Raw genomic sequence first — 424,763 nt, forward strand, 5'->3', positions numbered from 1 at the left:
ACTTCTGTATACATATTTCAAAAAGCCAAACACCTCACTGCCTCTATCATCTAGTTCAGCCATATAAAACCACTACAAGGTGAACTAGTCAGTATTTTAGGGAAGTAAACAGTAACTTTATTTAAATTATTGTCACTGGTGTTTAGCAATACTTTAAAACTCTCCTCTATGACATTAGGACTTTGTACCTTCTGCTACACGCTCAGCCATTTCTTACAATCCATGCACAAGCAACACTCAATTAGAAGCTAAGAACTCCTCAGGTTATACTAAATGTCAGCAAATTTTTGCTACATTACAGCTATTATAATACACAGACACTGTCCTCCCTCCCATCCCCCGCCCATGCACAGAGAGTAGATCCCTCAGTTAATCCCACGATATGCAGAACACAAGTGGTGGTATGCAAAACTGACATAACCTTTCAGTTACATTGCTTTGATCCGATGGCTGCTCTGTACATGCCCTGCTCTATGTTGAATTATAAAAGCTCTAAGTTATACCAGCCTATATTGGCAACAAGAGGCCAACTTCTAGTGTAAATTCATCCTAACCACATCCCCGTTTCCAGTAACCATACCCACTTTCCTGCTACATCACCGAAAAAGATGTAGTATAAAAGTCCCAATACCAGCTGAACACTGCTGCAGCAATCAATCAGCTTCCATTGGGGTGATCTTTGTGGGGCCACTTACTTAGGTTTTGTGGACAAAGTTCACTGGTGGAGCGGCACTGTGCCTGATCTGACTCACAGGCTATGTAAGAGAGGTGGCATAGGGGAAGGGACACTTTATATATGAAGAACTGCCTTTTCTATAGAGATTAAGATGAATGTCCTACCCTCTAGGACTTGTATTAACTGATGCCACAGGAATACTGCTACAGTATATCAGTATTTCAACCTATATATAATTCCTCTGCTCTTCTGTGTGAGTTGGTGAGCTATTCGGTTGTTTTTTTTCTCCATTAGATTTTTATATATATATAAATTGCCACAGACTTTCCTGCACGTAGCTGCTAACAATCCTGTGATGTGGTACCGTGTATTTAAAATAGCCAGAGGCAAAAAGTAAAGCAATTGCCAAAGCCCAAATATCTCATTCTGCAAAACTAGCTTTCTATAGATTTACAGGTGGTGTCCAGGTTTTGCTAATATGTTCCCAACAATCTCCTTTTATAGCCTTTATTTTTCTTCCTTAAGCCTATATCATTTCATTTTGACCCTTAACAACACTGTTCAAATTTTTCCACACAACCGATGATGCTACTCAGATAGAGGTTTAACAGCAGTGCAGTGGACAACTCAGTATAATAATCAGCCCATTTCTTTCCATATAATGCCACCTAGTGTTAGCAAATTACCAATTGCTCATAGGAATGAAAAGACTCTTTCCTATGTATATAAAAACAGGGGCTCGGGCACTGAAAAAAGTTGTTTTTATTTTACTGTACTGAAAAAAATTGGTTAAAGTTGGTGATATGCACACACTGGAAATCAGCACAGCAGTCTGGCAGCTCAGTCACTGTGTTCTCATCTGCTAAAGAAAACCTTAAATAGATCCATTTCCCTTTCTGCTTAGGGAACTAAACAATTGCAGGCATCTGCAGACTAATGGAGAATTAATTGACAGATGATGCTGAAGCAGCATTCTGTGCATTATCAAAAAAACAGTTAGTAACAATAGCTAGTGTGCATAATGAAAAAAAATGTGAAGAAAAATCTCCATCCGACTCTTCTTCATGTTGTTGTCATCTACCAGCAGCCCCTATGCTCCCCCATTATCACCTGGCTTTCAGATTTTGATATCTGGACACATACATCTCTTTCCCTCTCCTCACAGACTTAAAATTTCATATTGCTCCTAGTCCCTGGCCTCCTTGCCCCCAGCTTTACTTACTGTTGATGTTCAAGACTGGGTCAGTTTCCCCACTCACCGTGGTGGCTTACTCCTTGGACATTCCCATTCCCTATTTTCAAACTCTGATTCCCTCCTAAAACCCAACTCCATGGCATTTGTTCCAAATAGAAACTGATGTGATCTGTTGTGATCATCTTTCCTTCCAAGACCATTCCTCCTTTGCCTGTCACTAGCTCCAAGGTTTCTTACCTACCCATTTGATCCTACCCCTTCAGCTGCTCACTTCTTTTAAACTTCCTCACTTTCACCCCCCTCCCCAGTAGCCTCACTCTCTTCTGACTCTTTCACATCAAAATAAAACCATGTACCCATTTTCCCTCACCCTCAAAAAGCTACCTGTGAGCCCTACCTCTCCTGCTACCGCCCCATTTCCCTGCTTTCCTGCACCTCTAATTTCACTGAAAGAGCCATTTACAATCATTGCCTCAAATTCCTCTCCTCCAAGTCCATCCTTAAACGGTTAGAACCTCGATTCTACCCTCCTCACACCACTGGAAACTTTCCCAACATGGTTTCTTATTATGTATTACTATTAGAGAATAGGTCTGAAATCAGCAAAATGAAATTCAATAAAGAAAGACAGGTGCAAAGTATTTCACTTAGGAAGGAAAAATCAAATGCACATCTACGAAAAGGGGAATAACAGGCTAGGGGATAGTACTGCTGAAAAAGGATCTGGGGGGGTTATACTGGATCACAAATTAAATGAGAGTCAAAAATGTGATGCAGTTGCAAAAAGGTTGATATCATTCTGGGGTTATCAACTGAAGTGTCATATGTAAGACATGGGAAATAATTGTCCTGCTTTACTCAGCACTGGTGAGGCCTCAGCTGGAGTACTGTGTCCAGTTCTAGGTGCCACACTTCTAGAAAGATGTGGGCAAACTGGAGAGAGTCCTAGAGGAGAGCTACATACATGATAAAATGTTTAGAAAACCTGACCTAGGAGGAAAGGTTAAAAAAAACTTGTCATGTTTAGTCTTGAGAAAAGAAGACCAGGGAGAGAGGAGGGCAGACTTGATAACAGTCTTCAAATATGTTAATAAGGTCTGTTATAAAGAGGACTGTAATCAATTGTTCTCCATGTTCAGTGCAGGCAGGACAAGAAGTAATGGGCTTCATCTGTAGCAAGGAAGATTTAGGTTAAATATTAGGGGTGGAAACGTTATAAGGGTAGCTAAGCTCTGGAATAGGCTTCCAAGGAGGTTGTAGAATCCCCATCATTGTAGGTTTTTAAAAACAGGTTGGACAAACACCTCTCAGGGATGGTCTAGGTTTACCTCTGTGCCTCATCTCAGGGAGCTGAACTTCATGACCTCTCAAAGTCCCTTCTAACTCTACATTTCTATGATTCTATTATTCTCCTTGGCCAAATCTCAGGAGGCCTATTCCATCCTCATCCTACTCCACCTCTTTGCTACTTCCACACTGTTGATCACACCCTTAACATCCTGTCCTCCCTAAGCTTTCATGCCATCAACCTCTCCTGGTTCTCCTCCTATCTCTCTAACCATTCATTCCTTCACTGGGTCTTCCTCTATCCGGTCTCTGTCCTTAGTCCCCTCCTTCTCTCTCTCTCTCTTCACCCTTTCCCTGTATTGTATCATCTGCTCACATGGTTTGAACTGCCATCTCTACACTGATACACTCCTTACTTCTGACAGTCCCACATCTCTGCCGGTCTGCCATCTCCTCCTGGATGGCTCACTAACAACCCAAAGGTGGCCAAAACTGACCTCCATATCTTTCCTCTGACACACTCTCCTTTCCCCTCCCTGCCACTGTCAACATTACCACTACTGCATTTCCCATTTTAGCAGTCTCCAGCTTTTCGAGCACTTCAAATCCATCAAGTGTTTTGCAAAAGCCTCTTGGTAATGGAATACAGAGCTTTTCAAAAGGTTAAAGATGAGCACGAAGACTGATCATTCCTCTTGTCTACACAGGATGATGCTCCAAGTCAGGCTTCCAGTGCACTGGCACAGTGGACCTGGGAAATTTATATTGTTTCCTGTGCTGTACCTGTTCTGTGAATAAACAGGCAATTCTCCTGGGCCATCAATCTGGCAGCTTCCCTGAACACAACACATTCATTTAAATAAAACTTGGCATTGCTTAATTGAAGGTGATAGTCCCTCCTTTAAATCCACCTCTTTAAATCATACAAAGCTGCCCCTTTTATGTATACATCAAGCCAAAAAGACCAGTTGATAATGTGCAGCAGTTTTCATTGTTCAATGATACCAGACTGCCCTCTACTGTAGATACAGCACTTAGCATCTTTCCAAGTGAAAAAGTTCTGTCGTGGTTCATTATCTGTTAACAACAAGCATTTGAAAATTTCTAGTAACTATCAAGACGAGCTCTCATCTAACATGTATAAATGTGACCCTTCTTCACAGATTTCCAGGAAGAAACATTTGTGGTCAGTATAATTAGAAGATATAATACAGAAATACATTTCTGTTAGTGAGATGATCTGGTTGCAGACTAAGAAAAACTCCAAAATAAGTTAGTTTACACAGATAAAAAAAGTCCTGCATGGCCTGACAACACTGAGACTTAGAAATCCTTTGGGAACACATAACAGAACAACAAATGGGAGCTGTAATGACCTGTAGCCACATCCATAGACTGATAACACAGCCATTAGCTGCCAGGTTATAATAGCATCTTCCATGTATATACAGGTCTGTCTCATCTTACGCTGGGGTTACGTTCCGCAGTCAGCACATAAAGCGAAAATCGCGCATAGTCAAAATTACATCGAGTGTAATGGCGGGCGGAATCACCCGCACTACAGAAACAGTATTTAAATTGTTATTTTTCTCTTTTTTGTTGTTTTTTTCTTGTTTTTGCTGACTGCATAAAGCTGAAATCGCACATGTTAAATGTGCCTAAGATGTGACAGACCTGTAGTACTTTCCATCCATACAGCTTGTATTAGCTTTCAAGGCCCTTTACAATCTATCCCCACCCTATCATCTCTCATTCACTAATGCTGCTCACCTCCAATCAGGCCACCATGCCAGCCTCCACTGCCCGCTTTTAAAATTTTCAAATAAGCACCATCATTCTTTCTCCTATGCTGCCTCACACACTTATAGACTCATAGACTTTAAGATCAGAAGGGACCATTATGTATTAAAGTACTATGGGCTCAGCTCCTGTTGCTAAAGTTTTAAGCTTAACAGAATGAAAATCACCTCTGGTGCTTTTTTCAAATTTGGAGACTCCAGGAACACATGAAGAGCAAGGTTAGCCACCCCAGACACAATCACAAGTGCAAAGTCTTATTTGTACTACAAGTTTTATTAAAGCAATAAGTTACAATTACCCATGCATATATAAATCCTACAAAAATCCACACTATGACTAAGACTGTAGTCATACTCACATCCTCAAAGATATTCTAGGGTCTGATGGCTCTCTCAACAGATGATCAATAGAGGGATGATTCCTGCTGGGGTTTCCAGTGGGGTCATTTCTTGGGGTCTTCCCACATTTACCTAATCAGGGAACCTCTTTTATATTGTTGTTCTAACCACACCTACCACCTTATTCACATGCATGAGGTTTTCAAGCCTCTTTTCCTTATCTGTACTTCCACACCCCATTAATACTGAGGTGCCCCATTTTTATAGCTTGTTTCTTAGTTCCTCTTATTCTTCTTAGCATCTATGCACAACATGTAACCTGGGTCAGGACAGGACAACATTCCATGATGTTACAATTAGGTATCTTGTGATCTTGGACAATATATTGCCATCTATTGCAATCTAGTGTCTCTTAACTTCACCTAAAATGTGACTTTACTGGCATAGGATTATTCCTAGGTCACTCACTCAGATCAAGTATTCTTAAGCCTATGACTTAATATGGCTAAGTTAAAATCTTACAGGCCACAGCCTGTAGATTGCATTCCAGCCATGCTTTACTTATATGCCTAAAACATAGTCATCACTCCTAAATACTTCTCAATCTTATACTGCTATAATCCTACAATTTAAATCTATTGATCTTACATTAATTATATATGAAATAGCATATGAATTGACCATAACACCAAATAACACAATGATAAATGGATGATAAAATGAACTAATTGATTACAAATCAAAAAAACAACTAAGTTTTGCACACAGCAAATCACTTTATCTATCATTGGAATGCAGGCATTTAGCAGAAAATAGCATCTTATTAGAATAAAACAAAAAATAATTAGCACTTTTCTTCCATTCATTTCAAAGTACTTTTCAAAGATGCGTATACCTTATCCCCATTTTACAGGTGGAGAAACTGAGGCAGACAGAGGTTGATTGATCTTCCCAAGGTCACATCAAAACTCAAATTTACTTACATATTTCCCTGCCATTAAATTAACCATGAGAGCATAGTGATCACATTAGTGCGTAGATTCAGCACATTCATTTCAAAAGGCACTGTGGATAAGAATTGGGTGTGCTATATAAGAGATCTGGTTTCGAGTACCAGTTCCACTAGGGATGATCTTGTGCAACCTCTGTTAAAATTATTTTTTTTAAATAGGTGAATGGTGCTTGCTTCCTAGGATAGCATTGTAACACCTTACTAAGTAAGGGCTATGAAGTACACAGAATTAACACTAGTCAGTAGAAGAGCTGAGATTAGACTTCATTGCTTCCAATCCAACACACATTTTTCTAAATCAAAAGGGGTAGAGATGACTACTGCTATGTACTTCCAGTCTAGAGTTCTAATTTTGGGCCTGCCAGGCATGAGATTCAGTGGGGGTTTGAAAGAGTATGCACTGCTGGTGACTCATAAGAAGCACTTGGAGGCTGGAGAATACTCAGTGCAGATGGAATGTTCGGATATTTTAACAGCAAGCCTCTAACCAACTATTGAGCATGTACAAATGACAATTTTCAGAGGCTTATTAATCAACAAAATCTGAGCAGATTTTCACTGGGACAAGCAAAGGTACCCTCCTGTTCACCCAGCTCTATCCCTCTACCAAATTTCATGTTCTTGCTTCAAAGTATGGAGTTTAGTCTCCGCCAACCTTGTATTGACTCTGCTACTGGCAGTAAAGTCTCATCTGTTTCCTTTTATCTTTGAAACTGCCAGTGAAAGTAACTAACTATTACGGACATTTTTCTGACATCCTAGTGACTACTGAACTGTGGAGCAAGTTCACTTCCATGAGATTGTTAGGAAATGTTCTCCCTCTAATCTTCTTACAAGGACTTAAAAACACAATTCCCTTTTAAATCACTTTTCTACACTGTCATACCACTGGCTAACAATGAAAAACTATTAGGTGTAGCAATGGGGTCATAATCAGTTTGTTCCAATTCTACTGTAATAGTATTATATCCACTGATTGTAAGAACAAGGTAAACTTTAGGAGCCAAGACCTATCCTGGGAAGCCTGCATGCAACCACCGATGCCAATAGTAGGCACAAACTTGTATCAAACAGTATCATTTGGCCCTAATTATAAAGTGTATGGTGATTATTTTGCCATAAATAAACTACACCAAGGCACAAAATGAACCATTTAACACATGAAAGAGTCTGCTTAAAAACATAAGAAACCACTATCACAGTTCAAGGCAACGGCACCTGTATTCCCCATCTATGGTATAACAAGGGGACAGTCAGGTCTCTGGCTCCCCAGTCATCACCTCTCTTGGGTGGAGACACGTGTCTCTCTCTCCCTTCTCATCAGGCTGCACAGTTCCCTGTCTTCACTGTTATCCCCAGCAGAGATAGGCCTGCTTGCTTTCTCTTCAGACGGATGGTTAACAGTGTGATTGCCCACAATTATAATTACCACAGCTCTTTTTATACAAGCCTATTTTATTTGTAAGGTAAAAGCACTACAGAGAAAACATAAAAAAATAATAAAAACCTATGCGCATACTAATAAGCTTCCCAGACATCACCCCAATCCTAACATGGGCTCTGGCAGGAGCAGGTCTTCAACACCCGACCCAAGGGTTTTCCTTGTAGCTTTCAAGTTCATCACAGCTTCAACTCCGAGCAAGCACACCAGTTTTATGGGATCTCAGTAGGCCCAGTCCTTTTAATCCTTCACTAAGGATTGGGGCCCTCTGTGGACCACAGGTCCTGTCCGATTGCTGGATGAGGAAAAAGGTCCTGAGCCAGTTATAACCAGGCTATTTATTCAAAATCCTTTCTTTGTCTATGGGCACCTGAAGAATCCAGTCTGAACTAGTATATGCAGACCTCACCACGAGTGTGTGTGGGGGGGGGCGGCTTCAAAGGGACTGATATCCAGAGGAATTACATTAGCATTCCCCTCCTCCATCTCCCTTACCACTGCCACATCAGCATGGTTCAATGTGTGTTCTGAAGCTTAGTATCTGTTGTGATCAGAAAATTCCAGTCTCCCTGTCAATTCAAGTCTTTGCTCTTTTGCCCAGTTTAACAACATTTCCACTATTTACGTCAACACCTGCCCACCAAGAGCTAATGAAACAACTTCATTTTGATAGGACACTTCTACTGGCAATAGAAGGGCCTTACTGGATTTGCAAGAGAGGAATACTTCACAAAATAGCTGAGGGAAGATATTCCAAATCAACTACTTTGAACTGCAGCAAAGTAGCTCTAGGCTGAAGCACAAATACAGATGATAAAAGTATTGTTTTGTTTTGTTTTTTAAATAAACTACACCGGAACAAAGTAACATTTAACCAACAGTTGTAACACACAACTTTGTGCTTAAAAGCAGATACATACATGAAAAGAATGAATGGATTTTTCTATTTTTTTCCCAGAAAAATTTCAAGAACATTGAAGTGAAAGCTGAATGTAGAACCCAAACTTTCTAATTACATACAAATGCAAGAATAAGCTAAAAAGGGAAATTTCTTAGTATCGGAAATTTAAATTCTAGGGAATATTTATCCAGAAGTTTAATTTTTGTACCACCGTAAAACAAGATTTATAAATTGAGGCATGAAAACTTTGAGCACTAGGGCCAGTTGTAATATACAACTTTATAATTTAATTTGAAAAATATTGCATCAGGCCCATTTACCACTGAAGTCTGCTGAAGTCAATGGAAGCTTTCTACTATTTTCTAGTGGAACCAGAATTAGGCCCTAATTGTTGGTTTAAAAATGCAGTTATCTACTCTACTTTTTTCTGGTCTATAAAGAGCCCATACCAACCAGACATGAGACATTGCCCTCCCTTGCACCTTATACTGTATATTCATTAGAAAAACTAAATTTGGGAATCATGTTCCTCTTCATTCAGATGTGTTTGCGGGGAAAAAACACAAAGCGCCCATCTTAAACTCAGCTGTGTGGAAAGTGCTTCCTGTAGTTGGAACCTGATTCACATTTAACTTTTACACTTTCCCTTGATAATAGCTAGGCAAAAAGGACACACAGATTCAGATTTTCTAGATAGACTCGTAGACTTTAAGGCCAGAAGTGACCATCATGATCATCTAGTCTGACCTCCTGCACATCAGAGGCCACAGAACCTCACCCATGCACTCTTGCAATGGGCTCATAACCTCTGACTGAGTTACTAAAGTCCTCAAATCTTGATTTAAAGACTTCAAGTTACAGAGAACCTACCATTTACTCTAGTTCAAACCAACAAGTTGCCCGTTCTCCATGCTGCAGAGGAAGGCAAAAAACCCCAGGGGGTCGCAGCCAATCTGACCTCGGGGAAAATTCCTTCCCAACTCCAAATATGGTGATCAGTTAGACCCTGAGCCAGGTCAGACCCACCAGCCAGAAACCTGGGAAAGTCCTTAAAGTCCTCCCCATCTAGCGTCCCATTTCCAGCAGCTAGAGATATTTGCTAATAGCAGTCATGGAACAGACCATATGCCACTGTAGGCAATAGCACCATACCATTCCCTCCATAAACTTATCAAGTTCAGTATTGAAACAAGTTAGGTTTTTTACTTCCACTACACCCCTTGGAAGGCTGTCCCAGAACTTCACTCCTCTGATGGTTAGAAACCTGTGTCTAATTTCTAGCCTAAACTTGTTGATGGCCCTTTTATATCCATTTGTTCTTGTGTCCTCTCTCTAATGGAAATACTTCACCTGATACATCCTAGGATTGTACTAGCCTTTTTCACAGTTGCATCACATTGGCAGCTCATAGTCATCCCATGATCAACCAATACACCCAGCTCTTTCCCCTGTCACTTCCAAATGATACATCCCCCGTTTATAGGAAAAAATCTTGTTGTGAGTCCCTAAATGTATGACCTTAACTATTAAATTTCATCCAATTTCTATTACTATTACTCCAATTTTCAAGGTCATTCAAATCTTCTTGTATGATATTCATCTCTTCCTCTGTGTTGGCAAATTTTGTCATCTGCAAATTTTATTAGCATACTTCCACTTTTTGTACCAAGGTCACTAATAAAAATGAAAAATACTGGTCCCAAGACCGATGCCTGAGGAACTCTACTAGTAACCTCCCTACAGACTGTGAGCTCACCTTTCAGCATGATCTATTATCCCCCTCTTGTCCATTTTAACTAATAATGTCCCATGTGCAACAGTATCTTACTGAAATCCAGATATAAAGATCAGGGTGGTCTGGCAAGATTATTTTTTAAAACCATGTTGTATTTTATCCCAATTACTGTTTACCAATATGTCCTTAATTACTTTCTCTTTCAAAATTTGTTCTAAGATCTTGCATACGGAGGTGAAACTTTTCCCCGACGATTCTTAAATATAAATATAGGTACTCCCCCTTTGCAACTTTCCTGTCATAAGGTATGACCCGTGAGTTTAGGGATTCATTAAAAATTCTTGCTATTGGGTTTGCCATTTCATGTGCCAGTGCCTTTAAAATCCTAGGATGGAGATTATCCAATGCCTTCCCCCCTAATTTGGTACTATTAAGGTGTTAGAATTTCCCTTTCACTTCTTATGTGATAATTTCTACTTTCATATCCTCATTCCTAGTGGCTGCTCTGCCATATCCCCAAGCTCCTAATTACTCTTATTAAAAACTGAGTGAGACAAAGTATTCATTTAGGTGCTAGGCCATGCCTAGATTATCTTATCTCCAGGCCATCCTTAGTACTTCACACTCCTACTACTTCTTCTTTCCTCTTTTTCTTTATATGACTAAAGAACCTTTTACTACTGGTTTTAATTTCTTTTGCAAGGTCCAACTGTGGTTGGGTTTTGGCAGTTCTCACTTACAATTTCTGACCTCCAAGAAATAGCTTTTCTTGCTGATCCATCCCTTCTACTATCTCTTAATAACCTATTTGAGATACTTGTTCATTCTGTTTGATCTGTAGCCCTTCCCTATGAATTTTCTTCTCTTGCTTGGGATGCAGGTTTCAAACAGTTTCTGCAACTTTGATTTAAAAGTAATTCCAATTCTCCTGCAAATTCAGATCCCTGAGTTCTTTAGTCCAGGCCGCTTCCCTAATTGCCTTAGCTTTGTAAAGTTTGCCCTTTTAAAATCAAGGACCCTAGTTGCAGACCTATATTTTCTATCCTTCCGTTTAGTTTAAACATAATTAACTCATGATCACTCAAACTAAGGTTGTCCTCTACAGCAAGTTCCTCTATGAGGTCCTCACTACTTACCAATACTAAATCTAAAATGGCATCACCTTTTGTTGGTTCAGTGACTATTTGATGAGGAAATGTCAGCTATTACATCCAGGAATATCTGGGCCCTCCATTATTAGTAGCACTTGTTCTCCAATCTATATGTGGAAAATTAAAGTCTCCCACAATCACACAATTCCCCATAGACCACTTTCTGTAAATCAGATCCTGGGGTTCTGTAGGCAACCCCAGTAAAACCGATTGTTTTATCCATTCTATCACTTCTAATTTTTTTACACTCTACTTAGTCATTAATATACGCTATTCCCCAACCTTTACTTCTTTCCTGAACAGCACATACCCTTCACTACCTGTACTCTAGTCATGACTACTATTCCACCATGTTTCTGTTATCCCTGTAATATGTGATTTCACTTCTTGCACCACTAATTTTAATTCACCCTTTTTGTTATCCAGGCTCCTTTCATTGGTGTGCAGACATCTTAGTGGTTTCTGATTGGCTCTGCAGATTCCTTGATGCAGCATAATGGGAGTGATTGCATGCAAAATGCAAACCTTGGAGGCGGGGTGAGGGGAAGAGTATATATGCATATAACAGGGGTGTCCAAACTTAGTAACCCTCTGAGCCACATATGACAATCTTCAGAAGTTCAAGAGCTGGGGTGTGCCTGCCAGGGCTTCAGCCCTGTTCCTGCTGAAGTCCAAAGACCACAGGAACTGACTTTTCTTTTGCCAGTGGGTGCTTTCCACCTTCTGGTTTCACTGTGCACCATGTACATGCTCCTACCACCTAGCAGTTGTTTGTGGGTGCTGAGCACCCTCTATTTTTTTCCAGTGAGTGCTTGAGCCCCCAAGCACCCATGGAGTAAGCACCTGTGCCCAAGACTCCCCTTCCCATTGGGCAGAAGCCAAAGGTGATATGTAGGGGGGGCATGTGGCTCATATGCCCCTCCCCCACAGATTTTTGCCAGGGTTTGCTAGCCCTGCGTGGTCATATGGTGCCGCCAGACCCCCTCCCTGCATGGCCACTGCTGGAGCTGGCAATAGGCAACTGCAAACAGTGAGAGCTGGAGGAAGAGCCACTGCCTCTCCCACTGGAGCTAAAGCAGTAGCCCCTCCCTGCAGCTTCCAGCTGTTAGCTCTCGGTAGAGAAGCAGTGGCAAACACTTAGGAACTGCAGGGAGGGGCTGCAGAGGGTAAGAGGGAGATGTGATTCATGCTATTGGGGGCAGGGGGATGAACATTTAAATTGTGTCCTCCTACTCTCAGCAGGCATCAGTCATCTCTGGCAGAAGTCCTGAACTCCTCCCCCTACCAGTATGGTATGCAGAGAATGGGGAGGATAGGGGTGCCCCAAGCCACAGTAACTCTAGAAGAGCCCCATGCAGCTCACGGGTTGGTCTCCCCCGGCAGATAATTTCCTTTTAAAAAAAAAAAAAAAGGCTTGGGAAAGTTTATTTAAGAGGTTTACACTCAGATGTCATGGTGACTGGTGCCCTCAACAGCAATAAAGTTATAATTAAAACATGCCTTAATGTTTTAATCACATTTGTTTACATCAGATATTTAATTTGAAAAAGTGGTAAAAGTTATAAAAAGTGGCAATAGAAATATTTGTGTTAGAAAGGATACATTGTGTGAGGCAGTTCAGAAAATCTAAAATAAATTGACCCATGGGACTATGGCAGGAGTCTGTCATACTGTAGACCAAACAGCAATACAGATTATCCAATCCCTTATCAAATATATACCTCTAGAAATGCAGGCTATCCCAAAGACATGGTTAATAGATGTTTCACAAAAACCATGAACCACAATCAACTTCCTCACATAAAATGAAATGCAAGCCTACACATCATTGCTGAGGAAGGAAATGGTGTGTGCTGCTTCCCCTGTGTGTCCCCCTCCTTGCTTCAAAGTCTACAGAAGCCTCTCAGGTCTCAGTTATGTGGCTACAGATGGGTAGGTGAGAACACTGCAAGTAGGCCAAGCTCTACAGAAATATTCCCCAACCCAAAACCATGAGCCAAGAACAGCACATTACTGCAGATTTACACTTGGCCCTTGGAAAGATCATTCCAGATGCAGATAGCTAGAGAACCTCTAGGGGTTGCAAGGGATGAAGAGGAAAGGCAGCTGAGCAGGGAGTTAAGATGATCCTCCAGCAAGCTCACTTTTTACAAGTTTCCTCTCTTTTCTCACACTAGAACAAGTGTTACAAAAATCATCTAGCTGTGGTAACTACTGCCATTTTTAACATGGTTTAATTTACAAAATTGCATTGATGACAAGCTCCCATAGGGAACTGTTTAGCCTTTTTCTTTGCTGAGAGACCTCAAAATGTAAATGGTATAGTCTCTTTCTTAAAATATGGAAGATGAGGTCTACAGTAGTCATCGGATCCCTATTTTAAGCCTGGAGTAGATTGTCAATGTTTTCTGGCCTATCTTGTTTTGAGAAGTTGAGTTTGAACAGCCCATTTTTGGTGCTATGCCCATGCCCCTAACCTTGAATTGGTGAATGCAGTGAGCAGCTAGTTCTCCCAACTTTCTGGAGGTTTGGGGGAGGGGGAAGGGTGGCAGGAGGGAAGTGAGGGGGCCATGAAGTGGCAAAAACTTTTAAATACTTTTTGAACTGAACAACTACTTTTAGTGTGTCCTAACTCAAATCCCTTGCCAATTTCACTTCAAATTTGGTAGGCAAATTCTACCAGACTTAGTCTAACCAATGCTGAGCTGGTTGTTCCTTGGTTTGCAGATTTGCAGGTGGAATAAATGGAAACTCAGTTGCAATCTTAACTATGGAACAGCTGCTTCTGTTTCGTAAACCATCAGAAGTCAAAGGACAAATCCACAATAAGTCACACAAAACATCTTTATGGTAATGAGAATAGCAAATGTTTAAAAAAATTTAAACTATTCTTACATCATTTATTTTTTATTTACTTATATGATTTACAAGGCCTTGATTAGACAAAATAGTAACTAAACTCAAACAAAAAGAGATACAAACCAACAGAATATAGAAGGAAACCCTGTGTAGTTCTGTAAAATATATCACACCCAGTGCACGCACTGTTCAAATATCCCCATTACTATTGAATTGAAGATTTTTGTAAAGAAACATTTTGGTTTAGTTTAAGTGCAGTTACAGTTTTCATACAGTTGAATTATGCTGTAATTTAATTCTGATCACATCATGCCTAGTGTTTGGACTGCAGCAGCAGCAAATCTCTCAAGAGGTTTAGTGCAATCAGAAACTGGAATACAGCTTTGAGTATTTAACAGACAGGAGCTAGAGACTGCATTCAGTAGAGTATGATGCATTAATTGGAGCTAAAGTTTTAGTATGCTTATTGCAAGTTTCTCTCATTTTTAACAAGCAGAACTTCTTTGCAGACATGTTATTGCTGTGGGTAATAAGGCTGTTGAGGGTAAGGGTATCCAGGTTGTTGAGGTCCTGGGTATGGTGCTTGTCCAGGATTTTGATACATTTGTGGTGCATATGGCAGATTATACTGGCCATAGGTGTAAGGATTGTAGCCCATTGGCATTGGCATCTGGCAATACCTGTGGAAAACAGCATCCATTAATTGCAAAAATTACAAGTTAAATACTGAGGCAGCAATAGGATGCAACATTAGGGAGAAAGCTAAAAAGGAAAGAAACCCACAGGAGACGGTTTCAACTTGTTTCCCCTGTTACAGCATTTACTACTGCACATAACCTTTAGGAAGCAGGTATTAAATGCAACACAATACCTTGAAGTGAAATTCAGCTAAAATGAAAAAAAACCAGCAGCTTTTCATAACTAGAAAGACCATGACCCTGCTCTACACCTATTTTCCCCCCTTCTTAAAAACAATGTTGAATATAATTGTATTTATTTAGTATTTTCAGACCATTCCAACTCACTGGTTAAGACAAGGTCTGCCTGGATAACACTGTGTTCAATCAGGGGCAGTACTCACTGCAACAACAAAGGGGACTACTAGGAAAAGTGTCTGCCTCAGAAAGGGAGATATCCCATTCACTCTAGGCTACAAGGTAGAAGAGAGACAGGAGTGGGAAAAGTCCACAGGGAGATAAGCAGGCATTAGCAGAAGCTGCAGCTGACTCCCAATTCTGGGTATGCTCCTAGGCAGCAGGGAAAGAAGTCTTATCTCATGAGGTCATCCAGATGTTTGTACAGGATTCCCTTACTAGCCTCTTCCTCTCAATGTCACCTCTAGTTGCTACTTAATTCTCCATTCTTCCTTTCACATTTGTGTCTGAGGCAGTTAGAGGATATACAGGACATACACAGCAGCAGGTACCAGAGGAAAGGGAGACAAGAGGTCGTATATATACTGCTGGCGGTGACCACAGGAAGAGTTAGGGGTTCTCAGATGATGACGACTCCTTCCCTTTGCTTTCCTGGCAGCTTTGCAGAGTGCCAGAGCAAGCTATCGAAAGCTCCCTCCTGCCCTTGCTAGAGTCTTCACAGTTCTCCCCAACAAGACTCAGTCCCCACCCTTAGAGATGCCACATGCCGTCTTTAATAAGCAGGATCACAAAGACTCTTCGTCGGTTGACCCAGAACTGCTAGTGCTACACCCTATAGGCAGACCCCATGTCAACCAAGAAGCCAAGATAGATAAATACAATTGCAAAATTAAAATAGGCTCTTTAAAAAATATATATATATATTTGGGATTTTCAGAGTGTAGGATGTTGCTGTCACTAAGAGAGTGGCAATACCAATTCTTTAGTTCTTACACAAAATGCACTACTTGCAAGAGCTAAATGAAGAGCTGATTTCTACTTCACGAATCTTCCCTCAGCATGTAGCAATATAAAACTCACTACAATGGTAGGTACATACGTACATAGCTCTTACATCAGCAAGACAGAATTGAAGGCTATAAGCTACTTTTATAAGCTACTCAAACCAAGTAAGGGTATTTTGGGAGGTTCCCACAGTCTAGCTACTAGTCTCAAAGAGGGAAGGGACATAAGATATAAAAGTGAATACCCAATACTAGTTATAGAACAAGAAGCCAATATTGCAAACAGAAGAGAGGAATGTAAAATTCTATTTATAATGCTTCTTCACATAAACCAATTAAAGACAAAGCCCTTTTACAAGAGCATCTCAAACTCTTCCCCTCCTGCCTACCCATCCTTCCCTGAAAAAGTGCACTAATCATGTCTAAAGCAGTATTGTGGACCATCATGAGTCCTCACATTTGCAACTATCTGACATTGCTCTAGCAATCATTATACGTTTTAGCTGACTTTAATATGATGCAAGAACTAGAAGCAAGGAGAGCCAGCACTTTGTGACTAGTCAGTTAAGCAAGGACCCCCAGAGCAGTCCACAGACCACAGTTTAAGAATTAACATGTATCTAAACTGCAGACATGACAAATCAAAGAAACATCAGATCTTAACACAGAAGACAAAAACCCAGTGTCCACTAAAAGCAGCTTATTTAAATTCAATTCATATTTAACAAAATCTAATTACAGCACCAAAAAATGATTATCTATGAACTACTTAAGCATTCTTATAGTTTACCCTGGGTATCCTGGATAGGTTGGGTAAGGTGGTCCCTGTGCCTGTGATGGTGCAGTGCTAGCCGCAGATGAACCAGGTAGAGGAGCTGGAGAAGCAGTAGCTCCAGTGGCTGTCGATACAGGAGCACTTGCTGTAGAAATCACTGGTGGTGGAGGGCGTGCTGGTGGTTGTGGTTTACTAGACTAAAAAAGGGGGGAGGGGGGAGTAAATTAGACCAAGTTTTTCAAGGCAAGCACCAGGTTCAATTCTAGAAGGTTTTTTTGGCTTTACACAATGTTATACATTTATGTTGCTGTATAATTGCTTAATTCAATCTTTCTAGAAAGTTTGAGACAAATGCAAGATGATAAAATGGAAACTGAAACAAAGTTAACTATAAACCTTATTAATTGCAACCACTGTGACATTTCCTGAATGCTTTCCCACCCCCTCCCGCCCCCTTGATTTGGCAATAGATGTTAAAATATAATACAGTAGAACCTCAGAGTTACAGACACCTCAAGAATGGAGGTTGTCAGTAACTCTGAAATGTTCATAACTCTGTGCAGTTCAGGCTCCAGATCCAGCAGCTGACACTCCAGGCCAGGTTTCAACAGCAGCTGAGCTCCCTACTCAGGCCTGGAATGAGTTTGCCAGCTTGATCCCCTCCCGGCCTGCAGAGGGGTGTGTGTAAAAACAGCATGCCCCCCTCCCTCCAGTTGACCGGGCAGTCCAACGCTGGTGTTTGTATCTTTAAGGTTCTACTGTACTCCAATACATTAAAAAGACTGCTAAAAGTTATTATAATCAAATACTGTTACAAAGCATGGCCAATCTGTTATCAACTTGTATATAACACAAGCCTTTACTTACCACCATGGTTCTGGGTGCTGGAGTTGGAGTAGTTGATGCAGCAGGTTTACTTCCTCCGGCTGCTGCAGTTTGGTATGCAGGCTGTGAAGGAATAGAGGGAGCACTGGGTTCTCTAGCAATGCTTTGTTGTAAGTCTCTATAAAAAAAAAAAGAGTAAAAGTATGGTTTAGATTTTAGATGAATTTTATATTTCTGTTCACTAACAACCTGAGGCAAGACAAGTCAGGATCTGGCAGTGCCAATCTTATTTTAAAGTGTAACACTTAATATTGGACCCACTTTTAACTGGAGAATGATCTCATCTTGTTCAGTCCTTCCTCCAGCCAATCCTTTTAACAATTTGCACAGCTATTTCCTATTTGGGCTCCAAATCCACCCAGAATATAGCTTATTAAGTGAGCCAAGCTTTAGGAAAAAACATACTCCTAGAAAAATCAGGAATGTTTCAGCAACTTTGAGCGTCTCTGAAAGGTATGTCTACAGCATATCTCCTAGTCCAGGCAGACAGGCTCAAGCTATCACATTAAAAAACAGCAGTGTGGATGTTACAGCAGCGGCTAAGGCTCCGGCTAGCCACTCAAGCTCAGACACCACCACTCCCCATCATCCTCTGTCCAAGCTTGGGTAGCTAGTCCACGAAGTCCAAACTGCTATTTTTAAACACACTAGTTCAAGCCAAGCTACTGAGAATCTCTCTACTAGTGTAGACGTACTCTTAGGTTACAAAAGGTACCGCTAGACTAGGACATACTGATACAAAAATCTTAAGCTCTTTGCTCTGCAAAGTGATTGTGTTTCACATACAGAGGACAAATCATTTCACATTACATACATTTTTATTTAATTTAGAGCAAGACCAACCATGTTTCAGGGTAGGATGGAAAAGTTAGTCTCTTAGATACTCAAGTGGATATGATCTTCTGGACTAAAATGAACAGTCTAAGGGCTTGTCTACACTGGCAATTTACGGCGCTGCAACTTTCTCACTCAGGGGTGTGAAAAAACACCCCCTTGAGCACAGCAAGTTTCAGCGCTGTAAAGCGCCAGTGTAGAGTGCACCACCGCTGGTAGCTACACCCCTTCAGGGGGTGGGTTTTTTTAGAGCACTGGGACAGCAGAGGGAAAACATTTGAATATGCAAACTGCCAGAAACCTGCAGCTCTCAGAACACTCGTTCTCGCGTTCTTCAGCATGCGATCTCTATTTCTTTAATAAAACTTCATTAAGCAAGCATCTTATAAGATACATAGAGAGTTCAGATAGTATAAGATACTAAAAGTAACACCAAACTACCACCCTTTTCTTATATTAGAGTTCCATGGGAATTCCAAGCCAGCAGTTTGGAGATTTAAGTCAGACATTCTGAGAAATGTAGCGTATTCAAAGATGTTGGGATAAAATTAAATATTTGAGATTTGGCCAATTCTACGGAGACTCTTTGGGAACCATTTAACATTTAAAGGAAGTCTATTTCACATAAAAGTATGATAAATTAGATAAAATCAGAAAGTGTCACAGCTAGAAATTTATACATGGCATTTTGAAATAGAAAACTGACAAAAATAAAAATGTATCATTCTCTCCAATCTCACTAATAATAAACTAGAGTTTCATACTATGACAAATATGAAGGTCAACTCAGAAGAGGGAGACAAAACTGGACAACTATTGGTCTGGCTGGTTAAGCGAGAAAGAAAATTGTCATTGCAGTTAAGGGAATGAGAGATCTCTTATGAACAAGAGATCAATACTGTCTTGGTGGGTTTTTATAAGAAAGGTTATACGAACAGCCAAACTCAATTTGCTGCAGACAGTGGAACTACTATTTATTAAATACCACATCCCCAAAGTGTCACAAACAGACTGCAACATCTTAGGTGAAGGGATTTTTAGGGGCGAGATCCAACAACTAACTAGCATATCTACTCTAAAGTTAAGCCCTGAGCTTTATGCTTAAAAGAAACCCTACCCACACCACACTTATGGTATTTTAGCCAGCTTAAAAACCATTTAAAGACTAAAAACTAGCCTTTCAGACTACAAAGCTCTTACAACAATGTTAGAAGTAAAATCCATTTTAATGTTCCTCCTATACCTTGATTAACATGAAAATGAAAAAAAAACCTGTCAAATTATGGCTCCAAAAGTTCCAATGCCAAACAAGAAACTACCTGGGGGATGGGGGGTGTTTTACTGACTAATGTTTTACTAGGATTTTAGATTTTGCATAATGCAGAAGAGTTTTTAGTAGAGATGTACTACAAATATCCTGAAGAGTCTGATCATCTTACCCTGTCCTACAACAACTTTCTGGTGGTGATCAATTCTTAGTACAAGCAGTAACAGTGCTAGTGACACTAACCAACTACTGACAGAATGGTGGTAATATTTTGTTTGCACTAATTTTATAGCTTTAACCCGATACACTGAGAAAGTGAGACTGTCAGGCTTAAAAGTGAATTTGGGAATCTTCACCTCAAATATACCACAGTGGAGAAAATTTAGGTTCCTCTTTGCTGGCCTGATGATGTGGCAGGCAGGCGAACAACACTATTAAACGTTAAGATTTACTTTACAAGCACAATTTCCATATAAAGCACTTCTAAAAAAAGGATAGGATTGGATTTGGGGATTAAGTGTCAATAGGGCATGTGTACTGATTAAAGTAACATTCTCCAAGTAGCTTCAGTAACAAGCAGCCTTCACCAATGCTTTGGTGAATAAGATGATCTGGTTAGAAAGACAGAACATATGTAGCTTTGATAAGCTTTCTTCTTAAGCAAGAAAAAGGCCAAGTGGTTAACCCTCAAAAAGCATATTACTGTACTAACCTTATCCATGTACATATTACTGTTGCAGCATGATACTGTCACCCTACATGTGAAGGCTGAAAAGCTGTGTTATTGCCAACTATTTGTACTGTGCTTGACTAATCTAAATGACAACATAACTGTCACACAAGATCAAACCGCAGTTCACTCTGGTACTCAGGTCTCAAGCACTTGACAATGCTGGCTTATTCACCGAAAGGGATAAAATTAAGGCTAAGAATCAGCCACGGATTCCATGATTTTTATGAGACCTCTACAACTGCCTCAAAATTCCATTCATTCAGACCCAGGGGGCAGGGGAGCGGGGGGCACACCTTAGTTTCTGCCCTGGATCCCAGCCAGCCTAATGCTGGCCCTGGTTGTTGCTTAGCCAATAAGGTTTTTGTAACTGAGCAGTCAATCATGAGGAGCATATGTGGGAGCTTTAGTTGCGTGAGAGAAAAAATGGCAATGCCAAAGTACACTGAGGAGCAAAATGGCAAACACAACTGCTAAGCAGAGAAACAGTAAAATACTCAAATGGAAAATCATGAAAGTGGCGGATTGATGTATTGTACAGCATGTAACCCTCCTGTAGATTACACACGAAAAGCAAGCTGTGACAAACATACAGAAAGTACTTTGCATAAACGTAGGGCACAAGGCGTTGAATCGGGTCTGGGCAAGAAAGCTAAACTACACAAAATGGTGAGCGACCTGTTTACTGTAAAGTCCGAAGAACAGATGCATCATAGGACAGATGTTTACCGAGGCTTTCTGCACTGCTAACATTCTACTACATGTCTTAGACTACTCTGCTAAGAAAAGCTATCTGGAAAGCTCCATGAATAACATCGGCATTATACCTACCACAGATCATCTCCAAAAAAACATACCTGCCAAAGCTTTTTGAAAGACATGTAAATGCCCTGAAAGAACTGCTGAATCAGTGTTTTGGAATTGGTCTCATAGCAGTTGAAACTACTGATGTTGAAGGGTGCTACATAGTGAATATATCCCTGTTTGTCTTTTGCAGACACTTCAAGCCAACAAGGGGAAGATAGTTTGGAATTGAAGTCTTTGCTACTAGCATGTGTGTTTGAAGACTGTTAACTTTAAAACTGAGTCACGCAGCGGTGGAAACAGTTCAGAAATACGGAGTTCTTTCTGAAAAAAAGTCACTGCTTTTGTCACTGACAATGCTGTATATATGAAGAAAACCTGGGAGCAGAGTCTCAAAGCACTTTTTCTAAATGCAGTGCACGTAACATACACGGCACATCTTCTCAACTTAATGGGCAAAACCTGGAGAAAAACAACATTTCGAAAAATAAATGAAATTGTCATTGCCGTAAAAAGTGCATTTACTGCTTGCCCTGCCCACAAAACACGGTTCAGTCAATCGTTGCAGCAAAAGGAAAGTGCCTGCAATTCCACCTTCACCAGTAACCATATGGCGGAACAGCTGGTTTGAAGCTGTCCATTTTCGTATCAGCCACCTGCAGGATTATGTGGATTTTTTTTGAGGAGTGGGAGTGAAGCTGTAATTCATCTGTTGAAGATGTGGTCACTCAGTAAATCAATGGAAATAAAAGCAGATATTGCAGCATTAGAACTGTTTGCACCAAGAATAATGGCAACTCTCACTGCTTATGAAAACACAGGAGTCAGATCCCGTAAGGCGGCAAATGACTTGGCTGATCTTGTCAGTTGGCAAAGTCCTTCAGTGACACAACTGACAATCTGTTAGCTAAGAAAGCCTACATGGCTTGTTCTGAATGGTTTTGTCAACCAGCTGCCAGCTTTTTTTAAAGCCTGCTGAGCGTTTGATCCCCATTATCCCACACTTCTTGACCTTGCATCACTAAATGTATGTGTATCTATTCCCATGTTTGAAGACGAGTTGGCAAAGGCAGAGTTTTGTAGCTACAGCAGTGCAGTTTCTGAAATGAAGTGCCCTGACATTGTAAAATTTTGGTGCAACTTAAGATCGCTTTCCAGTCTGACCATAATAGCTCTGATTAGTTTGCCAATGCCCGATAACACTGTGGACTGCTAAAGATCATTTTTGTCTTACAAAGATATCTTGCGAGATGACAACCTGGCACAATACAACAAGCTGTTTCAGAAATGTGGAACGCTCTGTTAGTAAATGACCATTTTACACTAACAATTAATCTGGTCAGTAATCAAAGTTATATAAGGTTTAACAGGCAATTAAAAAGCTTCTGTATTAGTGTAGTAAAAACTGCATTACTGTGTGCACATTTGTTTATGGCCTGCATCCTGCCCATGACTTTCAATAAAAATACCCATGACAAAATCTTAGCCTTATGTTAGATCACCACAATGAAGTAGACTGAATGGGTAGCATTAGGTTTATGTTACTGGGCACACAGGGGGCAGGATGATTTCCTGATGCCAGATGACAATGACCTTATGACCTGAAACATTCAGCTTGAATACTTCCCTTCAGAAGTACAGCAGAAATAAAAAGATCCAGAGAAAGGTGAGGAAAAGCCACTAAAGGCAACAGGGGAGTTGTGGAAGAAGCAGCGTTCTGAAAATGAACAGACTTAGTTTAAGGAGTATATGGAAAAGCAGTGCATCAAGTGACTAGTACAGAGAAGTCCAATTGGGTTATCATAGAACAAAGGCCACTTGAAGTTAAAAGGCAACAAGACAGTTTTCTCAGGGGCTGGTCCAAGATCGTGGCAGGAGCTCTCTCATCACCTTTTACCCCAAGCAGAAGGGGCATTTCTTTGACCTTGCCTTCTCTGACATAAATACATAGCAACATGCATATTAAAAAACATTTGTCTAAACAAGACATTCCATTGCACATGCTTCTCACCCTGGGGAGAGGATGAGAGCACAAAGATATGACAGAAAGGTAGTCAAAGCTTAATGTGCTACTGGAATGTGCACAGACACTATGATAATGATAAAAAAAAAACAATCTATACAAAAGTAGAGTATGAAATAGTAAAATGAAAAAGTATTTCCTATAATCTAAGTACCACTTGAGAATTCCCTACTACAGGATACATTGAGGAAAATTGTTTAGTACAAGTGAACTCCAAATATCTGTCAGAGGACATCCAAAGTATTAAGACAACTGTAATTTCTGACAAACAAATAATGAATTCTGGGGCAACGATCTTCAGCTTTAAATGGTATTTATCTGAAAAATTTTTAAAGGGGTAGATACTAGTATGAATAAGGCTAAATTATGCAGACACTAGCTAGGATAAAAATGATAAAAGCATCTTGTGAAGAGATTTCTGGTAGTTTAATAATTTGTTCAACTGCTCCCTTTACCACTGTTTTGATAATCCTTTCAAATAATTTTAATGTGTTAGAAAGACAACTTATTCTTAGGAGAGCTGTACTTTATCCAGAGAGCCATCCTTCCTCCTCTCAGTTTAGTACCATAGTAAGCACAACCATTGTACTTATGACTAATATATATTATTTTCGTTAGCGCTTAAACAAAATATTAGATTCTTACTTTAGAAGTTCATCTCTTTCAGTCTTACGGGCAAAAACGATGTCACTGCATTTGTTTTGGAATTTCAGCAAGATCTCTGTCAATTCATTGTAAAACTATCAAAAAAAGGTGAACATATTGCAATGAATATAGTCTTAAGATCCGCATAAGCATAATTCACACCCCATTTAAAAAACAAGTTAATGTTTAACTCTTAACATAATACATGTTTTTATAAATTGACTCAATTATGAAGAGACATTTCATGGCTCAAAACTACTGATTCTAGTAAAACAACACCACGGAGATACATTTGCTCTTTGTTTGAAAAGCACTAGATCAGTGGTTCTCAAAACTACTTGAGAACCACTGCATCCCCCAGCCCCAAGACCCCTATGCCCAGTGCCCACCCCGAGACCCCTCCACAGAGTGGGGCCAGGAGCGGACCCAGCTGTGCCGGGGGGGCATGGCAGCCAGGGGCACCAGACCCCGCTGTGCCAGCAGGGCAGCCTGGACCCCAGCCACGCAGGCCCTGCAGCCTTTAGCACACAGCTGGGTCACAGCTGTATGCTAATTGGGCCACACATTGAGAACCACTGCACTAGATCAATCAACTAGTCTTGGCAACTGCAAATATATTATAAATGGAAGACAAATTTGTTTCAGCTCAAACAGAGATCAGAATATTTAAACAGGAGATACTAGTTTAATAAAATTTAAAATCAGACTATTACATAAAACACTAGTAGTCAGTACTATAGGGTTAATGTTAATCTCTTACTGATAAAGACGGCAAATTGTCCAGAGACAACTTTCCAGTATCAAAAGTCAACAAAAATAAAGAGAATTGAGTATGGCCTTCCTGATCTCTCTCCCGACCACACAAGCAGCAATGCATACAAATACAAGTTTTATGAAGTGACCTGATATCACTGTAGATGGAGGGAAAAAATGCCTCAAATACTAGGACTGGTCTACAGAGTCTTGCACTGAATTAACTAAATCTAACTAAAAAGGTGTAATTCACACCTGTTATTCTGGGGGGTGGAGGGGGAAAGTGTGTGAGAGTGTGTGAGGGAGAGTCCTAAGTCTTTATACAAACATGACAAACAAGTTTTAAAATTGCAGCAATTCAGAATTATACAGATACACATTTTAGAGAGGAAAAAAAAAAAAAAGTAAAAACAGCCAAAGAAAAGAATGCATCTGACATAACTGGAAAGTTTGCTGTTGCTTACATATAGTTTTGCATGTACACAGCAATGTACCCTTTCTGTCTCCCCTAAGGTTACTATACCTTTGTGCCTTCTTTTAAATTGGCTACAAGTTCCACAAAGTTGTCATTTGCTACAGCTAAATTCTTCAGAACTTCTTCTCTTAAATTAGATTCATTGTTTGATTGTTTCATCTTTGAAAATTCCTGATGTGCATTCTGCAAAAAAGAAGAAAGAAGAAGCGTTTTGGTCCCAAGGGATGTCTAAATTCCTGAAATTTAAAATCCAAGGCATTCAAACATCAACACAGCAATATCTCCAAGGATTAAAGGTAATTATGTGTAGCGTATTTAAGAGACTTTCGCATTTAAAATATTGGGTGTAAACATGAATGACGTATTGTCATTCCGAAACAGTTTCCTCCTCCAGAAAGTAAGGAACATCTCAAATAGCCCCTGCAGCGGCAGAAGTTGTAGAAACGTTTACTAGGTTACAAACAACAATTTCATGTTTAAATAGTTATTCAGAAACTTCTGGACACTCTTACTCAACATCTATTGCATCATTATTTTGTAGTCATACAGAAACATTTTTGACGTAGTAAATAAAGACCAACAATATGATTTTACATTTTTAAATTCAAGCTTCTCTTTCTTGAGAAATAACTAAAAAACTGTCATTAGAATGCTTTAACCACTCTAATGAGTATTTACTACTTGCACACCAGAAGAGAGATTTCAACAAGGATGAAATAATTACGCTTGTGACCAAGTGAAATGTTGTAGAGTTTTGAAGATCAAACATCCCACACATCTTCCATATGCAAAGTACAAGAGGGCACGTAAGAGGAAGTAATTATAAGGATGCTTGGCAGGATCTGCATTAGGTACAAAAATGAGAGTTTCCCAGCTTTATATCTCAATTATCTAGAGTTTCCCTTTTTTTCTTTAAAAGGCAGTTCCCATCTCCAAGTACAGGTTTCAGACAAAAGAGCAAAAAGAACTTCAACAATTTCCCTCCCCTGCTCTTCCTCAGATGGTGACTGATCATCTCCCAGTCACCAAGCACCCACTTCCTTGTTAAAGGCAGGGGCTGTAGCATTGCTCTAATACCAGAAGGAATCAAAGGAACAGAAGAGAGCAGACAGGCAACTGTAAACTGTTAGGCGGAGGCTGTGGACTCTTGTTCTAAGACTCCCACCAACTGGCTTAGAGAAAAAACATTTGTATCCTTCCTAAAAACTGTAGCTCTACAATGAGCTTTTCCAGTTTGTAGTAATGAACTGTGATACTGGCCACTGACAGGCCCTAAGCTCCACCAATCAGAATGGAAAGAGTTTGAATGCTCATTTCCCCAGCATTTTTTGCCTGTGATTTCCTGCTACATTTTTCTGTAAGAAGGTTAACTGATTTATACACTAAACAGTGAAACTGGAAATCGCATAATCTACAAAGCATGCACTTCTTGTGGCCTGATTTTTAAATGGTATTCCCCTAGAAAGGCCTACAGAAGGCTATGTCTTTGAAGCAGAGATCTCGAAACCCTTGTTCTTCAAACAGGAAAGAAAAAAACAAAAAACCCAAAAACTAAATGCCACAGTAGGAGTTGAAGGTAATTGGTTTTCCAGATGTGAGGGAACATCAGCAGTCTGAGAGGCTGAACCAAATCTTAGACCCTTTCACAACCCACGCCTTCAAAAGAAGTTATATAACAGCTTGAACCAATGTCCAGATGAAGTTACCTACCTGTAACTGAAGGTTCTTTGAGATGTGTGGTCCTGATCTGTATTCCACTGAGAGTTATACATGCACACCATGCTCCCAGAGTCAGAGAATTTGAAAGTAGTGTCCATTGGGTCTGAGCATATGCCGATTCATCTCATGCCTCCACCCAAGGCGATAAAGTGTGGGACAGAGTGACCGCGTCTCCAATTCCTTCTCCACCATGAATCTGACAGATCCAAAGGAGTATGGGACATGGAATACAGAGACCACACATCTCAAAGAGCCTAGTTACAGTATGTAACCTCCTCTTCGAGTGATGGTCCCTACTGACTTCGGCTTAGGATGATTGACAAGCAGTACGTAAGTTGAAGGAAGGTGCGAGGATGAGGATAGAAGGGTCATAAGGAGAACTACCGTGCCAAAGGAGGCATTTGCCATCAAGTCCTCCACCAAGGCATGGTGCGTGGCAAAGGTGCGTACAGAATTCCACGTGTCTGCTCTACATATGCCTATAAGAGGCACATAGAAGGGATGCCATGGTCATAGCTTGAGCTCAAGTGGCGGTAACCCATACTCCTCTGGGGGCAAGTAGGCTCAAGAGTGGAGTTTAATAGAGCCAGAAATCCATTTGAAAGTTCTCTGGGTGGACATGGCCTCTAAGTCTCTCTGCTACTGCAACAAACAGTACAGGGGATTTCCTGATTGATTTCATTCTCTGCAATTAGAAGGCCAAAGCTCATCGGACATTGAGGGAATAGAGTCAACACTCTTCTGCGGATGTGTGTGATTTTGGGAAGAAAACAGGTAAATGAATGGATTGGTTAATGTGAAAGTGGAAGACTACCTCTGATAAAAATTTTGGCTGTAGATGTAAGGAGACCTTATCCTTGTGGAATACTGTGAATGGCAGGTCCGCCATCAAAGCTCCAAGTTCAACGACCCTTCTACTGAGGGACAGCAACAAGGCAGGCAACATCTGATCTAGAAACTGCCACTCTGTAGTTGTGATTAGCAAATGTATGGGCAGAACTCCAAGTTACTGTGCCTCAAATCTCCAAGATAGAAACCCCTTGAAGACACGCTATAGATGTCACCTGAGCCCTAACTGAAGAAGGAAGGGGAAGTTTATTCAACACATAAGAAATCTTAATATAATCTACATTAAGTATCTCTGGATGGAAACAGTCAATCCCTTTGATTTACTGCCAAAAACTATAAAGAGCCTATGAGATGTACGCAAAAGCTTTACCACAAAAAAGGTGAAGAGTTATGGCCCTAAGTAAATCACACATATGAAGCTTCGTCTCAGTAGGAGAATTGTGAGGTTTGAGGAAAAAATAATGTATAAATTTGTTTAATGGAAGCCTGAAACAATGCATGGCAAAAATTTCAGATGTGGCCTAAGAATAACTCTGTTCTTCTGGAACATGGTATAAATGGGGCCACCTAACTATAAAACCCTGTAAATCATTCACTCTACAAGCTGAAGCGATAGCTCCTACAAACGCTGTTTTTGTGGAGAGATGATACACTGAGCATGACGACAGATTCAAAATGAGGGTCCATTAAGGACATCAGCACCACAGTCAAATCCCATGTAGGAAAGGGCTCTTCAAAATGGTGGAAACAAATGAATTAATCCTTCAGAAATTTGGAAATGGGCAGGGAGGTGACAAGAACCTGAGAGTGGCAGAGATAGTGCCAATTGACAGACCCAAATATTGTAGGGACAATAAATAATCCAGAACAGACAGAATACTCCACCAGCTGAGTATGTCTGATTAGCCCCTAGTGAGATGGGTTTCCTTTTACCCCTGTGCCAGTACCATAGCTGGATCAAAAGCTCCTGACGATTCAGATTAGCCAGATAATTTCTTTGTTGTGAGCTGTAGAGATTTCAGCTCCAGGTGTAGCACTAGGCTGTGGTTTTGTGAAATTCAAACCCAGATGTCCAGGAAGACTGAAAGCAGACAAGGTTGTCAGATAAAAAGGTATATTAGGTCAGAGAACAAAAATGGATACACCCACACAGGTGCTATCAGTATCACCTGGACCTTGTCTTGACATATCTTCCTAAAGACTGTGGGACTTAAGTGTGTGTGTCGGGATGCATATAGCAGCTTCTAACCCCCACCAGATCAGAAATACATCTGGAGAGCCCAGATTGACTCTTCATAAGGAATGAAACACAGGACGCTTCTTAATCACTTCAGTGGCAAATAGGTTTATGATAGGAACCCCCCCAATCCCAAAATACTTAATCGAGTCCATTTGTCCAGACTCATGGTTAAGTAAGGCCCTCCTGCTTAGGTGACCCTCTAAATTGTTCTGGCAGATAAAGGCTATTAGGATGATCAGTGGAAGAACGTGTCAAACCCAAAAAATATTTACTTCCTGAAATAAGTGGGGGGAATGCTCTGCAAGCTAGACAAACAGCTCTGAGCTTTAACATTTACGTGCAATTGAGACACTGTCAGAGACCACAGACCATGAATTTGAATGCTGTTGAAATGAGCACTCTGTCCTTGCCTGCATGTGTCTATTACAAGAGTCCTTGAGGGGAGGTAGCTGAAACAGGACTCCAATACCCAGAACATGATCTGTCCACAAACAGAGATGCCAGCACCCTTGGAGGGACTTCTATCAATAAGTCTAAGCTGCACCTGGTTGAGTGGCAAACCAGTTTTAACCATCCCTGAAGAGGACAGACGTGCCATCTTGCATATGGAGTCATGAAAGTACAAGTTGCCATGTGAGCCAGCATGCTTAGGCAGACTTTCACTGAGGTCTTTGGCTGTGTACAGAAGTTTGAAATATGACTCACTGTGTACAACCTGTCCTGAGGACGGTATGTTCTGTAGATTGAGATGGGGTGAGAATGGACTTCTCTGTCCATCTAGGTCTCCTAATCAGCTAGAAGTGAACACTTCTGACAACTTGCTGAGAAGAGTGACCTCAAAAAAAAAAATTGTCAAAATAGGGGTATATGTGAAAGTCTTGCCTCTCAGGTAGTAGCAACTCTCCTGAGACAATTGGTAACCACCCTTGAGGTGACTGAGATCAAAAGGTCAAACTCTGAATTGGTAATGAGGTCCATTGCTCACATTGACCTCATTCCTCTTCATGAACCCTTCTGACAACACCCTGATGCAGATAGAGACCAACCCTCTCCTTCAGAAGCTGCAATCAAGATGGTGCCTCCAGAGTACTGCAGCTGAGGGTTCTATTCCCAATAGTTTCTCATTCCAAAAAGGAGAACAGAGGTTGGTGTCCTATACTGGACTTCAGACCTCTCAATATATTCATCCATTGGATGTCTTTTCAGATGTTTACCCTTTACATCATTAATTCCATCCTTAGAGCCTATGAACTGGTTCACAATTCTCATTACAGGACATTTTTTTCCATGGTGCAATCCACACAATTTCTTTTTAAAACCCCATAGCAGAACTATGTGTTTTCAGTTTGCTCTTTTAGAAGTTGCAAAGATCAATGCAGGGCTCTGTCACACATCTTTAGAGGATTCAAGGATACCCTCATTGATTGGCACAGCCCAGTGGCCTTATGAAACTAGATGTAAAATAATTTGCAAGACCTTTTTGAATAATTTCAAGAAGTATCTCCCCATTCGTGTAAGAAAATCCTGAAATGCCTTAAAGTCAACTATTGTGCGAAGAGTGGATGAAATAATTGCTTCACCTATAAATGAAGATGAAACAGCCAAGACAATGGACCCAAGGATGACAGAAAGAAAAACTAAGCCAGTTTCCAAGAAGAATGAAGTGTCAGCGACAGAAGACCTGCTACTTCCCAGAACAGCATTTCTGGTAGCCAGAGGACTGGTAGACATAAGTTTGGAAACAGGTTGTTTCCAGTGAAGAACTTTAGAGTCCGACACTCCTCATTGACTTCTCTATCAAGGATACTTTTAAAAACAGGCATCATGAGCTCAAAGTGTACATTTAGAGAAAGATTTACAAACTGAACATTTGCTTGCAATATGCGACTACCCTAAACAAATACATTTAGTATGTCCATCACTTGCAGACAAAGGTGATTTGAAAGTGGGACATGTTTTAAAGCCCAGAGACCAAGACTCAGCCATGACGTATACCTTGGTACCAAGTGGAGAGTCAGAAAACAGAGTGGGTTTTTTTAAATCAACAGGCACAAATAAAATAGAAACACTAACTAGAAAAAAGTATCCTAACACTATCTAAGATAGTGCAGAGAAATATATGGATACTATGCAGCTCTGTCTCACAGTCATGGGCAGTAAGAAGGACCTGAGTGGCAGCTGGGGCTGCTCTGCCCTTTATGACTTGGGAGTGGAGGTGCGAGGACATACAGGGCATATGCGCTGACTCAATGGACACTGCTGGCTAAACTATTCTAGACACCCCACCCCACCTCCTCCCTGAGATATATCTACCAATGTGGACAAATGCTTGAAGAATGTAGTTTCTACATGGGATGTAGTCAAGAAAACCACCATCATGGGCTCTTGAGAGACACGTTTCCTTCTGCCCAAATTTATGAGCAAAGCTGCTTCTTTTACCAGTTTTGCTTCTGATATCACCTGCTTTTTGATGTATGAAACTAGGATGAAATTGTCAGAGTGAATTACAGTTTGAAAGTTATAAACTCTAATTGGCATATGGCTGGTGCAACTTTATACATTGGTGGGCTTCAAGACTCTGATGAAGTGTCCAACTAGAGTTGCTGGTTAGAAGAAGGAGTGAGCTGTACCTCGGCACTCAAACGTGTCTTTCTAACCAGATAGGATGGCACAGTGTAAAGTGACATTCTCATTGGGAATTATTTCTTTATCAAGGATCACTTGATTAGCTATTATTTCAGCACAGTGGGAGTCCTGAAAAGGAAAAAGTAAAGACTAAAAGGTTAAGTAAGGTATCTGCAGCCCTGCTATCTCAGTAGGCCCTGTGGGTCTAGGAAAGTACTGCCAAGTTTATAAAAAAGTCACATGGAGAAATCTACTGTTAATGTTTTATACCTGAATGTTTTTGAGAAGTTCATCCTGCTTTTTCAGGGTCTCTTGCACCTTGTGTGTTAAACTTCCATATATCCGGTCCAATTCAGTGACCGAGATGGCTTCCTCATTTATAGCACCATCCTGTGCAAGTGCAGTCAGAAATTTGCTTGTCATGTCAAAATTTACAGATTTTAGGTCATTCTCAAGTTGTTCTCTCTCCTTCTTCACCTCATCCAGGCTAACTAGTAGAGCTCTTAAGACACTAACAACCTACGAAAAAAAGTTAATATTTGAACTTAGTTTTGAAGCAAATTTGGCAAGCTGTACTCTACTACTCATCTTGCATTCCTCACAGATAATTCAATATTGGTGACCTCTGATATTCAGTTTACATTCTGAAACAACTTTCATTACTACATCCAGTTAATCGGGGAAGCCAGCTCACTTGTACAATACTTCACTTTCCTTCAGAAGTTTTCTCCATAATTGACAGGAGTGAGAATTTCAACATGGATCAAAGGGTTTGACTAACAACCTTAATTTAAATTTTATATGCTATGGAATAACTTTAAGAAGTTATGACAACACAGCCATGAAAGTAGTATCAGGTTACATGGACACTATGTATTGAATGAGGTTTTACTTTCAAAGCATGAGCTACCAGGATATGGTACTTTAACATTTTTGTTTCTTTATATATTTAAAGCAACATTCTCCTTTAAAGACTTAACGTCAACACTGCAACATTTAATATTAAAGTACTAGGAAGGATTTTTAAGGATCCATGAAATAGCTGCAAACATTTGACATGCTGTCAAACATACTGCATTCAAACTGCTCCATAGTAGGCAACTAATCATACTGACAGTTTAAATATGGCTGCTCTGGAAATAGAATTAATTCAATTGCTTCATACTTTAGATAGGGGCTCTCAAATGTTTCCATACCATTGTCATCTTAACATCCTATGGATCACCTCTGTTCCCACATGCTGTCAACCAGATCAATTTTGGAACCTTTTGTTTTAGGTAAATGAACAGAAGAGTGAGCAAAATAAAAATGAGATCCGCAGGTTACTAGAAGATAATTTCTGTAGTCCTTTCTGGGAGCAAAACTTCCCTTGATTTTAGTACCAGCTGTTTAACTCCCTTTTATACTCTAGAGGGGAATTAGAATTCCCTTTTCCTAACTCTTAAGGGGAACCCCAAATACTGTAAAATAGTGCAGTTTCATATACCATGCCACTATTATCCTGTGCAAGACAACTCATTCTAAATGTTGTCCAGATAATTGCCCATTTAATTTCATACAGATCATTGGGTTTTTTTCCTTTAAGAAATTCTAGACAAACTAAATAACGGTTGTCCCAATGCATTGCCATTCAGTGTAGCCACTAATATGCAACCTTCTAGTTTCTTGCCTTACCTCACTTCCCTGAATGGTTTTTGCTGGATTGGCAGAAGGAATGGCTGCATTCAATTCCGGCTCTGGTTTACACAGAAGTGAAATTGTATCCCGATGAGTCTGATAGCGCTCTTTAACATGTCCATCTGCCTGTATAGCTTTATCCAAAATATTACTGACATTGGCTCCCTCTGGCAATAAAACAGAGGCAATATTTAGACGACTATAAAGCCATGATTTAATCCAAATCTTATACTACAGCAACATTTGTACCTTTCAGCAATTCGTTATAAGTTTTCAAACACAAGAACATTCAACAGAAGTCCTGTTCATGCAATGAAGGTTTAAAATGTCTAAATTAAAATCCTCATTTGTTGATTATTCAAGGAATTAAGAAAGTACATTAAAAAATTCTGTGGTGTGAATTGCACATCAAATTTTAAAAGCTTGCATGTCAGTTCAAAATTTCAAAATAATAAAAATCAGAAGTCAAAGAACATGGTGATGGGTGATTAAGTGCAGTGTAAGGAACAGCGGTTTAAAAATTGGATTTTTACAGACAAATTCTTTCGGAAAAGGGCAACAAGTGACTTTTTCTAATCCATCCAAAACTTAATGAAAAGCAGCATACAGTTCTTAAAACCTAAAACATGAAGTCCGTTATACCCTAGAGTACAGACTATTTAAGTGACACAATAAACCAGATATTTTGTTATAAGATCAGCCTCTTTTCACACCGCTAGTGCGATCTGGCTGTACAACTAGTATATACAGATAATTAATAGAGGCTTGTGTAGATATGAAATTTGTATCTGCATCCGAGCCACAAAAATGGTCCACAGAAATAAAGTGGATACCTGCAGATTTTGCAGGACTCTATGAATTAACTTTGTGCAAAAGGAGGGGGGGGGAGGGAAATCGATCCTCTGATGGCACAGAACCAGCAAAGAGACTCCTATGGAAATACCCCCAATCTTGGTTCTAGTGGGGTAATGAGAGCACAGACGGATCTTTCTTCAACTGAACTGATCTTGTTGAAACTAATACCAGATGACCCTGGTATTTACATTACATGAAATTACAAATTTACATTAAATTTAAGAATGGCCTTTCATGCAGCAGTCCCAGGCTCAGAGAAGTGAAAAGTGAGATTTACCTGCCCTCAAAGGTTTGTAGAGTTCACTGGATGGTGTTCTTTGCCAACGCTCTTTGAATTTTGCTCTTAGATCATTGTCTGTGGCTTCCTCTTCACTCAATAATCTTAGTGACTTAAAGAATTAAAAAACAGTGTTACACGCAATATAGTTTTTCCTAACTATGAAATGGCTTTACAACTATAAGTTAAAGATAAATTTTAGAACATAGTAATAAAGCTGAAAAAAAAAGACTTACTAAACCCAACGGTCCATCAGTTATTTCAGTGAATAAAAGCCCAAAGAGAAGGTTAATCACCCTGTGCAGTAACTGTGGTTCTTCGAGATGTATCCCCCTATGGGTGCTCCACTCAAGGTGTATTTCCGCTCCATGTACCTCAGATCAGAGATTTTACGTAGCAGTGTCCGTTCGGCCTGCACATACATCCCCTGCAGCTTGTGCCCTGCACCAAGGCTATATGGAGCTGCGCAGACAAACTGACCTTAGTTCCTTCTCTACTATGGCACTCGTTGAAGAACTCTAAAGCAGAGGGGAAAAGGACGGGCAGTGGAGCACCCATGGGGGATACATCTCAAATAACTACAGTTACTGCACAGAGTGAGTAACCTTCTTTTCTTCTTCTTCGAGTAGTGTCCCTATGGGTGCTCCACTCTAGGTGACTATGGAGCAGTACCCTCCGTGGAGGGGTGGGGCTTTGGAGTCAAGTCTAGGATTGAAGATAGAATAGTAGAGCCAAATATGGCATTAGAGGCTGAGTGACTGCACAGTATTCAGCAAATCTATGAATGAATGTACAACTCGCAGCTCTACATATTTCTCTGATGGGAACATTCTTAAGAACGGCTATTGAAGTAGAGAGGGATCTCATGGAGTGAGTTAATACTCTAGAGCAGGGGTCAGCAACCTTTCAGAAGTGGTGTGTTGAGTCTTCATTTATTAACTTTAATTTAAGGTTTCGCGTGCCAGTAATACATTTTAACGTGTTTTAGGTTTCTCTCTCTAAGTCTATATATAATATAACTAAACTACTGTTGTAGGTAAAGTAAACAGGGTTTTCAAAATGTTTAAGAAGCTTCATTTAAAATTAAATTAAAATGCTGATCTTAAGCTGCCAGCCTGCTCCCGGCCTGGGGTTCCATTCACCGAGGCCGGCAGCGGGCTGAGCGGGGCCGGCGGCCGGGTCCCCAGACCAGCAGCAAGCTGAGCTGCTCAGCCCGCTGCCGGTCTGGGATTCTGTCCGCTGGCTCCTGCCAGCCAGGGTCCCAGCTGCCAGCCCAGCTCAGCCTGCTGCCAGTCTGGGGTGCTGGCTGCCAGCCCTTTGCCAGGTGGGGTCCCAGCCACCAGCCCCACTCAGCCCGCGGCTAGACTGGGGTCCTGGCCCTGCCCACAGAGTGGATACTTACCTTCTCCCTGGTTTTGGCCCATTCTCTTCCTCTCTCTCAATCTGCACTGAGCTGAGGGTGGGGGTGCACTGAGCACAGGGCTGGGGGTGAAGGAGCAGGCTTAGGGTTGGGGTGCAGGGTCTGGCCAGGAGCTAGAATGAGGGAGGGGGCTCAGGGTTGGGGCAAGAGGTTTGGATGTGGAGCGCTTACCCGTGCAGCTCCCATTTGGTGCAAGGGATGCAGGTGGGAATGTAGGGGGCGGGGGGAGTGCAGGAGCTCCCATTTGGTGCTCAGGGTGGGGGGTGCAAGAGTCAGGGCAGGTGGTGTGGGGAATGCAGGAGTCAGGGCAGGGGGTGTGAAGGGGGCTGGATATGTGTGGAGGGTGCAGAAGTTAGGGATGGGGTCATGAGGGGAATGCAGGGAGCTGGGATGCAAAGGGGGTGCAGGGGTCAGGGCAAAGGGCGGGCTGGGATCAGGGGGGTGCTCCCAGCCCCCTGCCCTGAGCGGCTCACAGCAGTGGGCTGGAGGGATACACCCTGCTCCTACCCCGCTTCCCCAAGGCCCCGCTCCTGTCTCCCTTCCCCACCTCCTTACTGGTCTGAGCAGCGAGGGCACTGGGGCTGCTCTTCTCCCCACCGTCGCAAGGGCCATCAGCGGCAGGGAGGGAGAGGAGGCGGCGGGGCTCGACGCAGCACGCTGGGGGAAGAGGTGGGGAAGCTTGGCTGCCAGCAGAGTCTGCCCTACAGCAGGAGCCAGCAGGACCAAGCGTGATTCTGCCACCTGCCCCCGCCAGAAAGGGCCGTAGGTGGGGGGGCAGAGAAGAGCGGGCTGGGTCGGGCAGCATTTTTAATGGCACACTGCTGCCTGCCAGGGTTCGGCAGCAGCCTGAGCGGGACCCCGGCAGGCAGCAGCGTGCCATTAAAAAAAAAAAGGCTTGCATGCCATCTTTGGCACGCATGCCATAGATTGCCAACCCGTGCTCTAGAGGAAGGTTGACGATCCTAAGACTGGTATCAAAAAGGTAATGCAACCAGATATCCATCTAAAGTGTCTTTGCTTGGAACTTTGAGATCCTTTAGTTCCATCCGCAATGGAGAGAAATCTGGGAGATTTCCTAAAGGGCTTAATCCTGTCTAAGTAAAAGGCTGATGCCTTCCTGACAGAGTGTATGTAATGTCACATCTCCTTTATACTGGTGTGGCTTAGAGAAAACTGGAAGGTGAACAGTTGATTTATGTGCAAGGCCAAAGATCCCTTTGTCAGGAACTTGGAATGTGGTTGCAATGTGATCTTATTCTGTTCTGGGGGTGGGGAGGGGGGTGGTATGCCATGAGAGCTCCATCTATCTCACCCACTCTTCAGAAGTCATGGCTACTAGAAATGCAGTTTTCATAAAGAGGTGTAAAAGTGAGCAGGTGACCGTAAGTTCAAAGGAAGGCTTCATAAGACATCAGAGTACCAAGTTAGGTCCCATTCCAGTATAGGGCATCTGATTTGTGGGAAGAAATTATCCAGTCCCTTGAGAAACCTTGTTGTAGGATAAGCAAAGACTGAAAAAACTCTACCATAGGTGGAAGGTTGTAACAGCTGCCAAATGCTCTTCTTCAGAGCTTAAAGATAATCCTATCACCTTTAGCTCTAAAATGTAAGTTACTACAAAACAATAATGGAAAGAACGTAGTTGAAACACCAGTGTTTGAATATAATCCACTTTTGGTATACGTGTCACGTGTAGATTGTTTCCTGCTATGTAGCAGCACTCTTTACACCCTCAGAACAGTTTCTAATCCTGCAACTCATCTATAAACCATGCCTTGAGCTGAAGAACTGCGATACTGATTTGATTGGCATCCTGAGAGAGAAGATGGGGTACAGTCTAGCGAGTGATCAGTTGACAAACAAAAAGCTGAGCGAGGTAAGGAAAACACTTTTGTCTCGGCCACACTGGAACTACGAGAATAATCTTGGCTTTGTTTTTCTTTATCTTGAACAGCATGGGAAATGCAAACGGAAGACTTGTACTCCAAAGAAGAAGAAAGGCATCTCCAGGAAGTGGTGACCCAAACCACTTCTCAAGCAGAACTGGGAGTGCTACTTGTTCTTGGTTGTGGTGAACAGCTCTATCTATGGAACACACCAACATTGAAATATACAGTGGAATATAGTGGGATCCATCTCTCACTTGTAAACTTGCAAGAAGCATCTGCTGTGGTGTTTTGTATGCCCAGAATGTAAGCTACTGATACTGATCTGGTTTCATATGCAACAGTTCCAAAAGGCTCACTGTTTCAGTGCAAGGGAAGGTGATCTTACTCCTCCTTAGCAGTTTACATAAAACATGCATGACATGTCTGTCATTATCTTTATGTATTTGGCCCAGATAAGTGTAAGGGAATGGATACAGGCCTGCTCTAAGTTCAAGCAAGTTGATATGCAAGGTGGACTCAAGAAGAGACCACCTGCCTTGAACAGTGAGTGTCTAGGTGAGGCCCTCCCTCCACTCCCCCCGGAGGGATGCATCTGTTATTACTAAGAGAGTTGAGCAAAGGGCACCCATGTGCAAATACTGTGTTCTTACACCAGAAGAGGGATTTTTTTCCCCACTACCAAAGGCACGGACAGTAGTTTGTTTAAACTTTGCTTGCTTGGTGAGAAAAACAGTTCTGAGCCTCCCTTGGAGGCAGTGCAAGTTAAGTTTTGCGTGGTTTATTACCAAGGTGCCAGTTATTTGTCCCAATAAAGACAATTTCTGGCCAATGTTTGAGGGCTAACTTGGACTATTAGTGACTAAATTGGGTAGGGTTACAAACCCACATGAAGGGAACAATGCTTCAGCCATTACTTTATCGAAGTCAACTCCTATGAACTCCAGACTTTGTACTAAAGTTAAGGTGGACTTTCAGATGTTTAATTGTAGTCTCAGTCTGAGAAATAGATATACTGTCCTCTGAGTGGCAACTGAAGCTTTGTCGAAGGATCATTCTTTCAGCAAGCAATTGTCAAGGTCCGGGAAAAAGAGTTCCTTGTTTGTGAAGATGAGCCACAACCACAGAACAAACTTCGGAGAACACTTTGGGTGCAGATGAGAGACTGAATGGGAGCATTGTGTATTTAAAGTGCTCTTGACCCAGAGTGAAGTGTAGGAACCTTCTGTGGGAGGGGTGGATTGCTATAGGGAAGTAAGCTTCATGAAGGTCAAGGGCTGAGAACCAATCCCCCTTGGTCCAATGATGACACTGCTGCAAGAGTTACCATTTTGAATCTCTATAAATCTGTTGAGTAACCTTAGATCTAGAAGAGTCCTCCAACTACCATTCTTTTTTGGAACCAGGAAGTACCTGGAGTAAAATCCCCTACCTCTGTGTTGGATGAGAATTGGTTCTTTGGCACCCATATTCAGTAGAGTTGATTTCCTGTTGCAAAAGGTGCTTGTGAGAGGGCTCACAAGAGTGATGGGAAAGAAGGGAGGGGTAAGGTGAATGGAGTATCCTGTTGAAATGATCTCCAACATCCATTTGTCCAAAGTGATATGTTCCCAGTTCTGACAGAAACGAGAAAGGCAGTCTCTCCAAAGCAAGGGAGCAACAGATTGTTGCAGCAGATAAGAATGGGGAGGGTAACTCAGTACCTCGCCTAACCCATCCAAATTGGTGTTTCGAAATTGTGGGTTGTGAGGCTGATGTTTGACAAGTAGCTGGTCTCTTCTTCTGGACCGTTGTCGTTTACACTGAGGTTTGTAATGTCTCTGGGAGGCAGGAAATTGGGTGGGATGAGACCTCTGTGCAGTCTGGGACTCACTGAAATTTTGTGTAAATTTTTGTGTAATTTCCCAAAGAGCACAAGGTAGCTCTAGAGTCAAAGTATGCAAGCATTCATCCATTTTTTCTACAAACAACTTTGAACCATCAAAAAAAAAATCCTCAACTACATTTTGGACTTCCCTTGAAAAAACCTAAGAGCTGAAGCCAGAAGGCCCTCCTCATGACTACTGCTGTGGAGATAGAACGAGCGGCTCTACCCGTGGAGTCCAAAGAGGCATGCAGAGATGTTCTTGCAAGCATAGTTGGCCTGCAGCGATGATCACATGAATTACTCCATCTGCCTGTTGGAAGATGCTCAATAAAGGTATTCAACTTTGAATAGTTAGTATGGCTGTATTTCACCATGAGGGTTTGATAATTGACAATTCTAAGTTGTTAGGTAGCCTATGAGCATGACTTATGGCCAAAAAAAAAAATCAAGACGCTTTAAATCTTTGTTATATGGAATTAACATGGTGCTGTCTGCCATGTTCGTGCACAACGTCAACCAGAAGGGAGCTGAGGGATGGATGCAAAAATAAAAATTCAGAGTCTTTGGAGGGGATGTAATACTTTTTGTCTGCCTCTTACAGGTCCCCCATCACTTGATAGAGGTGGAGCAGTCAGAGACTCTTGTCAGAACCAGGCAAATCTCCAGGGAACAAGAGATGGTCAGTACCGAGAACTCATCAGGAGAGATTCAGGCTTTTCTGTTACTGCCAAGTCCAAGGAAATGAAAACTGTTGCATATTGAAACAGTGTGTGGTACTGATGATACAAGGTGAGTAGAGATAACGGTGGCATAAGGCACCTACGGCACCGAATGAATGACCAGTAGGTGTCAGTTTGGTCTTTTGCAGAACCAAAGTGCTGAGTACTGAGGTCCTAGTAGACTCTGTCGGTACATATTTAGAAGAGCTGGTCTTCTCTGCTGCTTTGACTTGATAGTACTGATCTTCAAGAGCCAGAACCCTTAGTCCCTTAGGTTTGCTGATGGACATGGTACTTGAGGAATGTGCAGACTCATGGGTACCAAGTTGGATATTGGTAGGTGCCAAAACAGGTGTCTGAATTGGATACCATCTTTACAGTAGCTTCTCTACCACAGGACTGGAAGATTGCTTTCTAGGGTCTTTTTGAGAGGATTCCTGAAACTTCCTCTTTGATGCTCAGGGGGAGTGCTGCATCAAGATCAAAGTAGCTGACCTGTTCTGAGACCACTGTACAGGCAGGGCTGCTGGCCGGGGTCAGAAGCTGATCGGTGCAAACCCTTCATCATAAGACGACGTAATTTCAGTTTCCAGTTCTGTCTTGCCCTCAACTTTAATTTCAGGCAGAAATTACACTTTGTGGGGAAGTGTGACTCCATAAGGCAGCAGACACACTAGGAATATCCATCACTGACCAGGATGTCTCTTGGCACGAAAGGCAATGTTTAAACCTGGGAAGACCCTCCCAGGATTTCAGTTCCCCTGGGGGGGGAGGGGGAACACAGAGAAATAGGTGGAGGGACCTATGCTAAAAGTGCAAGTAAAAAAAAAAAAATCTTAATTTTTTTTTAAACTATAGGAATTACTATAGCTAACTAACAAAGGAAACTAAGAGCTAACACTTTAAGAATCAGGAAAAATACAGTTGAAGTATACTCAACTTGGACTCTGAAGTTGTCTCAGGCTGAGGCAGCTGAGAAGGAATGAGGGTGGTTCGCCCATTCAGCTCTATATACCCTTGGTGCAGGGCACGAGGCTCCGGGGCGCGCATGCACGCTGTTGAACAGACACGGCTACCTAAAATCTGAGGCTCACTGGGTGCAAGAGCACCTAGAATGGAGCACTCAGAGACACTACTTGAAGAAGTAGTAGTGACTGTAATAGGTATCATGTTCTTACTTTTACCAGTTTCCCTCCCCACATAATCTCAAACTGAAAAAAAATCAGTCAAGACAATACCACATGTGACAGGACAACTGTAGATAAAGTGTCTACCAATCTCCATGCATATCTTTGGACTTCACATTTAAAAGCTAAAACCTTAACACACAATCAAGCGCTTTTATCATGTCACTAAAGCAACAAAATTATTTTAGACAAATCAAGTTAATTTTTTTTTAAAATATTATAACAAGCATGCTTTACTATTTAAAGAAGCTGAGTTAGATTCCTAAAGTTGCACATTTTAAAGATTATTTCAGTTGTTTCTAAGCTTACTTCATCTAAAATCTCCCTGTTTCTCTGTAGCAGTTCTGGTAGATCTTTGATCAGCTGATCAATGGTCTGGATGCCTCCCTGTTCAATAACAGACTTAGACTTCTGTAGAATAGACTGAGGAACACTATCACCAGACACATCTTCGATGGCAGCAGGCAGGTTCAGAGAAGCCAATACTCTGAGAAAGTCAACGTATTCCATTGCAATTAGTACACCACAAAAATCACAGCATCAAAAGAATCATTTTGGTATCCAAATTAAACAGGCCATAAGAACAAGGGGGAAAAAAGGAAACAAACAGGCGCATAATGTAATCTTGGATAACAATTTAAAAACTGGAAAAGTTTAAAGATTATCCAAAGGACATACTTAACCAAAAAAGCAATAGTTTAAACATTTTTTAAAAGGTAACTTAACCTATCATTTTTCCTTTGTATTTTAGTGCTTATAAAGCATAGCAGTAGACTTGCATACAATTTTAAGTAATATACGACAGTTTTGAACACAAATTTTATCTACTTTCATCCAGAACCTTGGTTTTATATTTAACTTGTATTTACTTAAGTCAAATTCTTGTTTCAATGCCTTGAAACAATATTCAACGGCTTGAAATAGTCATTTATGCAGGGGAATAGTAGGGACTTTTCCTGAGCAAGCAACATCAGCCTCTACAGAACCTAAGTTTAATTTAAAAAATTAAACCTCTAGCCTCATGCTTTGTTCATGAGGAAAGCCTTTAAAACCATGAGTTAAATGTAAAACTGCTGTTTTCTTATGTCTGCAGAGCAGAAACTCTAATGGCTCTGATGCTTCTCATAGTTTTGCCAATCACTACTGTGATTCAGATGCCTGCAGGAAGTAGGGAGACCAAAAAGGATTAGGTCCATTTCACTTCAACTTTGCTCTGGAAAACAGAAGCAGACAGACACACTGTGGAATTATTTAATGGGGAGGTTGACCAAACACAGATTTGGAAAAAGGGATAATGTATTGGAGACTCCCTCCTTGCAGCAACCAGAAAAAGTTATTCTCTGGCTAAAGTAAAAATAACATGTCCGTACTGCTATATCCCTTTTCAGCCAAGCCATATACCATAGGGCAGCCACCAGGAGCCTTTGAGGTGACAGGGATGAGAAGAGAGAATGTTCCTCCTAACAGCCACAGGTGGTGGGTGGGGGCTTCAGTTTATAAAGACACCTACTAACTGAAGACAAATACAAAATCAGTGATGCTCACAAGCAGACTGTAAGGACAGCACTATGGCAGACAACTCAGTAACCTTCCATTTCCCAGAAGCTTAGGAGGGGAAGGAAATGGCTTCACATCTGGATGTTGCCCCTAAACAGTGTAGCCCTCAATCTTTTGTATTCATATGTGGCTAATGGGATTTTAGTCCTCTATTAGATATCTGGTAAAATTTCCAAACCCTATTGAGTGGCAACCTGGTTTACCTCCTACAACAGAAGAAGTCTATTACAGTATTTACTGGCCCAGTCCTGTAAGACCCTTACTGAGAAGTGCTGAGCAAATGGAAATTAGAAGTGATTTATAACTTTGCAAGACTGGGACTTTTTTTTAAATTCATTCACATATTCTCCCCTCCATCACCCAATTTTTGTCTAAACCAGAGATTTAAAAAAAATCTGAACAAAAAATATTTAAATAAATCTCCACTGAAGTGGATAAAAGTAAAGTTTTGATTATTCCGGACAAAGACTGACTCAATGAAAAAATGTTTTGAAAAAGATCAGAAGTCTGAATAACCAATACTCACCCATTTGCCAGATTGGTAGCTTCTCTCATCTGGGCTATTGATCTATTTACCAAGTCTGCCTTTCTCTGGTTGTAAAGGCTCAGAGACTGCTGCACTGCCAGAGGAACCATCTTCTCAAACAGATCTGTGATTGAGGCAACATAATTATTTGAATGCAACTATAAAGGTGACCATAAAACATGGAGCTTCTTTATATCCTTAGGGATTCATCTAGACAATTACTGATAAAGAAATTTCACAAATCCAAGTTTCTAAACTGAGTGGGAAATACCACTGAGGAAAGTCAACATCTCCTTAGGCCTAGTACCAACATTCAAAACTTGCAACTTCAGATTTATCACAAAAGACTCATGGTAGAGGATATGTATAGGATTTCAACATATTGCATTAGGCAAGCTGTAAGATTAACAGTATGGGCTGTCTTCAAGTTAAATCTGTAGGATAAGAGCTCTTCAACAAAACTCCTTCAGAGACCAGATTATGTGCTTCATCCAAACATTTTTGAGATAGTTATTCAAATCTGCACTATTCTAACTTGAAATTGAAGATTTACCCTTTGCAGGGGCCTGTCAGTAATCTTTCTGACACTAAAACCAATGGCTTAATGCACAATACAACCTTTTCTTAACTGTTATTCTTAGAGATGTGTTGCTCATGTCCATTCCATTCTAGGTGCGCGTGCCCACGTACGCAGTCGGAGATTTTTGCCTTAACAGTATCCATAGGGTCGACTATAGCGCCTTTGAGTGCCACACTCATGTGTTGGTATATTAGGCGCTGCTGACCCTACACCCTCTTAGTTCCTTCTTGCCAGCAACTCTGACAGAGGGGTAGGAGGGCAGGTAATGGAATGGACATGACCAACAAATCTTGAAGTTACAAAAAAGTAGGTAACCGTTTCTTCTTTGAGTGCTTGCTCATGTCAATTCCATTCTGGGAAACTCACAAGCAGTATCCTCGGAGGTGGGCTCAGAGTTCACAGTCTACCAGCTTGCAGTACTGCTCTACTGAAGCCAGAATCATCCTGGGCCTGTTGGGTAAGTGCGCAAAATGGAACGTGAACGTGTGGATGGATGACGTGAACGTGTGTGAACGTCCTGGATAAGCACTTGGGCTAGGAAAGCTGCTGAGGAGGCTTGCACCCTGGTTGAATGAGCAGTTACAAATCGCCAGAGGTGGCATCTTTGCCTGATTGTAACAGCAGCGAATGCAGGCAGTGATCCAAGAAGAAATTCTTTGAGTGGACACTGGACAACTTTTCATCCTGTCAGCCACCACAATGAACAATTGCATCAACTTGTCTTTGTAGAAGACTGTATAGGGTGGTTCTGAGGTAAGTGCCCTAATCTCGGAGACCAGGCAGGCAGATATTATCGCAACTAGGAATGTGACTTTCCAGGACAGGAGAGAGACCTGGAAGCCTGTGGCTCAAAAGGGGGAGGAGGTGTCCCCATGAGCTGTGACAGCACTAAGATTCAGGTCCCATGGCAGAATGGGGTCCCTGATGTGCAGGTAGTTGGTGGGAGAGCTGGCCATGAACTGCAGGGTGTAGCCTGAAGATATGTCAAGCACCCAAACGGTCTGAGGTCAGCTGCGACCAGGCCGACTGGAAGGGGCACAGGTGGTTGAGGAAAGCGCAGGGAGGTGGATCCTGGAAAGTGACTGGGGCGCCGTCCTTGGGCGCATCCTCAAAATGCCTACTTCTGGCTTCCTTGGCCTCTGGAAGAACCAGGCCAGGTGGAGGAACGAGAAGACGAAGGGTGACGCAGTTTAAGTCCTTTGTCTCTGTCTTCTTTCTGTAGGAGCTAGACTGAGGGACAACCCAGGGCCTCGATGGACGTGGACAGAAAGGCTTTCTAGCCTGCTGAGGGGTGTGAAGGCCCAAGGAATGGAGGAGGGTACAGGAATCTTTAAGGCCACGGAGCTGTGCATCAGTCAGCTCCAAAAAAGATCCCTGCTCCCTCAAACAGAAGGTCCTGAAGGGTAGTCTGCACCTCCTGGGACAGCCCAGAGGACTGTAACAAGGAGCTGTGCCTCATGACCACCACGGAGGCGACTATCCTGGACCCGAGTCCGTAGCATCCGAGGCCATCTGGAGGGCGTCTGCACCATTAGACACCCAAAATTGCAGGCTGTCCATCAAATAAATTTTCCTGCCAAACAAGTCCAGCCTCTTGGCATCTATTTTTCGGTGTGCTGCTTGCCTAGCCCTTTCACTGATGGCGGACACGACCACCAATCCTGCTGGAGGGTGACAGGTATTCAACCCCCTTTGCAGGGACATAGTACTTCTCTTCTGCCTTCTTGGAGTAGGCGCAATGGAAGAGGGGGTTTGCCACACAGACCTGGCAATTTTAAGGACCCCTGAGTGGAGGGGCTGTGCGACCCGGGCTGGGGTGGAGGAAGGTATAACATTAAAGAGATCGTCTGACTTATCCGCTAGCTCCTTGACATCCAAGTTCAGGTTTCAGCCACCCTTTTGAGCCTGGCACTCCTTGAAGTTGTGAGGGGACCTGCTTGTTTGCGAGGGGCCTGCCACCACTTCGTCCAGAGACAACCAAGATACTGTACAGCAGCGGGAGGGGCAGCTTCTCCTTTCTCGTCCGGGGACGGCTCCTTGGGCATCAGGGCCTGCTGTGTCGCCCCGCGTGGGATTTGGCACTGTGCTCCGACTCAGGTGCCAGCTGTGCCGGGGGCAGCTTGTCCGATCCGGCCTGGGAGGAATGGTGGGAGTATGGGAGTGGCATAACAGGTACACCCCAGGGGTTCCAGTACTGCCACTGAGTGGGCCATTGACCCTGCCTCCACACCCCTTGCCAGAGAAGCCATGCCAGTCTCAAGGGCCGGTGGCAATTTGCCTTTTATAGGCAAAGGACTGAAATCCCCTTCAGGCTTGGACCACTGCCTTTCCGGTGACCAGGGCGGAGTCGTAGATACCAAGTCTGCTGACTGATCCTTGTCAACGACCAGTAAGGAGAGGGAAAGGACTGGTACCTGCCTGAAGAGTGTACCAGGGAGCCAGAGACTGGTGCTGCGACCAGGAATGATCCCGCACCGGGGCAGAATCAATGCCTGGGAGACCACCTAAGCGGTGGTGATCTGTGCCATGGCGAACTCTGGTGGGAGGCCCAACGGTACCATGGGTATAGGGATCAGCATCACGACTCAGATGTCCCATGCCTTGTAGGTGGAGACCTTGGTGTCAGGGACCAAGAGACCAATTGTCGGGGACTGAGACTGCAGAGATGGGGACTGATGCCTGCAGTCCGGGGATCAGGTACGCTCTGATGTTTTAGGGGCGGTCCCATAACCGGCTTGCCCGTAGATGCTGGGGCTTTGGCCGGGTCTGTCGCTTGGCTTTGTGTCTGCGGTGCCGGTTGGCCTGCTTGGCCGCCAGGCCCACTTTGGGCATAGATGACCTACAAGGGGATGGTACGCCCTGCCACTCCCAGGAGTTGGGTCCCTGGCTGGAATAGGGGGGTCTCACTGCAGCGGTATGCCTGTGCAGCTCTGGAGCGGGCACGTAGCCTGACAGAGGTCCTTTGCCGGAGTCATCTTTTTTCTGCAGTGCCAGAAGGCCTGTTGACTTTGATGGCTTCTTCGGCACTGGGGAGGTGGAACGGTGCTGGGAGAGTTCTGGTGCTGGTGGTGTGCTGCACGGAGCGCTGACATACCAATGGAGTCCAATAGAGAGGTCTCCGAGATGGGACGAAGCACAGCCTCCATGAGGAGTGCCCTCAAGCTGATATCTTGCTCCTTCCGAGTTGAAGGGCGAAGGTTTTTGCAGACCCTGCACTTATCCTTTCAGTGGGATTCCCACAAACACTTTAAACAGCTCTCATGGGGGTCACTAATGGGCATCAACCAGCTGCACGACAAACATGGCTTAAAGCCTGAGGAACTGGGCACGCTATGCTCTGAGGTGAAGTCCCAGCTGGGACTCTAACTCCTAAACAACTACTCTAAGTACCTATCAACTAATAACAAAGGAGACAGAACAATGGCCTGTAAGAATCCCTAACGTTCTTGCAATACAATACAAGGCGCTCTGACCAACCATCACAGGCGGTAAGAAGGAACTGATAGGGCATAAAGTCGACAGCGCCTAATATACCAACGCATGAATGCAGCTCTCAAGAGGGCGCTACAGCCGACCCTATGGCTACTGCTAAGGCAAAAATCTCTGACAATTGTGCACGTGGGCATGCGCACACACCTAGAATGGAATCAACATGAGAAAGCACTTGAAGAATATGTTATTGGAAATTGAACATTAACTTTAATATTGTACATCTAAATCACAGAGCTACGGTTGAACTTTAGAGCCCATATTAATCTTATATACAGGCAAGATACATTTCACCTCTAAATCTGCTCTGAATATTTTGCTTACCAGTGAACTTCTGGCTGATAGGGACAACAACTGAGGTAGATTTCACAAGACTGGCTTTGCCAATCGGATCTAGATCTTTCAAGTCAGGAACCCGGTCATGATAAATGAAGTCATTGTCCTTCTTGGCAGCTGTAAGGGCGCGGTTGATTTTGTCAGACAAATCTTTTACATTTACGTATTCATCATAACGAGATGCCACTGTTTTTACCAAGTCTGATGCATGCTAAAAATCAAAATACACACAATTACAATTCAAATAGTCTCTCCATCCAGTCCTCTTCCTAGCAGTATTCCATCTCTTTAACACAAACAATATATAGTAAAACAGCTGATCATCTTAGTTAGCCAACTATGGATATTGCAAAGGCATAAGATTCAGCATTAGCTGCTCCCTGTCTACTAAGGGAATGTCCCCATCTAAGGATTTCGAGAAGAATTAGCAAAATTACTTCTTGCAATACACTCACTGACTTTATATACAGTTCTATTGTTAATGGGATCACGAGTCCTCTGCAGTTCATACTAAGAACTTGTCTACACTACCACTTTACAGTGCTGCAACTTTCTCACCTCAGGGGTGTGTGAGTGCTGCACCTTGTGGAGGTGGTTTTTTTACAGCACTGGGAGAGCTCTCCCCCAGCGCTGGTGCCGCAACTACACAGCCACAGTAAAGCACTGCTGTGGCAGCGCTTTAACATTGCTAGTGAAGACATACCCTAAGTAATCTCACCAATAGTCTCAAAAATCTACAGAATTCAGTTATAATTTGGGAAGTAGAGCATGGGGTAAAATTATTTCACAAGACCACTCAAAAAAAGCTAACACTATCTCAGCTCCAAGGACTAGGACTGAGTTGATTGTTCCTAGTTCAAGGAGCCTTGTGGCAGATGTTACAATATGTAGTTTCCTTTGTGTCCCCTTCCCATTTGCTGCTAAAGATTCATGGGAGACATCATGTACTTCCACCCCTGTTCTCCAGTTCTTGCCTGTTTCTCGAACAATGTGCAAAAAAGAAAGGTTAAGATACAGCTGCACACCTAGGTTGTAATTCTACAGCCATCTCCCTTCTACCACTGTCTGCCTACTAGGCCCCAGCTCAGACTTTGAAAAGTTGATAATAAGGAACCCAGAACCCTCCTCTATCCTGACCTGCCACCTACACCCAGAGAAAACACCCTTCACTCCCATTACTAACCAAAGGATATCTATTTCCCCTGCTTCGACCCCACCACCACCAGCCACAGGAGACCCATTCTCCCACCTGAACCTGCCTCTAGTAGCACAGACCTCCCATTTCAACAACCAAAGAAAATCATTTCCCTATTTGAACAACCAAATATCCCACAGCCAGAGGCCGGAGAGCTGTCCAACCAAACAAGGTTATTTATAAAACCCTTTCTACTTATGTCTAACATACTTATAACATTAATCAAACATTTAACAAGTATTTTACCTTAAGGGCACATTTACAGTTTATAAAATAGACCATTTATAAATGGGAAGTGTGTTTCTTAAGCCATGTCCTGTGATTTTTAGACTGAAATATTTGAAGCAGGCCTGAAACAGTGGGTGGTGGTATATTAATTTAGATTAAATATATATGCCAAAGCATTAACATAACTTAGTCACTATCCAACTTTGAACAGTTTTAAACAAGGTTTGAGATTTGGCATACAGAGACCTCAGTCTGTTTAGTACCACTGCAAACATCATTAAACATCCTTTTGAACCTTTCATTAAAACAATGGTTTTCAACCTGCCGCCTGAGGACTGCTAGGGGGTCTGTTGATTATGTTTAAGGAGTCCACGAAAGGGGACTATGAAAATAAAGTTTCAGATCCCAAAAAAGGAATTCAATTTTTCTGATCAACAGTATGTGTGGGGTTTTATTTTTTATTTTTTTTTTTTTTTAGGAAACTTGTCAATCTTAACGATCGGAGTTTTGCAACTCAAAGTAGATAAGATTTGTCATAGGTAGTAATTAAAAAGGTCTTCCTACATTTCTTAAGAGTTCTGTCCCAACCCACCTGTAATCTCCCGATTTCTTCACCAAATTTCTTCTGCTGCTTTGCCAGGATAGACTGGTGATACTCTGCATTGGCCTGCATAATGCAGTGCTTCGCAGCCAGAACAGGAAACACCTCCTGGAAATAAAAATACTGACCAGGGGAAAGTCCAACCACATAAACCACCACAGACAACATGGGATGCAGGAAGAAAAAGGAAGAAGAAAAGGAAATTAGAATCACCCAATTAATGGTTTAGATAGGTTAAAACATTAGAAGTAAATGTTAGAGATGTGTGACTACATGGATTGAATTCAGTCAAAATAAAAATATTGCTCTGGTAAAATTCAATTGTTTTATGTTGATCTGGGGATTGCACTTCATTTAATTAAAGCCATGAAGTCACAACATTTACTTTACAAAGATTAGAAATTCAAACATGCATTAGAAAGAATAGTAGAGAGGACATCAAAGATCCCAAGACAAAGTACTTTAAAAAAGTATGAAAGAATATTTAGCCCTCTTCGTTAATCAAGTCATCATACTTCAGAGGTTGACGTGATAGTTCTACATCTACTTTTTTCCCCACATAACCATTAATAAGGATAATAAAACCATTATCCAGCAGAAACCACTGCAATAAGTTTTCATTTACAGTGAACCAAGAATACTTAAATAATTATCAGTAGACCTACAATAATAATAGTTTTACGGTCACACCAACAAAATAAAAATTATATAAACCCCATTAGAAAGCGTTAGTTTGAAAAACAAATTTAGTAAGGAGTTAAATAAGCCATCCCTAAATATACTGTCACAAGTTTACCCAAAGTAACAGTTTTAATAAAACAGTATTTCATGTATTTCAAAATAGTATTATTTTAATACTAAAGTGATTAGCTTTCAAAGAAAGCTCAAGTGTGCTTCTGACAACTGACAATATTTGAGGATTTTTCTGGATTCTTACAGTTACTCAAGAATTCCCAGGGTTCTCCCCCCCCACATTGCTACAAAAGCGTGATCATAAAAATGCTTGAGAAACCATCTTAGAGATAATTTATAGAATGTAATACTCAACTAGAGTTATGTTAGCATATTTTGTATTTTTTTTTTTAGCAGCATTACTAACCTTGGGCAAAGTGTCCTTATATTGACACTGTTTGAAAGCATCACCATAATAATCTGCAGCTTGGTTAGCCAGTTTAGCTATGATAGCATCTTTCATTTTATCTGGAATTAAAAACAACAAAAAGACAAAACAAAAAACATTAATACAAATGTTTTCATGAAAAGAAAGGTTACTCACTTGTAACGAGCTCAGGAGGGACTCTGCACATTCACACACAAGATGTGGTGGCAGTGTAGTTCTGACAATAAAATGCTTCATAGCAGTGTCCACTGCAGACAGAAGGGGCACTGATATGAATACGATTAAGACGACATGCTCTGGACCAAGTTTTCAAATTCAGAATATTCAAATAAGTTTAAAATCTCAACTAAAAATTGCTATATTGCTAGTTTAAACTCCATTTAGTGCTGTGTTGGAATGAAATGCCACACAGAGGTCTTCTAATGAGATTATTTAGCTAGAATGTCTATTTGTACCAATGTTGTATGCAGTGCAGTTATAGCTTTATCAGTCCCAGAATATTAGAGAGACAAGGCGAGTGAGGTAATATCTTTTATGGACCAACTTGTCTCTCTCACCAACAGAAAAGGGTCCAATAAAAAGCTGCTACCTCACCCACCTTGAGCCAAAGCAAATAATAGAAAGAATGACTGCTTAAATTATAATGATGCATCTGGGATACTTTTCAGACAGTTTTGTCAAAATCTCCTTTGTTGGCAACCTCATACATAAAAGCTGTAAGTACCATGAAAGACAACATCTTTATTGTACAGAGGTCAGAAAGGAATCCATGCCTGTAAAGCAGATTTCTCAGGAAGAAGGAAAGTCTCACCAAGACCTACAAATCGTAATGTGACTTGTCGCTGCCTGTGATCAGGAGGAAGATTTTACATGAACATTTTGGTTCAAAAGTGGGCCAGGAATATAGGTGGGCCAAATTTTTCTGAGAAATATTAAATTGCACAAAACTATGCATGTTTTCATAGGCTGTATTTGGCAAAGAGAGCATTCTGCAACAGCATTTGATTTCAACTTTTACTTTTGAAATGCATTTTGCTTTGAAATTTGGCACACCAAAAAAAGATTTAACACCTGACGACGACCCAAAACTAAAAAGATTTTTTTGTTTCCAAATGTTTTGTTTGACTCAAAACTTGGTTTTTGTTTCAGCAAGAGGAAAACCCCAAAAAATCAGTTTTGGTTCAAACCAATTATTCTCTTTCCCCCATTTCAGCCCCCACACTGAAAAAATAAACTACTTGTTCACCTTTAGCAAAGAATGTACTAGTAAGTTTTGGGGTGTATTCTACACCAGTGCTTCTCAAGCTATCTGATGTGGGGGACCGGCAATTTTTTTTCCCAATGTGCCAGGGACCGGTGCCATATTATCCTATTTGACGCTCTTATGAGGAAACTCGCCGCGGACTGGCAGCTGATGGCTCGTGGACCGGACCACCACTTTGAGAAGCACCGTTCTACACAATGTACCCCAAGACAGTGGTCCCCCTATGTAATACTGTCAGCAGCCATGAATATAGCAAGACTGAGAGGCATCCCTACTTATTTTGGGGAAGCTTCATTCTGGTCACCCTGCTTCTCACTGCAAGGAGGTGCTGCAGACCTAACATGAGCAGGGTCTGCTCTAGCAACATATTTTAACACTGTAAATTCTTCATTTAGACGTTCCTGATAGAGGTTATAAAAAACTCAGTTGTTCAGTTTACTAGTTGATACTTAATTATTTTCAATCTGTCATAAGATGTTATTAGTTGTTTTCCTTCAACTCTGCCCCTCTGCAATATCAAAAAAAGGTTGTCCAATGCCATGAATCTACAGGAATGACAATGAAGCATTTTATCAAGGAAAATTAAATTGAAAAACAGAATTCAAGTCATCCAGTAGTCTAGTAAATAGCGCTCTGTGCCACATGCAAGACCTGGGATAGATTTCCAACATGAACATGGTCACTTTTCAGGCAGCATGCTCAGTCCTGGTAAGACTCGGGAAGAGAAAGATGGGATGATGAAATGGTACATCTCACTTCTCAAAATCAAGTCGCAACCTGACAGCTGATATTCACTATGATAAGAAGAGTTAAGGAGAAATGTTACGTTTTCACACAATCAGTACTTCCATTACGGTGAAAAGAACAGTTGAGGGACAAATGAGGCAGTTCTGAAAGGCCCACATGATACTAAACTTCATTTCTCAATTTAATAAGTCAAAATCAAAACATTTGTGGAAGTTGTGAAGAACACTAAGTACACTTGTAAAATGTAAAGTTATACCTCTTGTTGCTTTTAAGAAAAACACCTCTTGAGCTTGAGCCAACATAATAAGACTAAGGGTTCCAACTGTATCTGGAGAGATGTCCACTGTAGGCTCTCTATTCAACGCAGACAAGACTGTGTCTTTAATGTGTTGGAAGGCACCACTAGCAAACTGAACCAAAACAAAAATGAATACATTATTCTTCCTGTATTTCAAACAAACTTTTGCTAATAAAAAAGGTACAGCACAAACAGATGTCTGAGAAACAAACTTACTTTTATAGTTAACAACAATGCGGAGACCAGAAAGGACAAAATCTAGAATATGGGCTTTGTAACTCTTGAGATCCCACCTGTTCTAAGACAGCTGAACAAGGCTGACTGAGAAGCTATTAACCAAAGCTATAAAGGAGAAGAGTATATAAATATGGAAGATATCCTCAGTTGAGTGCATTGTATGTCTACATTATAAACTTAAATCGACCTACATTAGGTTGACTTACAGTCACCGCTGTAATTATTGCAGTGGTTCATGTTCATACTGCCCCCTTCTTCTGTCAATGGTGTGCATCCCCACCAGGAATGCTTCCACTGACTTAAGAGGGGCAGTCTGGGGGGCTGAGAGACTGGGCTCTCAGCTTCGCGGGCAGCTCCTCACTGGCAGCCCAGCTCCCTGCCACCAACAGAGCAGACGCAACAGGCTTCTCGGCTCCTCACTAGAAATAGGGCAGCTGACTGGACACCATGTGCCGATCTCCCCGCCAGGAGCCCAGGTACACTTCTCATCTGGAACATAAGTGCTCCCAGCAGGGACCAGGGAGCCAAGAGCCTGGGCAGCAGCCGTGAAATTGACAAGAATGACAGCCAATACATGTAAGTAATGCAATGTCTAAATGGACACTGCATCATCTTAACTACACAGACATAAGCCCTATGCCTCTCGTGGAAGTTAAGTTATTGTGTCGGTGTAGTAGGGCACTTACAGTGGCAGGAGCAAGTCTGTAGTGTGTACACTGCCATAATTAGGTCAATGTAAGCTGCCTTATGTTGACCGAACACTATAGTGTAGACCAGACCTAAGTCATATTAATCTTAACTTTCCACTTCATTTGAATTATATTAAGAGCACTGAGATACAGGCTAAGACAAGGGCTACTAAGCCTCCAAGTGCAGGTTAAAAGGTAGAAGTCTGTTGTCGTGGTATTGTATTCCATAGTTATGGGCATTCTGTGATTAATAACTTCCTCTGAAGCATCTAGTCATGATCAAATACGATACTGGTGTAAGCGGACTATTGGTCTGTTCTGACACTGTAATGTCAACACTTCTAAATGAAACTACTGACATGGAATTAAGGCGGTCTTACAGCAATGCTAAAGATATATGAAATAAGCAGTAAAAAGGAAGGTTCCTCATGGTTGTGCACAACTGAGTTTACATTACAGCAGCATGGTATAACAAACCATGATTGAAAAATATCTAGAGGGGTACCACCAGAAAGGAAATGAGGTGGTACAATAAGAGACAGATGCATGTAAATACTGCAGAGGCAGGGAAGGGAGCACGGAAATTTATGGATTAGTTCTGTTAGAAGTATCAACAACAGTCCAGGGAGAAGAGTTGCAAAATACAAATAAAGTTAAAACCGGGTAACCTAAACAGACTTTTCTGAATCTATTGTCTCTTAAAATGATTCTATGAATAAGGCAGTTTAAGACCAAGAAGATGTATGCTATCCATAATCATGGTAGACAAATTGAAGTTGCTGTAGTTTTGGTTTATTTTGTTGTTGCTGAGATGATTCAATTGTCAGGTTAACTATGACATTTGTCAGGTTAACTATATGAAACTACTGAACATGAATATATCAATTTCAGTACAAGTTCATTGTCTTTTAAGTATAGGTTGACAAAAGAATTGAATACCTTTTCTCTAATGTGTACAGAATCCACAATACATGCACATCTAGAGAAAGTTTTATACCTTTTACATCAATCTCCGAGAAGTTACCTATGCTTTCCACATTATGATAAAGATTTTGAGAGGTACAAAATTTGGAAATACAATTTAAGTGATATTACACAATTTTTTCTGTATTGACGATACTGCTATGGAAGATAGGAGTACTGAGTAGTTAACGTTAGAGAAGGCACTTCTCATTCTAGAGGAGGCAGTGTGGAATTCCAGTTATTGGAGTTCTATCCCCAAATTGGCAAGGGACTTGCTGAGCAACTTTGGACAAATCATGTCTTCATCTCTCAGCATCTCTTCCTTCTACCACCCTTAGATCTGTTTTATCTTCTTAGAGAACAAGCTCTTTGGAGTAGGAACTGTCTGCACAAATGGGGCCCCGACATCTGGCTGAGACCTTAGCAATGGTACTACAAATAAACTTCAAAAATCATAATTGCACTCCTTTGAAATACTGATGATCATACTCTGTTATCACTCCATACTTCCCAAAAAGGGGCTGTTCGAACTAAGAATACTGCATAACTGAAGAAACAAGTTATGAAAAATCTAATGTTTTTCACAGCTATTATACTTTTTGGGGATTTTTTTTTTAAATGGGCAGTAAATAAGATGTTGGAGAACACAAAACTACATTTTTCATAGCCCTTGCTTCCCACAGATATGATTTTTATGCTCCACCTCAGCTTTCTATCATAATTAACCACCTACAGTTCCTTACAGTGTTACAAAACATTCCAAAGTTAAGCCTAGCTAGAAGCAACACTGTATTTTTGCTGAAGATATCCTTCAATATCCCAAACTTCCTTGTTTGACCCAAAAGCAGGCAAAGAGTCCAATAAGGAATTCTCTTACCACAGCCAGAAAACTCAGTATTTTGAAAGAACATTTGAGCCTGTATATTTTCATAACAGTAAAAGCAAATCCTCAAAAATACTACAGCAGATTCAAAGTTTGGGATGTGGTAGGGAATTAAACATTGTTACAATGCCCAGATTTCTTTGGACTCCTAATTTTGGAGAGGGGAGATGTGACGAACTCAACTTAAAGATTTTGAAGAACTTATTACCAAGGACATAACCAATACAGTTCAAAGGCTTCAGCAAACACAAAGATAATTCGCCATCTATTTATGATTCTCAAGGAACTTGCAAACAAACAGTATTATATCATACTTTAAAAAAAGTGTAAATATCAGTAAAGAACAGCTGCTCAGCAGACCACTTAACGAAAGGCAGGGATGGGAGGTGGGGAAGAGTCACATTTACAGGTTAAAATAGATGTTTATTTGGGGTGTTCTGAGTTTGGCCAATTAGAGTTCTGGTGTTCAATCAGAGGTCAACAGTTTCAAGTTTTTCAGTAATGGGGGGTTAAGATATAGTTTTTTCTTAATTGGAAATTTTTAATTTTAAGAATTAATAGTTTCAATGTTTGTCAGTACAGAAAGAATTCCACACCTGATAATGTTTAGCAGCAGTTTTCAATCCTTCATCATTATCCAGATTCTGCTCTGATGCAATCTGACTAGCTAATGCTCCACAGTTGAACAAAACGCAGGTCTTCTCATATCCCAAACTTGCCAGAGCTGAAACCAAAAAAGCCAGAGTGAGCATTCTGTGAGGAAAATAAGCTTCAGCATTTTGCCCTTCTAAAGACAAGAAGGCCAGCACTTACAGGAAAGTAAGCACCTTCAGAATTTGGAGACCACCAGTAGTTTCAAACAGAAAGCTAAGGAAGCAACTGTATGGAACTTTTAACACCCAAATCACTCTGATCCTGCATGTTAAAGAGAACTACAAAGAAAGAAAAATCCTTGTTTATCTAAAGAAGGCTGAATCTTACATCTAGCACAGCATTTCCCAAACTTTTGAAAGATAAGCCCCACATGAAGTCACAAAATCTTCAGTTCCAGCATGTATTATTGTTGAAGTCCTGCTCAAAGTGAGCAGTCACTTAAGAGTAGATTGTGTAGTTGTGCATGATACTTCCTATTTGATGCTTTAAACAATCAGTGAAATAGTCGAACATTTAAACTATCATCACTGACATTTAAGTTAGCACCTACTGAAATGAATGGAGCATTTCAGACCTGAGAGCTATTGTTTCACAAGCTCTGCAAATTCTGGCAGATCTCTCTGCTTTAGTTACGCTAGATTCATGTTGTCAAGATTCTCTGCATCCATAACAGCTAGAGACTTTGGGTATGCCTACACTGCAGCTGAGAGGTATGATTCTCAGCACAGACAGACTTACTCGGGCTAGCTTTGCTTGAGCTAGAATGATAAAAATGGCAGCGTGGACACTGCAGCACAGGCAGAGGCTTGGGCTGGCCACCTGAGCTTGGACCCAGAGGGTTGGTGGGTTTGTACTTGGGCAGCTATCTTGAGATGCTGCCTGTGCCACAATATCTACACTACCTTTTTTTAGTGCATTGGCTTGAGCAAAACTAGCATGAGGGACACCATGCCCCAGGCGTTCCTAATCTCCAACTGTCAGTGGCTGGGACTGCATGATGGGACAGATCACTCCAAATTGCCTTGTTCTATTCATTTCCTCTGAAATATCTGGCACTGGCCACTGTCAGAGGCAAGATGCTAGACTGGATGGACCATTGGTCTGACTCAGTATGGCCACTCTCATGAGTTGGTCATCAGAATTGGGTATTGCACCTCCCAGCTGCAGGGTAGAGGCATCCTTATTTAAATTAAGCCTTCATTCTGGAGAAATGAGAGGCCTGTCCAGCCCCTAACAGTTCTTCACAGCCCAAGAGGATGTACCTAACCCACACATTGGAAAACACTTGGCTCTGAATATCAAGCAGCCAAGGCCATAAATAGCCTGGGAGAAGTTATTGGTCATACGCAGCTGCCACGACATGAGATAAGGTAAATTCACTGCTGCTGGAAGTGCTTTCTCCCACCCACTTGCACTGCACCCTTCTCTGCTCTGAACAAGACTTTCCCCTCCCCACACAGTAGAGCATTTTGTAGGAAACAAACTGGGGCAGGAGGGAGGACAGAAAGGAAAGGGGAGAGAGGTCCAAAGTGATAAGGTTAGAACAAAGCAGCTGCAGGAGGGAGTAAACTGTTCCTTTCTTCCCCTCCCTTCAAATAGTGACCCAGGGATTTTAATATTTCCTCTCCATGAACTGGTGAACATGTCCTACCAGGACACCCCTCAACAGTGAGCAGTACTGTAATAAATGCATCTGTAGGGCTTCAGTAAGAAACCAAAATCAACATACTGAGGAAGAGAGGAAGTCAGTCTTATTTATCCAGCTGAACACAGTGATTGCCCGTACTGCCAAGTGGAATGGGGGAAATGTTTGTATTTTATGAAAAAAAGTGTGACTTGGTCCCCCCACTCACTTTTGTATTATGACCTTCTAGGTCTGAGGGGTTTAAATTCTTCTCTAGGACAGGGGAATAAGAGATGGGTGTTGGTCATGTGCATACGTCTGGGTTGGTAAGTATGGACCCCCAAGAACTCTCAACACATTGAATTACCTTGAAGGGAGGACCAACCACCAGACAACTTTCAACAACTACCTCCCTTGGCCAGCAGAGCACAGGAAAACAGCATGAGTAGAGCTTGAAACAAAGAACTGATGTTTCAGGAACTGCAGTAAGTATTCTGCTGACCACTGCAGACACACAATCCTGGATAGTGGGGGCCAGAGAGGAAGGTAGTGCTCCAACATGGTAACATGTACAAGCTTGGCTTTTTCATTCCAAAAAAAGGGACCCCAAAAATACTGTATTCTAATCGGCTAATAAAAACTGCCTTGTTTTGAAAAGGCTGTTCTGCGTCGCTGCAAACACCCACTGATTGCATAGTTCTAAAGGGATACAATCTCCAAGAGGAGTTCTAGTGCCTGGACTCACTGAAACAGCCACAGTGAGAAACAGTGATATTGAAAACCAGGCCACCATCAAAATACAAATGTTTTCAAAATTCGTTGTTAGAAGTATTACTTGCATTTTATTTTCATTAGAATTACATACCAAGTTTGACAGATCCTCCAAAAAGCGACCCTTTATCAAAGGCATCTTTCCATGTAAAGGTCACACAGATCTGAAAAAAAGGGAAGGAGAATGCACTGCATTTCATTTTAGAAAGACTTATTTTAAAATGACATCCAGTACACAGTTTTGTTTTATTCTAATTAAAGCATTATAATGCTTAGCAATGTGTAAGTAATAGTACAAAAATCCTATGAACCTTAAGACAGTCTTTAGTTTCACATATAAATTTTCCTACTCAACTTTCTATTTGAGCTTACACAAAATTTCTTCAATAAGAAGCAAGGTTCACAGATTCTCACAACGGGCCTTTAATGCTCACATTTTGGAAGCAGAATTATACCTGTGAATGACAGGGCAGAACCTCCTTCCCCTGAAGAGAGTGCCAATGTGAGAAATTTCCAAAGCTACACGGAAACCTAACCATTCTCCAAAGTAAAGTACACTTTTTTTTTTAAACTGTGATGGATTTGAAGATGCTCTACAATAATTTAGGAATATAATCTCTTGCCTGGATGATTGTGCTGCTTACTGCATGCATATACTGATTTAATTCAATAGCAGGATTGTTCAGAAATGCACCCAGGAAGGAATGTGTATGAGTGGATCCTGATACACACTTCCTAGCAAAAAACTTCAGAGACAAAACAAGAGCCATTCACTTTGAATTTCCACTTCTGAAACTCTGCTGCACTCAAACTGGTTTTGCAAAGCAGATCCAAGCTCAAGGAAAAGAGAACAAAAAACTATCTGAATTTTAAAAGGACACTCCCTCAACAGCAGGGGGAGAGAGAGAAGTAGGAGACTGAGATGCAGACACCCAGAGGTTAGGGGTCTGGGGCAAACTAGGTCTGTCTAGGAGTCTGAATGAAAGACTTATGTCGACCTTTAGTTGTTTTAATAATCCTTTTTTCTTATGTTAATATTTTGTTCCTATTGTTAAGGACAAAAAATACTTCGTTATAGGAAGGCTGTTTGAATCTCTATTCACAGCTGGTCACAGACTCCACAGAGAACCACCATTGGTACCAAGGGTTGCCAGCTCTGACAAGCTATTCTCGGAGATTTTCCACCCCCCCAACATGACGTAATGTCATTTTCTTAAAATATCCTATTAAAATCTCCTGGATTGCTTTCAATAGCCACTGGGAGATCAATGCCAATTCCAGGAGACTCCAGGCCAATCTTGGAGGGTTGGCAATGCTGAATCCAGTTGTAACTGCCAAGAAAGCATAGTCAATACATAGGTCCTATATCCTAGGACCCAGTCTAAAAGAGGGAGAATCATGGTATTCCATCCCAGGAAAGACAAAGTAGGAAGATTTAGTCCTAATGGAGGTGCACTCAGGGAGACCAGAGAAAGGGTCAGAGGTGTAGCTAGCCTTGTAACCATGACAAGAATTACTAGTACGAGATCTTTGAGAATTTTCCACTCTGAGCAACTACTGCTAGCAGAAAAGGGTGCCTGCCATATTTTATCCCCAGGGTGGGTGGGATTTGTAGACCTTACTTCTTGAAAAGGTTTAAGAAACTCAGATAAGTTCTTCAATTCTTCAGCATGGCAAAGTGTGAAGATCACCACAAGAGAATTTATCACAGGAGGAAGTCCCGTGCCAGAATTTCTGCAACTATATACAAAAATATATTCACCTCTGGGGTCTCTTTACCATCCCTTCCAATTATTTCCACTTTACTGAGCCATCCTAATTTGGAGCACCCTTTACAGACTTCAGTAGAAGCTCTCTTTGAATAAACCTTGCAGAACTTAACATGTTTGAAAGAAAGACTAAGTTGCTGACATACAAATCTCTTTGTAAGAAGCGTGTCAGTCTTTCTGCCAAAGACATCACTGTCTGAAAGGAGCACACCTTGAAAGAACAGAAATGGTGACTTCTGCCCTATAGACACTGGCGCAGCCAACTCGAAATGAATGACTGATGTCTTCTTACACCTCAAAGACTAATATAGAACAAACAGCTAAGAGAGCTACATTACCTCTTTGCTCACAAAGAATCTGCAACCCTTATTAAAAATAAATCAGGTTTAAATACAAAATTTAAAATAGTATATACTAGCAAATAAGGTGATTGCAAATTAACCCTATAGCTGAATAAGTGCCACTGTTACGGATGGACCAGATCATAGTGGCCTCGGGGGGGGGGAAGGAAGGGAGGGAGGAATCACATTTTTCTGAGCCTGCATTTTGGCATCTGTAAAATGAGAGCAATGATAGTTACCACAGGTGAAAATTCAAAGTATCAGGATTAAACACATCCACAGCCACATGTGAGTAGAGAGAAAGATTAGGAAATGAAGCTAAAAGAGATTAATGTCTTTCCTGGGAGAAGCACTGTCTTAGACATAGGCCTAGAAGAAGTAGTAGTAGTAGAAGAAACAACAATTAAAAAAAAAGACATCCTGGTTTCCATAAACTACTGTTCCAATATAGTATATGTGAAGCCAATGTAACTCTTTTACACCTTACCTGATTTTCAGAAAATGGAAATTTTGGCTCTATGGAACACAGCTGATCGTAGTATCTAGAGCAACAGACAAGAGAGCGGAGGTAAATACCAGATTAAGTGTTGTATTGGTCTTGTTTACATTGAGGAAGAGGGAGGGTTGCCCTCCATATGTAAATAATGGAATTCCTCCACTAATTCTGCAACATTTTGGGAGAGAACTAGAACATGCAATGTGCCTCCACTGTGGCAGCAATCACTGTGGAACTAGGAGGGGAGGTAGATGAAGGCAAGGGATACTGAGGACAATGTGTCTCTTCCATCGCACTTCCCACATGTGGTAGGAGGAGGAAATAGATTCTTATGCAAAGGGTCCACTGTATGAACACATGACAGACAAGGAAACAAATTTGCCCTTGACATTCATGATCATGTTACAGAGAATTAAATTAAATTTAAAAAAATCATGACACTAACATAACATTTGCTAACTTCTATGTTCTCTCTCTACCCACAACCATTTGTCTATTTTGATTGCAAACTCTTTGGTCACTATTTTTGCCTAGCACAATCAGGCCCCATTCTCTGCTGGCCTCCCAGAACTACTGTAATGAAAATAAACTAGAGTGTTGCACATTTCCATAGCGGAGCTCGTTGCACAAACCAAGGGCTCCTTGTTTTCTTCCAGTCACCCCAACAAGCTCCCTGTGCGCCACACTCCCATTCTCCTCTACTTCAGGGATTCCTTGAAAAACCCTCCACCTCCCCATCCCTCATGCCAAGGCCTCTCTCTCTCCACCCTTTTTCTTCCCCTCTAACATACCCATCTTTCCCTTGAACTGGAAGGGAAGTGCCCTCTCCTTCTCAGCCCTCCACCCCAACCCAACCAAGCAGGGTTTGGTGAGGCAGGGCATTAAAAATAAGAAATAAAGCCGCTTTTATTCTCCACTCCTACTGCTAAGCATCCAACCCACAGTTGTGCAAGCCTCTTTTCTGGTTTACTCAATTTTCATCAAAATCTATAGGGTTCTGCCCACTGATGCCTAGAACACTCCCTCAAGGAACTAATTTGATACAATGTCCAGAAGTTACATTACATTCAACAAAGAGAAATGTCATCACTTTTGATTAGGGCCTCACTTAGCCAATAAATACTGGATCACAATATGGGACTTGTTTCAGAGTGGTAGCCGTGGTTTTTGTGGCACCTTAGAGACTAACAAATTTATTTGGGCATAAACATTTGTGGGCTAGAACCCACTTCATCAGATGCATGGAGTGAAAAATACAGGAGCAGGTATAAATACATGAAAGGATGGGCGTTGCTTTACCAAGTGTGAGGTCAGTCTAACGAGCTAAATCAATTAACAGCAGGATACCAAGGGAGGGAAAAATAACTTTTGAAGTGGTAAGAGAGTGGCCCATTACAGACAGTTGACAAGGTGTGAGTAACAGCAGGGAGAAATTAGTATTGGGGAAATTAAGTTTAGGTTTCGTAATGACCCAACCACTCCCAGTCTTTATTCAGGCCTAATCTGATGGTGTCTAGTTCACAAATTAATTCCAGTTCTGCAGCTTCACGATGAAGTCTGTTTTTGAAGTTTTTTTGTTGAAGAATTGCCACTTTTAGGTCTGTTATTGAGTGACCAGAGAGACTGAAGTGTTCACCTACTGGTTTTTGAATGTTATGATTCCTAATGTCAGATTTGTGTCCATTTATTCTTTTGCATAGAGACTGTCCAGTTTGGCCAATGTACATGGCAGAGGGGCATTCCTGGCACATGATGGCATATATCACATTGGTAGATGTGCAGGTGAATGAGCTCCGGATGGTGTGGCTGATGTGGTTAGGTCCTACGATGGTGTCCCTTGAATAGATATGTGGGTAGAGTTGGCACCAAGGTTTGTCGCAGGGTTTGGTTCCTGGGTTGGTGTTTTTGTTGTGTGGTGTGTAGTTGCTGGTGATTATTTGCTTCAGATTGGGGGGCTGTCTGTAGGTGAGGACTGGCCTGTCTCCCAAGGTTTGTGAGAGTGAGGGATTATCCTTAAGGATAGGTTGTAGATCCCTGATTATGCGCTGCAGAGGTTTTAGTTGGGGGCTGTAGGTGACGGCTAGTGGCTGTCTGTTTCTTTCTTTGTTGGGCCTGTCTTGTAGTAGGGACTTGGTATATTTAGTACTGAACTAAAGCAAGGAAGATCATTCTAAAATGAGGGACCAATAAATTTAAAAGACTATATTTCATGATCCATGAATTCTAGAAACATACCTTACACAAGTGGAAAGGGTAGAAGTTAGCATTTTTCTCTATATTTCACTCTTGGCAGGTGCAAAACTTAAAATCAAGTCACTCAGGACAATGGCTTCCTTCTTTTCCTCAATAACACCCCCATTCTGATAGGAATGTAACAGGCTCTCTAAAAGTGCTAGTTAGAGATTAATGCTGTATACCATTTGCAAACTGGACTTCCAAGTGGATTGCAGATGACAAAGCAGTTTATTTCTAGCACTTCAAGATAGCAGTTACTAAAAACATCTTTAAGTCAAAGTAGTTACTGAATGTATGGCACGGAGAGAGAGAGGGACGATGAGCTGGTGATGACAGAAGTGATTTTAAAGTTCCAAAAATCACACAGCCTGCTGAAGTATTTGTACTTACTTCCTGTTCACGTCTAGGTGCAGTTCAAAGCATTAATAATTAAGTTACTTTACATTCTTAAAAAATACAGGCCTAGTCTACACGTAAAAATTAGATTGACCTAGCTACATTGCTCAGAGTTGTGAAAAAGTTTGCACCTTCGACAGAGTAGTTAGGTCAACCTAAGCCCACTGTAGACAACTTGGCTGTCAGAAAAATTCTTCCCTAGTCCGAGCTACCACTTCTCAGAGAGGTGGATAACCTACATGGAAGGAGTTTTTCCATCCATCAATGTAGGAAGCAGCTACACTACAGTGGCACAGCTGCAGCACTGTAGCTGTTTCACTGTGGTGTAGACATATCACCTAGATACCCTTAAGTCCCTAGATGGCCTACAACCTGGCAACTAAAGTCAGTTGGCCAACTCTCACCATCTTAGAGTCAAATACTCTGGGAATGGCTGTGGTAGAGCTCTCGCTTTATGACCCTTACACTCCCTTTGGAATTCCACACATATACCGCTTTTTATGGGTGGAGTGGGATGTGAATTTATTTAATGTAGCTTCTGTCTGATAGCCTGCTTTATTTCATACAGTACAAAAAAATTCTTATATTAAAAAGAGATTGTTAATTTAAAAAAAGTTGACTAAGAAATTCCAGTTTGATGTAAATAGGCATGTCCTTTTTAAAAATCCTTATTGAAAGAATTATTCAGCTTCCATGTTGACATTTATAAACATCTTTTCGAGCAAGTGAATGCTATGCAGTGAAAACACTATGACTGTAGACATACACAAAGTCAACCGAAAAAAAAGATTTCCCTCCCTTACTAGATTCTTAAGTTGTAATAATCGTAGGTGTTACCAACGTAGGCACAAAATTCTCAGACAAATGAGAACCTCAACTTGTTGTGTCCCTGCCACAGAGTTGCTGGCGCCTTTAAGACAGGTCTAGGCCGGGCTACCCTTAAAAGGCTCCTTCCCCTTAAATTAGCTTATCTAGGCAGTTAATAGAAGAACACACACCGGAGCCTGTTAAAAAGCCATCAGGGCTGAGCTGCAGGATGGTGCATGTGACACGTATTGAAATGCCATGCAGTAACTTTGAAGACCATAATGTATCAAGTGTGTTCATTACTGTAGGCCAAGGACTGAATGCAACTCCAGGGGATCAGGTTATCACAGCTCCCACAAGAACAAAAAACAGCGGGGGGTGATTAAGGTGAATCATTTTGATTGTAATTACCTCCAGAGAGATGCCAACCCTTATGGAAGCTGACATACACTGGTTCGAACTCGGTTTTCCAAATTGTAGAGGGTCTGGAAAAACTTTGGCCTATGAAGGCCCCATAAGACTGATGTGCAACCTCTGGAAAGCTTTTAGCATACAAATAGGAACTTTTGTTGTTGTTGTTATGTTTTCTCTGTAATGCTTTTACCTGAAGAATAAATGTGCTTTCTTAGAGAGCTTGTGGTAAGCTGTAACTGCTGACAATACACTGTTCATAGCCCTTGTAGAGAAAGCTTCCCTTGGTGTGATCTTTATGGGGTCACTTAGGTTTTGTGGACAACGTTCTGGCTCACAAGGTATGTAAGAAAGATGCCATAGGGGATGAGACAATTTATATATAAAGAACTGCCTTTTCTATGGAGATTAAAACGAATGTACTACCCTCTAATATGCAGGTCTGTATTAATTGATGCCACAAGAATACTGCTACAGTATATCAGTATTTCAATTTCTTCTGCGTGAGTTGGGAAGCTATTGGGTTGTTTTTTGTGGCAAAGTTAAAACATCACTGTAGACACTGTCTCCCTCAGTATCCCGCAATGTCCACTGTAACCGCTCTGCTCACTGTTTTGAACTCAGCTGCCCTACAGGCATGTGCCCCTCCCAGGCCCATGACGGGGGGGGGCCGAGAGGGACATAGGGGGCAATTGCCCAGGGGCCCAGGACATATAAAAGGGCCAGAGGGGCCCCCAGACACTGCCACAGTAGCAGCGGCAGGCCCTTTAAAATTGCCCAGGCAGCCCGCAGGACTCCTAGGCACACGCGGGATGGTACCGGCAGCCGTAAAGGCAGCCGAGCGCACATGTGGAAGCTCTGGCTGTGCTGGAAGAGCTCACTGGGCACCAGCCAGCACAGGCAGTGGCAGCAGCTCACTGGTCACTAGCCAGCACAGGCAGCAGCACCGCCCAAATGTCAGGCAGACCGTTCTCCTCTGGGCCCCAAAATTGCTGTCAGCAGGCCTGGCACCTCCTCTTTCAAAATTCCGGGAAGTCCTGACAGCTGAGCATACCATTCAGGCAGCAAAGAGCAAATCATTATCATGGAATTCTCCTGCTCTGCCCACACTAGGAACACAGCACCAAACAGGTTCCTGGTGGGGGTGGGGGAGGAAACGGGACAGGACTGCTGTGCAGAACCAAGGAGGAAGGTGGGGACTGATGAACTCAGCTGCACTCCATCTAGCTATGTATACATGTGCCCCTCCCTTTTCAAAGCTTCAGGAAGCTTTGACATTTCTCAGAGCTGAGAGACAGAGCTGCTGAGGACATTGTTCGGAGGAGCCTGTGGGAGGACTCACAGGGAATCACAGAACCATAGGCAGGCAAAGCGGGGGCGGGGGGGGGTCTAAACACTGTTTCTGGTCTCTCCCCACACACATTAATCCCTGTCTCTCTCACACACACACACTTCAGTTGAAAAGCAGCTGGCAACCTACTAGGATGCCCCTGGAAGGATGGGATTGAGAAACCATCATGTGATGCTGTACCTACCCCAGGAGGCATTGCACACCTCTCCCAAAGCACCCTGCAGCCCCTGGCACAATGGGATAGCTACCCACAGTGCACTGCTCTCTGTGTCGATGCAAGAGCTGCTAGTGGGGATGCACTCTGCAGACACAAGCAGCATAGGGTGGACATGCAACACTGGTTTAATTAAAGCTGTTTAATTAAAGCGGCATAACTTTTGTCAACAAAATTCTTAGTGTATACAAGGCCTAAAAAATTAGTGTCTTCATTCAAATTCTGACCATTTGTGTAGTATGGTTCTTTCATTTACTTCCCTCCCTCTAAGCTTCCACTGTGTACTTTCAGAACACAAAACACTCTGAAGTACTGATTTCTCTTTTACTATCTTGTAGTGTAAGCCTTAGGTTGGTCTAATTTGCATTTCAGAGGTCTGTTGCTCATATGGACCCTTTTACAGTATCTTTTGCCTGTGTAACTGGACAGCATAACTTGCTCTCCTAGCTGTCAAAGCAGCTTACTATTTGGAATATTTCCAAGATCTTAACAGGGATTTTGCCCCATTAACGCAGCACCCACAATTTGCCAAAGGGCTTCACACCATTCACATACAATGTAACAGATTACAGCCATTCCTTCAATTTAGCAATACATGTGTCACAAACTACAAGTCCCAGCATGCATCCTCATCATTTGGAAATTAGTAGAAGTTACTTGGCAGGCTGAAACCTGTAATCAACCCCAAGATCAGTGTTTCCCAAGCAAACTGTGCCTAATCCAGTGGGGATGAAGAAAGATGGAGTACTTCCATGGGTAAAGAGGCAGGTGGGCCGCACAGCATCCCCAACAGCTGGACACAGAAGCAGCTCAGGTGTACAGCGTTGCAGGTTAGAAGCAGCACCACAGTTGCCCACGGTTTTTTTTCCTCCTATGCCCCTCACACAGAGTGCAAGAGTCCGGCCCGGCACGGCAGAGCCACGGGCAGACTCGCTCATACCAAGCGGATCACAGACATGCGCTGCAGGGGAAGCCGGCAAGGGGCGCAAACACAAGACGACAACAAGAAGTTAGGCAGCAACAAACGTGACAGAAGCGAGGAGAAGGAAAACGGAGGCGGCGACGTGAAGGCTGCTCAGCTCCCGGCACAAGAGGACGCGGGGCGGGACGGGGGGGGGGGAGCTGCAAGCCACAGGAAAAGGGGCAATAAGGTCCGGAACTACCACCCACGGCAACGGGCCGGAGTCAGCGGGCGGAGCGCGCCCCCCGGGCTGCACCTCGCTGCCCCGACCCGCGGCCTCGCTCAGGCCACTGGGCTCGCGGGGGCCCGGCCGCCGGCGCGACGTGACGCGACGCAGCCTCGCCTCACGGCACAGGTGTCCCGGCAAGGTGAGCGGACCCCTGACGTCACGCAGGAGCCGCCCAGGCGGCGCGAGCACATCCCAGGTAAGAAACCGCCGCTCTGTGAACACAGCCGGGGGAGGGGCAGAAACCCTGTTACCCCCCCGGGGGGGGGGAGGGGTGACGCGAGGCGACGCACGGGGCACTGCAGCCCACAGCCCGGGCCCGCTCTACGAGTAACACTACCGCCCGCCCCTTCCCATTCCTGCTCCCCCCACCCCGCCCCCGCGCCTTGGAGTCCCTGCCCGCGCGCCCAGCGGCCGCCAGAGGCCGCCGTGGGTGTCTGCTCTGCACCGGCCGGCGCACGGCGCCGACCTGTCCGGACGGGACAGCGGCACAGGCCTGGCGTCGCTCTCCTCCTCCCCGCGCACCTCATCAGCGTCTCGAGCGAGCTCTCGTGCTTGTCGAGCGGGCGGCCGACCGCGCTCTTGCGCAGCTTGTTGAGCTCCTCGGCCGCGCGGCAGTGATCGTTCTGCGCCTCCCCGGCCGGGTACGTCTGCTGGATGAACTTGCAGAGCGGCTTGGCCAGGTCCACCTCGGAGGCCTTCTTCGACTGCACCGAAATAAAAGTCGCCATGTTTCCCTGCCGCTGCCTGCGCTTGGTGGGCCGGTCCGCCCGCTCGCCCGCCCGCCCCAGTACTGAGAACTGCCCGCGCCCACCCGCCGCACTTCCGGGATCTGCGCAAACTCTGACCTCAGCGCGGCCCGTCAGTCAGGTGCCTTCCCCCGCCCTAACTCCGCCCGGTTCCCTTAGCCCCGCCCCGTAACGTCATCGCCGAGCTCCCTCTCATAGCCCCGCCCACTTCCTCTCCTCCCTGGCCCAGCCCCGCGCCTCCCTCCATAGCCCCGCCCCCTGTCCCTGGGGCCCCCACCCCTCAATGGCAATTTAGCGCTAGGTGCCTGCGCCGTGACGCTTCCCTTCTGCTCAGCTGTTCTCAGTAACCAAGGGCGGGCAGAGCTGAGCAGAGCGACGCAGGCTGTGTAGCTTTCTTGTGAGCCCAACGAAAGCTGCTCCCTGGTATTATCCTTACACGGTTGTTCTCGTGGCCTCCCCACGCCCCCGTGTTGTTTATTTCATCTACCTTTATGTTTCTTAAATAAGATTGCAAGCTGAGTGTTTATTACTAGAGGGGCCTTGGTCTGCTAAGACTGCTGAGTGCTAGTGTAATGCAAATAATAAAACTGAAGGTATTTTTACTTTACAATTTGTTTTTCTACATTGATATTTACTATATTATAGAAGGAGCAGGTTATCACTGTTATATTTAGATTGCCTAACACTTTTCATTAAAAATATTCTTGCAGTCTTTTTTTGAGACACTCTAACAACCTCCATTGTTTGCAGTTGGCTGCAAAATTCAGCAGGGAAACAAAGCCTCAAGCTAGAAAAGTACCCTCCCACTTTTCCCCTCCCTTTGAAATTTCATTCAGGTTTGGCTGAGTTATAAACTTTTGAAAATCACCATTTCACTTCTGTCACTTGTGTGTTTCAGAACATTTTGTCAGCATATTAAAATAACAACAGAAATATTTCACCCTGTCTACACAGCACACTACACTGTGAACACCTGGAAGCTGCTGAAGCAGCAAACGGTGGGAGAATAGGCTCTCAAAATCCAGCCCCAGCCTATGATTCCGGCATCCCATCACATTCCATCCCCTCTGCTTGAGGCACCACATGAATGTCCCCCAGCTCCCATCAGGAGAGACAGCTGGACCAGGCTCCCCTCATGTAACCCCCCCAGGATTTAGCATATGATCCCACCAGCTCATCTCCATTCAGGGAACACCACATGGATCAGGATGTCTCCTATAATCTAGTTGAAGGGAAGGGAAATACTTGGCTGGGTTGGGCTTCCCTTGACCACCCATTAAATGGAGTATATGGCACCAGTGGCTCACTCCCAGCCCCCACTGGGATGGTAGTCTTTTTCTGCTACCAACTAACAGTCCTGTAGCTTGAGTAGTAGCTATCTGTGCTGAAGGTTCATGGCTCAAATGCTGCTGATAGGGGAAGGGGGGAGATTGTTACAGTGGTATATAACCTAATTTGTTGTTATATTTTCCCCTTTTAAAAAAACTATAAAATTGCATGCAAAATTAAAAGAAAGTCATTTAAAGCTGCAAAGTCAAGTACTCAAAAGATAGGAAATACCTCATGCAACTTGAATTTGCTCTCCGTGTGCATATGCACTATTATGCAATCTTTAACTACATGATCACATGCAATTTTTTCACAGGTCTCCTGCCTAATTCAGTGCAAAGGTTGGACACATGATGAGGCAGAATTAAGTATGCACAAGCAATCAGAAATCTGGCATTTCCTAACTTAACATCACTTGACTTTACAACCTAAATAACTTTATTTTAACATTTGTTTTGTATGCAATTGTTATTTATTTATCCAGCACCATAAGTGGGCATGATGCTTTCTTTACAGACAAGTAAAAAAGACAATGGGCCCAATCTTGCATCTACTGAATTCAATGTGAACTGTGATACTGATGTGATGCTGGCAGACCAGGTGCCAGCTCATGCCAAGGTCCAGGCATCCTCAGGAATGGTGGCTGAAGCATGAAGGACCATACGAATGTTTAGCATATCTGGCACATAAATACCTTGCAAAGCAGGCTACAAAAGTGTCATGCGAACGCCTGTTCTCACTTTCAGGTGACATTGTAAATAAGAAGCAGGCAGCAGTATCTCTCGTAAATGTAAACAAACTTGTTTGTCTTAGGGATTGGCTGAACAAGAAGTAGGACTGAGTGGATTTGTAGGCTCTAAAGTTTTACATTGTTTTGTTTTTGAGTGCAGTTATGTAACAAAAAAAGTACATTTGTAAGTTACACTTTCACGATAATTGCACTACAGTACTTGTATGACGTGAATTGAAAAATACTATTTCTTTTATCATTTTTACAGTGCAAATATTTACAATAAAAAATAATATAAAGCGAGCACTGTACACTTTGTATTCTGTGTTGTAATAGAAATCAATATATTTGAAAATGTAGAAAAACATCCAAAAATATTTAATACATTTCAATTGGTATTCTATTTAACAGTGTGATTAATCGTGATTGATTTTTTTAATTGCAGTTATTTTTTTGAGTTAATTATGTGAGTTCACTGCAATTAATCGACAGCCCTAGTTAGTATAGTTAAAATAGATATTAGTGTTATAAAAATCTGTTTTGAGTTTAGACTTTATGGAATGCTTGTAGGGTGCTGCATGTAATAATCCAACTTATAATATCTGTATCTCATGGTATAAAGTTATATTGAGTTTTTGCATTGTAAACCTCTATAATTGTGTAACTCACCAAATAGGAAAAACAACATTAATTAAGGTAAAGTGCTGTTCCTGCATACAAGATGGACCACAGAAGGCAAATGAGGCATTGTGTAGCATTAAAGGACAGAGACCTTGTTGATTGTATTCCCTATTCCCTCTAGGAAGGGAAGGCCTGCACATGAACCCATCCCATCAGCTTAGATTCTGGGTTGAAGGGGATAAAAATCCCTGACAAGGAGAAACTGGGATCTTTATGCTGGCTGGACTCTGGGGCCAAAGATTCCTAAACATAAGCAAAAGATCGCCATGCTGCATGGGTCAGCCCTAAAGGACACACAGAGCTGCTTATTATAAAAGCTTATATTACCTTTTTAAATCTAAGACTACTTGTTTGTGTGTGTATGTTTCCTGTGTTAACCTTGTAAATAACTTCCTTATTTATTTTCTTATTGTTAATACATTTTTAGTTAGTTTATTACAGGATTGACTACAGGCATTGTCTTTGGTTTGAGATCTGAATACAATTGACCTGGAGAAAGTGACTGGTCCTTTGGGACTGGGAGTAACCTGACTATTGTTTTGATTTGTGATGTAAAGTGACTGTCTCTGTCACACAGTCCAGCTTGCCTGGATGGCAAGATAGACTGGAAAGCCCAAGGGCACTGTCCATGACTCCATGGTAAGACTTACTGGGTTGGTGAAGTCTAATCATAGAAAGAACAGACAACCAGTTTGAAGTTTCTGTCTTGCTTTTTGACAGTGTCCCCTGAGGATTGCTTTCGAGCCCTAGTGACCTTTTGTTGGACATTGCTTGACTAATCCATTCAGTGGTTGTTAGTATTCCTAAATCCCTCCCGACAGCACCACATAAATTATACTAGATGATGGTTTGTTTGAAGCTCTAGTGATTTATACTAATATACCGACACATCATTTGCTCCCTTGCCATGGATTTATTAATACTTCTTTACACTTCCGTACTGCATTCTTTCTCAAAGAATCTCAAAGAATTTTACAAACATTGATGATTTTCCAATTGCCTCCTAACACCTCTGAGACTATAAGTGTTATTCCCAATTTACAGACGGTTAAGAAAGACACGGGGTACATCTACACAGCAGCTGGGAGGTGTAATTCTCAGCTCAGATAGACACCCACATGCAAGCTCTGCTTCAGCTAGCACACTAAAATAAGTAACTTCACCATGGAAGTACAGGCAGCAACTCAGTGTAGCCACCCAAGTACATCCTGTCTGAGACCCTAGATACATACTCTGTGCTGCTATTTTTAGGCAGTATGCTGGGTAGACATACCCTGAGAGATTAAGAACTTTCCCAAAGCCACACACTTATGAACAGAATTCAAATCTTCTGACTCAGAGTCTTATGCTTTACACAATAGACCTTATTTCCTTTTTTTTAAAGATTTTATGTACTAGAATTAAATGCAAATTTATCATGTGACCTGGTTACAACACAGTCTTTCCCTACAATAATTAAAAGGTTTGTTGTTTTTTTTCAGAACAAACAGGATTTAAACATGTTTTTAGCATTATGCCAGAGCCATGGATACAGTGAATTTTAGTGTAGATAAATCATTAGCTGTGCCCAGATCTCCTGTCTTCCTCCCGCAACATAAATTATGTATAAAGAGACCACAGACCAAAGTGGTCTCAAGTGTTCTGGCCTTTTTGAAAGTCAGATTTTGTTCTCATTTCACCAGTGTTTTTTCAATGTGCTACAATACTTTTTCTGTCTGTGAGAGTTTCTGATATTGAGGAAAAGTGTGAAATTTTTATATTTGCTTTGTGTTCTTTTTCATTAATTCTGTTGACTAAGGACATTCACATTAATGCAGGATGTTTATTTAGTTTTGGTTTTATTTTTTCTGGCCTTGTTGCTCTGTCCCTGAAATGATAATCCTCTGTAACTTCACAGACATTCCAGCAGCAACTGGTCCTGATATCACAAACAGATGAAAAACAAGCAGCAGGACTGCAGATAAGGGACTTAATTCCTGGGTCTATTAAGTCTACTTTGTTCTGGTCCCCTGATTAGATTGCACCATGTCATTCTCCCATCATCAGGGAATTATCTAGCAACACAGGGATGCCATAGCACTGACTATCACCACTCCTGCCCATGTGACCCCATGCTCAGCTGATCCTCATTTGTGGAATGGACCCTTGATAACATGGGAGACCAGTAAATTAGAATTGCCTTTAGGCTGTCCAATTTATGTGAGGGACCAGACCAACTGCAGTCAGATCCAGGATTGGTGGAATGTCATGGTAATTTAAAGCCACCTTTCCCCGTCCTCCTCTGGTCCTGCACCAATCATAGCTCTTTACACTGGGGAATCTGACCCAGGATCTTAGGGCCATATCCTGCAGCTGTAACAAGACAAATAAGGCATCAGGACTGGCACATTTCCACCATACAAGGGGGTCCAGGCTGCAGACAGGACAGATTGGGGGATTGTGACGAGTCTACCAGATTCAGATTCATTACAGTATCCCATAATTAATGGGTGCATCAAGCCTTTGGGAGCTTGGTCACAATAACCAAAATGAACTACCCATAATCAGACTCTGCACTGAGTGTTCGAAAAGGCTATGAAAATAAATAAAAATAGGGTAGGGTGCTTTTTACATAAGATTCTTCCTGATATTTTTTTGCTTTCTCCCAGCAGAGAGCATATGTTTTCTACTGCACATTATTCAATAATTCATGATAGCCTGCCCAGCCCTACTATTCTGACAGCTTCTGCATTTAGAGCACATATCTCTCTTCCTTCTACTCAGAGTGAAAGAACTTTTAAACCTGTCCCTGACAATCCTAAAGTGGCATCTATACATTACATAGGGACCTTGTTCCCCCCCTTCTGTACCACCAGACAACTGGTCTTTCAAGGGAGCTGGGTGGATAGGGGGAGGGGATGTGACTAGTGGAACTGTAATGATGAAGATCTATTGACCAAAACGTTTGTGGAAGATGGGTGTGGGGATTGTGTCTGAAGCTACAGAAGCATAAGAATATAGGAATTGCCATATTGGATCTGACTACAACACCCCATCTACTCCAGAAGTTTCAGAGGAGGGTGTAAAATTCTCATGGTGTATGAGCGCAATTTATTTCTAACCCCAGGCAGTTACTATCCTGTAGCATGAGGGACATGTAGCCCAGAGGAAGAGTCTATCATCTCTTCTTGCACAAAGCCCATTTACTTATGGTTTTCACAGAACACAAGATTTGCTCCTAAGGAATTATAAATCCATTTTACTGCATATTTAATTGATATTTATTATTGTGTTATAGTACTCAAAGGTATGCTCAGCACTTAACAGAAGACAATAACATTGCAAGCGCTTCAAGGCAGGGACCATGCCTACCTGTGTTTGTATAGAACCTAGCACAATGGATATATCTACACTGCAATTAAACATCCATGGCTGGCCCGTGTCAGCTGACTCAGGTTCACCAGGTTTGGGCTATGAGACTGTAAAGTTGTGATATAGACACACAGGCTCAGGATGGAGTGGAGACTGAGCTCTGGAACCCTGCAAAGAGGGAGGGTCCCAAGCCCAGGCTGCGGCCTGAGCCCAAACATCTATACCACAGTTAAACAGCTCTGCAGCCTGGGATCACAGCAGTATGATCACATGGTGATTTAGGTTAAGCACATATACAGTACCTCATGGTAGTTCAGATACGTTTTTCTTTTTTATATGAATCAAAACTAAAAAGATAATAAATATTCTTGACATGTTTATTGTGAGCATCACAGAAAAAGCAAATTTTCAGGATAGATTTAAATGAGGAGAAGCTGCTGACTTTGTGGACCAGAATACGAAGAGCATTGCAGATATAGGACATGACATGAAAAAAAGGTGCAGAGATGCTTGTTGGAGATATAAATGAAGGGGAGCAAAGTGGACTGGAGAATGAAGCAATAAAAAACTAGATCAGGTGGGGAGGAAGAGGTGGAGTTATACAGCACCTTGAAAGTCAGCATAAGATGTTTATATTTGATACAATGGAGCAACTGAAATAATTAAAAAAACAGGGATGATCTTGGATGAGTTAGGAAAATAATTTTATCTGCTGCATTTTGGATGGAGTGTAGCATAAGTCAAAGAGTCCATACATTGATAATGATATTTACATTAAATAGTTCAAAAATATTAGCTATAAGCAGAATTGTTTCTAAACAGAATGCTGCTCAAAGTTTTCTATGAGGTGTCAGTAGCCTCCAAAGGCAGGCAGTATTACTGATTAGGTTACTGCAATGCCTGCATTTGTTATTCAAATTCACTATGTACTGTGGATTCAAAACTACAGGAAAAGTAGCTCTTCATTAAACCACAATGCCAGCTGTAATCTTGGGTCTCTGTAAACTAATAAAATTGAATTTATTTTAAAAATACTTAAAAAGAACAACCCATTCAAAAGATTTGTTGTGAACAGTGTCAAACTCAGTTTTTTTGTTTGTTTTTGTTATGTTTTGCATACTCTTAGACAGCCACAAAGTAAGTACTCTTTACTGTTCTGATACAGTATTTCATATATATTGTTTGTACGTCTCCATATGTTCATACAAAATTTACAGACCAAAAACCTGGTGGAGGACAGTGACAGTTTTCAGCTCAGTTAGAAATAATTCAGGAAGATACTGTCAAACACAGCGTAGTTTTTTGAAAATATCCATATAAAATGCAAATCTGTTTCTTAAAACAAAGGATTTGGATAAACCTATTTGTAATTAGTTGTATTGATCTGATCTGATATTTGCTCCATACTAGTGAAGGATCACATTCTTCCCTCTGATACACATGTCCAACTTAAATGGAGTCAGTGAAGGACTTGTCTACATGGGGAATTATCAGGAAGTTATACTAGCATAAGGCAAGGTGTGAATCTATACTCCAGGAGGTATAACTCCAAGTTAATTAATGTAAAAAGACCACTTTTATTCCAAAAGAGAGCATCCACATGTGGAGTTATACAGCTATATCTACTGCAGTATAGATTGCCTGCTGGCATAACCCCATAGTGTAGACTGAACCTACAATAACGGAAGCGTTTTTTCCATCACTTGAGAGAAACAAACTCCCCAAGTAATAGCAGGGTTATTCGACTGGCCTAGCCATGTCTACACCAGGGATTAGGTTGGCTGAGCTATGGTGATCAAGGTTGTGGATTTTTCGCACGCCTGAGCACTGTAGCTATGTCAACCTAAATTTTAAGTGTAGACCAGGCCCTTGCCATATACCAGTATGACTTCCTAATAACTTCCAGTGTAAAGAAGGCTGAAGTCATGCATAAGTATTCAATCCAGATTTGGTCATGAAATCTCTGCAGTCAACATGTATTTAGGACGTGAGCCCACATTTTTGGTACACCTAATCTCTTACATTAGTGGGAGTTTTGACTGCAAACGGTTCAGGGCATTGGAATGTAAGTTCCTTGGAGAAGGAAAAAAGTCATCTATATTTATTCATTGCTGAACATGTTGATGGCCCTTAATAAACCATGAATACTGCTACTTTGCATATATAAATTATATTATTTTAAAAATACGTGTTTACCCATAGGACTAACTGGGAGATAAGATACCTGTCATATTGCAATGAGGCACATGAAAAGTAAACAAACAAACAAAAACCCAACTTCATGTGATAGTGTACTCAAAATTATTTTACAATTCTCTTATTCTTTCTACCAACATTTCTTTGAAATATTGCATAATTTCAGCAGCCCCAAACAGGGTTACTATAATCCCTGTGAATACAATAATCCCTGTGTTATTGTTCTAATGCTATACATCTTCAATTAAAAGTTAAAAGAATAAAGGATTAATGGCACTAAGGAGATGCAATCTTTTTAGTGTACTGTTTGGAAAATCTCGTTCCTATAATTATGCTGTATTTTTACTAATGATTCAATGCATTTGAAAAATGTACGACTTCATTTTTTTAAAAAGTGAGAGAGTCCTGTGGCACCTTATAGACTAACAGACATATTGGAGCATAAGCTTTCGTGGGTGAATACTCAGTTGGTCGGATGCGTGTAGTGGAAATTTCCAGAAGCAGGTATAAATATGCATCTGACGAAGTGGGTATTCACCCATGAAAGTTTATACTCCAATATGTCTGTTAGTCTGTAAGGTGCCACAAGACTCTCTGTCACTTTTTACAGATCCAGACTAACACAGCTACCCCTCTGATACTTGACTTCATTTTTTTAGTACATAGTCCTTTATTCATTCCATCAAAGAGATGAATTTATGATTTTACTAAATGCTCTAAAAAACTCAGCTAATACCCCTTGAGATTACCTGTAAAATAGCTATTTTGAAAGTCAGGAAGTGTCCGCTTCAAATTCCCTTGTCCATGTTTCAAACAATGTTTATGTATTAATAACTGTAAGTAACTTTTTACAATAATTGCAAAGTAATACCCCTTTGACTCTCTTAATTGTTGCACTATGGGACGCATTTAAAGCAACAACTACATGGGACACTGTGGGACACATTTAAAGCAACAGAAGGATCCCTTTGTAGACCTTAAGAAATGTATTTCATTCTTTATAAGGCATTCGTCAAAATGCACCAGCAATTCAACTTGAATGTTTCCTTCTGAAGTTTAGGGTGACCTCCAAAGCAGGGGCGGCTCTAGCTATTTCGCCGCCCCAAGCATGGCGGCACGCCGCGGGGGGGCGCTCTGCCGGTCGCCGGTCCCACACCTCCGGTGGACCTCCCGCAGACGTGCCTGCAGAGGGTCCGCTGGTCCCGCAGCTCCGGTGGACCTCCCGCAGGCGTGCCTGCGGATGCTCCACTGAAGCCGCGGGACCAGCGGACCCTCCGCAGGGACGCCTGCGGGAGGTCCACCGGAGCCGCCTACCGCCCTCCCGGTGACCGGCAGAGCACCCCCAGCGGCATGCCGCCCCAAGCATGCGCTTGGCGTGCTGGGGCCTGGAGCCGCCCCTGCTCCAAAGAGACCAAATGAGTTTGTGCCCTTTTTTTCTTTCTTTATGAAATATAAAGAATGTCTAAGGAGTTTTTCTTTTTTTGAATTAAGAAAAACAAATTCCCCTCTTTATATTAGAATTTCAAGGAGAACTGGTAGGGTTATGACATCAAATATACCAACAAAATTAAACCTGATTAACAGTGAGAGGTCCTTTACAGGTCACCATTAAATTAATCTTTAGCTATTAGGGATCAGAATGGGACTTTAATGTGTGGCAGATTATTCCATATCTGCCTAATGAGGCATTTCTTGCACCTTCCTCTGAAGTATCTTCTGCCAGCCACTGTCAGAGACAAGATACTACTCTAGATAGACCACAGTCTTGATTCAATAAGGTCATTCCTATGTATATTCCTAATGAAAGTTGATGATATCTGAAGGTGAGTAGGTAAAACTGACATTAAAATGGTGCTCAAAGCCTCTATAGGTTAGTTTGTAATGCTCATACTGTCCATTCAGAACAGGGTAGGCTAAACCCACTTGTTTACCTTGAGTATCATCCAATTTCTATTGCCTTTACATAATATATCAGGTTTCAGAGTGGTAGCCGTGTTAGTCTGTATCAGCAAAAACAACAAGGAGTCTTTGTGGCACCTTAGAGACTAACAAATTTATTTGGGCATAAGCTTTGTGTGCTGTGTATTTATACCTGCCTCTGTATTTTCCACTCTATGCATCTGATGAAGTGGGTTTTAGCCCACAAAAGCTTATGCCCAAATAAATTTGTTAGTGTCTAAGGTGCCACAAGGACTCCTCGTTGTTTTTACATAATGTGTGTGTCTGGTTTTCTGCTATGCTTTTATGCTTTCTCTCTATGCCTCTCTGGGTGCATTTATTTCTAGTCTCTTTTTGCTCCACCTCTCACACTCCATAAAGGGCATGAGTCATAGTAGTTAGGTAGACATGACTCATTATAATGGATCAATTCTTTCTCTTATCATATGTTTTGTTCCTTGTAATGAGTGTCATTTTTCCACTTGACCTCACTAATGTTATCTGCTTGACATGTTAGTATATTTATGATTCATGAGACATCTATTTTTAGTGAGGCAGTGACTGAAAAATATTTTTCCCTACTTCATTGTCTGGATAATATCATATTAATTCTCCACTGTTTACACACTGATTACTTAAATGTTCCTGTTCTTATTGTCCAGTAATTTATGAAGTAAATCAACTGTAAGCATTACCATTTATATGAGACATATGAAATCTAACTTCAGACATCTTATGCAGGACAACCAAGTCAGTGGGCGATGAGAAATTTTTCTTGAATGTGGAGTTTGGGATTATGCACGTGATATGTCTTTCAGAAAGAGTAGAGAGGTGGGGGGGGTTTTTGGTTTTTTTTTGGACTACAGATGAGAAACTTTAGGTCAAAAAGAGTTTATTTCAAATAGTCATTATATAATAATTTATATATTGTTATAGTGCTGTGACAGGGTGCAGTGAAAATGTTGGTCACTGGCAAACAGAGAGTTAATTCCAGCTCAGCTTCCCCCTCCCATTTCACAGGTACTCTGTGCACGTTAATAAGTCAGGGCCAGAAACTGCATGATAATCAGGTTCACAAGCAGGAAGGCAGAAATTTATAATGGTGGCTAGTTAGGAGATGGAAATAGGGAATGCTGTAGAGTAAAGAAGACACTGCAACCAGTTACAAGCTGAGGTGGTGGTTCAGAATTAGTTTTCTGATAATATAAAACCAGTTTGTTGTAAATATTTTCCTCTTAGTGCAATGAGGAAGGGAGCTTAATATATTTTAAATGTTTACATTTTGGAGGAGGAAGGTTGGGAGTGTTGTTTTTTTGTTTGTATAGAATCTATTGAATCACTGAATGCATTTACAAGTGCCTTTTCCCAAAGGCTTCAAAGCACTTTGCAAATGTTAATTGAGCTTCACAATAACTCTCTAAGGCGGTTATATATTAACACACCCTTATTAAAAATAGCAGAGAAGTTGCCAAGGTCACACAGTCAATGGCGGAGTTAGGTCAGGAACCCCAGAGTTCCACTTTTGTGGCATTCTCCAGTGTTCTATAGCCAGAAGTTGTTCCCTCCCTTTTTGACTTCCTTACCCATCCCTAAGACTATGGGTACGTCTACACTATGGGACTATTCCGATTTTACATAAACCGGTTTAGTAAAACAGATTGTATAAAATCGAGTGCACGCGGCCACACTAAGCACATTAATTCGGTGGTGTGCGTCCACGGTCCGAGGCTAGCATCGATTTCTGGAGCGTTGCACTGTGGGTAGCTATTCTCTAGCTATCCCATAGTTCCCGCAGTCTCCCCCGCCCCTTGGAATTCTGGGTTGAGATCCCAGTGCCTGATGGGGCAAAAATCATTATCGCGGGTGGTTCTGGGTAAATGTCGTCAGTCACTCCTTCCTCTGGGAAAGCAACAGCAGAGAATCACTTCGCGCCCTTTTTCCCTGGATTGCCCTGGCAGACGCCATTAGCATGGCAACCATGGAGCCTGTTTTGCCTTTTGTCACTGTCACCGTATGTGTACTAGATGCCGCTGACAGAGGCGATTCAGCAGCGCTACACAACAGCATTCATTTGCTTTTGCATGATAGCAGAGATGGTTATCAGCCGTTCTGTACCATCTACCATGCCATTGTAAATTGGCAATGAGATGATGGTTACCAGTCCTTCTGTGCTGTACCATCTGCTGCTGTCATAGGTGCCCCTGGCTGAGATCGGCCGGGGGCGCAAAAGACAAAAATGGGAATGACTCCCTGAGTCAATCCCTCCTTTATGGTATCTAAAAATAGAATCAGTCCTGCCTAGAATATGGGGCAAGTGTACTAGAGAACCAGTGTAACAGAGAACCAGAGAGCACAGCCGCTCCGTGTCAGATCCCGCAGAAACGATGAGCTGCATGCCATTCACAGGGGGTGCCTCTGCAACAACCCCACCTGTTGCTTCCCTCCTCCCCCAGCCTTCCTGGGCTACCGTTGCAGTGTCTCCCCATTTGTGTGATGAAGTAATAAAGAATGCAGGAATAAGAAACAGTGACTTGTTAGTGAGATAAAATGAGGGGAAGGCAGCCTCCAGCCTTCCCCTCATTTTATCTCACACTGCTTAATGTCCAGACAGGACATTAAGCAGTGTGGGAGAGAGGAGCCCAGCATCCCGCTGCTATGATAGTCCAGGCAGAACAGAATCTTTTCTTTACACATGAAGGGCGGGGGCTGATGGAGCTCAGCCCCCTGTTGCTATGATGAAGACGGTTACCAGCCGCTCTGTACCATCTACTGGGAAGTAGTAGCACTCACGGGCTGATGATGAGGACGGATACCAGTCCTTCTGTACTATACCATCTGCCACAAGGCTGATGATGACGATGGATATCAGTCATATTGTACCATCAGCCACCAAGGAGTGGGGGCGAGGATGCTACAGTTCAGTGCCGCAGCATCGCGTCTACCAGCAGCATTCAGTAGACATAGGGTGACATTTAAAAGAATCAAGAGACGATTTTTTTCCCTTTTCCTTCTGGGGGTGGGTGGGTGGGGTAAATTGACGAGCTATGCCCTGAACCACCGCGGACAATGTGTTTGACCCTACAGGCATTGGGAGCTCAGCCAAGAATGCAAATGCTTTTTGGAGACTGCAGGAACTGTGCGATAGCTTGAGTCCTCAGTCCCCCGTCCCTCCCTCCATGAGCGTCCATTTGATTCTTTGGCTTTCCGTTACGCTTATCACGCAGCAGTGTGCTGAGTCCCTGCTGTGCCCTCTGTCTGGAGATTTTTTTTAAAATGCTTTGGAATTTCATCATCTGTAACGGAGCTCTGATAGAACAGATTTGTCTGCCCATACAGCGATCACATCCGTATGGTCCATGCTGGAGCTCTTTTTGGATTTCGGACTGCATCACCACCCGTGCAGATCAGAGCTCCACGCTGGGCAAGCAGGAAATGATATTCAAAAGTTCGCGGGGCTTTTCCTGTCTACCTGGCCACTGCATCCGAGTTCTGATTGCTGTCCAGAGCGGTCAGTGGTGCACTGTGGGATACCGCCCGGAGGCCAATACCGTCGATTTGTGGCCACACTAACCCTAATCCGATATGGTAATACCGATATTAGCGCTACTCCTCTCGTTGGGGAGGAGTACAGAAACCAGTTTAGAGAGCCCTTTATATCGATATAAAGGGCCTCTTAGTGTGGACGGGTGTGGCGTTAAATCGGTTTAACGCTCCTAAAACCGGTTTAAACGCGTAGTGTAGACCAGGCCTAAGCCTTAGCAGAAAGGTTTTCCTGGCACATGCAAAGCTGGCTATGTAGCTCTGAGTCCCAACTCCTGAAGGATTCTGAAGGAAAGAGGTGGAGTGGGAGAAGGTGGAGGTATGGCCACATTGTTCTTATGCATCAGCTATTCTGTGTTGGTGCAGTACTACAGTGGACCATGGGAATAGTGGTACAAGTTAGGGCAGCCATCAGAGTGGCTGTAACCTGTGCCAAGGATCAAGCTGGCCTCTGGCAGCCCCGGGATGTGGAAAGAAGGCACATGTTTCTTCCCTTTGTTCCCTGTGATAGATTGCATTGATACAGGAATGAATCTGGCCTGCACAGTTTCATATTCTAACTACTAAACTACACTCCCATAAAAAAATTAAAAGGTGTCAAAAGCTGGGCTCTGTATGGAAGGCATATTTCAACCTTGACCAAGGTGACTCCTAAGCAGTGATATGTTGCAGATTCTTCCATAATGAATATATATTTTATTTGATATAAGTGATGTGTGTGTATCGGGTTAGATCAGATTAGATTACAACACAGAAATACTTTTAACATTACACAATATGTCTCATGTCGACCTTCCAAAATTGTCATGAAAATTTACCAGCCTAGGCACAAAATTTTACTCCCACATCATTTACCATGATTCACCTATATATAAACTTGCTACAAAATTAAATAAATAAACTTACTTCCTCCAAGTGAGTAGAATTTTACAAGGGTGGATGTTATAGAGGTGTCACAACATACTTCTTCACAATCATCTGCCTTTTGAATTTCCTTAGAAGCATTGACTAAATAGACACAGAAGCTTATGATAACCTTATAATTAATATAATAATTTTATTGACTTTTCATAGTTTTTGAAAACTTTAATAAATTGATCATCTCTTTAAGAAGAGATTTATTACTAGGTCTTGCTTTTACTGTTGAAAACCTAAAGACTTTTAAACATTCATTATTATGCAAATTGTGCTTCTTTTGCTCCCCCCCACCACCATCATCATGTTCTCATTACACCTCTGGCATTTAGGGCAGCAACGAAGCTCCGCCACTCCTGTCTGTTTCTGGAAAGTCTTTCAATGGTTCCCCAGCTGTGCCCCAGGGTTTTCAGCTCGACTTCCACAGCTCTTCGCCATGTTTTTTTGGGCGGCCCCGTTTTCGCTTACCTTCAGGTGTCCATCTTATTGCTATTCTGGTGATGGAATCAGTGTCCATCCGAAACACCTGGCCAATACATCTCCAACGCCTCCTGGCAACAATGGTGCTCATATCTTCTTGGCTACACTGTGTGAACAGATCTTGGTTTGAGATTGTTCTGGGCCAAAAGATACGGAGGATTTTTCTGAGGCAGGTTGTATGGAACTAAGACAATTTGGACATGTCATACTTTCTCATTTGCCAGCCTTCTGCACTATAAAGTAGTGTTGAAGGTACACAGCTCTGATAAGTCTTGAGTTTGGTTTTGTTGTATTTTGATGATTTCCAGACTGTATTTATGCTTCTGAAGGTGTTTCTGGCTTTATTGATTCTGCTCCGGATGTCTTGGCTTGTTCCACCGTCCTGGCTGATGGTGCTGCCCAAGTATATGGATGTTTCTATATTGGTGAGAACATAATCCTCTATCAATACTGCTGATGGTGGGGCAATATTAAAGGTCATGATATCTGTCTTACTGTGGTTGATTTTCAGTCCTCTGTCCTCTGGTGTCCATGCCTTGTCAGGGCAGAACATCTTCCATGCTCTAACAATCTCCAGAATCTGTGTTGGTAGGGGCTTTTTGCTCCTGGCAGGTTCAACCATGCCAGATTGGTCTATGGGGGAGAGGCCAAACAAAACAGGCACCGTGGTCCTCCAGGTTGGGGGTTAGGCACAGGGCTAACAATACTGTCCCGTAAAAAACACAATATGTTATGGAAACAGCAGCAGATAAATCAAACATTACTGTATATGATGGCTCTCAGGAGTCAATGACTCGCTCGCCCACCACCACCAACTAAACGGGGAACTGGTAGAAGTGCCAGGAATTTCATTTTTTAGCTACAGGATAAAGCTAAAACTAATATACTTCATGCTGTGCCTTTGATTTAGTTCTCAGTGGGGCTGGTAGATTTGGTGCATACATTGCCAGTTATGGATGCTGTGATGGCAAAATTCAGCTCCCAGTGTGAAAAGATTAAACTGTACAGTGTTATTACCTAATAATGTAATATTGGTCTTTCTTTTTATTAGGACCTTGGTTTTCTCCCTAATGACAAGTAACACCTAAAAGAAACAATAACCCTGGAACACTTTAAATTGTCAGATTTAATAGTATAGTTTTTGTTTGTTTGTTTTGGGGTTGACAGGACTAGGATTCAAATAAAATCAACTACTAGTTAATGACGGGGAAAGCAATTAAACTGCAGTTAAAACTGCTGTGGATGTGCATTAAAGGGATAACTGCAGTTAATCTTAATTAAAACTGGAAAAATCTTTTAGATACAGAAAAATTACAGTTATTTAACCACATCATAGGTCATGGTTGAATTATTTGCACTTGAATATAAATAGGACCCAGACCTGTACTTCTTATTCAGACAAAACTTCCATTGAAATCAACACACTGTTAACAAGAGACTGCAGAAACCTATTTTATGATGGGTGGGTGCTGGTCTTCATTCAGACAAAGGTCCCCAACCGTTTCCCAATCTCAGGAAGCTTGTATGCATTATTCTTTGGTGGAGGCTGCCTCTTTGTGGCAGAACATTCAAAGAGTTGTATGTTCATTTTAAGATGTTGTGGAAAACGTTTGTACCCTGTGCTATTCACTTATATTGCATGTTCATTTTCTAAATTTTTATACATGTATGTAAATGCCACTCCCATGACAGTTCATGACCATATATATTTTTGGCATCTAAAGTGCAGAATACCATGGACTGGTAAACACTGAAACCAATTATAATATTCTGATATTTAGATGTTGAAAATAGGTGGTCTCTGATTGTCTACCTCATGCCCGCACAAACCCAGTCTACTTCATCAAGCAACATTAAGGTATGTGCCTACATTGCAGAGAATGTTACTAACATTGGCTCCTAACTCTCTTGCTCCTTGAAACCCCACAGAGCCCAGTCTCTCTATGGATGAGCTTCCTCACTATCCAAGAGGGTCTTCCGTAACTCACTCTTCCTAGATGCCAAAGTCTAATTGATTCAGCTATCTCCTCTACTTGCAGAAATGCCAATGTCTACCTCCCCTGCTTGCAGAAATGAAGTAGATGATCAATCCACAGCTCCCTTCCCTTATATATGTTTAATTAATGGGTATTTTCATCACAAGCTGGGAGAGTTGTATATTACAGTAGCCTGGTGAGGTACACATCTCTTTTTTTCAACAATACATGAATACTCTAGATGACTGTTTTGAACATGTTATGCTTCAGGATTGTTTGCATATTTAAGTGCATTTGTAAATACTGCCAAAAAAGTTCTTTATTCCTAAATGGAGGCATACCCCTGCAGCTCTTACTCGGCACACTCCCATTAAATTCAGTATCAGAGCGGTAGCCGTGTTAGTCTGGATCTGTAAAAGCACCAAAGAGTCCTGTGGCACCTTATAGACTAACAGACGTATTGGAGCATGAGCTTTCGTGGACATCCGACAAAGTGGGTATTCACCCACGAAAGCTCATGCTCCAATACGTCTGTTAGTCTATAAGATGCCACAGGACTCTTTGCTACTATTAAATTCAGTGGGAATCTTGCTTGAGCAAGGACTGTATCAGATCTCAATACTATAGACTTTTGTGAATTTCTGAATCTGAACCCAGATCTTGCATCCTAGTCTCTAAAGGGCCAAATCAAAACCACAAATGTGAGCAGCCCTAAATTTTGGCTAGAGTTCAAACTCTAGATTCAAACCTCAGTTTTGCAGCTCAGGCCTATCTCAAATTTAGAGAGTCTGATTGGACTAGCTCTGCAGCTCTTACTCCTGCTTTATCACAATGCCCTGTGATGAGATCTGTGATACAGATTCTCCATTTTTAGAAATGGGTACTTCAAGTGCATCCAATAAATGGAAGAGGCTCCCTGATTAAAAGAACACTCTGTTAGCTATTGTGAGAATGTCATTTATTTATGTCAAATGCACAAGTTTTTGTAGTTCATGAAAAATAACTATATATGTATTGGGGGCTAGAGACCAGTTTATGTTAATTACGACTGACAATTTTCAGTGTACTCTAAAGTATAACACAAATTCATCACTATTTCATAAGGACCTGATTGTGCAACCATTCCTCACTTTTGTGAGCACTTACATGAAGTAGTCTCAGTGACATTAATAGGTCTACTTGTCAGAGTAAGTGTTTCAACCTGGATAAGATTTGCTCAATCAAGGCCTAAATATGAAAAATGCTTAGTTTTATTAAACAAAACACTCTACTGGTCTCTGAATTTGTAATCTTTGCCCTTGATACTACATTCCTTGCCCACCTAAAACTCATGATTTAGGTGGGCAAGGATCAGGCCCATCACTGGCATTTTAAATCACTTTAAAGCAACCCAGAGCATGTAAAATGAGTTTTTGACTTCATCAGGAGTATGGACTGAATGAGCTTTTAGACTAGTCACAAACAGGCAATATTTGGCATATCACTGCTTTTTTTTTTTTTTTAAATGAAGTGTGGAATAATTTCTTCCTACCAGTGCCTAGAGTGACAGAAAATAGATCTTAATTGCATGCAAAGAGGGATCTAGAACATGCTGGCTACTGTGCTTTTGTTTCTGTTGTTAATTTGAGCACTGATATAGTGGGTATATATCCATTTAACCTTTTCTGGAAAATTCATAAAAGTGGAGGGGTAAGTGGTATGAAAAATATTGCCACACAGAGATTTTTCTATTTCAATGAAAATTTATTTTAAAATAGGCTGGTTGTTGTACTGAAGTATTGCAATTAATATAACAATGTTTCTGTAATGAGTCATACTAATTATTTTTAAAAATCAAGTTTATCACTGTAGGATTACAGAGACTTACATTATTCAGTTAAAAATAGATTAAAAAGTGCCCATTTCTGCTTCCAAGAATTTGCATATTGTTCCTCAACATTTTTGTTGAGAATAATAGAATGATATGGTTGCCTTTATTAAAATGTGATTTTCCCACCCCTTTCATCTGTATATAATGACTTTTTTCACCAAGACGTGCCAGTTGGATGAGCGATTTCTTTTAGTAGAAACAGCAGCTCTGAAAGAGGAACAAAAACTCTATTCACAACCTAGCTCTAAAACAATCTCCTCTGTTCAATGTGACTATGTTAAAACTCTCTGAAGTTCCCTTATCTAACTATTTACATTCTGGAATATAGCAGCAGTTAGTGCTTAGAAAATAATTACTATAAAAGATGAGGCTAAATTGACATCTGTTTCGTTCTGTTTTATAAAATCCCCAAGATTAATTCAGCTTTACTGATTAGGGCAAAATAAACATGTCAACTTCCTTGTGGTTATATAACAAAAGGATTTGTGCAAATATTAAATAAATTATTGACTGCAATATTTGTCAGAGTGCATATAGAAGACTTTGAAAATGGTTTCAGTAAACATAACTGTAACTTCTTCGAGTGCTGTCCCTGTGGGTGCTCCACTTCAGGAGTCAGTGCATCCCAGTAGCAGTGTCTGTCTGGGTCATGCATAGGCAGTAGTCATCTTGTGGCGCCATGGACATCTCATCAAGTGTGCGAGTGACCCGACTCCCTCAGTTCCTTCTCAACCATCCTCGGCCTGAGATGGAGCTCTGTGGTGGTGTCCCAATGTCTCTCACAAACCTAGAGAAACATAGTTAGAAATAGTTTAATTTTTTTTCCTAGTATAATTAGTGTTAGTTTGGTTAGTCTTAGTCAGTTACAAAAAAAAAAAAACCCCAACTTTCCTCAGAGCGGGGACCACTTAACCCCACTCAACAATGCCTGGTTCCCCAGGTTTTAAAAGATGTGGCTTGTGCCACAATGCTATGCTCATCTCAGACAGTCATTCTCTCTGTGTTCGCTGCCTCAGTGAGTCGCACATTCCCCAGAAGTGCACTCACTGCAGCAATTTGAAGGCGAGGGCCAGACATGATCAAGACCTCTGTCTAAAACTTATTCTGATGGAAAAATCTCTCCGACCGGCCCCCGATCCAGACTCCTTGCACCGGGAGCTCGTTGGGTACATCGCCTTCAACTAAAGACAATGCTCATTCCTCTAAAAGGTTGAGGAAAAGAGCTACAACCTCACAGTAGAGAGAGCCAAATAAAAAGAAGCAGTCTCCTGCTAGGTTGCTGTCCTCAGTGCCGTTCACTCCATGGGTGAGCACTTTTGAGGCACTGGTCACCTCTGGTGCTGTCTGCACCAGGATCTCTGCCTAGTCCCATAGGAAGATCAAGGAGTCGACGCACATAACTAAGACTGCCTCCTCCTCTATGGCACCGACCACATCAGTGAGAGACACTGCACCAAAGCCCTCAGCAGTAGCTATGCCTCCACCACCGGTGACGACGACACTAATGACGCCGACAGACAGAACCAAGATGGCACCATTCGCACTGAACAAGTCGGGCCACAAGTCATTGGCACCATCAACGGTCCCATCTAAAACAATGACAGCACCAAAACCAACGGCACCACACCAATTCCTACAACAAAAAGACATCATGGTATCTTCAGTACTCTTCTGCACTGATGGCTCCCTTGAGCATACAACACCAGATCAATCAGCCTCACCCACTGCCCCGCTGTTCTCTAGCAACAAGGATGACAAACAGAAAGAGAGTGCCTTCTCTTCACACCACTCTTCACCCACTGAATGCAGACTACCCTGGGGACCCAGAAAATCAAAGGCCCCCTATGGACAAGACATGCAACTTTGGTATGGGCAACCATGGATGGGCCCACCCATAGCCTTTCCCATGCAGTGGCCATCCTGGACCTATGGGCAGCATAAAGGGCTCATTACAATAGACCTTCAACCCCACCCAGAGATGAAATCACTACCACCATCCTCCATACTGGAGACCTCTGAAGCCCAGGGGGAAACAGGGGATGAGAGGGAAGAGGGCACCAAGCAGGACATAACATCACCTGCACAAAAGTCTTCATCGTCTCTAGATGAAGCCATAATTCCCCCACCTCCCACCATGGACAACTGTTTAAAAGGATAGCACAGAGTCAGGATATTCCACTCAAGGAGATGCAGGAAACCCGGCACAAACTCCTCCACATTCTCCAAACATCGTCAACTTCTAAAATAGGGCTGCCCAAAAATAATGCCATCATGGATCCAGCAGAGACTGCTTGGCAAACACCAGCTACTACCCCACCAACATGTAAGAGGGCAGACAAAAACTATTACATGCCCAGGGTATGGTCTTCCTTTTTTCTCACCCCCACCCCCAACTCCCTAGTAGTAGAGGCAGTAAACATATGCAGCAAACAACCGCAGTATAGATCCACTCCACATGACAGAGTGTAAAAGACTTGACCTCTTCAGATGAAAGGTCTGTTCTTTCGTGAGCCTATAATTCTGAGTTCCAAACTAAAGCGCGATCCTAGCCAAATATGACTATGATAATTATGGCAAACTGAATTAATGTATTAATGACCTCCAGAGGAGAGGAGTGCACAGTGCAAAGTCATATAAATCGAAGGACAGCTGGTCGCCAAAATGGCACTACAAGTGAGCCTTGATGTGGCAGACATGGTGGCTAGAAAAACAGCCACAGCCATAGTAATACGTAGGCCATCATGGCTGGAGGCCATGAAGAGGTAGGGTCTTGGCTGGAAGAGGTGGGGCCTCGGCCAGAAGAGGCAGGGCAAAGGGAAAGCTTCATCCACCGCCTATGGGAGAATGTATGCATGGGGGTCCGCTTTCACCAGGACCCGCCATCCATAATGATAACAATAGATGCCTCGTTGAGTGGCTGGGGCACCCACCTGAATCAGCATATGATCCAAGGGAGATGGTCTTCTACAGAGACTCAATTACACATCAACCTCCTAGAATTATGTGCAATTCGCAACACCTGTCTTCACTTCCTCCCACTGATAAAGAATGAAACAGTACATGTGATGACAAACAACATCGCCTGCATGTTCTGTATACATCGACATGGAGAAGCTCACTCTCACTCCTTATGCATCAAGGCCGTGAGGCTGTGGAACTGCTGCATAAACCACAATATAAATGTTTCAGCTTCTTACCTCCTCTGTTGCCAGAACACGATGGTGGACACACTGAGCAGACAATTTTCACAGGGCCATGAATGGGAACTGAACAGCAGAGTCTTACAATCCATATTCCAACAATGGGGCTTTTCTCCCATCGACTTATTCGCGACATCATGAAATCACAAATGCCCACTTTTTTGCTCAAGAGCAGGACTGAGACCTCGATCACTGGGGCAGGCCTTCCTAATCACATGAGATACATCACTCTTTAATACATTCCAACCGATACTGCTGCTCTCATGGGTGATACACAAGATATGTGTTGACAAAGCCAAGTTCATATTGATAGCCGCGACGTGCCCCAGATAGACCTGGTACCCTTACCTGATACACATTGCTATATGGCCTCCACAAACTCTCCCACTTTGGACGGATCTTCTCTCACAGGCCGACAGTCAGATTCTCCACCTGAATCTGGAAAAACTTCACCTGAAGGCATGGCTCCTACATGGTTCCATCATGACAAGTTAGCTTGCTCAGAATAGGTTAAACACATGCTACTAAACAGCAGGAGATCAACCACGTGTAAGATTTACCTCCAAAAATGGAAAAGGTTCTCCTTATGGTGTCAGAGCAAACCAATAACCACAGTTTCCGCACCGCTCCCGTTAGTGTTGGAATACATACTGGAGTTAAAGAACTTGGGACTGTCAACAAGTTCCATTAAAGTACACCTCGCGGCCATTACCGCCTTCCATCATACGATCAACAGAGTAACAGTATTCACATATCCAACCACCAAACACTTTCTCACCAGTATATAGAATGTTTATCTGGAATTATGCCATCCTTCCCCAACATGGGACCTAAATCTGGTGCTCAAATGCCTTACCAGCTGGCTATTCGAACCCTGTTCCCTACTTCATCTATCAATGAAGTTGCAATCACTTCCGCCCGGTAAGTAAGAGAGATAGGGGTTGTCAAGGCTCATTCCCCATACACTGTATTTTTTAGGGAAAAGGTCACATTGAGACTGTACCCAAAATTCTTACCCAAAATATCATCTTCCTTTCATCTAAATCAACTGACCCACCTTCTTACATTTTATCCCAAACCTCACGGGAACACAGAAGAGACTATTCTACATACTCTAGATGTCAGATGCACAATAACGTTCTATCTGGACAGATCTAAGCCTTTCTGAAAATCCTCAAGGCTTTTCATTTCCACAATCTAACTTTTCAAAGGCTCCACTATATCCACACACAGACTATCAAAATAGATCTCTAGCTGCATCCATAAAGTATATATATACTTAAGCTTCTAGTATCTTAATTAGTCCTTAGTTTGAGAAATATCAGGTTTGCACATCTGTAGCCAAAAAAATTCCACATCAACATCTTTGCCTACCTCTTCTGATTTTTCTTTTTAAAAAAATGCAGCATAGCATATTGAAATTTAAGCCCAGAAAATTTGGATCTAGACCTAATTTTCAGAAAGCACAGAATTTGAGTTGCTTGGATTCAGGGATTAGGTATGGGCTAAGTTTTTGTCATGTATATTTTTAGTAAAAGTCATGGACAGGTCATAAGCAATAAACAATAATTCATGGAAGCCCATGACCTTTTCCCTGACTTTCACTAAAAATATCCCTGACAAAATGTGAAGGTGCATTCATCACTCACTGCTGTTGGGGCTCCTGGGTCCCCCACCGCTGCGGTGAGTTGCAGCTCTGGGGTCTCCCTGCCCATCAGGGCTCAGCTGCTGTGGGGTCCGCTCATACCCCATGGTGGCTGGGCACTGGGGGGGGGGGGTGCCTCGCCACTCGCCGTGGCTGGGAGCTGCAGGGTTCCCCCCTCCGCCTGCCATGGCTGGGCAGCTGCAGGGAGTCCCCCTGCTGCAGCTGGGCAGCTGTGGGGGTACCCCTGCTGTCCCCCTTGGCTGGGTAGCTGCTGTCCCTCCACCAGGGCGGGAGCTGTGAGCTGTGGGGGGGCTGGCGGGGAGCTCCAGCCCCAAGGGCAGAAAATGTCCTGGAGGTCAATGGAAGTCACGGATTCCGTGACCTCCGTGACATAATCGTAGCCTTAGATATGGGCTCATTGTGGTTGATTTAAATGATTCTATTTGACTAACCATTTAAAAATTTTACTATTAAAAAACCAGCCAATATAAAGCCTAAAACAAACACCATACATTGAAGTACATATAATTTATAAAAAAAACATCTTGGAACCAACAAAATACATGCAAACAGCAATCCCATGGTCTTCCATTATAACCTTTTCCTGATGTTAAAATGTTAACTGTGTTATTAATGTTACCAGAGCTGTCCCTTGAGTATGGCGAATCGGGGCGACAGCCCTGGGCCCCGTACTTTGGGGGCCCCTGTGCTGCAATCAAATCGTGAGGAGGTAGGCGGGGTGGTGAGGCGGGAGGCAGGCAGGCGAGCGGGGTGAGGAGGCAAACGGGGAGGCAAGCAGCAGGCGCCCTCCTACTAGAACCTCCCCCACCCCTCAGTGCCTCCTGCCTGCCAGCGGGCCCCACCGATCAGCATCTCCCATTCTCTCTCAGCACCTACCGCCTGCCACGGATCAGATGTTTCGTGGCGTCAGGAGGCGCTGAGGGAGAGGGGAGAGGAGTGAGGGTTCAGTGCGCTCGGGGGAGGGGGTGGAACTGCGTGGAGAAGAGGCGGGGCAGGAGTGAGAAGAGGCGTGGTGGGGCCTTGGCGGAGGGGGTAGAGTGGGGGTGGGACCTGGGTGGAGCCAGGGGGACCACCCATCAGCAGATTAGAAACTCGGCGCCTATGTCCCGGGCCCCGCACCCTCCTAGTTACACGGCCCTGAATGTTACACTAAACTTTGGGGTCTTTATTTATTTAGCATTTACAGCAATACACAATATCTTATGCTTTAACTTTTATTCCTAATGTTTAAAATTCACCTTGTAGCGGAGGCTCAGCACAGATGCTGTACAATCATTTAAATTTAACCCCTTGGGCCCTGACCCACAAAGGGACTTAGGCAGTGTGACACTGAACATCTGAGTGCTTAACTCTTAGGGACCTAGAACAGGGGTGGGCAAACTACGGCCAGCGGGCCGCGTCCGACCCATCAGCTGTTTTAATCCGGCCCTTGAGCTCCCCCCGGGGAGCAGAGCCTGGGACTTGCCCCGCTCTGGCGCTCCAGCTGGGATGCAGGGTCGGGGGCTTGCCCTGCTCTGCACCTGCTGTGGCTCTGCACAGCTCCCGGTAGCAGTGGCATGTCCCTCCTCCAGCTCCTACGCATAGAGGCAGCCAGGGAGCTCCATGTGCTGGTCCCTTGCCCTAAGGGCTGCCCCTGAAGCTCCCATTGGCTAGAAACCACAGCCAATGGGAGCCGCAGTGGCAGCGCCTGAGGTCGGGGCAGTGTGCAGAACCACCTGTCTGTGCCTCCACATAGGAGCTGGAGAAGGGACTTGCCGCTGCTACCAAGAGCTGCTTGAAGTAAGTGACGCCCAGACCCCGCACCCCTGACCCCCTCCCAGGCCCCAACCCCTTGCCCCAGCCCTGATCCCCCTCCTGCACTCCAAACCCTTCCATTCCTGGCGCCACCCCAGAGTCTGCACCCCCCAGCCAGAGTTCTCCCCCCTCGCGCCCCAACCCTGATCCCCCTCCTGCCCTCTGAACCCCTCAGTGCCAGTCCAGAGCACCCTCCTGCATCCCAAACTCCTCATTCCTGGCCCCACCCCACAGCCTGCACCCACAGCTGGAGCCCTCATCCCCTCCCCCCTGCGCCCCAACCCCCTGCCCCAGCCCTGATCCTCCTCCCACACCTTGAACTTCTAATTTCTCACCCCAACCCCAATTTCATAAGTATTCATGGCCCACCATACAATTTTCATACACAGATGTGGCCCATAGGCCACAAAGTTTGCCCACCCTGACCTAGAAGATCACAAAAACAACACTCTGATCCACAAAACTTGACTAAGATGCCTAGGCTTCTATACACTGAGTCGGGAAATATATGCATCTTAGATTGTGACCCACAAAGTTTGAAACCATCTCTCTCATAAACAGAAGTTGGTCCAATAAAAGATATTACCTCACCCACCTTGTCTATCTAATATCCACAAAGCCAACATGCTAGGCAGGGGGCTGCCTAAACTAGCCAACAGGTGATGCTGCCCTGAGCGGGGGTGTGCTAAGCCACGCCCCTCTCTTAGAGATAGGTCCCTAAGTCTGGCTGCAGGGAAGCTCTTATTTCTGTTTGCAATCCATTAACTGGGGGAAGGTATGCATCTGGCTGCCTAAGTTGTGGGCAGGACCTGAAACAAAATAGCCCAATATGGAGGGAGGGAGGTCCTCCCTTATAACATCTAGCCTAAAGGATAGAGTACTTGCTTGTCCTAAGAGGGCAAAAGCTTTGTCACCATTCAGGCAGTGCCCTGATCACTAGACTGATACCGATCTCCCTCAGTGTCTCCTGTTGAACTTGTTTCACTTTAATTTAACAATTAAATATTAATTGGGCCAGAGAAAGAGTTAGAATGACTCTATAGCTTACTAGTTAGTGCAGGGGTCGGCAACCTTTTGGAAGTGGTGTGCCAAGCCTTCATTTATTCACTCTAATTTAAGGTTTTGTGTGCCAGTAATACATTTTAACATTTTTAGAAGGTCTCTTTCTATAAGTCCATAATATATAACTAAACTATTGTTGTATGTAAAGTAAATAAGGTTTTTAAAATGTTTAAGAAGCTTCATTTAAAACTAAATTAAAATGCAGAGCCCCCCAGACTAGTGGCCAGGACCCAGGCAGCGTGAGTACCACTGAAAATCAGCTCGTGTGCCGCCTTCGGCACCCGTGCCATAGGTTGCCTACACCTGAGTTAGTGCATTCACCTGTGAGGTAGCTATTTTCTCTTCAAATCCCTTGTTCCCCTTAAGAGAAGGGGGGACTTGAACTGAGGGTCTTCCACATGCTTGGTGATTACCCTATCCATTGGATAAAGGTTATAAGAAAGGGTCCCTTGCCCCAGGCTGTTTTGTGTGAACTTGCCCAAGGCGCCTAACCTGCTACCTACCAGATCAGGCCCCTGCACATGACTTAGGTGTCCAAACACCTGTCTTCCCTGGTTTCAAATTGCTCTTGGGCTTAGGCAGGAGGGAGGCAGTAGTGTGCATGCCCAGAGGAGGCAGTAAAACTTAGGCACTGAGTGAGTTTAAGTGCTTACAGGTTTAGGTAGCTGCAAAGCAGTTTTGTGGATTGCAGTGGTGCTTAAAAACGGGACATAGGTGCCTAACTACCTTTGTGGATTGAACCTGGGGGCTAAGAGCCTGTGCTTCTCCTCCAGCTGCAAAAACTGTCTCTGCACTACCTGACATCGAGTAGAGGGAAGTATAGCAATATGTGTTGGCCAGTGGTGAGCCATGGGATTTGTGTTCAGGTAAATCCCAATGGCCCCACTGCATTACACAAAGGGCTCCCAAGACTTATGGTTGCTACATCAGTCCACTGGCACTGTGGCATCACACTGCTGGCCAGGAGGTGGGAGTGAATCTCACTTCCCCATCCAATCTGCACTTCTCCCACGCAGAGTGAGGTTGCATGGGTGAAGTCAGTTTCACTCAAGTTTAATGTAACTGAATTTTAAAGTGCACTTTTTTTCTGAAAAGTGACTGTAAAATTAGCACCTTCTTACTCTGCAGATCTGTCCCTTGTCTGTATTCTGTCGTACCTGCTTACGTGTGAGGGAACAGAGAGACAGCTGACAGGCACAGTAGGGGTTAAAGAAAACCTGTGGGTTCAGCTAGCCCTGCCCCACCTGCAGCCAATGCCAGGCCTGGAATGGGGAGAAAAGAAGAGAGCCTGGCTCAGTCGGGGTCTGACTGGTGAAGAGGTAGGAGCTCTCTGTGTGGCTATCTGAAGGCACAGATGCAACCTTCTGCCAATGCAGCCACTGGAAGCAAGCAAGCAAGTTTTCCCCTGCCAAGCCCCAACTATGGGAAAATTGGACTAGAAGGGCCATGCCCCAAACTAAAGGACTTACATAGGGAGCAGTTCAGACAACAGATTCTGAGCTGGGCCCCCTCCCTCCCTCACGGTTGGGAGCAAGATCCATCTCCCCTCTCTAGGGCTGTGAGTGGCCCAGGACTATGAGGGAAAGGAGGGCAGGTCCCCCCTCCCCCAGTCCCTAACCAATGATCTAGCCGCTAGGCTGCCTGGCCACCGAAGGCCCTATCACATGTCCATGACAAAATAGGTTTTTACTGCTATTAGCTCCTGTTGGTTCTGCAGAGCCAATCTAGCTGAAAGTGTGAGCTGGATACTAAGCTCTTTAAGGCAGAGATGTTTCATTTACTATGTTTGTGGTGCACCTAGTAAAATGGGTCCATGATCTAGTTGACCTCTAGGGACTAATGCAATATTTGTATTAAATAATACAATCTTGTGCACAGAGTTGTTGACTAAATTCTAGTTACAAGACTAATTAACTGCACTTTTGTGAAACCTCATTAAATGCCATGGGATTCCATATTTATTGGCTGTTTCCATGTCAAATGAGGCATTTACAAGCAAAAAGATTATTTTTCTTTCAACTGTCAGCCCTGTAAACTCTGACTGGGTTCATTCATTCTCCCACGTTGTTATGCTATAAAAGGCACACGGGATCTTTAGCCTGGTCTACACTACGCATTTAAACCGGTTTTAGGAGCGTTAAACCGATTTAACGCCACACCCGTCCACACTAAGAGGCCCCTTATATCGATTTTAATGGCTCTTTAAATCGGTTTCTGTACTCCTCCCCGACGAGAGGAGTAGCGCTAATATCGGGATTAACATATCGGAATAGGGTTAGTGTGGCCGCAAATCAACGGTATTGGCCTCTGGGCGGTATCCCACAGTGCACCACTGTGACCGCTCTGGACAGTATTCTGAACTCTGATGCACTGGCCAGATAAACAGGAAAAGCCCAGCGAACTTTTGAAATTCATTTCCTGCTTCCCCAGTGTGGAGAGCTCATCAGCACAGGTGACCACGCACAGCTCATCTGCACAGGTAACAATGCAGTCTCCTGAGAATCGAAAAAGAGCCCCAGCATGGACTGCACGGGAGGTACTGGATCTGATAGCTATATGGGGAGAGGATTCAGTGCTAACAGAACTGCGTTCCAAAAGACGAAATGAAAAAGTATTTGAAAGAATTTCAAGGTCTATGATGGATAAAGGCCACAGCAGGGACTCACTGCAGTGCAGAGTGAAAGTTAAGGAGCTCAGACAAGCCTACCAGAAAACCAAAGAAGCAAACGGAAGGTCTGGTGCAGGGCCAAAAACATGCCGCTTCTACGCTGAGCTGCATGCAATTTTAGGGGGCTGCGCCACAAGTACCCCTCCCCTGTCCGTGGATTCCGAGGTGGGGGTTGTAATCTCTGCCATGGCTGAGGATTATGCGGACGGGAAAGATGACGATGAAGAAGAGGAGGACAAGCTAGCAGAGAGCACACAGCAATCCGTGAGCCCCAACAGCCAGGAGCTTTTTCTCACCCTGACGGAATTACCCTCCCAAGCCACTACCCCAGACGATGAAGCCATGGAAGGGACCTCTGGTGAGTGTACCTTTGCAAATATCAAAGATTGTTTTTTAAGCAAGCGTTTTTTAATGATTGATTTGCCCTGAGGACTTGGGATGCATTCGCAGACAGTATAGTTCTTCTTCGAGTGATTGCTCCTATGCATTCCAGTCAGGTGTGCGTGCCGCGCGTGCACGGCTCTTCGGAACATTTTTACCCTAGCAACTCCGGCAGGCCGGCTGGCGCCCCCTGGAGTGGCGCCGCTATGGCGCTGGTTATATACCCCAGCCGGCCCGTCCGCTCCTCAGTTCCTTCTTACCGCCCGTGACGGCCAGTTGGAACAGTGGAGTGCTCTCTGTCCTCCACAGCCCTAGCGTTTCTCTACTCTTGTATGTATATAGTTGTTTAAGTACTTAGTTGTTAGATAGTTGAATAAGTTAGTTAGTTATAGTTTAGGATAAGGGAATAAGGGGGGTTTACCCCTCTTCTTCCGCAACCGATGCGGGCTCATGCCCAAGGCACCGGGGTTTAAGCCCTGTGCGACTTGCCAGCGGCACATGCCGGTCGGGGATCCGCACGACTCCTGCCTGCGCTGCCTCGGGGAGACTCACCGTCCAGATAAGTGCCCTATCTGCACGGCCTTTAAGCCTCGAACGAGAAAGGAGCGGGACAGTCGTTTGAAACAGCTCCTCATGGAGGCAACGCTCCAGCCCCCGGCACCGACCCCGCTGGCGCCGAAGTCATCATCGGCGCGCAGCGCACCAGCGACCCCGAGCCGCTCCGGTACCGAGGCTCCTCGACCTCCGCAAGCGGCACCGGCGACCCGGCACCATTCCCTCTCCCCATCGAGGAAACGTAAGCCTGCGAAGGCGACCTCGAAGCCGCATCCTTCGGGACCAGTAGCCCAGCCATCACCGACGCCTCCGGTACCGGCTGTGGCGGTGCACAGACCGTGCACCGTACCGTTGACTCTGGCGCCGCAAGGGCCGTTGAGTCCGGTACCACCCTGCTCCCCGGTGCCGACCGCGGTCGAGCTACAGCTCCCGTCCACGCCCGAGACGTTCTTGACGGCGAGAGAGCTCATAGAGGCACAGAGCCTCTGGCCCCCGGCACCGCCAGTGCGGGCTGTTAAGTCAGCGGGTAAGCCGGCTATGATGCGGCCCCCTTCCCCTGACGGACGGGATAGACGGCGCTCCAGGTCTCGGTCTTGCTCCCGGTTCCGAAGACGGTCACCGTCGCGCCACTCCAGGTCCCGGCACCGCTCACCATCGCGGTACCATTCACCTTCTCAACGCCGGTCGCAGTCCCGGTACTGCTCAACATTGCGGTACCGGTCGCACTCCCGGAGACGCTCCCGGTCCTGATCGCCGTCCCGTCGGCACCGCAGAAAGTCCGATTCCCGGCACCGTTCCCGGCACCGTGACTCCCGAAGCCGCTCCCGGCACCGCTGGTCGAGATCCCGGTCGAGCTCCCGGCACCGGTCGAGCTCCCGGCACCGCGGCAGTCGATGGTCTCGTTCGCCATCTCGGTACCGCGACAACCGGCACCGATCCTCGGCACCGTCCGGGGACAGATTGCCAGTTTCGACGGCGCAGTCCGTCAGCGCCTCCGCACCTCCGTGGCCATCTCGTCACTCATCGGTCGCTTCGCGGGCAGACAGCAATGGCCATCTTCAGGCTGCCCCGCAAGGACAAGTCCACGGTGCGCAGCAGTGGGGCTTCTGGGTCCCCTGGGCCCTGTACGAAGCTCAAAGGCTTCCTTTCCCTCCGAGGACCCCAGCCTCCGAACGCAGGGTACCGGAGGCCACAGTAAGCAGACCGCCCCCTTCGCCACCAGGTGAGGCTCAGGCCTGGTCTACACTAGGACTTTAATTCGAATTTAGCAGCGTTAATTCGAACTAACCACTCAACCGTCCACACCAGGAAGCCATTTAATTCGAACTAGAGGGCTCGTTAGTTCGAATTTGGTACTCCACCCCGGCAGGTGGAGTAACGCTAAATTCGACATGGCTAGCTCGAATTAGGCTAGGTGTGGATGCAAATCGAACTTAGTAGCTCCGGGAGCTATCCCACAGTGCACCACTCTGTTGACGCTCTGGACAGCAGTCCGAGCTTGGATTCTCTGACCAGCCACACAGGAAATGACCCGGGAAAATTTGAATTCATTTTCCTGTCTGGGCACTTTGAATCTGACGTCCTGGCTGGACATCGGGGCGAGCTCCGCAGCACCTGCAACGATGCAGAGCTCTCCAGCAGAGGAGTTCATGTTATCTGTGAATAGAAAGAGGGACCCAGCATAGACTGACTGGGAACTCTTCGATCTGATCGGTGTGTGGGGCGAGGAGTCTGTGCTTTCGGAGCTGCGCTCCAAAACAGGGAATGCGAAGACCTACGAGAAGGTCTCCAAAGCCATGAGAGACAGAGGATACAGGCGGGATGCAACGCAGCGCCGCGTGAAAATCAAGGACCCCAGACAAGGCTACCAAAAAATCAAAGCGGCAAACGGACGCTACGGAGCCTGCCACCACTGCCCCACCAGTGACCGTGGACTCTGACGATGGGACAGTGTCGACGGCCAGTTCCTCGGTGATGTTCGCGGACGGGGAAGATGAGGAAGGGTTTGTGGAGGACGAGGCAGGCGAGAGCACTTACAACGCTGGTTTCCCCGACAGCCAGGATCTATTCATCACCGTCACGGAGATCCCCCAACAACCCTCCCCGGCCATTAACCCGGACCCTGAATCAGGGGAAGGAGCAGTCGGTAAGTGCTTTAACCATGTTAACTTTTATTCTTAATATAACAGGAATCTTAACTGTGTGAAAAGGAGGTCTGTCTAGATATGGGGATAGAACAGAAATCATCCTTGGAGATCTCCACGAAGCTCTCCTTGCGTTAATCGAAAAGCATCAGCAGGAGGTTCCTGAGGAGAGCTGCCTTATTGGGTGCTCCGTGGTAGCACAGTTTTACGCGCAAGGCTTTCATGAGGTACTCAGGGAGCACTGCCTCCCCGAGCACGGCTGTATCGGGCCCTGGTTCGTGCTAGCTTTCACGCAGCATGCGCTCTCTATCTCCTTCAGTGACCCTCCTCAGGGTGATCTCGCTCGGAGACTCCTGCATCTAATTAGGGTAATTACTGTAATTTTACGCCTGGTCCAAAGTATTTTTAAAAAATCTACGGACAGACGGCATAGCACAGACTCAGCACGCAGCTGCGTGATGAGCGTAACGGAAAGCCAAAGAATATAATGGACGCTCATAGAGGGAGGGGGGAATGAGGACGCAAGGTATCCCACAGTTCCTGCTGTCTCCGAAAAGTATTTGCATTCTTGGATGAGCTCCAAATGCTTCTAGGGTCAAACACAGTGTCTGCGGTGGGTCAGGGCATAGTTCGGCAATTTGCGCACACACCCCACCCACCACCAGAAGTGAAAACAATCCTCTGTTGACTCTTTTACATGTCACCCTATCTTTACTGAATGCTGCAGATAGACGCGATGGTGCAGCACTCAACACCAACATCCTTGCTCCCCCACGCTATGGATGGCTGATGGTACAAAACGATGGAAATCCGTCCTCATCATCAGCCTATTGGCACATGGGGCAGTGCAAAAGGGCTGGTAACCATGCCGACTAGCATCAGTAAGGTCGATCAAGGGCGCCTGTCCCTAATTTTTCATGGCAGATGGTGCAATATGGCTGGTAACCGTCCTCATCATTGCAACAGGGGGCTGAGCTCCATCAGCCCCCACCCTTCATTGTAAATAAAAGATTCGATTGCCCCTGGACTAGCAGAGGGATGATGGGCTCCTTCATCCACACTCCTTAATGTCCTGCCTGGACTATCATTGCAGCTGGAGGCTTCCTTCCAGTCATTTCTCACAAACAAGTCACTGTGTCTTATTCCTGCATTCTTTATTACTTCATCACACAAGTGGGGGGACAATGGTATGGTAGCCCAGGAAGGCTGGGGTAAGAACGGAATGAACAGGTGGTGTTGTTGCAGGAGCACCCCCTGTGAATAGCATACAGCTCATAATTTATGCAGGATCGGACACAGAGCAGCTGTGCTCTCTGGTTCTATGATACAGTGGTTCTCTAGTACACTTGCCCATAATCTAGGCAGGACTGATTCTATTTTTAGATACCAAAAAGGAGGGATTGACTCAGGGAGTCATTCCCAATTTTTGCTTTTGCGCCCCTGGCTGCTCGGCCAGGGGCACTTATGACAGCCCCAAATGGGGCAGTGCAAAAGGACAGGTAACCATGCCCATCTTATTACCATCTTATTACCAATTTATGGTATGGTTGATGGTACAATATGGCTGGTAACCATCTCTGCTGTCATGCAAAAGCAAAAGCATGCTGCTGTGTAGCGCTGCTGGCCCGCCTCTGTCAGCGGCATCTAGTACACATACGGTGACATACACAAAAGGCAAAACAGTGTCCATGGTTGCCACGCTATGGCGTATGCCAGGGCAATTCTGGGAAAACGGGCTTGAAATGATTGTCTGCCGTTGCTTTCCCGGAGGAAGGAATGACTGGCGACATTTACCCAGAATCCACCGCGAAAATGATTTCTGCCCCAGCAGGCACAGGGGTCTCAACCCAGAATTCACAGAGACAGCCTAGACTCAGTTAATTGTTCGCAAAAATGTATCTTTGCAAGGAATTCACTCCCTGTTTCCCATCTCACAGCTTCCACTGTCTCCAGACCTGCCACAGCATCCCCCTCACAGAGGCTGGCGAAGATTAGGCGGCGAAAGAAAAAGACAAGGGACAAGATGTTCGAGGAACGTATGGGCTGCTACCTAGCAGAGGCGGACCAGCAGAGCCAGTGGAGGGAGACCGTCTCTCTGGGCCAGCGCTCACACAGCGAACGGGAGGAGAGGTGGCGTGAGGAAGACAAGCAGGCGACTGAAACAATGCTTGGACTAGTGAGGGAGCAAACGGACACGCTCAGGCGCCTTGTGGATGTTCTGCAGGACCGCAGGAGGACAGAGACACCCTGCAGTGTATCTGCAACCGCCCTCCCCCGCCACAAAGTCCCATACCCCCCTCACCGAAAATAATCAGGAGGAGGGGCGGCCGGGGACGTGAATACTGTCACTGCACCACAGCACAGTGCTCAAGTACCCAAAAGCTCTCATACCGTACATTTGCCGAAGTCCTTCACTTCCAGACTCACAGTAGTCCCAATCCCAGTCCCATCCCCTAACTGTCTACTTAATTAATAAAAATGATTTGCTGTTAATTACTGTTTCCGTTATGTTTTTTCAAAGAAGACTGTGTTCGAATGGGGGGCGTGGGGAAGGGGGTGGTTAATTGCATAGGACAGTCACCTTTCCCAGGGTACAGACACGGGGGCAGGATCAGCAGCAGGTCACACACACGGTGCAGTCAGTAGGCAACCTGGTCGGTTTTTGGAGGTGGTTTCCAGGATCTGTGTGGGCGGGGGAGATGTGACTTTGCAGCGGGGGAGGGCGGTTACAGATCTTATACAGCGGTCCTTGTCCTGGACCGCTGAGTCACGCAGCTGAGGAATCTGTATCCGTCCTCCTCCACCACAAGGTCACATATCCGCCCGCACACAGAATTCCATAAAGAGGGATGGCAGGCTCCGTTGAAAGAAGCCTTCCGGCACTGCGGACCGCTCTAGGAGCAGGAGCCTGTCATTCCTTGAGTTTAGAGGCGGTCTTTACATCACCGCACACCCTAGCCAGCACAGCCTGCGTCCCAGTTTCAACCCTTTCACGAAAAGTCATGAATAAAGAAACCTTTGTTAAGTAATAATGGGACATGTATTTTATTTTTACACGTGTGCTGGAAGTGGGGGTAACGGGGTGAACGGGGTATGTAACCGAAGAGGAGAGTCAACAGTCAGTGGGTAAAGAAACAGGGGCAGGTTCAGCTTCTCTGTAAAGAAACTGAACAGTCACAGGTCACGCTGCTCGCTGCTCGCTGGTATTTGAAGAGTTCCTTGTCGCTGTCCCAGGCACCTGTATAGGGCTTCATGAGCAAGTGCATTAGCGGGCAGGCTGGGTCCCCGAGGATGACTATAGGCATCTGCACATCCACAACAGTTATTTCGTGGTCCGGGAAGAAACTACCTTCCTGCAGGCGTCTGAGCAGCCCACAGTTCCTGAAAACACACGCATCATGAACCTTGCCCGGCCACCCGACGTTGATGTTTGTAAAACGTCCCCTATGGTCCCCCAGTGCTTGCAGCACCATTGAAAAGTAGCCCAATTTCTCAGCAGCTGACTGTGGAAGACGTGGACGATAAAGTGCGAGGAGGAGAAAACGGCAATGATCGCAGCGGGCTCCGTGCTTGCAGTGCTGTGGCGTCCGCGCTGTCACTGACCAGAAAAGTGCACGAACAGATTGCCCGCAGGCGCTTTCACGGAGGGAGGGAGGGAGGGAGGTTGTGATTGACGGTTCAATGACGACACTTACCCAAAACCACCCTCGACACATTTCTCCCCCCAGCAGGCATTGGGGGCGCTACCCAGCATTCCAATGGGCAGCGGGGACTGCGGGAACTGTGGGATAGCTTCCCACAGTGCACCGCTTCCAAAGTCGACGCTGGCCCCGTGAATGTGGACTCAGAAATTCGAATTAGTGTATTTAGTATGGATACACAAATTCGACTTCATAAGGTCGAATCCACAAATTCGAACTAACTTGATTCGAAATAGTCTTGTAGTGTAGACAAGGCCTCAGTTACCGCCTGATCCCGCGGAGCATCCACGGTCCGAGACAGCTGCCCACCCTATAGAGGAACCACTTGCGGAGGCCGTGGTCCAAGGTCTGTCCTCGTCATCTTCACCAGACGAGGCGGTGGCGGGGGCTTCTACGGCAGATCCTCCACCTATTGACTTGCGGGCCCACCAGGACCTTCTTCGCCGGGTGGCGAAGGCTATCGACCTCCCTGTAGCGGAGGTCACTGAGGACGAAGACCCGGTGACAAATGTAATTGGAGCTGAGGCTCCAGTGCGGGTGGCCTTGCCATTCATCCGCACTATTCAGAAGAACGCCACTACCATCTGGCAGTCACCGGCATCCGTCCCTCCCACCGCCCGCGGTGTCGAAAGGAAGTACTCCGTCCCCCCCACGGGGTACGAGTACTTATACACCCATCCTGCACCAGACTCGCTCGTGGTCCAGTCGGTCAACGACAGGGAGAGGCATGGTCAGCCAGCGCCAGCGCCGAAATCCAGGGAAGCGAGGCGCATGGATCTGTTGGGCCGAAAGGTCTATTCGGCAGGGGGTCTCCAGCTCCGGATCGCCAACCAGATGGCCCTCCTCGCCAGATACACCTTTGACATCATGGTGTCCCTGGCGAAATTCGCAGAGCTGATCCCAACAGCCTCGCGCCAAGAGTTCACGGCCCTCCTGGAAGAGGGCAAGAAGTCCTCCCAGGTCCTCCATCCAGGCCGCTCTGGAATCCGCGGACTCGGGTGCTAGAACCCTGGCCTCAGGAGTAACCATGAGGCGCATCTCCTGGTTGCAGTCCTCCACATTGCCACCGGAGGTGCAGTACACTTTGCAGGACCTACCCTTCGATACTCAGGGTCTGTTTTCTGAAAAGACGGATTCCAGAATTCAGACCCTCAAGGACGGTCGAATAGCCATTCGTACTCTGGGTATGTACACACCGGCTACCCAGCGAAGGTCATTCCGGCAGCAACCCTACCGGCCATTTAATCAGCCTAGGTCGCGACCCTATAACAGCCGCCGACCCGGCCTAAATCGCCGTAGACCATCGGGCAACAGGCGCAATCAGACCCATCCGCCTTCAAAGGCCCCTCAGGGCCCCAAGCAGGCATTTTGATGGGATGCCCGAGGACGGCCCATCAGACTCTGTACCGGATCCTTCCCGTTTATTTTGCAACCGCCTTTCCCACTTCTTTCCAGCGTGGTCCCAAATAACAACGGACAACTGGGTGCTTCAAACAATCCAGTCTGGTTACCGCCTTCAATTTGTTTTGCCCCCTCCTTCCCACCCACCTTCCCCGTCCCTCTTCAGGGACCCCTCTCACGAGCAATTCCTCCTACAAGAGGTCGAGACTCTGTTGAGCTTGGGTGCCATAGAGGAGGTGCCTCACGACATGTGGGGCAGGGGATTCTATTCCCGATATTTTCTCATCCCCAAGGCGAAAGGAGGTCTACATCCTATACTGGACCTCCGGGAGCTCAACAGGTACCTGCTCAAGCTCAAGTTTCGCATGGTCACCCTGGGGACCATCATTCCCTCCCTGGATCCGGGAGACTGGTTTGCCGCCCTCGATATGAAGGACGCGTACTTCCATATCGCGATTTACCCTCCCCATCGACGCTACCTGCGGTTCATAGTCAACAACGCGCACTACCAGTTCACAGTGCTACCATTCGGCCTATCCACCGCGCCGAGGGTCTTTACCAAGTGCATGGCGGTGGTTGCCGCAGCCCTCCGCCGTCGTCACATACACGTTTACCCGTATCTCGACGACTGGCTGGTTCGCGGGACATCCCAGCAGCTGGTAATGGACCAGATGACAGAAATACTATCCCTATTTCGATACCTCAGCCTTCTCATCAATGCCAAGAAGTCCACCTTAACTCCGTCGCAGCGGGTGGAGTTCATTGGAGCGGTCCTCGACTCCAGTTTGGCCAGGGCCTGCCTCCCTCGATCTCGGCACCAGACAATGGTCTCCATCATCCGAGACCTTCTCACCTTTCCCACGACAACGGTTCGGTCCTGCCTGCGCCTCCTGGGCCACATGGCGTCCTGTACGTTCGTCACCGCGTACGCGAGACTCCGCCTTCGCCCGTTCCAATCCTGGCTAGCATCGGTGTACCGCCCGCATCGCGACCCCATCGACATGGTGGTCACGGTCACGAAGCCAACCCTCGAGTCGCTCACCTGGTGGCTGGACCCAGAGGTCGTGTGTGCAGGAGTCCCGTTCCATCCTCCTCGCCCATCCGTCACCCTGACCACGGATGCCTCAGCGTTGGGGTGGGGGGCTCACCTGGGCGACCTTCACACCCAGGGTCTCTGGTCGCCCCAAGAGCTCGCTCTTCACATCAACGTCCGAGAGCTGCGAGCGATCCGTTTCGCGTGTCACACCTTCCGCACCCGCCTGCAAGGCCGCTGCGTGGCAGTGTTCACGGACAACACGACAGCGATGTTCTACGTGAACAAGCAGGGCGGAGCCCGCTTCTCCCTCCTCTGCACGGAAGCGATGCTCCTGTGGGACTTCTGCGTAACCCACTCGATTCACCTAGAAGCGTCCTTTCTTCCAGGAGTGCAAAACACGCTGGCCGACCATCTCAGCAGGTCTTTCCTTGCCCACGAGTGGTCCCTTCGACCAGATGTGGTACACATGATTTTCCAACGGTGGGGCTTTCCCCAGGTAGACCTGTTTGCCTCCAAGGAGAACAGGAAGTGCCACCAATTCTGTTCCTACCAGGGTCGCTCTCAGGGCTCCCTGTCAGACGCATTCCTGTACTCCTGGACGGATCACCTCCACTACGCCTTCCCTCCGTTCCCGCTCGTACACCGTCTGCTACTCAAACTTCGGAGGGACAGAGCCCACCTAATACTCGTCGCTCCGGCCTGGCCGAGGCAGCATTGGTACACCCTGCTGCTCAAGCTCTCCGTTCGGGAGCCCATTCCCCTTCCATTATGGCCGGACCTCATCACGCAGGACTTCGGCAGACTCCGCCACCCAGACCTGCAGTCCCTCCATCTTACAGCTTGGTACCTGCGTGGCTGACCCACGCAGAGAGGGACTGTTCGGCGGCAGTACAGCGAGTCCTGCTTGAAAGCAGAAAGCCTTCCACTCGCTCCACCTATCTCGCGAAATGGAAGCGCTTTGCCCTCTGGTGTGACCAGCGCAGCCTTAATCCCTTCCTAGTCCCTCTCTCTACAATCCTGGACTACCTCTGGTACCTTAAGGAGCAAGGTCTCGCGGTCTCCTCCCTGAAGGTACACTTGGCAGCCGTGTCCGCCTTTCGCCCAGCCATAGAAGGTCGATCCATCTTCTCGAACCAGATGGTTTCCCGCTTCCTGAAGGGCCTGGACTGGTTGTACCCGCCGATAAGACGTCCTACCCCGGCCTGGGACTTGAACCTCGTTCTGGCCAAGCTTATGGGAGCCCCCTTCGAGCCTTTGGCCACGTGCTCCCTGCTCTACCTCTCGTGGAAGACGGCTTTTCTCGTCGCTATAACGTCGGCAAGACGAGTGTCTGAGCTTCGTGCTCTAACGGTTGGTCCACCTTATACCGTCTTCCATGCAGACAAGGTGCAGCTTCGCCCACACCCTGCCTTCCTCCCGAAAGTGGTGTCGGCCTTCCACATCAATCAGGAGATCTTCCTCCCGGTCTTCTTCCCGAAGCCGCACGCCTCACCTCGGGAGCAACAGCTTCACACCCTGGACGTCCGCAGGGCCCTCGCTTTTTATATTGAGCGGACGAAGCCCTTCCGGCGTTCGACCCAGCTGTTCGTAGCGGTTGCCGATCGCATGAAAGGCGAGCCGGTCTCCTCCCAACGGATTTCCTCCTGGGTGACGGCATGTATCCAGACATGCTACGAGCTTGCTCGCATGCCTGCATGCCGCCTCACTGCTCACTCCACGAGAGCGCAAGCCTCGTCTGCCGCCTTCCTGGCACATATTCCTATCCAGGACATCTGTAGAGCGGCCACCTGGTCTTCTGTCCACACCTTCGCTTCCCACTACGCGTTGGTGCAGCAATCTAGAGACGATGCAGCCTTCGACTCAGCTGTCTTATACTCTGCCACGTCTCACTCCGACCCCACCGCCTAGGTAAGGCTTGGGAATCACCTGACGGGAATGCATAGGAGCAATCACTCGAAGAAGAAAAGACGGTTACTCACCGTAGTAACTGTTGTTCTTCGAGATGTGTTGCTCCTATCCATTCCAGACCCGCCCTCCTTCCCCACTGTCGGAGTAGCTGGCAAGAAGGAACTGAGGAGCGGACGGGCCGGCTGGGGTATATAACCAGCGCCATAGCGGCGCCACTCCAGGGGGCGCCAGCCGGCCCGCCGGAGTTGCTAGGGTAAAAATGTTCCGAAGAGCCGTGCACGCATGGCGCGCACACCTGACTGGAATGGATAGGAGCAACACATCTCGAAGAACAACAGTTACTACGGAGAGTAACCGTCTTTTACTTAGAAAAGTTTGTTAACATGTCTGGGGATTGAGCGGAAATCCTCCAGGGACATCTCGAAGCGCTCCTGGAGGTACTCCAGAAGCCTTTGTAGAAGGTTTCTGGGCAAGGCAGCCTTGTTCCATCCACCATGGTAGGACACTTTACCACACCATGCATGTAGCAAGTAATCAGGTATCATTGCATGGCAAAGCATAGCTGCGTATGGTCCCGGTGATTGCTGGCATTCAAGAAGCATCCGTTCTTTATCTCGCTGTGTTATCCTCAGCAAAGTGATATCGTTCAGGGTAACCTGGTTGAAAATCAGGAATTTAAGTAAGGGGGATGGCCATTTTCCTACTGGGTTCATGGACTGCAGCAGCTTAAAAAAAAATCCTTTCCTGCACGTAGCCAACCGGGGGGAGGGGAGGAGTGAAATGCCGATGATCTTTTTCACGTTTGGTCAGCGGGGATCTTCCCAGCTACCAGCCACGCAGTGGTGGGGGGGAAGGGTGGTGATTAGCAGGGAGCTAGCATGGTATTAGCCATGTGTTGTGGGGAGGGGTAAATCACTGCAGAAGCCGAAAGACAGTGGCTTACCATGGCCGCATGCAAGCTGAATTCTGATGCCCCGACCTGTGTCTGTGAGATCTGTAACCCCAGAGCTGCAGGCACTCAGTATTAAGATGAAAAATGCGACCTTGTAGGGAAATCACATGTGCTATGTAAGGTGAATAGTGCTGTTCACTGTGAAAGACTATAACCATTGTTCTGTAAAATGTACCGTATTGTCCCGAGTATAGGCCGCACTTTTTCCCCCTAATTTAAGTCTTTAAACTAGGGGTGCGGCCTATAAGCGGGATCTTGCCAAAAAAAAACCAATAAAAATACTTTAAATCCCAGCCGCGGCGGGGAATCAGAGGGCTCCGGGCTGCCCGCCGCGGCAGACAGCCCAGAGCCCTCTGATTCCCCGCCACGGCTGGGAGTGAAAGCGCGCTGGGCTACCCGCCGCGGCAGACAGCCCAGAGCCCTCTGAGTCCCGGCCGCGGCTGGGATTGAAAGCGCTCTGGGCTCCCCGCTGCGGCAGACAGCCCAGAGCGCTCTGATTCCCTGCCGCAGCTGGGATTTAAAGGACTCTGGGCTCCCCGCCGCGGCAGACAGCCCAGAGCCCTCTGAGTCCCGGCCGCGGCTGAGATTTAAAGGGCTCTGGGCTCCCCGCCGCGGCAGACAGCCCCGAGCCCTCTGAGTCCCCGCCGCGGCTGGGATTGAAAGCGCTCTGGGCTCCCCGCCGCGGCAGACAGCCCAGAGCCCTCTGAGTCCCGGCCGCGGCTGGGATTTAACGTGCTCTGGGCTCCCCGCCGCGGCAGGCAGCCCAGAGCCCTCTGAGTCCCGGCCGCGGCTGAGATTTAAAGGGCTCTGGGCTCCCCGCCGCGGCAGACAGCCCAGAGCCCTCTGATTCCCCGCCGCGGCTGGGATTTAAAGAGCTCTGATTCCCCGCCGCGGCTGGGATTGAAAGCGCTCTGTGCTCCCCGCCGCTGCGGGCAGCCCGGAGCGCTCTGATTCCCCGCCGCGGCTGAGATTTAAAGGGCTCTGGGCTCCCCGCCGCGGCAGACAGCCCAGAGCCCTCTGATTCCCCGCCGCGGCTGGGATTTAAAGAGCTCTGATTCCCCGCCGCGGCTGGGATTGAAAGCGCTCTGGGCTCCCCGCCGCGGCGGGCAGCCCGGAGCGCTCTGATTCCCCGCCGCGGCTGGGATATAAAGGGCTCTGGGCTCCCCGCCGCGGCAGACAGCCCAGAGCCCTCTGAGTCCCGGCCGCGGCTGGGATTGAAAGAGCTCTGGGCTCCCCGCCGCGGCAGGCAGCCCAGAGCCCTCTGAGTCCCGGCCGCGGCTGAGATTTAAAGGGCTCTGGGCTCCCCGCCGCGGCAGGCAGCCCAGAGCCCTCTGATTCCCCGCCGCGGCTGGGATTGAAAGCGCTCTGGGCTCCCCGCCGCGGCGGGCAGCCCGGACGGAGCCCTCTGATTCCCCGTCGCGGCTGGGATTGAAAGCGCTCTGGGCTTCCCGCCGCGGCGGGCAGCCCAGAGCGCTCTGATTCCCCGCCGCGGCTGGGATTTAAAGGGCTCTGGGCTCCCCGCCGCGGCAGACAGCCCAGAGCCCTCTGAGTCCCGGCCGCGGCTGAGATTTAAAGGGCTCTGGGCTCCCCGCCGCGGCAGACAGCCCAGAGCCCTCTGAGTCCCGGCTGCGGCTGAGATTTTCTTTAAGTAAAAAAAAGTTAAAAATTTAATTTTTTTTAAAATAGCACCAAACTTTAAGGGTGCGGCTTATAATCAGGTGCGGCCTATACTCGGAACAATACGGTATCTTTTTAAATACTTCTCTCCCTCATGCAGCTGCAAATTTTTCAAGCCTCCCTACTCCATCCCAAAGGCTAGCCCAGATAAGGCGGAGGAAAAAGAAGACGCGAGATGAAATGTTCTCGGATATTATGGAAGTTACACGCAAGGAAAGAGCTCATCTGAATGAGTGGAAGGACGTGGTATCAAATTACAGGAAAGATGTCAGTGATCGTGAGGACAGGAGGGACTCCCGAGATGAGAGGTGGCGGCAGGAAGATCGGCAGGAAAATCAGAGGTGGCGGCAGGAAGATCAGCGGTGGCGGGATGCAACTCTGGGGCTGCTGCGTGATCAAACTGACATGCTCCGGCGTCTGGTGGAGCTTCAGGAACAGCAGCAGGATCACAGAGTGCCGCTGCAGCCCCTGTATAACCACCCTCACCCCTCACCATGTTCCACATCCTCCTCACCCAGACGTGTAAGAACGCATAGGGGGAGGCTCCGTGCACCCGCCCACTCCACCCCCGTGGACAGCCCAACCAGAAGGCTGTCATTAATGTGAAATTATTTTAGTGGCCTTCTCCATCCCTCCTATCCTCCTCCCAAACCACACCCTTACTTCTCTCCCTCTTTTTATAATGAATTAATAAAGAATTAATGATTTTTAAACTATAGTGACTTTATTTGCATAAGTAACCTGTATTCGAAGGGGGAGGGGGAGTTGCTTACAGGGAATGAGTCAATCAAGGGGGGTGGGTGTTCATCAACAAACACAGCAGTCACACTGTACCCTGGCCATTGATGAAGCTCGTTTTCAAAGCTTCTCTGATGCGCACTGCTTCCTGGTGTGCTCTTCTAATCTTCCTGGTGTCTGGCTGCGCGTAATCAGCGGCCAGGTGATTTGCCTCAGCCTCCCACCCCGCCATAAAGGTCTCCCCCTTACCCTCACAGAGATTGTGGAGAACACAGCAAGCAGCAATAACATAGGGGACATTGGTTTGGCTGAGGTCTGAGCGAGTCAGTAATGTGCGCCAGCGCGCCTTTAAACGGCCAAAGGCACATTCCACCACCATTCTGCACTTGCTCAGCCTGTAATTGAACAGATCCTGACTACTGTCCAGGCTGCCTGTGTATGGCTTCATGAGCCATGGCATCAAGGGGTAGGCTGGGTCCCCCAGGATAACGACAAGCATTTTATCATCCCCAACTGTTATTTTCTGGTCTGGGAAGTAATTCCCTTGCTGCAGCCGTTTAAACAGAGTAGTGCTTCTGAAGACGCGAGCGTCATGAACCCTCCCTGGCCATCCCACGTGGATGTTGGTGAAACGTCCCTTGTGATCCACCAGTGCTTGCAGCACCATTGAAAAGTACCCCTTCCGGTTTACGTACTGGGTGCCCTGGCGCTCCGGTGCCAAGATAGGGATATGGGTTCCATCTATCGCCCCCCCACAGTTAGGGAATCCCAGTGTAGCAAAGCCATCCCCTATGGCCTGCACATTTCCCAGAGTCACAACCTTTCGTAGCAGCAACTTAGTGATTGCTTTGGCAACTTGCATCACAGCAGCCCCCACAGTAGATTTTCCAATTCCAAATTGATTCCCGACTGACCGGTAGCTGTCTGGCGTTGCAAGCTTCCACAGGGCTATTGCCACTCGCTTCTCTACTGTGAGGGCTGCTCTCATCTTGGTATTATGGCGTTTCAGGGCAGGGGCAAGCAAGTCACAAAGTTCCATGAAAGTGCCCTTACGCATGCGAAAGTTTCGCAGCCACTGGGAATCGTCCCACAGCTGCAACACAATGCGGTCCCACCAGTCAGTGCTTGTTTCCCGGGCCCAAAATCGGCGTTCAATGGATAGAATCTGCCCTATTACCATCAGGATCTCCAAAGCGCAGGGGACCGCGGTTTGAGAGAATTCTGTGTCTACGTCCTCATCACTGTCATCGCCGCGCTGCCGTATCCGCCTCCTCCTCACGTCGGTTTGAAGGTCCTGGTTCACCATATACTGCACGAGAGTGCGCGAGGTGTTTAAAACATCCATGATTGCAGTATTGAGCTGAGCAGGGTCCATGCTTGCTGTGTTATGGCGTCTGCACAGTTCACAAAGCAAAAAAGGCGCGAAACGGTTGTCTGCGGCTTTCAGGGAGGGAGGGGTGAGGCTGTACCCAGAACCACCTGCGACAATGATTTTTGCCCCATCAGGCACTGGGAACTCAACCCAGAATTCCAAGGGGCGGGGGAGACTGCGGGAACTATGGGATAGCTACGGAATAGCTACCCACAGTGCAACACTCCAGAAATCGACGCTAGTCTCGGACTGTGGACGCACACCACCGAATTAATGTGCTTAGTGTGGCTGCGTGCACTCGGTTTTATACAATCTGTTTTACTAAACTGGTTTCTGTAAATTCGGAATAATCCCGTAGTGTAGACGTACCCTTTTATAGGAAAGGGCAAATATGCAGCATTTATTGAAAATACAACAGTTAGCATATGCTTTTTAGACACACACACACACACACACACAGAGTCCTGACTGTTGATGTTTATAGTTACCAGTCTGTTGTAGCTCGAGTCAATCTAATGGCCAGTTAGATCGAGCACGAGTATGGAGCTGGACTCTTGTCGGTCGCAATCCCATGCTCCGAGGCTTTGCAGAATTGAACCCACAGTTGTAAATTCCCATTTGAGTCCATGCATTTTGCAATGTCATCCTGTAATCATTAGTCCTTAAGTGGTGTTATCATTTGATGGTTATTGACAGACTTCCCATTGTTATCTTCTATTTGTTGTCTCGCCTTCGGGGGTGCCTGCCTCACCTCTGAGGTCATCAATGCTGCTAACATGTTTAGCGTTGGATACAATGGATATTTTCTCATTGTCTCCTGGTTTTTCCAAGTCTCTCACTTTTTCTTGACCATCTGGACATCTGTGATGGCTTTCACCAGGGCCGCCCGGGGGGGCAAGTGGGGCAATTTGCCCCGGGCTCCGCAGGGGCCCCCAAGAGAACGGCCGAGGCTCCCGCATCCACCCCTCTCCTGGAGCCTCAGCACATCAAGCAACGTCCCCAGACAGTGCTGCAGCGCGGCTCCGGCGGGGCCCCTGAGCCCCGCCCTGCTCAGAGCCGCGTGCTAAGGGGGCAGGGCCTGAGCTCCGCCCCGCTCAGAGCCGCGCGGTAAGGGGGCGGGGCTGCGAGCTCCAGACGGAGCAGAGGGAGCTCAGGCCCCGCTGGAGCTCGGAGCCCCGCCCCCTTAGCACGCGGCTCTGAGCAGGGCGGAGCTCAGGCCCCGCCGGAAACATGCTGCAGCTGGTCAGCGACGCGCTGAGGCTCCAGGTGAGGGGGCGCCAGGGGTAAGGGGCTGGCCAAGGGGCGGGGAGTCTCTGGGGATAGGGAGGGGGCAGAGGTTGGGGGGGCAGTCAGGGGACAGGGAATGGGGGGGTTGGATTGTCCTGGGGCTCTGTCAGGACTCAGCGGGGGGGGTGGATGGGGTTGGGGCAGTCAGGGGACAGTGAGCAGGGGTGGGGTCCTGTGGTGGTGATTGGGATGGGTCTCTGGGGGACGGTGAGGGGACAAGGAGCAGGATGGGTCGGGGATTCTGAGAGGGGCAGTCGGGGGGCAGGAAGTGGGTGGGGGTCAGATAGGGGGCAGGGCCAGGCTGTTTGGGAGGCAAAGCCTTCCCTACCCTAAAGCTCATTCAGCAGTTTGAGGCTTGCAGAAGAGCCAAGCTGTTAGCTTTTCTGTTAGGGCTACCATCCCTTTCACTTCTCAAATGCCAAATTATAGTCTATATTTAATTTCAGTGCCATAGGGAGATTCATGTCAGGGGAGGGTAGCTTCATTTAAAATTAGCCACTGGGGGAAGGATCACATGAGAAGAGCAATATCCTTCTCAACCCTACCAAAGGAGACCCCCGCATTCCCTGAGGCTTCAGAGGGGTTAATTCAGTGGTTCTCAAACTTTTATACTGGTGACCCCTTTCACATAGCAAACCTCTGAGTGTGACACCCCCCCACCCCCGTTATAAATAGAAAACACTTTTTATATATTTAACACTATTATAAATGCTGGAGGCAAAGCGGGGTTTGAGGTGGAGGCTCGCGACCCCCAGTAATAACCTCGTGACCCCCTGAGGGGTCCCAACCCCCAGTTTGAGAACCCCTGGGTTAATTTAATTTTAGCACCCTGTGTCCATTCACATGCATGTGCTATTTTGAGCATTTCAGTTTTCACAACATAGGCTCCTCCCAGATTCTGGAATAAGCTCAAATGCTCAGTTCATGGAGTATGTACATAGTCTATACTAAAGACAAACCCACACTAACTGTCTCCAGTTTGTGAGAGACCCCATGGAGCCAGTCTCTAGGAAATCGATAAATGCATGGAGGTTAAGTCCATTAATGGCTATTAGCCAGGCTGGGTAAGGAATGGTGTCTCTAGCCTCTGTTTGTCAGAGGGTGGAGATGGATGGCAGGGGAGAGATCACTTGATCATTATCTGTTAGGTTCACTCCCTCTGGGGCACCTGGCATTGGCCATTGTCAGTAGACAGGATACTGGGCTGGATGGACCTTTGGTCTCAGGGCCGGCTCCAGACCCCAGCGCGCCAAGCGCGCGCTTGGGGCGGCGTGCTGCGGGAGGGCGGCAGGTGGCTCCGGTGGACCTCCCGCAGGCATGCCTGCGGAGGGTCCACTGGTCCCGCAGCTCCGGTGGAGCATCCGCAGGCACGTCTGCAGGAGCTCCACCGGAGCCGCAGGACCGGCGACCGCCAGAGCGCCCGCCGCGGCGTGCTGCCCAGCTTGGAGCAGGCGCAATTCCTAGAGCTGCCCCTGTTTGGTCTGACCTAGTATGGCCAGTGTTATGTTCTAACCTAAATGAATCCAAAGTTATGGAGACAGATATGAGTCGAGGAAGCCAGCACAGTATCAGAAACCTGGAAAAATCTCTGCTTGGATGGGCTCAGGCATTTGGTCACAAGCTGAGGTGGTTCAAAAGTTTTGGATTTTTTTTAAGCAGAATTTTTTTATTGTTTCTTTAAACAATCAAACACAGCAAGCAGAAATATTTGGTCACACACTTCTGAAACCTCAAACCTTGTTCAGGTTTTGCAGACTAATTTCAGCTTTTCAATTAAAAAAAAACAACAAATTATGAAGGAAAGCAGACATTGTCCGTGATTTTTTTCTGCTTTTTAAAAACCCTTAGTTTTCGATCCAAAAAAAGTTTTGATGGAAAATATTTGTCCAACCCTTTTAATGAGCTTTAGTGCCTTTTAGCACTAGCTGATGCTGAGAACCAGTGATACCTTGTAAAGAAGTTTTCTCAAAACTGGGTTTGTGCTGAGATGTGGAAGGTTTATTTTTCCCCAGGGCCGCCCGTGGGGGGGGGAATCAAGTGGGGCAATTTGCCCTGGGCCCCACAGGGGCCCCCACGAGAATATAGTATTGCATTTTTTTTTATGGAAGGGGCCCCAGAAATTGCTTTGCCCCAGGCCCCCTGAATCCTCTGGGCGGCCCTGGCTTTCACACCTTATCTTTTCCTGATGCATGCATTCCTCATTCACACAAACAGTCTATTACAGAAACCTTCAAAGGTACACAGACAGCAGTATTGTATATTCAGCAGAATACATTGTAAATCAAGCCTTGCTAAATCTTATAACTAAAACAATTCACATTGGGGCTTCAGGCCCTCAACATTCCTCTAACCTTAACATAGATACAATACAAGATCCTGTCTCTTACTTACTAAAACCTTAAAACAAAGAAATGTATATTTAACTAGCGTGCCTAATTTGTAATACCTATAGGAAACCATAGTAGCATTATAACTTATCCTAAAACAAAAGGGTGACCATAAGCAGTCAGAAGGATTGTTCTGGTCTGTTATTCCTTTCTGCTATTTAAAAAGGGTGGCTGACAGGATGAAATCAAATCATACATTAATTCTTATGGGACATTATAAAATCCTGATCCTACAACATCAACACCAGTAATAATTCTGCCCCCATTTTGCTGTACAGGCTGTAAAGTTGTACAATCACAGTAGCCAGTAGAGGGAGCTCTCATGCAGCCAGATAAATTAAAGAAGGGCTCAGGACCTGTTGTCTGAGCTGCTTCCTTGGTTGAAAGTGCCAAGGAAAAGAATAGTAAAGTTATCTAAGTCCAAAGAATTCACTGTCATCTTAAATTCATTGCAAGATGTTAATGCACACGAAGCTTAAAGCAAAATCATGTTAAATGTATTATATATATTGCTTCAACAATAGAATTAGAGCAAAAACCTTTTTTTCTCCCTTTGGGACTGATCCTGCAACCCATGCTCACCTGTGTAATCCTTTCTCAAACAATAAAGATTGCTCAGGTGAGCAAGGATTGCAGAAACTGGCCCATGTATAATGTTTGATTTGCAAGTAAAGCGATGGTATTGGCCCACAAAACTAATTATACACTCTCTTCTTCTGCCACACTTATTTCTCAGCAACGGGGAGACTTGGTCGTGTTGGATAAATCTCTCTACTCCATTTCAAAAACTGCATAAGTATCAGTATCGTGCATGCCAATGCACACTGATTGGTTTCAGAAAACAGCAGATACATAATTAAGAATATATAATCCCATATCACTTTGTTAGTCATCACATGCAAATGAGGTATGCAAGACCTTAAAAACTAACATCCTGAATGTTTTGTATAGATCAGAGGTTCTCAAACTGTGGGTGGTCCACAAGCTCCATTCAGGTGATCCGCAGATAGTTCTCTCTAAGGTGTGCGCCTGGGTGGCCGCACACTAGACAATGAAGGGCCACCCACCTAATTAATTTAGCTGCATAGGAGTGGCTCCACTAATTAGGTGCCTGGACCTTGGAGAAGATGCACATATAAGGTGAGGTGGTGATCTTGGGAGGGGGAATAGAGGGTAGGTAGGAGGGGGCAGTGGGGTGAGAAGAGGGGGTGGGGGGAATTTGGAATGTGCATGGCTGCAGCAGCCAGAGAAAGAGGCAACTTTTCCCAGCTCCAAAGTGCTTTATAGTAGTTAGCTAATGGTACAAACAACATTTGGAAAGATCATTAAGTGGTCTGCAGACACCCTCAGCAATTTTCAAGCAGTCCGTGGGGGAAAAAAAGTTTGAGAACCACTCATATAGATGTTAAAGATTCCATGATACTTTTTGCAAGCATAGGGGTTTTGCTGGAGTCCTTGGTGACATTTTTAACTTCCCCTAATGCTATGCTTCATAGTGACTACTGACTGGCTCCTGCCTTCCACCCCTCAGACTGTAGTAGTAGTATTTTATGTTTGTATGTTGTATAATTTAGAATTAAGGCTTCTGCATTGGAATTTGATGTTCCTGTTCAAAATGTTCTGTGTAAATTAATTCTGTTTTGTGTGTGAATAAGGAATGGGTGTTAAGAGATAAGTGTGAAGGCCATCACTGACCAGGCGGTAAGTAGTCCCGCCATTTGGTGTCGGGGTGGGACATGTGGGTGAGGAAATGCAACACATGGAGCACAAGCGTGTACAGTTGGTTCCTGGGTGCGGTCCAGAAGCGAACTGGCTGCAGGACACAGAGCCGGCTTGAGGTATGGGAGTGGGGAGGCACCAGGAGGCTGCAACACGCCCCTATTTAAATGTCAGAGGAGGACAGATTGACGACTCTAAAGATGAAACAGGCACCTATCAATGGGGACAAGATAGCTGTGATCAAAACAGCATGAGACTTGATGAAAGAACAAGATAAAGGATGATAAAGGATGAGAAAAATAATTTAAGAAAACAAGCATTCATCAAACAACAATTGATTACAGCATGACGATGCAAAACTCATTGGTCCCAATGAAGGAAAATCACTATATAAACTGGGTGCCTTGCCATGAAACTTTGGGTTCATCCTGCCAAGACTTCCCTAGAGCATCGTGTCACGACCAAGAGAACACGGCTCCTCCATACCTGTGATCAACCTAGCTGGCCACTAGATTGATCCAGATTCCGGATTGGTAACTATGAGATTGGGGGTGTGTGTGTGTGAATGCATATGCTAATTGTTGTATCTTCCCCTGAAAAAGATCCTGTGTGCTTCTTATAAGCATAACAAGATGTCTGCAGAATTTTGGATCTTTTTGCAGTGCTTAGATCTGTTGGAATAGAGGCATTAGACAATAAAGTGAAATTACTAATGATAGTAATTTAAATGTAGTATCTATATTTAAAAAGTTTGTAGAACTCAATAAAAATGTTGTAATCAAAAGTTTAGAGGATTTAAGTTTAATGTTTGAAAATTCAGTAGCAATATTTTGTTGCTGTACTACAATACGCATTTCCACACAGCATTATGGAAGAGTTGCACAGGAAGCAAAAACATCACATTTTTGTAAAGGAAATATTTTTGGATTGGTTATAAAACTTAAGAATAGCAATTCATAATGAATCGTATCTAAAAGAGTATGCATATGTACAGGCCAGAAATAATCATGGTCTTGACAAACTCTACAAACCTTTTTCTCACAGTAAACATAGTGAGGCACAGCAATATTTACATTGAACAATGAATATGTAAATATTGACATGATAGAACAAAGTGTATTTATAAACAAGTAGCCATTTGACATTGTTTTCTTTTTGTTCTATGTACTTGTCTGTAGCAAATGTATATTGCTTTTCTTTACCCAGAACGTTGTTTCCTGAACCACTGTAAAAAGAATCTCTCATGTGTATATGAGAAATCAGAAAAGCAAATCATTAAAGGTACCTCAAAACCAAGTTTGTATCATTATAATTGTTTACATGTCTAAAAATGTTTGACACCAAGGGCAAAATTCATGCATGAAGTAATCCACTGAAAACAGGGGAGTTATACCAGATATTAATCTGTCCCCAAATATTTAAATTAAATGTATTTAATTAATGCGACAGAGGAAAAATATTAGATTACAAGTTTCAATTTTTGACCATTTCACAAGCAAGCATTCATGTTAAAAAATGTCAAAACATCTGTAATATGAGTTTCAGTCAAGAGACAAGGTGAGTGAGGTAATATCTTTTATTGGACCAATTTCTTTTGTTGAAAGCTTGTCTTTTTCACCATTACACAGAGCTCTTCTTCAGATCTAGGAAAGGCACTCTTAGGGCTTAAAACACACCTGCGGCGCTGCAAAGCGCCAGTGTGGTCAAAGCCCCAGCGCGGCTCCCAGCGCTGTCCGTTATTCCCCACAGGGAGGTGGAGTACGGACAGCGCTGGGAGAGCTCTCTCCCAGCGCTGGTGCTTTGACTACACTTAGCGCTTCAAAGCGCAGCGCTTTGAAGCGCTAAGTGTAGCCACAGCCAGAGTGTCACAGCTAAATACAAGGTGGAACAGATTGTTTAGCATAAGGAGTTAACGCATGTTGCAAGAGACCATTCATGGGGAAGTGGACAGTTAACACCTCTGCAGTTCTAGGACACAGGAGGGTTAGTAGGTTACAGGTTGTTGTAATAACCCATAAATTCAGTGTCTTTATTGAGTCCATGATTTTGTAGTGTCTAGCAAAGTTATGAATTTAATCTCCCAGTCTCATCTTTTTAAGGTGTTGTTCAGGCTTTCTTTGAAGATGAGGACTGAGAAGTCAGATATGAAGTGCCCATTTTGTGATAAGTATTCACCACAGGTGATATGGTATTTTTGTCTTATCATTATTCGGTGTGACTACATTTGAGAGCATAGTGATTGCCTTGTTTCACATAGTTGTTATTGGGGCATAAAATGCCTCAACTGAGGTACACTTCATGTTGTGATAGGCACGTGTAGGATCCATGGATCCTGAAAAATATATTGTGGGAGGTATTGATCATCATTAAGGCTACGATTGTCATGGAATACATGACTTCCAGAGACCTGTGTGACATTTTTCACTTCAGCCCTGGGGCAGTGGGGCTGGAGCTGTCAGCCCCCCCACAGTTCACAGCCACTGGGCAGCAGGAGGACCCCAGCAGCTGCCCAGCTGCCACAGGCGAGGGTGGGTCCCTTCCTCCCTCCCCATTTTGTCAGGGATATTTTCAGTAAAAGTCAAGGACAAGTCATGGGGTTCTGTGAATTGTTGTTTATTGCCTGTGACCTGTCCACGACTTTAACTAAAAATATCTGACAAAATCTTAGCCCTAATCATCGTAGTAGTGGAGATGCATCTACAGATTTTGCATCTGTTTTTCTGACAGGGCTGGTGCCACTCTGAGTCAGTATGTCCTGTTCTAGGGGGGAGCTTGCTTCTGATGATGAGCTTGGAGATGCTGGGTGTTTAGTCCTGGGGGAATTCTGCACGTGTGCAGAATTCATGTCCCCCACAGATTTACTTGCTTCCCTGCAGAAAAATGACTTTCTGACAGGGAAGCTGCAAGAGCAGTCACACACCACTCCTTAGCTGCGCAGGTACATTATTTCTATGTTTTCTGCCTTTTTTAGTGCAGAGATAAAGGAAGAGGGGGACACACATCAAGGCCCAAATGGGGCTCTGGGTGATTGCTACTTCCCACCACCCAACACAGATGTAATGAGGTTAAGTGGTGGCCATATAAAGAAATGAAAACTACTGATTATTCCTCAAGATAGGCCTTTAATGACTTGCGGCTATAAATGCAACACAGACAGAATAGGAAAAGAAAAATTAAAGACCAGCATTGAATAAGGATTAATATAAATGACAAATTATATTGCAAGCAAGCACAAGTACAGGAAATGTTATGCATTAGCTACTTATCACTATAAAAGCATGTCCTTAACATTGGCAGATTTTACTGACAGGCATAAGTACATGCAAAGCTATTATTACTTATTAACTATTAACCTTACTAGTTTTATTCCTGCCCTTAATAATTATAAGTACAAACAAAGATACTATAAATTAACAACTTTCTACTATTTCTAAACAATTTAACACTAGTATTAAACTTTTACTACTATTTGTAATACTGCAGCACTAATATAATCTGAGATTAAATTATCCCGACACTATCATTTTTTAATAGTATAGTGTCAGTACAACTTGAGATCAAAACAGCTCGAGCAACCCAGACTTCTTTACTCCATTACCTTATTTTGCATGCAACCAGACTTTTTCTTTTAAAACCTTACCCTACCTTCTAGTCGACCAATCTTTGCATTGGCCAGGTGCAGATAGTTGGTGCAGTTCAGGTTTCCTCGGTTCAGGGGGTGCGGGTCAGACCGATCAAAGAGAATAACTTCTTAAACCAAGATATATAGATATACACACACACCCCTGAGGTTCTACACATTTAATCTCATCTGCCCGCCGTGTTTTGAAGCAGATCAACCAATCAGGTTAGGCCAAATATAGTGTTGTCGCTTTGGCTGTATAATTCATGCTTACTTATTTTTGTGAAGCCAATTATTGTTTTAGTTTATAAATTATGCTCAAGGAGATAGCTTACTTCTATAGAGCCCACTGTCTCGACTGTGTTTTTCCTTAGTTTTCTAGATAACTTACCCCTAAATGGGCTATTGGCTTGATTGTGGGTAAGGTTATCTTGATGACCTATGCCTAAAGGCCTAGCCCATCAAACCCACATAGGAATCAGTTTTTTGGCTGCAGTGTCTCTTAACTACAAGTTTCAAAGGTGGTTTCAATAAGCCATACCCAGGGGCATGACCTATTATACCATATAGAAGTCAGCATAAAATGTTGTCTGGTTGTAGGTGTGTTTTGATCACAAGTTGCAGCTTAATTTTACAAAGCTTGCTCTATAAAGCTTCCAGAAGTTTTAGGCCTAATACTGGCAATTCTGTTGTTCATTTTAAGCTTGACAATACTTCTTGCTCAAATTAATCACATTTAGGACATGATACTACATGCTGTGGTTCTGTAACCCACTTGTATGGGATGGGGGTGTGTGCAGTACGAACAGGTTTGGTGCGCAATTCAAGTTGGAAATTCACCTCATAGGGTTAGTGTGGGTTATCTAATGATTTTTAACTCCTGGTGTTGTAATAATGTACTTTACCCGTACCTTCAATCCAAAAGAAAGACTGACCGAGAATTTGATCTTGAACTCAGGTACTTGGGACAAGTGTTTTCTAAAAAAGCTACCCTGCATGTTTGCATATCAAAAGGCAGTTTCCAGTTCAAAGATGACAATCCCTGAACTGAACAAACTGAACACAGAAGGCTTCTCTTGGGAGGCAAGCTAATACTTGCAGATATGAAAACCACTTGGCTCCTGTAAGAATATAATGAAAGTTGAGTTTCAAACTCTGCTTTTTCCAAAAATTTGTCTGATGGACTGAAACATTCTACAAGTATTGGTAGCCCAACAGTGCATTTTTGGAAAATGAAGCAAAATCTAGTCAGCTAATCTTTTAATACATCTGGAAAAAATAAGGAATGTACTAGTTTTACTTACTTTATTACTTGTAGCATTATGGAACTTCACGACTCCAAAGTACTGCACTGAGGAATATCCTAGCTCAAGAGCTGTTTTTTTTCTTGTTTGTGTATTTATTTTATCCACTGATAAGATGCGCCTATCAATTAGTCTCTCAAGGCCCATTTATAATAAAAGCAATTTAAAAACTGCACTAAAAGTTTTTATAACCTAGTTTTTCTTAGCTAATATAAACTCCACAGCTAGGATAGCAAACACCCAAATTAGGTGCTATTTAAAACCTATATGGATATGGGAACATGAAACTGCAAAGCTATCATGATGGGGGGCGGGGGGATCATAGTCTTTTCAAATTTAAAATTACAATCAGCTTTAAACAAATGAACTTACTCTATTTTATTTGTGTTTATGATGCTAGTTCAGAGATGGGCAAACTATGGCTCGCAGGCCACATCCAGCCTGCGGGACCGTCCTGCCCGCCGGTCCGGCCCTTGAGCTCCCGGATGGAGAGGCTAGCACCTAGTTCCTCCCCTGCTGTCCCTGCTCCCCCACAGCCTCAGTGCACTACCAGCGCTCTGGCCTGCTGCTCCTGCTGGGCTGCGTGGCTGGCTCCAGCTGAGCAGTGGGGTTGCTGAGGTGGTTCAAAAGTTTTGGATTTTTTTTAAGCAGAATTTTTTTATTGTTTCTTTAAACAATCAAACACAGCAAGCAGAAATATTTGGTCACACACTTCTGAAACCTCAAACCTTGTTCAGGTTTTGGCAGACTAATTTCAGCTTTTCAATTAAAAAAAAACAACAAATTATGAAGGAAAGCAGACATTGTCCGTGATTTTTTTCTGCTTTTTAAAAACCCTTAGTTTTCGATCCAAAAAAAGTTTTGATGGAAAATATTTGTCCAACCCTTTTAATGAGCTTTAGTGCCTTTTAGCACTAGCTGATGCTGAGAACCAGTGATACCTTGTAAAGAAGTTTTCTCAAAACTGGGTTTGTGCTGAGATGTGGAAGGTTTATTTTTCCCCAGGGCCGCCCGTGGGGGGGGGAATCAAGTGGGGCAATTTGCCCTGGGCCCCACAGGGGCCCCCACGAGAATATAGTATTGCATTTTTTTTTATGGAAGGGGCCCCAGAAATTGCTTTGCCCCAGGCCCCCTGAATCCTCTGGGCGGCCCTGGCTTTCACACCTTATCTTTTCCTGATGCATGCATTCCTCATTCACACAAACAGTCTATTACAGAAACCTTCAAAGGTACACAGACAGCAGTATTGTATATTCAGCAGAATACATTGTAAATCAAGCCTTGCTAAATCTTATAACTAAAACAATTCACATTGGGGCTTCAGGCCCTCAACATTCCTCTAACCTTAACATAGATACAATACAAGATCCTGTCTCTTACTTACTAAAACCTTAAAACAAAGAAATGTATATTTAACTAGCGTGCCTAATTTGTAATACCTATAGGAAACCATAGTAGACATTATAACTTATCCTAAAACAAAAGGGTGACCATAATCTGTCAGAAGGATTGTTCTGGTCTGTCATTCCTTTCTGATATTCAAAAAGGGTGGCTGACAGGATAAAATCAAATCATACGTTAATTCTCATAGTACAATTATAAAATCTGCTCCTACATGGGGACAGGGAGTGAAGGGGGGTTGGATACGCATCGGAGTCCCAGGGGGCCCATCAGGGGGTAGGGGTATGGATAGGGGCAGGGCAGTTAGGGGACAGGGAGCAGGGGGGGTTGGATAGGGGGCGGAGTTCCAAGGGGGCGGTTGGGAGGAGGGGGTGGTCAGGGGATGGGGAACACGGGGGGTGGTGGTGTGTTGGATAGGCTTGGGAGTCCCAGGGGTCCTGTCAGGGGGCAGGTGTGTGGATAGGCATTGGGGCAGTTGGGGACAGGGAGCAGGGAGTGTTGGATAGAGGTTGGGGTCCTGGGATGGGGCAGTCAGAAGACAAGGAGCAGGAGGGGTTGGATGGGTCAGCAGTTCTGAGGGGGGCAGTCAGGGGGCAGGAAGTGGGAGAGGGCAGATAGGGGGCAGGGGCCAGGCTGTTAGGGGAGGTACAGCCTTCCCTACCCGGCCCTCCATACAGTTTCGCAACCCCGATGTGGCCCTTGGCCAAAACCCCAATGTGGCCAAAAAGTTTGCTCACCCCTGTGCTAGTGCTTAGCAATCAACCAAGAACAGAGGACCCATTGTGCTAGGCATTGTACAAAAATAAACTAAGAGGCAGCCTCTGCCCCAAAGAATGTACAATAGAAGTAGACAAGACAGACAAAGGAGAGGGAATAGGAATGAACCCATAACCAGCATGAACTATGTGGTGACAGCAAATGTCATGTTAATTCCTACTTTTTTTTTGGGAGGGGGGGTGTCCTTCAATCCTTATTGGTGTAGACAACTAGAGGTTGGGGATGTCTATGGTTTGCATTAATAAATAAAGGAAACACTGAGTATGGAACAGAAGCGCATTTATCTCACTTCAATAAAGTGGACAAGTTTAGTCATGGTACAAACCTACTCATTAAAGCAATATGCAACAGCTGGTATTTTATTACCTTTTCATGCTCACCCCTCCTGCCCAATAAAAAATTGTCAATGCCCCTTTCAGTGGGGTTCTACTAGGAAGGAATTAGCTATCGGTTCTCAAACTGTGAGTTGAGATCCTATTTTAATGGGGTCACCAGGAGTGGCATTAGACTTTCTGGGACCCAGCTCTGAAGCAGAAGCCTGAGCCCCACTGCCCAGGGCTGAAGCCAAAGCCCAAGGGCTTCAGACCTAGGTAGCAGGGGTCAGGATACGCATGTTCCTCTCCCCCCTGCCAGCTGCAGGCAAGCCCTTGGGTTTCGACATGCTGCCTGCAGCAGCGGGTCTCCCATCTTGGGGTCATGCAGTAATTTTTGTTAGATCGGGGTAGCAGGGCAAGGAAGTTTGAGAATGACTGGATGGAAAGAACGACACAGAGGGGATAAGCGCAAACAGCCAATCAGCACCTGGGAGAGACTTCCTGTGAAAACTATAGCGAGCCCTGCAATCTGTTTGATATAAAACATCAGTAAGACAAGATGAGGGAATAGTTTTTCTTGGACTAATATTACCTCGCTCAGCTAGTCTCTCTAATAGCCTGGAGACTGCCAGGGCTACAACTGCACTGCAAACATAAAACAGTGTCACCTCCCTGCTTGAACTGCTCCTGCACCAGGGCGGGCCCAGATTCTTCCTTGTAGTTTCTTTCCCCCAAGCCGGCAATGCTGCTAGTAGCCAGGGTGGCGGTGGTGGGGCGGGTCTCAGTTCTGCGCCCAGGGAACTGTCTGGACCCCATTTGACCCCCCCGCCCCATGACTTTGGCTTTGCAGATGGAGAACGTGCCCGAGCGCTCCCACTGCAGCTCACTCAACCCGCCTCTCGAGGGCCCCTCTGCTCATGCAAACTGTTATCCCTGGGTCCCCCGCTAGCTCGGAGGCGCCTGTCTCCGCCCCGCTTTCGCTGGCGTGCGCCGCTCCCTCTACACGCCTCCGCCCGGCCCCAGGGGACTGCAGCAACAATAGCCCCGCTGCGGCATGTAGGCTAGCGGCGCGCGGGGGCTTTCAAAGCAGCATCAGCAGGGCCCCTCCCAAGGGGTGTCTCCTGCACTGCCTGAGAGCCACGGCCGCTGTCACAGCGTTTTAGCTGGTTCCAGCATGCTTTAGCCTCTGCTATTTCTCTCTTCCCCGACTCAGTCTGCCCCCTCCCCGCCCCCTGATTATTTAGGAAAAGCGCCGTACACAGGCCCTGCACAGGCATCTAAACATAGAGAAGGACCCTACCCGCGCTACTGGGGAGGTGGTGGCCGAACGGTGGCAAGCACTGCAGCCGCAGCCGACAAGCGCCTGCGCCTGCTGACGCCTGTAAAGATGGAGCCGCAAAACCAAGCGCGCGCCCTGCAGCGAGAGTAGGGGAGGGGATGGAGCGCGCGCACGCTGCAGCGTGAGGCGGGAAAAGAGGTGGCGGTCCGGAAGGGGGAGTTGTATCGCGCGCTCACGCGCACGGAGGTGTGCGTGAGTTGGACTTGTGCCGACGGAAGGCACGCGGGCGGCCGGCGGCGCGGGGAGCGAGCTGGGTTCGGTGCTGGGAGCCGCCGCAGTCGCAGGGGAGCGCGCGGGAGTGACGCGCGCCCTGAGAGCCGCCCGGCGGCGCGGGGAGGAGCGGGGCGGGGCCCGGAGAGTGAGTGACACCCAGAGGCGGGCGCCGGCTGAGCCGGGCCGGAGCTGGGGACGCAACTTCCACGGGACTGAGGAGCCGCCGCAGCCAGGAGACGCGACTGAGCGAGCCCGCGGGGTCCCGCGGCTGCCGCCCCCACCTCTGCAGGGAAGACCGGGCGGAGGAGGCGCCGGGGCCGCTGCGGAGCGAGTCCGGAGCGGCTGAAGTTTAGACCTGTCGCGGGGCGGGGACGCGGAGCCGCATCCATTCCCCGGGCCAGGGAGCATGAAAGTTCCGCTCCGGCCCCGCCGCTGCTTCCGGCTGCGTTTGGCGACCAGGCGCCACTACCCACTGCGCTGAGAAGCGGCGGCGGCGGCGGCGGGTCCGTGCCGGGCCTGCGGGCTGGGGAGAGACACGCCAGCAGCTCCGCCGCCGGCCTCTGGGGATCCCCTCAGAAAGTGCCTGTGGCGCTGACGCCCCCGGTTGGAAGTTCGCGAGAAACGAAACTTGAGGGAAATCGTGAAAAACACTGAAAACTGGAATAAAAAAAAGCTCCCCCAAATCAGAGGATCCTGCGAACACCCCTTCCCCGACTACGTCACCCGCAGCCTCACAAGGGAATCACTGGAGATTTAAATTTTAATGCATTTGAAAGAATTTTTGTTAGTGTGTTTCTTGGTTAAAGGCCTTGTATTTCTCCTTGCGGAGTTTGTTTGGAGAGAAGAACAGAGGGGAAAAACACCTCCTTTCTGCTGGGCAGGGCTTGGAGGTGAAACGTTGGTGGCTACTTCTCCAGCTGGGCACTTCTCCCCACGCTACCCGTCACTTTGTATGTGTGTGTTTTGTTTTTGGTATTGAAGCAGTTTGATTCTTTGCCTAATAAACTTTTTCGTTCAAATCCACGATGGAGCCTGGCAATATGGACTATTTCTATGATCAGGTGCAGCAGAAAGATGTGAGTCGCAGGATGCAAATCGGCCAAGAATTGCTGGAGTATCTGGCTGACTCAAGTAGATCCACTGACCTCGAGCAGGATCAGCAGCGCCTCGATAAAGTGATTGACGAATTAACAGGATGGGTTAACTCTAGTAATTTTAAGGTAAGAATGTTGTGTAGAGGTTGTGTGTAACAGGATTTTTTGTGTTAAAAAGGGATGGTGCTCTTAATTATTCTTAAATCATAAACCAGCAAAACAGGACCGCAATTTCTCTTACCTATCATATCCTGTTTCTTTCTTTCTTCCTTCCTTCCACAAAGAGAGGTTTTTCAGAAAAGTGGATTTTGTTGGTTGGAAAGATTGTTTTACAACGTATTTCTGGCCTGTAAAAGGAGTTCATATTTTCTGCTTTCATGTTGGATAAAAATAGTACTAGCATTTTGTCATTTAAATTATTGCATTAAAAAAAGTAATTTATGGAGAGATGTTTTGGTGCATCTTTTTTTTTTTTTTTGGTGTGGCTCTTGATTTTGGGCAGCCAAAAGCAAACATCCCTGTTTTCTCACATTGTATGTCATCCCGATTTTTGACCTCTCCCATTCCATACACCATATATTCACTCAGGTACGTATTTTATCGAGTTGCCTTTATTTTCTGTAGGCTATACAAGTGATATTTCACTAAATGTGTATTGTATCATCTGTTTTGTTTCATAGGGGTTAACTAGTGATTGCTGTTTCAGGGTCCAAGTGTAAATTTGAGTTTATCCATACTATCTTTTGTATAGTTTCCCAGCATGAATAGCTATGTTGTATCTTTCTGGAGGTCTGTGGTGACTCATGTTTCAAATTGTTCTTTATGCATTTTTAGCGGATGTATACAAGATAGTGCTAATTCTGGGTGTATGGAGTGAATGTGGGCAATTCTCTTGCCTTTGGATACCCAGTAGAAACATTGGCAACGTGGTCATATTGTCCACTTGGGTAACTATTTAACTGCAGTTGCTTTGCACTTCAGTCAACTGGTGGCAGTGTTTCTCCATAGTGCTGGACTCAGGTCTGTTAAGTGAGCATAAGGGTTTTTTTTTTTGTTTGCAGGGCTAGTTCCATATACAAAATTGATTATGTACTTATGACTACTTAATTTACCAGTCATTTTGAAGTACCTCTCAAATTAATTCTGTTGAGTCAATAGTTCTCTGAAGATTACAGCTCAACAGGCAAATATCGGAACAGTTTGTACAGTATAGTAGTACGTTTGTAATGGTGGCACAGTAATTAAATTTTTTTAAGCATTTATAGATGTTACAGATCTGTGAATTATTTTATAACATTTACACCTGATTTTAGGATTGAGCTCTGAAAACTGTCAATTTCAGCTATTTTCACAAGCACATCAATTATTACAGGTCATGTTAGTGTAGAGATGGCTCCTTATTGAATATTTAGCACAATTGTGTGTTCTTGGTCTTAAATTGCTGAATTTGGGGTAGAGATATTTCATATAGGCGCATAACAAAATTGGGTAGGTTTGAAAGAGAGAATGCTTTTAGTTTGGATGATGAGCAACTGATTGTTTTTTCTCAACAGGATGTTAATTTAAAAAAAGTGCTCACTTAAGATAGGCAACAAAGACAAGCATCACCTCTGTATGTTCTGTGTAAAAGCTCACAAAAGATACCATTAGCTACAGATAAATCCATGCTCTTTTCGAAGTGTAACTTCTTTCTCTCACATCAGAATGTTCAGTTTGGTTTAGATGTAAAGATGACTGGGTGCCTTGTTCTTTAAGACTGGTGGAAAGGCAAGAAATATGTCGTATTCTGAATTATCAAATACTGTACTGTACAAATAAGGCTCTTACAGAGCTTAATAGACTTTAATAATGTAAAAGGCTTGCAGGCTAATTAGGATTCAGTTTTGCATTCCCTAAGTGCATATAACTCCTTTTTGGCATTGAATTTTATACACACAAAGAGCAGGATCTCTTCCCCCCCCCCCCTTCAAAAACAAAATAAAACAAGGATGTTACATCAATACAAGGATAGTAGGAATTGCAATACTGGACTCGTCCAATTGCTCAGTTAATCCAGTAGCCTGTCTATGATGGTAGTCACCACAAGATGATTTAAAGGAAGATTAAGAATCTTCTCCTTGCGCTTGAGGAGTTTGTCTTCTATACTTTATTTTATCAGCTGCAGCAGTGGAAGTCATCCATTTAATTGTCTTAAGTTTATTTTAATCATACTAGACTCTTGACTTGAATGATAGTCCTCTGTTAATGAATTCCACAGGTTAATTGTGTGAGAAAATAATTTTATTCATTTTCCAAGGGACTGTCAACTTGATTCTTTCTTTCAATGTTGAATGCATTTAAATAATTCTGTACTGAAGGATTAAGATTTTTTAAAGTGTGCCCTTCATGACCTTTGATCTGTGAACTGAATGTAAACTGTTAAGGTGTTGGATTCATGATACCATAGATACACAATTTCAGTGTGGTTGCTGCTGCATCAGTAGAGTGGAATTGCCAAGACACCAGTCATCTTCCTTGCAGCAATGAAACTGAGGGGGAAAAAAACCCTATTTAGAATTTAATTCTTTTGGGGAAATTGGATTCGCTTAACATAGTTTTGCTTAAAGTAGCATTTTTCAGGAACATAACTACAACATTAAGCGAGGAGTTAGTGTACCCCTGATTGAATCTTGGGGTGGGGGGAAGCCCGCAGTTGCTATGGCTGCCCTGGGACCGCTGCCAGGAGCCTCCGAGCTGCGGCTTCTCCTGCCAACCCCAGGGCCAGCTGCATCGGCTGTTGCTCAGATGGTCCCCAGAGCCCAGCTGGCTACAGAGCGGCTCCAGCAGTGGCCGGTGTGGCTACTGCAGAAGTCACGGAGCCCTAGTGATGATGTAGAAAAGGCAGAAGTGTTCAGTAAATATCTGTCTTGTATGTGGAAAGAAGCAGGATGAGGTATTCTTATCATCTGATGAAGTACTTTCCAGTCCATTAGTAATTGAGAATGTTAGTTAACATCTAATAGGGATAAACATTTTTAAATCAGCAGGGCCAGATAACTTGCACCAAAGAATCCTAAGAGTTGGCTGCGGTCTTAGGTCTGATAATTTTAAATAAATTTTGGAATATGGGGGAAATTTCAGAAGACTGGAAGAATGGTAAATGTTGTGCCAGTATTCAAGAAGGGCAAGTGGGATGACCCAGGTAAACTATAGGCTAGCTAGCTTGACATAAATGCTGGGCAAAATGATGGAAAAGCTGATAAGGGATTCAACTGATTAACTATATTCCTATCCTTGAATACTTTATGCCAGTCAACATAGTTTTATGGAAAATAGGTGTTGTCAAACTTGATTTCATGTTTTGATGAGATTACAAATTTAGTTGAGAAAGGTAGCTGCATGGACATAATATACTTATGCTTTTGTAATGCATTTGACTTTGTATCACACAATATTCTGATTAAAATGTTAACACAATATCAATAGAGCACAAGTTAAATAGGTAAATAACTGGCTAACTGACATCTCGAAGTAGTTGTGAAAGGGGAAATATCATTGAATGAGGGTGTTTCTAGTGGGCATCCACAGGGATCTGAAGCTATTCATCATCTACATCTGTGATCTGAAGTAACTATAAAGTTAGCAAAGATAAAATTTACAGATTATGTAGCATTGGCAGAATGGTAAATGATGACAGTCAGTCACACAGAGCGATATGGATTGCTTGATGAGTTGGACCCGTTCAGACAAAATGCATTTTAATCCATCTGAATGTAAAGTTATACATTTAGGAACAAGAAATGCAGGCCATACCTACAAAATGGGGTAATACATCCTGGAAAGCAAGAACTATGAAAAGGATTTAGGGATCATAAGTGAACAAGCAACTGAATGCAAGTTCCCACTCTGATTCTATGGCAAAAAAAGCTAATGCTACATTTGGATGTATAACGGGTGTAGCGAACAGGAGTAGGGAGAAGATTGTCTTTATCTATGGCGTTGGTGAGACAGTTCTGGTATCCATGTTTTAAAAAGCATGTTGACAAATTTGTAGAGGGTGCAGAAAAGAGCCACAAAAGATTTTAGGGCTGAAAAAAATTCCTTAGTTACTTGATTAGTGTGTAAGTACCTTCATGGGGAGAAAATATCGCACCAAAGGACTCTCTTAATCTAGCAGAGAGAGACAACAAGAACCAATGTCTGGAAGCTATAGTCACACATTCTAACTGAAAATAAGGCACAGTTTTGTAGCAATTATGGTAATTCATCATTGGACCAGACTATCAAGGATCTTTTGATGTCATATAAAGACTGCATGCCTCTCTGGAAGATATACTTTGGCCAAACACAAGTTTTTGGACTCCAATACAGGAGTTAACTGGGTGAAATGTAATGGACTGAGATATTCAGGATATCAGACTAGATGATTTAATTTTCCTTTCTTGTCTTAAACTCTACAGATCTCTGATAAAATAGAACCCTGGGTTCTGCCTCATCTCCATTGCATCTGTGTCTGTGTCCGTTGGTCCTTTGTGCAGCTTCTTTCTGGGTGTTGTCCCAATGCTGTTCAAAGAGGGTGTTTTCAAAAGGAGGTGCTTGCTTCTAACCCCCAAGGCTGCTCAGATGGTCCCTAAAGCCAGCTGCCCAGTGCTGTTCTTTAGTGAGTCCACTTGACAAGTTTTATTGTTGTTGGGTCTGGCTTCCATCCCCTCTCCAACTGCAGCTGTCTGGAGGTGCTTTCCTTCCATGCCTTGCTCATTCACACCTCATTCATTCAACAGGGCAATTGATTAAAGCAGGGGGAGGAGGGGCAGAGATCTTATTCTACTCCTAGCAAAAAGACAGTTTTTTAACATTATACCAAGGCTTAATACAACATTTTCTATATAAGGATCTCATACAAAGTTGTATGAAAATAGAGGCATAATACAAAGTCATATGAAAGTTATGTGAAGATGCTTAATGCAGAGATTTATCTACACCAACTTGATCCAAGAACTCTTAAAACTCCTCACTGCCCTGGGCTTTAAAATCAGAGACGTTCATGCTTACTCGAATTCAAAGCGTAGTTCATTGGAGCAGTGTTAGATTCCAGATCAGTGAGTTTACCATAAGAAAGATTCCAAATGATAGTGAGCCTCATCAACCAACTTAGATTACCCCAAAACACTAGTGCGAACATGCCTCAGACTCTTGGGAAGCATGATCTCATACACCTATGTGATGTGATTTGCCAAACCTCACCTATGTTCCATGCAGGAGCCGTTGAAATCAGTGTGTCTATCCAGCAGGCATCACATGGACAATGATTTTCACAGACCAGGAAGAACTCCTCATAAAACTGGTGGAAAGACCCTCTTTAGGTGTGGAATGGAGTACCTGTACTTACGAAGATGTTAGTGACACATGCTTCCATTTAGGAATAGAGAGTTCATCTAGATCACCTTCAAACTCAAGATTCATAAGGTAACCATAGGTCCTCTCTCCTTATGATCCACCTGGCATACAAAGCATTCCTATCTGAACTCCACAGATCCATGTAACATCACCACAGCTAGTCATTTTGCCAAAAGATGAGGCAGCAAGATTGTCTCTGCTTTGTTAAGAGGCCATTTTGACTTTGGGGTTGGTGCATTCTGAATTAGATCACACCAGTGGCTCTGCACCTTCCCAGTCTTCAGAATATGTTGGCAGATCAGCACAGCAGGCAGTTCTCAGGCAACCATGAGCTGGACCAGATTAACTTTTTGTAGGCCCGGCGCCAAACATATTTGTTGGCCCCCAGTGGGGAAATAGGGCATGCGATGGGGGGGCGGTCCGCAGAGTGAAGGGCCGGTTGGGGGCAATGAGGCACAGTGGGAGTGGCCCCACTCAGCCCAGCACAAGGGCACTGGTTACAAACCCACAATTCCTAGACATACACTGGCCTACCCAGCCCTGTGCTGCCAGCGTGCCCCTTCCACACTGCCCCTCTGCCCAGTGCCCTGCCCTTATGCCAGCGCTCCCTCACCCAGAGACTTCCCCACAGATCCCTATGCCCAGCACCCCCGCCCCTGCCTAGAGACCCCTCCTGCTGACCTCCCACCACAACTGCACAGCACCCTGCACACCATACTCCCTGCCGAGCTCCCCCACCCACAGATCCCCTACTGTCCAGCACCCCCTTCACAGTCCCACCATCCCAACTGTACAGTGCCCCATATTCCTGAGGGAATTCTGCATCAAATTCTGTGCATAATATTTTAAAATTCTGAATTTATTTAATAATAAATGTGGAAGCTCCACCACGGCAGTGGAGAACACAGGCCACAGGCTGCATGGAGGTGGGAGAATACCCTGCAGCCTCCCCCGCCCCTCTGGGACAGGGACTTGGCAGTGAGACTGAACCTGACGCTGACACAGCACAAGGGCCAGGCCTGCCACAGAAACACCCTGGGGCCCTGCCCCTTTTGCGCCAGGCACACCAGATGTGGGCAGGGAGGCTCAGCCTGGCAGCAGATCCGAGTGCAGGGGGACTTAGTGTGGGTGTATCCAGATGGGGGTAAGAGGGTTTGGGGAGTGGCAGTCTGGGTGCAGGCAGCTCAGTGGGGGATCTGGATGTACAGGGAGGTGCCAGGTGCAGGGGCAATGGGAGTCTGCAGGGGGGATCAAGTGAAAGTGGTTGGAGCTCAGCGGCAGGGGGGAGTCTAGGTGCAGGGGAGGTGGGGTTGTTGTACTTAAAGTACTGCACAGGATCTTTTCAGGGGCAATAAGGCAAACACCACATTCATTGGTAATACATGCATCAATCAACACTGTATCATATTCATATGATCTGTATTACACTCATGCAGTCACATACACACACACACAAGCACACGCCGTCTTGTTGTTGTTACCAACTAGTTGCTCCCCTTAACTTCACTGGCCAGGTGAGTTAGATAGGGGAGGGGTGGAGCCGGGCTTCTGCCGATCCGAATCGATGCTCCCATGTTGACAAGATGAGACCCGGGGTTCTCTGCAAGACACCTCACATTTATAGCAGCTTCCCTCTCATGCAAATCTGTACTAGATTCAAAATCTGTGTCTGTGTCCTTTGTGCGGCTTCCTTCTGGGTGTTGTCCCATTGCTGTTCAAAGAGGGTGTTTCTAAAAGACGGTGCTTGTTTCTAACCCCCCTGCCCCCCAGGCTGTCAATATGTCAGCTCTTCTTCAGTGAGCCCACTTGACAAGTTTTATTGTTGTTGGGTCTGGCTTCCATCCCCTCTCCAACTAGCTGTCTGGAGGTGCCTGCCTTCCACGCCTTGCTCATTCATACCTCATTCATTCAATACAGCAATTGATTAAAAGGGCGGGGGAGATCTTATTCTACTCCTAGCAAAAAGGCACTTTTCTTCTACTTTAACTATAGGGGCTATAACGTGCGTTAAGCCTTGGTATAGTTTTCTATGGGCTTGGCTACACTTACAAATTTGCAGCGCTGCAGCAGGGTGTGAAAACACACCCTCTGCAGCGCTGCAAATTGCGGCGCTACAAAGCGCCAGTGTAGTCAGAGCCCCAGCGCTGGGAGCCGCGCTCCCAGCGCTGTCCGTTATTCCCCACAGGGATGTGGAGTACGGACAGCGCTGGGAGAGTTTTCTCCCAGCGCTGGTGCTTTGACTACACTTAGCGCTTCAAAGCGCTGCCGCGGCAGCGCTGCCGCGGCAGCGCTTTGAAGTGTAAGTATAGCCAAAGCCTATAAGTTTTTGTACATAGGGATCTGATACAAAGTTCCTATATCAAAGGACTTGATACAAAGTTGTATGAAAATAGCTTAATACAGAGTTATATGAAGAGGCATAATAAAAAGTCATATGAAAGTTATGTGAAGATGCTTAATACAGAGATTTATCTACAGGGTTCATTTGGGTGGGGGTGTAGGTGGTTGGGGCTCAGTAGAGAGGGTATTGGGGGGGGCTCATCAGGGTGGTACAGATGCAGGGGAGGTGGAGCTTGTCAGGGTGAGGGTTTGATGGGCCTGTTTAACAGGGGAGCCCCAGCTACTGCCAAGGGGATCCGAATGCTGGGCCTCCGTTTCCCCTATCCCAGGGATCGGCAACCTTCGGCTCGCGGCTCACCAGGGTAAGCTCTCTGACGGGCTTGGCCGGTTTGTTTATCATAGAATCATAGAATATCAGGGTTGGAAGGGACCTCAGGAGGTTATCTAGTCCAACCCCCTGCTCAAAGCAGGACCAATCCCCAGACTGATTTTTGCCCCAGATCCCTAAATGGCCTCCTCAAGGATTGAACTCACAACCCTGGGTTTAGCAGGCCAATGCTCAAACCACTGAGCTATTTACATGTCGCATCCGCAGGTTCGGCCGATTATGGCTCCCACTGGCCGTGATTTGCAGCTCCAGGCCAATGGGGGCTGCGAGAAGCTGCGGCTAGCATATCCCTCATCCTGCAGCCCCCCATTGGCCTGGAGTGGCGAACCGTGGCCAGTGGGAGCCACGATGGGCCGAACCTGCGGATGCAGCTGGTAAACAAACCGGCCCGCCCCGCCAGGGGGCTTACCCTGGCGGGCCGTGGGCTAAAGGTTGCAGATCCCTGCCCTATCCCCTTCTCTTCCCCATCCCATGCCCCTTCCCCACAACTCCATCCCCTCCCTATCCCACCCCCTTCCTTCCCCACTGCCTCTGTCCCCCTGCCCACTGCCTCTGTCCCCCTACCACGGGCAGTCACTGTTGTACAAGATGGAGGATGGCTCCCAGCACACAGAAGGGAGCTCAACCAGCACTAGGACGCAGAAGGTGTTGTCCAGCTGCAAAGTGTCAGGATCTGAGTAGCACCTTGTTTTTTCGGCTGGGCTGTGCAGGCAGAGTAGGTCTGCTCGTTCCACTCCCCCTCCCCAAGACTCCACCCCGCCTCTTCTCTGCCTCCTCTCCCCAGGTGAGCATGCTGCCACCACCCTCCTGCTGGCAAACAGCTGAACCGCAGCTGATCCGCAGCAGGGAGGGGGAGGGTGAGAACGGAGCAAGCTGTGAGAGGAGGCAGGGGAGGGGAGTTTGGCTGCCATACTGCAGCAGGAGCCTCTTCAGTGCCAGGAGCACCAAGCTTCTGCACCCCCCCCCCCCGAAGAGAGCGGGGGGCAGAGAAGAGTGGGCTTGGCCGGGTCCCCCCTGGAATGTGGGCCTGGCTCCATGGCGCCAGTGGCTCCATGGCAAATCCACTACTGACCATGAGTGGCCCTCAAAGACGGTCCTACAGGACATGTTTCATAAGTGGGGATGTATATCAATAGACCTCTTTGCCCCGCAGACCAGACAAGTGTAACGTTTTATTTCAGAAGGTGTGCAAGTTCAGGCTCCCTGACAGACATCTTCTCTTCCCTCAGACTTCTAAGCTTATTGTATGCCTTTCCACCAATCCCCATGATCCCGAGGTTTCTGAGGAAGCTATTACAAAGCACAGGACTGATGATTATGATGATAGCCCTAACATAGGCTAAGTAGTTCTGGTATTCAGATCTGATGATCATTTCAATACAGCCCCTCTTCATCTTATCCACCCTCCCGGTGTCTCTCAGAACAATGTTCAGATCAAGTTGGATATCCGGCATGGTAACTGGATGATGTCCACCACAAGAAGCTGTTGAGCTGAAGGTCAGAACATTTTGCTCCAAAGCAGAAAAGTCTTAGCTGGTGGGAAAGAAATATAGTGGCCCCTTTAAGGGGTCATCCTCTTAGGTGTGGCTGGAGACTAGGGATGATTAGGGTAGGAAGTAATAATCTGACTAGGTAGATAGGCTGGTGGGACTCATGTAAGCCATTGCCCCCCTTCCTGCATGGGGAAGGTGCATAAACTCTGTTCCTCCACCTTCAACCAATGTCATACCTAAATTAGCAGCACCCACCATCCCATCCCTGTTTTTTTGGTCTGGTGTGGACGTTGTGCTAGTTTCCTTTTTTGGATTGGCGAGAAGTTTTTCTCACTGCCAGATTAGCCTGGATGGCTGGTTTTCACCTTCCTCACAGGAGCTCAGTGACCTTGTGGTGTACATCAGGAGGTAATGGTAGTGTTGTCATATTTTAGCACGTGTGAGATGTCCAGTTCAGGTACTGATTTCATGGGGGGGGGGTCTGGTTCCTTGATAAATTGGAAGTGGACTGTAGTGGAAGGCATCCTGCAAAGAGGCTGTGTAATGGGTTTAGGGCTCCTAACATCTGGTACTCTGAAGAGACAACTCCCTTTCTCTTGCCTCTTAACTATCATATTAGGGGAGGGTGTTTGGGGTCCAAACAACAGGTTTGGGACCAGTTTTTATGTGTGTGAGAGGGCTGACAGCAGCTCTTCACCAGCTGGAAACAATTAGAAAGGAATCATGACCCACACCGTATGAATTATTGCTGGATAGTTCCCAGAATAGTTAAATTAATAAAGATGCAACCTAATAAAACCACATCCCTTACATCTTGACTGTTACATGTCCAGGACAGTGTTTTCTTTGCACCTGCGGAAGAGACTACTGCTGTCAAGGGCTTGTTTAGTGCTTCAGTAAAATCTGGTTCCAGGTGCTTAACAAATTACTTACACCAGTTCAGTGCCGTGACTTCTTAAAACTTCAGCAGCAAACATAAACCTCTTGAATGGTTCAACTCCAACCTTGAAAATGATTATGGTTGTTGTGATTGATGGATGATTGTAGATGTCCATATTATAATAGCATTTTCCTCTTCAGCAATTAGGCCTCTATCCTGGTAATTTATGTTGCGGATATTGGCAAGAAAATGAGGTGGGTAAGTGCTTGCTCCATTTGCTTCTTCACTGCCTGCAATTTAACTTCATTGGGTGTTTCTTCCTGCAGTGTTGCTTAAAATTCTTTCCAAATTTCAACAGCATCAGTAATAGAGCAGCTATATTTCTACAGATTGTCCAAAGCTTTGGAAACAGCTTTCAGTATATTAAACTTATCTTCTACATTTCATTTGAGTCCGATGTTGACTACTTTTGCTGTGTGTGACGGGTTCCCCAGGGTGCAATCTGAAACTGGGGTACTGCTGAGCCCTCTGGTGCACCAACCTGGGCGCTCTCTCTCACTGTGATGCTGTGACAAGCTGCAAACCTCTCCAGCTACTGCACTTACACAACCATCCACAGGCAGGGATACACCCAGCTGAGTTACATGAATGCTTCTCCTACCCACTCATGAACTAACAATAGAGAGACTCCAGTGAATTCCCACAGCTCCCCAGCCCAGGATCATCTTGCCCTGGTCAGAAGCCTGACCAGTGTAAGTTTATTACCTAGTCTGCCCATCCCTCAATGTGGAGAGGACATGCACCAGCTTTTGTATGCTACTCAGATTTTCCAAGCACTTCAACCAAAACACATTGTTTTAGGTAAAATATAAAACAGATTTATTAACTACAGAAAGATCAGTTGGTTACTTAAGAAATAAAAGTAAGATTGCAATCTGAGTTCTATAAACTAGACAGGATTTGAATCAAGGAACTTCTCACTCTGATGGTATAGAGCCTTAATACAAGATAGGATTCTCCTTTCTAGTCTGGGACCACCTCTGCCTTTCCAAATCTTTGTCCACCAGATGTGCTTCCAGGTGTGGAGTTGTGGGAGGAGAGTGGCCAAATGATGATATCGCTTCTCCTTCTTTATAGGTTCTTCCAGCTTGCTGGAAAAATCCTTTATTGTGATGTGAGTTAAGCAGTGTCCATTGTCTGTGTTCCCTCTGAGAAGTCTTCATTGTATACAGGTCCTCAGATAGTTCTTGGTAGTGGAAGGGTGGAATCCCCCTAATTGGCCATCAGTGCTGTCTGGCTTCTCCATTGTTGTACCTGAAAGCCTGGTTGTGGGTGTTTTCCAATGCTACAACATATTTCAGGGTATGGCTACACTGGCGATTTGCAGTGCTGGAAAGCCTCCACCAGCGCTGCAATTAGTAAGTGGCCACACCTGCAGGGCACTTCCAGCGCTGCAACTCCCTGGCTGCAGCGCTGGCCGTACACCTCACTCAGCATGGGGAATAAGGATTCCAGCGCTGGTGCTGCAGCACTGGTCATCAAGTGTGGCCACACACCAGCGCTGTGATTGGCCTCCAGGGTATAAGGTGTATCCCAGAATGCTTTTATAAATTACTCTCTTTGTTTTGTTATGCAGCCTCTCTTTGTTTTGTTGTGAACGAGCTCCGATCGTGGAGCTCCGTTGCCGCTTATCTAAAAAACAAACAGAGCTCCTGTTTGCTGTGATCATCTGTACCTGGCTGTAAACAATCAAATGAGATTGCAGGCAGGGAGGGAATGAAACAGCGGGGAGTCGTGTTGGCTGCAGGCTGTTTGCAATTAAGAGTTAAGACTAAGGGGTTGGAAACATGTTCTGATTTTTCAAGTCAGGAAGCTAAACACACAGTGTTGGCTCCAAAAATCCCCTCTCTCTCTCCCCCCGCTCCCTGTCACACTAGACCCCACTCCACCCCCCTCTTTTGAAAAGCACGTTGCAGCCATTTGAATGCTGGGATAGCTGCCCATAATGCATCATTCCCAGCAGCGCTGCTAATGCTGCAAATGTGGCCACACACCAGCGCTGCTCCTACACAGCTGGATGACCAGCGCTGCAAACTACCAGCGCTGCAAACCGTAAGTGTAGCCATACCCTCAGTAAGATACACACAGCAAAGCTTCATAACTTCACATACAATGATGGCACATACAATCCAATGGAATATTCATGTTCAGCAGATCAAGACTTTTAAAATGATACCTCACAAGGTATACTTTGTACAGAACGTCACAATTATATTACAGTGGTGAATATAGTGATGCCAGGGTGTTGCTTTGGGGTAGTGTGTGTCACACTCTGAAACTTCCATCTACTTTATAGAGAATTTCTTCACAAATTGTCATCAGGATAGGTCAGTAACTAATAAATAACTCAAAACAGTTAACCACTGAATTCCATCAGACATTGTGAGGAATAATTAGTTTTGATCCTAATCCCTTCAGTGAAGCTGAAGCGAAGTGATTGTTAGAGAATTATTTTATAATTTTAATGTTTTACCTTATTCCTGGCATACCTGAGTGTTTGGCTAAATTTTTTTAATCTCATGATTAATTTTTTTTAATTGCGTGATTAATTTTAAGTTTGGAAAACAGGAATAGAAATAAGCTTAAAAGTATTTGAAAATTCTGGCAAGTACAATAAGATATTACTAAGTGGTCTTCATAGTTAAAGATAGGATGTCCACATGTGCTTTCAACTGCATAGTTAAATACCTAGACAGCTGGCCAGAATGCCTTTAAAAATGACCACCTTAGTCCAGAGGTCACATGACCTAGATTGCGCATAGGGCTAGGAACCCTACAGTCAGTAATCAGAACTGGAAACATAATTGATGTATCTGTTGTTCCTTTAGCAAATGAATTTTAAGTAAATCATTGTCAATTACAAATGCAAAAATTAGACAAATCATTTGAGTTTAAATCCATTATAGATGAGAATATGAAAATGTTGCATTCCTAAAAATTGCTCCCTTTTGACTGAAGAATGCAAAGGTACTGAAAAATCCAAAGTGCATCATATTATGTAAACAGACTAGATGAACCCTAAATATTGTAAAAAATATTCACTTTATATAAAATCTTTAGAAAATAATTGTCAGCTCTCTAATTCGAATATTGATCTGATGGTTCAATATGGGTGATTACAGCAGTAGCTAGTCCAGGTATTTATAGACAGATTAGAACATATTTTAAAGAGCTGTCTTGTGATGCACTATATACATCTAATACTTTATTTTATTTCTACAGGTGGCGTTAGTTGGATTAGATGTCCTAGGTGCCTTTGTTGACAGACTATCAGGACACTTTAAATCCTATGTACCAACTGGTGAGTGAAGTACCAGTTAATTCTCCTTTTCCTTCAAAGAAAAATATAGGAAAAAAGAGCTGTTTTCTTAGTAAACATTCTTATTTTAGTAACTATATCTGACAAATGGCTGAGAACTTTTGGTAGTAACTATGACCCTAATCAGGTAAACACACATGCTTTTTAGTGCAAGTGTATCTGCAGGATGAGGGCCTATATGCCCCATTAGGGTTTGACTTACAGATACTTATATTAACTTGTCGATGTTATGTATGTACTTTACCTTAATGTTTTAAGACAGCTGTATTGTGAAGAATTTTTTCTATCATTGATTTCTTGCTACACAGTTGCTTACTGTTGTCCATTATCTAAAATTGTGACAACTTGATTGTATTACTTTAAAATTGTATTAATAAATTGCAGTTTCTGTTTGTACAATGTCTTAACCAGGGTTCCATGTATATATAACATGATTCTGCAGCCACTATTTGCTACAGAATTCATCTCCTGCTGTAGAATTGTGCTGTAGGATTTAAAGTTTCTTAAAAAAAAAATACCAAACAAAAAAAACCCAAAACTCTTAACAAAAATCCAAACGTTTGATTGCAAATGGGTGCAGTGACATCTGCCTAAGTGCAAAATTCTGAGAGGTCTGAACTAACTACCCTGTTTGACTCATTGGATTGCTGACTTTGAAACTTAATGTTGATACTGTATTTAAATATCAGAACCATTTCTCTACTGGTCATTTTAGCAGAAACATAGTGAAGGAAGATAATTTCATGGAGAGTTCATAAAATTATAAGTTTGTTGGTTACCTTGTTTCAGAAATTACTTACTATGTATTATTTCCATCTATGCAGAAAATGTTTTTTTTTAATTAAATCGCTTTTCAAGCAAAATCAATGGCAGTGAACAGCATATTACTCCATAAAGTTCTTGCCAGAACTTTTTAATCCTTTTTTAAACCCTGATTTACATTGTATGTCAGTTTAGCTTACTTGGTAGCTCTCACCTCTGGGCCGGAAGGTGAGGAGCTCAAGTGTCACACTAAGACTTTGAGCTCATTGCCGATTTTGACAATGCAGAGCAGTAAATAGTATAAATATTAATTTGTATATGCCTATAAGTACAGGCATCTGGGAGCTTTAAAATATAATTAAATATAATTGAAAACGTGATAAAAATAAAGCAGCTTTCTAAATCCTAGAGCACGAACACCTTCCATCATACAGTAAGACAACACACACTATACTTAATATTTAAGAAACATGCTTAATGTAAGAAACTACTAAGTCTTTCAGCCTGTCCTGAAAGATGTCAGATATATTTGTCTTATGTGTAGAGTGTGTTCTGGAGTTCTGCAATAAATCGTCATTTATTGGTCTTGCTTTCCATCATCTCAGGATTAAACCTGGGCTTTAATGTGATTTTTATATACAGATAGTACTTTTGGCGTACGCAGTCGAACAGATACGTAAGTCAAGTCTTTGCTCAGAAGAGCTTACAATTTAAATATTTTACCATGTTGGTGTTGAAATAAAAACAATGCCATTCTACCCTGAGCTGTGAACGCTGCATATCTGCTCCATGCAAACTGAATAAGTAGATGCTGATAAACCAGCAAGTTTCCCCAGCCCATCTGTGATGCATTTTATCCAAGTTGAGCTTGAGTGCTTGTCTAAACTCAACTTTCACCAGTTTAATTCCACTTAAAATTGCAGCTTCAGTTAAACTGCTTCTACTTTATGTGTAGACCAGGCCTTAAATTGCCTTGTGAGATCTGCTCTGGGGGAACCATGGGAATGCCAGGGGAGGATGGAGCTTCTGCTTTTTATGTGTATTCACTGTTTATATGCCAGGTTGATGAGAAATAAGTTTAACTAAGAGCCAGTTTTTCTCCAGTCCATCAATGCGCAAAATCACTTCTGTGGTTGTTAATGTAGAAGGAAAGAGATATGGATTACATTACCCTAGTAGTTTCTCTTTTCAGCCATCTCTCTGTAAAACACTGCTCTGTTGTTGCACTGTATATTCAGTGTTAAAAGCTTCTTGCATAACTAAGCTTGTGCATAACTAAGCCTGAACTAGTCAAATAACGCTCTCTTGGGTGTGAGCATACTGTGTTTAAACAGTCTGGGTTCTAGAAGAAAATATTTCCAATCCATATCTTGGCTCTATGAATAGCAGTACTGCTTACTTGAGAGGGTGTAGGACTATAAATCATCCTATAAACTTTGTGCTGAACCCAAAGCTCCCATGGTCAAGCAGTGGGAAAGAATCAAAATTATGATTCTTTGCAAACTAAAGCTGTAACATTTTAACAGATATGGCACTGCCTATTATGGTCATAGTTAATGATGTGGGCTGGTGGCCAGTTGTGTATTGCAGATTTACACTTCAGACTAGTAGTGTGGTATGGGGGCTGAGGGAGGGCTCCTATTACTAGACAGGAGAATATTAAGGGAAGAGATGGGAGCATAAGATCTCCAAATAGAAGACAAGATGGCTGAATCTTTTTCTTAGCAAATGTATATATTCTCTAATATGCCTCTTTCAATCTGACTTTGCTGGATCTCATCATACATCCAGATTAGAAATGGAGAGTGATTTTCCAATCAGCTCTTAAATATTACTTTGAAAATTGAAAATGCTGATGCAAACCATTAACTTCCCCCTCTCCTTTTTCTTCATTTATATACTCCAGGAAGTAGTCTTTGTGGTTTGATATTCTTACTTGAAAAAAGTGTCACAGTTTGAATGTATTCAAGGATGACCACTTACTATATTTATTAAGCACCATTCTGTCCCATTATTCTGAGATTAAATTGCTCCAACTTTTATATAACGGTGTTGGGTATTTTTTAAATCCACGTTACCCCAACTGGAAATTTGTCTGCTCTTTTGGTATATATTATTTTCTTTAATGAAATAAGAAATTGAAGGGTTGTCGCATGTTCCCCCCCTCCCCTCCCCCCAAATCCTGCGTTTTCTCACTTCATGTCTTGTCTTTTTGAAAGATTGGAATGTTCCTATGCATGATACTTACACTCCCAGTAATAACTGAGCTAACACATTACCTAAGCATAACATGTCAGAACATGGGCATGTGCAGTTACATTGGAATGTAGCTCTTTAAAAGTGGGGCAAGAGGAATAACTGTCACTTAAGGCATTTGCTCGCTTAAGAATAAACAAGGGTTTTGTTGAGGAGTGAAAGCAAAACAAAAGCATGGTTACCTATATAGCTTTATGAGCTACCTATATCCCATAAATTAGGTTTAGCCAATTTATATGTAGTAAGTACAGTAGTTACAACACAGGCATTTTAATATGACCTGAATTGCCCATTAGTAATCTTTGTATGGAGGTATACCATAGGGTAAAAGGTAACTAATTCAATTTCCTAGGCAACAGTGTTGCATTGTAGCGAGTGCGTTTTACAAGGTGATGACCCTTTCTTTTCAGATTAACCATATTACACATTCTTTGCAGCTATCATCAATGTTGATATTTCTGGGAGTTCTGAGAGAACTGAAATGCTGAAATTATTTTTTTTAAATACCTTAATTGAAGGTAATTGAACTGTTTTCACAACCAAAGAGATTATTGTAGAAGTCTAAGGATACCTGGTAATTCGTAAGAACAGAGAGGTACGTTCTGGAGAAATTAAGCAAATTAAGCAGCATTTTTTTAAGAAGTGTCTGTCTTTGAAACAGTGTAGGTCTCTGGTGTAATTTAACACCTACTTCATGAAGATGTGATTAAAACAAAATCCAGACATTACGTAAACATGCATTTCTATTTTTTCTACCACATTCCATGGCTTGCAAAAATGATTGAAGTATTTTTAAAGGAGTGGTACATAAGAGGATGAAAAATAAAAGAATAAATGTATGGAGAAATGCCACAAAAATAGTGCTTTGAAACTCTGTACAAGTCCTCATTCACCAGTTACCTCCTTTTTTTTTTCCAAAAGGAGCCAAGACAGTTAACCTCATCCCTCAAATTAATTCCTACCCCTTCCTCTAACCACAATCATTGTACTGAAGAATCTCAGCACTTCACAGATATTGGGACTCTTATTTGATCTTTGGCTGTGAACAGTGCAGCATTGAAGAACAATGATATGATAGAGGGCTATACATTCTTGACTGGTGCAGAGAAAGTGAATAAGGAAATGATATTTACTCCTTCACATAACACTAGGGCTCACTCAATGAAATTAATGGGCAGCAGGTTTAAAACACACACAAGTAAGTATTTCACACAACGTACAGTCAACCTGTGGAACTTGTTGCCAGAGATGTTATGAAGGCCAAAACTGTAATAAAATAAAAAAAAAAATTAGGTAAGTTCATGGAGGATAGGTAGAGCCCTGCACAGATAGATGCAAATTTATATGTGTGGCACTGCAGGGCTCTACTGGGAATCACAGTGGCAAAAGCAGCAGCCTATCAGGCTACCACTGCCAGGAGCCAGTGCCCCAAGCCGGCAGCTCCTCCGGCATGACTGTGCTGCCCACAACCCCACTCACTGGGCCAGGCACCAGGCTCACTGGACGCTGTGCCTGGTTGCACTAGGGCATTGGACGGGGCTTGACATCAAATAAAGTATGTAAGGTCTTGGAAAAAATTTTGAAGGAGAAAGTAGTTAAGGACATTGAGGTCAGTGGTAATTGGGACAAAATACAACATGGTTTTACAAAAGGCCAAACCAACCTGATCTCCTTCTTTGAGAAGGTAACAGATTTTTTAGACAAAGGAAACGCAGTGGATCTAATTTACCTCGATTTCAGTAAGGCATTTGATATGGTTCAACATGGGGAATTATTAGTTAAATTGGAAAAGATGGGGATCAATATGAAAATTGAAAGGTGGATAAGGAACTGGTTAAAGGGGAGATTACAAGGGGTTGTACTGAAAGGTGAACTGTCAGGCTGGAAGGAGGTTACTAGTGGAGTTCCTCAGGGATCAGTTTTGAGACCAATCTTATTTAACCTTTTTATTACTGACCTTGGCACAAAAAGCGGGAATGTGCTAATAAAGTTTGCGGATCACACAAAGCTAGGAGGTATTGCTAACACAGAGCAGGACCGGGATATCCTACAGGAGGATCTGGATGACCTTGTAAACTGGAGTAATAGTAATAGGATGAAATTTAATAGTGAAAAGTGCAAGGTCATGCATTTAGGGATTAATAACAAGAATTTTAGTTATAAACTGGGGACACATCAGCTGGAAGTAACGGAGGAGGAGAAGGACCTCGGAGTATTGGTTGATCACAGGATGACTATGAACTGCCAATGTGATATGGCTGTTAAAAAAGTGAATGCAGTTTTAGGATGCATCAGGCGAGGTATTTCCAGCAAAGATAAGGAGGAGTTAGTACCGTTATACAAGGCACTGGTGAGACCTCATCTGGAATACTGTGTGCAGTTCTGGTTTCCCATGTTTAAGAAGGATGAATTCAAACTGGTACAGGTTCAGAGACGGGCTACTAGGATGATCCGAGGAATGGAAAACCTGTCTTATGAAAAGAGACTCAAAGAGCTTGGCTTGTTTAGCCTAACCAAAAGAAGGCTGCTCTTTATAAATATATTAGAGGGATAAATATTAGGGAGGGAGAAGAATTATTTAAGCTTAATACCAATGTGGACACAAGAACAAATGGATATAAACTGGAAACTAGGAAGTTTAGACTTGAAATTAGATGAAGGTTTCTAACCATTAGAGGAGTGAAGTTCTGGAACAGCCTTCCAAGGGGAGTGGTGGGGGCAAAAGACACATCTGGCTTTAAGACTAAGCTTGATAAGTTTATGGAGGGGATGGTATGATGGGATAGCCTAATTTTGGCAATTAATTTGGCAATTAATCTTTGATTATCAGCAGGTAAGTATGCCCAGTGGTCTGTGATGGGATGTTAAATGGGATGGGATCTGAGTTACTACAGAGAATTCTTTCCTGGGTGCTGGCTGGTGAGTCTTGCCCACATGCTCAGGGTTTAACTGATCGCCATATTTGGGGTTGGGAAGGAATTTTCCTCCAGGGCAGATTGGCAGAGGCACTGGAGGTTTTTCGCCTTCCTCTGCAGCATGGGGCACGGGTCACTTGCTGGAGGATTCTCTGCAGCTTGAGGTCTTCAAACCACAATTTGAGGACTTCAATAACTCAGACATAGGTTAGGGGTTTGTTATTGAAGTGGGTGGGTGAGATTCTGTCGCCTGCATTGTGCAGGAGGTCAGACTAGATGATCATAATGGTCCCTTCTGACCTTAAAGTCTATGAGTAAAGTTACTGAATCTCTCTAGATTTTTTTTATTTGATTCCAGCCACCACCATTGCTTGAAATATATATTTCTGCAATAGTTTAAGGGCTTGTCTACACTACTGCACAGGGTTGATCTAAGACAGGGGTCGGCAACCTACGGCATGCAAGCCAATTTTGAGCGGCACATAGCTGCCTGCCGCGGTCCTGGCCCCCAGCCCCACCGCTCTCCCCTGCAGGGGCAGGAGGCAGAAGCTTGGTTCTGCGGCAGCCAAGCTTCCCCCTCCTCCGCTTCTTCCCCCCGTGTGGTGCTTTCCTTCCCGCCCCCTCTCCGTCCCTGTGCCAATCAGCTGATGGCCCTAGCGAGGGGGAGGGGGAAGCACGGCAGCGTGCACACAGCTCCGTATAGGAGACAGAGAGAGGTATGGATGGGGCCTTGGGGAAGGGGGTGGAACAGAGCATATCCCTTCCAGCCCCCTGCCATGAGCCGCTCAGGGCAGGGGCCTGGGAGCACCCCTACGGACCGAGCACCCCAGCCCTCTGCCCTGCACCCCCCCACACACACTCAGCCTTCTGCCCTGCAGCCCCCAGCCCTCTGCCCTGATCCTTGAACCCTCCCAACACACCCATCCTTCTGCCCTGCACCCCCTACACCCTCCAGCCTTCTGCCCTGCAGCCCCCATACCTCCAGCCCTCTGCCCTGATGCTTGAACCCCCCCACAGCCTTCTGCCCTGCACCCCTCCACCCCAACACACACCCAGCCCTCTGCCCTGCACCCCCACAGCCCCATCCCTCTGCCCTGAACCCACCCCCAGCCCTCTGCCCTGACCCTTGATCTCCCCCACACCCAGCCTTCTGCCCTACACCCCCCCCACACCCCAGCCCTCTGCCCTGATCCCTGAATCGCCCCCACCCCAGCCTTCTGCCCTGAACCCCCTCTGCCCTGACCCCTGAACCCCCTCCCGTCTGGGGTCCCGGTGGCAGGCCCTGCTCACCCCGCTGCCGGCCTTGGTGAACAGAACCCCAGGCTGGCAGCGAGCTGAGCAGGCTGGTGGCGTAAGATCAGTATTTTAATTTAATTTTAAATGACGCTTCTTAAACATTTTGAAAACCTTGTTTACTTTACATACGATAGTTTAGTTATATAATATAGACTTATAGAAAGAGACCTTCTAAAAACGTTAAAATGTATTATTGGCACGTGAAACCTTAGTGAATAAATGAAGACTTGGCACACCACTTCTGAAAGGTTGCCAACCCCTGATCTAAGATACACAACTTCAGCTGAAGTCGACGTACTTAGACCTACTTACTACAGTAAGTTGACAGCTGACACTTTCCCATCGACTCCGCTTGCGCTTCTTGTTCTGGTGGAGTACCGGAGTTGACAGGAGAGCGCTCAGTCGATTTATAGTGTCTAGATGCACTAAATCGACCCCCGCTGGTTCAATCACTGCCTGCTGTATCGGTGGGCAGTGTAGAAAAGCCCTATGTCTAGTCAAAAAGCTGACATTTACTTGTGCCCTGTGCTGTGCCCCCCTTTTTCCTGGTCTCGTGCTGGTAAGATACATCCTCATCAACTTTATTGTTGAAGACCTTCCTCTTATGCTGGCTAACCCTGTGTCTTCCCAAAGGCCCCACATCCATTACTAAATACATTAATCTTCCCTTCCCCCCCAAATAATGCTAGGCAGTGCCCTCCCCAAAAATGAATTTTTGCTTACCCCACAGAGTCTGCTGCTGCAGTGGAAGGAGGCCTTATGCACATACTACCCTCTACTGAGGTGTCATGAAGCTGAGATTTCAGTCCTCCTGTCCCAGGCCCTATCTTTCAAAAGAAGAGCAGTAGGCTAGGAGCAGTAATGTCCTGGCAGGCTGAAGATCTGTGAGAAGCTCCCTGCTACGTTGGAGGTCTCTTGTACTGGGGTGGCCTTGCCATGATCAGTCTCCCAAGCAAAAGGTTAGGTGTATTGGCCTCTGCCATCAGCCACCCCAGCAGTGGGGTAGTGGGATCTTTGCAATGCAGAGCCCTCTGTGAGCCTCTCCTCTTCCTAGGCATCGTACTCAAAAGTGCAGCAGCTGCTCAAACTGAAGAGGCAGCTGGCAATCTCCCCTCTTTCTAGTAGTAACAGTCATCTACCACTGTTGTATGCAGCATTGTTGTAACCCTCTTGGTCCCAGGATGTTAGAGAGACAAGGCGGGTACCTTTTATTCGACCGGCTTCGGTTGGTCAGAGAGATAAACTTGAGCTTGCACAGAGCTCTCCTTCAGGTCTGGGCTGAAGGAAAACCTGAAGAAGAACTGTGTAAGCTGTTGGTCTAATAAAAGATATTGCCTCACCCACCATGGCTAGTAGCAGCAGCAATAGCTTTGGCACTGTCTCTGTAGAAATAGGAAGACATGACTGCAGAGATTTAACTTCAGTTTGTGTTTGTTTGAAAAGTTTTCTTGACGTGTACAAAAAGGCTAGGGAGTCCTTTTTAAAGAGAGACAACATCATTAGCACATGTGCTCCAACACTTTCATCCACCTCTGAATTAAAGGATTTGTTTCATCAGCAACTCAACAGTATCATCAGCAAGCTACCACAGGTGAATGACACTATCTACTGGGAGACTTCAGCGCTAGAGAAGGCTCAGATCACGAGATGTGGCTGCTATGTCTTGGCCACCATAGAGGGGGCAAAACTGAACAACAGTGCGCAAAGACTACTGGAGCTCTTTAGCCTTTGAGGACTGTTTATTACCAACACCTATTTCCAAGGTGGTCACTACTGGAAGGTCTTGCTGAGATATTCCACATCTGGACACTAGCACCAATTGGATTTAATTGCCACCCACCAAAAATACCTGGATGTTCTCCATGCTTGCAGCTTGTATTCTGTAAATAAAACTTTCATTAAGGAAACTCCATTGTACCAGACAAAGCTGTTGCCCTTGCGTTAACATTAATACACAGAAGACCGAAGGTCATGTCTCCCATTTACTTTACTTTTCAAGGAAACTATGTAATTGATTGTATTTCCCTGAATCCTGATGCAGCATGGAACACTGAATTTTAAAAAAATATATGTATCTGCAACCTTAGCTTTTGGAAAGGACTGTACTGCAGATAAAGTCTGGTTTGCGCATACTCTGGAGAAATGCTTCCAGTTATGCTGCAAGCTTTGCGTTAATATCTCCACCACAACATGAGCCCCTCTCCTGAGACACGCTAACCTCAGAATGGCCAAGAGCACATTGCAACAAACAGCAAAGGCAATGTTCTCACTCAGACTGGCATGGTCTGTGTGAGAAGATAAAAATGTTCTTTGAGAATGGAGGTATAAGTAGTATATATGATGGAATCAAGAAGATTGCCTCATTGGAATCTCTTAATGCAGACCTCATCATTGACAGGAGCAAGGAGATAGAACTCTGGATAGAACAGTATCACAAACTTTATTTACAGGAAACCACTGTTTCTGAAGCAGCACTATGTGCACAATGTCTTGCTTGCCTGCTGGAGAGGAGGAGTGGTACCATGGAACACGAAGAATGCCAACATCATAATGTTGTCTAAAAACAAAGGTAGTTGAAGTAATTGCAACAACTACAGAGGAAGTTCTCTCCTTAGTGTTACTGGCAAGGCATTCTCATGGGTCATTTGCAAAAGAAGGCAAGTTCTTGCCAAATGCATAACTCCAGAGAGTCAGTGTGGCCTACATGTCAGTAGATCTACTCTAGATGTGGCCTTCACACTAAGGCAACTGCAAGAAAAGCATCAAGAACAAAGAAAACCTCTTTACGTGGCCTTCATGTATCTTAAAGGCTTTTGACCTGGTCTGGAGCAGTGGCCTTTTTCAGTTGCTATAGAGAATTGGTTGCGCCCCAATCCTCCTCATTCTGGCATGAAGGCTGCAGTCTAGTATGATGGTGATCAATCTGACTGCTTTAAAATCCAAAGTGGTGTCAAATGGGATGTGTTTTGGAACCAGTGCTGATCCGTATAGTTTTCTCTCTGCTGCTTTGCTGTGCTTTCTAATTTAGTAGTGAGGTGTACAAAATGAGATGGAAAACTCTACATTGCATGTCTAAGAGCAAAACTCAAAGTAAAACACCTGCTATAAGAGAACATTTTGTGGATGATGGAGTGCTCATCGAACATAGCAAACTGGAGCTTCAGAAACTTTGCAATAGTTTTGTGCTAGCTTGTGCTGTATTTGGAATAGCTATTGGTAAGGCTAAGATTTTTGTCATGGGTATTTTTAGTAAAAATCATGGACAGAACATGAGCAATAAATAACAAATCACAGAAACCAGCAGGTTTAAAACAAATAAAAGGAAGAAGTTCTTCACTCAGCGCACAGTCAACTTGTGGAACTCCTTACCTGAGGAGGTTGTGAAGGCTAGGACTATAACAGTGTTTAAAAGGGAACTGGATAAATTCATGGTGGTTAAGTCCATAAATGGCTATTAGCCAGGATGGGTAAGGAATGGTGCCCCTAGCCTCTGTTTGTCAGAGGATGGAGATGGATGGCAGGAGAGTGATCACTTGATCATTGCCTGTTAGGTTCGCTCCCTCTGGGGCACCTGGTATTGGCCACCGTCGGTAGACAGATACTGGGCTAGATGGACCTTTTGGTCTGACCCGATACGGCCTTTCTTATGTTATTCAGCCCCACTACCCCCACCGGGGCTCAGGCTTAAGTCACAGAGGTCACGTAAAATCACAGAATCTGTGACCTCCGGGACAGACTCGTAGCCTTTAGCCATTAGTTTTAAGAAGAGAGTGATTCTGGTACAAGATGTGTTGACTGCATCAGAAGTTTCAGTTGCTAACATCATGCTAGAAGTTGTGTACAAGTTCTTCTATTTAGGTTTAAGTGTTTTGGTTAACTTATCTTTAGATGGAGAGTTTAATTCTTGCATTGGAAAAGCAACTATCACCATTTGGCCAACTGACCGAGAATTGTGGGATAACCAAAAAAAACTAACGCCGAACACCAGAAGATAGGGATTTACCAGATGTGCGTTTTGAGCACACTGCTGTATGATTGCAAGACTTGGGTTTCCTAGAGCAGTCATGAGAGAAGGCTAAACACTGCCTACATCTACTGTCTTTACCATGTTTTAACTGTGAAGTGGGAAACCCAAGTTCCTGAAATCAAAATAGTTGGGAAAAAAAACCTGTCAAGTCATTAGCTCTTTAGATTACTCTTTACTCCATTAGCGTAGTCATCTGCACTGGGTGGACTATGGACACATTCCAAAGGATCTCCTGTATGGAGAACTTGCAGGTGCTCTAATGCCACTGGGCTGACCTAGGTTCAGGTTCAAGGACGTTTGCCAGAGGGACTTGAAAACGTTGAATAGTGACATCTCAAGCTGGGAAGATGCAGCTAGCAACAGGCCACACTGGGAGGCTGTGCTATGCCAGGGAGTCAGAGGCTGAAGAGAGTTGGTTGAGAGAGAGGAAAACAAAGAGTGAAGAAGAAAGTGAAGCAGGCCTCAAGCACTAGTAGTGTGCTGGCTTCATCCTCTGGCCCTGCACCTGCCCTGTTTGTGGCAAGGACTGTTGCTAAATTATTTGACTTTTTAGCCACTTGCAATTCTGCAGTGTGACACATGGTCACTGAACTGCTTTGGCACCTACACCATCGTCTTTCAAGAGGGAGATTTGCAACATAGAGTTTATAGATGTTGATAGCACTCAGTTGGGAAAGATTACGAGTTGCTTTCAGTGAGTAGTTTGTTTGTTTGTTTATTTTTATTTTAAGCCTTTGTCATTGCATATCAAGATAGAGCATAGAATGAAAATATCCAGAGAAGGGCAACAAAAAATGGTTTTACATACAATGGACGTTTAAAAAGGCTAGAGTTAACTAGATTAGAGAGAAGAGCCAAAAGAGAAACTTTTAAGGTTTGAGTGTTCTGGTCTTGCAGTAGGGAGACTATAGTTAAGATTGTGTCAGACTTATGTTTTACAGGGTCTATAACTCAGTGTTTCACCTTAATTAATGTATATGTGAAGTGATCACTATTGTGTGTTTGCATGTTACATTTTTAGGAAACTTGGGAAAACAGGAGCACTAGAAAAGCCTTTTTTTCTATGCAGTGAACATTTGGTGCTCCCTGGTCTCAGGAGGAACGGGAATGAAAGTAGAGACTGAGTTTTGTTAAGTTCCTGCTGTGCTCCTCTGGGTTTGTATAGTGTATGTTACATTGTTTGCTTTCCTCAGAAAGGGTTACCTGAATATAAGATACAAAATTCCAGCTCCTTGTAATGTATATTGTTTAGATGTTGCTTTCAATTTGAGAGGTATTACTTTCTGAATATTTACCTTTTTTTAAAAAGTGGGAAATCATAGATTTGAGTCACTAATCAGTTTTCTGTCACACTTTAAAAATATCATTTCGAAATTGCAGTAAAACTACAGTTTTATTAAAAAAACAGGTGTTTGAATACAGTTTATTTTCAATATATGGGTTGGCATGGCACTGATTGGCGAAATGTGGAGCTTCACAAAGATAAAGATAACAATGATAAATGGAAGACAACAGATATGTAGGTGCTTTATTATTTAAATAGCAATATAAAATGTTTTGTATCAAAAACTAAGGAAATTTGGATAAAAAGCTGTTTAGCCATTGGAACGAGTTACTTAAGGATGCAGTGAATTCTGCATCATTTCAGTCTTTAAATTAAGCTGGATGTCTTGCTAAAAGATACTCTAGATCAGGGGTTGGCAACCTTTCAGAAGCGGTGTGCCGAGTCTTCATTTATTCACTCTAATTTAAGGTTTCACGTGCCGGTAATACATTTTAATGTTTTTTAGAAGGTCTCTCTCTATAAGTCTATATATAATATAACTAAACTAGTGTTGTATTGTAAAATAAACAAGGTTTTCAAAATGTTTAAGAAGCTTCATTTAAAATGAAATTAAAATGTTGATCTTATGCTGCTGGCCCGCTCAGCCCGCTGGTGGTCTGGGGTTCTGTTCACCTAGGCCGGTAGCAGGCTGAGCGAGGCCTGCGGCCGGGACCCCGGCTGGCAAGGGTCCATCAGCCAGAACCCCAGACTAGCAGCGGGCTGTGCGGGGCCGGCAGCCAGGACCCAGAGGGCTGGAGTCAGGGCTGGAGGCTGGGTATGTGGGGGCGTGTAGGTGTCAGGGCAGAGGGGGGAATGGGTATGGGTGGGGGTGCCAGAGTCAGGGCTAGGGTTGGGGGGGGGGAATGAAGGAGTGAAGCAGAGGGCTGGGTGTGTATGAGGGAGGTACAGGGCTCAGGGCAGGGGCCTGGGGGTTGTGCAGGCTCAGGGCACAGGGCGTGGGGTGTGTGTGTGGGGGGTGTGTGTGTCAGGGCTCAGGGCAGAGGGCTGGGTGACTGCCCCCCTAAGAACTCTCAACCCCGCTGCTCCTTGTGCCCTGACTACCCCCTCCTGGGACTCCTGCCCCCCAGGACCCCACCCCCTATCTAAGCCTCCCTGTTCCTTGTCCCCAGACTGGACCCTACCCCCTACCTGTCCCCAGACTGGACCCTACCCCCTACCTGTCCCCAGACTGGACCCTACCCCCTACCTGTCCCCTGACTGCCCCGATCCTTATCCACACCCCCGTCCCCAGCCAGGCCCCCGGGATTCCCATGCCCCATCCAACCACTCCCCGCCCCCTGACAGGACCCCCAGAACTCCTGACCTATCCAACCCCCCCCACTCCCTGCCTGCCCCAACCCCTCTCTACACCCCTACCTCCTGACAGGACCCCCAGAACTCCCATCTCATACAACCTCCCCAGCTTCTTGTCCCCTGACCCCCACCCCCACCCTAACAGCCCCTGCCCCCCCTCACAAACCCTGGGACTCCCATGCCCCATCCAACCCCCCCAGCTCCCTGACTGCCCTCTCCAGAGACCCCCACCCCTAGCCACCCACCCTGCTCCCTGTCCCCTTACTGCCCCCACCCCTATCCAACCCCCCCAGCCCTGGGCCCTTAACATGAGGCTCCACACAGAGCTAGATACGCTGCTTCGTGGGAGCACACAGCCCCACTCCTCCAGTTGAGCGGGGAGCATGTCTGCCCAACGCTGCCCCGCGGGAGCGCGCAGCCTCCAACCCCCAGAGCGCTGCACGCGGCAGCAGGGCTCCATGGGAGGGGAGAAGGCGGGGGAGGGGCCGGCAGCTTGCTGTGCTCGGCCTGGCGCGCCAGCCCGGGAGCACTGACCCCGCGGCTTACCGTGCCGGGAGAGTGGGGCCGTTTGCCCTACCCGTGCGCGTGGCTATGCTTCTGCTCCTTGCCCCTGCAGGGGGGGGCGGCAGAGGGCAGAGGAGAGCGGGCTGGGCTGGGCAGGATTTTTAATGGCATGCTGGAGTCCCAGCAGGCTCCAGTGTGCCATTAAAAATTGGCTCGCGTGCCGTCTTTGGCACGCGTGGTATAGGTTGCCGACCCCTGCTCTATATCAAACAAGATTATGAGCTTGGTGCAGAAATACTGAGTGCAGTTCTGTGGCCTGAATTATGCAGAAGGTAAGGCTAGATCATAATGGTCTCTTTTGGCCTTATATTTTCTTTAGCTCAGAAACTGAAGTTGGCACAGAAGTAGCAGTGTAACTCACTGTGATCTAAAATCTACTATGGGTACCTGCTGACTTCCAGGTGGAGTTCCAGGAGTTGGATATGAACTAAAAAGCACTAGATGACTTGGTAACTGCTTAATTGAGAGACAGCAAGTGTCTCAATCATACTACCATAACTGTGATCAATAGACTCTTGAGAGAAAGAAGGCTCTGCCAGCAGCTATATGTTAGCTCCTTTGACTTTGAAGAGGTTGTCTGAGACCATTGGATAGGAAAGAAGGAGTCTGCTACGGAACACAGTTAGGTTATGAATTTGGCATTTTCATCATGGTAGAGCAATAAAGCCACGTCTGGAGCCTCTCCCTGTTTAAAAAAAAAAAAAAAAAAAAACTTGCATAGTTTTGGTCTAGCAGTTCACCCAGGAGGTTGCTGCATAACCTTAAAACCCTATTGTGATGCTGCCTTTTAATCAAATTTAAGTTGCAATTTGGGAACACAGCTAATCAAAGTTTTTACAGGTCTGATATTGATTTCCATTACAGCTTTTTGAATTCAGCACTTGAAGATAGTCATATTATTTTTATTAAATAGTATTAAGGGTGCTTGTGCTTAATATTGTGCCTTCTTGTACCCGGATTCTTGTGGAAGATACAACCTTAATTTAATAATACGTTTTGTGATTCTGTATAGATTTCAATAATTGTTATGCCTGGAAATATAAAGTTGAGGGAATTACTAAAAAAGGGCATGCATAATTAGAAGAAAACTTCATCTAAAAACAATTTCCAGGATAGCTTTTTGAGCTGGGGTAAAATGTTCTATTTCTGAAGTGTTACCTGCACACATTAGGGCACCCCACCTTTTCCCAATTCGTAGGGCTCCAGGCGAAAATCACCTGCCCTTACCCAATTCGTAGGGCCCAGGGTGCAACTAACTTGGTCAATTTAAGTACCCACACCCTTTCCCAATACATAGGGCTCCAGGTGTATACTGCTTCTGCAGGTGTGCAGGACCTTTTACATAACCTCTATTTATTAACAGTCACAAAAACAGATGGCACACGCTACACATACAGTGTTCAACACTCCCAATAAGACAGATGAACTTTTCTTGATGGCCAGTCAGGATCAGGTCCATCTGGGGGACTCCAGTTTCTGCACAGTATCGTTGGCAGAATGATGAAGTCTGGCAGCTCTGATCTTTGGGGCTGTATCCTGGAGTTGGTTCCCAAAAAACTTCCTTTTGGACCTCAGTTTATATAGTGAAATTTGAGTCCTTTTTAGCTACATTTTAACCAATCATTATACTAAAATTTTACTAACCAATCCTAGCATAGTGTAACAAAATTCTCTAACCAATCCTACCCCACCACCTTAATTAATTTATGCCTAGCAAAATTAATTATGTAACAGACAGAAACAATTAAAGAACCAGGCAGAGACCATACAAATAAACAATAGGGAAGTGAGGACCCTAATGACAAAACAATAAAGAAATGAGGATTTCACAACCATTGATGTGATTTCTTGACAGACAGGATGCTATCAAACTAATTTTTATTTAAACCATCTTAAGATCTGTTTCTTTATCTGGTGATAGTGGGTGCTATTAGGACGGGGTCTCCTTCTTCACAGCCTGATATTACATTGTTTTAATGTAATTTAGATAGAATGTGAGGATGAGACTTCCTGCTTCTCAGCTAATGGCTGCTGCTTGGCTGCTCTTTTAATCTGGCTGCAGACAAATGCCTTAGGCTCTAGGCTTTACAATATGACTGCAGACAAAGGCCTTATCCTTACAGAAGTAATATAGGCTAAGAAGCCTTTGTCTGACATTCTTTTTGAAGATCAAACTGAAGTAATGTATATGGTTGGCAAGAAGGGAAATATCTGTGGCTTAGTCATTTTGAGAGCATTCTGCTTCTTAATTCAAGTCCAACACATTGTTCTTAAACATGCGTGAGAGAAAACCGATTAGCAACTCATTTAAATAATTATTTTAAAAAAATCTTTCTTTAAAATATTTTGGACTTGTGTTCAATCATGTCTTGATTTTTGAAGTAGAGAAATCTTAATTCTGCTTTAAGAAACGTTTCTAATAAATGTTGGTCTTAAATTGATTAATACATATTTTAATTCTTTTTTTTTTTTTTTTGGTCCTGTAGTTCTTCTAGCATTGATTGATCGAATGGGAGATGCCAAAGACCAAGTTCGAGAGCAAGCCCAGACTCTTATATTGAAATTAATGGACCAGGTAGCACCACCAATGGTATGACCACTTCTGGAAATTCAGAGTTAGGCTCTGATTTTACAAACATTGACATGTGATCTTAACTTGAAAAACAAGTCATTCCAATGAAGTCAGTTGTTAAGTGTGTGCGCAAGTTCTAGTTGGATCATTGTTTTAATGTGTAAATTATATTGGACTGTTTTGCTTTAGCTGAAGATATAACTTCACTAAGCATACTGTTTTTACATTATATATGTATTATATATAAATTATACATTATATATGTATTATATATAAATCAAAAGCGGATCTTTTCATATCAAGATGGCAGAATTATTTAAATTAAACATGGTTGAAACTTCCAGATGGGCTTGAATTTTAATTAATACAGTGGAAATAAGCTTGTCCCTCAACTTTCCCAAAATCAAATTAATTAAAAACCTAGGGTGAATAATACATCCACATCCACATAAGGATAGTCTTGTGGTTGACACTGGATCACAGCTCAGAAAATCTGGGTTACTGGATCTGTCGCATAATTCCTGCCTGACCTTGGGCAAAGCAGTTAATCTCCCTGAGCTTCAGTTCCCCACGTATAAAATGGGTTAAAAATACTTTCCATCTTTTGTCTGTCTTGTTTACTTAAGCTATGTCTACAATGCGCACCTTACAGTGGCACGGCTATGCCATTACAGCCATGTCATTGTAAGGTACACAGTGTAGCCGCTCTTTGTCGGCAGGAGAGCGCTCTCTCTCTCTCTGTCGACAAAATAAAACCACCCCCAACAAGGGGCGGTAGTTTTGTTGGTGGGAGAGCATCACCCACTGACTGAGCACTGTCTACACACGTGGTTTTCATCAGTCAAACTTTTGTTGGTCGGGATGTGTGTGTTTTTTTCCACACCCCTGAGCGACAAAAGGGCTACAGACGAAAGTGTAGTGTATACATAGCCTTAGACTGTCTCTTATTATATGTTTGTGCAGTGCCTAGCACAACGGGACTCTGTTTATGGTTGGGTCTTCTAGGTGGTTCTGTAAGACTCCTATTAATGTAAGTCTGAAAAATGGAAGATTGCCTAATTGGATCTATTGCTTAAGCAGTATTATTGAGGCGTCTTGGAACGGGGAGGGATAGCTCAGTGGTTTGAGCATTGGCCTGCTAAACCCAGGGTTGTGAGTTCAATCCTTGAGGGAGGCATTTAGGGAACTGGGGTACAAATCTGTCTGGGGATTGGTCCTGCTTTGAGCAGGGGATTGGACTAGATGACCTCCTGAGGTCCCTTCCAACCCTGATAGTCTATGATTCTGTGATGAATAGTAATGCTATTGTTACTCAACTATTACTAATTCCCTCGCAAGGAAGCCCTCTTTATAAGTTTAGATATGGAAATTAATAGGGAGACTCTTAGTTTTGTAAACCAGAGCAAGGTACTTTAAACCGCTAAAACCTGTGTATGTTTGTTCAGAGATGTGGGGATGAATGTGCAGGGAGCTTGGATCTGTAAACCTCATCCACAGCTAGAAAAAACTTTTGAAAAATTGTTTGTGTGACAAAAAGTATTGTAATGTGATTTAAGCAATCCTAAAAATACATAGTTATCTCTCCTGAACTCCTTCCGTCCCCTGTCCTCAACCAAAAAGGATGTAGTCGCATGGGTTTCTTACTGAGCATTTCATCGCTTCTGTAATAGCCTGTTCCTAGGGAACAGTTGAATTGCTTGCTGGTAAACTCCCTTTTCTTACACTGAGATGTTGAGGATGCTTATTTCTGAAAAGTAAATAAAATACAAAAAACCCAAAGGCAATAAAATAGAGAACAAAACATGAGAAAGATATAGTAGCATAATTATAAAAATACAGCAAGTAAATGCATGGGTGTGGCAAGCCAAATATGCGAAGCAGATGCTACTTATTGCTAGAGCAGATTTCTCAGAGACCCATGTGATTGTCTCTTTTTGGAGGGATGGGTGGTGGTGGTGGTGGGGTAGTTTAAGTAATCCTAAATTTCTGTTTGAAGATGTTTGTTTTACTACCCTACAATCTCTTGCAGTTACTTCTCTGCCTATTTCTTGTCTCTCTGTCTGGCAAGATGAGTTCCTTATTTTCTCTGTTTTACCTCAGAAGATGGGCTAATTGGAGATGCATGTTTTCTTTCTTGCCAGCCTATGCTTTATTGTTCATCTGTACTGTTTTTGCAAGCAATACTGCTTGTCTTCTCTAGTTTGTTCTCTTTACAATTTATACATTGTAAAATGTAAGATTTTTCAAGCAAAAATTGATTTAAAATTTTTGATTACTATAATCTTTTTAAAGCTATTCTAAAATGTGCTACATAATTATGAACAAGGATGTTATCTAGTGTTTAGTACTTCTTACCCTACCTCTTTTTGATTAGCATTGTTGCTTTCAGTCTTTTTCAGTAAGACAATACAATTTTAATAGTTTACATAGGTATGCTATGATGTACTGTTTGGTGTAACTATGCTACATCAGAATTGCGGTACTTGAAGAGGCTAAATTATAGAATGCTGCATACACTGAAAAATATGCTATTCCTCAGGCAGTGTGCAGCTGTTGCTAGGTTACATTATTCTCAGATGCCTGCTCAATGATGGCAGCATTGCAGCTGAAGGGGCTTGCAGTTTGAGTCCATGTACTTGCTTTTAAAAAATATCACTGGAATTCCAGAGTTTTGTAAGCTCCAAGTTGCAGCATTAACTATGTGATACAGAGTTCCAGAAGTACTGGGAAATAGAGAATTAAAAAAGATAAAACGAGAAGGGAATGAATAAAAACAGACAAAAGACACTGAAAAATGACATGCAGGAAAGCAAATGAGGGATTGTTTAGTGTAAGAAATTCATAGTAAAAGAAATGGCAAGAGATCAACACAGAAGCATACTGAAAAGCAGAAGCAGAAACCAATGGAATTGGAGAGCAAATAGAACCAGGATAAATGAATGGGGAAAAAATTAAAATATAAAATGAAGAAGTGCAGAAGAAATTTAATGCAGGAGTAGAAGAATGAGTACTGGAAGAGACTAAAAACTGGGAATGGGAGGAGATTTTGATAGGGAAATAAGTAAACTATTGGACAAAATGAATAAAGAAAAACCTTTGCTTAAGTCATAATAGTAAATTTTAAAGTTTTGCTTTGGTTTTGCAGTTGAATTACAAAAGGAGAAATATTTCAAAATATATAGAATTAGGAGAATGAAATATTGGGAGTGTATAAAGATAAACTGTTTTAGAAATGTTTCTGGTGTGAGATTTTCTGTTGCTTAATGTAAATAATCCAATGATGGGGAAACGTGGGCGGAGTTGGTTAGTGTTCCATGTTGTAAAGCCTGTTTTAAACCTCCCCCCTCATTTTTGTTCAAAACATTCCTCCATTTTACAAAACAAAACTTCAACAGAAACTGTTGATATGATAAGAATATTCTGAAGTTTTGATTTCATTATAGAAGGTGAACAGAATTGCATTGTGCTAGGAGTAATTCAAAGCAATTGTTTTTGTTTTAATAGTGTATTTGGGACCGTCTTGCTGTTGGTTTTAAACACAAGAACTACCGATCCCGAGAAGGAGTGTGTTTGTGTCTCGTTGCAACCTTAAATATGTAAGCATCTTGTTTTTATGGAGACATAAAATATTAAAATTAGTACTCTATCCTGCTTATTTCTGAATGACTTTTCCATCTGAATTTAATATTTTAAGATGCTTGATGCATTTAAAAAATGCTCTTACTAAATTGACTAGTCCAGGCTTTCTGGAGTTAGCTGAAAGAATGTTCTTTTGGCGTGCACGTGTGTACACACACTCACTCACTCGTGTGTAACCAGTGTGCCAAGAGCTGGGGATCCATGAAAATGTTTACTTTAGCGATGCTAAGCTACAAAATAAAACTTCTGTTTTGGTGTGGAAAAAGTGTTTTTCTCTTGATTGATTTTATTTTATTTTTAGTTATGGTGCACAACCATTAATCCTCAGCAAGTTGGTACCACACTTATGTATCTTGTCTGGAGACTCCAATAGTCAGGTAAGGGTTTTATTGCTATATATTACTCGTACAGTGTGCATTTTGATATTTAAAAAATTGTAAATTGATGTTATGTCCTTAAAGAAAAACCTTTATAAATCTTTTTTTATGCTGTCTTTTAATTCCACCTATTCAAGCCTTACCTGTTGGCTTTTTCTCCCTGAGCCTTATGTGTTGCCAGATGGACACAGTGTTGTGGGGAAACAGTTATGGTGTGTCTGCCTGAGTGGGGCCTGTTGGCTCTCTCATCTCATTTGTTTCTTGTCTCCAGCAGCTTAAATCAAATCACTGTCTGATAGTCATTTTTTTTAGAACATATTCAGAGAAAAGCAACAAAAATAGTCGAATGACAGGAAGGATTAACCTCAGACAGAAGATTAAAATGAAATTTGTATAGCTTGACCAATTGACTAAGGAAACATAGCAAGTACAAAATGAACACATCTTGCAGGATGCAGACAGGTGAGGCGAGATATTTAGGGAAGTACAAGGACTATAGGTAAGGCTAAGATTTTGTCATGGTTATTTTTAGTTAGTCATGGACATGTCACGGGTAATAAACAAAAATTCACAGAAGCTGAGACCTGTCTGTGACTTTTGTTGCTGAGGCTCCATGTTTTCCCCAGCTGGAAGTTGCAGGGAGGCCCCCCCTCCACCCACAGCGGCTGGGAACTGCAGGGTGACCATATTTCCCAAAGAGAAAATGGGACACCCTGAGCTGCTCTCCCGAGGCGTCCCCCTCCCTGTGCGAGGCTGTAGCTCATCGCTGGAACCCTGAGGAGGGGCCCCCTCAGGAGTATGCCACCTGCCGCTGGAACCTTGTAGGGGGCCCCCTATTGCCTGTCATTGCTGTCGCCTGTCACTGGAACCTTGCCAGGTCCCAGCTGGCTGCCAACTCCAGAATCCTTCAGCCCCTGGGGCCGAAGCAGAGATTGTTGCCGAGATCTCTGAAGTCACAGATTCCACAACCTCCATGACATAAACATAGCCTTAACTATAGCTAGTAATGAGATGAAATTAAGCAAAGAGATTGCTAAAATGAAAATGAGGAGAAAATTATTGAATGATGACATCTGCACTGTCGAATAGCCTTCAGATGGAAGTGGTTGGAGCCCCACTTGTGGTTTGTTTAAAATTGGACTTGGCAGAGCACTAGAAAATACAGTCGGGGGGGGGAAGGTTTTGTTGGGATATGGACTAGATAACAGGTCTTCCATCTAATTTATATGCTTCTGCTTTCAATTAGGCTAGATCCCTGTCTCCTTAATAGCATAGGGAATTGTTTTCAAGTCTGAAAGAAGCTCTGGCATTTTGTGGCTCACTTTTTTCTTTTCATTCTTTCTTTCTTTTTTTTTTTTTTTAAAAACAAGTCATGGTATGGGACATATCTTAATAAAGTGAATATGTTGTTGACCACCTGCGTTCCTGTTCACAGATCAATAGCTTTCCTGAACCAAGAACATTAATACTTTACATGGAATAGTAATATTAAGGAATTTTGTTTTAGCTGTCTTTAATATGATAGGTATGATGTAGTTTTTGGAGATACTCTCTTCCTTCTTTCTCTTCCCCCACTCCTCTGCATATATTTCTCTACTGACTGGTCCCCTTATTCTTTCCCTATCTGTGATTCTTTGTAGTAGTGCTCTTGCTTGTTTCTGGCTGCTTTTTCAGGCAGTTGGGTTCTTTTTACAGTGAAAAGCACAACTGGATTAGAAGCAGCTGGAACCAGAGGAACCAGCAGTATTTGATCAGAATATATGGAATAATGTTTGGGATTGTTGATCTAGTGTAGTAGGACTCTGAAGAAATTAACACCCTACCCCCACACCTGGTTTGATATCTGTGTCATCCCCTCCATGTTTCAGTTTGTAGTGTCACTGAGATGGCCACCTCCCCAGTGCCCCCTCTTGGCTAGAGGTCATTCAGCAGGTAGGCCTGCCTCAGTCTCCTGCTTTCCCTTCTCCCTTTCAAGGGGGTTCTTGGCTTTTGAGAGTCCAGTGAAACAATCCTGCTTAGGGTATGGTTTATTAACTTAGAGTTCAAAACTGAACACAAAAGCCTTTTCCCAGCTTTAAGCTGGCCACAGCCTCAAACTCCCCGGTTTCTCAGGGTCCTTCCTTCCTTCCTTAGCAGGCTACTTCCAGCCACAACAGCCCCCCAAATACCTGAAGCAACTTCCCTGGTCTCAAGAGCTTCTCTCAGGAGCCTTTCTCACTCTTTTTGTAGTCTTTCTACAGCTTTCTAAGCATTCCCCCTTCTTTGCTGCTTCCTGCTGCTCTTTATAGGAGAATCAACTTCTTCATACTCAGTTGGTTCTACTAATTAACCCCAGACTGCATCCCAGGTGTGGTAGGCTAATTGAATGGGGAATGGCTAGAAAGGTCCTTGAAATAACCTTTTGTTACCCACCTCTTCCCTCTCATGCTTCCAACTATTTGTGAGGTAAACCTGCATGTTGGGTTGTCATAGGGGCACTGGAAGATTGGTTATTCATTGTGTTATGTCAAATATAATCTTCTATAATTAAAAATAATAATTAAATATGCATTCACAGGTGAGAGATGCTGCATTATTGGCAATTGTGGAGATTTATAGACATGTAGGAGAGAAAGTAAGAGCTGACCTTAATAAAAGGGGAATTCCCTCTGCAAGGTAAGTCATTATTTAATTTTACCACTTAATTATTTTGATCAGTGCCTAGAATGCATTAAAATCCTGCTACTGTTAAATATGCAGTGCCATTTTTTATACCATCTGACAATTCCTTTTGTTTACATTATAACTTCATTGCTGTTTCTAATTCTGCTTGTTATGTAACAAATTATATGTAACCAGAATTGAAAACTCCTTACTTCATCTTTTCTGCTGGAAGATGCATGGGCTATATGATGCAAACAGCTTTACCTCCAAGAATCAAATCAGATTTTTTTCTAAAGTAGACCTGGGCAAATAAGGGGGAAAAAATCCTTTCATGTAATAATAAAAAAAAAATCGTAATGAACTTTGAACAAATTTATTCAAATATATTGTATCCAACTGTAGATTTGTGTGAATAGGTAGGGGTGTGTGTGTGTGAGAGAGAGAAATTATTTATTGGAAAATATTTGGAAATCCTCCAGTAGCCTATTCTGCAAATGTTATTTAACCTGCTCTAATTCTAACACTATTAGTAGAAGGATTTCTTTCTTAGGGATCAAGAGTACAAAAGCTGGAGAGATTTGAAAGAGTTGCTTAATTCATATTCCCAAACAATTCAAGAGTTGATATTAAATTATCCAAAGTCTCAGCTTGTCCACACCAGATAATTGGAGTAGGTAGGAGCAAGACATGGCTCAACTAAACCCCTTCCTGTGTCAAGACAGGATTCAAGGCATCCCCATTCTGATAGAAAGCATAAGCTAATAGGTGACAGTTAATATCATGCTGCAAATGGTGGATCTGATGACTGCAACTATATTCCTAGTACGCATCTCCTCCACATCTTCATGTGAGGCAACCTCAGTGAACCGTAAGGTCCAAGTGGAAGCAAACATCAAAGGGACTTACATTTTATCTGGGTAATAAATTTATCTTTTGGTCTCTCTATCCTGGTGACAGTCCAGGGACAAACTGCAGTTAGATACGTATTTCTAAATTCCTACCATGTAAATTGTAGTGACGATGGTTGTGTCCATTCTGAAATGCGTAAACCACACACAAATATTCCACTCTCAAGGAACTTGGGTTCTCCAGGAGCAGCATCTGCATGTAAATGTACCTGAGATGGGTGGATGCATGTAGGACCAACAGCTTCCTGTTTTCTCAAAAGGTTTTCCTGGTTCAAACAGGCAGTCGGACCATCATGTTTTGCAAAAACAAGCAGAGACGTACTGGTGCTTGTTATGAAGCCCTTCAGGGGAGGGGAGTTGGCTCTGTCCCACAAAACATTTTACAGCCATTCTGTACCTGTCATGCAAGGAGAATGCAGTAGTAGACTGAGTTTATCCTTGGAATAAGCTCTTGCAAGTGGTCTCTGGATCAAGTCTGGATAGACTCATAGACTTTAAGGTCAGAAGGGACCATTATGATCATCTAGTCTGACCTCCTGCACAATGCAGGCCACAGAATCTCACCCACCCACTTCTATAACAAACCCCTAACCTATGTCTGAGTTATTGAAGTCCTCAAATCGTGGTTTAAAGACCTCAAGGTGCAGAGAATCCTCCAGTAAGTGACCCAGGCCCCATGCTGCAGAGGAAGGTGAAAAACCTCCAGTGCCTCTGCCAATCTGCCCTGGAGGAAAATTCCTTCCCAACCCCAAATATGGCGATCAGTTAAACCCTGAGCATGTGGGCAAGACTCACCAGCCAGCACCCAGGAAAGAATTCTCTGTAGTAACTCAGATCCCATCCCATCTAACATCCCATCACAGACCACTGGGCATACTTACCTGCTGATAATCAAAGATCAGTTGCCAAATTAGTTGCCAAAATTAGGCTATCCCATCATGCCCTCCTCCATAAACTTATCAAGCTTAGTCTTAAAGCCAGATATGTCTTTTGCCCCCACTACTCCCCTTGGAAGGCTGTTCCAGAACTTCACTCCTCTAATGGTTAGAAACCTTCGTCTAATTTCAAGTCTAAACTTCCTAGTGTCCAGTTTATATCCATTTGTTCTTGTGTCCACATTGGTACTAAGCTTAAATAATTCCTCTCCCTCCCCAATATTTATCCCTCTGATATATTTATAAAGAGTAATCATATCCCCCCATAACCTTCTTTTGGTTAGGCTAAACAAGCCAAGCTCTTTGAGTCTCCTTTCATAAGACAGGATGGAATCATTTTCCTCAACATGAAGCTATCATCTTCTGCACTGGTACTGACAAAAAGCAAAACTTCTGTGTGCCTGTCTACTTCTGTAGCAAAGCTCAAGAAAGATAAATGTTAAATGTTCCTAGTAGCTCTATGCTGGTTTAGACTGACATGGTTCTCATTTCTGTTTGTAGATGGTGAAGGCTAATCTGTATAATATTGAGAATCTAACAGCTGATCATTACTCTTATAGAAACTTATTTTTACTGCTCTATGGTTGAGTAACTTTCATTATTTTAAAGTACTGTAGTTGGTCTACAGTTTGAGTCAATTTAAAGTAGTTGTATTCAATCAGAGTTTCTCAACGATTCCGTTATATGACAGTGACTTATAAAGTGTATCATGAAGTTGTAAAGTTAATATGTTACTGAACATGTTTTCCTTTAGTATTTGTACACAAATATAGTTTAGACTGTCCATATTGTTTCTTTGTGTGTGTACCTGCTTAGTTTGTTTAAAACAATTATTCATGTAAGATCTTACAGATGATGCTTCAATGCACTCTGCTATAAAGTACTGGCAAAGCAATGCTTGTGTCCTAAATTGAGGAAAGCAGGAAAGTTAATTAAGCGCAGTTTGTAAGAAATTTTGTGTAACTTCATTAATATATGAGGCATATCACACCTAATTAAGATTCCACTAGATTTAAAAGGTCCAGTGATCTGTGTTTGGGGTTTTTTGTTTTATGCTTTTTTGGTGTTTCATTTTTGCTTTAAATATGTAGGGACTTTATAAAAACTTAAACAATTTCACGTAAAGTACAGCTCTCAGTTGTTGCAGGATAATTTGTATACTAGGCCCTTTGCACCTTCTCCCACGCTGGGTCTAAATTGTGTGTTAAGACCCTGGTTTCTAAGGCAAATTGGAAAATCTGCAACCTTTTTATTGAAATGAAGTAATGGAGATTTTTATTGAATTAAACCTGAAGACCAATACAGTCATTACAGTACACCTTCATGTGTTGTAATATGAAATGCAGTTTATTTTGCTAATCCACCACAGATTTCTGAGTGACACAGATTTTTGTATTGGCAATTTATAATTGTCTCCAAGAAATTGAAGAGAAGCTGGGAATTTTGATAGATGTGTTGAGGGCATTATTGGGGCTTTTGATGCAAGAAAAAGCTTGAGTGGTTTCAGTTATGGGGTAAACACATAGGTTGGATACTTTTTGCTGAAATAATTTTGTTTTTAAATTTCCACCATTCAGGCTTCAGAGATTGCCCCACTGACATAAATGACACATCTTAAACCTTTCCAAGCTCTTTGTTTCAGGCAGTCTACAGATGTGTGAAGACAACACAGTATAAGTTTGCATTGATTGTTATCTTCTCACCCATGAATGCAAGAGAGCCACTTTTTTTAAATTAAGGCTGTAGATTGTGGAGCATGCTTAACTGTGGAATACACAGTGTCCTGTTCATGTATAGACTGGGTCAGGGTGGATTTGATTTAAATCATGAATTTAAATCACTAGTCAGAAGACTATTTTGAAAACTTTTCAGATTAGTTTTACAGCTGTATCAGAAAATGAATGATTGTTTAGTTACTTCATTTACCAAAGGTAATTGAAGCAGATATTTATGAAGTCAAGGGAGGTGAACTATCTCCAATTCAACAGGTTAATCATTAATATTTGGAGGATTTTCTTGCCATGCTGTATTAGGAGGAGAACATCACCAGACAGACATTTAAATTGTTTTATTTAACTAAAACAACAACATTGTTTTCTGGATTTTTTTTCTTAAACAGCAAACATATATTATTTTAACAAACAAGCATATTAATTTTTTAATTTAATTAAACATTCAAGTTTTTTTAAAATCAGGTTTGTTTTTGTTAACTAAAATAGTTAGATGAAATTACTTAAAAAAACAAAAATTAAATTGACTATGTCAGCCAGGTCAACATGAGAAACTTAAAATATTGGTTTCTGCAGCTAACTCGGTCATCTACACCTTCATTTTCCTGTTTGTTCAGAATCTGGAAAAGAAAAACAAGATTTCCTGCTTTTTCAGGTTCCCAATGATTTCTCAGTTTGGAATGAATTAGTCCAAAGGAAGAAAATATTCTTTCTACACCAGCAGAAGAAGCTACTGCTGTTAAAAGTGAGATTCACTTCAACAGTCTCTGAATCCAAGTGCTTAAGTGACTTAAAACATCATCAGCAAACATATTTCTTGAATGGTTCACCCTTAGCTCTGAAGTTTATTATAGTTGGCGTTATGGAGGAATGATTGCTGGATGTCCATGTCATAACTGCTGAAGAAGAGGAGTTGGCTAAGGTTTGACCCTGGTACCGAGTATTGAGAATATTTGCAAGAAAATGAGCTGCAGACAGTAGTGCTTGTCCCATTTTTTTTTATTGCTTGTAATTTAACTCTGTCATTGCATTTTTCTCTTTTTAAGATCTCACTCAGTTCCTTCCAAATTTCAACATCATCAGCAATAAAACAGCAGTTTCCCTGCATTTTTTTCAAAGCTACCGAAATAGACTTCAGGATACTGGGCATGTTTTCAACATTTCTCTTACGCCCAATGTTCAGAACTTTGGCAGTGACAGTGCCATCTATTTTTTTTCACGATTTTGTTCACAAACTGTCATCAGATTAGGCCAGTTCTTGATATAGTGCTCAAAACAGTCCACTACTGAGTTCCATCGTACCTCTTGTGGGAGAGTTAGCTTGATTCCTCCCACTTTTTTTTCAGAGCAGCTGCTGCAAAGTGGTTGTTATGGAAGCAGGGGCGGCTCTAGGCACCAGCAAAACAAGCTGGTGCCTAGGGCGGCAAAATCTAGGGGGCGTCCCCTGCGGCCGGGGGGACGGCAGGCTGGGCCGGCGGACCTGCCGCAGTCATGCCTGCGGGAGGTCCACCGGAGCCCCGGGACGACTGGACCTGCCGCAGGCATGACTGCGGAGGGGGCGCTCATCCCGCGGCTCGGCTGGACCTCCCGCAGGCATGACTGCGGCAGCTCAAGCGGAGCCGCCGGACCCGTGAACCGTCCGCAGCCGCGGGAGGTCCAGCCGAGCCACGCGGGACCAGCGGTCCCTCTGCAGTCATGCCCGCGGGAGGTCTGCTGCTCCCGCGGCTCCGGGGCGCCTCCCGCGCATGACTGCTTGGGGCAGCCAAAAACGTAGAGCCGCCCCTGTATGGAAGTGTTTTTTCAATTTCCACAACATTAACCTTTATTTCTAGAACACTGAAGTCTTTGGCTAGGAGGTGCATCAAATGAGCACTGCAACCGTATGTTGTTAGCTTGGGACTCTCGAAGATGAGAAGAAGTTATTTAGGATACATTTGCAGCATTGTCTGTGACCAACTGCATAGTAGACATTTGAATTTTTTTTCACAGTTTGTATAGGAAATGATGGTCATCTTGAAGGTGGATAGTCCTCAGAATCCTGTATGTTGAGGGTGGATTCTCTTAAACAAAATAAGTCAATGAAGTTATTACCATACTGCTCATTTAGTATTACTCATTGCATTCACTGACACTCAGTACTACTTTAAAGGTGACCCTTCAGGCAGCGTCGGATGTCACTGATATGGCTGCAAGGTCTATGGCTTCCGCAGTGTCCATGAGGAGGGCATTGTGGCTTTTGCTGTCTGGGCTGTCCAGCAAGGCGCAGAACTCCTTGCAGGACCTTCCGTTCAATGGCAAGGCCCTGTTTGCGGAACAGATGGACGTGTAATTGCACGGCCTGAAAGATTCCCGTACAACGCTTACAACCCTTGGCCTTTATGTCCGGGCTCCGGCCAGGACCAAGTTTAAGCCTCAGCAGGCTCCCACCCCGACCACCCATTCTAAATATAAGCCCCCTTATAAAAAGACAAGGGACTATAAGAAACGCCCACAGAGGCAGTCCCGGTCTGCCCTCCAACCTGGGCCTTCCAAGGGTAAACAGGCAGGAAAAGGTCAATTTTAATGGGACGCCCGGGGATCAACCCACAATAAAGCTTCCCCTTCTTCAGCCAGTTGTGCGCTTTTCTCCCGGAGTGGTCGCGGCTGATCTTGAACCAATGGGTCCTCAACACTGTCTCTTAGGGCTACACCCTCCAGTTTATCTCTACCCCACCCAACAACCCTCTGTCCCCGTCCCTCCTGGGGGACCCCTCTCACAAGGCCCTGCTCAAGCAGGAGGTGGAGCGGCTCCTTGGCTTAGGAGTGGTGGAAATGGTGACAGCGGAGTTCAGACACAATGGTTTCTACTTCCGCTACTTCCTTACCCTGAAGGCCAAAAGGGGGCTCAGGCCCATCCTGGAACTGCGAGGCCTAAACCAGTACAGATAAAGCTCAAGTTTTGCATGTTCTCTCTGGCCTCTATCACCCCCTCCCTGGATTTCAGGGACTGGTACGCCGCCCTTGATCTTCAGGACATGTACTTGCACATTCATATATTCGAGGGGCACAGAGGTTTCCTCTGTTTCACAGTTGGGCAGGAACACTACCAACTTACGGTCCTTCCATTTGGCCTGTCCACTGCTCCCAGGGTATTCACAAAGTGCATGTCTGTGGTAGCAGCCTACCTCAGATGTCGTGGGATTCAGATCTTCCCTATTTCGATAATTAGCTGGTCAAGGATAGCTCCAGGGCTCAGGTGTGGGATCATGTTGCGCTCCTCCTGTCCACGTCCGCCACTCTGGGCCTGATGGTAAACGACACCAAGTCCATGTTAGTCCCAGTGCAGCACATTGAGTGTATTGGGGCAGTCCTGGACATGACATCGTCCAGGGCCTCCCTCCCACTGGACAGATTTGAGACACTAAAATGGCTCATCGACACAGTCACAAGGTTCCCCGCGACCACAGCCAGAGCGTGCGTCTAGCTTCTGGGTCACATGTTGGCGTGCACATATGTGGTTCGCCATGCCAGACTCAGGATGAGGCTCATCCAGCTCTGGTTGGCCTCTGTGTTCTCCCAGTCAAGAGACAGGATGGACAAAGTCCTCACTGTGCCTGAACCAGTGATCGCCTCCCTAAAATGGTGGTCCTTCCTCCCCGGGAACATGCTCCATGGGGTCCCGTTCAGGGGCAGACCCCCATCAATGGAGCTGGTGTCTGATGTGTCAGACCTAGGGTGGGGAGCCCATGTGGGGGAACATTCAGACCCAAGGTCTGTTGTCTGTGCAGGACCTTGCCCTGCATATAAATGTCAAGGAGCTCAGGGTGATCTGTCTGACATATGTGGCCTTCCGCTTGCACCTAGAGGGTAGAGTGGTCAGGGTTCTCACGGACAATACGACCTTGATGTTTTACATGAACAGGCAAGGTAGGGCCAGCTCCTCTGCCCTATGCCAGGAAGCCCTCGGGTTGTGGGAGCTGGACCTTATCCTTGTGGAACACCATGTACGGGTGGTGATCACATCAGCTCAACGCGTCTCGGAGCTCTGGGCCCTGACATCCGAGCCCCTGTACATGGTGTTCCACAAGGATAAGGTCCAGTTCTGACTGCATTCTTCATTCCTCCCCAAGGTGGTCTCCACCTACCACATGGGTCAGGACATCTTCCTGCCAGTGCTCTGTCCCAGGCTCTATGCGTCCAGTGAGGAGTGCCACCTCCACGTGCTGGATGTGAGATGGGCTTTGACCTTTTAACTGGAATGTACGAAGCCGTTCAGGAAATCTTTGCAGTTGTTCATCACCTCTGCCGAATGTATGAGAGGTTGGCTGATCGCCACTCAGCGGCTTTCCAACTTGATCACCTTGTGTATCTGTACCTGTTATGACCTGGCGGGAGTTCCTCCGCCGCTGATTGTGAGGTCACACTCGACTAGGGCGCAAGTCTCGTCAGCTGCCTTTTTGGCCCATGTCCCCATTTGTAGGGCTGCCACATGGTCTTCGGTTCACATGTTCATCTCGCATTATGCAGTTGTCTCCCAAACCAGGGAGGATGCAGGTTCGACAGGGCTGTACTCCGTCCTGAGAGTCTGTGAACTCCTACCCACCTCCAACAGATATAGCGTGGAATGCACATGAGCAATCTTTCGAAGAAGAAAAGACAGTTACCTTTTCCATAACTGGTGTTCTTTGAGATGTGTTGCTCATGTCCAGTCTACATCCCACCTGCCTTCCCCTCTGTCGGAGTTGTCTGGCAAGAAGGAACTGAGGGTGGGGGGAGCGCACAGTGCCCCTTATACTATGCCATAGAGGCTCCACTCCAGGGGTCGCTAGGGGCACTCCCCTAAGGATACTACTAGAGGAAAAACTTCTGGCACCGGAGCACATGACGAGCTCACACACCTATTGTGGAACGGACATGAGCAACACATCTCGAAGAACACCAGTTATGGAAAAGGTCTTTTAAAGAGAGTGGCCTTAGATCTGAGCATACAGATGGAGGTAGTGAAAGTGTCTTCCTGCAGCCTGGTTGACATATTAGCCACTGTGGGCCCTTCAAAAGTGAGGGCATTATGGACTCAATTAAGTCTCTGTGGCAGACCATCACATCCTTTCCCCCTGCTTCAAAAAGGTCTGAACAAAAATACTATGTTCCCACCCAAGGCTGAGTTCCTTTAGCCCCCTCCCCCTTTGGGATCCTTGTTGGTATCTGCTGTCAATGAGCGAGAAAGACAGGGTCATCAGGGTACAACCCCAAAATCAAAGGACTCAAAGAAATTTGAGTTCAATAGGAAAGTTTATTCTGTCATGGGGTTATAACTCAAAATTACAAACCAGCAGACGTTGCTGGGCAGATATGATTTTAACATGTGGGACTCCATGCAAAACTTCAAAGACTTGCTTCCACAAGAGGCCGGGCAAGAGTTCTCCTCACTAGTGGACGAGGGAAAATCAGTGGCGACGGCCTCACAGGAGGTCCAACAAGACTATTCAGGACCTGCCTTTTGAAGGAGCTTTGCACTTTTCTGAGCAGACAGACGTGAAGCTTCATGGATTAAAAGACTTGAGAGCAACCCTTAAATCCCTTGGGTCGTATACCAAGCACTGTAGAAGTGGGATATACTCTCCAGTTTATTTCTAATCCTCCTTCCCACTCTCCCTCCTTGTTCAGCTTCAGGGACCCCTCTCTGGAAGAACTTTTGGTCCAGGAGATTCAGTCTCTCCTTTGGGTGGGAGCCATGGAAGACGTTCTGCAGAATTTGAGGAAAGGGTTTCTTCTCACATTATTTCTTAATTTTGAAAGACAGGGGAGGTCTCAGACCTGTTTTATAACTTCGTCAACTCAACCACTATCTCAGAAAGATAAAGTTCCATCTGGTCACCCTGGCATACGTTATGCCTGCTCGGGCTCCCGGAGACTGGTATGCCACCCTTGATTTAAGAGATGCTAACTTTCATGTGTCAGTATACCAAGGACACAAAACATTCCTCAGATTCATAGTGAACCAGTAACACTGCCAATTCATGGTACCCCTGTTCAGCCTGTCTGCAGCTCCTTTGGTGTTCACAAAATGCATGGCAGTAGTGGCAGCTTTCTTGAGGACCTTAAGGGTGCAGGTCTACTCTTATCTACACGATTGGCTAGTCAAGGGCTGGTCCAGGGCTCAGGTAGTGTCCAACGTTCGACTCATGAAGTTGACATTCAAGGCAATAGGTCCTCTGATAAATGAAGACACGTCTTCCCTCTTTCCGGTGCAGAGGATAGAGTTCGTATGGGCTGTGCTGTATTCTATCCAGGCCAGGGCCTACCTCCCAGAGGTTCAATTCCAATCAATCCGATCCCTGGTAACGCATCTCAAATATCATCCAATCACAACAGCCCGAAATTGTATGAGGCTCCTAGGTCATATGGCCTTGTGTACATATGTACACAATATGCAAGGCTGCATCTCAGATCCCTCCAGATCAGTGTATTCACCAAGTCATCTCCATCTCGACACTGTACTTGTGTACGTCCACATGTTCTCTTGTCCCTAAATTGATGGTTGGATCCTCTTACCGTTTGTGTGGACATTCCTTTTATACACCCAAAACTGTCAGTGACTTTGGTCTCAGATGCGTCAGTGCTAGAATTCAGGTCCTTTTGGTCTTTGGCAGAACTTTCCCTTCATGTAAATGTCAGGGAACTCAGAGAGGTTTGCCTTGCCAGTCAAGTCTTTCTGCCCCACATTAGGGGCAGAAACTTTTGTCTCACAGACAACACTGCAGCCATGTTATATCTCAACAGGCAAGGAGGAGCTTGCTCTTCCCTCCTTTGTCAGGAAGCAGTGCAGCGATGGGAATTTTGCATAGCCCACTCAATCAATCTTGAGACCTCTTATCTTTTGGAGGCACAGAATGAGCTAGCAGATCACCTCAGCAGGTATTTCTACAGTAATAATGAGTGGTCTGTTGTCCAGATGTGGCGAGACACATTTTCCAGCAGTAGGACACACCCTGAATAGACCTATTTGCATACAGGTACAACAAAGTGTTGGCAGTTCTGCTCCCTACAAGGCCACACTATGGATTCCATCACAGATGCCTTCTTGCTGCCTTGGATGGGCAATTTTGTTATGCTTTTCCACCTATCCTGCTCATGCACAGAGCGCCGCTAAAGATTAAGTGAGACCAGGCCTGGGGTATTGTGATAGCCCCAGCACGGCCCCACCAACACTGATTTGCCATTCTACTAGATGTTTCAGTGGCGTCTCCAGTCCCATTTCTGTTGCATCCAGACCTGATCTCCCAGGACTATGGTCAGCTGCTCCACTCGAACCTGAGCTTCTTTCATCTGATGGCCTGGAAGCTTCATGGCTCAGTCCCAGAGAGCAGGCTAGCTCAGAGCAACTTTGTAAGGAGTCCTCCACCAGAGCTACTTACCTCTTGAAATGAAAGCTGTTCTCAGTCTGGGCATCCCAATGTTGAGTCTCGCTGATGCATTAATCCATATAAAACATACGTAAATATGTATTGCACCTGAAACAGCAAGACTTAGCAATCTCCTCTGTCAAGACACACCTGGCAGCAATATCAGCTTTCCACCCTCAGATGGATAACCAATCTGTTTTTTCAAATGACAGATTCATCAAAGGCATAGAAAGGTTATACCTTCAAGTAAGGAAGCCGGTTTCTCGTTGGGATCTGAACCTGGGGTCGTGTCAAAACTTGTGGGACCACTGTTTGAGCCTTTAGCAATGTGTTGCTTATTATGCCTCTCCTAGAAAGTGGTTTTCTTAGTTGCTATCACTTTGGCCAGCAGAGTGTCAGAACTTTGAGTTCTAACATCAGAGCCTCCGTACACAATCTTCTTTAAGGATAAGATGTATTTACGTCCTCACCCCAATTTTCTCCTGAAAATGGTTTCACAATTTCAAAGCAATCAGGCAATTTACCTACCTGTCTTTTACATGAAACCTCATGCAAGTAGGAGTGAATAACGTCATCACTCATTGGATGTTAGAATCTGTCTAGCTTTCTACATAAAAAGAACTAAACCATTCTGGAGGTCCACCCAACTGTTTGTGGTTGTAGAAGACAGGATGAAAGGTCTCGCAATATCTTCACAGACAGTTTTTTGTCCTGGATAACTTCATGTATTTATGTTCAGGGCAGGTGTTTTGCTACCAACTAACCTGACTGCTCATTCAACAAGATCGCAAGCATCCTCAGAAGCATTCTTAGTGCCAATCTCTATTTACAAAATGTGTAAAACAGTAACCTGTCTTTGGTGCACGCACACTCCTCCCATTACGCCATCAGTCAGCATTCAAGAGATGGAGCCAGATTTGGTTGAGCTGTACTGCTGTCTTTGTGTACATGAACTCAGATTCTTCCGCCTACTTAACTGCTTGGAAGACACCTAGAGTGGAATGCATGTATGCAATCATTGGAAGAAGAAAAAATGGTTATTAACCTTTTGTAACTGTTGTGCTTTGAGATGTGTTGCATGTGTTCATTTCATTTTCCAGACTAAACACATCCAGTTTTTTCAATCTTCCCTTATAAGTCATGTTTTCTAGACCTTTAATCATTTTTGTTGCTCTTCTCTGGATTCTCTCCAATTTGTCCACATCCTTCCTGAAATGTCACGCCCAGAACTGGCCACACTACTCCAGTTGAGGCCTAATCAGCGCGGAGTAGAGTGAAAGAATTACTTCTCGTGTCTTGCTTACAACACTCCTGCTGATACATCCCAGAACGATGTTTGATTTTTTTGCAACAGCATTACAATGTTGACTCATATTTAGCTTGTGGTCTACTATGACCTCCAGATTCCTTTCCGCAGTACTCCTTCCTAGGCAGTCATTTCCCATTTTGTATGTATACAACTGATTGATTGTTCCTTCCTAAGTGGAGTACTTTGCATTTGGCCTCATCAAATTTCATCCTGTTTACTTCAGACCATTTCTCCGGTTTGTCCAGATCATTTTGAATTATCCTATCCTCCAAAACACTTGCAAGTCCTCCCAGCTTGGTGTTGTCCACAAACTTTATAAGTGTACTCTCCATGCCATTGTCTAAATCATTGATGAAGTTATTGAACAGGATCGGACCCAGAACTGATCCCTGAGGGACTCCACTCTTTATGCTCATCCAGCATGACTGGTAACTCTCTGGGAATGGTATTCCAACCAGTTTTGCTCCCACCTTATAGTAGCTCCATCTAGGTTACATTTCCCTAGTTTGTTTAAAAGAAGATCACGCAAGACCGTATCAAAAGCTTTACTAAAGTCAAGATATACCACATCTACTGTTTCCCCCCCCCCCCCCAATCCACAAGCTTACTACTCTGTCAGAGAAAACTCTCTCAGGTTGGTTTGACACGATTTGTTCTTGACAAATCCATGCTGACTGTTACTTATCACCTTATTATCTTCTAGATGTTTGCAAATTGATTGCTTAATTATTTGCTCCATTATCTTTCCAGGTACAAAAGTTAAGCTGACTGGTCTGTATTTCCCGGGTTGTCCTTTTTCCCCCTTTTTATAGATTAGCACTATATTTGCCCTTTTCCAGTCCTCTGGAATCTCTCCCGCCTTCCGTGACTTTTCAAAGATGATCGTTAATGGCTCATATCTCCTCAGTCGGATCCTTGAGTATACTAGGATGCATTTAATCAGGCACTGGTGACTTGAAGACATATAATTTGTCCAAGTAATTTGTAACTTGTTCTTTCCCTATTTTAGCCTCTGCTCCTACCTCATTTTCACTGGCATTCATTGTTAGATGTCCAATCACCCCTAGCCTTCTTGGTGAAAAGCGAAATAAAGAAGTCACTAAGCATCTCTGCCATTGCCACATTTTCTATTCGTTCTCTTCCTCCCTCCACCCCCATTGAGTAATGGGCCTACCCTGTCCTTGGTCTTCCTCTTACTTCTAATGTATTTGTAGAATGTTTTCTTGTTACCCTTTATGTCTCTAGCTAGTGTGATCTCATTTTGTGCCTTGGCCTTTCTAATTTTGTCCCTACATACTTGTTTTGTTTATATTCATCCTTTGTAATTTGACCTAGTTTCCACTTTTGGTAGGACTCTTTTGATTTTTAGCCAGGCTCATCTCTTGCCATACTTGCTATCTTTCCTACACAGTGGGATAGTTTGGACTTGTTCCCTTATTAATGTCTCTTTGGAAAAACTGCCATCTGTCTACATTGGAGTTTTCTAAAAAGAAGGAACTGAGAACGTGCGGTTTGCTGGGTGCTTTATACTGGTTCTAATAGTGTGCAGCAGCATAGGGCACAGAAAAGAACAGCTACAAAAGGTTAATAAACAGTTCTTTTTTTCTGGAAATAGTTGAATTGGAGAGGATAGGGTTTCTGAATTCTGCAAGGGTTGTAGATGGCACCCACATCTCTGTACTTTGCCCACCAAAAGGGGCGAGTGAGTGTGTGAACGAAAAAGTTGTTGTTTGTTTCATTCTGCAAGGCTTGGTGGACTACAGAGCAGATTCATGAATATCAACGTGGTTCATGATGTGAGGGTGTTGAGGAGATCAAGATTGTACTTGAGGAGGGAAGAAAGGACTTTATTCCTCAGAAATTATGTGGTTCTCTGCAATGTATGTGCCAACAGTTACTTTTTGGAACAGATATGTGGGGTTCCCCACTTAGCTCATGAAACCACACCCCAACATCTGCAACCCCGGATCAGGGGAATTCAGCTACTAGCTGCAGAATGGTCATAGAGTGCATGTTTGGTAGGCTGAAAGCTCATTGGCACTGCCTGTGTGTCCATGTGGATGCCACTGTGGCTAGTGTTGTTTGTGTAATAGTTCCATGCCGTGTGCTATGTAACGTTTGGTAGAATAAAGGAGAGTATTGCCATCCAGAGTGGGCGCAGGACGGATCTGGTTTACAAAATATGTATAGACAGCTGGATTCCACCTACATGCATGCTGGTCGTAGTTCCCAACATGCAAGGGAAATCCAGGATGCCATATATGCACATACCTTGGAAAAACAGAGAGACGGAAGGTGGCACACTGTGCATCTGCTTAGCACATAGTTGTGGGGCTAAATATATTTGTGACGGTTTTGTTCCTCTGTAACTGACTGTCATTAACCGTCCTCTGACTGTTAACTATGGCTGTCAAGTGATTAAAAAAATTAATCATGATTAATCATACGATTAAACAACAATAGAATACCATTTATTTAAACATTTTGGATGTTTTCTACATTTTCAAATATATAGATTTCAATTACAACACAATAGAAAGTGTACAGTGCTCACTTTATATTTTTTATTACAAATATTTGCACTGTAAAAAAACCAAAAGAAATAGTATTTTTCAGTTCACCTAATACAAATACTGTAGTGCAATCTCTTTATCATGAAAGTTGAACTTACAAATATAGAATTATGTACAAAAAAACTGCATTCAAAAACAAAACAATGTAAAACTTTAGATCCTAGGTCCACTCAGTCCTACTTCTTGGTCAGCCAAATCGCTCAGACAAACAAGTTTTTTTTACATTTGCAGGAGATAATGCTGACAGCTTCTTGTTTACAATGTCACCTGAAAGTGAGAACAGGCATTTACATGCAACAGTGCTAAGATATTTACGTGCCAAATGTGCTAAAAATTCGTATGTCCCTTCATGCTTCAACCACTATTCTAGAGGACATGTCCATACTGATGACGGATTCGCTCGATAACGCTCCAAAGCAGTGTGGACTGATATATGTTCATTTTCATCATTTGAGTCAGATGCCATCAGCAGAAGATTGATCTGCATCCTAAGTTCCCCCTGAAAGTGGTCTGAGTTCCACCTCAACCAATATGTTCACATTCTGGTCTTCCATCCTAAGCTGTGCGCCATCCCTGCGGACAGGGCTCTTCACTCCTTTGATGTCTGCCACGCGTGGGCTTTCTTCCTGCATGCAAGTCGAGCCTTTCTCTGCCAGACTGTTTGTTGCTGTTGCTGACCGCTCCAAGGGCCAAACCCTCCCCTCCTAACGAATCTCAATATGGGTCTCATGCTGCATCCATGAATGCTATAGGCTATCCAACACCCCTGCCATCCAGTGGAATTACAGGGGTCACTCAGTGTGGGCGCAGACAGCCACATCTGCCTCCTTGCAGACATCTCCTTGCAGGCTGTCTGTTGGGCGGCAATGTGGCGTTCCATACATTACATCAGTAGTTCTTAACCTGTGGCCCAATCAGCACATAGCTGTGGCCCATGTGACACCCTCAGGGCCATACAGGTAGTATATATATTGTGTGGATGCTGACCACATAACACAGTGGAGAGCTGCATATGCAGTCCACAATGGTAAATAGGTGGAAAACACTGCATTACGCAATCGCCAAAGGGACAGTGGAAGACACTGCAGTAGGCCATGCCATACTACAGGCTGCACTCCTCCTGGCATCCTTGCACCCACCTCCATGCTGAGTACTCCGTGCCCATGTTTGGAATACATATAGGAACCATCACTCTAAGAAGAAGAGGTGATTACTTACCTGTAATGGACATTCTTCAAGATGTGGGGTCCCAATTTGTATTCCAATACCCACCCTCTGTTCCCATCTGCTTGGTGGTAAGTGGGTGACTGCAGGATTGTTGACCTGCATGGCCTAATATAACCTCACCGGAGACATGAGGTGATGAAAGATGTATGCATGGGTCAGTGGCCATTGCTACGAAAATCTTACGTGTCTGGCACATGGCGCCTATGTGCACCCACGTTTGGAATACAAATAGGGACCACACATCTCGAAGACCCACCAGTTACAGATAAGTAACCACATCTTCCAAGTACATCTTACAGCAGGGAGGGGTTCTTTCCAAACCAGTTGTTTATGCAAAACTATTATCAAGTACCCATCCATGGTCCAGTCAGGAAAAGACAATGGTGTACCGTTAGTTATTGGGAAAACGTTGAAACAGTTTGTAACTAAAAAGAAACCACAAGTCTTGGAAAACTAGGAGAGGAGGGAATTTCTTCCATGATGAATCGCCATAGTCTGAGAGAAGGAAAAAAAAGACCCTTGAAAGAGAAGTCGCTTGAAGTGAAGAACATAGAGAAACAGAGAGGGCCAACGTTTACACAGGGTGCTGTCTGTGAAACACCGTATCCCTTTTATGAGAGAGGTCCATTGGGAAACTTCAGAGGCAATAGATAACTTTATATTTCAAAAGGGAATTTAGCGAATATCGAAGTGTAAACCCTGAAGTTGCATCTGTTTTGTTTTGTGTAACTTGTATGCGTTTGTTTTTCATTACTATTTCATCTTTGAATACAATTTTTCTGTTAAATAAAACTTTAGTTTATTTTTACCCCCAAGTAGCCCTCTATTGTGCAAACAGTGTGGATTATATGTGCCAAAGTGAACTGATAACTGGGGGCAGGTTTCACTCCTTCAGGGATGACAAACCAGAGAGGAAAAAGTCAGAGTGCCTGGTAGTTAAGAACTTGGGGTAGACCGGTTTGGGAAGACTCAGACTGGAAGGGCTGTTGCGGTCATCCTGCAGAGCGTAACTGGGCTGGTGAAAGCCAGGGTCATAACTTTATGCTTGTAGGTTTGTTACTGGTATCAGGGCTTTGAGTCATAGTAGTGTAGCATTAAGTCACCCAAGATTATAGGGCTGAATGTGACAGAACCCCTTACTGGTTTCAGTGATCCCCGAAATGTCACACTGCTACACCAGAAACTTGCTGAAATATGCTTATGGGACTGGGAGGCAATTCAACTGGAAGTTGACTATAATCTAAGATAGCATACAGAGTTTCCATGGGAATGGAAAAGTGAACCACGAACGCCGCCGACCCCCCCAGCCCTCTGCCATCGCTGTGGTCTCCGGCCCTTGTATCTAGCCAATAGCAGTGAAAAGAACAGGGAAAGAATAAGACCCAGCACAGCTTTATTTCATTCCCTGAAGTTTCAGGTCAGAACTATAAGCTTCACCTCTCTGCAGCAAAACGACACTGCACTTGTATTTATGCAACTGATGGACTAGATCTTCCCCCACCCCTGTTTCTCCTAGTTTGTGCAGCATGGCTCAGTGTGGGGAGAGGTCAGACACGAAGGACAGGGTAGGTAAAATTTTTTATAATCTTCCAAGGAAGAGAGGACTGCTGTGATGTTCTTTGGACATCCAAAAGGTTTCCTTTCTCTTCCTGAACCTCCCTCTCAACCACTCCTTCCACTTCCGTGCAGCTCCCTTTTGTAAGGAGACATTAAGACAAGTGAGAGAGGGGAGGAGCACATACACTGTGTAGTCTTCCAGTGAAGAAGAGAGAGCTGTTAACTTCTACAACCAGCTATACATTTTCAACAACTATTCTGTACTCAACAAGGACCTTTCTAAACCCACTTCCTCCCTTCCCTTGGTATGTATGGCCCCCCCAAATTTTTGTTGCCTATGTATTGTCCCGTAAATGCACAGATACAGATGAAATAATTGTTCCATAAATTCTATAGCTTCTGCCAAATGTATAATAGTGGGAACTCAATTTTATTGCTATATGGCATTGTCTTGCTCGGAGACCATTTAGGGGTGAGTGGAGTGAGGGCTGGGCTTAAAATCAGGAGTGTGGCATTGTAGCAAGAGGGGATATTGGTGAGAGGGTGGTGCTCCATTGTAACTTATCAGCTTTGGGTTCTGGCTCCTGCTGCAGCTCGGGGTCCTCCTGAGGTTTGTCCAGGTGTTGGGAGGGGCTTGCTCTACTGGCTCCTTCAGGTAGAGGTATAGAATGACATGCTCCTCTTTTTCTGGAGCTTCTTTTTTGGACCCTTCTGCTTCCTCACCATAGCCCTTATGGACTTCCTTTCAGACAGTAAAACCAGCAGGATTAAGGAAGGGATTGTGAGCCACTTCTGTCTCTGTACTGGGAGCCCTTGAGAGCACCCAGTTCAGCTCATTATAGAATGGGCACGTATGAGGATCTCTCTTGGAGGGACTGAGTCTTTTGTCCTCCAGTATAGAAGCCTCAGGTGCTTCATGTGTTTCTGTCAGTAGGCTGGAATCCGGTAGGTGCCTGCCTGCTCCACCCTCCATGAAATTTGCCAATACAGATAAATGTTCTTGCTGCTCTGGGTGAAATTGTGAAGGGCAGTGTACTCTGACCATACACGGTTCAGGACCTGGGTGTGGGTGAAGGACCAGGCGACTAGTCTCAAAACGGAATGCATGTTCACCTGTAGTGAGCTAAAGAGTAAAAGACCTTTCTGAAGTGGTCAGTGGAGTTCGTTACTGCTGGTGACAGTGGGCAGACAGGGACTTTTTTATAGATTGGGTAAGGGGTCAGGCAGGAAAAAGGGTTCCCTGCATTGTGAGAGTGTGGGTGGAGGACTGTTGAAACTCCGGATCTGCTACATGCCTCTTTCTCCCGCACTGGCACAGGTACAGGACTGCCACAGCCGAGGCATGTACTTACCCCACAGGTGTACTAGCTTACTCCCTTCTACTCACATGCTTCTGGGGTTGAGATTGACAGTAAGGGGATTATGGCACAACCAGGTGTATGGACAAGTGTACAGTCACTAGTGCAGACGTAGCCTAATTATTCTATGCTCTATTCTTTTTGTAAAAGTTCGACATATTATAGTGATATATTCCCAGCCTTGAAAATGTAAATATTTTAATTATTTTATATTAAACTGCAATTTCCATCCATTGCTTTCAAGTTTGTCTGTTTCAATAATACATAGATACAAGTACATTTTATCTCATAGCCCTTTGGGCTAAATGAGGAATATGGACAATATTAACTGAATACAGTAAAAGCTTTGTCATCTGGCATGTTGGGGCAATGGGGGGTGCTGATAAGTAAAAAATGCCAGTTAATTAATAGGGAGGGAATTTGGGTGCAGGAGGGGGCTCAGGGCTGGGGGTTGGGACATGGGAGGGGGTGTGGGCCATCAGCTGTGTGAGGGAGTTTGGGTGCAGGAGGGGGCTCAGGGCAGGCAGTTGTGGCGCCGGAGGGGGTGCGGGGTACCGGATCTGGGCAGCGCTCACCTCGGACAAGTCCCTGCAAGTGGCAACATGTCCCTGCCGCTCCTAGTTGGAGGCGCAGCTAGGCGGCTCTGCTGCCTCCACCCGCAGGCACCACCCCTGCAGCTCCCATTGGCCTTGGTTCCTGGCCAATGGGAGCTGCGGAGCCAGTGCTTAGAACTGGGGCAGCGTGCCTCCATCTAGAAATAGTAGGGACACGTTGCCTCTTGTAGGGAGCTGTCCAAGGTGAGCACTATCCGGATATGGCACCCTGAAACCCCTCCTGCGCACCAACCCCCTGTCCTGAGCCCCCTCCTGCATCCAAACTCCCTCCCAGAGCGTATGGCCTGCACTCCCTCCCACACTCTGAACCCCTCGGGGCCGTTCCTCCACCTAGGAGTAGCAGGGACGTGTTGCCACTTCTGGGGAACCACTCGGAGCCGGATAGGGAGCCTACTGGCCCCACGCCAACCGGACTATAAACTGGGCTTTTAATGAAGATCAGAAATGCCGGTGTATAGAGCTTTCCCATTGCTAAAGAGTCGGATAACACAGCTTTTACTGTAGTTTCTTTTACTGTCTATTTACATGCACTTAGAGCACTCAGCATATTTCTGTTCTTTTTGTAATCATACATAAAATATTGTTACCTTTTACTTTTAATTAGGAGTAAAATGTTTAGTATGTTTTGAAAGTGAAATATAACTACTTTTTTCCTGCTACTGGAAAGCAAAACTACTCTTATGAACTGTAGCTTTATTAAAATAAAACAGATTTTGACAAATCTGGTAATTGCCACCAAACAAATTCAATCTTATCCTTCATTTTTACAGTATACCCACTACTTTACTTTTTAGAGCTTTACATAAATATGCTAGTATGTTCACATAAAGCATAGTGTATACCATTAATATAAATGTAATGTAGTAATTTTTTTGTCATGTTAATTGTAATGTACAATTTTATTAATTGCTAAGTGAATTTTGTTTGTTAGAATATGTTGAATTTATTCAAGAGGAAAAGTCTTTCAGATATTGTTTCCATAGATTTCTAATGGCTGAAATAATAAACAGCTTGAGTTTCAACCATTTGTCTATAAATCTGCTCATGAAGAAAATACAGCTAGAACTGAGTTGGAGTTTAGTTTTTATTTTTCATTTTGGTGGTTGGAGAAATATCCCTACTTCATTCACAGACGTTAAAATTGATCTTTGCCCTTATTTCCAGGTTACAAACAATATTTGCAAAATTTGATGAAGTGAGAGACTCTGGAAATACGATTTTAAGTAACATCAGTGGTAAGTATGCAACTGTATATTGCTATTCAAAGTTGGAGGTTAATGTAACTCACATTTAACCTTTATTAAGCACTGTAATCTGTTTTGTGGAATTACTAGCATTACAAAAGTGAAGCTCACGTTAATCTGTTGTAGAAATACGCATTTAAGCCACAATCTGAACGTTAGACATTAGGGTAATTCTAACAAATGCTTACTTTCTCATACTGATGGTCTTTTCTTGAAGTCATTGTTAATATCCTTTTCTGCACAACACTCTTGTATCCCACTATGTGAATGACTAAAATATCTTGCAGTGATTGGTTTAAATAATTTCATTACTTACATCTCTGCACCATTGCAGTGTAAAGGTGGTAAAAACAGCTAGTTTTGCAGCACCATTGACGCAATTAGGTCCTCAAACTATGTTCAGAATAGTTACTTTTGTGCTCAGTAAGGGGTAATGAGGAGGTTTCAGAAAAGCGATCTAAATAGGTGTGTGTAATTCCTTATTACATTTTCATACATTACATATATTTAACTTAGACCATGTCTCTCTCCAGGAATTAAACATAAATATATTGACAGTTTTTTCTTTAAAAGAAAAATATTTGAGTGTCTATAAACAATTGTAAGAGCATTTTGAAACTGTTGTAGCTATTAGAAAACTTGAAGTGTGTTGAAGTAAGGACTCTGATCTTACTCAAGTTCCCTGTACTAGCAAATTTACTTTGCTAGATTTTTTTTTTAACTGTAGTTTTGATGCAGTTCACTGAAGCAAACTTGTGCATTGAATTCCTGTTGTAAATTCCCCATTGTGGTTCTAGTATAGTATTTGGTTTTAGTGAAAGAACAGAAGCATCACTCATTATTTTAATCAACAAATTACTTTGAGTTTTGTGTTTTAAGTGAAAGCCAATTATAAAAATTAATACTGCAACTAAAAAGGTGCTGCATCAGAGACTTAAATAAGACTGCTTTTGGAGCTTTCATCATTCTTTTTTGTTGTCTCAGATGTAAGAAAATCCTGATTACATTTATAGGATTTTTCTGATCGTTGTTTTTTGAGACAAATCTAGATTGCCTTAAGTGCATTCTATTATAATTTTAAAAAGTAGAGAAATTAGAGTTAATGTCACCCTGTTTTATTTAAATATAAATGCATTTTCCAAAAATTAGTATTGTGATTGATACAGCAGGGCCAGGGAGCAGTGGGATAGTGGTCGAGGGGAGATATATAAGCCCTAGGCTAATTAAGGTGTGGTTCCCTGTAGACTGGGAAAGGTTACTACAGGTTAATTGGAGCACCTGTAGTCAATTAAGGCCCTGTCTGGAACCTGATAAAACCCCCGTGCTTCAGGCAGTCAGGTGGTACAAGGAAGGAGAGAGGACTGGAGTTTGTAGGTGTGTTGCTGAGACTTCAAAGACCAGAGAACCAGAGGAAGGGAAACCCTGCCCCAGCAGGGCAGGGAGACTCCCTCTCCGACAGTCAAGGACCAAGGATAACCCTACCCCAGAGGAAAGAGGGTAAGAAACCCATAGGGTTTGAGAGGGGCAGGGGCTCAGAGTGAGGAGCAAGCCCAGACCGCTTCCCTCCTCTACTACCTTCTCAGGCCACTAGTGGGGCCCTTGGCACCTGAAGACCAGGGACGAGGGGTGGTGTCCTAGCCCTCTACCAAGAAAAGCATGGGACCCACCATACCAATCCTATAAACCAACTTTCTTTGTCCTCTAAACAGTAAAATTTGGTGGACACTTCACTAGATAAAAGGCTAGAGTGGTCACATTTTGGGAGGGCACTAGGAAGTCTGGGATATGGGTGGTTGGACTTGGGCCTGTATAATGCAGTGTAGGAGCGGGAGATGCAGATTGGGACCCAGGGTTTAACAGTTCCTAACCCAATGTTAGAAATGAGTGTAGATGCTGAAGCCCCAGGTTAACAAACCCATGGTCTGCTAATTTGAGTTCTATTAACCCTGGGCTTAGATTGCAGTGTATACATACCATTAGGGCAGTGGTTCTCAATCTGCGGCCCATGGGCCACTTGCAGCCCAATCAGCACACAGCTGTGTCCACATGACTTCCTCACGGCCATATAGGTAGTATTGGATGTATTAGATGATAAATAGGTTGAGAACCACTGCCTTAGGGAATGTCTACACAGCAGTATGCACCTGTGTCCTGACTCATGTGCATGTGGGCGTATATTAGCCAAGCCGACTTCTCAGAGTCCATGGGGTGGGTGGGGAATGTGCAAATCATTAGCTCAACACGCACTCTTCCCCATACCCACTCAAGCACACCAGCTCAGGTTCAGCTCACCTCTTATGTGGATTTGAGTGTGGATGGGGGGGAGGGGAGGAGAGTGTGACATTGGGCATGCAACACAACCCACTGCAAGCATGCATTGTAGATGTACCATGATACTGCACTCCTTATTGGACTGAGATTTGCCTCAGTCTTTTTATCTGACTTTAAGCAGGTTGCTTAACATCTCTGAACCTTGGTTATCTTATCTGTAAAACACAGGTGTTCTTTGAGTGCTTGTTCATGTCAATTCCAATTAGGTGTGCACATGCTGCGTTTTCCCCCAGCAGTATGTCGGGTTGGCTCAGGCACCTGGGGTCGCGCCTTTAGGGCGCTGGATATAGGACCATGCTGACCTGCCACTCTGTTCCTTCTTACCACCTGTGATGGTTAGCCAGAATGCTCGCTCTTCCTTTGGCAAGCGTGTCTCTAGCAGGTGAAGTTTCATTCTTTTATATAGTTAGTTTACATAGTCGTTAGTAGTTTTACATACAAGTTTCATTTGGGGGTTTCCCTCCACTTTCTTCCCAGTACCAGGGCATGCCTCGGTCTCCAGGTTTTAAACCCTGCAAAGCTTCTGGCAAGCTTATGCCCAAGAGCGACCCCCATTCTTCTTGGTTAAAGTGTTTGGGGGAAGCTCATCAAAAAGAATGCTGCAAAATTTGCAGAAGTTTCTGTCCAAGGACACAGAAGGGGAGAGATCAGCATCTCAAGTTAATACTCATGGAGGCAGCTCTCCATCTGCAATTGGACCCTGAATTGACGGAGCCAACCCTGAGCATCTCATCATCTGTGTGGAGTGCACTGGCACCGCTGGTACACAAATCGGCCCTGAGGAAGACTTGAGTAGAGACCCTCGGCACCGACAGGACAGGGTCAGCACCGCTCACGTTCACCAGTGCCTCATAAGAAAAAGAGACCTGAAAGGGATTGCTCCCCTATGTCCAGAGGTGCAGAAGGAGCCCGCCGCCGTGAGACCCATGTTGGGCCTTGCAACTTCAGTCTCGTCTTCAAGGGTCATGTTGACTCCTGCCCCTACACGGGACTAGTCGAGTCCAGGCCCCCATCTTTCACCAGTCAGTGAGGGCCATGACCTATGGATGCCATCCATGCTGGAGGCATTCGAGGTGGCGAGAGACCTTATCACCAAGGGCAGGGAACAGGACCTGCTTGTAGCCACAGCCTTGTCTTCGCCTGATGAGGTGATGGCAGGCCCCTTCCCTGGAGGATAGCAGAGTGCTCCAACAACAACTCAGGAGGCTGGCAGAGAACCTGGCAATCCAGGCTGAGGAGGTGGATGCAGCATCGGACCCTATGGTCCACATCTTGGCCCCTTTGGGCCCCTCCCGTGTTGCTCTGCCATTTATTAAAACAATGACACCACTAAAACTCTCTGGCAGACCCCTGCCTCTTTGCCACCAACAGCAAAGAGAAATGAGCGGAAGTACTTTGTTCCCTCTAGAGCAGTGGTCACCAACGCGTCAATCGCGATCAGCTGGTTGATCCTGGGGAGTCTCTCAGTTGATCGTGATGTCTGGCTGCGGCAGTGTAGCGGGGCTGCCGCTAAGGCAGGCTCCCTGCCTGTTGTGGCCCTACGCCGCTCCCGGAAGCAGCCAGCATGCCCCTTGGCAATGGTCTCTGCGCTTTGCTCCTGCATGCAAGTACCAACCCTGCAGCACCCATTGGCCAGGAATGGAGAACTGTGGCTAATGGGAGCTTTGGGGGTGGTGCCTGCAGAGACGGGCAGCGCGCAGAGCTACGTATCCACTCTCTCCCTTCCCCAGGGGCCTCAAGGGCGTGTTTGGCACCTTCCGGGAGCAGTGTGAGGCCGGGGCAGGCAGGGAGCCTGCCTTAGCTTTGTTGCGCTGCCAACTGGGAGCTGCCTGAGGTAAGTGCTGCCTGGTGGGAGGCCACAACCCAGCCCTGAGCCCTCTCCCGGAGCCAGCACCCCTTACTCCCTCCTGCACCCTGACCTCGCTGCCCCAGCCTTGACCCCATACACCCTCCTGTACCTCTGCCCCAGCCCTGACACCCCCCCCGGAGCGAGCACCCCGTCATGCACCTCAACACTCTGCCCCAACCCAGAGCCCCCTCCTGCACCTCAACACCCTCTCAGAGTTTGCTCCCCATACCCCCTCCTACACCCCAACCCCCTGCCCCAGGCTCAGCCCAGAGCCCCTCCCACACTGTGAAGCCCTCGGCCCCAGCCCAGAGCCCACACCCCCCTCCCGAACCCCAACCCGCTGCTGCAGCCTGGTGAAAGTGAGTGAGGGTGGGGGTGAGTGAGCTATGGAAGGAGGGGAGGATGGAGTGGGTGGGGCTTTTGGTAAGGGGGCATTGCCTCAGGGAATGGGCAGGGTAGATCCTTGGTTGCCCTTAAATTCAAAAAGTGATTTTGGGCGTGAAAAGGTTGGAGACCACTGCTCTAGAGGCTGCGAGTACCTCTATACCCACCCACCCCACTGGCAATGTTCCCTCTAATTTTTTTCATCCCAATGTGGAATAAATTTTATGTGCACCAACGTATGTCCGGATGTGCGACACAGTAGAAACAAAAAAACTAGATATAATGTATATTTTAAAAAAGTTACCATAGGGATAATTACTCCAGCCAGGACAAGTTAAGCATTTTAGAACTCACTACTCAAAATTAAATTTAAGCATAAGAGAAATAAAAATTATGAAATGCATAGACCAGTCAAAACACTAAAATAATACACTTTGAAAGAATAAAATTACAGCGAATATGTGTGTATTGCAGGAAGTACCAAGAAGAAACCACAATAATAATACAAGTATGTGTTGGGAGGTGAGTATGAAAGAGAGTGTGTGTGTGTGTGCGCGAGACCCAGAAACGGTGGGTAACATTGTAAGCGTGTGACCCAGAGACTGTGTGCATATATGACTCGGAGACTATGCGCGTCCGCTGCTGGGGAAATCTCAGAAACAGTGCACTGTCTCTTTAAGAAAGGCGCTCAGTCACTCACTGTTCACTGCAGCAGCTCTGAGTCCTGAGCCAGGCTGTCCCCTCTCCTCTGCTCTACAGAGATGTGGTACAGGGGCAGGGGGAGAAGGACATACTGACATCAGCACCCTCCTCCTTCCCCCTACCTCCCTCACTGTACACAGCCAGCAGGAAAGTCCCAGGAGCAGCTGCAGGACAGAGCAACGTGAGGGGGGAGGGGCACCTGAACACATGTTGCTGGCATGTGAATCTCTCCTTGGCAGCTGCCCAAGCGTGCAGCTTACAGGGAACACAGCTGGCTGAACTCTCTAGTGGTGGCTGTGGCAAATGAGGGAGCACCAATGCCCATCCCCAAAAAATCAGGAAACAAAAAAATTGGACCTCTTTGGGAGGAAAATGTATTCGACTGTGGAGCTCCAGCTCCGTATATCTAACCACCAGGCTGTCCTCGGCAGGTACAACTACAGCACCTGCGGAGCGATGGACAAGTTTGTGGAGCTGTTAACAGAGGACTCTAGGGTGGAGTTTTCCTCGCTCATGGAGGAAGAGTAACTGGTTTCCTGTGCTTCGCTGCAGGCAGCCCTTGATGTGGCTGACTCAGCGTGCCAGAATGTGGCCTCAGGGATAGCCATGAGAAGAAGCTCCTGGCTGCAGGTCTCTGGGCTCCCTTACGAGGTCCAGCAGTTGATACAGGACCTCCCCTTTGAAGGTTCGGCCTTGTTTTCAGAGAAAACAGACTCACGGCTCCATAGCCTGAAGGACTCAGGGGCCACCGTCAAGTCCCTTGGCCTTCATACTCCAGCTAATTAAAGGAAACACTTTAAGCTGCAGTCCCTGCCTCGTTTTTACCAGCAGCAAAATAGGCAAGACTTCTTCCACAGGCGGAATAGAAACAATAGGAGGCCTCACCCTTTGTCAGGCCAGGGCTCTGGTCAGACAAAGCAGTCCTCTGGCTTGAAACATAACTTTTGAAGATACGCCCGGGGGCGACGCACCAGTCTGGACACTGGATCCATCCCGCCTTACATTTTTGTGCCAACTGTCCCCTTTCTACCCATGCGTGGGCCCGTATTACATCGGATTGCTGGGTATTCTGCACAGTAGAAAGGGGAGAGTCCCTCCAATTCTCTACCCTTCTGCCCTTCCACCCCCGCTTCCCTGTCCCTCTTCAGTGACCCTTCACACGAGCAACTCCTCAGATGGGAGGTGCAGTCGCTCCCAACACTGGGGGCAGTGGAAGAGTTTCCTCAGGAGCTGAGGGGCAAGGACTTCTATTCCCGGTATTTCGTAATACCAAAAGCCAAAGGTGACCTCAGACCCATCCTAGACGTGCAACATCTCAACCGGTTCATGAAGAAACTGAAGTTTTGCATGGTCTCTTTGGTCTCCATTATCCCTTCCTTGGATCCAGGGACTGGCATGCTGCCCTCGACTTGAAGGATGCTTACTTTGATATTTCAGTCACGCCGTCCCACAGAAGGTACTTCAGGTTCGTGGTGAACCACAATCATTATCAGTTCAGTCATCCCATTTGGCCTGTTGGTGGCTCCTCAAGTATTTATCAAATGCATGGCAGTTGTGGCTGCGTTCCTACGCAAGCATCGTGTGGAAATCTTCCATATCTTGATGACTGGCTAATCAAGGGCTGCTCCAGGGCGCGAGTGCAGGCAAAAGTCAGCTTCATAAGGGCTACTTAAGATGACCTGGGCCTTCTGAGTGTATAAAAGTCAACCCTATCCTCTGTGCAGTGGATAGAGTTTATAGGGGCGGTATTGGACTCTACAGAGGCCAGGGCATACCTCCTGGAGTTGTGATTCCGGTCCCTGGGCTACCTCATTCGAAGCCTTAGGCTGTTCCCTACCACCACAGCAAGGAATTGCCTAAAGCTTCTGGGTCATATGGCCGCTTGCAGCTATGTAGCACAACATGCCAGGCTGAGACTCTGGCCTCTTCAGTCATAGCTGGCCTCGGTGTATTGCACGGTTCAGGATGGTCTAGACAAGGTTGTCACTCTATCTTGTCCTGTCCTCAACTCCCTCTTGTGGTGGATCAAACTGCAGGTGGTGTGTGTGTGGGTTCCCTTCACCAGACCACAACCAGCCCTCTTGCTGGTGGTGGATGTGTCTGTGTTGGGGTGGGATGTGCACTTGGGAGACCTCAGGACACAGGGCCGCTGGTCTCAGTCAGAGCTCTCCCTTCACATCAACATCAGGGAGCTGAGAGCGGTCCGCCTAGCATGCAAAACATTCCAAGTTCATCTGGAAGGGAAGTGTGTATCGGTTATGACGGACAATACAACAGCAATGTTGGGGGGGAGTGATAGCTCAGTGGTTTGAGCATTGGCCTGCTAAACTCAGGGTTGTGAGTTCAATCCTTGAGGGGGCCACTTAGGGATCTGGGGCAAAATCAGTACTTGGTCCTGCTAGTGAAGGCATGGGGCTGGACTTGATGACCTTTCAGGGTCCCTTCCAGTTCTATGAGATAGGTATATCTCTGTATATTATATAAACAGATGGGGATGCACGCGCCTCATCTGTGCCAGGAAGCCCTCAGACTTTGGGACTTTTGTTCACTCGATACTCCTGGAGGCATCGTACCTGGAGTACAGAACGAGTTGGCGGTCTATCTCAGCAGGTTCTTTCAGGGCCACGAGTGGTCCCTACACCCAGATGTCGCAAACACTATCTATCTTCCAACAGTGGGGGTTTCCCCAGATAGACTTGTTTGCCATGCAACGCAACAGGAAGTGCCTGCAGTTTTGCTCCTTCCTGAATCACAGCCCAGGCTCCATCACGGACACGTTCCTCCTTCTCTGGAAGGGACACCTCTTGTACACGTTTCCTCCCATACCTCTCGTTCACAAAGTGCTTCTCAAGGTTTGGAGGGACAAGGCCTTGGTAATACTGTGCCCATCAGCACTGGTACACATCTCTCCTGGAAATGTCTGTGGAAGCCCCAATCAGCTTACTGTTCTTCCTGGACTTGATAACTCAGGATCATGGTCATCATTAAAGGTACATCTGGCTACTATTTTGACTTCCATCCAGGCATGCAGGGTCTGTCAGACTTTGCCAACCTGATGGTGAGTCGTTTCCTAAAGGGTCTCGACAGACTCTACCCTCACCCTAGAGCTATGTTTCTTCTTGTATCTCTCATACAAGGTGGAATTCCTGATAGCAATAACATCGGCCAGCAGAGTATTGAAGCTCAAGGCACTAACTTCTAAGCTTCCGTGGACAATGTTCAGCTCAGACCTCATCCGGCATTCCTCTCCAAGGTCGTCTCCCAGGTCCACATTAGCCAGGACAGCTTTCAATCAGGTATCTATAAGCTGCACTCAAGCAGCTGGGAGAAAAAACTTCACTCATTGGATGCTCGCTGGGCTTTAGCCTTCTACATTGAGTGAACAAAACTGATCCGGAAATCCATTCAGCTGTTTGTCATAGTAGCAGACAGAATGAAGGAGCTTCCAGTCTCCTTCCAAAGGATCTCTTCTTGGATCATGTCCTGCATTCAGGCATGCTACGACCTGGCAAAGGTACCTGCCCCTCCGCTTATAGCACTCTCCACAAGGGTGCAGGCATCATCATCAGCGTTCCTGGCCCATGTTCTGATGCAGGAAATATGCAGAGCTGCGATGTGGTCGTCAGTGCATACCTTTACCTTGCATTATGCTATTATCAGCAGGCCAGAGACAATGCAGCCTTTGGTAGATCAGTGTTAGTCAGCGAACCTTGAGCTCTGACCCAGCCTCCAAACTTGGACTTGGTAATCACCTAATTGGAATTGACATGAACAAGCACTCAAAGAAGAAAAACGGTTACTTATCTTCTCGTAATGGTTGTTCTTCAAGATGTGGTGTTCACGTCCATTCCAATACCCACCCTCCTTACCCCTCTGTTGGAGCAGCCGAAACGAAGGAACTGAGGGGATGGCGTGTTGGCAAGGCCGTATATCCAGCACCATAAAGGTGCTACCCCAGGGGGTGCCTGAGCCGACAAATACTGCTAGGGGGAAAACTTTCTGGCTGCTGTGCACGCACCGCGTGCATACCTAATTGGAATGTACATGAACAACACATCTCAAAAAACAACAGTTATGAGAAGGTAAGTAGCTATTTTTTAATGCTTATGCGCCTTGGTGAAGGATTTTGAGATCCTATGGGTGGCAGGTGCCATATGAGTGCAAATTATTATATTCCTTTCAACTCTATCATCATGGAGGCAAAATCTCTTGCATTAAATACGTACTTCAGCATATTTCTGGTTATACCTTAATGTTTTCTTCTCAGTTTAGCAGTTTTCAGTACACTGATTTATTTAAAAAAAAAAAAAAAAGGGGGCCAACATAAAAAATAAATTTTTTTTTAAAAAAAAAGCTTCCCCTATCTCTCATGGAAGGCAGATTGTGATTTTGACAAGGGCAGTCTATGCTTTCTATATTTGCATCCAGATTGAAATTTATTGTACTGCTTTCTGTAGCAGCATTGCCAGCACCTTTTAGTACCTTTTGCCAAACATGGCTGGTTAGAGGCCAGATTCTAATTTCCATATGCATTTGGAGTGACACTGATGGAGGGAAAATGGTTTTGAACCTTGTTTTCCTACTTTGATACATTAAAAAGATCTGAAATGGTTTTTATTCTTCTTTTGGGGTTTAAAAAAGAGAGGGTGTGCGGGGAGCCCATAGGGCTTCTACATACTTAGCATTTCTACAGATAAATGTAATCTTTCCTGTTTTGCTGAAGGTTTCTCTTAGAGGGCCCAAATATGTGGCTTGGGAACATTGACTTAACTCAGGGGTTCTCAAACTAGGAGTTGGAACCCCTCAGGGGGTCATGAGGTTATTACATGGGGGGTCACGAGCTGACAGCCACCACCCCAAACTCTGCTTTGCCTCCAGGGTTTATAATGGTGTTACATTAAAAACACTTTTTTATATATTTATGGGGGGGGGGCACATTCAGAGGCTTGCTGTATGAAAAGGGTCACCAGTACAAAAGTTTAAGAAGCCCTGACTTAACTGAAGGGAAGGATCTTTGATTCTTTAATCAAATAACCTTCTGCCAACTATTCAGGTATTTCAGTTAATACCTATTGAACAAAATTTTAAAAATAAAATACTAGGTTAAAACAATCTGAATAAAAATCACTTCCAGATTTAATTTCCATGTTTGATTTTTTTAAAACTTTTTATTTCTCTTGGAGTTTGTCTTCAATACAGTTTAATTCAAGTTAATTAATTGCCATTTAAGTTGAGTTAGGCATGAAGATGAACCACAAATGTTTGTACCCTGGAACAAACGTTTGTGAAGTATCTAAACTAATAAGTACAGATGTGTTAGCTAACTTGACTTAATTGGCGATCAGTTAATTTTAATTCAAAAGACAAGTTGCCTGTGGACTTCTCTTGGGACAAACAAAGTAGAATAAAATTTGCTTTAAGAACCTCTGAACTTTTTTTCAAAAATGTTACAGGCCTCCTTTATCAAACCATAAACAAACTAAGTAAATAACCCCAGTCTTTTCCCTTTTAAAACCTTATGGGCTGGTGTTTCTACCAAATAACATCTGTGTTGCATTGAATGAGAAGAAACAGAGTTAGAGCTGACATAAAATAATTTTGCTGTGGATGTGAATTTTCATCTCCTTCCCTGTCACGTGGTTTCCCCATCCTTCCAAAAAAACCAGAACAAAAAACAAAGAAAAATCTGATGGCATCAGTTTCAACCACCCTAACCCAAATGCTATCCTAAAAAAGTAATCTGAGGCCTAGTCTGCACAAAAATTTGCATTGGAATAACAAAAGGTATGAATTGAAATTGTGTAGTTATTTCAGTACAAGTCTGTGTGTTGACACTAGCTGCTCCAATTCCAGAATAAGTGTTCATACACAGATTTGCACTGAATAACTATATAATTTCAATCCACACCTTTTCTACTTCCAGGATGGTTCTGATTTTGTCAACTTTAAATTGATGCTAAGATTCAGAAGAATTATATAGAAGCTAAGATAAGGGATTTTGGACAGAGAGAGATAGGAGGATGGTGACAAGTTTAATGACGTAAAGGCAACAATCAGACATGTGATGAGGTGAAATCACTAAGGGAACAGACGTAGTGGGAGAAGAGGAGTGGACCGTGGACAGAATTCTGTGGGATCCTCGTGAGGTGAGAGCGCTGAGGAGGACCCACTGGAATGGGCACTGAAGGAGCAATAATTGGGGTAAAAGAATGGAGTCTCAAAAGCCAAGGGAAGGAAGGGAAGAATGGAAGGTTTTGCATAGATTGGCAAGAGAGCCAAGGCAGGCATCTATAGTGTTTTTGCTTTGATCAAGGGTCTTGATCCCATTTGTCTCCAACCTTAACTGATGTTGTACATTCATTCTGTCTTCAACTGAGCTTTTCTTTTCTTGGCTATGCCTCTAGTAGTACTGCAGTCACTCAGTGGTTTCTTTCCTATCTTCTGTCAGTCAACTATTTGGTAGGTGATAGAAGCAGGCGTCTTTTCTCCAGCATGTATAACACAGATGAATTAGCTAGTATGAAAACCTTTACCTTTGTGATTTGGGTTTTTGTTCACATTTATAGTTTTGTGCAGTTTTGTGCTTAATACTATGGTGGTATAAATTCATGCCAGTTATACCAACTCATAGGTTTACTGCCAGCTTTTACTCTCCTGAATTCCCATGGAAATCAATGTTGTATCCCTGCAAACTGGAGAAGGTAATTTAAAGCACCTCCCCATTTTCAGCAAATAAATGACCATTTCCATGGAAACAGGAGTGGCAGCCACACTAGAGCTGTTAGAACGCTTGTTCTGCTGGCTGAGGTTTGTAAATATGATTTCTTTGAGGATCTGACAGACTTCTAGTTTACAGGATTGTAAATGTTGGGAAGAGGGTATTAAAGTAAAAGTAATTAGAATAGAGAACATTAAGTTGGGGGTTTTTTCCTCTTCAGTGGGAGAAATGATTTGAGGATAATCTGAATTGGCTGTCTAGACACAATCTTTGCAGTTATCCCACTTAATAGTATGTCTCCACTCATAATGCCCATTTTATAAAAATAAAATGTGATAGTATGAGGTGTGTTAAAGCTTTTTGTATCACAATTTTAGGACAGATATTATGGGTGGAGAGGCTATGGATGAGTTATGTAGGTCTTTCCAAACAAGTGTCAGTAAAAACTTCATAGTATCCCACATCACAAAAATATTTGTTTTGCCACTTATTTTGTTTGTTTTTAATGCTTTCCTCTAAGTTTCTCTCTGCTATTGTCTCCCTGTAAGTATAGTTGCTGTGGAAGCATTGATGTCATTGATATTGGCAAAGCTCCCAAATGTGATTCAAAATGCATTTATATAAAGGTTTTGGAAATATGGGCATTTGCTGAGAATGTCATGACTATATGTGAAGTATAAATTATTACATTCATTTTATGACTAGTAAACACAATCCAAGTGGCCAAGGGGTAGTCATGTGATTTTTAGTTTTCATTGTTGTTGTCCTAGCTAGCTAATAGTTTTAGGCATCAAAAACTATTGATCAGCAAGACATTAGCTGAGACAGGGAAATATAACCCTATGACAAAATGTAAAAAAGAACCTTGGCCTGAATTTTTTTTCCTCCCAGAGTTGCTGAACACCTCTCACTGATATAATTTTAATTAAAATTGCCCAGAACTGTCCTCAGCAAATGAGTGCCCCTCCCTTCTTATTTGAGATATTTTAAATTATTCCATAGTTAAATGCATATTGCTTTTGAAGCACCTCTTCTTTTAAGGGTGTCTACCATGCCATAGGAAACAAATTGGGTGTGTGTTGGGGTCAGTTTTTTTTTTTTTAAATCTAGATCGTGTACCTTTAACTACCTACACATTTATTAGTTTTTTACAATATTACACTCTTTATACCTATATTCTTATATTATGTAATATGGAATGTAAGAATGTTAAAAAATAACTAAGGAAAATAAATGGAAATAGCTCAGTTTTCCAGCAGACTTCTTTGGTAGATGTGACACTGTCGCAGTCTATATGCATCAAGTGGGAACAAGCAATCTGTTGCAGGTCTCATTTGAAAAGAAAGGGAAAGATTTTCAAGTAGATTTGAATGCCCCAAATAATTAGATTACTGTGCATCTATATCTTAAAGCCCTTTTCTTTTAAAAAAAAAGTTTGCAAGTTGTCTTCTTAACAATGCCTATTTTAATAAAGGGACTTCCATATCAAATTAGAATATCCTTGTATCACTTCTTTGGGCACAAATTTTATGTAAAAATCTGATTTTTGTTTTTTCTTTGTATGTAGTTGAGTAGCATGAAGTGGCATTCTTGTAAATAAGGAAACAAATAGCTATATTCTTTCTGCATGGAGGCAGATTTGTATGCATTTTTTATCTTTCTTTGTAGGAAGCACTTGTCTGTCTTTATGGGACTGGAAAATAACTGTTGTGTTTCTTTTTGACAAAAGGTATGTTACAGACTCTCTGCAGCTGCACGGTTAATTGAATTTCAGTCTCTGTCTCCACCAGAAGCAATTCTTGCTTAATGTGACACAGCTTTGTGCACACAGAAAAGCCTTTGACAGACTGCCTTTGACGTGATTTGTTTACAGCAACCAGAAATGTTTTTAGACAATAAGAGGTTAATTGAGAAGATTTGGAATATTATTATTTGTGTGCTTCTTGTTTTCTCTTTGTAAATAGTAAAGGATAATTATAAAAGGATAAGAATCCCTTTTAAAAGATGTAAATCAGATAATCCATCAGATGAGGTGATGGTCACTGATTGCAAAGGCATCTTTAGGGAGTAGATGCAGAAAGTGATTACTGAACACATGCCTTGTGTTTTGATGATTGCATTAAATGCTTTCTATGGGACAACGTTCATTGGCCAGGAGAGATTTATTTAAATAAAAAACAGGCCAGACCCTTTGTAAAGAGGAGATAAAAAGGAACCGAAATCTACCAGTATGTGCACCATTAATGTTTAAGATAGAATGATACTGGATATGCTAAATTGAAAGCAGTTTTCTGCAAGAGGTAGGACTTGTATTTTGAAATGGTGTAGCAGCTGTTGGCTATTGCAGCATAGAACTGCAGATCTGACAGGGTCACACAGAACTCTGTCTTCATGCTGCACTGGATTGAGGGTGGCGCAGGCACATACAGTCACTCATATAGTTGGCTGTTACTTGATCTGTTTCATTCAGAAAGCTCCCAGTAGCATCTAAATTGTATAATGGCTGTTGGGGATGGTGAGTAAGATTTTTATGGTTGTACATATCCATTTTTTTGTGTACATTTGTGTTGGCTGAAACCATCTTTTAGTCTCTGAAATATTTTGCACAAATATTATTGTATGTTTTCTGTGGACTAATTGTTTTTTGTAGCTTTGCCACTTTTAGTGTATTTAAACCATAACATTGAGAATAGCAATTTGATTTGCAAGCCAAATACTTAACTCTGTCATTATTTTGTGTGGTGGTCATGGGGAATGTGGCTGAAGAGGATGTGTCGTGTATGTAAATGATGGGGAAATATCCAAATGCTTTTATAGTGAGAAGAGAGCTTCTGGAGCAAAGGCTGATTCTTTTGAAGCAAGGTTTGACCATATTAAGTGCATCAAAGTCTTCAGTATTCAGGCTGACATCTTATCCTGAGGTGCTTAGCATCAGCTGAAGTCCCATCATGCAAGGATAATACAAACACCTAAAAGGTTTCTTTAGACACTAAAAATATTAACCTTAATACAATATTTTGGTAAACTTTTATTTTAAAATCAGGTCTTTGGACTTTTGTGGCATTTTCTGTAATTGAAATAGTTATTTTAAATAGGTTAAATGTTTCCCATGTGCATTTTGTATTTGCACATCTGTCCAACAAATAGAAAAAATGCTATTACCTAAGTGTTTATTTTAACAGAATTGGGTAGCATCTGCTGGAATGTAGTGTGTTAACAAAATAAATAAATAAATAAATAAAGAAGAGAAAAGAAAAATACATAACCTAACCAATATTTTAGGGTATTAGTAAAAGGTTTACTTTTAGAGCTAAAATATAAATACAAGAAATAAGCGACATGTTATTGTATTTTCTTCAGCTATAATAGCATTGTTACATAAACCAATATGAGTGGTCCAGTATTACAAGGCAAATGAAATAAGTTGTTTATGCTTTGATTAGATATAGTGCATGTGGATAAAAATGTGGCATAGCTTGGCTTTGTTTACTTTTGCAGTTTTGCCTAAGGTGGTTGTATAACTGGATAGCCTTGGTAACCTTCTTCTGATTGTTCAGATAGGCTTTCAAAAGGCTCATCTGACTTTAAATATTTTATGTGGTTCTGTGTGTGAATATGCATATATATACTTTTAAAAAATCATCTTAGAAGACAAGCTTATACTTCAATCTTGCTAAAATGTATACATGGGAATCTTGAGAGAGATGTTCTCCTTTTCTAAGTCACCCTGAAAGTTTTCTTTAGGACTTGAGCTTTTTGATATTCACCCTTTCAGCTAGTAGCTGTACAGTATTGCAATCAGAATAGCCGTTAAAATTGCTGTATTATATTTCTAGAAATATTGTCTATTGACATAAAAGAGAGACTATTCCAGTTACACTTGTTAGATTTTTTTTCTTGATCATGAAAGACACTTCCTCTCCCCCCTCCTCCCACCATTGGTGCAAATTGTTTTTGGCCTTTAAACACTGCTGTTTTACTTCTTTTCTGTAACACCGGCAAGCTCCATTATTTTCCTCAGAAAAAGATCATGGATTTATTTATGGAACTAAACAGATTGTAAACAGTTTCACTCAGGTTTTTATGTGACGTACCTTTAATTATATTTGTTTTTCATGTAAGGGATCTCTCATTCATATTCTAAAAATGGTTTGTGGTAACTTATAGTTCAAGGGCACAAGCATGTTAACAAATAACCATATTCTGTCAACAAGGCTAAAGAATTTTTTAGCTCTGTGATGAATTCAGGTTTACAGAGTTGGGGGTGGTTGTGGAGCTCTTCTCTGTATAAATTCATTCGTCATTAACACAAGAACTAAGAACAAAGTACTGTTCAAGCAGACAGCTGACATTCTGTGTAGGAGCTTTGAGCAATAATGTCAGATACAATTAACAATGTGTAGGATGATTATGTAGCAGTTTGTCTTGCTTAAATCTACTGCTTCATACATTTATGAGGAATTCAGTCTTCTGATATTGCATAGTGGAATGATTAGGATAAAGAAAACATTAGTAACTGTGCAGTAAACTTGATCCCTTTTAATAATTTAAATGTAGATTTTGCCATTTTGGTTTTGTGTGTTCTAGATAACCTGTGCCTATGGGCTAGTAAACACTTTGAATAAATTTTTAAGAAACTAAATGTAATCTTGGTTTTAAATCCTCATGCTACAGAATATTTTTTTTCTTTTGTAACAAAGCGAAGTCAGTAGGCATATTGGTTTTGTTTATGTGCAATTTGTGAAGACCTATGTTAAAATTCTGGAAAATGTTATACAGGACTGTTATTAAATTCACTATCCTGAATTTGGACTGTTGAATCAGCTTCAAATTGGATTAAAAGCAAACCCTGTGATATCTGATATAAAAGTTCAGCTGTAGATATATTGTAAAGATAAGGTGGTTAGCTTACAAATTTTATGTGGGGATACTGGTATTTCATAAATGAATTTTTGGTGGGCAGTCTGGCTTATTGTAGTATGTTTTTTGCAATTATGCAGTTTTCTCCAGAATACAAACAGAAAGGTATATTAAAATGTGGTTACTAAATTTTGAGTTATAATTTTATTTACATTTACAGTTCTAATCACCATAATGAATGTGGGGGAGAGTTAGGGGTTTTTATTTGCTTTCAAGTCAGTTGTCTCAAGGTCTCCAGTGTTTTGTTTGAATGCAAATCTAAAAAAAATTACAGTATATATCAGACAACATAAATGTTTCAGTTTTCACTGTATGGAATATGTGCCAACATGACAATAACATTGCGTCTTATTTCTGAAGGCATTTTGCATATTTAGGTGATTGTAGGTGCATGATTGCTTTGCAAATCAGATTCTGAGGCTGCTAAGGAGAATAAGTCAAGAACTGTTCTTGGCACTGGATTTCTTGTGAGCTGTTCCTTTAAGAGGATAATGCAGCTGTCTTTATCTGCTGGTAACCAGATTAGGGCTTTTAGGATGTAGCTAATATAATTGTTGTGTACTACATCATCAATGCAGGGTGGTACACACCCTTCTTCCTAGTTTGTAATTCAGTTGTTTCAAGATTTTGACACATTGTTGGCTGCTAATTAGTGCAGTGGTGTTTTTTGTCATTTCAGAGGCACTGGGCTGCCTTGCTCAGATTTGAACAGAAAAATTGGGATATGGATAAAAATTCATTCATAGCTAAAACTAGATCTGTGAAAGAAGGGGGAGAGGGGGCATATTAAAACCACTCTGATTTTCCTCAGATAATAGGTCAAACGTATTGTACTATCTAAAAACATAATCAGATTTGTGAGAGAACACGCTTGTCCACTGTATTGTACTTTTATTATACTTTACCTTTGTTGTGCCACACATTTCCCCCTTATATTTTAATTCATTTGTATCTGCTGATCAATGGGATTTCTTAATAGAATTCCATCATACTTACAAGATACTTCAGTGTTAACTTTTGTCAATTGTCACATGCCAGAATTTGATCTCTGAGTATAAAGTGTATGCACAATTGGTTTGGGGAATATGGAAATTTACCTTTAAATCCCACTCTATGTAATAATATGTAACAATTTATGCTTTTGTCTACTTTAAAAATATTATTGCATTAATACATACGTAATCCTAGAGCACATGTGCCGTTATCTCCTATCTTATTGTTCCCTGACATTCTTTCTTAAACAGCAGTGTCTTTAGTAAGTCCTTAATCTGATTTACTGCTTCCTGTAAAATTTGGATGCTGTACAGTTTCATGATATTTTATTTCTGGCTGTAAATATTTTACATTAAAGATTTATGTAGCTTTAGATATATTTGAAGATTTTATTGTGATATTTAAAAAGCATCCAATGGGAATACACATCAAAAATGGACATAGCCTAGAAGTTATTTCATTTTGTGAGAAGTCAGTTCCCACACAAGAGATTTCACTTTATGTGAAAGATGGGTGTGACAATCTCTTCTTCATGCTTGGACTAAAGTATATTTACGGGACACAGCTATGTTGCTAAGGACCAGCCCCAGCTCACTTTCTAAAAAATTTTTTTTGCAGATAATGGTAGCCAGAATGTACTCTGCGGAAATGGAAATAAATCAATCAATCCCCACTTCAGTTCTTTTATAAACATGGTCATCCCCCCACCCATGTTAATTGTGCTTACAAACTAGTATTTTCCCGAAAATATCCTTCCATTGCTACTACTGCTGTAGCTCCCTCAGTGTTAGCAATGCTGGGAACACTAATGTTGTAAAAGGCTACAAGGTGGCTGGCATTTTAACCATCATGTCTAGACCTGCAGGGCAGATCTGGATGACATCGGGTTTGATGCTTCTCGAGTACAAGTTAGTAGAAAAACTCCCATGACTCTAATGGAACAAGGATCAATCTCATGATGATTAGAACGCTGGCTGCTGCTGGCACCTTGACTATACTAGGGCACCTACAATTGCTGCCAGCAATTTAGCTGCACAGGGGCTAGCAACAGCATAAGAACTTGAAGGAAAAACATGTGGTGTAAATGAGACCAAAGGGCATATGAAGACTTATTGAGATAAAATTTTAGCTAAGAATAATTATTGAACAAATAAGCATATCTAGGTACAAATATTAATATGAATGTAATTTCTTCCTTTTTCTAACTTTTATGTATAATTAATAATTACACCCTGAGTAGCAAAGTAACTGGAAGAAAAAGGAAAGAAATGTATTCTGACAAGTTCCCATAGCTCCAGGCTTAAAACATTTTTATAGGAGGTTTATGATACAGTGAGGGAAATTAATTTATATTCAGAATACTATAAAAGTGTAAACAATCTTTGTGGAATTAGACAAATTCAAAATTATTGATTTTTGGTGTGTTTATGTAATGTTTTAAATGTAAGATTTATTGATGAGTTAATTAAACACTTAATTCTTTATCACAAATTCTACTTATTCCTATCTATGGAAACTAAGTTGCACAGGAATTGTATTTAAATAAATAAAAAGGATAAAAGTGAGGGGGGAAATATCTCAGTTAATTCTATGGCTTTGTTTGTTGGAAAATTTTCCCCTATTCTCAGGTCCTTAACCATCTCATTCAGAGAGTAAATTTACAAGTTGTGTAGCAAGAAGAACACTTATCAGTATGTATGTTGAGAGAGAGGCAGGTGGGACAGAACAGCACGTGCTGAGGAACCTCTCTTCTAAAAATATTGGGAAGCGGACAGGGATAGAATATAAGAGTAGTCAGAATCTATCATATTCCTGAGTGGTTTTTTTAGATACAGTGGAACCTGACCAAATTGGAGGTTTCTAAAATATTCTGGCAAATCCTTGTTTCTGCTATCAGTTTTCTAGTCTGCCTTTTCATTGTGCTGAACACTCATCCTCCTGAAAATCAGGCCACATTAAGGTGAGTGTAGTTGGGCATTGAAAAGTACTAGTCACTTCTGAAAATTTAGGCCAAATTATATGGGGAGAAAAAGTTTTAATTTCTGCCTCACTGTATTTAGCATTCTTTCTATCCATAAAACATCCATGTTTATTTCAAAGCACTAGTAATTCTTTAATTTTCAAAAACTTTGAAAAAAATCTGTTTTGTTCTGCATCTTAACTTTTTAATTAAGAAAATAGCTGAGGATATTAGAGTGGAATAGGAAAATGGTTCATGCAAAATACAGTTTTTAGCCTTTATCTGTTTAACTATTCTCTCTAGTACAGTATGTAAAGGTTGATGTAAAACTAGGGCAACTGGAAATTGGGAGCAATCTGCAGCATTTTTAAAGCAAATTAACTCCAAAGCACATACGAAAAACCATTTCCTTCAAAAACTATGTATTTGAATAACTTCTAAATAAAATTTACATATTTCAATCTTGTCTTTCTTTAAAAACAAACAACCTCAACCCTGACATCTTTTGTTTTCTTCCTCAAAATTTTCCTGCTGAGACCTTGTAATTCCTGTACCTCTTTCCATCCCCCTCCCCCGGCAAGTTTATAGTGCTCTTCGATGATCTTCCTCCTTTCAAGAGTATTTGGGGGAAAGGGGGATTGATGACACACCATATACGTGATACATCATTCTCTATATTTGTATTTTAAAATTTACCTTATTCCTGTGAAACAACTTTTTCAATTAATTTAGCCCCACTGATGCATACCATCCAGATACCTCTGTCAGAGATTATCAGCAGTGAAATAGCTAATTTTGAGTTTTAAATGGTGGTTATGAGGTAACAGTCAACACCCATTATGTAAAATGGGGCAGTTCAGACTTTTCCTAGAGCTAGTGTGTCTACCTGCAATCTCACCAATGCAGAATGTAAATCTGGTTTAATAGTCCTTTTTAGCCACTGGAATGACTAGAAACTTATAAGTGCAAAGTAACAGTAAAAATGGTGTTTGGGGCATTCCTGTTTCTTTTAGTGACTTCATATCAAATTTACTCTGTTTTCAAAATATAATCTGATTATTTTTAACAGCTAAACGTGCAAACTCAATACGAGATCTGAAAGTTGACAGCTATTGTTTCTGCTGCACATATAATTTACAGCAATAGTGTTTCTATGAGCCATGTTCTGCTCTGTTATATTTGTAGAACCCCAATGGGATGAGAGAAGTCTGGCCCAGCTCAGTCTCCAATAGCTTTCTAGCTGTACAGAACTAAGGAGCAAATCTGTCGGAAGAAGTTGTGGTTGATATTTAATAACATTTTAGGATAGGAACATATGTTAAATTTTGAAGAAAACATGGGAAATATCACAAATCTATGGAGAGAGACCCCACATTCACACACTAGCATGGATTTTCTGTGACACTTGTTTCAAGTGACCTTACTTCTGACTAGCTTGTAGTTGCTGTGTAAAGGCAAGGCTGGTTGTTTATGATCTAGCTCACAAGCCTCCCCATTATTATACAGTGTCCCAGTTATCAGATGGTAAGACCGCTTAGTCCTTGATATAGGTCAATTTAGAATACCTTGTTTAGGTGTGAAAGTTTTTTACAACTTTGCCTGTCTGAGCCATAAACTCCACTGAACATACCACGTGGTCACTTTAGAAGTATTTTAGCTTTAAAGGATTGAATATAGGATTTTGTATGGCTTTTATAGAACATCCCCACCACCACCAAACAAACAAAATAGCATACAAGTTGCTATGGGGACAGCAAAAATTGCCCATCCTGTAATAGCTTACTTTGAAGAATAAGTCCTTGTAGTCTCTTTAGACACCTTTAAAAAAAAAAAAGTTGTGTGTGTCTAAAACAAGGAGTTGTAATTTATGAACCAATAATGATTTAAATAGTCTCAAGTTTGCAACACATATGGTGGCATTTTTGTGGCCATTGGCATGTTTTCTTATGTCTGTTAGATTTCATTTTTAAAAATGATGGCAATATGTTAACCAAACAGTCTTTACAAATAATAAAAAATTACACATTTAAAATGTTTTCTATTCATTTAAACAAACCCAGAGAAGGTTAGACTATGGATGCTTTTTGGGAAGAGGGACTGGATTTGGAAATAGTTAACTAGAGCCTGAAATGTTTGGCATCTTTCAGTGGGAATCACTAGTACTGGTGTGCTTTAGGCCAGGTCTAGACTAGAAACTTTTGCTGGCATAGCAATGTTAGCTAGAGGTTTGTGGTTTTTTGGCAACATTTCTATGCTGGGAAAAGCCTTAGTGTAGATGCAGATATACTGGTATAAAAGTGCGTTAGTCAGTGTAGTTTATTTTGCTCACCAAACTGGTATAATTTATATTGGCAAACTTTTTTTTGTGTGGGGGGACAGTATCAGCTTCACCTACACTTGACGAGTTTTGCCAGATACCTATAAGGCCAAACTTTTTAGTGTAGATTAGGCCTTAGTCTGAAAACCCCTGTATGTAGAGTGGTGTAAGAAAGGGTATAAAACAAGCCTTCATTAAGCAACTGCTTAACTGATAACCCATATCACCTTTCTTAGGAGTCTTTTAATTTTCACTTCTTAACTGAAAAAAGGACTTGAGAATTGAATTTAGTTCTAGAATTTTATGTTCACAAAGGTGAAGTTTTATCCTTAACAGAGTTAATAGTATGGGATATATAAGAAGACAAAAATAGTATTGATCTATGATTCAGTAAACAGAAAAGCAGAAAGTTGTTCATATTAACCATTCAGGTTTTCAGAATTAAATTACCCAACCACAATAGAAAATAACACTTATACTCAGTTGCTGTCTGGAGAAGGTGACTTTGTTTAGATTTTTGACCAAGAGTTCCTCAGAATAGGGCCTCACTTGTGCCAACTGATCATCACCTCTGGTGTTGCTAACACAACAGAGGAAAAACAAAGCCAGATCACAAGACAATTTGGTTAATTACTTACATGCCAATTTACCAAGGTCTCCTTCCCAATGGATTTATAATAGTCAAACCTTTTAACTTATTTTCCAATTATATTAGCCCCAGGATTAGATTAACACTAACTACCGGAGACAAACTCCTACATTTGATACACTGTGTAAACTGAGGGCAGTTCAAAAAGCTTACACACTTGTTGTCATTTTATATTTGTATACACCTAGATCTTGAAAGGAAGCTTGAAATTATTAACTATGATACACATGTACAGTGTTCTACAATCTTAGTTAAGAATAGCCTGTTCAGCTTCAAAGCTACAATCTTGATTAGAACCTATTACAAAACAAGGTTACACACTGTAACTCTTTTGACAATCTTTAAAACACAAGCATGTGCTTTTCCTTACTAGTTAGATACCCAGTTTCGGGAGTAATCAGTTGACTGATTTGGGTCATTACCCAAGAAAAGGTCTCTGCATTACTTATTGCCAGATCTTTCTCCAGCCATCAGCTTTTAGCTCAGTTGTTGTTCACAGCAGGAGTTGATACTGAAAACACAGGTGGAGTAAAGGATGGATACAACTATAGTCTTCCTTGTGCACTAGCAGGTAATGTGAATTGATGGGAAAGAGACAGTTAAAGGTGTCTATCTGAGATAGGTACTTAGTGTCATGAGGGGGACTCCCAAGTAACCACCCAGGACCAGGGCCAGCTCTAGGTTTCCCCCCCCGCCCAAAAAAAAACCCTCTGGGAGAGCAACTGCCAAAGTGTCCTGAAATTGTGCGCGCCCCCCTCCCCGCCCCCAGCACGTGCTTGGTTTGCTGGTGCCTAGAGCCGGCCCTGCCCAGGACTGTAGTCTTCTCCCTTCCAGGTGTCTTCAGCTTTTGGAAAGTGATATGCTGAAGGAAGCAGGTTGTTTTATCCTAATTTTTTTGGTGGGCCAAAGTTGTTCCTTTTCTTGGAGGTTCTGGTGTGGATCAGTCAGATGGTGATCTATACTTCTAAAGATTTGAGATGTCCAACTAAAATGAGTCATCCTTTCTATTCAGGTTTTGAGTTCTTGAAGCTGGGACTGGAATTTCCCAGTCTCTGTGCAATACATCTTTTCACACCAGCTTGTGTAAGGCAAGTTAGGCCATAACGGTTGGTACAGCCATATTGTAATATATCTTGAACGCCGTGGCAATACGCCCTTCCCTCTATATGATATTCATATTTTGGTATTCCAATACTGAATTAAAATATTTATCCCATCCCTAATTTAAAGTGAATTAAAACAAATAAAAAATAAATTGGCTTCCTTCCATCTCTCCTTCCCCAACTATCTGCCACATTGATTAAAGGAGGTTAACAATTTTTAACATGTGCATGACTGTTCATTGTGGCATGGCTTCAAACTGCCAATCAGATTACTCTTCAAGCTTGTTCATTGTTCATTTTTTTAGCATGCTATGTATGTTAAAAAAAATCACATACTATATTATCCCTTTAAAATAAGGGAAACAAAAACATTCATTTTGTTACTAGAGGAACGTTTTTATTTTGTTCATAAATTGATATGCTAGTTCACACTTTCAGCACCTGTGCAAACTTGAGTTTGATTTTATTTAACTTCTCCTTTGAAATGGTCCATAATTAGATTACTCTATTAATTAAGGCTGTGAAAGATCAATTTAGCCTGTTTGCACAGATATTGTTGAAAACATCTTGTAATTTTAGTAATAAAGCAAATAATGATGTATGGAAGCTCAGTGTTTGTAAATATTAAAACTGATTTTATCATGAGATGTTTTGTCAGGGTAACAAGCCAGAAAGATTCTTAGCAGTGGTCTGAATAGAGTTGCTGCGGCTGGATTGCATTTGGCAAAGCAAGAGAGGAGGAGATCACATTGGTCAAGATGCAAGAGGAATTTTAGCTTTGGGGACTGAGGAAAGGCAGGATTGTAGAGATGTTTTGTGGAAGGATTTGGGGACAAGGGGTGTGTATGTGTGTGTTTTGAAAGTGCTAAGTGAAGGAACCCCCAGATTAGACCCGAATGAAAGTAATGGTATTGTCTATTGTGATGAAGAAAGGAGAACGCAATACGTAACTGTTTTGTTATAAAATTGCAGTGGGTTTAACTTTTTGTTGCTTTGGAATGTAGCACACGTGTTTCACTCTCTTTACCAGGCTTAATAATTGGGGTTGTAGGTATGTGGTAAACTTTCAAGCAATGATATGGACAAAGACTTCATTGATAGGAATGGAGAGGAAAGATTATCTTTTTGCCAGTGTTACAGAGGGAAAAGTGATGGAATGTTGATGCTTGGATGTGTAGGAGGAAGAAGAGAAGATGTGTCTAATGCTAATGAGCATGTGGGACTGGTAAGGTGCTGATGAGTTTGGGAGGAAGATGTGATTCAGCATGCCAGGTCCTGTTACTGACACTTGGATTTAATCTCAATAAGTTCCTGTTGTCTGTGTGACTACTCTGTGGCAACCACTCCTCCAAATTTGCATCCTGGCTTTCTGGCAAAGCATATTTTTCCTGCATTCCATCAAAATCAACTAAAGTATGGTGAAAGAGGCTTGTGTCAGCCATGCTCATCTTCATGTGAAATCTGAGTCCAGATTTATCAGAGTAGTTTGGAATATGCCAAAGAAATATTCGCGGGAGAGAGGGGGACATATTTATTAAAGATATACTGTGTGAGAAAGGTGAGAGAACATATTTACCGTAGTGCGTTACCAAATCTATTACAAACCAACCAAGGTAAAGTTGCTCCAAAGAACTGGGTTAAGAATCTTTGATAAACTGTATTTACAGCAGTGGTATTGTAATTTGTCATTCTCTCTCGAGAGCTCCAAGCAAGAATGAACATGACAAGGTGAAGTTCAGGAAAAATGCGAAGAATCCTGTGGCACCTTATAGACTAACAGACGTTTTGGAGCATGAGCTTTCGTGGGTGAATACCCACTTCGTCTTGCATCTGACGAAGTGGGTATTCACCCATGAAAGCTCATGCTCCAAAACGTCTGTTAGTCTATAAGGTGCCACAGGATTCTTTGCTGCTTTTACAGATCCAGACTAACACGGCTACCCCTCTGATACTTTAGGAAAAATGTACATTGTATTTTTCAGCAATTTCCCAGAGCCTGTAATTAACAATGGATGAAAAATCCATATATGCATTGAACTCGAGATCTGCAGCATGTAGATAGTCAAGGCCATACTTTAACTCCCTCCTCCATATTTGTTCTGATTTTTCAGTAGGCCATGCTGAGACAGATAGTATGCCCAATGCACCAAATGAAAAGGATAGTAACCACTCTTCAGTGCCTTGTACTGGACCAAGGAAAAACAGGGCAGAACCATTTAACTACTATAGGAATATGCCATAGGAAAAATATTCATTAACTATTAACTATCCAGGGGAAAGAGAAACTGATAATGAAGATGCAGCTGGAGAACAGAGAGAATGCAGGAAGATTATATTGAGACAACTCCTTTGTGTTCTCAGCCTACTGATGGTCCCCCATGCACATGTTTCCTAGTCCCATCTTCCTCATATCGTTCAGACTCCGCAGACCTCAGTTACATTGACGTGATAGAATATTTCTTCTATTAAACCCACTGTTTTTTGTTTTTTTTCTTCACTGGGATTGTTATAAATTGTGTAATTTCTACAGATTCAACAGAAAATGCTTTCATACATGAAATGTTTTTATAATTATACCATTCTCTTGCTCCCACACTCTTCTTCATATGAGAATTAAACATGACCAGGAAGCTTTTTTTTTGTTTTTGTTTTGTTTTTTTTTTTTTGTTCACATGACTTTCTAACGCAGAAAAAGACTGGCAAGTGGAGACCCATCCTGGATTTAAGAAATCAAATTCATGAGAACACAATGTTTCAGAATGGTGACTCTAACCACAATAATTCCAGTATTAGAGAAGTGAGATTGTTTCTCAGCCTTCGACCATCAGGACTCTTATTTTCATATTACCATCCAACTGTCACACAAGATTCCTGAGATTCACCCTAGGGAAACAACATTTCCAATACAAAGTACTACCCTTCAGCCCATCCACTGTCCCAAGGGTTTTTTCCCAGGTTCTTGCTGTTGTTGCAGTTCACCTACGCTGACACGGCGTAATGATATTTCCATACTTGGCCAACTGCCTCATATGGGCACCAGTCATGGCTAGAAGCGATAAATGCCACGCAGAGCACGATAACCCTTTTCACAAACCTAGGGTTGCAGATAAACGTGCAAATGTCCACACTGGTTCCTGTCCAAAAGTTGGAATTCATAGGAGCCTGTCTCAACACTGCCCCAACAGCACATCCTCACCCTAGTCAGCCTAAGTTCAACAGTGAGGAACAGCCCACAAACATCCGTCTGAGCGTGTTTACAACTCTTGGGGCACATGTTGGCAACTATGTTTGTTGTCAAGCATGCCAGATTCCACATGAGATGCTTGCAGACTTGGCTTTGAACATATATATACCGCACAGACTCTCTCAACAGATGCCTCACAGTGCCACGCAGAGTAAAAGACTCATTAACATGGTGGACACAACCAAAGAATGTCTGCTCAGGAGTCCCTTTCCAACAAAAATCTTCAACCATGACAATCATGATAGGCACATCTCTAATAGGTTGGGGGGCAGGAGAACATCTACTCAACAATACAGTCCAGCAGAGTCAAACCTGCACATAAACTTACTGGAACTAAGGGCAGTTCAAAATGTATGCAAGCACTTTCTCCCTCTAATCAAGGACAATGCCATTAAGATCCTCATGGACAATATAGCATGCATGTTTTATATAAACTACCAATGGGGAGCACAATCATACTCTATGTACAGAAGCAGTATCCCTTTGGAATTGGAGCATCACCAACAACATAGAGATACCAGCATCCTATCTGCCGGGATGCCAGAATACAACAGTAGATGTACTAAGCAGGGGTTTCTCAGAAACCCACAAGTGGGAGATGGATCCTGGAATTCTCAAATTCATTTTCAAACTATGGGGATTGCCCAACGTAGATCTATTTGCAATGGCTCGGAATGCCAATTGCCCACAATATTGCTCCAGAGCAGGATTGGAACACCACTCCCTAGGCGACACTCGCCTCCTAAAGTAGGAGTTGCCACTGATGTATGCATTTCCTCCCACCCCACTCCTAAGCTGAGTCATACATGCAGGACAAATCCAGGGTCATTCTCATAGCGCCCACATGGTGCAGAAAAACATGGTTCCCTAAATTGCATCACATGGTAGTGAAACCACCTCGAACTCTTCTCTTAGTACCTCACCTTCTATCACAAGATGCGGAATGCGCCCGTCACCCCAACCTCACAGTACACCTGAAGGCCTGGTTACTCTATGGCTGACTTGGGTTGAGAAGGCCTGTTTTGAGGAAGTAAAAGTATATTACTGAACAGTGGGAGACTAAGTACAAGAAAGACGTATATCTGTAAGTGGAAACGATTCTGCACCTGGTGCCAAGATAAACACAATTTGCCATAATCATAACACACACACACACCCCAACCACAGATCCTGGACTATATACTAGAACTTAAAAAATCAGGGCTATCCACAGACTCCATCAGAGTATACTTGGCTGCTATTATCTCCTTCCATGACAAGTGGATGGGGTCACTATATTTGCTCACCCGACGATTAAACACTTCTTTAAAGGCATTGAAAACTCTTCCTCCACAATAAGAAACCCTACACCCATGTGGGACCTCAACCTCATTCTACGCAGACTCATGGGAAAGCCATTTGAACCCCTTGCAACCTGCTTTTTATTGCACTTGACTATGAAGGTGGCTTTCCTCATTGCAATCATGTCCACCAGACGGGTGGGAGAAATAGGTGCCCTAATGGCACACCCACCTTATACAACATTCTTTAAAGATAAAGTAATCCTAAATTCATACCCAAATTCATAAATTGCCTCCCCCTTTCATTTAAACCATTTACTTACCTGTATTTTTTTCTAAGCCACATGTGGATGGGAAAGAGGTCTCACTCCACACATTAGATGTTCGCAGAGCATTGAAAGATTAAAAACATTTAGAAAATCACCTAGACCAAACCATCTCAAAACAGAGATTATCCAAATGGATATCAGGATGTATCCATTTGTGCTACCAAAAGAACAATTTACAAGCTCCACCACACATACTCTACCAGAGCACTGGCAGCATCTGTGGCCTTTCTCAAGAATGTCCTTATCACTGACATTTGCAGAGCAGCTACCTTGGACATCAGTCCATACTTTCACTAAACGCTATGCTTAGAGCAGCAATCTGCATTGGATACTCATGTTGGACTTACGATGTTATCCACCATCAGTAGACCAGCTCTGAAGCCCCTTCCCTCCACTGAGGGGCACTGCTCAACAGTCACCTACATTGGAATACCCACAGGGACGCTCCTTGAAGAAGAGAGGGTTACTCACCTTGTGAAGTAACTGAGGTTCTACGAGATGGTTGTCCCTGTGGGTGCTCCACTATCCTCTACTCCTCCTCCCCTCTACTTTGGCATTTCAGGCTAGTTCTCTGAGGTAGAGAAGAAAGGGGGATGGTTAGCTGCATACTGCTATGTAACCGCTTGGAGTGGTGTGAGATGGCTATGGCGTGCATGCGGCCCAACCGGGCATTGCTGTCACAAATCTCCAATTACAAGCTCAGGGCATCAAGACACCTAAAGTGGAGCACCCACAGGGGCAACCATCTCAAAGAACCTCAGTTACTACACAAGGTGAGTAACCCTCTCTTCTCTGCTGTTCCAGTGGCAAAGTACTGGCAGAGGACATCTCTTCTGTTAGCTTTCCCGACTTCGGCAATTCACTCTCTACAAAAGCTTCTCCCTCAGAAAATAGGTATTACCAGGCTGGATCAGACCTTTGTCCATCTAGTCCTATATCCTGTTTCCCAGAATGGACATCACCAGATTCTTCAGATGAAGGTGCAAGAAGGTGAGTAAGTAGATGTGGGATAATCTATCCCCATCAAGGTCTCATCCTAATCTCTAGTAGTTAGACTGATTTAAAACCTGGAGCATAAGTTTTTCTCTCCTCTGACTCTTATCAGTATAAACTACCATAACTCCGTATAATCTTGTATCAGAGGGGTAGCCGTGTTAGTCTGGTTCTGTAGAAGCAGCAAAGAATCCTGTGGCACTTTATAGACTAACAGACGTTTTGCAGCATGAGCTTTCGTGGGTGAATACCCACTTCTTCAGATTCTTCGGAATACCCACTTCTTGCATCCGAAGAAGTGGGTATTCACCCACGAAAGCTCATGCTGCAAAACGTCTGTTAGTCTATAAAGTGCCACAGGATTCTTTGCTGCTTCTGTATAATCTTGTTAACTGTATACATCTCCAATCTCTCTTTGAATCTTGTTACATTCTTGGCCTCAACAACATCGTGTAGCAATGAGTTTCACAGTCTAATTACATGTTATTTTTTGAGTGATAGTCATTGTTGTATTCCACTGAGTGTTAAGCATTCACACCATATGCCCGGAGTCACAGAGTTTTGGAAGTAATATCCAGTGGTCCGTGCATGCTCCCTGACTCGCCTCGTGCTTCCGGCCAACACGATAAAGGGTGGGTTGGACTGACTGCATCCCCAGTTCCTTCTCACAGCTGCATGGTCTAGGTTGGAATTTTCAGTGACCATGTCTGTGATGCATTTCAAAAAGATCATAGTTGTCGTTATTTTTACCAGTTTTATTTGCAGTTTTACTAGTTTATATCTTTCCTAGTTAATAGTTTTAATGTTAGTTTTAAAATAGCTTTGGGTTTCTTTTCCCCCTACACTGAACCTGTGCGTGGGTGCTGGACTATGCCCAGGACCCTGGGCTTGAAACTTTGTGCCTCATGCCCACCATCCTCCTTGGTCAGCGACAACCATCAATGCTGCCTCTACTGCCTGGGAGAAGCTCACATTGTAGCTAGGTGCAGGATTTGCTAATCCTTTCCCAGATAAACCCGAGAAGGCTGAGCCCTTCATCTCTGCGGAGCTGGCCATGAGACTGCACTTGGAGTTAGACTGGGGAACCCCCCGCATAATTCGGCTTGATTCAGCGAGGAGCTTGCCTCCTGCTACTACATTCAATTCCGGTGCTGGCAGGATCACCCCCAGGGAGGGGGGCGTAATCAGGAAGTTTGAAAGTACTCCCATAAGCATGGGGCTATGTCTTTATCTAAGTCCCAAGAAAATGGACATTCCCTCCACTAGGTTGGCCCAAGGGGATTGAGCTCATTCAAGTACCACAAGCATGAGAAGAAGACCCAGAAACTATGGGAGCCAACTGTCCCGGGCATTGAACCGCTGGTACCGCCGTCACTGGCACCCCACAAAGCATGAGAACTGCCCATCCAGGGAAAGTTATCGGTGCCAGTACTGATGTCTGGGAAGGAAAGAGTGCCCCTGACACTGGGAAGATCCGGATTCTTGGCTGAACCCCAAGAGTTCTTTGCCTTACCCAGCCTAGTGTCCTGTCCTTCGTTGGGTCCCTCCCTTCCAGGGAGATCGTATCCCCTCCATGAGATGTGCCTAGGACAGGGGTGGGCAAACTATGGCTCACGGGCCAGATCCGGGCCATAAGCCATTTTAATCCGGCCCGTGAGCTCCTGCTGGAGGATGGGGTCTGGGTCTTGTCCATGCGGCTCCTGGAAGCAGTGGCATGGCTCCGCTCCAGCTCCTATGCGTAGGGGCAGCCAGGGGGCTCCGCTCTGCACATTGCCCCTGCCCCAAGCGCCATCCCCACAGCTCCCATTGGCTGGGAACCACAGCCAATGGGAGCTGCAGGGATGGTGCCTGCAGACTGGGCAGCGTGCAGAGCCACCTGGCTGTGCTTCCAGGTAGGAGCCGGAAAAGGGAAATGCTGCTGCTTCCGGGAGCTGCTTTAGGTAAGCACCGCCTGGAGCCTCGCCCGCGCCCCACCCCCCTGCTCCAGCCCTGATCCTTTGAACCCCTCGGTCCCAGCCCGGAGCACCCTCCTGTACCGCAACCCCGTCATCCCCAGCCCCACCCCAGAGCCCGCACCCCCAGCCAAAGCCGCCACCTGCACCCTGAACTCCTCATTTCTGGCCCCATCCTGGAGTCTGCACCCCAAACCAGAGCCCTCACTCCCTTCTGCACCCGAACCCCAATTTTGTGAACATTCATGGCCCGCCATACAATTTCAATTCACAGATGTGGCCTTCGGGCCCACCCCTGGCCTAGGGTATGTGGTCTCTTGCTCTCCTCACAGGTACTATATTAGGTTCCATTGGCTCCAGCGGTACCGCCGCTAGAACCAGAGTCCGCCTTCTCCCCTTCTGATGAATCAGAACCAAGAGAAGAACAACCTCTTCCATACTGTTCCTATACACCATCACTGAGACATGCACATCCATGGGAACTGCTACTCCCCATCTTCATCGGAGCCACTGTTACCTCATGCCATGGGGACCTCTGCAACCTCCGGTGGATCTGGTTTATTGACCATATTGGGGGCCCTGGGCACAATATCCTCTCTCGGAACCTGCCTGACCTGCAAGAGAATCACCGCCTGCTTCCCCCCCAAAGGGATCCATTAAGCAGATTCATAAATCCAATAGCGGAGGAAGGATTTTACACCCTGGTCGTGGTGGTTCTACTGGAGCTGACTAGGGTTCCCATCCTCCTCACTGGATGAAACGGTAACTACATTATCTCCCTCCCCACCAGGTGACTTCCTAGAGTTCCAGGAGCTTCTAAAGAGAGTTGAGGGAGAATTACACATCCCACTGTAGGAGATTCAAGACTCGCAATGTAAGCTCCTGGATATCCTACACACCTCAGCACCGGGGAGGATAGCACTCCCAACTAACAATGCCATATTGGTTCCAGCCAGAGCTGTATGGCATACTCTAGCCACATGTTCTGGCACTCCTAAAGGAACTGAGAAATGTTACTATGTCCCAACCAAGAGATCAGAATTCCCCTTCTCCCACCCTGCTCTACACTCGCAGATGGTTCAGACTGCTTCAGGGAGGACCAAGCAGCAACACCCTCTGTTTACTGGGGACAAGGAATGGAAGTGCCTCAATCTTCTGGGGCGGAAAATCTTCTCTTCCTTCAATTTGCAGTTCTTGATGGCCAGTTATCAAGCACTATTGGCTAAATATTCCCTATTATAACAAGATCATGCCTGCTTCCAAACCCTTGTCAGGGAAGGGAAACTCATAGCTAGAACTGCCCTCCAGTCCAAAATAGAGGTAGCTGATACCTCCTCTAGGGCCATGGCCACAGCTGTCATGATACATAGGGAATCTTGGCTTCATGCTTCTGGTTTTCCTAAGGAGATCCAGAACAACATCAATTACCTCCCCTTTGAGAAATCCCATCTTTACAACCATATAGACTCCTGCCCCAACATGGAAGTTCCGTTGCTCATCGCCCACACACAGGTACAGGTCTCCTCAGTTCTATCACCAGAAGCCTTACAAACCTCCACAAAAATGCCATCCCGCCTCGCTGGCTTCCTCGTCTCAAACCCAGCCTGAGGCCAAGAGAGATTTTTGATACGAGCTCGAGAGCTACCAGCCACAGACCTAACACTTTGCAATCCCTCCACTCCCTTTGGGGGACCCCCCCACTCCCGTTGGGGGTTGCTTATCACTCTTATCACTCGTGGAGTGCAATACTGATGGACAGATGGGTGCTTAGTGTCATCCGCCATGGCTATACAATCAAGTTTGTAATGCTACCTCTTCCAAAATCTCCCTCCTCATCCCCCTTTGGGGACCACTGTCATGACAGTATCCTCTCCCAAGAAGTGAACTCCTTATTGCATCGGGGAGCAATACAGCACATTCCTCTGGAATATCAAGGAACAGGGTTCTACTCAACTTACTTCCTGATCCCCAAGAAAAAAGGCAGTCGGAGATCAATCAACCTCTGCCACGTCAATTGCTTCATCTGCAAACTCAAGTTTCATGTGTTCCCGTTGCCAGTGATAATTCCATTCCTAGAAAAAGGCATGTGATTCATAGCACTCGATATGAAGAACGCTTACTTGCATGTTGACATTCATCCCACCCACAGACGTTTGCTCAGATTTATGGTGAGCGCTGATGATTTCCAATACTGAGTACTTTACTTTGGAATAGTTACTGCTCCCAGAGTCTTCACCAAAGAATTTTCCATAGTAGCAACTCACATCAAGTGTTATGATTTTCTTGTTTTTTCCATTCCCCGATTACTGGCTCCTGGCAGCCATGTCCTGCCAGGAAGCCCTTGTATCAACCTCCAAACTACTCAACCTCCTTGCTTCACTTGGAGTCAGTGTCAACATAAAAAAAATTGATCCTTAACACCACACGGTCACTAGACTTCATCGGGGCTACCATAAATTCTATCATGGCTTTGTGCACCTACGTGACCCCTTTCATAAGACTTCATTTTCGCTGCCTTCAGACATGGCTCCAGTCTGTGCACTCACTAAGCTGTCACTCTGTGGACCTCAGGCTGACGTTTCTGGCCAAGGTACTGTCATCCCTTCTGTCATGGACAGACCTACATCACATACACCTGGGCGTTCCCTTTGTTTCCTTTTCTCAGAGCAGAATTATCACCAATATGCCCTGGTAGACTGGGGAGCTTGTATGGACAACTGCACAGGGGAAGGCACATGGACGCATTGTGAATCCAGAATGCACATCAGTATCCTGAAACTTTGAGCAGTGTGAAAGGCATGCAAATCCTCTCTCACTCATTCACTCTCATCATGTCCTCATCTTGTCAGACAACAGCACCACGGTTTTCTATATCAGAAACAAGGGGGAAGGGAGATCGTTGGCTCTCTACACAGAAGTGATCAATCTCTGGAATTAGTGCATCAAATATCAAATCACTCTATCCACAACCTATCTACCCAGGATCCAGAGCGTGCTTGTGGACTTACTCAGCAGACACTTTGCAATCTCCCATGAATGGGAGCTTCATGATATGGTGCTACGCAACATCTTTGAACAGTGGGAGCACCCCAACCAGAGGTAAATTTGCTTCTCGGATCAAAAGCATCCATGCCATGTTCTGCTCCAGGGAAGCCCTCAGATATTGCTCCCAGGGTTATACTCTCCTGCTCTAGTGGTCACTGGTCAGACCAACTCAACTACAGGTTTCCTCCGCTGCCGCTCCTACCTTGAATACTCCACAAAATCCAACAAGACTGGGCAACAGTCATCCTTATTGCCTCCTCCTGGCCCAGAAAATTCTGGTTCCCTAGCCTCCTCTGCATGTCGTTCTGTCCTCCGATTCTCATCCCAAATTTAGGCAATTTCCTGACCCAGCATGGTGGCAGAATCAAGCACCCCAATCCACATTCACTCTATCTCAGGGCATGGTATTTGGATGGGCGTTTACTCTAAAATGGGCATGCACCTCAGCTGTACAAGACATTCTCTCTAACAGGAGAAAGGACTCCACTGAACAATGTTACCAGGCTAACTGGAGGCGTTTTTCCTGTTTGGGCCCAACATAAAGGAGTTCTACCAGAAGAGGTGGAAATCCCACCCTGACCCTGGAATACAGTTCTATCCCTGAAGTCACTAGGTCTCACCCTCAGCACTCTGACAGTCCACCTGTCTGCGATCAGCGCATTCCATCCACCTGTGGCGGGTTGCTCTCTTTTTACACATCTGCTAACCCCTACATTTCAGAAGGGCCTCCTCAAAACCTTCCCTCCCCTTCAAATGATCGCACCTCCATGTGACTTGAATTTGGTACCCTCAGGTTTAAAGAAACCCCAATCTGAGCCACTGGCATCATTCTCCATGTTCCTCTTTTCAGTGAAAGTTGCCTTCCTGGTTCCTATCACTTCCGTTCCTATCACTGTGATGGCAGACCCTCCATTCAGTCTTCCACAAGGAGAAGGTGTCCTTAGGTGGTATCCCACTTTCATATTAACCAAGATTCACTTACCTGTTTTCTTCCCAAAACCACATGCCTCTGCAGAAGAATGTCGACTCCATTCCCTCAACATCTGGTGTGCTCTGGCTTTCTACCTGCAGAGAACAACGCCTATCAAGAATCCCCTAGAATGTTCATTGCAATAGCTGAGAGATTCAGGGGACAGACCATCTTCATCTGGAGAATCTCCAAATGGATTTCTGACTGCATCACACTTTGCGACAAAGTGTCAGGCCTGCCTCCCCCTACCAGAATACAGGCTCACTCCACTAGAGCTCAAACTACGACTACGGCCTCCTTCCAGGACGTGCCTCTCATAGACATATGTAAAGCAGCCACATGGAGTTCAGTGCACACCTTTGCAATACATTACACCCTGGTGTAGGACTCGGTGGCAGATGCTCCCTCTGGCATGGTGTTCATCTACACAACCCTTCCTTCTTATCCTCACACCATCTGCCAATGTAGGTACTACTTGTAAGTCAACCTCCATGGAATATAGTAGGGACCATCACTCAGAAGAAGAAAAGGAGGTTACTTACCCTGTAGCTGGAGGTTCTTCAAGATGTGTGGTCCCTATCTGTATTTGACTTCCTGTCCTCCTCCCCCTCTGTTTCGGATCTTTCAGATTTGCGGTGGAGAAGGAACTGGAGACACGATAAGTCCGCTCTGCCCTTTATTGCATTGGATGGGAACAAGGGGAGTCAAAGCACCTGCGCGGACCAATGGACACTACTTTCAAAATTGTTTGACTCAGGGCGCATGGTGCTCATGCATAACCCTCTGTGGAATACAGATAGGGACCACACATCTCTAAGAACCTCCAGTTACACGTAAGTAACCTCCTCTTGTGTGAGAAGTATTTCCATTTATCAGTTTTGAATTTTCCACTTTTCAGTTTTGCTTATCCCGTTTTAGCTTTCAAAACTGTTATGCAGAGCAACTAATGGAAACTATTGGGATAGTCAATATTATTGCACTTTATTTCTAAAGTCCACCTCACTTACAGACTTCTATATTCAGTAGCCACTCACTTCCTGAATCAACAGCTGACAGTAGCCTGACTTTAGTGTCATTAAAGTATAGTTTTGTTAACTGAGCGAAGGTTAGGCAAGGTCATCAAGGATCATGATAGGGTCTCTCACCCTGATAGGATTAGTGATCTGATAGCATGATGTTAGTTACTGTTATTGCTTTACAACATTTATATTGCAGTAGTGCCTAAAGGCTGCAACCAGCTTGGGCCATAATGTGCTAAGCGTTGTACAAATATAATAGCAGACTATAATTGTCAGAATTCTGATATCCACATTAAAAATGGATAGACACTCCAAAAAAATAATTAACTGTGAAGGCTTGAATTTTTTTTATATTTCCCAGTCCTAGTACTAAATCTACGAGCCAGAGTAAAAAAGACTTGTATTATCACATGCCCAAAACCTTGACCCCTACAATTTAGAGGAGTTAGAGTTGTGTACTATTTATCATGTACTGTATTTAACTGAAACTTAATTAACTTGATTTATACCTGGCCATTTCTGACAACTAATCACTACCATTAGTGATTCCAAACCATTCACTTGCCCTCCTAGGCTTGTGATTCCACAATCTTCTTGACCTCCTTTAACATTGGATAACATTCTCCTTCAGGAAGATTATCATCTTCTCTTCTCCTTCTGTACTCTATCTGGTAAAATCAATACGTTCTTATTATTTCAGGTATCATTTCTACATGGATAGTTCCCAGATTTCTCTTCCTTTTTAGCTGGAGATGTAAAATTGCACAGCTACTGACATGCAGGTCTAGATATTTTGCTACAACCTGTAACATAATGTGAGAAAATGGCTTGTTATCCAAGATTGGAGCCAATAGTGTAGGAAGCAAAAATCTTTGTAACTGATGCAAGAAACAGGTCTTCCTCACAAGTAGATAGATGCTGATAACAGGGCCGCCCAGAGGATTCCGGGGGCCTGGGGTCTTCGGCAGCGGGGGGCCCTTCCGTTCCAGGACCCGCTGCCGAATTACCGCCGAAGACCGGGCTGCACTTCGGCGGTAATTCACCGGCGGGGGGTCCTTCGGCCCTGGAGGGGAAGGACCCCCCGCTGGCGAAGACCGGGAGCGGAAGAAGCTCCTGGGCCCGGCCCCGCAAGAGTTTTCCGGGCCCCCCGGAGCGAGTGAAGGACCCCGCTCCAGGGGCCCCGAAAAACTCTCGTGGGGGCCCCTGTGGGGCTCGGGGGCCTGGGGCAAATTGCCCCTCTTGACCCCCCCCTCTGGGCGGCCCTGGCTGATAAACAGTTGTGTGCTGCAGGAATGTACTCATAAAGCACTTCATGTTAGCACTGACAAAATGGCCCCAGGGAATGCCTGATGCAGGGGGCAGAATGCTCACTGAGAAATGCATGGCACAGCATTGAGGGATGGAATTAAAACAATGAACTTAAAGTGGTGCGCCTGCAGTCCTTGTAGCTTCCTTTTTTGTGCTTGAGAGAAACTTTTGTAAGCTGCACCAGTTCAACTGAAATTGAGCTAAAGATTTTATCCCAGATGTTCCAAGAAGTCATTGCAATCCGTGCTTCTAAAACCTGGAATGGAAATTGTGTTTGCAAACTTAAGGGGTTCCAACTATCTGACACGGTTCTTTTTTACCTCGTGTAGAATTTTGGAATGATCCCTTGTAATTGTAAACAAGCTTTGGTTGTATTTCCTAGAGAACAAACCCTCTTTAGAACCTTTTTATTTAATTTTTTTTAAATCCAGTACCTGTCACAGGTACTTGGGGGAGGGGAAAGTGGTCAGTTGAATTCTACCTTGTTATATTAATATTTTGACAAATATCACAGCATGGAGGCTACTTTCATTCAAGATATTCAGTGGTTTATTCACTGCCAATAGTTAAGGCTTTTTGTGTTAGTATGATGAGACATACTGGATCTGAAATCCTTATAGCTTGTTTTAGTCTCTGCTATTAGGCTTCTGGATCATTAGTTCAGTACAACTCCAGTTCTGTTTTTTGTTGACCTTCAGATCTTGCTCTGATTTTTTTTTCTGTTTATTTTCAAAATTGGCCTTTAAGATACAATTTGACCAATGACTGCACCACACCTTCGGGGTTTGTGTGTGTATGTGTTGTCTGACTTGCTGGGGAAAGGAGTATACCTCTTTAAGGGCAGGGGCATAAATGTTGCATGAGGATGCTGAATCATCCCCCCAGCTGACTGGAAGAGGGCAGGGGAAGCCCTTTTTCACCTGGACCAAGCAGAGCGGCACCCATCCTCCGAGCTTTGGAAGTGGCAAAATACCAGGTTTGGTCAGGATCTGCTGTAGGCACTCTGCTACCTACTCCTTTCTTGTCGGGCTGGGAAGGAATTTTTCCCTCACTGCCAGGTTGGCCAAGGCAGTGTGTGTGTGGGGGCGTTATTTCCCCTTCCTCACAGCGAGTTTGGGCAGGGCTTAGTTTGGGCGAGTATGGAATGGGGGTTAGGCTATGATGTCGCAACTCATTCTGTAAATGTGGGGCAGATATCCAGTGCAGGTGCTCATTAGGGAAGGGATACAGTGATCAGATAAATGGTTTGGTAAAGGATTTAAAGGAGTATTTGTTAAAGGAGCAGAAACAGGGAGGTTTGTGGCTTCTGTGACTGGAATGGCAGGGATGACTTTTCCCTCCTCCTTTATAGCCCACCTTATCCTTCATTTGAGGGAGTGGGAATGGTAAGGTCCCAGCAGCGTGTTGGCTGGGGACGAGGGTGGGGGGAAAAAAGAAAGGGACTGATGGAAGCCCCCCGGATAGATATTGAAATGATCATGGAGTTACCTACACTGTACACTTTTATCTGCCAGGTACTCCCAGACAGTTGTTAATAAAGTTGCAGCCTAATTAAACCACATCGAGTGTCTCCTGGCCTTCTTTGGGTATAGTTGGACAATTAGCTATTTATTTTGCCCTGAATTTAACCTCATGGTGATAGAAGCTAGTGTTCTGTGATTATGTGCTTGATCTGTGGCATACTCTTCCTATTAGAAATTTTCAAATTCATTCTGCATTTGTTGTTGCTTTCAGTTTGTTCAGCCTGTATTGTAGAAATATACAGGACTTCACAGGTTCTAGGTGACTCATTAAATACTGTATATGGTATAATAGTCATGGGCAGCAAGTACAACTCAGGACTGTCAGTCCATGCTAATTGCCATGTCTGGATTTTAATCTTAAAGATAGTATTAATCCAAATTTTGAGTTGCTTTAATTTTTGACTTTGTCCATTTTAAGAAAAATTTTGCTTCACATTAGAAATGTATTGTCACTAACTAGCAGGAATATAGGCTTAGATTTTCAGAGAGACCTGAGCAAATTAGGTACCCAACTGTCACTGAATTTCAATGGGGAGTTGGGTGCCTAAAGGCTTGTCTACATGATGGGGTAATGTGCTGTATGGGAATGTGATTTCTAAAGCGTACTAATGTTGTGCATGAATTGATCCATGTTGATACTGCTAGTATGCTTTAATGTGGTGTTTGACGTAGTACATTAAAGCACTGTAATGAACCTTTAGTGCACACCAGTAGGGTCTACATGACTTACTGATGAGTAACACATTATTGCACTTTAGAAATCATACCCTCCTAGAGTGAATTCCCCCACTGTATAGACAAGCCCTGACTCCCTTTTTCTTCTTTAAAGAGTTCACCTGTATTGATTTAAAATTAAGTTGCTGAGTCACCAAACCACAGTCAGAGAAATGACTGAAATTTGAATTCTTTCATCCCGTTAATTCTCCATTTCCTTTGCAGCTTAATTCTGTTCATTGCTTGCTGTGCATTGCTTGCTTCCTGAAAATCTGATACCTTGTACAAAAGAATTGAACATGTGTATTATGCTACTGTTTGTTATAGCAACACTCTATTTAAAGTTATGGATCAGTTTGTATAACTCCTGCTTTCAGTAACTTGTAACTTTCTGGAAAAAATATGATTTAGGGTTCTGGTTTCTTGGTCCCAAAATAAATTTTGTATGTGTGATATTTTGTGTGTGAAAATTGGCCATTTTGAGGAATCCAAGAATGGGAAGAGGTGTGTTTTTTGTTTTTGTTATTTCCCCCTCTTCACATCTTGAGGTAATTTTCAAACAATTACATTTTAAAACTTCATATATACTTTACACATTATCCCCAGTTATTGCAATTTCCTATATTTAGTGAAGAAATTTGACTTGGAAATAGTGAAATTAATTAAATTAGAAATAATGAAATAAATTTGAAAACTGCATGCATAGACAGGACTTCACCAGGGCTGCTAATCTCAGGATGGCCAGATGCAGTGTTTCAGATGTACACAGTGGGCTAATTTATGGCCAGGAGTAGGTGGATTCAACTCAGCTGATTTTAGTGGATTTATACCCTGCTGAAAAAAATGCCCAAATCCGGAGTGCTGCAGACAGGAATATATACAGGTGTATTTATTTTCATGATTAGGTACTCGTGTGTGTGTGTGTGTGTGTGTGTGAGAGAGAGAGAGAGAGAGAGAAAAGATGTGAATTTTACATAATACTTGAAGCAAATGTAATACATTTATATAAGCCTGTAATAATTTCTGTAAACACAGATTTGAAGCTTTGGATATATGCAAATGCTGTTATGGGTCTTCTAGAACTGGAGTCTCCCTGAAGATCAGTGGGGATTCTGTTGTTTATAAAACCCAGAGACATAAATACACACAAGGCTGGGGGGGAAGTTGTAATTCCTATAAAAAACTATAATTACATTTTTACTTCATGTATTATAAAATCTTGCATGTAATTTTTTTATCATCTTAGATTTAAAATTTCTTATTAAACTAGGTGTCATCATATTCAATTTATGTATTTGTAGGATTATAGAGTAATTTGTGTGCATTTTCAGTAGAAATCTGTCCAGTATTCTTTTTAAAGTCCCCTGCAGCTTCATATATACTCTGGAATAAGAACTTTTACAAATGTAAAATCAGCAGAAATCTTACCATTACTTTTTAATTGCACTGGAAACTGTTTTATTTTTAATAAAAATTGTCTTCTCATACACTATTTGCAGCTCATAGACTGCAGAATTGTGTGTTTGACTATATGAAAGTCTAACCTGTTTTCATAATCAAAGCTGAAAAAAATGCAGTATGTATGTATTAACAGTGAAAAATAAATTTAGAGTTGAGTTTTAATAATCAGCTACTTCTGGTATCATAATTTAAGAAGTTTTAGGTGGATATTCATCATGTTTAAAAAAAGATGTTAAAAATTGGCTTCATCTACAGCCTGTTTTTTAATATTATTTTGAAGTTACGGTGTTTCCCTGAGTCAAAATCCTCAGTGTTAGCCACTACCATTAACATTTATTTCATGCAGCATTAAGTTTATAAAACTTAATCGTGTGATTAGATTAATAGGTCTAACAGTTTCTTAAAAAATGCTGATGTCTACAGTTACCTTTTTAAGACACTAAGAGTTAAATCAGTGTCTTTTCTTAGTTAGAACTGAAGTGTATTCTCCCAGTTCTTGTGTGAGGACTGAGTACTGTTTCCATGGAAACTCATGGACTAATGTGTTTCTTCACTGCCCTTCCTCTTGCATTCTGTTTTGCTTACATATCCATACACAGAAGTATTCTTAATCACATTCTCTTATAATGGTAGTTAAAAGGAAACAAGCATGTTGGAGAAAATTTTCAGATATACAATTCCTGATGTTTTCTGGGTTTTTGATTGTAAATGAAAGTAGAGGTTTAATATTGCTATATGTTGTTTTGGTTAAACAAAAATATTTCTGAAGTGATACTGTCATTAGGAAACTAAAGTAAATCCCAGAATGCTCAGTGTTTTTACATCAGCTGTCGCTATAAATGCCATTTGGAAAAACATGTTTGCTCTGATATGATAGTGAATGTGTCTTCCCCCAGGAGATTCTTTTTAAATATAGCTCATTTTATAGGGAACGTTTTGCCATTCAGTGTACACCAAGGTTAAATAAACATGAAAATTCCTGAAATAAAAGCAGTGCTGTGATATTTTTTAGAAATGGCAGGTTCAAGTGAAGAAATATGTGCTAAATTGGCGTATATCATTGTTATGCAGCTGTGTGTCAGCCTCACCCATCTCGTTTATGATATGAACTACAGATTTGTTTTTACGTGCATTACAGGTTTTAGATAAATCCAACTTTTTCTACTAAATGAATTACAAAATGGTCGCAGTCTGCTTCTGGAATTCTTTTTAATAAAAAAATTAATTTAAGCACCAAGTGCAACACATCCTCTATTGAGAATATTTTAACTGTTAGCTGAAGATGAGTTTCTGACTTGACTGAACAAAAGACAAGTCCTTGTATTTTTGGGGTGTGTGTGAAAACCCTCAAGCAAAGTATGGCTATGAAATTTTTAAAAGGTTGAAATTGTGGCTGCAGATGGTGTGTTTGTGTGTGTGGGAATGAATTTATATGTATGAAGAATTTTCACCTCTTCATCTGGCAGTGGCTACCAGAAGATGATGTCACCTTGAAGCTGATTGGTTGTTTCTGCACCTAGTGCAGGGAAGAGAGAGAAAGATGCCGGCACAAATCTCAGTGGTGGAGCTATGGTGTTTTCTGACAGTTTTGGATAGAATCTTTGATTGGTATTGAGAATCTATTGTGTGTGGCCATGTGAGGTATTGGGAGCATCCTAGTGTGAGGGGAATTAAGAGCTATCAGAGGAATGAGGCGGTTGATCTGCAAGCGGATCTGTGATTGTAAGTTGCAAGATCTGGGTGGAAGGAATGAGACAGGGAGTGTTGGTAGACACATTGTGGGAGGATGTGTAGCAGAAAATGCATGCATGAGTAGAGGAAAAGGGAGAAGCATTGCTCTTGGATAGCCTGGAATGAACTGAATATTATATTCATTTTTGTGAAGATGATGGACAGGAAATATTTAACCTGTGCAGAGAATTTTTCTTTTTGTGATGTTGACTGTGTAGGATTCATTTTTGTGTTTAATATTATAATGATAATTTCAAATCCAAAGGCAGTATTGTATAAAATCTTGTGGTGTTAAAATGCTTTTTATTTTTCTTTGTCATCTGTTTCCCATGCCACAGACAAAGGGCAAAATTAGTATTGATTTTTATTTCATCTTCTGGTAAATTTCTGTGGAAAGTGCAGCAGAGCAATTTTTTAAAAAACTCCTCTGTTCTCCTAAGTAAATTTATTTTATGTATCCTTTTGTAGATAAAAGCTTTGATGATGAGGAGTCAGTGGATGGAAATAGGCCATCGTCAGCTGCCTCAGCTTTCAAGGTTCCTGCACCTAAAAAACTTGGGAATCCTTCAAACAGTGCAAGAAAACCAGGTTCAGCTGGTGGGCCTAAGGTTGGAGGTAATATAAATCTACTCACACTCTGATATGCTTTTCCACCAAACCTGACATAGCGAGCACAAATCAAAGAACTTTGGAGGATGATTGTTTATTATATACAATTAACAAAGCTTTATTAATGAGTCCTTGGTTTTGCTTATTTGATTGATGTAGTACTTTAGCTGCTATATATGTGGGTATATAAGCATACAGTTAACACATAAAGGGCTACAAATGTTTCTGTCATAGAATGGGTGTCATAAATCAAATGAACGTGTCGAAGGTGGAAATCGGATTGATGAAAGTGCTGAATAAATGTGAGAGTCTCTGATAACTTTCAGGACAACCAATTATTGAAACAAACATGTTTATAAAATCTGCAATAGATTTGTAGAATTCAACTTGTAATGGAGGCCCACTCTTTTTTCAAATGGTTGAAGAACCTTGATGTACCTCAACAAAACAGAGGGGTGTGGGCATCTAGTACACCTTTAGAGTTTTTTCCCTTCTTAAACTGGATACATTAACTATGAAATATATTTAAAAAAACAGAAAAAGCTGAGCAATATACGAAACTGTTAACATGATTTATGTGTAATAGAAATAAGCAGTACATCGCTTGTTCTTATTATGTATGGAAGTTAATCATTTTAGTTAGAGAAATCTGTTTGTGATCTGTGGTATCAGACTCATTGCATGGAGTTCATTCTAATTCTATATCTAAGATCTAACCAGAAACTTAATTATTACTTCTTTTTCAACCATTTTTATCTAAGAATGAAAGTGAATATTTACTACTAGAAGGATGACAGTTGGCATATTTGCCTTCTCAGTATTCAGCAAATGATATAGTTTGGGAAAACATTTATTTCCATTTCTACTTTGAAGTACCTGAAAATTAAAAGGATCTGATTTCAGCCTGCTGAGGGTGCAATTTTTTCATTATGCCAGTCTTTAGATATTAAAAGCTATGAATAGCTAATTATTTTTAATAGTGGTTTTTTTTTTTTAGATAAGCCTCACTGTTTTGTTTGCTGGAACCTGTCTGCAAGATTTTTTCAATTCTAGGTTGCTCATCTAACATTGTCTGTTAAATGTGAACTGCCCAGTGAAAATGAATCGGCAAGATATATGTATTACGTGTACTCACCAACCAAGTTGTGGGGTTCATTAGCATACCAATAAGATACAACTAATATATATCTTTTCTCCCTTCCAATATAATAGTACTTTCTTGTTCACTGAAGATATTCTCAGAAGGTGATGATATAAGTACTGGCATAACAGTTCAATTTATGATGTCGGCGTGAACCAGGAAGTACATAAACAAAAGGATTTCACACAACTTGTTTTATTTTTTAAAGTTGCTTAATATTTACTTTTTTTGCCGAATACCTTTCTCATCCTGGTTCTCGTGGACATTTAGTACGGGTATCTAGACTTAATTAAAAATTTTAGTTTTGCTTTGTAGGTCCCTTTTATGATAAACTGATGTTTAAAAGGAACAGGATTGTACATTAAGAGCATTGGACTATTTTTTTTTCAAATGTTACACAGATGTGATACTGAACTGAATTTTTGAGATTCAAAATTCCCTCCATTACAAAGTAGGCAAAGTTCTTACCAAGATTTTAAAATTGTAATTCTATTAACTGTAGCCACTCTACTAGTATGATAAACAGTTAACCACTCTACTAAACTATCTAAAACTTCATCACAGAAGAAATATTAACTATAAAATAATAAACTTTAAATTGCTGAAACTTTATTTTGCTTTCTTTCTTTTCCTGATTGACTGCCACACTTGAAAAAACAAGTTTCAGGAAATTAGACTGTACAAAAGTAATAGCACTAGTCTAACAAAATTGAGACATGTCAAAAATAAATGTTTGCCTTTCCTATCAGTCTTCCCTTTTTAGTTCTGGAAACCTTAAAGGTGTTTCTTCTCTCGCTTTCTATATAGATTTAGCCAGTTCACATTGCTGTAGTCAAGGTTTTGAAGATGTTTTAAAAAAAAATTAGGCTAGCATATTTGATGGAATAACTTAGTCTTCTCTCAGAGAAAGATGATACAATTACTGTGAATGCAAAAATATTCCTAGTATACGCATACTGTTTCCCATTCATTTCAGGCTGGTAAAGATAACAGAGGTTCTTGGCTTTTTTGGTTTTGTTTTGGTTGGGTCTTGTTTACTGTAATCAGGCTAAGGATTTCTTGTGATCTTGGTTATGCAAAAAGGAAGTGTTGCCTCTAAAAGAAGAAAATTAGTCCCGGTGTACACTATAGAGTTAGGTTGATGCAAGGCAGTTTACGTCAACCTACCTCTCTAAGCATCTACACTAAAATGTTGCTCCCGCCAATGTAACTCAACCATTATGCCGACTTAATAACTTGACCTCCATGAGAGGCGTAGCACTTAGGTCTTTGTAGTTAGGTTGATGCTGTGTCAGGTTAGACAATGTTATTTATGGCAACTTATAGTGGTCTCCAGGAGGTATCCCACAATGCCCCATTATGACCGCTCTGGTCACGGTTTTGAGCTCAACTCTCTCCTTTTAAAGCCTCTCAAATTTTAAATTCCATTACCTGTTTGCTTTGCGTGGAGAGCTCACATAGCAACTGCCTAGCTGACCATGCCAGCTCCACGTAGCAACACGCTCCTACCTGGAGTACACAGAGGTGGTGGATCTCCTGGCTTTGTGGGGAAAAGAGACTCTGCAGGCACAGCTCTGATCCAGCCATAGAAACGCCAGTATTTATGAGCAGATCGCTCAGGGCATGGGAGAAGGACTACAACAGGGATATACAACAGTTCACGTGAAAATCAAAGAGCTGCAGCAGGTGTACCAGAAGGCAAAGAAGGCTAACAGTTGCTCTGGAGCGGAGCTGAAAACATGCTGCTTCTACAAGAGACTGCATCCTTTGTGGAGGCCCACTGCCTGTGGATACTTTGACGGGCTGGCCCCTGTAGTACATAGTGAGGAGGAGGTATTGGACGAGGAAATGGAGGAGGAGTATGGGGAACAGATTACTGGAGGATCCAGTGGTGCGGCAAGCCAGGAACTCTTTCTGATGCCGGAGCAGTTGAGCCAGTCCCTACCGTACAGAACTGGCGAGCTGATGTAAGGGAAGGAACTTCTGGTAAGCATGCAGTTTGCTTTGGTATTGCAGTTCATTTGCTATTTTTTTAATCAGGGTAGAAGATGTAGTGAAATAATCAATAGAGGAAGAGTTGCTATCTGCTTCTCGTTCCCTTATATAGTGAGGCAGAGTGGGTCCTGGGGAATGCACACTGGGATGTCCCATGAATCCTCCATAGAGATCTCAAGGAAACTTTCTTGGAGATGCTCTGCAATCCTCTGCTGAAGGTTTCTGGGGAGGGCTACCCTATTTCTTCCACCGTGGTAGGACACTTTTCCAAGCCAGTCAGCAATTACTTCAGCTAGCACCCTTGCAGCACACAGGCTAGCAGCATATGGACCCAGTCTGCGTCCAGAAGTGTGCAGGGGCTGTTCCCTTTCAGGGGTTACCCTCAGGAGTAAGATGCCAGCTAAAATCACCACCACTTGTGGAAAACAGTGCCATTATTCAGTTCAGTTGCCCTATTCCACATATGCTGGTGCCCGTGTGCTCCCCACCCCCCTTGTCCCAAACTGTCCCTTTCTCCCTGGACCGTACTCACTATGGCTGGAACTGCCACCGTGCTCTATGAATCCCAGCAGAAGTGAGACTGCAATAATTATAACTTTTATGGATCAAGGGGAGTGAAAACACTCACAATAATACCTCTGTGCATTTTGTCTTTTGCAGCTGGAAATGTGGCCTTGAGGGTCTCACCATCCACACCAGTGGAACAGTTCAGCCAGATGAGGAGAAGAAAGACAACATGGGACTACATGTTCCAAGAGATCCTGCAAGCCTTTGCTTGGAGGAGTGCTCTTCTGGACAGAATGGGAAGGGAGCGTGCAGAAAGGAGAAACATGCAGCAAAAGGACAGACGCAGGAAGACACGACAATGCTTCTCAAGTGCCGGACGGACATGATGGAGACTCTTATAGACTTCTGGTCTAAGTCACCTGTGGTGGTCATCTCCCACTGCAGCCTATTGAGAACTGCATTCTGGGACCTCCCTACCGATCCAACCCACCCCATATGTTCCAGGGCCACTGCAGTACCACTACCCCTCCACCCTGAGGAAAGAGTACAGAGAATCACAGCCGCACGTACTCTGACTGGAGAGAGTGAATGGTGGTGTATTGTTTGAAATGAGAATGAATGTTCTTTCCCTTTCAAAGGTTCTTTTCCCTGAATTTATATAGTTTCATTCAGTCACAATTGTTTTTGCATATGTTTGAAATAAACGTTTATTTATGGAAAATTAATTCATCTTTATTAGTTCACAACATAAGGTGGCTGGAGCTGACATCATTAAAAGATAAAAGCAATAGGTGCATTCACAATATTATATTATCACACACAGAGCACTCTTTACAAGGCTCGTACCAGGATGCTAAAAAACAATGCCCAGCAGAGCACAGTACAACAATAACACATTACTGTGGCTCACTATTGAAACAGTTTTTCAAAGCCTCCCTGAGCTTTATAGCTCCCTGTTGAGCTTTTCTTATAGCCCTGATATCTGGCTGCTCAGGCATTCCACCTCTGTGCTCCACCCTGGTGGAAAATTGCTTCACAGTTGTTATGACACGCACAGCAGGCAGCTATAACCATGGGGATATTTTTTTCACTAAAGTCTAATTGCATGAATAGACAGTGCCAGTGCCCTTTCAAATGGCCAAAGGCACCTGCAATAGCCATTCTGCACCTGCTGAGTGTATAGTTGAAGCGCTCCTTGCTGCTGTTGAGGTGGCAGGTCTACAGCTTCATGAGCCACAGGAATGAAGGGTAAGTTGGCTTGCCAAGGATCATGATTGGTATTTCCATATCCCCAATGGTAATCCACCGGTCTGGAAAGAAAGTCTTTGCTTGCATCATTCTGAAAAGCTCAGTGTTTTTAAAAATTATGCATAATGCACTATCCTACACTGAAGTTGGTAAAACATCTCTGGTGATCCACCAGTGCTTGCAATACCATAGAAAAGTAGTTCTTTCTGCTGATGTACTCGTTGGCAAGGTTGTCTGATGCCAAAATAGGGATAAGCATGCCATCTATTGCCCAACCACAGTTCAGAAACCCCATTGCTGCAGAACCACTCAGAATGTACTACACTTTGCCAAGCGTTACAGTCCTTCACAGCAAGACCCAATTAATGTGCCTGTATACTCGCATCACAGCAACCCCCCCACAGTGGATTTCCCAACTCCAAATTGATTCCCGACTGATCATTAGCAATCTTGTATGGCCAGCTTCCACACAGCAATTGCTTCTTCACCGTGAGTGCAGCTTTTTTTGGTGTCACTGTGCCGGAGGGTTGGGGCGAGCTCCACACACAGTTCCATTAATGTGTCCTTGCACATCCAAAACTTCTGCAGTCACTGCTTGTCACCCCAAACCTGCATAATGATGCAATTGCACCAGTCTGTGCTTGTTTCTCTGGCCCAGAACCAGTGCTCCACCATCTGTAACTGAGCTGAATGCCAACAACAATCTTGAATTGTTTCTTTCTACATCCATCAGCCTGCAAGGCATTGTTATATCCCTCGCAGCTTCTCTGGCAACTCTGAAAATGCTGAAGGACCAGGTGTGTTGTGTTCGTAAAGGTCAACACACCACTGAATAGCAGTGCTGGATGCATGCTTCTCACAGAGATGGCAAATGCATGGGTTTGTGGGGCTTTTGAAAAGAGGCACAAAACATTATAGGATGCAGATATTATGGGATGGAGAAAACAGCATCATGGGCCGTTGAAACCATGTTCTCATGTTCACCCATATGCGACTCAAAACAGCCTGTGCCAGATAATGGCAAATTGCAGAGTAAGATTGCTACCCATGGTACTCCACTCTCTGCTTCGCTGCAAGAGCTGCTTGTGAGGACACACACCACTGGCAAAAGGACCGTAGCGTGGACATGCAAAAGCAATTTAATTATTGTGGTGGCTGTATGTCGACACAACTTAGGTTGACTTAATTTTGTAGTGTAGACTTGCTCTTGGTAATAGTAGAAGATTTAATCTGATATGTGAGGCAGGAGTGCAAGCGGAATCTGTAGAGAAGTTAGTTGGCAACCTCTAAAGTCTCTGGAGAGCATGAGTGAAATCAGATTTTTCAGATGCTTATATTTGAGAGGCATTTCAAAGGAACAGAAGGCGCAGCTCTGTCAAAAAGGCAGTCAATCACCTGCCAAATTTTCAAGTCCATGCGTTAAAGCATGAAAGTGCCTGAGCTTCTCAGTAAAAATGTAAGATTTTTTTTAACATGGAGAAAATATTTGTCTACAATCTTATTCTCAGAAACAGCTGAAACATTTTAGCTGAAACCTGTATCAGCCATAGCACCCAGCATGGAAAATCTCAGCCCAAATGGTTCAAATTTGGCAAAGTTGTAAGCAGCTGAGCCCAACACTGCTCATAGTTTTACAATGAGCAGTGTTGGGCAACTTTAATAAATGTTTCTACCTGCATTGCCTTTAGTAACTAAGATTACAAAATTGGGGAAGAAATGTGTATAAACTCAGCTGAACAAGTTCTTGCTATTAATTTTGTTTCACTTAGGTTTAAGCGTGGTTGATTTTAGTTATGTTCAATTTTTTTCTTATAGAATTAAACCAGAGTGTAAAACGTTTACACAACATTTTCACTTTAATAGCATTGATTTAAAATTGCACCTTTAGCTAATCTGGTGCAAGCTTATTTTTATGCAAGGCCTTAGACAAACATAAGGGCTAGTCTACCAATGTAACTTACTTGGGTATAAATTGAACTGTCTCTTTTAAACTAATATAGTTAAACCAACGCAAAATGTTCTGTGGACACTCCTATATCAATTTGAATGACTTATTAGGTTTATCTTAAACCCATTCCTAACTGACTGACTTATACTAAACTGAAGTAAACCAGTCTTACATAGAAGCATCTATTCAATCTTTTTTTAACTGGTTTAATTATTTCTGTTTAGATTCACGCTTGAAGTTTTACTGATGCCACTTTCTTGTGTAGAAAGAAAACTTGTATAAGAGATGCACTATTTGGGGCAATATCCAATCACTAACATGCAAAAAGTACAGTCAAAATATATATCAATTCCTATTAACTGAAGCTAAGTCTATGCTACGATCTTTTGCTGGTCAAGGATGTGATGAGGTGTGATCTCTGACTGACATAGCTGGGCTGGCAACAGCCCTTAGTGTAGACACAGTTATTCTGGCAAAACTGCTGCTTATATAGCTTATTGCGCTCCTGTGTGTGTGTTTGGAATAAGCTTTACCAGCAAAAGCAGTGTTTTGCCAGTGTAAGCTATGTGCGCATTAAGGCCATGTCTAAACTGAGTGTTACAGCTCTATAGCTACAGTCCTGTAGTTATGCCACTGTAATGTAGGTGCATCCTACTGTGACAAGAGGGTTTTCTGTCGTTGTAGGAATTCCACCTCCCTGAGCGGCAGGAGTTAGGGCAACAGAAGCATGTCAACCCAGCCATGTCTACACCAGGGTTAAGTTGGCATAGCTACAGCACTCGGGGGGGGGGGGAAGAGCAAGGAGTACTTGTGGCACCTTAGCCTAACAAATGTATTTGAGCATAAGCTTTTGTGGGCTAAAACCCACTTCATCGGATGCATGCAGTGGAAGATACAGTAGGAAAATATATATGCACAGAACATGTGAATTTTTCATATTCCTGTAAAATGGAGCTAATACCCAGGTGAGTTGTGAAGATAAATTAATATTAGGGAAGCACTCAAATACTGTGGTGATGAGAACTATAGAAAAAGCCTATGAAGAAATTAATAGCTCTGTTTACAGCCCAACTTAAGTTACTTCACACTATCTGAAGGCTTTGAGCCACATATAGAATATCGAAGAGGAAGCAAAATATTGAATAACTTCTCATTAAGTAGGCACTGTCTGTTTTGAGGACTGAAGGAGGCAGGAGTTCTATGGAAAAAATAGTATGTAATGATGTAATTAGACTATATAATAATGCATATGTACAAGAGTACCAAATTAAAGTTGCACAGGTAACCTTAATTCTGGCATTTCTCAACTTTTGAGGCCTGGTCTACACTACGGGGGGTGGTGTGTCGATGTAAGATACGCAACTTCAGCTACGGGACTACCCTAGCTGAAGTCGAAGTATCTTATTCCAACTTACCTCCTGTCCTCACCGCGCGGGATCGACGGACGCGGCTCCCCCGCCGACTCCGCTACCGCCGCTCGCTCCGGTGGAGTTCCGGAGTCGATGGGGAGTGCGTTCGGGGATCGATATATCTAGATGAGACGCGATATATCGATCCCCGATAAATCGATCGCTACCCGCTGATACGGGTACCCTGAGTGCTTAACTTTGCAACTTCAATAATGTTCTTTGAATGTTGTGTTCTTGCATGTAATTTGTGAATGCACCAAGCCCTTTATCGTATATCAAGTTGTTTTAGCTGATTCAGAGGTTATTTAAGAGAAGACTGAGAACTTTTGAAAATATGAAATCAGAGTTCAGTACATACTTTAACTACTCCGTACTTCCCAAAAGCCTGTGAAATAGGCTTGCAGTTTGCTCTGAAAGTCAACAAATTTGGTGTATTTCAGACCAATGGAGAATGTAGCTCCAGAGCCTCCATTAATTGTATCTGTAGTGGCATGGCATCTAGAAATGGGAGTTCTTCGAGTGCTTGCTCATATCCATTCCAGTTAGGTGTGCGTGCCGTGCGTGCACGTTCGTCGGAAGATTTTTACCCTAGCAACTCCCGGTGGGTCGGCTGGGTCACCCCCTAGAGTGGCGCCACCATGGCACTGGATATATACCCCTGCCGACCCGACTGCTCCTCAGTTCCTTCTTACCCCCCGGGTCGGTCGTTGGAACAGTAGAGCATGGCTTAGCTGTCCTCCACTTCCCTAGCTTCTCCTTGTTCTTGTTCTCTTGTATATAGTTGTTTTAGTTATATAGTGGAATTAGTATAAATAGTTCTTAAATAGTTAGATTAGAAATAGTTAACGGGGTTTGGGCATTAGCCCTTCCCCGCACCCGGTGCCGGGGCCCATGCCCGGTTCACCAGGGTTCAAGCCATGCTCGGCCTGCAAGAAGCTGATGCCCACAAGCGATCCCCACGACTCGTGTCTGAGGTGCCTCCGGGAATCGCACGTATCAGATAAGTGCCGAATTTGCAAGTCATTTAAGCCGAGGACAAAGAAGGAGAGAGACTTTCGCTTAAAGACTCTCCTCATGGAGGCAGCTTTAAACCCTTCATCCTCGGCACCGAGTGCTGACCTCACTGCCAGCAGCGCTCCTCCGGCACTGGAACGCGCCGGCACCGCCAAGACACCGTGGCACCGGCCTTCTCTGGTGCAGGGTCCTGATCGGCACCGATCCCTCTCACCAAAGCAGAAGAGGTCGAAGTCTTCCGCTTCTTCGATGCCTTCGGTGACTCAGACTCAGCCCCGTTCGGACCGCCCGGCACCTACATCTGCTGCGGCACCGACGGCTGTGGTACTGTTGACTCTGGTCCCGAGAGGGCCGTCGAGTCCGGTACTGGAGAGCTCCTCGCCTGTGGTTGAGCTTACGGTCCCGTCTACGCCTGAGACTTTCTCGGCTGCAAGGGACCTTATTGCCATGACGGAGTTGGCCTTGCCTCAGTCCGCGGCACCGCCGGTGCGGGTAATACCTTCGAGAGGCAAACTGGCAATGATGACACCCCCGTTAGTTGCCTCGGCAGCCCGGCGCCGATCCCGATCCAGGTCCCGGCGCCGTTCGCCTTCTCATGGCCGCTCACGATCCCGACACCGCTCGCAGTCCCGGCACCGATCGCCGTATCGGTACCGGTTGTACTCGCGGCATGGATCGGCATCTCGGTACCGTTCCAGCTCTTGGCACCGAGACTCTCGCAGCCGTTCCCGCCGGAGTCCGTCGAGATCCAGGTCGACCTCCCGGCGTAGGGCCGGTCGCAGGTCCCGGTCTCGCTCTCAGCACCGGTACGACTCCAGGCACCGATCCCCAGCACCGAGGAGATCACCAACGGTGGAGAGGGCCTCATACTATCGCTCGCCCCCCCCCCCCCCGGCCGTCCAGACACCCGTCCGGGTCTTCACAGGCCGGTAGTGCGTATGCCCATGATGCTGATGTGCCTGCTGCATTGTTCCACGAGCCATGGGCTCAGGATCAGGGACCTCAACAGTGGGGTTTCTGGACACCGTGGGCATACCATCAGGCCCAAGGTGCACCTCCAGGTCCATCGGGCTCTGTCACCACAGAACATCGGGTGCCGGAGGCAACGATAAGCCGTCCTCCTCCCTCTCCTGTAGAGGAAGTGTCGGCCCAACCTCAGGACTCTCAACTCCCTGGCGAGGCACGACCCTTCCACCATGACGAGCCCTCGACCGACGCACTTGTCCCGGGTCTCTCCTCCTCTTCCTCCCCGGATGAGGCTGTAGCCGGAACCTCATCTGTCGGCCCTCCCCCTATCGACCTGCGTGCCCACCAGGACCTCCTCAGACGAGTTGCACAAAATATGAACTTGCAAGTCGAGGAGGTACCGGAGGTGGAGGACCCAGTGGTGGACATTTTGTCATCTGATGCCCCCACAAGAGTGGCTCTTCCCTTCATTCGGACAATCCAGGCCAATGCCAACACGATCTGGCAGTCTCCGGCCTCCGTCCCACCTGCTGCACGTGGCGTGAAACGTAAATATATGGTGCCCTCCAAAGGCTATGACTATTTGTATGTCCACCCCCCACCTTGCGCTCTCGTTGTCCAGTCGGTTAACGAGAGGGAGTGCCACGGACAGCAGGCTCCAGCCCCTAAATCTAAAGACGCTAGGCGCATGGACTTGCTGGGGCGCAAAGTCTATTCCGCAGGGGCCCTCCAACTCCGCGTGGTGAACCAACAAGTCCTCCTTAGCCGCTATAGCTATAATACCTGGGCGGCGGCGGACACATTTATGGAATTGCTCCCCCAGGACTCCCGTCAGGAGTTTGCAGCTCTCCTAGATGAAGGGAAAAAAGTGGCTAGAATGTCCCTACAGGCTTCCCTAGACGCTGCGGACTCAGCGGCCAAGACGCTAGCTTCAGGGGTCACTATGCGACGTCTCTCGTGGTTGCAGGTCTCAGGCCTCCCCCCGGAGCTCCAATATACAATTCAGGACCTTCCCTTTGAAGGCCAAGGTCTCTTCTCGGACACAACTGACCCGAGGCTGCAAAGCCTTAAGGACAACAGGGTCATTATGCGCTCATTAGGTATGCATATGCCAGTAACGCAGCGCAGGCCCTTCCGCCCTCAACCACACTGCCCGTACCCTCAGCCCAGGCAAAGACAAGACCTTGCCAGAGCGCGGGGCAGGACTGGTCGCCGACAGCAGTCGGGCAACCAAGGGGGCCAAAACCGAGGTCCCTCCAAGCCTCCCACAGGGCCGAAACCTTCCTTTTGAAGGTGCGCCTGAGGGCGTTGTACCAGTTTCTTTAAAGGATCCGTTCCTGCCTTTCTCCAACCGCCTCTCATTTTTCCTCGCTGCGTGGTCCCAGCTAACTTCAGATTGCTGGGTCTTAGGCACGCTGGAATTTGGGTACCACCTCCAATTTATTTCACGCCCCCCCCTCCCACCCACCCTCCTCGTCCTTCTTCAGGGACCCCTCTCATGAGCAATTCCTCCTTCAGGAGGTTCAGGCGCTCCTTGCCAAAGGAGCCATAGAGGAGGTGCCAGACCACGAGTGGGGCAAAGGGTTTTACTCCCGCTACTTCCTAATCCCCAAGGCAAAGGGAGGTCTCAGACCCATCCTGGACCTGCGGAAACTGAACACATTCATGATAAAGTTGAAGTTCCGCATGGTATCCTTAGGGACCATTATCCCATCCCTGGATCCCGGAGACTGGTATGCCGCCCTTGACATGCAAGATGCCTATTTCCACATAGCCATCTACCCACCTCACAGAAGGTTCCTCCGGTTTGTAGTGAACTGACAACATTTTCAGTTCGCGGTCCTCCCCTTCGGCCTCTCTACAGCCCCAAGGGTATTCACGAAGTGCATGGCTGTAGTCGCTGCCCATCTCCGCCGCTGTCGGGTACACGTGTTTCCGTATCTGGACGACTGGCTCATCCGGGGGACCTCCGAGGCGCAGGTGACCCATCACGTCCGCATTGTCAAGGACCTATTCCTACACCTAGGCCTACTGATCAATGCGGAAAAATCCACTCTGGTTCCCACACAGAGGATAGACTTCATTGGCACTACCCTGGATTCAAACCTCACCAGAGCCTGCTTACCACTGCCCCGGTTTCAGGCAATGGTGGCCATCATCCGGAGTCTGCAAGCTGTTCCGTTAACTACGGTTCGCACCTCCCTGGGTCTCCTGGGTCACATGGCGGCCTGCACGTTTGTGACAAAATATGCCAGGCTACGCCTCCATCCCCTCCAATCGTGGTGTACCCACCCCGCAGAGACGCCATAGACATGATAGTCACCATTCCCCCGAGCGTCTTAGACTCCCTCAAATGGTAGCTGACCCCCTCCCACGTCTGTACAGGGCTGCCGTTCCATCCACCCCAGCCCTCGGCGTCCCTGACGACGGACGCATCATCTCTCGGTTGGGGTGCTCATCTCGGTCATCTACGCACTCAAGGCCTTTGGTCACTCCAGGAACTGGCCTTGCACATCAATGTCCGGGAGCTGAGAGCAGTCCGCTTTGCTTGCCAGGCATTCAAACAGCATTTGCAGGGCCGTTGTGTGTCAATATTCACTGACTACATGACGGCCATGTACTATATAAACAAACAGGGTGGGACAAGGTCCTCGCCCCTTTGTCAGGAGGCCGTGCGACTCTGGGACTTCTGTATAGTCCACTCCATAGACCCTGTAGCGTCCTTTCTCCTGGGGGTTCGGAACACACTGGCGGACCGCCTCAGCAGATCCTTGCTCTCTCACGAGTGGTCGCTTCGCCCGGACATTATTCTTTCGATCTTCCAAAAGTGGGGATTTCCCCAGATAGACCTATTCACGTCCCGTGAGAACAGGAAATGCCAGATGTTCTGCTCCTTTCAAGGCCTCTCACCGGGTTCCATGGCGGACGCCTTCCTTATCCCGTGGACGACGCACCTGCTATATGCATTTCCACCGTTTCCCCTCGTCCACAGAGTCCTGCTCAAAGTACGCAGGGTCAGAGCCCGCTTGATCATGATCGCTCCAACGTGGCCCCGGCAACACTGGTACAGCATGTTGCTGGACATGTCCATAGCGGACCCCATCCCCCTTCCACTTCACCTGGACCTGATAACTCAGGACCACGGCAAACTACATCACCCGGACCTACCGTCCCTCCACCTCACAGCATGGCTCCTGAGTGGTTGACCCAGTCCGAGTTGCGTTGCTCCGCCCCAGTGCAACAAGTGCTCCTGGGGAGCAGGAAGCCTTCCACTAGAGCAACATATTTGGCCAAGTGGAAGCGTTTCACGTGCTGGTGAGAAGCACGGCACGTTCTCCCAACCGAGGTTTCCATTCCCACCATCTTGGACTACCTTTGGTCTCTTCAACAACAGGGCCTAGCACTGTCATCTTTGAGAGTACACTTGGCGGCCATCTCTACCTTCCACCCAGGAGACACTGTCCGCTTGGTTTTTTCCCATCCTATGGTATCTCGATTCCTCAAGGGCCTGCAGCGTCTATACCCACAGGTCCGCCGCCCCGCCCTGACCTGGGACCTTAACCTGGTTCTCGCCAGACTTATGTCGCCCCCGTTTGAGCCGTTAGCAACTTGCTCCCTCCTCTACCACTCCTGGAAAACCTCCTTTCTCGTGGCCATTACATCGGCGAGATGAGTTTCAGAGCTTCGAGCTCTTATGGTAGACCCTTCCTATACTGTATTCCATAAGGACAAGGTGCAGTTGCGACCACATCCGGCCTTTCTCCCCAAAGTGGTATCGGCCTTCCATGTTAACCAGGAAATTTTCCTTCCTGTCTTCTTTCTGAAGCCGCATTCATCCCTCAGGGAGCAACAACTGCACTCACTCGATGTCCGTAGAGCTCTCGCTTTTTACATCGAGCGCACAAAACCCTTCCGCAAAACCCCACAACTCTTCGTTGCGGTGGCTGAGCGGATGAGGGGCTTTACCCGTTTCCTCGCAGAGGATTTCCTCCTGGGTGACATCCTGCATCCGCACATGTTATGTTTTAGCTCATGTTCCGCTGAGCCACATCACTGTGCACTCTACCAGGGCTCAAGCCTCATCTGCCGCTTTCTTGGCTCACGTGCCTATACACGAGATTTGTCGTGCAGCTACCTGGTCCTCGGTCCATACCTTCGCCTCCCACTATGCCCTGGTCCAGCAGTCCAGGGATGACGCAGCCTTTGGCTCCACGGTTTTACACTCTGCGACATCTCACTCCGACCCCACCGCCTAGGTAAGGCTTGGGAATCACCTAACTGGAATGGATATGAGCAAGCACTCGAAGAAGAAAAGACGGTTACTCACCTTTGTAACTGTTGTTCTTCGAGATGTGTTGCTCATATCCATTCCAAACCCGCCCTCCTTCCCCACTGTCGGAGTATCCGGCAAGAAGGAAGTGAGGAGCGGTCGGGTTGGCAGGGGTATATATCCGGCGCCATGGTGGCGCCACTCTAGGGGGCGACCCAGCCGACCCACCGGGAGTTGCTAGGGTAAAAATCTTCCGACGAACGTGCACGCGCAACGCGCACACCTAACTGGAATGGATATGAGCAACACATCTCGAAGAACAACAGTTACAAAGGTGAGTAACCGTCTTTTCTCTCGAGCAAGCAAAACCAAAAGCCATTTAGGACTTTATAGGCCAAAACCAACATCTTAACTTCCACCGTGGAATCAAAAGGCAGCCAGTTCAGATCATAAGAAACTTGTCATGTATATTAGAATAATAGAAGACTAGGGTTGGAAGAGACCTCAGGAGATCATCTAGTTCAACCCCCTTCTGAAAGCAGGACCAACCCCAACTAAATCATCCCAGCCAGGGCTTTGTCAAGCTGGGCCGTAAAAACCTCTAAGGATGGAGATTTCCACCACCTCCCTAGGTAACCCATTCCAGTGCTTCACCACCCTCCTAGTGAAATAGTTTTTCCTAATATCCAACCTAGATCTCCCCCACTGCAACTTGAGACCATTACTCCTTGTTCTGTCATCTGGTACCACTGAGAACAGTCTAGATCCATCCTCTTTGGAACCCTCCTTCAGGTAGTTGAAGGCTGCTAACAACCCACCCCCCCCTCGTCTGCAGACTAAATAAGCCCAATTCCCTCAGCCTCTTCTCATAAGTCATGTGCCCCAGCCCCCTAATCATTTTCATTGCCCTCTGCTGGACTCTCTCCAATTTGTCCACATCCTTTCTGTAGTGGGTGCTCCAAAACTGGACGCAATACTCTAGATGAGGCCTCACCAGTGCTAAATAGAGGGGAATAATCACTTCCCTCAATCTGCTGACAATGCTCCTACTAATACAGCCCAATATGCCGTTAGCCTTCTTGGCAACAAGGGCACACTGTTGACTCATATCCAGCTTCTCGTCCACTGTGTAATCCCCAGGTCCTTTTCTGCAGAACTGCCGCTTAGCCAGTTGGTCCCCAGCCGATAGCAGTGCATGGGATTCTTCCATCCTAAGTGCAGGTTTCTGCACTTGTCCTTGTTGAACCTCAACAGATTTCTTTTGGCTCAATCCTCCAATTAGTCTAGGTCACTCTGGACCCTATCCCTACACTTCAACGTATCTACCTCTCCCCCCAGCTTAGTGTCATCTGCAAACTTGCTGAGAGTGCAATCCATTCCATCATCCAGATCATTAATGAAAATGCTGAACAAAACCGACCTCTGGGGGTTGAAAATGGAGGTTTGTTATTTGTTACTGGAGGTTCTATGAGATACGTGGTCTCTATTTGATTCTAGGAAAAAATATTTGATATGACGTCCCCTATTACCAACACTGAACAAGGAAGAAGAGTACAGTCCATGAATAAGAACTGTTATAATTTTCTGCCTGCACATTCTCAGGATTCAACAGAAAGACTAGACTCCCGCTGGATGAAGATAAGGAAATCTAGATATTATTAGAGGAAGGCTGAAGACCATCAGTTTTCAGCCTCCATAGCCTCCAACCATTTGGCATAGCTGCTGTGCTCTTAGTAAGGGCCCTTCTCACAGTTGGTCCAGGATACCAGCTATTGTTATCCAGACAAATCAAAGTGGAAATAACCAGTCTCCAACTCTCTTCTTAAGCTAGTAGAAAAAATTTGGTCCCATTTAAAGAAAGGTGAAACTTCTTGTATCTTAATGCAGTTCTGCCAAGCACTTAATTGCAGCTAAGCCTGAATACAGTAATCTGATGCTTCTGTCAGCCAATAATAGCATCACACCAATATTAGTCAGTAGGGTAGGACCAAGGGAATCAGACTGCACCAATAAAATATGTACTTTTTCCAAAAGGCCTTTGACTGCTTGGCTGAAAAAGGGATGGGGCTGTTTCAGCATCCCTACTTAAATTACTTAAAATGAAGATTTACTTTAAATATGATTTTTAAATACACTATTAATTTGTGTGGTACATGTTCAAGGAAAACCTGTTTTATTTCAGTAGATAGTGGAGGCATTCTGTACAAGCCTGTTGTATGGTGATGGGTTTCAGTTGGTTTTTTGGCAGAAAATGTGGTTTCAGCAAAAATGATTTTTTTCACTGTAAAATGTTGATGGGGGGGAATTTTTTTATGGTAAAAATTGAAAAAAATATTTTATATTAGGTTAACAAATTTAAATGTTTCAGTTTGAGGATGTTGAAACAGATTAAAGATGAAAACAGATGTTAGAATATTAAAATTTCCTATATATTAGAAATTCAATGTTTATCAGTTCTATTAAATTTTTCACCTTGCCCATCTTTTTCACCCAAATAAGGATTACAGTGTAACTAAAGTTAAATATAAATTGAATGTATTTGAACTAGAAAATCTTTGTAAATTTGAAATGTATTCGACACCAATAAGCAGTTGATGTGGGTTTTTTTTTGGTTTTGTTTTAAAACTTACATAGGTGCATCTAAAGAGGGAGGAGCTGGAGCTGTCGATGAGGATGATTTTATTAAGGCATTTACAGATGTTCCTTCTGTACAGGTAAGATATTGTCATTCATGCTCAATTTTATTTTCAGAAGAAATGTCTTATTTCTGTGTGTTTTGATTTGCAATTCTTTGTGACAACAAGCTTCTTTAATCTTTAATTTTTTTCTAATTATCCTTTATTGTCATGAAATGATCAGCCTTTAGCTGGGCATTGTTAAATTTTCCCCTTCAAATTATTGCCAGTGCCTGCACATACATACTAAAAATGGGTGTTGGCTTCCATTATATTTTTAGGCTAGAATTAGAAGTTAGCTGTAAGATTTGTTCTGCACTGAACTTTGGTATATTGGTCTGGTCTAGGGCATTAATATTATTTCTAATATAGGCAAGGGATAGTTTGTGCTGAGGATATTAAAAAAACAAACCAAAATAGTGTTGTTTAACAGCTTTCTTGTGTAATTTGAGTCATGGAGGGTTTGATTTTTTAAAATAAGTTGACAAGAGGTTTGATTCACATTGCTAATTTCCTTTCTGTTCTTTGTGAATAGTGGATTAAAATTTACCAAGATATTAACTTTAGGAGTTGTTTAATACACTCATACAATGCCTGTGTTTACATATGTTGGTTATTACTTGTGTTCAAAATGAACATGTAAACTTTCTGTGTCATGGTCCCTATCATATGAATAGGTACCCTCTTTTTAAAAAAAAAAAAAGTGAAAATATGTATTTTTTTGATACAGCAGCTAATCATGGAAATATTTGCTTTGGAAATAAATGCAAATGTATAATTGAGTCCAGTTTTGCATCATAATAGGATCGATTCCATCATCATTGCATTGTTCCTGGTAAATAGTATCAGATTAGTCGTTAAGTTTTCCATTGATGGTTATTTCCCAGCCTCTCTTGGAAACTCTTTGTTTCAACTATTAGTTACTAATTAACTTTTTATTTTCTTTTCAGGTTCAAGTCCATTATTATTTTATTAATCTTTTCCCAGTAACTGCTGAGAGAAGTGACCTTGTTCTCATTGAAGTGTTATTTTACATGTTTAATGCTGATACATGATGTGAATGAAAGAAGACATGATTTTATGGAAAATCTAGGATTGTACTTAATTAAATGCTGAACTAGACAAATGGTTTAAAAAGCAAGGCTAATGTTTTCAAAGTTGGTGCCTAAAATTTAGGACCTGAAACCAGCACACCCAGATAGATTTTCAGAAGTGCTTATTTCTAACAGAACTCTTTTGAAAAGTCTAGCCTCATACCTGGGTGCCTAAATTACGGGTGCTGAGTTCTTTTTGATATCTGAGTTTTAATTAAGTGGTCTGAATTATCAGAGTGCTGAACTATAGATATTTGGTGCTTGTGGTTGGGCCATCTGTTAAGTGCTCTCTTGTTGGGGGAAAAAAAATTACCTAAATCCCCAACGTATAGTAGAACACTGAGAACTCATTGCAGGCTGTGATTACCATAAAGGATCCTGTGTATGACTGATCCACAGTGGTATATAGTGTTCCTTCCATATGACAACACAGCTGTTTGTTAGGTATACTTCTGGGGACATCTATAGGCAAAGGCGCAGCTGACCATTTTTGTGAAGTGAATAGTTTATTGCAGGTATCTCCATAACACCCTGGCCCCACCCTTAAGCAAATCTTTGCAGAATTTCAACCCTTATGCTGCAAGTTTCCCCCCTCCCCCTCGTTTACATCTTGCTCCTGCGTGGATGATTTTGAATGCAAATACACCACTCTTTCTTACTAGCATTTAGTAAGAACCACAAACCAAAGGGCGGGTACCAACCAGATCCATCCAATGGTTCCGACTTACTCTTATGGGATCCTTTGAGTACTAGACCTGGATCTCCCAATCCACTTCTCAGGGGCTCCCCAGACATCAGGGAGGGTCAAAACCTGTATCTCATTTGAGGATATTTTCACTCTGTTGTAACCACAATATTCTTTTTTGTTGGTCCTGGATCTCCTTGGAGACATCCCTACACCTGAAGAAATCACCTTGAGAGGAAGAAGATCCTCTCCTAATGTGTCCACAACTCATAACGTCCTCCCACTGGTATCTATGTCACCACCAGGAGATCAGGAGCCTATTATTTCATCAAGAAAATCTGTCGTTCAAGATGATGCTTCCCCCCTCATTGTGCCTGACTGGCCAAGACAGTTCTGGTTCTTGGAACTCCTGAGGATTTCAACCCATCCTCCCATCAACATCTGACCACTGCCAGATCTGTTGACACAACACAATGGTACAATCAGGCACCGCAGCCCAGGACCACTACAACTCAAGGCCTGATATTTGAATAGGGATCAGATGCAGAGCATACATGTTCAGTGGCAGTTCAATCCATTCTTAACCAAAGGAGGATGGACTCTATCAAGAGAAGCTCTTTGACCAAGTGGAAGTGCTTCTTTTCTTGGTTACAACACCACCAGCCATCTCCAGATCTTCTGTAATCCCTGTTTTTGTAGAATACCTGCTTACCCATAAGACATCAGGCCTCTCTATCAGTTCCCTGCAGGTCCACCTTGCAGCAATCAGAGCTTTTCATCCTCTAATTGAGGACTATCTGTACTCAGCCAATGATGACTAGATTCTTGAAGAGACTTATTAGAACTTTTCCAGCAGTGGTGAAACCAACACTTCAGTTGGACCTCAACCTTACCAAATCTCACTTCGAAGCATTAGCCACCTGTTCTTTGTCCCATCTCTGGGTGAAAGTTGTCTTCCTAGTCACCATCACATCAGCCAGGAGGGTGAGCAAGCTGGGAGCACTCATGGCAGACCCACCATACACCATCTTCCATAAAGTCTGTCTTTGCCTCCAACTGAAGTTCATTCCTAAAGTCATTTCAAAGTTTCACATGAATCAGACTATTCACTTATCGGAATTTTCCCCCGAACCATATGCCTCTGATGCAGAGAGAAGGCTTTAGTCCCTAGATGTCTGGTGGCCTTTTATCTACAGAGAACAAAAGCAATTAGAAAGACACCTAGGCTTTTTATCATATAGTAGAGTGATCAAGGTCTAAAGATCTATCTGTGCAGAGACTCTCTAAATGGATCTCAGGCTGCATGGAGGAGGTGAAAGTCCATTCAGTTAGAGCTCAAGCAACCTCTGCAGCATCTCTGCAAAACGTACCTTTACTAGATGTATGTAGGGTGGTGACCTGGAGCTCCATACATGCCTTTACAAGACATTACATGTTAGTTTAGACCGGGGTGGCCAAACTGGCTCGTGAGCTGCGTGTGGCTCTTTTACAGTTAGTGTGGCTCCTGCCCCCCTTCTCCCCCACACCATTCTCTGCATACCAGACTTGGGGGCGGGGGGGAGAGCTTGGGGCTTCCGCCAGAAATGACTGGTGCCTGCTGAGGGTGGGGGGCACAGTTAAAAGGTTCGAGCCCCCAATAACTTGAGTCTCACATCCCCAGTCTCACCTTCCTCTTTCGCTCTGCGTCCCTTCCGCTCCCAGATGTTAGCTCTGCGTGGAGAGGTAGCGGCAAACAGCTGGGAGCTGCATGGAGGGTTCTCTGTTTTAGCTCCTTGGGGAGAGGCAGTAGTAAAAGTAATGGCTCTCCCTGCAGCTCCCAGCTGTTTCCCGTTGCCTTTACCTAAGGCACAGGGGGGCCCGGCAGCACATGACCCCACATGTCCTCCTCACACATTGCCTCTGGCTGAAGCCCCGTGGACAGCAGTACTACAGTCATACCATCTGCAGCCTCGCGCCCACGTCCTGTTTGACTACTGTTTACTAATCTCCCACATGTGGAATACACAGGGATTGTCACTCAAAGAAGAAATGGATGTTACTTACCTGTAACTGGAGGTTCTGTAAGATGTGTGGTCCCTATCTGAATTCCACTGCTCTGTCCTCTCTGCTGTGGATCATGACTAGATCCTTGGTAAGAATACAACTGGAGAGGCATTGGCCTGCTCTGCTGTTTATACCTTCGGTTCAGAGCACAAGGAGATTAGCTCCCATGTGCGCACCAACGGACACGGCTTACTAAAAATGTCTGGACTCAGACACATGTGAATACAAATAGGGACCACATATCTCAAAGAACCTCCGGTAACAAATAACAAACCTCCATTTTCAACATACTACCATTTTCCAACAACAACAAAATTTGTCAAAAAATTATTTGAAGTTGCTTAAGAGGAACTTACTCGGAACTCTGTCCCTGACCTGCTTCTCTCTGTTGGCTGGAGAAAAACCAGAACTTCAATTTAGCATATTTCATGAAGGCAGAAAGGAGCATGTTCTGGTTAGATCCTGGGGAGTAGAGAAGGGTATGTGAGTGGAGGGGGTGGAGTAGAGAAATCAGAAGGACTTCATTAACTTGATTGTATATGAAAGTGGGTGCTTTAAACACGTACATTTTCTTAAGCTTTTAATTTTCCTCCTTGTGAAATCTTCTTCCTTATACATGAACACTGGAATTGACAACAGTAGTTAACAATTTGATTTTTGTTTTGTCGAGTTGTTGGTTTGTTTGTTGGTCAGTCAAACTTTGATTTTTTTTTCAGGTGAAAAGGTAACCCAAACTGTGAAAATAGGGGCCTTCTTCAAAATATAGTTTTAAAAAGTGTAATAAATGTACTAAATGCATTTATTAAAGGAATGTACAGAAGGAACATTGAAAAAACCTAATTCTAGCTATGCATAACTGGGATACATATTACTTGCATAGATGTTACTGAGATTCTTAAAGTATTTTTCAAACAAATTGTTGGTTTTATTTGTGTTGTAGAGTGCCTAGCAATTCAGTCAGGGCTCTATTGAGCTAAGTGCTATATACACATAAGAAAAAGAAGTCCCTGCCCCAATATTATTTCCATAGTAGAACAATTTTATATACATACTGGGAAATTAGATTGAAATTTAATCACAGTAACATATTGACCTATTTCCTAAACATTTCACTCACAATGAATTGTAGCTGAATCAAAAAATTAAATTACTAAAATTAGTAAATCACTGGGGTTGGTGATTTACTTGTTCTATAGACTGAGACTGAAATCTTTCCTGAGATAAAATGTTTATCACAAAATCAACGTTACACTTTTGAATTTAGAAGGCCTTGAATGACAGTTGTGTATATAAATAAAAATTTGTTCTAAAATAAAAACTCTATTAGAATCTGACTATGTGGAATTTTGTCCTTAATGTTTTCAAAATTATAGTTCAATTTTTTTTAAACCTAAGACAATTGTTGTCCCTTTTCTCAGGTAAAGATGAAAATATTAAGTCTACATATTATTTGTTTTTAAACAGATCTATTCTAGTCGAGAGCTTGAAGAAACATTAAACAAAATCAGGGAAATTCTCTCAGATGATAAACATGACTGGGATCAGCGAGCCAGTGCGGTATGTTTTTTATCCAAACAGATTGTTCTAAAAAAGCTTTCACAAAATAGTGAAGTATTTACAATTGAGATTAATTCAAGACATTTTTATATTAGATACACTTTTAAAGATGGAATTGTTTTTCATATTTTTATGTGGTGGTGTATCATTACAATATCGGTTTGAAAAAAAACCCTGGAATATATAGAGAAATATATTTCTAACAGTGTTTAAGTGGTAATTTTTCCAAAGGACCTCTTCTGAGTCTCAGCGTGTGTATGCACAAAATTATGTGTACACACATATATATGTGCCTTGCAGGTAGTGACACTTGCCTGTAGGCTTTACATATTTTAAAAGCTCTGTCTCTGTGCAGTCAGGAGTATTGATAACTAACGTCTTAATTTTGTTGTAGCTCAAGAAGGTTCGATCGCTGCTTGTTGCTGGAGCTGCACAGTATGACTGCTTTTTCCAGCATCTACGGTTGTTGGATGGAGCTTTTAAATTATCAGCTAAGGATCTCAGATCCCAGGTGGTTAGAGAAGCATGCATTACTGTAGCGTAAGTACATGCTTGGTTTTAAATGGCTCTAGATCTAAATAAGGTATATGAGGTATATGGCTAGCAACATCAAGATTAAAAAAAAAAAAAAATACATCTCAGCTGTGCCAATGCACCGTCAGCTAAATATGTCTTGAGTTCTTGTGTACCATACCTGGTTGGAGGGTGAAGTCAGGATTTGAAGCTGTAGAACAATGCATATAATCTAAGGCAGCACTCTTCATTGTAACTGCGAGTATCTTCCATGATGCAGAAGATATGCTATATCTTGGCTGAATAAGACATCCGCTTGAAAAGAGAGCGTTTATATAAAAGAGCAGGGGAATATTTTAGTTAGTGAAATATTTTTACACTTAGTAATTTACTAAAACTGTTCTGAAAAGGTACATGAATGTATTGTGAATTAAGCATAGAAATAGTCATGTTAGATTTTAATTTTCTATTGAGAATAATTCATGTGCTTTATATTTGGGTAATGCCTTGTCAAAATGATTTGTTTTGAACAACAGATGAAGTCTTGAGTGACCTTCAGTGTATATCACTTAGGTTGGGACAAAGTTTATGTTCCCTTTAGATAATAAGTGCAATTCTTTCATAGAAAAGAAAATCACTTGTAAAAAAACAATGTCATCATTTGAGTTATGCATTTCAGTCCTTATGATAACCAAATTGGATGTGTTTACACATAACATTAATCACTATTTACTCAGAAACTCGGGTTCCAAGCCTCAAAACAATTACTCCTGGGTGCTTGTTACCATGACTTCAGTGTGGCTATTCATAGTAACAAGAACTGTGCCCTGTAGCATTTTCAGGAGCAGGCCCTTACATTTAATAGTCTAGTCAATTGATTGAAAATAGAAGTGAAATGAGGAACTTTAATATCATATCATATATACATGTAAGTGGTCAAATATATTTAATGTAGAGCTGTCAAGTAATCTCAGTTAACTCACGTGATTAACTCAAAAAACGTAATCACAATTAAAAAAAATAATTGTGATTAATCGCACTTAACAATAGAAAGCAATTGAAATTTACTAAATATTTTTGGATGTTTTTCTACATTTTCAATGTTGATTTTAATTACAACACAGAATACAAAGTACACAGTGTGCTTACTTTATATTATTATTTTTAATTACAAATATATGCACCGTAAAAATGATAAACCAAAGAAATAGTATTTGTCAATTCACCTCATACAAGTACTGAAGTGCAATCTCTTTATTGTGAAAGCATAACTTACAAATGCAGATTTTTTTTTTTGGTTACATAATTGCACTAAAAAACAAAACAGTGTAAAACTTTAGAGTCTACAAGCCCACTCAGTCCTACTTCTTATTCTGCCAAATGCTAAGACAAACAAGTTTGCTTACATTGACAAGAGATACTGCTGCCTGCTTCTTATTTACAGTGTCATCTGAAAATGAGAGCATGGCATTTATGTGCCAGATATGCTAAACATTCGTATGCCCCATGCTTCCATGCTGATGATGTGTTCTGCTTGATAACGATCCAAAGCAGTGCAGACTGATGCATGTTCATTTTCATCATCTGAGTCAGATGCCACCAGCAGAAGGTTGATTTTCTTTTTTGGTGGTTTGGGTTCTGTAGTTTCCGCATCAGTGTGTTGCTCTTTTAAGGCTTCTAAAAGCATGCTCCACACCTCGTCCCTCTCAGATTTTGAATGGCACTTCAGACTCTTAAACCTTAGGTCGAGTGCTGTAGTTACTTTTTAGAAATCTCACGTCGGTACCTTCTTTGCATTTTGCCAAATCTGCTGTGAAACTGTTCTTAAAACGAACATGTGCTGGGTCATCATCCGAGATTGCTATAACATGAAATATATGCAGAATGCGGGTAAAACGGAGCAGGAGACATACAATTCTCCCCCTAAAGAGAACAATCACAAATGTAATTGACACAGTATTTTTTTTAACGAGCATGATCAGCATGGAAGCATGTCCTCTGGAATGGTGGCTGAAGCACGAAGGGACATATGAATTTTTAGCGCATTTGGCAGGTAAATATCTTGCAATGCCTGCTACAACAATGCCATGCGAACGCCTGTTCTCATTTTCAGGTGACATTGTAAACAAGAAGCAGGCAGCATTATCTCCTGCAAATTGTAACCAACCTTGTTTGTCTGCGTGACTGGCTGACCAAGAAGTAAGACTGAGTGGGCTTGTAGGCTATAAAGTTTTACGTTTTATTTTTGAACGCAGTTTTTTTTTGTACATAATTCTATATTTGTAAGTTCAGCTTTCATGATAAAGAGATTGCACTATAGGATTTGTATGAAGTGAATTGAAAAATAAATTTTTTTGTTTCTTACAGTGCAAATATTTGTAATAAAAGTAGTGAGCACTGTACACTTTGTATTCTGTGTTGTAATTGAGATTAACATATTTGAAAAGGTAGTAAACATCCAAAAATACTTAAAATAAATAGTATTCTATTGTTGTTTAACAGCGCGATTAATCGCGATTAATTTTTTCAATCGCTTGCCGACCCTAATTTAATGTTCATGGTATTCTCAGAGATGCAAAAACAGAAATAGACATTTTTTTCTGTGGTGTTGGGGGCTTTCCCTCAACAAATGAAGAAAAAAAAATCCATATTTTACCACAGAGTAGACAGGCACTCTTCCTTCTAAATGTGTCTTCACAAAAGACATTATTTAACCCTTTGGTACTCAGAATGTCACTTGCTTCTGATTACAAGCAAATCTTGCATTTGCTCTGCACTGGTGAAAACTTTGCTCTTCTCAATGGAGAGTTAAATTGCTATGAGTATGGAAATGATCATCTACTCTGAATTTATGGCCACAACCCTTGAATAAATAAGATGGGGAGGGACTGCAGATTTCATGCATGGGTAACTGACACATTTTATAGTTTGCCTATGGCAGGATAAATTATTATGTAAAACTCAAAATGTCACTTAATGTCATTAGGATAAATGCTGTGTTAAATTACTTTTAGAATTCAATTTTAATATATTGCATTTACAGTGAATGCTTGATGTCCTTGAGAATAGCCACATGAATGTTTTGTTTTCCAAGTTTATGCTGTCAGGGTATGGTGAGAAAAAAAAACACTGTAGGTCCTAAGTAATGGTACACACATTAGCTTCAGGTTTTTAAGTGATATTTTACATGTAATCTTAATTGTAAGGAAGCCTAAGTCTGAGAGACAAAATTACTTATTGTTTAAACTTTCAAGTTGTCTGTAAGGTAAACAGTGTGATATTCATTAATTCCGTGAATCTTTTTTCATTAGGAAGATATAGACTTGGAAAAACATAAATTAAGTACTATTATAGCCATTGTTTGGAAAGATCAGTCTTTAAAATGTCTGATTAACTTTCCATTTCTTGTTTTGAGGCCATAAAATTATTTTTATTAACTAATTTTATTTCATTTCCTGAACAGTCATCTTTCAACAGTTTTGGGAAACAAGTTTGACCATGGGGCTGAAGCCATTGTGCCTACTCTTTTTAATCTGGTCCCTAACAGCGCCAAAGTCATGGCAACTTCTGGCTGTGCTGCAATCAGATTTGTCATTCGTGTAGGTATTCCTCTGATGGTATTTTATGCATTTGTTTGATAAAAAGTAACTTTACTCAGTTAGTCACTCCTAACAAAAATCTGTTGCCAGTTTAATATATATTCCATATTCACATAGTCATTGTTTTTAAAAACTGAACTGTAAGTTTTGCCCCGGGGAAGTAATTTTTTTGACAGATGAACAAAATGTCATTATTCATCATCCATCACCACCATCGTGGTAAAGTGTGGGCGAGGAGTTACTGTGAAAGGCATGTGCATTTTCCTGACTGTTTTGCGAAGCTGGGCTATTTGTTAAGCGTATACCACGAAATAACATCTTGAGGGAACGGCAAAGTGAATTAAACTGTGGACTTGCTAGTAATCAAAACATCCATTTTATTTAAATAAAAAAAAATCAGACTGCCTGCAGTTTATATATATAAAGCTCTTACCCTCTTTAGCCTTTACAAGTAGTAATTACAATTTTACACTGACCTTATCCACACTACAGCTGGATCTGGGATTGTTTTTGTAAATTGTTAGAGATCCAGTCAGCTTAACTAGCTGCAAGTGTTTTTATGGCATCCACACCTAGTACTCTTCCTAACCATGTTTTAAGAGAGTATTCTGGGAGATTCTGGACAGCTGTCACTTAGAACCTAAGTAACAGCTGCTTGTGCTAAGGACCATGGGTGTTGTTCTTCCAGAGCATTCTGGGATGTCTAACTGCACAGTTAGGAGAGGAGGAGAGGAGTAGTTTTTTCAGTTACAATGGCATGAGTTGGGATGTCTGTTCACACCAAAATAACTATTTCTAGTTGCTCACAGAAGCCAAACTATATACTAGGTGTCATGGGGTAAGATGCAAAAAGTGAATACAACCAATGATTTGCTTGTTGCAATTTAATGGGGAAAAAGGTTTATGACAGGGCGTAAACTTACGTCCACATAAGACTAACAAGCGATAACATACCAGATAATAAATTTGACAGTCAAATAATTTGCATTCCAGTGTGCTCCTAAGCCTTATCAATCAGATAGCTTTTGCAGTGTGCCTGGAAGGTCAGCAAATTTGAGCTCTTGTACCAAATGCTGGAAATGAGCCAAAGGACCCTCACAGAAAGCACCCTACCCCCCTGGCTTGTCTCTCTAATCATGAAGGGTGGTCAGGTACCTTGACTGATATTATTCATGGTAGTAGGGCACTCGGGTGGGGGGGCAGAGGTGATCTGTCGGGGCAGGTCCCAGGCTATTTAGGACTTTATGGGTCAAAACTAACACTCCAAACTCCTCCTAAAAACCAGTTGGCTGCCAGTGTAGATGCTGGGGTACTGGTGTCTTGTGGTGTTAGTGAGAGATCCCACTTATTCTGCAGCGGCTTCTGTCTCTGAATGGGCTTAAGGTGATTTACTCCCATCTTCAGTCTTGTTTGCTGTTTCATTGTGTTTCCTGTTCCTTGACCTGGCAGTGCTTAGTGTGGTCTGTTTTCCCTTTGAAAACCAGTAGAAGCAGATTATGACAAGAGTGGACATCAGGGGGAGGAATCCTTTCCATCACCAGAGAGGTGGGACTTCGCTCAGGCAGTTGAGCGCTGGCTCCAATGTTTAAGCTGTTGAAGTGGGATTCTGATAAAAAGAAACGTATCTGTGGACAACATTAAAGCTGTCTTATTAATGCAGTCTCGAAGTCAATTTAAAGCAAGCCATAGGCCAATATTCTGTATTTTTCAAAAATATTGGATTACATAAATCATTTTGTGTATTTTTCTAATTCCTTTGTGATGCATTTTTCTGAAAGGCCTGTGTCATGATGTAAATAGCTCTAGACCAAATATTGTAAAGTAAGGCTGTTGCCTCTATTTAAAAATCGTGTTCCTTCCCCAGTAGGGTCTCATTACCACATGTCTTATATGTTGATCAAATGCTCTTATTCATTGATGAAAACAGTACAAAGTACAAATTAATTGATATTAATTTTTAAAAGTCAATGTTAAGTGAAAAATACACCAAATCCAATTGCTGTTCTGGAATTTTTCAATGTTTATTTTTAATTGAAAAGAAGGCAGTGCATTAAAAACAGAGAAGAATCCTGCTGTTATGAGAGGTTCACATGGTCATGTGTCACATTCACAAGCTATGGGGAAAAATACCATGCACTGAATGGGTTGCTAATAATACAGTTTAAAAAAGGCTGTGCAGTCTTTATATTATTTATAACAGTTTACTTTTTATGCTCAGGTATTGATTAGAATAACATCTGGAATTGTGTGGAAGCAACATCAATTTAGATTTTCTGTGCGGAAACAGATATGGTACATTTCAGCCTTCAAAGGTTTTTTTTGGTGGCTAAATGTTACATAAATGAGAAAATTGGGGTATGGTCAGAAATGTTTTTCCTTTGATATTTTTATATCTTAATTTTACATATGTTCATGACCTAGTCAGGGAAGTGTACTTTTACACACATTCTTAATTTGCATTAAACAATTAACATTTTAAATCCTATATTTAATCATTATTAATTTTTCGGCAACAGATAAAATATTTACTACATTCATTTGAAGTTTAGCACTCTGATTTCAGGAATGTTTTTGTCATTGGTTTCGTTGTGTTATAACATTTATGGATTTTTTTCAGCATACCCATGTGCCCAGACTAATACCTTTAATAACAAGCAACTGTACTTCAAAATCAGTTGCTGTCAGGAGGTGAGTATTTTATAAATAACAAATTATTAAAACTGTTAGTTTATATTTGTTAATTTTATAATTTTGCTAGTAGTCTATTATCTTCAAAATAGTATGTTTTTATTGCAGTCACTGGAATATAATGTGAAAATCTATTATCTAATAAGCTACCACGCACTACAGATAATTGAGATTCAACAAATTGAGATTCGTCCACATGCTGGTAATGAGTGAAAAACTTTCCCTAGCAAATATGTGAGGGGGCCTCACCTATCAATTTCTGCAGAATTGAAGCTTTGATTTTTTTTTTGTTTTTTTTTTTTTTAAGTTTCAAGCTTATTTCACTGCAAAAGGTAACCTTCCAAATGGAACCTAAATGTAAATAAATGAAGTGTTTTCCCAAGTCTGAAGTGTTTTCCAAGCTCCAGTGCTTCTGCTGCCATAGGTTTCCTAAGCAGTAATAGACTGAAATTAACATTACTCTGGTCATTTTTGCTCCTGCAGTTCAGAACCCACTGAGCAACAGTGAGTGTATCCAATTTGTCATTTTTATGCTAATGCCACTACTTTGTAAATCTATGAACAGCAGCAGAGGCAGACACAGAGGTTATTCATGGGGAAGGGGCAGCTCAGAAGCATTATAGATTTTGCCTCCCACTCTTACAGCTCCCTGAAGGGCTTGAGTGGAGTAGTGAGACCTGCTCTTCTATGGAGCAGGGGAGGGATATAGTAGCAGAGACCCTCCTCCACTTGAAGCCATCAGAAGGTTCTGCAGGGGGACAAAAAGACGTAAAGTTCCTTGCATCTTCCAGCGCCTTAGTGATTGGACTTCTAAATTTATAAGACATGAGCTAGTTACAGGCTGTTACAAAAGATGATACTCTCAAGTAAGGAACAGGACTTGCTGTCTTGTCGAAAACTCACGAACCTCTTCCTCAACAGGTTTGGTGTGGTTGATTTTCTCACTGGGGAATTGCCACTTGGCTTAGCTGGTGGGCATTTTGTGCTAAACATGTTAAAGCGGTTGTATTTGTAGTAATGCTTGTTGAATGTCAAGTGGTCAATGAACCATTTCTGCTTTTTAAAATGCAGTGTGATTGCATATAAGTGGTAAAAGATAAACAAGGTGTAAAGTAAGAAATTTTTCTACCATTACAACATAAGAAAAGCAATTTCCTAATGTGTTAAGTGTGAGATATTTTATTATATGCAGTTGTTATTTTCCATGAGGAAAAAGAACAAAGTTATCACCTATTATTTCAGGAAAGTAGAGAATTGCAGGTTTTTAATGTTTTTTTCCTATTTTGTTTTAGACGCTCCTTTGAATTTTTAGACCTGTTACTGCAGGAGTGGCAGACTCATTCACTGGAAAGGTAGGAGCAGTGTGTTCCTTTTTGTCATCTAGAAAAGTTTTCAATTAATTTCAAAAGAAAAATCCTTCATTTAAATTCTACAACTAGACCACTTAACTAATTTGTGAAATAGACTTTTACTCTGTATAACTATACTATTTGCTCTTATGAATTATCCTATCAGTGTTTTATTGCTACTGTTTAAACTTACCTTGGGATTTAGAACTGGTATACAAATACTTACCTGAAATGAAAAGGTTTTCTTAAATTTTGTTTTGTTTCTCTTAGCATTAATGTGATGGAAAAATAATTTTATGATCCAGTAAAACAACTGTATTTTGAAGAGAAAACAGATATTTTTCTTCAAGTTATTGTCCCTACAGGTGTTCTATGTCTCATGTGTGCATTACATCAAACTTTTTGTCAGCATGCCCTCAGGACCATGCCTTTGATCTGCTCCATTACGAGAATATGTAGGGAGTGGTGGTCCTCCTCAACTGCTTGCAGCTTGAGACAGTGTTGTGGTATCTGCTAGTTAGCTACACAGCTTGTTTATTATTTTTATGAAGTATTTCTTTTTGTTAGTTAGCTTTTCATTTATTTTATAGCCCAAACATGTGCTTGGGGTGGGGGTGTTCCCTCTTCCTTTTTTGTGGTCAGGGCTTCTGTTGCCCTCAGCCCGTGTTTTTTTTGTATCCTTTCCTACATGGATTATGAAAACTCAGGACTTTCCATTAGTGTTGTATTAATCAATGTTATACTGATTTTAATTGTAGATTGGTAGTTGAGATGTTAGTTACATTTTTTGTGGGGGGGGATGCAAGAAGGACCTGCAGTCTCTTTAAAACATTATTACTATTCCTTCAATAAATAATTATTACAAATTAGGTTCTGATGATACTGTGTCTGGAATTTTAATCCTAACATTAGAAAGAAAAGGAAATACTACAAAATTATTGTTATTACTAGAAATGGTTTCCAAATTGGTGGTATTGTACAATCTGTGTGTTTGGCTGTATAGATGCAATATGAAACTATCTGAAAGGTGGGAAAAGATTCTTATCTTCTCTCCTAATAAACTAAACAGTTACATAACTTTTTTGTCTAGAGTGAAAAATAGGATTATGATGTTGGAAATACTGTGACTGAATATTTTTTCTAAGGATAAGTATGTTACCCACCAGTGGCCTAAATTAGTGTACAGTAAAATGACCTTGAAAATATTTTACACATTACTCAGGATACACAATATACTATGTATTGCTAGCATGTTAAATCAGAGAGGTAAAAATATATCTCAGTTCCCTAAGAAGAGACAAAATCAGTATTTTGCTGCGACAGCATTTGATAGGTATTATACTGGCTGACAATATTCAGTGCATTTTAAATCCAGTCTGAAAAGGATGTAAATAAAACATATTAATCTAGGTACTTATTGGCCATAATCACAGTAATATCTGGGCATCTCACAGACTTAAATATATTTAATCTCATTAACACTCTGGTGAGGTAGGAAAGGTAGTATTTTTTCACAGCTAGAGAGCTGATGTATAGAGCAATTAAATGATTTGCCTACGGTCACATAGGAAGTCTGTAACAGAGCTGGGAATTGAACCTAACCTCCTAAATCCCTGTCCAGTAACTTAAATGCAAGATCATCCTTTCCTAATACTGTGGTGATATCTTATAAGTAATGAGACTTCTTTGCTTTCAACTACTAATACAGTATTTCTGAGTAAATCATTCTTCAAGAGATGTCCCTGTGGGGTCTCCACTCCAGGTATTGGTGCATCCCTGTGCCTTCGGTTGGAGATTTTAACAGTAGTACTCATACCAGTCACGCATGCGCAGAGCCTTCCTCCTCCTTCCCCCATCCCCACCCCCCGCTCTGAGTGTACCTTAATAGTACGCATGCGCGACCAGTCTTCTCAGTTTCTTCTCCACCGTCCCCAGCCTGAGATGGAGCTCAGCAGACTTGTTAGAGACTTTCTCTCCCTTTGTTACAATTACCTTTCTAGTTAGTTTGTTACCAGTAGTACTTAGTTACCATTTTTCTATTTTTTTTTCTCTCCTAAAATAAATAAATGAATAAAATAAATGAAAAAAACCTTTTTTGTTCCTGACAGCAGCAGCCGTGTCCGACATGCCTGACTCCCCAGGCTTTAAGCACTGCTCTGTCTGCAATGATGCCATGCCTCTGTCAGATGGCCACGCAAAGTGCATAAAATGTTTGGAGTCCTACATCCCCCCCCAAAATGTGCCCACTGCAGCAAACTTAAATCTAGGGCACGGAAGGACAGGGAGCTGAGACTAAAACTGCTCCTCCTTCAAAAATCATTAGGGTCAGCTTCAGACCCGGGCGCGGACTCCGGCTCCGCTTGACGCTACAGCCCCCGCCTCAAAGAGAGAAAAGAAAACTGCAAAAAAAAGGGCACCTTCTCTCAAAGGGAACTTTGTGGGAGAAGACTTCCTCCGACAGGTTTACAGCCTCCCTCCCAGCACTTCCCTGGCTGAACACTTTTGACACGCTAGGCTCCTCCGGCGCCGTGTAAAATCCGCCTGTGGCTGCGGCGGTACCGACAAGCTCCGGTGCCGAGGCTTCAGGCTTCCAGTTGCCTGCCTCTCATATGTCACTGTTTGGCACCACGACGGAAGCCATGCTGACACATGCTAACGTGCCTGATTCCCCGCAGGCTGTTGTTGCTTTCTGGGCACTGACACCTGCTAACTTGGCTGGCAGTGAAACAATGCTTAGGATACTGGTGCAGAGGAATTTTTTTTCGCAGCACATTCCTCTTGCACAGCCCTCCCCTCACAGAGGAGCTCCAACACTGCAATTTACAGAGTCAAGGGACCTGCTGGTATCGCCTATCCTGCAGTCACCGCTACACAATGCCTACTTCTCTCCAAGTGCTCAGTCAGGGTTCTGACAGCCTTCCTCCAGTGATGAGGAAGGTGGACTGCAGGGGGAATTTTCACCACATCAAATCTCTCATCTTCAGACCCCAATCAATAGAGGTCATAGAAAAATTACCTCATCCTACTATCAGGGTCCTGCCCCATTCTGTGTAAACCACTGAATGGCACCACCTATGCCCTTCCCTCCACAGTGGCAATATTGGGCGCCATGGGCATCTTCTCCTCAAGACCACACTCACTGTTCCACCTCAACGATGCACGACACCTGTCCGGCACCGCCAGCTGATGAACCTGACACTGACGTAAGGCACCAGGCAGCACCATCACAACTGCAGGATCAGTCACAACCTGCCTCAAACCCAGTAGACCCAGTTGTTACACTTTATGAAGCCTTACTTCCTCCTCTCAGAATTTCAAGACCTTTTCAAAAGAGTTGCCAGTGCGTTAAGAATTAACTTGGAGGAGGTTCCTGAACAGCAGCATGAGTTAACAGACATCCTGCAGCCCTCTTCTTCTAGGATTGCATTACCGATCAACCCAGCCCTTTTGGAACCTGCTACGGCCATCTGGCAGACTCCTGCTACAAGCCTACCTACCTGTAAACGAGCGGACCGCAAGTACTTCATCCCTTCCAGGGGTTCTGAATTCCTTTTCACTCATCCAGTGCCAAATTTGCTGGTAGTAGATGCAGTCACCAAAAGACCAAACACCAGTTCTTCTTCGAGTGCCTGCTCATATTGATTCCAATTAGGTGTGCGCGCGCCGCGTGCATGCTTGTCGGAAGATTTTTTTACCCTAGCAACACTCGGTGGGTCGGCTGGGTCGCCTCCTAGAGTGGCGCCGCCATGGTGTCGAATATATACCCCTGCCGACCCAACGGCCCTTCAGTTCCTTCTTACCGCCCGTGTCGGTCGTTGGAACAGTGGAGCGCGGCTTAGCTGATCTCCACTTCCCTAGCTACTTTGTAGTTATCTTGTTAATTCTTGTGTATATAGTTCAAATTTCTATAGTTGTAGTTAATTTTATTAGTTCTTAACATAGTTAGTGTATATAGTTAAGAGGGGCTCGGGGATTATCCCCTTCCCCGCACCCGGTGCCGGGGCCCATGCCCGGTTCACTGGGTTTCAAACCGTGCTCGGCCTGTCACAAGCCGATGCCAACAGGAGATCCCCACGACTCCTGTCTTAAGTGCCTCGGGGAAGTTCACCTCGCAGATAAGAGCTGTATTTGCAAGGCCTTTCAGCCGAGGACAAAAAAGGAGCGGGACTTTCGTCTCAAGCAGCTCCTGATGGAGGCGGCTCTTACCCCTCCACCCTCGGCACCGAGCGCTGGATAGTCTACAACCAGAAGCACTTCCTTGGCACCGGATCGCACCGGTACCGCTAAGGCCTCTCGGCACCGACCGTCTCCGGCACCGACGTCTGTTTGGCACCGCTCCCTCTCCCCGAGGGTGAAGAGACAGAAGACTCTGGCTGCTTCCATGACAGCTGCACCGCAGCCAGAGCACTCGACTAGGTCGGACCGCCCGGCACCGACACCTGCCGCGGCACTGACAACGTCGGCACCACCGATTCCGGTCCCGCAAGGGCCATCGAGTCCGGTGTCTGAAAGCTCCCCGGCGAGAGCCGTGGTTGAGCTCTCTATTCCCTCCACGCCGGAGACATTTTCCACGGCGAGGGAGCTGATTGCAATGACAGAGTCTGCGCTGCCTCAACCCCTGGCACCACCAGTGCGGGTCATACAGTCGATCGGCAAGCCTGCCTTGATCAGACCACCCTCTGTCGGCACCACAGCGTGGCACCGTTCACGATCGTGGTCCCGCAGACGTTCTCGGTCCCGTCACCGATCCTGGTCCTGACGCCGCTCGCAGTCCCAGCACCGTTCTCCTTCACAGTACCAGTCGCACTCGCGGAACCGATCAGCGTCCCGTTCGCTGGCCCGATACTCTCTGCACCGATCCAGCTCCCGGCACTGCTCCAGAGGGAGACTCTGCCCAGGGCTTTTCAGCCCCTCCATGGCCATCTCGACACACATCGGTGTTGTCTCATGCGGACAGTTCCTATACTCAGGACCGTGATTCCGATGTGCCCACCAGAGTCTTCCAGGAGACCCAGGCCCAAGACCAAGGCCCCCATCAGTGGTCATTCTGGAGACCTTGGGCGTACCACCAGGCCCAAGGTGTACCTGTAGTTCTGTCTCGCTCTGTCCCATCAGAGCACCGAGTGCCAGAGGCTACTGTTAGCCGTCCCCCTCCGACCGGTACGGAGGAAGCTCCAATTCAGCCACCAGACTCCCAGATCCACCTGGAGCAGGAGGTCGTCCAGGAACAAGAGCCCAGACAGGACCCGCTTGTCCCTGGCCTTTCCTCTTCCTCCTCTCCAGATGAGGCGGTGGCAGGAACATCCTCCTCGGGCCCTCCTCCAATCAACCTGAGGGCCCATCAGGACCTCCTGAGACGGGTGGCACTCAATATGAACCTCCAGGTGGAGGAAGTCCCGGAGATAGAGGACCCGGTAGTAGATATCCTATCGGCTGACGCACCCACAAGAGTGGCTTTACCATTTATTCGGACGATCCAGGCCAATGCTGTTACCATCTGGCAGTCTCCAGCCTCTATCCCGCCCGCTGCCAGGGGAGTTGAGCGCAAGTACATGGTGACCTCTAAGGGGTACAAGTACTTGTATGTGCATCCTCCTCCCTGCTCCCTCATAGTGCAGTCTGTCAATGAGAGGGAACGCCATGACCAGCAAGCGCTGGCTCCAAAATCGAAGGAGGCTAGACGTATGGACCTACTGGGCCGTAAGGTGTACTTGGCAGGGGCCCTACAATCTGTGTGGCAAACCAACAAGCCCTGCTTAGCCGCTACAATTATAACACCTGGGCGGCGGTGGGTAAATTTACGGCGTTAGTCCCTCAAGACTCCCGTCAAGAGTTTGCCGCCCTCTTGGAGGAGGGGTAGAAAGTGGCGAGAACTTCCCTCCAGGCCTCATTGGATGCAGCCGACTCCGCAGCCAGGATTCTGGCCTCGGGTGTTGCCATGAGACGCATTTCATGGCTTCAGGTGTCAGGCCTCCTGCCGGAGCTACAGCATACCATACAGGACTTGCCCTTTGACCGTAGAGGCCTGTTTTCTGAAAAGACTGACCCTAGGCTACAAAGCCTAAAGGACAACAGGGTCATTATGCACTCTCTCGGCATGCACACGCCGGTAACTCAGTGCAGGCCTTTCCGTCCCCAACCTCACCGCCCTTACCCTGCGCCTAGACAAAGACAGGACTTTGGCAGAAGGCGTGGCCGAGGCAGTCGTAGGCGACAGTCAGGACCCCAAGGAGCCCCAATGAATCAGGAGCCCCAAAATCAGGGTCCTGCCAAACCACCAGCGGGGCCAAAGCCAAACTTTTGAAGGCATGCCCGAGGACGGCGTACCAGTTATTACCCATCATCCATTCCCTCCCTTTTACAACCGCCTCTCCTTTTTCCTCCCTGCGAGGTCCCATCTAACCTCGGATCATTGGGTCCTACACATGGTGGAACTGGGGTACTGCCTCCAGTTTATTTCGCGCCCCCCCCAATCCTCGTCCCTCTTCAGGGACCCCTCTCACGAGTAATTCCTCTTGCGAGAGGTGCGGATGCTCCTCGCCGTAGGAGCTATAGAGGAGGTACCAAAGGACGAAAGGGGCAAGGGGTTTTACTCCCGCTATTTCCTAATCCCCAAGGCGAAGGGAGGTCTCAGACCTATCCTAGACCTGCGAGAACTCAACAAGTTCATGATAAAGCTGAAGTTCCGCATGGTATCCCTAGGGACCATCATCCCATCCTTGGATCCCGGAGACAGGTATGCCGCCCTTGATATGAAGGACGCGTATTTTCACGTTGCCATTTATCCTCCACACAGAAGGTACCTCCGGTTTGTGGCCAACCGTCAACATTTCCAGTTTACGGTCCTTCCGTTTGGCCTCTCTACAGTCCCAAGAGTATTCACAAAGTGCATGGCTGTAGTTGCCGCCTCCCTCCACCGCCGTCGGATACATGTTTTTCCGTATCTAGACGATTGGCTCATTCGAGGGACCTCCGAGGCCCAAGTCAACCGTCATGTGGCCATCGTCAAGGACCTATTCCTGCGTCTAGGCCTGATGATCAATATAGAGAGATCCACTCTGATTCCCACACAGAGAATAGAATTCATTGGGGCCATCCTGGACTCCAGTCTCACCAGAGCCTGCTTACCTCAGCCTCGGTTTCAGGTGATGGTAACAATTATACAAGGTCTATGGAACTTCCCGACAACTTCGGCTCACGCTTGCCTCGGTCTCCTGGGTCACATGGCTGCCTGCACATTCGTGACCAAACATGCCAGGCTACCTCTCCATCCCCTCCAATCGTGGCTCGCCTCGGTATACCACCCGGGCAGAGACAGTATAGACGTGATCGTCACGACCCCGCCCCCGAGCATCCTAGGCTCCCTCGACTGGTGGTCGACGCCCTCCCTGGTGTGTGCAGGGATGCCATTTCATCCGCCTCAGCCCTCGGTGTCCCTGACGACGGACGCATCATCTCTCGGCTGGGGTGCTCACCTTGGTCAGCTTCGCACTCAAGGCCTTTGGTCAGCTCAAGAGCTGGCCTTGCACATCAATGTCCGAGAGCTGAGAGCAGTCCGCCTTGCGTGCCAGGCATTTCAGCAGCACCTACAAGGACGTTATGTCTCAGTGTTCACAGTCAACACAACGGCCATGTATTACATAAACAAGCAGGGAGGAGCATGGTCCTCCCCTCTTTGTCAGGAAGCCATCCAGCTCTGGGACTTCTGCATAGCCCAATCGATAGACCTGGTAGCGTCCTTTCTCCCAGGGGTTCGGAACACTCTGGCGGATCACCTCAGCAGATCCTTCCTGTCTCATGAGTGGTCGATTTGTCAGGACGTTATCCATTCTGTTTTCCGGAAGTGGGGCTTTCCCCGCATAGACCTCTTCGCTTCTCGCAAGAACAGGAAGTTCCAGGCATTTTGCTCATTCCAAGGCCTCTCCTCAGGCTCGATCTCGGATGCTTTTCTGATGCCGTGGACGAGCCATCTGCTGTACGCTTTTCCACCGTTCCCGCTGGTTCACAGGGTCCTGCTAAAACTCCGCAGGGACAGAGCGCACCTGATCATGATCGCTCCAGCGTGGCCCAGGCATCACTGGTACACCATGTTGCTTGACCTGTCGATAGCCAACCCGATTCCCCTGCCTCTATGCCCAGACCTCATAACGCAGGATCACGGCAGACTTCACCACCCAGACCTGCAATCCCTGCACCTCACAGCATGGCTGCTGCGTGGTTAAACCGATCCGAGTTATGTTGTTCTGCCTCGGTACAATAGGTACTCCTGGGTAGTAGGAAACCTTCCACTCGGTTAACATATCTGGCCAAGTGGAAGCATTTCTCCTGCTGGTGCGAAACGCACAATGTTACTCCCACCGAGGTCCCGATCATTCCATCTTGGACTACCCCTGGTCTCTCAAACAGCAGGGCCTGGCGGTGTCGTCATTGAGGGTGCACTTGGCAGCCATCTCTACCTTCCACCTAGGGGAGAGTGGCCGCTCCATATTCTCGCACCCTATGGTTTCTAGGTTCCTCAGGGGCTTGGAGCGCTTATACCCCCACGTTTGCCGCCCCGCCCAAGCCTGGGACCTCAACCTGGTTCTAACCAGACTTATGACTGCCCCATTCAAGCCGCTGGCAACCTGCTTGCTGCTATACCTGTCCTGGAAGACAGTTTTCCTTGTAGCCATTACATCGGCTAGACGAGTCTCCGAGCTTCGGGCTCTCACGGTGGACCCACTATATACTGTGTTTCACAAGGACAAGGTGCAGTTGCGACCACATCCGGCCTTCCTCCCTAAGGTGGTATCGGCCTTTCATATCAACCATGATATCTTCCTTCTGGTCTTCTTTCCGAAGCCACACTCATCGCGAAGGGAGCAACAATTGCACTGCCTAGACGTCCGTAGGGCGCTCACATTTTATATCGAGCGGACAAAGCCCTTTCGTAAAACGCCCCAACTCTTCGTTGCAGTGGCAGACCGAATGAAGGGCCTACCTGTCTCCTCCCAGAGGATTTCATCTTGGGTGACGTCGTGCATCCGCACCTGCTATGACTTGGCCCATGTTCCATTGAGCCACCTCACTGCACATTCTACCAGGGCTCAGGCTTCTTCTGCTGCCTTCCTGGCCCACATACCCATCCAGGAGATCTGTCGTGCAGCTACCTGGTCCTCGGTCCACACCTTTGCCTCACATTATGTACTGGTCCAACAGTCCAGAGATGATGCAGCCTTTGGCTCAGCAGTTTTGCATTCTGCAACATCTCACTCTGACCCCACCACCTAGGTAAGGCTTGGGTATCACGTAATTGGAATCGATATGAAGAAAAGACGGTTACTCACCTTTGTAACTGTTGTTCTTCAAGATGAGTGTCCCTGTGGGTGCTCCACTGCCCATCCTCCTCCCCTCTACTTCGGAGTTGGGGTAGCCTCCATTGTAGAGAAGGAACTGAGGAGACTGGTCACGCATGCATACTATTAAGGTACACTCAGAGTGGGGAGGGGGCAGACTCTGCCCTTGCGTGACTGGTACAATAAAAGACCCGTGGCATAGCTGCAGCTGCCCAGGTCAGTTGACTCATGCTGTGGGGCTAAAAATTGCAATTTAGATATTTGGGCTTAGGCTGGCGACTGGGCTCTGAGCCCCCGCGAGAGGAGTGGGTCTCAGAGCTCAGGCTCTAGGCCAAGCCTGAATGTCTATACTGCAATTTTTAGCCCAACAGATTGAACCCCTTGAGCCCAAGTCATTTGACCCAGCTCCAAAACTTGGTGCCGCGGGTTTTTAATTGCTATTTAGATGTACTCTGTATGACTTAGAGAAACTTAATTAACAGGTAAGAAATTACCTTGGTATAATTAAATTTGTAAAAGTAAAAACTAACATGAGGAATGTTTGTCTTCTAGGCATGCAACTGTCTTGGTTGAAACCATCAAGAAGGGCATTCATGATGCTGATGCTGAGGCAAGAGTGGAGGCAAGAAAGTAAGAGTTTTGAGTGAACTTGTAACCTTGGTTGAAAGATTTGACATTTTATACCAAGAGAAGGGAAGTCTATATATTGTAGTACAGTAACTCCTCACTTAACGTCCTCCCCTTAACATTGTTTCAAAGTTACGTCACTGCTCAATTAGGGAACATGCTCATTTAAAGTTTTGCCATGCTCCCTTATAATGTCGTTTGGCTGCCTGCTCTATCCACTGCTTGTAAGATTCTGTGGAAGAGCAGCGACTTTACAAGGGAGCATTGCATAAGTTCCTCTTCTCCACCGCCTCTCCCTCCCAGCGCTTAGGACTTTCTGAGAGGGAGGAGGGGGGAGCGGGGAAGGGCTGCGTCTCCACTGCTCCCCCTCCCTCCCAGAAAGTCCTAAGCGCAAAGCGCTGGGAGGGAGGGGGAGGAGTGGGGAAGTGCCGCATCTCCACTCTTGCCCCTCCCTCCCAGAAAGCCCAACTGTTTGGCAGCGCTTAGGACTTTCTGGGGGGAGAGTGAGAGAGCGGTGAAGTGACTTGCCCAAGGTCACCCAGCAGGTCAGTGGCAGAGCCAGGAATGTAACCCAGCTCTCCTGAGTCCCAGTCCTGAAGCCTCTCCACTGTACCACTCTGCATAGTGGTGAAAATAAAACTGCTAGTAATTATTATTAGCATTCAAATAGTCTCAGTTAGGATTTGAAATCCTCACCTGATTGTGCTAAATGGAACTGGGGAGGGCTAAATTCACTCCTGTTTGGCTGCTTTAGTTTGGCTGTAGACCATTAAGGCAGACCACTACTGCTATGCCACCAGGCCAGTCTTTTACATTTGTGTAATGTGCAATGAATTCTGAATTACATGAAAAGTACATCTGTTTAAAATGCAGAATCAGTATCTAGTATTTCTCAAGCACCTTATGTTTTCCAAAATAATAATACACTTCAAAGGCAAACTTTGAAGCAAAATTAAATCACCATAAATCTTAACTAACTTTTATATTGTGCTGGTTCACTGAAAGTTTCTTAGAATGGATCATTCTGACATCACAGATACTATTGGCTGCTAATATTTGATGGTATATTCTGGGGTATCTTCAGTGAGCAGGAAATATCTAAAGATATATCACAGAGAATGTGATGGGAGGACAGAAGTTACTTTGGAAAGATTAGTTCAGACTTTTGTGCTAGATGCCTCCATAACCTGGCTAGTGGAGAAGCATTCAGCATATTTAAGTGCTGGTGTGACTGGGAGCCACGCTGAGATTGCTCATTTAGGGCAAACTACAAAGAATGGGGCAGACAATCCCCAAAACTGGTGGTTATTCTGATACGCAGATTTACCAAGCCAACAACAAAACAGCTTCTACAATACCTTACTGGTTACCCAGAAGCTAAAAACATAGTTCCCTAAAAGCAGCCCAGCCTTTGGGCTCCCACCCAGACAGCCAAGTCAAATATGAGTTTATTGAAAATCTTGTTCATCATATGAAAAGTTCTACCAATCCCAAAGGATCAGACAGGTTACCAACCAAGTTAATGAATATTTCAGATCTTACACAAATACATGCTTACAGCCAATTCTTGTTAACTAAACTAAAATTTACAAAGAGAAGAGGGAGAATATTGTTTTAAAAATCATTGTACATACAGACATGAATGTTCTTCTTAGGTCAATTTCATAGTGCAGATGGTGAGCTTTGGAGTTGTACAGAGTTCTTTTAGAATTAGTCCATAGGTTCAGTCCAATGTTCAATATCAGGGTGATCCAGATGGCACTGGAGATCTCAGTCTTGAGGTCCAAGCTTCCCCTGATGAAGCATAAGCAGATTTGAGATGAAATGATCAGGTCCCAAGAGTTTTTATAGAGATTTTTTGCAGCCTCTTTTGTGAACAATAGTCTTTTGAAGTAACCTTCTCTTTCCTAAGCATCACTAGTAGTTACCTTATACTAATCAATGTAGCTAATTATTCATTAAGCAGTTCATAGACAGTTTATTACTAACTTCAAAGTGAAATATAGATAATGATGTTGTTATACTCAAGTTTCATCTAAGTGTTAATACTCCCTTTTGATCTCTGCATCAATAGAAACTGTTTACATGGTTAACATTAATGAGATATAAGTAAACACATTCAAGTAGTATTACCCTAACAATACAGGTTTCCATTTCAAAGCTCTAGTCTATCTAACATGAAATGGCCCTAATTACCATTTACATACTTTTTAACACCTTTTATAAAGGTTGAATTTAGGTCAATTAGCCTGCTAGTTGTGTAACCTTTTCTAGTCTGTGTCACAGCTGGATTTTAATTTTTTTCCGTGTAGTTTAAAAAAAAAAACCCTTTCACAGTTCTACCTGGCTGTTCTTTTGTTTTGTAGGACTTACCTGGGTCTTAGAAGTCACTTTCCTGGAGAAGCAGAGGTCCTGTACAATAACCTTGAGCCATCCTATCAAAAAAGTCTCCAGACTTACTTGAAGAATTCTGGCAGTATAGCATCTCTCCCTCAGTCAGACAGGTCATCTTCAAGTTCACAGGAGAGTCTCAAGTAAGTGTCACGAAATGATTCCCAGTCTGAAAGAACAAAAATTGTCTAGTTCTAATGTGCCTACAGGTTTCAGAGTGGTAGCTGTGTTAGTCTGTATCAGCAAAAACAGTGAAGAGTCCTGGTGGCACCTTAGAGACTAACAAATTTATTTGGGCATAAACTTTTGTGGGCTAAAACCCACTTCATCAGATTCCTGGAGTGAAAAATACAGTAAACAGTATATATATTATAGCACATGAAAAGATGGAAGTTGCCTTATCAAGTGGGGGGTCAGTCCTAACGAGACCAATTCAATTAAGGTGGAAGTGGCCTATTCTCAACAGTTGACAAAAAGGGATGAATATCGACAGAGGGAAAGTTACTTTTGTAGTACTAACGAGGCCAATGCAGTCAAGGTGGACGTCGCCCATTCCCAACCATTTTCAAGAAGGTGCGAGTATCAACAGAGGGAAAATTACTTTTTGTAGTGACCCATCCACTCCCAGGCTTAATTTGATGGTGTCAAGTTTGCAAATTAATTCAAGTTCTGTAGTTTCTTGTTGGAGTCTGTTTTTGAAGTGTTTTGGTTGAAGAATTGCCATTTTAAAGTCTGTTATTGAGTGTCCGGGGACACTGAAGTGCTCTCCTACTGGTTTTTGAATGTTACAATTCTTGATGTCTGATTTATGTCCTTTATTCTTTTGCATAGAGACTGTCTGGTTTGGCCAGTGTACATGGCAGAGGGGCATTGCTGGCACATGATGGCACATGAATGAGCCCCTGATGGTGTGGCTGATGTGGTTAGGTCCTATGATGGTGTCCCTTGAATAGATATGCGGACAGAGTTGGCAACGGGGTTTGTTCCTAGGTTAGTGTTTTCATTGTGTGGTGTGTAGTTGCTCTTGAGTATTTGCTTCAGATTGGGGGGCTGTCTGTAAGCTTCAGATTGGGGGCCTGTCTCCCAAGGTCTATGAGAGTGAGGGATCGTCCTTCAGGATAGGTTGAAAATCCTTGATGATGCTCTGGAGAGGTTTTAGTTGGGAGCTGTAGGTGACGGCTAGTGGCATTCTGTTAATTTCTTTGTTGGGCCTGTCCTGTGGTAGGTCCTGGGTACCCTTCTGGCTCTGTCAATCTGTTCTTCAAGTGCTTGCTCATATCAATTCCAGTTAGGTGTGTGCGTGTGCCATGTGCACGGCTGTCAGAAACTTTTCTCTAGCAGCTACCTGTCGGGCCGGCTGTGGAGCCCCCTGGAGTGGTGCCGATATGGCGCTCTATATATGACCCTGCCAGCCCGACCCCCCTTCAGTTCCTTTTTACCGCCAGTGACGGTTGTTGGAACAGTGGTCACTTGCTCGCAAGTGCTCCACTAATCTCTAGCTCTTTATGCTTATCTTTGTATATAGTTACCCATTGTTAGTTAATTGTTCTCTTCTAGTTGTTAATTGTAGTCTTTAGTGGTTGGAGGGTTTTTCCCCTTCAACGAGGGTCCTGCAGGGCTCTGGGGCATGCCATCCCAGGGCTTCAAATCCTGTAGCTCCTGTGCCAAGCGTATGCCCATGGGCAACCCCCATGACTCCTGTTTGCAATGTCTGGGAGAAGCCCATCAGACAGATAAGTGCAATATCTGCAAGGCCTTCAAGCCTCGCACTAGAAAGGAGAGGGACATTCGTTTTAAAACAACTCCTCATGGAGTCTGCCCTTTGTCCGCAGCAGGACCTGGCCCTGAGCACCTTGGTGCAGAGTGCTCCTCCGGTGGTGCCATCCATGGCATTGAAAAAGGACTCGGCACGTCCTCCCAAGGGCCGGCAGTCTCCCGGGGCCCAGAAGGGTTCCCCTCGGCACCACTCCCACTCGCCGGCTGCCCACTAGAAGCAGGCTAAGGACAAGCCTCCACAATGGGGATTGGTCCTGCTTTGAGCAGGGGATTGGACTAGATGACCTCCTGAGGTCCCTTCCAACCCTGATATTCTATGATTCTATGATTGTAATGGCCTGACGCAGAAACCGCAGCGTCGGCAGGGCACGGTACGGAGCATGGGCCTACGGCTGACAGACCCTCCGGTCAGGCTCAACCTTCATGGCCCCCATCTCCCCAGGAAGCCCCGCACTCCTGGACTCTCCGTGGCTGCAGGTGGAGGTGGTCATGCTACCCTCCACACCGGACACTTTCGCGGCCACTAGGGGGCTTATGGAAATGACAGCGCCCAAGTCCCCAGTCTCAATGCCTTTGCTACCCCGAGGCCTGGCACCGTCCAGGGGCCAACTGGCTATGTTCGGGCCGTCTGCCCCCCAACCAGGATCTCTGCGCTGCTCTGAGTCCTCGCGCCGCACTTATGCCCCATGCCGGTCTGACTTGCGGCACTGGTCTCGCAGCCCTGACCCTCAGAGCCGTTTCCACTTGAGGTGGTCGTCGCCTGATAGGTTGTAGTCCTGCTCGAGTTCCAGATCCCAATCTGTGACCTCGCAGCACCGCTCACATCGACTCGGACTGCACTTCCCAGTCATCCCTCTGTGTCACGGCACCACTCCCGTTTGCAGCACCGTTCCAGATCTCACTCTGGACACCAGTCCCACTTTGGCTCGGGCCTCGATCGCAGCGCCGCTCTAAATCACAGCACCGCTCTCCACCAACGTGAAGCCCTACTTCACGGCGCCGATCAACCTCCTGGCACCGCTTCACATCTCCCTGCCATTCCTTGTATTGGCACCACCGGTCACTGTCCGGTCCTCGTTATTCCCCACGGCACTCATCCCATCCATTCGAGGAGGAGGAGGCCTCCGTGGGGCAGTCCCGCACTGCCCCCCCTTGGCCCTCCCACTCAACGTCGACCTCCCTCAGGTCAGGCAGAGCATCGGGGGCATCAGAAGCACCCAGATCAGGGCCGGGAAATCTTAGACAGGACGCTTCAGCACCCCACTGGCAACCCCAGTGGCAATTCTGGACCCCTTAGACGTACCATCAGGCCCAAGGTGCCCCACCCCGCGCTCTCCCACCATCCCATTTGGGGTCTCGCCTCCCTGAGGCAACCATCAGCTGCTCATCTCAGGATCCATCTCAGAACCCAGATCCAACCCCATCCCCGGTGGAGGTTACACCCGGGGTTCGGGAGAAACCAGTCCTAGAGGATCATGAGGCCAACACGGAATCGGTGGCTTCTTCCTCGTCATCTCCTGACGAGGCGGTGATGGGTACCTCCACATCCGGTCCACCACCCATGGACTTCAGGGCCGAAGGGTGGCCCTAAATATGAACCTCCAGGTGGAGAAGGTGGTAGAGGACGAGGATCCTGTGGTGGACACCCTGGCACCAGAGGGTCCCTCTCGGTGGCCTTACCTGTGCTAAAGATTATCCAGTCTAACACCAAGACTATTTGGCAAATGCCTGCCTCCATTCCTCCTACGGCCAAAGGGGTCGAAGGAAAGTACTTTGTCCCCACTAAAGGGTATGAATATTTTTTTCACCCATCTTCCTCCGTGTTCCCTTGTTGTGGAGGCAGTGAATGAAAGAGAGGCAGGGTCAGCAGGGGCCTGTGCCCTAATCAAGAGATGCTAAATGCCTTGATTTGTTTGGGAGAAAAGTTCATTCAGCAGGGGTCCTTTCTCTCCTGATTGCTAACCAGCTCGCAAACCTGAGCAGATACAGTTAAAACACACAGTCTGCGATTCAAAAGTTCAAAGAGCTTCTCCCATCCAAGTCAAGGGCTGAACTGGGGGCCATCGCTGAGAAGGGCAGAATTGTAGCCCAGACTTCCTTCCAGGGTTCTTTGAATGCCGTGTACCCGGGCGTCGGGTATCACGATGAGATGCAATGCTTGGCTCCAATCCTTGGGTCTCCCTCCGGAAGTTCAGCAAACAATTCAGGACCTCCCGTTCAACAGCCAGGGCCCATTTGCTGAGCAGACAAACTCTAGACTGCGTAGCCTGAAGGACTTCCATAATACCATTAAGTCCCTTGGTATGCATACCTCGGTGACCCAAAGAAAGCCTTTCAAAGTGCAGACCACCCAGCAGTGGTCTTTTCCCCACTAGGCCCAGGCAGGACTTCTCCTGCAGGAGGAATAGATATAGGCGGTCGTGCCCTCCTCCTGGGCAGGGCCAGGGCCAGTCCAAGCCCCCTCCAGGCCCTAAGCGCCCCTTTTGAAGGTGCGCATGAGGACAGATTACCAGTCCACAGCCCATCCAGTTATCCTCCCTTCCTGAACTGTCTATCCTGCTTCTACCGTGCATGGTCCCTTATTACATCGGACCAGTGGGTGCTCCGCATGGTAGAGGCGGGATATTCTATCCACTTCTGCTCCTCCCCATCCTCCCATCCCCCTTTCCCATCCCTCTTCAGGGACCCCTCTCACCAGCAACTTCTTATCCAGGAGGTTCAGACCCACCTCGCTCTAGGAGCCGTGGAGGAGGTGCCCCAGGAGCGCAAAGGCAAGGGTTTCTACTTCCATTACTTCCGCATCCCCAAAGCAAAGGGAGGCCTAAGGCCAATTCTGGACCTGAGGGAACTCAACAGTTCCACATGGTCTCCTTGAATACAATCATCCCTTCTCTGGATCCGGGAGACTGGTACGCTACCCTCGATACGAAGGATGCCTATTTTCACATATCTATCACCCCATCTCACAAATGATTCCTCCGCTTCATGGTAAACAAGGTAGATTATCAATTCACATCTCTCCTATTCGGTCGATGCACGGCTCCCTGCATCTTCACCAAATGCATGGCAGTCGTGGCAGCCTTCTTTCACCGCCATCACATGTATGTCTACCCTTACCTTGATGACTGGCTCTTCCAAGGCCGCTCTCGTTAGCAAGTGGAATCGCAGGTGCAAATGGTCAGAGACACGTTCAAACACTTAGGCATCATTTTCAGTGTCAGCAAATCCGTCCTCACCGCGACTCAAAGAATAGAGTTCATCGGAGCAGTCCTTGATGCCAATCAAGCGAGAGCGCACCTCCCAGAGGTGTGGCATCTGGCCCTCTCGCAGATAATCAGCAGCCTTTGCAGCTTTCCCACCACCATGGTGAGGCAGTGTCTCAGGCTGCTGGGCCTACGTGGTGCAGCATGCCAGATTGCGAATCAGGCCTCTGTAAGCATGGCTCACACCGAGTATCGCCCTGGCCATGACAGTCTGGACATGGTTCTGACCGTTCCAAGGCATATCCTCCATTCCCTATGATGGTGGCTCGACCCCCGCATGGTGGCCACTGGGGTTCTTTTCCACCCTCCCCAGCCCACCTTGATTCCCGTAACGGATGCGTCTGCACTAGGCTGGGAAGCACATGTTGGAAGCCTGACAACTCAGGGCTTATGGCAAGTGGAGGAACTGGCTCTGCATATGAACATCAAAGAGCTCATGGCGATCCGCCTTGCATGCCAAGTGTTTCTGTCTCGCTTGCAAGGCCACTATGTAGTGCTGCTTATGGACCATACCACAACTATGTTTTATATAAACAGGCAAAGCAGAGCCTGATCTTTTTCTCTCTGTCAGGAAGCCCTCCTACATCATCCACTCAATTCTCCGCAGTTGGGAGTTTCCCTGAATCTACTTGTTCACTACACGGGCCAACAGGAAGTGTCCAACCTTCTGCTCCTTCCAGGGTCAAAACCCAGGCTCGATCGCAGATACTTTCCTGATTCCATGGTCCCGTCAACTGTTATATGCCTTCCCACCATTTCCACTCATCCACAAGGTGCTTCTCAAGGTCCGCAGGGAAAGGGCGGACGTCATACTGGTGGCTCCAGCTTGGCCTCGCCAGTGCTGGTACCCCCCCTCCCATGGACCTGTCAGTCCAGTCCCTGGTATGTCTACCTCTCGCTCCCGACCTCATCTTGAAGAATCATGGCCGCCTCCTTCACCCAGACCTTCAGTCACTCCACCTCATGGCCTGGAAGATCTGTGGTTGAAACAGGCAGAGCTCGCCTGTTCAGACCCGGTGAGGTAGGTACTTCTGGAGAGCCGCAAGCCATCTACCAGAGCCACTTACAAAGCACAATGGAAAAGGTTTTCTATTTGGTGTGCCCAAAGGCAGGTGCTTCTGCTCCAGGCTTCAATCCTGTGTATCCTGGATTATCTCTTGCACTTGAAGGACCAGTGCCTGGCATTCAGTTCTCTCAAGGTCCATCTCGTGGCTATATTGGCTTTTCACCCCAGTGTTTCCAGGCGCTCAGTGTTTGCGCACCCCATCGTGGGACGTTTCCTGAAAGGTTTGGAGAAGATTCATCCCCTGAAGTAGCCGCCAGTCCCAACCTGGGACCTTAATTTAGTTCTTTCTCACCTCATGGGTCCTCCCTTTGAGCCATTAGCTTCCTGTTCACTCCTCTACCTCTCTTGGAAGGTTGCTTTTTTGGTGGCCATCACCTTGGCACAACGCATGTCTGAGCTGCGGGCCCTCACGTCTTAGCCTCCATACACTATTTTTCATATGGACAAGGTGCAGCTTAGATCTCACCCGGTCTTTCTTCCCAAAGTTGTGTCCCACTTTCATGTTAGCCAGGACATTTTTCTGCCAGTTTTTAACCCAAAACTGCACGCCGACCCTCATGAACAGCAGCTGTGTTCGCTGGAGGTTAGAAGGGCGCTCGCCTTCTATACTGACCGAACGAAGCCTTTCTGCAAAAGAACCCAGTTGTTCATCACTTTAGCAGAGCGGATGAAAGGTTTGCCAGTCGCTTCCCAGTGGATCTCCTCCTGGATCACAGCCTGTATTCACGCTTGTTACGACTTGGCAAAGGTTTCTCTGCCTGGCATTATGACTCACTCCACGAGGGCACAGGCCTTGTTGACAGCCTTCCTGGCCTATGTACCTCTTCAGGAAATTTGCAGGGCTGCCACGTGGACTTCAGTGCACACCTTTACGTCGCACTACGCCATCGTCCACCAATCTCAGGACAATGCGGCCTTCGGTAGAGCGGTGCTTCGATCTGCAATACCTTGACTCCGACCCCACCTCCGAAGTAAGGCTTGGGAGTCATCTACCTGGAATTGATATGAGCAAGCACTCGAAGAAGAAAAAATGATTACTCACCCTTTTTGTAACTGTTGTTCTTTGCGATGTGTTGCTCATATCTGTTCCATTCCCCTCCCCCCCACACCTTCCCCTCTGTCAGAGTTGCTGGCAAAAAGGAACTGAAGGGGGATCAGGCCGGCAGGGTTGTATATAGAGCGCCATATCTGCACCACTCCAGGGGACTCCACAGCCGGCTCAACGGGTAGCTGCTAGGGAAAAGTTTCCGACAGCTGTGCATGCGGCATGTACACACACCTAACTGGAATAGATATGAGCAACAAATCTCGAAGGACAACAGTTACAAAAAGGGTGAGTAACCGTTTTTTTCTTCACTTCACCAGGTGGGTATTATAGTTTTAAGAACTCTTGATAGAGATCTTGTAGGTGTTTGCCTCTGTCTGAGGTATTGGAGCAAATACGGTTGTATCTTAGAGGTTGGCTTTAGACAGTGGATTGTGTGATGTAGTCTGGATGAAAGCTGGAGTCATGTAGGTAAGTATAGAGGTCAGTAGGTTTCCGGTATAGTGTGGTGTTTGTGACCATAGCTTATTTGTATACTGTAGTGTGCAGGAAGTGGATCTCTTGTGTGGACTGGTCCAGGCTGAGATTGATGGTGGGGTGGAAATTGTTGAAATTCAGTTCCACTGAACAGTGGAATAGTGTAAGTTCTATGATGAACAAAAATGAGTTAATTTTATCTTCACAATTACTTCTTCAGTTTTCTTTTTCAGTATTGTTCTAATTGCCAAAATGAAGTTGAAATTGGCACTTAGCTGCAGGACAGTACTGCTGTCCTCAATAGGTACAACTTATCTTCATCTAGAAGCCTCATTGGAAAAGGATTGGCCTTTCTTCATAAATAGAAGCTGCATGTGGTGATGGAAATAGTAGTATGTGGAAGTTCTATCCTTCAAATTATGGAAGACATCCTGAACATATGAGGTTCTGTTCTTAAATCACATCTAGTATAGGCTACAATAGAAATCTGTGTGGAAAACAAATATACTACTTCAGCTCTCAGAACCAATCTGAATTATGGTGCCAAATTTGGGGAAACCAAAACTGTAAAGACCTTTAGTCTAGATTAGTGATCTTCCAAAATGAGTTAACTTGATTTTCACTGATTTTGTTTGTGGGCCAAAGGGGAGTAGAAAGAATGCCCCCCGCCCCCCAAACACTGAAAAGTTAATTTTTTTGTAGCAATACTTTTAACTAGTAGCCTTAAAAATTGAGTCCTTTCCCTTATCTATGCCAAATTTTAGCTGCAATATGTCATTTGTAATTATATAAACATTTTTAAATAGAAATTTATAGGGAACGGTGTTGGCAACACTATCTTCAACAACTAATATGTACTTTCACAAATGGTTTGCTTACCCTTTGCTTAAGCTAATGCATAATCACTACTAGGAACTTGATTTGTAATTTGTTCATGAAACTTGAAGGGTTGCATGTGGACTGAATATTGAATTGTGGATAAGATAGAATCTTACCAAAGGACTTAACATTGCTAGGTAGTATCTTTACATCTGTGTGTTGGGAACCATGTAACTCCCAAACTATTTAAGGTACATTGTGTAGGAATATTGGGAGCAGGATTGGAAGAAAATGTAGAACAAGAGTTGGAGCAGGGAGTAGGTTCAGAAGAGAGGTGGTTTTTTTTTTTTTTTAAAGTGGGGTTTATGTGTGAGGAGGTGTAGAAAGCAAAGCAAGAGAAACAGAATCGAGCCACCTTCCAGCACCCAACATGTTTCTCTCAAGCCTCTGGCTGGAACTAGATAGTTCTGTACATCTGCAGTTTATATTAAAGGGTTTATATTATGTCTGCAGTTACCAAAGTATTAAATAATACTATAGCAAGGAATTAATTTTATAATGTGCAAAAGCTGGTGATGTATTAGGATGAGCATGCTTTATGGGTCATTCTATATAGTATGTGTGTTACCTGAATAAATGTCATAAAGTAGAAATAGAAAATGGAAGTAAAAAGATGCAGAACTGAAAAGTGTTTTCATAATGTATAATTGCTCTTTGGATCCAATTGAGATTTATCTTACTAATGTAGTTATTGTTTGCTTTTCTTTCAGTCGTCCTTTATCTTCTAAATGGTCCACAGCCAGCCCAGCAAGTATAGCTGGCAGAGGTATGCTTTCATTGCTGTACAGTACACACAAATAGACTTGTTTCTTACAAATTGACCATCTAGAAAGTTATGTTCATATTTTAAATTAGACTTAGCCATAATTTAAGATTTTTTTTGTATTTTTCTGTTTATTCTGATACAGAATTGCATTATTATATGCGTTGATACCAGTTCCACTTATAGTTAAGACTGCTATCACTTGCCATTGTAAGACCCTGTTTTTTCTGTTATATATAATCTTGCCATACTTCAGCTTTTTGGGCTGAAATTTTCTGTGGTGGGTGCCTGCCTCAAATGGAATTTATTTTCCAGCTAAAATAGTTCAGCCGTTTCAGAGAACAAGATTAAAGAAAAATACAGGGTTTTTTTCCCTTACCAAAAAAAAAAAAAATCCTAAATCTATATAATAGAGAAGCTCTAGTGCCTCTGTGCTTTGGAATAGGGACTTGAAATTTCGCAGGGGGATAGCCTTGGTGTCAGGGATGTACCTTTTTGTCCCTGTGAAAATTCACCCAAATGTGGCCAAGTTCTCAGCCTTTGAAAAATCTCAATTCTTCCTTGCTCAATAGAAATGTATTAGAGTTTGGCAAGTAAATTCTCAGAGGATTGTTCTGGGTATGCTCTAGTGTGGGACTGTAGTGGCTGAGCGAGACCTTTCCTGCAGTTGCCCCTTCTGGTTGTTGGGTGCCAGACACAGGGATGGAGAACAGGGGGAGTCAGTGATGAGGAGAAAGAGAAATGAGTCTGACTGGACTGCAGAGAGGGTTGCAGGAGCTGAGAAGTAGGGGATCAATATGGTGGTTCCACAAGAGAGAATTTGCTCAAAGTACATTTGCCTGCCAAAAACAAAATGCACCCCTGCCAATTGTTTCAATATTAATATTTGATAGACACACCTGATTTGATAAATATGAACAGTCAGTAGTTTCACTCAGTTTAATAAAGTTACTAGAAATAACACATCCTGGATAATATAAGGAGGTTCACTCTGTAATAAGGTAACATTCTGTTAGTGAGATTTGAGAATTATATTGCTGCATAATTTTTCTCTAAACAAAAAAAAAATAAACTCACTGTTGTAATTATCCGTTTGTTTCTGATATTTACATGACCATGATTTGTAAATCCCTTAAACTTCCTAAATAAATAAATAGATACACCTCTACCGCAATATAACGCGACCCGATATAACACAAATTGAGATATAACGCGGTAAAGCATCACTCCAGTTGGGTGGGGCTGCGTGCTCCGGCGGATCAAAGCAAGTTTGATATAACATAGTTTCACCTATAACGCAGTAAGATTTTTTTTTTGGCTTCCAAGGACAGCGTTATATCAGGGTAGAGGTGTATTTAAAAAAAAAACCCAAAACACTATCCTCTATTAGGTTGAAACTGTAATGTTCAAAAGGTAGTTAAATGCAAGAACTGAAGTTACCTGTGCAACCTTAATTCACCATCTTATGTGTTTGCATTGGTAAGAATCTTATACTATTTTTTTATACAGGACTGCTGCATCATTCAGTGAGCAAGATGGACCTGATCAGGGAATAAGTCAGGGTTGTGTCGTGAATGAGACTGTTGTCTCTAGGACTTTTGCTTAATCTATTGCAGAAATTTGAAGGGTGTTTTGAGTGAGGCAGGAGACTACAGGAAGAGAAAGGATAGTCTCATAGGCAAGGTAGTTGAATTGTGCCCCAGAAAATCAAATTCTATCCCTGTTTCTGTCACAGAGATCCTATTTGATGCTGTCTAAATCACTTAAACCACACCTTTTTACAGGTGGCCATTAACTGTGTTTCTCATTTTCTGGATGCCAAACTTGAGACCCACCAGTATGATTTGCAGAAATGCTGAGCGCTCACAGCCATAACTGAAGAGAACTAGAGCTGTGCTGTGAACATATAAAGTGGTAAAAAAATGCTAAGTACTCTTAAAAATCTGGTCCTGGTTTCATCAGGTTGGGCATTTTAAATAAGTGGACAAATTTGTCCTTATCTCTTTGCCTCAGTTCTTCAGTTGTAAACTGGAAAAAATAATACCACCTAATCTCACAGATAATATGAAGATAAATTAATGTTTATGAAGCACTTGGATACTATGATGAATAGACCACAGAACTGCTTATGTGGAAATTAATGATTTTGTACTTCGTGCATGGGGGTAGGAAGATGGAATGGTGTGTATTAAATAAGGCCTGGGACAATGCATTGAATGAGGAAGGTAAAAGAAATGAATGATCCCCCTTCCGTGAGCACTATCTATTCTCCTGCCTCATTCAGTGCATAGTCCTACTGGAAAAAATAGTATGTTATTCTGTAATTAAAGATTATATCGTAATACCTGCACACAGCGGGGCTGAATTAAGGTTGCACAGGCAACCACAATTCTGTTATTTTAGTATCTTTTGGGGGCTTGATTTTTGCAACCTTAACCTTCTGTTAATATAGTTACTTTATATCAGTGGCACCCAACGCGGTGCCCGCGTGCGCCATAGCTCCCGCCGGGGCATTTATGTGCACCCGCCTACTGACAAGGGAACGCTTCCGCCGGACAACCTGCCGCCAAGGAGCACGGCCCCTGGACAACCAGCCGCCGAGAAGCGGCAGTGCCAAGAAGCGTTGTGCCGAAATGCCGCTGCTTCTTGGCGGCATTTCGGCGGTGACGCTTCTCAATGACGCTGGTTCTCGGCGGCATCTTGGCGGCTGGTCATCTGGCGCCCACCACACTCTTCTGGGAACATGAATATGTTATTGCAACAGAAAGGTTGGGGACTACTGCTTTATATTTTATATTATATAGGATTGTATTGAATATATTGAATCAAGTTAACCTTATGGCTTATAAGACCATATACTGGATAGAGATGGAAAATCTTAACCAAACTTTTGATAATAAGTGGGCTTAATTTAGATTTAATTTTACCATCTTTACTCTTTTTAGTTTCAGGAAGTAGCAGCAAGACTGCTCCAAGTCCAGGAACACTGCAGAGGTCCCGCAGTGACATTGATGTTAATGCTGCTGCAGGTGCAAAGGCACGGCATGCTGCTGGACAGTCAACAGGAGCTGGGCGCTTGTCTGCTGCTGGTCTACCTCCTGGATCCTATGCTTCACTAGGTGAGAGATCCTGGTTTACTGTAAACTGTTTCTTGGAGTTCATAGAAAGCAAACGGTAATGAAAAAATACTTCCATTATTGGGAAGTACTGTGTGTGGATATTTGGTGCACTCATAATAGTAGTACCTAGGCACCAAGTGCTGGATTAAGGGGCATCAGTATTGTCTGACTAGGAGTTACTGTCTTGGCTCCCTTTTTTGATTAAATGTCTTCCTATGGATAATTTTAAGAGAGAGCTAATTTTGAGGCATGGAGGTGTTCTGGATCCTTTAGAGCTTCCTTTATTGAGGAAGAAGGCCAGTGCAAAGAGTGTCTTCATTATGCTCTTAAAATACATGAGACACTCTCATTTGATCTCCGGCGGCAGATAAATAGAAGGGAGCAGTCATGGTTTCTGCCAATTTTAGAGGCAATATACCAGTCACCATTAGAAATCTCAAATTTCCATTTTATTAAAAAAAAAAAAATCTAAAATACTTTTGTAGCTAAGGCATGGTGAAGTGTTTCAAGCTATATAAAATGGTTGCAGTATTCCATATTTGCCACTGTTTTGTACAACTGTGTACATGGTTGGTTTGGAAGAGTTCTTCATAGGTTTTCCAGCATTGCTGTGTATATTTTCACCTAAATTGCAATTTTGTTGATGAGTAACATTACTTCTGTTAGCCATAAGAAGTGCTACCATGATATCTGTCTGAGGAGAGGTCTCTTACTGGTATCACTTCTGGTGTTAGATGCTGGAACTGTTGCAAACTCCAAACATGAACTCTGAGTCATAATCTGTCCATGGTCTGCTTCTGGATGCAACAACAACAAGCTCTTCTTCAGGGCTCAAGGCAAGGCTGAGATTTAGCCTTAACTCTACAACCATTGTGATAGGGAAGAGCAAAGGAAAGAGGCATGGTAGAGACAGGAGAAGAAAGAGAAATGGTCAAATTAAAATAGTGTTGGAGGAAGAGATACAGAATAACAAAGTTATCTTACCTATGATAAAGTGAAAAGATTACTTTGGTCTTTTGCTAAGTTTAAACAGAAAAAACAAAATTTTGGTTAGAACAGTGTTGTGCTTTCAGAACACATAAAGGACTACATATTTCATTCCCCTAGACAGGAGTTTAAAAGAACACACACATTTTCAAGAGAGTAAATGCTGGCAGTTGTATGCAGGGAAATGACTGGGAGGAGGATTTACTCATGCTGTTAGTTTCATAGCTATTTTTTAGTGGATGCATTCGGGACCCGTTCCAACATATTCTTTAAATCTTGCTTTGATTAGCTGGAAAGTATTGTCTCGCTGTCATTTGGACCCTTTGTGACATACCTGGAGCACAGTCCAGACTAATGAGTAGCTGTGTTACCCCTGCCCTGTAACGTGGGGTGCCTTTACAATGGTTTTCTGCTGTAGCCTCCAGCTCAGAGACTGCTCACAATCAGCCTCCAGCATGTAAGTCACTCCCAGCTGTCCGTTTGTGTACTGCAGCCAGTCAGCCACACCTTGGCTCTTTCCAGCCTGGGTTATACTGCAGGGTGACCCCAACACACTCGTAGTCTTAGATTTCCCCCCAGAAATTTATGTCCTATACTGCCCAGTCCTCTCCTGGACAGTACAGATTTATATAAAATCCATTATTCCACACCAAATGGAATTTCCCAGACACTTCATTTTAAACACATTGGATTATATTAAAAAAAACTCACAAGTTTATTAACTACAAAGAGAGAAATTAAGTGAGTACAAGTAATGAAGCATAAAAGTCAGAAAGATTTGCAAGAAAAATAAGATAAAATGCAACTGGTGCCTAACTTAACAAACTGTTAAATTCAAAGCAAAGTTTTCTCACCACATGCCTTCAGCAGTCTCGCTGACCAAACTTCTTAGTCAGCACCCCTTCTCCCAGAGTCCAACAAAGGCTTCTTTTGTCACTTCTGGTGCTGTGAATGCGATGGGCAGGGAGAAAAAGAGGGGTGCGTTGGGGTGTTTGTCCATCTTTTTTGTAATTGCTCTTCCTCTTTTGAATAACATTTCCAGGAGACAAAAGGCTATGGGGAAGGGTTTTAGTTTCTTTTGTTTTACTTCCTGCTTGGATGGCTCAATTTACTGCTTAAATGAAAATTAAGTAGAGCACACGTTCCTTTGTTTGAGACAGACCTGTTTGCCAGCCTCAGTTTGGAACATATTAATAACACCACACAGTGGAGTCTTATAACTTCCCATGCAGTGTTGCCACAAACATTTTATCTGGACAATAATGACCAGCGAATTGAGTTTTCAAATGATACTTCACAAGGCATACGTTATACAAAGATTATTACAATAGTGTATAGGGTGTGGAGACAGGTACATTCTGTCACAGCTTCTTAGATTAAAATGGAAAAAATGAACATTGAGATGTATGTTTGATGGAAGAATTTAGTTAATACTGTTTGTGACATTGATCTAGAGGGTTAAAGGTAAAACAGAATATGAGTATACGTTAGTGCAAATGAAATAGGTATTATTTTTTACTATTCTCTTTCTCTGAATGATTAATGTAATGTTGACTAGTAATGCAAATTAGAAAGAGTTCTTATAATCAAGAAATAATTGTAAAAAGATTGTTTCAGCCCTTTCTTTGTGTTCTGATAGTGCCAAACAATAGATTCAATTAATAGAGAAAATTTACACAAGAAATATAATTTAAAATTCTACATATTTTTATTTTTGTCTGTGGTATCACATTCTTATTTATGGTCTGTCTGAATCTGCGTAGTATCATAATAGCACTAATAGGCTGAGGTATTTGAGTTTATTATGGTATCCTTGTACTTTTAAAAATATAGTGTTTATAAACTGAAAATGTAGCAGTATTAGAATTGTGAAGGAAAGAAGGGATATGGGGAAAGTAAGAAAAATGTACCACATACTGCAGAATTTTTTTTTCTTTATTGTTCTCAGCATATAATTACAGTTATACATATTTTATTTTCCTTCTGTCACATGTGGGTTCCTCCTAAATAGGTCTTATACTATGTTCAAAATAGCTGGCAGCTTCTCATAGAGACAGTATTAGATGCATAACTGCCAACTAGGGAAATGTGTCTAGATGAAGGTGGGTATCAATCAACCTGTGCAAACCATTTTCAAAAAACAGTTCTTAATGGTTTTCAGTCAAATTGGAGTGGGCGTATCTAGTGGTGTCCCACAGGCATAGTCCTGGGTCTGGTCCTATTCAATATTTTCATTAATGACTGCAATAACGTTGTGGAGTGTGTGCTTCTTCTTCGAGTGATTGCTCCTATGCATTCCAGTCAGGTGTGGACAACCTAGCAACTCCGGCGGGCCGGCTGGCGCCCCCTGGAGTGGCGCCGCTATGGCGCCTGTTATATACCCCAGCCGGTCCGTCCGCTCCTCAGTTCCTTCTTACTGCCCGTGACGGCCAGTTGGAACTGTGGAGTGCTCTCTGTCCTCCACAACCCTAGCTCTCGCTACTTTTTCGTGTATATAGTTCGTTTAGTGATTAGTATAGATAGTTAGTTTTTAGGATAAGGTTAAGGGGGGTTTCCCCTCCCTTTCCTCCCCCGGTGCGGGCTCATGCCCAAGGCACCGGGCTTTAAGCCCTATGCATCTTGCCAGCGGCCTATGCCAGTAGGGGATCCGCACGACTCCTGCCTCCGTTGCCTTGGTGAGAGTCACAGGGCAGATAAGTGCCCTATCTGTTCCTCTTTCAAACCCCGGACGCGTAAGGAGCGGGACATAAGATTAAAGCAGCTCCTCATGGAGGCTTCGCTCCAGCCCCCGGCACCGTCCGCGCCGGCGCCGAAGGCTTCATCGGTACGGAGCGCACCGCCGGCCCCGGGCTGTTACGGCACCGAGACTCCGCGACCTCAGCCACCGGCACCGAAGGCCCGGCACCGCTCCCTGTCGCCATCAAGGAAGCGCAAGCCGGCGAAAGTGGGTACCAAGTCCCACGCTGAGGGCCCAGCAGCCAAGACAATTGCGCCACCTGCGGTCCCCGCTGTGGCTGTGCACAGGACGTGCACCGGGCCGTTGACTCCGGCGCCGCAAGGGCCGTCGAGTCCGGCACCGCCATGCTCCCCGGCACCGACCGCGGTTGAGCTCCGGCTGCCATCGACGCCAGAGACTTTCTCCACGGCGTGCTAGCTTATAGAGCTCACAGAGGCACCGAGCCCCCGGCACCGCCCGTGCGGGCTGTCGTTTCGGCGGGAAAGCCGGCCATGATGATCCGGCCGCCCTCTCCGGACAGACGGCACGGACGATGGTCCCGGTCACGTTCCCGGACCCGCCGCAGGTCACCGTCCCGTCGCTCGAGATCTCGGCACCGCTCGCCATCGCGGTACCGGTCGCCGTCCCGACGCCGGTCGCAGTCCCGGTACCGTTCGACATCACGGTACCGGTCGCACTCCCGGCGTCACTCCAGGTCCCGATCGCCTTCACGTCGGCACCGACGGAGGTCGGCACCGTTCCCGGCACCGCGACTCACGTAGCCGCTCCCGGCACCGCAGGTCCGGATCCCGGTTGAGCTCCCGGCACCGGTCGAGCTCCCGGCACCGCAGCGTACGTTGGTCTCGGTCACCATCCCAGTACCGTGCAGACCGGCACCGATCCTTGGCACCATCCGGGGACAGACTGCCTCATTCGACGGCGCAATCCATCAGCGCCTCGGCACCTCCATGGCCATCCCGCCCCGCGTCGGTTGCTTCCGGGGCAGACAGCAACGGGCACCTGCCACCTACCCCACAAGGCCAACCTCAGGGGGCACAGCAGTGGGGCTTCTGGGTTCCCTGGGCCCAGTATGAGACTCAGGGGGTGCCGTTCCCTCCAAGAGCCCCTGCCTCCGAGCGCAGGGCACCAGAGGCGACCGTCAGCCGACCGGCAACTTTGCCACCGGGCGCGGTTTCCATACTGCCTGACCCCCAGAGGCACACGCAGCCCGACCCAGCCGACGAGCAGTCAGCAGGTCCATCGACGGAGGCTGTCGTCCAGGGCTTGTCCTCGTCGTCCTCCCCTGACGAGGCAGTGGCCGGAGCATCTGCCAAGTATCCTCCGCCGATAGACCTAAGGGCGCACCAAGACCTGCTTCGCCGCGTGGCGGCGGCCATGGCTCTCCCCGTGGCGGAGGTCCAGGAGGACGAGGACCCCATAACAAATGTCGTTGGAGCGGAGGCTCCAGTGCGCGTGGCATTACCGTTCGTTTGGACGATTCAAAAGAACGCCACCACACTCTGGCAGACGCCTGCGTCCATCCCTCCTACGGCCCGTGGGGTTGAGCGCAAGTACTCAGTCCCCCCCACGGGCTACGAGTATCTGTATACTCACCCGACCCCGGACTCGTTGGTCGTTCAGTCGGTCAACGACAGGGAGAGGCATGGTCAACCTGCCCCTGCGCCAAAGTCAAAGGACGCGCGGCGAATGGACCTGTTAGGCCGCAAGGTCTACTCGGCTGGCGGCCTGCAACTTCGCATCGCCAACCAGATGGTCCTCCTCGCCAGGTACGTGTATGACATCATGGCGTCCCTGGCGAAATTTACGGAGCTCCTACCAACAGCCTCCTGCCAGGAGTTCTCCGCGTTGTTGGAGGAGGGGATGAAGTCGTCCAGGTCCTCCATCCAGGCCGCCCTTGACTCTGCGGACTCGGGAGCTCGGACCTTGGCCTCAGGGGTGACGATGCCGCGCATCTCCTGGCTGCAGTCCTCCACCCTGCCACCGGAGGTGCAGTATACGTTACAAGACCTGCCCTTTGACACCCAGGGTCTTTTCTCCGAGAAGACTGATTCCCGGATCCAGACCCTGAAGGACGGTCGCATCGCCATCCGCACCCTCGGGATGCACACACCGGCTCCTCAGCGCAGGTCCTTCCGGCAACAACCCTCCCGGTCTTTCCCTCAACAACGGTACTGCCCGTACAACAGCAGGCGACCAGGCCCGAATCGCCGTCGACCATCCGGCAACAGGCGCAACCAGGCCCAGGCCCCTTCCAAGCCTCCCCAAGGGTCCAAACAGGCCTTTTGATGGGACGCCCGAGGACGGCCGATCACTCTCCCTACCGGATCCTATCCTTTTATTTTACAACCGCCTTTCCCATTTCTTTTCGGCGTGGTCCCAAATAACAACGGACAACTGGGTGCTTCAAACAGTCCAGTCGGGATACCGCCTTCAGTTTGTTTCACCCCCCCCTTCCCACCCACCCTCCCTGTCCCTCTTCAGGGACCCCTCTCACGAGCAATTCCTCTTACAAGAGGTCCAGACTCTGTTGAGCGTGGGTGCCATAGAGGCAGTGCCCCAGGACAGGCGGGGCAGGGGATTCTATTCCCGTTATTTTCTCATCCCCAAAGCGAAAGGAGGGCTACGTCCTATCCTGGACCTTCGCGAGCTGAAGAAATACCTGCTCAAGCCCAAGTTTCGCATGGTCACCCTGGGGACCATCATTCCCTCTCTGGATCCGGGAGACTGGTTTGCCGCCCTCGACATGAAGGACGCCTACTTCCATGTCGCGATCTATCCTCCTCACCATCGTTACCTCCGTTTTGTGGTCAACAACGTCCACTACCAGTTCGCCGTGTACCATTCGGGCTCGCTACCGCACCGAGGGTGTTTACCAAATGCATGGCAGTGGTTGCCGCAGCCCTCCGCCGTCGTCAGATACACGTCTACCCATATCTCGACGACTGGCTGGTTCGCGGACAGTCTCGACAGCTGGTAATGGGCCAGATGACAGAAATCCTGTCCCTCTTTCAGCGACTCGGTCTTGTCATCAACGCCGAGAAGTCCACCTTGATTCCATCACAGCGGGTGGAGTTCATTGGAGCGGTCCTCGACTCCTCGTTGGCCCGAGCCTGCCTACCGCAATCTCGGCATCAGACGATGGTCTCCATCATCCGGGACCTCGTCACCTTCCCGACCACGACGGTGCGCTCCTGCCTCCGCCTCCTGGGCCACATGGCATCATGCACGTATGTCACCGCGTACGCGCGGCTCCACCTACGCCCGTTCCAGTCGTGGCTCGCGTCGGTGTACCGGCCGCATCGAGATCCCATCGACATGGTGGCCACGGTCGCCAAGCCGACCCTCGAGTCCCTCCACTGGTGGCTCGACCCAGAGGTCGTGTGTGCGGGAGTCCCGTTCCACCCTCCTCGCCCATCCGCCACTCTGACCACGGATGCCTCAGCGCTCGGTTGGGGAGCTCACCTCGGCGACCTTCACACCCAAGGCCTTTGGTCGCGCCAAGAACTCGCTCTCCACATCAATGTCCGCGAGCGGTCCGTTTGGCGTGTCACACCTTCCGCACCCGCCTGCAAGGCCGCTGTGTGACAGTGTTCACGGACAAAACGACGGCAATGTTCTACGTGAACAAGCAGGGCGGAGCCCGCTCCTCCCTCCTCTGCAAAGAAGCAATGCTCCTGTGGGACTTCTGCGTAACCCACTCGATTCATCTGGAAGCGTCCTTTCTTCCGGGAGTGCAGAACACTCTGGCCGACCATCTCAGCAGGTCGTTCCTCTCCCACGAGTGGTCTCTCCGTCCCGACGTCGTGCACACAATCTTCCGGAGGTGGGGGTTTCCCCGGATAGACCTATTCGCCTCCAAGGAGAACAGGAAGTGCCACCTGTTTTGCTCGTTCCGGGGTCACTCGCCGGGCTCCCTGTCGGACGCCTTCCTGTATTCCTGGAAGGATCACCTCCTCTACGCCTTCCCTCCGTTCCCGCTCGTGCACCGAGTGCTACAGAAGCTTCGGAGGGACAGAGCCAGCGTCATACTCGTGGCTCCGGCCTGGCCGAGGCAACATTGGTACACCCTGCTGCTCGAGCTCTCCGTTCGGGATCCTATCCCCCTTCCGTTATGGCCGGACCTCATCACCCAGGACTTCGGCAGACTCCACCATCCGAACCTGCAGTCCCTCCATCTTACAGCTTGGTGCCTGCATGGTTGACCCGCACAGAGAGGGACTGTTCGGCGGCAGTTCAGCACGTCCTGCTAGAGAGCAGAAAGCCTTCCACTCGCTCCACCTATCTGGCAAAATGGAAGCGGTTCGCGCTCTGGTGTGACCAACGAGGCCTCAATCCCTTCGTAGTCCCTGTCCCTACCATCCTGGACTACCTCTGGTACCTTAAGGAGCAAGGCCTTGCGGTCTCCTCCTTGAGAGTTCACCTGGCAGCAGTGTCTGCCTTTCGTCCATCTGTGGAAGGTCGGTCCATCTTCTCCAACCAGATGGTTTCCCGCTTCCTTAAAGGCCTGGACCACTTGTACCCGCCGGTGCGGCGTCCTGCCCTGCCCTGGGATTTGAACCTCGTGCTGGCCAAGCTGATGGGTCCTCCCTTCGAGCCCTTGGCCACGTGCTCCCTGCTCTACCTCTCCTGGAAGACAGCCTTCCTAGTCGCTATTACATCTGCGAGACGAGTCTCGGAGCTCCAGGCTCTGACGGTGGGTCCACCATACACCATCTTCCACGGAGACAAGGTGCAGCTTCAACCACACCCGGCCTTCCTCCCTAAGGTGGTGTCGGCCTTTCACCTTAATCAGGAGATCTTCCTCCCGGTCTTCTTCCCGAAGCCGCACGCCTCACCTCGTGAGGAACAGCTTCACACCCTCGACGTCCGCAGGGCCCTCGCTTTTTACATCGAGCGGACGAAGCCCTTCCGGCGTTCGCCCCAGATGTTCGTAGCGGTTGCTGACCGCATGAAAGGCGAGCCGATCTCCTCGCAACGGATTTCCTCCTGGGTCACAGCATGTATCCGGACCTGCTACGAGCTTGCTCGCGTGCCACCATGCCGCCTCACCGCTCACTCGACGAGGGCGCAAGCCTCGTCGGCCGCCTTCCTGGCCCATGTCCCCATCCAGGACATTTGTAGAGCGGCCATCTGGTCTTCTGTCTACACCTTCGCTTCCCACTACGCGTTGGTGCAGCAATCACGAGACGATGCAGCCTTCGGCTCCGCAGTATTACACTCCGCGACGTCTCACTCCGACCCCACCGCCTAGGTAAGGCTTGGGATTCACCTGACTGGAATGCATAGGAGCAATCACTCGAAGAAGAAAAGACGGTTACTCACCGTAATAACTGTTGTTTTTCGAGATGTGTTGCTCCTATCCATTCCAGACCCGCCCTCCTTCCCCACTGTCGGAGTAGCCGGCAAGAAGGAACTGAGGAGCGGACGGGCCGGCTGGGGTATATAACAGGCGCCATAGCGGCGCCACTCCAGGGGGCGCCAGCCGGCCCGCCGGAGTTGCTAGGGTAAAAATGTTCCGAAGAGCCGTGCACACGCGGCACGCACACCTGTCTGGAATGGATAGGAGCAACACATCTCGAAGAACAACAGTTACTACGGTGAGTAACCGTCTCTTATAAAATTTGCAGGTGATACAAGGCTGGGAGGGGTTGCAAGCACTTTGAAGGAAAGGAATAGAATGCAAAATAACCTTGACAAATTAGAGAATTGGCCTAAAATCAAGAGATGAAATTAAGTAAAGACAAGTGCAGAGTACTACACGTGAGAGCTCTGGGACCCTCCCACACCACAGGGTCCAGCCCAAGCCTGACTGTCCACACAGCAATTAAATAGCTCTGCATCTTGAGCCCCATGAGCCTGAGTCAGCTAGCAAGGTCCAGCCCTGGGTGTCTAGTTGCTGTGTAGATGTACTGTATAAGGAAGTTAAACCCTGGAATTAGGTTTCCAAGGGTGGTTGTGGAAGCACTGCCTTTGGAGGTTTATAAGAACAGATTGGTCAGGGATGGTCTAGGTTTACTTAGGCCTTCCTCAGTGCAGAGGATGGATTTGATGGCCTCTTGAAGTCCCCTTTTCTATGCTTCTGTAAAATATTAAGAGAATACTGTCTACTTTTTAATGTTATAAATTTATTTCATCCTGCTTTTTTTACAATAACCTCTTAAAATAAAATGTTTTTCCAGAAATTACCATTTCTGGGTCTGTGCTTGCAGCATGACTGATAAGAATTTCTTAAGATTCAGAATTCTAAAACTTATGTAAACTATTGCAACAGTGGGTGGTATGTGCTTGCCCCTGCTAAGGATGTGTGGTCTGGGACCCATATATTTGTTGGCTGTGAGTCATCATAGAATCTACCTTGCAGAAAGGTGCCCCAGTGTCTTAGCTCTTAAAAATAAATGATCTAGTACTCTTAGTTAAGAAAATACACTCAGTTTATATTTTTCAGGGCAACTGAATCAGTATAGCATCCCAGAATGTGCTGGCAGCATGAAACAGTACTGAGTAAACTGTCCCTTTTGTCCCTTTCATCCCAATGGGGTTGTTGAAACCTAAAATGACTGTTTAAATGGACAAATTTGTTAATTATTTCATTGCTGAGCATCTTACCAGAAATGTCCTACAAATGTGCTTATCCTGCTTCCAGTTTGGTTTCCATATCTTTCCATGTGGAGAGTTTAATATCAAAATAAATACCAGGCCAGTGTTATTCGTGTTCATATTTAATTATAAACTTTTTTTAAAATTTAAAGTAGCTGTAGAAATCAGGACCAACTTATAGGAGCACGCAGGTCACTAGTTACCTCTGCCTGTCATTGCTCGTTTATTATTGATGAAAAAGGATCTCCCCTGTGCTGTTAATGCATTAGAACTTATTTGTTTTTGTAGCTATTGAATCAGGAAGACATTCTCTGCCAGACTTTAGCCATTTTAAGGTTAGTTCTGCTTTGAGGCCTGAAATTACTAGCATCCTTATAAGCAACATTCAGCGGATTATACATATCTCACTAGTACAGGGGTTCTCAACAAATTTTTTGGCAGCCTCAGAGTGCAGCCACCAACTCTGGTTGGTGGCCGCTCTGACAATTTTTTCCCCAAAATACTTAATTACTTACGTGTCCAGGTCATTATAATTGATTCATGTAGATTTTTTTGTAGACTCAATAGTAAAAATAATGTACAGTTATATTTTGGTGCCCCTGGCCCCCGCTGCCTCCCCGGGCCCCATTGCCTTGAGCTCCCTTCCCATGGTCTCAGACCCCAGGCTCCCACTTCTTGCCTCTGGACCCCACCACCCGGTAAGGCCGGCCCTGCAGAAGCCCTGAGCCCACAGGCAGAGCCCTGCTACTGTGGGGAGACTGAAACCCAAAGCCCTGAAGTTGTGGGGAGGCAAGGCGCTGAAGCCCACCTTAGGAGGCCTGCAGCTGAAGCCTGCTGCCAGAGTCCTGTGGCTGCCGCTGGGTGAGGGGGAACTATAGCCTGTTGCCCAAGCCTCTGGCTGAACTGTGGAGGGGTGGGGAGGCGGGGGCTGAAGCCTGCCCTTGAGTGCTTCAGGGAGGGGCCACTGCTTTGCCCCTCCCCCACCTCTTCACAAGAGGCTGATGTGGCTGCAGGAAAAACCCCCGTGGCCGCATTTGAGAAACACTGCACTAGTAAATATTGTAGTGGTACTCAGCCTTTATTTTGATTATATTATACTCAAAATCTTTGTGCTCCTTTTCTTGCAATACACACTCCATGCCAAATGAATAGAAAAATCTTTAATTGCTTCAAGCTGTACGTACTAGTCACCCTTCCTTTTTTTCTGCCTTTATTGTGCTGTCCTGTTTGTTTTTTCTTAAATGTCTACTGTCTCCCCCTCTGAGGTTTCAAGTTAAGTGGCAGAATTTTAGAAGTGGGGTCATAGTGATTCAGTAACACTATAAATATATGTTAATTTGAATTCTCATTGACTGTTGAGCACCAAGCAATTGATGTATCCTGAAAAAGTTCATAACCTTTGCTTCCAGGGTTTGCTCAAATCTAGATAATGCAAATAGGTTCCACATCTTTTTGGGGGGATCTTGTACCCTATCTTATATTTTTGCATACATTAGGTTGGGAACCACTAACTTTTCTAGAGTTTACACAAATTAATTAGATCTACAAATGTCTTCAGTGTTTACTATTAATATAGTTTCTTTAATGAATGTTTTATGACTCTGTTATGGATGTCTTTATTCTAACACACTAAGTTTTCCCTGTTTCTTTGCTTGCTCTTTCAACAAAGAGGATACTTCTGACAAGATGGATGGTAAGAACTTGTTTTGTCTGCCCTCTTCTAATCCTATTAAAACATCCTTTAAAATTACATTTCATGTAAAGAACTTGGAGTTTGTACTACACACCTCTATTGATCAATATGTAAAATGTCTTCATTAACCCCTCTGTATACTAATTTTAGTCTTAAAGTGGTTGTCTTTTGTATTATTACTGTATTTGTCAATATATCTTGACGTTATGGATGTCAGGTGTCCAGCTTTAAAAGAAACTTCGTTTATCTTAAATCTGATGTTATTTCCATAATGACCAATCATATTATGAATAGAAGTTTTTGTCCTTCTTTATTTAGACACCAACTTTGCCAGCTAGGGTACCATCAACTTGAAAACTTAATCTTGAAAGTTTTGTATATGCTACTATGAAATGTTTGTGTATTTGGCTGTACCTTGTGTTTCAGAGGTTCAGGGGTTTCACAATTTCTCCTGTATTGTCAGTCAGTTTCTTTTTTGCGGGAAGACCTTTATAAACATCAATAAGGGAACAGAAAACTATTGTAAAATATTTTAGATCTTTTAAAAATTAGATGTATTATGTAAAAAGTGCTCTTGTAAGAACCTAGATTTTAAAATATTCACATTCGGAGACATTAAACAAGACACTGTTAACTTTAATCAGTTTAATTATTTTTAAAAATAATTATTGCTGAGTAGGCCGACATTCATGGATTACATAGCCTCCAGCATGTTTAACAGAATGTTTTAAAGATTTATAGACTTTCCCTCAAATAGCATTTTAGTATTTGTTCTAGCTGTATATTAAACAGTCTTTAGCTAGTTGTCAGCTATATCTCCTGTCATAATTGAAAAGGCCTTCTGAGAAGCAGCATTCCTCTAGCAATTGTTACTATGCTACCGCTAGATGCTTCCAATAAGTAGCTATAACTAGTGCTTTATCTGCTTCCTGCCTTGCCATAATAGCTGAGTTTGATATTTGCTCAAGGATATTACCATTGGCCATGTTGGTTTGAAAGATGCTGAAATCTATATAAATGTTTCACATGTATTGTAACTATATCCCAGTGTTTAGAAAAATGAAGAACTATAGCTACTGTCAACAAAGCAAGCACCATTCCCTACCTTTTCATCCATTATTGAGTCAGATGAGCAAATAATCATATTAAATACACACTCATTCTGAACCACATCGTAAAGGCCATCAGAGTCTAGCAGACCTCAGGAGGGATTGAATTCCAGAACCAAGGTCTCCATTGAAAATGCAGTTAGGTGGCACATAGGAGAAGAGATTTTTAAAATACCAGAATCCCAAACCATTTGAAGAATTATGGCTAACCAGCATGGTGAATTGCACTTTGCAGCTAATTGTAAGCCAGTAAAGATCATGGAGTACAAGTGATGTTCTTCAAGTGGCTTTGCATATTCCCATTTATGGGTGTTGCACCCATTTGTGTTGCCTTGCGGTAGAATCCGCTTGCAGGAGTATCAGCTAGAGCAGAGTTGGCCAAGCTGAGCTGGAGAAGGAGCCAGAATTTACCAATGTACATTGCCAAAGAGCCAGCAGCCCCCCATCAGCTCACCCCCCGGCTCCCAGTGCCTCCTGCACATCAGCAGCTCCGCCGATCAGCGCTTCCTCCTCCCTCCTCACACCTTCTGATCAGCTGTTTTGTGGTGTGCAGGGGGCTCTGGGCGGGAGGGGAGGAATGAGGGAATAGTAGGCTCAGGTGAGGGGGCGGGAAGGGGTGGAGTGCGGGCAGGGCCTGTGGCAGAGCCAGGGGTTGAGCAGTGAGCACATTGGAAAGTTGGCGCCTGTATCTCCAGCCCCAGAGTCAGTGCCTGTACAAGGAGCCGCATATTAACTTCTGAAGAGCTGCATGTGGCTCCGGAGCCACAGGTTGGCCACTCCTGAGCTAGAGTGCTCTTTCACCCCTCCAGTTGGCATCCTGATGCACTAAAGGTGGAGGCTATAAAAGGGTTGGAGTGCCCTTCTCACCTCTGTTCCTTCCAATCACATGCCAGGACGGATGTGAACCCTCCAGTTCCTTGAAGTCAAGAGTTTTCTCTTCAAAGTTAGTGTTAGCTTTCAGTTACCTACTAGCAGTTAGGGTACTTCCCCAGTTCTGAGGAATGGTGGAATCGAGGAAGCAAAAGGAACCTGATTTAAGAGATGCGCTTCCTGTCCAGCCATTTTCCTGGTATCAGAAGACATGTTCCTAAAGTGTCTCTGTGAAGGCCTCTTGACATCTGGGTGTTTGATTTGCCAGACCCTCACCCTCAGAGCCCTCCAGGATGGGGAGATTTGTCTCCAACTTCTGCTTTAAGGAGACCCTTTAAGGTTAGACCCTCTTAAGGTTAGACTTTGCTTCCAGGGACTACCAATCTCTGCGCTGGTGGTCTCTGGTGGCTCTGGCAGACTGCAGGGTTCCAAAAAGCCACATCCTCTGACAGGGCTGGACTTGGTTCCTGTGCCTCTCCCCTTCAAACCTCCAAGGACATACGTGTCCAAATCAAGGCCTGTGATATCACATCCCTCCACCTCGGTTATAGAGAAAATGTCAAGAACCAGCCTGGCCACCCTCACCAGTGCAGTATCTCATGCCTTACAATTGTCTAACTCTGACTGGGCCTCCACAGCTGCAGAACTGGCTCCAACTACATCTTCCAGATCCTAGAAGATGGACATGAGTGGTACCTGTGAACAAGGACCATCAGCCTGAGATGCTGTGGCACCAAGGAAAAAGCAGCGTAGGAGCAAGACTGCCAGTGTTAGCAGTGACAGTTCCCATGCATCAGTGTTATTGGTTATGCTTATTTCAGATAACACTGTTATGGCTCCTAAATGGAGATCAGCCCCATCCCCAGTCACAGCAGTGAGGGAGATGAGCCCATTTGGACCATCGGATTCGGTGTCACAGCAGACCTTGCTCCTGTCTTGACCCCAGCCACCTCCTTGGTTCCGAAGACGGCCCTAGTCCACCCTCTACCTCTGGAGCATGTCTCGGATCTGGCTTTGAAGTGCATGGCACACAAGAGGGGAGACATGTGCCTTCAGTTCCTGGATCCTCACCTTCATCCCCAGTTATGAATTTGAGAGATTAGGCAGGGTAGCTCCAGAAGCTTGCAAACCACCTCAAGTAAGTGCAGGTGCATTGCTGCATAGTTGATTGCCAGCACCTGTGTGCCAGTGGACATAAGGCAGCAAGTCCACAAAAACTTTACTGCTCAATAAAGTAGTGCCAGTTGTATTCACCCTTTTTTGCCCCTTTAGAGTAGATAAACGGACAAGGGCCTCTTCAACACTAGGCCCAGGAAAGCAGTAGGAATGGACAGAATATATGCAGAATTCCTCAAGAAACTGGGCCGGGTACTGGTCTTAACCAGCGACATAGAATCTGTGAAATCTAGCAGTTAAAATTAAAAACAGTGGCAGCATCAATTGACCTTTCTTCTGCATATGATACTGTATGTCTCAAAGGTCTCTGGATGAAATTGGCATGGGAAAGCTAATGATAATCATCAATACTCTCATCAAGATGCCGAGTAATAGAAGATTCACTGTACATGTTGGTGAATCTGCTAGCAAATCAGAGACTGAACAGTGGCATCCCACAAGTATCTGTTTTAGCACCTGCACTGTTCAGTCTCTATACCAGTGACGACATGGTCACATAATCCCATAAATTCATCTATGCGGATGATATTGCACATTGCTCATGATGCCCCAGAACATAATAACCTCACTAGACTGGTAGCCAGACAGGACCAATGAGCTCAAAGGTGTGCAATTCAATCTCTCAGATCCACCCCAGACAGTGATTTTATATGCATCATCCAAAGGTTGAAGGGACACTTGAACCACTTAATGGTTTAAGGACGTTTGTCTTCTCAGGAAAGAATTTTGCACATCAACGTACTGGAACTAAAAGCTGTTCACCTGACCCTAAGATTGTTCCTCCCTCACTTTCAAGGGAAGGTCATGCAAGTAGTAGTGGACAAAATGTCAGCAGTGTATTATATCGTCGAACAGGTGGGTGCTCACTCCACCCCTTTTGCATGGGCGATAAAGCTATGGAATTGGTGCATCCACCAAGACGTTTATGTAACAGTACATTTGGCTGGGGAAGACACTGTACAGTCAGGCCTCGATTTAACTGTGGTTATGTTCTTAAAAAAACACCGTGCAAATAGAAATCGTGTTTAAAAAAAAAAAGATACTAAGGGTCTATGAGTTTAGGTTCCAGGCTTACAAGATGATCTTCCTAATTTATACAATACAGTATAATACTACAGGTTTTATTAAAAAAAAATTAATGACATTCAAACTTGCTACAGTACAGGTACTAACCTTTATTCATGGTAAGGATGAACTTGATACAGTATCAGCATTATCATCATGTTGTTGAAGTCAGAACTCTGAGGGTTCATCTGGGGAGGCCGGGGAGTGTGGAGCAGTGGGGTGGGCCCTGACTTCAGGTGGGTGGGCAATAACGGGATGGGGGAGGGGAAGCAAAAAGGATTGTGGCCGCCTCCACTCACCCCCTCTAGCCAGCCGTGCGGGGGGCCATGGACACTCTGGCAAGAGGCCACCCATGCATGCACCCGCAGCAGGGAGTTGGAGCGCAGGGGCTTGCACCGCTCTGCCCAACCGCCTGGCGCTCCTGCGAGAGAGTGGGATCAGGGGCTCACCCCACTCCTCCTGCCCGTCCAGCGCTCCAGCTGGGGAGCAGGGTCCAGGGCTCGCCCTGCTCCTCCCAGTGCTGCAGATGGGAGCGAGGTTGGGGGCTCGCTTTGCTCCGCCCTCCCAGGGCTCCTGCTGAGGGTCAGGGGCTTGCTCCGCTCCATGCCCCCCGCCCCCGATGCTCCTGCCGGGGAGCAGGGTCAGGGCACGGAGGCTTGCCTGCTCCCCGGCTGGAAGGCCAGGTGGGTAGAGTGGGGTAAGGCCCCTGACCCTGCTCCCCAGCTGGAGCTCCGGGCAGGCAGAGTGGGGCAAATTCCCAACCCCGCTCCCCAGCAGGAGTGCCAGGTGGGAGGAGTGGTGCAAGCTCCTGCGCCTCGACCCCACGCCTGGGGCCCCTGGCCAGTATTTCTGTGCCCCCCGTGAGGCTGGCTGGAGGGAGTGGGGAGAGGCACCCCATTCCTCCTGCCTTTCCTCCCCAACCCCCATCATTGCCCACCCCCGCCAAGTGTAGGGTCCTGGCTACGCCCCTGATTTGTGCATCTTGGTGACAGCGCTCCACCATGTAAAAGAGAATCCCTACCGTGTACAAATATAAAGGGTCACAATTACTTGACTGTGCATAACTGAAACCGTTCAAAGAAAATACCATGTAAATCGAGACTTGACTGTAGTTGCATATTGCCTCAGTAAGAATGCCTCCCTGAAGGACCAGTTAGTTCAGACTGTTTTTTCCAGATGGCAGCAACCAATTGTGGACCTGTTCATGACAAGATTCAACATAAAAAGTGTCATCTTTTCGGTTCCAGAGCAAGTAGGGATAGTCTGTCTTGGGCGCTTTTTTTCTGCACTGAGGGAAGGGTTTGATGTATGCCATCCCTCCTTTTCCCTTGATACAAAAGGTGGCAAGGAAGATACATCTGGAGAGAGCAAGGAATAATACTCATTGCCCTGGCTTGGCCACGTCTGCAGTGGTTCACAGACCTTCAGCTGTCCGGCGAAGTTTGTCTCCAGATCTTCTGTGCAAGAAGGGGAGCAGGATTTTTCACCCAGACCTACAGACCCTTCATCTGATGGCATGAGTCGACTCTGTCTGCACTTGAGCAGTCGTGTTCTTCATCTGTTCAGGATATACTGGTTAAATCCAAGAAACAATCCACTAGAAACTGACTGTCCAAAATGGTCTATATTTCAGGCGTGGATGCAGAAGAAGCCTGATCCTATCTAATTAATTGATAAAGGTTAGGGTGACCAGACAGCAAATGTGAAAAATCGGGACGGGGGTGGAGGGTTATAGGAGTCTATATAAGAAAAAGACCCAAAAATCAGGACTGTCCCTATAAAATCTGGACATCTGGTCACCCTAATAAAGGTTCCTTTGACGTCCATCTCCACATATCATATTCAAGTTGATGATAGATTGCTGTTTGTTCATGCTTCAAGTAAAAAGGTTATGAAAGGTTTGTCAAATGCGTATCCTTCTGCCAAGAATCATGTCCCTTCTTGGGACCTCGGTTTGGTCTTCACCACTTTGATGAAATATCTGTTTGAGCCCATAGCTGAAGTGTTTGTTGCATCATTTATTCCTGAAAACTGCTTTAATTATTGCCATTACATCAGCCAGTAGAGTGAGTGAACTGAATGCACTCATGGCTGATCCATCTTTTACTTAGTTTCAGAAGGAAAAGGTAGTTTTTAGACATGATCCTTAGTTCTTACATAAGGTGGTAGCTGATTTCCACATTTAAAACTTCTAGCCTGTTGTTCTCATATGTCAAGAATAATATGAGGCATTACGGGTTCTTCCCAGACTATTTCACAGTGGATCAAGCTTCTGTAACTTTGAGTTATATGCTAGTGAGAGTTCCTGTGCCTGCTTCAATCAGATCACATTCTACTAGAGCTGTGGCTACTTCCTTTGCTTGTCTGAGGCTGGTGCCAGTTGCTGAGCTCTTCAGAGCTGCAACCCAGATATTTTACACACCTTCACCCAGCATTGTCCTCTGAATTTAGTTTGTAGAGCGCATGCTGCGTTTGGCAAGGCAATACTTCAGTCTTTATTCAACTAGGACTCTGTTCCCATCTCCAGGTCAGTATCAGCACTGCTTATCAATCTATCCTATAAGTTGGAATATGCAGAGCTACTCAAAGAAGAAATGAAGGTTACTTACCTGTCACTGGAGTTCTTTGAGATGGCTCTGCATATTCACAGTTCCCACCCTCTTTCCCCTCTCTGTCAGAGTTCTTGTAATTATGTTCTCTGGCTGTATGGTGGAAGGAACTCAGGAGCAAAGGGTGCTCTGTCCTCTTTATAGCCTTGCCCTCAGTGCTTTGGGACACCAAGTGGCGGGGGAATGCGAGAGCACTCTAGCTGATACAGCTAAAAAAGGCTGCTACCACAAGGTGGTAATTGGAAATATGCAGAGCCCTCTTGAACTCCAGTTTACAGGTAAGTGACTGTCACTTTTTGCTTATAGCAGCCCAAATTCCATAAGGTATTTATCTGCCCTATCGAACAGCAATGTACAGTTCTGTATTCATTTCTCTGATTTCCAAATAAAAAATTGATTAGGTTGCATATCACTTTTATAATTAGCAGCATCCCAAATTCACCTTGAACTTTTGCGGTCAAGCTGTTTTTTGTTTTTATTTTGTTTGTTTTTTTCCACTTTGTGTATCATCACAAGTAATATGGGCTCTGCAAGCCAAGTTCTGCTCTCAGGTAGACATGTGCAACCCTGTGGTCTTCAGTGGATTTTCAAAGGTGTCTGGAAGAGAATGGGACTACGCAGATATAACTGAGGACATAGTTTGCTCTTCAGGACTTCTGTTACTTCTGATGGTGTGCAAGATAGAATAAACACAACTTGATAAGAGTCCAGGATGAATTTGCAACACTGGCAGTTTTAAAAAAATATATTTTATATGCAAACTGGAAAAACTTGATTTGGAAAACTGAGACACACTCTTGCAATGCGTTTTTTAAACAGTCATTATTAGGATAGGGTGGCACTTTAAAAGACAGGAGTGTTGCAGTCTGCACTAGCTGGAGCTTCTGAGGCTTCAGTGGTGATCCTGCTGTAAATAAAGTGTATAGAGTAGCTCAGTCTAGAAATGTGAGTTCAATCCTTGAGAGGACCACTTAGGGATCTGGGGCAAAAATCTGTCTGGGGATTGGTCTTGCTTTGAGCAGGGAGTTGGACTAGATGACCTCCCGAGGTCCCTTCCAACCCTGATATTCTATGAATAGAAGAGGCAAAAGTGTGCACAGTTATAGCAAGGTTTACAGAGAGGTTAACCTCCCACAACCTCTAGATGAGGTGAAGATGCTGAATGGCTTTTGATTACTACAGTCATCTCAAAATTCAGAAACAGCATTGGATTAGAAAAAAATTACCAACCAATAGTGGGAATATTTTACAAATCCTGTCACTTCCCGAATATATTCACCCAGAACCCACAGACCACGGTTTCAAGGGAACCTCAGTGTGGGGTGGAGAAACGGTGCTTGGGCAGCTTTTCTCCTCTTCCCACTCTTTGGTTTTCAGAACACTGATGTGTGTTTTACCTCAGATTTTGTCATAACTGTCATGTATGTGCATACTTTGCCTCATTAAACTAGCATAAACACTCCAACTGTGACCCATTTTCAGTAACCTTGTTTTTCTCTCAGCTCACTTTTCAAAGCAGGACTTAGTCTAAAAGGGGTGTACATTTTTTAAGGCATCAGTTTGAACTTTGAATGAATCCTCCTTTCTAACATCTTCCATCAGCTTCTCTCTGCCTAGTGTTTAATGCACTGGGTCTGTATTGCTTACTTCAACCTGGATCTTGTATTGGAATTCTATATGCAAATGTGCACCATGTGCATCTGTCACCTAATTTCCTTAGCAGTTGGTTGTGGTAGTACGCTTGGTAACAAAGTCTGTTCTTGACATGCTACTTAACTGCCTTAAACTCATATACATGATGAAAACGTCCATTTTTCTTTGATATTCCATGGTTTTTCAAAGAAAGTTTGGGGTCCAGCAGTGCATTGTGTATTTCTACAATCAGCTCACAATGTAGCCTTTGGCCTTCCACTGTAGTTTAAGGATGAAGTTGCAATGCAAGAGAGCAGAGGTTAAGATCCGTTCTTACATAATAAACATATTTTGTCAAGGTACTCTAATTTCATATAAGTAGTCTCTCATTAAAAGGAATTGAATCAAAGAATAGTGCTGTTTGGAATATCATGGTTTTATTATTTTTTCTGTTTAGGAACAGCTTCTGAAGATGGTAAGAAAAATTAATCTTTTGTTAGAATATCAAATACTTCATCTTCATGTTTTCATTTATACAAACTATGTTCTAGAAGTAGAATTAGCTCATTGTGGTGGTTGGGGGCGTCATTCCATTTGGCTTACGCATCTAATATTTGATTATTGAAGTAGTATTTTTGTTAATTCTTTTGCTTTATGATTTTGGTTCTCAGGCAATCATTTTCAATAAAAATGTCATTGCTTAACATTTTACTATAAAATTACAGGAGTATTATGTTTTTATCTTTTAAATTATAAACTAATTAGGAAAAACTCATCTGTTGATCAGATGTGCTCACACTCTCAGGAAGCAGGTGCTATTATTAATTATCTATTTGAAATGTGGAAGAACATTATAAAATGTATTGTTAAAACCTTTCTAAGCTAGCACCAGAGAATCAATCAGTATGCTTGCCTCATAACATTCAAACAGATTTTGTTTTTTACTTTATTGGAAATTAAATCAGGCCTTGAGTGATAATTCAGCATCAACCAAATTGGTGGCACACTATATTCCTAAACTCTCTGGGCCAGATTCTGTACACAGTTACGTGCCCTGAAACCTCATTACGATTAGTGGGGAAAATATTGGCAATGCATGGGGTGACAGAGGGTAGAGTTTGTCCCAATCAATTTAACCAGTAATGGTAATACATTGCTTTCTAGTAGCTAAGTGAATAACCTCCTTTATCCTGGCTCTCTTCCCACAGACTTTCTTCTGTGGACTGTTCCCTCTACTTGGATGAATAATATTAACTTGGCTGGTCTTGAAATCCTGAAGGGGCTGGAAACTAGATATAATGAGCCTGTGTGCCTAATTCTTCTGGGTCAAGGATTGACCCTATAATGTCTGCAAAACTTTTTTATTAAAGTTAACGCAGTCTTAAATTGAATTAATTGTTGCGCTAGAGCGTCACTTCTCAAGCAGTTTCTTCTTGCAACCTTCCAAAATTGTGTCCAACTCGCTGTTCTAGGTATTGTTTTTGTGTGGGGCTCTCAGGTTGGTTTAGGACCTGTATGCAGAACTCTGGCTATTCACTTTTAAGAGTAATCTGCCTATTAACTGTCGTTCATACTGCTGGAATCCTCCCTTCTTTTGTAATTTCATTGCATTGTCTAAACATTGAGGAATAGAGATCTTGTCACACAAAAGATGATCTTATCGGTTGGCAGTCTGGAGAGAGATGAATTCTATTTGGGTTCTGCCATAGACTTCCTGAGTAATTTCAGACAAGTCCTTAAAATCTCTGTGTCTCAGTTCTTCCTTTCGTAAAACAAGGGTAGTATTTCTCTACCTCACATGGATGTTGAGACTTATTCATTAGTTTTTGCAAAGTTCTTTGAGAACCTTGTATGGAAAGTGCTTTGAAGTATAAAGAATTACTTTTGTGTCCACATTCATAGGCATGAGTATAGTGGTATCCTGATGTACAGAGAAATTAGATTGCAGGTCTCTAAAAAAACGGAGCAGTGCTGCTCAGAATTGTTGGCAAGAATCCTTAGTGGCCTGTTCAAAAGAGAGCCAGGGTTGGCTTTGTTACCTGGAGGACGAAAATGGAAAGTTAGTAAAATTACAGTCTTCAAGTAGTAATGAGTAGAGTATGATATTTGTTACATTAGGTACTTCTCTCCTCCTAAATTGTAAAATATTTTCCTTGACTCTTACTTCATAAGCTTTACATTTAAAAATATAAAATCAGTGTATTTCTGGAGAAAACTAGAGTTATCTAATTTGGTGTTGATGAAGGTGAGCTAGTTTAAATTCTAAATAATTCTTTATTGAAGTACTTACAGTCAGAAAGAAAAGTGTTTGTGTTTCTTAACTTGCAGTTAAAACTAGCGCGGTATTTAATTTTCTACTATGAGTTGGGTTTTTTCAAGTGAGGTTTGGATGATTGAGTTTTCCGGTATGTAAATCTTCAGTTTTCAACTATAGTAACATAATAAAACATTAATTAACACTATGACATCTCTATTCATAATGAAGACCATTTTCTTAATTTCATTTTTACTTTATAGGTCGTATACGAACAAAGCTTTCAACACCGTCTGTTGGAATTGGAAATTCAAAGACAGATTCTAGAGGACGTAGTCGAACGAAAGTGGTCTCTCAATCTCAGCGTATGTATTGCTCATTTATCAGTAATACTTGATAGGCCATATGCTTAGCATACATTCGTTGACCAATGGCAATGGTCAAAGCTAATTTAAAAAACATAAGCCGCATACTGAGTTGTTGTTCTGTGCCTTAGGTTCATCATCGCCAGACAAAAATGAAGGTATTTTTTTTTTCGGTGCTTTGGGTCAGTAGTATTTGCATGCTTTTGAAATCTTTGATAATTTATGTTGTCATACTTTTCGGAGAAAATGTAGGGCTAGTTCACCCCTTAAAATAGGTTGTATAACAGGAAATTAAATCTACCACTAAAGCCAGTTTGTAGTCTTAAAACCCCCCAACAAAACCTTCTATACTAACTAGCTAGAATACTTAGATATGTAATACAGAAATTAGGTAAAGTGGGTGGTGTCTTTTTGTACTTATAGATGACATGAAATCCTAGTTCTTCAGTACCCGAATCCTCTTGTTTTTTAGTTAATAGTAGTCTAAAAGTATAATTCAGTAATTGTGTTTTCCCCTCTACCTTTCACTATAAAGTAGACACTGCCATTGCCACCTGGGTGCACTCTAGTTTCCTACATATCACCAGTATCTTTACTCCTCAAATTTCCTTTTGTTTTGCATTTAATGTTTCTTTTTAAATTCTTCACTGAGGGTTTTTCACTGGGACTTTTTTCTACCTCAGCAGCAATAGAAATAGTTTAATTTTGGAGCTAAGGTGGTGGTTATTTAAAATATACAATGTTTAAAAGTGATTTGTGTTATGTAGGCTTTAAATGATTTTTAAAATTTTGAAATGACAATATGTGTAGGCTTGGAAAATTTAGGTATTTATCAGTAAACGTCTATTTCACTGTACACATATAAACAAATGAAAAAATATTTCCACTGACGATAATTAAAACTTACAGACAGACACCATAAGAAAAATTATGTTTGAGAATTTATTAGAGTTTGATTTAAGGGTATTTACTTTGCATATTTTGACGTGATGTTGACAGTTTGGTTTTTTTAACTGTTATAAACCTTTAACTTCTTCGAGTAATGGTGTCTGTTGTAGTCCACTGAGAGTTTACACATGCACACCATGCATCCAGAGCTAGAGAATTTGAAAATAGTGTCCACTGGTCCACGCGTGAGCCCTGGTTTGCCTCATGGTTTCATCTGAGGTGAGAAAAAGTGAGGCGGCGCAACCGTGTCTTCAGTTCCTTCTCATCACCACCTGGTCCAGATTGGAACTTTCAGTGTCCTTGTCTCTGAAGCACCTTTAAAAACATGGTTGTATATAGTTTTAGAATTTTACAATTTATAGGATTTTTCGCTGTTTTATCATAGTTTATTGTAATGTTAGTGATTAGGATAGATAGGGGTTTTTTTTGGGGGGGGGGGGTTCCTACCCTCCCTCCTGCTCTTCCCCGTACTCTCACACGGGTACAATGCCTAAGACTCTGAGCTTCAAATTCTGTGCCCCCTGCCTGTGTTCCTTCTCAGTCAGTGACAAACACCAGTGCTGCCTCTACTGCTTAGGAGAAACCCACATTACATCATGGTGCAATATTTGCCAGTCTTTCCGCAGTTGTACCCGAAAAGGTTGGGGCCTTTGCCTCCGGAAGTACCTTATGAAAGTCTCCATGAGGACTTGCTTGGACCCCGGCCAGGGGAATCCACCCCACCCCACCCCAGTACATCGTTCTGAAACAGTTAGATATGCATCTCCTGCTACTGAGTCTGGATCCAGCACTGGCGGTACCACCACTATGGAACCCACACCGGGGACTAGTCTGGAGGTAAGGAAGCATTCCCATAAGCGTGGCATTAAGTCTTCCTTGAAAACAAAGAAAGAAGATACTTCTTCCATGAGTTCGAGTCACGGAGAGGGAGTGCACTCTAAAGTGCATAAACACGAAAAGAAGCCCAACAAGCAAGGGGATCTGGTGGTCCCAGGTACCAAACTGCAGGTACCGTCAACATAGACACCCCATAAAGTGTGGGACTCGTGCGATCCAGGGAAGTCCACTACTCTACTACCACTTACCCCTAACATCAGGAAGATTGGGAAAAGCACCAGAGCCCCAGGACACCTTCATTTTAGAGGAACCAAGATTGTCTTGCATGTTGGGATCCTCGACCTCTTGAGAGACTTTCTCCCCCTCATGACATGCCACCCCTCACCTCCTGCTCTAATGGTCTACACGCTTCTGCTGACTCTGATGATACCACCGAAGGAACTGTAGTCCACCTTCTCATCTTCGGAAGAGTTGGATGATGGAAAGGGACCATCAATCCCCTATAGCAGTACATGTATTCTAGAAGGCCATCTGGATCATGCAATACCATATGATGCAACCACCATGGACCCACTGGTTCCCCACGCAAGGGGATCTGCCTCAACTCCCTCCAGACTGAGCATACTGGCCTTATTGTGGGCCATGGTCCCAATACTTCCCTCTCAGAACTCACCTGGTCTGCAAGGGAGACTTCATCTGTCTCCCCATTAAAGGGGCCGTTGAGTAGAAGCTCAGATACAATCCTGGAAGAGAAGTCCTTTAGCCCAGTTCCAATAGTGCCACCGGAACCGGAGAGATTCCCTTCCTCTTCCCCAGACAAGGCAGTGACTTCAGTGTGTTCCTTGCCTTTAGCTAATTCCAGTGTCTCCTGCATAGAGTAGTGGGGGAGCTTTACATCCCCTTGGAGGAAATCCGGAATACACAGCATAAACTCCTGGATATCCTCCATTCATTTGCACCAACTAGTGTCGCACTGCCTATCAATTATGCCATCCTTAAACCAGCTAGGATGGTATGCCACACAACGGCCACATGCACACTTACCTCCAAGGGAAAAGCAATGATATGTTCCAGCTAAGGGGTCTTAGTTTCTTTTCTCACACACACCCCGAACCCACTTGTGGGTCAGGCAGCAACTGAACAATCCAGGCAACAACACACACCTTCCACATCATCCATCAGAGAGGGCAAGCAATTGGACCTTTTGGGTCATAAGGTCTTTTCCTTGGTCAGTCTCCAATTCAGGATTTTGAACTATCAGGTATTACTAGCCAAATATGTTTTCCTGAATTATAACAAACTGGAGGAATTTTCTGACAAACATCCTCCGCAAGACTGGGCTCATTTCCAGGTGATCATAGAGGAAAGGAAGCTGGTGGCAAGAACAATGCTCCAATCAGTGGTGGATGTGGCAGATACTTCTTCCAGGACTATGGCTGCAAGCATAGTCATGCGGAGGGGATCGTGGCTCCATTACTGTGTTTTTCCTCGGGAGGTACAGAACACTATAGAAGACTTCCCTTTTGATGAATCCCATCTTTTTAATCAAAAGATTGATGATTCCCTTCATACTCTCAAAGACTCAAGAACTACCCCATGTTCACTGGGTATTTTTATGCCTGCTCCGAAGTGTAAGCTCCACTGCCTGCCACCCACACAATGCTACAGATCCTCCTAGTTTTTCCACCAGAGACCTTATGCACCTCCACAGAAGAGACAAAAGACAGAGATCCCACCCTCTGGGACCACCTTCACAGGCTTCCTCCTTGCAGATGCAATCCCCAGCTAAAAGGTATTTCTAAGACATTCTTGAGAGCCATCAGCCATCTTGCCTACTGCCATGCAACCATCTTACCCCCTTCAGAGGCACTCTTTTTCCAAGCTTGGAGTGCAATAACAGACACATGGGTGCTAAATATCATCCACCATGGCTGTATGATCGAATTCATCACGCTATCTCCTCCACAGCCCCCTGATCCCTCCTCAGGGACTACCATTATGACAGCATCCTCACCGAGGAAGTGAACTTCTATCACTCCCCATTGTAGTAAGATGTTTCCTTGGAATATCACGGGACCAGATTCTATTCAATTTACTTCCTGATACCCAAGAAGAAAGGCAGATGGAGACTAATTCTAGACCTCCGGCTTTTCAGTCGCTTCATTTGCAAGCCCAAGTTTCACTTGGTCACACTAGCAGCAATTTCCCATCACTAGAAAAAGGCATGTGAGCTCTCAATATGCAAGATGCTCCCACATAGACATCCATCCAGCCCACAGATGATTCCTAATGTTCACGATCTGCTCCATTTCCAAAACAGGGTTCTCCCTTTCGGACTAACTACTGCTCCCAGTGTCGTCTTCAAGGTTTTTGCAGTCATGGTGGCCTATATCTAGGGTGACCAGACAGCAAGTGAAAAATCGGGATGGGTGTGGGGGGTAATAGGAACCTATATAAGAAAAAGACCCAAAAATCGGGACTGTCCCTGTAAAATCGGGACATCTGGTCACCCTACCTATATCAGACGTCATGGAGTCCTGGTATTCCCATATTTTGACAACTGGCTCCTGGCTGCTCAGTCCAGACGCAAAGCCTAAGTTTCAACATCTGTGTTGCTCAGCCTTCTTTTGTCCCTTGGGATCAGTATCAATGTTGAAAAATCAACCTTGGACCCCACACAATCCACAGGTTTTATAGGGGCCACCATCAACTCAGTCATAGCACAGGCCTACCTATCAAGGGACAGGTTCCATACACAGGGAGAACTAATAACTTGCATTGATAACAATCCTTATGTCCCTGCCATGACTTGTTTGTCTTTCCTTGGCCACATGGCTTCTTGTACATATGTCACTGCCTTTGCTCAACTCCACCGTCGCTGCATCCAGATGTGGCTTCAGACTGTTTACTCACCCAGCCATCATGCCATGGACCTCGTGTTGTTGACAGTCCCTGCAGGGTACTCTCAGCCCTCTAGTGGTGGATAGACCCACGTCATGTCTAAATAGCGGTTCTCCTCCTTCCCAGACAAGACAATCATCACCGATGCATCCCTTAAAGACTGGGGAGCACACATGGATGATCACATGACACAGGGAACATGGACTACTCAGGAATCAAGGATGCACATCAACATCCTGGAAGTCTGGGCTGTAAGGAAAGCATGTAAGAAAAGCCTTTCTCCTGTTCATCTGTTTCCGTCATGTTCTTACCATGTCGGACAACACCACCACTGTTTTCCACATCAACAAACGGGGGCAAAAGTCAACTGTTCTGTGTGTAAAAGCAGTCAGCCTCTGGAATTGGTGCATCACCCACTTGTCTGCAGCTTCTCTCCCAGGGACACAGAACGTGATTGCGGACTCAATTATCAGGCAGTTTGCAATCGATCACAAGTGGGAACTCCACGACTGCATAACTCACTACATCTTTAACTGATGGGGATGCCGACCAGAGACCTCTTCACCTCTCACATAAACAGCAAATGCAACATGTATTGCTCTGGGGAGGTCTCAGACACCACTCTCAGAGCGATACTCTCATACTGTCCTGCTCAGACCAAAATAACTATGCCTCACCTCCTCTATTGCTCCAACCACAAGTATTCCACAAGATCAGACTAGACAGAGCAACAGTTGTTCTGATAGCCCCCTGCTGGCCCAGACAGTTCTAGTTTCCCAACCACCCATCCATCAATTCCTATCCCCACGGTTCACGATCTGCTGGTGCACTACAACAGCTAGATCAGATGTCCCAATCCATAGGCGCTCCACCTCAGAGCATGGTAATTGGATGGGCATCTTCTCTAGAATGGGCTGTTCCGCAGACATGCAAAACATCCTCTCTAGCAGCAGGAAAGAATCCAGTAGACACTGTTACTGGGCCAAGTGGAAACATTTCGCCTCCTGAGCCTAGCAAAAGGAACTTTCCCCAGAATTGGTGGGGATCCCCTTCCTCCTGGACTACCCTCTGTCCTTGAAGGCATCGGGTCTCACCCTCATCTCTCTAGAAGTCCACCTAGCTTCGATTAGCACCTTCCACTCCCCCCAATGGAAGGGCACTCCGTCTTTACACACCCGTTAGCTGTTAGGTTCTAGAAGGGCCTTATCAGAACCTTCCCTCCCATCAAACCCTTTGCTCCCAAGTGGGATCTTAACCTAGTTCTATTTGTACTAACGAAACCACCCTTTGAACCATTGGCATCATGCTCTATGTTCCTCCTTTCAATGAAAGTTGCCTTTCTTGTTGCTATCACTTCTGCAAGAAGGGTCGGTGAACTTGGTTCCAAGATGGTGAAACCCCCTTTCATGATTTTCCATAAAGATGGAGTCTCCCTGTGCCTGCATCCCAAATTTCTACCAATGGTCACCTCCTAGTTTCACATTAATCCATTCACTTACCTGTTTTCTTCCCGAAGCCACACACATTTGCAGAGGAACGATGACTCTACTCCCTAGACATCCGATGGGCCTTGGTCTTCTACCTATAGAGGACAGGCCTCATCAGGAAGTCTCCCAGACCGTTGGTGACAGTAGCAGAAAAACTCAAGGTCAGACAGTCTCCACCCAGATAATCTCCAAGTGGATTTTGGGTTGCATTACATTTTGCTATCAACTCTCTGGCCGCCTCCTGCCCACTGGGATGCAGGATCATTCCACGAGAGCTCAGGCTTTGACCACAGCCTTCCTCCATGACGTGCCGCTCCAGGACATCTGTGCGGTGGTCATGTGGAGTTCAGTGCACTCCTTTGCTACACACTATGCCTTGGTACAGGCCATGACAGCAGATGCCTCCTTCAGCATGGCAATCCTCTGCTCAACAGTTCCATCTCCAGCCTTGCATACTCCTCCAACTTAGGTACTCCTTATTAATCACCCTCAGTTGAGTACAATAGGGACCATCACTCGAAGAAGAAGAGGAGATTACTTACCTGTAACTGGAGGTTCTTAGAGATGTGTGGTCCCTATCTGTACTCCACTTCCCACCCTCCTTCCCCTCTGCTATGGATCTGTTGGATTCGCGGTGGAGAAGGAAGTGGAGATGCTGTTGGTCCGCCTTGCCCTTTATCACCTCGTATGAAACCATGAGGTGAACCAGGGCACATGCGCGGACCAATGGACACTACTTTCAAATTATCCAACTCCAGACACATAGTGCGCATGCAAAACCCTCAGAGGAATACAGATAGGGTACACACATATCGAAGATAACAACAGTTCCAGGTAAGTAACCATCTTTTTTTGAATCTCAGCATCTGTTTTAGTTAAATTATTGTCTGACCCCTCATTGTCTGACATCCCCCCCCATAATTTCCCACAACTGTAAACATTTAAAATTGATAAAAATAAAAAATGCTTGAAACCCATAATTATGCTCAACCATGAAAACATAAATTGATAAAAATGGTGCTTAAAAATAAACCATGCTATCCATGAAAATTATTTAAAAAAAAATCAGATTCTGCCAAACATAAATATAAGTGGTCATTAAATAGTGGGGTTTTGACTTTTTTTTTTTTACACATTATCAGTTTTGTTTTAAAAAAAAATGCTATCCCATTCCACTCAGTATGCACTTTTTGTACAAAACATATTTTTTAAATTAACAATTTGGGGCCTGATTTTCAAACATTCACCTGCACTTGTATATGACTAATTACTGTGCAGTTACCAGGATAGCACAAACAAATACTGTCAGGTACAAGAAATCAGTATGTAAACTTTTTGTTTGTAAAGTTGGCAAGTTTGTTATGAAACCAATGAGATATATGACACGCCCAATATAATTTTAACCACTTTTCAGAGTAGAATGATGCTTTAAAATGCACAGAAAGTGTAGTAACTTAAAAAGGTCATTAGTCCATAACATACCCTTTTTTAGATAGTCATGGAATAGCAGAAATTAAAAGTGAACAAATACATTTGGTTATAAAATCTTCCTTACTATAAGTTTGCATTAATTTTTCAGTAACAATTTCCTGAAGACCTTTTTATTTTCAAAGGGATGCTGGTCAAACTTGGCCCAGAATTTGCAGGTTCTGTGAAAAGAAGCTTTTACAAAATCTAAAGACCAACAGACATACGCATTATACCCATAAAAGAGCTTATTAATCAAGAAATTTTGATGGAAAATTACTCAAAATAAATGTCAAAAAAGGGTTATGCCTAAATCATTGATGGATATTCAGTTTCTTCAGAGGTGGTCAGTGTTAAGAGGTTTGTATTCTAATTGAGTTTTAGTTAGTTAATTCTTCACATTCAATAAAATGTAAACTTAAGCTTTTAAGTTGCATTTTACTGGTAATTGTTGTTGTTTGCAAAAGAACTCACTTTCTGTCTGGATCAGAGCCTGAAGGGATGAGTTGGGTAGAACTCCCTGATGTGCTACTGAAATAATTGGATGGCTTTACATATGGTAGTATGGAAAAATAAATCCCCCCCACACCTTCCTAACTGGCAGCCCTACTCCCACTCAGAGCTGAATCCTTCAGCAGAGCTCATTGCTTACAAACCTCAGGAGTGTGACAAATAAGAATTCCTAGACAATGTAAAAGAGGATTAATAGAGCAAATAAACATAACTTAATAATAGCCATACTGGGTCAGACCAAAGGTCCATCCAGCCCAGTATCCTGTCTTCCGACAGAGGCCAATGCCAAGTGCTCCAGAGGGAATGAACAGAACAGGTGATCATCAAGTGATCCATCCCCTGTCGCCCATTCTCAGCTTCTGGCAAACAGATGCTAGGGACACTATGCCTGCCCATCCTGGCTAATAGCCATTGATGGACCTAGCCTCCAGGAATTTATCAAGTTCTTTTTTTGAATTTATCTAGTTCTTTTATAGTCTTGGCCTTCACAACATCCTCTGGCAGAGTTCCACAGGTTGACTGTGTGTTGTGTGAAGAAATACTTTCTTTTGTTTGTTTTAAACCTGCTGCCTATTAATTTAATTTGCTGACTGCTAATTCTTGTGTTATGAGAAAGAGTAAATAATACTTATTTACTTTCTCCACACCCGTCATGATTTTATAGACCTCTATCATATCCCCCCCTTAGTCGTCTCTTTTTCCAAGCTGGAAAATCCCAGTTTTATTAATCTTCTCATATGGAAGCAGTTCTAGACCCTAATCATTTTTGTTGTCCTTTTCTGAACCTTTTTCCAACTCCAGTATAAATAAAAGTGGACAGGAGAGGGGCAACTGAAGCACAAGTGTGCCTGACATTTTGTGGCATAATTTTTCTAAAATTCTAATTTAAATGAGAATTTTTGACATGAAACTGTGAGTGAAAAGTTCCAGATTAGTCAGACCATTTTATAATGGGTTACATATTAGACTTAGTTTCCCACTTCTTACAGATAATTGTAGCACAGCATTCCCTTTCTGTTGTCTTAGACCAAGTCTCCATATTTAAAAAAAAAAAATCATTTTATAACAAGATATTATTGTCTCATACTGCCAGTATAAGTTCTTTTGAAACCAAAACCATTGTGCTAATTCAGGGATAGAGCAGTTGCTACTCTTGTTTTCAATTTGGTTCCGGCTAATTTATTAGGGATTGCATGGTGTGACTATGTTTATCTCTATTAGAGAAAAAGAATACATTTTCTGATTGAAAAAGAATTATTTTGCTTTTCCTTCAGATGGATTATAATAAAGGAAATAATAGAAAGTATGACAAAATTTAATTAAGTCTAAAAATTTTGACTCATTTTATTATTATCATCTGAAAGTGTCTTGTCAGATTACAAATGTGTTTGTTACCTGTGCTTCCCCTTTTGGAGCTGTTTTGATCACCCACCTCACTCCCAGCCAAATTTTCCATCGTTGTTTTTGTCTTGAATAAGAAAATGTTTGTGGCCTTTCATGAAAATTGCTTTCTTCATCTTTTAAATCTTTATTTTTTTGCAGTCTTATATTACTTGAAAATATTCTGAAAGTTGAGTTCATATTTAATTGAAAATAATGTAATTCTTTAGTATTATGCAGTTAGAAAGATGGAAATTTGTAATTTGCTTTTGCACCTTTGCTTCATCTGATTTGTACACAAGCATCTGAACCTAGTTCTTTAGTTGTGGAAGCTACTAAAATGCATTGCTTTTCACATAACTCTTTTGTGGCTTTTTTCTCCTGTGTGAACTGACTAAAGCTTTCTTGTTTCCATTTGCCATCCATTTTTAATCTGCTCTGCTCCCTCCCTCTTCATGGATTATAAACCTTTACCCTAATCCTGCCTTTTACACTTGTTCAGGATCACAGTCTGCTAACCCTATTGGTGGTAAGACTCTCAGAATTTGTGTGTGCATTGTTGTTTGATCATTTGTCTACATATCCCTAACATAGGACCCTATTCAGCAGAAATTCCAGCTCACTTTCCATGGTCCTACAACTACTTAATTTAATGTAATTCTTAGAAGGAAAAACATTTCTTCTTTGTGATTGTGGAGTATCATCTTTGTAACTTTTTTTCTTCCACTATCAAAATAGCACTAATTGCTTAGACCTGCAACTGTTCATGCTACTGTGTGTAAGGTGAACAGTTCTGAAGATATGAGACTTCGCTGAACATGTTCAGTGAACATGTCCAGTGTACTCCACAGTAGTGGTCAACCAGATGTAACAAACTTCTATAAACAGCAGAGTGATATATGTAACTTTGTTGATCAAGCACACTTTTTGCATTTAGCGAAGGGGAAGGGTAAAAGATTATCAGGTTTTGCAAGCTTCTTCAGGGAATCAGCTGGAAATTCTCTAGTACAGAGGACAGTTATTCTATATTCTGCCAGGTCTTTCTGAATCAATTGGGATGGGCTCGATGATCTGCAGAGGCTCTGTATGAGCTCTTAATTCTCACAAGACTGGTAGAAATGTCTGCTTTTCATCTCCGTAACAGAAACTAGGTTCATGACTTCCGTGCTGCACAATATTGCATGTCTCTCATTTTTGCTGAATAGGCCCATAGATAGCAAAGGGCATTTTGCTAAATAATCATTTCAAGTGTCAATTCAACCAACAAATCATATAGTTTATGCATGGTACATTGTTTTCAGTTTCCCGACTTCCCCCCCCCACACACATTTTTTCAGTCATTTCTTGCTATCAAGCTTTAATCATCTTGTGGTCCAAAAATATGCCTGTGGACTTTTTATTGTTATAGCATCTTTGCTTTTTGGTTGACACTGGTAGTTCTTGTAATGTAAGAGTACTATGAAACTTACTTAAGCTAATAGATATCTTATAGCATTGCTATGCTTACACTGTTTTCCTTCTTTTAAATGGGGCTTCATTTCACTGAGCTGGTTTTGGTTAAAAGTAGCTTTGCTTTTTAATTAAGATTTTTAGATGAAATTGTTTTTATTCTGCATTTGCAATGATGACATATAATTAAACTGATTATTGCTGTAAAATACAGTTTTAATTAGAGTATCGGTAAGGGATATGAATGGACCATTTGTTAGGTATTAAAATGTAAGATAATCACAGCTGAAACTTCAAAGGTAAAAGTGACCAATTTCTTCCAATGGATGCAATATGCTAAAATCAAAGATCAAATTTCTAATAAATGTATAATTTTTATGAATAAAATTTGCTAAGACACTTTAACAAAGAATTTTAACATCTTGATCAGGTGTGTTTTTTCATAATGTGTTCCAGAGGTTGAAAACTGTAGTTTTAAAAAAGCTTTCTTAATTGAATGTTTAGAATAACTTCCATGGAAGTCAGTGGGAGTCTTTCCATTGTCTACAGTCAGTGTTAGATGATTGGGCTCCAAGAGAGTAGGATTTGAAGAAATACCAGGGCCTACTTCATCTTTTACATGTTTAGAAAATACAATAGTTATTTGTTGTGTTGTGAAAACCAAGGTGATCAGTCCAGGGATGTTACAGAACTAAATTAACTATTTGGTTTAACTACTGGTGGTTCAGAAAATAGCAATATGTGACCAACAGTCCCATATAATTAATTTAAAAAATGAACACACAGTTGTTGTTCTACTATATATTCCCTATGGGTACCCCACCATAGGATGTGCATATGCCTGTGCGCCCTCAATCGAAGACTGAGGCGTGTCCATGGGCATATGCAGAGAGGTGCCTTGTGCTTTGAACAGGGAACATAAGGAGTTGCAAGCCTGTCACCACAAAGTTCCTTTTCAGCCACTTGCGGCTCGAAAGACTCTGCTGTATTCAGCTTCCCACCTTCACTTTGTGAATTCTTTACTTAATTTATTTGTTTTAGTAATTTCTTTTAGTTTATCTATTTTCATTGTTACGTTTATTTTGCATAGCAGCTGTTGTGTTGGTTGGGGGCAGGGGTTGAGACTTGCCATGAGCCCTTTCCCCATATTGATGGACACTCCAGCAGCCTGCGGTGTTTGGGGGAACTCTCACAAGCCACAACCCATTTAAATGCAAGGTCTGTCTGGATTTCAAAGGCAGATCCAAGAGAACAGGAAGACTAGACTAGGACTAGATTTAAGCTCCTGTTACTAGGTCTGGAGGTGGATGCTTCTCCCCCTCCAAGTCCCAGTACATTAGGTTCTATGTTGCAGACTGCCTCAATCAGAGTTGCTGATTTGTTTACAGCCCCGGACAATAAAACCGTGTACAGGAGGAGCAAGAGTCTCAGGCTGAGATCTCACCTCCATCTCTGAAGTCCTCTTCATCTCCAAATGAAGTGCGATTGTCACCACTGCTCTCCTATGCTGATGATTTTGGCTTCCCAGGATCTCATGAAAAGGCTAGTGAATTCACTTCAGATCCCACTAGAGGAAGTCCAAGAGTTGGTGGACAGAAGTTCAGGCAGCAATGTCCAGACTATTAAACACTATTCCCATCTTTGGAACTCTGCATCAATCACAAAAAAAATACACTCTATCTGCAGTACAGAGAGGAGACTTTATAGGAGTTACTCTGGACTTCACAACAGCAAGAGCCTAAATATTGAGGAGAGATTCTTCACCCTATCCAACCAAATCTCAACATTGCAGTGCAGCCCACAAACAACAGTGAGAATTTGTCTGTAGGTCTTAGGCCACGTGTCCGCCCCCAGGTTTGTGACACCCCATGTGAGGATGCACCTCAGGTTGCTTCTGTACGTTGATAAGGACACCGTATATTCCAAACTGAAATAGCCTTTCCTAACATATCACAATGCCTTAGAAGATGTTGGACTACCTTACATGGTGGAAGGACCCATGAAGGGTCTGTATTGGAACCCCGTTCTTGTATCCAGCACCTTTGAAGACCCTTACAATAGATGCATCTCTGGGATGGGAGCTCATCTACAGGGAGACTTAGCACAGAAATCAGTGCTCCAAATCAGTGTCTGGAGTTAAAAACAGATAGATGTGCTTGCCAACACTTCTCTCACACCATACAAAGTCACTCAGTCAGAGTAATGCTGGACAACAGGGTAGCGATGTATTAAGTCAATTGCCAGGGCAGAGCAAGACCCCAGTCCTTATGTGCATAGTTAAAGGCTGGAATCTGGTGTCTCTCATCAGATAGAAATATCAGCAGCCTGTTTACTAGGTTTCCACAATACAATCGCAGATTCCTTGAGCAGGCACTTCTGGTAAGATCATGAATGGGAATTCAAGGACTCTCTCTTCCACAGGATCTGTCAGACCTGATGTATACCGGGGTAGACCTTTTCGCTACCCTGAACAAAATGAAATGTTTCCTGTTCTACTGCAATGGAAGTTACAGCCATGACTCTCTGGGGAATGCCTGATAACAACATGGCCTTGTACCCTTCTTTGTGCTTATCTACCTGTACCATTAATCCTCCAGACTCTTCTCAAGCAAGGAGTGAGAGCTAGCCTTGTATCACCTGCTTGGCTGAGACAGGTGTGGTACTCAAACCTCATCCACCTCTTGGAGGTAACACCCCTCAGATTTCCTATTACAAAAGACCTATTGGCACAGGTCTTTATCCATCCCATTCCCTTCTCTCTGAATCTGAGAACCTGGCTGCTCAGTGACTCTCAAGCATGGAATTGACCTTTTTGGATAGAGTTCAGTCAGTTCTCTTATCTAGTAGAAAGCCTAGTACTCATAAAACTTGCTTGCAAAGGTGCAAGCACTTCCGATCATTGTGCTTCCTCACATCTTCTAAAGGCTAGGAATTTCTGCTTTCTAACATCCTGGGCTACCTATTTGAATTAAAGATATAGGGTTTCTCAGTGAGCTTTATCAGAGTACATCTGTCACCATCACAGCCTTCCAGTCATCTATCCAGGGCTTCAGTCTTTGCCAGACCCTACAGCAACCAGATTTCTTCAGGTCATATACAGCTTGCTTTTGCCCATTCGACAGCTGGCTCCCCAGTGGGACTTGAACCTGATTTTAAATGCCCTAAAAAAAATCCCCTTTCAAACCAATGGCAACCTGCTCTCTCCCCAATTGCCTTCACCTCAGCAAGGTGAATGTGGGGGAGTGGGAAGATCTCATGGTGGACCCACCACATACCACCTTCTACAAAGACAAGATTATATTACATACCTATCCTTGCTTCCTCCCAGATGTTATATTCCTCCCTTGGAATATGAGATTAACCAGGAAATTCACCTATCAGTTTTCTGCCCAAACCTTGTGCCTCCAGAGAATAATCAAGCCTTTGTCCACTGAATGTCAGGAGGGCCCTTGCTTTCTATATAAACCATTCTGGGCATCTCCCAGACTATTTGTATCAATTGCAGATAGGATGAAGTGTCAACTGATTCCCACACAGACTAAGTGGGTTTTGACTGCATCCTGACCTGCTCTGAAAATGCTGGTGTTCACAGAGTAACAGCACATTCCATTAGTGCTCAGTCCAGATCTGTAACTCCACTGAAGGATGTTGCCATAGCAGAAATCTGCAGGACTCCTATTTGGTCTTCTGTGCATGCCTTTGCCAAACATTGCTTCATCTTATCTGCTTCCTGAGATAACTCATTTGGTGATGTGGCTTTTGTGTGTGTCGTGAACTTACCTCTTCATTGAGCTGCTGCTTGGGTGTCTCCTACAATGGAGCACCCATAGAGACATATACTCGAAGAAGAAGGAAAGGTTACTTCCTTATAGTAACTTGAGTTCTTTGGGATGTTTTGTCCTTAAATGTGCTCTACCTCCCGCCCTCCTTCCCCTCTGCTGTGGAATTCAGCTTCACTGTCAAGAATGAACTGAGTGGTGGTGGGCTGATGTCTCCCAAGATGCACTCGTTCAGAGCAGGAGGAACTGCTCTGTACAGGCATGGGCTCTCAGACACTACTTTGCAGTCTCCAATCACGGATGCATGGGCTTGCATACATCCTATGGTGGAGCACCCATAGGGACAAAACCTCTTGAACTCAAATTGCTGTAAGGTAAGTAACCTCTCCATCTTCACATTCGGGAATATTGGATGCTTTTGTAAATACTAGTGAAAGGCATAATGGTTTTGGTGTGCGGTTACAATTGCTTGCTATGGTGCTCATATAGTCCTAAATACTGTGATAAGAATTTTCAGACTTGCAGGGATATTTTTATACCTATATCTTTTGAGAGGTGCTTTATTTTTAAGACTAGGTGTAGATCTTACAGATTTTCTCAAATTTTACACTTTATCTTGTAAGTTCTTCCAAACTATTTTTTTCAAACCATTTCAGTCAAACATGTTGTTTTTCTGTCTTTTTTATCTTCGCTATTTATCTGCAGTTATTTATTTTTACTTATTTTGCCTTCAGCTGGTAGTCGATCTGGATCTCCTGGAAGAGTTTTGACTACAACTGCACTTTCAACTATGAACACAGGGGTTCAGAGAGTGTTAGTCAATCCAGCAACAGCACAAAAACGGAGCAAGATCCCACGAAGCCAAGGATGCAGTAGAGAAGCAAGTCCTTCTAGATTGTCAGTAGGTAAGAACTATCAAGTAACCTTTTAGATTTCTTTACAGATGATGTTACTTTATGCATTTGATGCCTAGTTACAGACGGTTGGGCTGGAAAACATTGAAACTCTAAAATCTGATTGGGGACCCGCAAAGCAAACTCCCAAAGGGAGGCCTATGATTTGCAACACAGTTTTAAATTTAAGGTGGTACTATGAAGATTGCTGTTCTCTGAATGCACTGATCTATGCCTCCATGCTTAACTCTTAAGCAGAGAAATGGAAGTGTGGAAGGAGCAAGTGAATTGGGCCTCTATAAAAATCCAGCGTTGTTGGGAACCCTCAAAATCTTCATGGCAGCCTGGAAACACTGAAAACTGGGAAGAAGACATCAAGACAATTAGCATCCTTGAAATACTTGTTGTGTGTGTGTGTGTGTGTGTGTGTGTGTGTAATGTAAAAATGAATGCATTATGCTTCATATTTTCCCCAAGTACAGCCTCATGGTATAATTCAATTATCTATACTCTCTTGAAATATGTCAGTAAATAAAACTGAGGTTACTGCTATCCATAAGCTGGTTTTCTATAGTATTTGTATTTAATTTTACCATACCTTTACCTTAAACTGAATTATTTCCCCCCTTTTTAAATAGATGGTTATACTGTACACTAGTGTAGCAAAAGCAACATTTATTTCCACATGAAAAAAGAAAGATTAGCTGGAACTAAACTGAGTAAGTTACTGAATGAACTACTGTGTTTGTATGCTCTTCACAGGCTGTACTGATCAATGTTTCAACTATAATCTGAAAAATGTTACCATCCTTTTCAAGCATTTTTCAACTTTCTTTAGAGAGGTTCCAAATTCACATTAGTTTATGTTGTGGAGAAAATACTTTCATCTGAACTAGCTGCATTTAGTGCAATTTGTCAAATTCGTAAAATGTCAGAAAGAAGATAATACTGTAATGCTACATGAATAGAGGCAACGTATGTTCTTAGAAATACGTAATTGATCTGATTTATTGCACAAACAAAATTACATTAAAACTACAACTTTTCTTGTGTCTTCTCCCTTTCTGTGCTGCTGTTTGTCTGTACACTGAATCATACTAGCACGAGGCAGCCGCATTCCTCGACCTAGTGTGAGTCAGGGGTGCAGTCGGGAGGCCAGCCGTGAAAGTAGCAGGGACACAAGCCCTGTCCGCTCTTTTCCACCCCTTGGTAAGTACTTGGAGACCTTTGTTGTGCCTATTTATGCCTTTCATTATCTGCATCTAGTGAACCCATGCCTTCTTCATTTAGCTTCTAGTAGCTAACCATTATTTTCTTTGAACTCATTTGCCATTTACTTTGCTAGAGTATTGATCAATGTGTGAATGAAATGCACATTAAAAAAGTAAATGTCACAATGGTGTTAGTCTTATCTTTTACACCAAGAATCTGGGAAGATAACCTCACCCCACAGTTCCTAGATTGAGGCTTTAGAAAAGGCAGTTCTGCTCAGAAAAGTGACTGTAAAAATGGCATTGTAAGATTACATGTTTTTGTCTTGATTTCAATATCAAAGGCTTGCATATAAATAAAAAACTAACTGTGACTAGGTTTACTTGAGCTCAAAACCTGGGTTTTTCTTCCTGCTCCCTGGATCAGATTGATCGGATTTATAACTAGTTTTTATTGCAGGAATAATAGAAATTATAGTGTAGTTACTAAACAATTCTATTGATAGAAAAGAAAAAAAATTGCTATATTGTCATAATAGAAGTAAAAAAAAATTAAAATTCTATTTTTGTCACTAAAGTAAGTCAGTATGAATCTCAGTGCAGATTAGTAGCAGATCCATTGAGTTGGAAGATGCCAGTTTCATGCAGTCATTTTTCAAAGCAGACTTGCATTGTAAGAATAGTCTAAATTTTTTGGAAATAAATGGAAGCAAATAGTAAGGGCCCTTGTCAGAGTGGGTGAACCTAAATCCAGTTTTGAAACCTACTTTCAGTGTCTCAAAAACAGGATAACACACAATTAACATAGGTCACTACATAGGGGAGAGGAGGCTGGCAACTTCTTTACATTTCAGATTTGCACAACCACAGATACTTCAGACTTCTTTCCTAGAGCTACTGTAAACAATGACACAGCTTTTACATGCAATACTGCAATTTACTGGACTGACACTTAAAATATTTTCAAGTATCAAACTGACATCTATTTACAAAACCCAAATGGAAGTACAGGAACCCCATAGTTGGCTTTAAAAAAATCAATAGCTTCAATCATAAATTATTTTATCTGGTTGAAAGTTGCCTATGATTTAGGTAGCAAACTTGTCTTGAAAAGATTATTTTAGTTGGTTTGTGGCTCCTTCTGTAAGGTAGAAAATGTATCACTGGAAGGTTCTATTTGAAATTTACCTACTTTGTATGAATTTATCATAGATTTTTAGTGCCTTTTTTATTTCTTCCCAGTTCAGTATAGTCTACAGCAAAGATACCTTGCTTCCAACTCCTCAGTTCACTCCCAAAATATTAAGATATTTACTCTATTTTCGACATCAAATTGAGGCATCACAGTATATTCCTAATTAGCACCTGAAAGTCTGATCCTTATTTTGGGCTGTTAAGGCAGTTTGCTTCTTTCAGCCTTATTTTTATTGGCAAAGAGTTGGGTAAATAAATGGAAGCTGTCTCAGTATCTAATACTAATTTAACCAGATGCTATTTAATCAGGAAACCTAATGAATGAGCATGTTATATAGGATCCACTAGTCAACTCTTTATCAATATGCAACTGATAGGTTCTTTGGTGTACTACGTGTTTGTTTTAAAAAAGAAGAGTGTTTTCAGATACTTCTATGCTTCTTTTGCTACTCTGCAGCTTGAACAGTTTAATTGTTTGCATGTTGTATACGATTGACATGTTATGTCAAGCCAAATGCTCCATATTTTTAAAACACCATTATTAAAATAACTCCATAATGTTGTTGTTAGACATTGGGTTACTGGGACAGCTGTTACTTGAAATGTTATTTCTGTTGTTGTTGTTGAAGTTTTTAACCTCTGTGTTCAGATGCCAAATGCCACGAGTAGGTTGTATCTGTTGCTTGTATCAAGAATGTAAAATAACCCTATGGAAATCAAGATTTAGTAAAAAAATGTCTGTTCCTGAAATAAATATCACAGGACTTCTTACCTTTCTATTTCCTGATTTCTTTGTTTTCAAATTTCCCTAGTGATTAGGTAAGCCCAGTTTGTCTTATTCCATATAATTAGTCTATTGTCAAATTTTTCTTTAAATAATTCTGCAGACCTTACTCTCTCAAATTTTCCACTGATTCCAGTGGAAAGTAGACTAAGTAAATCAGCCGTCTCAGTGATTAGTTTTCTTTTATAATGTACGTGACAATTTTGCAATATAACCCTTCTACAACTGTAGACTGTTGTTAATGGCTCCCAAAAAATAATATTTTGTTTGCATAATGTGCCAAGTTTATGCCATTTCTATGTGTGGTATATAAACCTTTTTGTAATCCCACATCACAGTGGGATTACAGATGCTGATATCAAAGAAGTGAGGGGGGGCACCTATTTTAATTCACTGCTCCAAGAAACAAGTGATTTATATGCAAGTGAATATTGATTTATGATATACAGTTAATTTTAAAGGTTTATATTTTTCAAGATTACTTTCTAAATTCCTTTGACCAGAAAGTACATTATTTTTTAGTCCTTTTCAACATTTTTCATATAACAAATCTTTAAAAATTTGGTAGAATAATAACCAAATTAAATAATTAGAGATGGTCCATTATAATATCAGGAGTACAAAGAGCACTCTTGAAGAAGAGATTGTGGAATAAAGTCAACTTTACCTGTTATAATATGTTATAGCCATGTATTATCATATTTTGGCTTGCTTGTTTTATATAATTGTGGAGAGAGGGGTTGTTTTAAATAGTATTCCTAATGATATTGTGAACTCTTAATTCATATCTTGAGTGGAAGAATTGAATTTTCAGTGAAAGATTATAGAGAAATTGCTCCCACTATTGCATGTGTTCAAAGCCCTGCAGATAGCATGTGTCGCTGCCATTGATTTTGCGTTGACTTTTGTACTGCTGAGTGTCTAGTCGAGTATGCTGGCATATGATTGCCAAAGAACATCCAATAATATAGTTAGTGGGGGAGAAAAAACATACTTCATCGTTAAATAACGTAAGCATATTTATATTGATGCAAAATATATTAAACGTTGCTTAGTGGATTACAAAATTTACAATGAAAAAATGTCATCTATTGCATACTAAGGGGGCTTGTCTTCACTATAAAGTCAACTCAGGTTATAAGTGGCATGTTACCTGTAACTCGAGTCCTGTCCATACCAGGACTGATTGATTTAAATCACAGATTTTATTCATTATTCATTATTTAAATCAGCAAGCAGGAAACCTTGACTTAATAACTGATTTCAATCTTGTTTTGCATTTGTACTTCCTTTCTTTAACTAATCATTTTTAAATGCAAAATATGTTTTGATAAACTTACTTGTTTTTCTTTTGTATCAACATATTTAATGTAGTTATTTTCTTACAGACAGGTTCATTCTCATTGGTTTGTATAACCATTAAAACATGCTGATTTGCAACCAAATAAAGCCTTTACACTAAATTTGGCCGTACTTCTTACTAATCAGGAGGATGTACAAGATCTGTACATATGTATTTAATCAATTATATAGCTTGTCATACATTTGTTCAGATTCTTAATTTTTACAATTAGAAAAAGGTGAATGATACAATTCTTTCCTAGTAGATTACAATTTTTTATTCAGGGTTGGTGTCAAGATATATTTGGATGGAAATTTGAATTAAATTTAAATAGTACAAAACCAGCATTTTTAAATTGTTAGTTAAATAAAACTACCTTAAATATGTTGATACATAAGAAAAACAAATAAGTTTATCAGAACATATTTTGCATTTAAAACTAATTAGTTAAAGAAAGGAAGTATTAACTGTAGTTAGTAAACTGATGGATTGTTTATGGTCACCATGAGCCAGATTTTTGAAGGTATTTAAGTTTCATTTCCAAGGGAAGTTAATCCTAAAAACTTGAAGGACACGGTGACAGATTTTCAAAGGTATTTAGGCACCTAAAGATGCAGAAAGGTGCCTAGTGAGATTTTCAAAAGCAGTTAAAACCTAAATACCTTTGACAGTCTGGCCCCATATCCTTCAAATGTTTAGAATTAGTAGATCTCATCCTCTCCCACCTATTTTTATTCATAGATTGGAAGAGGAAAACAAGCTTTCCTGCTTTTTCAACTCCCAATCAGTTTCTCAGCTTTGAATGAACTAGTCCAAATGAAGAAAATATTCTCTCTGTACTTGCTAGCTAAACTGAAACTAAAATTAAGGGGCAAGCTTTTCTGCACACCAGTAACTGAAAGTACTTGCATTTGGAAAAATGTAAATACAGGTTGTACCTCTCTAGTCCGGCACCCTCAGGACCTGACCGGTGCCGAACCAGAGTATTTGCTGAACCCCGGGAGGTCAATGCAGAGTGCCGGGGGTCTCTGTAGTCATGTATGTAGGGGATGCTGCAGCACCTGCAGGCAGTGCACCCGCCGTGGCCCCCGCACCAGCTTGGCCCCGCTGCCACCTGGGGTCCCAGCTGCCGGCTTCCAGCTGCTAGCCCCTCACCCAGGGTCCCAGCCCTGGCCCCAGGTCCTCCCCCTCCTTCCCAGAGCTTGAACTTGTGAATCAGCTGTTCGGGGCACTCCAGAAGCACTGGGTGGGAGGAGGAAGAGTTGGCAAGTGTGGGGACACCAGCATGTGAGAGGCACGGGGGAGCTTGGTGCTGGTGAATGCTCCGCACCCACTAATTTTTCCTCATGGGTGCTCCAGCCCCGGAGCACTCACGGAGTCGGTGCCTATGCCGGACCACGGATGTCACCGGACCAGGAAGTGCCAAATTAGAGAGGTTCATCCTGTACCAATATACAGTCCATTATAAAGACTGAAAATAATACAGATTCTTAATTCAGTACCTGACATTGTGATATATTTATAAAATTTGAGTTGACTTCAGAAATTAAAGGTATTTTCACCTGATTCTAAATATAATTTAAAAAGCAGCACTCTTTAATCTCATTAAAATTTGAAGAGGCTAATTGATGTAACATTTATTTATTTAAGTAGAATAATTGTAAATTTAGGCCTTAATAGAGGTTTAAAATTAAAATAGAATTTATTTTAAATACTTTATTATTAAAAATTAAATGAAAAGTTATTTATTTTTTTTAAAAACACCTTTTTTAAATCATTTTTTTTATCCAGGCACAAAAAACATTAATTTGAGCCTAGTGGTACTTTTAACTTGAATTAGCTAGCCTTTCAAGGGTATAAGCTACTGCTCAAGATAGCACAACTTGTCATCTGCTAATACAATAACTCTGTGCAGTAATCTAATTATTCTGTGCAGTTCAAGTATTATTTTGCACTGTGGCTGCTATCATTCAAGCTAGGCCCTCCACTGTAGACAAGTCAAGTTAACTTTGCAGTTAAGATACAGACTCAGTGGGCTTTTTTAAAAGGCTCATATAGTGGTGTATATATGTGTTTTGCTTTCAATTAAAGAAGGGAATGCTTGCTTTAGATTTTCTGCAGCATGAATTGGCTTCTGAACAATAACCCACTTGTTATTTAGTTGAGGGACTTGTTTTCCGAAACTTTATTTCATATTTTCTCTGTTAATTTGTTCTATTTCATGCAGTAATGCTACATCTGTTTCCTAAAAAGTATTCTCCTTATCTATACAGTTGTCACTGTACCTTGCTTCCTTGATAATAGATAAGGTTTATATGATCCTGTTATTGCAGCTTCCAGGCATCACTCCAGATCTACTGGTGCCCTCTACACCCCAGAAGTATATGGGGCTACAGGTGAAGGATGAGTACACTTTGCTGTCATCTGTGCAGTCATCCTGGATATTTTTTCCCACTTGGTTTTCCTTACAATCCATTTTTTAAAACTATTATTTATTATTTACATTAGAGTTCTGTGTTTTGGATAATCAAGGTAGATGTGTACACATTGCAAGCTTTTCTTTCCCAAGGTCAACTCCCCTCCCACCCCCCCAAATAATGTATTTACAGGTTTTTTTACTGGCAGATTTACTTTATTTTAGTTCCTCATTATTTGGTATTTGTAGCACTTTTTATGCATGTAGTTCTATAACATAGCGCTGTTGGTAGCCCTCCTTATATTTTGCATTTTATTTAAAAAAAAAAAAATTAAAAAAACCCAAATGATTAATATATTTTAACAGGTGCTCTTCAAAAGAAAAGTAGCTCTGTAGTGCAAACGCTTCAGTTGAGCCTCTTGATTCCTTTCTTTCATAGTACAAATATTTATCAGACATTCTATTTAATCATTGATTAATTTTTGTTTATTTTTCCCGTTCTTTTGCTGCAAAAATACAAATCAGATAATTGCCACATCCATTCTTTTTTTAACTTTTCAGTTAAATGAAATTAAGCAGAGCACTTGCCAATTACTATACTTCTGGTTGGGTTTTTTTAAGTGACTAAAATTCTATTTTCCATGTTGCAATTCTGATTTAAATGTTTATTTTCTTCTTATTCTGTTATGACAGGTACAGGGTTTGGGATCAGTCAGTCAAGTAGATTGTCATCATCGGTTAGTGCTATGAGAGTTCTGAACACAGGTTCTGATGTAGAAGAAGCAGTAGCAGATGCGTTGGTAAGACTCCTCCATTTATCATTTTAAGTACACTAAAAACTTTGAACTTTACCACGTTATATTTGAATTCGTGTTATATCGGGTCGCGTTATATCGGGGTAGAGGTGTATGTATTTATATGCATTCTGAACTGTGAAACAGTTTAGTTCCTTAGGTTTGAAATTACGTTTGTTTACCTGAGCTAGCTCATTGAGGTGGAATTTTGATTAAATGATAGCATGAACAGCTAGTGTAATACAAGACGAGTGATTGAATTTTTTTTCCCTTTGAATAAAAACTAAAGCTCTGAACAAGCAAATTAATGATGTGTCCAAAATCTGAAACTATTCCAATATCTTCTCAAGATTGTAGATTCTTTGGATCTGGTTTCCATTTTCTATGTCTTGGCTCAGAATTATGTTAATTATTGAAACTTAAAAAATAAAAACAAATGTTGAAAGTTAAGTTGCTCTGCCATTGTACCTCTGTAGAACAAAAGGCAGACTTGTGATTCAGAGACCGACTTGGCTGTAGTTTTATTTCCCAGCTATTGTCAAGTTAATCAATCCAGATGGCACTCAGTGTGCAAGGAGATCCTTTTGGGATTTGCCATGATAATGACTGTCAAATTGATATCACAACTTTAAAATAATTAAAACGTGGATAATAGGACACTTGTTTACCTTGTAAATCAGTACAACACAACAGGAAAATAAATATATACGCATATAAAGTTGGTAACGTCATATTTATCCTATACTTTCTAGTATCTAAATGTATTTTGCATGTTATACAAAAAATGAAGAACCTCTTTACTGGAGCTAAGCAGCATTGAGATTTTTGTTCCATTAATTCTAGATTTTGAAAAAATTTCCATTCTATAGCAAAATTGGGTAAAAAAAAATATATATATTTTGTGGGGAGCTGGCCAGTTGGTGAACCGGTCAGACAGGGAAATGACAGCTCACCTCCTTAAGAGGCCCCAGCTCTGCAGTGCCCCATTAGGCAAGCTACCTGGGAGCTGCCAAAGAGCTGCAAGTCTGGGAGCTTGGGAGCCAGGAGCTTGGATGTCTGGGCTCCACAATTATCTCCAGCTGGGCTGCCAAGGAGCCCAGCAGGCAAGCTGGCAGAAAAACAGGTAGGTGGGTTTCCATTGGAAACATGCCTGATTTCCATCAGAATGTTATCCAAATGGACACAGTCCCTCAGATGTCTCAATTTCAACTAATTGATGCTTTCTGATGGAAGAAGTTCCATTAGTGAATTTCCAACCAGTTCCACTTATTTACCTTTCTTTGATATTTTTAACCACCAAAAATAAAAAGTTGATTTAATATTTTGAAGGGATTTTCTTTACTTTTCCTCTATTAAATCAAGTCAGGTCTAGGCATATTTTACTTTGTTGTTGTTGTTTCTGTATTTTCTTAGCCTTAATTTCACATTAGCAAATGTTCAAATTCAGATTAACCTAATATCCTAAAATCAAAGGTGGTCTCCTGTGTTTTGTCATAAGGTGGTATTTAGCATGTTGTCCTGTAGTACGCCACTTATATTCATAAAGTCATCAGTTAAGTGATTCCTTGCTTTGTTTTTTCCTGTCCATTACTTTCATAGGTCAATGTACTTTATAGATTAAATGTTTGGAGGACATAGGTTAGTGTGTCATTGGCAGAAACCACTCTGAGTCAGAGTAATTGTATCATAGCTTTTTAAAACTCCTATACCTGTACCTTGGCTGAGATAAAAGTCAAGAAAATGTTCTCCCCTTCCTCCATTGCTGAAATCCTGTCAAGCAAAACTGTACAGGTATGACTGACCTTTTGGTAAATCCTGGCTACCTGCACTCAGAAACTGACCAGTACCTCTGATAGTGAGGAACTTTCTGTCAGCTTCATGGAAAAGAACAATTAAGATTCAGTTTGTCTGTGTGTGTGATGGGAGGGTGGTGTCTTAGAGGGAGTCAGGTTTACGAATGTCTCTTCCTCAATTTTGTCCTCTGCTACTGTTTCACTCACTGAGGTTTTAGAAGGCTGCTTACCTGAATGAGAAACTATCAGTTTTGTGCTTCTGATACTGGAAGATCACACTAATAAGGAATGCCTCTTCACCCACTGGAGAAGGAAATGTCATCTGTACATCTGTCTACCATAACATCTTGTAGCAAAGCCCCAGGCATGGGTGGTCCCCAGTCTTGCTCTAATTGGTAGTGACTATCCATTTGGATGAGAATCTGGCTCTGAGTTTATTTTGCTCTGATGCAATACAGGAATCTGTCCCTCTCCAGGTTCTTGTAAAGGTAGAACTCCAGTATCATGACATCTATTTGTAAATATAAAATATTTGTAATGTAAATTGACCTAATTCTCTCTCTCCCCTCCTGCCCCCAGCCCCACAAAACTGCTACACTACCATTTAATTGCGAGTCAAGGATTAAAGATTTATTCTATTCCTGTTTATTTGGCAACTGTTTTGGGCTATCATGGATCAGTTGAATTTAAAGAAGTGTCTCTGCAGGGCTTGGTCATCTGAGTCACGTGGCTCTTTACATGTTAGAAATAACTTGTTAATTAATAAGCGCACCCCCTCCCTTCTGTTATGGTATTAATATAGTCTGCCCAAAACTGATGAATGCTACTTTCAAGCTATTCTGATTCTACCAATTAACATTTCTTATATGAATGTTCATTTTCCTGGTAGCAGAGAGCTCAATTCATAGAGCTTCAAACTCTGACGGATCTATTTTAAATCAGGTTGGATTCCTTCCAAAGGTCGTGAAATAATTCCACATACAGTTAAGCATAGGCCTACTTGTTACACTGTTTCAGTGCTGTTTGTTTTAGGAGCATCCCTCAAGTTATTCAGCATTGAAGAGTGAGAATTCTGTGCAAATTGTAATGTTAATGAAGGGAAAAGTATTCACTTATACTTCTGCTTCTTTGACTATATAATCAAACAGGATTCTCACTACACACCTCTGATTCAGAGTTTGGATAGCGGGTTTCTTTTGCAGAGGTGTATTTTTTTTTTTCCTCTAGGGTGAGAAGTCTGTTTTTCTCAATCCCTTGGCCTGTTTGGGTTTCATGTTTTTGGTTATTTTTTGAGGGTGTTAGTTGTTTTTTGTTTTTGTTTTTTGTATTTTAAAATTAATTCTTCTTCTTCGAGTGCTTGCTCATATCAATTCCAATTAGGTGTGCACGCGCTGCGTGCACGTTCGTCGGAAGATTTTTACCCTAGCAACACTCGGTGGGTCGGCTGGGCGCCCCTTGGAGTGGCGCCGCTATGGCACCGGATATATACCCCTGCCGACCCATCCGCCCTTCAGTTCCTTCTTACCGCCCGTGTCGGTCGTTGGAACAGTAGAGCGCGGCTTAGCTGACCTCCACTTCCCTAGCTACTCGTAGTTCTCTCGTTCCTTGTTGTGTATAATCTAACTTTTGAAGGTGCGCCCGAGGACGGCGTACTAATTACAGGCCAGGATCCTTCTCCTCCCTTCTCCAACCGTCTCTCCTACTTCCTCCCACCGTGGTCCCAGTTAACCTCGGATCTCTGGGTCCTACACACGGTGGAATATGGATACCACCTCCAATTTTTTCAACCCCACCCTCCAACCCTGTCCCTCTACAGGGACCCCTCTCACGAGCAATTCCTCTTGCAAGAGGTGCGGTCGTTCCTTGCCATGGGGGCTATAGAGGAGGTGCCAAAGAATGAAAAGGGCAAGGGGTTTTACTCCCATTATTTCCTAATCCCCAAGTCGAAGGGTGGTCTCAGACCCATCCTAGACCCTTGGGGCTGTGGAAAGGCCGAAGGGCAGGACTGTGAACTGGAAGTGCTGATGGTCGGCCTTTCCACAGCCCCAAGGCTATTCACAAAGTGCATGGCCGTGGTCGCTGCATATCTCTGCCGACGTCGGATACACATGTTTCTGTATCTGGACGATTGGCTCATCCGGGGGACCTCCGAGACACAAGTCGCCCAGCATGTGGGCGTCGTCAGGGACCTATTCACTCGTCTAGGCCTGGTGATCAATATAGAGAAGTCCTCTCTAGTTCCCACACAGAGGTTAGTCTTCATAGGAGCGACCCTAGACTCCACTCTCACCAGGGCCTGCTTAACACAGCCGCGGTTTCAAGCAATGGCAACAATCATCCGCGGTCTGCAGAATTTCCCGACGACCTCAGTTCGCACTTGTCTCGATCTTTTGGGCCTACATGGCTGCATGCACGTTCGTAACCAAGCACGCCAGGCTCCGCCTCCATCCGTTACAAACTTGGCTCAACTCGGTATACCGCCCGAGCAGGGACTCAATAGACACAATAGTCACCATTCCCCCGAGCACTCTAGGCTCTCTATACTGGTGGCTGACTCCCTCCCTGGTGTGTGCAGGGCTACCGTTCCATCCGCCTCAGCCCTCAGTGTCCCTGACGACGGACGCGTCTTCTCTCGGCTGGGGCGTGCACTTCGGAAGCCTTCGTACGCAAGGCCTCTGGTCACCTCAGGAGCTGACGCTGCACATAAATGTCCGAGAACTGAGAGCAGTCCGCCTAGCGTGCCAGGCGTTCCTGCAACATTTACAAGGCCACGGTGTGTCGGTGTTTACGGACAACACAACGGCCATGTACTATATAAACAAACAGAGAGGGACTTGATCTTCCCCCCCTTTGTCAGCAGACCATCAGACTCTGGGACTTTTGCATAGCCCACTCGATAGACCTGGTAGTGTCCTTTCTCCCAGGGGTTCGGAACATTCTGGCGGATCGACTGAGCAGGTCATTCCTCTGCCACGAGTGGTCGATACGCCCAGATGTTGTTCATTTGGTTTTCCAGAGGTGGGGATTTCCCCACATAGACTTGTTTGCTTCCCGCGAGAACAGGAAATGCCAGATGTTCTGCTCCTTCCAAGGCCTCTCACCGGGGTCGATCTCGGACGCATTCCTGATGCCGTGGACGAACCGGCTGCATTATGCCTTCCCGCCGTTCCCGCTGGTTCACAAGGTCCTGCTAAAACTCCGCAGGGACAGAGCGCACCTAATCTTGATCGCTCCAGCGTGGCCCAGGCAGCACTGGTACACCACGCTGCTCGATCTGTCACTAGCCAACCTGATTACCCTGCCACTCCACCCAGACCTCATAACACAGGATCACGGCAGACTTCGCCACCCAGACCTGCAGGCCCTTCACCTCAAGGCGTGGCTGCTGCATGGCTAAACCAGTCAGAGTTGCGTTGCTCTGCCTCAGTACAGCAAGTACTCCTGGGTAGCTGGAAGCCTTCCACCCGGTCAACGTATCTGGCCAAATGGAAGCGTTTCTCCTGCTGGTGCGGCACACACAGTGTTACCCCCACTGAGGCCTCGATCCCAACCATTTTGGATTACCTCTGGTCTCTCAAACAGGAGGGCCTGGCGGTATCTTCATTGCGGGTACACTCGGCGGCCATCTCTACCTTCCATCCAGGGGGGAGTGGCCACTCCGTATTCTCACACCCTATGGTCTGTAGATTTCTTAAAAGCGCCTATACCCACAAGTACGACGTCCCGCCCCAACCTGGTTCTAACCAGACTTATGTCTCCCCCATTTGAGCCGTTGGCAACATGCTTGTTGCTATACCTGTCCTGGAAGACAGCTTTTCTCGTAGCCATTATATTGGCCAGGCGAGTTTCCGAGCTTCGTGCTCTAACAGTGCACCCACTGTATACTGTGTTCCGCAAGGACAAGGTGCAGTTATGTCCACACCCGGCATTCCTCCCTAAAGTGGTATCGGCATTCCATGTCAACCAGGATATCTTCCTTCCGGTCTTCTTCCCGAAGCCGCACTCATCACGACGGGAGCAACAATTGCACTCCCTGGACGTCCGTAGAGCGCTCGCATTTTATATTGAGCGGACAAAATCATTTTGTAAAACGCCCCAGCTCTTCGTCGCAGTGGCAGACCAAATGAAGGGTCTACCTGTTTCATCCCAGAGGATCTCATCGTGGGTAACGGCGTGTATCTGTACTTGTTACGACTTGGCTCATGTACCCTCAAGCCACCTCACCGCACATTCTACCAGGGCTCAGGCTTCATCTGCCTCCTTCCTGGCTCGTGTACCTATCCAGGAGATATGTCGTGCGGCTACCTGGTCTTCGGTCCACACCTTTGCTTCACATTATGCTCTGGTCCAACAGTCCAGAGATGATGCAGCCTTTGGCTCAGCAGTTTTGCATTCTGCAACATCTCACTCCGACCCCACCGCCTAGGTAAGGCTTGGGAATCACCTAATTGGAATCGATATGAGCAAGCACTCGAAGAAGAGAAGACAGTTACTCACCTTTGTAACTGTTGTTCTTCGAGATGTGTTGCTCATATCCATTCCAAACCTGCCCTCCTTCCCCACTGTCGGAGTAGCCGGCAAGAAGGAACTGAGGGGCGGATGGGTCGGCAGGGGTATATATCTGGTGCCATAGCGGCGCCACTCCAGGGGGCGCCCAGCCGACCCACCGAGTGTTGCTAGGGTAAAAATCTTCCGACGAACGTGCACGCGGCGCGCACACACCTAATTGGAATGGATATGAGCAACACATCTCGAAGAACAACAGTTACAAAGGTGAGTAACTGTCTTTTATAAGGCATTCTAGTAATTTGTTTCTATATAGAGTCTTTGCAATTCCAGAATTGGGTGGAAGGTTCCAGATGCTGAGAGCAAAGCTGGTCAGAAAACTTCCACAATAGAAAAAGGGGAAGAACATTTTGACAAAAAATTCCAAAACCAGGAACATTTGATTGGTTGGTGCTGAGATAGTTGACTGTACATAACAAGGTCCTCAAGTTGAATTGCCATTGTGTAAGAGAGCCAGAAAGTTTTAAGCTGGGAAGCTTGTGTCTTACCTTAGTTTATGAAGACCTAATAAATTATATTATAATGTATTTTTCTGGAAAAGTGTAGATGGGGTAAAATTTCTTATTCGTAATGCATGATATGGCAGTGTTACATATTTTATATCAGAGATCGTGAGGGCAAAGAATAAATAAAGTTGCATGCTAATAGCCATTTTCTTCAATATAGTAAAAAGAAAAAAAAATAACCACTGTTGCTTCTAGTGACAGATGATACCATAATGAAAATTAGTTATAGTACTACTAGTACATGGCAATTATCCTCAATTGTTCTCAATTTCTCTATTTCTCTTTAATAATTTACTGCTATCAGCTCTTAGGAGACATACGGACTAAGGTATAGAAATCACTGTTTTCCCCTTACTTCTGATAGTTTAACATTTTAATATAGTATGTACTAAGATTGTACAAAACTAAACATAAATAAAGAAGTGATAGAAAATGTAATTTTAAACTTTATATTGCTAGTTTGAAGTTGTGTACAGTTGAGTGAAATGACTAAATTTCAGTATCTCTGTTGTCCCTCTATTATGATAAATATTTGTATTTTTCACAAGTAAAACGTATGCAGAAGAAAATTGATTAGGTGGATAACCTGTCATGTGCTATTTGCTTCATTTTTACTTTTAGAATTCTATATAATCAATCTGGCTTTAAGATATTAATGTTGCTTGACTTGTTGAACAATGGAATTGGAGCCATAATGTCAATGCAGGTGATCAGTGAAGGAGCTAGCCTTTGTATAGTTATGTGCAAATACAAAGTTTGACACTTCTTTGTGATCATTGCTAATCTGGGAGTCTGTATGTGATAGAAAAAGCCTGTACGAAGGAGGTACGAGTCGTATGGAATGTACTCTGATGATGATGCCAACAGTGATGCATCTAGTGCCTGTTCAGAAAGATCATACAGCTCTCGCAATGGCAGCATACCTACATATATGCGGCAGACAGAAGATGTGGCAGAGGTCCTCAATCGCTGTGCTAGCTCCAACTGGTCAGAAAGAAAAGAAGGTCTTCTAGGTCTACAGAATTTATTAAAAAATCAGAGGACTTTAAGGTAAGAAAATGTGTCTTACTCAAGAACAGATTTCCGGGGGCGGGCGGGGCATACTGTTTTGCAGCTGAGGCTCATTTTCCCAGTACCTTTATGTGTAGATGTAGCCTTCAGGTAGAATTGGAGTTTCAAATTACTGAAATAAGCAAAGTAGTATATTCTTCTGAATAAATAATGCAGATTGCAATGTTTCTGTGAGATCTCTTTGCATTATCCTGTAAATGGAGAAAAATGATGATAATCAGTTTCCTGGTATGTAAAAAAACAGTATCTCATTTCCTGCTTTCTTGGGACAATTTTTTTTAGAAACACAGCTTAAAAACCTGAAGTCTTTACTTGCTGAAAATGTAGACTTTATCCAAAGTAAGATTTCCTTAGTTGCTGCTTTCCTAGCATACACATCTGTGGATGCCCAGAGCAAGGTCCATGTCTTTCATTGACATAGCCTGGAGGAACCTGTGACTGTAGATCTGGATATTAGATTCACACAGATCAAATACTATGAACTGTGTAAAATTCACCAGTGACCAATTCTTTTAGCAAGGAGGAGGACAAGGTACTTGCAAAGTCAGAAGAAACTGCAAAAACTGGCCTCAAACCAGGAACGAAACATGTTTAAACACTTTTACTTCTACAATAAGTACCAGAGATCCTTGTCCCTCATCCCAATACTCTTAAACTATTGAGAGTTGAAATTCTGGAAATAGCCACCGTCTCCCATTGCTCAGAATGGGGAGTTAAGCCAAGCTACCCGCGCAGAAGAGTGAGGATTCCTGTGTGTTGGGATTCCCTCTGAAAGTGTTTCCACTCAGCTTATCCAGAACACCGTGTCCAGTTCTGGCAGAACACTTCATCCAGTTCTCTGGGATCCAAATCACTCAGTTTGACTCCAGATTTCATCACTCAGGTTCCTGTATTTGGCATACAGCAAAGCTACGCTGAGTTGATCAGATTCACGCGTCGGGGTTGGATTTAGGGCGTACTATGCATCCAGAGTTACACAGAAAACCTCTTCTTTTATATACATTTACACATTATATTGCATTTGCTATACACTACATCACACATTTTTGGATTGGCTTGGTTATTTTGCAGGAACCAATCCCTGTGCAGCATGTTCTGTCCATGTGCTTTTCATGCAGAACAAGATCTTCATGTTGCAGGTTTATCTTGTCCATTGTCGTTAGCATTAGGGTGTTGCTGCTTATTTTAGCTAGCTGACTCCAGCATACTGCTTGTCAAGCCCCTGTTTACAACTTAACTTTCTATTCACCTTCCAAATCATGACTACTAAGAAATGAGACAAGTTACTTATGTCAAGCTAGGCCTACACTATGCTATTTTCAGGGAGCAAGTGGTTACTTTGAAAGGGCAGTTTAGGACAGCTGTGGCCTTTGTTTCATTGAGGACAATAGAAGATGGGAGCCATTTTGAAAAGGGCATATCTTGATGAAATTATTTGTAGAAGAACACTATTCTTTAGCTCCTTTTAAAGAAGAAATGCTCAGTTTATGAAAAATAATGGTGGAAGTGACAGTCTTAAAAAAATATTTTTTTTAAAAATACCCCTTGACCAGATTTACTCAGCAAGGAGAGCAGGAGGGGAAATATTGAGGGGTGATGTGCAGGGGAATTTGGAGCGTAGGAGAAAGGGGAAAACAGGGGAAGGGGCAGGATGGAGCAGAAAGCGGGTATGTGTGGTCTGTCTCCAAAGTGAGTAAAGCATCCAGAGTATGCTGGTTAATCTGGTCCGAAAAGTTGAAATAAAATACAGATCTTAGGGTTCTGCTGCAGATCTTCAAATCAATGGAAATACCACATGGTTAACACTACTCATGGGATTTTTTTTTAGTGTGTAAATATGAAGTTTTTTTAAAAGTGAATCATATCTAATAACTTAGATTAAACCGTAGTTAAGTTTGACTGTATATTAGTGATGTAAGTAAAAACATTACATTTAAATATCCCGAAAAACAAGCAGTAGAAACTTAAGAAATTCAGATTTAAGATTAAATTTAAAAGAAATCCAAACATGTTAATATGTAAATACACACCCAAGGAGTGTGCATGTAAATACACACCCAAGGTGCCCATGCACACACATGGGCACCCAAATAACCTTATTTCTTCCTTGCAATGATACCATGAGGGAAGCATTTTAAAAAAATTATCAGATGTCTTTAAAAATCAGTTTAGTTTAATCTGGGACTGTAGTGCACTATTCATAATTGTTAGTCATCACAATGATATCTTTACAAAGCAGAGTTAAGGTTTGTTTGTTTACTTAACAGCATTCTCATACCTTAACATGTTTAGATTTCTCTTTAACTCTTAATTTCCTGGGTTTGTAATTCTTATTTGGGGGATAATTACAACATCCCTGTAATATTTTTATCTTTAAATTACTGATATATGTTCTAGTTTAACATAATTTTTATCTGGGAACCTTGTACGGTGTTGAAATTATTGGTGGCACTGAAGAAATAATAAATAGTGATAGAAGTCCTTATTTAATAGCATTAGAGACAAAATTTAAACCAAGAGCTCCTCAAGACAGAAGAATTCCTAATCTGTGAAGTCCTAATTTGTGTCAACTGGAGGTGCAATCCTGTGTTCAACAGAAACTATTTGGTACTCCTAGGGTATATCTAAACAGCTGGGTGCTTTCCAGCACAGGTAAACAGACATTTGCTAGCTCAGCTCAAGCTAGCGCACTAAAAATAGGAGTGTGGCCACTGCGGGCCAGGCCATGGCTTGGACTTGCCACTTGAGTACAGTACAATCCCGCCTGTCCCTCTGGGTATGTAGAATGGATAGCCTGAGCCTCCACCAATCTCTTTTATGGCTACACTGCTATTTTTAGCATGCTTGCTCAAGCGGAACTAGCTCATGTCTGTCTGCCTGCATTGGGAAGCACCTTCCTAGCTAAGAATGTCTCTAAATATACCCTGTTTCATATTTCAGTCGTAAGTGGAAATTTAAACAATGTTTTGGTTATATAATGTTTTGTAAGTGTTACTATAAAAGGACATTATTGGATTAAGTCATATTTAAAAATAAATTTTATCTGTATTAACATTAGATTATTAAAACTGAAAATTGTAAAATTAACTTTATTATTAGAGACGTTTAATAGCTACTTTCACTTTGGCTTCTAGTCAGTTTCACTGGTTGTTCTGTACTAGTACCATTGTTATGTTATTTGGGTTGCAAATAGGGCATAAGAATGTTTAAATTGAAGTTAAACTTCAAATTAGATTTTAAGCAAAAATGAAAATATTTCTGTTTGAAAAGGTATTTTTCAAAATCTCTTAATCTGAATTTTGGGCTTGAAGTATCTAGTCTGTGTCCTTTTAAAATAATTCCTTACAGTATCCCATAGTTGACTGACTAATTGTTACGTCATTTTAACAGTCGCGTTGAATTGAAAAGATTGTGTGAAATCTTCACAAGGATGTTTGCTGACCCTCATAGCAAGGTATGTTTTATTTTTTTCCTGTTGATATTCCTTTGTTTACTTGTAGTCAGCACATTGAAATATTGTAGATTAATACTATAGAACAATTTCTGTAAATGATATTAAGTATTAATTTGCACACTAAAAGTATTTGCCATAAAGGTGTATTATAAGCATTGAATTGTGAGAGGTGGTCATATGAGCTATTTAGGAACGCTTTGCAGACAGGTGGTGAGTCATAGGTATGTGTTCTTAATTTTCACTGATTGAGTTAATTGATAGAATGTAAGGAAACTGTGGTGTTTTGATCCACTTAATTTGAGATTTGAAACAAGTTCAATTTTTCTTTTATTGATACAGGATAATTGAGGTAAAGTAAATAATACTTTATTGTACCGAAATAGAAATTTATTCAACATTTAGAGAGTGTTCAACATTCTTAAATATTCTTGTAAGCTCGTGGTATTGGTTGCAAAAGTAAAATGAAAAGTGATTCTCACTCAGGAACATATTGAATTCATCTGATGCAAGAAATATTAGTTAAATTTACAAAATGAAGCTGATTAGCAACCCCTGGTATATATTTCAGATGCTTTCTAGGGTATATGTTTTTGAGTGATAATGGATTATGTGCGTCTTCCTTTATTCTCATAGATAAATGACTGGTTGGAAATTAGGGCTCCACAGTTTATTTAATTCTTTTTATATGGTCATTAATATGTAGTAAAATACAGGTAAAGAATATATTGCTATCAGTAATAAAACATTATCATGTTTTGTTCACATTACATGACAAGGCAAATATAGACCAGTACCTCATAAATCAGGATGACGCTATAAAAATTAAAATATTCTTTTGGGTTTCTAAGAGCAATTTGAACTAACTTATTTTATTGAATCTCCACTTTTGGGTTATATTTTCAGTTTTGGTTGTTTGCCTTCTCTCTCTCTCTCAAGTGGGTGGACCATTGTGCCTTATTTAATGCTCCATTAATGAACTTATATTGAAATGTCTCAGAAAACTGGGCACAGCAATACAGATGCTGATATGAAAATAAATATAAAACATTTTTAAAACTTCATGTTCGTTTATAATTTAGGGCTTATCTTGAATTGTAGGTATTCTGTGGATTGAAAGTAATAGGTAATCATTTTGTCTGAGATGTACAGCATATGCTAGTTTCTATGCATCTATCAGTATTGATTAAGTGATAGCAAAAACACTCAAAGTTTCACAGCAAAACAGAAAGTAGTTCATCTCAGTATTTTACAACTCTACTATAAATGTCACAACTGATGGCTGCTGCTAATAGAATACTGAAAAATGCCTATCAAAATGTTAATGTACACTTGATAACTTTAAATTAGTCAGTTCTGAAGGTTTAACAGTAAAGCACCAAATTAACTTGTCAAAGTTTGTCTGCTGTTTGCCCTTTTTACGGATAAAGCAGAGTAATATCCACCTATGGCAAGATTAGAAATTCGGGAGTTTGGGGGTACACGTGAGAACAGAGGCTTGAACCTGAAGGGTAAAGGCCTTGAGGATCATAGTGAGTCAAGAGAGGAGGATGCAGTGGAAAAGGGAAAAGTTGAAGAAGAGATGCCCCAGAGAAATCAAGTGAACAGCCAGAAGTAGAAGAGGGGAGGAAGAGAGAATGACCACACACAAAAAAAGAGTACTGAAAAATATAGAATTCCAGGAGATGAATAATGGCGGTGGGTACTGCTGAAGCAAAGTGATAAATGTATGAGATGAGCATCTTGTGTAAACTTCTGCATAATTTTGCTTGGTCATGCATATACAGTATTCTTTTAGCAATATTGCTATCTAGAACATTTATGTAAACTCCATAAATATACCAATGTTGATGAAATGGCAAATTGCTGATTTTTGTCACTATTTGACTTGGATGCTAGTTAATAGGAGTTTGGCTGCCGGTTTACAAACGTTACATCAATTGATATATCAAAGAACTACTGAGTGAAAAGTTTCTTTATACTAAAAACTTATTTTCCTTTGCAAAATATGCAGAATTAAAAATATTCCAGCTTGAAATTGTATATGCCAAATATAGCATTTAAATTATTTCATGAGAAGAGTGTACAAAAAACCAGAAGTGACATCATAAGCATGCATGGCATCTTTTTTGGAATGAAGATGACTTTAAAATAGATACTGAGATGTCATAAAGAATTATCGCATTCAGTATGTATATAATATCTCTCTCCTTTTCGTGTTTACTGGACACATTGATATAACAATACCTCTTTTGTTTTGTAAACTGAGGTATCATCCATTTTATATATAAACCAAAGTTTGTAACTGTATAGTAGTGACTTTTAAAAATATTTACAATTAACCCCAGTTCCAGTCACTGACTGTGTTGCCACCACTAGATATTACCAACCATTAATTGTCCAGCAGCACATTCCACAGCAGGATACCCCAACTTTAAACATCAAAGAGTTAATTAAAAATTAGGTTTTTTATATGTGAGGTGACCTTATAAAATCTTTTCTAAGAGTCTTTCTCCCAGCTTCTACAGGAATTATAACTACAATATGTAAAGGTGAGAAGGTCTAATTTTTTTAATGTGTTCCAGTACATCTTTAACCAAGTATAAGAAAAAAAGTAGTGTAGTTGTGTCCTTCTGGGAAAAAAATTGGTTTTAAGGAAAAAAATGAACAGGCGCAAACCAACTGCTTATTTCCAAACTATTCTAAGAACAGTAGAAACATAATTTTAAATTTACTGTACAGGTTTTGAAATTCCTTTTTATTTTTTGTGTTTTTTCTTCCATACAGGAACTTTGCATTGATGGAAACTAATTTGTGTGTTTTTATCTTTTTTCCCCTTTTTTCTTTTTGCATGCTGTCCCCTGTGTTGGAACTCTCTTTAGAGAGTAAGTTGGATCAATATTTGCTGGAAATCTAACCTTATTGCATGATTGTGAAATTAACGCTTTTTCTCTATTTTTTTCCTCCCCCAAAGAGTTCATGCAGTGTCAAGCCTTTCGCAATTCATATAGAATTATGCGTGGTAATGTTTTGAGATGTGTTTTTCTACTAATTAACTGACCTTATTTGGTTATGCACTCCTGTTCTATATTGTGGTGATTGGCGCATCTGAAACTTAATTCATTTTAAAGAAAGATCTCAATTATAGTTATTTTTTCTTACAATATCTGTTTATTTCTCCACTATCAAAATGTGATTAAGATGACTGATTTCAGAATTTAAAATTTAATCATGAAAACAAAGACTGTATCTAGAGAAACTAGCTAATAGCACGGATGGATTGTTCCCACTATAATTAGAGTTTGAATTCCAGCTTCCATTCTAATCTCACTCTTTTGTTTTGATGCTCATATAAGTTTCTCAAACAAATTGTCCATGCTTTGTCTCCAATTCAGAGGTGTCTGGGTTTTTTGTTTTGTGGGGTTTTTTTGGGAGGTGGTGGTGGTTTGTTTTTTAAATTTGAGCAAAATCACTTGAACCATTTTTGTGTTATTCCCATACATAAATAGACACAGCTGAAATTAGAAACAAAATGTCAAATTTGTTTTGTTTTGTAGGCATTAATTGAGACAAGACAAGGGTTGAAGATAATTTAATTTAATATGAACATTTATTTTGGGAAATCTGAAGTGCTCTATGAGCATATAAATGTTTAACCAGCTTATTCAGCCTGCAGATTTCAGTATAAGAGGCACCAAACCAAATAACTCCAGATCAAGAAATTTATGAGTGCCTGTGACAAAGAAAGCAGAGTTTGTAAGCTCCTGGCTCAATTTCTTAATCTTGAAAAATCACCAAAAAAAATCCACAATTAATTGTTATGATTGAACATCAAGTACTCAGAAGTTAAGGTTTCCCATAATATTTGTCTGTGCTGTATATATGTTGTATTTCAGATTCCTGCTTGCACTGTTAAATGTAAATATTAGAATATTATCATTATTAACAAATACTATTATATAGGGAGAGCTGGTAGCAACTGCTATATTTAATTTGCGTTTCTCATTATAATAGATTCTTGTGACCTTTTTGTTAAGAAGTTCATAACACTTCCTTTGTTTGCTGTAGGCCTTTGAACTTCGACATAGTTAAAAGCCTTTAGCTAGAGAAGTCTGGTTTTGGCTCTGCACCTGCCTCAGTTTTCCCTTCTGTCATGTGTCAAACAAGACACCGTATCTCATGTTTTCACAATACTGCTTCCTCTTCTGGGTGTGGCTTAGTACCATAAAATAATACACACAACCTTCCAGCCATCTTTCATGAGTTCATTTAGTCCATTTAGTTTATAATGGGCTTTGACATCCACATAACCCTCCATCTTGGCTAAAAGTTCTTCCTGTCTTTTATCAGGGCTTCCCCTTCCTAACAGACCTCCACATTCTAAATCCTTTACATTCCTTTCTCCCTGCAGGTCCCTCAGCTGACGCTTGTCCCTCAACAAGTTGGTACTGTTCTTGCAGTTCTCTCTTCTAGGCCTTTTGCCTGGGAGCTCTGAAGAGTTGTCACCTCTCCAGCAAGCTTTTTTTTCCATACTCTCTGACTGAACTCAGGCTGCTCTGATATTTCCCAGAAAACCTAGTGACCCCTTATGTCTATCTCTTAGGGGAGAAAACCTAAGCCTAGCACAGTTGAGGCTGAGTCAGAATCCTCTTAAAGAGCCAGCATACCCTATGACGGTATTATAGTATGCAACTTTAGATTTTCAATTAATTCATTTGCTAACTGGTAGCAAAAGAGGTATCTACCAATAAAACAGTAATGTTGACTTTTTTCCAGTAGTCCCTTATAAAATTAATTTCTTACTTTTCTATGATGTCCAACAAACTGAAATATGCATCTTGTCCTTATGAAAGTACATTAAAATCAAGCACATTGTTACATCAAAACTTAATTATGTGTGTACATATGTACGTAGTAAGACAGCAAATAATTTTGTGACTATCTTTACATTATTTCTCCAACTTCATAATAACTGAACTTGAAAATTCACGTGCACTGTATGACATGGATCTTGCTTCACAAAGATCAGTCACAATTTTCTTTGAGTTTTTCCCCCCAACGAAGTTTTTTGTTTTTTTGTTTGTTTTTTAAAGGAAGGAAACTCAGACACAACACTTACTGTAACATCATGGTTGAGAATTGAAAATGTACAAAAGCCAAAAAATTGAAAGCTGTAATTTTCCCAGCAATTCTAACTCTATCACACTGCATGTATATAATGGTATAGATGAGTACACAGCAGTACAAAATATTAAATATGTGCTGGTGTCAGATTTATAGTTGCTGTGGAAACCATAACTTCAAAAGGTCCTTCTTTTGTACATTTAATTCTCAAGCATGACATTAGCAGTGTTTTCCCCTTCCCTCACATTTAATAAATTGGGCTAGATGAATTCTCCGTTGGTAAAAGGAGAGGCAAATTTCACCTCCCTTCTTCATGAAGGGCCATAACAGCAAGAGGAAAATTCATTCCCTTGGAAAGAACATAAGAATTGCCATACTGCATTAAACCTGAGGTCCATCTAGTCCAGTAACCTTTCTATGAGGGTGATCAGTGGGCTTGAGAGGAAGGTATAAGAACCTTGCAGTGAGCAGATGTGTGGTAATCTTTCTCCAACATTAGGTCTCATCCCTTTCTATAGTTAGATACTGTCTCAGGCCCTGAAAAATGATATTTAATATCACTTCTATAATTTATCATTAACTACGACAGCTTCAGATATCTTGCTGTGTGTAGCAGTGTCCAGTATCCATTCCTTTTTTCAATCTTGCTAAATTCTTGGCCTCAGCAGTTTCATGTGGCAATGAGGAAAGGCACTCCCTCCTTTAGGGAACAATAGTTTTAATCTGTGCTGTACTCATTAGTCCCCTGGCTGTAGTGGGAATGCATGTATGGGATCATGTAATTAAGGACTGTGGATAAAATTTTCAAAAGCACCCAGGTCCCATTTTCTAGAGTTTTTATAAGTCCATATAGAAACTTAAGTCCCATGGATGTTCAAAATTTCAAATTAATTACAATTTTACCCTGTACTACAGTGTATATGTACAGGGAGCAGCATTCCCCAGGCGATGTTAAATATGACATTTCCTAACTTTTGAGTGCTCAACTTTGCAATTGAAGTAACACCCTTTTTAAAATAGTTTTTTATATGTAATTTTCTAGGTTTATTGTTGTTTTGTGTTTAAAGAGGAAAAAGGTAAAGATGGGCAACTGGAGCTCTGTGTTGGGCCTGGGGGAGACCAGCTTGGCCCTCTTCCCACCCTTTTCCCCACTACAGCTATTTTGACAGCTCCCAGGTATTCCCAGAGATGTGTGTGCTGCTGCGGTGGCAGCATGGGTCCAGCTCTTTTGAATGCTCATGTTCTGTTATTTTGACATGTTGCCAAAATATTCCTGAAGAATGCAAGTGACAGCAGGGAAATAGTGATATTTTAACAGTTGATATCTCAGCCAAACCTAATGGAGTTTCCTGGGAGAAGGAAAAGGCACTTGGAATGCCCTGTTACAAGTCCAGTTCGCTTATAGTTATATGTAACTCAGGCAGATTAATTGACATAATTTGATCATTTGACTTTCCAGTGCTACTGTTTGGAGATTTGTATGTACAGATATAATTCTGCAAAACACATTTAGAATGGCCTACACAACAGTCTGTGTGCTATTGCTTATGTGGAATCAGAGTTAAAGTCCTGAGCTTGATAGCTTTTTTTTGTTTTGTTTTGTTTTTGTTTTGTTTTCTGTGCCCTTGAATTATTAGTGAGTAGGAACGCTGGTTGTGGGGACCTTCTAATGTGGTTCTTGAGTAACCCCTCCCCCACCTCAACCAGGAGCAGCACTGGAGTAATGTTCAGCCTTCTCCCAGCAAGAGAAACATCAAGGACAATAAATGGAAGGGAGGAGAATATACCCTACAATATTTCATTTTAAAGTGGGAAGAAAATGTTTTCTCTTGAGGAACCTTTTACCTATTTGGGACAGGAAGATGGTTTTTAATACTTAAAATATTTAAAGTAGCCCTGAAGATTATACTGTTTGGTGTCTGTAGAATCCTGAGAGAATTTGAATGTATATTTGGCATCCAGTGCCTATTAACCAAGTGCCAGCCTCAAATACCTAATAACGGACACTTGTAAACTAAGCATATGGATTTGCACCTTTAGTGTGTTGGCTATATATATCTTCATGACCATATGACATCGGTGTTAAAAAGTAATTATAGTGAACTCTCTCATGCATGCACTTATGCAGCAGTGTGTTATGGCCTAGATTAGGCTGGAATTCTGGCATAATACATACCTTTAAAACTGTATATCTAGAACATGTATGTTCCACTCCCGCATAAGCACATGTAAATCCAAAAGCTAGTGAAAGGTCCTAAAAAGAAAAAAAAAAATGCCACCTAGCAGTAAATTTTATATATACATACACTTAAAAACCCCAAACCCTAAAATACTTCTTGATCTTAAGGTTGTACTATAAGTTTTGAAATTTGTTTAAAAAAAATTGTCATTCACACTTACACATTTGGTGCAGTTTGCAGTATACAAGTTGACATAGGGTACATCTACACTGGAAAAAAAAAATACTGCAGCGATTCTTAGCCCAGGTCAACTGACTAAGGCTCATAGGGCTTGGGCTAATGGGGCTAAAAATAGTGTAGATGTTTCCACTCAGTCTGGAGCCCAGGCACCGAGATCCTGGCTGAGTTTCAGAGCCCAGGCTCCAGCCCAAGCGGGAATGTCCATGCCGCTATTTTTTAGACTCAAGAGCGTGAGCCCAAGTCAGTTGATCTGGGCTCTGAGAATCACTGCCAGGGGGAGGTGCTATGCAGCATAAATGTACTTATAGATCATTTTCCTGAATATTTGCTTCCCAACCCCACTTTTCCAAAATGTCATAATAGTAGCTAATATGTTTTTAGAAAGATTAATATTCCATATATTTCAGAAGGACATCATAATCAGAAATGTACTGTAGTTTTTCCTCAGCTAGGGTGAATAATTTGTTTCAGAATACAGCAAGAACAGAGAAGCCTGTTCTTCTTCGAGTGATTGCTCCTATGCATTCCATGTAGGTGTGCGCGCCGTGCGTGCACGGTTCTTCGGAACATTTTTACCCTAGCAACTCCGGCGGGCCGGCTGGCGCCCCCTGGAGTGGCGCCGCTATGGCGCTGAATATATACCCCAGCCGGCCCGTCCGCTCCTCAGTTCCTTCTTTCCGCCCGTGACGGCTAGTAGGAACAGTGGAGTGTTCCCTTACCTCCACAGCCCTAGCGCTCTCAATAGTTCTAGTGTATATAGTTGTTAATAGTTTGTTAAGTTTCTTGTTAAAGTTGTATAGTTAGTTGTATAGTATAGTAGTTAGGGAATTAGAGGGGTTAGCCCTCTTCTTCCGCCCCGGTGCGGGCTTATGCCCGGAGCACCGGGATTCAAGCCCTGCGTGGCTTGCCAGCGGCCCATGCCGGTGAGGATGGGATGCCCGAGGACGGCGCACCACTCTCACCCCAGGATCCATCCCCTTTGTTTTCAAGTCGCCTTTCCCGCTTCCTCCAGGCGTGGCGTTCTGTAACATCGGACAGCTGGGTGCTCAGCACCATCCAGCACGGCTACCGCCTACAGTTTATTTCGCCCCCTCCCTCCCACCCACCTTCCCCGTCCCTCTTCAGGGACCCCTCTCACGAGCAAGTCCTCTTACAGGAGGTCCAGTCTCTATTGAGCATGGGTGCCATCGAGGAGGTGCCTCCCTGCAGGCGGGGCAGGGGATTCTACTCCAGATATTTTCTCATCCCCAAGGCGAAAGGAGGTCTTCGTCCCATCTTAGACCTCTGTCTTCTGAACAAGTACCTCTGCAAACTCAAGTTTCGGATGGTAACCTTGGGGATCATTATCCCTTCCTTGGATCTGGGAGACTGGTTTGCCGCCCTCGACATGAAGGATGCTTACTTTCATGTGGCAATTTACCCCCTCCACAGACGCTACCTGCGCTTCCTGGTCAACGAGGCCCACTACCAGTTTGCGGTGTTACCCTTCGGCCTCTCCACCGCACCGCGGGTATTCACCAAATGCATGGCGGTCGTGGCCGCGGCCCTCCGTCGTCGTCGAATTCACGTGTATCCATATCTCGACGACTGGCTGATTCGTGGCCGCACCCAAGAGCTGGTAGCGGCTCAGGTGTCCGAGATACTGCATCTGTTTCGGTCTCTCGGCCTGCTTGTCAACGCCGACAAGTCTCACTTGGTTCCGACATTCATAGGGGCCGTCCTCGACTCCACTCTGGCCAGAGCCTGCCTCCCTCGGGCTCGGCACGAGACGTTGGCCTCCCTGATACGGACACTGCAGGCCTTTCCAACGACAACAGTGCGGTGCTGCCTACGTCTCCTAGGTCACATGGCAGCGTGTACGTTTGTGACCGCGCACGCAAGGCTGCGACTTCGCCAGTTCCAAATGTGGCTGGCGTCGGTGTACCGCCCTCAGCGCGACCCACTGGATATGGTGGTGGTGGTGCCGAGTCCCGCTCTCCAGTCGCTCACCTGGTGGCTGGATCCGGAGACGGTCTGCGCAGGGGTCCCGTTCCGCCCTCCTCGCCCGTCGATCACCCTGACCACGGACGCGTCGGCGCTGGGATGGGGGGCTCACATAGGAGACCTGCACACCCAAGGTCTTTGGTCAGCCCAGGAGCTTTACCTCCATATCAACGTCCGGGAGCTGAGAGCGATCCGTCTGGCGTGTCTCGCCTTTCGGACCCACTTTCAGGACCTCTGTGTAGCGGTGTACATGGACAACACCACAGCCATGTTTTATGTCAACAAGCAGGGCGGAGCCCGATCCTCCCTGCTCTGCAAGGAGGCGATGCTCCTCTGGGATCTTTGCGTAACACACTTGATTCGCCTCGAAGCGTTTTTTCTGCCAGGAGTGCAGAACACGTTGGCCGACCGTCTGAGCAGGTCCTTCGCCTCCCACGAGTGGTCCCTTCGCCCAGATGTGGCTTACACAATCTTCCAGAGGTGGGGGTTTCCCCAGGTAGACCTCTTCGCCTCCCGGGCCAACAGGAAGTGCCACAGGTTTTGCTCCTTCCAGGGTCAAGCTCCAGGCTCTCTCTCAGATGCGTTTCTCCTGCCATGGACGGAGTCCCTCCTCTACGCCTTCCCCCCGTTTCCGCTCGTCCACCGATTGTTACTCAAGCTTCGGAGGGACAGGGCCTGCGTAATACTCGTCGCTCCGGCCTGGCCGAGGCAGCATTGGTATACCCTGCTGCTCGAGCTGTCGGTTCGGGAACCCATTCCCCTCCCGCTATGGCCGGACCTCATCACTCAGGACCTCGGCAGGCTTCATCACCCGAACCTGCAGTCGCTGCATCTTACAGCTTGGTTCCTGAGTGGTTGACCGACGCAGAGAGGGGATGTTCGGCGGCGGTGCAGCAAGTTCTGCTGGAAAGCAGGAAGCCTTCGACGCGCTCTACCTACCTCGCGAAGTGGAAACGCTTTGCGCTATGGTGCGACCAGCGAAGCCTTAACCCCTTCTCGGCACCCATCCAGACCGTCCTCGATTACCTCTGGTACCTGAAAGGTCAAGGTCTCGCGATCTCGTCCCTGAAGGTGCACCTGGTGGCTCTGTCAGCCTTCCGGCCAGCTATAGGAGGTCGCTCTGTCTTCTCCAACCCAATGGTAGCCCGCTTCCTTAAAGGGTTAGACCGTCTCTACCCTCAGGTGCGTCCGCCTGCTCCGACTTGGGACCTGAACCTGGTTCTCGCCCAGATGATGGGGTCACCCTTCGAGCCCTTGGCCACGTGCTCTCTGCTCCATCTTACCTTGAAGACGGCTTTCCTCGTAGCGATCACATCCGCCAGACGAGTCTCGGAACTCCGCGCCCTGACGGCGGGACCCCCGTATACCGTCTTCCACGGGGACAAAGTGCAGCTTCGGCCACACCCGGCCTTCCTCCCCAAGGTGGTGTCGGCCTTCCACCTCAACCAGGAGATCTTCCTCCCGGTCTTCTTCCCGAAGCCGCACGCCTCACCTCGTGAGCAACAGCTCCACACCCTGGACGTCCGCAGGGCCCTCGCTTTCTACATCGACCGGACGAAGCCCTTCCGGCGTTCGACCCAACTGTTTGTAGCGATCGCAGACCGCATGAAAGGCGAGCCGGTTTCCTCACAGCGGATTTCATCCTGGGTGACGGCCTGCATACGAACGTGCTACGAGCTTGCTCGCGTCCCCCCGTGCCGACTCACTGCACACTCGACCAGGGCACACGCCTCGTCGGCCGCCTTCCTGGCCCATGTTCCCATCCAGGACATCTGTAGAGCGGCCACCTGGTCTTCAGTCCACACCTTCACTTCCCACTACGCATTGGTGCAGCAGTCTCGAGACGACGCAGCCTTCGGCTCCGCGGTATTACATTCCGCCACGTCTCATTCCGACCCCACCGCCTAGGTAAGGCTTGGGAATCACCTACATGGAATGCATAGGAGCAATCACTCGAAGAAGAAAAGACGGTTACTCACCGTAGTAACTGGTGTTCTTCGAGATGTGTTGCTCCTATCCATTCCAGACCCGCCCTCCTTCCCCACTGTCGGAATAGCCGGCAAGAAGGAACTGAGGAGCGGACGGGCCGGCTGGGGTATATATTCAGCGCCATAGCGGCGCCACTCCAGGGGGCGCCAGCCGGCCCGCCGGAGTTGCTAGGGTAAAAATGTTCCGAAGAACCGTGCACGCGCGGCGCGCACACCTACATGGAATGGATAGGAGCAACACATCTCGAAGAACACCAGTTACTACGGTGAGTAACCGTCTTTTCCATTCACCAAATCGTCTATGGAAAGGAACAAGCATTCTCTTGATGCAGATCTCCACAGCTCATATTTTAATTAAGCATTCTGTGGCCTCTTTACTTTTTTAAAAAAGATAAGCCAGTTTTATTGTCTACGTAGAACTGACTTAATTACATAAAGCTTGAAGTGGAAAGAAGTTTAAATTTAAAAAATAAATAAAGTTGTGCCAGCCATCACAGTAAACATTTATTTACCCAATGATACTGCATGGAATAGCTAATTGTCAAACTTCAGCTGAAGTTGAATAGCAATATTCTCTTGTATCACGGAGACCAATGAAAAGCAAGACAGATTGTTTTCCTGCTTGGCTGCAAATCACTGCCTCTGTCTGCCTTTGATTCCCCTACTGCTTTCTTCATCATTTGTGAGTTCAACACAGGTCAATGTCATTTCCTTTTCTCTTCCCCCCCCCCCCCCCTTTTCCCTTCTCTGCCTCCTTTAGGTGTTCAGCATGTTTTTGGAGACCTTGGTTGACTTCATCCAGGTCCATAAAGAAGATCTACAGGATTGGTTGTTTGTGTTGTTGACGCAGCTGTTGAAGAAAATGGGTGCTGATTTGCTTGGGTCTGTACAAGCAAAAGTTCAGAAGGCACTTGATGTCACAAGGTATTACATTGCTGACAAAAATGTGTGTGCAGTTTTAATTGGCACCAGAGTATATTCCCACATTTCTTTCTTACTGTACTGTAAGGATATTGGCCCCAAAACACAACCTGTGGATGGCTTTAAAATGTGACTAGTAGTAGTAGTAGTAGTTTTCTAAATACCAGCCAATTTAAGGAATTCAGATCATCCCAGATATTTTGAATGCTTAACATTGAAAGATGAATACAGAATTAGTTTTCTAGATTATGGAATGCACATCCTAGCAGGATTGGCTTTAATAAGTCACATGCCGTTGAGAGATTTCATAGTGGTAGCCGTATTAGTCTGTATCAGCAAAATGAATGAGGAGTACTTATGGCACCTTAGAGACTAACAAATTTATTTAAGCATAAGCTTTCATGGGCTAAAACTCACTTCGTCAGATGAACTCCGATGAAGCGAGTTTTAGCCCACGAAAGCTTATGCTTAAATAAATTTGTTAGTCTCTAAGGCCACAAGTATTCCTGTTCTTTTTACTGTTGAGAGAGCTTTTGTTTGTCTTACATATTAGCACATATAATTGCTTGAAAGTAGTAAGATCATTTGATGTATGTTCTTTCTACATTAGCTGGATGTTTCTGGAAGAATGATATAGCATATCTACCCAGAGATTAAAACAAGTAGGCATATATTGTAGTTTGAAAGGTAGACAAAAGTTTTTATAAGTTAGAGCGACCACCTGTACTGTTATTAAATGCATGCCCTATGCAAGTAATGTGTTTTGCCTGATTCTTTATTTTTCAGGGAATCTTTTCCAAATGATCTCCAATTCAGTATTTTAATGAGATTCACTGTTGACCAGACTCAGACACCCAGCTTGAAGGTAAGAATTTACAAGTCTAAATTGCAAATGAAATATTTGTTGATAGAAATTTGCTTTCTCTTACTATTTGGATTTGTGTTGCAAAAAAGGTTTTCACTTGGTGGATTTTGTTTTTATAAACTTTCAGACAGTCAAGCCAGCGCTGCAGGACCAGCTTCGCTCTTTTTGGAGCTCCAAGGTTTTTTGTCTGCATTATTGCCTTTTTTAACCCTATGTAAAAACTTTACAATGTTTGATAATTTTTATTTGTATGCATCCGTCTATGGCTACTAACCTTTGCAAGAAACTTTAAGCATGCAGATATTCAACTTCAAGTGATATACTAGTGTCAGAGCGTTTTTTGCAAAAACAGACCTGATAAGACCACACTCCAATGAATACAGAAGCAACAAAAATATGGCCACCTAACACCAAGCTGGTTATGCAAACTCACTCTATCAAGTCTTTTCTCATTTTATGTTTGTGATTTCCCAATCTTCTTTTCTGGATGTAGTTCTGACAATGAAGGTTTTTCCCTAAACTACTTTCATCTTGTATGTTATGGGCATATTTAAAATTTAAATAATGTTAATATTAACACATGTACCTAAATTTTCATTCTAAAACATATTACTTTTATGTTTAGTGCATTATTTTATTTAAGCTTTTCTAAAAGTAATGTGTTGCATTATATATGCACGCATTTTCGCAGCTTAAGAATATGTCGACATAAAAATGGTTGTACAACCTAAAATTAAAACTGATTTCTCTAGGACATGTACAATTAGAGAAGAGGTTGGCTTTGGTATAAATGCAGTAAATCCTAATAAGATTTACAAATAAGGCAAATTGGGGAAATAACAAGCATATACAAAGCTGGATTTTTCTGCTCTGTCCTGCACGAAAATTTTGTACACAATTTGGAATGTTATGCAACGTAACAATGCACAAGATTACACTGTTTTTTCCCTGTACACAGTGGGGCTGAAGTCACATGCAAATACCTCATTTTTTTGTTTTTGTTTTTGCTTTTTTGTTTGCAGCACAGTAAACTTTATAATATTACTCACTCTGAGGACAGTTTATACTTTGACTACTATTACTTTGTGGTGGTGTATTAAATAGCAGCTACTATCTTATGATGTGATCAGAGTTGTTGAAGAAAACAAATGAAGTAGTAATGAAATCACACAATTTGTTCTGCAACATGTCCTTAAGACAGAGGTTTATTGCCGGAAGATTAACACGTTGATTGCTGCAAGTTACTTTCTCCATAGAATTCTGATGTAATTACTAAAGCATGATATGCTCCCTTTTGTGAAGTTCATACTGTAGATTGGAAAGAAAGCATGGACTTCTGGTATGAGGATGGGGTCCAAAGAGTGGAATTCCTTAAAGATTGGAGCCAGAGCTTAAGACCGAGGAAGCCAAGGCCAAGACCATTCTCCTGATGACAGAAGAAAGTTTTTTTGTTTTTTTTGTTTTTTTTTTAAGACTGATTTAGGGAACAGACCGAGCGGTTATCATAAAGATTCGTCAATGTTAGAGAAATATAATATTTCTCTAATAGAAGTTGGCTGGAGAAGCCACCTCTTTCTTAGAACTGTGGCTTCAAATTATTGTCTCAATATGTGTAGTTTCAAACAGATTTTTAAAGAATATTTTAAATATTACCTTTTTTGTAAAGTTTGCAGTTAACAGGCAATAATCTTGTCTTCAGAAATCCAAGAACTTATCATACACTATTCCCTACCCTCAACTTCTTCCTAAAACTTACTACTATCACTGAAGAGCCAGAGAACATATTTATTAGAAGTAATCAAAAATGTAATATAGTAGTAGTGTTAAGGACTCTACCTACCTGTGTTAGTATTTTGTACTGGCACCCATCCCATAGTACTTCCCAGGGTTAATTGGATTGGCATAGCAAAATTCCTTTTTAACTTGATGGAGTCCGGCTCTTCTCCTTCTATGGTTTTCAGAAACTCTTGCTGAAGGGATGGTTATGTATCGGTGAGAGGGAATGGAGTTTGTTGGAAATATCATTCTTGTTATGATGGCAAAACTATATCAAAGAGGAAAGTCTTTTAGCATGACCTAATAGTGATCAGATTCTGGATTGCTCATCTCTTTGGGAAATTGTTTTACAGACATATCTCCCTCAGCCAAGAGTGCCTTGACTCTGGCTCACACACTCTGTGTCCTGGACTTTGTGTTCTGTGTTTTGTCCAAAGGAGCACAGCTGTCTCCATGGTTCATAGATAGCTATGTGGTTTTTAGTGAAGCTGGGACATGACCCATTAATGGCTCTGAAAATTGGAAGCAGGGCCTTGAACTGGCCTCAGAGGTAGATGGGGAGCCAGTGGGGGACCCAAAAAACAGGAATAATGTGCTTCTGAAGACCTAGTCCATGTAGGAGGCAGACAGCCAGGTTTTGCACCAGCTAGCATCTTCACATGGTTTTCACATTCAGCTTCACATACAGTGAATTAAAGGAATGCAGTTTGAAGGTGACAGATACATGAAAAATACTGGCCAGATTGATGGCTGGAAGGAAGAAGTGAAGGTTTTTAGCAAATATTACCTGATCTGGGACAGTGATAAGTCATGTAGGACCATTTTGGCAAATGCATCATGCTTATGTAGTAGTTTGAACAGGATTTTATTCAAATAAATAAAATACATGACCAGGAGCTACTCAATGCATTTACCTTTACCTCTAAATAAGTTGTTTTCCCACATTGAAGTTTTGAGAGAGGAACGATTCTAGTATGCTTTTACAGATTAGGGGGAGGGATAGCTCAGTGGTTTGAGCATTGGCCTGCTAAACCCAGGGTTGTGAGTTCAATCCTTGAGGGGGCCACTTAGGGATCTGGGGCAAAAATCAGTACTTGGTCCTGCTAGTGAAGGCAGGGGGCTGGACTTGATGACCTTTCAAGGTCCCTTCCAGTTCTAGGAGATTGGTATATCTCCAATTAGTATTATTATTACAAAAATAAGAAAACAAATATAAATAAGTAATATATGTCACTAACTAATTTACTTCCTGTACAGCTCAAGATTACAATTGAAATACAATCAATAAATCAGTGGAGCACCTATAGGGACATTACTCAAAGAGAAAGTTACTTACCTTATACAGTAACTGGAGTTGTTCAAGAGGTTTGTCTTTTGTCCTCCACTAACCGCCATCTTTCCCCTCTGCTTTGGAGTCTTTGCTTTTGCTGGACTTCGTGGTAGAGAAGGAATTGATGGTAGCTCGTCTGACACTGCCCTATATACCCTCAATAGAGGGCACAAGGTTAGCTACAGCTCATGTGCGGACTGAATTGACACTACCAAAAGTCCCCAGTCAAAGGCTCGTAGGGAGCATGCCTCACTGAAGTGGAGCACCCATAGAAACAAACATCTTGAACAACTCCAGTTAGTGTACAAGGTAACAACGCCAGTTACTGTACAAGGAGGGAGGGATAGCTCAGTGGTTTGAGCATTGGCCTGCTAACCCCAGGGTTTTGAGTTCAGTCCTTGAGGGGGCATGTAGGGAACTGGGGTAAAAATCTGTCTGGGGATTGGCCCTTCCAACCCTAATCTTCTATGATTCTAATGGTCATCTTTTCTTGTTCTTCAACATAGAAGTTTCCACAGACACAGAAGAATAATGTTCTTTCAAAAAAAAAACAACAACACAATGAACTAACCTTTTTCAAAATGACTGTCATCTCTTATTGTTCATAATGGGACTGAGGTCACAAGCTGCCCTTTAGATGGTTCCTACTTCTACTCACCTGCTATTCAGTACTCCTCCCTGTCTGTAGACAACATAGGGGCCACCATCTTTCCTGAAGACAGATTGACTCTACTTCCATTGGGAATGCTTTTCTTCACAATTTTTAACTGTTGAATAAACCTTATATCTTGTTCTTAGGAATTTTTGGGTACAGATAGCTGGTGCATTTTTGCACCGTGTTATCATTGGTTTCTAATCGTAGCATCTGGCTTTAAAGGTATATGTGGTGACAAGATGGCCAATGTTAGTATGGTGGGTCCTGCTCTTTTCTTGGTGGGGGCTAAGATGCCACCTCTTCCCCCTGCTCTTGGGGCGCCGAGGGCCCCACTAGTGGCCCGGGAAAGTGGTAAAGGAAGGAAGCGGGGAAGGGGTCTGGGTTTCTCCTCACTCTGAGCCCCAGCGCCTCTCAACCCCTGCAGGTTCTTACCCTCTTCCTCCTTGGGTGGGGTATCTTCAGTCCCTAGATGCTGGGGGAGAGACTCTCCATCCCCTGCTGGGAGGGTCTCCCTTACTTTGGGTCTCTGACCTTTCAAGTCTCACAGCACACCTCCAAGCTCCAGTCCTCTCTCCTTCCTCCTTCTTCTGACTTCCTGAAGCAGGGGGTTTTATTAGGTTCCTGACAAGGCCTTAATTTACTGCAGGTGCTCCAATTAACCTGTAGCCACCCTCCCTAGTCTCCAGGGAACCACACCTTAATTAGCCTTGGGCCTATATATTTCCCCTCTAGGACTCTACCACTGCTCCCTGGCCCTCCTGTATCACAATGTACATTTAAGATATCATTAGCAGATGGACACAGCAATGTCACAAAAAGGCTCATTAGCCTTGTGGGGGAGGAAATAGTATATGCGCACAATTATACTTGATTGGATATTAGAAAGGAGATGTTTTGTTTTCAGTATGTGTTTTGAATTACACATTTTGCAAAATATAAGTAATTTTAAGATTTTTATCTCAAAAAGAGAAAATTCTAGCTGCCGGGTTCTCAACAGTATTTTCCATTGACTTATGTACCACAAAGAGCTTCAATCCTTGGGTTATGTGTAACTTCAGAGAAGGCAAGACCTAACAGCCAGGAAGAGGGGGAAAGAATTAATATGGTTAAATTACATTTAGTTTCAGTTCCTTCCACTAATGTTTGTCACTCAGTGCATTGACACACTTTATTTTTTATATATCTGAAATAGTAGGATGACTGAAGGAAGCTTTTAAATGATCCATGTTTATTCAGAACCGTTATCAGTGCAAGCCACAAACACGTTAAAAAAAAAAAAAAAAACCTCTCAGGTTTTACTGTGCATAATCTCAGATCTAGCACCATAGTTAATGGAGACAGAAACAGCTAAAAAGTTAAACCAGATCATCCAAATAATCACCCACCCCATTTCCTTGTCTCATTTATGCCTATTCATAAACACACTGACATTCATTAATGTAGTGAATTGCTTAAAAGAAAAGTGTGTGTACTGATTGCCATGTGTATTATTGCTTACTTACTGGCACTGCTTTATTGTAACAGTCCTATTTCCCTTATGGTTTGTTTATAATAGGAAGATGTTTTACAAAAATTATCCCCTAACAAAGATGTTTAATGCTCAGCATAGATTTCTGCTGCTAAAGGGACTGCCAGGGGATTCTGAGTACAAATTAAATACAGTTTACTGGAAGAAGCCAATTACATCTGTATGTATCCTCTCCAGTTCATCAGGTGGTGCTCCCTATGCCAAATATAAACAAACTAAATAGAAAGTGAATGGCTAAACAGTTGCACATGCAGTATGCTAGTATTTTTATTTAATGTTAGTGAGAATGAAGATGTCTGTTAGTACAGTAGACTCGTTTACAGATTATAGATACTATATGGGTATTAAACAAAAACATTGACTCCAGGTAATTGATTTTAATATCAGCTAAAAGACTTCTGATAAAATTGCCAATATTTAATTCACTTTAAAAAAAGTATCTCATTTTGTCCCATTATGTTAGCCATTCTGGATTATTTGTTCTAAATAAATAGAACCCTGTTTCTTGAGTACAATCACATTTACAGCACACTTTTGTTTTTATCTATTTACCTGACTCTGCTTACCTTTGCAGGTTAAAGTTGCAATTCTTAAATACATAGAGACTCTTGCACAGCAGATGGACCCAGGGGATTTCGTAAATTCAAGTGAAACTAGGCTGGCAGTATCTCGGATCATCACCTGGACAACAGAACCAAAAAGTTCAGATGTTAGGAAGGTATGTCCATTCATGCTAAAAAATATAGTTAGTTTTTCAGGGTTTTTCTTCAGTAGTTTTTAAAGCTGAAACTTATTCTGATTGTCCTATCAGAGTTAGGCGCTATTTGTATGTGGGTTACCACCATATTCCTAACTAATGCTTTAACAAAAAAAAATGTCTTAGGGTTTTGTAATTTAAGACAATTTTTCCAGCAAAGGAGTCCTACAAAAATTTCTCTGTAGGTTCATTCTTTAAGGGTATGGAGAACCTACTCCATTTCACGATACATAGATTAAATTAAAGCATGTAGTGTCAAAATAGATAAAATAAAGCCTTATCTAGACTAAGAGAGAGCTGTGTTTTTTTAAATATTTGAGCTTAAATGTTATAACTAATACAATTTAAAGCTCTAGACAATGCAAGTTATATTCTAGCTGGTTGGGATGAACCTATATTAGGGTAAAAGGAATACTATTGTTTAAAACACTTTGTATGACAGTAAAATTTACTTAAGTGGCCTTCTCTAGACAGCTTTAACTAATATTACTCCAACAAGGGCCACCTTCTGTCCCAGTAATAATACATTGATCACAGGAGGAGTGAGTAAGAAACTAAAATTATAGTTCATCTGGTTGGATGTTTGCATCTGGTTTTACACATTCTTTGTATTTGACAAAAAGATTTAAGGAGTAATTGTTGAGTTGGTGACAATAGGAAGCTGACATTTTAATAAAACTACTACTTTGGCATCAAAGAACTCTTCATACAGAAGCTACTGTTGGTAACATTTGCTGTGGAAAACTAAAATACACATTCTACAGAGATTTTTTGCAGGAAGTGAGAGGGAGTTATGTTTCCCAGTAAAAAAATTGATTAAAAAGAAGAGATTTGGTTTTCACTAACAGATTATTCTGTATTGTTTATCTTTTTTGGGTCACTCCTTTCTTCTTGAGATTTTTATACCAACTTCCCACCACAGGCTTTAGAGAATTCTCTGACCACTCCTTTGACAGCTTCTCCCTCTCTTAGAACTTGGCACCTCTTTCTCTCTTTTTTTTGTCTTTTCTGGGGAGATATAATCTAATCACATGATTACAATTATCTGTTCTTTGCTGATCATTTGTAGATCTACCTCTGCTCGCTCTAGCTTTTTCTTCATGGTGGATCTATTACTAACCTACATTAAAATAATTTCTCCTAAACTGGCCCTTTTCTACTCCTGTTAGCAACTCCACCATCATCCTTGTCCCTCTGGCCCTGACTGTCTTAGTATCATTTTTCTACTACAAGTGTGTAAAAGTATACAAAATTACAAAAAGAGCAGATTTCACAAAGTCTGTAAAAAGAAACTTCATTCGTTGCGTGCAAACAAAAATTGGTGCTAAACTTAAGGAAACTTAGTGTGTTTCTCTTTGAACTGGATCATCATTTAGCAAGAAAATGGAAAGTAACTTTTTTTAAAAGGCAAGTGTTGTATTAATTGAATATCAAACTTACACATTATGTTCTTAATTTTGGTGTCCTCTTTCAATCATTCTCTCCACTTCTGCCCCCCTTTCCACTTATAGTAACTGTTGAATCCTGTTTTTTCTCAACTGCTCAAAAAAGTCCATCATTCTTTGCCATTCCCATTGTTGAGTCTTGTCCAAGGCTTTATCAACTCAACTGAGCTATCCCTACTTGCCTTATTGTCCATCAGTCTATCCAAAACACTGCTCCCAAAATCATGTACTTTGCCTGTTGCACCAGTCCTGCCCAGACTCTTCTTCAGATCCATTTTCTTAGCTTTCCTTGTCCTCCCAGATCATGCTAAACTCCTAGTCCTTTAAGCTACTGAGAATGAGGAGATATTGAAAATGAAGGATGTGAGGGAGTCTAACAAAATGCTCCTATTTACTGGACAATCATCTGAATTAAACTGCTCCTTAAAATAGTGAAGAGGATCTCATCAATCTACTCAGTCATCAAAATGTATAGCAGTATATGGCACAAAGTTGGTCAAGCAGGTGTTCTCCAGACAAGCACAATATTCTTTAACCATTAAGACTTCATTTAAGTTGCTTATCTCACACACGCACCCCCTTTTTTTTTAAACTAACTTTATGATTAAAAGGGGAGGGAGTCTTTTTTTAGTAGAAGTTGAGGTATTTGAATCCTTTTCTAATTATGTATGATATATGCTGGTGTCCAGCAGTTGTTTTTAAATGAACTACATGTGAACCCCTTCTGTGTCTGACAGTTTTAAATATTTTTTCAAACATTTTCAGAAATTTATTCTCCTGTAACTTAGTTACACTATAACACTAGCTAGAGCCCATTAAGGATGTGAACAAATTGGAGAGAGTCCAGCGGAGAGCAAGGGAAATGATTAGGGGGCTGGGGCACATGACTTATGAGGAGAGGCTGAGGGAATTGGGTTTATTAGTCTGTAGAAGAGAAGAGTGGAGGGGGATTTGATAGCAGCCTTCAAGTACCTGAAGGGGGATTCCAGTGAGGATGGAGCTCTGCTGTTCTCAGTCGTGGCAGAATACAGAACAAGGAGCAATGATCTCAAGTTGCAGTGGGGGAGGTCTAGGTTGGATATTAGGAAAAACTATTTCACTAGGAGGGTGATGAAGCACTAGAATGGATTACCTAGGGAGGTGGTGGAATCTCTATCCTTAGAGATTTTTTTTTTATTTTTTTTTATGGCCTGGCTTGACAAAGCTCTGGCTGGGATGATTTAGTTGGGATTGGTCCTGCTTTGAGCAGGGGGTTGGACTAGACGACCTCCTGAGGTCTCTTCCAACCCTAATCTTCTATGATTCTATGACTTGGGTATTTATATGGATAACAAGAATATTCAGAATTATTACATTTAATGCTAACACATTTACATTAATATTTATGGGGAAATTGGATTTGCTTAACATCGTTTTGCTTTAAGTCGCATTTTTTAGGAACATAACTACAACGTTAAGCAAGGAGTTACTGTAATATAATCTCCAAGTATTGTTCAGCAAGCCTACTTTTTTCATCTCACTTGTTTTGGTTCCTGTTTTTATTTCCCTTCCTGGTTAAACTTCGTTTTTCTTACTATAATAGATCATACTGTGTCTAATCTTGAGTTATCTTTATTGTTTACTTTTTTCCTCCGCAACTCTCTCTCCCTTTATCTATACTGTGTTCTTTACCTCCCCTTCAGTATTTTTCTCTCACCACTTCTCTTCTGCTTCTCCCTCCAGAATCTTCCTACAGTATTTCTCTGTTCTGACTTCTCATGTTTGAAAATATCAGACATCTACTAGTCACAAACTAATGCAAAACACTGGGGGTCTTACTGTCCATAGGCACCGCCCAAACGAGAAGCCAGTCCCTCTAGCTTCTTGTAAGGGGGAAGTTTATGATGGTATTCCTCCTAGGTGGTGTTTCATAATACTAATTATCTTTCAGATTTGCCTCTGTTTAGGTGTTAGTGCTGCTTACGTTATCAGTTATAAACTCCTCAGGCTGCTGGAAGGGAAGAAAAGACATGCATGCTCTGGTTCTCTCCTCTCCTGCTGTCTTTTCTCCCCAGAACTTTAGTTGTTACAAGCCTAGGTGGGATTCTGCAGTTCTTGACTCCATCCCAGCCTTCTTTTTTGATTGCTCTTCTGCATCAGCTAGCTCCAGTGCTTGCTTCTGCTTCTGCTCAGAGCTTTCAAGCACCAGCAGAATGAAATATGACCTTATTCTTGTAGATCTCACAGCTGCACACAGGACTCTTAACATTAGTGAAAACTGATCAGACTCTGGTCAATTTTCATTCTACTTTAGCTTGGCAAAGTTTTAAGCATGAGAGGTCCAGGAGCAGACTACTGACTAAAGGAGACGGCATTAATTCACTTTGCATTTGGTTCACATTTGGGAATTTAACTTCACAACCGCAGAAGGCTAGAAATATAAGCCAATAATTTCAAAAACGGGTGCCTGAAGTTAGGTTCCTATGTTCATATTTTAGGTGCCCGAAGTGCCTGATTTTTTTTTCAGGAGAAGTGACCATACAGTAGATCCATAAATAATTATTTAGAAACCTAACTTTAGGCATCATTTTTGAAAAACCTGGACTTCATCTTTTTTTAAATGAAAGCTTAAGATTCTGTAGGGTTTGGTGACACTTGTCCAGAGAAGTTTCATATTCACCCTTCGCAAGTGAATTTTTCAAGACCTGATAACACTTTTCTAGAGCTTTATATTCAGGGGTCTCTTTAACCTAAGTCAGTGAAGTTTAAGTAGTAAGGCACATGGTAGTCTATCTTATCTGATGATTAAAATCTCTAGTGTGGGTTCTTATGTCAATAAGTAACTGAATCATGAAGGAGCTGCCAATAAGCTTTATCATCTGGAATACTTCATGTAATTACATTTTCTCATCTTACTTTTTGTTACCGTCGGAGAGCCACTTGCAATAGCCAGTTGTCCTGAGCGTCAAGATTACACCAGTAAATCTTCGAAAGTGGTATCCTGACATTAAACTGTGTTTTAAATGGTTTTCACTTAAATAGATTTGAATGAAAAATCTGCTGTGAATGTAGCTCCACCTGAGACACAAAAATAAAACTTCATTTGTGGGCAGACCTTGGGAATACCATTTTTATTTCTCAATTTGACCCCCAATTATAGGAACATGTTGACACATGCTACTTCTCAGAATCGCCTACAGTGTCCACATAAAATGTGCATAATTAGAAGCCGCGATACCTCGAGATGGCAGGATTTGAGCCTTATTGTGATGGGCTCTGTACAAGTATAAAATACACTTCTACCCCAGAAAGCTTAAATTCTAAATAATTTTGAATGATGCCTGGGGGTAAGGGCTTAAAATACAACAGAGAAGAGAGAGAAGATAAGAGTGACAGTAATAACTCAAGGTTACATATAAAATTAGCTACAGGTACAATCTGGAAACTTTAGAGTTCTGGGGGGATTTATGTCTCAACTGGCAAAGAGATCAATGAATTACTACTAGCCCTGTATTTGTAAGTTTAACCAGTTAGGAGTTGATGAATCTGTCAATTTCCCTTTGGTTTTTATTAACTCAAATTGCATTGAAGTGAAGAGACTAGGACAGAAAGGAGAAAGAGGTTTAAAGATGTAGCCACTCACCAGTGAAGAACAGTTGTTCACAGCAAATTTATGTTTAATATTTTAATATTTTACTTAATTACATTTAAACACAAACATGAATATGTGCTGATGTATGTTTTCAGTGTTAGCCGTCCACTTAAAGTTGCTACAGTTTATTACTCTGGAGAGAAAAAGAGAAATATCTGAAAGAATGTTCTAAATTACTTTAAATATTTTGGTACTTAAGCAAGTTGTCTGTCATTTATTCAAGCATTAGACACTGGTTCTGTCCAGCACATGGCAGACAGACCTTGTTGGTGAGCTGCTAGATATAAGTGGTTCATTCTGGTATGAAGCTGATTCCAGATTAAAGTATTAAATAAGTCTGTGTAATTCAACAATATCCCACCTTTCATTGATACGTGACTGGCCTCTTGCCACACTGGCAAACCTTTTGGCCTCTCAAATCAGCATTGACTAAATTGTGTAAATGATACTAAATCAGCTAAAAAAGTTAGCTAACAAATACACTGCATAACTAATTACGTTCTACTGTCATTAAAAAGCTGTTCTTTTGATACAAGTCAAGGAAAACAATTTTACAACACCAGTTTAAAAACAAGTATTTACCTCGTAAAGGCAGGGAGGATCTATAAATTGCCTAACAAATAAAAACTTAAAATCAGAAAAATTATGCAGCAAGCCAGAAGCTCTAATATTAATACTTCAAATTTTACTTTTCATCTTCAGAGTGTTTTGCAATCTGCTAAATTAATTCTTAAAACATTTACCTCACAAGGTTATTGTTCATATTTTATAGATAAGGGAAACTGAAGAAGAAAGAAGTTAAATGACTCCCCATGTGATCTTGGGGAAGTTAGTGTAAGTTAAAGACCTATGATCAGACCACAGAACTATGCCTACTGTTCTCCAGCTTAACAAATCTATTTGCTAAATTTTAAAATAAAAAATAAGGATTCTCAGTTGATAAACTTGTGGGTCACAACCCACCTGAGAACTCACCAGAAAGTGTCTGGGGAAGAGGCAGGTGTAGCAAGTTGGCTCCCATCATGTCTGAGGTATTCTGCTAAATATGAGTCTTCTATCATTTGGAAACTATTCTGTTTTAATGCCAAAATCACTTAAGTCGTCATGCCATTTTGTTTGTCATTTCATTTGTTGTTACTAGCACAAAGCACTCTGGGAGAATATCTCAAAATAACTTGTTGCTAGGAGGATCATGGGAAGTAAAAGGGTCATCAGTGTGAGACCAGCAAATGTCCATTGTTTGTTTTTTAATCATGTCTGCCGATACCTTTATACCTATTTTAATTATATAAAAACTTCAAGAAATCAGCATTGCATTTCTGCTATCTTTTTTGATTACTCCTTTCTCTGGAATCCTTACTGGTAAAATAAAGCAATTTTCAATATCTAACATTTTTAAAACAAAAATTCACATATAGTTTTCATTAATATTTTTTTGCTCTAGGCTGCACAGTCAGTGCTGATTGCCCTGTTTGAACTAAATACCCCAGAGTTCACAATGTTACTGGGTGCTTTACCAAAAACATTTCAGGATGGAGCAACAAAGCTTCTCCACAACCATCTCCGGAATACGGGCAATGGTGGTCAGGTATTTACAATTATTTTTTTGCTCTGAAGCTACTGATACTTACTTTCATCTTCATCTTAATATAGGTTGTTCTTCGAGGGCTTGCTCATGTCAATTCCAAGTAGGTGGGCGCGCACTGCGTGCAGTCATTGAAAGGCTTTCCCCTAGCCATACCTGTCGGATTGGCTGTGGAGCCCCCTGGAGTCATGCCTTCATCGTGGTGTATATAGGTCCCTGCCAACTCGCCGTCTCTTCAGTTCCGTCTTACCGCCCATGACAGTCATTGGAGCTGCTTTTGTCTCAGTCCCCTAGTGGTCTTTCTCTTTCTACCTGTAAATAGGTAACTTAGTGTTAATTAGCATTTCAAGTAGTTTTTATAGTTAGATATGTTTCTGTTGGGGTTTCCCCGACTGTGTTCTTCTGGGGACTGGGGCATGCCAGAAGCTGTGTAGGTCCTGCCAGAAACCTATGCCAAGGGGTGACCCCCATGACTCTTGTTTAAAGTGCTTGGGGGAGGTCCACCAGACGGACAGGTACAAGATCTGCCCAGGTTCTGCCCAAGAACCAAAAAGGAGAGAGACTTTAGGTTAAAACTACTCCTTATAGAGTTAGCTCTCCATCCTCAGCTGGCACAGCCCATGTCGGACCCAAAAATCTAAGGAGGCAAAGAAGGTGGACCTCTGGCTGAAAGGTCTACTCTAACATAGGGCTCCAACTTCAGATTGCCAACCAGCAGGTGGTCCTCGGCCTCTACAATTTCAGTTCTTGGAACACTATGACTAAGTTTAAAGAGTTGCTTCCAGCTGAATCCCGGTTAGAGTTTAGGACCATCATCGAAGAGGACAAAGTTATAGCAAGGACCTCATTGTAAGCCACACTTGACTCAGTGGACTCGGCAACCCGCATGATGTCGACCAGTATAGCCATGTGAAGGAGCTCTTGGCTGCAAGCTTCAGGCTTCCCACATGAAATCCAACAAACAGTTCAGGACTTGCCCTTCGATGGATCAGGGCTGTTTTTGGAGCAAACAGACTCTAAGCTGCACAGTCTCAAAGACTTGCAAGCGACATTAAAATCTCTCAGGCTCCATATACCAGCCCCACAAAGGAAGCATTTCAAATTCAGCTTCCCCCATTCTTCTGCCCTACTCATCCTAGACAGGATTACAACAGGAAGCAGGGCAAAAATAATGGGAGGAGGCCACCTCAGCCCTCATCCACCCAGAGCCAGGGCTCAGTGAGGCAGTCTTCTGGCCCCAAGCAAAACTTTTGAAGGTGCACCTGGGGGTGATGCACCAAGTAAAATCCCAGATCCTTTCCTCCATTTCGTGAGCTGTCTATCCCATTTCTACCATGGCTGGGCCTGGATCACCTTGGATCAATGTGTCTTATTCATGATTGAATTGGGATATTCTCTCAAATTCTGTTCCATCCCTCCCACCCACTCCCCTTCCCCTTCCCTCTTCAGGGACCCTTCTCACGAGCAACTTCTCATACAGGAGTTACAAATGCTCCTAGAAGCTGGAACAGTAGAGGAGGTCCCTTAGGAGTTTTGGGGCAAGGGGTTTTATTCCCAATATTTCCTAATCCCGAAGTCCAAGGGCAGGCTCAAGCCTATTCTAGACCTGTGAAACCGTAACAGATTCATGAAAAAGTTGAAGTTCTGCATGGTCTCCCTGGCTTCCATTATCCCTTCACTGGATCTGGAGGACTAGAATGCTGCCCTCAACTTGAAGGGCATGTACTTTCATGTGTCGATAGTCCTGTCCCACAGGCGGTTCCTCCAGTTTGTGGTCAACACCACCCATTATCAGTTTACAGTTCTCACCTTCGGGCTATCGGCGGCCCCTCGGGTGTTCACCAAATGCATGTTGGTTGTAGATGCCTTCCTGAGGAGGCGACAGATACTAGTATTCCCATACCTAGACTACTTGCTAATCAAGTTCCGCACCAGAGTTCAGGTGGAGGAGCATGTGAACCTGGTACGGTTGATTTTTGACAGGCTCCTAGGCTGATACTGAATGTGACATAGTCAACTCTAACCCGCACTCAGAGGATAGAGTTCATCGGAGCTCTCCTAGACTCAGGTCAAGCCAAAGCAGTCTTTCCGGAATTGCGTTTTCTGACCATGGGTGCCATTAGGGGGCTTACAATGATATCCTACTACTACGGCGTGAAATTGCCTGAAGCTACTCGGTCATATGGCTGCTTGTACGTATGTAGTTCAGCATGCGAGACACTGGGTCTACAGGCCTGGCTGGACTCAGTATACAGGCCAAACCGAGACCGCCTACATACGATAGTCACTCTTCCTCCTCCAGTTATCGAGTCCCTCCTGTGGTGGCTCAACCCACAAGCGGTGTGTGCAGGAGTACCCTTCTCCAGGCTCCAGCTCTTGCTGTCTCTAGTCATGGAGGCATTGGCAATGGGATGGAGGGGGCACATCTAGGAAGACTCGGGACTCAAGGTCTCTGGTCCCAGGCAGAACTTTCGCTGCACATCAACGTCAGGTTGCTAAGAGCGGTTCGCCTTGCTTGCCAGACGTTCCAAACCCATCTGGAGGGCAGATGTGTATCGGTATTGACCGACAATTGAACAATGATGTTCTATATAAACAGACAGGGTGGTGCCCGCTCCTCTCCCCTATGCCAGGAAGCTCTCAAACTGTAGGACTTCTGCATTGCCCACTCGATACATGTAAAGGCATCGTACATTCCGGGCTTTCAGAATGAGCTGGCTGATCATCTCAGCAAGTCCTTTCACAATCACGAATAGTCGCTCCATCCGGATGTCGTGATCAACATCTTCCAATAATGGGGGTTTCCCCAGATAGACTTGTTCTCAACAGGCACAACAGGAAGTGTCAGCAGTTCTGTTCTTTCCTGAATCACAGCCTGGGCTCGCTCATGGATGCTTTTCCCCTCCCTTAGAAGGATCACCTACTGTATGCATTCCCACCCTTCCCACTTGTACACAAGGTCTTGCAAAAAGTCAGAAGAGAGGGAGCATCAATGATCTGAATAGTGCCAGTGTGGACACGTCAACACTGGTTCACCATGCTCCTAGGCCTGTCAGTGGACATGCCCATAACCTTGCCCCTGGTCCTGGTCTTGGTCTTGATCACGCAGGACCACAGCCGCCTCCAGCATCCCAATCTAGAATCTCTCTATCTCACAGCTTGGAAACTCCATGGCTAAACCCTTTGGAGCTCACATGCTCAGACCTTGTTAGGAAGGTTCTTCTTGGCAGTAGGAAACCAATAAGAGCCACTTATTTGGCTAAGTGGAAGCGATTCTCTATTTGGTCATTACAAAAGGACACACTACCTTTACAATCATCAGTTCCCTTTATCCTGGACTATTTATAACTCCTGAAACAGCAGAGCCTGTCAGTGTCATCAATAAAGGTGCACCTGGCCACTATCTCGGTTTTCCATCCCGATTCGGCTGGCCGGTCAGTTTTCACTGACCCTATGGTTGGCTGCTTCCTCAAAGGACTAGATAGACTGTAACCTCAAGACAACCAATCCCCCCATGGGATCTCAACCGGTACTCTCAAGACTGATGGGTCCTCCCTTTGAGTCCCTAGCAACATGATCTCTTCTCTCCCTCTCCTGGAAAGTAGCATTCTTGGTGGCTATAACTTCAGACAGGAGGGTGTCTGAGCTTAAGGCCTTAACTTCTGAGCCTGCATATACTGTCTTCTGTAAGGACAAGGTGCAGTTGCGCCCCACCCACCTTTTCTCCCAAGGTAGTTTAACAATTCCATGTGAACCAGGATATATTTCTTCCGGTGTTCTTTCCTAAGCTGCATGCTAGGAACTGGGAGCGAATGTTCTACTCCCTGGATGTCAGGCAAGTGTTAGCCTTTTCCATCAAAAGAATGAAGCCGTTTGGGATATCAACGCAACTCATCGTGATTGCAAAATGAATGAAGGGTCTTCCAGTTTCGTCCCAAAGAATCTCTTCATGGATCATGGACTGCATCAGGGCATGCTACGACCTGGCAAAGATACCTGCCCCTGCGCTGATGGCATATTCCACAGGGGCCAGGCATCCTCAGTGGTGTTCCTGGCGCAAGTACCTATTCAAAATATCTGCAGGGCAGCAATGTGGTCATGGATCCACACCTTTACATCGCACTGCGCCATTACGCAGCAGGCCAGAGACGATGCCACATTTGGCAGAGCAGTGCTGCAGTCTGCGACCCACTGAGCTCCAACCCCTCCTCCTAGGAGATGCTTGGGAGCCCTACTTGGAATCGACATAAGCAAGCACTCGAAGAAGAAAAAACAGTTAGCAACCTTGTCTTAACTGTTGTTCTTTGAGATGTGTTGGTCATGTCCATTCCAAGAAGCATCTGCCTGCCCCTCTGTCAGAGTACTCCGAAGAAACTGAAGAGTCGGTGGATCAGCAGGGACCTATATACACCTCCTGAAGGAGCAACTCCCGCAAGCTCCACAGCCAACCCAATGGATAATGCTAGGGGAAACTCCTTCTGACGACTGCACACACAGCACGCGCACACCTTCTTGGAATGGACATGAGCAACGCATCTCAAAAAACAGTTATGTGAAGGTAGGTAACTGGTTTTTTTATTATTATTTTTAGTTTGGTTTTATTTATTTGCAAGGGGCTTCTAATTAGGAGTCTCCCTTAATTTATAGTTAAGAATGTTCTTATTTTAAAAAGAGGTGTGTGTGTATATATGTATTTCAAAAAGCTGAGAATTCTCAGCATTATTACTTTTAAGTAAACTGATCATTCTCTTAACTTGGTGCTCTTAACTTTCATAAACAGTAATATATCTCATGCCTATTTCTTTAGTTTCTGAAATTACTTATATCTAGCTAGGTTTCAGAGTGGTAGTTGTGTTAGTCTGTATCAGCAAAAACAACGAGTCCTGGTGACACCTTAGGGACTAACAAATTTATTTGGGCATAAGCTTTTGTGGGCCAAAACCCACTTCATCAGGTGCATGGAGTGGAAAATACAGTAGAGAGGTATAAATATACAGCATATGAAAAGATGGGAGTTGCCTTATCAAGTGGGGGGTCAATGCTAACGAGCCAATTCAATTAAGGTGGAAGTGGGCTATTCTCAACAGTTGACAAGAAGGCGTGGAAATCACTTTTGTAGTGCTAATGAAGCCAATGTAATCAAGGTAGCCCATTTCAAACAGTTAACAAGAAGGTGTGAGTATCAGTAGCGGGAAATTAGTTTTTGTAGTGACCCATCCACTCCCAGTCTTTATTCAGGCCTAATTTGATGATGTCCAGTTTGCACTTTAATTCCAGTTCTGCAGTTTCTCGTTGGAGTCTGTCTTTGAAGTTTTTTTTGTTGAAGAATTGCCACTTTTAAGTCTGTTATTGAGTGTCCAGGGAGATTGAAGTGTTCTCCTACTGGTTTTTGAATGTTATAATTCCTGATGTCAGATTTGTGTCCATTTATTCTTTTGCATGGAGACTGTCTAGTCTGGCCAAGGTAAATGACAGAGGGGCATTGCTGGCACATGATGGCATATATCCCTGGGCAGTCAATAACTTAAAAGTGGCAATTCTTCAACAAAAAACTTCAAAAACAGACTCCCACGAGAAATTGCAGAACTGGAATTAATTTGCAAACTGGACACCATCAAATAGGCCTGAATAAAGACTGGGAGTGGATGGGTCACTACAAAAACTAATTTCCCCCTGCTGATACTCACACCTTCTTGTTAACTGTTTGAAATGGGCCACCATGATTACCTTGGCCTCGATTAGCACTACAAAAGTTATTTCTACCCCTTCTTGTCAACTGTTAAGACTAGCCCACTTCCACTTTAATTGAATTGGCTTGTTAACACTGACCACCACCACTTGGTAAGGCAACTCCCATCTTTTCATATGCTGTATATTTATACCTCTCTACTGTATTTTCCACTCCATGCGTCTGATGAAGTGGGTTTTAGCCCACAAAAGCTTATGCCCAAATAAATTTTAGTCTCTAAGGTGCCGCAAAGACTCCTCGTTTTTATCTAGCTAGCTAGTCTCAGAACTTTTCTGGTGTTAAAAACTAAATATAACATTAATTTAAAAGGAAATATTTTTTACTAGAATACCATTTTTTCATAGGGGTCAATGGGAAGTCCTTTAACAAGACCTACGCCACGTTCACCAGCCAGTTGGTCCAGTCCTCTCACTTCCCCGACCAATACATCACAGAACACTTTGTCACCAAGGTAATATAAGGCTACATTATAACTTTACATGTAAACTTGGTGTTACGGGTTTTTTTGTGTGTTCTCCTGAATTCCGACCCCATCAAAAACTGCAGAAAGAATTTTACCCAAGTTAAATCAACCATGGGGTACTTAGAATAATCACTTATTAAAAACTATTACCTAGGACCAATCTCCAGACAACTTAAAATTTTGGAGGGTAAAAGGAAGTAACCAATGAAATGCTCTACAGCTTAACAGCCATTTCTACCAGTCTAGAGGATTTCATAGGTCATGTTTTTGATGCTGATGGATTTAGTAGTTTGAAGTTTTAAATGTTAAAAGTGTAGGCAAGTTCACTATAATAGTTTATATTTTATATTTAATAGAGAAACTGTGCAGAAGCTCAAGGCATTAATACTTTAAGCAGTAGAGACTGGAGCAACAGTCTGCTTCTTCCTGCTGCTATTCCTAAATAAGCAGACCCCCTTGTTGGCCATCCAATTCCACCATTTGAAGAAGTCCAAGTATCAGTCATTGGTGGTCTCCTTAACAAAAGAAGGCAGGGGTGCCATTGAGAGGCAGCCACCACAGCTCCTACAGGAGTGTGGTTCCACTCCTGTGGCCCCACTCCTCAGTAAAATAATAGTCAGAAAATAAATTGAACCTTTTTATCCCCTTCTTCCATGTTTTCCCTGGATCTACAGTGCATTCGATTATGACACAGAAAACATGAATTCTGAAGATATTTATAGTTCTCTTCGTGGCGTCACTGAAGCCATTCAGAACTTCAGTTTCCGTAGTCAGGAAGATATGAATGAGCCTGTGAAACGGGATTCCAAAAAGGACGATGGTGATTCAGTGAGTGTTTGAGTGACAACGCGAGGAGCTGATTAAGTACAGCTGAATTGTCTCTTTAAATGGATTTGTATATCTAGGGTAGAATTTTCAGAGCACCTAAGTACCATTTTCAAAAGTGCCATAGGCCTTTAGGACCCTAAATCCTATTGACTTTCAGTGAGAATCGAGCTCTTATCCATGCCTATCAACCTTTTGAAAATGGGACTGAGGCTCTTTAAGGCACTTAGGTGCTTTTGAAAATTGTATTCCTAGTCTTAAAGTAAAGTAACCTGTTTATGTTAGAGCTGTCAAATTCTAACTACAAAAAGCCATGCTGCTAATCAAGTCTATATAGAATGCCATCACTTTAAAGCCTGTTGGACTATGGGTTTAGTTTTAACGTGCATCTGCTTACCTGTTTTCGACTAAGTGATCTGCTTTATATTCTTGCTGTTGCACTGGAGGGAGACTGTATGATTTCTGTCCCCGAATAATATCATTTGAATGAAATATGTACTTCATGAAATCTCTTTCAAAGAGCAAAACTTTGAGTAAAAAGAATTCTAGACACGTTTTGACGTGTGTCCCTCAAAAGGAGCAAGTCCAAACAAATGTTTTATAGTGTCTAAAAGCTGTGGGCAAATTTTTCAGACTTGGGTATCTATGGTTCTGGAACTCAAGCTCAACACAACTGAAAAGCAGGCCAATTATTTAGGTGCTTAAATATAGATTTCAATATCTAACTCTAAGCTTCCCCTATGAAAATGTTGCTGTTTTGTGTTCAGTTCAAACTCCTAAGTCCTTTTAGGCAATGTTCATACACACCATTTGAGAGGAAAGCTAAGCTTTCTGAGGGCTCGTCTAAATGAACACTTAGTTCACAGCAAACTAGCATTTAAATCTATCCTGCACTAGCGTGCTGTGCACTAGGGGTTTGTTTGGTCCCTACTTCTGTGCGCTAAAAGTTCCCTAGGGCAGTGGTTCTCAAACCTTTTTTTCGCAGACCACTTGAAAATTGCTGAGGATCTCAGCAAACCACTTAATGATCTTTCCAAATGTTGTTTGTACCATTAGCTAATTATTGTAAAGAGCTTTGGATAAAACCGCTATATAAGAAAAAAACTTAATAATAATTATCGTTTTTTGTTCTACAAATAAAAGCACACAACTCATACTTTAATATCAGTAGTCTTACCTTTCTAATGCGATCGATGTGCCCTCTCTCCCCCCCGCCATGGCAGCCCCCGAGCTGGGGCTGGGAAGGAGCGGGGGTCTCTCCCTCTCTCCCCCACTGCAGCAGCCCCTGAGCTGAGGCTGGGAAGGAGGGCCATTTCTCCCTGACAACTGCAGCCCTGGAGCTGGAGAAAGTCACCTCTTTCTCTGGCTGCCGCAGCCCTGCACATCCCAAATTCCCCGCCCCCCTTGTCACCCCACTGCCCTCTCCCCCCTAATTGTCCCAAGGCCACCACCTCATCAAATATGTGCGTCTTCTCCAGGGTCCAGGGACCTAATCAATGTAGCCATCCATGCCTGCATGACTCCACTAATTAGGTGGGTCGCCCTTCATTCTCTTGTGTGTGGCGTCCAGGCGCTCATCTTAGAGGGAACTATCCATGGACCACAGTTTGAGAACCTCTGCTTTAGGGTGCTCAATGCATGGCAGCAGGGTTCAGATGGACACTTAGTGAATGGCACAATAGTATAGGGTAGATTTACAACTCAGCCTGCTGCGAACTAAGTGTTCATTTACACAAGCCATAAGTGTTGAGAAACAATGAGCCAATTTAAGATGTTAGTTGGTATTCTGTGGCACCCATGGAACCTTGCAAACTTTGTAGTTTGTCTTTGGATTGTCTACATGAGAACTTAGCACACAGCAATTTAGGGTGTGCATTTACAGCCCACTACCTACTCTGTACAACCCCCACATGTGGACACTGTTACTGTATGCTAAGAGGGCCGTCATGCGCTATAGCTTAACCCTTTAAAGTACTGGATTTTAAAGTATACTAAAAGCTAAACCACCCAAAAGCACTTTTAGTGCACAATAGGAGTCTCCACAAAGGAATTAGTGTAGAGTAGCTAGAGTGCGGTAAATGTACACCTAGCTTGCTGCACACTAACTTCCCTGTGTAGACAAACTGTTATTTGCTACTGTTAACCTAAGAGGAATAGTGAACTAAAAAGTGAGTGAGATATTTAATATGTTTATGGGGAGGAGTGTTTTTATTTTTTCCTGGCAGATTTGCAGTGGCTCTGGAATAGCGGATCTGAGAGCAGGAGGTGGAGCAATTGATACAGGCCGAACAGCTCTTGATAACAAAACATCATTACTTAACACAATGCCTCCCCACTCTTCTCCACGTTCACGAGATTATAACCCGTACAATTACTCAGATAGTATCAGTTCTTTTAACAAATCTGCTTTGAAGGAAGCTATGTTTGATGATGATGCAGAGCAATTTCCTGATGGTAAGTTCTAGATTACATTCTTTGTTAGAGGGGAAATCATAAGATTTGTCTACATGTGTTGCGTATAGTCATTAAGGTTTTCATATAATAAATAGAGGTTAAGCTAAATTAGCTATACATACAAGTATCTGAAGGAACCGAACTGCTGATGCAATAAATCATGTTTTTCGGGCTAGGTTTATTGAATAGCAAATCCTGTCTGAGTAATGTGAAAAGCAAGCAGTTACAAAAGCTATCAAACAAAATTCCAATGTAATGGAATACTCCAATATTAATATTCTTCCTCATAAATACAAAGTTACAGGAAAAGTAAGGGACTACTAGGATAAGAGAATTGCTAACTGTAGCATATACTATATATTTGGGCTTAGGTTGTAGTAAGTATATTTTAGTGCATGACAGACAAAAAGAAAAAATATTTGTAGTTATGTTGCTTTATTTTTTTTTAAATTTGTCAAGGGAAAAAAGATCTTTGTGAATTACATAATGAAAAAAGAAACTGGGTAAAACTAGTTTTGGCTACAGATGAAAGATTAACAGCACAGAGTTTTGGTAGTGAAATATTTTTATTTGAAACACAAGTCTGGGGTATTTTGTGTTGACAACATTTTTTTAAATGCATGTGCAGAAAAGGTGGCTGCACTCAGACATGTTGACATAGATATTCAGCTTGCTGCTTTATAAGCTAAATTTTAATCTTTTCCGGTATATTTTCTTGTAATGTTTATAACCAAATGTTTTATTTTGCATTTGTTTCCTTCTCTCATTCTTTCTTGCAAATTTTTCTTCCCTAATTCTGTATCCTATAATAACATTTTCTATAGATATGGTGCTGGCTATAGCTCCATTGTAAACTTTATGTTCCTAATTATCAACTGGTCTGAATTGAGGCAAAACACTGATGACCAGCTGAGGATCTGGCCCCACATTCTTGAAACAGAAAGATGATGACCACTAAGATATCACCCTACTGAGAGTTTGGTTTGAAGTATGTCCAGAGGTAGCAGTATCCCCAGGATTATGCAGCACTGCTTTGTCTACCTAGCCCCCTCTCAATCACTACTCTTTCAAACATGTCAATCAGTATAGTATCCTCTGTGTTATTTATTTATATTGATATTATATTCAATTTATTTTCCATTACCCCCAGATACTCAGTGTATTGAAGTTGCTTGGATTGGAGGGAATGGTAGTTTAACAACTGGGTAGGGAACATTTGTGGCTTTTGGTATTCAGTTGCAGGTTAGAATATGCACAACTAAATGGTAGATGGGCAAAAATAGTGGATTGTGGACCAGTGGAGAGATTCCTCTTTAAGTAAAGGAGAAAGAAGCTTGTAGTACCTGTACAAATTTACTAGTGTCTGGTAAACAATCTTTACTGTCCTATCAAGTAGACCTTGAGACGCTTAAGTAAAATTATATATTATTTGAATTACTCTTTCATTTTGATAAATACCTCATGTTCATTAAAAATACATTTATAAACGGTTTTAAAGTCTAATTCTAATGGTGTTTACCTTATAATCATACTGCTATCCATGCTCAGAAATAAATTCAAGTATATAGAAAAGTGATTTTGTTCATGATGAAATGATTTCATATTAAGTTGAATACACAGATTTGTAATGAAGTCTTAACTTTTCGCTTTTCTTTAACATAGAGCATACACCAGCAAAAGGCCCTTGGCCTCTTGACACTCCCAATTGTACAGGCTGTACACCTTACTGAAAATCTCAAGGAAACCTTTTAAAATATGATGGCAATGCAGAAAAATTGGAAGGGGGGATTGTTGCTGTATTGCTTCAGTAGATAGTGAATATTTTGACATGAGTATTCAGTTATAGTCTAATCTTTATTATGTCATTAAGAGTAGTTCTTATTAGAGACTGATGAGAAGGGATTTCTTGCTTCTGTATCAACTGTAGCTCTGTTATTAAGCAATGATTTGCCATAGGAACTACCTGAAAGAAAACAATACACTGGCATTGTTTGTATTCAGCTTTAGTAATTGTACTCAGAGTGAGATTTATGAGATTCTCTACTTGGAAAATTAACTTATATTCAGCTTTATTTTCTTGAAACATCACCATTTATATAACTAGTTGTCAGCATTAACAGCCACTGTCAGTCTTCAATTATATTTTATGTAAGAGAAAAAGATACGATATGTACTGGATCTAACCGAAGTGCAGTTCTACTTATTGACATAGCTTTTTACCAAGTGATGCTTGGGGTGAGTAAATGGCCAGTGTTCGTGTTTTACTATTTATTTAGGAAGTTTTAACATCTTTACATATCACTGATAATGTAAACATAAGAAATGAAATGTTAATCATTACAACTCTTAGCTTTTCATTTTGGTAACAATATGCAGTAATGTAATCATTACTCCTGGGAGGATTCTGCACCAAAAAATTCAAAATTTGGCGTATTTTATTTGTCAAAATAGTGCAATATAATCACACCAGTTTCAATTGTTTAGGGAATTTATTTAAACTACAATACAGAAAACGTCACAATAACTATTCAGCATTTCCTAAACACAAGAAAGTTAAGTTTACAAACACTTGGCAACTAATACCCTGCATTCAAGTTATAATCCTGGATTTTCATTTAAATTACATTACAGAACACCAAAGAGGGGAAAAAAAATACAGAATGTCTTTTTAAATTGCTCAGACTTTCACACATGAAAGTCGTACAGTTTTGCTAATCATTGTCCTGGACTTGACTGGGTACTTTAGGAAGTGCTTGCTTCTGATTCTCCTGACATTTTATTGACTGCTTGGTAAATGTTTTATTTGTCCTCAAAGTCTTTTTTTTTTATTATTATTATTTTTAAATGGGTAAGTAAAATAAATCCTGAGCTGTAATCTAACCCCATTGTGCCACTTTGGCACAGGAAAAATGTGAGAAAGTACATCGATCTTCCTAGCTGATTGCCTTACTGTCATTTATAAGGCTTTACATCACTGTGGCAATGTAGGGGCATTAAAACTTTTACAAGTTTTATGCTCCTGGGGGAATTGACTGAGGGTATGGCTACACTTGCAGCCGAACAGCGCTGCCGTGGGAGCGCTCCCACGGCAGCGCTTTGAAGTGCGAGTGTAGTCGCCTCGCCAGCGCTGGGAGAGAGCTCTCCCAGCGCTGCAGGTACTCCACCTCCCCGTGGGGATTAGCTTACAGCGCTGGGAGCCGCACTCACATTGGTGCTTTACAGCGCTGTAACTTGCTGCGCTCAGGGGTGTGTTTTTTCACACCCCTGAACAAGAAAGTTGCAGCGCTGTAAAGCGCCAGTGTAGCCAAGGCCTAAGAATGGGAACAGTTAACTAACAAAAGGAACATTGTTAATGTTACTATGCAGGCAGGCTGCTACATTTCTAGCTCCGGGAAAAGCCTTCCTCCTGCGCATGTCGTTTCCCCCCAACCCCCGCAGATTTGCATTTTTCTGCTTGGGAGACACAGAAATATGCGGGCCATATGAATTCTGCAGCAAGTAAAAATAATCAAATCTTTCTATTTAGCAGGGTGTTATCATATTACAGTGTGAGCCTTCTTTACCATCAGGGACATGGTATTTCTCGTGATTTTAGTAAATTGAATGAAACTACTGACTTTACTTGTATTGATCATTCCAGGCTGTCAAACATTAGTATTCCAAAAATTTGGACAGGCATGCTGGAATTTTTTTAGCATAACATAAGAATGGCCATACTAAGTCAGACCAATGGTCCATCTAGCCCAGTATCCTGTTTTCCAACAGTGGCCAATGCCAGATGCTTCAGAGAGAATGAACAGAACATGGCAATCAAGTGATCCATCACCTGTTGTCCACTCTCAGCATCAGGTAGTCAGAGGCCTAAGGACACCCAGAGTATGGGGTTGCATCCCTGACCATCTTAGGCCCATCAATGGCTATTAGCTGTCCTCCATGAACTTACCTAATTCTTTTTTTAACCCAGTAATACTTTTGGTCTTCTCAGCATCCCATGGCAATGAGTTCCATGGGTTGACTGTGCATTTTGTGAAGAAATACTTCAGTTTGTTAGCTTTAAACCTGCTGTCTATTAATTTCATTGGGTGATCCCTGGTTTTTGTGTTATGTGAAGGAGTAAATAACACTTCCTTATTCACTTTCTCCACACCAGTCATGATTTTGTAGAATTCTATCATATTCCCCCCTTAATAGTCTCTTTTCCAAGATGAATAGTCCCGTCTTTTAACCTATCCTCATATGGAAGTTTAGCCTTAATAATTTTTGTTGCCATTCTCTGTACCTTTTCAGTTTCTAATATCTTTTTAGAGATGGGGTGACCAGCACTGTATGCAGTATTCCAGGTGCGGGTGTACCATCGATTTATATAGTGGCATTTTGATATTTACTGTCTTAGCTATCATTGTCCTAATGGTTCCTAACATTCTGTTAGCTTTTTTGACTGCTGCTGCACATTGAGCAGATATTTTCAGAGAACCATCCGCAATGACTCCCAAGATCTCTCTCTTGATGGGTAACAGCTAATTTAGATCCCATCATTTTGTATGTATAGTTGGGATTATGTTTTCCACTGTGCATTCCTTTGCATTTATCCACATTGAGTTTCAGTTGTCATTTGTTGCCCAGTCACCCTGTTTTGGGAGATTCCGTTTGTAACTCTTCACAGTCTGCTTTGAACTTCACTATCTCGAGTAATTTTGTATTGCTACAAACTTTGCCACTCCCTGTTTGCACCCCTTTTTCCAGATCATTTATGAATATGTTGAACATTGCTGGTCCCAGTACAGATCCCTGGGGGACACCACTATTCACATCTCTCCATTCTGAAAACTGACCATTTATTCCTATCCCTTGTTTCCTGTCTTTTAACCTGTTACTGATCCATGAGAGGACCTTACCTCTTATCCTGTGACTGCTTACTTTGCTTAAGAGCCTCTGGTGAGGACCTTGTCAAAGGCTTTCTGAAAGACCAAGTATACTATATCCACTAGATCACTGTTGTCCACCTGTTTGTTGACCATCTCAGAGAATTCTAATAGATTAGTGAGGTATGATTTCTCTTTACAAAAGACGTGGGGAAAAATCAACAACAAATCGTGTTCATCTACATGTCTAGCCCTTGCACTGTGTCGTGTCAGGTCAGGTGCAGCCTCACTGCCGAGTCCCTGTACTGGGGGAGGTGGGACTTCAGGGTGAATTCCCACCTCAATGCAGCCAGTGGCCTGTGCTCCCCACTGCTAGAAATGCGGAGATCTGTGGTTTTATTAATGGCCCCCTATCACAGACTTCCAGTGTAACATTGGACCCATCATTTAAGGCTTGATATCAAAGGGAGTCTTTCCATTGATTTAAAAAGACAGCAAATAGGGGACTTAATTAACCTGTGCCTCAGTTTCTCCATAATACTTGCCTGCCTCACCGGAGTTTGTGTAAATTCACTGTTTTGGGTTAGATGCTTTGAGGTCATCAGATGGAAAATGCTTAGAACTGCAGTTTTGCAAAGTGTTTTTTACAATTCCTAAAGCTTTATGCTTCATTCTTGCAGTAAAAACAACAAGGAGTCTGGTGTCCCCTTAAAGGCTAACAGATTTATTTGGGCATCAGCTTTCTTGGGTGAAACACCACTTCTTCAGATGTATGGAGTGAAAATTACAGATGCAGACATTATATAATGACACATGAAGGGAAGGGAGTTACCTCACAAGTGTAGAACCAGTGTTGACAGGGCCAATCTGGCTTTTGTATGTTACCATTCCTGATGTCCGATTTGTGTCCGTTTATTCTTTTTGATCAGCATTTATGCAGTAGGCACTCCTCCCGATTACAGGAGAATTTAAATTTGGGAGTTTATGGGATGACGACTCCTCCCACTGTGTGATGGTGGAGCAACTTGCCAGAAGGGGGTTAGGAGCAGGGCCTCCATCATCACTTTACACAATAGAAGGCAGGAGGGCTAGACAAAGATGCCAGCTAGCCTTATGCTATGTGTGCAGTCAGTCAGTGTGCTGCAGGGAAGGCTGGATCACCCTATGCTGTCCTGTCCTCAGGGCCAGTGCCAGCTAAGCAGGACTGGGCAGCTGAGACTAAGCAATAAAAATGGCCAGGAGTAATGGATCCTCCTCCACCTGGGCCAGAGCCCTTCAGAGCGTTCCCACAGGTAAGCAGGCAATTGGTTTTTTTTTTACTTGTTCAAATTCTGCAATGGGCAGGGCCAGGGGAGTGCTCAGCGGGGGGAGAAGGGGAAAGGAGAGAACTTGAGCGGTGGAAGCCTGGGGGGGGAGGGGTATGGAGGGAAGGAAGTGGAGGGCAGAGAGAGGAGGAATATGGTGGCGGGGAGGAGAGAATAAGACTCAACTCTTTTCAGTGGATGGGAGATTACATTTGCCTGGTGGCCAGTTTCTCATGAGAATGGGGCTGGGGATTTGGTTCCATCACCCCTGGGGATATAGGGTCTGCTGGTCTGGTTCATAAAGCTGGCACCAAAATGCTGCCTCAGTGGGACTTTTTGCCTTCTTGGCTCTGTGAACTAAGCGGGTATTATTGTTGAAGTAGCAGCCAGCCTTTATTTTACTGCCAGGATTCATCTCTAGCTGCAGCAGCCCACTCCCCTTGGCAGTTCTTATTCATTGCCTGAGGTGCTTACTGCTGTTGGAACAATAAACATAGGAAGCGCTCAAGTTTGTTTATCTGAAGAAGTGAAAATGAGGTGGCAGCTTTTGCAGTCTGACTCCAGCCATTTTCTTCCTGTCTGGGTGTAAATGCCATCTGAGGGTGAGGCCTGACACCTTGTTTTATTGTGTGAAGAAAGGACAAAGATTTCTCAATTAACTTGAACTGCTCTTTGCCATTGTATGTTCCCCAGGATGAATGAGGGGGTCGGGGCACTTGAAAAGGCCGTTTTGCAGGCTGCCTGCAAGTCAGCTATCAGGGTATATCAAAAAACCTGTGACTGACATTTTTTATTCCCAAGTTTAGTGCTTTTAATTAGGTACCTTCTGCATGTCCAGTCTTCACAAACACCATCTGGCACAGAGTGGAAAACATGCTCCATTTTCTTTAGAAAGAAATTGCAGAAAAGTGAAGGGTTTTTTTCAAATATATATATTTTTTTTATTTGCTTGGGTTCAGGGATTTGGCTGGAAGGGGATGTGCACGCGGGGAGGGAAGAGAAGAGGGAGACAGTGGGGAGGGGGGTGGGGCCTGGAGCAGAGCAGGGGTGGAGTATGGGTGGGGCCTCAGGCAGAAGAGGCTGTCTGGGGTGCTACTGCCTCCCCAGGTGGAAGCTTCACCCACCACCCATGTTCTTCCTGTAATTGCCATGATCACCTCTGGAGCCTTTTTAAAAAATTAGTGTTGCATTAGCTACGAATTCATACTATGCATTTAATTTAATTGCTTGGTACCCAGAGCAGTATTATACAATGTCAGTCCTTCAAAAACTGCAAACTTTCTTAGCACATGAACTTATGCAATAACCTTTGAATGCGTGAAGTCAGCGATGTTGATGAGAATATCATGCTGATTAAATTTATACTGTGGAATTAACCTGTCAGGGCAGAATATATGCCTTGTTTCCCTAATATAATGTCCATATGTGTTCCCAGTAATATAATTTATCATGGTATCTTATCTTCAGTGTGTGTGGTAGGACTAATGTGGCCTGGGTAATAAAAATAATCATGCTCAGTAAAAGTTCTCTGTTCCAGTCCTCTGTACTAATTAATGACTATCATAGGGTTGAGGCAAAAAACCATTTCCTTTAGGTGAACATTAATGGTCCATTTAGAGAATTTGCAAAGCATGCATTATTAGTCATATAAACTCTAACATACTCATTTATGGACGAAGGGGAGAGAGCTACTACTTGAATAAACATTTTTGTTTTCATGTATCCATGTCCTTAGCTATTCGTCCAAAACAGAGGATAAATAGAACAAGTGGAGTTCTACTATAAAATATTCAGTAGATGGTAAACATTTTACTGAGGTAGTGAAAATTTACACAGCTCTAATGAATTCACTTTTTACTAGTTTCTTCTCGCCAAAATGACTTGTTACTAAATAGTAATAACGTAATAATAAACTCAAGGACTGATTAACGTGGGATTTATCTGTATGTGATGTCATAACAAATTTTGTTGCAGAAATATTTCACTTGCAGCTTAGTGTCAACATGAAATAGTCCTAGAGAAAGATACAAGACTCTGTTTAATTGCCATGTTTTGCAGATGTGAGAAAATTTAACTCCTTCCATTATATGCCTTGTAAAATAGAAGTTTATTTGAGAGAGATTTTTTTGTTTATATGTTTACCTTTTTTCCTTCAAAAAGTACTGTGAGGTTCTTAATCTTCTGCCTGTATAGCAAGATACAGGCAGAAGGCATGAGAGTTCCCTTTTCAAAGGCCAGAAATATCTTACTGTTTGCTAACGAAGTAAAGACAACTTGATATTTGAATTCACATTGAAGACCAGGTTTTATTGAAGTTTTGCAGGCATCTTGGGTTAACTGCCCAGTCTGTATAAGTATCAGTCTAGTTATTCATGTCTTGTTCAGCATTATAGATCCCTCCCCTATATTTTTTTAAATTCTCCTACACAGAGAGCTTGTCCTAGGGACAGCAGCCTGAGCAGCGGCAGTCGTGTGGAATTCCCAATCTAGTTAGCATCACATACCTGTTCAGTCATTGGAAGATTCAAGCTGTCAGTTTCCAAGTTGTTTTTTGCCATCATGCCAGACATTTGTTTCTCAGGAATGCTGACCACACTGAAAATACAGTATTTGTGTTTATTTTGAGGGTAAAAATGTCCTTGCAGACAGAGCTGAGAAAAATAAACAACAGTTTCTAGGTTGATAGGCCTTAAAACTATCTCTGCATTATGTGATAGGAGTTGCTTTTTATCACCTCTACAGTTTGAGGAATATGTCCATTTATTCCTTTTTAATAGAGCCCCCCATGGACCATTCTGATCTGGTTGCAGAGTTGCTGAAGGAATTGTCAAACCATAATGAGAGAGTTGAAGAAAGAAAGGCTGCTTTGTATGAGCTTATGAAATTGACTCAAGAAGAGTCCTTTGGTGTTTGGGATGAGCACTTCAAAACGATACTACTTCTGTTACTTGAAACTCTTGGGGACAAAGAGGTAAGTTCAGACTAACCCAAAGTTGACTGTGCACGGAAGTTGCTTTTGACATTAGGGCCCATTCTTCAATAATACTTCACATGGATGAAATTCATATTGGGTTTAAATAGTATCTCTAGAAGGGGATAGACAAGTTGCTGTTAGTAGTAAAATACTTTTTAATTACAGTCTACAAATGGGACCTAAGAAAATGCCATTAAATTTAGAATAATCTCAGTGCCCCAAAAAGTAAAAAGAGACAGTAGTCATGTTTACTTTACAGGGTTTTTTTGTCTTTTGGGTTCTCCTAGTATCCAGTCTTGTTGACTCTCACTCTGTCCAAAGTTCTGTGCATTAGGCAGACACAATCCAGCATCTGGTAATGGACTGGATAGGGTGAGGTACATGGCTTTTTCTCCATACTACATATTTATGTTGAGATAGCAATTTAAAAAAATAAAATACAAAATAACTGAAAAATACACACCCTTTTGTATCAAAAAAGCATTTGTCTGATTCTCCCTTCCCTGTTTCCTATACTGGCTCCATGTTTCAGGTGATTTTTGTGGTGGATGACAGTATAATGCATATATATTATGCACAGCGGGTACTACTAGTTTGAACTCTGGGGTGGGAGTTATGGAAGCTTAAAATTGGTTGCTCATCCTTTTTTTACCTTAGGGTTTGGGGGTATTTAGCTAATTACTATGAAATTCAAAGTATTTTTATTTGTAGGTCGCCTTCTAAGTGGGCCATGCAAAGCTTGCCTTTAAAAATGTATAAGAAGTGTGTGTATACTAGAGATGTAAATATCGTTTAAAAAGATAACCACTTAAACTATAAAATTAAATTGTTTAACCGGATAACCAATTAAAAGGAGAGGGGACCAGGTACCTAGTTTGTCCCGATGTGGCCTCCGCAGACACTCCATGCCACCCCAGCCGCAGCTTCCCTTCCCTTCACTGACCAGTGCGCCATCCGCCTCCGCAGCCAAACCCCTTCCAGTGGCACTGGGGGAGACCAGGGACTACTTAACGCACACTGACTGGGCTGGGGCCGGAACAACTGGGGCACAGGTCAGTCTCTGTTGCAGGAGAACCGGTTCAACACCCACACACACGGGATTAACAGTTAGTGTGGATTAACGGTAAGACTAATACTTACCAGTTAACCATTTAACTGTTTAACATTTTACATCGCCAGTGTATACATCTCCCTCCTACCACATATTCTTCTCTTTTGGAAAGGTGGTTTCCCTAGCTTTCTGGAAGGATACGAAACCTAGCTTTCGCTAGTCCCTGCTATGTTCCAAGGTATAAAATTCTAAAACACATACAACATTATGTATAGGAAATACATTTTAAGTAATTTTAGAGGTTTCTAAAATGTGGTTGCTATAATTGGCAAGTCCCTTTCAGTTCTGTATAATTAGACTTACTATAATTAGTATACCATAGTTAGACTTGTAACTAGACATTTCTTCTCAATCAGAGGGGCTCAAAAATTGAATAACATTTATTAAAACTAAAATATTTCTAAACCATTTTTTTGTAAAATAAGTGATTTAGACAAAATATGGGAATAGTGTTGTGTACAGGTTTTATTGGCACTCACTTGGGATGATCTGCATATGTTGTATCTACATTCGTTGCTTAGTAAAAACTTCATAACACCATGTAAGATATATGTATAGAGCGGGGGTGAGAATATGGGTTGCGATGATGTAAAGTTTTTTCTGGTAGTTCCATATGCTTAGAACTTGAATGAATAGGCTTGTACTGTATCCATTCGGGGGGAGCATATTATAATTTACATTAGATTTCCACTGTCAAACAAGTTTGTGTCCAATTGTTGAGCTAATATTAAAAAGCACATTGTCTGTTCAAAGAGAAATAACTCAATTATATACAATATTTAACTTTTAGCATGCAATCAGAGCTTTGGCATTGAAAGTTTTAAGAGAAATTCTAAGGAACCAACCAGCAAGATTTAAAAATTATGCAGAGCTTACTATTATGAAGACACTAGAAGCTCATAAGGATCCTCATAAGGAGGTTAGTAAGCGGCTCTGTGTGTTTTGTGTATTTGAGGATGTGACGCATGTCAAAGCACAAATCAAATGTAATGTTAAAAAAATATGCTTGAAAAATGATTCAAATGCCAGTGGGGAAGTAATTGGTTTGATAGTCAAGGATTCAGCAAATATTGGTTAATAAAGGCATGCTATAGTAGGAAGGATTGCTGTTTTATAGACCCTGAAATGCACAATTTCAACCCTAATAAAGTGGATTCCTACTTAGCTGTTGTCCCTAAATGACACACAGATGCACCGAACTAAATATGAGCATCAGATGGATCACTTTCAGTACTACTAGAAGGATAAAGGAGATTGCCTCCCTATAAAGCTATAGGTTCTGGAAGAAATGTGTACACGGGGAAACATTTTTATATTGTATTATCACCATCATGTTTTTGCATTTCAAAGTGTATTTCTCAGAAAAGTAGAAGCATAAAATGTACGCTACATCTAGTTCAACAGAGGGAAAGGTGAGAAAAGATGCATCTTGATACTATTTTTGTAAACAGAAAAAAAGGAGCAAATATCTTTCTCATCATTTTAATACTTCTCTAAAACAAATTAATCTGACTGCAAGATTATGCCACCTGGAGATTTAGAAGCTCTTTAAAAGTAAACAAAAGGTGTCAGTGGAAAACCCTATGAGAAACTACTTGTATGGTATGGTGTTGTTGCAAAGAGCATATATGATGGTTCTGTGTCCATTGACGAATTCTAAAATGTTTTGTAGCAACATGGTTAATCCAGAGCCTGGTAATCCATTTTAATAATATACAGAAATGCTCTCAATTATGCATAAAGATACCAATACTTTAGAAATTCCTTGACATGTTGTTTGCTGTAACATATATGCTGTTAATAGTGCGACTTCATGGTTTTAAACTGTTTGTGCAGTCCTGGGGGTCATGCAGCTTTAACCATGTCCCTTCAAAGAGAAGAACCCTGCCCTGCCACTGGAATCAGTGCGGTATGGGACTGCAGCTTTTTCCCTACCTAGTATCTTTTTGGCCAGTTAGTGGCTGGGTGGAGTGATGGAGGAGGCAAGAAATTTCACATCTGGCTTTACACTGTGTTGCTTTGACCAACAGCTCAAACATCCTCCAGCATGTGTTGGAGGATGAGACTGAACATGACAAGGGGCCACTGCTCTATCCCATCCAGCTTTTTAGCCAAATTATACTACTGGGGGGACATGCTTGAAAGTTCTTTTCTCATAGCGTTGGTGCAGCAATAGAGGGGGAGCAAAGGGAAGACATGGATATGACAGGATAACCAGGTGATGCAGAGTGGGGGTAGAGGATAAAGAAGGAAAGGGAAAATACAGTGAAATTAGGTGTGGAGGGTAAAAAGGAGAGGGTGGGAGAACGTGTGGAGAGAAGGAAGCCACAGTAGCACGCGCTCTCACACGCGCATGCAAAAAATCCCAGACGTAGGACATACACATGCGGGGGTGGGGAGAGAGAACAGGAGACATAATTGAACTGATATATAAAAGAAATATAACTACAATGTCCACTGTAAAATTAGGGTTTCCAGGTGCCCGGTTTTCGACTGGAACACCCCATCAAAAAGGGACCCTGGTGGCTCTGGTCAGTGCCACTGACCAGGCTGTTAAAAGTTTGGTTGGCACGGGGCTGGCAGGCTCCCTATCCAGCTCTGCGCAGCTCCCCAGAAGTGAAAACATGTCCCTCCGGTTTAGGGGCAGCAAGGGGAGCTCTGCATGCTGCCCCCACCCCAAGGGCAGGCTCCACAGCTCCCATTGGCCGGGAACCGCAGCCAGTGGGAGCTGTGGGGGAGGCCCCTGCGGGCAGAGGCAGTGCGCAAAGCTGCCTGGCCATCCCTGCACCTAGAGGCTGAGGAACATGTCACTGCTTCAGGGGAGCCGCCTGAGTTAAGCACCACCGCTTCCCCAACCCTGAGCCCCTGCCCAAGCCCAAACTTCCTCCTGGAGCCCGCACCTCAACCCCCCACCTGGAGCCCCCTCCCGCACCCTGAACCCCTCATTTCTGGCCCCACCTGAGAGCCCCCAGCCTTAGTCCACACCCCAACCCCTTGCCCCAGCCTGGTGAAAGTGAGCAAGGGTGGGGGAGAGGGAACGACAGAGGGATGGGGATGAAGTGAGTGGGGAGAGTGGCCTCGGAGAAGGTGTGGGGCTTCAGGACCAGGGCGGGGCAAGGGTGTTTGGTTTTGTGCAACTAGAAAGTTGGCAACCCTACATAAAATTAAGCAATTCACATAAATATTGCTTTTGAGGTTGGTAGGCAAAGAAAGTCAGAAGTAAACATTCCTCTAATTTTTTAAAATTTAAGTTTCACCAGTGTTTTTCAACCCCAATTTTTTTTTACACTATGTGGAACTAATTGATTGCCTGAGCTCAAGCTTTTGAAACTTGTGACTGCAGTCTCTCTCAGGCCCCTGCCCTCTCACATTAGTCTCTCATTGTTTCCTCTTTTTCCTCCCTCCCCGTTTATTCCATACAGTATATTCATTATTACATTCTCTCCATCACTTGTTTTCCCTTCCCATTCCACACCCTTTCCCTCACTGTGTTCATGAAAGAGAGAAACAAAGGGAGAAAGGGGGGCAGAACTGAGAAAAGAACAAGAGCTTTGTAGACTCTTCTTCCTCACCGCTCCTGTGAGTCCCCACACACAATCACCAGATGTGGCAGGGAGTGTCTTGGGGCTTGGCTACACTTGAAAGTTGCAGCGCTGGGAGTTACAGCGCTGGTCGTGCAGCTGTGCAGGGCCAGCGCTGGTGTGTGGCCACATTTGCAGCATTTACAGCGCTGTTGGGAGTGCTGCATTATGGGCAGCTATCCCAGCATTCAAGTGGCAACAACGTGCTTTTCAAAAGGGGTGTGTGGAGGGTGGTGGACTGTGACAGGGAGCGGGGAAGATAAAGAGAGTGGATTTTTGGAGCCAACACTGTGTGTTAGCTTCCCTGGATTGAAAAAATCACAAAATGTTCGCGAACCCTTAGTCTTAATTGCAAACAGCCTGCATCCAACGCTGTTTCTCTGTCAAGCAAACTGCTTGCCTCTCATTTGATCGTTCACAGCCAGGTACAGATAGCTCCTGTTTGCTGTGATCAGTGTTTGTTTTTTAGATAAGCAGTTCCGGAGTTCACAACAAAACAAAGAGAGGCTGCATAACAAAACAAAGAGAGTAATTTAGTTAAAAGCATTCTGGCTGGGATATCTCCTTATTCCCTGGAGGCCAATAAAAGCGCTGGTGTGTGTCCACACTTGATGAGCAGCGCTGGATCACCAGCGCTGCAATTGCTACACCCCAACCTGGCCAGGTGTACAGCCAGCGCTGCAGCCAGGGAGTTGCAGCGCTGGATGTGCCTTGCAGGTGTGGACAGTTACTAATTGCAGTGCTGGAAAGCCTCTACCAGCGCTGCAACTTGCAAGTGTAGCCAAGCCCTTGGTGCATTCACCTCTCCTACTTCCCTGGAAGTGGACAGGGAAAGTGCAAGCCCTGGCATGTGAGTTCAAACTCACCCTACCCCCTCCCAGAAGCAACCAGTGAAGGGGGACGTTCTTGAGCAGGGGTGGCCACCCTGAACCTGAGAAGGAGCCAGAATTTACCAATATACATTGCCAAAGAGCCACAGTAATACATCAGCAGCCCCCCATCAGCTCCACCCCGCCTCCCTCCCACTGGCAGCCCCACCGATCAGTGCCTCTCCCTCCCCGAGGGAGGAGTGAGGGCATGGCAGGCTCAGAGGAGAGGGCAGGAAGGGGTGGAGTGGGAGCAGGGGGTTGAGCAGTGAGCACACCTGGCACATTGGAAAGTTGGCGCCTGTAGCTCCAGCCCCGGAGTCAGTGCCTATACAAGGAGCCGCATATTAACTTCTGAAGAGCTGCATGTGGCTCCGGAGCCACAGGTTTCCCACCCCTGTTCTAGAGCACGTAGCAAGCAGCACTCTGTACATCACAGAGCTGGCTGTGTGCCATGCCAGCCAGCAGGGAGCACAGTTGCAGAGCATGTCTTTTTAGGTAGAACCCTGTCCAGTATCCCCATTTGTATCAACATCCTCTTCATCTGCCAGCTGTTAGCACCCAACTAATAACTGTTATGTTCCCTTACAAAATCCTCTATTAGTTGAAGATTCTGGTGCAAATTTTTGCTATTTTTTTCTAACTTTTATGCAAGTTAGACTTAGTTTTAGAAGTAAAAATGTACTGTATGTGCTGTTATCTAAAATAATTTTCTTGAATGAATAGAAAATCTTTGTCTTTGATCAGCAAGGACCTACAAGAAGTAGAAAATTACAGTAAGGAAATTGTGTGTTAAAAATATTAACAAAAACTTCAACAGTCTGTCAAGGGTGGATGTGGAATAACAATCACTAAAGAGATTCCGGGGTTGACTCAGCACCTATTGTCAGGGAGACTTGGGGAATGTTGATGTCTGTATAGTCACAATGCAGAGGTTAGGCCTAGATTATTACCCACAGTTTCAGAAGAACCGCTTGCATTTAGGATCTACTGGGTGCCGAGGATTTTTGAAAATTTGTCTCTAATTGTCGCTTCCAGTCCAAATCATTTTACAGTACTGTAGATATGTAATTAAATTGTAAATAAAACTAAATAAAAATACAAACATATATTCATTTCACTGCAAGGTTCAAGAGCAGAACTGTCAGAATTTAGATTGCACAAGCATTTTTTAAAAACTATTTTCTCCATTGTTTTATTTAATCTTTTTTTAGGTGGTGAGATCTGCTGAAGAAGCTGCTTCAATGCTCGCCACTTCCATTAGCCCAGATCAGTGCATCAAAGTACTTTGTCCCATTATCCAAACTGCAGATTACCCCATTAATCTGGCTGCAATCAAAATGCAGACAAAAGTGATAGAGAGAGTATCTAAAGAAACGCTTGCTCAGCTTTTACCAGAGATTGTGCCAGGTCTAATACAGGTAAGAAACCAGAGCAGATGTAAAGAATTAAACTAGAAGTTTAAATCTCTTTAGTATTTCACTCAGCTCTCATGGAAAACTTTGATTTGGGTAGTAGATGGTTGCATTTGTGGCCCTGTGATGGGGTATATAAAGCCCACACTGGCCCAAGAATGGTTAGAGAACGCTTGAGAGCTCTATCTGGTAGACCTGGGGAGAGCGTGGTCAGGTTGAGGGAGGAACTCAAAAGAAAGTGTGTGTGACAATCTCCTGGGAGGAGAGGCTGTATAAGGAAGGATGGGGAGTGGGAGAAAGGTATATCTGCAGAAGCCAGGATTAGCTATGTAGTGAGCCCAGTGAATGGGGCAGTACTCGCAGAAAGTTTCTCTCCGGAGATTGAGTCACAGGGAAGAACAGAGAAATGGCGAGGCTGAAACTTCAAATCCAGCAGAGGTGAGACAGGTCCAGTGGTATTTATAGTGTAGACTCTATTTTTGTTGGAAAGGCGGACCAAAGGGAAGCCTTTGGGGTTTGCTGTATTTGTTTCAATGCTGGTGAAGGACCATATTGCCCTGGCAAAAGCAGCACTTTAAAGGAATCTGCCAGAGGCCCAGGTCCCAAACACAGGAGACCCTCAGAAAAAAAAACAACCCACAATGGGGTGCTCCGAGACAGGTCCAAAATATCTTTGTTGTTTGGAGCAGCATCATTCTGATTCTCAGTCAGTCAGTTAGACTTGGACTTTAAGGAGATATATTAAATTTTAATGTGTTCCTGAAGAATAAAATTATTGCATTAAATTTCAGCTTTAGGGACTATTAATAGATTACTTTTAAGTAGTGGTTCTCAATCTGTGTTTCAAAACTGTCCTGTAAAGCTCTCCCTTCATTTCTTAAAATTAAATATTTTAAGAACGAGGGGAGTGGAATTTAGTTTTTGGAAAGAGAGTCCATGAAGTTACTTTTCTTTTGTGAAGTTGCCCAAAGAATGAAAACATTGGAGAATCTGTTTTGGGGCAACTGAGGTCTGTTTTTGTATTGATGTGCAGAATAATCTAGCAGTTATCTTACTGAATTTAGTTATTTGCGGTTTTTAATTGTGCCGTTGATTAGAAATGGCTCTCATTTACTTCAACAGACCATAATGCACAGAATCCCTAAGATCTTAAAAACATTAAAAAAGGTTTATCCAGGTCCAACACATTTTCAGCCTTTAGATTAGATTACTTGAAACCATTTTAGTGATACTTTATTTTCAGGAAGATTTCACATTTCTTAATCTAGTAGCTAGTGATGATATACATTGAAATTAACATTTGAGAAGTCCTGGTTTATGTTAAATAAATAATATTATGCAGTCATGTTTATGTTCCACGTGCTGATCTCTACTAAATCATTAAGAATCTTAATACAGTGATGTTATGATTTCACCTATTAGATGCTCAGCACATTGCAGGATCTTACCCTACATTTGGGTGACTTAAATTGGCTCTATTAATTCAGTTTAAATGTTTTGTAAATTTGAGGGGGAGTAGCTCAGTGGTTTGAGCGTTGGCCTGTTAAACCCAGGGTTGTGAGTTCAATCCTGAAGGGGCTGCTTAGGGATCTGGCACAAAAATCTGTCTGGGGATTGGTCCTGCTTTGAGCAGGGGGTTGGACTAGATGACCTACTGAGGTCCCTTCCAAGCCTGATATTCTATGATTCTAGATACCACATAATATTTTTCTCTGTTCCTTTAAAATAATTTTTATTCTTCTTCGAGTGATTGCTCCTATGCATTCCAGTTAGGTGTGCGCGCGCCGCGTGCACGGCTCGTCGGAAGATTTTTACCCTAGCAACACTCGGTGGGTCGGCTGGGCGCCCCCTGGAGTGGCGCCGCTATAGCGCTACATATATACCCCAGCCGACCCGTCCGCTCCTCAGTTCCTTCTTACCGCCCGTGACGGTCGTTGGAACAGTGGAGTGCTCCCTTGACCTCCACAACCCTAGCTTCTCACTGTTTTCTATTTCATACTTGTTGTATATAGTTCTTAAATAGTTAGATTAGTTTAAACAGTTTGTTGTATTTAGTGTTAGTTAGTTAGGGGAAATCGAGGGGCTTAGCCCTTCCATTTCCCAACCCGGTGCGGGCTCATGCCCAAGGCACCGGAATTTAAGCCGTGCTTGGCCTGCCAGCGGCCCATGCCAATTGGAGACCCTCACGACTCCTGCCTGCGGTGCTTAGGAGAGTGTCATCTTACCGATAAGTGCCGCATTTGCAAGTCCTTTAAGCCAAGGACAAAGAAGGAGCGGGACTTTCATTTGAAGCAGCTCCTGATGGAGTCGGCACTTAGCCCTGCGGTGCCGACACCAGCCGCTCCACAGACCTCTTCGGTGCAGAGCGCTCCAGCGGTTCCTGGCCGTTCCGGTACCGAGGCCATGAAGAAGCAGCAGCCGGCACCGGCACCCCGGCACCGTTCCCTCTCTCCCTCGAGGAAATGTAAGCCAGCGCAGACATCCTCCAAGGTCTCTGCACCAGGACCTATCACCCAACCACCGGCTCCGGCACCGGCGCCCCCGGCACCGACTCCGGCAGCACATAAACCATGCGCTGTACCGTTGACTCTGGCACCGCAAGGTCCGTTGAGTCCGGTACCTCCTTGCTCCCCGGTGCATACCGTGGTCGAGCTCGCTCTCCCGTCGACTCCGGAAACCTTTTTGACGGCGAGAGAGCTGATAGCGTTGACGGAGCCAACGCATACTCAACCCCCGGCACCGCCAGTGCGGGTTGTTAAGTCAGTGGGCAAGCCAGCTATCATGCGGCCTCCTTCCCCTGACAGGCAGGACAGACGCCACTCCCGGTCCCGGTCCAGGAGGCGTTCCCGTTCTCGCCGCTCCAGATCTCGGCACCGTTCGCAGTCCCGGTACCGCTCTCCATCGCGGTACCGGTCATACTCGCGGAGACGATCCCGGTCCCGGTCTCCTGACAGACGCTATCGGCACCGATCTGGCTCTCGGTACCGTTCCCAGCACCGGTCCTCCCGTAGCCGCTCCCACCGTCGGGACTCAAGATCCCGGTCGACCTCCCAGCACCGGCACGGTAGATGGTCCCGGTCTCATTCCTGGCACGGCGAAGACCGGCACCGTTCCCCGGCACCGTCCAGAGACCGACCGGCGGCGTCGATGGCACAGTCACAAAGTCTCTCGGCACCGCCGTGGCCCTCGAGACAGCCGTCCATCTCCTCTCAGGCAGACAGCACAGTTGATCAGCGCACAGAGCCTCAAGGGCAAGACCAGGATCCTCCTCAATGGGGTTTCTGGACTCCATGGGCCTACCATGAGACTCAAGGAGTGCCTTTTTCCACTCAGTGCTGCAGGGCATCCGACCACAGAGCGCCTGAGGCTACGGTCAGCAGACCTCCTCCCACAGCCGTGGTAGAGGAGCCGCTGGCATCCACAGATGCGGAGCATCCCCCTGTCACTGAGGCCCCGCAGCACCTCGATGAGCCCCCACCGGACACGTTGCTCCCGGGCCTATCATCCTCTTCCTCGCCGGATGAGGCCGTGGCTGGGGCGTCCTCCTCGGGCCCTCCACCAGTCGATCTCCAGGCCCATCAGGACTTGCTACGACGGGTGGCCCAAAACATAAACCTGCCTGTGGAGGAGGTGGCAGAGGATGATGACCCCGTCGTCAGCATAATCGAAGCAGATGCGCCTCTTCGTGTGGCCCTGCCCTTCATCCGCACTATCCAGCGGAATGCGGACACTGGCAGTCCCCAGCATCCATCCCGCCCACCGCTTGGGGGGTGGAGAGAAAATACTCGGTCCCATCCAAGGGATACGAATATCTCTACACGCACCCAGCTCCATGCTCGTTGGTGTCCAGTCCGTTAACGACCGTGAGCGACATGGCCAGCCGGCGCCAGTGCCCAAGTCCAAAGAAGTGCGGCGTATGGACCTTTTGGGCCGTAAAGTCTATTCGGCCGGAGGCCTCCAGTTGAGAGTCGCCAACCAGCTGGCTCTCCTCAGCAGGTACACCTATAACACCCTGGTGTCCCTCTTGAAGTTCTCTGAGCTTGTGCCATCCGACTCCCGGCCTGAGTTCACGGCCCTAGTTGAGGAGGGTAAAAAGGCGTCCTGCTCGGCCCTTCAAGCCTCTCGGGACTCTGCAGATTCAGGAGCCAGGACTTTGGCCTCTGGAGTGACCATGCGGAGAATTTCGTGGCTTCAGGCCTCCACGTTGCCGCCGAAGGTCCAACACACCATCCAGGACTTGCCGTTTGATGGCCAGGGTCTCTTTTCTGAAAAGACGGACTCACGACTGCAGACCCTCAAGGATGGTCGAATCACCATTCGCTCCCTGGGCATGCACACGCCTGTTACCCAGCGGAGATCCTTCCGGCCACAGCCGTACTGCCCGTTCAACCAGCCCAGACCGCGGCCCGATAATAGGCGCAGGGGCAGAATGAACCGGCGCAGGCAGTCGGGCAACCAGGGAAACCAGTCCCAACCGCCCTCTAAGCCTACCTTGGGACCCAAACAAAACTTTTGATGGGACGCCCAAGGACGGCCCACCAGTTTCTTTACCGGATCCTTCCCCGTTGTTTTTCAACCGTCTCTCCCAATTCCTACCGGCATGGTCCCAGATAACAACCGACGACTGGGTACTTCGTACGGTGGAGTATGGTTACCGCCTCCAGTTTATTTCACCCCCTCCCTCCAACCCACCCTACCCATCCCTCTTCAGGGACCCCTCTCACAAGCAATTCCTCTTGCAAGAGGTCGAGACTCTGTTGAGTTTGGGTGCCATAGAGGAGGTGCTGGAAGGCATGCGGGGCAGGGAATTTTATTCCCGATATTTCCTAATCCCCAAGGCGGGGAGGTCTGCGACCAATCCTCGACCTCCGAGAGCTCAACAGATTTCTGGTCAAGCTCAAGTTCCGCATGGTAACCCTGGGGACCATTATTCCCTCCCTGGATCCGGGAGACTGGTTTGCCGCCCTCGACATGAAGGACGCGTATTTCCATATTTCTATTTACCCTCCTCATCGTCGCTACCTGCGCTTTGTTGTCAACCACGAGCACTACCAGTTTACGGTGCTCCCCTTTGGCCTCTCCACGGCACCGAGGGTCTTCACCAAGTGGCGGTGGTCGCCGCGATCCTTCGGTGTTGCCGGATACATGTTTACCCGTATCTCGACGACTGGCAGCAGCTCGTAGCACAGCAAATGGCCGAGATCCTAGGCCTGTTCCAACACCTAGGCCTTATGATCAACGCCGAGAAGTCTACCTTGACTCCAACGCGGAGGATAGAATTCATCGGCGCGGTCCTGGACTCCAATCTTGCCAGGGCCTGCCTCCCTCTGCCTCGACACCAGGCCATGGCTTCCATCGTCCGAAGCCTGCGGTCCTTCCCGACGACAACGGTGCGCACCTGCCTCAGCCTCCTAGGCCACATGGCAGCGTGCACTTTCGTGACCCTATACGCGAAACTCCACCTTCGCACCTTTCAAACGTGGTTGGCGTCGGTTTACCGCCCACACAGGGACTCGATAGACACGGTGGTCACGATTCCGCAACCAGTCCTCGTATCGCTCAACTGGTGGTTGGACCCAGGGGTGGTGTGTGCCGGGGTTCCGTTCCGCCCCCCTCACCTCTCCATCACTTTAACTATGGACGCCTCGACCATGGGGTGGGGTGCACACCTCGGCGGCCTACACACCCAGGGCCTTTGGTCACCCCGCGAGCTGACCCTCCACATCAACGTCCGGGAACTGCAAGCGGTTCGCTTGGCGTGCCAGACCTTTCGCTCCCAACTCCAAGGTCGCTGCGTGTCCGTCCTCACAGACAACACGACGGCGATGTTTTACATCAACAAGCAGGGCGGAGCACGTTCCTCCCGGCTTTGCACGGAAGCGATGCAACTGTGGGACTTTTGCATAGCCCACTCCATCCATCTAGTAGCATCGTTTCTCCCGGGAGTGCAGAACACACTGGCAGACCGCCTCAGCAGGTCTTTCCTCTCCCACGAGTGGTCGCTTCGTCCCGATGTGGTGCATTCAATTTTCCAGAGGTGGGGTTTTCCCCGGATAGACCTTTTTGCCTCCAGAGAGAACAGGAAATGCCATCTGTTCTGCTCTTACCAGGGCAGCTCCCTGGGCTCCATCTCGGATGCATTCCTCCTCCCGTGGAAGGATCGCCTGCTGTATGCCTTCCCTCTGTTCCCCCTCGTACACCGGGTACTGCTCAAGCTCCGGAGGGACAGGGCCCACCTCATTCTCATTGCTCCGGCGTGGCCGAGACAGCATTGGTACACCCTGCTGTTCGACGTCTCAGTAGCGGATCCTATTCCCCTCCCGCTACGGCCGGACCTCATCACGCAGGACTTCGGCAGGCTTCGCCACCTGGACCTGCAGTCCCTCCACCTGACGGCTTGGCTCCTGCATGGCTAACCCGAGCAGAGCGGGACTGTTCCGCTGCAGTGCAGCAGGTGCTGCTAGAGAGCAGAAAACCTTCCACTCGGTCGACCTACCTCGCCAAGTGGAAGCGTTTCGCGCTCTGGTGCAGTCAGAAAGGTCTCAACCCTCTCCTGATCCTTATTCCCAAGATCCTGGACTATCTCTGGTCCCTCAAGGAGCAAGGCCTCGCGATCTCCTCCTTGAAAGTGCATCTGGCGGCAATTTCCGCCTTTAGGCCCAGCATAGGGGAACATTCCATCTTCTCCAGTCACATGGTTTCCCGTTTTCTAAAGGGACTAGAACGCTTATACCCTCCGGTACGGCGCCCAACTCCTACCTGGGATTTGAACTTGGTCTTAGCCAAGCTTATGGGAGCCCCCTTTGAGCCCTTGGCCACGTGTTCCCTTCTCTACTTGTCCTGGAAAACGGCCTTCCTCGTCGCGATTACTTCGGCGCGACGGGTCTCTGAGCTTCGTGCCCTAACGGCTGACCCGCCGTATACTATCTTCCATAAGGACAAGGTGCAGCTTCGGCCACACCCTGCCTTCCTACCTAAGGTGGTGTCATCTTTCCATGTGAACCAGGACATCTTCCTCCTGGTCTTCTTCCTGAAGCCGCACACATCTCGTAGGGAGCAGCAGCTTCATAGCCTCGACGTGCGTAGGGCCCTCGCCTTTTACATAGAGCGAACGAAGCCTTTCCGCAGGTCGCCTCAGCTCTTTGTGGCGGTAGCAGATCGCATGAAGGGCATGCCAGTCTCTTCCCAGCGGATTTCGGCCTGGGTAACGTCATGTATCACGACATGCTACGAGCTCGCTCAGGTTCCGGCTGGTCATCTCTCCGCTCACTCTACAAGAGCGCAAGCCTCTTCTGCCGCCTTCTTAGCCCATGTCCCCATTCAGGACATCTGTCGGGCGGCGACCTGGTCTTCCGTTCACACCTTTGCTTCCCACTACGCACTGGTGCAACAGTCCAGAGACGATGCAGCCTTTGGCTCAGCAGTCTTACACTCTGCCACGTCTCACTCTGACCCCACCGCCTAGGTAAGGCTTGGGAATCACCTAACTGGAATGCATAGGAGCAATCACTCGAAGAAGAAAAGACGGTTACTCACCATTGTAACTGTTGTTCTTTGAGATGTATTGCTCCTATCCATTCCAGACCCGCCCTCCTTCCCCACTGTCGGAGTAGCCGGCAAGAAGGAACTGAGGAGCGGACGGGTCGGCTGGGGTATATATCTAGCGCTATAGTGGCGCCACTCCAGGGGGCGCCCAGCCGACCCACCGAGTGTTGCTAGGGTAAAAATCTTCCGACGAGCCGTGCACGCGGCGCGCGCACACCTAACTGGAATGGATAGGAGCAACACATCTCAAACAACAGTTACAACGGTGAGTAACCGTCTTTTTTCTTTTGTATAAAATCTACTATTTTAAAAATGAGAAAGAGAAGACAGGGCCACAAATCATATGTCTACACTGCAATAAAACATCTGTGGCTGGCCTGTGTCACCTGACTCAGGCTCACAGGGCTCAGGCTGCGGGGCTATAAAAATTGCAGAGGATGTTTGTGCTTGGGCTGGAGCCCAGGCTCTGAGATCCCATGAGAGGGAAGGTTCCAGAGCCCAGACTCCAGACTGAGCCCAAACAGCTATACTGCAATTTTATAGCCCCCCCAGCCCAAGCCTCAATGAGTCCAAGTCAGCTGACATGGACCAGCCATGGATATTTTATTGCACTGTAGACATACCCAAATGGTCTCATAGCCGAGCTGAGGTTTGGATAGGGCAGACTGAAGTATAGCTTAAATGTTTTTAAACTTTACTTTATGTTAACCAGTGTACTAAAATGGAAAATTTTGTACCAGTTCAGCTGTGCTTCTTTCCATATTACTTTTTTGGCACAAAAGATATTTTACAGTGCCATCATAATCCTCCTTATAGGACGTGCAGGAAATGTTGCCATTAGTAAGGTTGCCAGATACTTTCCATTATAAGAACCTGTTTTCAGTTACTTATAATTTTGCCAAACTTAACAGTTTGGACTGAAATTGTCCTTGCTAAGTGTCTCAGGCATGTGTGTTTGTGTTTTGGTTTTGGTTTTGGTTTTTTTTTTGGCAGGGAGGGAAGTTTTAGTAAAAATGATTCAGCCATTTCCAAGAAATAGATTAGGGGAAAGTGCATTGTATTGCCCATGTTAAAAATAATAATAATCCTGTCACTATTTTGTTCCATGCTTTGGACCAGGGACTTGAAATTTGGTGGTGTTGAGGCAGGAGGAGTCACCCTCTTGTGAGGGATGCCTTTTTTTTGCTATCCCCATGAAAACTTGCCCATATTTGGACAAGTCAGAACACTTCTCTTTGCTCATGCTCAGGAGAAGCTTGTTTGACAGCTAAATTACCCAAAGATTCCACCTGAACTCGGTATATTCTAGCCCAGCTCTGCAGGACGATTGAAGTGAAGAGGGGGACACAGACAGCAGGAGCTGGGGGAAGGGCAGGAATAGAGGATTGGGGATAGGCGCAGGAGCCAGGGAAGGAATAAGAGCGGAAGAATGGGATAGGAGCCAGATGGGGATGGCGGGGAAGAAGCTGGAGAAAAGAGGCTAAGAACAGAAGAGGACAGGGAGAGGCTGAGTGAAATGGGAAAAAGGGTCTCTTACCACTAGCAAACACTCCCTTCAGAACCTGGAATTTAACCTGATAGTCCTGAGTCTGCATTCTTCTACTGTCAGCAAATAGCTGTGAAACCTACTGGCAAAGTGTGTGTGTCATCCTACTCTAGTGTTGGTCCACATGGAGGATGGCAACCTGCTGCTGCTGCCAGTTACTCCATGAGCTCAAATGGTAGATGTCTGTGGACCTAATGGTCCAAACTCTGTTGATGTGTTAAGTTGGGGGTCAGTCTGATTCCACAATATTTGGTGGGTGGTGTTTAAAAGAATTAGGAAGTTACATTTTTAAGAAACTTGCATTAAATGGGCATTACGGTTGTGACAACAAGCTCTCAAAGGTTAGGAAATTCCAGAAATAAGGTTGCGTAAGCAACCATATGGTTACCTCACTCTTCAGGGACCTCTCATAGGAGAGAATCCCTTTGTAAGATGCAGATTCTTTTCTCAAGAAGAGAGTCAAATATGAGGTTCCTTAGCAACACCAAGGGAAAGGATTTTATATCTGCTATTTCCTGATCCTCAAGACAAATGACAGTCTGACACCCATACTGGACCTCAGAAACCTCAACAAGTATGTAAGAAAATTCAAGCTCAGGAAGCAGCAAGTTGGAGTTCATGCACACTTTCACAAAGCACTGCTCCTCAGCCTTAGAGTTGCATTCTAATGCTCAGTTTGAGAGAGCAGCACAACAGTCCATATTTAACTAAGAACTCCACTCACCATCATCCTGCTGATATCCCACAAATGGGTGTGCACAGAGATGCTTGATGAAAAAAGAGATTACTAACCAGTAACTATTGTTCTTCAGAAGTCATCTCTGTATATTCATACTACCTATCCCCTTCCTCTCTACCTCAGAGTTCTATATAACATCTGGACTCGACAGTTAGAGGGAAGGAATTGAGGTGGTTGGTGGATGCATTCTTGTCGCGTAGGGCACTGATGTTGCACGCATGCAAGATCTCTCATGCTTCTCAATGGACGTGGATTTTCAAGGCAGTTCCACAGTTCTATGCTTGGGGCACCATATTCCACAAGTGTAAATGCACAGAGGTGACTCTCAAAGAACAAATAATCTCTGTTTACCTGGGCAAGTTTAATTTTGGCATTTTCTAACTTGGGAGTGCTTCTCTTGGTAACCTTATCATTCATTTAGTGTGATTTTTTGGGGGGGATGTATCTATAAAAAGAAATCTCTCGGAATTTTAGTCATATGCTAGCTATTAATGTTCATTTCCTTGCTGTCTAGGGTTATGATAATTCAGAGAGCAGTGTTCGTAAGGCTTGTGTTTTCTGCCTTGTAGCCATTCATGCAGTAATTGGCGATGAACTAAAACCACATCTCAGTCAACTCACAGGCAGCAAAGTAAGTGGAGGATGCCATTTACAGGAATCCTAGTCCCTAATTGCATGTATATGTTTACGGTGTAGTTGTGAGCAACTATTAAAACTAAAAGTATATATCTGAAGGAATAATAACCCAGGTTGCTGAAGCTACTAGCAAACAGAGAGGATCAAGGTGACTTTCATATGTGAGACTCAAAAATATGCAAACCATAAATCCAATCTTCATGCAAGTGAATTTCTCATTTATTTATAAGAAATGCTAAATTAGGCCCCATGTTTTGCTGTGTTAGATTAGATTTGGTTATATTATAAATTAGCTCAAAAGCACAACTGTGCCTCAAAATATTAAAAACAATTCTCCTTGAAAAATTAGATTAAGGAACCTTTGCATAAACATCCTTAAGATGGTTGAGTACACCTTCAAAATCAGTGTATTTATTTAGTGTTGTGTATATATTACATAAAATGGTAGGTAATTCCACAGTGAACATAATCAGTGTACTGACTTTCATCTCCACCATTGCTCCATCTGGTGTTGCCTTTTGAAAATGTCATTGTTTGGTGGGAGATAAATGTACAGTAGAAGTAAATTAACCAATTATGTTTCTATCTGTTCCTCTCCTTAAGTAATTTGCATGCCACAACCTTTTAAGTACACTTTATTTCTGTATTTGGAAAAAACACAATCTTTAATGCGTCTTTCCGGATGGCTGCACATTTGCAGAAAAATTTAATTTACATAGAGACAATTGAACATTAATTATATATAATCTTGTCCTGGGAAATACATAAGATGACTCACTTTTATGCATTATGATGAGTGATAAGATCCAAAACTTCCACTGTGTGGATATTGCCCCCTTCCCCTTTTTTTAACATGATTTTACATAGGGTGACCCAAAACCAAGGACTTTTTAGGGAATAGAAAACCCCACTTACCCTGAGCATTAAGGGCTCCCAAAACCCTACCAGTGACTAGAATCAAAATAGGTTTTCTCCAATAAAAATAACAGCAACTTATTCACAGTGCTTCTAAAATTTAGGAATAAACAACATTAACCCCAGCTCAACTACTTCAGCTTCCCCCTTTTTTGTGTGTTTAACTCCTTGTGAAGAATGTTGCTCTGTTTTGAGGTTTTCACTTACAGGTACATAAAAAGATACTTCTTCCTTTATTTTAAATTCACCTAAAGATTTTTTACTTTCACCGAAGGGAAAACAGCTCAGTTATTAAAGTTGGATGAATATTTTTTGGTTACCAGATGTCCCTTATAATCTTTAGTTTAATCATTAGGGTACTGTGCTGAGTGTGGGAAACTCAGGTTCAATTCCCTCTGCCTCATGAGGATCGGTGACTTGTACTTGGATCGCTCACATCCTAGGTTGGGTGCCCTAATCACCACACAAGAGAGTCGCTCTCACTCTCTTTCCCTGGCAAAATGACTATGTATTGTCATAAATTACCATGAATATCTACTATAACTGACAATGGATAATCATTGGGCCAGGGAGAAAGTGTGAGAATTACTCAGTAGCCAGGTGGTTAGGTCATCCATGTTGGATGTGGGAGACCCCAGTTCAAGTTACTGCTCCACATCAGGCAGAGGAGGGAATTGAACCTGGGACTCCCATGTCTCAGGAGAGACCCTAACCACTGAGTTACTCCTGGGGGAATTCTGCACAATGCAGAATTTTGCAGAAAATAATGTTGTGCACGTAGAATTTCCTCCGCCCCCCACAGAAATGGGCTCAGAGCTACTGGTCACCACGAAGGGCTGCTGGACCTGGCAAAGCCCAGCTTGTAAATAGAAGGCAAGGCCGGGGGGAGGGGGAGGAAGAGGGAACTGGAGGTTTACCAGCAGCTGCAGTTCCCAGCACACCCTGATGGAAGGAAGCAGTGTCATGTGGGAAACTCCATGCAAGCCTGGGACCCAGCATCAGTCAGTTTCTCCCTCTGGATTCCTGGACGCTGGGGGGTAGTGGGTGTGAGTGTCTGGGCTGCGGGGGGAGCAGAGAAACAGGAACTGGGTTGTCGTAGGGGTTTCTTTAACTCTCTACTTCTGGGGAAAATTTTGTGTGTCTGTATTGTTACAGACATACTTGCTGACAGCTATTTTGAAATAAATTACCAAAATAATTGAAACTGGCATGATTGTATAGTGTTATTTTGAAAAATAAAATTTGCAGAATTTTAAAATATTGAGCACAGAATTTTTAATTATTTTGGTGCAGAATTCCCCCAGGAGTTCACTGGGATAACGGTTATAAAAGAGGTCCTCTTCTCCCCTCCCCTAGGCATTTTGTGACTCTAGTCCTTTATTTTTGTAAAACCGCTCAAAACTGAAATGAAAAATGTTGGGTTGAACCGAAATGTTTTGTTTCAACCTTACTCTAAATATTTCAGACTTTTTGATTCGCCAAAAAAATTAATTTTCAGTTTGACCTGAAACAAAACTTTTTTCGGTGTTTCAGAATTACCAGCAAAGCAAAAAATCCATTATTCACTCAGCTTTATTTAGAACTTTCTTCACTGTCGTCTTACCCATGCTGATAGACTATTTTAGAATTTTTACTATTAAACTGTGTTTCTGATAAATGTTAAACAAATGCATTTCTGAATTAAATCTGCAGATGAAATTATTGAACCTTTACATCAAACGTGCACAAACAGGTTCTGGAGCAGGTGACACAGCAGCAGATGTTTCTGGACAAAGTTAATGAAACTGACCACAGTGAACCAGGTCTTCTAAAGAAAGGACAGGCACTCTGATATCAGTGAAAGGAAAATTCTCACACACACCTTTGGAACTCTTTTTTTTTTTTTCCCCAGTTTGTCTTTTGTTTTCTTTTTTTGTTATTTTTTTTTAAACTGATGGCTACCCCTCAGCCTGCATGTGACTGTTGCAGTAGAATTATTCCAAATCCAAGGAGAAAACAGTATTAATATCAGCTGGTCAAAACACAATAAATTTTAAAAATCTAATCCATCACTTTTCCTGTTCGCACTCCTCTGTGTGTCTTCCCATTAACTTTTACCAGTGTTATGACTGTATTTAAAAAGAATTTTTAAAAATGCTAATTAAACAGGAATGCTTTAAGCTTTAAAAGTTAAAATCTAAATTCTGTTGCTTTTTTATTTTTGGCTGCAGAATAACATGCCATTTTTATTGCAGTTTTGTTTAAATATCATATTTGCTAGAAAGAAGAAATTTATATGAAACAAGGCAGGACTAGTCTGAACTGCAACTAGACTCAGTCACTGTGTTGGTGGTACATCATCTTATTTGTATCTTGTTTGGGATATTCTGGAGTATGAGAATTATGCCCATAAAAAGCTGGATTGATCCAGTTCTTTGAAAGTGATATTGTTCATTGGTTGTATGTTTGTCCCATAAATAAGAATTTATTGTGAGCAGTAGAGGACTAGTACAGCTAGCACATCATAATGTGGAAGACAGCCCGTTCAGGGTCCAGTGTTGCAGAACTGGTGATAGTGTGACAACCTGCTTTCTAGCAGCAGAGAAAACACTTACTTGATGGACCTGAACCATTCTTGTCACTATCCTTTCTTCAAGCAGGATGCCTCAGAGTGGAGTGCTCTGCCCAAGCATGCTCAGTATGTATTTATCTTTATCACTAGAATGTTTCCTCTCAACCTAGTTGCTGGAACCAGTAGTGTTGTATTGTAACTCACATGGGGGGTATATGACAACAGTGCAGTTCATTGGTTGTCTTTTTAAAAGCACTACAACATTCTGCACTGAATTTTTAGGGTGGCAGGGGAGAATCACAAGCGCTATGAATCTTGCCACTTTTTCAAAAAAAAAATGTTTTGGATGAATTGGGAAAGCAGCACCAAATTATTTGCATGGTTTTCTTGAATAGCATCATCAAGACACATCTGGATTAAGGTGTGAAAATGTTTTCAGGTTGTTGTTTTATTTTTTAAATTTTAGTTTGTTAATAATGCTTCTTTGTATTTATGATAATGGAAAGAGAGAACAAAAATCAAGTAAATATATGTCCTTGAATGTCTTTCTGTTTCTCAGACGTAATCAACAAGCTACTTAGCTGAGAGATGGGGTAAAACAGCACCCTGTCCAGGAATGATGGAACCTGGGTTTGTTTTTTTTTACTATGGTATGGTCTAGTTTTAGGACATGTGTCCTGGTAAGAGAGAAAATAGCAGTGCCAAGGATGTTCTTCTGTTCTAGGCTAAAATTCTCTCTACCTCTTCAGGGTGATTACTTTACTTTTGACTGAGCTGCTGCCCATAGTGTCTTGTGGAAAAACTGTCTATAGAAATCTTTTTTTAATTATTTTTTCAAATCACCATTTGCTACTGTGTATTCGAAGCCCTGTTCTTTATCATGTCGCCAAATATCATAAGGAACTGCTAATGCACTTCAATTGCTAGTTACCTTGAAAGACAAAACTGACTAAAAGTGGAGCTTGATACTTGCAATTACCTTCTTTGAGAGGTCATTTTCACTTAATCTGAAGTGAATCTGACAGAGAAAATTGAGACATGGTTATTAAAGAAGCAGTTTGCTGCTGTTGCAGAGATGTGTTTTCTTTGGGCAGGGGGAAATGTAGAAATGTATGTAAAAACTTTAAAAAAGGAAAATTCTCATTATTTGTCACTGGACCTTTTATTTTTTAGCAGCTGCATCAGGAAAGTAGTGTCTCCCCTTTCTCTCCTCCCTTGTGTGCAACTTTCTCTTTGTTTTCTACTGTTTAACTACATTGTGTATTTATAGTTCTTTGCTTACCATTGTGCATATACTGGCAATAAAATGTACATAACATTACTTGAAAAAAAATTAACAATGTATACAGGCCGTTTTTCTGTTTTATTCAATCATGTTATGTGAAAAATTATAGATGTCATAGGCACCAATATTGTTTTCAAAAGATTCTGCATAATTGCTGTGTGTTCAGAATGCTGCTTTTTTAGACATTCTAAGTATCCCATTTCTCATAAAGGATTTTGCTATCTTTATTTCAGTGGTACAGAAAATCCCAGTTTTTTTAAATTGTCACTCAGATTACAGTTTAACAGCCCTACTTTAAACCTTCTTCATAAGTGTGAATGTATAAGGTGTTAATTCTGTTTGTTCTGAAGAGCGTTCTTTTAAGGCTTGACCTCAGGAGGACTTCGCTATTTCCATTCTTTCTGAACATGGAGTCTGTCCCATTTACACTACAAAAATAACCCTATTTAAATATGTTTATGGCCTCATGTTATAACCTTTTTTTCCCTTAATGATGTGGACAGGAAAAAAAATCTATCAGTCCCTTTGCGAGAGATGTTATCTTGGGTACATAAATAGCAAGGCTAAAAGTTGGTGTGGGGATTGTTTATGTTCACAAAGACAAAAATCTTGTTTTTATAAGAAGCTTGGACCACAGTCATGTTTCATACCATATTTAAACATCCCATTTCCTAAAAAAAAAAACGTAAATTTTAAATGTTTAAAAATTTTTAATCGTCAATAATGACCTGCTGTCAACCTGACCATATCTGCTACTCACAGGGAACAGATTGCTGAGTATGCACTTTCCTGTGAAAAGGATCTGTTTTGTATTCATTTAATCATAGGATAGGAGTGTGGAAGTTTACAATAAAAATGCATATTGCTCCCATTGACATTGGACAAGCTACAATAATCCTTTACTTGGGCTTTATTTCCTATATTGTAAATAAAAGCTAGCTCAGTTTAATTGCAACTATAATTAATGATGTCTTGTACATGTTAAACTGGAGATCTCTAATGAATGCGCATAAAGATGTAGTGCAGTGAAAAGAAGTTTTACAATCTTGTTGGTCAGCAAAAAGTTCTGATAGTTCTAAGGATGATGTCATCTCTTAATAGTCTTTCTTTCCTTGTAAGGTTATAATGCAAAACTTTTAAGCTGGAACACGTATTTTGAAACATATACCTATGGCTCTTAAAAAGTTTGATTTTGGGGGTAGAATATCTATATTTTACAGTTGTATGTAAAAATAAAACCACAATATATCCAGAGTCAGAATAATAAATGTAAAGGTGATTTGACATGCCAATTGTCTTAAAATTAAAATTTGATTGTTGTGTTGTGCTCAACCTAAGCCCCAGCCAGGAAGTTGGGGTAATAAGTTGAAGGCACACTGTAAACTTGAATTGTGTTGATTTTTAATTTTGTTTAAAATTTCCTTTAAAAACTACAGACAACAGATTTGTTTTCAGTGTTTTAAGGGCAGAGTCCTATGATAAGGATTAAATGCTTGTGTCCTGGGAAAAATATTTTGGGAATATCTGTGCTAGCCTTTACAAACGTGTTAGTTACCTTGAATTAATTGGCAATAAAGTAATTCAAGGTGAAAAGTCTATTGAAGACAAACCCCAACTGTCAAATTTCAATTTTCAGTAAAGGAAGCATTTTAAAAGAATTCTCAAATATAACTTTCAAATATAACATTTTCCTTTTGAAAACAAATGCATACAAGGCAAAGCCAGACTGAGGAGTAAGGCTGGTGAATTATGGAACAATAAATGCATTTGATGCTTAATGGTAACTGGAATTATTCTATTTGTTGTGGTAATGTTATGACAAGGTCAGTTACTATGAGCCATAGACTTAGAGTATGGTAAACATTAAACTAAGCAAGAAGAAAATAAAGTGGTGAGGTTGGGACCAGCAAGGTTATCAGAATGAAAACTAATGTTTTTCCATTTTAGCAAACTCTTACCAGTCTTGCAATTGCAAATATCCTAAAATAGTCTAGTACTACTGAATTTTTAATTAATTTGTTTTCATTACAATTTATTTCAAAGAACATTTTTAATAAATACCTTTCTAATTCTCCAGTGTAAATTTTGCCCCCAACCTTTCCAGGCATGCAACTATGTAGACTGCAAAGATACAACTCACTGATCAGAAATGTTCTCTTAAAATTCATTGAATGATACATAATTTTAAAAAGTTTGTCTACCTAAATACAGCAAAGATTTTCAGAAGCACCTACAGGATATACAGGTCCCATTTGAATCTTTGTGCTTCTTAATACCTTATACAGTGAAAATTTCACTATACACCTTTAATAAATGTTTGTCATATGAATGCATTTTCAAATGCCCAAATATGTGTTTCTGGACTGTTTCAGTCTCATGTAAACCTTCCAAAAATATGAAAGTTAATGTTGAGTTCAGGATGAATTGTTAGCTTAAAACTGTTGAAAATAGCCAAAACATCACTGTTTCATAGATTAGGGGACTGGTAATGGAATACAGAGCCTAGGTTACCAGTCAAAGTCCACTCACTCCAGGTTAATGATGAGAGATTGATATTTGGTGACTAAGTGAGATGTATTTGTGAAATAAGTTAGTAGTCTGTCTAGCTCCTACATATAAATATTTATATTTCAAAAAATGCTGCCTGCATGATACACCTCTACCCCGATATAACGCTGTCCTCGGGAGCCAAAAACTCTTACCGCGTTATAGGTGAGACTGCATTATATCGAACTTGCTTTGATCCGCTGGAGCGTGCACCCCCCCCCCCCCCGAGCGCTGCTTTACTGCGTTATATCCCAATTCGTGTTATATCGGGTCACGTTATATCGGTGTAGAGGTCTAGTTAGCTCCCATGTTGATGATTTCTGTATGCATGCCATGGACTGATTGGGTAGAATTGCAGTATACTCTCACCATTAGAGATCATTTCTTCAAGTCAGTCTGAGGCGCTTTAATGTAGTCATGGGGGAAAATTTGAGGTTGCCCAGGCCTTATTTGTTTTATAGATTAACAGAGCATTTCACTTTGGCTTCTTGCCCTGACACAAGCTCTAATTTGGTACCCATGTTAACAAGTGCCATTTTTCTCCACAAGTCCTTTAAGCCAGGTTTGTCTCCCTCTGCAGTGGATTAGGAGATAGCACAGCCAGTCTCTTCCTCTTACCATCCATACTTCTTCTGGAGACCCCACCCTGAATTTGGAAAGATGGAACAGATAATTGACAGGCAAGCAAGAAGAAATCATTTTCCTCTTTTGTTATAAGTATCAAGCATTTATGATACTTATGAAGGAAGGTGTCTTAGGCGAATTCTTAACATACACTGGCCGCAGCGTATCACCAGTGTTGAAGTGAGCCGATTAACGGGCATTAACAACATAGTGGATGAAGCCAAACAACGAAGATGGAGATGGTTGGGGCATGTGTTGAGAATGGGTACTGATAGACACCCTCATATTGCCCTACGATGGACACCACAAGGAAGAAGGAGGAGAGGTAGACCATTGGGGACGTGGCGAAGGACCATTGAAGAGGAAATGAAAGGCATGGGAATGAAGTGGGATGAAATTTGCTGCCTCGCTCAAGAACGAAATGAATGGAGGAGAATGGTTGACGCCTTATGCTCTACTGGGAGTGAATAAGAGGAAGAGAGAGATTTATGTATGTATATTTATGAAAACATTGTCCTGAAGAAAGTTTACACCTTGAGTAGCCCCAGCTATATACAAGTTTCAGAAGATGATATGGAGTAAGCCTTACCGTCCCAGGTAAATACTGAAGCAAATTTCCAGGTGGGAAGCTTCCAAGTTTATTCAGACTGTGACTGCCACATTATTTAACTACCATAAGACAAAGCTGAACAATTATTTTAATACTATCAGCTTTCAAAGAGGTTTGTAGTCAAGCTAGATCCTCTGAGAAACTATTGCAAAAGTATATGCTTTTTATAACTCATTTTAGAGTTCTTAATTAATTTATGAAACTTTGATCAGAGGCCATTATCAAAAAATCACCAATGAAAATTGATTGTATTTACAAGTTTTAGAAAAAAAAAAGGGATGATTTAGTTGGAAAATTCCCATAGTGATGTTTACAAAAGCATTATTTAAAAAAACTGTCAGTGGTCTGTTACTGTTAAGCAGTAGTGACTGATAACATCAGAATGGCCATGCTAGGTCAGACCAATGGTCCATCTAGCCCAGTATCCTGGCTTCCAACAGTGGCCAATGCTAGATGCTTCAGAGGGAGTGAACAGAACAGGGCAATTACCAAGTGATCCATCCCGTCGTCCAGTCTCTGCATCTAGTAGGCAGAGGTTTAGGGACACTGAGAGCGTGGGGTTTTGTCCATGATGACCATCTTGGCTAAGAGCCATTGATGGACATATTCTCCAGGAACTTCTCATTCTTTTTTGAACCCAGTTATATTTTTGGCCTTCAGAACATCCCCTGGCAACAAGTTCCACAGGTTGACAGTGCATTGCGTGAAGAAGTACTTCCTTATGTTTGTTTTAAACCTGCTGCCTATTAATTTCATTGGGAGACTCCTGGTTTATGTGAAGTGGTAAATAACACCTTCCTAATCACTTTCTCCACACCATGATTTTATAGACCTTTATCATACCCCCTCTTAATCTCTTTTCTAAAATGAATAGTTCCAGTCTTTTTTAATCTTTACTCATATGGAAGCTGTTCCATACTCCTAATAATTTTTATTGGCCCTCTCAGTATTTTATCCAGTTCTAATAGATCTTTAAGATGGAGCAACTAGAACTGCACACAGTATTCAAAATGTGGGTGTACCATGGATTTATATAGTGTCATTATGGTATATTGTCTTATTTCCTATCCCCTTCCTAAAGTTCCTAACATTGCTAGCTTTTTTGACTGCCGCTGCACATTGAGCAGATATTTTCAGAGTCATCCATGACGACTTTCAGGAGTAGTAACCACTAATTTATAACTCTTCGCAGTCAGCTGTGGACTTAACTATCTTGAATAGTTTAGTACTGTCTGCAAACTTTGCCACCTCACAGTTTACCCATTTTTCCATATAATTTAAGAGGATGTTGAACAGCACTTTTCCCAGTACAGATCCTTGGGGGACCCCAATCTTTACCCCTCTCCTCTTTGAAAACTGACCATTTTATTTATGCCTCTTGTTTTCCTTTCTTAACCAGTAACTCATATGAATCCCTCTTATCCCATAATTGCTTACGAGCCTTTGGTGTGGGACCTTGTCCAAAGGCTTTTTGAAAGTCCAAGTACACTATATCCACTGGATCACACTTGTCCACATTTGTTGACATCCTCAAAGAATTCTAATAGATTGGTGGTGCATGATTTCACTTTACAAAAGCTGTGTTGACTCTTCACCAACATCGTGTTCAGCTATGTGTCTGCTAATTCTATTCTTTACTATAGTTTCAGCCAGTAAACTGGTACTGAAGTTAGGCTTACTAGCCTGTAATTGCCAGGTGTTCACCTCTGGTGCCTTTTTAAAACATGGGTGTTATATTAGCTATTCTCTAGTCATCTGGTACACAGAGGGTGTTTTAAGCGAAGGCTACATACCATAGTTAGTAGTTCTGCAATTGCATATTTGAGCTCTTTCAGAACTCTTGAGTGAATACCATCGCATTCTGGTGACTTATTACTGTTTAATTTATCAATTTGTTCCAAAAACTCCTCTATCAACACCTTAATCTGGGACAGTTCTCAGATTTGTCACCTAAAAAGAATGGCTCAGGTGTGGGAATCTCCCTCACATCCTCCGCAATGAAGACTGATACAATGGCCCTTGTCTTCCTTGAATGCTCCTTTAGCACCCCAGTTGTCCAACGACCCCACTGATTGTTTGGCAGGTAAAATATGTGCCTCTTTTGGTGCAAATTGGCACATCATACAGACACAAAATTTGCTTCTCAAATGTACCTTTATCATCTAAGGGTATGTCTATACTATCCGCTGGATCGGTGGGTAGTGTTTGATGTATCGGGGATTGATTTATTGCGTTTTGTCTGGATGCAATAAATCGATGCCCGTACTCCACCTCGGCAGGAGGAGTAAGTGTAGTCGACGGGGGAGCCACGGCAGTTGACTCGCCACTGTGAGGATGGCCAGGTAAGTCTAACTAAGATACTTCAGCTATGCCAATAGCATAGCTGAAGTAGTGTATCTTAGTTTGAAACCCCCTGCTAGTGTAGCCCAGACCTAAGGATAAGTCCTCACTGGCAAGGGATCTCAGGATGTCATCTAGTCCAACCCCCTGTTCAAAGCAGGACCAATCCCCTGACATTTTTGCCACAGATCCCTAAATGTCCCTCTCAAGGATTGAACTCACAACCCTGAGTTTAGCAGGCACAATGTTCAAACCACTGAGCTATCCCTCTCCCCCTTCTCCAATACTAGTCCATAGGAATTGACAAATCTTTCAGAGTGCAAAGCTAACCTGAAGAATGAGAAAATGTCTCAAAATATTAATTGCAGCAAAACATATCTTGTTCTTGACACAGTCTAAAGAAAATGGATGTGAAAAATCTCTTGTAGTTGGAACGTTTTTATAATAGACAAAGGAAGCACATTAAATTGAAGTTCAAAACTTAAATATGTAGCCCATACGGCTAGCCTGCTTGCTTGCTTGATTATATCCTTTATTATTGCTTGGTTTGTTTTACTATAATAGATTTATAGCTTTGTATTAGAATATTTTGGTAGTAATGCAAGGAACCTACAGGCCACATCCTGTATGAAGAGCTAAAGCAAGTTAGCATACATATGTTTGTGGTGATAGACATAGATAAGTGGCCTACTGATTGTCCTCTATTAATGTAACATGTACACCACAAAGAAGATAGAAATAACCACCACCAAACCGATTCAGGCCAGAAATAACAGGTTTGAGAATGAGCTAATTGTCATAAATATGTATGAATATGCCAGCCTGTAGAGTATGCATAACCCAATATTATGTGGGTGAGGAAATTAAGTTTGCAGATGGAAGGTTGGACACACAATGCTCAGGTTCTATAAGAGGGGCAAACCATCATGTGAGTGAGTTCGTTCATTTTTCTGTGGCTATAGGTTTCTAGCTCTCTGGCTTTCCCTAAGTTTTTCATCTTCCACTCGAGCATTGAGGAAGCTGGACCAGTGGACTCTTTTTTAGTATGCCAGAGATGAGGCTGGTCCTTTGTCTCTACCACCAGGTTCTCAAGGAAGGGCGTGAGGATGATAATCTAGGAAGTTTTATAGTAAATGATACCACATGTACCTCTAGAACAGTACTATTTCCTTTTAATTCTGGGGTTTGGAACTTTGATTACTTTTCCAATTTATGTTAATAAAAGTCTAGAAGGCTGTATTTTGCTCTCAGCATGAGTGTCCTTGTCATACATCCCAAGGGTCCTTACAACATGGAGGAGATTTAGTGCAACTGAGAGAGAGAGAAGTTATCTCTGAGCATTGTAATCCAAAGGGTTTTGAGAGTCAGGTGTTTGACGTGGAAGTAGAGCAGAAGAAAAGGAAGACTAAAGAGATATAAGGGATTTCTGTTGAATGTTTGTTGGTGGCTTGTAGTGCGCTTGGGCAGAAATCGAATTAAGAAAATAGTCACTCAGAAAAGCCCAGCAAGCTTTGGAGGAGAAAGAGAAGACTATCCCAGAGCTAAAAAATCAGCTGCATGTTGCTTCGGAGGTATGATTAGTACTTTTCCAAAAGGGACAGGAGTTGGAGGGAAAGTTAGAATGGACTTAGTATCATGCACAGAAGGCAGGTGCGGAAACTCACTGGTGGCAGGAGGGAACAGCTGCCAAATTAAGATTGCTGGGTGGCTATACATCAGACTGGTCAGTTGTTGGATCAAATCAGGGAGTTGGAAGGTATTTGCGATGTAGTTAGAGAGAGAGAAGGCAAACTGATGCATGGCGCCAGAATATAGAAGGACTTCAGAAATGCCCGCAACCGCAAGCTCCTTGAAAGAGCATGAATAAAGAGGTGCAGGTGGTGACACAGATTGTCAGAGAAATAGGGGATGAGTTAGAGGAGGATGGAGCATCAGTTCCCAGCCCTATTGGTTTGGTGGAGCCAAAGGAGATAAACCAACCTGCAGGGACAATTACCAGAAGTAGGACAAGAGAGTTAACTCAGGCTGACATGGTACCTTCAGGAGCAGAGTCAGAGACTCAGATTTAAGAGCAGCAGGGAGAGTCAGAAGAGGAAGTTAGCAGTGAAGCAGCTATGAGAAGTCTGCCAGCAGAAAAGGGAAGTCCCAGAGTGGCACAGCAGAAGATGGGAATTGAGCATCATTTTAGAGGAGACTAGTGATGCAGAGGAGGAGATTAGCGGAGGAAAGAACTTTCTTCTGCATTCCTCACTACTAGAGGGTGTAGCCCCCGCCCCAGGGCACACCTGGCTCCCCTGACTTTAAGAGGTGCCTCTCCTGCGAAGAATCGATTCCTGTAATGGACAAACACTTTCAATGTGTCCGGTACCTGGGAGAGTCCCATATCCCTCAGAAGTGCTCCCTCTGCCACCAGCTAAAGCTGAGGTCTCACAACCAGGAGCTCAAGTTAAAACTCCTCCGTTTGGAGAAGGCACTCCAGTGCCAAGCCCGGATCATCCACAGAGCCTTCAAATTCAAAGGCGGTAGAGTCGTGGGAAAAAAAAAGCAGATTCCCCCCACCAAATGCTTGAGAGAAAGGGCTCCAAGCCCCCAAACTGAGCTGTTGGCCTGCCAGAAGGGTTCCCAGGGCAGTCAATCACCTTGGTATTAGCGGCTCTGAAACACGGTACCTCCGCTATGAGCTCTGCCACACTGCTTCGAGACACCAAGGGCTCAGGCTCTGAGGCAGAGGTATCGACCCATAAGGACAAAGACAAATACCGTACTGTCTCTAAAGGAGTGTCACCAAGAATTCTGTCTAGCGAATGCTCTGCATCTTTACAACCATTGATACCGACAACATAGCACAGACTCTCCTCTGTGGTACTGAGTGAATCAATGGTACTGCAAGAGTTCCGGTACCCTGGAGACCTGCTGATTGGGAAAGAACCATTATCCCCAGTGCTTGGTCCTGGGGCCCCAGTAATGAGGATATCCCGGTGCCCAGAATCACCCTCAGCATTGGGCTGCATACCACCAATACCCTGGTCAGTGCCACCCTTACTCAGAAGTCTGACTGACCAGGAGGATGTCATTTCCCTGGCCCCTCATCATAGCCTGCTGTCACAGTACAAAATGACCTCCTGAGGTCCCTTCCAACCCTGACATTCTGTGATTCTATAAAACTTTACTTATGAAGTTACATTAATAAAGTGAACAATTACAAACAATTTCATCAATTCTACACAGGCTGCCCCGGGGCTGTGGCGAGGAGAGAGGATTCCCTCCCTCCCCCCAGCTCTCTCTCGCTGCAGCAGCCGGGGGTGGAGGGAGAGGCGCCTCTCCCTGCCTGCGTGGCCCTCGATAGCCTGCTGTGCGGCCGCGCAGCACAGAGGGAACTTGGGTGCCCTATCTCCCTCCCTGTGCACAGAAGCACTCAAACTTTGGAACTGGTGCATCCATCACAACATGCTAATCTCAGCTGTCTGTCTACTAGGGATACAGAACGTAACAGCTGACAGTCTCAGTTGGAACTTTTCTCATGACTACAAATGGGAACTGAACTCTGAGGTGCTTCAAGACATAGTTGCCCTTTGGGGAACCCCAACTACAGATCTCTTCGCTACTTACTGGAACAAGAAATTCCAGTATTGTTCCAGGGCTTACCTGGGGAAACATTCAGTGTCAATCGATGATGAAGTAACCTGCAGAATTGCTAAAGCCAGCTCTGCATTTGGCCGATTGCGCTCCAACGTCTGGGAACGTCGAGGGATCAGCCTACCAACAAAGCTGAAGGTCTGCCGGAGTGCTTCCAACTCTGCTGTACGCCTGCGAGACGTGCACTGTCTATCGGAGTCATGCACGAAGGCTCAATCACTTCCACATTTCCTGTCTGCGAAAGCTTCTAAAAATCAGATGGCAGGACAAAGTGCCTGATACTGAAGTCCTTACCAGAGCCAGTCTGCCGTCAGTTTACACACTGCTGATGAGAGCCCAGACTAGATAGGCCGGACATGTCGTGAGAATGTCAGACAAGCGCATTCCTAAACAGCTCTTCTACGGAGAACTCACCCAGGGAAAGCGCTCCCATGGAGGACAAAAGAAGCAGTTCAAGGACACGCTGAAGACCTCTCTGAAGTCCCTCGAGATCAACATCGCCACATGGGAAACCCTCGCACTGAACCGTCCAGCATGGCGCAGCCTCATTCATACAGGCAGTAATACCTCTGAGGCGAGGCGTACTGCTGAGGCTGAAAGAAAGCGTGAGCTGCGCAAGTCCAGAGCTGCCCGCACATCATGGACAGTGCCATCACGTCTGCCCGACGTGTGACAGGACGTTCGCGCCCGAATCGGACTGATCAGTCATCTTCGGATGCACAGAGTCCGGTCATTGAACGAATGAGTTGTTGAGGTCTTCATCGACAACCATGGACGAACATCAGTTATTACAAGCAAGGGAAACCTTATATTGGGTTTGGGATCTATGCAGTTCCACCTGAGGGAAAAGGAGAGCATTGGGAGAAGGCATATTCCATGCACCCCACATTAGGCCCAATATACTGAATTAGCAGCAGCAGTGGCTTGTGTTTTGAAGTAATGTGTGCAAGTTCCATTATGGAAAGTGAATATTGTATCCCAAGCCATCAAAACCTCCATCCCTTGATTAAAAATTTGCATTTTCTTTCTTATTTCTATTCTCTTCAAGGATTCTGAATCTGGTATCTGTGTAAGGCCCCATGACTTTAGTATCCTGTGATATTTTAATATAATTCCTACCTCTTTTGCCACATTTCTCTTCCTTTACCATTTTCAGAAGTCATTCCTTAACCCCAGCACAATATTCCAAGGCTCTCCAAAGTCCTGCTCTCAGTTCAGCTTCTTTTTACAGCTTATATATTTATTGGCTTTAGAGCTACAGTTTCTCTTACTATTTAAAAAATATTTTATCCAGAATGTTTTAGTAAGACCTTAGCAGTAGTCTGATCTAGCTCTAAATAAGCAATTGTTTCCCATTGTTTGTTGATTATTTTTTTTAAATGACTGGTTACACTTTTAATACAAGAGTAGGTAACAGTTGTCGGTAACTAGTTTACATAGGCAAGGGGAGAGACTAAGGTGCTTAGATATCTTGGTTTTACAAAGTCAGTGATGGGGCTTTGTCTTACAGTGGTGTCTATTACCCCATCTTGATTTTCCAAAGGCCACATGGTTTACTGTCCTTAACATCAGCACTAGCTTTTGGATGTTATACTGGCCCCCATCCCAGTACTGATTTGTGTTTAGTTTTCAAGGAGTCCACTATTTCTGGAACCATTTAACCCAGGGGTACAAAAGTTCCCCTGCATTATTTCCTGCTTAGTTGAGGCCGGTCCGGTGCAATGTTCTAAACCAATAATGGTGCAGACCTCCCTATGGCAACGTGCTCCGGGGGGGAGGGGCACCAAATGAGAGGGAGAAAATATGGGGACATGGGGGGGGAGGGGAGTTGCCTGCAGAGAGGGGGCGGGGAAGCCCAACGCTTCACTACTGAGCCAGTCCCGATTTTCTGAGATGTCTGGTCACCCCGCTGCCTCCCAACTGCCCCACACGCGCTTAACCCTCCCCCTGCTGCAGGGCACAGGCGCTCTTGGAGCCAGGCCCCGCCCCAGGCAATGACGTGCCCAGGCTGCCCTGCCCATTTCTTTGCCTGTCACTCAACTGCCGGCCATTTCCTTTTCCCGGAGAGTGACAGCGCCTCACCTCCCTTTCCAGCATGGATTGGTTCCTACAGCTGTCAGTCTTAGGCTCCAACCAGTAACAATGGCA

The 424,763-nt window shown here is 43.6% G+C and overlaps 2 protein-coding genes and 1 long non-coding RNA gene across 16 annotated transcripts; 1 reads left to right on the forward strand and 2 right to left on the reverse strand.

The window, feature by feature from the left end:
* Window positions 1-14,427: 14,427 nt before the first annotated feature.
* LOC123363935 (programmed cell death 6 interacting protein) lies at window positions 14,428-69,542 on the reverse strand. 2 transcript variants are annotated; one of them, XM_045005543.1, is made up of 18 exons: window positions 69,281-69,542; window positions 62,146-62,200; window positions 59,643-59,712; window positions 57,096-57,223; window positions 53,686-53,839; window positions 51,398-51,498; window positions 50,290-50,421; window positions 48,263-48,485; window positions 43,870-43,993; window positions 42,096-42,273; window positions 34,708-34,819; window positions 33,573-33,742; window positions 32,169-32,417; window positions 25,514-25,648; window positions 24,238-24,332; window positions 17,917-18,052; window positions 17,065-17,246; window positions 14,428-15,075 (listed from the first exon to the last, which is right to left on the reverse strand). In XM_045005543.1, the coding sequence occupies exons 1-18, from the start codon at window positions 69,484-69,486 to the stop codon at window positions 14,910-14,912; spliced, it is 2,616 nt and encodes an 871-aa protein (XP_044861478.1). In that variant the 5' UTR covers window positions 69,487-69,542; the 3' UTR covers window positions 14,428-14,909. The 2 variants fall into 2 exon arrangements, with proteins under 2 accessions (XP_044861478.1, XP_044861479.1); XM_045005544.1 differs by having other exon boundaries at window positions 50,290-50,406; window positions 69,281-69,541.
* Window positions 69,543-128,962: 59,420 nt separating this feature from the next.
* Window positions 128,963-411,197, forward strand: CLASP2 (cytoplasmic linker associated protein 2). 13 transcript variants are annotated; one of them, XM_045007895.1, is made up of 42 exons: window positions 128,963-130,348; window positions 143,982-144,060; window positions 161,023-161,126; window positions 164,613-164,704; window positions 165,049-165,124; window positions 167,682-167,779; window positions 188,528-188,598; window positions 232,571-232,717; window positions 249,844-249,923; window positions 255,171-255,263; window positions 255,658-255,803; window positions 259,240-259,375; window positions 261,993-262,063; window positions 263,356-263,415; window positions 273,300-273,377; window positions 275,741-275,908; window positions 284,982-285,037; window positions 287,980-288,153; window positions 300,144-300,167; window positions 309,086-309,103; window positions 311,146-311,247; window positions 311,379-311,405; window positions 326,743-326,913; window positions 328,003-328,110; window positions 334,542-334,648; window positions 341,812-341,835; window positions 342,313-342,557; window positions 345,969-346,032; window positions 346,435-346,437; window positions 358,305-358,468; window positions 359,252-359,330; window positions 359,458-359,508; window positions 365,194-365,337; window positions 371,897-372,040; window positions 378,131-378,237; window positions 378,924-379,077; window positions 381,300-381,528; window positions 390,472-390,665; window positions 392,570-392,698; window positions 397,441-397,647; window positions 407,986-408,102; window positions 410,715-411,197. In XM_045007895.1, the coding sequence occupies exons 1-42, from the start codon at window positions 130,154-130,156 to the stop codon at window positions 410,799-410,801; spliced, it is 4,623 nt and encodes a 1,540-aa protein (XP_044863830.1). In that variant the 5' UTR covers window positions 128,963-130,153; the 3' UTR covers window positions 410,802-411,197. The 13 variants fall into 13 exon arrangements, with proteins under 13 accessions (XP_044863830.1, XP_044863831.1, XP_044863832.1 ...); XM_045007896.1 differs by lacking the exon at window positions 341,812-341,835 and having other exon boundaries at window positions 128,964-130,348; XM_045007898.1 differs by lacking the exons at window positions 341,812-341,835; window positions 359,458-359,508 and having other exon boundaries at window positions 128,965-130,348.
* Window positions 353,006-363,684, reverse strand: LOC123365208. Its single transcript, XR_006577476.1, has 3 exons — window positions 363,524-363,684; window positions 361,171-361,374; window positions 353,006-353,407 (listed from the first exon to the last, which is right to left on the reverse strand). It is a non-coding gene; the product is annotated as an uncharacterized LOC123365208 (long non-coding RNA).
* Window positions 411,198-424,763: the final 13,566 nt, after the last annotated feature.

The sequence above is a fragment of the Mauremys mutica genome, chromosome 2 (assembly GCF_020497125.1).
Source record: "Mauremys mutica isolate MM-2020 ecotype Southern chromosome 2, ASM2049712v1, whole genome shotgun sequence".
NCBI classification, from domain to species: domain Eukaryota; kingdom Metazoa; phylum Chordata; order Testudines; family Geoemydidae; genus Mauremys; species Mauremys mutica.

What these genes read in the sequence shown, in the direction of transcription:
- LOC123363935 (XM_045005543.1), bottom strand. Translation starts at nt 69,486, where the DNA reads ATGGCGACTTTTATTTCGGTGCAGTCGAAGAAGGCCTCCGAGGTGGAC. An exon ending in TTCCATTTTCTGAAAATCAG is followed by an intron (nt 59,713 to 62,145) that starts GTAAGGTGTAAA and finishes CCTTTTTTTCAG; the next exon opens with ATCTGTGTGACCTTTACATG. An exon ending in AACTTCTCAAAAACATTCAG is followed by an intron (nt 25,649 to 32,168) that starts GTATAAAACATT and finishes TCTTTTTTGCAG; the next exon opens with AATGCACATCAGGAATTTTC.
- CLASP2 (XM_045007895.1), top strand. Translation starts at nt 130,154, where the DNA reads ATGGAGCCTGGCAATATGGACTATTTCTATGATCAGGTGCAGCAGAAA. An exon ending in AGCAAGTATAGCTGGCAGAG is followed by an intron (nt 285,038 to 287,979) that starts GTATGCTTTCAT and finishes TACTCTTTTTAG; the next exon opens with TTTCAGGAAGTAGCAGCAAG. An exon ending in AAAAATCAGAGGACTTTAAG is followed by an intron (nt 342,558 to 345,968) that starts GTAAGAAAATGT and finishes TCATTTTAACAG; the next exon opens with TCGCGTTGAATTGAAAAGAT.